This window comes from Silurus aristotelis (genome assembly GCF_946808225.1).
Source record: "Silurus aristotelis genome assembly, chromosome: 9".
Classification (NCBI taxonomy): Eukaryota; Metazoa; Chordata; class Actinopteri; order Siluriformes; family Siluridae; genus Silurus; species Silurus aristotelis.
In genome coordinates this window covers 26,136,048-26,650,417 of record NC_139582.1, presented here as the reverse complement: position 1 = coordinate 26,650,417, position 514,370 = coordinate 26,136,048, and the positions used below count along the sequence as shown (strand labels likewise).

Sequence of the window (514,370 nt, the reverse complement as noted above, 5' to 3'; positions counted from 1 at the left end):
ATATGTAATAATGTACTGTATGTATATGCGTGTGTATGTAATACTTTGCCCTACTAGTACAATAAAATCATTTTAAAAAGCTATTATTATTAGTATTATAATTAGAAAAGTAATAATTATTATTTCTCTCTCTTATCATTATCATTATCGTTATTATTATCATCATCAATAAGACTTCATAACCCAATTTATTGGCCAATTTGATCATTTCATTGTCAGTCTATAGAGTTTGGTCATTTTATCAAATACGAAACTACCCACTATTGTACTTAGTTGCTTTATAAAAGGTTGTTCAACCTTAAGAGCATTTTATTTGTTTCCATTAACATGTCCACTAGCCATCAGATCTTAGCTCGGTGACTCAAATCTCAAAACTATGTTTCAAACAGTGGTTAAATCAATTAGCAAATAATATGACTCCAATTTAGCATATTAAATATCAACCAGCAGTGTTTATTGCATATGGTCTGACTTCAGCTTAGTCAAAATGGTGACTTTCAGTGCAGCTTAATTCATGTTTTATAATGTATCATATTGCCCCCCTTATTCTGTATACAGTTAGAGCTTTAATACAAATATGAGGCCCTCTAGTGGACAGCTACAGTACAATAAATACAGTAAAAACAAAAACACCCATTCTCATCCCAGTGAATTGAAATCAGTCTAAATTGACATCTCTGATTTTCCACCTGATGAGGACTCAAAGAGAAGACGATTCACCCTAATCGTCTTCTCTTTGAGTCCACCTGATGAGGACTCAAAGAGAAGACGATTAGGGTGAATCATGCGGGTCTACAGAGAAAAAAAGTCAGAATAACTGGTATCTTTAGAGATGCATGTGTGGATTTAATCATAGACCTCATGTACTTATTATTACCCAACACTAAAACAGAATTAATCGTTTTTTTTTTTTTTTTTTTTTTTTTATGAAAACTTGCAGAACACAATTATAAACCATAAAACAGGTAACAGAGAACTGGAGACACTCTAGGCAAGTTGACACTGGGTAAATTGTCTCATTAAACTGAGGAAATGGACTATTTTAAGGAAAACAAGGTCAATTTTTAATTAAATGGCTGCAAAATAAAGGGCAGCAAACGACTTGAAAAGTACGTGTTACTAAAAAATATACAACTGGTGTAACATTTTGCAGCTAATTAAGCTAACAGGTTAAAAAGTGAACAGGTCAGTAAAATGACTGGGTATATAAAAAGTATATTAGAGAGTCTTTCAGAGGTAAAGAGGCAAGAAGGTTCACCAATCTGCAATGAAAAAACCCTATATCTACAAATTTGGGAATTTTAGAGCAATGTTCCTTGACATAAAATTGTGAAGACTTTAAATATCTCATCATTTATATTAAATAAAAAAAAATCTCTGTGTGCAAAATCACTATCGGATGTCCGTAATCTTCTGGCCCTCAGGTTGCCTGCATTCAAAATAGGTATCATTTTGTATTGGAAATCACTGCATGGTCTCAGTAACACAGCTGTACATATGTACATCTGTCAACATAGATCATTGTGGCATCCACAAATGCAGACAAATCAAAAAGTGTAATTCATTTGGAAAAGTATGGATGCTGCATCTTCTGGGCTAAAGAGGAGAGGGATCATCATGCGTTGACAGTGCTCAGTTCGAAAGCCTGCATCTCTGATAGTATGGGGCATGGCCGCAGGAAGTGGGGGTGCTGGGGGTGCTGCAGCACCCCCTATTGGCGAGAGAGAGATTTTTTTTTAAATGTAGGCCTATTAAAAATATTTTGCACAATTTATAAATTCCTTATGGATATTTTAGGAAATGATTTTGACACACGTAGGCTATTAAGTGTATTTTGGATTTTGATTTAATTATTTTGATTATTTTAATTATATTGATTTTTCAAGTTCATTTGTAAAGCTCGTTTCACATGCGCGGGTGATTTTAGTTTGGCTTTCTCTGGCAGCGCGCAAACATAGCCTAAATGCCTTGCCCTTGTGGAAGATAAAATTAGCTCTTCGTACCTTTTACAACAACATGAAGATATCAGAGAAAGAGATTGGTGGTCTCTTTCCTGCTCGTGTTCCACATCCCTCTCAAAGCGCAGAGCGGTAGGCTATAACGCGTCTTTGTGTGGAAATATAAAACTGTTTTTTTTTTTTTTTTTTTTTTTTTTATTAAATGGATTCAACTTTATTATATTATGTAAGTTACCAGTATTTACTGATATTTATTTCAATGCGTTACAGGCTTTAGTGTGCTGTTTCTTTGGGTTTTTCTTTTATTTATTTCAAAACAACCCCCCAACCACCGCAACACCGCCGGTATTTGGTCCATTACCACCGCGGTGGTAAAAAAAGAAAGTGCCATCGTCACAGCCCTATGTATTTATTTTTTTAAATGTATTCTAAATAGGCCCATAGGCTCACAGGTTTTTTGTCCAAAACCCCCCTGGTATGGGGTGCATTACTGTCTGAGATATGGGCAGCTTTCACATCCGGAAAGGCACCAGGTCAGCATTAGAGCTGAAATGTAAATACAAATTTTAGAGCAACAATCCAGAAAACAATTTTTAGGGAAGGCTTTGCATATTTTAGCAAGACAATGTTTAACTGAATACCGAATCTATTACAACAACATGGCTTCGTAGTATAAGAGCCCAGGTGCTCACCTTCCCTGCCTGTAATCCAGACCTTTTACTATTAAAAAACCTCTGGCACATCATGAAATGAAAAATATGACAAAGAAGACCCAGGACTGTCGAGCAGCTAGAAGTAGCTAGAGTATCAAGCATTGTTAACATTCCTCCTCCAAAACTCCTGCGAATGGTCTTCTCAGTTCCCAGACATACTGTATATATCACTGTTGTTAAAAGAAGATGCAACACAGTGGTAAACATGACCATGTCTAAACCATGTTCCAACTATCTAATTTTCATTTACATTTCACACAGCGTCCCAACTTTTCTTTGTACTGATCACAAGAAAATTAGAACACGAAAATACCAAGAGATGAAATTCAATGCATAATAAGCAGTTTTTTCCTCTCCATTTTATTCATTACCATTACCTACAGTAGGTTCCCCAAGCACCTTGGCAGCTATGTTCAGCTTTTACTAGGCTTCTAGGTTCCTGCTCAGTCATACGTTTCACTATTTTGCAATACCAGAGGATATTGTGAGCATAAAACCTAGTCTACATATCATTAATAGAGGTCTTTCATAAAAAGGTTAGAAACAAATTTGAATTTCATGTACAATTTGGTACACAGTGACAGTCAGTACATTTCCCAAAAACAATAATTTCTCCTACTGCAGCAATCAGTTTTGGCTCATAACTGTAGTTCCAAAAAACATATATTGTCTTCTCTAAAAGTTTTCAGCTTTTGTCATGTTTTAGATTTTTTTTAGTTGTCTCTGTACAACTTTGGACTTAATATCAAAAAAGTCAAATGTGGATCTGATCTTTCTTGATAGTTATATATATAGTGCTGGTGACAACCCTGTTGTACTCTGGTAGATCTTGTCCCTCAGTAGTGTCACCTTTGCTTTTTTGCCATGCCCTCTTTAAAATTCTGAATAGCCCACTCTAGGGAAGTGTTTAATGAAGGTTGTTGTAAGCTATTCTTTCTCAAAAACATTTTAAACTCTTTGCTTATGAAACATGTTCGAATTTGTGTCTTTTGTGACAGGAAAAGCCTCTATTTATTTTCAAATGAGAATCAAACAGAACCTTAATTTTTTTTTTTCCCCATTGGAGATTCAAGCCACTCCTATTCATTTGATGGCGCTTGAGCAGGTAGTTTCTGGAATTGTTGACACGGCTCACACGGCTGCATTTTGTCTACCCTAGTCACCACATACAACGTACAACCATGCCAGACAGTTCATCTGGGTTATAGCAGAATATGTCTTGTACAACTCTCCTAGCAATTTTTTCCTTCCATGTGACACTCATAGCAAACCTCTTTTTAAAATAAGGAAGAAACTGTTGGGAAAAAAAATAATGCTCTAGGCAGTCCATTTCCAAAATTGAGTCTGTGCTGCATATTAGGACCTCATCCTGATTTTCATTAAGAAAAGAACATTTACCTCTTTTTCTTGTTTGTCTAGACAGAAGCTCATGATTTGATTAGTTGTCCACTCATGTCAAAATGTTCACAATTCAAATTTTTGCCATATATATATATATATATATATATATATATATATATATATATATATATATATATATATATATATATATATATATATATATATATATATATATATATATATTTATGTCCAGGGTGAAAGGTTTAACTATTCTCAAAACATAATTTTGTGCACATGTTAAAGTGAATGCTTCATCAAATTCTTTACGTATTTCATCCTTTTTATTCACCTTTGAAGTTTGGAAGGGCAATTGCCTTTTCCGCTTGCATGCGTCTACTTTGACCCTCTGGTTGTTTTTTGTGTGACAGGTTTCTGTGATGTCATTTGTTTTTCTATGGACGAGGCAAATTTGTAGTCACTTGTTTTATGTTTATTTCCATCAAATCTGTACCATAGACAGAATTATCTCTTTTTTTCCACATCTTTTCTTGAAAATTTTTGTTTTATATAACTAGTGGCCCCTGGTGGTCTAGTGGTTAGGATGCGGCGCTCTCACCGCTGTGGCCCGGGTTCGATCCCCGGTCAGGGAACCAACCCCAGCCGGTCAAAAGCCCGGATAAATGGGGAGGGTTGCGTTAGGAAGGGCATCCAGCGTAAAGACATGTGCCAAATCAAACATGCGGATGATCTGCTGTGGCGACCCCTAATGGGAGAAGCCGAAAGAAATATAACTTTACATTATTTCCGTGAAGGTTTTACAAGTCCAATACCTTTTTGCTTTTGTTCTCTACGGTTAATTTAACCTAAAACACATTTTCAAGTGTCTGTTTGTTTGTTTCCAGTCAAACATTTATCCCTTATCAATTGTTCTAAAATGTTCCCAAAGTTTTAATCAAATGGCAAAGCTTTGCTACACACTTTGTTAGGGTCTCTGTGGGTTTTCTGGTTCTTGAGTCAAAATTAAATACATGTACTATTTCACTGGGCTGTGAATTAAAATCTTTCTCAGCATTTCAGATAGTCGCTGGTAGGTCTTGCTCTGTAAGCATGTGATCCTATGGCAGTTATGAGTAAAGTTCTTTCTTTAATCTTCATCTTTGTCATGAAAAAAAATGTTTTATTAATACAAAAGTTTACTTTTTAATGTTTAGTAATGCAAAACAGTACTCTTCCCAATTATAAGATTTTGCTTGAAATGATTGTAATTTTTTACTTTCTCTCTCTCTCTTTCTTTGCAGGTTAATTCTGTCTCTTTGGTTCAGCCCCCAGGAGCTCGCTCTTTATCTTACAAAATCCAATGCTGCCATCTTATATTCATAATCACTACAGTGTCCTTATCTTCCAAAATTTGGTGTGATGGAGCATACAATCACCCCTACATTGTATTTTAGCCATTTTAGAATAAGGCTTTATTTTTTACATACATGGGCAATTTCTCTTGTCATTAACAACAAAAAGAACAGGTGAGAACTCATTAACATACAATATCCAGTGATGCCAACTAAGCACTTTAAAGAATGACTACAATTAACACTAGGTTTTCCTCAGGAAACCACAGCTAGTCAGCTCTGATCCTCCTGTTCTATCGGATTGTTTTATTTGACAGGCAACGGATCTTTCTGCATGTTGTTCTTTTTTATTTTAATAATTTATTGATTAGAAATAAAACGTTGTTGTTATGGAATGACATCAAATGTATTATTCATTTAATACTGATTAAGTCACAGCACTACAGAAGCGCATTGCATTCACAAAGAAAAAAAAAATAATTCACAAAAAGGATCTCATATTTATGACTTACTATCTCATAATTATAACTTAGTATCTCATCATTATGGGATAAGCTGTTCCTGATTGGGTAAGAAGACATAATAACTGGAGATGTCTAAGCCCAGATAAAGACTTCCTGTATACCTCACATACTCATATCGTAAAGATCATATAGACACTGAACAGATAACAGGAATGTGTTTAGAGAACCAGTGTGAGAACCATCTTAACACTAACATATGCAGTCATCAAGTTAAACCATATTATAGCTTCTACATCTCGATTGTTGCACAATGAGGTGCTTCCGAGCAGAAAATGCATTAACGTCTAAAACGTTACTGCGTTTATGCGCTAAAACGCTCCCCTGCCACAGACTGCCCCAACCTATCCCATAACTATGAGATACTAAGTCATAATGATGAGATGAGTCATAATTATGAGATAATAAGTTATAATTATGAGATCCTGTTTGTGAATTTTTTTTTCTTTTGTGAATGCAATGCACTTCCGTACACACAGATGCTTAGCTAGTTAAAAATGTCAGTACCAAGACTGTTTGCTCTGTATTTTCTATTCTGATTTGTTTGAAGTCGCATTGTCTGCCTGTCTATTGGTTTGGATTTTTTGCTATTCTTTTATCTGTCTGAGAGAAAAGTGAAGACGTGGCTTAGGACACTTTTTAGTCCGCTGATTGGGGCTGACTAGGGCTCAGAGGCGCTTTAGAACAGCGTCGTTCTTGGTCCGAGCCGATCGGTGCCACAACCAGGCCGAGGGAAGCCGAGATCCCGTCCTGCCTGTACAGGTGGGTGCTTGGGAACCTTGGCTCTAGCAGGCCGCGAGACTGGGTACTCGCAGGCATGATCACTGCTGTAGCTCTCGCCGCTGTAGCTGCCGTCTCTGCTTCCTACAAGGAAAAATAAACAGAAACCTTTCGTTAGTCTGGAGCCAGACATTCTCCAACTTGCTAACCTTCGTGGCTCCTTTTATACTCCACTCGGCCGTCGTCAGAACACCAAGGTAAACCTTCAAACCCAAGCCATTTCTGACAGCTCCCAAATGTCATGTGTCATCACGTTGATCCAGCGCAACAAGGCATACTTTTAGAAGTTCTCAGCCAATGTGTCACAATGTAATTGATTTCTGCTACAGAGTGTTATTTTTGTTATGTCTCTAGCAGTGGTCAACCAATATTTGTCTTACCAAGCTTTCAAGTTACCAGCCTAGATATGGTATTTAGGCATTCTCTCTGTCCTGACAACAAAACAGTCTCCTGCAACAGGAAAATGTATTGAACAAAACACTGTAGCCGGCCTCCACATCACCATCAAACTGCTGCATATTCTAAAAAGCTTTCAAGCCATCGAGAAAGGTCCAATAGGTAATGGAGTCATCACCCACTACAGCAAAACCACTCGCACGCCAGATCAGGACTCTTCACCATGAGTTTAACATGCATGTTGTCAACTTCTATTATTAGCTCCAAAGTATGGAATTCTGTCAGTGGTTCATCTCTGTTTATCTGACCTTATCCGGTAAACCGGAGTTACCACCATTACCATAGCTCCACCTTTGGTTGATTCTTTTTAAACTGTGGTAAAAGCTGTACTTGCTTGGATTTGGAGACCCTTGCAGTCCTCAGCTGAGCAGAATTTTGGTGTGAGGGCAATGGGGACGTAGCAGTCACACTTGCGCCTGAAGAATAATGGCAGGGGCCCAATCGTAATATTTATTGATCACAAGAAACGTATCTACTGTATGTTTATCAAAGTGACTTATTTTAACAATTTATATAGCATCTGCATTTATGCTGCATCTAGATCAAATTTCTAAGGAGTTCATTCCTCATTAAAGGCACAAAACTAATGATGGGGTAATGTCAAGTGAAAAAATACGTACAGTTTCCCTCTTATGTTAATATTAAATCTACATTCAACCAAGATCATAATTTTTGAATCATTATCTTGCTGTAGTATGCACCTCTAGCCAACAAGGTATATACCAGAGAGTATTGCACGGCCCTGAAAAAAATACAGGTATAATAATTTTGGTGTGTGTATATATATATATATATATATATATATATATATATATATATATATATATATATATATACGTATATATATATATATATATATATATATATATATATATATATGTATATATATATATACGTATATATATATATATATATATATATATATATATATATATATATATATATATATATATATATATATATATATATATATAGTGAGGAAAATAAGTATTTGAACACCCGGCTATTTTGCAAGTTCTCCCACTTAGAAATCATGGAGGGGTCTGAAATTGTCATCGTAGGTGCATGTCCACTGTGAGAGACATAATAAAAAAAAAATAATCCAGAAATCACAATGTATGATTTTTAACTATTTATTTGTATGATACAGCTGCAAATAAGTATTTGAACACCTGAGAAAGTCAATGTTAATATTTGGTACAGTAGCCTTTGTTTGCAATTACAAAAGGTTAAACGTTTCCTGTAGTTTTTCACCAGGTTTGCACACACTGCAGGAGGGATTTTAGCCCACTCCTCCACACAGATCTTCTCTAGATCAGTCAGGTTTCTGGCCTGTCGCTGAGAAAGACGGAGTTTGAGCTCCCTCCAAAGATTCTCTATTGGGTTTAGGTCTGGAGACTGGCTAGGCCACGTCAGAACCTTGATATGCTTCTTACAGAGCCATTCCTTGGTTATCCTGGCTGTGTGCTTCAGGTCATTGTCATGTTGGAAGACCCAGCCTCGACCCATCTTCAATGCTCTAACTGAGGGAAGGAGGTTGTTCCCCAAAATCTCGCAATACATGGCCCTGGTCATCCTCTCCTTAATACAGTGCAGTCGCCCTGTCACATGTGCAGAAAAACACCCCCAAAGCATGATGCTACCACCCCCATGCTTCACAGTAGGGATGGTGTTCTTGGGATGGTACTCATCATTCTTGTTCCTCCAAACACATTTAGTGGAATTATGACCCAAAAGTTCTATTTTGGTCTCATCTGACCACATGACTTCCCCCATGACCCCTCTGGATCATCCAAATGGTCATTGGCAAACTTAAGACGTGCCTGGACATGTGCTGGTTTAAATAGGGGAACCTTCCGTGCCATGCATGATTTCAAACCATGACGTCTTAGTGTATTACCAACAGTAACCTTGGAAACGGTGGTCCCAGCTCTTTTCAAGTCATTGACCAGCTCCTCCTGTGTAGTTCTGGGCTTATTTCTCACCTTCCTTAGGATCATTGAGACCCCACGAGGTGAGCTCTTGCATGGAGCCCCAGTCCGAGGGAGATTGACAGTCATGTTTAGCTTCTTCCATTTTCTAATGATTGCTCCAACAGTGGACCTTTTTTCACCAAGCTGCTTGGCAATTTCTCCGTAGCCCTTTCCAGCCTTGTGGAGGTGTACAATTTTGTCTCTAGTGTTTTTGGACAGCTCTTTGGTCTTGGCCATGTTAGTAGTTGGATTCTTACTGATTGTATGGGGTGGACAGGTGTCTTTATGCAGCTAACGACCTCAAACAGGTGCATCTAATTTAGGATAATAAATGTAGTGGAGGTGGACATTTTAAAGGCAGACTAACAGGTCTTTGAGGGTCAGAATTCTATAAATAAAATAAATTAGGAAATAGTTTAAAAATTATATATTGTGATTTCTGGATTTTTTTTTTTAGATTATGTCTCTCACAGTGGACATGCACCTACGATGACAATTTCAGACCCCTCTATGATTTCTAAGTGGGAGAACTTGCAAAATAGCAGGGTGTTTAAATACTTATTTTCCTCACTGTATGTATGTATGCATGTATGTTTTTAACCACAGAAGGTGGGGTAGGGAATTCAAGCATAGTTCAAAAAGGACAAGGACAACTTTTTTATAAGTTCAAGTTTTAAATTGCTTGTATGAAGTATTTATCCCTTGACAGTGTATTACCTGCAGCACAGCACGCTCCCTAATTGGTGATAATTTTAATGTGATCATTAGGGTTATAATCTAGATAGAATAAACAAGTCATGAAGTGGCTACAGAAAAAAATGAATTTGTTTACCGATTTTTACAGATTAGAATTCATAAACAATGTTTCTAATATCTGCAAAAAAAGCTAAAGGAAAAAAAAGTCTGACTTGTCTAATGAGAGCGACGCACTTTTGCAGCAAAAGAGAAAATCTTTTATGATGAGAAATTGCAAATGCAGATTTAGAATTCAGACAATGAGCACACGCAGTGACAAATCAAAACGCTTTAAACACTGCATTCAACAAAAGTGTGTATTTGGTGCCAATCTAATGCAACATCAACAGATCAGCTCTAAAATATAGGACTTTTCAAATGACACTTAAATCATGACACTGGGAATAGAGCTGCCGTCAAGCTGAAGTGACAATTTTGCCCCAAGTACCTGTTAATTTCCAACCGTGCAACAGGACAAGTATGTAAACTAAAAGGTATAAAGTCTTTGGAAAGTTTTTATTTCCCTATTTGCTCTGCATTTATCTGAGACCCAACAAGTACTTCTGAAGCTGTACTGCATGCACAGTAGCTTCTGGGGCATGATAGAGCTGTGGACCTCCCTCGTGTTTTTCAATTGTGAAGATTATCTTTCCACTGAAGAGCGTTGATTCATCTCAAGGTCATACACCAAAGTTTTATCGCAAGTAAATGATCAGACACGGTGGTCCTTCTGCTCCTGGGTCAGCATGGATGAGCTTCTCTGCATCAGATATAGATAACATGTTTTCTAGCTTAGCAATATTTCTAAGGTGAAAAAAGGCTGTTTTTGTAACATGGTTGATACGATTTTGAAAAGACAAGTTGCTGTCTAAAATAACTCCCAGGTCTTCTACCGTTGAAGTAGTAGTTACAGAACATCTGTGTAAATGCAGGTTGAAATGCTGGAGCTTCAGTGTAATGTTTTTTGGGCAGATGAGCAAAATCTGTCAACAGAATTTAATAAAAAGTTATAAGTCATGCAATCTTTTAACTCTAACACAGTTATCCAAGCTAATTGAGCTGTCTCACCTAGTATTGAGATATATAGCTGGGTATCAGCATATTTTCAAAGGGAAGCATGTACAGTGCCTTGTGAAAGTATTTGGCCCCCTTGAACTTTGCGACCTTTTGCCACATTTCAGGCTTCAAACAAAGATATGAAACTGTAATTTTTTTGTGAAGAAACAACAAGTGGGACACAATCATGAAGTGGAACGAAATTTATTGGATATTTCAAACTTTAACAAATAAAAAACGAAAAAATTGGGCGTGCAAAATTATTCAGCCCGCTTAAGTTAATACTTTGTAGCGCCACCTTTTGCTGCGATTACAGCTGTAAGTCGCTTGGGGTATGTCTCTATCAGTTTTGCACATCGAGAGACTGAAATTTTTGCCCATTCCTCCTTGCAAAACAGCTAATGCTCAGTGAGGTTGGATGGAGAGCATTTGTGAACAGCAGTTTTCAGTTCTTTCCACAGATTCTCGATTGGATTCAGGTCTGGACTTTGACTTGGCCATTCTAACACCTGGATATGTTTATTTGTGAACCATTCCATTGTAGATTTTGCTTTATGTTTTGGATCATTGTCTTGTTGGAAGACAAATCTCCGTCCCAGTCTCAGGTCTTTTGCAGACTCGATCAGGTTTTCTTCCAGAATGGTCCTGTATTTGGCTCCATCCATCTTCCCATCAATTTTAACCATCTTTCCTGTCCCTGCTGAAGAAAAGCAGGCCCAAAACATGATGCTGCCACCACCATGTTTGACAGTGGGGATGGTATGTTCAGGGTGATGAGCTGTGTTGCTTTTACGCCAAACATAACGTTTTGCATTGTTGCCAAAAAGTTCGATTTTGGTTTCATCTGACCAGAGCACCTTCTCCCACATGTTTGGTGTGTCTCCCAGGTGGCTTGTGGCAAACTTTAAACGACACTTTTTATGGATATCTTTAAGAAATGGCTTTCGTCTTGCCACTCTTCCATAAAGGCCAGATTTGTGCAGTATACGACTGATTGTTGTCCTATGGACAGAGTCCCCCCCCCTTAGCTGTAGATCTCTGCAGTTCATCTAGAGTGATCATGGGCCTCAAGGCTGCATCTCTGATCAGTCTTCTCCTTGTATGAGCTGAAAGTTGAGAGGGACGGCCAGGTCTTGGTAGATTTGCAGTGGTCTGATACTCCTTCCATTTCAATATTATCGCTTGCACAGTGCTCCTTGGGATGTTTAAAGCTTGGGAAATCTTTTTGTATCCAAATCCGGCTTTAAACTTCTCCACAACAGTATCTCGGACCTGCCTGGTGTGTTCCTTGTTCTTTATGATGCTCTATGCGCTTTAAACGGACCTCTGAGACTATCACAGTGCAGGTGCATTTATAGGGAGACTTGATTACACACAGGTGGATTCTATTTATCATTAGTCATTTAGGTCAACATTGGATCATTCAGAGATCCTCACTGAACTTCTGGAGAGAGTTTGCTGCACTGAAAATAAAGGGGCTGAATAATTTTGCACGCCCAGTTTTTCAGTTTTTTATTTGTTAAAAAAGTTTGAAATATCCAATAAATTTCGTTCCACTTCATGATTTTGTCCCGCTTGTTGATTCTTCACAAAAAATCTTTACGTTTGAAGCCTGAAATGTGGCAAAAGGTCGCAAAGTTCAAGGGGGCCGAATACTTTCGCAAGGCACTGTATATTGTGAAAAGCAGGGGTCCTAGAACTGAACCTTTGGAACACTATAATTTACTTGCATTAACCTGGATAGCTCTCCATTTAAGTCTACAAAATGGTAAAGATCAGACAGGTAGGATTTAAACCAGCTTAATGCCTGTCCCTGAATGCCTTAATGTAATTTTGTAAGCGATCTAGGAGAAGATCATGATCTATAGTGTCGAATGCAGCACTAAGATCTAGTAAAACTAACAAATGTAGCCTGGTTGGCAACTACACGTTGCCTATTCAAATCACACATGAACATTGCCTAGACTGCTCTTGTACACATACATTAACTTTAGTCTCTCCTCTGTAGGATCAGTGTGACAACATCCTTTTCAACCACAACTTTGGTCTGCCTAACAAGTAGGCACATTGTCAGGCAAATAATGGGGGAACCCACACTGAAAAAAGACAAAAGAAAAGTTAAGATCCCAAAGATTTATTGCATTTCTTACTGAAGTGTTATAATGCAAAGTGATTGCTTACTTACTGTGCTCAATGGGTGAAACAGTCCAAGCTAAGAAAACACCCGAGTTATATACAAAGTAACAAATAAAAGATTGGACAACGAATGAAACAAACAGAGCAAAAAATATACACGCAAACGACGCTATTGGTGCGAGCCACCTGTGACACAACAGAGGCATACTGACTAACTAACCAAACTGACGCTGTGAAGCTCTCCTTTATAGTCCAAGCCCCGCCCCCACGTGGATTAAACCAACCTGACTAATTAGAGAGGTAAGTATAAGAGATATGTACATATTTACAATAACACATACATATCTATATATAAACATAGCAACACCCCCATTAATACGTTTTTTATACTATAAAATAAACGAATGTATACCGAAGTAACAGGAAAACTAATTATGACAGCATTTTATAATTCCCCTTTTCGTCACACAGTGGACTCGTCGGCTTCCGGTTGAGTCGCGCCTGCGCATCGTAAATCTGTCACTAAAAACACGGCCGCTGGGTGGCGCTTGATTTGGCTGAACGTTTGGGGGAAGAGCAACGTGAAAACCCGATTACACAGACGCTGACAAACACCTAAACACAGTTAAGTATTTACAACATAAAACTAAACTATATAAAAACAAGAGACAATAACAAAATATGAATGTGTTTGTTGTGCGCAGTGTGAATTACTGTCAGGGAATTTGTTATTGGATATTGGTTAAATATGATGCTGCATTTGGAGAGAGAATGAGTTACTTTCTGGAAGCTGTAGTTTAGGTTCAATCAGAACTGGTTTTCAGAACTGGTGCAATGGAGTTAACTGCTGTTTTATGTGAATCACCATTAAAAAAAAAAAAAAGAAAATACACAGTTTTTCTAAAGAATCTTTCTCCTGGGATCCCCCCGAATGGGAACAGAGTACGGTGTAGGACAGTTGCCTGTTGATACACAAATTTGTTACCGTGAGGGAGAGTTAGAAATAGACACAGAAGCAGCCTCCTTTGCCCAATACACATCTTTTAAGCATTGCCTCTCTATTTCAGCCTGGAATCTGTACAAATAAAATCCCTATCTGTTCTTGTAGACACCTTCACAATCCCTATCTGGTCCTGTAAACATCATGACCGTGCAATGTGATGTGTATGTTGTCATGAAATGTGCAGTCTGACACTGTGTGTGCAAAGGAAGTAAGTTGCACTGAGAGTTCTGTAACAGTAGATGGCAGCAGAGACCACCCACAGAGAGAGAGAGAGAGAGAGAGAGAGAGAGAGAGAGAGAGAGAGAGAGAGAGAGAGAGAGATGGATGGATGGATGGATGGATGGATAGATAGATAGATGGATAGATATCGATTTTTCAAATGAATTAAATTTATTATTTCTTAGCAAATGGTTTTCTCTCATGGCACATGCTCACATTTGCAACATCAGCAAAAAAAAAAAGAGCAGAAAAACTTTTGCTTCCAGGCTTCAAATTCAAATATTGGCATTGAGGATTACAAACCCGATTCCAAAAAACTTGGGACACTGTACAAATTGTGAATAAAAAAGGAATGCAATAATGCACAAATCTCATAAACTTATATTTTATTTAAAATAGAATATCGCTAAAATATCAAATGTTGAAATGAAAGTGAGAAAGTGAGTGCATAATAGCATCCAATGATTCAGAGAATCTGGAACAATCTCTGTGTGTAAGGGTTCAAGGTCGGAAAACCATACTGGATGCCCGTAAACTTCGGGCCCTTAGACTGCACTGCGTTACATACAGAAATGCTACTGTAATGGAAATCACAACATGGGCTCAGGAATACTTCCAGAAAACTGTGTCGGTGAACACAATCCACTGTGTCATTCACCTCTATAGGTCAAAAAAGAAGCCATATCTAAACATGATCCAGTGTTTTCTCTGGGCCAAGGCTCATTTAAAATAGACTTTAACTAGAAATTTTAGCAAGATGCACACTCACAGGGAAATGTGGTATTCAAACCTCAAAGGACCAGTTGGACCCTCACATGGTCAATGTGCTCATAGGTATGTTTAGTTCCTGTAAAACATCCCCCTTTTTTATTACTTTGATCTTCTTACATGTAAAGTAATTTAACATTTAAAATTGTTGTACATTATAATACAGTAATTGTGGGCTGGGTATTTGTACTTAAGCACAGTTTATCAGCTTTGTTATACTGTGAAATGTTGTGTAGACCTCATAATGGTTCAGCAAGACTTAATGTTTTTGCTATTTTTCAAAAGAATTATATATAAACTCCTATTCTATATTTTCAGGAATATTTTATATTTCATGTCTAATCATGTTAGAAGTAAGTATTAAAAATGGGTGCAATGTAGAACATTTCCCTTTATCGTCTTGAAAAATTAGAAAATTCAGAGAAATATCATTATTTAATATTATATTTAATACAAAGTAAAAAAAAAGTGGTAAACTTTGCTTTTGTATTTAAAAAAAATAAACATTTTAGCTGTTTGTGCAGAAGATTATTCAATTAGTAGTATTCGTGAATTAAAGTTTTTGAGTTTTCTAAAACTGTGTGCATTTGATAAAATTCTGAATGGTTTTTTTGTACTAAAGGTGTATAATTGCACTGTATTTTTATATACAATAAAAATATATTAATATAATTCTGAATTATTTATCAAATCTGTTCTGCTAATACAATCCTAGTTATGATGTAAATATACTGGGAACACATTAATTTGAAGCTTAAAATATATTTCAACTGTACTTCAAGTATAGAATGAAAGTATATTATAAATATAATGTAAAGAAGTACACTTAAATGACACTAAATATACATAAAGTTGTTCCATTTTTAACACAAATAAGTATATTAAATTATATTGCAATTACTTTTAAATTTATCTTAATCATAGATTAATTATCATTTAATATACTTGAAGTTGTTCCAAAGTAACACATTTAATATGCACTTAGTATAATATAATAAAAATATAATAAGTGCATCCAAAAAATTACAACTTAAGTATATTTCTTTTTCACCTGGGTGCTTATATGCCTTTCCTGCTATTCCAGTTCAACTTTTATCACACTTTATCCACAACGGTAAATGTTCATCCTTAAATTAAGCATGAAAGCAAAGAACAAAATTAAAGCTTTCAGCACCTGGTATTTCTGCTCAACTCAGATAAGACGGAAGTACTTTTACTAGGACCACATGCAGCTAGAAGCAAACTTTCCGATTACGTAGCATCTCTGGATGGTGTTTCTGTTTCAGCGTGTACGGCTGTCAAAGACCTTGGGGTTAATATTGACCCTAGTCTTTCCTTTGAGGCTCATGTGAATAATATTACCAGGATCGCCTTAAAAATATTTCTAAAATTAGAAATATGATGTGGTTACAGGATGCAGAAAAATTAGTTCATGCTTTTGTTACATCTAGAATTGACTACTGTAACGCTTTAAGTCAAGTCAAGTTTATTTCTATAGCGCTTTTCACAACAGACATTGTCTCAAAGCAGCTTTACAGAAATCAACAGTCAAGGTGAATGGTGTGTATTTATCCCTGACGAGCAGCCGTGGCGACTGTGGCAAGGAAAAACTCCCTTAGATGACATGAGGAAGAAACCCCGAGAGGAACCAGACTCAAAAGGGGAACCCATCCTCATTTGGGTGACATCAAGAGATTGATCATAAATCTTTCAACAATACAGAACACTGGAGAGTGAGAACTAACATGAGTACTGGAGTATAAGATTATAAGTAATGTTCTTTCTACAGTCTTTGGTATAAAACTAGGAGCTACTGAGCTCAACATTTGTGATCATCACAGATCCAGCATCAGCTTCTCCATGCCAGAGCCTTTAAACACTCCTGGAGGTCCAATGTCAAAACTCCACACATGTAGTGGGATCCAATTGGCACTGGTACGAGTAAGTGCATTAATAAGCTTCAGTTAATTGAGAATGCAGCAGCAAGAGTCCTCACGAGATCTAGGAAATATGAGCACATTACCCCTGTTTTAACAGTCTACACTGCTCCCAATCAAATCTCGCATTGATTATAAAATACTACTACTGATGTATAAAGCACTTAACGCTCTTGCATCGCAGTATCTGAGTGAACTTCTGTACCAGTATGATCCTCCACGCCTACTTAGATCAAAAGGTGCAGGCTATATGTTGGTTTCTCAAATAATGAAGACTACAGCAGGGGACAGATCTTTCTCTTATAAAGCCCCAAAGTTATGGAACAACCTTCCAATCAGTGTTTTGGACTCAGACACAGTCTCAGTGTCCAAGTCGAGGTTGAAAACATATTTATTTAGTCAAATAGATCTGGAGGGAGCATGGATATCGGGTGTTTGGTGAACTGGGATATTTATATTCTGTCGTCCCCTCACTCTCACACGTTCACACAGGTTTGTTGACGGTGGTGTGGGTCGTCTCTTATCCCAGAGATCCCTCATGTCTGTATTACCTTCTGGTTTTCCCTTTTAGTTATGTTGCCAGAGCGAGTCTTGCCGGAGTCCAAACTGCACAGTGATATTAACTTTCATACAACAATAAAGACACTTAATAATCCATATCCTTCTCTTCCTGTCACCCTCTTCTCTTTCTCTCTCTCTCTCTCTCTCTCTCTCTCTCTCTCTCTCTCTCTCTCTCTCTCTCTCTCTCTCTCTCTCTCTCTCTCGCTCGCTCTCTCTTTGTCGAGTTAAACATGCTCCTAAGGCTCCAAAGACCACTGTTCCTGCCCCTCTCCCCTCCGTAGATCTACCCACTTCGTTCCAGGTCTGCCTCTGGATGGTGTTCTCTTCGGCTGGAGGCCGCTCTGTGCAGCTTGGGACGGTTTCTCATCAACACCTTGGGTGGTTCAATGAAATTTCGGAGTGAGAGCGGGTGCTTTTGAGGATGGATTGGACTGTGGTTGGTGTCGACAGTCTGCTACATTGACTTGGGACTACTTTTCGCTTCTGGTCATCATCACTGTGCCCCGCGGCATTGTGTATCTGCTATGGATGGACATTCGGTGCAACCCAGATGAGGATGGGTTCCCTCTTGAGTCTGGTTCCTTTCAAGGTTTCTTCCTTATGCCATCTCGGGGAGTTTTTCCATGCCACAGTCGCCACCAGCTTCCTCATCAGGGACAAACTTACTCATAAAGAACATATTCACTTTTTATTACCACATCATCTGTGTAAAGCTGCTTTGAGACAATGTTCATTGTTAAAAGCGCTATACAAATAAAACCAGAATCCAACCATCACAAACCAGCATCCAACCATCACAAACCATCATCCAACCATCACAAACCAGTGTTCAACCAACACAAACCAGCATCCAACCATCACCATAGTTGAAAGAAATTCATCATATTGTAAAAGAAAGTTGAGGTTTGTGCAGCCTAAAAGCTTAAAAAAAATTTTCACAACAGACATTGTCTCAAAGCAGCTTTACAGAAATCAACAGTCAAGGCGAATGGTGTTCATTTATCCCTGATGAGCAGCCGTGGCAACTGTGGCAAGGAAAAACTCCCCTAGATGTCATGAGGAAGAAACCCCGTAGAGGAACCAGACTCAAAAGGGGAACCCATCCCCATCCGGGCGACATCAAGAGTGTGATCATAAATCTTTCAACAATACACAACACTGGAGGGTGGGAACTAACATAAGTACTGAAGTATAAGATTATAAGTGATGTTCTTTCTGCAGTCTTATACAGTCTTTATGGTTAGTAGCTTCTAGTTTTATGAGCTCAGCATTTGTGATCATCACAGATCCAGCATCAGCTTCTCCATGCCAGAGCCTTTAAACACTCCAGGAGGTCCAATGTCAAAACTCCACACATGCAGTGGGATCCAGTTTGCACTGGTACGTCTCAAGATGGTACGGGATGTTTGCGAGTTCGGCATCTACTTCTTCAAAGGTCCGTAATCATTACGAGGTGGGACGTGACTGGAGCTGGAGGAACCTCAGGGTGTCTCGGGATGAGTAGAGAAAGAGAAGCAGTGGAGAGGAATTAGCGTAGCTGCTGTTCATGATATTAACAGCACAAGTTAAAAATGTGCATGTGATCAGATGTTCTGGAGCACAAGCTTATGATGTGAGACGTATGTTATGTGTAGGCTTTGCTAAAAAGATATGTTTTTAATCTGCACTTAAACTGGGAGAGTGTGTCTGAGCCCCGAACACTGTCAGGAAGACTATTCCAGAGTTTAGGAGCTAAAAGTGAGAATGCTCTACCACCTTTAGTGGACTTTGCTATATAGGAACTACTAGAAGTCCAAAGTTTTGAGATCTCAGGGAGCGTGACGGATTGTAGCGTGTTAAAAGACTAGATAGGTACGTTGGAGCCGAACCATTTAGTGCTTTATAAGTAAGAAGTAATAGTTTGTAGTCTATTCAAAACTTAACAGGAAGCCAGTGTAGGGATGATAAGATTGGGGTTATGTGATCATATTTTCTTGATCTAGTAAGAACTCTTGCTGCCGCATTCTGAACTAACTGAAGCTTGTTTAATAATGACGCAGGACATCCACCTAGTAATGCAACATGACACTGTCTGATTGTTTATGGTTTGGTGTAACAGACTTTAAGAAACTTTGAGAAACACATCAACCTGTTTTTTGTTATAGTGTGGCTTTTTCAACCTTCCACTGGTGTATCATTTCCTGGCTCTTTAGCAAATTCCTTTTCTTTTGCCTTCATTTTGCACACAGTTTGAACGGCTCTGCATAAAGGGCTGTGTTGGTCCTTGTTTGGTGATGAAAATGATTTTTCACTGGATTTTTTAAATTTTTTTCATATCTGTTAGTATTAAGATGAGCCCCACTCTGGTTCTCTAAACACATTCCTATGTTGTCTGTTCAGTGTTTATAGGATCTTTATGATGTGAGTATGTCAGGTACACAGAAAGTCTTTGTCTGTGCCCACACATCTCTGATTACTATGTTTTCTTACCCAATCAGGAACAGTTTTAGCTCGGGGTTTTTTCCAGTGTGTATATATACTTGTCTGTTATCTGCATTAAACTGAAGAAGAACATATGCACCATTCTGTGTGCTGTGTGATTCTTCCCTGATCAGAAAAGACACCACGGGCATCGTAGATTGTATGGAAAACCTCTCCAACAATGATGATAGAAATCTAACAATATCTGAGTAAAAGAAAGGATGTCGTGTATAAATGTGTGTTGTGATAAAGGTTTTTTAATTTCGCCTTTTTTGTTATAATATTTATTTATTTATATTTTTAATAAAAATGAAGAAATGCGTGCTGCATTAATTGCTCATTAATTAAATGTGTGCTGTTAAAATGAATTTGGGGTAATGTGTTATTAAAGCGTTCATTTTGAAAGTTTTTTCAGTATAAAGGACATTATATAAATGTCAACCAAAAGTCGTTAAGCTTTTTCATGAGCAATTTATACTTTTGCATTTTCTTTGTAGAATCTGTACAAAAACACACAATTTAAAAATTGTCAAAACACCATGGAATTAATAGCAGTTATACCAGAGATCAGAGTAAATTAATAGCAGTTATACCAGAGATCAGAGTAAATTAATAGCAGTTATACCAGAGGTCAGAGTAAATTAATAACAGTTATACCAGAGATCAGAGTAAATTAATAGCAGTTATACCAGAGGTCAGAGTAAATTAATAGCAGTTATACCAGAGATCAGAGTAAATTAATAACAGTTATACCAGAGATCAGAGTAAATTAATAGCAGTTATACCAGAGGTCAGAGTAAATTAATAATAGCAGTTATACCAGAGATCAGAGTAAATTAATAACAGTTATACCAGAGATCAGAGTAAATTAATAACAGTTATACCAGAGATCAGACTAAATTAATAACAGTTATACCAGAGATCAGAGTAAATTAATAGCAGTTATACCAGAGGTCAGAGTAAATTAATAACAGTTATACCAGAGATCAGAGTAAATTAATAGCAGTTATACCAGAGATCAGAGTAAATTAATAGCAGTTATACCAGAGGTCAGAGTAAATTAATAACAGTTATACCAGAGGTCAGAGTAAATTAATAATAGTTATACCAGAGGTCAGAGTAAATTAATAATAGTTATACCAGGTCCCCTGGTGGTCTAGTGGTTAAGATGCAGCGCTCTCACCGCTGCGACCCGGGTTCGATTCCCGGTCAGGGAACCATCCCCAGCCACTCTTAGTGCCGGTCCCAAGCCCGGATAAATTGGGGAGGGTTGCGTTAGGAAGGGTATCCAGCGTAAAACATGTGCCAAATCAAACGTGCGGAGGATCCGCTGTGGCGACCCCTAACGGGAGAAGCCGAAAAGAAAGTTTATACCAGAGATCAGAGTAAATTAATAGCAGTTATACCAGAGGTCAGAGTAAATTAATAGCAGTTATACCAGAGATCAGAGTAAATTAATAACAGTTATACCAGAGGTCAGAGTAAATTAATAGCAGTTATACCAGAGATCAGAGTAAATTAATAGCAGTTATACCAGAGGTCAGAGTAAATTATTAATTGCAGTTATACCAGAGGTCAGAGTAAATTATTAATAGCAGTTATACCAGAGATCAGAGTAAATTAATAGCAGTTATACCAGAGGTCAGAGTAAATTAATAGCAGTTATACCAGAGATCAGAGTAAATTAATAACAGTTATACCAGAGGTCAGAGTAAATTAATAGCAGTTATACCAGAGATCAGAGTAAATTAATAGCAGTTATACCAGAGGTCAGAGTAAATTATTAATTGCAGTTATACCAGAGGTCAGAGTAAATTATTAATAGCAGTTATACCAGAGATCAGAGTAAATTAATAGCAGTTATACCAGAGGTCAGAGTAAATTAATAACAGTTATACCAGAGGTCAGAGTAAATTAATAGCAGTTATACCAGAGATCAGAGTAAATTAATAGCAGTTATACCAGAGGTCAGAGTAAATTATTAATAGCAGTTATACCAGAGGTCAGAGTAAATTAATAGCAGTTATACCAGAGGTCAGAGTAAATTAATAACAGTTATACCAGAGGTCAGAGTAAATTAATAATAGTTATACCAGAGGTCAGAGTAAATTAATAATAGTTATACCAGGTCCCCTGGTGGTCTAGTGGTTAAGATGCAGCGCTCTCACCGCTGCGACCCGGGTTCGATTCCCGGTCAGGGAACCATCCCCAGCCACTCTTAGTGCCGGTCCCAAGCCCGGATAAATTGGGGAGGGTTGCGTTAGGAAGGGCATCCAGCGTAAAACATGTGCCAAATCAAACGTGCGGAGGATCCGCTGTGGCGACCCCTAACGGGAGAAGCCGAAAAGAAAGTTTATACCAGAGATCAGAGTAAATTAATAGCAGTTATACCAGAGGTCAGAGTAAATTAATAACAGTTATACCAGAGATCAGAGTAAATTAATAGCAGTTATACCAGAGGTCAGAGTAAATTAATAACAGTTATACCAGAGATCAGAGTAAATTAATAGCAGTTATACCAGAGATCAGAGTAAATTAATAGCAGTTATACCAGAGGTCAGAGTAAATTAATAACAGTTATACCAGAGGTCAGAGTAAATTAATAATAGTTATACCAGAGGTCAGAGTAAATTAATAATAGTTATACCAGGTCCCCTGGTGGTCTAGTGGTTAAGATGCAGCGCTCTCACCGCTGCGACCCGGGTTCGATTCCCGGTCAGGGAACCATCCCCAGCCACTCTTAGTGCCGGTCCCAAGCCCGGATAAATTGGGGAGGGTTGCGTTAGGAAGGGTATCCAGCGTAAAACATGTGCCAAATCAAACGTGCGGAGGATCCGCTGTGGCGACCCCTAACGGGAGAAGCCGAAAAGAAAGTTTATACCAGAGATCAGAGTAAATTAATAGCAGTTATACCAGAGGTCAGAGTAAATTAATAGCAGTTATACCAGAGATCAGAGTAAATTAATAACAGTTATACCAGAGGTCAGAGTAAATTAATAGCAGTTATACCAGAGATCAGAGTAAATTAATAGCAGTTATACCAGAGGTCAGAGTAAATTATTAATTGCAGTTATACCAGAGGTCAGAGTAAATTATTAATAGCAGTTATACCAGAGATCAGAGTAAATTAATAGCAGTTATACCAGAGGTCAGAGTAAATTAATAGCAGTTATACCAGAGATCAGAGTAAATTAATAACAGTTATACCAGAGGTCAGAGTAAATTAATAGCAGTTATACCAGAGATCAGAGTAAATTAATAGCAGTTATACCAGAGGTCAGAGTAAATTATTAATTGCAGTTATACCAGAGGTCAGAGTAAATTATTAATAGCAGTTATACCAGAGATCAGAGTAAATTAATAGCAGTTATACCAGAGGTCAGAGTAAATTAATAACAGTTATACCAGAGGTCAGAGTAAATTAATAGCAGTTATACCAGAGATCAGAGTAAATTAATAGCAGTTATACCAGAGGTCAGAGTAAATTATTAATAGCAGTTATACCAGAGGTCAGAGTAAATTAATAGCAGTTATACCAGAGGTCAGAGTAAATTAATAACAGTTATACCAGAGGTCAGAGTAAATTAATAATAGTTATACCAGAGGTCAGAGTAAATTAATAATAGTTATACCAGGTCCCCTGGTGGTCTAGTGGTTAAGATGCAGCGCTCTCACCGCTGCGACCCGGGTTCGATTCCCGGTCAGGGAACCATCCCCAGCCACTCTTAGTGCCGGTCCCAAGCCCGGATAAATTGGGGAGGGTTGCGTTAGGAAGGGCATCCAGCGTAAAACATGTGCCAAATCAAACGTGCGGAGGATCCGCTGTGGCGACCCCTAACGGGAGAAGCCGAAAAGAAAGTTTATACCAGAGATCAGAGTAAATTAATAGCAGTTATACCAGAGGTCAGAGTAAATTAATAGCAGTTATACCAGAGATCAGAGTAAATTAATAACAGTTATACCAGAGGTCAGAGTAAATTAATAGCAGTTATACCAGAGATCAGAGTAAATTAATAGCAGTTATACCAGAGGTCAGAGTAAATTATTAATTGCAGTTATACCAGAGGTCAAAGTAAATTAATAATAGTTATACCAGAGATCAGAGTAAATTATTAATAGCAGTTATACCAGAGGTCAGAGTAAATTATTAATAGCAGTTATACCAGAGGTCAGAGTAAATTAATACACTGTAAAAATGATTAAGAGTTTTAGTCAGGTGAACAAGTAAAATCATGTCCTGTCAACTTGCAGTGCCGCACTACACAACTGGTTGAGTTCTAACAACCTCGACTTGATGGGAAATGGAAAACTTTAAATAACCAGTTCATATAACAACAAAACATAGGTTCTATTTATTTTTTATCTGTAATGCGCATGTGCCAGAAACTCTTCGTCATTATAAAGTAATATTTTAACGAAGTGGAGACACGCCATCCGCCATTTTCTGCACCGGAAGTTGCTGATCATGCCAGAAAAGATGAAGGAGCCCGCGATTACAGATGAACTTTATTCACTGCAAATAATGAAATGAGTAAGTATTTTTTCTTTAATGTTAATTTAGACTTGTTTTGTTAGCGCTCACCGTCCGCGTTTTGATTTAAGTCAATCACATGTTGCGAACTTCATTAATACTGAATACAGATCACTGAAGTAACACCTGCTGTGCTGAGCATGTTCTAGTTTAAGCTTTATGAGCTTAATCCTCGTCTCTGTAAAAAGGTAATGGAGACTAGTTTAATTTATAAGACTATAAGAAAAAAATCTGTTTGCCCATCAGAACACTATGTTTCCAAGATAACGATGATATTATTATTGAACTGAAGTTATGATTACAAATGTCTTTAATTGTATTTTCATGGGACGATAGAAACAACTTCGTTATTTGAGGAGGTAAAAGAACTGGTGAAATTTTTTTTTTTTTTTTATCGTTTCATTGAAACGAACTGTCGGAAAGAACCGACTCTGGATCTGACCCTGGACGTGATGATTCGTTAATCGGATGTCATTATCGTTTTGATTGAAGAAACACAGAATGATCAGTAATATTCGAAGCACCGCCGACACTCCAGATTTGTGTTTAATGAGAAATATGCATTTTTATTTATACATGGTTGCAACAACATTTAGTTCAAATTTGTTTTTATATTATAAAAATGCTTGATTGACTTGTGTTTCTTAAAACATAAAATCAGTTGGTAATTTAAAAAAACTTTATTCATTCACTCCCGCTTATCCGTAATTCGGGTCGTGGGGGCAGCAGTCTAAGCAGGCCCCCGCCTTCGACTGCTGCCCAATCCTCACAGCACCGTCCCTTACGGTCCCTCCTGCAGGTGGTGAGCCCACGGGAAGGCGGCCCCACGTCATTCCGACGTCACAGGCCTTGATATTTCCCTCGTAAGGGACCCCCGGAGCATAGAGGGTTAAGGGCCTTGCTCAAGGGCCCAAGAGTGGCAGCTTGGCGATACCGGGGCTTGAACCCCAGACCTTCCGATCGGCAACCCAGCGCCTTAACCGCTGGAGCCACCACTCCCCCTAAAAAAAACTTGAATTTAAAAATTAAGGACTGATCGTTTGAGGAACATACATACATCTGAGCACGTGCAAACGGTGTCTTCTGTATAGCTAACTTGCGTGTTGATCTTGCATTAATGTAACGTCACAACTTTTTCTAGTTTAATAATCACATCATTAAACTTTTTATCATCTATGAAGCCCTGAAGAATCATGAAATGTAGAAACATTTTCAGCTAATAAAAGCTTTATTTACAGTGTTGCTTAATTTCATAATGCCAGCAATATCATCACTATAATATTCAATGTATCACCCAGTCATAGAAATAGTGTTTATACTTTTTTCCTCATTGTATTTGGTAAGTAAGATGTTCAGTGAATATTTCTGTGTTTAACGTGTATGTGTACTTTGATGGAGTTTGACTTCACTGTTTTTTTTATTTGCAGGATCAGTACAGTGCAAGTGGAGTGGAAGCACAACTCCATATCAATGAGGTGGTTTTGCAAGATTTGTAGATTTTCCTCATCCAACCAGCATGCCCTAATCACACATTACAAGCTGAGACACTGCCATCAGGCAAGTCACTCTCCACTCCCATGCATCTATAAAGATTGTGTATGCACATTTATTAAACATTGTAAACATACATTCTCTTTGTATGATGAAAACATAAAAATGGCACTTTTTGTTTAGAATAAAGTTTGTATTCGCTACTAGATTAATATCAAACCTCATTGGTTTTTTTGATCAAATGTTGTGACACAAGAACAACTGAGGTTTGATGTATTATGTCATGGTAACATAAACATTGATATGATTGGTATTACACAAAGTTATCTTAAAATTTTTTTTTTTTTAAATGGCAACATGAGTGATCCACTACTTTTACAGAATTCTTTGCTTTTTAGAGCTAATCAGCCTAGCCACTATTCATTAAAATTTTATGGAATGAAAATCTTTGCATGTGTTTGGCATCTTGGTGAGAAAATGACAATTATCTTTGGTAACCTATCCTTTAAAATCTTTACATTGTTGTTACATCCCCAATGAATTTAAGACATGGATACTCAATCCTGCTCCTGGGGAGCCAAGATCCTGCAAAGTTTAGCTTCAACCCCAATTAAACACACCAAATCTGCTAATCAAGGTGTTCAGGATCACTTCATACTTTCAAGCAGGTGTGTTGAACCAGGTTGGAGTTAAACTCTACAATACATTTTTCCTCTCCAGGAGCAGCATTAGACACCCCTGATTTAAGTGACATGAATGTGTTCATTCATTCATTCATTTTCTCCCGCTTATCCGGGATCTTAATTCGGGTCGCGGGGGCAGCAGTCTAAGCAGGCCCCCGCCTGCTGCCCAATCCTCACAGCACCGTCCCTTACGGTCCCTCCTGCAGGTGGTGAGCCCACGGGAAAGACCCACGTCACGGACCTTGATATTTCATATTTCCCTCGTAAGGGACCCCCGGAGCATAGAGGGTTAAGGGCCTTGCTCAAGGGCCCAAGAGTGGCAGCCTGGCGATACCGGGGCTTGAACCCCAGACCTTCCGATCGGCAACCCAGCGCCTTAACCGCTGGAGCCACCACTCCTCCTCGACATGAGTGTGTTACACTATTAAATCTTATTTTGGTGAACAAAAAGTTAACAAAAAACTGTTGTTGCACACATCATTGTTGATTTATTAACAATAAAAGTATACAAGTGTAAATGTGCACATTTTCATTTTTTTCAAAAGCATCAAAGAACGAGGGAGGGGGAGAAATGATAAAGAAAAACAAAGGATTGAAAGATTAAAGCTAGTACTTTAACCATTATATATTTTACAGACAATAAAGCAAAAGATGAGGACAGCAGCATTGCTGGGTCTGCCATGGTACATGCGAGAGACTCCTTCAAAATTCATGAAGATATGCGAGGTAAGCTAAAACATGTTAGGAAAAAAACAGGGAAAATTGACCATTAGATCTCTCAATTTGCAGGGGACTGGGACTGTATTTGTGTCATTGCTTTTAAGTAATAATACCTTGTTTTGTTTACATGCTATAAAGCCCAGTGACTGTGAAGAGGATGTGATCCAGGGTTTGGTGATTGGAATTCTTGTGGTGGTGGAAAATGTGATGGAACCTCTCCCAGCATTCTACAATGACGTTGCCCTGGTGATTGAGGAAGAAGTGGTAATGCGTCACCTGACTGATATACCTAATGCTTTTCTGAACCTGATGGGCTTGGTGTATGCATTAAATCTTGACTATCCAAAGGAACTAAAATTCCCTTTTAAAGTGATACAGCAGCTGTTTATTGGAGTTGGATCAGACTCTTGCACCGCAAAAGTTCACTCTTTGAAGACTAAGTTGATGCGGTAAGACAGAAAACAAACAAAACACTTTTTTCCATTTGGCTACTGTTTAATGGTTGTACTGGTTTAAAGTGTAAGAGCATTGTTGTTTTTAGATCTCATTGTTTTAAGTGGGAAATTGGGATTCTTGAAATCCTTTTAAACTGACTGTTTTCTTGTTCGCTTGTACTGCTTCCTCTTTCCTTGGTTTTTACTATGATTGGGAATTAAAGACAGTTTTTGAACAGTTGAATGTGAAGTTTAACACGGCTTATTGTGAATTATTCATGTACACTTGTTCTTGCAATGAATATATCTGATGACAAGGAGAGGTATTTGTACTATTTTGGCTGGAGGATGTGGGTCTGTGCATACAGAAGTTTGCGCCTGTTTGTGTAAGCTGTGTACAGTGAGGAAAATAAGTATTTGAACACCCTGCTATTTTGCATGTTCTCCCACTTAGAAATCATGGAGGGGTCTGAAATTGTCATCGTAGGTGCATGTCCACTGTGAGAGACATAATCAAACAAAAAAAATCCAGAAATCACAATATATGATTTTTTAACTATTTATTTGTATGATACAGCTGCAAATAAGTATTTGAACACTTGTCTATCAGCTAGAATTCTGACCCTCAAAGACCTGTTAGTCTGCCTTTAAAATGTCCACCTCCACTACATTTATTATCCTAAATTAGATGCACCCGTTTGAGGTCGTTAGCTGCATGAAGACACCTGTCCACCCCATACAATCAGTAAGAATCCAACTACTAACATGGCCAAGACCAAAGAGCTGTCCAAAGACACTAGAGACAAAATTGTACACCTCCACAAGGCTGGAAAGGGCTACGGGGAAATTGCCAAGCAGCTTGGTGAAAAAAGGTCCACTGTTGGAGCAATCATTAGAAAATGGAAGAAGCTAAACATGACTGTCAATCTCCCTCGGACTGGGGCTCCATGCAAGATCTCACCTCGTGGGGCCTCAATGATCCCAAGGAAGGTGAGAAATCAGCTCAGAACTACACAGGAGGAGCTGGTCAATGTCCTGAAAAGAGCTGGGACCACCGTTTCCAAGGTTACTGTTGGTAATACACTAAGACGTCATAGTTTGAAATCATGCATGGCACGGAAGGTTCCCCTGCTTAAACCAGCACATGTCCAGGCACGTCTTAAGTTTGCCAATGACCATTTGGATGATCCAGAGGAGTCATGGGAGAAAGTCATGTGGTCAGATAAAACCAAAATAGAACTTTTGGGTCATAATTCCACTAAACGTGTTTGGAGGAAGAAGAATAATGAGTACCATTCCAAGAACACCATCCCTACTGTGAAGCATGGGGGTGGTAGCATCATGCTTTGGGGGTGTTTTTCTGCACATGGGACAGGGCAACTGCACTGTATTAAGGAGAGGATGACCGGGGCCATGTATTGCGAGATTTTGGGAAACAACCTCCTTCCCTCAGTTAGAGCATTGAAGATGGGTCGAGGCTGGGTCTTCCAACATGACAATGACCCGAAGCATACAGCCAGGATAACCAAGGAGTGGCTCTGTAAGAAGCATATCAAGGTTTTGGCGTGGCCTAGCCAGTCTCCAGACCTAAATCCAATAGAGAATCTTTGGAGGGAGCTCAAACTCCGTGTTTCTCAGCGACAGGTCAGAAACCTGACTGATCTAGAGAAGATCTGTGTGGAGGAGTGGGCCAAAATCCCTCCTGCAGTGTGTGCAAACCTGGTGAAAAACTACAGGAAACATTTGACCTCTGTAATTGCAAACCAAGGCTCCTGTACCAAATATTAACATTGACTTTCTCAGGTGTTCAAATACTTATGTGCAGCTGTATCATACAAATAAATAGTTAAAAATCATACATTGTGATTTCTGGATATTTTTTTTTTTAGATTATGTCTCACACAGTGGACATGCACCGACGATGACAATTTCAGACCCCTCCATGATTTCTAAGTGGGAGAACTTGCAAAATAGCAGGGTGTTCAAATACTTATTTTCCTCACTGTATATGTGAAGGTTTTTCTTGTCTAGTGTTTTTATATCTTTGTAAGAGAATTCTTCATGTCTGTGTTTTTGGATGCAGTGTATCTGTTTAAAAAAGAAATGCTGAGAGTTTGAATTTTACAGTTGTGTTGATTTCATAAAAAAATCTGGTTAGATTTCCTGAACTACTTGTCAAACCAAAGTCCAGTAAACTCACAGTTATGTTGAGGAAAAATTACTATTTTATGTCAATTAGACTCGATCTATTGTTGTGAAAACATGAAAAATGATGTTTTACCAATAGGTTTTTCAGCTGCTTTAACTAAAGATTTGAAATGCTCATTAATTGATTCAGACCGGTGGCTTAATAATTTCAACAAATGAATAAAAGTTGAGTAAACTTAACACCTAATGTGCTAAACTTAACTGAGTCAATGCAACAAGATGACTTGACTAAGTCAAGTTGTGTCAACAAATCCTTTTTTACAGTGTAGGACCACATGCAGCTAAAAGCAGACTTTCTGATTACGTAGCATCTCTGGATGGTGTTTCTGTTTCAGCGTGTACGGCTGTCAAAGACCTTGGTGTGATTATTGACCCGAGTCTTTCCTTTGAGGCTCACGTGAATAATATTACCAGGATCGCCTTCTTTTACTTTGGAAATATTGCTACAATTAGAAATATGTCGTCGTTACAGGATGCAGAAAAACTAGTTCATGCTTTTGTTACTTCTAGATTAGACTACTGTAACGCTTTACTGTCTGGGTGTGTGAGTAAGTGCATTAATAAGCTTCAGTTAGTTCAGAATGCAGCAGCAAGAGTCCTCACGAGATCTAGGAAATATGACCACATCACACCTGTTTTAACAGTCTACACTGGCTCCCAATCAAATCTCGCATTGATTATAAAATACTACTGACGTATAAAGCACTTAACGCTCTCACGCCGCAGTATCTGAGTGAACTTCTGTACCAGTATGATCCTCCAACCCTACTTAGATCAAAAGGTGCTGGCTATCTGTGGGTATACATCATAAAAATGCAGGTTTAGAGTGATTTTGCCTTTACTTTTCTCATAAACTGCAAAGTAAATATCTTGAAATGTAATAAAATAATAGACAGGGAGAGTCTAAATAAGAATTATTTAAAAGATTGAGCAAACCTAGAAAGCAAAATGATTAATTAAGATTTGTATATGTGACATGATTGAAAATGCACTGATGCTTTGAGTGATTTTGCCTTTACTTTTCTCCAAAACTCCACAGTAAAATGAATTGAAATTTGAAATAAGAATATAATAAACAGAGAGACTCTAAATGAAAGTTATTTAAAAGATTGAGTAAACCTAAAGATTTTTGAATATTTGAATATGGTGAATAAAATGCATTGATTTTTCTGTTTCTTAACGGAAACGCCGTTCTGAAGCATCTTTACGTGTGTTTTGACCGCTCCCACCACCCGTACCGTACATGTACGATTAGACGCGCAACACTAAGTGTGGCTCCTTAATCGTGTATTTTCAAGATGTGGCCTTAACCTCAGTGTGGAAAAGCGACTGCTCCGAAGCTGCTGCTTTTCAGCTGATACACACTGTGTGGTCAAAAGTATTTGAATGTGAATATATTGTGGTCTTATCGAGTCAGATGTGGTTCATTCACTATTTATGCTGAGAACCTGCATGAAGGTGGTACTAAATGTATTAAATGTACCATTTACATGTTACAACTCAACTTGCTCTGACCTTAAATCAGGCTCTAAACTGTAGCAGTTCCTCCTCCACCCACACGGGGGAGACTCCTCCATGGAAGTTACGCTGAGTTACAGGAAGTTATGCTGGGTTTCTGTAGGTTCTGTAGGTGGACGATTTATTGCATCTCATGTAAAAATTGCAGTAGCAGTTCTACAGAATTTACGTCTCAATGAGAGAAAAAGCTCAGCTTTAGTAACTCATCCTGCTGTTTTAATCAAAAGATTTCAATAAAAAGAGAATCTCAGCATCTCCAACTAGAAATACAATGTGGATTCTGTTCCGGTTCATACAGCAGGTGATGGAACTCATCATCAGTTTGCATGTTAATGAGCCGGATGAAGCATTTATTCATTAGTTATTTATCCAGTTATCATCTGTTTACCTGTTATTTCAACAAAACCAGATTTTCTCCTGCAAACCAAGTTCAAGAAAATGCTACAAGGAATTGACTCCCATGTCGTGTTTGCTGGACTTTAGAATGTAATACTTTATTGCACTGAGGTGCTTTAGTACCTAAAGGTCTACATTTAATCATATTTATGATTTTATAATAATAATTTTTATTTTTATTATATGCAGATTTACACATATATGAAACCTAAAGAGATAAAATGATTAAATTCCCAATAATTAGTTTGATTAAATGTTATACAATCAGCACATCCTCATCAAAGCATGAAACATTCATAAGTCCCACAAAAAAATAAAAAGTAAAATAAAATAAAATAATAATAATAATAATAAAAATACTGACACTGCCCTCTAGTGGCCCTGTCACGACTTTCTTTTTACTTAATTCTGTACAAATATTATTAATGGTGTTTTGTTGTCTAGTTATATGTGATGTTGCTCTTTTACAAAGCAAGATATTTTTTTCTTAATAATATTAAACTGTCAATCTAAAACTGTTTACTGTTTAACATTTTTAATTTTTAAGCTGCATTTTTGTGATATAAATAAATAAAACAGAAGTTAAATAAAGCTGATTAAAATTAATGTAATAAATAATGTAGAAATAACGAGTACAGATTTAATAACATTGAAACAATTTATTTTGTCTAAAAGATTTGATATAAAATCCAGTCTTTATGGTGAGAACCTGCATGACATTAGTATTAAATGTATTAAAAGTATCATCTACATGCAAGAACTCAATCAAACATGTTAGAATCCAATGAAAACTTGATCAAACCTTAAATCAGACTCTGAACTGTACGAATGCTATTTGTTCTGTTATTGAACTAGAAACAGTGAATGTTGAGATGTTTGGGAACTGATTATCGTCTGTATATATGCAGGTCAGGGGTTTTTTCATGCTGGAACACCGTTCATTACAATGAGACGATGATGTAAGATGACGAGCCAAACCACGGAGACGAAGCTGACTGAGGTGAACCCCTCAAACTAAGTCAAGTCAAGTCAAGTCAAGTTTATTTGTATAGCGCTTTTCACAACAGACATTGTCTCAAAGCAGCTTTACAGAAAACAACAGTGAAGGTGAATGGTGTGCGTTTGTCCCTGATAAGCAAGCCGTGGCGACAGTGGCAAGGAAAAACTCCCTTAGATGATATGAGGAAGAAACCTTGAGAGGAACCAGACTCAAAGGGGAACCCATCCTCATATGGGTGACATCAAGAGTTTGGTCATAAATCTTTCAACAATACAGAACAATTTGTGATCATCATAGATCCAGCATCAGCTTCTCCATGCCAGGGCCTTTAAACACTCAGCATCTACTTCTCCATGATCATCCATAGGTCCATAATCTTCACGAGGTGGGACGTGACTGGAGCTGGCCAAACCTCAGGATGCCTCGGGATGGGGAGAGAAAGAGAAGCAGTGGAGAGGAATTAGCGTAGCTGCTGTTCATGATATTAACAGCACAAGTTGATAATGTGCATGTAATCATATATTCTGGAGCACAAGGTTATTATGTGATGTGTGTTATGTATGTTATGTGTAGGCTTTGCTAAAAAGATATGTTTTTAATCTACACTTAAACTGGGAGAGTGTATCTGAACCCCGAACACTGTCAGGAAGACTATTCCAGAGTTTAGGAGCTAAATGTGAAAATGCTCTACCGCCTTTAGTGGACTTTGCTATTCTAGGAACTACTAGAAGCCCAGAGTTTTGAGATCTCAGGGAGCATGACGGATTGTAGCGTGTTAAAAGACTGGATAGATACATGGGAGCCAAACCATTTAGTGCTTTATAAGTGAGTAGCAGTAGTTTGTAGTCTATTCGAAACTTAATAGGAAGCCAATGTAGGGACGATAAGATTGGGGTTATATGATCGTATTTTCTTGATCTAGTAAGAACTCTTGCTGCCGCATTCTGAACTAACTGAAGCTTGTTTATTAATGATGCAGGACATCCACCTAGTAATGCATTACAGTAGTCTATTCTAGAGGTCATAAACGCATGGACGAGCTTCTCTGCATCAGATATAGATAACATATTTCTTAGCTTAGAAATATTTCTAAGGTGAAAGAAGGCTGTTTTTGTAACTTGATTGATGTGATTTTTAAAAGATAAGTTGCTGTCTAAAATAACTCCCAGGTCTTTTACCGTTGAACTAGTAGTTACAGAACAACCGTCTAAATGCAGGCTGAGATGCTGGAGCTTCTGTGTACTATTTTTTGGGCCGAAGAGCAAAATCTCTGTTTTATCAGAATTTAATAGCAGAAAGTTATGGGTCATCCAATCTCTTATTTCTTCAACACATTTAGTTATGCGAGCTAATTGAGCTGTATCGCCTGGTTTGGATGAAATATATAGCTGGGTATCATCAGCATAACAATGGAAGCTAATTCCATGCCTTCTAATTATATTTCCTAATGGAAGCATGTATATTGTAAAAAGCAGGGGTCCTAGAACTGACCCTTGTGGCACGCCATAATTTACTAGCATTATCCTGGATAGCTCTCCATTTAAATCTACGAAATGGTAACGATTGGACAGGTAGGATTTAAACCAGCTTAATACCTGTCCCTGAATACCGATGTAATTCTGTAAGCGATCGAGGAGAAGATCATGATCTATAGTGTCGAACGCAGCACTAAGATCTAGTAAAACTAATAGGGAGATGTAGCCTTGGTCTGAAGCTAAAAACAGGTCATTAGTGATTTTAACTAGAGCAGTTTCTGTGCTATGATGGGGCCTAAAACCTGACTGAAACTCTTCAAAGATATTGTTCTCCTGCAAGTGGTTACATAACTGGGCAGCGACAATCTTTTCTAAAATCTTAGACATAAATGGGAGATTTGAAATTGGTCTGTAATTCGATAGCGTGTTTGGATCCAGATTAGGTTTTTTAATGAGGGGCTTAATAACTGCTAACTTGAGGGATTTAGGGACATGACCTAACGATAGTGAGGAGTTAATAATATTGAGAAGAGGCTCACCAGCTGTATATAACACTTTCTTCAGTAGTTTAGTGGGAATTGGATCTAACTGACATGTTGTTGATTTAGCTTTCATAATAGCATCATACAGCTCTTCCTGTCCTATACATGTAAAACAGTGTAGTTGTGGGGTTGTAAGTACGATTGTGTCGGGAGATGCTGTCAGAGGTTGAACTGCCACAATTGTTTTTCTAATGTTATCTATTTTTTCAGTGAAGAAATTCATAAAGTCTTCACTACTAAACTGTGATGGAACACATTTTTCAGATCCCTGATTTGTTGTTAATTTAGCGACTGTACTGAAAAGGAACCTGGGATTGTTTTTGTTATTTTCTATGAGTTTGCTCAGGTGTTTAGCTCTAGCAGCTTTTAGCGCCTGTCTGTAGCTAAGCATACTGTCTTTATACGCAATTCTAAATACCTCCAATTTAGTTTTCCTCCATTTTCTCTCCAGATTACGTGTTGTTCTCTTTAGGGCATGCGTATGACTATTATACCAAGGTGCAGGTGCTTGTTCTCGAACCTTTTTTAACTGGATGGGGGCAACAGTGTCTAAAGTGCTAGTGAGGATAAGGTCTATGTTGTTCGCCATCTCATCAAGATGATCAGCAGTTATGGGTTTAATGTGAAACTGAGATAAATCAGCCAGGTTATTTATGAATCTGTCCTTAGTGGTTGGAATAATAGTCCTACCAAGTCGATACCATGGTGAAACACGGTTAATCTGCTCTACCGGTAGTGTGTACAGTAGGAGATAATGGTCTGTGATGTCATCACTCTGGGGTAAAATATCTATATCAGTGACGTCTGCTCCGTAGGATATTATTAAGTCTAGTGTGTGGTTAAAACGGTGGGTTGGTCTGGTGACGTTTTGTTTAACTCCAAAAGAGTTTAGTAAATCAACAAATGATAATCCTAGGGCATCGTTTGCATCATCTACATGAATATTAAAATCTCCTACAAGCAGCACTTTATCAAAACTGATCAAGAGGTCTGAGAGAAAACAAGCAAACTCATGAAGAAAATCAGCGTAGGGCCCTGGGGGTCTGTACACGGTGACCAGAGCGAGTTTTCTATGCATGTCTGAAAGTGCAATTTTAAGAACGAGCACTTCAAATGATTTAAAGCTGAATCCTAATCTCTGACAAACATTAAAAGAAGCACTATAAATGGTTCCTACACCCCCCCCCCCCACGAACCAGTCTGACGGGGCTCATGCTTATAAACATATCCTGACGGTGTAGACTCGTTTAGACCCATATAATCACCTGGTTTAATTCAGGTCTCAGTGAGACAGAGTGCATCGAGATTATTATCTGTGATCATCTCATTTACAGTCAGTGCTTTGGGTGCAAGTGATCTAATGTTTAAAAGACCGAACTTTAGAACTTTGTTGTGTTTGTTTATCTGGCATTTTTCAGTTTTAACTGCAATAAGATTATTTCTGGATCTTGTGTATGTAATTCTTGGTTTTACTACCCGAGGAATAGATACGGTTTCTATAAACTGGGCTGTGTGTGAACTTGTAACCCAGGAACAGAGAAGGAACTTTCTGACCAGCTGCTGGTTTTGCACAAACAGAACAAAAGTTTCTTTTTCTTGAGAGAGACTGCTGAAAGAAATATTTTTAAGGAGACAGAATGTTTTATGTTACAGATTTTTCTAGAACTGTGGAATCGAGTCATTTACCAGTGAATCTTTTGATTCAGACTCAATTAAACGAACACTGTTGCTAACATTATTATCAGATTTATTATTATTGTTATTACTAACACATTATTAGATATTACCTTCGATATAATGAAGTTTTATAGGAAACATTATAACTAAATGAACAATTTCCTATGTTATAAGTTATAATTATCTCATTCATACAACTGAGCAGTTGAGGGCCCATGATAGCAGCTCCAACAGACATTTAGTTGAATCTTCTGAGGAGAAGTGGGTTCCACACACCAGCCATCCACCAGAAAAGAGGTTCAAGCAGTCTCCAAACTCAGCACCTGTTTCAGCTCTACCAGTAAGAGTGAGAGACAGAAAATCCCAGTCTTCACTGGTTTTATCCCCCAACACAGCTGAAGAGAGGTGGAATCAGGATTTTACACCCCAGTCTGTAGACCATCTGTCATAGCACTTGTTGATGAGAAGATGTTGGGAACGGGCTACAAACTGTTCGTTGACGACTTCTACACAAGTCCAGCACTGTTTAGAGATCTCCTAAAAAATTATATCTGAGCATGTGGGAAAATTCAGTCCACAAACCCTCAAACCATCAGCAACAAGCTTCTGAAAAAAAAAGCTCCTCGAGGCCTCATCACTGGCTGAGAGAAGAGGATGTGCTGTTTGTAGAATGGAAGGATAAAAGGAAGGTCCAGATGTGCTCCATCATTCACAGAGGCACTGAAGGAAGCATTGTGCTACTTTTACTTTCATTACTTTCTTCTTCTACTGTTTTTCTAATGTTCAAATACCAGTCCTTTGCTTATTGTGTGAATGTTATTATTCCCAGTACATTTGGTTATCAGGCTGCTTTTCCTCAAACAGACGGAGGAAGAAAAGGACTACACCCAGTCTCAGAATAATGTTTATAGGAATCTCGTTTTTATTGTATTTTCTTCAAAGATGAAATATAAACAATCAGACTTTTAACCCATCACTATTCTGGATTGTTTCAGGACCAAATTCATGTATTTATATATAAAAAAAATAAATAATGTTTTATGACATACACATTTTTTTCTAAGGAACTTCAGCATCTTTGGATGATGTAAAGCCCAATGTGTCTTCTTTCAAAAAAGATGTAAATTGTGTATGTAGCACACTGTTGTCAGGAACTTTTACCATTGAAAGTCAGGAAGGTCATTTTCAGCTGTGAGGCCCAAAAGTGGGGCTGAAACCGAACAGGGTTCAAGAAACCGGGTTTATTTTCATATAAGTAACAGTATTTAGTTCAGTAAACTTAAGTTGATTTAAAGGAGAATTCAGTGCTGTTTAGTTCAGTAAAGTCTTCATTTAATCCAAAACTATTCGATTCATTAAGTTCAATTATCCTCAAATTAATATTTTTACATTCAATAAAAACAAATCATCCAGTTTTCATTGATGTTTATTTATTGAATAATGCATTTAATAAACAATTGGTTTCACTCAGAATGACGTTTTTTTTTTTTTTTTATAAAACTCATTTGAAGCATATAGTTTTACAATAAATACAATAAACAGCATTTTGCCTAAAATACTCACATACAGGTTTTATAATAATCCCAAATTAAACTGGAATTTTTTTTTTCAAAACTTCTGCACCAGTCGTTTAAAACAAAACCAATATAGAAACATTTATTCCAGTTCATAAATCCTATTAAACATGCAGCATTGAACATGAACTTCCAGCAGATGAACATCTCATAATACTGTCTGGCAGTGAGAAATGTACAGGTTGTTTTTACTCCATACACATGAACTTACTTTGATCAGAAACACAATCATACTCCAAATCAATTAATCAATAAAGTCAATAAAAGAATCCCAAACTGCTGTGTGTCTTGTCCTCGCTATTAATGACGTCATTAGAGCTCCACTACTTCTAATTACCTGCTGTGACAGTGAGCTCTAATACACATCACACTGCCACCTACTGGTCATTTATGATTCTGCAACATTCATAGAGTCACTCCGGTCAACTTCCGGTTCTCAACTCGGATTCACTCGCTTTATACACAGTTTACAGCCGTTTTTATCTTATTAATGACTGTAATATCGCTCTTCTCTCAGGAACAACAGAAAAGCTGTGAAGACATGATATTTTATCCGATCTTTACCTCTGTAATGTGCGCATGCGCATAGTGCGGTTAAGCGAGACCGGGTTACGTCACAGACGGAGGGCGGGGCATCTCCCTGTGACGTCACAGTAAGGCAACGTCTATAATTGGGAACGCGTCTCTGTTTCTCTCATTTCCGAGGTTTTTGCGTGTGAGTAAAGAGGCATAAACATGGAGCTCTTCAGAAGGTTGAGAAAGTTTTTTCAAAGCAGAAGAACAAAGAAAACTAAGCAGATTGCTGAAATGAAGGAGAAGCTGGAACACATGGAGAAAGTAATAAAAGACTTGGATGCATTTTCTCTTCTAATGATAGAGAAGATAACAGAAGAGAAAGAAGAGAAAGCCATTCTTCTACAGACGGTGCAAAAGCTGGAGGCTACTTTGGCTTTTGAGCGAAAGCAGCAGGAACAGGACATAACTGAGAGAAGCCAGAGCTGGGCGAGAGAACACAAACAACTGGAGGAACGTGTTGCTCAGCTTAAATTTATTTTGGAGCAGACCACCATGGAGCTCCAGTCTTCCCTGGAAATCAATGAGGAACTGGAGAAAACTGTAGAATGTGAAAGAGAGAGCTGGAGGAGAGAACAAAAGAAAGTGGAGGAACATGTTGCTCAGCTTGAGGTCACTTTGGAACAGACCACCATGGAGCTCCAGTCTTCCCTGAAAATCAATGAGGAACTGGAGAAAACTGTAGACTGTGAGAGAGAGAGCTGGACGAGGGAACAAAAACAACTGAAGGAACATGTTGCTCAGCTTGAGTTTTTTTTGGAACATACCACCATGAAGCTACAGTCTTCCCTGAAAATCCATGAGGAACTGGATAAAATTGTAGAATGTGTGAGAGAGAGCTGGACGAGAAAACAAAAGAATATAGAGGAACATGTTGCTCAGCTTGAGGTCACTTTGGAACAGACCACCATGAAACTCCAGGATACTCAGAATCACTGTGAGAAAGTGAAAAATAGTGCAGAGCAGGAGAGCGATCATTTGATCAGAGAGAAAGAGCGACTGGAGGAACGTGTTGCTCAGTTTGAGACCACGTTGGATTTTGAGGAAAAACAAGAGGACGAAAGAGAGAAAACTAAACTTGACATAGAGGAGAGGAACAACTTACAGCTTCAGACCAACAGGGGGCTCCAGGATACCCAGAATCTCTGTGAGGAAGAAAAGAAGACTTCAGAGAATAAAACAGATCGTTATATGGGAGGAAAGTGTTGCTCAGCTGTGACAAGAAAACATTCAAAAGAAAATGAGAAATAGAAAAAAAAGAAGATGACAAGAGAAACAAAGAGTCTGAACACTTTTACTACAGCGAGACACAATAAACACTATTAAATAAATAAAGATTTTGAATTTCAATCATGTCTAATGTCTCTTCATCACAGAGAGCATTCAATGATGGTATTTTTTTTTCTTGAAATCCACTTTAGTAAAGTCAGTGATGTTTGATGTCCTTAAAGAAAATAAATTTGACAGAAACTGAAGTTGAGGTATTTTCTTGCAGCTTTAGTGCTTTGTTCATTTTGAGCTCTGAAAGCAATATAGCTGACAGTTAATGTGGGGCAGAACCTGATTCACTTAAACATCTGTACTTTATAATTAATCACATGGATTGGCACAAGAAAGTGGATGATCTTTCAGCAGTCATTCTGACAGGGTTAACACTGAAATCACCTCACAACACCTGAACACTACTGCTGGATGGAGCAGCGGGTGCGTGCACGAGCGGCGGTTGGTGAATGGAGGGTGGAGCCGGGGGGAAACGAGCGGTAAGAAGCAGATCTGTGGCTAATGGGGCTAATCAGTGTGTGTTCCTGTCTGATGAACTGTTCTGTATTGGTCCTGTTTACTTCAATAGTAAGGAATGTAGACCTGAGATCCTGATTATTGGACTTTTATTACCCATAAGGCAGTGGTTTTTACCCTTTTTTGAGGCGTGACTCATTGTTTACATGAAGAAAACACAGTGCATGTAGGGGTACGGTCTCAGGAGCCCTGCAGTAAGTGTGCTGTGTGCATGTGATTGATAAATGTGCAGGTAGAAATTCAACTGAAACTGCATTCAATCTGGTTGATTATCAAGCAAGTTATTTTTTAACTACATTTAAGTTCCCTGTTATAGGATAACTTGCAATTTTGTAAATTCCAACTTTATTTTCATTAATTCCTGTTAATACCTAAATATTCCTGATAATTCATATGGGAAGTTTCCAGTCTTAAAAATTCCTGCAACCACATTCCTAGGAAATACATGAGCTGTTCCTTGGTCTTGGGCACAGGGATATTTTGCCTGCCGCTGTTTTTTAATTTATTAAGTTTTTTTAAGTTTTACATTGTTCATTGTTCAAGAATTTTACCTGTTGTACAAATTCCAGTTTAGACACAGAAGCTTTGTGTATGTGAGGATCCTCTATAATTATTTGGAGAAAGAGTCTGGTGTCATTATGCCATGGCTTGGGAATTCGGGATGTTGTTAATAAATGTGAACTGATTTAATGTCATACAGTGTGTCTGTGTTCTACATTACAGTGGGGTCTGAGGTTTGGTTCCCACCTGTGTTTTTCTTGTTCTACCTTCTGCTTCAAATTCCTACATGTTCTATGAAAACCAATTTACAGTCATTTTCTTTTTCCCTTTTTCTTTTTCTGTTCTTTATTTTCTTTCAGTGTTTCTTTGAGCATACAATACAATACAATACAATACAATACAATACAATACAATACAATACAATACAGGTGTGAACCTACCTGTCATGATGAGTGTATGTGATAAATATCCGCTAGGTGGCAGTAATGGCACACTTACCGGTAAGCTGTAGACGAACTCATGTAGAAGTGATGATGTTACAGTGCAGTTGTTGCATGTGCAGACCTGTGATGGAGTAAAAGAGATGTTCCTCACTAAGAGTTCGCTACACTGAAGTAAGAAACATACAGAGAGAGAAGACAATTGTGTCTTGTTGTTGGTGATGTATTTTATCTAAACAGTGTATTTTCAGTCTGTGGTAACGTTTTTTTTTTTTCTGCACACTTTCCTGATGCCCCCAAACTGATTATGATGATGGTGACAGCATGGCCAAGTGTTTTGTCTCATGACGGCTCTTTGACGTAGCTTCCTGTGTTTGACTTGTTTGCAGCGAGTTCCGTGTTTGTATTTCTCTCTGCGTTTTCAAACAAACTTTACTATTTATCTCTCCTTTTTTCCTCTTTTAATAATTCTAAATTGTTTTTTTGTCTTCCTGACTTGTGCCTGTAGTAAGTTAACTTGACTATCACTAGTGTTGACTATATTCATTCCCTCTCACTTTATCACATCTCTGTATCTTAACGCTATCTGCTATTATAAGCACTATGCCGGCTGTGTGTCTGCCTTTGAGCACAGGTGAGGACTCGTTCGATGTCCGCGCTACCGGAGACAAAGGTAAGGTGCACACTCCCTGTTTTCCTGGTGCTCGTGTACTCGATGTCGCTGCGCAGGTACCCGCGATCCTGAACGAGAACTTTGCAGCGGTTGTTCTTCATGCCGGAACGAACGACACCCGGCTGAGGCAAACGGAGATCTTAAAGAGGGATTTCAGGATCCTGGTGGAGACGGTACGCAGCACATCACTCACAACGAGGATCATAGTGTCAGGACCTCTTCCCACTTACCAGCGAGGGGCTGAGAAGTTTAGTAGACTCTTTGCACTAAATGAATGGTTACAGTCATGGTGTCGAGAGCACAAACTTCTCTTTATTAATAACTGGAACTGTTTCTGGAAGCGTCCGAGGTTCCTCCGCCCTGATGGCCTGCACCCCAGCAGAGTTGGAGCAGCAGTGCTATCAGATAACATCTCTAGGATACTTCACACCATCTGACTGGTAAGACATCAGGAAATTTACGACTATGAGAACATTTATACAACAAACCAAATAGTTACAAGTTCACACACAGCCCAGTTTATAGAAACCGTATCTATTCCTCGTGGTAAAACCAATAATTAAATACACAAGATCCAGAAATAATCTTATTGCAGTTAAAACTGAAAAATGCCAGATAAGCAAACACCAAAAAGTTCTAAAGTTTTTTTTTTTTTTAAACATTAGATCACCCAAAGCAGTGATTGTAAATGAGATGGGGCCTGAAACCTGACTGAAACTCTTCAAAGATATTGTTTTCTTGTAAGTGGGAACAGAACTGGGCAGCGAACAATCTTTTCTAAAATCTTAGAGATAAATGGGAGATTTAAAATGGGTCTGTAATTTGATAGCGTGTTTGGATCCAAATTAGGTTTCATAATGAGGGGCTTAATAACTGCTAACTTGAGGGATTTATGGACGTGACCTAAAGATTTAGCTTTAGGTCACGTCCATAACACTGTTTCAGAGTTTAGCTCCTAAACTCTGGAATAGTCTTCCTGACAGTTTTCCGGTTCAGACACACTCTCCCAGTTTAAGTGCAGATTAAAAACTTATCTTTTTAGCAAAGCCTACACATAACATACGTCTCACATCATAACCTTGTGCTCCAGAACATCTGATCACATGCACATTATCAACTTGTGCTGTTAATATCATGAACAGCAGCTACGCTAATTTCTCTCCACTGCTTCTCTTTCTCTCCCCATCCCGAGGCTTCCTGAGGTTTGGCCATAACCATAAAGACTGTATAAGACTGTAGAAAGAACATTACTTATAATCTTATACTCCAGTGCTCATGTTAGTTCTCACTCTCCAGTGTTCTGTATTAATAAAAGATTCATGATCACACTCTTGATGTCACTCAAATGAGGATGGTTCCCCTTTTGAGTCTGGTTCCTCTTAAGGTTTCTTCCTCACTACATCTAAGGGAGTTTTTCCTTGCCACAGTCCTTTTTCCTTGCTCATCAGGGATAAATGCACACCATTCACCTGTTGATTTCTGTAAAGCTGCTTTGAGACAATGTCTTGTGAAAAGTGCTATAGAAATAAACTTCACTTGAAGTTATGGGAAAGTGTAGTGGAAGCCAGGCTGAGAGAAGGTGACCATCTGTGAGATTTGTGAGGTACCACAGATGTAATATTTGCTTTGAGAATGTTGATGGAGAAGTATAGAGAAGATCAGAAGCAGTTACATTGTAAGTTTGTGGATTGTAGAGGACAGATTAGTATGGAGATTTTTTTGTAAAAATGAACTACACCCCGCACGTTTTTTGTGATTTTGTGAGCGAGCTTTGTGTTTTCAATGTTGGAGAATATAATAAAGGTTTGTATGGAGAATCGACGGTGGTTTGTATTGTATACTGGTAAATCTCTGCTGTTAGTTGGTGCACATATGCCTTTTGTTGTTAACAAACATGTATGTAAATTTTTATAGCATGCCTTCATCAAACAAATCGCGGCAACGCTCTAGTGTAAAAAAAACCTCCAAAAACACGTGCATGCACATTCTCATTTATTAACGCACATCATATACATAAAGAAATTGAAAGCACGTTAATATATTGCAGCCATATTGGTTTTCGTTTGTCTCGATGCCGGCGACATAACCGGGTTCCACTGTAATATTAATATGAGGTGAGGTCCAGTTACCAGTGTGACACTAAAACAGGTAGAAGTAATAACTACGTTTTACTGAAGTACATGTCAGAGCCAAGACTTCTTTACTTTCACTTGAGTAAAAAAGTATAATCAGTACTTCAACTTTTACCTGAGTATTTTAAAACATGAGTATCTGTACTTCTACTTAAGGATGTGTGTACTTTTTTGCCACCTCTGATGTAATAGAACTGTATCATGCAGTAATAATGTGCTTCTACTGTCTTACACACTGAAAGCAGAAACATTCAAACTATACACACCTTTAAGTGCCAGAAGGTGGTTTTCAATACCAGAGTTCCTTTGGAAAAGAAAAAGAAACGTTCAGATAGAACACGATGTTCATGTGCACTTTATCTGTAGGATGATTTTGGTTGCAGAAATTTAAATAGATTCAATGTGACCAAATCACATGACATGAACAATTCTACAGTATAGATGATACATTGGGGGGGGGGTTTTACAGTCAAGTGAAGTTTATTTCTATAGCGCTTTTCACAACAGACATTGTTTTAAAGCAGCTTTACAGAAATCAACAGTTAAGGTGAAGAGTTTGATCATAAATCTTTCAACAATACAGAACACTGGAGAGTGAGAACTAACATAAGCACTGGAGTATAAGATTATAAGTGATGTTCTTTCTACAGTCTTATACAGTCTTTATGGTTATAAAACTAGGAGCTACTGAGCAACTCATAAAATAGCTCAACTTCTGTGATCCATGTAGTGGGATCCAATTGGCACTGGTACGTCTCTAGATGGTTCGGAATGTTTGCGAGTTCGGCATCTACTACTTCAAAGGTCCATAATCTTCATGAGGTGGGACGTGACTGGAGCTGGCCAAACCTCAGGATGCCTCGGGATGGGGAGAGAAAGAGAAGCGGTGGAGAGGAATTAGCGTAGCTGCTGTTCATGATATTAACAGCACAAGTTGATAATGTGCATGTGATCAGATGTTCTGGAGCACAAGGTTATGATGTGAGACGTATGTTATGTGTAGGCTTTGATATGTTTTTAAGAGTTTCGAGATCTCAGGGAGCGTGACAGATTGTAGCATGTTAAAAGACTGGATAGATACATGGGAAGGATACAGAAGGATAATCAGTAAAAAAAATAAAGAATAAACAGTAAAAAAAAAACTTTACTTGTTTGTGTCTGTGTTCCACATCTTCAAACTTTTTGAGTCTACAGTCAGTTTATTTTATATTTTAAGAAAATTTCCCAAAAGAGCTCACCTGGAAGCATCAGTGGAACTCATGCTGAAGATGCTGAACCAGCTGGACATTGACATTTTTTTATGGGAAATGTTTATTTGACATAATTTGCAGCACAATCTTCCGATACAAATTAATTAATCATTTGAGCAATTTTCTGTATCATTTCTTATCAATTATCTGTTAGATTTTATGAGATGAAGGGGGGATAATAATTGGCCAAACATATCGAACAAAAGAAATCAGCAACATATATTGGTCATCCTTGAGTTCAAATGATATGCTCAGTTGTATGTTTGAGTTCATTGTAGTCTTTTTGATCATCTGAAGAAGAAGGCGGCAGTGATTCACGGTCTCTTGGAGCTCTTGAATGTCCTCCAGTAGCTTCTGGTATCTCATCAGATGATCTCTCCTATGCTCTGCTCTATCCTTCTTCTTCTCACAGTGATTAAGAGAATCCTGGAGCTCTCTGATGGTCAGAAGCGGTAAGTTGTTCCTCTCATTCATGTCTAGTTGGTCCTTCTTGCTTTTCTCCTCCCATTTATATCTCTCAAATTCCAAACTGGCCTCTAACTGAGCAACATGTTCCAGCAGCTGCTTTTGTTCTGTCACCCAGCTCTCTCTCTCTCACGTTCTCCAGATTTCTCCTGTTCCTCATGGAGTTTCAGGGAAGACTGGAGCTCGGTGATGTTCTGGAGGTGTGTGTCGTTTCTATGATTTATGTTCTGTTCACGCTGCTTTTGCTCCATAGTTAAAGTAGCCTCCAGAGTTTGCACCTTCTGTACCAGAATGGCTTTCTCTTCTTTTATCTTCTCTATTACAGTTTTTTTGGATTGCTTACACACTAAAATTAAAAGTAGTACACTATTAGCAATACCTTACACTCAAGAGGCAAAACATCAGCCCATATTTGCACAACTATAAGCACAATGTCAACCTCACACTTGTTGCAAAACTCTACACACAGTGATTTGCAAAACTGTCAAATTACTGCACCGTCCAACCAATTGGTTCAACACAGTCATCAGGTGTGTAAACACTTGTTTGCTTAATTGCAGACACACCAATCAGGTGTATAAGCACTATAAAAGCAGCAGGTGAGTTCATCGGTCTTCAAGCACAATTGAAAGAGTCAGAGAAAGAGTAAGACGAGGAGGAGAACGAGGAGAACAAGGAGGAGGACAAGGAGGAGCAGGAAGGGGAGGAAGAGGAGTCAACAGAGGAGGAAGGGGAGGAACAGGAGCCAACAGAGGAGGAAGAGGAGTCAACAGAGGAGGAAGGGGAGGAAGAGGAGTCAACAGAGAAGGAAGGGGAGAAAGAGGAGTCAACAGAGGAGGAATTAACAGAGGAAGAGGAAGAGATGGAGGCCATGCTGGAGGTAGAGGTAGAGGAAGAGGAAAAGGAAGACAAGAAGGTGCTCAAAGAGGACCGAATCTGACAAATGAGATCCGCGCAACACTGGTTGGCCACGTTGTCAACCACGGCCTGACGCTGAGGAAGGCTGGACTGCGAGTACAGCCAAATCTAAGCCAATACACAGTGGCAAGTGTGATATGAACATTTCGACTGGAAAATAGGTATTGTAAAAATATCATCATATCAAAAACATCTGCACGGTTTCAGTAACTGCTCACAGTAATGTATTCTAGGCACTATCAGCACTTCTTTTACCTTTTCCTGTGAAATTACTGTACTATTGTATACTGTTTTCTTTTGCTACATAGGATTGAGGGTCAGGAACGACAAGGGGGAAGGCCTCCTATGTTCACTGAACAGCAAGAAAGGGAGATAGTGAACATGGTTTTGTCCAACAATGCTATAACACTCAATCAGCTCCAAGCTAACATTGTCAATAAGCATGCCAGTTTCAACGATATCCATCAGGTCTCAACATCAACACTGGCACGCATCTTTAAAAAAACACATCTTCAAATGAAGCAAATTTATCGAGTGACTTTCGAGCGCAACCCGAAAGGGTGAAACGACTGCGGTATGATTATGCAGAGGCATGTATTCACTTTAGCAGTGTGTTCTTGCATACTGTCTCATAATCTTTTACTGTACTGTAATATGTATACTAGATCTACACTGAACTACACAATTTTGCATGACACTGTTTTTCAGATAGTTTTACAAATGGATGGAGAGGAGATCCAGCATGAGTTCATTTACGTAGATAAGGCTGGGTTCAACCTGTCGAGAACACGAAGGAGGGGAAGAAACATTATTGGCCACAGGGCTATAGTCAATGTCCCAGGGCAACGTGGGGGTAATATAACACTCTGTGCAGCCATTACACAGAATGGGGTCCTCCACCGCCATGCCCATAAGGGCCCTTACAACTCAGCACTCATACTTACATTCTTGGACCAATTGCACGACATAAAAGCTGCAAATCAAAACTATCATATGCAATACATTGTTGTCTGGGACAATGTGTCTTTCCACCGCTCTGCTCTGGTTCAGAACTGGTTTCAGCAACATCCACATTTCACTGTCCTATATCTTCCACCATACTCTCCATTTCTCAACCCTATAGAAGAGTTTTTCTCGGCATGGCGGTGGAAGGTATATGATCTCCGTCTCCAAGCTGAGGTACCCCTTATCCAAGCCATGGAGGAGGCCTGTGACCAGATGGAGGTAGCAGCAATGCAAGGATGGATTCATCATTCAAGACATTTCTTTCCAAGGTGTCTTGATAATGACAACATTGCCTGCGATGTTGATGAAATTCTCTGGCCAGATCCAGCTAGGCGAAGAGACAATGTCTAGTTCTTTTTTTTTTTTTTTTACAGTGAACTTACAGTACAATACGTGAAGTGCCGTTTTGTTACAGTATAATGAATCTCCATGTCAACATTTTGGGCGTGTTGACAAATAAATGAGTTTCTTCAGTCTGCAACATTGGTCTTGTGTAGTGTTTGGTATATTTTCATTATATTTGTACTTTATTGATGGTAGCCTACTCTAATCATAGGGAAGTAGTTTAGTAGTTAAGTTTATCACAGCAGAGTGTAACTCGTGCAAACAAAGTATAGTAATGTGAAACGTGTGTGTTTCATATGGTAAAAAAGTGTGGTTTTCACACAAAAGTGTATAGTTTTTACAAGAGTGTTTAATTATGCAAGGGATCTGTAGTGTTTTGCTAATTGGGTGTGTGGTTGTGCTAATTGTGTGTGTTTTGAGAACACGGGCCCTGTTTTAAAAATCCTGCTTAAGCAATCCAAAAAAACTGTAATGAACTTTTATTTTCATTTGGTGATGAAGCTCGGGTGTTCTTGTATTCAGAGCAGTGAGAACTGCATACAATTCTAGACTGAGACTCCTGAAGTTACTGTCACAGTTGGACCCTGGAAACACAGATTTTATTGCTCCCACATTGAAGTTGATTGCTTTCCATTTTATTCTTTCTGCATAATAATATTTTGTTAAAAACTGGAATTTAATTTAGTAAATAACAATGATGATTTGTTGATACTTCATAATCATCTATGATATAGAATAAAACATTGTTTCTATCAGCAGCATTTCTATTTTCTTCCTTATAAAAATTTTAAGTATAAGTTAAACAATAGCAAGAGAAAAATCAGTGAACTGTTCATGAAATAATCACAAAAAAATGTTCCTAAAGACGTTTTTAATGACACCGAGACTCATCCAGTCCATTTAGAATAATCGACTTTTAACATTCACCTTAATCTCAAAGGTGTTCAGTGAAGTTGAGATTAGAGCTCTGTGCAGGCCAGTTTAGTTCTTCCACACCAAACTCATCCAACCATGTCTTTATGAACCTCAGTTTGTGCACTGTGGCATGGTCATGCTGGATTAATAAAGGGCCGTCTCCAAACTATTCCCACAATATTAGAAGCATTGCATTGTCCAAAATGATTTGGTATGCTAAAGTAATGAACATTTCCCTACACTTTAAATCAAGGGCTGAGTCTTACCCCTAAAGTACAGCCCCATACCATTACCACTCCTCAACCAAACATTACAGTTGACTAATAAACTTATTTGAAGTTAGAGAAACACAAAAAATGAACGTTGGTGCAAAATACCTAAAGGTTTATACATTTAACATTTTAGATTTAAAAAAGACTTAGGGTGAGATTTGTCTGCACTTTAATTCTTATACATATATACATCTTAGACATATACAACAAAAATCTATTCCCTGATCTTGCTGTGTAACCGTGTGATCAAGCTCAAGTTTGCAGTAAATCAGCAACACTGGGCTCAGGGGACAATGGATTAGAAGAAGTTCCATTAGATAATGTTCAGAAAGCACATATGGGTGAGATGCTCAGGTAGCCTCATACATGTTGCCATAAAGTGTAGTTGTAGTGTAACTGTAGATGGAACAACAATGTTCTGATGGCTTGGAAAGGTGTCCAATTTGTTGGAGCTAAATCAAATTTACATTACAATTTAAAGTTCCGCCAATATTTACAGTACAATTTCCCTTTACATCCCTTCAAATAAGAAATTAAAGAAGATGATTTGTTTTATGGTTGTATGTTAGAGCACTTGTGCTTCCTTAATGAGCTTTAATGAACATAGCTCCGTCCACAGTGAGTTCACACTCCGATCACTAAAACTCTTCCCACACTGTTCACAGTAATACGGCTTCACTCCTGTGTGGATACGCTGGTGTGATTTCAGATTACCCTGTTGATTAAAACTCTTCCCACACTGTTCACAGTGATACAGTTTCTCTCCTGTGTGGATACGCTGGTGTCTAAGCAGATGACCCAGTTGAGTAAAACTCTTCCCACACTGGTCACAGTGATACAGTTTCTCTCCTGTGTGGACACGCTGGTGTATTCTAAAATTACTCTGATAAGTAAAACTCTTCCCACACTGTTCACAGTGATACGGCTTCACTCCTGTGTGGATACGCTGGTGTGATTTGAGATTACCCTGTTGATTAAAACTCTTCCCACACTGTTCACAGTGATACAGTTTCTCTCCTGTGTGGATAAGCTGGTGTCTAAGCAGATGACCCTGTTGAGTAAAACTCTTCCCACACTGTTCACAGTAACACAGCTTCTCTCCTGTGTGGATACGCTGGTGTGATTTAAGATTACTCTGGCGATCAAAACTCTTCCCACACTGTTCACAGTGATACGGCTTCTCTCCTGTGTGGATACGCTGGTGTCTAAGCAGATTACCCTGTTGAGTAAAACTCTTCCCACACTGTTCACAGTGATACGGCTTTACTCCTGTGTGGATAATCTGGTGTGATTTGAGATGACTCTGACGATCAAAACTCTTCCCACACTGTTCACAGTAATACGGCTTCACTCCTGTGTGGATACTCTGGTGTGATTTGAGATTACCCTGTTGAGTAAAACTCTTCCCACACTGTTCACAGTGATAAGGCTTCTCTCCTGTGTGGATATGCTGGTGTCTTTTGAGACTACTCTGATGAGCAAAACTTTTCCCACACTGTTCACAGTAATATGGCTTCTCTCCTGTGTGGACACGCTGGTGTATTCTAAAATTACCCTGTTGAGTAAAACTCTTCCCACACTGTTCACAGTGATACGGCTTCTCTTCTGTGTGGATACGCTGGTGTGATTTGAGACTACTCAGGTGAGTAAAACTCTTCCCACACTGTTCACAGTGATACGGCTTCTCTTCTGTGTGGATACGTTGGTGTCTTTTCAGAACAGCAATTTTAGTAAAACTCTTCCCACAATCTGAGCAGTGGTGCATCTGGAAAACAATATAAAATGATTCAATATACTGTAATAATTTTAAGTCTTGCATGTTATCAGAAATGTCTGCTATAGTAATCTGATATGGTTTGAAACAAGTTCAATGAGAGGTATTTTGAGGCCTTTTAGAAAACCTTTAACTATTTAATACTTGTATAAAATCCCCGATATTTATGTCTTCAAGGTGGAGGAGTTTTCCCAGTTCCAGACCAGGCAGCATTATATCATCTTATTTTCAATTCCAGGAGACAGAGAAAAAAACTGTGGAACCTGTTGTGCTTCTGTGATAACATCAGAGCTTAACAGGATTCAGTCCACGATCACAAAGCTACCTGAAACTATGTTCAAGCAATGTTTGGGTGATTTTGGATTTAGCAAAATACATTTCTGATTCAGAACATTTGCTAATAGTAGCTCTCATTAGACAAAGCTCAAAATCTGGACTTGTGCAAACAATCAGTACCTACTGAGCTGATCTGCATGCTGTCTTCCAAATGATGTGTGAAAATCCCTGTGGTTGGGACAACAATACATTGATGACGACTGCAGGTAATTATCTGTGGCTGTCAAAAGCAGCAACCTACTTCCTCCTAATGGCCTATGAGGGCATTTTCAATCAACTTGTTAGCATGTACCTCCGCTTTCAGACTCTCAGATGAAAATCACCTACCTGAATGTAAATGTGAACAGTTCCTGACCAAAGTGTTCTACATACACAATTTAGATACATTTGGAAAGAAGATACTCTGACCCAGCCATTAATGTTGCACAAGTCAGTGCACTCTTAGCGCAGGTCTCAACCCCGGATACATGTGGAGGGTTGCGTTATGAAGGACATCCAGTGTAAAACGTGCCAAATCAAACATGCAGATCACAAATCAGAATTTCATACCGGATCGGTCGAGGCCCGGTTTACCAACGACCACCACAGGTATCGTTAGCCAACAGGGTACCGGTGGAAATTGGGCTACAGTTGGCCGAAGGAGGTGAAGGAGAGGAGGAAGACGTCTACAGAGGCAGCGGAAAAAGAAGAAGTGGAGGACAGTGGAGGTTCGGGTTGGTACTTTGAATGTTGGTACTATGACTGGTAAAGGGAGAGAGGGAGCTGATATGATGGAGAGAAGAAAGGTAGATATGTTGTGTGTTTAGGAGAATAAGACCAGGACACTGGAGGTGTTTAAACTATTATATTATAGTGTGGATGGAAGGAGAAATGGTGTAGGGGTGATTCTGAAGGAAGAGTACAGTAAGAGTGTAGTGGAGGTGAAGAGAGTTTCTGATAGGGTGATGAAGGTGAAGCTGGAAGTGAAGGGGAGATGATAAATATCATTGGTGCTTATGCTCCACAGGTGGGCTGTGAGATGGAGGAGAAGGAAAAATTCTGGAGTGAGTTAGATAAAGTGGTAGATGGTGAACTTAGGAATGAAAGATTGGTGATTGGGGCAGACTTTAAAGGGCATGTAGGTGAAGGGAACAGAGGTGATGAGGAGGTGATGAGGAGGTGATGGTAGGTATGGAATTAAGGAGAGGAATGTGGAAGGGCAGATGGTGGTGGTGAAAACGTATTTTAAGAAGAAGGAGGATCATAGAGTGACGTATAAGAGTGGATGGTGAGAAGATGCCTGAGGAATGGAGAAGGAGCGTCCTGGTACTGATCTTTAAGAATAAGGAAGATGTGCAGACCTGTAGTAACTACAGGGGAATTAAGTTGATCATTCACACCATGAAGTTATGGGAAAGAGTAGTGGAAGCCAGGCTGAGAGAAGAGGTGACCATCTGTGAGCAGCACTATGGTTTCATGGGCATGGGGTATATTGGTAAGAGAATGTTGAGGATGGAAAGAGGCAGATATAGAGAGCAGGGGGTATGGAGACAGATGATCCGCTGTGGCGACCCCTAATGGAAGAAGCCGAATGAAGAAAAAGAAGGAAATAAGTCACTCTGGGTTTTACTGTACATCGTTTTTAACGCAGGTCCTTTTCTCCCTCCCCCTGCTAGACTCCGGGGGCCACTAGACTATTGTTATACATGTTTGGCTATTCATACTGACTGCATTCATATTAAATGTACAGCAATTCAGACTATTGTTATTCATACAGACTGCATTCATATTATTGTACAGCAATTCAGACTATTGTTATTCATACAGACTGCATTCATATTATTGTACAGCAATTCAGACTATTGTTATTCATACAGACTGCATTCATATTATTGTACAGCAAATCAGACTATTGTTATTCATACAGACTGCATTCATATTAATGTACAGCAATTTAGACTATTGTTATTCATACAGACTGCATTCATACTGCATGCATACTGATGGTCGGATATTTCAATGGACAGGAGGAGAATTAATGATCAGAAGCCATTAATCTCAAGTAGCAAGGAGCTGAACAGCTCTGCTAGTGGTAACGTTAATTCACCTATTTCTTCATCACCAGCAGCACTCCATTCTCCAACATCTATCTCCCCTACATGCCAGTGTACACACACACACTTACCTACATACATACATACAACGGGTAAAGTAAGTACTGAACATGTCAACATTTTTCTCAGTAAATATATTTCTAAAGGTGCTAGTGACATGAAATCTTTATCAGATGTTGGTAACAACCCATGCAATCCACACATACAAAGGAATCAAACCATACATGTCCATAAATGAAGTTGTGTAATGTTGTGTAACAACACACACACAAGAAAAAGTATTGAACACATGAAGACAGGGAGGTGCAAAAAGGAATGAAAAGCCAAGACAGCAGTAGATATCAATCAGTAATTAGAAAGCAATCCTGCCTATTGTCATTGTAAATTAATATCAGCTACTTCAGTCCCAACTGATGGCCTGTATAAAGGTGTCCCATTACCAAGGTGTCACACAAGAAACATCTCATGATGGGTAAAAGCGAAGAGCTCTCTCAAGAACTTTGCATCCTTACTGTTGCACACATACTGATTGCATTGTTTACAGAAGGATTTCTAAACTTCTGAATGTTCTGAATGGTTTGATATCTTTGTATGTCTGGATTTCATGTCTTTTAGTGTTAAGATGGTTCTCACACTGGTTCTCTAAACACATTCCTATGTTATCTTTATGGAAGTCTTTATCTGGATGCACACATCTCCAGTTACTATGTCTTCTTACCAAATCAAGAACAGCTTTAGCTCAGGGTTATTCCAGTGTGTATATACTTGTCTGTTATCTGCAATAAACTGAAGAAGAACATTTGCCCCAGTATGTGTGCTGTGATTCTTCCCTGATCAGAAAAGACACCATGGGCATCGTTGATCACATGGGAAATAATAAAAATCTAACAACATCAATAGCACCTTATGAAATATATTTACTGAGAAAAATGGTGACATTTTCAATACTTATTTTACCCGCTGTATGTTGTCTCCTGTTATAATCACATGTGATGACTGCTTATGTTGACATACAGGCTTATGCTCTGATTAAACGGGGTGTATTCGAGCAGATGTAGTTGTGTTGGCCTATTTTGATAATAGATGCCTTTTAGGCTAAGACCACCTGTTCTCTTTGGGTTCATTAACACTGTGATTCCAGGCTACACTAGTACTCAACACAGTGGAAACATGGTTCTAATTTTCAAAAGTACTACTAATAAATGATCTTAAAGTGCGAGGCAGAAACTAAACAAACTTGCAGTCCGCCACTTAATACTTTACTTTAAAACTAAACTTCCTCTGGGAGATCACTGGGATACGCATGTGAATATTTGATCTGTTCACTGGTTGCATGTGTAAAAGCTGTTGGTATCAAACATTGTTTACTTTATCAACTGAGTAAAAAGCTGAAGAACAGATCATATAGGACAATTGATTAAAGATTTGGGGAGAAATTTCGTGTTTGCTTGTAAAAGGATTTTTTAAATGAATAAAAAAACAGTAGTTTATTGTGATACACTTAAAGTTAAGGTATTTTTTTATGATTTAATTTTAAATACATCATGATGTATCTTTGCCCTGCAAACCACACTGAAAGTTGAGACATGAATAAATTGTACCTTTGATCCAGCAGCAGCAGCAGGAGTGTGTGGAGGTTCTCCTAAAGATCTCCGTCTGGACTCTGATTTCATGATCAGAGGTGTAAAGAATCAGGACACTGGAAGAAAAATGCAGAGGTTCATGACTCCAGAATGTCCACTAGCTGTTCCCCGAGCAGCTCAGCTGCTACATTTCACTGTATCTCACCTTTGGGTAAAAATCCGCTAAATCCGGGACAAAAACGGGGTTGAAGCTCGCGCGCGATAGATTTATAACAGCGAAAGGAACGTCGATGTGCACGCGCAGAAAGTGGAGAAAAACTCACGCGACCAACATTAACTTCAGACCGGAGCGCGTGAAAGAACTCTATAAGTACAAACACAGATCACAAAGCAGTGGGCGGGGCCAACGGGCTCGAGTTCTAAATCCGCAAACATCATTGGCTCTGGGATCACTGGGATTTTCTGTCTCTCACTCTTACTGGTTGAGCTGAAACAGGTGCTGAGTTTGGAGACTGCTTGAACCTCTTTTCTGGTTGATGGCTGGTGTGTGGAACCCACTTCTCCTCAGAAGATTCAACTAAATGACTGTTGGAGCTGCTATCATGGGCCCTCAACTGCTCAGTTGTATGAATGAGATAATTATAACATAACATAGGGAATTTAGTTATAATTTTTAATATAAAACTTCATTATAATGAAAGTAATATCTAATAATGTGTTAGTAATAATAATAATAATAATAATAATAATAATAATAAATCTGATAATAATGTTAACAACAGTGTAACAATAACTCAAAAAATATTTTGTTTTGTTTAATGAAAAAAAAAGAAAAAATAGTAGTTTTAATATGTAATATGTCATACAATAATATAAAATATAATGTTCTATCTGAATGTTTATTTTCCACAGAAATGCCAGTGCTGAAAAACAGCTTCTGGTACTAAAGGTGTGTAAAGTTTTGATATTTCTGCCTTCAGTGTGTAAGAAAGTACAAGGTGATTATTACTGCATGATTCAGTTCTATTTAATGAGCATATAAATATAAATTATTTTACAGAAGTGAACACCAGACAAAAGCTGGAAATCCGAGGCCTGAAGTACACAATCAGTAGCTTCGAGAAAAGCATCTGCTTAATCGAGGTACTTTCTTTTGATTACAGACGCAGACCTCATTGGACTGAAGTGAGAATTGTGACTAAATAAAACTATATATTATTTTATTTTTTAAACCTCAACAGGAAAAACTCTTCAAACAGGGAAATGAGTTGAACAAAGGTAACACTGAAATCTCTCTGAGTTTCTGTAGATGTTGATGTAGAAGGTATTTGCTTTGACTGTAATAAATTGTTTGTCATTACAGAGAAAAAGTGCTCCTCCACGCAGACTGAGAACGAGCAGGAAGCTGACAAAAGTTTTTAGATGTGACTTGTTATAAACTATTTTCTAGAGAAGATACAGATTTATATAAACATGTGCTAAAGCGATTTGTACATTTCCCCTCAAATAATCAGCTGATCAGATTGAAAGTTATATTCATTATGCAGAAATCAAACACGCAGCTTTGTTTTATTGTTTATTTTATTGTGAAGTTTTATTTTATATTCATACAGGCCCAAACCCCACAGCAAAGAGAACAGTTAACAACACAAAAAGTACTTTATAAGTTATTGTGCTTTAATTGGTCTTTTTGACTGCACTATATATGTAATTAATGAAATACTTTTTGTGTGAAATAAGTGTTATGTTTACATGAAAGAGTTGTGAAGAGAAGAGTAAATGAAAATGTAGCTTCCATAAGGAAAGTAAATTTAAATTATATGAAGAGGCTTAAGAAATGTGAAATGTTTATAAACCAAAAATTGTGAAAATATATTCCCATAGATGCATGTTTTCTTTCCCCAAGTGTTGCTTTTTGGTTCTATCAATTAAGTAAAGGGTTGACTTTGACCTTGAAGTAGTTCACACATCTGTAGAGAGGAGGCAGGTGGATAATCCTCTTAACGACTTCTTTTGTGTGTTCATTATCAGGTGAATACTGTGTTGATGATAGCTATTAGTGTGAAGGCAGTCTATATGAATAGAGTGTGAATGCTGGCTACATGTACTGTTGGTTTTAGGATCATTATTAGGGCCATCAGGATGTAAAGTTCTGACTATATCAGTGTTAATGCTACATTTCTAAAATTGTCAGGATATACTGTAATTGGCATATACAGTTATTTTTTTTACACTATTTTATAAGTTAAGTAAAGTTTCTATTAAGTTACAGTTGTGTAAAACTGTACCAACACAGTACTGAAACCTGCTTTTTAACAGCAGCATGACATCATCAAACTGTGAGTGGTCCCACCACACCCACATTCCCACCACATCCTTATTTCTCAAAATATTTCTCCTCCTCCTCCTCCTACAACTGCTATTATATATTTCTTTCACTTTTTAATGATCAGCCTTCTGTAACTTGATAGAAACTGTACTTAAAATAAATCTATCATGTGTTTCCCTTTCTTTTTATTTATTGATTTTTAAAAAAAATAAAAAAACATTTAGTTTTATTTAGTCACAATTCTCACTTGTGAGAAAGTACCTCGATTAAGCAGATGCTTTTCTTGAACCTACTGATTGAGCACTTTAGGCCTCGGATTTCCAGATTTTGTCTGGTGTTCACTTCTGTAAAATAATTTATATTTATATGCTCATTAAATAGAACTGAATCATGCAGTAATAATCACCTTGTACTTTCTTACACACTGAAGGCAGAAATACCAAAACGTTACACACCTTTAGTACCAGAAGCTGTTTTTCAACACTGGCATTTCTGTGGAAAATAAACATTCAAATAGAACATTATATTTTATATTATTGTATGACATATTACATATTAAAACTACTATTTTTTCTTTTTTTTCATTAAACAAAACAAAATATTTTTTGAGTTATTGTTACACTGTTGCTAACAGTATTATTAGATTTATTATTATTATTATTATTATTATTATTTTCACTAACACATTATTATATATTACTTTTATTATAATGAAGTTTTATAGGAAAAATTATAACTAAATGAACAATTCCCTATGTTATGTTATAATTACCTGTTTCAGCTCTACCAGTAAGAGTGAGAGACAGAAAATCCCAGTGATCCCAGAGCCAATGATGTTTGCGGATTTAGAACTCGAGCCCGTTGGCCCCGCCCACTGCTTTGTGATCTGTGTTTGTACTTATAGAGTTCTTTCACGCGCTCCGGTCTGAAGTTAATGTTGGGGCGTGAGTTTTTCTCCACTTTCTGCGCGTGCACATCGACGTTCCTTTCGCTGTTATAAATCTATCGCGCGCGAGCTTCAACCCCGTTTTTGTCCCGGATTTAGCGGATTTTTACCCAAAGGTGAGATACAGTGAAATGTAGCAGCTGAGCTGCTCGGGGAACAGCTAGTGGACATTCTGGAGTCATGAACCTCTGCATTTTTCTTCCAGTGTCCTGATTCTTTACACCTCTGATCATGAAATCAGAGTCCAGACGGAGATCTTTAGGAGAACCTCCACACACTCCTGCTGCTGCTGCTGGATCAAAGGTACAATTTATTCATGTCTCAACTTTCAGTGTGGTTTGCAGGGCAAAGATACATCATGATGTATTTAAAATTAAATCATAAAAAAATACCTTAACTTTAAGTGTATCACAATAAACTACTTTATTTATTTAAAAATTTTTTTTACAAGGAAACACGAAATTTCTCCCCAAATCTTTAATCAATTGTCCTATTTGATCTGTTCTTCAGCTTTTTACTCAGTTAATAAAGTAAACAATGTTTGATACCAACAGCTTTTACACATGCAACCAGTGAACAGATCAAATATTCACATGCGTATCCCAGTGATCTCCCAGAGGAAGTTTAGTTTTAAAGTAAAGTATTAAGTGGCGGACTGCAAGTTTGTTTAGTTTCTGCCTCGCACTTTAAGATCATTTATTAGTATTACTTTTGAAAATTAGAACCATGTTTTAAAATTAGAACCATTAGAATCACAGTGTTGATGGACCCAAAGAGAACAGGTGGTCTTAGCCTAAAAGGCATCTATTATCAAAATAGGCCAACACAACTACATCTGCTCGAATACAAAGATATCAAACCCTTCAGAACATTCAGAAGTTTAGAAATCCTTCTGTAAACAATGCAATCAGTATGTGTGCAACAGTAAGGATGCGAAGTTCTTGAGAGAGCTCTTCGCTTTTACCCATCATGAGATGTTTCTTGTGTGACACCTTGCTATTGGGACACCTTTATACAGGCCATCAGTTGGGACTGAAGCAGCTGATATTAATTTACAATGACAATAGGCAGGATTGCTTTCTAATTACTGATTGATATCTACTGCTGTCTTGGCTTTTCATTCCCTTTTGCACCTCCCTGTCTTCATGTGTTCAATACTTTTTCTTGTGTGTGTGTGTGTTGTTTCACAACATTACACAACTTCATTTATGGACATGTATGGTTTGATTCCTTTGTATGTGTGGATTGCATGGGTTGTTACCAACATCTGATAAAGATTTCATGTCACTAGCACCTTTAGAAATATATTTACTGAGAAAAATGTTGACATGTTCAGTACTTACTTTACCCGTTGTATGTATGTATGTATGTATGTATGTATGTATGTATGTATGTATGTATGTATGTATGTATGTGTGTGTACACTGGCATGTAGGGGAGATAGATGTTGGAGAATGGAGTGCTGCTGGTGATGGAGAAATAGGTGAATTAACATTAGCACTAGCAGAGTTGTCCAGGTCCTTGCTACTTGAGATTAATGGCTTCTCAGAATGGCTTCTGAGAATTCATTCTCCTCCTGTCCATTGAAATGTCCGGCCATCAGTATGAATACAGTCTGTATGAATAACAATAGTCTGAATTGCTGTACAATTAATATGAATGCAGTCTGTATGAATAGCCAAACATGTATAAGAATAGTCTGAGTGGCCCCCGGAGTCTAGCAGGTGGAGGGAGAAAAGGACCTGCGTTACATAGAACATAGTCCACCTGTGTGCACCTTCCTCCACTCTTATACGTCACTCTATGATCCTCCTTCTTCTTAAAATACGTGTTCACCACTGCCATTTTCCTCTTTTCAGCAAAAATCTACCACCATCTACCCTTCCATATTCCTCTCCTTAATTCCATACCTACCATCACCGCTTTTCCCTTAACCTACATGCCCTTCAAAGTCTGCCCCAATCACTAATCTTTCATTTCTAGGTTCACCATCTACCACTTCATCTAACTCACTCCAGAATTTTTCCTTCTCCTCCATCTCACAGCCCACCTGTGGAGCATAAGCACTGATAATTTATCATCTCCCCTTCAACTTCCAGCTTCACCTTCACATCCTATCAGAAACTCTCTTCACCTCCACTACACTCTTACTGTACTCTTCTTTCAGAATCACCCCTACACCATTTCTCTTTCCATCCACACCATGATAGAGCAGTTTAAACACCTCCAACATTCCTGGTCTTATTCAATTTCCATTTGGTCTCCTAAACACACAACATATCTACCTTTCTCCTCTCCATCATATCAGGTCCCTCTCTCCAGTCAAAGTACCAACCCGAACCTGCACTGTCCTTCACTTCTTCTTTTTCCGCTGCTTCTGTAGACTTCTTCCTCCTCTTCTTCTCCTCCTTCGGCCAACCGTAGTCCAATTTTCACCGGTACCCTGTTGGCTAACGATACCTGTGGTGGTCGTTGGTAAACCGGGCCTCGACCGATCTGGTATGAAATTTTTTTTGTGATCTGCATGTTTGATTTGGCACATGTTTTACACTGGATGTCCTTCATAACTCAACCCTCCACATGTATCCGGGGTTGAGACCTGCGCTAAGAGTGCACTGACTTGTGCAACATTAATGGCTGGGTCAGAGTATCTTCTTTCCAAATGTATCCAAATTGTGTATGTAGAACACTTTGGTCAGGAACTGTTCACATTTACATTCAGGTAGGTGATTTTCATCTGAGAGTCTGAAAGCGGAGGTACATGCTAACAAGTTGATTGAAAATGCCCTCATAGGCCATTAGGAGGAAGTAGGTTGCTGCTTTTGACAGCCACAGATAATTACCTGCAGTCGTCATCAATGTATTGTTGTCCCAACCACAGGGATTTTCACACATCATTTGAAAGACAGCATGCAGATCCGCTCAGTAGGTAAAGATTGTTTGCACCAGTCCAGATTTTGAGCTTTGTCTAATGAGAGCTACTAGTAGTAGCTTTTGGATCACTGTAAAATCCAAAGTCACCCAAACATTGCTTGAACATAGTTTCAGGTAGCTTTGTGATCGTGGACTAAATCCTGTTAGGATCTGATGTTATCACAGAAGCGCAACAGGTTCCACAGTCTTTTTTCCTGTCTCCTGGAATTGAAAATAAGATGATATAATGCTGCCTGGTCTGGTACTGGGAAAACTCCTACACCTTGAAGACATAAATATCAGGGATTTTGGAACATTAAATAGTTAAAGGTTTTCTAAAAGGCCTCAAAATACCTCTTATTTAACTTGTTTCAAACCTTATCAGATTACTATAGCAGACATTTCTGATATCATGCAAGACCAAATCTAAAATTATTACAGTATATTAAATCATTTTATATTGTTTTCCAGATGCACCACTGCTCAGATTGTGGGAAGAGTTTTACTAAAATTGCTGTTCTGAAAAGACACCAACGTATCCACACAGGAGTGAAGCCGTATCACTGTGAACAGTGTGGGAAGAATTTTACTCAACAGGGTCATCTCAAATCACACCAGCGTATCCACACAGGAAATAAATTGTATCACTGTGATCAGTGTGGAAAAAGTTTTACTCAGCAAGGTAGTCTCAGATTACATCAGCATATCCATACAGGAGAGAAGCCGTATCACTGTGAACAGTGTGGGAAGAGTTTTACTCACCCGAGTACTCTCAAAGTACACCAGCGTATCCACACAGGAGTGAAGCCGTATTATTGTGAACAGTGCGGGAAGAGTTTTAATCATCAGAGTAGTCTCAAATCGCACCAGTGTGTCCACACAGGAGAGAAGCCTTATCACTGTGAACAGTGTGGGAAGAGTTTTACTCAGCAAAGTAGTCTCAGATTACATCAGCGTATCCACACAGGAGTGAAGCCGTATCACTGTGAACAGTGTGGGAAGAGTTTTACTCACCTGAGTACTCTCAAATTACACCAGCGTATCCACACAGGAGTGAAGCCGTATTATTGTGAACAGTGCGGAAAGAGTTTTAATTGCCAGAGTAGTCTTAAATTGCACCAGTGTATCCACACAAGAGAGAAGCCGTATTACTGTGAACAGTGTGGGAAGAGTTTTACTCAACAGGGTCATCTCAAATCACACCAGCGTGTCCACACAGGTGAGAAGCCGTATCACTGTGAACAGTGTGGGAAGAGTTTTACTCAGCAGGGTAATCTCAAATCACATCAGCGTGTCCACACAGGAGAGAAGCCGTATCATTGTGAACAGTGTGGGAAGAGCTTTACTCATCAAAATAATTTTAGAATGCACCAGCATGTCCACACAGGAGTGAAGCCATATCACTGTGAACAGTGTGGGAAGAGTTTTACTCAACAGAGTAATTTTACAAAACACCAGCGTGTCCACACAGGGGTGAAGCCGTATTACTGTGAACAGTGTGGGAAGAGTTTTACTCACCTGAGTACTCTCAAATCGCACCAGTGTATTCACAGGAGAGAAGCCGTATCACTGTGAACAGTGTGGGATGAGTCTTAGTGCTCGGCGTGCCCTCCTCAGCCACCAGCAGAGTCATACAGGACAGAAGCTGTACCTCTGTGGACACTGTGGACGGAGCTATGTTCATCAAAGCTCATTAAGGAACCACAAGTGCTCTAACATACAACCATGAAACAAATCATCTTCTTAAATTTTTTATTTGAAGGGATGTAAAGGGAAATTGTACTGTAAATATCTGGGGAACTTTAAATTGTAATGTACATTTTAATTAGCTCTAACAAACTGGACACCTTTCCAAGCCATCAGAACATTGTTGGTCCATCTACAGTTACACTACAACTACACATTATGGCAACATGTATGAGGCTACCTGAGCATTTCACCCATATGTGCTTTCTGAACATTATCTAATGGAACGGCTTCTAATCCATTGTCCCCTGAGCCGAGTGTTACTGATTTACTGCAAACTTGAGCTTGAGCACACGGTTACACAGCAAGATCAGGGAATAGATTTTTGTTGTATCTGTCTGGACCAATAAGAATTAAAGTGCAGACAAATCTCACCCATAAGTCTTTTTTAAATCTAAAATGTTAAATGTATAAACCTTTAGGTATTTTGCACCGACGTTCATTTCTGTGTTTCTCTAACTTCAAATAAGTTTATTAGTCAACTGTAATGTTTGATTGAGAAGTGGTAATGGTATGGGGCTGTAGTTTAGGGGTACTTTAGGGCCATTGACTTAAAGTGTAGTGAAATGTTAATTACTTTAGCATAGAGTCTCGGTGTCATTAAAAATGTGTTCAGGAACATTTTTGTGATTATTTCATGTACGGTTCACTTATTTTTCTCTTGCTATTGTTTGTTAACTTATACTTTGTTTCTATCACCAGCATTTCTATTTTCTTTCTTAGAAAAAATAATGTTTTATTCTATATCATAGATGATTATGAAGTATCAACAAATCATCATTGTTAATTACTAAATTAAATTTCAGTTATTAACAAAATTCTATTATACATAAAGAATAAAATGGAAAGCAATCAACTTTAATGTGGGAGCATTAAAATCTGTGTTTCCAGGGTCCAACTGTGACACTCAGTAACTTCAGGAGTCTCAGTCTAGAATTGTATGCAGTTCTCACTGCTCTGAATACAAGAATACCCGAGCTTCATCACCAAATGAAAATAAAAGTTAATTAATAACAAAAATAACTAAAATCTAATATATATTTACACTACATGCTGCATACAAAAATTACTTGTGCATACAAATACAAAACTAATTTCCACTTAAATATAAAGAAAATGGTGCAATGTGCTTTTGACCAAGTTAATATGGTTCATTTAAATGTGTAGTATAAGCAAACGTTACAGGTTTGAATATGTGTGCAGCTCAGTGTTGCAAAAACTAAATAATACAGATGTTCTTATATATAAATACACTTTTGCTCCACTATTACATTAGGATTAGTTTACACACTTAAATACCTTATACAAATTGCACAGAGTGGGTAGTTTATTAGTACTATTTATCTACATTATAACTGTAATATGTTGGCAAACATTTTATAATTAAAGCCAGCGGTGGCAAAGGTTCACACATCCTTCACTCAGTAGAAGTACAGATAACCCATGTCATGTCCCATGGTTTTGGAGGTGAAGAAGAAGAAGAGGAGGAAAGAGAGGACTGGAAGAAGAATAAGATGGTGGAAACTGAAGGAGGAAGAATGTAGTGTGAGATTCAGGGAAGAGGTCAGACAGGGGCTCGGTGGTGGTAAAGAGGTTTGGATGATTGTGGAACTACTGCAGAAGTGATAAGGGAGACAGCTAGAAAGGTACTTGGTGTGACATCTGGAAATGGAAAGGAAGACAAAGAGACGTGGTTGAAACAGAATTGGGATTGACAGAGTGATGAGAAAAGTAGACAGAAGTACAAGGAGATGCAGCAGCAGGTAAAGAGGGATGTGGTGAAGGACAAAGGAAAAGCCATATGAGGATCTGTAGAAGTTGGACACTAAGGAAGGAGAAAAGGATTTGTACCGATTGGCCAGGCAGAGGAACCGAGCAGGGAAGGATGTGCTGCAAGTTAGAGCAATAAAGGATGGAGATGGAAATGTGTTGACTAGTAAGGACAGTGTGTTGAGAAGATGGAGGGAGTATTTTGAGCGGCTGATGAACGAGGAAAGTGAGAGAGAGAGAAGGTTGGATGGTGTGGAGATGGTGAAGCAGGAAGTGGATAGGATTAGTAAGGAGGAAGTGAGAGCAGTGATTAAGAGGATGAAGATTGGAAAGTCGTTTGGACCAGAGGACATATCGGTAGAAGCATGGAGATGTTTAGGAGCGATGCAGTGGAGTTTTTAAAAAGTTTGTTTAACAGGATTTTGGAAGGTGAGAGGATGCCTGAGGAATGGAGAAGGAGTGTGCTGGTACTGATCTTTAAAAATGGGAGATGTGCAGACCTGCAGTAACTACAGGGGAATTAAGTTGATCAGTCACACCATGAAGTTATGGTAAAGAGTAGGGTTTGAGATTCCCAAAGCTTTAAAAACGGCTTTATAACATTTTCCAGACTGATAGATCTCAAATACTTTGTATATTATATATGTATATGTATATTATATATGTATATTTATATTATATGTGTATATGTATATGACACCGAACAGGCCGCGCGATCTTAGGTATGTGTGGAACTACTTACTGGCTGAAATTTTGTCAGAAAGAAATAATAAATAGATATTAACAATAGTCCAGATTTAAAGTGTCTCAGTGCGATTGTCACTAAAGTGTTCATGTTTTAGGTGTTTTCCTGGTTTAGGCTTTGAATGGCCTGTGGGCAGAATCTCCTCCTCATTCTCCCTCTGTTTGCCTTCAAGGATTGGAAGCGCTTTCCTGAACGCAACACAGAAAAGAGGACTTCTTTATTGGGATGGCTAAGGTCCCCCAATATCTTTCCTGCCCTGGTCCAGCACTGCTTGCTGTACATGTCCTGCAGTTCAGGGAGCTCAGAACGCTCAGCTGACTGCACCACCCTCTGGTGCCTGCCCTGCATGGTTCATTTCTTGAACCAAGAAGAGATACTACCCATCAGGACACTTTCAACGGTGCAGTTGAAGAAAGACCTCAGCACCAGAGAGGGTGATTTAAAGTCTCTTAAGCGCCTCAGGTGGTATAGATGCTGCCTGGCCTTAATCAGGGTGACGATCCCAGCCAACATGTCCATGTGGGCCCCACATGGGTTTTATCTGGCTTATATGGGCATCACGTGGGCATGGGTCAGAGTGGGCACTTTGATGGGCTGAATGTGGGCCCCAGATTAGTCAGGGTTGTGGGCCCCAGTTAGGTTGCCCATTTTGTTTATTCGAGGGCCCTGTATGGGCCACATTTGGGCTATATTTAGCTATATTATTCAATTGATGATAAATTCAATTAATATGTTTTTTGCGTGTTTTATATGAAACAAAAATGTAATATTTTAACAATAACATAGTACGACCTTTAGTTAAAAAAAAAGAAAAATAGAAAAAATCGCTTGTGCAGCTCCCAGAGTCTCCCATTGGCTCCTGTGTTCCCGCCTTCTCATTCTGAAGAAACGGCCATCACGTACTACCACTTTTCACCTGACCTGACCTGGATAACCTGACCTGACCTGACCTGACCTGACCTGGATAACATGACCTGACCTGACCTGACCTGGATGACCTGACCTGGATGACCTGACCTGACCTGACCTGGATAACCTGACATCTCCGTCACGATAAGAAATGATCTTTTGTTTTAAATTAATCACATTTTACTGTTGTTTTTATTTAATGTATACTTCTGAAAGATTGTGTGGTAATTAAAGTAACAGGCACGATATAAAGAAGGTAAGTGTGGAGAGTGAACTGGTTTACCTCAGAAATAAACACCTGTGGAAAACTGAACATTCCTAATGATAAGCAGATAACTAGGACAGTGTTTACTAAAATGTGGAAATAAAGACTTTCCATACCATTTTCACCCGTGTTTTCTCCATGTAGTGTCCTTATGATAACAGGAGGGTGAAACAGTAAAAGCACTGTGGAGTCTCTTTCTCTTTCACTACCTTTATAACATGTGTATATACAATATACAGAGAAAAGCTCTGAGGCGATTGTGACAATACTTAACATTATTTTAATGTGATTTAGGTGAAATAGGTAGAGGTGATTAAGAAAAAAAAGTTCATATTTATATCATTTCTAAACATTACTGAAATTATATACGTTATGATTACATTAAAGATAATAAACATCATTTTGCGCTGTTCAAAAAGTCAGTCAGATCAGTTAACAGTTTGGGCAAATGGTGGATTAGAGGGTGTTTACAACCTTGTGATTTTTAGTCTTTTTTTTTTTTTTTTTGACTGATAGTCTTATGCTCATGTAACTTGCATGCATACAAATAATGGGTTGTGCCCTGGTTGATGCAGTAGCATGCTCTACTTTATATAAATTTTTTGCTTAACAGGAAGCCTGAAGCAGAACCGTTTGCTGAAAACTGTCAGTAAGAAAGAGCTGGAGAAAGCACTTGGTAAATGGTTCACAAATGCAAGAGACAGAGAAGGCAACCGTGCTTTGAGAGCCCAGCGGGACCATGATCGGAGGGCAGTACAGCCGGAAGTGTAAGTCATATAACCTATAGCTAGGGCTGCACAATTATTAATATTTTATCTCGATCACTGTTTTTGCCTCTGTTTCATTAAAGGAGTACTCCACCCTGAGATGAAAAAATATCTTATAAATTACTTATCCTTAAGGCATCTATACGGTGGCTGAGAGAGCTCAACATGCTGCAACTTAAGAAAACACATGCAAATAGAAAAAAACACCAGAAAAAAAAAAAAAAACTTTGACAACACATGTGCTGCAAACCCCCACAACACAACCAAGTACAGAAACACACTGCAAATCCTCACAACACAACCAAACACAGAAACACACTGCAAACCCCCACAACACAACCAAACACAGAAACACGCTGCAAATCCTCACAACACAACCAAACACAGAAACACGCTGCAAATCCTCACAACACAACCAAACACAGAAACACGCTGCAAATCCTCACAACACAACCAAACACAGAAACACGCTGCAAATCCTCACAACACAACCAAACACAGAAACACACTGCAAATCCTCACAACACAACCAAATAGTACAGATCACAAAATATATGTTTCAGGGGGACCACAACAAGTGACAAACCCATCTGGGACTGCTTATTGTTCAATGTCAATTCATCAGTGGTGTTGTAGATGACATATACAATTAAAATAAACAAAAAAACTCACCTTTCAGATCATCAACAACACCACTGATGAATAGACATTGAACAAGCAGTCCCGGGGTCATCACTTGTTGGGGTCCCCATGAAACATTTATTTTGTGGTCTGTGCTGTTTGCAGTGTAAATGAATTGGTTGTGTTGTGAGGATTTGCAACTTGTGTTGTTTAACTGATGAAGATGTTTTCTTAATTTGCTGGTGTTTTTTCTATTTGCATATGTTTCTTCAGTTGCAGTGCGTTGAACTTTCTGGGCCACCGTGATCCGAGGTGTGACTTACATCTTTCAGCTGATCAGAATCATTGTTCAATCACTGGATTTTGGCAAAAGCCAAATATTTGTTTAAGAGTCAAGTTCAGACGAAAGGTTGATATTTTAATTGTTACATTCATAAGTTTTGGACTCCATGACTGGTCCCCCGGCATAAGTTATTACTGTGTGAGGCAGAGGTGGGAACAATTCACTGATGAGATTCTAGGATATGTCTTAATTATATTGATGCATGTTTTTTTTTAGATGCTGCTGTGAATGGTAGTATTTTAAAATGTACTAAATTGCCTTTTCTGTCTTCTCTTTTTTTTACTGTTTTGTAGGTGTGCAGCTGAGGAATCTGCATAGACCCACCAGTGAACTATTCTACATAAGTAATTCTGTTATTCCTGTTTCCTGTTTTTTTACTTGAATTAATTTAAATTAAATGTGATTCACACATTCTGAGTTGAAGTCATTTATTTTGCACAATTCAAATACTCAACCATGTAATTTTAAACATAAAGCAGCACATAAAATCAACTAGTATTAGGTCTTTGTTTGGTCAGGCACAGTTTTACAATGTAACTGAGGTTTGAAATGGTTTGACAGTGGATTTTCCATAGTAAGATTAAGTACACATTAAGTTCACCCACAGAAATCAATCATGAAATTAATAAATGGGACCCAATTCTCACCCACTGTGGTCCAATAACAACCCCATAAAGGGGCCATTTGTGGGTTGACCCATGATTATTTTGGGATTTATACATTTTACATTCACATGTTTGGTATAATTTTAAAGGTCTTAGTGTGATTGGAAATATGATCTCAGTCCCATATCAGACCGCAGGTTTGGGGAAATTCTGTCCTACTGACATAAGGGTTGCCCCGGAGAAGATCCTTACCAGGTGTTCTAGGTAACATTTGGTTTATAGGTCACATCCTGTCACAAGAAAAGGTTTGCAAAGCTTTTATCACTTTGAATTTACAAGTGTTTACGATGGTTTGGGTATTTAAGGAAATTTGGTGAAACAAGCATTCTGTAGTCAGAACTTCTCTGTGTGTCTCTATTGCCAGGTATAGTGATTCTTTAACATTTCTTTAGTAAACTGCATTGTTAAAATATTTGGTTTTATGTTGATCATGTCATGCTTCTATTATTTGTTTTAAATGTGACATTTGTTTATTGATTATTGCCTGGCAAATAAATGTAAAATTCTTGATTAACTCTGAAACTTCCTGAAATAATTTATATCTAGTTGATTATGTAGCCTGGTGTTACCGCAAATCTACGACCAGGATAGTACAAACTGAAGGCTCATGAACGGATGGAGCATAGAGCACAACGTCTGAGACCTTCTGATTTCTGACGATCACTGATTTAGCAAGTTATAACTAAGTGGCTAAATACAGTATTCTTTATGCATGAGCAAGCATTGAGAGGTCTACTTAAAGAATATTAGTTTACCGTTATATCCTCTGACTAAGATTCGGACTGGCATTGTGCCTCCTTGAGCAGGTATCGTTTGCCAAGCACAAGGTTCTAAGCGACTCCAGGTCCATAACGAATGATTAATTGAAAAGACGGAATGCAACCAATAAGGTGATCAGCTTAAATTAAAGATATTCAAGTTAAATCTTTATTATAAATTGGAGTCTGATTAGAGGTAAAAATTAGATTCATGTAACAAAGTGCAATCCATTTAAGTAATCTTTTACAGCCGCGCGAAAGACTAACATGCAGAATACCTTCACCCACACCAGTGGATTCCGTCATTGGGCCATTGGGTGGGCACCTTACATCTTACTTAGATTTTAGTTCTGTGTTGCTTTGTGTCATTTTGTCTTGTATTATGGAGCACTTCGGTCCTTAAGCAATATTGTTTTGTTTTACTGTGTACTGTACAGCATATGATTAAAATGACAATAAAAACAATTTATTTCACTGTAGGAGCTATTTTTAATTTCTTGTACATTTAGATAGATAGATAGATAGATAGATAGATAGATAGATAGATAGATAGATAGATAGATAGATAGATAGATAGATAGATAGATAGATAGATAGATAGATAGATAGATAGTTGGGACTGGAGGTGACCTTAAAACCAAAAACCTCCTGTGGTAAAAATATACAAAAACAAAAAACTAACACCTGATAAAGATCTTCTCCAGGACAAACATCTCACATCAGTAGGACAGAATTTTCCCCAAACCTGAGATCTTTATTTTTGGTCTGTTCTACTGATATTGTACTGAGATCATATTTCCAATCGCACTGAGACCTTTAAAATAATACCAAACATGTAAAGTTAAAATTCATACATTCCTAAACTATAATAACTGCAGTATGCAAGTATAGTAGCTTGAATTCCAGGACCTTCTTAATCATCTTACCATGACCCGGTCATATCCCCAGGAGGGAAAGAGGGGGCTCAAGGATGGGTGAGTGTGCAGCTGAACAGATGTCTTCCTCTCCTCAAATTAAAGAGATCTTCTTCTCAGATTAGAAAGCTTAATGTTTTGTTGCATGGCAGTTATTGGGGTCTGACCTCATGGAAAGATCTGACAATCCTTACAACTTCCTCAATAATTCCTGAGGAACAGGAAATGGCAGCACTGGAGAGCAAAAATCTGTAAAGCTCTGGGCAGGTTTAGATTCAGCATGTGAGCACATGTCCTACATATAATAAAGTAAAAATCTATAATTATTGTAATGTATAATAAAAATGTAATATTTAAAATTTTGTTGTGTTTTGTTTCTTTTATAAAAGTGTTGTACTTCATTTAAATCATAACTAAAAATTAAAAGTTTAGTTAGAATTCAGCCTTATAACATCTACTGTTAAAATAGAACTTTTAACAACCTCAGTTAGTTAAAAACATCAGAAATAACACTTTGGCATTCAAAACATTACAAAATAATTTAATTCAATAAATTAATTTTAATAACTCAATCCATTCAGTTTTGTTTGGTTCGTTAATTTCTACTCTGTAGATTCAGTTCAAGTAACTCGGTTCAAAAGAGTTCGGTTCAATAAATTCATTAAAAAATAATAAGGTCCAGAAGAGTCGGTTCACTGGATTCGGTTCAATTGAGTCTGAATCGAAAGATTCACTTGTAAATGACTCGATTGCACAGTTCTAACAAAATCTGTAACATAAAACATTCTGTCTCCTTAAAAATATTTCTTTTAGCAGTCTCTCTCAAGAAAAAGAAACTTTTGTTCTGTTTGTGCAAAACCAGCAGCTGGTCAGAAAGTTCCTTCTCTGTTCCTGGGTTAGTTTGAGGGTTTCACCTCACTCAGCTTCATCTCCGTGGTTTGGCTCGACATCTTACATCATCGTCTCATTGTAATGAACGGTGTTCCAGCATGAAAAACCCTTGACCTGCATATATACAGGCGATAATCAGTTCCCAAACATCTCAACATTCACTGTTTCTAGTTCAATAACAGAACAAATAGCATACGTACAGTTCAGAGTCTGATTTAAGGTTTGATCAAGTTTTCATTTTATTCTAACAATATGTTTGATTGAGTTCTTGCATGTAGATGATACTTTTAATAAATTTAATACTAACTTCATGCAGTTTCTCAACATAAAACCTGGATTTTATAAAAACCTTTTGACAAAATAAATTGTTTAAATGTTATTAAATCTGTACTCGTTATTTCTACATTATTTATTATATTAATTTTATTCAGCTTCATTTAACTTCTGTTTCATTTATTTATATCACAAAAATTCAGCTATAATATAATTATTAATATTAATGATAATATTAATAATAATAATAATAATAATAATAATAATAATAATAATAATAATAATAACTGCAGTTGGTCAGATTTTAGTCTTACACTGCCCTCTAGTGGCTCTGTCAGGAATTTCTTTTTACTTAAATATGTATAAATATTATTAATCGTTTTCGTTGTCTAGGTATATCAGGTTGAGGAGTCTCCCCCGTGTGGATGGAGGAGGTACTGCTACAGTTTAGAGCCTGATTTGAGGTCAGATCAAGTTGAGTTCTTAGAGTAAGTTTGATTGAGTTCTAACATGTAAATGGTACATTTAATAAATTTAGTACCACCTTCACGCAGGTTCTCAGCATAAATAGTGAATTTTATAGAAACATTTTTGGACAAAATAAATGTTATTAAATCTGTACTTGTCTTTTCTGGATCATTTATTTTATAACATTAATATTAATCAGCTTTATTTAACCTGAATTTCATTTATTTATATTGCACTAATACTCAAAAATCTTCTAGAGCTTCACCACTACATCACTCAAATACTACTGCAGTGTGTAATCTTCTAATAAACCCTAATAGTGACATGGTGTTGTATAAATAATAGTAAATGTGAATATTCCTTTCAGATAAAAGTCATAGAGTGCATTTTAGGTGAATTTATGAACCACATCTGGCTTGAAAAGACTGGTGTCCAAATACTTTTGACCACACAGTGTGTTTCAGCTGAAAAGCAGCAGCTTCGGATCAGTCTCGTTTCCACTGGGATTCAATCTGAAATCACTTTTGATTATATAAAATATTTTTATATCATATATTATATATAATGTTTACAGATATATAATGATGTTTACAGATCATTGGACAAGACACCTGTCAGTCAAGATATACAGGTGAATGACAGGTGTCTCGTCCAATAATCGGTAAGTTTACATTCACAAACGATACCTACCTTTTCCGGTTTGTCTGACTTGTCGTTGTGTTTTCGGATTTGTTAATTTGTTTTTGAATTTGTTGATTTGTTTTCGGATTTGTTATTTTGTCTTCAGATTTGTTAATTTGTTTTTGGATTTATTTTGTTTTTGGATTTGTTTTGTTTTTGCATTTGTTATTTTGTTTTAGGATTTGTTAATGTGTTTTGCACTTCTTGGCCACTGTACTAATTTGGTAATGTTTGTTTATAACTTGGTTTATTTAAAAAGGCAACATTTTATGTAAAATTCCCTTTAAAAGTGTAGTGCAATGTAATTCGTTGTGATAACGCTAGAGGGAGCTAAAGTTGAGTAGAACATTACTGCCACCTACTGGACATTGAACACTTTTTAAAATGAAGTGGAAGATTAAACAGTACTGTATGATAAAGAAGTGTTTAAATAAATACATTTATGTGCAGGAAGACCAGATGTAATTATTCTTACTGTTTGTGTTTCATTTATAATGTGACCCAGACAGCACCTATATTTTATAGTTTCACTGAAAACAATTTAAAATAAGGTTAATTTTTATGAACTAACTTTAACAAATACCATTCCCAATGGCATTCATTCAATCCATTTTATAGGAAAGAGAAAGAGATAAAAAAAAAAAGATAAAATAAAATTTTAATCTGTGTGACATGAACAACTCATATTTCTTGTCCACTTAAATCCCACCCTCCCTCCATCCTCTACGCCGCTCCAACAGTTCAACACACTCCCTCCATCCTGCACAGGGCCGGCCCTGGTCAATTTTCTGCCCTGAGCAAGATTTTACTTGGTGCCACTTCCCTCACAGCCCATTCACCAATAATCATTGTGTTCAAACATTCATAACCTTATTTTAAATTGTTTCCAGAAACCAGCTGCAGCTCAAGTTCCAGCTGTGGAGGAGAAACCAGCACAAGTTTAAAATTCAGTTCAGGTCCTTCAGCATCTGTGAGTGAATTCCAGATCTACAAGGACACAACATTAACAACACACACACACACACACACACACACACACACACACACACACACACACACACACACACACACACAACAATAACTATATTTAGTAGTTATATTTGGGGCTAAGGATATCGATCATTTTAGTAATCGAGTTTTCTACTCATTAGTAATCGAGTAATCGGATAAGAAGCATTTTTTCTTTATTAATGAGCGACACTAAATATACAAGAGAAAATAAGACGGATCTTTTAAAATGAACAATTAAATTTGTTTCCTTTTTAAAAAAAATTATTTTTATTGCTGAAAATGCAGTCTGTGAAAACTAAACCCATTTAGATCATTTGCATTTTATTTGCAAAATATATATACAGTACAGACCAAACGTTTGGACACACCTTTTCATTCAAAGAGTTTTCTTTATTTTCATGACTATGAAAATTGTAGATTCACACTGAAGGCATCAAAACTATGAATTAACACGTGGAATTATATATGGAATTATATACATAACAAAAAAGTCTGAAACAACTGAAAAAATGTCATATTGTAGGTTCTTCAAAGTAGCCACCTTTTGCTTTGATTACTGCTTTGCACACTCTTGGCATTCTCTTGATGAGCTTCAAGAGGTAGTCACCTGAAATGGTCTTCCAACAGTCTTGAAGGAGTTCCCCGAGAGATGCTTGGCACTTGTTGGCCCTTTTGCCTTCACTCTGCGGTCCAGCTCACCCCTAAACCATCTCGATTGGGTTCAGGTCCGGTGACTGTGGAGGCCTGGTCATCTGGTGCAGCACCCCATCACTCTCCTTCTTGGTCAAATAGCCCTTGATGCCTTCAGTGTGACTCTACAATTTTCATAGTCATGAAAATAAAGAAAACTCTTTGAATGAGAAGGTGTGTCCCAACTTTTGGTCTGTACTGTATATAAATAAAAAATCATAAATAAACTCTGACTTTATTTCTCGTAAACATTCAACATTTCTGGTGCCTCCACCGGTAACCATGTTGTGGGTCTGAAGTTTGAAGCTGTTTTTAAGAGTCACATGTCACATGGGCCTCATGCAAAACACACGCCGGCTACTGACTGCTGGTTTAGAGCCAAACGTGGTTTATCCAAACCACCAAAAGGAGATGTTGATGAAAGATCTCTGTTGTGCGGTTGGTTAGCGTGTTCTGCTGTTAGCCATTTAAACATCCATCTAAATGCAGGTTGAGATGCTGGAGCTTCTGCATACTGGTTTTTGGGCCGATGAGCAAAATCTCCGTCTTATCAGAATTTAATAATAGAAAGTTATGGGTCATCCAATCTCTTATTTCTTTAACACACTCAGTTATCCGAGCTAATTGATCTATTTCGCCTGGTTTTGATGAGATATATAGCTGGGTATCATCAGCATAACAATGGAAGCTAATTCCATGACTTCTAATAATATATCCTAAGGGAAGCGTGTATATTGTGAAAAGCAGGGGTCCTAGAACTGAACCTTGTGGCACGCCATATTTTACTAGCATTAGCCTGGATAGCTCTCCATTCAAGTCTACGAAACGGTAACGATCGGACAGGTAGGATTTAAACCAGCTTAGTGCCTGTCCCTGAATGCCGTAATGTAATTCTGTAAGCGGCATGAGATCAGAGAGATGAGACGAGGTGACACACACTTACACACTGCTACAGTACAGTGTCCCATGAACATGCAGGAAACGTTTAATTTCGAATGAAGTCAGTTAATTTCATTCACTGATTCATTCACGATGAAAGAAGAAAGACTTGAAAGCCTGAACTTTCTTCTGTCCAGGAAATCACTCACACTCGACCTCATTATATTTATCTGTACTTATTTTCAGGTCCAGCCGCATGCAGCAGGTACATACTTTGACCGTCCTACAGAAGAACACACACACATCCACCATGCAAAGAGAAAAAGGTACACACATGCCTACACTTCCACAGAGTCAGTGTGTGGAATGAAGCTTATTGCTGTCCTCTTTAGCCTACAGATATGGAAACTATCTGAAAAAGGATCCAGGCAGAATTGGACGGGGACAAAAAATCAGCCCTGGGGTTTTGGTCCAGATCGGCCCACTACATACGATCACAAACACTACTCCTCTTTGCACACCCTTGAATATGTATATGAACTCTTATTTCATAAAAGCACTAAAGCCATATAATAACAGGTAGAAAAAAGTGAGAATTTACACATTAAAAACTTATTTAAAAAAAAATAATAATTATTTATTATTACAATAAAACTCCAATCCACACTGATTCAATTCAATTCAATTCATTTTTATTTGTATAGCGCTTTTAACAATGAACATTGTCTCAAAGCAGCTTTACACAGATGATGTGGTGATTAAAAGTGAATATGTTCTTTATAAGTAAGTTTGTCCCTGATGAGTGAGCCGGTGGCGACTGTGGCAAGGAAAAACTCCCCGAGACGGCATAAGGAAGAAACCTTGAGAGAAACCAGACTCCAGAGGGAACCCATCCTCATCTGGGTTGCACCAAATGTCCATTTATAGCAGATATACGATGTTGCGGGGTGCAGTGATGATGATCAGTTTGCGGGGTGCAGTGATGATGATTAGAAAAGCGAAAAGTAGTCCTAAATCGATGTAGCAGACTGCTGACATTAACTACAGTTCAATCCATCCTCAAAGCTCTCGTTCTTCCCGACTGATGAATCCTAAAACTAGTTATGACTCACACAGAGCCCAAAATGGGGGATGTTTGAAAATGTGATTGGGTCAGCCCATTAATATCTGTAATTTTTTTTAAGGACTATAAAATGTGTGTATGCAGTATAAGTGACTTGTACCTAATTGTTTGTTTGTAGTGCTTTAAGTGTATGAACTTTATTCATATTGAAAATTATTCATGAAGAACAAATAAATAAATAAATAAATCCTGCGGTTCATTGCGCACCACCTGTCATATCTTTATTCTCCACTAGAGGGCCCTCACTTTGAATACCACTAAGCTAGGCTAACTAGCCGGCTAACTCAGCTTTGATAGTCTTCATCCTCAGTCTAAATATTCTACATTTAGTGAGCTATAAATACAATATAAGTATCGTAATAACTTAAAATAGAATGTATTTGTCTTTTTGGGTAATTTTTTGTCAGATATTCTAAGAAACTAGTGAACACAAAAACAGCGCTAGCAAACCCGGCTAGCATGAGGCTAATGATGATGTCTCCTACACCATTAGCCGGAAGGTCCATTTCTGCTCACTGCAACATTTCTGGAAATATTATCGCTCTTTTATTCTTAATTTTTTTTTGTAAAATTTATCAGCTTTTTCCTGCAAGTACATGAATTTGATGTAAATTATCAGGATTAGACAATAAATGATGAACACCGCTTTTCTCCTCTTCACTCCGGTACAGATAGTCCTGATCACCTTTCCACCTGTTTGAGGCTTTTATGGGTGATTTGTTTCTCAATAATAATATTAATTATAATAATAAAGGTCGTACAGATGCTCCATCCTGGCAGAGGGTCTTCAACAATATATATAAACATGTGCAATGATTAATGATTAAAATAAAAAATAAAGTAGAATCATTACACAATATATATATATATATATATATATATATATATATATATATATATATATATATATATATAATATTTATAAACAGTAAAATAATATCAAGTTTCTGAGTGGCAGATGAAGGACAAAGATATCTAAATTGTGAATGTAGCACACTTTTATCAGGAACATTTAAAGTTATGGAGGGCATTTCAGCTGTGAGTCCCAAAATTTGGGCTGGGTGGGGGGGTGATGTGGTGTGATGTGGTGGGGCGAACCAGACATAGTCTCAGATAAATGTTTGTAGGAATCTATGTGATTCTATATGTGTGATTGTGGGAGAGGGCTGATTGGTAAATGGGATAGTTGACCACGCCCATTATGCATATGAGTTGGCCGAAACACGCGGCGGGGAGATGCTTATAGCGCCAATTAATCATCTGTGAGACAGAGTACAGTGTACAGAGATCTAGTAGTTCTTAAGCTGTGATTGAGTTCTTCTTTTGTCCGGCCTGCACATAGCTTAGTGGTTATGTATCTGGTTGCAGTGCTCATTGCGAGACAAAGTCGCGGTTTGATTCCCGCGATGGCGTTTCATGCTAATGAGATGTTAGCTGCAACCAGGCAGGCTGTTGTTTTGGGATTATGTTTTGTTTTGTTTTTTTACCCAGAATTATTTATTTCTTTGTGTATTCTCTTTTAGGTATTAATGTATTTAAAATATAAACATGCAAAAAGAGACAGACTTTTTTTTTTCTGTTAAGTTTAAATATCCTTGAATTATTATTATTTTTTTTCTTTTTTGTATCTTTGGGCACTTTTAACCAGACAGGTTACAAAGGATGTGTTTTATTAATGTATTTCAGATGTAATATATTTATAAAATATGATTTTTTTATTTGTGTATATCTTGTTTTCATTTATTTAAGATGTAAACAACAGAATGACAGAAAATGCTTTTAACTCCCAAGTTTTTTACTGTTGAACTAGTAATTACAGTACATTCTTCTAAATGCAAGATCTATCTATCTATCTATCTATCTATCTATCTATCTATCTATCTATCTATCTATCTATCTATCTATCTATCTATCTATCTATCTATCTATCTATCTATTACAGTACATTCTTCTAAATGCAAGATCTATCTATCTATCTATCTATCTATCTATCTATCTATCTATCTATCTATCTATCTATCTATCTATCTATCTATCTATCTATCTATCTATCTATCTATCTATCTATCTATCTGTCTGTCTGTCTGTCTGTCTATCTGTCTGTCTGTCTGTCTGTCTGTCTGTCTGTGATAAAAGTGTAGCAGACTGCTGACATTAACTACAGTCCAAATCCGTCTTCAAAGCTCCTGTGTTACTCCGTCATTTCATGGATCTCCAGGCCGTTGTTGTGAAACCATCCCCAGCTGCACAGAGTGTCCTCCAGTCAAAGAGAACGCCATCCAGAGGCAGTCCGGGACAAAGCGGGCAGATCCGATTCGAATAGATGGATGGGAATATATACATTCGAGAAAAAGAAAACATTTTCCAGAAAGCAGGAGGCAAGAATTTAAGGTGGAGGGGCATCTTCTACTTCTACAGCTACAATTATTTATTTGTTTTTGTAATACATTTAGAAAAGTGTCAACCATATTCAGGTGAATGTCATGCGGTATGTGATTATAAATCTTCATTTTTTTTTTTTTTTTTATTCTTTAGTTCAACATATAAAAGACTGTAATATATTATAGGGTTGTTTATCTGTTCTTATAGCTTCATTGTCAGTGATATTGTTGATCCATTTCTGATGGTTCTTTGTGTCCTTCAGCCTGCTGTCCTTCATCTTGCAGTTTAATCTCAATCATGACTCCTTTCTGTGTAACAGAATGCTGATGAACAGAGAAGCTTCATGTGTGTACATCTACATGTAGAGGAATGTATCTACCTTGATGTTATCTCTTCTCTGCATCTCCTCTCCTTCTGGTTCTGCTGGAGAATCTGCCTCAGAGCAGTTTCCATATCTGTAGGCTTAAGAGAACAGCAATAAGCTTCATTCCACACACTGACTCTGTGGAAGTGTAGGAGTGTGTGTGTATCTTTTTCTCTTTGCATGGTGGATGTGTGTGTGTTCTTCTGTAGGACGGTCCAAGTATGTACCTGCTGCATGCGGCTGGACCTGAAAAGAAGTACAGATAAATATAATGAGGTCGAGTGTGAGTGATTTCCTGGACAGAAGAAAGTTCAGGCTTCCAAGTTTTTCTTCTTTCATCGTGAATGAATCAGTAAATGAAATAAACTGTCTTCATTAGAAATTAAACGTTTCCTGCATGTTCATGGGACACTGTACTGTAGCGGTGTGTAAGTGTGTGTCACCTCGTCTCATCTCTCTGATCTCATCCTGATAATGCTGTTCGATTTGTTGCAACTGCCTCAGATACTCTTACACACACACACACACACACACACACACACACACACACTTCTGCAAGGATGAACCCTGTTGATGTGCAACGACTCTCTCATTGAGGCATCTGGACCATTCAGCATCTGCTGTACTTGGCCCCAGATCCTGCATTTAAATAAAGTAAAGTAAGATTTTACATTAAAAACAAATGTTTTTGTATTTTCAGACCTTTCAGTTAAAAAGATTCAGACCTTTTCCATGATTTAAGGAGGATTCTGGTCTCCTAATATACGTGTGGGTTTAAATCCCACTTCTGAAGTGACAAAATTATATTTTATTTGATAGATTTAATGTCCAAATATTCACATTTGTATCTGTAATATTAACTGGATGTGGGCATGATCTCAACTGTAAACCCTCAAAATGAAACAGTTTTAAAATAAATGTGAAGGAATTAGAAATAAATGATGTTTGTGATCTGGCACACTTGATATTCTTCATATCTACAGTGGGGGAAATAATTATTCAATCCCCTGCTTATCTTGTAAATTTACCCCCTCACAAAGAAATGAACAGTCTAGAATTTATTATGACTCAACTTGTATACTTAAATTTTCTGATTTCTTTGTATGAATTCAATATTTGGCTTGATGGCTACATCTGGTGGAAATTTTGTGTCAATAGCCCACTTTGAAATCCCCTTACTGATAAAAATGCTGGTGTGTGAAATACTTATTGTCCCCGCTGAATATATATATATATACATACATACACACACACACAGTGTTGTGCTCGTCACAAAAAAAATAGTAACTAGTTACAGTAACTCAATTACTTTGTTGATTACTTTCACCAAAAAGTAATGCGTTACTGTTCAAAGTAACTTTTTAGTTTCTTTTTTAAAGAACCTTCTTTAATGTTCCCATTAATGCCCTTTTATGCGTTATGGTCTACAAACACAAAACTGACTTAAACACAGTAATTTTTAAACACTATTATATTAAAGTCAGAGCAGCACAAACTGAATATTTCACAAGGATTTCTGAAATAAATAACAAAACAAGCTGAATTATATATTCACAATCAAAAACTAAAGTGGCTTCTGCTGTTGTGTTGAGCTCTTAAACATGTTCTTTTCACAGCTGAAGTATAAAAACTATCAACAATGTAGAACAGAACACTGGGTTAGCTTCTAGCTTCTAGCTTCGTCGAGGCATGGAGTTTATGGAGGAGCTTCGACAGATTGGAGTTGCTGTTTATCGCAGTAGATACGACCTTCGAACCAGAAAGACACAGCTTACGTTTAACTAAAAAGTTTTTGTCTTCAACTAAAGTGAAATAATGAGCATATTTCCATTTTGAGAAACTCGTCTTGCTCTCGCCTCGACTCGACATTACTGCTGCACAGACCTGAATAAACGGAGACACGCCCACAGCGCGTCTTCTTCGTGTTTACAGTGGTTCATCCACCAATCCTACAATGAGTCTCTGCTGTAAACAGGTTAGACTGTAGTCTACACTTCAGCCCAAATTAATTCATTTTATAAAAGTAACTGCGTTACAGTAACACGTTACTGCCCAACACTGCTCGTGCCATTGGCTGAGTGCTTTCATGGAACAGGGTGGAACAGACTACGTGCCGGCGAGCTCAGTCGCTAGAGCACGAGACTCTTAATCTCAGGGTCGTGGGTTCGAGCCCCATGTTGGATGTGGGGCTCAAACTACAATAATGAACTCAACAGTAGAAGCAACAGCACTATAGACACTCTGGAGTTGACACATGGTAAGAAGTCTTCAATGCTGCACACAGAAACCTTGTTAGATTTCAAAACCTTCACCACTTGGGCATTACATTAAGTCTCATTGAAAAGTCATCATGTTAGATTTCTTGCCTCACCTGAATACCGCACTTCCTAAATATTTTGAATAAATGTTCTGAATGTCCTACATAACATGTCTGATCTTTACCGAGTGACAAAAAAAAAAAAATTCACCTTATCAGCTAATTAGCTTTCAGCAGTTCTAGGCACTGACACTGACTTCACTGAAAAGAAATTGTGCTGCTGTCATCAAATTCATAATTCTGGAATTGCATTTTGTAAGACACTCTGGAACAGAGATTCAAAACTGTGCATGTAGTGAATATTGTTTGTTTTCCAACTTGCACATGTTTCCTCAAAAGTATAAAATGCTGAGTAGTTTAAAACCCAGTAATTTTACACCTCCTCTTCTTCTTCTTTTTTTTGTGTCTTTTATCTATGAGTCTGTCATGGGGAAGGAATAGAGGACACATTGCCACCTAATGGACACTTGTGTAATTAACCCGTTTATAAAAATACATTTCTGTAGTAAATCTGTCTGAAATGTGCAACACCTCAGAGCTCTGCAACATGTTGTTCTATAGACACCGTATTGTTCCTGTTGCCGTGTAGTTCCTTGTGTATTATGTACAGGGTTCCTACAGGTTTCTTCAAGTTAAATTCAAGTCTTTTAAAGACCTTTTTAAGACCATTTATATAAAAAATTTCACGTCCCTACCAGCAAAGAAAAACAAAATCCTTGAACTTGTGTTCATTTATTTTTCAAATGTGGAATGGGTAAAAGATAAGCCAAGCAGTGTGAAAAATAAAAACATTTTAGTAGGCCACAAGAAAGTTTGCCGAACAATGTTAAGTTGTTTTTTAACATGAGCTAGCTACTTATTCCATGCTGGGAATATGGGGAACTGAGAGACCCCTGAACAATAAACATCGAAAATCAGAACTCAACAATACATTAAATTCAATTAAGAAACACAGTCAACTCCTTAGCTCTTCACTCAGGGCAGCAATGTCTTTATCGAGGACAGCCAGTTCCGTCAACTTCTCCTTATGGCCTCTCCGCAAGAGGCTGGACCTGGAGATCAGGTCAGCCATCTTGCTTCCTGCCTTACTTTCAGCCCCCTCAGCCAGCCTGTCTGCATCCCTAGCCAGACCCTCACACACCTCTTGTATGCGTCTCCACTTCACCTTTAGCTCCTGAAGACAGTCCTCTGCCTCTTTCCTCTTAAGAGCCTGGGATTTTGCCTCCCTTTTCTTTCTCTCTGTCTCAAGATGGGCACGATATCTGGTCCTAGCTCTTGCTACACTCTCGAGTAGGGCTTTACTGAGTGGAACCTAGGTATAAGATTGGGAAAAGAGAACCAGAGTCAGTGACAAACTCAAGAAGCCAACTATGTTGATTCTGTCAACTTTTAAGTCAAAAGCATTTTACTAGTCCAGTCAGGGGTCATTCTTACCTGGGTAACACCTCCGTGTTGTGTAATATAATTACACACCAGCCTCCGTGTGACCACAGTGTCCTCTTTAATATTGTCTGACCCCAATTCATGTGTAGCCTATGATTTCCCTTTCTTATTTCTACTCGCAGAAGTATCAGTTAGCTGTTTGTCCTGGAGAAACCTCTGAACCAGCCCTTTCATGTGCATCCTGCATCTTTCTGGGTCTCTGTACATTACTGATGGATCCAGGCACACCATCTGCCTAACAGTCAGATACTAGAGGGGGCTCTTGTCCTGCACTTTCCTAATGATGCTACACAGTCCCTGCATGCACTCTCTCCTGAACTCTAGCACCCTGATCTCTGCACCTTTGATGCTCTAGAGAGAGGTAGCCATGAATATAGAACATGTCTTTAATGACCTGGTTCAGCCTAACCATTTGTAAAATGACTTTTTTAAACCATCACACTACCTTAAGGACTGACTCTGCACCTAGACCAATGCTGATGTCTTGTGGGCTGAGCCAGATGGTCTTGTCTGTGATATCCAATTTGGTCAGCTGCAGGGCAGTGATATCATGGAGGACTTCTCTCTTTATGAAGCATCTGAGTAGACTCTGTCAAAAGACAAACACAACAATGTCCGGTGCGGCACATTAATCACCGACATCAAATTGTCTGATTTTGATGCACAATGTATCCACTATTTTTTACACATACTAACCACAAACTTCACATTGTCAAAACATATCATTTGAGCCCAATCAGAGGTGATTATAATGTTAGAGAGCAACTCACCCCTCTACCAGAGTCTTACTGCACCTATATTTCTGATTTGAAAAATGCGGCAAAAGGAGGCGTTGCCTAGCAGACCGAGGGACGTGCGGGGGGGAGTGGGGGCTCAACACTTCCTTGCTATTCCAACTCGCTACGAAGGTGTGGCCGAGACTGGGCGTATTTTATACTCCACAGTAGTGATGCCCGATTCAAATTCAAGTACAGTGTAAAGTTTTAACCTGAAGAGGGCACCACACTAACGGGTTTTAGTAGAAAATTTACTAAATTGTACTAAAATATCAAAAATAATTACCAGACATGTAGACATCACTATTAGACACTTATTTATACAGTTTATCAGCAAAGAAAAATGATTTGGGGGTGAGTTGCACTTTAAGTAAATTATTACCATCATCAACTCAGTCAGGTCCTTCGGAAGGAATGGAAGCACAGGCTCATCTGTCTGATATTTTTTCAGGAAGGGAGTGAAGGTCCTGGCGAAGTGCCATGTAGAACTGCAATTTGGCCAAGATGAGTGGATCCTCCATGGCTGCAGCAACTGTGTCATGAGATGCTAACAGAGAGAGGCAGACAGAAAGGCAGGACATTTCAACATAGCCATATATTACAAAAACTATGACACACCAGGCCACACCAGCACCAGGGTTAGGACACAGTCACAGACCTATTCACTGCATTTAAGAACGGCCTACCTGTTCCAGGGTTCGAGAGTTTCTTTAATTTCACGGCTTCCATGTACAAGAGCAGTGATGGCCAGACTTCCAGGGCTCTCTCCACAACCGGAAGGTTTTCCACTCAACGATGGGCACAGAAAGAAAGGGGGAACACAGTAGACTTGGTTACTGTGATGCAATCCTCTCTCCTGGCAGACACATTGAAGACCAATGTGTGCATTGCTTTCAGCAACTTGTCCAGCTGCCATGCAGTGAACCCACACTTGAACCCACACAAAAGAGCCGAGCACCTGAAGATTTCATTGCAAAACTTAATATTAGAAACCAAAATCATATTTTGTATCACATGGAGATGGTTTTGAACTGCATGTGTTGCACCCATGCATCAATTTTTGCTCTGTAGCAATATGATTGTTTGTTCAATGTAAAGTGCACTACAAATAAAATGCATTATTATAATTATTAATAGATCACACTCACCCACAAACAGTAATAGCATTCTAAACTGCTCACCTCCATACTGCTCAGCATGATCTTTCTGGAAAAGGTCGAAGAGTTTCCAATTCACACTGGGCCCATCCATTGAAATGGACACCAAGTCTCTGAGGTTCAGTCTGTCCATACATTCCTGAGAAAAAAAGGGTTGCATTTGATTACTCAAATAAGAGGACTGGATGAGCACATATTGTTAAGGGAAATAACTAACTGGTCATGTAATATTGCAGTTACAGAAGAGTATATGCACACAAGTTGAGTCTATCAATATAAATTGATGAGCTTTTAAAGTAAAAAATGATTATCCTTACTTTGAGATGCGACAGCATATAAGATATCTGGATTGAACCTGTCCCTCGTTCCAATAGCGGATGTTCACATCCAGATGTTTGTTTTTCGTAGTTTCGTTGAGACTCTCATCAAACATAAGAACGAACGGCGATTTGTTAACTTCAGACACCAGTTCTTCTTTGATGTGGATAGCTAAACCAAACTTGGCTATGTAAGCTGTTTTGTCGGGACCGCAAGTAAACGTTTTAGCGATGTCGGTGTCAGGGAATGTGCACTTGAAAAGCTCTGAGATACCCTCATTTCCATTGTAGGACTGGTGTTTAGCGATTGTGTTAAGAGTCCACAACATCTCGGCTTTCATTGTTGGTGTGGACCCAAAAGCTGTGCGCAGATCCACTCTAGTTGCGGCCATAGCTGGAGGGTCTGCAGCGCTAGCAGCAAGCTGGCTAACATTAGCTCCTGTTGCCACTTCAGGCACATTAGCAGATAGCTGGCTAACATTAGTTGGTTGAAACACGCAGGCGATGGAAGAAGTTTGTTTTTGTCCATTGAGAGAGTTTATGTGCTCGGACGACTTGGCATGAGACTCTAATGCCTTCATTCCCATTGTACCTAGCCGAATCCTTTTTTTTGCATATGGTGCAAAACGCCTCAAAAACGTTGTCCACTGGTTTTAACCAATGACGAAGAGTTTTTATCCAGCCACACTTCATTCAATTTACATTTCCCCATAACCTCAGAATGAAATTGGTAGCTAGCTAACCTAAAAACAAACTTTAAAAATATAACTGCGTGCGTCAGTCAACCTTTCCTGTGGAATGCTGAGATTTCTCACGCTTCTCCTTTGCTTGTTGTGTTGTGTTGTAGTCTATGGTGTAGTAGCGCGTGATCTTCCTTTACTGAAGGCATAGCGTGTTCGCAGTATTTTGTACGGTGACCCGGGGTTCGTGGTTGACAAATGAAACTTTTGAGGAAAATTACAATATGGAGAAGTTATATACAGCATAATTTTTAAGACCCAGACATCAAAATTCAAGACTTTTTAAAGACTTTTTAAGGTATTATTTCCAAATTAATAAATTCAATGCTTTTAAGACTTTTTAAGACCCCGCGGGAACCCTGTATGTAAGACTTTGTGGCAGCAACGTCCAAGAAGTTTAAAAAGATCTTTCTGAACCTTTTGGATCTTGTAGAAAGCACAAGACGAATCCTGTTTCCTAAAGAGGTAATGTGATTTCTAATGTTCTTCCTCCTCGTCCCAGCAAAACAACTTTCACCTCAAGTAAACCAGATAATGTTTGTTTCCAACGTTTCTTCTATGCATGAAACACTTCTGTACATTGTTCACTTCACACAGTAAAGACTTAACAATAAATCACTATCACACATTGATAAAACACTGTGAGCAGGATTCAAACCTGCGTGGAGAAACACCATTAGATTTCAAGTCCAACACCTGCACCACTCGGCATCACAGCAGTGATGAAGTTTGCTGATGTCTTGACTTGTCTAGGATTTCCTGAGATTCAATGAAGAATTGAACAGTGTCTCTGGCAGACTTTGGCACTTTTCTCACCATTAAACAAAAGACAGTTTGAGTTCCATTGAGTTTTGCTGCTCAGCACAACACAATTCTTTAAGTACAAAAGAAGTGCAGATAATCCAGTTTCCAACATGCTGGTGCTTTCATGGAACAGGGCAGAACAGGCAGCGTTCCCGGCGAGTTCAGTCAGTAGAGCTGTAGTTCCACACAAAGGTTGTGATTATAAAAAACCTAACAGGAGAATGTGTGCCTGTAAGTAAACTCTGAGCATGTGTACACACATTCTGGAGACACAGAAGGTGAAAAGGGGAAATAGCGCCACAGATGGTGAGGTGATGAACTGAAGTCAGATTGTAAGAAGTAAAAGACGCTGCAGAATAAAAAAATGGAGGAAAGAGGAGAAAACAGTGAGGGGTGAGGAGAAGATTCATTTACTAAAATACTCAGATAATAAAAAAATCTATATCTGCAGCACCAAACAGAGACACTGCTCTTACACACTGCTGTTAGTCTTTATGCCGACACCAGCAAAATTACCCCCTGATGCTGACTGAAATCCCCTCATATGACCAAACCCACCCTTTATATTAATAGATTTCACTTTATAGCTGTTAAAAAGTTTGCCGTCAAGATTCTCTTTTGCCAAATTTGCCGCCTTTAGAGATTTAAATTGGACGCATTCAAACTCTTTTGTCTCCGTCTTGTAACCGACAACCTTCAGGAGAGACGTCGTGTCAACACACAATTCATATTAAACAGATCTAATACAGGACTTTAGTAGAAAAAAAAAAGTTTGGACCCCCTGGTCTAAAGGGTCTACTATATTCTACTACTACTTACACACTTACCAGCTACCTGATGTTCACTAGTAGAAAAATGTTTAATAGAGCGACTGTACGACTGCTGGAAAAGTGAGTTTTCAAACTTTATGGGTTTTTATTCTCTTTAAAACAATGAGTTTATTATTTATTATTAGAGCTGCAACAATTAATCGAATCGATAATGAAATTGGTTGTTAGTGAATGCTGTTATCATCATCATGTGAAAATAGTGTAGTTTAATGAAGTGTTATTGTGTAAACTGTTTGTTTGTAACTTCAGGACAGTCTACAACAGTAACTTATCTGTTCTCAAACGTGATTTACTGCGGCTTTACTACGTTCAAATGCTTGTTTTCGATGCTTGTTTCTTCATTAGCCTCATGCTAGCCGGGTTTGCTAGCGCTGTTTTTGTGTTAACTAGTTTCTTAGAATATTTGACACAAATTGACCCAAAGACGAAAACATTCTATTATTCTTTATTAAGATATTTATACTTTATTTATAACTCACTGAATGTAGAATATTTCAACTGAGGGTCTTCATCCTCCACCTGGAACACGGAGTTTTTCCCGGAGCTCATTACTGACGATGCATAGTAGTGATGAGTTGATTATGAACGATTCCTTGATTCTGAACGAGTCTTCAATGTGATTCAGAAGAACGATTCGTCTCAAAGAGTGATTCGTTCATTTTCTACTGGACGCGCGTGAGCAAAGCATCGCAAAATCTCCGTAGGTCATGAAGATGAACTAAATGATTAAAAAAAGATTCGCTAATTTTCATGAATGAGATTTAAAGAACCGAGTCACTAAAATGATCCGATCTTCCCATCACTTTTACAGCGATGACCCTTGATCCTAGAAGCTCCGCCTCTCTGATAGCGTCCGCGTCCCTGATTGGTGCATCAATTTTCAACTACGCACCCAATCAATAGAGACCGAAAAAGAAGTACTCGTCACAAAACTACGCCCCGTTTCCATGGAAACCAGTACACAAACAATCTCTTTTTCTGGCGACAGGACAATCAAGACTGCTTGTGGATACTTTTTTAAATATTTCATAAAAATATACTTTATATACAAACATTTTGAAGATGCAGGACACCAACACAAACAAGTAAGTTTATATTACTGTTTTTACTTTATTTATACTAATTATTTTCCTGTAATATCATATTCCCAATGTATTATCTATACTGTAGAATTGTCTGTGTCATGTGATTTGATGACATTTTGTTCATATTAGTAGAAAGAGAGCTGCATCAGACATGCCACCACCCAGTGCTGCTAAAAAGCCTCGACTTGATGCTGAACACACAAAACAATCCCTCATCAGTAGTGCATTAAAAACACTGCGGGATTCCTGTGATGATCTTTTATCTCTAAACTGCATTGATGCACTACTTAAAGGGAAATGTGAACTTCCTTCACTGACAGATGAAGAAAAATCTGTCATTTCCAAGTTTTGTGTGAACGAGGTCAGTTATTATCTTCTGTTTTATTTAGTGTGCATTCAATTCTTTAGCTGTGGATTTGAGTTTTCTCATTTTAAAAGTCAATCCATAATTAACTGGTCCTGATGTTCTGAAATTGAACAGTAAATATGATTTATCATGTAAAAATGTTTACTCCAGGTTTTGGTTTATGCAAAGTCTAGTAGTTTTCCTAAACCTAATCTACAGTCAAGTCTTAACTCCCTAATATTTGTTTTAAATACATGACTTGAATACATGTTTGATTTAGTCGGATGTTGGTTGATTTTTTTCTTTCGTCTTATTTAGTCGTTGGCAGAGACGTTTCTGAAAGCGGTTTTGGAGAAGATCAAGGGGGAGAAAGAGTCTATGGGACATGAACTCCTGCAGTCTCTCTGTAGGGTTTATGTGGGTTTGTGTCAAAAGAGAGGAGACTCTCATAAAGCACATGCCCTCGCCTACAGATTTCTCAAAGAAGGTGAGATTATATTGACATTTCATTATATATTTACTAAAAAAAAGTGATTTAAAGAAACCACTTGTGATCTGTTTTTGGTTTTGTATTTCTTCCTATACAGTGTATTTTAAATCTGTGGTATCATTTTGTTTCTTTGCAGACTTTTCTCAAGCCCCAAAACTGATAATGGTCATGGTGACAGCATGGCCAAGTGTTTTCTCTTGTAACAGCCCTTTATGCAGAGCCGTTCACATCATGTGCAAAATGAAGGCATACGGAAAGATGTATTATTTGCTCAGCAGGTTTCTGCACCGGGATACGGTAAGTAGCTGATTCTCATCACAACAGTCATCAGAACAGTCATTAAACATTATTTTTCAACTGGACTTTTCATGTGTTTTACTGCAATCTTACTCTAATTTTCATTTCCAATATCCACGTCATCTATGGAGCAAATTCATTATAAATTCATATTGAATTAAATCAATAAATATAAAAAAAATTTCTTAAAGAATTCAAGCTGAAAGTGTTACAGGACATCACTATTTTAGTCTTTTTTTTTATTAGTGTGAGTATTAGTGTGGGTTTTAAATAAATGATGTCTTTTCTGCCAGGAGCCTCCTGGAGACACCTACAGCACCATCACCAGCACACTGAAGGCTCTTCTGAAAGACAAAAATCTGACTTTCCAGAAGAGCAGTTGGTATGGTGATGATCTCTGTCCTGCTGCCTTGGACTACGTATTCAGCCTGGACCTTCTCTGTGCACAACTGGGCTGGATTTGGACCGTCTCCCATGTTATACGGTACTGAATGTGAAACTGCTTCAACGTGTTTAATTCTCATCTTTCTAGTTTTTTGAACATTTATTAAATTGCAAACCGGCAAATGTGAGACTCATATGAGACAGTGTTTGTCCCAAATACTGCAAATCTTCCATTCTTGTTGCATAAACTTACAATTGATGGTTTTCTATTACTGTCACAAAAACACCTAATATGTCCAATGTTTTATTTATCAGAAAAAGTGTTTGGCTCATCTTGAACACTTGGCTGAAACAAACACAAACAGAGGAAACACAGTTCAGAAACGTCTCTGTAGCAGCAATATTCAGGCTACTCGGTAAGTTTCCTGTAAATCCTGTTTTAGAGCACTATCTCACATTATTTCTGGATTCTTCTGTTTTTCACTCACGTTCTTTGTCCATCTCAATCAGGGCGACTTGGCCAAAATGGCCTTAAGGAGAACGTGGCAGCATCAGTGGAGGATCTGGTGAAAAGCATATCTGAGTTCAGGGGACAAAAAGGTATCATTAAAGGATCAATTAAACAAGTCCTTTATCAATCTTTATCTTTATTCTCTGATTTTTAGTTCTCTATCAACAGGAAAGTGCTTCAGCAAGTCCTAATTTCACGATGGATTTTGTGTGCAGATTTGCCGTGGGAGGTGCAGCTCGCAGTGGTTTATGCCACTCATGATCTGGCACCCAGCAACCCCAAAGTCGCTCTGAACGCTTTAGAATCGTGGAAGAAAGACCTCACAAAGCCTGTTCCTCCAGCCGTTCCCAAGTGCCTGAAGCAGATCAGCTTTATTTGTTCTCACATAAAGACAAAAAAAATTATCAAATTAAATAATGTTTGATAAATTTTTTATTTTTTTTGTACATGAATAAATAAAATACATAATAGATCTGCACAGTGTTATTGTCTCTTTACAGTGGCGGGTCGTGCATTTCACACCCAATCATCTGCCTTCAGTCCCAATCGTCCTCTCAATAACATCAATATGATGCCACAGCTGTAGAAACCATCATCATTATTATACAGCATATAATACATGCAGTATAACAGAGCGCATACAGATTCTTGTGCATTTTCCCTGCATTACAGTTTTCCTGGTGTTTTGACATTAAGCAAATTGTGTGTTTTTGTACAGATTCTACAAAGAAAATGCAAAAGTATAAATGGCTCATGAAAAAGCTTAATGACTCTTGTGAACTGTTTTGGTGGACCTTTATATAATGACCTTTATATAAAAAACTTTCAAAAAAACGTGTTAACACGTTAACCCAAATTCATTTTAACAGCACTAATTTTATTTATGCGCAATTAATGCAGCACGCATTTCTTCATTTTTATTAAGAATATAAATATAGTGGAACCCACTTATCTTGACCTCGGTTAACTCGCCAACTTTATTAAGTCGACGTTTTTGAAGTGAAACCGGCAAATTCTCGCTTTGTCTCAGCATTTTTAATCGGTTATGTCGATTTTTTTATGTCGCCGAACCCTACTATCTCGAGCACAAGGGGGGGCAAATTTGCGTGGCGAAAGCCAAGGAAAAGGCATATGAGGAGCTGTATGAGAGGTTGGACACTAAGGAAGGAGAAAAGGATTTGTACCGATTGGCCAGGCAGAGGGACTGAGCTTGGAAGGATGTGTTGCAAGTAAGAGCAATAAAGGACGGAGCTGGAAATGTGTTGACTAGTTAGGAGAGTGTGTTAAGATGATGGAGGGAGTATTTTGAGCAGCTGATGAACGAGGAAAATGAGAGAGAGAGAAGGTTGGATGATGTGGAGTTAGTGAAGCAGGAAGTGGATAGGATTAGTGAGGAAGTGAGAGCAGTGTTTAAGAGGATGAAGAGTGGAAAGTCGGTTGGACCAGATGACATACCGGTAGAAGCATAGAGATGTTTAGGAGAGATGGCAGTGCAGTTTTTAACCAGATTGCTTAACAAGATTCTGGAAGGTGAGAGGATGCCTGAGGAATGGAGAAGGAGTGTGCTGGTACCGATCTTTAAGCATAAGGGAGATGTGCAGACCTGCAGAAACTAAGTTGATCAGTCACACCATGAAGTTATGGGAAAGAGTAGTGGAAGCCAGGCTGAGAGAAGAGGTGACCATCTGTGAGCAGCAGTATGGTTTCAGAGGTGGAGAAGGTGGTGGAGTTCAGGTACCTAGGGTCAACAGTGCAAAGTAATGGAGAGTGTGTTAGGGAAGTGAAGAAAAGAGTGCAGGCAGGGTGGAGTGGGTGGAGAAGAGTGGCAGGAGTGATTTGTGATAGTAGGGTATTTGCAAGAATGAAAGGGAAAGTTTATAGGACTGTGGTGAGACCTGTGATGTATGGATTGGAGACAGTGGCATTGAGTAAAAGGCAGGAGGCGGAGCTGTAGGTAGCAGAGCTGAAGATGTTAAGGTTTTTGTTGGGAATGACGAGGATGGACAGGATTAGAAAATAGTTTATTAGAGGGACAGCGCATGTTGGACGTTTTGGTGACAAGGTGAGGGAGGCGAGATTGAGATGATTTGGACATGTGCAGAGGAGGGACATGAGTTATATTGGTAGGAGAATGCTGAAGATGGAGCCACCATGAAGGAGGAAAAGAGGAAGACCAAGGAGGAGTTTCATGGATGTGGTGAGGGAAGACATGCAGGTAGTTGTTGTGAAAGAGGCAGATGTAGAGGACAGGGTTGTATGGAGACGGATGATCCGCTGTGGCGACCCCTTATGGGAGCAGCCGAAAGAAAAAGAAGTCATCGTAATGATGAGATAAGTCGTAAATATGAGAAGTCATAATTACGATAACCTTTCTGTGAATTATTTTTTCTTTGTGAATGCAATGCACTTCCGTACATACAGATGCTTAGCTAGTTAAAAACGTCAGTACCAAGCCTGTTTGCTCTGTATTTTCTATTCTGATGTACGCATTGTCTGCCTGTCTATTGGTTCAATTTTTTGCTATTTTTCCATTAAAACATCTGTTTGAGACTTCTCCATAAGACAGAATAGTTAGCCTTTTTTTGTAACAGCAGAGGGTGGGGTAGGGAATTCTAGCATAGTTCAAAAAGGACAAGGACAACTTTTTTTATTTTTTTAAGTTCAAGTTTTAAAATAGCTTGTATGAAGTATTTATCCCTTGACAGTGTATTACCTGCAGCACAGCACGTTTCCTAATTGGTGATCATTTTAATGGGATCATTAGTGTTATAATCTAGGTAGAATAAACAAGTCATAAACTGGCTATAGAAATTTTTTTTTTTTTTTTTTTTTACAGATTAGAATTTATAAACTTTTTTTTTATAAACAAAAAGAAGAAAAAGTCTGACTTGTCTAATAAGAGCGACGCACTTTTACAGCAAAAGAGAAAATCTTTTATGATGAGAAATTGCAAATGCAGATTTAGAAGTCAGACAATGAGCACACGCAGTGACAAATCAAAACGCTTTAAACACTGCATTCAACAAAAGTGTGTATTTGGTGCCAATCTAATGCAACATCAACAGATCAGCTCTAAAAATATAGGACTTTTCAAATGACACTTAAATCATGACACTGGAAATAGAGCTGCCGTCAAGCTGAAGTGACAATTTTGCCCCAAGTACCTGTTAATTTCCAACCGTGCAACAGGACAAGTATGTAAACTAAAAGGTATAAAGTCTTTGGAAAGTTTTTATTTCCCTATTTGCTCTGCATTTATCTGAGACCCAACAAGTACTTCTGAAGCTGTACTGCATGCACAGTAGCTTTTGGGGCATGATAGAGCTGCGGACCTCCCTCGTGTTTTTCAATAGTGAAGATTATCTTTCCACTGAAGAGCGTTGCTTCATCTCAAGGTGGTACACCAAAGTTTTATTGCAAGTAAATGATCAGACACAATGGTCCTTCTGCTCCTGGGTCAGCATGGATGAGCTTCTCTGCATCAGATATAGATAACATGTTTCCTAGCTTAGCAATATTTCTAAGGTGAAAAAAGGCTGCTTTTGTAACATGGTTGAAATGATTTTGAAAAGACAAGCTGCTGTCTAAAATAACTTCCAGGTATTTTACCGTTGAAGTAGTAGTTACAGAACATCTGTCTAAATGCAGGTTGAAATGCTGGAGCTTCTGTGTACTGTTTATTGGGCAGATGAGCAAAATCTGTCATCAGAATTGAATAATAAAAAGTCATGCAATCTTTTAACTCTAACACAGTTATCCAAGCTAATTGAGCTGTATCACCTAGTATTGATGAGCTATATAGCTGGGTATCATCAGCATAAAAGTGAAAGCTAATTTTATGCCTTCTAATAATATTTCCGAAGGGAAGCATGTATATTGTAAAAAGCAGGGGCCCTAGAACTGAACCTTGTGGAACACCATAAATTACTTGCATTAAGCTGGATAGCTCTCTATTTAAGTCTACAAAATGGTAACGATCTGGTAGGATTTAAACCAGCTTAAAGCCTGTCCCTGAATGCCTTAATGTAATTTTGTAAGCGATCTAGGAGAAGATCATGATCTATAGTGGCGAATGCAGCACTAAGATCTAGTAAAACTAACAAATGTAGCCTGGTTGGCAACTACACGTTGCCTATTCAAATCACACATGAACATTGCCTAGACTGCTCTTGTACACATACATTAACTTTAGTCTCTCCTCTGTAGGATCAGTGTGACAACATCCTTCTCAACCACAACTTTGGTCTGCCTAACAAGTAGGCACATTGTCAGGCAAATAATGGGGGAACCCACACTGAAAAAAGACAAAAGAAAAGTTAAGTTCCCAAAGATTTATTGCATTTCTTACTGAAGTGTTATAATGCAAAGTGATTGCTTACTTACTGTGCTCAATGGGTGAAACAGTCCAAGCTAAGAAAACACCCGAATTATATACAAAGTAACAAATAAAAGATTGGACAACGAATGAAACAAACAGAGCAAAAAATATACACGCAAACGACGCTATTGGTGCGAGCCACCTGTGACACAACAGAGGCATACTGACTAACTAAACAAACTGACACTGTGAAGCTCTCCTTTATAGTCCAAGCCCCGCCCCCACGTGGATTAAACCAACCTGACTAATTAATGAGGTAAGTATAAGAGGTATGTACATATTTACAATAACACATACATATCTATATATAAACATAGCAACACCCCCATTGATACGTTTTTTATACTATAAAATAAACAAATGTATACCGAAGTAACAGGTAAACTAATTATGACAGCATTTTATAATTCCCCTTTTCGTCACACAGTGGACTCGTCGGCTTCCGGTTGAGTCGCGCCTGCGCATCGTAAGTCTGTCACTATAAACACGGCCGCTGGGTGGCGCTTGATTTGGCTGAACGTTTGGAGGAAGAGCAACGTAAAAACCCGATTACACAGACGCCGACAACACCTAAACACAGTTAAGTATTTACAACATAAAACTAAACTATATAAAAACAAGTGACAATAACAAAATATGAATGTGTTTGTTGTGCGCAGTGTGAATTACTGTCAGGGAATGGAAATGGAGTGGGTGTTTTTGCGTGTATGAGAGACCGGTATGCTAACGGTGTGTGTGTGTGTGTGTGCGCGTGCGCGCATAGACTTCGCCGCAGTAGGGAAAAACGGAGGATCAGAAATAATGGAAGATGTTATATTTTCAATAAGCAAACCCCAAAAACCTCTACATACACGAACTTTGACTGTAGTTCCAGTAATAAAAATATGACAATGCAGCCAAGGACAAATTATGATAAACAAAATGAGTAGCTTCACCTCTCATATCTTCTGGCAGTGTCGTTACTTACTCATTTGCTAAGTTGAATAATCAGAGTTTTCGACATGCAGGATCGTCCAAAAAAAAACAGCTGCCACGGTCCAATTAGAGCCAAAAAAACTGACCATGAGCTTGGTGTGTCCCGGGCTCTTATCATTCTTATTCTTCGTTCTTTATATAGCCTGATATATTGGTTAAATATGATGCTGCATTTGGAGAGAGAATGAGTTACTTTCTGGAACTGTATTGGTAGTGAGCTGTAGTTTAGGTTCAATTTGTGTTGTTCAATAAATGTTTAATTTAAGCAATTGTCTTTATCACGTCATATTAATTAACTGCTTAATTTTATAAGAAGAAGGGGAAAAAAAATCTGCCAAAAAACATCAACATATATCGGCCATCTGCTGCCCTTGATTCCTAAACATCAGCATGTGCCAGATAAAAACCCATATCTACCCATAAACCCCATATCTACCCATAAACCCCAATATCTACCCATAAAACCCCATATCTACCCATAAAACCCCATATCTACCCATAAACCTCATATCTACCCATAAAAACCCCATATCTACCCATAAAAACCCATATCTACCCATAAAACCCCATATCTACCCATAAACCCCATATCTACCCATAAAAACCCCATATCTACCCATAAAAACCCATATCTACCCATAAAACCCCATATCTACCCATAAAAACCCCATATCCACCCATAAAACCCCATGTCTACCCATAAAACCCCATGTCTACCCATAAAAACCTATGCCTACCCATAATACCCCATAGAAACCCATATATACCCATAAAAACCCCATAAAACACATATCTACCCATTAAAACCCATATCTACCCATAAAAACCCATATCTACACATAAAAACCTCATATCTACCCATAAAAACCCCATATCTACCCATAAAAACCCCATATCCACCCATAAAACCCCATGTCTACCCATAAACCCCATGTCTACCCATAATACCCCATATCTACCCATAAAAACCCCATATCTACCCATAAAAACCCCATATCCACCTATAAAACCCCATATCCACCCATAAAACCCCATATCCACCCATAAAACCCCATGTCTACCCATAAAACCCCATATCTACCCATAAACCCCATATCTACCCATAAAAACCCCATATCTACCCATAAAAACCCCATATCTACCCATAAAACCCCATATCTACCCATAAAAACCCCATATCCACCCATAAAACCCCATGTCTACCCATAAAACCCCATGTCTACCCATAAAAACCTATGCCTACTCATAATACCCCATAGAAACCCATATATACCCATAAAAACCCCATAAAACACATATCTACCCATTAAAACCCATATCTACCCATAAAAACCCATATCTACACATAAAAACCTCATATCTACCCATAAAAACCCCATATCTACCCATAAAAACCCCATATCCACCCATAAAACCCCATATCCACCCATAAAACCCCATGTCTACCCATAAACCCCATGTCTACCCATAATACCCCATATCTACCCATAAAAACCCCATATCTACCCATAAAAACCCCATATCCACCCATAAAACCCCATATCCACCCATAAAACCCCATGTCTACCCATAAAACCCCATGTCTACCCATAAAACCCCATGTCTACCCATAATACCCCATAGAAACCCATATATACCCATAAAAACACCATAAAACCCATATCTACCCATTAAAACCCATATCTACCCATAAAAACCCATATCTACCCATAAAAACCCATATCTACCCATAGAAACCCCATAAAACCCCATATCTACCCTGGATGGTCTTTTTGTTTTACTATGTGCAGGAGGAAAAGACCTTGGTGTAATTATTGACTTCAGTCTTTCATTTGAAGGTCATGTAGATTTTAATGGCATTAATATTAATAAACTGTCTCATGCCACAGTACCTGATAGAACTTTTGGTCAATTATGATCCACCACACCTTCTTTGATCAAAAGATACAGGTTAAGTTAAGCTTTCAGTCAACATATTTGTTTAATCACGCACTTTGTGTTTCTTAGGTAAAGGAGCAGATCTGGAGGAATTATGGTTAGAGTGTTTTGGGGAACTCGGATGTTTGCTCCACCTCCTAGTTCAGCATGGTCCTGAGGTACCAGTGATCCTGTCTGTCTGTTTGTTCTTTCTGGAATCTTCTTAAAGCCCTAACTCTGGAAGGAATTCTTTTCAAATGGACACAACCCACTGCTGTGGATGAGGATATTTCCATATGAAAAGACTAAAGATCTATTAAGTGACTGAGGAATGTTAAACTTGGTATTGGTCTGCTACAGTGGTTTATGTCTACAGTTTAGTGGATAGGTTTGCTTTTATGTCTGGTTCCTCTAAAGGTTCCTTGCTCATACCATCTCAGGGAGATTTTTCTTGCCACTACCTTGTGTATTATGGATAAACTTATTGGGATTAATTTCTACATTTTAAATTTACATTTGTAATCTATTTATTTCTGCTAAATCTGATTTGGTACAATGGCTGTTGCTGAAAGTGCAATAGAAATAAAAGAAACTGAATTAAATTGGAAAAAGAGTTAGTGTGATATTCAATGCTGCACAGAAAGGAGAGATTGTTGTGTTTGCAGATTCTCTGCATGGTAGCAGTGTAACTGTGCACAAAATTCACGGTTCGGTACGTACCTCGGTTTTTAAGTCACGGTACAATTTTCAGTACGATTGGGAGAAGAAATGCAAAACATAAAATCGCTTTTCTTTTTTTATTATTATTATTATTATTATTATTATTATTATTATTATTATTATTATTATTATTAACACAGTTTATTATTATGAACATTTGTGAACAGAAACCTGCTTGGAAAAATAATATATAAAATAATATTGTAGAATATTTTGTAAAAAATCAAATAAATAAGAGAATAAATAATAAAATAAATTGCATAATGAATTAAAGTTGCACAAATGAAATTAATTAAATTAAATAAGTAGAAAAATAAATATTTTTCATTTGTTTGACCCTATTTGGATAATACAGGTGTGTGTGTGTGTGTGTGTGTGTGTTTTAGGTTTAAAATAACTTTTTTAAAGACATTCTGCTTAACTGTTCTATTTATTTTAGAATACTTGAACAAATTTAGTCATTCCTTTTATCCTTCATTCATTCACTCCCTCTTCTTCTTCTTCTTCTTCTTCTTCTTCTTCTTCTTCCTATTTTGGCTGCTCCCGTTAGAGGTCGCCACAGTGGATCATCCGTCTCCATACCCCCCTGTCCTCTACATCTGCCTCTTTCAAATCAACTACCTGCATGTCTTCACTCACCACATCTGTAAACCTCCTCCTTGGCCTTCATCGTTTCCTCCTTCCTGGTGGCTCCATCCGCATCATTCTCCTACCGACATAATTCATTCACTTACTCGACATGCGGAATTGTCAGGATTTCTTCCTTTTAAGAGAAATTTTTGAAGCTGGAGATAAAATGCTTAGGTACAGAGTGAGTCTCCACAGTGACACTGCACTGAATCATTTCTATTTTATACCCCTGGCATTATTGTGTATGTTTTCAGGTTTAATAATAAAAGAATAATGCGCCAAGGAGTCTCTCTCTCTCTCTCTCTCTCTCTCTCTCTCTCTCTCTCTCTCTCTCTCTCTCTCCTTGCTTCAGTCTCTTTTGATAGAAAAGAGAAACACAAAAGGCAGAGGTGGAGACTAAACAAACTTGCGGTTCATCACTTAAGTTCCTGAGGGAACTCGGATTGTAAATTTGTTCCACACGTAAAAAGGAACTGAAAGCCACGTGTACCGTAACAACCCTACCACAGCGAAAAGACCATAATAATAAGCATAAGTCACTATAACTCAGTGTTGCTGCCACTGCTTTTTCAGTAGCAACAGCAAGAAGGAACCGGTGGAGGCCGATTTAAGATAGATTTCCCCTCTGCTTTGATCACATGTCCCAGATATGTGACATGATTATGCAAAATGTAATTGGGAAAGGCTGGCCTTTAGTCCCTTATCAGCAGTGCCACTGTGTCCTATAAAGAGTGACTGCAAAGCAGATCGTTGTCATAATCTATGAGATTAGATCAGATTCTGATCAGATTCCTACATTGTCCTGGTGACTTCCCTATCTGTCTCTAACAATTAGACCATTTGGACCCCAAACTGTGTGAATTTGGAATGAGCTGTTTTCAGAACTGGTGCAATGGAGTTAACTGCTGTTTTATGTGAATCACCATTAAAAAAAAAAAAGGAAAATACACAATTTTTCTGAGGAATTTTTCTCCTGGGATCCCCCCGAATGGGAACAGAGTACGGTGTAGGACAGTTGTCTGTTGATACACAAATTTGTTACCGTGAGGGAGAGTTAGAAATAGACACAGAAGCAGCCTCATTTGCCCAATACACATTTTTTAAGCATTGCCTCTCTATTTTAGCCTGAAATCTGTAAAAATAAAATCCCTTCCGTTTTTGTAGACACCTTCAAAATCCCTATCTGGTCCTGTAAACATCATGACCGTGCAATGTGTTGTGTATGTTGTCATGAAATGTGCAGTCTGACACTGTGTGTGCAAAGGAAGTAAGTTGCACTGAGAGTTCTGTAACAGTAGATGGCAGCAGAGAGAGAGAGAGAGAGAGAGAGAGAGAGAGAGAGAGAGAGAGAGAGAGAGAGAGAGAGAGAGAGAGAGAGAGAGAGATGGATGGATGGATGGATGGATGGATGGATGGATGGATGGATAGATGGATAGATAGATATCGATTTACAAATCTCATAAACGTATATTTTATTCACAATAGAATATCGATAAAATATCAAATGTTGAAATGAAAGTGAGAAAGTGAGTGCATAATATCATCCAATGATTCAGAGAATCTGAAACAATCTCTGTGTGTAAGGGTTCAAGGTCGGAAAACCATACTGGATGCCCGTAAACTTCGGGCCCTTAGACTGCACTGCGTTACATACAGAAATGCTACTGTAATGGAAATCACAACATGGGCTCAGGAATACTTCCAGAAAACTGTGTCGGTGAACACAATCCACTGTGTCATTCACCTCTATAGGTCAAAAAAGAAGCCATATTTAAACATGATCCAGTGTTTTCTCTGGGCCAAGGCTCATTTAAAATAGACTTTGGCAAAGTGGAAACTGTTCTATGGTCAGACGAATCAAAATATGAAGTTCTTTTTGGAAAACTGGGACGCCATGTCATCCGGACTAAAGAGGATAAGGACAACCCAAGTTGTTATCAGCGCTCAGTTCAGAAGCCTGCATCTCTGATGGTATGGGGTTGCATGAGTGCGTGTGGCATGGGCAGCTTACACATCTGGAAAGGCAATATCGATGCTAAAAGGTATAAGTTCTAGAACAACATATGCTCCCATCCAGACGTCGTCTCTTTCAGGGAAGACTTTGAATTTTCCAACATGACAATGCCAGACCACATACTGCATCAATTACAACATCATGGCTGCGTAGAAGAAGGATCCGGGTACTAAAATGGCCAGCCTGCAGTCCAGTTCTTTCACCCATAGAAGACATTTGGCGATTCATAAAGAGAAAAATGCAACAAAGAAGACCTGAGACAGTTGAGCAACTAGAAGCCTGTATTAGACAAGAATGGGACAACATTCCTATTCCTAAACTTGAGCAACTTGTCTCCTCAGTCCCCAGACGTTTGCAGACTGTTATAAAAAAAAAAGAGGGGACGCCACACAGTGGTAAACATGGCCTTGTCCCAACTTTTTTGATATGTGTTGATGCCATGAAATTTAAAATCAACTTATTTTTACCTTAAAATTATACATTTTCTCAGTTTAAACATTTGATTTGTCATCTATGTTGTGTTCTGAATAAAATATTAAAATGTGAAACTTTCACATCATTGCATTCTGTTTTTATTCACAATTTGTTCAGTGTCCCAACTTTTTTGGAATCGGGTTTGTAAATGCAGTCAGTCACACAATCAGCGTGAGCATGTGACAGCGGTGTGACTGAGACGAGATGATTTACTGGCAACTAGGGATGCGCGATATTGACAAAAAATATCTCGATAATTATATATGATTTAATCGATAACGATAATTAGACGATATTTTGCTAAATGTGATGTTATGCTGTTACCTAAAGGACTACCGTGGACAACTTACAAATTTTATTTTTTTTATTTTTTTTATTGTGTGATGGTCAGTGCACAATAGTGACAGTTTAATTAATCAATTAAGTTTAAATTGATTTTACATAAATAATGTTTGGATATTTTGCACATAAAACGTTGAATATTTGAGATCATTAAAAAAAAAATTTTGAGATTCTTTAAATGTGAAATTAAAACCGCCAGTAGGTGGCAGCAATTATCTTTTAATAAATGAATCATTGCAATTTTACCGAACAATTTAAACGTGTGATTCATTCAGGAACAAAACATCATGTTTCTCTGAAACGCACAACAAAAACAGGGAATATGGTGTCTAAAACGTAAATCTATTTATATTAACTATTTGATTATTGAAGTGTTGTTTAAAATCAATATCACATTTGTAATCATGCTGAATTTTGGAGAATAAAACGGCACTTTTCGTAAGATATAATGAGATGAGAAGTATAGAGAAGGTCAGAAGGAGTTGCATTGTGTTTGTGGATTTGGAGAAAGTGTAGTTGTGGTATTGTATGAGGAAGTCAGAAGTGGGAGAGAAGTATGTGAGGGTGGTGCAGGACATGTATGAGGACAGTGTGACAGCAGTGAAGTGTGCAGTAGGAACGACAGAATGGTTCAAGGTGGAGGTGGAGCTGCATCAAGGATCAAGTCTCCATGGACTATGATGTTTGCAGATTATATTGTGATTTGTGGTGAGAGTAGGGAGCAGGTGGAGAAGAGCCTGGAGAGGTGGAGGTATGCCTTGGAGAGAAGGGGAATGAAAGTCTGTAGGAGTAAGACAGAGTGCATGTGTGTGAATGAGAGGGAGGGCAGTGGAGTGGTGCAGTCGCAGGGAGAAGAGGTGGAGAAGGTGGAAAAGTTCAGGCACCTGGCGTCAACAGTGAAAAGTAATGGAGAGTGTGTTAAAGAAGTGAAGAAAAGAGTGTAGGCAGGGTGGAGAAGAGTGATATCAGGAGTGATTTGTGATAGTAGGGTATCTGCGAAAGTGAAAGGGAAAGTTTATAGGACTGTGGTGAGACCTGAGATGTTGTATAGAGACAGTGGCAGTGAGTAAAAGACAGGAGGTGGAGCTAAAGGTAGCAGAGCTGAAGATAATTACAATTAAGAATTAATTAATTAATTAATTAATAAAAAATCTCAGATTCCCAAGTTTCCTCCAGCTGAGCAACACGTTCCTCCAGTCGCTCTCTGTCTCTCATCAAATGATCTCTCTCATCCTTTGCATTCTTCTTCTCTTCCTCACAGTGGTTCAGGGAATCCTGCAGATCCGTGGTGGTTTGGCGCTGTAAGGGGATCATCTCCTCCATGCCTGGTTTGGACTTCTCTGTTTCTTTCTCAAATTTATTTTGTACAAATTCCAAAGTCTCCTCCAGCAGAGCAACACGTTCCTCCAGTCGCTCTCTGTCTCTCATCAAATGATCTCTCTCATCCTTTGCAGTCTTCTTCTCTTCCTCACAGTGAATCAGGGAATTCTGGAGATCCCTGGTGGTTTGGAGCTGTGAGGTGATCATCTCCTCAATGTCTAATTTGGTCTTCTTTTTTTCTTTCCTGAATTTATATTGCTCAAATTTGAGAGTTTCCTTCAGCTGTGCAACACGTTCCTCCAGTTGCTCTCGGTCTCTCATCAAATTATTTCTTTCATGCTTTGCAATCTTCTTCTCTTCTTCACAGTAAATCAGGGAATTCTGGAGATCCCTGGTGGTTTGGAGCTGTGAGGTGATCATCTCCTCCATGTCAAGTTTGGCCTTCTCTTTTTCTTTCTCAAATTTATTTTGTTTAAATTCCGAAGTGGCCTCCAGCTGAGCAACACGTTCCTCCAGTCGCTCTCTGTCTCTCATTAAATTTTCTCTTTCATGCTTTGCAATATTCTTCTCTTCTTCACAGTGGTTCAGGGAATCCTGCAGCTCTCTGGTGGTTTGGAGCTGTGAGGTAATCATCTCCTCCATGTCTAGTTTGGCCTTCTCTGTTTCTTTCTCAAATTTATTTTGTACAAATTCCAAAGTCTCCTCCAGCTGAGCAACAAGTTCCTCCAGTCGTTCTCTGTCTCTCATTAAATTCATTTTCTCTTCCTCACAATGATTCAGGGAATCCTGCAGATCCCTGGTGGTTTGGACCTGTCTATAGATCATCTCCTCCATGTCTAGTTTGGCCTTCTCTTTTTCTTTCTCAAATTTATTTTGTACAAATTCCAAAGTCTCCTCCAGCTGAGCAACACGTTCCTCCAGTCGCTCTCGGTCTCTCATTACATTTTTTTTCTCTTCCTCACAATGATTCAGGGAATCCTGCAGCTCTCTGATGGTTTGAAAGTGTCTGATGATCATCTCCTCCATGTCTAGTTTGATCATCTCTTTTTCCTTTTCAAATTTATTTTGTTCAAAATTCAAAGTGGCCTCCAGCTGAGCAAGACGTTGCTTCAGTCGCTCTCTGTTTCTCCTCAAATGATCACTCTCATGATCTGCACACTTCTTTTCCTCTAAATGATTTAGGGAATCCTGGGGCGCCCTGGTGGTCTTGAGCTGTAAGTTATTACTCGTCTTCATGACTCGCTTTTCCTTCTTTCTTTTCTTCTCCCAATAATATCTCTCATATTTAAGAACAGCCTCCAGCTGAGCGACTTGTTCCGCCAGTTGTCTTCGTTCTCTCATCAAAATCTCTTTCTCATTCTTTGCAGTTTTCCGCTCTTCTTTACTGTAATTCAGGGAATCCTGAAGCTCCGTGATGGTCTGGAGCTGTAACTTGTTCCTCTCCTCCATGTCAAGTTTTGCCTTCTTTCCTTTCTCTCTTTTTAATGTGGCCTCAAGCTGAGCAACACGTTCCTGCAGTTGTTTTTGTTCTCTTGCCCAGCTTTCTCTCTCACTTTCTACAATTTTCTCTTGTTCCTCATGGAGTTTCAGTGAAGACAGAAGCTTAGTGATGTTCTGGAGGTGTGTGGCGTTTCTCTCATTTATCTCCTGTTCCCGGTCCTTTCGCTCAGAGGCCAAAGTAGCCTCCAGCTCTTGTACCATCTGTACCAGAATGTCTTTCTCTTCTGTCTCTGGTGTTCTCTTCTCCTTTATCAGATGAAGAAATGAATCCAACTCTGCTGCTACTTTCTCTATGTGTTTCGGTGCCTCCTTCTTTTCAGCAGCCTGTTTAGATTTCTTTTCTCTTATGCTTTGAAAAATCTCTTCCAGTTCCATTCTTAACTTTATGTCTCTTACTCACAGTAACTGATCAGAGAAATGAGAAATACTGACTGTTCTGACATATACAGACTTGTCCTACTGTGACGTCACATATTGAAGCCCCGCCCTGTTTTCTGTGACGTCACATCGGTGCTCTTCTGCGCATGTGCTGAATGTTGCAGAATCATAAATGACCAGTAGGTGGCAGTGTGATGTGTATTAGAGCTCACTGCCACAGCAGGTAATTGGAAGTAGTGGAGCTCTAATGACGTCATTAATAGCGAGGACAAGACACACAGCAGTTTGGGATTCTTTTATTGACTTTATTGATTAATTAATTTGGAGTATGATTGTGTTTCTGATCAAAGTAAGTTCATGTGTATGGAGTAAAAACAACCTGTACATTTCTCACTTCCAGACAGTATTATGAGATGTTCATCTGCTGGAAGTTCATGTTTAATGCTGCATGTTTAATAGGATTTATGAGCTGAAATAAATGTTTCTAGATTGATTTTGTTTTAAACGACTGGTGCATTTTTATCTACTTTTTCCCCTCAACTGAAAGGAGGCAGAAGTTGGAAATCTTTTTTTTTTTTAATTTTGAGTTTAATTTGGGATTATTATAAAACCTGTATGTGAGTATTTTAGGCAAAATGCTGTTTATTGTATTTATTGTAAAAAATTATGCTTCAGATGAGTTTTATAAAAAAAACATTTATACTTATAAAAAAATAAAACATCATACTGAGTGAAACCAATTGTTTATTAAATGCATTATTCACTCAATAAACATCAATGAAAACTGGATTATTTGTTTTTATTGAATGTAAAAATATTAATTTGAGGATAATTGAACTTAATGAATCGAATAGTTTTGGATTAAATGAAGACTTTACTGAACTAAACAGCACTGAATTCTCCTTTAAATCAACTTAAGTTTACTGAACTAAATACTGTTACTTATATGAAAATAAACCCGGTTTCTTGAACCCTGTTCGGTTTCAGCCCCACTTTTGGGCCTCACAGCTGAAAATGACCTTCCTGACTTTCAATGGTAAAAGTTCCTGACAACAGTGTGCTACATACACAATTTACATCTCTTTTGATAAAACACACATTGGGCTTTACATCATCCAAAGATGCTGAAGATCCTTAGAAAAAAAATGTGTACGTCATAAAACATTATTTATTTTTTTCATATATAAATACATGAATTCGGTCCTGAAACAATCGAGAATAGTGATGGGTTAAAAGTCTGATTGTTTATATTTCATCTTTGAAGAAAATACAATAAAAACGAGATTCCTATAAACATTATTCTGAGACTGGGTGTAGTCCTTTTCTTCCTCCGTCTGTTTGAGGAAAAGCAGCCTGATAACCAAATGTACTGGGAATAATAACATTCACACAATAAGCATAGGACTGGTATTTGAACATTAGAAAAACAGTAGAAGAAGAAAGTAATGAAAGTAAAAGTAGCACAATGCTTCCTTCAGTACCTCTGTGAATGATGGAGCACATCTGGACCTTCCTTTTATCCTTCCATTCTACAAACAGCACATCCTCTTCTCTCAGCCAGTGATGAGGCCTCGAGGAGCTTTTTTTTTCAGAAGCTTGTTGCTGATGGTTTGAGGGTTTGTGGACTGAATTTTCCCACATGCTCAGATATTATTTTTTAGGAGATCTCTAAACAGTCCTGGACTTGTGTAGAAGTCGTCAACGAACAGTTTGTAGCCCGTTCCCAACATCTTCTCATCAACAAGTGCTATGACAGATGGTCTACAGACTGACTGGGGTGTGAAATCCTGATTCCACCTCTCTTCAGCTGTGTTGGGGGATAAAACCAGTGAAGACTGGGATTTTCTGTCTCTCACTTTTACTGGTAGAGCTGAAACAGGTGCTGAGTTTGGAGACTGCTTGAACCTCTTTTCTGGTTGATGGCTGGTGTGTGGAACCCACTTCTCCTCAGAAGATTCAACTAAATGACTGTTGGAGCTGCTATCATGGGCCCTCAACTGCTCAGTTGTATGAATGAGATAATTATAACTTATAACATAGGAAATTGTTCATTTAGTTATAATTTTTTCTACAAAACTTCATTATAATGAAGGTAATATCTAATAATGTGTTAGTAATAACAATAATAATAATAATAATAATAAAAAATCTAATAATAATGTTAGCAACAGTGTTCGTTCAATTGAGTCTGAATCAAAAGATTCACTGGTAAATGACTCGATTCCACAGTTCTAGAAAAATCTGTAACATAAAACATTCTGTCTCCTTAAAAATATTTCTTTCAGCAGTCTCTCTCAAGAAAAAGAAACTTTTGTTCTGTTTGTGCAAAACCAGCAGCTGGTCAGAAAGTTCCTTCTCTGTTCCTGGGTTAGTTTGAGGGTTTCACCTCACTCAGCTTCGTCTCCGTGGTTTGGCTCGTCATCTTACATCATCGTCTCATTGTAATAAACGGTGTTCCAGCATGAAAAAACCCCTGACCTGCATATATACAGGCGATAATCAGTTCCCAAACATCTCAACATTTACTGTTTCTAGTTCAATAACAGAACAAATAGCATTCGTACAGTTCAGAGTCTGATTTAAGGTTTGATCAAGTTTTCATTGGATTCTAACATGTTTGATTGAGTTCTTGCATGTAGATGATACTTTTAATACATTTAATACTAACTTCATGCAGTTTCTCACCATAAAGACTGGATTTTATATCAAATCTTTTAGACAAAATAAATAGTTTCAATGTTATTAAATCTGTACTCATTATTTCTACATTATTTATTACATTAATTTTAATCAGCTTCATTTAACTTCTGTTTTATTTATTTATATCACAAAAATGCAGCTTAAAAATTAAACATGTAAAACAGTAAACAGTTTTAGTTTGACAGTTTAATATTATTAAGAAAAATATCTTGCTTTGTAAAAGATCAGCATCACATATAACTAGACAACAAAACACCATTAATAATATTTGTACAGAATTAAGTAAAAAGAAAGTCGTGACAGGGCCACTAGAGGGCAGTGTCAGTATTTTTATTATTATTATTATTATTTTATTTTATTTTACTTTTTATTTTTTTGTGGGACTTATGAATTTTTCATGCTTTGATGAGGATGTGCTGATTGTATAACATTTAATCAAACTAATTATTGGGAATTTAATCATTTTATCTCTTTAGGTTTCATATATGTGTAAATCTGCATATAATAAAAATAAAAATTATTATTATAAAATCATAAATATGATTAAATGTAGACCTTTAGGTACTAAAGCACCTCAGTGCAATAAAGTATTACATTCTAAAGTCCAGCAAACACGACATGGGAGTCAATTCCTTGTAGCATTTTCTTGAACTTGGTTTGCAGGAGAAAATCTGGTTTTGTTGAAATAACAGGTAAACAGATGATAACTGGATAAATAACTAATGAATAAATGCTTCATCCGGCTCATTAACATGCAAACTGATGATGAGTTCCATCACCTGCTGTATGAACCGGAACAGAATCCACATTGTATTTCTAGTTGGAGATGCTGAGATTCTCTTTTTATTGAAATCTTTTGATTAAAACAGCAGGATGAGTTACTAAAGCTGAGCTTTTTCTCTCATTGAGACGTGAATTCTGTAGAACTGCTACTGCAATTTTTACATGAGATGCAATAAATCGTCCACCTACAGAACCTACAGAAACCCAGCATAACTTCCTGTAACTCAGCGTAACTTCCATGGAGGAGTCTCCCCCGTGTGGGTGGAGGAGGAACTGCTACAGTTTAGAGCCTGATTTTAGGTCAGAGCAAGTTGAGTTGTAACATGTAAATGGTACATTTAATACATTTAGTACCACCTTCATGCAGGTTCTCAGCATAAATAGTGAATGAACCACATCTGACTCGAAAAGACCACAATATATTCACATTCAAATACTTTTGACCACACAGTGTGTATCAGCTGAAAAGCAGCAGCTTCGGAGCAGTCGCTTTTCCACACTGAGGTTAAGGCCACATCTTGAAAATACACGATTAAGGAGCCACACTTAGTGTTGGGTTAGGGTTAGGGTTAGGGTTAGGGTTGCGCGTCTAATCGTACATGTACGGTACGGGTGGTGGAAGCGGTCAAAATACACGTAAAGATGCTTCAGAACGGCGTTTCCGTTAAGAAACAGAAAAATCAATGCATTTTATTCACCATATTCAAATATTAAAAAATCTTTAGGTTTACTCAATCTTTCAAATAATTTTCATTTAGAGTCTCTCTGTTTATTATATTCTTATTTCAAATTTCAATTCATTTTACTGTGGAGTTTTGGAGAAAAGTAAAGGCAAAATCACTCAAAGCATCAGTGCATTTTCAATCATGTCACATATACAAATCTTAATTAATCATTTTGCTTTCTAGGTTTGCTCAATCTTTTAAATAATTCTTATTTAGACTCTCCCTGTCTATTATTTTATTACATTTCAAGATATTTACTTTGCAGTTTATGAGAAAAGTAAAGGCAAAATCACTCTAAACCTGCATTTTTATGATGTATACCCACAGATAGCCAGCACCTTTTGATCTAAGTAGGGTTGGAGGATCATACTGGTACAGAAGTTCACTCAGATACTGCGGCGTGAGAGCGTTAAGTGCTTTATACGTCAGTAGTAGTATTTTATAATCAATGCGAGATTTGATTGGGAGCCAGTGTAGACTGTTAAAACAGGTGTGATGTGGTCATATTTCCTAGATCTCGTGAGGACTCTTGCTGCTGCATTCTGAACTAACTGAAGCTTATTAATGCACTTACTCACACACCCAGACAGTAAAGCGTTACAGTAGTCTAATCTAGAAGTAACAAAAGCATGAACTAGTTTTTCTGCATCCTGTAACGACGACATATTTCTAATTGTAGCAATATTTCCAAAGTAAAAGAAGGCGATCCTGGTAATATTATTCACGTGAGCCTCAAAGGAAAGACTCGGGTCAATAATCACACCAAGGTCTTTGACAGCCGTACACGCTGAAACAGAAACACCATCCAGAGATGCTACGTAATCAGAAAGTCTGCTTTTAGCTGCATGTGGTCCTACACTGTAAAAAAGGATTTGTTGACACAACTTGACTTAGTCAAGTCATCTTGTTGCATTGACTCAGTTAAGTTTAGCACATTAGGTGTTAAGTTTACTCAACTTTTATTCATTTGTTGAAATTATTAAGCCACCGGTCTGAATCAATTAATGAGCATTTCAAATCTTTAGTTAAAGCAGCTGAAAAACCTATTGGTAAAACATCATTTTTCATGTTTTCACAACAATAGATCGAGTCTAATTGACATAAAATAGTAATTTTTCCTCAACATAACTGTGAGTTTACTGGACTTTGGTTTGACAAGTAGTTCAGGAAATCTAACCAGATTTTTTTATGAAATCAACACAACTGTAAAATTCAAACTCTCAGCATTTCTTTTTTAAACAGATACACTGCATCCAAAAACACAGACATGAAGAATTCTCTTACAAAGATATAAAAACACTAGACAAGAAAAACCTTCACATATACAGTGAGGAAAATAAGTATTTGAACACCCTGCTATTTTGCAAGTTCTCCCACTTAGAAATCATGGAGGGGTCTGAAATTGTCATCGTCGGTGCATGTCCACTGTGTGAGACATAATCTAAAAAAAAAAATATCCAGAAATCACAATGTATGATTTTTAACTATTTATTTGTATGATACAGCTGCAAATAAGTATTTGAACACCTGAGAAAGTCAATGTTAATATTTGGTACAGGAGCCTTGGTTTGCAATTACAGAGGTCAAATGTTTCCTGTAGTTTTTCACCAGGTTTGCACACACTGCAGGAGGGATTTTGGCCCACTCCTCCACACAGATCTTCTCTAGATCAGTCAGGTTTCTGACCTGTCGCTGAGAAACACGGAGTTTGAGCTCCCTCCAAAGATTCTCTATTGGGTTTAGGTCTGGAGACTGGCTAGGCCACGCCAAAACCTTGATATGCTTCTTACAGAGCCACTCCTTGGTTATCCTGGCTGTATGCTTCGGGTCATTGTCATGTTGGAAGACCCAGCCTCGACCCATCTTCAATGCTCTAACTGAGGGAAGGAGGTTGTTTCCCAAAATCTCGCAATACATGGCCCCGGTCATCCTCTCCTTAATACAGTGCAGTTGCCCTGTCCCATGTGCAGAAAAACACCCCCAAAGCATGATGCTACCACCCCCATGCTTCACAGTAGGGATGGTGTTCTTGGAATGGTACTCATTATTCTTCTTCCTCCAAACACGTTTAGTGGAATTATGACCCAAAAGTTCTATTTTGGTTTTATCTGACCACATGACTTTCTCCCATGACTCCTCTGGATCATCCAAATGGTCATTGGCAAACTTAAGACGTGCCTGGACATGTGCTGGTTTAAGCAGGGGAACCTTCCGTGCCATGCATGATTTCAAACTATGACGTCTTAGTGTATTACCAACAGTAACCTTGGAAACGGTGGTCCCAGCTCTTTTCAGGACATTGACCAGCTCCTCCTGTGTAGTTCTGAGCTGATTTCTCACCTTCCTTGGGATCATTGAGGCCCCACGAGGTGAGATCTTGCATGGAGCCCCAGTCCGAGGGAGATTGACAGTCATGTTTAGCTTCTTCCATTTTCTAATGATTGCTCCAACAGTGGACCTTTTTTCACCAAGCTGCTTGGCAATTTCCCCGTAGCCCTTTCCAGCCTTGTGGAGGTGTACAATTTTGTCTCTAGTGTCTTTGGACAGCTCTTTGGTCTTGGCCATGTTAGTAGTTGGATTCTTACTGATTGTATGGGGTGGACAGGTGTCTTCATGCAGCTAACGACCTCAAACGGGTGCATCTAATTTAGGATAATAAATGTAGTGGAGGTGGACATTTTAAAGGCAGACTAACAGGTCTTTGAGGGTCAGAATTCTAGCTGATAGACAAGTGTTCAAATACTTATTTGCAGCTGTATCATACAAATAAATAGTTAAAAAATCATATATTGTGATTTCTGGATTTTTTTTGTTTGATTATGTCTCTCACAGTGGACATGCACCTACGATGACAATTTCAGACCCCTCCATGATTTCTAAGTGGGAGAACATGCAAAATAGCAGGGTGTTCAAATACTTATTTTCCTCACTGTACACAGCTTACACAAACAGGCGCAAACTTCTGTATGCACAGACCCACATCCTCCAGCCAAAATAGTACAAATACCTCTCCTTGTCATCAGATATATTCATTGCAAGAACAAGTGTACATGAATAATTCACAATAAGCCGTGTTAAACTTCACATTCAACTGTTCAAAAACTGTCTTTAATTCCCAATCATAGTAAAAACCAAGGAAAGAGGAAGCAGTACAAGCGAACAAGAAAACAGTCAGTTTAAAAGGATTTCAAGAATCCCAATTTCCCACTTAAAACAATGAGATCTAAAAACAACAATGCTCTTACACTTTAAACCAGTACAACCATTAAACAGTAGCCAAATGGAAAAAAGTGTTTTGTTTGTTTTCTGTCTTACCGCATCAACTTAGTCTTCAAAGAGTGAACTTTTGCGGTGCAAGAGTCTGATCCAACTCCAATAAACAGCTGCTGTATCACTTTAAAAGGGAATTTTAGTTCCTTTGGATAGTCAAGATTTAATGCATACACCAAGCCCATCAGGTTCAGAAAAGCATTAGGTATATCAGTCAGGTGACGCATTACCACTTCTTCCTCAATCACCAGGGCAACGTCATTGTAGAATGCTGGGAGAGGTTCCATCACATTTTCCACCACCACAAGAATTCCAATCACCAAACCCTGGATCACATCCTCTTCACAGTCACTGGGCTTTATAGCATGTAAACAAAACAAGGTATTATTACTTAAAAGCAATGACACAAATACAGTCCCAGTCCCCTGCAAATTGAGAGATCTAATGGTCAATTTTCCCTGTTTTTTTCCTCACATGTTTTAGCTTACCTCGCATATCTTCATGAATTTTGAAGGAGTCTCTCGCATGTACCATGGCAGACCCAGCAATGCTGCTGTCCTCATCTTTTGCTTTATTGTCTGTAAAATATATAATGGTTAAAGTACTAGCTTTAATCTTTCAATCCTTTGTTTTTCTTTATCATTTCTCCCCCTCCCTCGTTCTTTGATGCTTTTGAAAAAAATGAAAATGTGCACATTTACACTTGTATACTTTTATTGTTAATAAATCAACAATGATGTGTGCAACAACAGTTGTTTGTTAACTTTTTGTTCACCAAAATAAGATTTAATAGTGTAACACACTCATGTCGAGGAGGAGTGGTGGCTCCAGCGGTTAAGGCGCTGGGTTGCCGATCGGAAGGTCTGGGGTTCAAGCCCCGGTATCGCCAGGCTGCCACTCTTGGGCCCTTGAGCAAGGCCCTTAACCCTCTATGCTCCGGGGGTCCCTTACGAGGGAAATATGAAATATCAAGGTCCGTGACGTGGGTCTTTCCCGTGGGCTCACCACCTGCAGGAGGGACCGTAAGGGACGGTGCTGTGAGGATTGGGCAGCAGGCGGGGGCCTGCTTAGACTGCTGCCCCCGCGACCCGAATTAAGATCCCGGATAAGCGGGAGAAAATGAATGAATGAATGAACACATTCATGTCACTTAAATCAGGGGTGTCTAATGCTGCTCCTGGAGAGGAAAAATGTATTGTAGAGTTTAACTCCAACCTGGTTCAACACACCTGCTTGAAAGTATGAAGTGATCCTGAACACCTTGATTAGCAGATTTGGTGTGTTTAATTGGGGTTGAAGCTAAACTTTGCAGGATCTTGGCTCCCCAGGAGCAGGATTGAGTATCCATGTCTTAAATTCATTGGGGATGTAACAACAATGTAAAGATTTTAAAGGATAGGTTACCAAAGATAATTGTCATTTTCTCACCAAGATGCCAAACACATGCAAAGATTTTCATTCCATAAAATTTTAATGAATAGTGGCTAGGCTGATTAGCTCTAAAAAGCAAAGAATTCTGTAAAAGTAGTGGATCACTCATGTTGCCATTTAAAAAAAAAAAAATTTTAAGATAACTTTGTGTAATAAACCAATCATATCAATGTTTATGTTACCATGACATAATACATCAAACCTCAGTTGTTCTTGTGTCACAACATTTGATCAAAAGAACCAATGAGGTTTGATATTAATCTAGTAGCGAATACAAACTTTATTCTAAACAAAAAGTGCCATTTTTATGTTTTCATCATACAAAGAGAATGTATGTTTACAATGTTTACTAAATGTGCATACACAATCTTTATAGATGCATGGGAGTGGAGAGTGACTTGCCTGATGGCAGTGTCTCAGCTTGTAATGTGTGATTAGGGCATGCTGGTTGGATGAGGAAAATCTACAAATCTTGCAAAACCACCTCATTGATATGGAGTTGTGCTTCCACTCCACTTGCACTGTACTGATCCTGCAAATAAAAAAAACAGTGAAGTCAAACTCCATCAAAGTACACATACACGTTAAACACAGAAATATTCACTGAACATCTTACTTACCAAATACAATGAGGAAAAAAGTATAAACACTATTTCTATGACTGGGTGATACATTGAATATTATAGTGATGATATTGCTGGCATTATGAAATTAAGCAACACTGTAAATAAAGCTTTTATTAGCTGAAAATGTTTCTACATTTCATGATTCTTCAGGGCTTCATAGATGATAAAAAGTTTAATGATGTGATTATTAAACTAGAAAAAGTTGTGACGTTACATTAATGCAAGATCAACACGCAAGTTAGCTATACAGAAGACACCGTTTGCACGTGCTCAGATGTATGTATGTTCCTCAAACGATCAGTCCTTAATTTTTAAATTCAAGTTTTTTTTACGGGGAGTGGTGGCTCCAGCGGTTAAGGCGCTGGGTTGCCGATCGGAAGGTCTGGGGTTCAAGCCCCGGTATCGCCAAGCTGCCACTCTTGGGCCCTTGAGCAAGGCCCTTAACCCTCTATGCTCCGGGGGTCCCTTACGAGGGAAATATCAAGGCCTGTGACGTCGGAATGACGTGGGGCCGCCTTCCCGTGGGCTCACCACCTGCAGGAGGGACCGTAAGGGACGGTGCTGTGAGGATTGGGCAGCAGTCGAAGGCGGGGGCCTGCTTAGACTGCTGCCCCCACGACCCGAATTACGGATAAGCGAGAGTGAATGAATAAAGTTTTTTTAAATTACCAACTGATTTTATGTTTTAAGAAACACAAGTCAATCAAGCATTTTTATAATATAAAAACAAATTTGAACTAAATGTTGTTGCAACCATGTATAAATAAAAATGCATATTTCTCATTAAACACAAATCTGGAGTGTCGGCGGTGCTTCGAATATTACTGATCATTCTGTGTTTCTTCAATCAAAACGATAATGACATCCGATTAACGAATCATCACGTCCAGGGTCAGATCCAGAGTCGGTTCTTTCCGACAGTTCGTTTCAATGAAACGATAAAAAAAAATAAAAATTTTCACCAGTTCTTTTACCTCCTCAAATAACGAAGTTGTTTCTATCGTCCCATGAAAATACAATTAAAGACATTTGTAATCATAACTTCAGTTCAATAATAATATCATCGTTATCTTGGAAACATAGTGTTCTGATGGGCAAACAGATTTTTTTCTTATAGTCTTATAAATTAAACTAGTCTCCATTACCTTTTTACAGAGACGAGGATTAAGCTCATAAAGCTTAAACTAGAACATGCTCAGCACAGCAGGTGTTACTTCAGTGATCTGTATTCAGTATTAATGAAGTTCGCAACATGTGATTGACTTAAATCAAAACGCGGACGGTGAGCGCTAACAAAACAAGTCTAAATTAACATTAAAGAAAAAATACTTACTCATTTCATTATTTGCAGTGAATAAAGTTAATCTGTAATCGCGGGCTCCTTCATCTTTTCTGGCATGATCAGCAACTTCCGGTGCAGAAAATGGCGGATGGCGTGTCTCCACTTCGTTAAAATATTACTTTATAATGACGAAGAGTTTCTGGCACATGCGCATTACAGATAAAAAATAAATAGAACCTATGTTTTGTTGTTATATGAACTGGTTATTTAAAGTTTTCCATTTCCCATCAAGTCGAGGTTGTTAGAACTCAACCACTTGTGTAGTGCGGCACTGCAAGTTGACAGGACATGATTTTACTTGTTCACCTGACTAAAACTCTTAATCATTTTTACAGTGTATTAATTTACTCTGACCTCTGGTATAACTGCTATTAATAATTTACTCTGACCTCTGGTATAACTGCTATTAATAATTTACTCTGACCTCTGGTATAACTATTATTAATTTACTTTGACCTCTGGTATAACTGCTATTAATAATTTACTCTGACCTCTGGTATAACTGCTATTAATAATTTACTCTGACCTCTGGTATAACTGCTATTAATAATTTACTCTGACCTCTGGTATAACTATTATTAATTTACTTTGACCTCTGGTATAACTGCTATTAATAATTTACTCTGACCTCTGGTATAACTGCTATTAATAATTTACTCTGACCTCTGGTATAACTGCTATTTATAATTTACTCTGACCTCTGGTATAACTGCTATTAATTTACTCTGACCTCTGGTATAACTGCTATTAATTTACTCTGACCTCTGGTATAACTGCTATTAATAATTTACTCTGACCTCTGGTATAACTGCTATTAATTTACTCTGATCTCTGGTATAACTGCTATTAATTTACTCTGACCTCTGGTATAACTGTTATTAATTTACTCTGACCTCTGGTATAACTGCTATTAATTTACTCTGATCTCTGGTATAACTGCTATTAATAATTTACTCTGACCTCTGGTATAACTGCAATTAATAATTTACTCTGACCTCTGGTATAACTGCTATTAATTTACTCTGATCTCTGGTATAACTGCTATTAATTTACTCTGACCTCTGGTATAACTGCTATTAATTTACTCTGATCTCTGGTATAACTGTTATTAATTTACTCTGACCTCTGGTATAACTGCTATTAATTTACTCTGACCTCTGGTATAACTGTTATTAATTTACTCTGACCTCTGGTATAACTGCTATTAATTTACTCTGACCTCTGGTATAACTGTTATTAATTTACTCTGATCTCTGGTATAACTGCTATTATTAATTTACTCTGACCTCTGGTATAACTGCTATTAATTTACTCTGATCTCTGGTATAACTGTTATTAATTTACTCTGATCTCTGGTATAACTGCTATTAATAATTTACTCTGACCTCTGGTATAACTGCAATTAATAATTTACTCTGACCTCTGGTATAACTGCTATTAATTTACTCTGATCTCTGGTATAACTGCTATTAATTTACTCTGACCTCTGGTATAACTGCTATTAATTTACTCTGATCTCTGGTATAACTGTTATTAATTTACTCTGACCTCTGGTATAACTGCTATTAATTTACTCTGACCTCTGGTATAACTGTTATTAATTTACTCTGACCTCTGGTATAACTGCTATTAATTTACTCTGACCTCTGGTATAACTGTTATTAATTTACTCTGATCTCTGGTATAACTGCTATTATTAATTTACTCTGACCTCTGGTATAACTGCTATTAATTTACTCTGATCTCTGGTATAACTGCTATTAATTTACTCTGATCTCTGGTATAACTGTTATTAATTTACTCTGATCTCTGGTATAACTGCTATTAATTTACTCTGATCTCTGGTATAACTGCTATTAATTTACTCTGATCTCTGGTATAACTGTTATTAATTTACTCTGATCTCTGGTATAACTGCTATTATTAATTTACTCTGACCTCTGGTATAACTGCTATTAATTTACTCTGATCTCTGGTATAACTGTTATTAATTTACTCTGATCTCTGGTATAACTGCTATTAATTTACTCTGACCTCTGGTATAACTGTTATTAATTTACTCTGATCTCTGGTATAACTATTATTAATTTACTCTGACCTCTGGTATAACTGTTATTAATTTACTCTGATCTCTGGTATAACTATTATTAATTTACTCTGACCTCTGGTATAACTGTTATTAATTTACTCTGACCTCTGGTATAACTGTTATTAATTTACTCTGACCTCTGGTATAACTGCTATTAATTTACTCTGATCTCTGGTATAACTGCTATTATTAATTTACTCTGACCTCTGGTATAACTGCTATTAATTTACTCTGACCTCTGGTATAACTGCTATTAATTTACTCTGATCTCTGGTATAACTGTTATTAATTTACTCTGACCTCTGGTATAACTGCTATTAATTTACTCTGACCTCTGGTATAACTGCTATTAATTTACTCTGATCTCTGGTATAACTGTTATTAATTTACTCTGATCTCTGGTATAACTGTTATTAATTTACTCTGATCTCTGGTATAACTGTTATTAATTTACTCTGATCTCTGGTATAACTGCTATTAATTTACTCTGATCTCTGGTATAACTGCTATTAATTCCATGGTGTTTTGACAATTTTTAAATTGTGTGTTTTTGTACAGATTCTACAAAGAAAATGCAAAAGTATAAATTGCTCATGAAAAAGCTTAACGACTTTTGGTTGACATTTATATAATGTCCTTTATACTGAAAAAACTTTCAAAATGAACGCTTTAATAACACATTACCCCAAATTCATTTTAACAGCACACATTTAATTAATGAGCAATTAATGCAGCACGCATTTCTTCATTTTTATTAAAAATATAAATAAATAAATATTATAACAAAAAAGGCGAAATTAAAAAACCTTTATCACAACACACATTTATACACGACATCCTTTCTTTTACTCAGATATTGTTAGATTTCTATCATCATTGTTGGAGAGGTTTTCCATACAATCTACGATGCCCGTGGTGTCTTTTCTGATCAGGGAAGAATCACACAGCACACAGAATGGTGCATATGTTCTTCTTCAGTTTAATGCAGATAACAGACAAGTATATATACACACTGGAAAAAACCCCGAGCTAAAACTGTTCCTGATTGGGTAAGAAAACATAGTAATCAGAGATGTGTGGGCACAGACAAAGACTTTCTGTGTACCTGACATACTCACATCATAAAGATCCTATAAACACTGAACAGACAACATAGGAATGTGTTTAGAGAACCAGAGTGGGGCTCATCTTAATACTAACAGATATGAAAAAAATTTAAAAAATCCAGTGAAAAATCATTTTCATCACCAAACAAGGACCAACACAGCCCTTTATGCAGAGCCGTTCAAACTGTGTGCAAAATGAAGGCAAAAGAAAAGGAATTTGCTAAAGAGCCAGGAAATGATACACCAGTGGAAGGTTGAAAAAGCCACACTATAACAAAAAACAGGTTGATGTGTTTCTCAAAGTTTCTTAAAGTCTGTTACACCAAACCATAAACAATCAGACAGTGTCATGTTGCATTACTAGGTGGATGTCCTGCGTCATTATTAAACAAGCTTCAGTTAGTTCAGAATGCGGCAGCAAGAGTTCTTACTAGATCAAGAAAATATGATCACATAACCCCAATCTTATCATCCCTACACTGGCTTCCTGTTAAGTTTTGAATAGACTACAAACTATTACTTCTTACTTATAAAGCACTAAATGGTTCGGCTCCAACGTACCTATCTAGTCTTTTAACACGCTACAATCCGTCACGCTCCCTGAGATCTCAAAACTTTGGACTTCTAGTAGTTCCTATATAGCAAAGTCCACTAAAGGTGGTAGAGCATTCTCACTTTTAGCTCCTAAACTCTGGAATAGTCTTCCTGACAGTGTTCGGGGCTCAGACACACTCTCCCAGTTTAAGTGCAGATTAAAAACATATCTTTTTAGCAAAGCCTACACATAACATACGTCTCACATCATAAGCTTGTGCTCCAGAACATCTGATCACATGCACATTTTTAACTTGTGCTGTTAATATCATGAACAGCAGCTACGCTAATTCCTCTCCACTGCTTCTCTTTCTCTACTCATCCCGAGACACCCTGAGGTTCCTCCAGCTCCAGTCACGTCCCACCTCGTAATGATTACGGACCTTTGAAGAAGTAGATGCCGAACTCGCAAACATCCCGTACCATCTTGAGACGTACCAGTGCAAACTGGATCCCACTGCATGTGTGGAGTTTTGACATTGGACCTCCTGGAGTGTTTAAAGGCTCTGGCATGGAGAAGCTGATGCTGGATCTGTGATGATCACAAATGCTGAGCTCATAAAACTAGAAGCTACTAACCATAAAGACTGTATAAGACTGCAGAAAGAACATCACTTATAATCTTATACTTCAGTACTCATGTTAGTTCCCACCCTCCAGTGTTGTGTATTGTTGAAAGATTTATGATCACACTCTTGATGTCGCCCGGATGGGGATGGGTTCCCCTTTTGAGTCTGGTTCCTCTACGGGGTTTTTTCCTCATGACATCTAGGGGAGTTTTTCCTTGCCACAGTTGCCACGGCTGCTCATCAGGGAGAAATGAACACCATTCGCCTTGACTGTTGATTTCTGTAAAGCTGCTTTGAGACAATGTCTGTTGTGAAAATTTTTTTTAAGCTTTTAGGCTGCACAAACCTCAACTTTCTTTTACAATATGATGAATTTCTTTCAACTATGGTGATGGTTGGATGCTGGTTTGTGTTGGTTGAACACTGGTTTGTGATGGTTGGATGATGGTTTGTGATGGTTGGATGCTGGTTTGTGATGGTTGGATTCTGGTTTTATTTGTATAGCGCTTTTAACAATGAACATTGTCTCAAAGCAGCTTTACACAGATGATGTGGTAATAAAAAGTGAATATGTTCTTTATGAGTAAGTTTGTCCCTGATGAGGAAGCTGGTGGCGACTGTGGCATGGAAAAACTCCCCGAGATGGCATAAGGAAGAAACCTTGAAAGGAACCAGACTCAAGAGGGAACCCATCCTCATCTGGGTTGCACCGAATGTCCATCCATAGCAGATACACAATGCCGCGGGGCACAGTGATGATGACCAGAAGCGAAAAGTAGTCCCAAGTCAATGTAGCAGACTGTCGACACCAACCACAGTCCAATCCATCCTCAAAAGCACCCGCTCTCACTCCGAAATTTCATTGAACCACCCAAGGTGTTGATGAGAAACCGTCCCAAGCTGCACAGAGCGGCCTCCAGCCGAAGAGAACACCATCCAGAGGCAGACCTGGAACGAAGTGGGTAGATCTACGGAGGGGAGAGGGGCAGGAACAGTGGTCTTTGGAGCCTTAGGAGCATGTTTAACTCGACAAAGAGAGAGCGAGCGAGAGAGAGAGAGAGAGAGAGAGAGAGAGAGAGAGAGAGAGAGAGAGAGAGAGAGAGAGAGAGAGAGAAAGAGAAGAGGGTGACAGGAAGAGAAGGATATGGATTATTAAGTGTCTTTATTGTTGTATGAAAGTTAATATCACTGTGCAGTTTGGACTCCGGCAAGACTCGCTCTGGCAACATAACTAAAAGGGAAAACCAGAAGGTAATACAGACATGAGGGATCTCTGGGATAAGAGACGACCCACACCACCGTCAACAAACCTGTGTGAACGTGTGAGAGTGAGGGGACGACAGAATATAAATATCCCAGTTCACCAAACACCCGATATCCATGCTCCCTCCAGATCTATTTGACTAAATAAATATGTTTTCAACCTCGACTTGGACACTGAGACTGTGTCTGAGTCCAAAACACTGATTGGAAGGTTGTTCCATAACTTTGGGGCTTTATAAGAGAAAGATCTGTCCCCTGCTGTAGTCTTCATTATTTGAAAAACCAACATATAGCCTGCACCTTTTGATCTAAGTAGGCGTGGAGGATCATACTGGTACAGAAGTTCACTCTGATACTGCGGTGCAAGAGCGTTAAGTGCTTTATACATCAGTAGTAGTATTTTATAATCAATGCGAGATTTGATTGGGAGCAGTGTAGACTGTTAAAACAGGGGTGATGTGCTCATATTTCCTAGATCTCGTGAGGACTCTTGCTGCTGCATTCTCAATTAACTGAAGCTTATTAATGCACTTACTCGTACCAGTGCCAATTGGATCCCACTACATGTGTGGAGTTTTGACATTGGACCTCCAGGAGTGTTTAAAGGCTCTGGCATGGAGAAGCTGATGCTGGATCTGTGATGATCACAAATGTTGAGCTCAGTAGCTCCTAGTTTTATACCAAAGACTGTAGAAAGAACATCACTTATAATCTTATACTCCAGTACTCATGTTAGTTCTCACTCTCCAGTGTTCTGTATTGTTGAAAGATTTATGATCAATCTCTTGATGTCACCCAAATGAGGATGGGTTCCCCTTTTGAGTCTGGTTCCTCTCGGGGTTTCTTCCTCATGTCATCTAAGGGAGTTTTTCCTTGCCACAGTCGCCACGGCTGCTCGTCAGGGATAAATACACACTATTCACCTTGACTGTTGATTTCTGTAAAGCTGCTTTGAGACAATGTCTGTTGTGAAAAGCGCTATAGAAATAAACTTGACTTGACTTAAAGCGTTACAGTAGTCAATTCTAGATGTAACAAAAGCATGAACTAATTTTTCTGCATCCTGTAACCACATCATATTTCTAATTTTAGAAATATTTTTAAGGCGATCCTGGTAATATTATTCACATGAGCCTCAAAGGAAAGACTAGGGTCAATATTAACCCCAAGGTCTTTGACAGCCGTACACGCTGAAACAGAAACACCATCCAGAGATGCTACGTAATCGGAAAGTTTGCTTCTAGCTGCATGTGGTCCTAGTAAAAGTACTTCCGTCTTATCTGAGTTGAGCAGAAATACCAGGTGCTGAAAGCTTTAATTTTGTTCTTTGCTTTCATGCTTAATTTAAGGATGAACATTTACCGTTGTGGATAAAGTGTGATAAAAGTTGAACTGGAATAGCAGGAAAGGCATATAAGCACCCAGGTGAAAAAGAAATATACTTAAGTTGTAATTTTTTGGATGCACTTATTATATTTTTATTATATTATACTAAGTGCATATTAAATGTGTTACTTTGGAACAACTTCAAGTATATTAAATGATAATTAATCTATGATTAAGATAAATTTAAAAGTAATTGCAATATAATTTAATATACTTATTTGTGTTAAAAATGGAACAACTTTATGTATATTTAGTGTCATTTAAGTGTACTTCTTTACATTATATTTATAATATACTTTCATTCTATACTTGAAGTACAGTTGAAATATATTTTAAGCTTCAAATTAATGTGTTCCCAGTATATTTACATCATAACTAGGATTGTATTAGCAGAACAGATTTGATAAATAATTCAGAATTATATTAATATATTTTTATTGTATATAAAAATACAGTGCAATTATACACCTTTAGTACAAAAAAACCATTCAGAATTTTATCAAATGCACACAGTTTTAGAAAACTCAAAAACTTTAATTCACGAATACTACTAATTGAATAATCTTCTGCACAAACAGCTAAAATGTTTATTTTTTTTAAATACAAAAGCAAAGTTTACCACTTTTTTTTTTACTTTGTATTAAATATAATATTAAATAATGATATTTCTCTGAATTTTCTAATTTTTCAAGACGATAAAGGGAAATGTTCTACATTGCACCCATTTTTAATACTTACTTCTAACATGATTAGACATGAAATATAAAATATTCCTGAAAATATAGAATAGGAGTTTATATATAATTCTTTTGAAAAATAGCAAAAACATTAAGTCTTGCTGAACCATTATGAGGTCTACACAACATTTCACAGTATAACAAAGCTGATAAACTGTGCTTAAGTACAAATACCCAGCCCACAATTACTGTATCATAATGTACAACAATTTTAAATGTTAAATTACTTTACATGTAAGAAGATCAAAGTAATAAAAAAGGGGGATGTTTTACAGGAACTAAACATACCTATGAGCACATTGACCATGTGAGGGTCCAACTGGTCCTTTGAGGTTTGAATACCACATTTCCCTGTGAGTGTGCATCTTGCTAAAATTTCTAGTTAAAGTCTATTTTAAATGAGCCTTGGCCCAGAGAAAACACTGGATCATGTTTAGATATGGCTTCTTTTTTGACCTATAGAGGTGAATGACACAGTGGATTGTGTTCACCGACACAGTTTTCTGGAAGTATTCCTGAGCCCATGTTGTGATTTCCATTACAGTAGCATTTCTGTATGTAACGCAGTGCAGTCTAAGGGCCCGAAGTTTACGGGCATCCAGTATGGTTTTCCGACCTTGAACCCTTACACACAGAGATTGTTCCAGATTCTCTGAATCATTGGATGCTATTATGCACTCACTTTCTCACTTTCATTTCAACATTTGATATTTTAGCGATATTCTATTTTAAATAAAATATAAGTTTATGAGATTTGTGCATTATTGCATTCCTTTTTTATTCACAATTTGTACAGTGTCCCAACTTTTTTGGAATCGGGTTTGTAATCCTCAATGCCAATATTTGAATTTGAAGCCTGGAAGCAAAAGTTTTTCTGCTCTTTTTTTTTTTGCTGATGTTGCAAATGTGAGCATGTGCCATGAGAGAAAACCATTTGCTAAGAAATAATAAATTTAATTCATTTGAAAAATCGATATCTATCCATCTATCTATCTATCCATCCATCCATCCATCCATCCATCCATCCATCTCTCTCTCTCTCTCTCTCTCTCTCTCTCTCTCTCTCTCTCTCTCTCTCTCTCTCTCTCTCTCTCTCTCTCTCTCTCTCTCTCTGTGGGTGGTCTCTGCTGCCATCTACTGTTACAGAACTCTCAGTGCAACTTACTTCCTTTGCACACACAGTGTCAGACTGCACATTTCATGACAACATACACATCACATTGCACGGTCATGATGTTTACAGGACCAGATAGGGATTGTGAAGGTGTCTACAAGAACAGATAGGGATTTTATTTGTACAGATTCCAGGCTGAAATAGAGAGGCAATGCTTAAAAGATGTGTATTGGGCAAAGGAGGCTGCTTCTGTGTCTATTTCTAACTCTCCCTCACGGTAACAAATTTGTGTATCAACAGGCAACTGTCCTACACCGTACTCTGTTCCCATTCGGGGGGATCCCAGGAGAAAGATTCTTTAGAAAAACTGTGTATTTTCTTTTTTTTTTTTTTAATGGTGATTCACATAAAACAGCAGTTAACTCCATTGCACCAGTTCTGAAAACCAGTTCTGATTGAACCTAAACTACAGCTTCCAGAAAGTAACTCATTCTCTCTCCAAATGCAGCATCATATTTAACCAATATCCAATAACAAATTCCCTGACAGTAATTCACACTGCGCACAACAAACACATTCATATTTTGTTATTGTCTCTTGTTTTTATATAGTTTAGTTTTATGTTGTAAATACTTAACTGTGTTTAGGTGTTTGTCAGCGTCTGTGTAATCGGGTTTTCACGTTGCTCTTCCCCCAAACGTTCAGCCAAATCAAGCGCCACCCAGCGGCCGTGTTTTTAGTGACAGATTTACGATGCGCAGGCGCGACTCAACCGGAAGCCGACGAGTCCACTGTGTGACGAAAAGGGGAATTATAAAATGCTGTCATAATTAGTTTTCCTGTTACTTCGGTATACATTCGTTTATTTTATAGTATAAAAAACGTATTAATGGGGGTGTTGCTATGTTTATATATAGATATGTATGTGTTATTGTAAATATGTACATATCTCTTATACTTACCTCTCTAATTAGTCAGGTTGGTTTAATCCACGTGGGGGCGGGGCTTGGACTATAAAGGAGAGCTTCACAGCGTCAGTTTGGTTAGTTAGTCAGTATGCCTCTGTTGTGTCACAGGTGGCTCGCACCAATAGCGTCGTTTGCGTGTATATTTTTTGCTCTGTTTGTTTCATTCGTTGTCCAATCTTTTATTTGTTACTTTGTATATAACTCGGGTGTTTTCTTAGCTTGGACTGTTTCACCCATTGAGCACAGTAAGTAAGCAATCACTTTGCATTATAACACTTCAGTAAGAAATGCAATAAATCTTTGGGATCTTAACTTTTCTTTTGTCTTTTTTCAGTGTGGGTTCCCCCATTATTTGCCTGACAATGTGCCTACTTGTTAGGCAGACCAAAGTTGTGGTTGAAAAGGATGTTGTCACACTGATCCTACAGAGGAGAGACTAAAGTTAATGTATGTGTACAAGAGCAGTCTAGGCAATGTTCATGTGTGATTTGAATAGGCAACGTGTAGTTGCCAACCAGGCTACATTTGTTAGTTTTACTAGATCTTAGTGCTGCATTCGACACTATAGATCATGATCTTCTCCTAGATCGCTTACAAAATTACATTAAGGCATTCAGGGACAGGCATTAAGCTGGTTTAAATCCTACCTGTCTGATCTTTACCATTTTGTAGACTTAAATGGAGAGCTATCCAGGTTAATGCAAGTAAATTATAGTGTTCCAAAGGTTCAGTTCTAGGACCCCTGCTTTTCACAATATACAGTGCCTTGCGAAAGTATTCGGCCCCCTTGAACTTTGCGACCTTTTGCCACATTTCAGGCTTCAAACGTAAAGATTTTTTGTGAAGAATCAACAAGCGGGACAAAATCATGAAGTGGAACGAAATTTATTGGATATTTCAAACTTTTTTAACAAATAAAAAACTGAAAAATTGGGCGTGCAAAATTATTCAGCCCCTTTATTTTCAGTGCAGCAAACTCTCTCCAGAAGTTCAGTGAGGATCTCTGAATGATCCAATGTTGACCTAAATGACTAATGATAAATAGAATCCACCTGTGTGTAATCAAGTCTCCCTATAAATGCACCTGCACTGTGATAGTCTCAGAGGTCCGTTTAAAGCGCATAGAGCATCATAAAGAACAAGGAACACACCAGGCAGGTCCGAGATACTGTTGTGGAGAAGTTTAAAGCCGGATTTGGATACAAAAAGATTTCCCAAGCTTTAAACATCCCAAGGAGCACTGTGCAAGCGATAATATTGAAATGGAAGGAGTATCAGACCACTGCAAATCTACCAAGACCTGGCCGTCCCTCTCAACTTTCAGCTCATACAAGGAGAAGACTGATCAGAGATGCAGCCAAGAGGCCCATGATCACTCTGGATGAGCTGCAGAGATCTACAGCTAAGGGGGGGGACTCTGTCCATAGGACAACAATCAGTCGTATACTGCACAAATCTGGCCTTTATGGAAGAGTGGCAAGACGAAAGCCATTTCTTAAAGATATCCATAAAAAGTGTCGTTTAAAGTTTGCCACAAGCCACCTGGGAGACACACCAAACATGTGGGAGAAGGTGCTCTGGTCAGATGAAACCAAAATCGAACTTTTTGGCAACAATGCAAAAAGTTATGTTTGGCGTAAAAGCAACACAGCTCATCACCCTGAACATACCATCCCCACTGTCAAACATGGTGGTGGCAGCATCATGTTTTGGGCCTGCTTTTCTTCAGCAGGGACAGGAAAGATGGTTAAAATTGATGGGAAGATGGATGGAGCCAAATACAGGACCATTCTGGAAGAAAACCTGATCGAGTCTGCAAAAGACCTGAGACTGGGACGGAGATTTGTCTTCCAACAAGACAATGATCCAAAACATAAAGCAAAATCTACAATGGAATGGTTCACAAATAAACATATCCAGGTGTTAGAATGGCCAAGTCAAAGTCCAGACCTGAATCCAATCGAGAATCTGTGGAAAGAACTGAAAACTGCTGTTCACAAATGCTCTCCATCCAACCTCACTGAGCATTAGCTGTTTTGCAAGGAGGAATGGGCAAAAATTTCAGTCTCTCGATGTGCAAAACTGATAGAGACATACCCCAAGCGACTTACAGCTGTAATCGCAGCAAAAGGTGGCGCTACAAAGTATTAACTTAAGCGGGCTGAATAATTTTGCACGCCCAATTTTTTCGTTTTTTATTTGTTAAAGTTTGAAATATCCAATAAATTTCGTTCCACTTCATGATTGTGTCCCACTTGTTGTTTCTTCACAAAAAAATTACAGTTTCATATCTTTGTTTGAAGCCTGAAATGTGGCAAAAGGTCGCAAAGTTCAAGGGGGCCGAATACTTTCACAAGGCACTGTACATGCTTCCCTTTGGAAATATGCTGATACCCAGCTATATATCTCAATACTAGGTGAGACAGCTCAATTAGCTTGGATAACTGTGTTAGAGTTAAAAGATTGCATGACTTATAACTTTTTATTAAATTCTGTTGACAGATTTTGCTCATCTGCCCAAAAAACATTACACTGAAGCTCCAGCATTTCAACCTGCATTTACACAGATGTTCTGTAACTACTACTTCAACGGTAGAAGACCTGGGAGTTATTTTAGACAGCAACTTGTCTTTTCAAAATCGTATCAACCATGTTACAAAAACAGCCTTTTTTCACCTTAGAAATATTGCTAAGCTAGAAAACATGTTATCTATATCTGATGCAGAGAAGCTCATCCATGCTGACCCAGGAGCAGAAGGACCACCGTGTCTGATCATTTACTTGCGATAAAACTTTGGTGTATGACCTTGAGATGAATCAACGCTCTTCAGTGGAAAGATAATCTTCACAATTGAAAAACACGAGGGAGGTCCACAGCTCTATCATGCCCCAGAAGCATGCAGTACAGCTTCAGAAGTACTTGTTGGGTCTCAGATAAATGCAGAGCAAATAGGGAAATAAAAACTTTCCAAAGACTTTATACCTTTTAGTTTACATACTTGTCCTGTTGCACGGTTGGAAATTAACAGGTACTTGGGGCAAAATTGTCACTTCAGCTTGACGGCAGCTCTATTCCCAGTGTCATGATTTAAGTGTCATTTGAAAAGTCCTATATTTTAGAGCTGATCTGTTGATGTTGCATTAGATTGGCACCAAATACACACTTTTGTTGAATGCAGTGTTTAAAGCGTTTTGATTTGTCACTGCGTGTGCTCATTGTCTGAATTCTAAATCTGCATTTGCAATTTCTCATCATAAAAGATTTTCTCTTTTGCTGCAAAAGTGTGTCGCTCTCATTAGACAAGTCAGACTTTTTTTTCCTTTTAGCTTTTTTTGCAGATATTAGAAACATTGTTTATGAATTCTAATCTGTAAAAATCGGTAAACAAATTCATTTTTTTCTGTAGCCACTTCATGACTTGTTTATTCTACCTAGATTATAACCCTAATGATCACGTTAAAATTATCACCAATTAGGGAGCGTGCTGTGCTGCAGGTAATACACTGTCAAGGGATAAATACTTCATACAAGCAATTTAAAACTTGAACTTAAAAAAAAAGTTGTCCTTGTCCTTTTTGAACTATGCTTGAATTCCCTACCCCACCCTCTGTGGTTAAAAACATACATACATACATACAGTGAGGAAAATAAGTATTTAAACACCCTGCTATTTTGCAAGTTCTCCCACTTAGAAATCATAGAGGGGTCTGAAATTGTCATCGTAGGTGCATGTCCACTGTGAGAGACATAATCTAAAAAAAAATCCAGAAATCACAATATATAATTTTTAAACTATTTACTAATTTATTTTATTTATAGAATTCTGACCCTCAAAGACCTGTTAGTCTGCCTTTAAAATGTCCACCTCCACTACATTTATTATCCTAAATTAGATGCACCTGTTTGAGGTCGTTAGCTGCATAAAGACACCTGTCCACCCCATACAATCAGTAAGAATCCAACTACTAACATGGCCAAGACCAAAGAGCTGTCCAAAAACACTAGAGACAAAATTGTACACCTCCACAAGGCTGGAAAGGGCTACGGAGAAATTGCCAAGCAGCTTGGTGAAAAAAGGTCCACTGTTGGAGCAATCATTAGAAAATGGAAGAAGCTAAACATGACTGTCAATCTCCCTCGGACTGGGGCTCCATGCAAGAGCTCACCTCGTGGGGTCTCAATGATCCTAAGGAAGGTGAGAAATCAGCCCAGAACTACACAGGAGGAGCTGGTCAATGACTTGAAAAGAGCTGGGACCACCGTTTCCAAGGTTACTGTTGGTAATACACTAAGACGTCATGGTTTGAAATCATGCATGGCACGGAAGGTTCCCCTATTTAAACCAGCACATGTCCAGGCACGTCTTAAGTTTGCCAATGACCATTTGGATGATCCAGAGGGGTCATGGGGGAAGTCATGTGGTCAGATGAGACCAAAATAGAACTTTTGGGTCATAATTCCACTAAATGTGTTTGGAGGAACAAGAATGATGAGTACCATCCCAAGAACACCATCCCTACTGTGAAGCATGGGGGTGGTAGCATCATGCTTTGGGGGTGTTTTTCTGCACATGTGACAGGGCGACTGCACTGTATTAAGGAGAGGATGACCAGGGCCATGTATTGCGAGATTTTGGGGAACAACCTCCTTCCCTCAGTTAGAGCATTGAAGATGGGTCGAGGCTGGGTCTTCCAACATGACAATGACCTGAAGCACACAGCCAGGATAACCAAGGAATGGCTCTGTAAGAAGCATATCAAGGTTCTGACGTGGCCTAGCCAGTCTCCAGACCTAAACCCAATAGAGAATCTTTGGAGGGAGCTCAAACTCCGTCTTTCTCAGCGACAGGCCAGAAACCTGACTGATCTAGAGAAGATCTGTGTGGAGGAGTGGGCTAAAATCCCTCCTGCAGTGTGTGCAAACCTGGTGAAAAACTACAGGAAACGTTTAACCTTTTGTAATTGCAAACAAAGGCTACTGTACCAAATATTAACATTGACTTTCTCAGGTGTTCAAATACTTATTTGCAGCTGTATCATACAAATAAATAGTTAAAAATCATACATTGTGATTTCTGGATTATTTTTTTTTTATTATGTCTCTCACAGTGGACATGCACCTACGATGACAATTTCAGACCCCTCCATGATTTCTAAGTGGGAGAACTTGCAAAATAGCCGGGTGTTCAAATACTTATTTTCCTCACTATATATATATATATATATATATATATATATATATATATATATATATATATATATATATATATATATATATATATACACACCAAAATTATTATACCTGTATTTTTTTCAGGGCCGTGCAATACTCTCTGGTATATACCTTGTTGGCTAGAGGTGCATACTACAGCAAGATAATGATTCAAAAATTATGATCTTGGTTGAATGTAGATTTAATATTAACATAAGAGGGAAACTGTACGTATTTTTTCACTTGACATTACCCCATCATTAGTTTTGTGCCTTTAATGAGGAATGAACTCCTTAGAAATTTGATCTAGATGCAGCATAAATGCAGATGCTATATAAATTGTTAAAATAAGTCACTTTGATAAACATACAGTAGATACGTTTCTTGTGATCAATAAATATTACGATTGGGCCCCTGCCATTATTCTTCAGGCGCAAGTGTGACTGCTACGTCCCCATTGCCCTCACACCAAAATTCTGCTCAGCTGAGGACTGCAAGGGTCTCCAAATCCAAGCAAGTACAGCTTTTACCACAGTTTAAAAAGAATCAACCAAAGGTGGAGCTATGGTAATGGTGGTAACTCCGGTTTACCGGATAAGGTCAGATAAACAGAGATGAACCACTGACAGAATTCCATACTTTGGAGCTAATAATAGAAGTTGACAACATGCATGTTAAACTCATGGTGAAGAGTCCTGATCTGGCGTGCGAGTGGTTTTGCTGTAGTGGGTGATGACTCCATTACCTATTGGACCTTTCTCGATGGCTTGAAAGCTTTTTAGAATATGCAGCAGTTTGATGGTGATGTGGAGGCCGGCTACAGTGTTTTGTTCAATACATTTTCCTGTTGCAGGAGACTGTTTTGTTGTCAGGACAGAGAGAATGCCTAAATACCATATCTAGGCTGGTAACTTGAAAGCTTGGTAAGACAAATATTGGTTGACCACTGCTAGAGACATAACAAAAATAACACTCTGTAGCAGAAATCAATTACATTGTGACACATTGGCTGAGAACTTCTAAAAGTATGCCTTGTTGCGCTGGATCAACGTGATGACACATGACATTTGGGAGCTGTCAGAAATGGCTTGGGTTTGAAGGTTTACCTTGGTGTTCTGACGACGGCCGAGTGGAGTATAAAAGGAGCCACGAAGGTTAGCAAGTTGGAGAATGTCTGGCTCCAGACTAACGAAAGGTTTCTGTTTATTTTTCCTTGTAGGAAGCAGAGACGGCAGCTACAGCGGCGAGAGCTACAGCAGTGATCATGCCTGCGAGTACCCAGTCTCGCGGCCTGCTAGAGCCAAGGTTCCCAAGCACCCACCTGTACAGGCAGGACGGGATCTCGGCTTCCCTCGGCCTGGTTGTGGCACCGATCGGCTCGGACCAAGAACGACGCTGTTCTAAAGCGCCTCTGAGCCCTAGTCAGCCCCAATCAGCGGACTAAAAAGTGTCCTAAGCCACGTCTTCACTTTTCTCTCAGACAGATAAAAGAATAGCAAAAAATCCAAACCAATAGACAGGCAGACAATGCGACTTCAAACAAATCAGAATAGAAAATACAGAGCAAACAGTCTTGGTACTGACATTTTTAACTAGCTAAGCATCTGTGTGTACGGAAGTGCATTGCATTCACAAAAGAAAAAAAATTCACAAACAGGATCTCATAATTATAACTTATTATCTCATAATTATGACTCATCTCATCATTATGACTTAGTATCTCATAGTTATGGGATAGGTTGGGGCAGTCTGTGGCAGGGGAGCGTTTTAGCGCATAAACGCAGTAACGTTTTAGACGTTAATGCATTTTCTGCTCGGAAGCACCTCATTGTGCAACAATCGAGATGTAGAAGCTATAATATGGTTTAACTTGATGACTGCATATGTTAGTGTTAAGATGGTTCTCACACTGGTTCTCTAAACACATTCCTGTTATCTGTTCAGTGTCTATATGATCTTTACGATATGAGTATGTGAGGTATACAGGAAGTCTTTATCTGGGCTTAGACATCTCCAGTTATTATGTCTTCTTACCCAATCAGGAACAGCTTATCCCATAATGATGAGATACTAAGTTATAATTATGAGATAGTAAGTCATAAATATGAGATCCTTTTTGTGAATTATTTTTTTTTTCTTTGTGAATGCAATGCGCTTCTGTAGTGCTGTGACTTAATCAGTATTAAATGAATAATACATTTGATGTCATTCCATAACAACAACGTTTTATTTCTAATCAATAAATTATTAAAATAAAAAAGAACAACATGCAGAAAGATCCGTTGCCTGTCAAATAAAACAATCCGATAGAACAGGAGGATCAGAGCTGACTAGCTGTGGTTTCCTGAGGAAAACCTAGTGTTAATTGTAGTCATTCTTTAAAGTGCTTAGTTGGCATCACTGGATATTGTATGTTAATGAGTTCTCACCTGTTCTTTTTGTTGTTAATGACAAGAGAAATTGCCCATGTATGTAAAAAATAAAGCCTTATTCTAAAATGGCTAAAATACAATGTAGGGGTGATTGTATGCTCCATCACACCAAATTTTGGAAGATAAGGACACTGTAGTGATTATGAATATAAGATGGCAGCATTGGATTTTGTAAGATAAAGAGCGAGCTCCTGGGGGCTGAACCAAAGAGACAGAATTAACCTGCAAAGAAAGAGAGAGAGAGAAAGTAAAAAATTACAATCATTTCAAGCAAAATCTTATAATTGGGAAGAGTACTGTTTTGCATTACTAAACATTAAAAAGTAAACTTTTGTATTAATAAAACATTTTTTTTCATGACAAAGATGAAGATTAAAGAAAGAACTTTACTCATAACTGCCATAGGATCACATGCTTACAGAGCAAGACCTACCAGCGACTATCTGAAATGCTGAGGAAGATTTTAATTCACAGCCCAGTGAAATAGTACATGTATTTAATTTTGACTCAAGAACCAGAAAACCCACAGAGACCCTAACAAAGTGTGTAGCAAAGCTTTGCCATTTGATTAAAACTTTGGGAACATTTTAGAACAATTGATAAGGGATAAATGTTTGACTGGAAACAAACAAACAGACACTTGAAAATGTGTTTTAGGTTAAATTAACCGTAGAGAACAAAAGCAAAAAGGTATTGGACTTGTAAAACCTTCACGGAAATAATGTAAAGTTATATTTCTTTCGGCTTCTCCCATTAGGGGGCGCCACAGCAGATCATCCGCATGTTTGATTTGGCACATGTCTTTACGCTGGATGCCCTTCCTAACGCAACCCTCCCCATTTATCCGGGCTTTTGACCGGCTGGGGTTGGTTCCCTGACCGGGGATCGAACCCGGGCCACAGCGGTGAGAGCGCCGCATCCTAACCACTAGACCACCAGGGGCCACTAGTTATATAAAACAAAAATTTTCAAGAAAAGATGTGGAAAAAAAGAGATAATTCTGTCTATGGTACAGATTTGATGGAAATAAACATAAAACAAGTGACTACAAATTTGCCTCGTCCATAGAAAAACAAATGACATCACAGAAACCTGTCACACAAAAAACAACCAGAGGGTCAAAGTAGACGCATGCAAGCGGAAAAGGCAATTGCCCTTCCAAACTTCAAAGGTGAATAAAAAGGATGAAATACGTAAAGAATTTGATGAAGCATTCACTTTAACATGTGCACAAAATTATGTTTTGAGAATAGTTAAACCTTTCACCCTGGACATAAATATATATATATATATATATATATATATATATATATATATATATATATATATATATATATATATATATATGGCAAAAATTTGAATTGTGAACATTTTGACATGAGTGGACAACTAATCAAATCATGAGCTTCTGTCTAGACAAACAAGAAAAAGAGGTAAATGTTCTTTTCTTAATGAAAATCAGGATGAGGTCCTAATATGCAGCACAGACTCAATTTTGGAAATGGACTGCCTAGAGCATTATTTTTTTTCCCAACAGTTTCTTCCTTATTTTAAAAAGAGGTTTGCTATGAGTGTCACATGGAAGGAAAAAATTGCTAGGAGAGTTGTACAAGACATATTCTGCTATAACCCAGATGAACTGTCTGGCATGGTTGTACGTTGTATGTGGTGACTAGGGTAGACAAAATGCAGCCGTGTGAGCCGTGTCAACAATTCCAGAAACTACCTGCTCAAGCGCCATCAAATGAATAGAAGTGGCTTGAATCTCCAATGGGGAAAAAAAAAAATTAAGGTTCTGTTTGATTCTCATTTGAAAATAAATAGAGGCTTTTCCTGTCACAAAAGACACAAATTCGAACATGTTTCATAAGCAAAGAGTTTAAAATGTTTTTGAGAAAGAATAGCTTACAACAACCTTCATTAAACACTTCCCTAGAGTGGGCTATTCAGAATTTTAAAGAGGGCATGGCAAAAAAGCAAAGGTGACACTACTGAGGGACAAGATCTACCAGAGTACAACAGGGTTGTCACCAGCACTATATATATAACTATCAAGAAAGATCAGATCCACATTTGACTTTTTTGATATTAAGTCCAAAGTTGTACAGAGACAACTAAAAAAAATCTAAAACATGACAAAAGCTGAAAACTTTTAGAGAAGACAATATATGTTTTTTGGAACTACAGTTATGAGCCAAAACTGATTGCTGCAGTAGGAGAAATTATTGTTTTTGGGAAATGTACTGACTGTCACTGTGTACCAAATTGTACATGAAATTCAAATTTGTTTCTAACCTTTTTATGAAAGACCTCTATTAATGATATGTAGACTAGGTTTTATGCTCACAATATCCTCTGGTATTGCAAAATAGTGAAACGTATGACTGAGCAGGAACCTAGAAGCCTAGTAAAAGCTGAACATAGCTGCCAAGGTGCTTGGGGAACCTACTGTAGGTAATGGTAATAAATAAAATGGAGAGGAAAAAACTGCTTATTATGCATTGAATTTCATCTCTTGGTATTTTCGTGTTCTAATTTTCTTGTGATCAGTACAAAGAAAGGTTGGGACGCTGTGTGAAATGTAAATGAAAATTAGATAGTTGGAACATGGTTTAGACATGGTCATGTTTACCACTGTGTTGCATCTTCTTTTAACAACAGTGATATATACAGTATGTCTGGGAACTGAGAAGACCATTCGCAGGAGTTTTGGAGGAGGAATGTTAACAATGCTTGATACTCTAGCTACTTCTAGCTGCTCGACAGTCCTGGGTCTTCTTTGTCATATTTTTCATTTCATGATGTGCCAGAGGTTTTTTAATAGTAAAAGGTCTGGATTACAGGCAGGGAAGGTGAGCACCTGGGCTCTTATACTACGAAGCCATGTTGTTGTAATAGATTCGGTATTCAGTTAAACATTGTCTTGCTAAAATATGCAAAGCCTTCCCTAAAAATTGTTTTCTGGATTGTTGCTCTAAAATTTGTATTTACATTTCAGCTCTAATGCTGACCTGGTGCCTTTCCGGATGTGAAAGCTGCCCATATCTCAGACAGTAATGCACCCCATACCAGGGGGGTTTTGGACAAAAAACCTGTGAGCCTATGGGCCTATTTAGAATACATTTAAAAAAATAAATACATAGGGCTGTGACGATGGCACTTTCTTTTTTTACCACCGCGGTGGTAATGGACCAAATACCGGCGGTGTTGCGGTGGTTGGGGGGTTGTTTTGAAATAAATAAAAGAAAAACCCAAAGAAACAGCACACTAAAGCCTGTAACGCATTGAAATAAATATCAGTAAATACTGGTAACTTACATAATATAATAAAGTTGAATCCATTTAATAAAAAAAACAAACAAAAAAAAAAAAAACAGTTTTATATTTCCACACAAAGACGCGTTATAGCCTACCGCTCTGCGCTTTGAGAGGGATGTGGAACACGAGCAGGAAAGAGACCACCGATCTCTTTTTCTGATATCTTCATGTTGTTGTAAAAGGTACGAAGAGCTAATTTTATCTTCCACAAGGGCAAGGCATTTAGGCTATGTTTGCGCGCTGCCAGAGAAAGCCAAACTAAAATCACCCGCGCATGTGAAACGCGCTTTACAAATGAACTTGAAAAATCAATATAATTAAAATAATCAAAATAATTAAATCAAAATCCAAAATACACTTAATAGCCTACGTGTGTCAAAATCATTTCCTAAAATATCCATAAGGAATTTATAAATTGTGCAAAATATTTTTAATAGGCCTACATTTAAAAAAAAATCTCTCTCTCGCCAATAGGGGGTGCTGCAGCACCCCCAGCACCCCCACTTCCTGCGGCCATGCCCCATACTATCAGAGATGCAGGCTTTCGAACTGAGCACTGTCAACGCATGATGATCCCTCTCCTCTTTAGCCCAGAAGATGCAGCATCCATACTTTTCCAAATGAATTACACTTTTTGATTTGTCTGCATTTGTGGATGCCACAATGATCTATGTTGACAGATGTACATATGTACAGCTGTGTTACTGAGACCATGCAGTGATTTCCAATACAAAATGATACCTATTTTGAATGCAGGCAACCTGAGGGCCAGAAGATTACGGACATCCGATAGTGATTTTGCACACAGAGATTTTTTTTTATTTAATATAAATGATGAGATATTTAAAGTCTTCACAATTTTATGTCAAGGAACATTGCTCTAAAATTCCCAAATTTGTAGATATAGGGTTTTTTCATTGCAGATTGGTGAACCTTCTTGCCTCTTTACCTCTGAAAGACTCTCTAATATACTTTTTATATACCCAGTCATTTTACTGACCTGTTCACTTTTTAACCTGTTAGCTTAATTAGCTGCAAAATGTTACACCAGTTGTATATTTTTTAGTAACACGTACTTTTCAAGTCGTTTGCTGCCCTTTATTTTGCAGCCATTTAATTAAAAATTGACCTTGTTTTCCTTAAAATAGTCCATTTCCTCAGTTTAATGAGACAATTTACCCAGTGTCAACTTGCCTAGAGTGTCTCCAGTTCTCTGTTACCTGTTTTATGGTTTATAATTGTGTTCTGCAAGTTTTCATAAAAAAAAAAACAAAAAAAAAAAACATGATTAATTCTGTTTTAGTGTTGGGTAATAATAAGTACATGAGGTCTATGATTAAATCCACACATGCATCTCTAAAGATACCAGTTATTCTGACTTTTTTTCTCTGTAGACCCGCATGATTCACCCTAATCGTCTTCTCTTTGAGTCCTCATCAGGTGGACTCAAAGAGAAGACGATTAGGGTGAATCGTCTTCTCTTTGAGTCCTCATCAGGTGGAAAATCAGAGATGTCAATTTAGACTGATTTCAATTCACTGGGATGAGAATGGGTGTTTTTGTTTTTACTGTATTTATTGTACTGTAGCTGTCCACTAGAGGGCCTCATATTTGTATTAAAGCTCTAACTGTATACAGAATAAGGGGGGCAATATGATACATTATAAAACATGAATTAGGCTGCACTGAAAGTCACCATTTTGACTAAGCTGAAGTCAGACCATATGCAATAAACACTGCTGGTTGATATTTAATATGCTAAATTAGAGTCATATTATTTGCTAATTGATTTAACCACTGTTTGAAACATAGTTTTGAGATTTGAGTCACCGAGCTAAGATCTGATGGCTAGTGGACATGTTAATGGAAACAAATAAAATGCTCTTAAGGTTGAACAACCTTTTATAAAGCAACTAAGTACAATAGTGGGTAGTTTCGTATTTGATAAAATGACCAAACTCTATAGACTGACAATGAAATGATCAAATTGGCCAATAAATTGGGTTATGAAGTCTTATTGATGATGATAATAATAACGATAATGATAATGATAAGAGAGAGAAATAATAATTATTACTTTTCTAATTATAATACTAATAATAATAGCTTTTTAAAATGATTTTATTGTACTAGTAGGGCAAAGTATTACATACACACGCATATACATACAGTACATTATTACATATTTGACATATACATAATTGTGTCCCTTTTCTTTTATAGCTTGTGCTTGGGAATCCAAGTGATTTTCCTATGAACTGTCCCACTGAGAGAATACCATAAAAAGTTATGCTCGGAAAAGACCCCTTTTCTGTACCTGAAGCCTTCACTAATGTTTTTCCACAATTTCTTTATTCGCAAGCCAGTGAACTGACAGTCTAGCCTTGGAGAAGCAAAAAAGTTTTTTGAATGCACATATATATATATTTTTTATTATTTTTTATTTGATTTCAACTGTATGTATCATTTCTAAGACTTGCTATGGATTGTTAAGGAGCACAGGGCGTTTTAAAAAAAATAATCCATTCCCTGATCACCTGTTATCCCCACTCTTACCGCTAGGAGTCAGTGCTGCTAGCTTTTTAGCTCGGCCTGCACTGCCAGCACGCTGCTCATTCACAGGAGAAGGATGGAGTTGGCGCATCCTCAACTTTCATCCACCACAAGCGCCGCACTGGACTTCATGACAAACGACGGCGTTTTTCGAGCAGCTATACGTTTCTGTATGTCCTACTCCCTTATTTACACGTGCTATGGATATTAGTGGCGTTTCCCGGCGCTCTGTCGCTTGTTGATCGGCGACACGCTCCGACTACAGGACCATCGGGACATCCAGCCTCCGGAGAAGCTCCTGTCCATATGACTGCAGGCTGGAGGAAAGATCTTGGATGCGCCAATACGGGATAGTTTGGAGATCTTTGTGCACATCTGGACTTGCTGAAGGTCATATGAGCAACAGGAATGGCTTTGCATTTTGCCATCTAAGACTATTTACATGTAATTGATCTTTTGCTGCTTAAACGCTGACATCGCTACTGGTTCCTTTAAGTTTTTTTCCCCCCCCCGACAGCTGCTGAGAAGATCGTATGCGCAGTGCGAAGAGATGATAAACCCCCCAGTCAGCGCCTCGGGTTCGGATTAAAACCACCGTGAGATCAACATCCCTGCGATCTGCATACATGGGATCGTTTCTGCATCATTTCATCCGCTTTGAATTGATGGGAAAACCGATGTGATGGAGATCCGAGGACTTTACTGACATCGGGGACGGTCATTCTTTGGGGCTTTTTTTCCGTGGTAAGGCTTCAATCATTGTGGTGGTACTACGGTGATATATATATATATATAAATGATATATATATTATGTATACAAAGTCTAAGAAAAAACAAACACAGCAGTGTCGAATATCCAAGTCAACTATCATCAGAAATCCAGCAGATGCTGAATGATGCTGAATGAATAAATGAAGAATCTCCTTTTAAAATTCTCCTGTTTCTTTTATGCCCCATGAATTGCTTCATTCTTGTTGCTTATACACAAGGTTTAGATTAAACACATGGATTTTTGCATGTAAGTGAAGGTAAAAAAGTGCATGTATCATGTTAGACATCATATGGTGCGTGTGCGTGTGCGTGTGTGTGCGTGTGTGTGTGTGTGTGTGTGTGTGTGTGCGTGTGTGTGTGTGTGTGTGTGTGTGTGTGTGTGTGTGTGTGTGCGTGTGTGTGTGTGAGAGAGAGAGAACAAAAGCAGAGTCACGACACCAGTCAGATTTTATCAGCATGATTTCCCACTGCCTCTTTAAGGAAGTTATACAGGAGATAAAGATTGGGAACTTTAGGAGCTTTTAAAGGGTTCGAATGAAGAAATGCCCTTGAAATGTTTCTCCACATTGAAAGTGCATCAACTACTGTTACAGTACTGGGCTGCATTTGGTTCATAAGCATGCAATGGCACAAAAATAGAAAAGGAAAAAAAAAAAAAAAAGGAATAACATTTGATAAGATTGGGCTCAAAACACGTGCATTCATGTTATGTCAGTTTGAAGTCGTTTTTTTTTTCGGATTCACCGTCTGCGTTCACATTAATAATACATCGCATGCACAGGTTAAACGAAACGTTGCAAAATTAGATATTGCCATATCGCGCAGGTGCTACCATTCCAGAGAACCCGCACAAAAACAAATTCAGATCTACACTTTAAATCCTTTATACCAACCTTGCGATGGATATCACTTTTAGACATTGTCACTCTGAAGCATGTTTGAGCCCCTATGTTTTCCTCCTCAGTGGAGGAAAACTTTGATATTTCCTAATTTCCTTAACTCCTAAAAGTCCTAATGTTTTAGTGTATTTATAGTAAAATGTAAAAAAATCTTACATCTGACTTTACACTCCATTACTGTTAAAGCTAAGGCCATCAAACCTAAGCACAGCTTCTCTGATTTGATTGGCTCTCTCTTTGACATTGACGACTGCTATAACACCACCTGCCTAATATTGTCATCGCTCGGCCCCTTTTGCTGACAAAACAGTTCTGACCCGTCCAGCATTACCAACATTAACTCCTTCGGTAATTTGAGCGACAGGAGCTCGTTTGTTGGATCAGACCACATGGGTGAGGATCAGTGAGCCTCGGCCGCACATGACCCTCTTACCGGGTTCACCACTGTTCCTTCCTTTGACCACTTTTAATAGATTCTAAACACTGCAGACTGGGAACCATCCCACAAGAGCTGCAGTTTTGGAGATGCTCCGACCCAGTCGTCTAGACATCCCAATTCATCTAGCATTCACAGAACTCAAATCTTTACGCTCGCCTAATTATGAATCATTTTTCATCGTATCTTATGTACAAATTATTGTCCCTGAGAGGGAGACGAGAGGGAGGGGAGCAGGAGGAGGAGGAAGAGGGTTATTGCTCGGATGGAGAATCTTCTTCCATCAGGACCCACGTGGTCACAATGCAATAGTAAACAGCACGTTTGTGAATGCTGCCTGCGTGAGGGATACACGCCGAAGGAAGACAAATCCGCAGGAAGCTGAGCTGAGGGTTGCGTTTAAGGTTTTAGTTTCGCCCCTTTTCTATGTATTTATTGATATTTTTTATAAAAAGTGTCAAACAGAAATGTATACATTCTTTAGGGGTGTAACGGTAAACAAAATCCACAGCTCGGGACGATTTCACTACGATTAGGGGGAAGAAATGCACGATATGAATTTGCTTGTCATCTTTAATTAGCGCAGTTAATAAATAATAATATTAATTATTGACATTTGTGAACATCAACAGTTCACATTTTTGTAACAATTTTAAACAAAATGCCTGTTTGGTTAAATAACATATAAAATAATATTTTATATAAAAAAAAATATATACAATTGAATAAACCAAATTAATGCAATGCCCTTTTTTCTTTATTCTTTCAATCGAGCAATCAATTCAATTGGAACGAATTAAATGAATTCAATAAAATTCAATAAATGGAAAATTTAAATGAAATAGTTTACATTTGTTAGACCATATTTGGGTACAGACTTTATCAAATGACTTAATTCCTTCCGTCCTTCATTTATTCAGTCTCTCGATATGCAGAATTGGCAGGATTTTCTCCTTTTTAAGTGAAATTCTCGAAACTGGACTTACTGTAAAACGCCAAAGAATTCTTTAGCGTTTTCATGCATGCGTCAAAACAAATCTTATTTATATATATATATTTAAGGATAACTAGTAAATATGAAATTCTTGGTTTGGCTGAAACGGGGAACGGTTGTTCAGGGAATTTAGGTGTAATGCAGGTATAAAAAAAACATCGTTCAGAACCAGATAATAAATAATCATTCGGGTCCGCGGCCCGAGGGTTGGGGACCACCGCCATAGCAAACAGCGAGCATCACTTGAGTAACACATTAACAACCTTTCGCATAAACGCTTTGCATTTTATTCAGAAGAATGCAGTCTTTAAGTTTTTCCAACAAATGTTGCAATTACCCAAGATCTTTCAGAAACTCCGTTCTTCACAATATTTCTTCAGTTCATTGATGTTGGAAGGCGTTTGTTGATTCATAGCTCCCTTAAGATCCCACCACAGAATCTCAAGCGGGGACATGAATTTGACTTGCCAATTTCAATAACTGAATTTTTTTATATTTGATGGTTTGTTTAGAATCAGGATTTTGTTGCATGACCCAGATTTGGCCCAGTTTATACTGAAGGGCAATTTGTTTAAAAAAAATCCACCCTTTCATCACGTGTTTGTGGTAATAATTATTTTTTTGACCAAACATTTCCAACCTGGTCCCACCAATCTAGAGGATATTGTACTATAACATTTGTGGTTTGTGTGTATTTATTAATTTTTTTCCAATCATTTGTACTCATTTATTCTATCCTTTACATGACCTATACATATGCAGGAGTATTTTAGACCACTAGTTCTAGTTTCAATAATTCTGTTGTAGTTATACGTGTTGATTGACTAATCTTGTACAATTCTTTAGTATCTTCTGTCTGCTAAATCTTTAAATGAATTAGGAAAAATAAGAGATTGTGTTTTCTTTTTCCTATAATACTCTTACGTCTACATCCATCCTTAAATAGAATTATTAAAGGAATAAACTTCTTTCAAAAGTCCTATCTATAAACCTCAATGCAGAATGATGATCTGTGCCTCCCTCCCCTTTTTATTATGTCTTATATACTGTATAGCTTTTACCAGCAGACGTTAGTCTCCTTCTTAAATGTTGTCTTGATAGACCATGGTCTAACATTCCCTACTTATCTCCATACCCACCTTACATCCAAGTATGAACCACCCAGTTACAAGAAAATGAATGTGATCCGATAAACATTACTTGTAAAGTATTACTTGTAACATGTCGCTATACAAATTATCCTATAATAATAGACAAATCAATGAAATCTTACCAGAAATGTCTTATTACATACAAACACATTGTTATTGAAGGTATGTTTTTATAAACCTTGCCCTGAGAACCATGACCTGGTCAGGTGGCATTGTAGAGCAATCATTTCCGTCCATCCATCCATCCATCCATCCATCCATCTATCTATCTATCTATCTATCTATCTATCTATCTATCTATCTATCTATCTATCTATCTATCTATCTATCTATCTATCTATCTATCTATCTATCTATCTATCTATCTATCTATCTATCAAGAGCTTCAATCAAGAGCTTGTGTTATTCCTTTTAAAAGGATGAGTGTTTTAATATGACTTTGATCTTAAATCAAGATCTGATCCCATTTTATAATTAAGGCAGGTGATCTAGGTGATTCCAAAAAGTTCAACACCTTTGGTCCCCTTGTCTTTTTATGTCAATAGACAGGTGTATGCTTATCTGGTGACCATGGAGCTATGCTACATATGCAGCAGTACAGACAGGGCTACTGTATATCCTGTTTCAGCTTAGGTTCTGCATAATTTCATCTAGAAAAAAGGGCACAGAGACATTTTTTTAGATAATATCTGCTAGTCAGACTCTTTTACCCAGTGTGAGTGACCACATTATATTCAGCTTAATTGATCAATAACCCAATTGATTCCTCAATTTGAATTGAAAATGTTTATACTCTTCATCTGGAGTAGAATATACTGATTAAAGCCAGAAAAGTTTTGTCTGCTGGATAGATAGATAGATAGATAGATAGATAGATAGATAGATAGATAGATAGATAGATAGATAGATAGATAGATAGATAGATAGATAGATAGATAGATAGATAGATAGATAGATAGATAGATAGATAGATAGATAGATAGATAGATTTTGCTGTGAGTCTACCAAATATTACTAGAATCAATCATTTATTGTGCCCTTTTGTTTTCTTTTGCTCAATCCATTTTGAAAATTGATGGATTTCTTTTTTTATGTACTTACAGGACATTGTCACAAAGAAAATGAAAGGATCGATCCCTCTCCAGGTTCTCCTCTATGCTACACTAATTCGGAGCTTAAAGGTTGTATCCAAGAGAGGTTCAGGTAGGACTGCATTTATTGTTCGCAAATGGAACTTGCAAACGGGGGTCCCTTCATTTTTCTAATTTGCCCAATTCCCTACAAAAAAAAAAAAATCAGCATGACTGTAGCTATTAAACTATTTAATTTCACTTAGTTTGACTAGTAAACTTTTTCTTTAGATATTATGCAACCAATAATATTATTTGGACAAAAGCTTTCATGTACAACCCAAACATTTTGTCTCTACCACCAATAGATAAAGCATAATGTATTCTACATAGTAACATTTTAATCACTAAAGAATAAGTCTGCATTTCGGATATTCAATACATGCAATCAAAACTGTCTCAGATTTCAACTATTTTCAGTAAGCGACTCTTGAATTTTGACCTCTTAATTCAGACCTGTAATAAACTCCCAGGAAGTAGAGTGATGTGTGATAAGTATTTCCTGGTAGGAGGCAATTGTAAAATATTCTCATAATGCACTATTGTACCAGAGGTGCTGGTGAAGAACTGTAGCTTTATATGTTTCATAATGGATTAACTTGCTAAAGATACCACTTTGACTCTACAATGTCTTGCCATGATTGTCTTAAAAATATATATCAAGATGCACATTAAGAAAAAGGGGACTGGCCAAATAGTTTTCTGAGCTCATGGATACCATGTGGTATCAGAGCTTGATGGTGACACATTCACCAAGGTGTGGACGAAAGCACGTTGAAAGACAGCTGTGGTGCGTGTGGCCTTTGCTTCAAAAATATCCAGGAAAGTAGATCAGTGTCAACAGAAAGTAACATGAAGAATTGGATCTCAAGAAAATAAGACAACTAAAAAAAGAGAACTAAAGAAATATTAACCGAATGCAATCTTCAAACCAAACACTGGAATAAGTAAGATGTTTAGGAAGGTTTTTTAGAAAAGTGTGTGTGGGGAACAAATACTGTCTCTCACACACTCTCTTTTTCTCTCTGATGGTGCTTGTTTCTCCCCATTTCATACTTGATGCTGCTCAATGAAATATTTAATGCTCTTTAGCCAAATTCTGCACAATTGTGGGATCATAAGCACTTTCTTTCCTTCCCTGGCCCTGCCTTCCATTCACAAACTGCCTTTTATCCACACCCCAGTTTCTAGATAATATATAATAACATTTTTAACTTTGCAAGCATATGATGACACTATTGGATTAGGCTGAGCTGAGTGATATGTGTAAGCAAATGAAATTCGAATCGCAGCCCCCCTCTGGCCATTTGTACCTGCCAGAGGCAGGACAGACAAGCCAGGCAATAGCTTGGGGCCCTGACTTTTGAGGGGGATTCTAAAGATTTCAAACACATCATTTTAATTATTTAGCTAGCTTTGGTAGGACTATGTTTAGAGTTGTAATGCTTTATTCACTGCCTTCATAAAAAGCAATGATGGAAATAAACGAGATGGCGATAATATACATGTGTGTAGGGCGGATGTGGGTATATGTCTGTTGGTAGACATTACAAAATGCATATGTCATTTCCTAAATTTGTATAATCATTTTAATATCATATTCGTCACTTTTACAATTCGAATATATAGTCTTTACGTCATGAAGAATATTTTGGTCCTGAATATTTTCCTGATTCTTCTTGATGATTTGGGAACTTAAATCAATCAATCAATTCAAAAGAATTTATCATAATCAAAAAAAACAAAAAGAAAAACACCAAAGTACATTTCTGACAAGATTTTGGTTTTAAAGATTGACGCATTTGGAAGCATGATGAGTAAAAAAAATTCAACAATTATTTTCCCCTTCATGACATTATATTATATTAAGTACCATGCCTCAACCAATGCACTTCCTAAAAATCATGGGTGCCACACTGTTATTCTTTTCAGAAAGTGTTTTTTATTTATCGAACCATAATAGCAGAGGTACAGATGAAGCATTTTATGGTATTGAATCTGTTATGACGTCATGGTTGGCTTTGGAAATGTGGCAATTCTTGCTTCGTTGTATGTTAAGGGATTTTTTGAATTTTGTTTAATGATTTTGCTGACTGAAAAGATTTTCTATTGTAACTTCAGATTTGAATGAACGTGATGAGCTGTTAGGTTTTCCTTCTGTTTTCAGTTTCTATATAGTTAAACAAGCCATAGTTCACACAGTGAAAACTTATATGTTCCAGACTCTTTTTTTTATGTCAAGGTGATCCTGTTTGTTATAATAAAGATCTGTTTCCTAGTGTGTGATTTCTATTTTTAAACTTCTTCTGCAGGGAAACCTTATTGTAAACCAAAAATAATGAATGCTATTATATTATATTACAAAATCACTCAAGCCAGTCTAAATGAGTTTTACCCACTAGCAGGATAAAGTCACAACTGAAGTCAATCATAAATCATAAAAGTGTGGAACTTTGCATCATTTAATTACAGCCCTGATAACGCAGAATGGAAGTATACAAGAGCACTAAATGCTGCAAATTCCACAGTTTTTATCATTTTCCAGCATGACAGTGCTGCTGTGCACGAAGCAACCTCCAGGAAGATGTAGTTAACATAAGTTGAAGACCTTCAGTGGCCTGCAATAGAGCGCTGACCTTAACCCTAAACACCTTTGGGATTATTTGGAACATGCACTGCACCACAGGCCTCCACAACATCAATAATTGACTTTACTAACACCCTCGTGGCTGAATGAATCTATGGGAAGATGTTCCCAGTGGAGATTATAACAGCAAATTGGGACTGTATTAGAATGGGATGTTCAAAAAGCACTGAAAGACTTTTGCCCATATATACAGTCATGTAAAAAATGTCTTTATCAGTCTTAAAATTAGCTAAAAATGACCACATATAAACAACATATGACCTAATACTAATAGTGCTTTTGTTTTCTTTTATTTTTATAAAAATCAAGCCATAATTAAAACCATCTGTGAAAAATGAATTACTCCCTGCTTCCATAGGAATTGAGAGGCTAAATCGCAGCCAATTCCTGCTTATTAAATGCTTTGATTAATTGATCATCAGCAAGTGTGACCATGTTTATAAAAGCAAAAAGTTTTAGCAGTTTGTTGGTCTGGAGCATTCAAGAGGATGTTAACACAGTGCCAAGGAGGAAAGATATCAGCAATGAACCATGTTATGCAACTGTTGCTGCCCATCAAACTGGGATGGATATAAGTCTATTCCCAAACCATTTGAAGCTCTTTCATTTAACAGTGAGGATGATTAATTACACAAAGAATATATTCGAGACAGTCGCCAATTTTTCCTCAGAAGTGGACATCACAGCAAACGAACCCCAAATGAACCACATTGTGCTGTGTTGAGAGAAATTTCCAACATCTCAAGATGTTCACAGGTCACAGTTAGTATGCTAAATATTGAAAGTTCATGATAGTACAATTAAAATAATGACTAAACAAATATGATTTGTTTGGAAAATAATTAGTTTTATTTAAATACAAGACCCACGAGACCTGAATGAAAATTTATGGCCATAATGTACAGCATATCTGCAGCTCATATCACCTCATACCAACTTTTAAGCATGGTGATGGAGAGATCATATTTGAGCCTATTTTGTAGCTATAGGATCTTGCAGTCATTGAGTTGACCATGAACTTCTCTGTATATAAAAAGCCCACAAGCCTCAATGAACTAAAAATGAATGAACAATGATTGTTGTAAAGAAGGAGGGAGTGGTGGCTCCAGTGGTTAAGGCGCTGGGTTGCCGATCGGAAGGTCTGGGGTTCAAGCCCCGGTATCGCCAGGCGGTATTGAGCAAGGCCCTTAACCCTCTATGCTCTGGGGGTCCCTTACGAGGGAAATATCAAGGTCCGTGACGTGGGGCCGCCTTCCCGTGGGCTCACCACCTGCAGGAGGGACCGTAAGGGACGGTGCTGTGAGGATTGGGCAGCAGTCGAAGGCAGGGGCCTGCTTAGACTGCTGCCCCCGCGACCCGGATTACGGATAAGCGGGAGAAAATGAATGAATGAATGAATGTTGTAAAGAAGAATGAGTCGAAGTACCTTCAAAAGAATGTGGGAGATTGATAGTCATACATAAATATATTACTTCAGTTACTGTAGGGATAAAGTGAGTTAGTTGGGATAAAGGTGGGTTTTACATGATATTGAGGTATAAGGCGTACCTAGTTTTTCCACACATGGCTTCCCTATTTTGGCATTTTTAATTAAAAAATGAATAATGACAGTGTAATATGTCATGCGTAGTTTATCTGAGGTCCCAATTCTGAGACTTGCTAAGGATCAGATTGGTTTTTATTATGTTCTGACACACATACCTTTGGAATTCACAAAGGGTGTTCTTTAAATTTCATTAAAATTAAGTTTTATTTGCATAAAATAAGTAGAATAAAGAAAAACCACCAAGGAGATAGTGTGCTTAAACTTTTGACTTTTAGTGTATTTTAAAACCATTCATACTTCACATAATTTCAGTACAAATACATCATAAAACGTATATTATTATTAAGTTAATTTTGACAGCTGATTTTGATTTAGGCTTCGTCATAATCTTTTGACTGAAATGGCATTAAGTTTTATTTTAAAATATAACAATTTAGTTATATTTTAGTCATCTGAATTGTTTTAGTTTTCATCTAGTTTTAGTCGAGTAAATCTACATAAAATGTAGTCAACTAAAATCGAATAGGTTTCATTCAATCGCATTTCAGACACATTTAACGGTTGTCACATAATACATCTTTATTTAAATAATAAAAATAACTTCTCCTTGAGAAACAAGTATTCATTAGTGTCTGTATTTTATTTTCATGATGGGGTTTTTTTTTCTTTAATTTTTTTTTTATTTTGCTTTTCTATAATACAGTCGACCTTTTAGCTACTCCTCCATCATTAGAACAGTCCTCATCTTCAGCTACTTTGCTATGACTTCCTCTGTTGTTCTTTAGTCACTTTTGTACTTTGATTCACTGAGAAAAGATGTTGCAATTATCTGTTGGACTGCAGAAGATTTCAACTTGTTGGCTCATTTTTGCCATTCGAATCTTTTCAATCTGTGAGGTTGAAAAAGGGGGAAAAAAACAAGTTAATGATTATTCGTTCTCTCACACACTCCTTTCACTCAAACACATCCACATTCATTTAAATAATGTAAGCTATGCTGTGTTGTTTTAGATTTAATTGCTTTATTCCTGAGCGCGCACACACACACACACACACACACACACACACACACACACACACACACACACATGCACGCACATGGAGAGAAACTTAATAAAGCAATCTAATTTAAAACAACACAGCATACTTTATATTATTTTAATGAAGTATAGATTAATTCTTGCTACAAAATGTTAGCGAAACACACTAAATCAGGTAAGCTCTTAAATAACATTTATGAACCAAAGAGTAAAAAGAAGATTTTAGGTGATGACCCTTTCATGAATTACAGAAAGAGTCGTCTGCAAGTGGCGCTTCAAGTTTTTTCCGAAGATTTTCACTCCACACGGTTTACAAACGATCTCGTTTTCCTTGAGATCGAATGTAAAATTGATTCATATGTCTGTTCTTTTTCTCCGTGAGGTTGACATTTTGAAAGTTTTGTGCAGCAGGCGTATATTTGGCGGGTAGATCAGTGCAGATGTGTGCAACTGGCCTGGCTCTTTTTCCAAATCGTCACACCCTAACATTTTTGTCTAATTTTTATTAGTTGACGAAAGTGTGAATGAATTTACATCATAGTTTTTCTCGACAAGTGATTTTTATTTAGATTTCGTCTCATTTTCGTCAGTAAAAATATATTTGACAAAATGTATTTTTCAACTAAATTACCATTGGTACAGTGTTTTTCTAGATATCCTATTGTAAATCTTGAAGAGTTCCCAGAGGTGTTGAGTGTTTGTTGGCTGCTTTTCCTTCACTCTGCGGTCCGTCTTATACCAAACCATCTCAACTGGATTTAGATTGGATGATTGCAGAGGCCATGTCATCTGATGCAACACTCCATCACTCTCCTTTTTTGAACAAATAGCTCTTACATAGCCTAGAGTTGTATTTGTGGTCATTATCCTGTGCAGACAAATGGGATTGCATGTCACTGCAAAATGCTGTGGTAGTCATGCTGGCTACTTGTGTCCTCAATTTTAATTAATCACCAACATTGTCACTTGCAAAGCACCCCAACACCACCACACCTCCTCCATGCTTCACAGTGGGAATGACAAATTTAGGAACCGTCCATTCTCTTTTTGTATGTCTAACAAAGACATGGAGGTTAAAACCAAAAATCTCAAATTTGGAGTGATTAGACCAAAGAAACATTTCATGGTCAAAGCAAGTCTTTTCTTTATGTTGTTCTTTATGGTTTATTTGTCGCAATTCGACCATGAAGTGGACATGCAAGCTCCTGCAGTCTCCTCTGAACAGTGGCTGTTGAAATATGTTTGCCCCTTGAACTTTGGCTGAAGCTTGGTTTCTGGGGCTGGTGATTTCAAATAAACTCATCCTCTAAGCAGGTAGCTCTTGGCCTTCCTTTTCTGGGTCGGTCCTCATGAGAGCCTGTTTTATCATAGCATTTATGCTAAGGGATACATTTAAAGGTCTTGAGATGTTTCTGCTTGACTGACCTTCTATTCTTTTTTTAAGTAATATTGGTCTGTCTTTTCTCTTTATTACTTGTGTGTGATATTATGTATTTGTACAATAGTAGCAGTAATAGGGCTACTGAGTCTGTATTCACCCATTCCTTTGAACAAGAAAACTGGTCTGAAGCACATTAAGAAGGAAAGAATATATACTTTTGACTAAGCACACCTGTGAATTGAAAACCATTCCAGGTGACAAATTAGTGAATTTGATGAGAGAAAGCCATGAGTGTGGCCAACTGTTATAAAAAATAACACTATAATAACACTATTTTATTTCCTACATAATTCCATGCATGTCCTATTTAGCTTGGGTGTCTTCAGTATTAATATACAGTGTTGAAAATAACAATATACCCCTACTGATATACCCCATGTCCCTCCTCTGCACATGTCCAAACCATCTCAATCTCGCCTCCCTCACCTTGTCTCCAAAACGTCCTACATGCGCCGTCCCTCTTATAAACTCTTTCCTAATCCTGTCCATCGCCGTCACTCCCAACGAAAACCTCAACATCTTCAGCTCTGCTACCTCCAGCTCCACCTCCTGTCTTTTACTCAATACCACTGTCTCTAAAATATACACCATCGCAGGTCTCACCACAGTCCTATAAACTTTCCCTTTCACTCTCACAGTTATTCTTCTATCACAAATCACTCCTGCTATCACTCTTCTCCACCCACTCCACCCTGCCTGCACTCTTTTCTTCACTTCTCTAACACACTCTCCATTACTTTGCACTGTTGACCCCAGCTACCTAAACTCCACCACCTTCTCCACCTCTTCTCCCTGCAACTGCACCACTCCACTGCCCTCCCTCTCATTCACACACATATACTCTGTCTTACTTCTAACTTAATTCAGCATACATGCTTTAAAAATATAAACCTTCAGAATTTGTGATTACCTCAAAACCCTATAAGATTTCCTATTTCCTGATAGCTAAGAAACATACATTTTTCATTCAGCTTTAAACAAACCTAAAAAGACAAAACAGTATCATGTATTCCTATTTTGTCCACAAACAAACAAATCAATCAATATGCAAATATGATTAATTATAAAACAAATAAATTCCCAACGATAGCATTTTCCAAATGTGTTTTAACTCATATGCTTTCAGCCTTTGGAGCAGTTTTTTTCAATCAAAGCATTTAAAATGAACTGTGATCATATCAGCATGTGTGAAGCTAACATGAAACACAGTGTAAATAAACTTGTATAAAGTAATTACATATATTTGAATTAAGATTTCACTGAGAATATTTGATCCGTTTCTGTCAACAAGAAGTTTTAAGTTTATTTTTTTTTAATGACCTACACTTTCATGAAGCGGTTTTGGAACACACCCCATCTGTACACAGAAGGTTCTGAATATTAAAAGAGAACTTTAATGTTGTACAGCTTTTTGTTTAACATTTTATTGCTTACACTATATGTACTTATCGAACAGTATATAGTAAATCAGAATTTTACAATATGCATTCACTGACATTGCAAAAGAACTGTCACTATAACTCATTTAAACCAGAAAACGCAATGCCAAATTCGCTCATGGGACAACTGAACACAACTTGATTCACTTTTAGAGGCGATGGGTTTTGGAAGATCTGGAAAGCATAAGGGAGCCAATCTCTGTGCTCTCTTTTCTAGCGCTACCTGACAAAGACTGTAATTCAGCACCATTTTAATAACTTCTATTTTCAAACAGAGAATCTGGGATTTTATTTCTCTCAATGGTGCTTTGCACACTGCATTTAGCACTTTCATTTGATAAGTTGTTCTGTCACAGTCCAAAATCACACCTCATAAAATGATTATTTTGTTGTCTGTTGAGATCACTGGTTTTAAAATGCATAATGTGATGTCCACACGTTTGTGCCAATTTTGTGCTGCTGTGAGCATTGTGTAGCCAGAAACACTGCTCTGGCAGTGTCCAAAATTGTATTTTATTAAAATCTCACTTCTCTTGAAAGTGGATATGAACTTCTATAGACAGTTACAAATATGGTAGTGGCAAAGAAGGAACCTAAAGAAAATTATAATGGACAGGAAATAATATAAAATAACTTTCATGATACAGTTTTCAACAATAATTAAGATCATGCTGATTGGTGATAAAGCGATTTTCCTTAATCACAGGTCTATTGTTAGAGGATCTTCATCATCTGACATGGAGAACACATTACCATACAGGCGTTTATAGAATTCACCCTAAGCTTTAATGGGATAATCTCAAACAGTGTGACAGCTGTTAATCAAGACATTTATTTTAAATTGCACAGTTTAAAATCAGCTTAAGAAAATAATCTTTTGTTTATGTGTGTGTGTGTGTATGGATTTTACTTAAAACTTCGATACAAATCATGAGCCCCATGAGGTCGTCAAATGGTGTTCCATTCCATAATGGTTAATAATGGTTATCTTAGGAAGTTCCCAGAGGTGTTGAGTGCTTGTTGGTTGCTTTTCCTTCACTCTCTTGTCCAACTCATCCCAAACCATCTCAACTGGATTTAGATTGGGTGATTGTGAAGGCCAGGTGATTTGATTTATCACTCTCTTTCAACAAATAGCTCTTACATAATCTAGACGTGTGTTTGGGGTCATTGTCCTGTTGGGAGAAAAATGAGGGTCTAACTAAGTATACAACAGATGGATGGCATGTCAGAGCAGAATGCTGTGGTAGCCATGCTGTGCCCTCTATTTCGACTTAATCACAACAGTCAAAACAGTGTAATTTACAAAGCACCCACACAGCATCACACCTCACAACTCCATGCTTCACAGTGGGAACCACAAATTCAGGAACTGTCGGTTCACCCTCTGTATGTCTAACAAAGACACAGCAAATTTGGATTCCTCAGACCCGAAAACAGTTTTTCACTGATCCAATGACCATATCTTGTGTTTATTTTTTATTATTTTTTTTTTATATAAAGTAATGGTTTCTTTGCTGCAGTTTGAGTATATAGGCCCGACTCATGCACTCCTCTGAAAAGTGGATGTTGAAATATGTCTACCACTTGAGCAGTATATCTGTGCTCTAAGGAGGAGAACAAAAATTAATCCCTAATACAGATTACCTACAGATGTTATTAACAAACAGGTGTAAACGTAATCAGTTCAGTCACATGCTATTATGTACAGAGGTTTAAGGAAAACATCCATCATAGAAGGAAATTTATACTACGCTACATAGACAAACGTTTTGAGACACCTGACTTTATTTCCCCAAACTGTTACCTGTATAGCAGTGGTGGACAGTAGTAAAGGAAATGTAATTATTTTCTGTACTTAAGTAGCTTTTTCACTTATCTGTAATTTACTGAAGTATTTCCATTTAGGGACACTTTTACTTTAACTTCACTCTATTTCAGAGTCAAATCTCTTACTTTTTACTCAACTACATTTTGCGAAATCAGTTGTTCCATTTATTTGCTGAGAGAAGAGGTGACCATCTGTGAGCAACGGTATGGTTTCATGCCGAGGAAGAGCACCACAGATGCCTTATTTGCTTTGAGAATGTTGATGGAGAAGTATAGGGTGGTGCAGGACATGTATGAGGACAGTGTGATAGCAGTGAAGTGTGCAGTAGGAACGACAGACTGGTTCAAGGTAAAGGTTGGACTGCATCAAGGATCGGCCCTGAGCCCTTTCCTGTTTGCAGTGGTGATGGACAGGTTGACGGACGAGGTCAGACAGGAGGACTATGATGTTACAGGTAGTTGGTGTAAAAGAGGCAGATGTAGAGGACAGGGTGGTATGGAGACGGATGATCCGCTGTGGCGACCCCTAAAGGGAGAAGCCGAAAGAAGAAGAAGAATAAGTTGTTCCTTTTATTTATTAGTGGGTAAAAACGTAACTGGTCAAACACACAGCAAGCAACCAATCAGGATCGAGTGCGTGCTCTGTTTCAAACTTGTTTTGATTGGCGCCTGGTGTATCTACCGATCACCAACATACAGTTCAGCATCAGTTCAACAGCAAGCAGAACATTTAGAGAGGAATAAATGATGGAAGAAACTTCTGACTCAAACTCGCCACAACACCTGTGGACTTATTTTTGAAGTAGTGGAAAGGTTATGGGCTCATGATCATTTTAATAAATATCAATCAGTGTTTGACTCATTAATATCATTCTATTAATAGATTGATGTGCTAAGAGTAACATTAGAATCTTTTCACTTAAACTGAATTGACAAAAATAATAATAGGAAGATTATAGCCATAAAAAAAATAATTTGCTCATCATTTTATTATTTATTTTTTTCTCAAGTAAAAGTTTAAAGGGAGCACTTTTACTTTTCTAAAGTATTATTTTACCGAGTGTATCCCTACTTTAACTCAAGTACATGGTTTTACACTTCATTCACCACTGCCTGAAAGTCGTACGAACACAAATATATATATATATATATATATATATATATATATATATATATATATATATATATATATATATATATATATATATATATATATATATATATAAACTGATATAAATGTATATATGAACTGAAGATATAAATCTTTTGATACATTACATTGCATTTTCTCTTTACATAAACTAACTAGGAGATCAAAACCTGTTCCACCATGACAGTGACCCTGGGCACAAAGCGAGCTCTATGAAGAAATGGTTTACATGGGTTGGAGTAAAAGATCTAGATTGGTTTGCTATAAAGCTTTGACCTCAACCCTATTGAACACCCTTGGAATGAAGTGAAATGCTGACTGCATCCCAGACCTCCTCACCCTACATCAGTAGCGTTAATAACCTTACTAACGACCTTGTGAATGATCTCCATAACCACACTTTAAAGTATAGTGTGGAGGTTATTAACAGCCATAACATAAAATAACCCACATTTTAAACTGCAAGCAACAAACACTTTGTGAATCCATATCAGAACAACTACAGCTTAACATAAAGTGCAGGCTTGAGGGATGTGCTGGACGTGCACTCACTGTATTCCCACTGGCTGCTTTCCTGCATAATCAGTGCATGGATAAAGGGGGCAGCTCATTTAATCAGACCTTGCTTATTTTTTTAAAAGACCTTAAGGTGACATCTCTGTCATGGACATCACCAATCAGCATGATCTCAATTATTGTTGAAAACTTTATCATCAAAGGAAGTTATTGGTCTTTTCCATTATTTTGTTTTTTTGTTACTACCATATTTATAACTGTCTATAGAAGTTCCTATCCACCTTTAAGAGAAGTGAGATTTTAATCAAATACAATTTTGGACAGTGTTTCTGGCTACTTAATGCTCACAGCAGCACAAAATTGGCCACAAGTGTGAACATCCCATTATGCATTGTAAAACCAGTGATCTCAACAAACAACAAAATAATCATTTTATGAGCTGTGATTTTGGACTGTGACAGAACAACTTCAGAAAAAGCACCATTAAGAGAGATAAAATCCCAGACTCTCTGTTCAAAAAGTAGAAGTTATTAAAATGGTGCTGAATTACAGTCTTTCTCAGGTAGCGCTAGAAAAGAGAGCACAGAGATTGCCTCCCTCATGCTTTCCAGATCTTCCACAGCCCAGCGCCTCTAAAACTCAAAGCTCGTTTATACTCAGTGATACACACAGAGTGACATGCTGGTGTTCAGTTGTCCCATGAGCTAATTTGGCATCACGTTTTCTGGTTTAAATGAGTTATAGTGATATTTATAGAATAGCCTTTATTTGTCACATATACATTACAGCACAGTGAAATTTGTTCTTCGCATATCCCAGCTTGTTTAGAAGCTGGGGTCAGCCATTAAACGGCGCCCCTGGAGCATAGAGGGTTAAGGGCCTTGCTCAAGGACCCAAGAGTGGCAGATACCAGGGCTTGAACCCCTGACCTTCCGATCAGTAACCTAGCACCTTAACGGCTGGAGCTACCACTCCCCCCAATATTTGATAATGCAACAGTTGTAGCCTGTTTCTGAATGTTTGGCTCACCATAGCTGGGTGCTTGGCCCCCGAAAATGCTGCTTTCAGATGTAATTATTATAATTTTTAATATCTTTTTCTTTTTCTTCCTAGAGTTCCCAAAATTTGGGTCATTTTTGAACCGTAAGCCATAGGAAGACCATTAGTCCCAAACCCAAAATACCTCTAAACATTAACTGACTATAAACATGTAAAAGTTTTGCCACTATAATAGAAGTGCTGCAGAATTGACCTTACAGCAGCTACATGCTCTTTTCATCCATTTTAGTGCACTCACATTTCGCCATTCCTTGGTGTAAATATTAAAATGTATTTCTGCACAGGATTCCATCAGTTAAAACATCGTTTGATAAAAGTTCTCTGTGTGAGGAAAAAAATCGTCAAACTTTAACTGTTCATTACCTGTTATTAACATTTTAATTCTTTTTTAGCTTCAATTAAAAGCAGTTTTTTTTTTGTGTCTAATTTGTTCATAGTTTTATTGTTCCTCTTTAATATATACCGATCTGCACTTCTGCTGTCAATCTGTGACTAATAATTGTGCAAAAATATATGACCCATATGTACTTTATGTTTAGACTGGTTGTCAAACGTTTTTTTCTTCCTATACAGAATACCTTTGTATCTATTTTAATTAGTAAAATCTGTTATAAGATTGCATTTATTTACAATCATGCGAATATAACTACAAGATCTGGGGCATGTGTTTGATAAGGAGGGGATTTAGGAGTATATCTGGGCCAGTGTGGGACTAACTGTAAGTGACGGTGTGCCACATTTTGACAAAACGTGACAATTAATCTGTGTCTGTCTGGTCTGTATAATAAACTTAAAGGTGCTCAGCCCAATTTGGCCTACATTCACCAGATATAAAGGAGGTATCTGTGCTGGTTTTTGCCTCATTTACAAAAATAAATCAGGCCAATTCTATTTTTCAGATTTATTACAGATCTTGGAAAAGGTTTTGGCCAAAATAGGACCAGAGTATTTTTGTTATGCCATATAAATTTCCCAGTATGTTTTGGAAATTGATATAAATTCTTTGGGATTTGTTTGCCAGGTACATTGGTCCTTGCTCTTGACAAGAGATGTCGTCAGATCGGAAAGGTAGCGTCTGAAGTTTTCAGTAGCGTTCACATCTTTGCAGTTATCGACAATTTCTGGTTTTAGCATGTGGTAGTGGTCTCGAAAGATGACCCATTATCTATACACTTACTCATCAATGCCATTTTCCACCATATTCGTTTAATGACTGCCCTCAGTGTACACTATCAAATGCACTGGAATTCATCAAGACACTGCCACAAATCTCAAGACACTACTTTCATATCGGACTGACTTGATGGTTTTCATTTTATCAGCTATAGGTTCTTAGTGTTAGTCCGTTATGGCAGTACTGTCGTGAGGTTTCATTGTGAGTTTCGTGTCAATAAATTGCTCCTGGGTTCTAGAGTGACCGCTGATCAGGCTCACTTCCACCGTTCACACATATAAGTTCGAAGAAGATGGAATTCAGTGCAGTCTTACTATACTATATAGTATACATACATACATACATACATACATACATACATACATACTGTATATATACACACACATGTATATATACACATATATTATAACTGGATTGATTGAGCTGCTCTTATGGATGATTAATTTCTAAACAAATTGACACCTGTTTCTACTCTATTTTAATTATTATTATTATAATTTTTTTTTTTTTCACAGCTTCATGGGGGGTTTGTATAGCTTTTTCATGCATTTCAGGTGCATTTGTTTCATATATATAATGCTCCCTACACCAAAGGACTAGAGGAAGACTGCCAATATCTGGATTACTAAGACCCATTAGCCTTGTAATGCAAAACTATGAGAAGGATTATACATTCAAAGCTGTGCTGAATGAAAAGGGACAGTTACGAATACATTCTGTGTGGGATATTTCGTGTGAATTGGCAGTCAATAAATGGTGAAAAGGTGATAATTTATGGTGCAGTAAAATGCAATTTTACTTAAATTATTACATAATAACAGTGGTTATGTAATTAATATGATTACACATTTAAATTCATGTGTACAGATGCAAAAGATGTTACTGACCACTTTTAAATACATTTGAAATAATAAAGAAGATGGAAAAAAAAAAAAGGAAATTGACTGAAATAGCACTATGGGGACAGTTATTTTGTTCAGTGATATCAGTTGATTACTTTATTTTTATTAGATTCTTAAATTCGAAGGGACCGGTTTTTTTTTTTTCTTTCTGTACTGCAGCAGCACTAAATCCTTCCAGTTTAAATCTTCATTCAATTGATAGTAGGCACTGCCTGAGATCTTGACAAGTATCATGTTATGAACAAGTATTCAATAAGGATCCCAAAAAAATTAAAGAATCTTTATTTTTGTTTGCCATCAAGTCTGTATAGAATCCTTGAAGTAGGCAGCTTAAGGCAAAACTTATAGTTGACAAAAAATAAAAAAAACATTGTTTTTTTTACAGTGAGGAATTATTTTCTTGTCTGATTTCTTTTATGTTTACAACATTTATTGTCCTTGAACACGTAAAATACAATTAAATTCGTATTTCCACAAATCCTGGTTTGGAAGAAAAGATCAACAACATTAGTTTAGTGGCCTGGACACACAGTTTGCTCTGTCTCTCTCTCTCTCTCTCTCTCTCTCTCTCTCTCTCTCTCTCTCTCTCTCTCTCTCTCTCTCTCTCTCTCTCTTGCTTGTTGAACACAATTCTAATACAAATATTAAATCCCCCTTTTTACTGTTATAACAACCTTCTCTCTACTGCTTTCCATTCGAAGTTAGACCATGGCTGTTCAGTAGGGTTCAGGTCAGGGCTTCGGGACAGTTCAGCCTGTGAAAATATTTATAGTGTAAAAGTCAAAGGCACCTTATTTATTGAGTTATATTTAGAGTGCGATGTATTGACTTGAAGGATATGTCTGGAAATGTTATGCTTGAGCCAGGTTGAGCAATACCTCCATGGGCATTTGGGAAATATTAAAATAATAATGGCGGTTCTTTTGGGGTTTTTTTGCTAAATGTATCAGAGAGTGTATAAGAAAATCAGAATCTTGGCAAAAAAGGCAACATTGATCAAATATATTCAGGAAAATCATAATCAGTGTGTAAAGACTTAAAGTACACATACTTTATGTCCTGATGCCTCATTATTATGGTGATCAAGATTTCAAATTAGCATTTATCATTCACTAGCTTGCCATCAAATTAGAGAGCTAATAAATACCACACCCGATCAAAAGCAGACCTTCTCCAGTTCTCAATCCTTTTTTCCCCATATATATTTTTCCCTCCTTATACTGTCAGTTGACGTTGGGGAACCAGGAGCTACTGAGCCACTCATAAAATAACATTTGAGATCATCATACTGTAGCTCCAACACCAGCTTCTCCATGCCAGAGCCTTTAACAATTTTTTTCAGAGGTCCAATGTTCAACCTTTACATGAAGTGGAATCCAAATGGATCTGGCAAGTCTCTAGATGGTTCAGGATGTTTGCGTGTCAGCATCTACTTATGATGATGATGTAAGATGTTTTTGAGGTGTTGTATGATGCATTCCCAGTACACCATTGCATCTTCTATGTGAAAAATAATGGTTATGCGAGTCACTCTGGAGAAAAAGTAATTCTACTTACCTGTTATTATGATGTTTGATGATATCTATGCCTGATGATATCAGCTCTCATTCTCCTAAGCAACCTTTTGACTGCAGTTTAGATTTAGTATTTATTTCAAGTTGACCACTGTTCCTGCCCCTCTCCTCGGATCTGCTCGCTTCGTCCCGGCCTGCCTCTGGATGGTGTTTTCTTTGATTGGAGGCCACTCTGTGCAGCTGGGGATGGTTTCACATCTCTGGCCTGGGGATCTACGAAATTACAGAGTAACACAGGAGCTTTGAGGATGGATTTGGACTGTAGTTAATGTCAACAGTCTGCTACACTGATTTAGGACTACAGTTTGTTTCTGATCATCATCACTGCACACCTCAACATCGTTTATCTGTAAGAAATGGATTCGGTGCAACCAAAGGATAGGTTCCCTCTTGTTTCTGGTTCCTCTCAAGGTTTCTTCCTTATGCCATCTCGGGGAGTTTTTCCGTGCCACACCAAAAATAAAGCCAAATCATCTGCTGAAATGAACATTTTACTCAAGGTAACAGCACTAGTAATTACCGCCAACCATCTGTTCTATTCAACCCATTTACATTACATTACAGTGTCTCTGAGGATTGTGGGCTAATTTTCCTTGTTATATCATTAAGTATTACATTATAATGATTGAATTTTAGATGATCTCAAATGAAAAATGAAATCGTCATGATATTTGCCACCTTTAAAGGGCCAGCCAGTTTCTGCAAATATATAATGGTGCATATTCAGCAAAAATAGACAAAGTGCATGATGGTGGATGAATGGGTAGCATTACTAATTTTTCATTTTCTTGTCAAAAAATATTAATGTGGGTGATTTGGCGAGGCTTAATGACTTAATATTAAGGTGAAATAACTTTTGGTCAACTCTCTTTGTCATCTACGTATTTGAATATATATGTTTTTGTTTTTAATATGAGTTCTCAGCTATGAATGTGTTTTTAACGTAGTAAGTCAGACCATAATCATGAAAAGTTAAAAACGTGGTGCTGTGGAATCTACCCTAAAAAGCTTATCAGTGCCTTGCATTTTTTTTTGTTTCTGTTGTAGCTTGTCCGCCCTCCACACATTTTTTTTCGCATCCCTACTTTGAGTCTGTCCTCTCGTTTTTCCTCTCGGTTGTGAAGAGTGAAGCTCTAAGCTGTCACATTGGCAGGGCTTAAGAGCATTTTCATGAGTGGGTGACTGAAAAAATCTCCAGCAGAGAAACTGGCCAAGCGTGGCTCAGTTCAGAGCCTAGCTAAGTCATTTGCTACCATTGCACTTGATCCGTAGAGCTACAGTTCTCCAACAATGAGTGTGAAACCTGAGCTGCCATGGTAGTCAATGATAATACACAAACTTTAAAAAAAAGTTAATTACAATAAAAGCAAATGGATATATAGTTTACTTTGCCTTCACTGACTTGGCCAGAACACTCAAATTATTTGACCCAAAGACTCTGGGGCTACTTTTAAAGTATGTTTTGGGTGCTGATGTGTACAGTGCAGATGTTTTGAGGCATTTGGCTGAATCTGAGCAGATCATATAATATAGCTTTATACACTTGAGAATGTGTCCTGCTGCTTTTGTCAGCAGTCACACAATCAATAAATACAAGTTAACCAATTCCATTGGCAGCCTTGAATTCCCAAGGCACAGGATGGGGTGATATGTATTGGATCAACATTTTTCTTTCCTTCTTTATACCCATCTCTTCAGATCATTCAGAGGCAAGTTGATATTTGTATCCTCTCTCCATAGGATGTTTAGGATGATGTCCCTGAACTTTATGGACTTTTAGAAGATTTTTTTAGACTTACTCTAATCAGGTCTTCTTGTTTTGATGCTTTTAAATCTTGTTGTAAACATTTCAAACATGAATGTTGACGCCTACCTCCTGGAGGTTGTTCACGAATTGGCTAAGTCATTCACTTATCTGCCACATCCAGGTCAAGTCAATCAAGTTTATTTCTATAGCGCTTTTCACAACGGACATTGTCTCAAAGTAGCTTTAAGAGTTAAGGTGAACAATGTGTATTTATCCCTGATGAGCAGCCATCATGACTGTGGCAAGGAAAAAAACCCTTAGATGTTATGAGCAAGAAACCTTGAGAGGAACTGATCTCATTTGGGTGATATCAAGAGTGTAGTTATAGTCTTTAAAACAATACAGAACGAGTGAGTAATGTCCGTTCTACAGTCGTATACAGTGAGTTGACATTATGGAACCAGGAGCTTCTGAGCAACTCATAAAATAGCTCAACATTTGAGATCACCATATCCAACACCTGCTTCTCCATGCCAGAGCCTTTAAACACTCAAAGAGGTCCAATGTCCAAACTTTACATAAAGTGGGATCCAAATGACACTGGTACGTCTCTAGATGGTTCGGGATGTTTGCGAGTTCGGCATCCACTTCTTTAAAGGTCCAAAATCTTCATGAGGTGGGATGTGACTAGAGCTGGTGCAACCTAAGGATGCCTTGGGATGGGTAAAGAAAGAGCACAGGTTTATGATATGTGATGTGTGTTATGTGTAGAACTCGCTAAAAAGACTTAAACTGGGAAAGTGTGTCTGAGCCCCAAACCATGTCAGGAAGACTATTCCACAGTTTAGGAACTAAATGTGAGAATGCTCTACCACATTTAGTGGACTTTGCTATTCTAGGAACTACTAGAAGTCTGGAGTTTTGAGATCTCAAGGAGCGTGATGGATTGTAGCGTGTTAGAAAACTGGATAGATACATGGGAGCCAAACCATTTAGGGTTTTGTAGGTAAGTAGCAATAGTTTGTAGTCGATTCGAAACCTAACAGGTAGCCAGTGTATCCACATCCACACCCATCAAACCCAACTGTATTCTCTTGACACTGCCTGCCTAATAATTGTGCATTATTGTGCATCGCTTTATAGTCTCTCTTTTATTTCCCTCTATCTTTCTCTCCTTTCTTACTCACTCTCTCACACACACAGACCTTTGCTTATGGCTGATGCAAGTTCGAAAACAAAATTGCATAGAGGACATTGTCTGTGTGCATAGAACACTTTGAGTACTCCAAGACAGAAATTACAGGAACTGGTTATAAAATTATAATATTATTAAACTTTAATGAGATGAGGTATGCTTGAATGCAGTGTGCTAGAATAAACCTAACACTAATTATGAGTTTAAACAATGCTTCAACACATTGCGCTTGCAGTTGTGTTTGCGTTCGCCTGAAACATTACTTTATTACACCCTTATGTGCATGTTAAACATTCTATTATATATTTAGTTCTCCTCTGCTGTTTTAATAACCTCTGGAAATCTGGAAAACTTTCCACTAGGTTTTCCATTAGGAATGTTGCTACAGGGATTTGTCCATTCAGCACATGTTTTACGCTGGATGCCCTTCCTAACGCAACCCTCCCCAATTTATCCGGGCTTGGGACCGGCGCTGAGAGTGGCTGGGGGTGGTTCCCTGACCGGGGATCAAACCCGGGTCGCAGCGGTGAGAGCGCTGCATCTTAACCCCTAGACCACCAGGGGACCTTTATTATTACTACTAATAATTCTTTTAATAATAACAATCTCTGAATGAATATACCTAAAGTGCATGCTCCTCAAAATAGCATTTACATTCAGTTTCGATACAATTAATCAATGCTGGCTCTCTATTTATTTTTTTTATTTTCTGCTATTTCACCATCAGCGTGTGAGATATGATACTGCAGATTTCAAAAGCAAAGTAGCACCTTCCAATTGTCATGGCAGAGAGATGAGGCTGAGCTGAATTATTCAGTGGCATATAAGCCAACGAGAAAACAAGAAAAAAAGCTTGATTCTGCAATTCTGAAAGACTGAATCTTAGTGGTTCTAAACAAGGCATAATAAGACACAGATGAGAGGATTACTGAGGTATTACTGAGTGATTTGCTGGGGCTGATGGGTAGTCTAGCTGTGCACCCCTTCGGTGCTAACTTGGCAGAGCCACAACCACCTACAATAATGCATGGCTCCTGAAGTGAAAAATACAGTACAGAGGGTTTTCTGGACAGCAGAACGAGATGTCTCAGCTTATAGTAGCCTTCAGGCTGACAAAGTTTTAATGGAAGTGATACTCATAGTGCAGCTTGCAGGAGTTGCAGCACTCTCCAACGAACATTAAGGCATCCAAGGTGGGGTTGGTCCTCCATAAAGCCAGAATTGGAAGGGATAGTGGAGACAGAGGTTGGAGCAATGTCTTTCTTTGGGGTCGGGTGGGGGCAAGGTCCTCTATGAAGAATAGGGAAGGGGAGCAACATTCTCTGCAATACAGGATGGAGGAGAAAAGTATGCTGTAAAGCCGAGTAAAGGCACAATGTCCTTAATGGAGCAACGAGAGAGAGTAATGACTTTAGTGAAGCAAGGCAGAGTGAGATCTTCAACAGAAAAAGGAGCAATGTCAGGAGCAATGCCAGGTGGGCAAATGATGCCCATGGCAAGAGCGTAATGGCATACATTTCAGGCCAGATGGATGGAAGGAAATCCTCAACCAAGCAATAAGGCAGAGCGGCACCCTCAGCGGACGCGAGAATGGGTGGTAAATGGTTTTAACCTCCTCAGTAGATTCATTCTAATGCGGACAAGGTTTCAATCGGAATGGAAATTTATTATAAACACTTTAAAAAATCTTCCCCAGAATTTGTAGAAAATAAACAAGTTCTCTGTCCCAGGGAACATAATCTATTGAAACAGAATGCTGTCTGTACCAGTGCATGAAGTGTCATTTTAACTGAAAATAGAGCTTCAAAATTGGCTTAAATGCCCGATTTCCATATTTTTGTCTTTGTGACTTATGCAGTTTGGAACCACTAGTTCCAAAAAAAATATATACTTGTTTACACTATGTGAACTGGAAATATGCTGCCAATTTATACATCGCCACACATTTGCAAAACATTCAAATCTTTCCTATGAGTGTTGTTTGGATGATACCTGTCCAGTTTCGAATTATTCTTTCTTCTGCACATGAGTCATATTTCAGAAATGAAAAGAGTGGAGATAAGGGGTATTTCCTATTAAACCGGGTACATGGCTGAAACATGTACTGGTGAAGCAAATACGTTTCACTTTTATGAATGCTAGTGTTCAGCCCTAAATGGTTATTATTGTAAAAAATGATCCAACCTTCAGCGATACTCCATTTACTTAAATATGACTCTCAACATGAGCTAGTTATGCTGGGTAATGGCCAAAGGCATATGACGTCTACTGAACTGCTTGAAACGACTTGTTACCCTTCCGGTCCTGCCCTTAACATGTCAAAGATTATAAATGACTCAGTCACACAAGATTAATAGAATTGGCTTGTGTTGCTCAGCAGAAAAGCTTTCATGGAAAAGAAGCTTTGTGCTTCTTGGAAAGGAAAGCAGGAAGGGCTTTTAGTTGAGTGAACTTCTTATGTGGAACTTTTTCTAATATGCTGATGTAAAAACATGTGAATGCTGTCAAATAACACGTGACGGTAAATACTGTGTTGAAATTCACAAAAAGAAAACGGAGCTCATTTCTCAGATGATCTCCAGGTCACTGGGCAGTTATCTTAGGAAGTTTTTGGCTAAACATATTAATGTATTTTTCAACATAATTATATAATTTAAACCTTAAAATGAGTAACATTACTCTTAATACCCTAGGTTTCCTATTTAAGATCTGTTGCTAAGATACAATATATATCAGTACAGAAAAAGGCCTAATATGAACACCTCCCAGATATAAGAATCCAAAATGGATCCAAAAACATAAATCATTAGCTTAACATTCTTTATTTTCCCATGTAAAATGCACTTTCGAAATGAAACATTACACACAATGGCAGTACATTTTATTTTTTAGATTAAAATTGCATTTCAATTGTAATAAAATATTCAAATGGATTTATAGATTAATAAGCATATCATTTTATAACGTTAAAAAGTGAATTAATATCAGGACCTTTCACGATTTTGTTAGTGTTTTGTTTTTGTATTGTACTCGAATAATATTATTAACTCAAATATTTTAAACTCAAATAGTAATAAACTCAAATTTGTATTTTTTTTTTTATTCAAAATGGTTTTACATCAAATCCTAGTATTTCTCAGAATGCAGTCTTCGGAGTGTATTTTTGTAGTTGGAATGGAGGCATACAGTATATATCGCATTTGGATTAAAGGCAGCTCAGCAGCCTCTGGTTTTTAATACAGCTGGAGATGACATGCTTGCTTGACCAAAGACCTCACACAAGTATAAAGCACTTCTTTGGTCTTCTTCATTCCTTATACATTTTCTAATACAGACTGCTCAGTGTTTTTTCTTCACTCTGTCTTCTGGCCATTTTTACTTCTCTGTTTTTTCACATTTATTCCTTCTTTCTTTTCCCAGCCATTCCCTGTCTTTCCACCATGTTGTGTCAGGTCTGGTTCTGCTTGAATATCATGGGTATAAACCGCTACTGTTCCTCCCTGTTCCTACATCAAACAGATGTTCTGGTCTCTGATGTTTCAGACTCTAAAGTATAATCTATGCTCATGTGTATATTTTGTGTTTTTCTCTACATGTGTTTGTGTTTCTATTCACCTCTTTGTTTCGTCAAGGAATAAAAAAGGGAGAAGCAAATTAAAATGGATCCAGTGAAAAGGGCAATCACTCACATTGACATTAGCTAGCTAATCAACAAACATGTAGTGTATGCTTGGAATGACATTAAAAACATTACCTCTCTGTTAACTGTACTTGTTGGTACTTAACGTAATTTCCGGACTATTAAGCGCACCCATATATAAGCCGCACCCACTGAATTTTACAAATATTTTTTATTTTTAACATAAATAAGCCACACCTGTCTACACTAATGTACTTTACACAGGCTTTAACGAAAGAAACGTTACACACGGTGTAACGGGTGAAATATGTTGCGCTTCCTTTAGGAGCATAGCTGTGTTTTGGGAAAAGCATGCCAGAAGCGAGCTCTCCCTTCACCCCGACTCAACGCGTTACAACGGCTTGTATCTAAACAGTAGCCGACCAAGAAAGTCATTGTTCACTGTCTTCCTCCTTCCTTTTACAACTATTTCTCTCGGGAGTTTATCTTTTGGCATCTTAGCATTTTTTTAGCCTGCCGCCGCATTGTTCCCGCTATTACTGCATGTGTGGAGACCGAGGAATATGTCCTTATTATTTTCTGATGCTCATTTCTAAGTTTCTTTGACTAACCCGTAACTCTGTTGCGAAGAAAAATAAAAAAGCACAAGTTTTGGAAACCTGTCTGTGCTTATATGATTTCTGTTGCAACTGGAGTTAGTGAGCTCTCCCTTCACCCAGACTCATCGCGTTACAACATACAAAATGTAATCTACAGAATAAAAATTTTTGTATTGATGTTACTTGGCGAATTCTCTCTTAATGAAGTCGCCTGAAAAATTGGGATTTTGGGTGTCAGGTTTTAGCATGGATCTCTTCAGGTAAAAGATTAAGATTGTTGTAGTCCGATTGTTGTATAAGAGTGGTACTGTAGCCCAAGTAGCCTTCACAGAACCCTGACCTCAACCCCACTAAAAACCTTGATATGAATGGCACACCAAATTTAATTTAATTTGACATCATTGTTAAACTCATGCTTTCTCCAAGTAGAAAAGACTACTGAAATAGGATGCTCAATACTCAAGTGTCTGTATACCTTCAGCCACAGCTTTCATTTGACCATAGCGTTGGCCATATGTTTTTAGCCACATTTTTAAATCAGGACATTGGACAGATTCCCTACTACTCAGTAGCTTTCATTTGTTGTAAGCATTATTTTATAAAAAAGTATTGGTTTAATCTCGCAGTGAGCTTGTAGTTAAAGCCATCCCTCCAGATGTGAGTTCACAGCTAGTAGCTAACAGCAGGACATTGACAATAGCTGGCATAATACAGATCATGGATTCTCTGTACTGCATCAAGGAGAATAAAGCATTCACTAAATATAAACAAATCAGAGGTGTTCATCTGTGAGCTACAACGAACATCAGTGAACAGATACAGGCACATATATGGGTACATTGGTGATATTTTAAAGCTTGCAAAGAAATATAATACACAATCCTAACATTGTAACCAAAGAGTCAGGTGATGTACAAACAAATTTAACAAGAGATTTAGAACTAGGACAGTTACAGTATGTTTTAGCATTTAGCATCTTTGCTTACTGTGTGTACTTTTCTCCACAGACTCTTAATTGGGGCTCTAAAATGCAGCAATGCACACAATTTTCCCAAAGTGTTGACAATGCTGGTGTTTAATATGGAACTCTTTAAAGCCAGCTTCATTTGCTGCTTCATTCTGCTGAAGTTTAAGATAAACGACAGGAAGGTGGATAAAATCACTGAAGTCACTATAGCCTGTCTGCCTTTCTTTTCTTTCTATTTGCAACAACACAATCATGCAAATATCGGTTTTGATCTATTGCTATCGCTAAGCATTGTTGTCATAGTCCTATTCCAGTACAGGCCATACATCATCCGTACCAAGAAAGACAGATAGCATAAAAATGACAGTGTTGTTTGTTGCTTGTGCTCTGTAGCAGATGTTCAGGAGGTTTATAGAAGAGGCAACAAAGACAATAACCATTACAATCATATTAGAGTTTGTCTCATGGTGTGCTCTGGGCCATAAACTGCAATTAAATGCAAAATAAAATATTTATCTTCAGTACTTGCTGCAGTGGAAGTGATTCAGGATTTGTAGCACAAAGTCTCTTTAGAATGAGTCAGTGTAGTTTCCATTGGGTGAGTAGACAAGTTGGCAGAGACAGTGTGATGCTCTGGTGATGTTCTGATGAGAAACATTGGGTCTATGCATTCATTAGCATTAACATGTACCACCTAACTTAACATCATACAGACTAAGAACACCCCTTCATGGCAAACCAATGGAAGTGTCCCCTTTTAGCAGAATAACGTGTTCTGCCATACAGTAAAAATAAACTTTTTTTTTTTTTTTAGAAAACTGGGAGTTATATCCTTGAAATCCTTGGCATCACTGATGTCCTTTCAGTGCATTTGAAAAAAAGTCTGGCCTTATACAAACAATTGGTTGTGGTTTCATAAGAAGTGAAAGAAGTTAACCTTTTTATATTTATTTGTTATTGTGTTTACTTCGGGACTGTTATTGACAGAAATGTTGTTCAAGTGAGCTTTTCTCTTCATAAGCTTTACTCATCATGGTAGTCGCCAATGTAAAAGGAGATCATAGAGATCATTTCATCATTCTCAAATCATCATATTGCTCACCCCTAATTGAAAAAAGTGTTTAGAAAGTGGATAAATGAGAACAATGACTTTGGTAAACACTTATGTAGATTTTACATACCGTAATTTCCGGACTATAAAGCGCACCCTTATATAAGCACATTTTCATTTTGAACATATATAAGCCGCACCTGTCTATAAGCCGCAGGTTCCTACACTGAAACTAATGAACTTTGCACAGGCTTTAACGAAAAACACTGTTACATGGCTTGTATCTAAACAGTAGCCTACCAAGAAAGTCATTGTTCACTGTCTTCCTCCTTCCTTTCACAACTATTTCTCTCAGGAGTTTATCTTCCGGCATTTGTCTTCCGGCATCTTCCGCACCTGTCTATAAGCCGCAGGTTCCTACACTTAAACTAATGAACTTTGCACAGGCTCTAACGAAAGACACTGTTACATGGCTTGTATCTAAACAGTAGCCTACCAAGAAAGTCATTGTTCACTGTCTTCCTCCTTCCTTTCACAACTATTTCTCTCAGGAGTTTATCTTCCAGCATTTGTCTTCCGGCATCTTCCGCACCTGTCTATAAGCCGCAGGTTCCTACACTGAAACTAATGAACTTTGCACAGGCTTTAACGAAAGACCATGTCTGTTACACGGCTTGTATCTAAACAGTAGCCTACCAAGAAAGTCATTGTTCACTGTCTTCCTCCTTCCTTTCACAACTATTTCTCTCAGGAGTTTATCTTCCGGCATCGTCGTGCGTTTAAAAATTACCATTGGTGAAGCCTTTTTCCCGATGCCGTGCAGCTCAGAACACAGAGGAAGTGTGTTTTTTCATGCCCGGTTGTTTTCAGCGTGACGAATGATTCGCATTTCCTGTAGACAGTCCGAGTGAGCGGCAGGTCAAACGTCAGAGGAACATCATCCATATTTAGGATTCACCTGAACCCGTTCGGCAATTTCATTGGTCTAATGTTATGGGGTTCAGTTTTTTGGCTTGAAGCTTGTGAAACCGGGAAAAACCGGGAAAAATCCATATATTAGCCGCTTCGTTCAAAGGGGTTCGAAGCGTGGGAAAAAAGTAGCGGCTTATAGTCCGGAAAATACGGTATTGTATTTGTCAGCATTGTAATTGTATGGCAGGAAGTGTAATTATAAAGTGGTGTTTGATATCACTTCCAATTTAATATTATTACTTGTCATATATATTCTTAAGAAATGTTTTAAAATTGGTCTACGTATATATATATATATATATATATATATATATATATATATATATATATATATATATATATATATATATAAACGTCATAGAATGGAGCGACGGATATTTTTAAACTGATTCAAATGATGATATGTTGATGATACTTTATTTTTTAGCCTTGTAGGAATGGCTTTTGCTTTTTTTTTTTTGCATGTAATAAAATGCCTTTTTTCTAGCACCATTAACCCTCATTAAACACCAATGCTATAGAACTAATATGACATTAGTGCAGGATCCAGCTCAGCTGCACAGCTGGATAAAGATATACAGAACTCTACATAGGGGTTTACAATATGCTCTACTGACTTTCCACCAGAGTGTGAACTGTGGGAAGCATTAATGTTCCACCGTATATGACTGGAAGACCATATGCTCTCCTTCATCATCAATGTAAAGGAGGCTAATAGATTTTAGCTTTAACGCTACATTTTCCTTCGCTATGCAAAATTGTTCCTTTTTACATTGTTAAAAAGAAAGTCATGTCAAATTATTGTATAGCAGGTGCTTGTGTACAAGTACAAGTGTGTATTTCCTTTTTCTCTTTTACAATAATTACAAAAGAGAAGTTTGTAATTGGCTTTTTGTGTGTAGTAGCACATTGAACCATGCAAACTGGCCTAGGCTTGATGTCTGCCACTAAACCATGTAAACTGTAAAGAAAAGGTAGAATATGTACCAGTATTCCTGAGGAAGTAGAACCTGAGGATTGCCTTCTGACTACCTTTATTTGACCTGTGGTATTTTGTATTTTTACATATCTGAACTGTTTTGTTTGTTTCCATTCCTACATTTTGATGGTGTCTGAATAACCGTTTGTGGTTTTGTCCTAATGAACAGCAGCACATGGTTCTACACTTTACCCATAAGTGTTGCAGGAAATTTGGGCCAATTGACCTTAGGAATCTCTTCACAATTTCTGAATACATGAGCAAAAAGCCCTGCATCAGTTTCAGCATTGCAAGCGTTAAAGCTATGATTGGGAATTTTAGCCTTGGTGGTTTTAGGCAGTTCAGACTCACCATGTTTGGAGAGTTCAGCTGTGCCAGAATTAGAGACTGTGGTCCCACCAGAGTCAGAAAGTGTGGCCTGAGAATGTACATAAGAAAGTAATGCTTTTTAGCACGAGAGAGTAAAGCCTTATTTTAAGTAATGTACTTTTCCTCTCTTAATCGGATGTTTTGATCTGTTCTGACTGCTGAATTTGAATCACATGTACTTGGAAACTTGTCCACTATGACTAATATTATGCTCACCATGGTCTTTCGCAGTATGACCTAAAACAGTGTCGAATTCTCTTTAAAGATGTTTGAAAGTGAAGTGATATGAGGGAAGTTGAAATAATTACCTGAAGACTGAACAATTGAAAGGCTCATTGACATGTATGGATCCCAACCTAATTAGCAAGTGGAGTCTTATAGGCTGCTTGTGGATTAGCAAACACGAGAAATATCTGCCTAAGTGACATGGCTGACTAAAATATTCCAAATTTCGCCACATGTGCAGACAAAAATCGAAAGAACCAAATGACAGTATTTGGTCTCTATGTGCATAAGGACTCCAGAAGCTTTTTTGGGTTGATTTCTGTCAAATGTGTTATTTATGGATGACACCAGGATATATATTTTATTAGAAACACACTACTCATCAAACAGATAGTCCCAGGAGGTCTAAACTTTGTATTTTGAGAATCCTGTACAGATTTCTCTCTACAATGATTCCATTAACAATAAAATGTTTCTTTCACTGGATTGGAGTGCGTGGCCTTACCAGTGTCAGAAAGTGCTGCCTTTTCTGCTTTTCTCCTTCGATTAATCAGATGTTTTGATCCATTATGGCATTGTGGAGCTTACCAAAGCCTACAGGCATTTGGCCCTCTTCATATGTTGTTGCATTCCCAGACAAAAACGCATAAAACCAATCCAACTTTTTTGGTATCTTTTTGAAGAGCTTTAGCATTTTTGGATAAATAAATGGACTAGGTTTTTTTTTTTCATGTCTGCAACAGCTATATCAAATTCACCTACTGAGGACCTTCAGTATGACACTGTTGGTCTCACCATCCATTAACATTTGACCTGTCTGATCCATATTACACAGAGTCTGGACAGGAGATTTATGCACTTTTTCAATCTGTGAGGCAGAACAATCTGATATGATATAAATATCTAGCCACTGAACCTACTAGGTTTTTAGGAACCTACTAAATCTTTACTATGTTTTTGTGCTTTACTGACCAACAATGCAATATTTTAAAGTGACAATATTTCAGAATTTTTTTTTCCTGTGCAATTGGACCTTATCCTTGTTTTCATAATAAACTAATGAAAATGACTATCAAAATTAAATATTAAATTTGTGGATACATGATCATCACACACATGTGTTCTTTCCCAAACTGTTGGGAGCACACAGCTGTGTGGATGCTTTTTGCTTGCTGTAGAATAATGATTTCCTTTAAATGAAACTACAAGATCTAGTCCTCTGTGTTTCTGTGCACAAAACACCTGAACTTAAACCTATTGATCAACTATGGGATGAAATGGAATGCCAACTGCACTCCAAATCTTCTTGCTTGACATCAGTCCCTTAGCTCACTGATGCTTTTCTGCTTCAAAATCTAGTAGAAAGTCTTCCTGAAGTAGTGGAGGTTTTTATATCAACAAAGAGTAACTAAATCTGAAATGGTAAAAGCACATATGGGAGTTATGTTCAGATGTCCATAACCTTTTGGCAACTTACAATTTTCAATCTGGACCGAGATAACCATATGTTGAATATTCTATATATAGTTGGCTTTTGCCACCTGGGAATCTCCCACATGAAATAATAATGAATATAACCCATACAAAATAAAGTACTTCTGCTCCAAGGGTATAGTATTAAGAATTGTAGCGGATCAGATAGGAAACTGGCTTGCTTTTACTCGTTCCCTGAGTGAAATTTGTGTTTTGAGAGACAGCCATTTATGATGAATAACTTATGTAACATCCCATGGCCCAGCCCTCATGGACACGGTGAGCAACTGTCTCTAACACATTTAATTAATCCAGACTTCGCTCATGCCTGTGTGGGGTAGCACAGTCTGCTCTCAGAAGCCAGGCATTCACGAATAACAACAGATGGACTGGGAAGAAATGTCATGGATTTGATTGAGACTTCAAAATAGATACATCATAAATCTTCCAATTTACTCTCCATTGATTATTTTTTGCTTGAATATGTGTTAAAGTTTTGTTTAATTAGTTACAGAGTAACTGTAACTAAAAGACCTGTAATGAATGGGTATTCAGTGCCATCAAAATAAGGATACCACTGTGTCGCCACTGGTTCACTCAATCGGGGGAAACTTGTCATTATAAGAAACAAACTTAAATTGATATATCCTTACTCTATTATATCAATTTATATATTCTTTTATACAACTTTATTACTGCTTTATCTCTGAAAACAATGTAAATTGTTAAAAGTGCTATACAGATAAAAATGAATTGAATCGAATTGAATTGCAGAGTTAAATACATTTATTTTGCTCTATCCACCCCAGCAAGATAGTCAAATGCTAAGTTCCCTTTCATGAACTTGAGCTGCGTCAGCAACATTTTGAGAACGCCTCCGCATAACCACGCTCTGAATCACGTGTGAAATCTGACTAACGGAAAGGCATGACGTCACTGGCGGGATGACGTCACAACCAGGAAGCTATAAACGCAGCATGTTCAGTCGGCTCTTAAGGGAGTCAACTGCTTGCACTGTAGCCGCATGTCCATGCGGACACTACGCTTCCGGAGAGCTTTATTTGAGACGGGTGCTCTCACTCCTTGCGTTTCTGGCCCCACTGTCGCAGAGGCCAAGCCCCGATTTACATCGTGGGGTTCGCAGGTGGATCTGGCTAAAGGTTTGGAGACGGGACTGTCCCTTTCTCTGGCCTCACCTGCCGGATCCAGCGGTCTCTCCCAGGGTTCGGAAGCACGCTGTTTGACAATTTCTGACCCAGTGGAGAGAGCGCTGTGTGCCACCTCTGTTCCTATAAGAAGGGAGAGGGGATGGATGCCTGCAAACCAGCTGACAATTCCTCACAGCCAGTCCTATACGAGGAGCTTTTGGAGGTAGTGACTCGTGCTATTGCCAAGCTTGGCCAGACGAGAAGCAAAAGCAGCATCTGCCAAGTAAGCTGGACGAATGCTTACTGCGTCACTTCTGCGTCACATATCATAAACTTGTGCTCCAGTATATCTGATCAAATGCACATTATCAACTTGTGCTGTTAATATCATAAACAGCAGCTACGCTAATTTCTCTCCACTGCTTCTCTTTCTCTCCCCATCCCGAGGCATCCTGAGGTTTGGCCAGCTCCAGTCACGTCCCACCTCATGAAGATTATGTACCTTTAAAGAAATAGATGCCGAACTCGCAAACTTCCCGTACCAGAGACATACCAGTGCCAATTGGATCCCACTTAATGTGTGGAGTTTTGACATTGGACCTCCTGGAGTGTTTAAAGGCTCTGGCATGGAGAAGCTGGTGTTGGATCTGTGATTATTGAAAATGTTGAGCTATTTTATGAGTTGCTCAGTAGCTCCTAGTATATTTATAAGACTGTAGAAAGAAAATTACTTATAATCCTACACTCCAGTGCTCATGTTAGTTCCCACTCTCCAGTGTTCAGTATTGTTTAAAGACTATAATCACACTCTTGATGTCACCCAAATGAGTTTTTCCTTACCACAGTCGCCATGACTGCTCATCAGGGATAAATACACACCATTCAACTTGACTGTTAATTTCTGTAAAGCTGCTTTGAGTGTTTGAGTATTGTGAAAAGCGCTATAGAAATAAACTTGACTTGACTTGACTCGGATCAAGTCTATCCTTTGAGCCGTCAGAAGAGTAAGAGAAGGTCAGTCGCTCACTGTGAAGCAGTTTCAAAGTTTAAAGTTCAAAGACTAATGGGTCTGATGGCAACTCTGTCCAGCGTAATTATGCTTGGCCTCCTGCACGGTTCCACTTGGCCTCCTGCACATGAGTTCCCTCCAGTAGTAGCTCAAAAACCGGTTTCTCTGTGAAGAGCAACCCACTGTGGCCCACTTTACACAATCAAGGTTACACGGCGAGCTCAACGAATGAACCGGGGTTCCTGGTTTAAGGACCAGTGTTGGGAGCTCCTTGTCATCGTCTAATGCTAACGACAGACGTCTTCCTCACAGGGTGGGGGGCAGTCAAGAGTGGCCGCTCCGCCCAAGGTCTATGTAGTGGGCTCCATTTCGCATGGCACATTAACCCGCCTGGAGATGCTAGCTGTGTTTCTGGCTCTGAAGAACCTTTTTCCAGACATGAGAGACCACCACTTGTTTATCCACATGGACGACACATTAGAGATCTCCTACATCAACCACTAGCCCAGTGTTCTCAGGTGTTAATGTTTAGCAATAGATTAAATAAATAGGGAGAAGTGTAACCATGATTAACTATACATCATTCTAAAGCTCTAAGTCTCAAGCAGCGATTTCAGATCACTGTTTTTCAATGGAAAAACGTATAACGAATGTATTTGCCGAATGTGTGTATGTTGTCCAGTGAACAACATGCCGTAAAGCATTTTTGCTCCAAACAAATAATAGTGTTGTAATTTAGATGTTTATTCCTTTGTTTACGTCACAGAACTTCGGCTGGTGTTTGTGTGTATATATTTCTGAATAACTTTCACATAAAAAAAACGTCATCTTGGTGGCAAAAAACAAATATGGCTGGTAATATATAGTGTTACAAAACGGTTGAGACCACAAAAAAAAAAAAAAAAAAAAGGTGTCGTCATGTTTTTTTATGCTCCGCCTCTCATTTCAAACCTTTTCTTTCCAGCCAATAGCATTATGGAAACAAAATGACTGATGGACAATGTAGCCAATAAGTGCAGGATTCTAACGATATATGGGAGGATTTTATTCCCCACATGTGTGAAGCTTAGTTTTATTATTCTTTATAAACACGTGCGTAGTGACGAACCAGGAAGTGATGCAGCTCTCAGGTCACGCAAACAGCTGTTTATAGCTCGTGCTAACTGGACTTTGTTTACCAAAAAAAAAAAAAAAGTGGAAAATATTTTTGGGGGCGGAGTAACAACAGAGACATGGAGATCTGCATCTGTTGTTTTTATAGGAGAAATGCTTGAAAAGTAAGTTTGTGTGTGTGTGTGTGTGTATTGTTGAGATTGGAATGGCCATGACTGTAGAACAATAGCTTGTCTGGCTACCTGGCCATCAATATGAATGCCAAATCAATATCAATAGCCTCAAACATGTAGAACAAAAGCCTTTAATGGTCAGCAATTCATTGATATGCAGACTGTATGAATAGAGTATGAATGATCACCTGAGTTTAGCAGGTGTCTCTCAAACAGGGGGAGGGAGAAAAGGATCAGACATAGTCTCAGATAAATGTTTGTAGGAATCTCATTTGTTGTGAAAATCTTCATATGAAATATAAACTCATGAGACATGTGGCTTTCAACCCAGTACTTTTCTGGATTGCTCTAGGACTGATTTCATGTATTTATATATGAAATAAAAATAATGTTCAATGCAGGAAATGTATATCTATTGGACTTCATCATCTATAACTATAATATCTTTTTGAGATGTAGACATTGGTTATATTGTGTTATTTTGGTGCAGAGGAACTGATGGGTTAGTAACAACAGAGTTACTAATAGGATCAACTTAACCTCTTAGCCTTCAGCCTTAGCCTTCAGCCCGTTGTATTCCATTGTTCTCAGGTGTTCATGTTTAACAATAGATGAAATGAAAAGGGACAAGAGTAAAAATGACCAACTAAAAATCCTTCTAAAGGTCTAAGCCTAAAGCATCGATTTTAGATATGAGATTTGAGACCATCCACAAAAAAAAAAAAAAAAGTCAAAGAAAGGCGAAATCTCTGGCTCAGTTTTGTCTGAAAGCTGTTCATAGCACTCAATTTAACTGTGTCCCATATCCTCAGTTTCTGCACTTATGGAAAACCTGTGGAAAATTCCTTACAATGAATTGACTATGCACTGGCTCTATGGAGCATGTTTTAAGTTACATGTTTGAGCACCATTCTGTTTGTGGAAATGACTGGCTTTATTTGAAATATAATCACGTTGTGTAACTTTTCATGAGGTAGAAAAGAAAAAAACACCCTAAATAGAAGTCGAACATAATTTCCGATCAGAAGTCCAACATCTTAACCATAGAGATATCAGTTCCCTAAAACATATGGTGATAAGAGGTGATAATACGGAACACGTTATTTATGCATCACAGTGACCAAAGTGATTAGGGAGAGATCCTTTTCTGTTTTCTCCTACTCACTCTCTCTCTCTCTCTCTCTCTCTCTCTCTCTCTCTCTCTCTCTCTCTCTCTCTCTGTTTTTAAGCTTGATCTTGATCTTACTCCTTTAATTTAGTGGCTTTGTTCCTATTGCTTTTGATATTTCCTTTTTCATTCCAATATTAATTTCTCATTACTTTCCTCGATTCGCTATCTCTTGCTGCAACCCTCACCCTTGATCAATTCTTAATTCCAGTGATCACTTTGATCTTCTTCTCTTTTCCTTCTCTTCTTCTTGCCATCTGCCCCTGCTTTTTCATCTGCTATTTTGATGCGCATTTTACTCACTTTCTTTCGCACATCTCTAAACGAGGACATGCAAACGTGTGAACTTTTCATAAGAGCAATCGCTGTTTGAGACCCCCGAGCTTCATTTTTGTTAACCTGCTTTTTAAAGCACTTAAACAAAAAAGGAGTGCATAAAAAGTAGAGGAGCTAAAATAGAGAGGTGAAAGAAAGGAAGGATGTTTCTATTAAGGAGCAGAGCTCTTATCTCTTATTGGACTATGATGCTTGGCAAGAATACTCAGGGGAACAACCATGGAACAAAAAAAAAGCTCTCAGAGAGTAATGTGAAGAGAGTATAAAAAGAGCTGAGGTGGGGAGAAGTAGAGGAGAATGGAGAGACCGTGAGGAAAGTTACACAAGATTTACTTGAGTGGAGAGAAAAATCCCAGCTATTTCTTTCTCGTTTACTGTCAGGAGAATGTCAAATGTTGCGTAGAGCGATGATATTGCACAGCTGATCTTTCAAAATACTGTATATTCCCTGTTACTTTTTATGTATTGTGATGGTTCTACACAATCTTGCTTGTATTTTGCTCTGTTATGTTTTTGGGAGAGTTCATATATTTGTAGTGTTAGCATTAGCATTTATAGTGGGTTCACCCAACAGTATATAATTACTTTAACATCTACGATGTCTTATTGTTCCTTTTTTTTGACAGATATTATTTATTGGAAATAATTTATATTTATTTGCAGCATAAATAAATTCATTTGGTGCCCACACTTGTCCGGGAACAGCTGCCCGTCAGTGATTTTCTGGTTTTCTGACTAACTTTACGTGATTCCGATTTCACTGCCCCATTTTTTCTAGACTTTTCTATAGCTGTTTGCACATTCATGGCTGTTTCTAAATCGTAAGTGGCTTTAGATTATGGATTTCTCTCAGTGATATACAGTATTTGAGTTGAATAGCTTTATATATCTGTAGCTATGGCATGTTCTCAATCGCGAAGAGACATATGTACGTTTTGCTAATTGACTGCCAGCAATGACACAGTATTACACAGTTAAGGCCACAATGTTTTAAATGATTCTCCCTGCATACAGTACCTCAGATTGCAGATTGCTTTCTGTTTAGTATCGTGATTACGCTGATATCTTAAAAAAAAAATCATCAGATGTTCTTGGTCAATTCAATTTTTAGAAAGTCTATAAAAAGAGAGAAGCAAAGGAAAGAGAAAGAGCAAGAACTTCAAATTCTTCCTAAAATTGGAGGCAGATGTTCACTGTGTTTGCAGGGTACAGAGAGAGAAAAAGAAAGAGAGAGAGAGAGAGAGAGAGAGAGAGAGAGAGAGAGAGATTAGAAGACTGGAATATGGAAGTCCTCTATAAAATATATTTGGAGCAGGCAGAAAGATTAAGCACGCTTGACAGCAGGACTGCATTACCCAATATTGGGTCCAGGACAAGCTAGAGAGTCAGATAATTCATCCACTGAGGTATAAGATTGAGTCGATTTGATTTCCTGTTATTTATTGCTCCACATTGTGCTCGCACCATGCTGATTGTTAATCTTTCCTCTGCAATGTTTTATGGTAATTTACTATTTCCCCTTCCTGTCACACTGTTGTCAGCAATAGATGGACAGATACACGGATGGATAGATGGATGGATGGATGGATAGCCAGGCAAGCAGACAGATATAAAGAGATTGAGAGACATTTGAATCTGAGATCACAAGCAAGTATAAGATGCATTAAACAACTGAGAACATGGCACCTTTCGGTTACAGAAAACTCTTGTTGGCAATAACTGTTTTAAACGCATGACCCACTGACATCATTAAACCGTTTTTGTTTTGTGATGCATTGTCACGCTTGTACTACAGCTTTTTTTCAATTGGTATTTGTTTTGGAGGGTTTCTCCCTGTTGTTTCCTTTTCAAAAGGGAAAATGCTGCTCAATTGGGTTAAGGTCTGGTGATTGACTTTGCCAGTCTAAAACTGTCCACTTTTTCCCTCTAACGAAGTCCCTCGTTGTGTTGGCAGTATGTTACGGGTCGTTGTTTTGCTACGCGATGAAGTTCCACCTAATTAGATTAGACGCATTTCTCGGAAAAACTGGCAGACAGAACGTTTCTGTAGACTTCGGAATTCATTCTCCTGCTGAAGTCATGATGTACATCATTATTATAAATCAGTGTGCGTTTTCCAGAAGCAGCTATGCATGCCTAAGCCATACCATTACATCAACAATGCTTGACCAATGAGCTTTTATTGTATGTTTTGGATCAGAAGCAGAAACCTGGCATAACCATCACTTCGCAAGATGTTAATCTTCGTTCCAGTCTGATTTTTACTGCTCTGGTCTTCGTCTACCAAAGAGTAGAAATGTATTTAAAAAGATTACTTTATTAATTCATACATTTATTAATTAATTGGTGCTGGACGACAATGACAGGTAGTTGTACAACGATTCCTTGTAACATTTTAAAGCCACAGAAAATGTATAGAAGAAAATTGATAAAACCTTTTGGATCAATAAACCTAAAAAAATAAATAAATAAATAACCGCAGACAGGATTTGCATTTCACATGTTGGCAAATCGAATTAAATCGCTAAATTGCTTGTGCGAGCGCGCTTTCAGTACAGCGCCACATCGATTCCCAAAAAAAACAATTAAAAATGTTTTTGCAGAATCAAATTAGAACAAAATATACCTTTACAGAATATCCCAGAAATTGTTAAACATTTAAATCCCTGTAGCTGAGATGCCTCTGTGTCAGTCACGGATCATGAAAACTGAAACTTAAATCTGTTTCTTTTCACATTTTTATTTACAGCATTATCATAATGGGATCTGGTGGTCTAGTGGTTAGGATGCGGCGCTCTCACCGCTGCGGCCCGGGTTCGATCCCCGGTCAGGGAACTGACCCCAGCCATCAGGGTTGCACAAGCCTTAGTGCCGGTCCCAAGCCCGGATAAATGGGGAGGGTTGCGTTAGGAAGGGCATTCAGCGTAAAAACATGTGCCAAATCAAACATGCGGATGGTCCGCTGTGGCGACCCCTAATGGGAGAAGCCGAAAGAAAGTTTTTATCATAATGGGATCTGTATATAGCTCATTGGCTGAAAAGCTGTAGTTCTATGTGAGACACTGAGGACCCCTATATAACCAAAATGGCCTGATCCTCATTCAAGCATTGAATCTTTGACTACTCGGGGTCACCTGATAGATAGATGGATAGATGAATGGATAGATGGATGGATGGATGTTTTGCCAATAGGAGGAATCCAGAAAACTAGAAGGAAATCCTGAAAAGACTGAGTAAGAAAAAGCAAAACTTCTCACAGACATCGTCTCGAGCCCAGAATAGAAGCAGGGTAGATTGAAGCTGTGTGGTGGCAACTCCACTCACTGCACCACACTGTACCACCCCATCATATGTAATACTGCACTAGGTTACAGTCATCTTTCATTAGTCGTCAAGAACATCACTGTGAGCCAGAGACTATTGTGGAATGTATGTTCTAAAAACAGCCAGATGCAGAGAATAAAAAAATGAAGAGAAAGCACAAAAAAGATCAATTGGAAAGATAGAGATGGAGATGGAGAAAGACAGAGGGAGGTAGAGGAAGCAGTAGCATTATAAAGCACTGTACCTTTGCTACATGGCCTGTATCTAATCATCATTCATTTATGCAGATGCCTCCTACTCGTTTTCTTTCCCTTTTAATCTCTCATCATATTCATGAAAAAGGGTGTTTATTAAGAGCATCCAGGGTGGTCTTTTAAGGTTGTATGTGGTGTAATATTCCTGATAAGCCACTGTATTAATCTAAACTAATTTGTTATTGGCTCCCACTGATTTATACTTTTATACCTCCTACTGATCTCTCTCTCTCCTTCAATCGCTTTTATTCCTCTCTCCCTGTGTGGGTATCAATATAAAATGTTTTGCTTACACATGAATTTCTTTCATGCCTCGCATACCATGCTTTGTCTCAGTCATACTTCTTTCTGTATAAAGGTGGCTAAAGCAGTATTTCTATTCCCATCCCCTATCCTTGTATGTGCCTGCTTATTTTTGACCGTTATTTTAGTTTCTTTTTACTAGGAAACAATGCTATTTTGCTACATTGGAACTCATCGTCTGTCTAATGCCAGGTCCACACTATGATTCTGAGGCATTAAATGCGTCTTCATCTTTCAAAAATGATCTCCCTAAATTCTCCCGTGCTGTGGGGTGTGTGTAATCCAATCTTAACTTCTTCAATCTACTCTCTGTCTTGCCTGCCTGGATGTTAAATCATAAATGTTAAATGCACAACACTGCATCATGCATGAACATGAATCACGGCAGCTGAACTGAACATTCGCACCATGTTTGTTTTGGTCGCCAGTAATGTTTGTTCATGAGAAAATCTGTGAGATCACAGGTTTCTGGGATATCTTCGGTCCTTACAGTGACGATACTATGAAATCTATGAATATGTAGGAATTGGGGTCACTCACATCGCTTGGGATTGTAATACCGTCATTTCTGGACTATAAAGCGCACCTATATATAAGCCGCACCCACTGAATTTTACAAATATTTTTATTTTTAACATAAATAAGCCGCACCTGTCTATACACGGTGTAACGGGTGAAATATGTTGCGCTTCCTTTAGGAGCATAGCGGTATTTTGGGAATAGCCTGCCGCCACATTTTTCTCGCTATTACTGCATGTGTGCAAGACCGAGGAATATGTCCTTATTATTTTCTGATGCTCATTTCTAAGTTTCTTTGACTAACCCGTAACTCTGTTGCGAAGAAAAATAAAAAAGCACAAGTTTTGGAAACCTGTCTGTGCTTATATGATTTCTGTTGTAACTGGAGTTAGCGAGCTCTCCCATGAACCAGACTCCACGCGTTACAACGGATTGTATGTAAACAGTAGCCGACCAAGAAAGTCATTGTTCACTGTCTTCCTCCTTCCTTTCACAACTATTTTTCTCGAGAGTTTTTCTTTGGCATCGTCGTGCGTTTAAAAATCACCCGATGGAAGTTTTTTCTCCCGATGCCGTGCAGATCAGAACACAGGTGAGGTGCGTTTTTTTGTTTCATTCCGGAAATTTCATTGGTCTAATGTTATGGGGCTCAGTTTTTTGGCTTGAAGTTTGTGAAACTGGGAAAAACCCAGGAAAAATCCATAAATTAGCCGCTTCGTTGTTTAAGCCGCGGGGTTCAAAACGTGGGAAAAAAGTAGCGGCTTATAGTCCGGAAAATACGGTAAGCTTATTTTGTGTCCTAGGCATAAGTCTTATATTTGATGTTTTAATAAGCTCAGTGCTCATGATATGTCACACTCTCCGGTGTCTGTAATGTTTTAATGATTTATAATCACACTTTTGGTGTCATCCAAATGAGGATAAGTTTCTCCTTTGAATCTGGTTCCTCTCAATGTTTCTTCCTCATACCGTCTAAGGGTGTTTTTTCCTTGCCACACTAATTCCAGGCTGCTCATTGGAGATAAAAACGCATACATTTAAATTGAACAGAATTCTGTTCTATAATTAGTATTTTCTATAAATCTATTTTGAGACAATGTTCATTGTGAAGCGTTAAATTAAGTTCAATTAATAATATTAATTAATAACCTGTATGCTAATTTATGATTCATTCTGTGAAGCTCAGTTTAGTACTTCTAGTTAAAAATATTAGTATTTAAAATGTCCTAATTTAATAATTTCTCTGAATTTCGTTCTCTTTTTAAGGTCTCTCTTGTTCTTGTTATTTTATTGATATCATATGCTGTGTAAAGACACATCAGCTGTGATTATGTGTGAATGACAGAGTATCAGTTTAGAGATCCAAGAGAGAGTGAGGGGTGGATTTTTAACAGCTTTAAATGTAGAAAGATTTGGAAAGAGAGATCTACAGCTTTGCTAACTTCATGCTTAGAGCTTCCCACATGCATCCACAGAAAAGCCCTTCTACCTTCTCCCCTTTTGTCATACCCATGCAGCCATTAAATATGCATTAACATTTCGAATGATTAAAGTAATGTCCTTGTCGCTTGTGAACACAAAATCACAAATAAAAACTGTCTGCACTGCGTATTCTGGATATCATTTGCTTGTGATTTCCAGTTACAAAGATGGAAAGTGTTGCTGCAATTTTTGTTTTTTGCAGACGCTATTGGTGCAAATATTTGAACACATTTTACAGAACATTCTTTTCTTGCATTATGACATACATTTTGCAAGAACACATTCTGCTGACCAAAATTGCATCCAGTGGTAAGTGAAATTATACATGTATTTTGATTAATAGCTTTTTCGCAGACCCCGCTTCTCTAGCAACTGACATTTATCTCATTTATACATCTGAGCAGTTGAGGGCTTTGCTCAAGGGTCCAGCAATTGCAGTTTAGTGTTATTGGGACTTGAACTCACAACCTTCTGATCAGTAGTTCAACATCTTAACCACTGAGCTACCACTTTCCTAATGTAGCCTTAATTTTAGCTTAACAAGTCTGTCCATTGTCTTCTGACCTTTATCACTTGTTCACTTTTTCCTTTTTACACATTCTGTCCTAATACAATGGAAAGGTTAAGGGCATTTCACAAGACTCCTGGGAGATCAGAAATCAGGAGAATTTCTAAAATAATTAACAATCAACAACCATTGCAATAGTCAGTCATTGAATCCAATCAATTCAATTCAATTCATTTAAAAAACAATGGAAATTTACACAGATAAGCATCTTGACACAGATAAAGCATTATACATTTGTATAAAAGAATGTGCCTATATGTTTGTTCCTTTCACTAGTAAGTGTATCCCTAATCAGCGAACCACTGGCAAATGTGGTAAGGAAAATCTATCTAAGTTGGCATGAGAAAGAAACCTTTAGAGGAACCAGAATCAGGAAGGAACCCATTTTCATCTGGTTGACCATTCATTCCAGTTTCATCATTGTTGAGGTGTTCAGTGATGCACTAAAAAACTACTCATTCAACCTGAGGTCCTGAGCTCTTGTATTAGACTGTTGATATTAATTACAGTCTAAATCTATCTTCAAAGATTTTGCTCAGTAACTTCATGGATCTTTGGGCTGTTGAGGTGGAACCATGCCCAGGTGCACAGAGTGGCATCCCACCATCATTTATTATGTGAACTGGCATGTATATGTATGATTTCATGTTCTGCACTGCTGCCTGATTACAGGTCAATATTGGCTAATGAGTTCTGAATACAAAACATGAGTTCATGGTTCAAACACTTTCAGTCTACACTGACATTTTTGTAGATATATTTACATATTTACAACTCCAGGGTCCCTGGAAGAGGTGGGAAGAAGCGAAGTTCAAATACTTCATTACTGTACTTAAGTAGATTTTTCCGGTGTCAGTACTTTACTTCACTATTTATTTATTTTTTTACCTTCACTCATTGCATTTTTACACAAATATCAGTCATTTCTACTTCTAACATTTTTAAACCAGACTTATTACTTAAGTTATTAAGTAACTACCTTACTTGAGTGAAAGATGTGTGTACTTTTGCTACCTCTGGTCCCTGGTTCAATCCTGAGGTCCTGAGTTACTGCATATGTATAGATTCATGCGCTTTTGCCATGTCTGTGTGTGTTCACTCAGAGCACTCCAGTTGCCTATAATGTTTCGTCCCCCAACCTCCTGACAGAGATGCCAGATCTTGACGTGCTTCAACTGTGACCCCTATTACTGTGGACCTGCCAGATTTTGATCCTCTTCCCTTGCTGTGTTTCTCCTGCTCCTTCCATTTTCTGTAGCTGTGGATTCTATAGCTGTGAAATCTCTCATGGTTACACTAAAGTCCCGAAATAAGCATAAAAAACCCAGATTGTGCCTGGGGGTCTCCATTCTGGATGGAACACAAAGTTTCTAATAAATCAATCCATAAAAACCTACATAATGTACATATTATACTATATGCATACATACATTAGTGGAATCTGACTTTACATCATGTTGCGTGCTGCTAGTAGTCACACAAGTGTGTCCTTTAGTGTGAATGGGTGGGTGTGTGTGTGTGTGTGTGTTATTGAGCAGGCAGATAGTATTCTATCCACTCTACTCTGTAATTGAATTGGTGCTCTAATCAGTGGCCAGGAGGTTGCTGGTTTTCAGCAGCTGACACTAATGTCCTCTAACAGTCAGGCTTTTTCATGTTCCAATTCACTGAGTCCCCTCACTGGCTTTAGCAAAGCCTTCAATTTCAGAGTGAGAGAGAGAGAGAGAGAGAGAGAGAGAGAGAGAAAATTTTTATAAATTCATTTGGATCACAAGGTTGCCTAGTGGACAACAGATGTGTGTGAATGTATATGTATATTCCAATATAACTATTCTCTTCCTGTAAGCTGTCAGAGCTAATTTATCATAATTATCATTCATATTGATCCGGCTAATTTCAGCAGGAAAAATGCTGCAGTGACAGGAGTATGCTCCAATTAACATTATGTGCTAATAAATAAAATGCCACCAAGTTTATTTAGAATGCCATGTCAGTTTGCTTGTTATGACATTGATCTGTAATTATAATCAGATATTCGTCTTCTTCTTCTTCTTCTTCTGGCTTCTTCTGGCTATGCCAGCCCATAGAACTTTTTTAAATTTTTTAATTTGGCACACTGATCATGTGCCAGGAATCAACAAAATGCGTGAGCAATGGCGCGACATTAGCTTCTGAAAAAAGAAAAGCTAAATGCCGCAGGGATGCAGGGAGTATGGCCTGTTGACGCAGCGTCTCGTTCCCTCAGGGATCTAGGGTTACATACGTAACCTAGAGACGTTCCCCTTTCAGGAACTCAAGCTGCATCACAACGCTTTGGGAACGAGTGTCCAATTATGCCATACTGACCAGTCCCTGCCTAGTGTGTCTGTGCACAACCAGAACACAGGACAGAGGAGCCGGGAGTGGCTCTGATGTTGAGGTATTGGAACCTGACAAAGGTCAATAGGGTGGACCAGCCTGCAGCGTTGCAGATTTCCTGGAGAGAAACTCCAGCAGACCAGGCCTGAACGCAGTCGATTTTGCTTCTCCTGATCTGGGGCTAGGAAAGGAGGAGGGAAGAATGCCTGCAGTACGACAGTTCGTGAGGGAGCCATAGGCACTTTAGGTACATAACCAGGTTTAGGGTAGAGAAAAGCACTGGCCCTGCTAGGGGCAAACTCCAGGGCCACGCAAAGAGCCTGTAGGTCCCCGACCCCATTCAAGGAGTATATTGCCAGAAGAAAAGGCCTTTATAGACAGGTACCCAAGGCCCAAAGGTTTGAAGAGGGGCTCAGATAGAGCCACCAACACAATGGCCAAGTCCCACACAGGCTCTCTGGGTTGCATCCTGGGCTTCAGCCTCCAGGTGCCGCGTAGGAAACATGTCACGAGAGGGTGTTTTCCCAGCGACTGCCCCCCGGGCGGGGTACAATAAGCCACGATAGCGGACACGTAAACCTTCAGGGTTGATGGTGCCAACCCTGTGGCAAACTGTTCCTTTAAGAACTCCAGAACTGCAAGCAAACAACACATAAATCATGTGTGTCTCCCCCCCTTAATAAAACGGGGGCAAGGAGGGTCACACATGCGAAAGTCTTGTTCAGCTTGAGCCATTGCTTGCACAGTTTACACATCTTACCTGAACAAACAGAATCTAATGTCGCTCCATTGCTTACGCATTTTGTAGCTTCCCGAATCGCGACGTCGTCCGCCGATGACATTACGACTTGCCGTTGGCCGGATTTATGCATCAGTCGTTTCCTCCTACAGTTAGAGAATTCAAACACTGTTCATTGGTCATACACATTATGTAATACATTTAGATACATTTGCCAAAAGTAATTTTTTTTGCTTTTTTTGTAATTTGCTAAGTCAACAGTTCACAAGACTTGAAGCTGTTTTGTCGCTAAAAATGCATCTTTCAACTTTATTCGTATTAGCTTTCTACTGCAACTTTCTAATTTTCTAATACCTCTAATATTAAGTTCTAATAATTTTCTAATATAATTATTATTACAGTAATTACGAATTACGAAATGACGAAAGTTTTGCCAACCTGATATGTATACAGTACAGTATACAGAATACCTGTATATCATAAGGCTTTATAAACCTCTCATCTGCTCATACTACCTATATATCGCAAAAACCCGCGATACAGCAAAAATATACAAAACAAAATTAGATATGATCCATGTAAAAACCCGCATTACTGCGAGACCGTGATTTGGTGGTAAGATCAACATTATTAGCACTGTTTCATTCTCAAACCTTTCATGAACAGTTTTTTGAAGTCGAGCAGAACACATTATTCTAGTGAAAGGGACAACTGTTGTTAAAATAAAATAACACTAATTTGTATGCTAGGACCAATGTTTTTTTAGCAAAACATTGCCCAGAGCATCACACAGCCTTAGCCGTGTTTGCCTTCTTTTCCTAGTACATTTCCTGGTGCCATCTCCTTCTGATTTAGCAGACTAGGCCACCATCTTCAGTCCAGTTTCATGCTTTTGGCAGTAAACAGGGCTCTGCATTGGCACTCTGGCCAGTCTGCTACTTTGCAGTCCTTATGCACTATGTAGTTTGAGACCGTTCTTTGATAAACAGAATTAAATTTGGCCAATTTGTGCTAGAGTAGCTCTTGTGTGGAACTGTACCAGACCAGCCTTCTCTCGCCTTGCACAATCCTGAGTCTTATACATCCTTGGAATGTGTCACAGGAGATGTATTTAAAATGAACAAATTGTTCACGAGTCACCCAACAATACTTGCTGAATGCTGAGGTAATAAAATGTTCGACATCCTTTTTCCTTTAAGTTTATTTGAATAACAGTAATTCAAAGCCAGATTGCCATCCACATCTGCATTATTAACCTTATTAGAGATATTATTACTATCTTAGAAGAAATAGCTATTTGACAGTTTTTTTTTAGTCAGCCACACAGCATCTTTATGACAGTTCAGTATACATTTCTGCACATTTATACAGAACACATACTGAGCTGTCATAAAGATGCTGTGGCTAGAAAAACTTTCAAATGTCTAATGCCACATTGTGTGAATTTCGAGCAACATAAATCATATCACTGATATATTGATATGAAGGTCATTATTCCATGAAAACGTATTCCATATAAAACGTATAACACCCGTTGTGATGACACGACCAGAAATTCCTATACGTACTCCTGTATATCATGCTTATCTAAATTGATCAAGTAAAGTAGGTTGTAGCAGTTCCTGAACTTTATGCATTTACATTTATGGTATTTGGCAGATTCATTCTTAAAAATTAGCAGCTAGGCTCAGAAGCCCAGAAGTGGCAGTTCGGTGTGGTTGAGATTTGAACTCACAACCTTCAGAAAGTCCAATGCCTTAAACACTAAGCCACCACCTGCCCTTATGCTTGGTTTCAAGCTTTTCAAGACTTAAAAAAGTAAAATAAAAAGAAAGGAAAGGAAAGGAAAAGGGGCACAGTTGAGTTATCTACTCTGCCAGAAACCTTGTTTAGAGTTTAGTGGACATGTGCAGCCCAAGAAAATTACATAGCCAGACTTTTCAGTTTTTTATTCACAGCAGGCAAGAAGGTTCATTTGGCGAGTGATATAGAACGTTCATGGCCTACTCTGTCGTTGAATATGGGGTTGAACTAGGCCTTTTAATTTGATGTTATACAGTAATTCAACTTGAGAAAAATACAGCCCGATACAAAACAAACTGTTAAGGAACTAGCACAGTATGCAGTCACCTTGTATTTGAACACTGTATGTGAAGAGAGTACTCTACAATTCTAGCTGAAGAATTATTGCCATTATTTAAAAGCACAAACACATTGTTTCTTTACAAGACATGTTATTTGCATAAATGCACCCCCTCACAGGGATTCGAATACCTGCTTATTTTTATTGCACATGTTAAGCTTGTCTTTCTGTTGAGTTCAGTAATTTCATGTACTGCTTTCTTGCCTGAGATAATTGGGTCTCTTTCTAAGTATTCGTTTGGAAACATTGTGCAACTTAAAAGAGCTAAAAACAAATGGATTTATGATTTGTATATGGTTCAAGAAGAAAGTTCTCTGTAAGGTTTATCGCCTACTGCATAAGCATCAGTTGTTCACTGTCTCTGGTATTCTGCAAAGTAGCTAATCAAGTTACATATGGTGGATGTACACACTTGTGGGCGCTACTTCACTCCAATCTCTAAAAGATACAGTGGTCAGGACCCTTGAAGAAGATTAAGCATTCCTTCAGTTTTGGTGTGAGTGAAAACTACAACTATACCTATACTCTACACCTGCTATAAAGCTCTGACCTGAACTCTATTGAACAACTTTGGGATCAATTGGAACGCTGACTGCACCACAGGTCTTATCACCCTACATCAGTGACTGACTAATAGCCAGAACACAAATCTCAACAACCACACTCTAAATATCTAGTGCAGAATCTTCCCAGAAGAGTGGAGGATATTATAACAGCAAATTTATACCAAATGGGATGTTTAAGCAGCCAATTAAAATCTTGTGAATCCTATGGTGTCCACAAACTATATAATGTGAGTGGAGAGAACAAATAATACGTCTGATAAGAATACCATCAGTGTATCTATAGAACACAGAGGGATTTAAAAAAATAAATAATCAGATGTAAGTATGCTTTAAATCTGAGTGTAAAGTCAAGCCACTAATGAGGTGAGGAAATGGACGAGCCACCAAACTTAACATGAGGGGTTGCATCTTTTTGGACAGGTTCCTCAGGTTCCTCATGATAGAGAACGATCAGTTCCAATCTAACCTTTGTTTTATGTAAATGAAGAAACCGGTCAGCCGGTCAGAAACTGGCGTTTACCACTGTGGGCACCACCACAGCAGACACATATTGTACTTGTGAATCTGGTTTGCAAAATTACCATCTGGCGAAGCAAAAAACATGCCTTCTGTAAACATTTTGTTTCATATAATTAATTAGAGCTGTATGTCAATAGGTGTTTTTCAGGGCTTTTTTTTTTCCAGAAATATTGCAGTTTGTAAGTAATAAGTAACATAACAATAGGCAATTTAGTCACCAATTTCACAAGAGATTTTTATCATGGTTTGCCTTGTAGAAAGCACTGTAATACCCAAGCTATCCCCGAATATATGACTATTAGTGGTTCCTATTCTAAAAGGTATGCGCTTGTGCTAAATGTTGTGACAATTGGTATGATTTGAAATGATGATTTCAAACATGTGGTTCAATGTTTTACAAATCACAACTTACAAATCACACTACAAATCATGCAGCTACTAAACAGGAAGCTGTTGAAGTAAAAGGTAGCCTGAAGGACATTTTGTTAGATTATAGAATAGATTATAGAATATCTGGAAGATTTACATACATTAATACATTGAGTAGACATTTATTAATGATGCTTTTTATTTCTATTGAAACATTTTCTACATATTTCTTCAACTTTTCTTTCGAAAATTGCATTCGAAATTTCTTGAACAAAGAGATGAATGACCAAAAACCTTTGTGTAAAGATATAATGATTAATCAAACAATGTTTTCATTTTTATTGTTGCTTTGACATACCGAACACAACATTTTTATTTCTAAGATTTATATAGGCTGGTCATAAGAAACATCTGAACACATTGCTTTGGCCTGAGTTCTGCTTAGATGACAGCTAGGGGAATCACAATTTACTTTCAGAACATAAATCACTGATATTTAATTATATCAAAATAGATCTGAGTACACATTTACCATCAGCATCCTACCCCTGAAAGGCACCAGCCCCCACTGGATTAGAGGCTTTCTCACCAGGATCAAAAATGTGAAATGGTTGCAATGTAGAGACAAGAAACATTGGGCAATAATGTGCATTTGGCTATAAATACAATAGACACATGGGAATGGAAGTTTAAGATATAATATAAGTTTTCTCTATATGATTTACATCACAGGGTATTTTATAAATGTCTAAAAAAATATTCATCACTTCAATGTGAATGCTCTATAAAAAAAAAAGTAGCATTTCAGCAATAATTCAATGTATTTTTTTTCAACATTTCATCTAAAAACTCCAACAACGCGGAATGATCGGCAGCAATACTTAGCAACGATTAGCATTAGATAAGATGATCTGTCATCCTACTGGGCTTTGACTCTGTTTCTGCTCCTGAGCAGAATTTGATGTTTAGAAATAATCAAATAAAATGTATGCGCTTACTGCTGCGATCTATTAGAGATCCATAGCTCATTGTACCACTTCTTCATTAGGCTCCGTTTGTTGTTGCTCCACTAATAGACTATACTAACATACATCATCTATGTATACAGGTTGGTGCAGCTGTGGGTACAGAGAAAGGAGAATCGTTGAATCGTGTTCAATTGGGTGTTTTGCTTTTTGGCAGTCATTTTCACTGCATGAGATTTCTGTCTGTGATGCAACACTCTGTTATACTTCATTTCTGTATAATATTGATGGTATTACGAGGTGGATTGATTCTGGTTGGACACTAGAAGACCTAGGTGTGAAATCTTTTACATCTAATATCTAAGAACTGTATGCATACATACAATGGCGTTCTATAATATGCTAAGTTCTAAAATGTAATAGCGTTTTCTTACACTTGTTCTAACAGGATGGCTATGTTGTGGTTTACAGTTTCAGATTATGAAGATAGAATGGAGAAAATAGGCATTGAAAAGAAAAATTAGACACTTGGGTTCCACAGCTGTTCTCTCTCCAAAAAGCACCAGAAAATTATGTCAATACACAAGATGCTGCTTCATTTATAGAAACAGTAGTCAGACATAACTGGGTACACTGTGACATAAGGAGCATGTGAAAAAAAAACCCTTATAAACACAGATCAAATGAATCCTACAGTACTAAAGACATTTCTAGTTTAAGATGTGTCAATAATAAATGATTGTCATTATGAGCGTCTTTTGACACATTCAGCTCCATTCAGCTCCAGTTAATGAAACGTCTAGAGTTTAACTATTTAGTGATTTGCAAAAGCAAATTAATTAATCATGGCGGCAACCTCGGTGGCTGTAAAGCTATACCAAATGAGTAACTACTATATCTCTCCACCTTGAGGCCAATTTCACACATGTTCTGATCGAAATATAGCACTGAATTCACACCACTGTGGGTGTTTTATAGAGGTATTAACTATAGTGTGAGCATGGTGTCCTGAAGATTGTCAGCATCACCAGACCCAGAAGGTCACTTCTGCATACATACAGAAAATTTAATTGAAGGTTAGAAAAGGTATTTTATGTTGTGGTTGTCCTGACTTTATAGTGGACTGTAGAGACGCAGATTTATTCGTTGACCGGAGCCTCAAAGCACTTTTTTGGATGTCGCTCTGGACAAGGGCATCTGCTAAATGCTACAAATGTAAATGTCTCATATGAAGAAGGTAAATACACAGAGAGACAGATACAAGAGCTAGATTCAAGTAAAGACGTCAGACAATATTGTACATTTATAGGGTCCTGATCAAATATACCCAAGAAGAGCATCTTTTTTACAATTCTGTAAATATAATGAAGTGAAAGCATGAGAGAGAAATGTAGACTAAAGCTTTTAAATCACTGTGATATATACTATGGAATAGAGAGCAAAAGGGGACTGGCAGCAGTGTTTATTTGGAATGGGAAAATAACAATATTTTTCCATGCATTTGCATATAAATGATGGCTGCCACACCAGCGAACGCAGAAAGAGGACGAGGGAAGGGAGGAAGATGGAGTATGTTAATGATAAGTTAAGATTGGGCACAGACATAAGAACAAGAATCTAAGGATATTCTTTGCACTTCAACAAGACAACAGCCATGTCGCCAAAATGCTAATTAAATAGACTGGATTGTTTAAAAAAAAAAATTATTTGTATAGCACTTTTAACAATGAACATTGTCTGAAAGCAGCTTTACACAGATGCAGTATTAAAGAATGAATACGATTGTTTTATTATTTTTATGAATATTTTTAAATTTGTTATTCCTTTACTTTTTAGATTATATATAATTGTTTATTATCTAGAGACATAAGGTTTGTCCCTAATAAGCAAGGGCAAAGAATGTGGCAATGTGGCAAGGAAAGAAAAACTCCCTGAGATGGCATAAGAAAGAAACCTTGAGAGGAACCAGACTCAAGAGGGAACCCATCCTCATCTGGGTGGCACCGGATGTCCATTTATTACAGATAAATTATGTTGAGGTGTGCAATGATGGTGATCAGATGCAACCTGCAGTCCTGAGTCATTGTAGCAGACTGCTGACATTAAGTACAGTCAAAATCCATCCTTAAAGCTCTTGTGTTACTTCGTAATTTCATGGATCCCCATGCCTCCAATCGAAGAAAACATCATCCAGAGGCAGACTGGGAACTGAGGAGAGGGCCATTAACAGTGGTCACTAGAACCTTCCTCAGGAGCATGTTTAACTTAACAGAGAGGGCGAGAGAAAGAATGAAGAGAGGTGAAAGGAAGAGAAAGATATGGATTATTAAAAATCCTTATTGTTATATGAAAGTAAAGGACACTGTGCAGTTGGGGACTCTAGCAAGACTCGCTATGGCAGCATAACTAAAAAGGAGTTCCAGAAGTTAACACGGACATGAGGGATCTCTGAGATAAGAGACGCCTTGCCACGCCACCGTCAACAAACCTGAGTGAACGTGTGAGAGTGAGGGGACGACAGCATACAAATATCCCAGTTCACCGAACACTTTATATCCATGATTCCTCCAGATCTGCTCCTTTACCTAATTAAAATGTACTGATAAAAAGTTTGACTAAATAAATATATTTTCATCCTTGACTTGAACACTGAGACTGTCTGAGTCCCGAACACTGATTGGAAGGTTGTTCCATAACTGTGGGGTTTTATAAGAGAAAGATCTGCCCCCTGCTGTAGTCTTCATTATTTGCGGTACCAACAAATAGCCTGAACCCTTTTGATCATATTGGTACAGAAGTTCACTCAGATACTGCGCACGAGACCTTTAAGTGCTTTATACGTCAGTGGTAGTATTTTATAATCAATGCGAGATTGAATTGGGAGCCAGTGTATATTTTCTAGATTTAGTGAGGACTCTTGCTGCTGCATTCTGAACTAACTGAAGCTTATTAACGCACTTACTTGAACACCCAGGCAGTACAGCATTACAGTAGTCTAATCTAGATGTAACAAAAGCATGAACTAGTTTTTCTGCATCCTGTAATGACATCATATTTCTAATTTTAGCAATATTTTTAAGGTGAAAGAAGGCGATCCTGGTAATATTATTCACGTGAGCCTCAAAGAAAAGACTAGGGTCAATAATCACACCAAGGTCTTTGACTGCTGTACACACTGAGACAGAAACACCATCCAAAGATGCTACGTAATCAGAAAGTTTACTTCTAGCTGCATGTGGTCCAAGTAAAAGAACTTCTATCTTATCTGAGTTGAGCAGAAGGAAGTTATCAAGTATACACTGTCTAATGTCCTTTACACACTCCTCAACATTTTTAAGCTGATCTCTCTCATCTGGCTTTGCTAAAATATACAACTGTGTATCATCAGCATAGCAATGGAAGCTAATACCATGTTTATCGTTAATTTCACCCAGAGGCAGCATATATATATAAAGAGAAAAGCAAAGGGCCTAAGACAGATCCTTGAAAAACATTAGACTTTACCTCAGAGAGTGTGAAGAACTCACCATTTACATCAACAAACTGATAGCAATCAGTCAGATAAGACCTAAGCCAGGAAAGAGCTGTTCCCTTTATTCCAACAACATTCTTTTGCCTAGCAAGAAGGATATTATGATCAATGGTGACTGCATTTAGAGTAACACAAGAAAACACAAGTAGGTAAACACAACAATGACAGAGTGCAATAACAGGTCATTTACCACTTGAACTAGTTAGGTCTCTGTGCTTTGATGAGGCCAAAATCCTGACTGATTTTTCAAAAATATTATTCCTAAGTAGGTGTAAGCAGAACTGCTGTGCTACAATCATTTCTGGAATCTTGGAAATGAAGCAGAGGTTTGATATTGGCCTATAGTTGGACAGCTAACAAGGGTCAAGGTCAGGTTTCTTAATTAGATGGTTGATAGCTACCAGTTTATTTAGATTTTATTAAGGTTTTAGGTACATAACCAGTGCTGATGTAAGAGTTGATTATTTTTTAGAAAGGGTTCAATTACTTCTGGAATGATGAATGAACTGATTGTATGCAAGGGATTGAGAACACAAGTTGATTATTTTGATGAGGAAATAAATTAAACTAAGTCATTCTCTTGAACAGGAGTAAAACTTTGTAATTAATAGTGTGTTATAATGATAGTGTTGTCTGCAGGGTTATTTATTTTGAGTGGTCTGTTTTAAGGTGCACGTATGATCATTATACCACAGTGCTAATTTTTTCTTCCTGATCATTTTGGTTTTAGGGGAGCTCCATCATCTAGAGTGTAACGGAACGTTGATTATAGGCATTCAGTGGCCCAGTCGAGCTCTGCGGGGTCAGATGGTGGTCTAAAAAATGTCGATAATTCTGGAAGATTTTTGATAAAACTTGCACATGAATAAATGCACACTTAACACGGTAGCGTGGCGAGATACTTATGCTATGACTGAGGCAGAGAAAGAGATAACGTTCTAAGATAGCTTCACTGTGGAAGTGAAGTTTGTCCACCAAAATGAGTGGGTCCTATAACATTCTGATACATTTTTTATTGAATCTAAAATGAACTGCTCTTCTTAAGGAGTCTTCCTGATTATCAACATAAATATTTAAGTTGACAAAAATTAACACTTTGTCTAAAGAAGTAGCAAGATCTGTGATGAAATCTGGAAATGTTACAAGAAAGTAGGGTGGGTGTAGGGCCATAAGGGTCTATAAATAATAATTAATGGAATAAACTGATTATAATAGTCAAATGACTGACTGAATAGACTTATTTTTGGACACTAAATATTTTATAGCAGAGGTGCTGGCTGTTCATTTAGTCTTACTTAATTTAATGTTAATTAAAAAACTTAAACAGACTTTCTGAGGATTTCTACATTTTGGTTTCTCTTGGAAGACAGACACAGTCTTAATTTGGTGAACCCTAAGTGACGGTCGGTTTAGCCTATTTGTCTGCTCGCTGGCCTTGGCTCTGGATACTCACTCGTTAACTGTGACAACAGTAATCGTTAACAGCATCTATAGCAAGTCCCAATCCTTCCAAAGTGGCTTTTTGTTGAAGTATATGTTTAAAACCTTCAGTAGCTTTCTTCAGAGCTTCTGTATAAGGTTTTGGCTCTAGTGGAGCTATTAATTAGTTATTTACAGTCATGTCTTTTTGTTTTTGTGTGGGTATTTGGTGCTTTCTTCTTGTGATATTTGTGGACAACACTTGAAGTGCTTTTGAGCAGATTGTCTAAAAGCTGAATTTGTTGTTGCTTCACTTATCTGTTGTAGGTGATTAAAAATGTCTAAGAAATTGAGAACTGGTTGATGCAAGGTGTTGTATCCTCAGTATAACCTGTGGTGTTTTTTTTTTTTTTCTGGTCATGTTTATTGTTATCATGTATACTTACAATACTCACTCGATGCACCTTATTTTGAGCCTTGGCTTTTACTACTTTCTTGTTTCCTGCTACACCTGCTCCACACCACCCACTGTTGCTTTTCACTATCCTAGTGCTCCCAATGTAGTTCATCATTCCACCACTCCTTGACTTTAACAAATTGATTTTTTTCTTTTGCATCATTCCAGTCTTTGCCAATGTTTTTTCTAGAACTCCCAGTACACCTCCTATTTCCACTGCTCTCTCTCAGTTTGATTAATGAATACTCTCAATTGCATCATTTCAGTCTCAGAGTGTCATTTCTGTATATTTTGGAACAGATTGCATAAGAGCTGACTGGACAGTCATGCTCCTGCTGTGGAAGGTGAACAAGTGCTTTTTCATGTTTTGCATTTAGATTATGATAAGTAGTGTTTTTTTTTTTTTGGAGCTTGTATATTTGGTGTTTGTTAAGAGATAGGGGAGCTTAAAAGTGTTTTAAAGCATCCTTAAAAACCAAGGGCAACGCATACAAATTATTTTGCATGTCCATGTATACCTTAGTTTTTGTTGTTTCTGCAGTGAATGTAGACTGCTTTATTAAACTGCTGCCTCTCGCCTTAAACATCCTGCTGAGATCCTCCTTCTCCGGATTATAGCAAAGAACACTGTTGAAACATTGAATTGAAACCTGTTTGAGCAGATTGCCTGAGACAGTGCAGCTACAGCCCTTCAGTTGTGAATTGTGAACAAGCTCTTGATCAAGGGGTGCGGCCACGAACTTGAACACTGTGGGCAGCAACTCCTTACCATCACAGGGGAAAAGAGAGAGTTTAAAAATGTTTTAAAGCCTAGCAGTCCATTTGTGTTTAATATATGCTAATATCTCTCTAGGTCCCCTGGTGGTCTCGTGGTTAGGATGCGGCCCGGGTTCGATCATTAAAATCATTCTATTAATAGATTGGTGCGCTAAGAATAACATTAGAGTATCACATAAACTAAGTTGATCAAGCAAACAGTCTTGTGAGAAAAAATATGATAGGAACATTATAGCTATAATAAATCATAGTACCTTGGATACTTAAGTACATTTGAAGGCAAATACTTTTGTGCTTTTACCCAAGTACAAGTTTAAAGTAACACATCTACTTTTACTAGGGTAATATTTGACCTACTATATCTCTACTTTTACTCAAGCACATGCTATGTGTACTTTGTCCAACACTGGATGTTGGTATAAATACAGACCGAGATCCTACCCACTTATGGGACCTTATGGGATCATTTGCTTTGAACCACCCTTATAGGAGCAGGGGTCACTTAGGAGCTGGTGGTGAGGCCAGGAACTCAAGCAATGGTGGTGCCAAATCCTTACCATCACAGAGAAGATGCGGAAGTTTAAAAGTGTGCTGAAGCAGGTTTCTTTTTTGTTCAGAGATGTGAGGTCTTAAAAAGTCCACATCCGGCCCTTTGTACATCCCTGTTGGCCCGCGTGAGGCCAATCCTAAATTATATGGATGCACCGAAAATTCGGCCCCCGAAAATTTTTAGCCGAAATACCTAAATCACCGAAAAACAACACAGCCGAAACACAATTGTAATGACGCAATTAAAAAGCGCAGCCAGCACACGGTTATCTGGATAAGAGCCAACATGTCTGCGGTGTGGACTTATTTCGGTATCTCAGAGAAAGACCCACGGATAGCGATTTGCAAAACACGCAATGCTGAAATTCCAAGAGGGGGTGTATCTGCAAAGAGTTTCTCCACGTCGGGTTTAATTTATCACCTGAAATCCAAACATCCCGATTGGCATTCTAAATATGAGAAGAATGCGGCGCAGAGAAGAAAATTCAATCCGAGCACGCCCACTAAGTCTGTAGCGGAGGCAAGAAAGTTTTCCAGTGATGGTGCCAAGGCAAAAGGCATAAGACAAAAAATTCTGGAATTCATTGCCCTAGATCAGTGGTTGATCTTTGAAAAATTTCCTGTAGATCCCGAAAATAATAATGATCATAATATAATATTATTTATTACACGGCTCTTCTTAAAACTGTAGATTAGAACGTTCCATTCACTTGAATGAGCCTTCCAAACGTTCGCCGGTCAATTATTTTCATTTAACAGGTTAAAAATAAATTGCATTAATTCAATAATTGTTTTTGTTTTCTCATTTGACCTATACACCACCCTAATATTTAATATTTATTCTTCCGATTATCAGTACCAGCTATTCAAAATATATAATTAAGTGCATTTTACAATGGAAGAAAGTTGAGCAGAATAAAGTTCAAGTTATTGTTGGTGAAACAATTCAGGTTTCTCAAAAATGAATTGCCCACCATTGTGCTAAACCAATAGCAACACAAATATTTTCTTTCTTTTGCACTAAGCCTACCTTTTGTTTGGATTCTTTTTGCAGTTTTTGCAACTTTTTGTAGTGTTGGAGAATATGGATATGAAAACCACTACCACTTCTTCACTATCGTTATTAACCTGAGTGTGGCCATAGCTGCTCCTCTCCTCAAATCGTAGATGCCCAGTGTCTCCTTCCAAAGATTATGGCAAAGAACATAGTTAAAGCATCCCTGCACCCTTCTGCCTAAAAGCAGACTAGACAGCTTCAACCCTTCTGTTGTGAATAACTTTCTTTCGGCTTCTCCCATTAGGGGTCGCCACAGAGGATCATTCGCATGTTTGATTTGACACGTTTTTACGCTGGATGCCCTTCCTAATGCAACCCTCCCCATTTATTCGGGCTTGGGACCGGCACTAAGAGTGCACTGGCTTGGCAACCCTAATGGCTGGGGTTGGTTTCCTGACCGGGAATCGAACCCGTGCCGCAGCAGTGAAAGCGCCGCCTCCTAACCAATAGACCACCAGGGACCCTTCTGTTGTGAATAGTGAACAAATATTTGATAAAGGGGTGGGGCTAAGATCATTGCTGGTGGTAATTACTTATCATCACAGAGCCTTTTAATTGAAGCCTTTCAATCTGTTTGTGTTGGTGTTTAAAGTATACTATTGTCTTTCTCTGGTCAGCTTAGCCAGTTTTCTAGCTCTGTCATTTTCTTTACATTTCCTATGGACTTTAACACCCTTTTTCTTTAGTTTTTGCCATTTGTTTGCGTTCTTCTCACTGTTTCTGCAACTTGTTATGCTGGAGAAGTATGTGGGTATGAATAAAGACCTAAATCCTACACACTTGAGACCTTTTCACTTGTTCAGAACCACCCTTAAAGGGGTTTAAAAGTGTGCCAAGTCTTTCTGCTTGTGCTGGTCCATGTTTTACATTTAGAGCACAGTAAGAGCTCTATTTGTTTGTGGGTCTGTGACTTTGGTCTTTGTTGCTGGTTTGTGCTGTTGTAGTTTGTTCACAGAAATCCCTTTTTTGTTCAATCCTCCATGTTTTATTATCCCACTGAACCATGACCAACACAAATTCTTTCTTTTGCACCAATCCAGCATTGTGATGTTTCTTTCTCTGTTTCTGCAACACATTATGATGGAGGTAAATGTGGATATGAAACAGACCCAGACCTCTTCCCAGATATGGGAACTTTCCATTTGCTAAAAAGCACCCTTAAAGGAGCAGAGGTCACTTGAAAGTTGGTGCTTGGCTTCTGCACCACTATTGTTGGCATTAAACTGAACATGGCGATAGCCAGTCCTCTCCTCAAACCCTGCTAAGATGCCCACTTAATCTTTCACAAAATAATGGCAGAGAACACTTGTAAAGCATGACCAAGGAATAGGGCAAAAAAATAGAGTATTGCTGCTTGATGAGCTTCAAGCTGCTGAATTCTCAGTGAATCCTGTGGCTTTTATTTTTCCATCCTTTGCTATCGACCTTCCGAATACCCAACCCTTGCATTAAGTTGTATTTGTTTAAACTTTCTCACCTTCTCTGTGATGGTAAAGATTTGCCAGCAAAGCTCAAGTTCCTCGTCCCACTATTTAATCAAGTGCTTGTACACTATTCACAGTCTAGAAAAGTAAATCTATACGGGTGCTCGTGATTTGCAATAAAGGGTCTGAAAACAAAACCCAGAACATGAGCTCATAACCAAAAAGAAAAAATCTATATATTATAAAGACAAAGCCCCTGGTGGTCTACTGGTTAGGATGCGGCGCTCTCACCGCTGTGGCCCGGGTTCGATCCCCGGTCAGGGAACCAACCCCAGCCACTCTTAGTGCCGGTCCCAAGCCCGGATAAATGGGGAGGGTTGCGTTAGGAAGGGCATCCAGCGTAAAAACATGTGCCAAATCAAACATGCAGATGATCCGCTGTGGCGACCCCTAACGGGAGAAGCCGAAAGAAAGTTTTATAAAGACAAAGCATGGATCAGTACAAGCAGGTTGCCAGGCCTTGGCACACTTTTAAACTCTCTCGTGTTTTATGTGATGGTAAGGATTTGATTCAAGCTATCTGAAAAAGTAAATCTTTAGAGGGTTGTTAATGATTTCACTTGGGTGGTAAAGAAAGATTGGTATTGGAAGATCTAGAAAATAGCAGAGCCATAGAACTGCAACAAACTAGTAACAAAGCCAAAACCATAAGGTTAGAAAGAAAAATCAGTAGATTCTAAAGACAAAGCATGATTTAGTACACACAGGTTGCCAGACTTTGCCACACTTTAAAACTCTACCATGATATCTTTGATGTTAGGGATTTGCTACAAGCAATGTTCTTTTTCTTGGCCCTACCCCTTGATCGAATTCTTGTTCTCTATTCACAACAGAAGGCCTGAAGCAACACTGTCCAGTCTACTCTCAGGCAAACTGCTTGAAGAGATACATGAATGCTTCTTTAATGTTCTTTTCCTTACAAAACAAGAGATAATAGAAATTTAAGCATGTTTAAGGCAAACACAGTTTAATACTACCTGTCATGGTGTAATAGAAGTAGTAATAGTAATGGTTTCCTCTAACTTTACCATCAGCCACAAACTCAAGAGTTTTATTTATATTAAGTTTGTAATCTTGCGTACCAGTGTAGATTTATTCATCGCTAGAGACTCAAAGCACTTTTGTACGTCGCTCTGGATAAGGGCGTCTGCCAAATGCTGCAAATGTAAATGTAAATGTAAACAACAACAAGACCACAAATAAAGGAAAGCTTAGTGAAAGAAACCACTGATGAACAAACCAAACAAATGAGCATTGTTTAATAGGATGCTTTTTGGACTCTAAAATCAGTCACCGGCAACCCTCTAGTTCAGGGGTCTTCAATCTTTTCCAGGAAGGGCCAGTGTGGGTGCAGGTTTTCATTCCAACCAATGGTCACACCTGATAGTCATTGAAAATGAAGATCATTAGATTTGAACAGGTAGAATTTGGTGTGGACTCGCTTGGTTGGAATAAAAACCTGCACCCACACTGGCCCTTTCTGGAAAAGATTGGAGACCCCTGCTCTAGTTCTCAACCCCACCCCTTAATCAAGTGCTTGTTCGCTATTCACAACTTGTTGTTCATGATTTTTCTTGGGTGATAAAGCGCATTGTAAAATCTAGAAAATGACAAAGACATGGACCAGCTAGAGAAGTGCAACTGCCAACAAAGACCAGGACAAAAATTCATAACCAAAAAACTAAAATCAGCATATTCTAATGACAAAGCATGACTCAGTGCAAGCGGGTTGCCAGGCTTTGGCATACTTTTAAACTTAATCATGTTTTCTGTGATGATAGGGACGTGCACACCACTCTTTTCTTTTACTGCTTAAAGCTACACTGTTCTGTCACCTTGGGAAAGAGATACTGGGCATCTCAGCAGGGTTTCAGCAAAAGAATTGGCTATGGCCATGCTAATATAATACGAAACATAATGCTGCAACAACAATGCAGAAGTTGACTGGTATGCTTCAGCACACTTTGAAACTCTCTTCTATCTTCTCTGTGATGGTAAGAATTTGCAAACAGCGCTGCTTTAGTTCTTGGCCCCATTTTTCGGTCAAGTGCTTGTTTACCATCCACGCCAAAAAAGCTGAAGGGCTGGAGGAATGTTGTGGGTATGGATATGGACCCAGATCCCACATCTTCCTAGAACACAGTAAGAGCTGTATCTGTTTGTGGGCCTGTGTCTTTGTTGCTGGTTTGTCCTTTTGTATAATCTTTACATGTTTCATCTCCCTAAACCACGGCTAACACAAATTCTTTCATTCGCACCAATCCAGCATTGTGATCTTTTTTTATCTGTGTCTGCAACACATTATGCTGGAGTTGAATGTGAATATGAATACAAAACCAGATATTATCTACATATAGCACCTTTTTATTTATTTAAAACCACCCTTAAAGGAGCAGAGATCACTTGGGTGTCTGCACACAACTGCTGGCCATAGCTACTCCTCTTCTCAAACCCTGTTGAGATGCTCAATGCCTCGTTTTCAGAATGTTGGCAGCAAACCTGCTGCTTCAGCTTTTTCGGTGTAGATGGTAAAACAGCACTTGACCAAAGAGGTGGGCTATTAACTAGAGCAGTGATGGTGGATTTTTACCATCACAGAGAAGATGAGAGAGTTTAAAAGTGTCATGAAGCCTACCACTATACCATGGCTAATGCATACAAGTTCTTTCACCAGCTCCTTTGTGGTGTCTTTACTGCTTTTCTAAGCGTTCACTTAATGTGGTTGTAGCCATTTCTCTCCTGAAATTCTGTTCAGATACCTAGTGTCTCCTTAATAAGTTCAAATGCTCTTGATTAGTGGAGATTAAAGGAACAGAGGTCACTTAAGAGCTGGTACTTGGGCTTGGCACTACTACTGTTAGTATTGAACTGAGTATAGCCATAGTCACTCCTCTTCCCAAACTCTGCTGAGATGCCCAGTACCTCCTTCCTGAGCTATTAGTTGTAAGCTTGTTCTCTGGTCTTGGTGCTGCCTTACAGTTCTGCCATTTTTATTTCATACAATGCAGTTTTAAACACTGTTGAAGCATTTCTGCACTCCAGTGAGCATATTGCCTAAAAGCAGACTGGCCAGTACAGCTTCAAGCCTTCTGTTGTGAGCAGGGTGGCACCAAGAACTAGATCATTGCTGGTGACTTTCTTTGTGTTCATGTTAGTGTTTGAAGGAGAATGTGGGTTTGAATGCCTTTGGCCCTTGGGTGGGGCCAAGGGCAGTTTTAATCCTCACCTCATGGAGAAGACAAGACCATATAAAACAGCAGTGTAGCATCAGTCTTTGTTTTCTGTTTTCATGAGCATTTTGAAGGCTTCAATTTGTTATTTTATACCGAATCATAGTAGTGACAGGTGTTGCTTTATTCTTACACTTAGTACTATTTTTTCCTGCTCATGTTCTTTGATTTGTTCTTTCTTCGCTCACTTTAACAAATAAACTTTGTTAAAACAGTGATTTTCCAATTTGCATGTATTCTTCCCACTATTGCTGCAAGTTTCTACAAGATTTGGGAGTACCATTTTGATAACAGATTCATACTTATTATGTCAGACTTCATCATAGATTCAATTTTAAAACAAAAACATTGCATATTTGTATGTAACACATGATTAGTCTACAATAACTCTATCATTCATTTCACTGGTCAAGCATGCACATAGGTACCAAATGTTTTTTCTTGCTCTTGGCATTTTTTCCCCTTCTGTGCTGTTTCAGCATTTTTATCAGGTGACAAAACTGGCAAGCACAAATTAAATAGAGCCCGTCTGCACAAAGAACACTTCCATTGTGCACCTATGTATCTGTGTGCATTAGTAATAAGCTGACACTGCATTTGTGTGAATGAGTATCTCTTTGTAATAGGTGTGACTCCAGCAGGAACATCCTCCTATACACTGAATAGCAATTTCAGGAGGGTACATTTTTCCTGGATGTCTGCCTGAAATTATTTAAAGTGAGGTGAACAGTGAAATCCATTGTGAGCATGCGTGTGTATGTCAAGCCATGTACACCATGAAAGCAAAACGTTGAAATGTGCCCTCGAACGCCCAACAGTGAATCTCACAGTTCAGTTATAAACGTTTAATGAGTTTTAAAAGAACACTACATTCTCTTACATTAAGTAAAAGGTATAAAATGTGTACCAGTCAGCTGACAAGCATTTCTTGCCTAAAAGGTTCGTTTTAGTACCTTTTTATCAGCATGTATTTATTGCTAAGCTAAAGTGCAATAGAAGGACGTCATAATGTTGCGTGTCTCCAGGCTAAGAACTTTCTGTTCACTGAGCCATCAAGTCTATATTTTGCTGGCGGAGCACAACTATCTGTGATGTCTCATATGGTCGCTTACACCTGCTAACCTTAAAGGGGCATTGAGTAGAATTATGTAATGTTATGGGATGGAATACTTTGCTCACACACATATACATGAAACACATCCTTTTGCAATAGACTGTGGCCAGTAGAAAATATTTGCATCAGTTGGGGCACTTGCTAATGCTCCATCTGCTACCTAACAATTCTCATAGCATGTATCATTTTTCTTAGCTTTGGCTGTAGTTCCCAGCATTCCATCTTTGGTAAAAAACAAACAAACCCATTTACATTTATGGCATATTGTAGATCCAGAGTGATTTACATCTAAACGGTTGGGAGTTAACAGCCTGGCTCAATGGTCCAACAGTGGCAGCTTGGTGGTGCTGTGATTTGAACTAACAACTCACACAGAAGTCCAACACCTTTATCACTGCTACCACTTCCTAAAGAAACCTTTGATACTACACAATTGTATGCTATTTGTAGAAGAGTAGCAAAGTGGACATGCAGGTTAATTATCTATACAAGGATTATTAATATAATTATGTATTGAATAAACTTAACTGTTCTGGGTCACTGGTTAGAGTTGCAGAAAAGGTTGAAAGAGAAATGCTGAATTCAATTCAGTTTTATTTGCATAATGCATTTTCACAGTTTCACAAGTCACTTTACAGAAATAAGCACATTAGTAATACAAATTGTACTTATAATTTAAAGTCCATCTATAAGTAAAATACACATATTCAGACTATATACACGTGCATCTGTGTATTATTACCTACTGCACCTTTCATTCATTCATTTTCTCCCGCTTATCCGTAATTTGGGTCGCGGGGGCAGCAGTCTAAGCAGGCCCCCGCCTTCGACTGCTGCCCAATCCTCACAGCACCGTCCCTTACGGTCCCTCCTGCAGGTGGTGAGCCCACGGGAAGGCGGCCCCACGTCATTCCGACGTCACGGACCTTGATATTTCCCTCGTAAGGGACCCCCGGAGCATAGAGGGTTAAGGGCCTTGCTCAAGGGCCCAAGAGCGGCAGCTTGGCGATACCGGGGCTCGAACCCGATGCACTTCCGATCGGCAAACCAGCGCCTTAACCGCTGGAGCCACCACTCCCCCATACTTGCCTACTGCACCTTACTGTACCTTAATCTCTCTCACCCCTGTACATATGGATCCATACCCTCAGTTACATATTGCTATTTATTGTAAATAGGCCATATATGCACTTCTGTTTAGATGCTAAAAACATTTCATTGGCTCTGTACATGTATTTTGCACAATAACAATAAAGTAGAGTCTAATCTAATCTAATCTAATCATTAGTCACTCGGTGGTTAAGGCTCTGGGTTACTGATCAAAAGGTTCAAGCCCTGGTATCGCCAAACTGCAACTCTTGAGCCCTTAACCCTCTGTATCATGTTTGTGCTGTAATGTTCATCTGGCAAGTACGTATATAGCACCTTTATACAAGTGACCAAAACTAAAAATGACTAACACAAACATTTGTAGGGACTGACATTGAAATGAAACTGCTGGTTCTGTTTTAAAATATCAAAGTGCTGTGTAGCATTGGATATGTTTGATTCAGGAGCATAATGAAGCAACAATGGCACTTGAAATTAAACAAAAAAATGTGGATTTGAGAAGATTTATATTCATTTGGACTGAAAGCGACACACAGACAAATGGCTATGTGGACAAGGTCTTTTTCTTCTTCCTCTTCTTCTTTCGGCTGCTCCTATTAGGGGTCGCCACAGCGGATCATCCATCTCCATACTACTCTGTCCTCTACATCTACCTTTTTCACACCAACTACCTGCATGTCTTCCCTCACCACATCCATAAACATTCTCCTTAGCCTTCCTCTTTTCCTCATTTCTAATTTTGTATATTATCACTCCCAATGAAAATCTCAACATCTTCAGCTCTGCTACCTCCAGCTCCACCTCCTGTCTTTTAGTCAATTTTAGTCTCTAGACCATACAACATCGCAGGTCCACAATATTATAAACTTTCCCTTTCACTCTCACAGATACCCTTCTATCACAAATCACTTCTGCTATTACTCTTCTCCACCCACTCCACCCTGCCTGCAATCTTTTCTTTACTTCTCTAACACACTCTCCATTACTTTGCACTGCTAACCCAGGTACCTGAACTCCTCCACCTTCACCACCTCTTCTCCCTGCAACCGCACCACTCCACTGCCCTCCCTCTTATTCACACACATGTACTCTGTCCTACTCCTACTGACTTTCATTCCTCTTCTCTCCAGCACGTACCTCCACCTCTCCAGGCTCTTCTCCACCTGCTCCCTACTCTCACCACAAATCACAATATCATCCACAAACATCATAGTCCAGGGAGACTCCAGACTGACCATCACCACTGCGAACAGGAAAGGGCTCAGAGCCGATCTTTGATGCAGTCCCACCTCCAACTTCCGTCTGTCATTTCTACTGCGTACTTTACTGCTGTCAAACCGTCCTCATACATGTCCTGCACCACCTTCACATACGTCTCTGACTTCCTCATACACAACTCCTCTCTCCACCCTGTCGTACGCTTTCTCTAAATCCGCAAACACACAATGCAACTCCTTTTGACCTTCTCTACACTTCGCCATCATACTTCGCCATCTCAAAGCAAATTGCGTCCGTAGTGCTCTTCCTCGGCATGAAACCAAACTGTTGCTCACAGATGGTCACCTCTTCTCTCAGCCTGGCTTCCACCACTCTTTCCCATAACTTCATGGTGCGACTGATCAACTTTATTCCCCTGTAGAAATTAAACAATACACTGTTTTGTTATTTTATAGATAAAACTTGTTTTTTGAGCAGCTGATGGAAGAGGAAAGTGAGAGAGAGAAGGGTGGATGATGTGGAGAAGGTGAAGCAGGAAGTAGATTAGTAAGGAGGAAGTGAGAGCAGCAATTAAGAGGATAAAGAGAGGAGAGTCAGGAGGACCAGATGACATACCAGTAGAAGCATGGAGATGTTTAGGAGAGATAGCAGTTGAGTTTTAAATCAGATTTTTTAAACAAGATTTTGGAAGGTGAGAAGATGCCTGAGGAATGGAGAAGGAATGTGCTGGTACCAATTTATAAGAATATGGGAGATGTGCAGACCTGCAGTAACTGATTGTTACACATCCCCTCAACTAACCAATAGCCAGAATCTTCTGAGGATTTATTATTGCGTGACATGTTCCCTAAGGAAGTATGAAGGTAGAGGAATATTCATTTAGTTCTAAAACTTAAGTGGACATAATAATCAGTTATTATTTAATTGCCTTCCATGGTCATAATAATTATTAGCAAAAGTGACAAATGGCAAGAACCAAATCGAATACAAATGTTATCATCAAATCTTTAAACAAAACAATACAAGCTAAAAAAAAAAAAAAATTCAGCATTGACACACCACTTCCCCACCACTTCCCCTTCTTTGTATTCTTCCCCATGCAATCATTTTTTTCTTGCCTCTCTTTACCCTAAGCTTTAACTACTCAATTAAACTGCTGACATTTTCAACATCATAGATCTGAAATGAAAAATCAATTGATTGCCCGCAGCATGTTTTTACAACTATGATTTTGCACATTAAATGGACTCCGAGCTTGCAGCTAGACGCAATCAGCTTTCTGCTGTAAGTTCAAGCACTTTTACTCTTAAACTGGAATGTGTGCAAATCAAACCTGAAATGTATACCTATTATTATTATTATTGTCTCCAAATACATTGGAGTACCCGAACCTTTTTGTGCATATCTTCTTCTTTTTTCAGAAGAATCATTTCTAAGAAATTATTCCAAACTACCAAAAACATTGCCATGCATTTCCTCAACAAAAGTTTTTCTAATAGTAAGAAGACGAAATCAATTTAAGCCGCTCGTTTTGACTGTCCGTGGGAGGTGGTTGCTCAGTGGTTAAGGAATTGCAAATCGGAAGATCACAAGTACAAATCCCACCACCACCAAGCTGCCACTGCTGGGCCCTTGAGCAAGGCCCTTCACCCTCCCCTGCTCAGTTGTAAGTTTCTCTGGACAAGGGCATCAGCCAAATGCCATTTGTATCACCACTATTCAATGCTATCCAAGCACTGACTATTGCTGCTATGCACAGTTCATTTTAGATTATTTACACTGTCTGTTAAAAGACTGTAATTTAATTTGAGTGATTGAGCATTCATTCATTCATTCATTCATTCATTCATTATCTCCCGCTTATCCGTAATTCGGGTCACGGGGGCAGCAGTCTAAGCAGGTCCCCGCCTTCGACTGTTGCCCAATCCTCACAGCACCGTCCCTTACGGTCCCTCCTGCAGGTGGTGAGCCCACGGGAAGGCGGCCCCACTTCACTCCGACGTCACGGACCTTGATATATCCCTCGTAAGGGACCCCCGGAGCATAGAGGGTTAAGGGCCTTGCTCAAGGGCCCAAGAGTGGCAGCTTGTACCTAGGCTTGAACCCCAGACCTTCCGACCGGCAACCCAGCGCCTTAACCGCTGGAGCCACCACTCCCCTGATTGAGCATCTCAGTCCAAAATGGAGAAGATGATAGTATCTTCATGACTGTTGCACCGACTTGAGTGTCTTGGGTGGAGCAGTGTGGCTGGGACCTCAGTGTCACTGTTTGGTTAAAATCTTGAGACAACTCTAATCTAATTTTAGTCTTCTCGCAGTTTTAAGCCCATTTGATCTTGACCTTGACTTGGTCTTAAACATAAGTCTCTGACAAAGATGGTGATGCCCCCATATAAAAAATAAACTAGGCTTTAAATAATCTTCAAGGACATCAGTCAATTTTCAAGGCCTTTCCACTCATCCAGCACTGACAGTATTGGAGTGTTATAGTTTAGACCAACTGTAGGTTGAGATAAAATGGAAGTAAGAAACGACATGGACCGAAAAACAAAAAAAATGAAAAAAGAACATGGATATGTGGATGCTTTTGGGAGCTTTTTACTTGGTCATAATTGATATGGGTCATGGTGTTGTCTCGGTTTTTGCTATACCACTGTTATTGAGTTCACAGTGAGGGGAGGGTGGGTGTTGTGTAGCAGCAGATTGGCTAAAAATGGTTGTTTTTGTGCATTTAAAGTACATGTATATGGAAGGTGCACTGGATAAAATGGCTAATAAATCACACACACATCTTTTGGAAGTATCTAGAAATCACTATGTATTATATTATTATACATATCGAGTTGTATTCAGAGATGAGTTACTCACACACGGAGAGAATTTAATACAGCAATGATGCCTATGAGACCTCAGTCATAACTAGACGCTATTTAGTCTGTTATGAGTTGTGTGTGGGACGGATTTCTCAGTTTCACATAATTCTGCCCTTGGATATAAGCCCAGAATAAATGACTATATTAAAAGATAATGTTGCCATTTTCCCCCTAAACTGGATTTCGCATAATACGTCACACTGTGTTAAAGTGCTGACTGTTCTTGTGATATGTGAATGATGTGCGGTTATGCAGGACGGTGTGTACAAATGCTCACGGTTTGAAGATTTGTTTTGGTCTATTGACAGATGTTTTGTAAGTTCAGGGGTGGCTCATGTGATATGAAAATCGTTTGTCGACACAAACGTATTTGGATGCAAAACTGACTGTCCGAAGTCTATTCGCTGTTGATTATATAGTATTTAAGACAGTGTCTGTTACACGGCTTGTATCTAAACAGTAGCCTACCAAGAAAGTCATCGTTCACCGTCTTCCTCCTTCCTTTCACAACAATTTCTCTCGGGAGTTTTTCTTTTGGCGTCGTCGTGCGTTTAAAAATCACCATCGGTGAAGCTTTTCTCCCGATGCCGTGCAGCTCAGAACACAGGTGAAGTGCGTGTTTTCATGCCCGGTTGTTTTCAGCTTGACGAATGATTCGCATTTCCTGTAGACAGTCCGAGTGAGCGGCAGGTCAAACGTCAGAGGAACCTCATCCATATTTATGATGTGGTGCGGCCCGATTCAGTGGGAACGCACCCGATTTAATATAAAAGAGTTTCATTGGTTCACCTGAACCCGTTCCGCAATTTCATTGGTCTAATGTTATGGGGTTCAGTGTTTTGGCTTGAAGATTGTGAAACCGGGAAAAACCCAGGTAAAAATGTATAAATTAGCCGCTTCGTTGTTTAAGCCGCAGGGTTCAAAGCGCAGGGAAAAAAAGTAGCGGCTTATAGTCCGGAAAATACCGTATATGTTTGTAATTGTCAGTTTGTCCCTAATAAGCGAGCCGGTGGTAATTGTGGAAAGGACAAACTCCCTGAGATGGCATAAGGAAGAAACCTTGAGAGAAACCAGACTCAAAACTCTTCCTCATCATGGGTGGTACCGAATGTAGATTCATTACAGTTCCATCATTGTTGAGGTGTGCAGTGATTAGTGATGCAGGTGCTTCAATGAATCCTGTGGTATTAATTATAGTTTAAATTCATTTAAATTTAATACGGCCATTTTTATTGCTCAGGCCGTATATACATTTTTAAGGTTTGGGGCGTGTATACAGGCATGCGCATCAAGTTGCTGTCATTCAGACGTCTTGCCCACAGCTAAAGAAGGCAGTGGTGATAATTAGGGAATATAATGATGTTTTATCTGTCTTAACAATTGCTTGTTTTAGTTACAGATTACGATGAAGCCTTGCAGTTATTACAGTGCACAAAACAAGTCTTAATTAGCTGCAGCTTGATTAGCAAGGTTAAACCCCCCCCCCCCCCAATCCTGTATATTTGCTAAACCCCTTCCTTCATTGCCATAGCAACAGAGCCTTATAACACTTTAATAAGTATCGTCGCTCCTGAATCGGGCAGCATTTCAGATACCTTGCTGTTTTCCGTTTTTGGTTGCAGATCGACAGCGACACAGGTTTGAGGAATGTGAGCTAATTTAGAGGCAGTTCGAGAATTCCCTGTTACCCTTGCTGATTTATTTATTTTTTTCCGAATGCACGATGCGGACACAATTTATTCATTGCATAAAAATGTGCTGGGGGAGAGATCAAGCATCATCTGAGGCTGAGATATTTACAGTGTTTTTGTTCCTATTATATAATTACAGAAATGTGTGCCTTTAAATATTACTGAAAAGTTTCAAATAGATAAATGAATAATGTCTGACGTGGGAATAATCGGAAACGCTTTCTGCTCTGTTAATTATTTGCCAAAATGTTTCTTGTGTAAATAAAACATTCGCACTGACACAATCAGCCTAGCCTGTTGAATATTCACACAGCTGCCTTCGCCAGCTGTTCTGCTGGGAATAAAAGTACAGGAGATGGAAGTAAGGTAGAATTAGGAAGACTAAAAGAGACTAAGGACTGATTGAAAAGAAAAGATGATGAAATAAGTGTGATTTGAATGTTGCAGTTGAAAAACGTATGTCCGAATCAATTTCTCTTCCTCCGTAGATTTAAAAAAGTCTAACTCTGGTGTAATTATGTGTGCAGAGCTACACACATGTTTTGCCAGTTGAACAGTTTCTCCCTCTGACCAACCAATCAGAAGACGGAGACTCTGAGATTCTGAAGGCCCTGGGCAGATTAGATTGACATGGCAGCACATAGAGGCTGAAATCTGATTGGACAAAAAATCTAACATACACGTAGTGAAAGCAGTGCAGCCAATAGAAAACACTACGAAATGAAGAAAATAAACTGTTGAGAATAAATGAATACAATTTCAAAGAAAAAATATTAGTATTTAGCTTGTAAATGAAGGTCAGTGCTTTTGATACTGTTTAAGCCAGCAAAAAAGGATTTACTGGCTCTGACCGCCCGCCACTGCTTTTTCGTCCATCTGTACTTTACTAAAGAATTTCTATTTGGGGAGTCTTTTTTTTTTAACTTCACTCTATTTTAAAATCAAATATTTTGAATGATAGAAGAAACTCGAACTCTCCACAACACCCGTGGCTTGATTTCTCAAATCAAGCACCAAATCCGCCAAGATGCACACGTGCGGCATTTAAAACCGTCCGTGTGGAAACACAGCAAAAGTTCTGTTTGGTATTTTGATGGTTTACGTCATTCAAAACACCATAACTGCTTTAAAACATTTTCAAGAATATTTCGTCTTCATGCTCCTTTGCTGAGTTTGGTTTCACTAATAAAAAACATACATTTGCGGAAAGCATCAATATATAAAAAAAACTTGAAAAGTATTAATTCAAGGTACATTAATAACCGCTAAAAACGTGCGATAAAGTTGCGATCAATCGCAATGAAATATTTTATTCAGTTGACAACCCTGATAAATAAATATATAGCACTAAATAGCAGCAAATGCAGTCACCTCTTTAGTCTTGAGTAATCACCTACTGAATCAGAAAGATAAACTCGTCCTTATATGCCCACTTTCTCATTCTCCTTCCCATCCTTGTACTGGATCACAGCTGGTGCCATTGCTCAGGCTCTGCAGGATGCTCAGTCAACTGCTATCAATCCACACATAGCTACAGGCAGCCTCAACACACACACACACACACACACACACACACACACACACACACACACACACACACACACACACTTAGAGCTGTAAGCTTTGGTGCCCTTAATGTTAATAGTGAAGAAATGAATCTGTTGCTAAACTGTTTTTTTTTTTATTTCTATTATTTTGTGATATGTCTACAATTAGTTTTCCCTCTAAAAAAAAAAATCACATGTTACTGTTTAATTTAAAATATTCGGAGTACCGTAATTTCCGGACTATAAAGCAAAGCACCCATATATAAGCCACACCCACTGAATTTGACAAAGATTTTTATTTTGAACATAAATAAGCCGCACCTGCCTATAAGCCGCACTGAAACTAATGAACTTTACACAGGCTTTAACGAAAGACAGTGTCTGTTACATGGTGTAACGGGTAAAATATGTTGTGGCTCCTTTAAGAGCAGAGCGGCATTTTGGGAATAACCTGCCGCTGCATTTTCCGGTATTACTGCATGTGTGCAAGACCGAGGAATATGTCCTTATTATTTTCTGATGCTCATTTCTAAGTTTCTTTGACTAACCCGTAACGCTGTTGCCAAGAAAAAAAAAAAAAAGCACGAGTTTTGGAAACCTGTCTGTGCTTATATGATTTCTGTTGCAATTAGCGAGCTCTCCCTTCACCCAGACTTAATGCGCTACAACGGCTTGTATCTAAACAGTAGCCGACTAAGAAAGTCATTGTTCACTGTCTTCCTCCTTCCTTTCACAACAATTTCTCTCGGGAGTTTATCTTTTGGCATCGTCGTGCGTTTAAAAAATCACCATCGGTGAAGCTTGTCTCCTGATGCCGTGCAGCTCAGAACACAGGTGAAGTGCGTTTTTTCGTTCCCGTTCGGAAATTTTATTGGTCTAATGAAGTTTGCGAAACCAGGAAAAACCCAGAAAAAATCCATTAATTAGCCGCTTCGTTGTTAAGGCCGCGGGGTTCAAAACGTGGGAAAAAAGTAGCGGCTTATAGTCCGAAAAATACGGTAGATGATCACGTTTTAAATCACCTAAAAACTGAAAGATCTCTACATCCAACTCAGTCAGCTTAACACTACTCATAAAGACTGCACTGGACATCAACATGTCTTCATACTGCTATTTGCACGTCTGGTTAGATGCTAACTGCATTTCATTGGCCCTGTGCTTATACTCTGCACAATGACAATAAAGTTGAATCAAATCTAATCTAATTTCTGTTTTCTTTACAGTGGATGGCTGTACAGACTGGTCAGTGGACTACTTGAAATACAAAGTTCTCCTTGGTGAGCCAGTGAGGATTAAGTGCGCGCTGTTTTATGGATATATCCGAGCAAACTATACCCACGCTCAGAGCGCTGGCCTCAGCCTGATGTGGTATAAAAGTGTGGGCCATGGGGACTTTGAGGAGCCCATCACCTTTGACGGGATCAGAATGAGCAAGGAGGAGGACTCGATCTGGTTTAGACCTGCTGAATTACAGGACGTCGGTCACTACTCCTGTGTGCTACGGTAAGCGACAAAAACATGACGTTGTATTTAGGCTTTTTAAAATGCCACATATTAAAGGTCTTATTATTCGAATACCATATTAACGCTGTCTTGCGAGCTAATGGCTGCTGTAGAGTTGAGAGCAGCACAGTGCAAACAAAATGCCAACACACTAGGAGTTAGTCGCTATATAATGATAGCTGTATAATGACATTTTGCAGATGAGATGGATTGCTGGAACGTCAGTGTAAAGATTGCAACGCTCTTGTATCTGCTTGTTTTGATGTATTTACCATATAATCCACAGACCATCAAAGGCTCTCGTTCTTTTGCTTCTCTCAAAGTGGTGCACTGACGAGACGGGGTTATTGAAATACGGGGTCGTAAATCAGATCGCTTGAAACGTCCACAAAATTTGGTGTCTTTTTTTCTATTGTACTGTCAGGTAGCTGCTATAGCATCCCTCCCTTGTTTTTATCCATTCATTCAGTCAGCACTTCTCAGCACACATTTACACTGAGGAGCCACTTAGAGTAGCCAGGTGTATGATTTTGCGGGGTGGAAGGAAACCAGAGAACCCAAAGGAAACTGACTCAGACATGGAGAGAAAATGCTCAATTTTGACGAAAACCCGAGCTTAGGATTGAACTGGGGACCTTGAAGCTATGCAATGCTACATGCTGCACCACTATTGGTGATACAGTAATGTGTTGTGTTTGTGTTTGTAAAGATACACCAACCTAAACCTGGTTAAGAGTTCTCCATTGTCCTACTCCATTGCTACTTTTTATAGGACAATGCCAATGAATCAATTGTAACACCTTTCAGAGGCAGGTAAATTAGGACAACAACCGTCTAGGGTTTTTTTGGGTGTCCTTCTGCTCTTTTAAACCCAGCAACATGCACAGAACATTAACATCTCCGTGTACACACATTGAATACACTGACGTATAAAGACGTGAGTTGCATTGTCTCATGCGATATTACTGTAGCTTGAGTGAGGAGCAGTAATAAGTGCCACTGTCTGACAGTTTAATGGAACGATATGCCTTGCTGAAATCTACATTTTTATTTTTTTTAACTCTGAAACTACTTTTGAGGCCATTATTACCTTCTCAACTGGGACAGTATTTAAGTATTGAATTGTTATAATTGTTGCTTTTAGGTGTTGTTTTTTCTCTACATAGGAGATCAGAGAAATTATTTATCTCAAAGGCAAAGTTTTTGGTTTTTTTTTTATTTTTATTTACATAATTATGAATTAATGTGAGCTATATGTGTATTTAGATTATCCTTTAAGACATGGGTGCATTTTATTTACAGGAAACCGACCCATCAAATTATTTCAAACTTCAAATAAATTATTTCATACATTAAAAAAAATTATTTCATACATTTCATAATTTACACACACACACACACACATTAAAGTTGATTGACCCTGATTTACTATATCGTGATTATATTACTCGTGTGGCTAATTAACTGTTAATGTACAATATCCAAGTGTTAATGCGCAAGGCCAGTGTTAAAGCTCTATGGTGGTGGTCTAAACCTAATTTAGAGCATCTAACTGTAGCAATCTCAAAAATAATAAATTCCCTTCTCTGGGTTTTATTTCTATCAGCCTGTGTTTGCTCATCTGTGTTTACATATGTAGCACCGTGGACCTGTGATAATACATTTTTATGTATGTCTCCACATAGAGTGACAACAAATCTCACTTGAACTTATTCATACTTCATGCTTTGTGTAGTCAGGCTGGTATGAGGGGTTTTTTTTTGTGTCAGATGAATCAATCTACTAGAATTGCAACATCTAATCCCATTCTATATTTGTGCCTCTGCCACTGCTGGCAGTTACTTAAAGATTTGGTGCTGCACTGGAGGCTAGTGGTTCAGTGGGCAGTGACAGTGGGCAGGAAAAACAGTCTATTTATCTTCCCTGTATTACACTGATAGAGTAAAGTGATGCTCTTGCATTTTTTACAGAGCTACCACGAGCAAAGAGAGGTACAGGCCGGGGAAAAGAGGATATATCTGATCTTGCCAGAGAAAGAGAGTGACAGATAAAGTGACTGAGCAGAAGATCAGCCATTACATTAAAAAAAACCACCTGTCTGTTTATTGTGTAGGTGTAATATTGTGCACTCGTTGAAGCATGGACTCCAGAAGACCTCTGAGTCTGTGCGGCGGTGTTCGGTACCATGATATTAGCAGCAGATATACTCAACGTTCTATAAATTGTGACGTGGACCCTTGTTTGTCTAGCACGTTCCAAAGATGCTTGAATCGACAATTCGTGATGCTCCTTAAACTATTTCTGAACATTTTTGCAGTTCGGCAGGAAGAATTGTCCTTCTAAAAGCCATTCGGAAATATATTCTGACGTTCACACGCTTAGCATGGGCACTCAGACTGGTCCTATACACAGAAAAATGGTAACTTTTCAACAATTTGTCTTACATTAGCTCTTTGGTGGGCTCAGACAACAATGGTCTAGTCTTGACAATGTCTAAAGGCATTATCCTAGAGCGCCCAGGTTCTTGTTTTGGGTCACATTCACATTTTCTTACGCATGCCTATTTTTTTCCTGCTTCCTTCTCATAATTTAGACTGACTGTTCACTTGCTGCCTAATATATCCCAGCCCTTGACATATGCCAATGTAACAAGATGATACATTTCATTCACTTCACCTGTCAGTAGTTTTAACGTTATGGCTCACCGGTGTATATTTCTAAAATGTCAGAGTCGATGTCATTTAGTAAATCCCAAACCACAAGACATCACTGCACATGTTGATTTGTTGTTTATTTGTGCTTTATTAGGTTATCAAAGATATACCATGCAGCCACCTTTTTAATCCTGAGTAAACACAAATCTAAACCAGGAAGTGAAACTTTTCAACATATTGCTTATTACTTGCAACTGTAAATGATTTAAAGAGGAAGCGGAATTTCTTTACTTTTAACCTAAGATCTTTAGCTCGACGTCACCTGCTCTCTCCATGCTGAATTTCACCTACTCGGCCGTGGAAACCCATCGATGGCAATAAAACCGAATACGTATATTAAATATATGCATAATTACATGGTAATAATGTATTAACCTTTGAGGTAAAGGCTGTCTTTTTTATGAAAGGCTCATTAGGACACTTCATTAAAGGGAAGGATGGTTTATAGAGGACTCTCTTCCTCTCTGTTCCCTCTCTTACTTTGCTTGAGAGTCTAGTTGAGGAAATTGAATGGTACACACTTCATTCCCCTTGGCTAATTCGACCTTCCACCTGAATCACAGTGTACTTTTATCCTCGCCAAATAATCCGAGTAATGTCAACACTACAGGTAGGTAGGTAATATATGCAGAAGCTGTTTATATATATATATATATATATATATATATATGTGTGTGTGTGTTTGTTTGTGTTAAATATATGTGAGATATACGATGTAGATTGTACATACAGCAGTTATACAGACATATTACACAACGTATATAGAGTAATGGCAGCATATCATCTGCAATGAAATACATGTATAATTATTGAATCATATAGAGAATGTACAGAGTGGAGCAGAAGTGCAGGATGATTACAGGCAGCGAAAGAAGTAAGATGGCGGTGTGGTGTAGAGTTCAGAATGGTGATAGAGATGAAGATAGGGAACAAACTGGTCTGCTGGTCCTGGATTGAATAGCCCTGTATGTCCTCCTGGATGGAAGGAGGTTGACTGGTTTTGGACTAGGATGGAAGGAGTCGCTGGTGTTGTTGGTAGTTGGTTTCTGATGATCCATTGAGCGTTTACAATTTTTGCCACAAAGTTGGAAGAATCGTCTCAAATGTTTTTGTATACTTTATTATTATCGTTTTGCTGCACTGAGCCTAACGGAGATGTGATCGCGGGAGTCCCCACATTTTAAGCCATAATTAATTTGGTAAATATTCGTGTGGCTATAAATAAACATAATATACAATACAATGGTTTTCCTGGGGATTTGAAATAAAGGCAAATGCTGTGTTTTTGTGCAAATTCAACAGGTAAGAAAAAGCTAAAGTATGAATGTTTCTTGAAAACGCTTCACAACTGTTTTCAACCGTTTTGCCTGACCTTTCCTCATGATGTCCAGGAGAAAAGTCGGTCTTTTTAAATGTGCTTGTAAGCGTTTCTGTGAACAAATCCGTTTCTTCTTCTTTGTTTGTCAGCCAGTGACCATCCAATCAAAGAACGTGAAAATGTTGACATGTTTGGATGCCAAGGGGCCTTGGAGGGTCCAAGAGTTTCTAAATTACAGTCCAATAGGTTAAAGCAACAGCTTTAAGCAACATAGAGTTTATGATGAAAAAGCGTGTGCGGGTGTTGACTCTGCTGGTCTTATGGCAGATAAATTTGGCCCAACACAATGTGACAGCTGAAATCTGTGTGGATAAAAACTCAATGTAGTCATTCCCTTAAACAGTGCACTCAAAAAGAAACGCTATGAAATGAAGAAAATAGACTAACGGGTATAATGTCATACATATTCATGAACAAAATTATATTAAAACGTAAGTCCGTGATTCTTGCTGGTCTTGATGGAGAAGTTCATGCCTCCTAAATTATTCCACCACCTTAAAACATAAACACATCTGCCTCTAATCCATGAAGTCAAATGTATCAAGAGTCAAGTGTCCCAAAGGTATTATGAAAAATTAGAATGTTCAGACTTAATGTTTTATTAAGTATCAAGTGTGACATTAAAAAGCTTTTAAGATGATAAGTACAATAGCTACATAGTTACACAGTTCCATGGGATTTTCTGTACTCGTTTGTTTTCATTAGCTTCTACAAATGCACAAAATTAGCTTCCTACCCCCCATATAACATTATTAGAATTCATATATACAGTACAGACCAAAAGTTTGGACACACCTTCTCATTCAAATAGTTTTCTTTATTTTCATGACTATGAAAATTGTAGAGTCACACTGAAGGCATCAAGGGCTATTTGACCAAGAAGGAGAGTGATGGGGTGCTGCGCCAGATGACCTGGCCTCCACAGTCACCGGACCTGAACCCAATCGAGATGGTTTAGGGGTGAGCTGGACCGCAGAGTGAAGGCAAAAGGGCCAACAAGTGCCAAGCATCTCTCGGGGAACTCCTTCAAGACTGTTGGAAGACCATTTCAGGTGACTACCTCTTGAAGCTCATCAAGAGAATGCCAAGAGTGTGCAAAGCAGTAATCAAAGCAAAAGGTGGCTACTTTGAAGAACCTAGAATATGACATTTTTTCAGTCTGGGTAGGAAGCTGGCGACCGAGAGTCAGTATTGTCAAAAACAATATATAACGGCACCATAGCATGATCTTATGTTAATACACTGATTTGAGTGGCATGTTTAACGGAGGAAGTCTAATGGAAAGTTGTCCATGGTGTCCTACAGGTTGCATAGAACAGCACTTTTGTCTAGCCTTAACCAGCACGTTCACACCTACTGTCAAATAAATGACATACACGTTTTCAACATACCACTAAAGAGAGCGAGATTGAATAAATGTGTTGAGGCTGTATAAAGACAGAGTCACAGGTCAGCAGTGTAAATATGAGAGTCCTCCCTGGAGAAGTACTACACGTACAAGACACATCGTAGGTGACTGTGTGCAAAATCAGATTTATAATCTCATAGGAAAGACATGAGCTGGATAGTGGTTGTAAGAAGAGTTCTTATAATGATATATACCAGTGCCATATACCATATCTTCTGTCTTGGGCAAGATTGTGTGATTTCATTCTGATGTACACCTTCTAACATGTTTTAAATGCTTTAGATATGGAAAACTAGGCAAATATCTTTACTGTTCAGCAATGTATAGAGTGAATTATTGAACAAGCATTTCTGCATTAATGCATATTTTATTACTATTAACTTCTAAGAGCACCTAGTCAATTACTCTGCAAGTGTTTGTCGGAGTTCATTGTTAACAGTAATTATTGGCTATTAAGCAGTAATTGCTTGAAACAGTCTTGTTTTTTTCCTACTGTCAGGATTATAGACAAGGACAACATTTCCCATAATTCAATTTGGTTAAATTCAGCCAATTAACAAAGGACATTGTCCTGAAGCAGTTTTATAGAAATAAAAAGGTAACAAAGTAGGAATGTATATGCTTAGTGCCTATTGGTGTGGTCCTCTTTTAAGTTTCTCCCAAACGAACCAGCCAGTGGCAACTGTGGCAAGAAAAAGCTCCCTAAAACCATATGAGGAAGAAACCTTGAGAGGAACCAGCCTCAAAAGAGAAACCATCCTCATCTGGGTGGCACTAAATATCTTTTCATTATAGTTTAATCATTGTTGTTCAACGATTGTTCAATGATACTGTAGGTGTTTAAACGCGGAACCGTTCATAGAAACTGCTACAAGGCATAGTAGAAGAATGTTGATATTAATGGCCATCCAAATCCATCCTCAAAGTTCTGGCGTTCCTGAGTAACTTTATGGATTTTTAGGATGTTCATGTGGAACTCTTCACTTGCATCCACTCCCACTTTCTCTTCGTTATGTGGCACATACTATAGCAAACTATGGACCAAAAATACCAACAATAATTGGTGTAATAAACAATCAACAGATACACATACTTTTACTTCTTTTTGTAATTGTATTTCTTTATGTAAACTATCATTTCAATATCCTAATATAATACAATGTATAATATTGTTTCACTTCATCAACCACTGTAACATTTTAATCAGTAGTAATCAGTTTCAATTCATTGATCAAACTATGTTTATGATATCCAAAAAAACATTGAAGGTACAAAACAGGGTTGATTTATTCAACTGAACAAACATTTACACTTGCGTACAAATGGCAACAAATTAATGTTGAAGAATGAAAAACAGATTTAGATGGCAATAGTATAATTTTCAGATTTGCATAATGGGGGGAGTGGTGGCTCCAGCGGTTAAGGCGTTGGGTTGCCGATCGGAAGGTCTGGGGTTCAAGCCCCGGTATCGCCAAGCTGCCACTCTTGGGCCCTTGAGCAAGGCCCTTAACCCTCCTTGCTCCGGGGGTCCCTTGCGAGGGAAATATCAAGGTCCGTGACATCGGAATGACGTGGGGCCGCCTTCCCGTGGGCTCACCACCTGCAGGAGGGACCGTAAGGGACGGTGCTGTGAGGATTGGGCAGCAGTCGAAGGCGGGGGCCTGCTTAGACTGCTGCCCCCGCGACCCGAATTACGGATAAGCGGGAGAAAATAAATGAATGAATGAAAAAAAAATAAACCCCACATATGGCTGGAACTTTCAGGCGTCCCTAATACGTATTAGGACACGTTTATGAAAAAATATGTTGTAGATCACAGATTTACATTAGATTCGATACATATTGAATGATGTAAATTTCATACATCGATAGATTACGATAGATTGAAGTTTATTTCTATAGCGCTTTTCACAATTGTCTCAAAGCAGCTTTACAGAATTTAAGAATGAAGGCGAACGATGTGTATTTATCCCCGATGAGCAGCATGGGGCCACTGACGCAAGGAAAAACTCCCTTAGATTTTATGAGGAAGAAACCTTGAGAGGAACCAGTAACCCATCCTCATTTAGGTGATATCAAGAGTGTGATTATAAATCTTAAAGCTATATTGGTAGAAGAATGCTGAGGATAGAGCCACCAGGTAGGAGGAAAAGAGGAAGAAAGCTATAGATCTAAAAAAAATAGAAAATATCATATGAAAAGTTAATCAGAAAACAGGAGCAGATGGAAAGTGTAGACAAATTGAACGAAATAAAGTGCAAATAGAACAAATATACAGAATGCCACAAACCATAAATATACTAAACATCATGAACCATGAAGCATAAACAACATTAACAGAGAACGCAAAGATCATGGAAAGACAAACGAACAAAAGACAAGGAGTGTTGCGAACTGTGAGTACACGTATTCAAGTGCTAATTATTTGGAATGGGAAACAGGTGGGCAAACAAACGTGACATGGCTCATTGACGTGAAATGGCTTGAGGGAAATGTAGCCTCTTGCCGCAAGTTCGGTGAATCGCTGTGGAATGTCGTTCGCGTGTATTTTAATTAAACGCGTTTGAAATCAAACAGCAAAATGAAATGCATTATTAATGACTGTTGCTGAAGTGTTACTGTGGCGTTATTCTTCTGTGGTAAATAACGTGGCAGCATTCAACACGATCAATCAATACTCATTTATAATTTTCAAACGAAATCAATTACAAAAAAGGGTGTAGTTTTGAAAACCTATGTTACTCTTTACTACATTAGAGACATGTAGTGTAGTTCTTGAAACTCCATCGGCATTTTAATGGTCTTTGATTGGACGATTGGAAAATGCACTAGTCTGAGCTCGCATTTGTAGCAAACTGCACAAGCCCTTATATATTTGTGTATTTTATTTTCTATTATTCCACTATGGCCGACAGGAGAATTAATTGATTTGGTCATAAATACACTTACAAGAACACCTCGGTGTCCCCCCGGAAGAGCTGGAAGAAGTGTCTAGGTAGGGAGAGGGAAGTCTGGGCATCTCTGCTTAGACTGCTGCCCCCGCGACCCGGCCTCGGATAAGCGGGAGAAGATGGTATGGTATGGTACACTTACAAGAACATTTACAAGAAGGACATTTCAAGAACAGCTGGACATCTCGAGGAAAGGTCAGCCAAAACAGTTCAAAACAGCTGTCAAGAACAACCATTTCACAAAAATGCACGGAAAAAACGTGGGGTCATTTCATAAGGTCAATATCGAAGCTTCTGCTAGAGATGCTGTATCCATATGACTTGTCGAATTGGGTTTATTGGGTTTCTTGCGTCAGTAATGCCCTTCTATCCGACTGTACTGTATGAGATACCTGTCTGTGATTCAGCGCTCTGTCAAACGGCATTTTTGTGTAATATCGCGTTTCTAGTGTAACATACACGACCCGCACTGAGTTCTGGTCTTTGTCAATGTCCGTCTGTATGTAGACACCGCTTACAACAAAAAACACCAATGTGACCCTTGTGCTTCTCTAAGGAGACCTACTAGAAGTCTTTAGTATTGAGAACAAAAAGATCTACATAAATAAATAATTTATTCCTGATTATTTCCTGTACACACTGTTGTAAAGGGTTGCCAGTAAGAGTTATATTCAATTAATGACATATTCATTTAATGACAGTACACTTTATTCATATATATATATATATATATATATATATATATATATATATATATATATATATATATATATATATATATATAGACAGAGAGATATATGAATATCAGGAAGTATATTCTATAACAAGACCTGAAATGAAGATTTGCTTAACGAAATGAAATGATGCACACGTCAGCATTATGAACAAGCTGAAGACACGGGACGGCCACTAGCATGCTACAGTAGTCCAAACGGGCGATTATAAAGCATGCTCTAGAGTTTTCACGTGTTTTATTATATATCGCCAATTAATTAAGGAACACAGCATTTTAAAGATTTTAATTACATGGAAAGGTTTCGCGCATAACACGAATCGACTCTATTTGGAAACAACAACGGAATGCAAAATGATATTTTCCATAGGCTTAGAAGATCGTGGAGTAAAGCCAGCTCAGGGATGACATAAATGTAAAATGAATGCTCTTGGCAAAGCCTCGCATCAAATCGAATGAATTCATCGCTGAGTGTTGAGTGCACCTATTAGCCCAAGTGCTCAAAATAAAAGCCAATGGAAATGTCGTAGTGTTCACAGTGGCAACGCAGTCACTTCTCATTTGCGCGGACAGAGCTTTGTTTAGAGGAGATGATGATTCTGAGTTATTGGCTGAGCTAGAATTTAGAGACAAGTCACGAAATTAAATGTGGCGTACCCTACATGACATTTTGAGCATATCTATTAATTGAGTATCATGATAAGAACCTCTGACTGCGTTTTTTTTTTTTTTTTTTTTTTTTTTTTTAAACCGTGTTGTATCGACAATTAGAACTCGTCCCTTGTCATGCTTTATTTGTGTCCTTGTACTGAAGACAACGCATTCTTTGGAAAGTTACAAAACACCTTCAACTCTTCGACATTTTCTTTTCATGACCCATTTAGCCTGTCCTCCGGTATTGATTATCGGCCTCGCTTTCTGCTTTATTTTCCTCGTCCATCCTGCTGCCTTGCTTCCTTCATGATTCCAAGGTTGTGATGCCGCCTTGCTGCCAGTGCCTGCTGGATATTTATGGATTTTCTGCAAGATCCTCAACGCCATACATTTCCAAAGCTGTGCGGAAGCTTGGCCTGCTGTGGAGGCGAGTGACGGCTATCTCTCACCTCGGTGACGGAGGATCGTGCCTCATATGCCACTCTTTCTCTTAAGTTAGGCCAGCCCTTCATATAATAAATCCAGCTCACCTGTCCTAACACACACACACACACACACACACACACCAACACACACATACACAGCGTGGGGATTTATACTGATGCCTACTTGCTGTGGTTGGATATGTGTGTGTATGTATATATATATATATATATATATATATATATATATATATATATATATATATATATATATATATATATATATATATATCCTCTCAGGAGAGTTGTAGGCTGATTTATCTTGCGTTTGTAATCTAGTGAACCAGCGTAGATTTATTCATTGATAGAGACTTGAAGCACTTTCCTATGCCGCTCTGGACAAGGGCGTCTGCTAAATGCCATAAATGTAAATGTAAAGTATAATTCAGAACTATAAGAAAATGAATACTGAGCACCCAAGAGGTTGTGCTGGGTAAATTTCACGCCTAGGCCTTTAGTGTTGTACTTCCTGAATCAATCCACCTCTTAATACCATCATTATGATGCCACGGCTATAAAAACATTAATATTCTTTATTCATTCATCCTTCATTCATTCATTCATTTTCTCCCGCTTATCCGTAATTCGGGTCGTGGGGGGAGCAGTCTAAGCAGGCCCCCACCTCCGACTGCTGCCCAATCCTCACAGCACCGTCCCTTACGGTCCCTCCTGCAGGTGGTGAGCCCACGGGAAGGCGGCCCCACGTCACTCCGATGTCACGGACCTTGATATTTCCCTCGTAAGGGACCCCCGGAGCATAGAGGGTTAAGGACCTTGCTCAAGGGCCCAAGAGTGGCACCTTGGCGATACCGGGGCTTGAACCCCAGACCTTCCGATCGGCAACCCAGCGCCTTAACCGCTGGAGCCACCACTCCCCCTTAACTCCCCCACTCCTGCTTTCCTTGATTACCGACAGCTGTGGCTCATTAAAGATCAGACTACTTAATATTCCTTAAGTACATTAAAATAGTACAACAGAACGCTGCATCACAGACAGGAATCTCATGCATTGAGAATGCATTACTAAAGCAAGAAACCCAATGAACAACAATTTAATTCTCATTTCACTGTAGCCACAACTGCACCCCCCCCCCCCCCCCCCCAAATACGTCATCTGTAGCAGTGGCATTAATATTAACCGCATAAAATGACCCCAGGTTTCCGTGCATTTTTATGCTGGGGGTTTTTTGTGCATTATGGCTTTTCTCCAGATTTGAAATGAAGGTGAATTGTGTGTTTTGGTGCACATTCTTAAGGAGAGAAGACGTATAGTATAAATGGATATTGTTTTGGCTGACCTTTCCTCATCTTGTAAATGTCCCTGTAAGTACACCTGCAACCAAATCAATCTCTTATCTTCTGCCAGACATTGTAAAATGGCAAAAAAAAAAATCATAATTTAAATCCACATGAATACATTTGAGGTTGTGCAGTTTGCTACAAATGCAAACTCTGACCATCCAATCAAAGGAAATGAAAATGCGGACATTATGATATGCCACCAACTTGCAAGCAGCATGCACTTAATGCTAAAGGACGACACGCAGCTGATTCTGAAAGCTTAAGGCAGATTTCTTTGACAGGCGCACCCTCACCACATCAATAAACCTCCTTCTTGACCTTCCTCTTTTCCCCCTTCCTGGTGGCTCCATCCTCAGCATTCTTCTACTGATATACCCCATGTCCCTCTTCTACACATGTCCAAACCATCTTAATCGGGCCTCCCTCACCTTGTCACCAAAGTGTCCCCACATGCGCTGTCCCTCTAATAAACTCGTTTCTAATCCTGTCCATCGTTGTCACTCCCAACTAAAACCTCAACATCTTCAGCTCTGCTACCTCCAGCTCCACCTCCTGTCTTTAACTCAATGCCACTCTCTCTAAACCATACAACATCTCAGGTCTCACTACAGTCCTATAAACTTTCCCTTTTCCTCTCACAGATACTCTTCTATCACAAATCACTCCTGCTATCACTCTTCTCCACCCACTCCACCCTTCCTGCACTCTTTTCTTCACTTCTCTAACACACTCTCCATTACTTTGCACTGTTGACGCCAGGTACCTGAACTCTTCCACCTTCTCCACCTCTTCTCCCTGCGACCCCACCACTCCACTGCCCTCCCTCTCATTCACACACATGTTCTCGGTCTTACTCCTACAGACTTTCATTCCCCTTCTCTCCAGGGCGTTCCTCCACCTCTCCAGGCTCTTCTCCACCTGCTCACTAATCTCACCACAAATCACAATATCATCCACAAACACTAACTTTACATCATCATACTCTTATATAATCATTATAACACATTGATGATTACTATAGTATACTTAATATTATAAACTTGTTTATTTTATTTTTATTTTTTGGCTCTTTTTCCACTGATGGAGTTTTTTATATGCAAAGAAAAGCAGTATCTCGAAAACTTCTCAGTTTACAGCCATTACAGATGAACAAAATCTTGCTGATCTTCCTGCAATGTCAGATTATACTATAAAACCTTCTGATAGCTTGAATCATGCTACTATTTAAGATAAAAAAAAAAAAATCAATTCACAGCGATGTGTATTTTTTTTCAGAGAGCAAATCAACCCATTTCTGTGCTTATCTTCTGATATTTCTCTGGCAGAACCATTTGTCCCTGTCAGCCCCTGAACTGTAATTTTGCAAGTCTGCTACTTTTGAAATTCCTCCGCTGCTCTAGGCCGCGCTTTATTTCTCAAGGCCCGCATAAGAGGAAAGGAAAGATACCTGCAGGAAGAAGACGAAGCCTGATAGCTTTTACATTGACCTTCTCACTATCTGATGTATAGCTTTATCTTGCAGCCAAAATGTCAGAACGCAGTTCTTTAGCGAAATCGAATTACATTGGCGTTTTATTTTCCAAACCCTGAACCCACCAAAAGCCCCCCAACACCCACACATAACCCCCCCCCCCCCCCAATTAGAGAGAGAGAGAGAGAGAGAGAGAGAGAGAGAGAGAGAGAGAGAGAGAGTGAGAGAGAGACAAGTCACATACTGTGGACAGGTCAATCAAAAAATTTGCCACAATAATAGTTACACATAGAGACAACGGTGAAATGGTGTACATTTTCTTATCTTATGGGGATCGTAACTTATGAGGATTTATGGGAATTCATTAGAAATATAGGGAAATGTACAGTATAGTATATAAACGGTACCATATACAATACAAGCTAGCTAGATAGATAGATAGATAGATAGATAGATAGATAGATAGATAGATAGATAGATAGATAGATAGATAGATAGATAGAACTTTATTGTCATTGCATAGTTTTATGGGACTTCATTAGAAATTTGGGGAAATGTACAGTATAGTATATAAACTGTACCATATACAATCATACAACTAAACATTTTGTTTGAAGATTTTTCTTTTGTGAAATTACCGTGAATATTCCCCAATTTTCATTTCAATTTATTTTGTGTGCAATGAAGAAATATTCTGTGTTATGGTATGAAGGACTGCACAGTCTCTCTATGGGGTATAACCTTTTGTGCATTCAATAAAAAATTCGAATTAAATTGCATTAAGCTGGTTGTTTGACCCACATTTAAACTACATTTAAATTTTCCTGTTATAGGCTGTCCTGCGATTTAGTTAATTCACAGTTTATTTCCATTAATTCCTGGTCATTTCCATCTTTTCTAGTTCATTCCCAGGAAAAGCTTCTAGTCTTGAAAATTTCTAGAATTGTAAGGGCGGACCTAGCTCTGGATTACTGGTCAGGGGTTCAACCTCAGTATCGCAAAATTGGCGATACTCTTTGAGCAAGGCCCCGAACCCTCTGTGCTCCAGGGGGGCTGTAGCATGGCTGCCCCTGTGCTCTGACCCCAGCTTCCTATATTAACTGGGATATGCAAAAAAAGAATTTTATATTCATACTATAAAACACCTTTAACTTATTATTACTTGCATCCAGTCATTTATACACCAGCTTCTATTTCTCTTTCCTTTAAAGTTAATTACACAAACAAACAGCAAATACACTACACAATACGGACAAAAGTTTGACCACCTGACCATAAGATTCATATTGTGCTGGATGAAAATCCCAGTCCATATTTAGTTCCCATTTGCTGTTATAATAAGCTCCACTCTTCTGGGCAGATGTTTCACTAGATGAGATTTGTGCTTAGGTGAGAAACTCTGGGGTGCAGTCAGGGTTCCAATTCATTCCAAAGGTGTTCAGTAGGGTTGAGGGTCGGAGCTCTATAGCAGGCCACTCAAGATCTTCCACTCTAAGATCTAAGATCAGAGGAAATGAAGGAAAAATGAAGGAAAAAATGAATTCTGACACACCCAAACTGCTTGCAGCTTTGTGGGAAGAAACACATTTGACTGAAAAAGTCATGTATTAGCAATATTTCTGTCCATATAGTGGTTATTCTATTGGAAACTTCACCCAACAACCAATTATGAGTTGTTTTTATTGCTTCATTATTAATTGTGTGTTGCACCAAATCTTACAAAGAACTACACTACATATCTGCCCTTGCACATCACGTCTCCATTGATGCAACACACACACACACACACACACACACACACACACACACACACACACACACACACACACACACACACACACACACACACACACACACACACACACAAAGGCACTGCTCCATTGTCCTCATGGGTATTCATGAAGCAGACGTTACTTTCCAAACGACTTTTAATTCAAATTCTTTAGTCGTTTTTAAATTCTGTAAAATACTTTGTACTGGAAGAACTCTACATGATGACATCATAAACATGAAACCTCTGATTGGTGCCTATCAGTAGTTGCCCAGACCTTTTGAGACCAGAACAGAAAATTGATTCATATGGAAAAAGGTGGTGAAGATAAGAAATGTGCAGGTTGGCAGCTTTTAAATAATTTAAATAATTATTGGATTGCTAAATTTTGTACCCTAATTAAAGTAGCTGTTTAGTAGGATCATGATTTTGCATACCACGGCATGAATGACTGCCCGAACCATAATATATTGATATTTATTATTAACAATCAAATGATTAATTAGTTCTAAACTAGTTTCTATGAATGCAGGTGCCATCAGCCGTCTTCTTATGAATGACTTGTATGTCATTGACTCAGTGTCGCTGATGTAAAGTAGCCTTTCGTCACCAAACACCAAGTAACTAAATTGGGATGCAATTCTGAGTCATTCGCAAACTGTTTAACATTAAACTATCGGTTACTTTAAAACTAACCTTCATCTGGGAGCTCACAGGGATATTGTGTTACTATTTGGTGTTGCATCTGTCAGATTTATTGGATGACTCGGGCAGAGAAAAGCTGTTGCTATCAAACATTGCTTATTTAATTGTAAATCAGTTTACTAAACTGGGTTCCCTGGTGGTCTAGTGGTTAGGATGTGGCGCTCTCAACGCTGCGGCCCGGGTTCGATCCCCGGTCAGGGAACCGACCCCAGCCATTAGGGTTGCACAAGCCTTAGTGCCGGTCCCAAGTCCGGATAAATAGGGAGGGTTGCGTTTGGAAGGGTGTCGGATCTCAGAATCCCCTTTGAGACCAAACACCTCAGGAGTGCTCCAAGTTTACCTCTTTGACTCTTACTTAATGCTAACTCGGTCAGAACTCCCAATAAAAGGTCCAGAGACTTGGATGAGAAGGACAGCAAAATACAAGTTTATTTCTTTTCTCTGCAGAGAAGATCAATCACCAAAACAGATATAATCCAAAAGAAAAACTCCTTTTCAGAATAATAGATGCTTGCAAGCGCTTCAAAAGGAAAGTCCCCAAAACCCTAATGGGTGAATCACCTAAGGTGATTTCCACCCTGAACTTTTAGGTAGTTTCCAAAATCAGAGCTCACCAAAAAATGAAAGTACCAAATAAAATCCCGAAAGAAAGTCTTCAGACCGGTCTTGAATGTAATCCTACTGCTCAAAAAGGCTACACTCGGCTACCACACTCACGAACAACCAACGACCCCATACTGCTGAGAGTGTCTCTTATTTATGTGCAGGCGCCTCTAGGCGCCTCCTACCTTAATTTGCATGGTTCTACTCGAGATCCCATTATTTCTGACCTACCCAATTTTTGGGCCCTTCCTACTCATTATTATGCATCACGTGGTGAATTCTAATTCCCATTATTTTCGTTCCCTCCTGGTTCTTCCTTTTCCCTTCGTCATTTCCTCCACGTGATCCCTCTTACCTATATCCCCTTATTTTCGGGCCTTCTTGGGGTTCTATTTTTTAAAACTTGTCCTATCTTCCTCATTTTTGTCTTAACTCTTGTTTGAGCAACACTATTTTGGACTAGCCTTCAGTTCCTTTGGATATTTTCTTATTTTCTTCTTCTTGATTATGCGTAAGTTTCTTCTCTTATTTTACCTTATTCTATGATTATATATTTCTCCTTAGACCTTAATTTTAATGCTCTCATGCACCTTTTTCCTGCTAATGCTATGGTTATAGTTGATTATATGGCTGTGTGTTAGATATTTTTCTTAAGCTTGGCTGTGCACTAGTTCAGTACCTAGTGTACTAGACTGGTTCTTCCTATTTAGTTGCCACCATGCTATTTATTGACCTTGGTCTTGTTCTCTTCTTTCTGTGTGTTTTTCTAGCTCGTTACAAGACCACTAGACGCAAGGGGTCTCTCCCTTACTCTAGGGTTTGCACTTCTTCCATTTCTCCCCATCGCCATTTTCAGATCTCTCGTTTGCTTGATGACTTGGACAACTATTTGGTCAACCCTTGTGATGGTCCTGATCGTCCTACTTCTTCCCCTACTGCCCACACCTCTCCTTCTACCGTTGATGTGGGCACTCAGACTGACCCTGTGTTGATTCTGCCTGTCAGTTCTCCTCCTGGGGCTCCCCTCTCATCTGACACTGACAGTGCACCTGATTCTGGGCCTGACTCAGGGCCTAGTTCGCCTGATCTTCCTCAAGGTGCTTCTCCTTCCTATTCCCCTACTTCTCCCTGCAATCCTCCTCATGGGCCCTCTTCTCCTCCTACTCCTTGGGCGTCTCCTGCCAGTGTCATCACGGTTGAGTCTGAGCCTGAGTCTGGCTTTGGGCCTGACCCCTGTGGGTCCCTGTCTTCTGAGCCCTACCATAGCCTGTCTCTTAACAGTCCCTGGCAGGTTTGCCGTCCTTGTCATCTTTTCCCTAAGTGTTCCCACTGGGAGTGTCGTCCTTAATAAACATGGTGGTCTTTTCCTAAATGGTCTCTGTTGTGGTTTCTTTATAAGCAAGCAATAGGCTTTGATTATATTGGTCTAAGGTCAACCTGTTAGGCAGGTTTATTAAAGCGAAGAGTATACTTAGTCTATTAAGTGATACTAAAACAACTTAACTGATAATTACTTTATAGACTTGGTTGTATAGACTTGGTTTGTATCGATGCCTATCAAAAATTCCACATTACTTCCCCCTCTGAAACTGAAAAGTTTCACACAATCTACTCTTTTCATGTTGGCGCTTGCATGCATCTTTACAGACCGTAGATAAATGAAAAATAATAGTGAATATGTTGCTGATAGCTCAGATAGTAAATACATCTTACATGTCTAACATATGCTCTGTAGGTAAAGTAAATCAACAGGCCACGGCTGCTAAGCCCTGGCCCTAAAACTACACGAGCTGTCAGGAAGTTACAATTAAACGTTAAACAGTGGAATTACGTAAGAAAGGTAATATTTCCGCCAGTAGGGCATTTCCAATAAAATCAAATAGCATGAAATAACCCAGTTTCAGTAAAAGTTAAAACTCCTAAGTTAAAACTTCTACTAAAGTTAAAACTTCAACTTCAGTAGAATACATATATAACTTCAACTTCAGTAGAATACATATATTATTACATATATTTCCACATTCCACATTCCACATTACTACTCCCCTACTGATTACACATCAAAGACATACTGGCCTTCTCGAACATGGATCAGGAGTGGGCGAAAAACCCTCTGTAGCTGATCGCGAGGGAAAATTCCCACTCTGCCCGCCGTGGCGCGACAGTGTGAAAGGGTCACCAGATCCGTGGTTTGCAGTATGTGAAGGGGTTATGACAGTGGTATCAATGCCAGTACCAATGGTGTCGCGGTGTGATGTGACGAGTCCAGAAGGGCAAGGGGGCGGTAATCCTGCAGTCCGCCTCCATTCGGGCCCATATGTCGAACTTGTCGGTGGTTGTGAGATGTGCACGTGACGAAACATGTATGGACGAGTCCGTATTGTAAAACAGTGGGTGAATGGGTGGCTGTCTGGGTATGGTGTTCCATATCCGCATTTCGTCCTTGGACATGCTTGACCACAGTTTATATCCTGCCAAGGAGACAGAATGATATTCCACTGGGGCTTCCTGTAGAATATCTCGGGTGAGCAAAAACGCGTGTGTGGTAATACCACCGTACGCCGAGGCTACGGATATGAGGCGGCGTAAGATGTATGTGTGGGTGGTAAGTGTGAGTGGACGCGTGTTGTGAATGGAATAGTCCGTGCAACTATCGTATTTGTGGACCCAGTGTTGACTGGACAGAGTGAAATCAGCGTGTTTTAGAATGAGGGATAGAGGTCGAGGGCCATCTTCAACGAGCGTGGTCCACTGGAGCTGTTGGTTCAAGCCATGGATGTGGGGGTCCGGTGGGTACGGTTGAGCCATGCTGCGTCGGACGATGTGGGTTGGGAGCTGCTGTAGGGCTTGTGGGGTAAGCCAGGTCGAAGGTGCCTGAGCATAGCGTGCGATGGTGTGGCAGGCTCCACAGTAGCAGTTGTTGGAGAGAAAGGTGTAAGCATAGCGAGCGTTGCCTGGTGACTGCGAAGGGTGGCCTGGATCGTAGATGCAGCGGACAGTACAGGATAAGAAGTTAAGGCGCTGACGGCAGGACACTCGCCTTGGGCGTGATGGAGGCAAGGGCAGTCCAGGAGGTAAGCGGGCGACTGCCATTGTCTGGACCTGTACAGAAACATACATATACAGAGCAACAACACAGAAAACATCGGAATGGCTGAAGTGTCTGGCCTGGCTACCACCACCACTCGTGGTGTGGTGCTAACTGTTTCATGCTGAGGGGTAGAGGAACGTTCAGTTTGTGTCCAGCCCGAAGGTTCTGCCATACATCTCGTTTCGTAAGGGGTTGGTGCCGGAGTGTAGGTGACACACACACAATGGAGTCCACACCGGCCGGGACACGGTATGGTGGTTTCCTCGGGAGCTGTTGCAAAAGGCGTTTGCAGTGCGGGGTTAGTGACGTCCATAGCTGGTAGCCACAGAAGGAGACGGTGTGGTACTGGATCAGAGTCTGTAGTGGGATATTCGGGGTAATAAGGAACGCGTGATGGGAGTGGTTTCCATAGGCGTGTGCCACTGTGATAATGCGACGACATGTGTAAGTGTGTACGGTGAGGGTGAGCCTGGATGTGAGAGGGAAAGACATGTCAGTGGGTCCATCATGGATCCACTGTGTATAGCGCAAGGTGATATCAGCGTGTGCCATAATGTAAGGAAGCGGTCGATAGTCTCTTTGGTTGCAGTTATGAATAAGGAAGGAGACATATCGGTCAGTGGTCAGGGGAGACCAGGTTGCATGGTTCAGTTCTGTAACCTCAGCCAACGGGGGGTAAGGGTGCGCAGTAACTGCGTTGGCAAGTGAGATAACTTCTAACATAACTAGCTGAAGACTGGGATCTGGCAGGGGTCGGAGATACATTAACAGGCGTTGGCAGGCACCGCAGCCGAGGTTGTGTCGTGTGAAGAAATGGTAATGTCTGTGAGGTTGCATATCTGTGGGACAAACGCAGGATGAGGTGCATGTGAGGTAACAGGTACCAAAGGGACGTCGAATACTTTGTGGTAAATGTCTGGCGTGCGTTCGTAAGGGACCTCGCTGTTGGAGTGCCATGATCTGAGGGAAAGAGACACACAAAGCGACTAACTAGAAGGGGGTTAAGCAAAGGGCAGGGTACATGTATCTATACAGTGATTTGTTTCTTTAAGCCTTGTCATCTTCTGCCAGGAGCAGAGGGTAGAGTGTGTCAGAGTGGTTCAAAAGTGCCTGATTGTCCTCGTCGTCGTCTGACAATCTGGCGTTCATCATGAGATATTGGCCGAAAAGGGAGTGTACAGTCTTGTCAATAAGAGAGCGAATAAGTGGGATGCCACAGCACACTACTGCTAAGACCGCTAGTAGGACGAATCCTGCGATTGTAAGAATTCTTATTATACCCGCCAACCAGTCACCTGACATTAACCATTTGTACCAGGCGGGGTCGGGGGATGCATTATTTTGAGTCATTTCCTTACGCATTGCTTTCATTTTGTTAAAGACAGCATTTAAAGGTCCTGCTGGGCCGGTATGTAAGGGTATTAGTGCACAGCAGTCTGAACCGAAAAGAGTGCAGACTCCTTGGTCTGCACCGCGCATGGTGTCTAAGGCAAAGCGGTTTTGTACAGTCATCATTGTGGTGGCATGGAGTTGCTCTGCCATAAGTCCTAGGGCCGATATGGTGTGATTAATAAATCGTTGCTGATTGTACCATATGTAATTAATCCACTTCATGTTTCTATGTGTCTGTACGTGGGGGAGGAATATAGTCCAGGCCGTGGAGGATGCTTCTTGTTGGGCGCGGTATTGTTCTGGTACGCCGGCTGGTTCTCCGGACCAGTCTACATATATGTGAGCGTCAGTATCCCACTGCGGTAGGTGTGTGGAGTTACCTAATGTAAAGTACTTATTCAGGGTTATTTCATTCAAGGTCGTGGAGACATCACGGCGAGTGCGCGCGTGTGTGGGGTGCTTGAGGAGTTGCTCCAGTCTGGTCTCATTTAGCTCGAATACAGTGAGATGTCCCTCCAGCAGGACTGGCGTGCAAAGTCCCCCCCAATACTTCGGGAGGACCTGCAATACTCGTGGTTCTCCACAAAACCAGAATACGTCAGCCAGTGGTAAAGTACCTAATTTAAGTTGAGGGATGATTACTTGGACGGTGGTGTTGGGCTCACACCCGTACTGTGAGGTGTTACAACTAGACATCATGTTAATGATGGGGTGGTTGGCCTCCAGTGTATCTAGACATGCTGTTTTAGAAATACTACTACCAACGGGTATGGACCCTCTTCCCCTAATGCAGAGTGGGAATTTCTGGTCTGGATGGATACGCACTCGTATATCTGTGGGGGTCTCAGTTGTATCCGGTGTGTGTGAGCAGGATCTGCTGTAATTCTGCATCCATTCTGCTCCATGTGTGTGAGCGGCTGCTCCTAGTAAACATACCGCGGGACATAAGTGGGTGCTATTGTAAGGGGGCTTTGCGCATTCGCGAATTCCTCTAGTGGGCATTGCGTAAGGTATGTGCCTTGATCGTTTATGACATACAATACACGTGCTATTGGGATGTGCTTGACGAGCCGTGTCTTGAAGCCAGGCGTAGTATAAATTGGGTTGAGTGGCATGATAGTCCGTATCGTTGTGTATGGTGACGCTGAGGAGGGTGACGGTTGACGAAACATTTGGGGGAACGACGGGAGAGTCGCTTACATTATAGCGACCATCAATTCCCCAGACTCTACCTTCCGGCGACCAGCAAGTGTCTGGGCAGGAGTCGTTTAGGGCCATATGAAGAAAGAAGTGGCTCAGCTTTTGGCCACTGTAACATGGAACATAGTACGAAGTGAAGCTCTGGTTTCTACTCCCGGGGAACATGGATGGTTGACTGCTGTCTGACCCTTCGCATCTGATTGCGAAATCTATAGCGGCCTGGCTGGGTTGGAGGCCTGGTTGGCCCCCAGGCGCATAGACTCGTGCTCCCGTGTCAGAATCCACGCTGCTTGTTTGTACCGATGTGGATTGAGGTGATGGGTGTTTTGTATAATAATAATGTAGCCAAATGCCATGAAGCCTTTTACAGGCACCATGCTTGGGTCTTCCTGTAATTACAACGGCTATTGTTGGATCACTCAAGTCGTCTAGCACATTTGGCCGTCGTACGCCTACCTCCACCGTAAGTAAAAAATCCGAGCTGGATGCATTATCGGCCCAACTTTGTATGTCTACCTTGTGCGGGATGGCGGGGCCGGTGTAACTAACCGAGTAGCTAATATGATACCAGCGCCTGTTTCTGAACAGGGCCGCAGTTTGGGCAAGTTGAGAATGGTTAGCGGCTACCATTAGATTTAGAGCACACCACATATGATTACCTATTGAGCCGTTTGCTGGTGGCCACAAGTCAGGGAGTACTGGGGTGAAGTTTGATCGATACACTTCGACCCCTGCTATGTAGGCAAATCCCTGCCCTGCCTCCCTACGTTTTCTGGAATGATTCGTTTGCGGCGCCTGCGTGAGGTTGGTCATGTTGGGGTAGGTTTCATTGGAGATTACAGTACCGTTTTGCGGGGTACCTTGTACTGCTGCTAATGTTGTGACCATAATAGCATATAATGATGCTGTCACAATTACCATGAGGACAATTACATGTTTTGATTCTTTAGGTCTATATCGTCTAAGGTATTGTCTGTGTTTGGGATCTAACATTCCGGTCCGCAATTTAGTCATACTGGTGTTCCCAGGCTATGTCGGCGGGGTTGAGGGTGTCGTACAGCTGTGGTGGGTCAATTATAGCAAAGGGGGAAAGCGTGGGCGTGACTGGGTCGTTTGATGGTTCTCCTGTATATTGCGATAAATCTGGGAGATCTAAAGGTGAAAAGTCAGACGGGGAAAACGGGAGTGGGAGGTATACGTCTGGTGCTTCTGGTTGGATGTCTGCAGGGACGTTTGTGATGGCTGTACTGTCGTCCCGCGCGTCTTCTGGTGTGAGTTGCGGAGCTGGAGATGACTGAAGAGTCGGCTGTGGGGTAGCCGGGGAGTCTTCAGTCGGTGGGTCTGGTATCACCTGCTTTTTGGCTAGCTTCTCTGCTTTCTTCTTCTCTTGTGCGCGGGTACGTTTTGCTGGTCCTTGCGAGGTGCTCGGGCCGTCTTCGTCGTCCGAGTCGTCGTCGTCTGAGGGCTTGTCTTGTGCACTGGTTGTGGGTTGCTGTTCTTCCACGTGAGCCCTGCAACAATGATTCAAATGATACCAGTGTTGCTTACCTTCAACTTTTACTGCGGTAGGGGTTGCCAACACCACTTTGAACGGGCCTTCCCGCCTGGGTGTCTTCCAATGTTTCTTTTTAAACACCTTAATGTAGACAAAGTCCCCAGGCTCAACTCTCGCGAGCTTCTTTGCCTCTTTGTCTGTTGGACCCTCACTTGCCTGTGTGGCCGCGCACACCTGTGGGTATACAGTTCTATGGATTTCGGTTAGGTGCTTCACATAGCTAGATATCTCTTTTTCCAATTGCTCTAATCCTGGACCTTTATAGGGTCCTCTTGTGAACGACATTGGCATTGGCCGTCCTGTCACTATCTCATGAGGTGACAGATGTAAGGTCCGGTTTGTCTGCGCCCTCATTTTCATCAATGCCAATGGTAATGCCTGTACCCAATTTAACTTGGTGCTTGCACATATCTTTGCCACTTTTGCCTTGATAGTGCCATTTGCCCTTTCCACCATTCCCTGGGATTGGGGATGGTACACGCATCCTAGTTTTTGTTTTACACACAATGCTCTCAGTACCTCCTTCATTATCTGATTGGTAAAATGTGGTCCATTGTCTGACTGAATCTGATCAGGGATTCCAAATCTAGGGATCACTTCCCTACACAGAAATTTAGCGACTGTTTTTGCAGTATTGTCAGCTGTTGCTATTGCTTCCACCCATCGACTGAATCTGTCCACTACCACCAGGATGTATCTTTTCCCTGATACTCTATCCTGCATATCCACAAAGTCCATTACCAAGTGTCGAAATGGTCCCATCGGGACTGGAATGTGACTGATGGGGGCTGTGAAGTTCTTTCTAACGTTGTTCCTGGCACATACTTCACACTGTCTCAATGCATGGTCTACCATGCTTGCCAAATAGGGCGACCACCATTCTTGCCTGATTGTGTCAATGATTACTTTTCTATTGCAGTGGTCTGGTCCGTGCACCTCCCTGATCAGCATGGGTAGTAGCGCTCTTGGTGCCACCCATATACCATCTGCACTTCTCCATATCTTTTCGTCTTCTGCCTGCCATGCCCCTCTCTTTTTCCAACACTCTTTCTCCTCTGGGCTTGCTGCCTCCTGTCCTTGAACTATCTCTTCAAGTGTTAGATTTTCTGATCTCTCTTCTGGTTCTCCAGGTATCAATACTGCCATTACACTCTGTTCGCCTACTGCTGCTCTTTTCGCTGCTTCATCTGCCGCTGTGTTACCTTTGGTCACCATTGTTCCATCTGTTTTGTGGGCTCTACACTTAACTATTGCTAGTTTCTGTGGCAATTGTATAGCATGCAACAAATCTGTTATGGCCGGCCCATGAGTAATTGTAGACCCATCTGCACGTTGGAACCCTCTCTGTGCCCAAATTGGTCCGAACACGTGACATACCCCATAGGCATATGCAGAGTCTGTGTACACTGTGCATGTTTTTCCTGCAGCTAGTTTGCACGCTGCAGTTAGTGCCTTGATTTCTGCTAGTTGTGCTGAACATGGCTGTGGGACCTGGGCTTGTGCTATTGTTCTGTGGTCCTGTGTCTCAGGGTCATACTCTATCACTGCATACCCTGCTTTGTTCCCTTCCATTGTCCGGTAACATGAGCCATCTACAAAAAATATCCGCTGTGAGTCTTCCAGCGGTTCTGGTTCTAAATCTGCTCGAGCTTTTAGAAATTTCTCTGACTCTTCTCTACAGCAGTGCGGTGTGCCATCGTTGGGCAGCACCATCCTCTCTGCTGGGTTTACTGTATTGCAGCGTTCTATTGTCAATTCTGGTGATGATAAAATCACATCATACCCTGTTCTCCTCGCATTAGTTATTACGAACTTCTGACTTGTTAGGAGCGAAAACAGCGCATGTGATGTGTATAGGGTTACTGGGTGCCCCATTGTGATGGATGAGGCCTTTTGGTAAGCAAATGCTGCTGCGCTTATAGCTCTGTAGCATGGAGGCATGCCTTTTTCTACTGTGTCTAGGGCGGTGCTAAAATAGGCGATGGGTTGGTTCCCCATTCCTTCTTGTTGCTGCATTAGTACAGCCGACGCAAATCCCTGTCGTTCAGAAACATACAGGTGAAATGGTTTGCTGTAATTTGGACATGCTAAGGCTGGAGCCGAAGCCATTGTGCTCTTTATTAATTCAAACGCTGCCTGACCGTCTAACGTCCATTCTAGTTTTGCACTGGGTTTATTCTGACCTGCTGCTTTTATCATGTCTCTTAGTGGCTGTGCTTTGAGTGCAAAGTCACATATCCACGGTCTGCTAAATCCTGCCATACCCAGGAATGACAGCATTTGACGCACGTTTTCCGGTCGTGGTGCATTTCTTATTGCCTCTAGATGTGCGGGCGAAATTTTTCGTGTCGTGCCTTCTAGTACCCTTCCCAGGTATTCTACCTTTTTGCTGCAGAATTGCAACTTCTCTTTACTGACTTTGTGTCCATTTTTTGCTAACGCTTTTAGCACTGTTAGTGAGTCTTCTAGACACTGTTCTTTCGTTTCCGAACAGATGAGTAGATCGTCTACGTATTGCAGGAGACGGCTTGAAATTTGCAAGTTTTGGAGGTCACGCGCTAACACCTGGTTAAAGATTGATGGACTTTCACAGTACCCTTGTGGTAACCGTGTATACGTGTACTGTTGGCCCCCATATGTGAACGCAAACAAATGGCGCGAGTCTGGGTGCAGAGGGATACTAAAGAATGCAGAGCATAAGTCTATTACCGTGTACCATTGGGTACTCTCTGGAATGTTTGACAACAATGTGTGAGGATCTGGGACCACGGGAGTTTCTGCGATTACAATTTGGTTTACTGGTCTCAGATCATGCACTAACCTCCATTTGTCTGAATTTGGTTTTCTCACTGGAAAGATGGGAGTGTTGCAGTGACTTTGAGTTGGGATCAATACCCCTGCTTCCACTAAGCCTTTTATGGTTGGTCCTATCCCTTCTACAGCCTGTTGTGATATAGGATACTGTCTTTGGTAAGGTAAGGTAGCTTCGGGTTTAACCTGAATTTTGACTTGTCCTGATGATTTGACTAAACCTACATCCGTGGCGTGCTTTGTCCACAGCTGTCCTGGGATTATTTTTAAGGCGTTTTCTTTCTCTTGTTCTGTTAGTTCCTGTTCTGCCGACACTAGGGTCATTTGCGTTTCCGCTTTTCCTTTTCCCTCACTTTTATTTTTAGGGCTAACCAGTACTTGAGTCGCCACTACTTGTTCTGTGCCTTCCCCTTTGATCCTCAAATACTTCTTATCTTTAGTTGTTGTTACATTTGTATTATGTGTCTGACACCATTCCTGTTCTTTTCGTGCTTGTCTAACCATTGTCCCTAAATCTTTGGATTCAAAATTTTGCCCGATCATTAGAGTGATGTGAGGTGCTGCCTGATGTACTTGGTACCATTCTTCTACATCTTCCGCTAGTTCTACTTCAGCGGCTATTCCTTCTGGCCCTATAATGATGGACTTGGTTTTTAGTCCACACCTTCTTCCTTCTTGAGTTTGATCCCACAGTCTGTTGTATTCTTCATCTTGTTCCCCCTCATCATACTTTATTGTGCAATGTAATGGGTCTCTAGCCTCGCGACAATCTGGTCTCATGAGTTGGAGCCAAGGTTTCCATTCACTGAATATTTTCCAGAGATTTGATTTTTCTTTCTCCCAGATCTCTAGCCAATAGACTTTGTCTAAGTCTGGACAGTCTTCTTCTCGTTCTCTCCATAATACTGGATACTGGGATGTGATTGCATCTGGTAGTGTGACCCATACACCGGTGGGCCCACAATGTATTTTGGCTCCTAATTTACATAGTGCGTCTCTGCCTAATAAGTTTACTGGTGTGGCTGGTGAGAAGAGTAGAGGTGTTTGGATGCTTATTCCGGCGATTGTTATCCACTGGGGTTCGGTGAAACGTAAGGTCTGTGTTTTTCCCGAGATGCCTACTGTTTTTATTGCCTTACGGGTAAGGGGGAGTTTTGAGCCTTCTTTTCCTATCGATGAATATGTTGCCCCAGTGTCTACCAGAAATGGCGCTTTTAAGTTATCTCCAATTACCACCATCATTGTTGGCTCTTGAACTGGATGCAGTGAGGTGGCACACTGCACCAACTCCCCTGTTGGCTTCTCTGGGCATCTTCATTGGTTTCCTGGGGCTGGCCCCATAGGGCTGCCTCCAGGTGGGACAGGGCCTTGGTTGTGAGCCGGTCCCATCCATTGTCCTCCCCAATTGTTTGGTCCTTGGGGGTTTCTTCCCATTCCTCCAGGTGGGCCTGCTTGTCCCGTATTCTGCTGGTAGGGGCAATCTCGTTTCAAATGACCTGTATTGTTACAGTTCCAACAGGCTCCTGGTTGTCCTCCTTGGCCCCACTGGCCTCTGGACATGGGTCTTGGTGGTCCCCCTCTTCCTCTTCCTCTGGGGTTTCCCCAATTTCTTTGTTGGGGGTATTGGGGCCCCATTTGATACTGAGGGACCACCATTTGGTAGTTCCCCGGTGCCATCATAGGTGCCGGGGGTTGATACATCATTTGTGGTTGTGGCTGTGGTATCATGACAGGTTGGGGCGCTATCGGCACCGCTGGTTGATGAGGTGCTTGCATCATTGGCTGCACTGTCGCCGGTACCATCATGGCTGCTTGGGTCACTGGTTTGTCATCTTTTTTCTTTTCTTCCTGACCCTTCTGTTTAGTCCTTGCCAATTCTCCCAACTGTGCCTTGTGGAGTTGCATTACCAGGTTCTCAGCTGCTTTTCTTTCTTCCTTTTCTCTTTTCCTCTCTAGCTCCACATAATGAATTACATTGGCTTCAAAGGTTGACCAGGATATGGTGTTTAGCCCTACCACTGCCTCCAGCTTCTTTTGTACTTCTTCTGGGAGGGCTCTTTTTAGCATCATCCTGAACAGAGCCCGGTTGGTCTCCGTTTCATCCCATCTTGACCCCATTTCCTCTCTCCAGGCATTTTGTAGGTTCAGGATGAACTGGGCTGGTCTTTCGTCGTCTTGCAGTTTCATCTTTTCCACCCTTCCTGGGTCTGCTTTTGTTGGATATAGTGCCCTCAGGGCATCCCACAATTGTTGTCTCACTTTTCCCAGTTGGACATGGTCATAGCTTGGATCATCTGCTGTCTTGGAGATATGGGCTTGGACCAAGATCTCCGTCATTTTTGCCTTTCCTAGTATTTGAGACAGGATAGCTTTCATATCTCCCACAGCCAAGCATTGGCCCATTGTTTGTTCTTCCAGCTTGGTGATCCACTTTTGGGCTCCTTCCCATATGTTCGGAAGGCGGCTTATCAGGCCCGTCAGATCCATAAATGTCCATGGTATGTACGTCACTTTCTTGTCTTTGACCAGCAGGGGGAGCATTTTTGTGTGAGGTAGTTCACTGGCTTCCTCTTCTCCATCCGTTTCCTCGTCCTCGGATCTTGGTGTTTCTTCCCCACTGCTGCTCGTATCTTTGTTGACGTGACCTTGGTTTCTGGAATGTTCTTCCTTCTTTTTTCCTCTTTGCTTCTGCCTGGTCATGGAGCGGGTGCTTATGCGGGATGTGGATATTATGAAGGGTTTATGCAATCTTGCAGCTGTTTTGGATTTAGCCTGGCTTTCGTGGCCCTTTGCTGCTCCTTGTTCAGTTTTCACTTGTTCCACCCGTCTTTTTAAGTGGTACATGGCTTCTGCCTGTGCTTCTCTTGTTTGGTGTTCTCTGTTTACTGCGGCCTTCTGTTCCATTCTCAGTTTGGACATACTTTGGTTCATTTCATCCAGATTTTTTAGCATGCTATGGCTTAGCTCCAGGAGTTGTTGTGTTCCCACTTTTCCTTTCTCCATGTTTTTCGCTGGGACTAGTCGCATTTCTCCTTCCAGATGTACTATTTCTCCCAGTTCTTGCTTTCTTTTCTTGTCTTCCGGTCGTTTTAACTGTACCCCTACGGGGTCCCAGTCCAGGTCATCATACTCCATTTTTCCTTCTTCCCAGCTCTGTTGATCTTCTCTTGGGTCTTTCTCTTTTGCTGGCCTTTTGCTTACCAGGGATCCCTCGCTACCAAAGTGCATGGGGGTTCCTAGGTTTACTGATTCTGATGACCTTCTTCTCTTTCCTCGCTCTTCCTTACAGGCATCTGCAAGTTCTTTTGGTGTCACACTTCTCCAGCTTTCTTCTTGTTCTTCCTGTGTGTCCCCCTGTTCCTGCTCTCTTTGTCTGCCTGAATATGGGGTGCTGTACTTGATTTGCTTATCTCTGCATCCGAGACTGTAGTTTTGCCATCCAGCCACTCTTTCTGTATCACTTTGGCCCGTTCCAGGGTCCGAAACATGCCCTTCCGTCAGCCCGTCCTCCTTGTTTCGGGGTCGTTCTCTCTCCAGCATGTCCTCTTGTTCCTCTAGGTCTTTTTCGCTCCGGTTATTGCTCTCTCTCCCTCTTGAATGGACTCTCTCATCTTCAGCCATCTCTGGCTTGTTGTCAGCGTTGTACCTTGTTCTGACTAGTCCTTCCACCATGCCACCTGTTAGTTCTATAGTGACTCGTTTCGGGTCTCCAGGTTCCTGCGGCAGCAGTGGATACAGCCCTGTTGTATATCCAGGCGGTTTCTCGTTGTAAGGGGGTGGCTTCAGCTGCTCCTCACATTTCTCCCATGGTGGGGCAGTCCCTTCACTCTCCCTTTCCTTCTTTCTTTCTCCCGATGCCTCGCCGTTTTCACAACAGCAATCATTTCGGCAGTTGCATCGTGGTATTTTCTTTTCTTTTCCTTCTGCTGCATTTTTCATTCTTCTTCTCATTCCTTCTTCCTGAAACCAGTTAACTATCTCCCACTTTCTCTTCATCTTATCCAATTTTTCCTTTTTTCCTTCTCCCCTGTATTCTATCCAGTCCTTCAGTCTTTTACATTTTTCTTCATTAAACGATCCTTCCTCAGGCCACTGCACGCTCCCCTTTGTTTGCTCGTGCCACTTTTTCATGTACTTTTCTATCTCTTTTCCTGCATCCTTGTGGTGATTTATTATAATCCACACTGGGGTTACCAGTGGTGTGCCTTGTTTCTTTTCCATCATGCACCCTTGCCTTGCCCTTGCTGCGTCTGATCTGGGTCCTGGGTTTCTATTTGATTCTACCCAATTTAGTTTTGCGTGTATTCTTTTTACTGTTACCCCGCTTCTGTATGGGTTTTTCCTAGTTAATCCCCCCAATGAATTTATTTTATCTACTAGGATTGAGGTTGCCGCTCCTCTTTCCCACTGCACCACTCGCGGTTCAACGGTTACGGTTGCTGTCAGTCCTGAGCAATAGTTATATTGTTCTGGCCCTGCCGCAAATACTTCTACAATTGGTTCGCTGTCTTCGTCCCACGGGTCTTGTACTAATTCTGCTATCGGTATTACTGCCTGTCCTGGTTTAGGTGTTTCTAACAACGTGCGTATTACGGGACTCAATACTCGGGGTCGCCAAAGTTCTCTAATCACCCTCTCCCAATTGTCTTCTGGGAATATCCTTTTTAGCGCCTGTAATTTGTCGAATGTTGTCAGTTCCCACAATTTGTCTGCTATTTCCTTTTCAGTCTGCCACTTCTCTACTCCGTTTATATCTAGGTACGTTCGCTCGTCGAAGAAATGTGTCCTGATTCCTTTCGTTTCTATCTCTAGCACACTCATCCACTTTCTGTTATATCCTGCAACTTACTTTTGGTGGCCCAACACCCCAATCCCTTATCCTACTACTCCACCCTGCTTTAATTTATTCAACTATCATTTGCATCAAACACTCAGCATTTAGTTATTCATCAACACATCAACAACACATTTGCATTTCGATATCACAGTAATATCAATAACACATTTGAGCTTAATCGCATATCATTCATACACACATTTGCATTAAACACCGGGGGCCCCCCAACCACTGCTTCCGTGCAGCCCCTAGCTGTTTCACCGCTAGTACCTTTTTATCCCACTGCTATACCACAGTGCCTGACTATCCCGTCAGCCCTGGCTGATTCACCGCCAGTAATCTTTATCTTTTCACTCACTTAGCTGTTTTCCACAATCCAAGCCTCTCTCTTTGCCTTGGTTCTTGGCTTTGGGTCAGGTGCCGTCCACCCTTCTCCGGGGCCACCCCACCACAGCAGGCCACAGATATATCAAATTACACAGACTTTATATTTCAAAAAGGTGTCTGCTTACCTTGATCTGTTTTTAGGCCGGCTTCTGTAGACTGCTGGGTAAGTGGTCCCTGGATCAGGCTTTCAGGCTACCTGGTTCGATCCCTTGGAGAAGCTCCCGGGTTTCGGCACCAATAAAATGTCGGATCTCAGAATCCCCTTTGAGACCAAACACCTCAGGAGTGCTCCAAGTTTACCTCTTTGACTCTTACTTAATGCTAACTCGGTCAGAACTCCCAATAAAAGGTCCAGAGACTTGGATGAGAAGGACAGCAAAATACAAGTTTATTTCTTTTCTCTGCAGAGAAGATCAATCACCAAAACAGATATAATCCAAAAGAAAAACTCCTTTTCAGAATAATAGATGCTTGCAAGCGCTTCAAAAGGAAAGTCCCCAAAACCCTAATGGGTGAATCACCTAAGGTGATTTCCACCCTGAACTTTTAGGTAGTTTCCAAAATCAGAGCTCACCAAAAAATGAAAGTACCAAATAAAATCCCGAAAGAAAGTCTTCAGACCGGTCTTGAAGGTAATCCTACTGCTCAAAAAGGCTACACTCGGCTACCACACTCACGAACAACCAACGACCCCATACTGCTGAGAGTGTCTCTTATTTATGTGCAGGCGCCTCTAGGCGCCTCCTACCTTAATTTGCATGGTTCTACTCGAGATCCCATTATTTCTGACCTACCCAATTTTTGGGCCCTTCCTACTCATTATTATGCATCATGTGGTGAATTCTAATTCCCATTATTTTCGTTCCCTCCTGGTTCTTCCTTTTCCCTTCGTCATTTCCTCCACGTGATCCCTCTTACCTATATCCCCTTATTTTCGGGCCTTCTTGGGGTTCTATTTTTTAAAACTTGTCCTATCTTCCTCATTTTTGTCTTAACTCTTGTTTGAGCAACACTATTTTGGACTAGCCTTCAGTTCCTTTGGATATTTTCTTATTTTCTTCTTCTTGATTATGCGTAAGTTTCTTCTCTTATTTTACCTTATTCTATGATTATATATTTCTCCTTAGACCTTAATTTTAATGCTCTCATGCACCTTTTTCCTGCTAATGCTATGGTTATAGTTGATTATATGGCTGTGTGTTAGATATTTTTCTTAAGCTTGGCTGTGCACTAGTTCAGTACCTAGTGTACTAGACTGGTTCTTCCTATTTAGTTGCCACCATGCTATTTATTGACCTTGGTCTTGTTCTCTTCTTTCTGTGTGTTTTTCTAGCTCGTTACAAGACCACTAGACGCAAGGGGTCTCTCCCTTACTCTAGGGTTTGCACTTCTTCCATTTCTCCCCATCGCCATTTTCAGATCTCTCGTTTGCTTGATGACTTGGACAACTATTTGGTCAACCCTTGTGATGGTCCTGATCGTCCTACTTCTTCCCCTACTGCCCACACCTCTCCTTCTACCGTTGATGTGGGCACTCAGACTGACCCTGTGTTGATTCTGCCTGTCAGTTCTCCTCCTGGGGCTCCCCTCTCATCTGACACTGACAGTGCACCTGATTCTGGGCCTGACTCAGGGCCTAGTTCGCCTGATCTTCCTCAAGGTGCTTCTCCTTCCTATTCCCCTACTTCTCCCTGCAATCCTCCTCATGGGCCCTCTTCTCCTCCTACTCCTTGGGCGTCTCCTGCCAGTGTCATCACGGTTGAGTCTGAGCCTGAGTCTGGCTTTGGGCCTGACCCCTGTGGGTCCCTGTCTTCTGAGCCCTACCATAGCCTGTCTCTTAACAGTCCCTGGCAGGTTTGCCGTCCTTGTCATCTTTTCCCTAAGTGTTCCCACTGGGAGTGTCGTCCTTAATAAACATGGTGGTCTTTTCCTAAATGGTCTCTGTTGTGGTTTCTTTATAAGCAAGCAATAGGCTTTGATTATATTGGTCTAAGGTCAACCTGTTAGGCAGGTTTATTAAAGCGAAGAGTATACTTAGTCTATTAAGTGATACTAAAACAACTTAACTGATAATTACTTTATAGACTTGGTTGTATAGACTTGGTTTGTATCGATGCCTATCAAAAATTCCACAAGGGCATCCAGCGTAAAAATATGCCAAATCAAACATGCGGATGGTCCGCTGTGGCGACCCCTAATGGGAGAAGCCGAAAGAAAGTAAGTTGACTAAACTGAGTCAGTGTCATGGTGAAGGAACAGATTAAATAGGGCAATAGATGAAAGGTTTGCAAAGAAATTTGATCCCTTGTAAAAGTATTTTTAAATACAAAAATACAGTAAGTTTTCTTTGATACACATAAACTTGTGTATCTTTGCCCAACCCTGCTCTTCAAAAACACTGCATATTGCGTTGTTTTTTGCATGTTTCATCGTCCCACGTTGTTATGTGGTACGTGCTCTCTATGTATCGCTGATAGTTCGTTTCATATCCATAGTTCAAGTTCACACTCCTTGTATTGTTAGTTTGTGTGTTTTACCTGAAAATAAACCACTTATTAGAATACAAATGAACGATTAGAGTTCAAAAAAGAATCACACATTGTAACATGAATAACACTCAGCGGTTTTATCAGAGCTGCTCTTAGAGAAAACGGATCAAGACTGGAGCAATCAGAATCAGCAATGCGGCGGTTAATGCTTTTACTCCTCGGCTCGATTTCCTGGTTCTTGCGAAAGGCAGCAGTGATTTACTAGTCGGATTGATTTTTAAACCGATTCATTCACCAAAACAAATCAACAATTTCATGAAAAGAGATATCGAGACAAAGCTCCCAGTCGTTTTTTTCATATCGTACTGAATGCGAGCTTCCTGTGACGTGTGCTGCTCGGGCTATTCGAAAGCTTTTTCAGCTCTGCGTGCTCTCCGTGGTTCTGAACGCGCAAATTTCCGCCAAGGCTTTCTCACGTTAATGAAATTAGCCTTCATTTATTATAGATGACAAACAGGGCTTCGTTTCGGCTTAATGAAAAAAGACGGATCGTTCTTTTAACCCGATAAGCGTGAACTTTGCAACTATTCAATGCTTTTTTTTGCTTTGCACTCCAGCGAAAGAGAGGACCCCCAGACGGAGGAGGGTAGTGGAGAGATAAGATGAGGGAGACGAAGAGCAAGAAATTCATTTTTCTGTTCATTATTTTGCTCATACACTCCATACACTTCAGCTGACCACACTCATTTTATTCCCTGCTGAAATATGCAATATTTTTCGTATTTAGATATAAACTCACTGTGTAGCTAACTTAATATTCAGACAGAAGGACGGGAGACTGAGAAATTGCTAACATGACTTTTTAGGACAGTATAGAAAGTTATAGCAGCGTATGTATGTGTAGATATCATTTTCGAGATGCTGTTAGTGTGCGATGACGGTAGTGGGCAGCGGCATGCGGGGGTGTTAAACGCAGGCCAGTTTGGTGACTTGTAGCAGAACTTTTGCAGCAGTAATTATTCAACAGGCCTCCACACACAGGTCACACCCACAGCCATGTGTGTTTACCGGCCTTCCACGAACTAATAAATAAGCACTGGCCATAAAATAGTGATTTACTAGAATGTTTTCCACCACAGCTCCAGTTCTACTGGTCTGAACAGAATGTGGACAGAGTGACACACACACACACACACACACACACACACACAATTGATTGACAAAGCCATTAGAAAAAAGCCAATGCATTTAAATAAAAACTACCTTTTTTCTGTTGTTGTTAATAAACAGCAATACAGATATGGAAAAATGAACCAATAGATGAAAATATATTTGAAGTCAAAGTCTTGACCACCCACCACTCAGTCCAAGTATCAGGCAACTAATATATTCAAAGGTCAAATGCCTTGAGTGCAATATATTACTTTTACTGCCTGTATGTTGATTTAATTGAATGTCAGGTTATACTCCTTGGACTGGCACTCAATCAATTTACCAAGACCAAATTCAATCCTGGATTTCTCGACTCTTTTTTTCTCATCTTTTAATAATTGTATGATGTGCTGGAACGGAATCTCGCGGATTATTAGCGGTGCTGTGCGCATTCAGGCTACAGCTACACTTATGTCTTTCACATCTGATAGAGAGAATTCTTTATTTAACTGCTAGTTGCCATGGTTTCGCCAGGCTAGGACAATTAGGCTAAACATGCAACACAAGTTGTTATAGAAAAAACTTGATGCAAAACCAGCAAAAAACTTTCAAACTTTACCTACAAATGTTTTCTAGACCGAAGCGCTTGTGTGCACTTCATCACCATCTACTACAGTATGTTCCAGAAAGGCATTTAGTTCACAATTTGGCTTCCTGTTTTTCTATTTTTCCCTATTCTAGCCTAATCCACAGGATATGCAAATTCTTAGAGTGAGAGGAAAAAAAAAAAGATACTTTGGTTTGTCCCTCTAGGCAAGTCCTTAAATGATCGGTGTAAATTCCTAGCACAGAGTGTTTCTCTCTCAGAAAAGGTTTCCAAGTATCGAATCTTTTTGCAAATGCTAGCGCAGTGAAATATCCACAAAGCAATTTTTTTTTTTACATTTAAGAATGATTTAAATAAAGGATTCCTTGATTCCTTCAATCTTCTTAATCCCTGGCATGAAATGTCAAGCATTTTTTATTTAAGCAGCATTGTTTATTCTGTGATACAAACAGTGGTGGGCGAAGTACACAAACGAAGTACTTGAGTTAAAGTGGATATACAGTAGGTAAAATATGACTCCAGTAAAAGTAAAAGAGCTCTCTTTAAACTTTCACTTGAGTAAAAGTACAAAACTGTTTGCCTTCAAATGTACTCAAGTATCCAAAGTACTAGGATTTATTATGGCTATAATGTTACTATAACGCTATACTATAATATAATACTATAAATATAATGTTACTACTTATTTTTGTATTTTTGTATTTATTCACTCCTGAATAAAAAGTTACGACTGATTTTACGAAACGTATTGGAGTAAAAAATGAGGTAGCGTAATCCCCAGTTTATGGCGGTGGTTACGTTCCAAAACCTCCCGCGATAAAACGAAAAACCGCAATAACCGGACGCCATCTCATAAATGCTATTTTATGTGTACAGCACTGTACTGTATTAACATTTTACTTCGTTTTATAATTAATAATTATATTTTCATTAATACATTTCATTATTTCAACATAAAAATCGTGGTATCCGCGGGAGCCCGGGAAAAGCAGGCAAACAAATGAATTATGTAACAAATGCAATTCTGACGATAAACCGGGGGCATGAGATTCGAACCCTGGTAAAACGGGGGATTACTGTATTTGACTCTGAAAAGTAGTAAAGTCTCTATCTATCTATCTATCTATCTATCTATCTATCTATCTATCTATCTATCTATCTATCTATCTATCTATCTATCTATCTATCTATCTATCTATCTATCTATCTATCTATCTATCTATCTATCTATCTATCTATCCAGCAGACAAAACTTTTCTGGCTTTAATCAGTATATTCTACTCCAGATGAAGAGTATAAACATTTTCAATTCAAATTGAGGAATCAATTGGGTTATTGATCAATTAAGCTGAATATAATGTGGTCACTCACACTGGGTAAAAGAGTCTGACTAGCAGATATTATCTAAAAAAATGTCTCTGTGCCCTTTTTTCTAGATGAAATTATGCAGAACCTAAGCTGAAACAGGATATACAGTAGCCCTGTCTGTACTGCTGCATATGTAGCATAGCTCCATGGTCACCAGATAAGCATACACCTGTCTATTGACATAAAAAGACAAGGGGACCAAAGGTGTTGAACTTTTTGGAATCACCTAGATCACCTGCCTTAATTATAAAATGGGATCAGATCTTGATTTAAGATCAAAGTCATATTAAAACACTCATCCTTTTAAAAGGAATAACACAAGCTCTTGATTGAAGCTCTTGATAGATAGATAGATAGATAGATAGATAGATAGATAGATAGATAGATAGATAGATAGATAGATAGATAGATAGATAGATAGATGGATGGATGGATGGATGGATGGATGGATGGATGGACGGAAATGATTGCTCTACAATGCCACCTGACCAGGTCATGGTTCTCAGGGCAAGGTTTATAAAAACATACCTTCAATAACAATGTGTTTGTATGTAATAAGACATTTCTGGTAAGATTTCATTGATTTGTCTATTATTATAGGATAATTTGTATAGCGACATGTTACAAGTAATACTTTACAAGTAATGTTTATCGGATCACATTCATTTTCTTGTAACTGGGTGGTTCATACTTGGATGTAAGGTGGGTATGGAGATAAGTAGGGAATGTTAGACCATGGTCTATCAAGACAACATTTAAGAAGGAGACTAACGTCTGCTGGTAAAAGCTATACAGTATATAAGACATAATAAAAAGGGGAGGGAGGCACAGATCATCATTCTGCATTGAGGTTTATAGATAGGACTTTTGAAAGAAGTTTATTCCTTTAATAATTCTATTTAAGGATGGATGTAGACGTAAGAGTATTATAGGAAAAAGAAAACACAATCTCTTATTTTTCCTAATTCATTTAAAGATTTAGCAGACAGAAGATACTAAAGAATTGTACAAGATTAGTCAATCAACACGTATAACTACAACAGAATTATTGAAACTAGAACTAGTGGTCTAAAATACTCCTGCATATGTATAGGTCATGTAAAGGATAGAATAAATGAGTACAAATGATTGGAAAAAAATTAATAAATACACACAAACCACAAATGTTATAGTACAATATCCTCTAGATTGGTGGGACCAGGTTGGAATTGTTTGGTCAAAAAAATAATTATTACCACAAACACGTGATGAAAGGGTGGATTTTTTTTAAACAAATTGCCCTTCAGTATAAACTGGGCCAAATCTGGGTCATGCAACAAAATCCTGATTCTAAACAAACCATCAAATATAAAAAAATTCAGTTATTGAAATTGGCAAGTCAAATTCATGTCCCCGCTTGAGATTCTGTGGTGGGATCTTAAGGGAGCTATGAATCAACAAACGCCTTCCAACATCAATGAACTGAAGAAATATTGTGAAGAACGGAGTTTCTGAAAGATCTTGGGTAATTGCAACATTTGTTGGAAAAACTTAAAGACTGCATTCTTCTGAATAAAATGCAAAGCGTTTATGCGAAAGGTTGTTAATGTGTTACTCAAGTGATGCTCGCTGTTTGCTATGGCGGTGGTCCCCAACCCTCGGGCCGCGGACCCGAATGATTATTTATTATCTGGTTCTGAACGATGTTTTTTTTATACCTGCATTACACCTAAATTCCCTGAACAACCGTTCCCCGTTTCAGCCAAACCAAGAATTTCATATTTACTAGTTATCCTTAAATATATATATATATATAAATAAGATTTGTTTTGACGCATGCATGAAAACGCTAAAGAATTCTTTGGCGTTTTACAGTAAGTCCAGTTTCGAGAATTTCACTTAAAAAGGAGAAAATCCTGCCAATTCTGCATATCGAGAGACTGAATAAATGAAGGACGGAAGGAATTAAGTCATTTGATAAAGTCTGTACCCAAATATGGTCTAACAAATGTAAACTATTTCATTTAAATTTTCCATTTATTGAATTTTATTGAATTCATTTAATTCGTTCCAATTGAATTGATTGCTCGATTGAAAGAATAAAGAAAAAAGGGCATTGCATTAATTTGGTTTATTCAATTGTATATATATTTTTTTATATAAAATATTATTTTATATGTTATTTAACCAAACAGGCATTTTGTTTAAAATTGTTACAAAAATGTGAACTGTTGATGTTCACAAATGTCAATAATTAATATTATTATTTATTAACTGCGCTAATTAAAGATGACAAGCAAATTCATATCGTGCATTTCTTCCCCCTAATCGTAGTGAAATCGTCCCGAGCTGTGGATTTTGTTTACCGTTACACCCCTAAAGAATGTATACATTTCTGTTTGACACTTTTTATAAAAAATATCAATAAATACATAGAAAAGGGGCGAAACTAAAACCTTAAACGCAACCCTCAGCTCAGCTTCCTGCGGATTTGTCTTCCTTCGGCGTGTATCCCTCACGCAGGCAGCATTCACAAACGTGCTGTTTACTATTGCATTGTGACCACGTGGGTCCTGATGGAAGAAGATTCTCCATCCGAGCAATAACCCTCTTCCTCCTCCTCCTGCTCCCCTCCCTCTCGTCTCCCTCTCAGGGACAATAATTTGTACATAAGATACGATGAAAAATGATTTATAATTAGGCGAGCGTAAAGATTTGAGTTCTGTGAATGCTAGATGAATTGGGATGTCTAGACGACTGGGTCGGAGCATCTCCAAAACTGCAGCTCTTGTGGGATGGTTCCCAGTCTGCAGTGTTTAGAATCTATTAAAAGTGGTCAAAGGAAGGAACAGTGGTGAACCCGGTAAGAGGGTCATGTGCGGCCGAGGCTCACTGATCCTCACCCATGTGGTCTGATCCAACAAACGAGCTCCTGTCGCTCAAATTACCGAAGGAGTTAATGTTGGTAATGCTGGACGGGTCAGAACTGTTTTGTCAGCAAAAGGGGCCGAGCGATGACAATATTAGGCAGGTGGTGTTATAGCAGTCGTCAATGTCAAAGAGAGAGCCAATCAAATCAGAGAAGCTGTGCTTAGGTTTGATGGCCTTAGCTTTAACAGTAATGGAGTGTAAAGTCAGATGTAAGATTTTTTTACATTTTACTATAAATACACTAAAACATTAGGACTTTTAGGAGTTAAGGAAATTAGGAAATATCAAAGTTTTCCTCCACTGAGGAGGAAAACATAGGGGCTCAAACATGCTTCAGAGTGACAATGTCTAAAAGTGATATCCATCGCAAGGTTGGTATAAAGGATTTAAAGTGTAGATCTGAATTTGTTTTTGTGCGGGTTCTCTGGAATGGTAGCACCTGCGCGATATGGCAATATCTAATTTTGCAACGTTTCGTTTAACCTGTGCATGCGATGTATTATTAATGTGAACGCAGACGGTGAATCCGAAAAAAAAAACGACTTCAAACTGACACCGAAACGTTCATGCATAACATGAATGCACGTGTTTTGAGCCCAATCTTATCAAATGTTATTCCTTTTTTTTTTTTTTTCCTTTTCTATTTTTGTGCCATTGCATGCTTATGAACCAAATGCAGCCCAGTACTGTAACAGTAGTTGATGCACTTTCAATGTGGAGAAACATTTCAAGGGCATTTCTTCATTCGAACCCTTTAAAAGCTCCTAAAGTTCCCAATCTTTATCTCCTGTATAACTTCCTTAAAGAGGCAGTGGGAAATCATGCTGATAAAATCTGACTGGTGTCGTGACTCTGCTTTTGTTCTCTCTCTCTCACACACACACACGCACACACACACACACACACACACACACACACACACACACACACACACACACGCACACACACACACACACACACACACGCACACACACGCACACGCACACGCACCATATGATGTCTAACATGATACATGCACTTTTTTACCTTCACTTACATGCAAAAATCCATGTGTTTAATCTAAACCTTGTGTATAAGCAACAAGAATGAAGCAATTCATGGGGCATAAAAGAAACAGGAGAATTTTAAAAGGAGATTCTTCATTTATTCATTCAGCATCATTCAGCATCTGCTGGATTTCTGATGATAGTTGACTTGGATATTCGACACTGCTGTGTTTGTTTTTTCTTAGACTTTGTATACATAATATATATATCATTTATATATATATATATCACCGTAGTACCACCACAATGATTGAAGCCTTACCACGGAAAAAAAGCCCCAAAGAATGACCGTCCCCGATGTCAGTAAAGTCCTCGGATCTCCATCACATCGGTTTTCCCATCAATTCAAAGCGGATGAAATGATGCAGAAACGATCCCATGTATGCAGATCGCAGGGATGTTGATCTCACGGTGGTTTTAATCCGAACCCGAGGCGCTGACTGGGGGGTTTATCATCTCTTCGCACTGCGCATACGATCTTCTCAGCAGCTGTCGGGGGGGGGAAAAAAACTTAAAGGAACCAGTAGCGATGTCAGCGTTTAAGCAGCAAAAGATCAATTACATGTAAATAGTCTTAGATGGCAAAATGCAAAGCCATTCCTGTTGCTTATATGACCTTCAGCAAGTCCAGATGTGCACAAAGATCTCCAAACTATCCCGTATTGGCGCATCCAAGATCTTTCCTCCAGCCTGCAGTCATATGGACAGGAGCTTCTCCGGAGGCTGGATGTCCCGATGGTCCTGTAGTCGGAGCGTGTCGCCGATCAACAAGCGACAGAGCGCCGGGAAACGCCACTAATATCCATAGCACGTGTAAATAAGGGAGTAGGACATACAGAAACGTATAGCTGCTCGAAAAACGCCGTCGTTTGTCATGAAGTCCAGTGCGGCGCTTGTGGTGGATGAAAGTTGAGGATGCGCCAACTCCATCCTTCTCCTGTGAATGAGCAGCGTGCTGGCAGTGCAGGCCGAGCTAAAAAGCTAGCAGCACTGACTCCTAGCGGTAAGAGTGGGGATAACAGGTGATCAGGGAATGGATTATTTTTTTTAAAACGCCCTGTGCTCCTTAACAATCCATAGCAAGTCTTAGAAATGATACATACAGTTGAAATCAAATAAAAAATAATAAAAAATATATATATATGTGCATTCAAAAAACTTTTTTGCTTCTCCAAGGCTAGACTGTCAGTTCACTGGCTTGCGAATAAAGAAATTGTGGAAAAACATTAGTGAAGGCTTCAGGTACAGAAAAGGGGTCTTTTCCGAGCATAACTTTTTATGGTATTCTCTCAGTGGGACAGTTCATAGGAAAATCACTTGGATTCCCAAGCACAAGCTATAAAAGAAAAGGGACACAATTATGTATATGTCAAATATGTAATAATGTACTGTATGTATATGCGTGTGTATGTAATACTTTGCCCTACTAGTACAATAAAATCATTTTTAAAAAGCTATTATTATTAGTATTATAATTAGAAAAGTAATAATTATTATTTCTCTCTCTTATCATTATCATTATCGTTATTATTATCATCATCAATAAGACTTCATAACCCAATTTATTGGCCAATTTGATCATTTCATTGTCAGTCTATAGAGTTTGGTCATTTTATCAAATACGAAACTACCCACTATTGTACTTAGTTGCTTTATAAAAGGTTGTTCAACCTTAAGAGCATTTTATTTGTTTCCATTAACATGTCCACTAGCCATCAGATCTTAGCTCGGTGACTCAAATCTCAAAACTATGTTTCAAACAGTGGTTAAATCAATTAGCAAATAATATGACTCTAATTTAGCATATTAAATATCAACCAGCAGTGTTTATTGCATATGGTCTGACTTCAGCATAGTCAAAATGGTGACTTTCAGTGCAGCCTAATTCATGTTTTATAATGTATCATATTGCCCCCCTTATTCTGTATACAGTTAGAGCTTTAATACAAATATGAGGCCCTCTAGTGGACAGCTACAGTACAATAAATACAGTAAAAACAAAAACACCCATTCTCATCCCAGTGAATTGAAATCAGTCTAAATTGACATCTCTGATTTTCCACCTGATGAGGACTCAAAGAGAAGACGATTCACCCTAATCGTCTTCTCTTTGAGTCCACCTGATGAGATGCATGTGTGGATTTAATCATAGACCTCATGTACTTATTATTACCCAACACTAAAACAGAATTAATCATGTTTTTTTTTTTTTGTTTTTTTTTTTATGAAAACTTGCAGAACACAATTATAAACCATAAAACAGGTAACAGAGAACTGGAGACACTCTAGGCAAGTTGACACTGGGTAAATTGTCTCATTAAACTGAGGAAATGGACTATTTTAAGGAAAACAAGGTCAATTTTTAATTAAATGGCTGCAAAATAAAGGGCAGCAAACGACTTGAAAAGTACGTGTTACTAAAAAATATACAACTGGTGTAACATTTTGCAGCTAATTAAGCTAACAGGTTAAAAAGTGAACAGGTCAGTAAAATGACTGGGTATATAAAAAGTATATTAGAGAGTCTTTCAGAGGTAAAGAGGCAAGAAGGTTCACCAATCTGCAATGAAAAAACCCTATATCTACAAATTTGGGAATTTTAGAGCAATGTTCCTTGACATAAAATTGTGAAGACTTTAAATATCTCATCATTTATATTAAATAAAAAAAAATCTCTGTGTGCAAAATCACTATCGGATGTCCGTAATCTTCTGGCCCTCAGGTTGCCTGCATTCAAAATAGGTATCATTTTGTATTGGAAATCACTGCATGGTCTCAGTAACACAGCTGTACATATGTACATCTGTCAACATAGATCATTGTGGCATCCACAAATGCAGACAAATCAAAAAGTGTAATTCATTTGGAAAAGTATGGATGCTGCATCTTCTGGGCTAAAGAGGAGAGGGATCATCATGCGTTGACAGTGCTCAGTTCGAAAGCCTGCATCTCTGATAGTATGGGGCATGGCCGCAGGAAGTGGGGGTGCTGGGGGTGCTGCAGCACCCCCTATTGGCGAGAGAGAGATTTTTTTTTAAATGTAGGCCTATTAAAAATATTTTGCACAATTTATAAATTCCTTATGGATATTTTAGGAAATGATTTTGACACACGTAGGCTATTAAGTGTATTTTGGATTTTGATTTAATTATTTTGATTATTTTAATTATATTGATTTTTCAAGTTCATTTGTAAAGCGCGTTTCACATGCGCGGGTGATTTTAGTTTGGCTTTCTCTGGCAGCGCGCAAACATAGCCTAAATGCCTTGCCCTTGTGGAAGATAAAATTAGCTCTTCGTACCTTTTACAACAACATGAAGATATCAGAGAAAGAGATTGGTGGTCTCTTTCCTGCTCGTGTTCCACATCCCTCTCAAAGCGCAGAGCGGTAGGCTATAACGCGTCTTTGTGTGGAAATATAAAACTGTTTTTTTTTTTTTTTTTTTTTTTTTTATTAAATGGATTCAACTTTATTATATTATGTAAGTTACCAGTATTTACTGATATTTATTTCAATGCGTTACAGGCTTTAGTGTGCTGTTTCTTTGGGTTTTTCTTTTATTTATTTCAAAACAACCCCCCAACCACCGCAACACCGCCGGTATTTGGTCCATTACCACCGCGGTGGTAAAAAAAGAAAGTGCCATCGTCACAGCCCTATGTATTTATTTTTTTAAATGTATTCTAAATAGGCCCATAGGCTCACAGGTTTTTTGTCCAAAACCCCCCTGGTATGGGGTGCATTACTGTCTGAGATATGGGCAGCTTTCACATCCGGAAAGGCACCAGGTCAGCATTAGAGCTGAAATGTAAATACAAATTTTAGAGCAACAATCCAGAAAACAATTTTTAGGGAAGGCTTTGCATATTTTAGCAAGACAATGTTTAACTGAATACCGAATCTATTACAACAACATGGCTTCGTAGTATAAGAGCCCAGGTGCTCACCTTCCCTGCCTGTAATCCAGACCTTTTACTATTAAAAAACCTCTGGCACATCATGAAATGAAAAATATGACAAAGAAGACCCAGGACTGTCGAGCAGCTAGAAGTAGCTAGAGTATCAAGCATTGTTAACATTCCTCCTCCAAAACTCCTGCGAATGGTCTTCTCAGTTCCCAGACATACTGTATATATCACTGTTGTTAAAAGAAGATGCAACACAGTGGTAAACATGACCATGTCTAAACCATGTTCCAACTATCTAATTTTCATTTACATTTCACACAGCGTCCCAACTTTTCTTTGTACTGATCACAAGAAAATTAGAACACGAAAATACCAAGAGATGAAATTCAATGCATAATAAGCAGTTTTTTCCTCTCCATTTTATTCATTACCATTACCTACAGTAGGTTCCCCAAGCACCTTGGCAGCTATGTTCAGCTTTTACTAGGCTTCTAGGTTCCTGCTCAGTCATACGTTTCACTATTTTGCAATACCAGAGGATATTGTGAGCATAAAACCTAGTCTACATATCATTAATAGAGGTCTTTCATAAAAAGGTTAGAAACAAATTTGAATTTCATGTACAATTTGGTACACAGTGACAGTCAGTACATTTCCCAAAAACAATAATTTCTCCTACTGCAGCAATCAGTTTTGGCTCATAACTGTAGTTCCAAAAAACATATATTGTCTTCTCTAAAAGTTTTCAGCTTTTGTCATGTTTTAGATTTTTTTTAGTTGTCTCTGTACAACTTTGGACTTAATATCAAAAAAGTCAAATGTGGATCTGATCTTTCTTGATAGTTATATATATAGTGCTGGTGACAACCCTGTTGTACTCTGGTAGATCTTGTCCCTCAGTAGTGTCACCTTTGCTTTTTTGCCATGCCCTCTTTAAAATTCTGAATAGCCCACTCTAGGGAAGTGTTTAATGAAGATTGTTGTAAGCTATTCTTTCTCAAAAACATTTTAAACTCTTTGCTTATGAAACATGTTCGAATTTGTGTCTTTTGTGACAGGAAAAGCCTCTATTTATTTTCAAATGAGAATCAAACAGAACCTTAATTTTTTTTTTTCCCCATTGGAGATTCAAGCCACTTCTATTCATTTGATGGCGCTTGAGCAGGTAGTTTCTGGAATTGTTGACACGGCTCACACGGCTGCATTTTGTCTACCCTAGTCACCACATACAACGTACAACCATGCCAGACAGTTCATCTGGGTTATAGCAGAATATGTCTTGTACAACTCTCCTAGCAATTTTTTCCTTCCATGTGACACTCATAGCAAACCTCTTTTTAAAATAAGGAAGAAACTGTTGGGAAAAAAAATAATGCTCTAGGCAGTCCATTTCCAAAATTGAGTCTGTGCTGCATATTAGGACCTCATCCTGATTTTCATTAAGAAAAGAACATTTACCTCTTTTTCTTGTTTGTCTAGACAGAAGCTCATGATTTGATTAGTTGTCCACTCATGTCAAAATGTTCACAATTCAAATTTTTGCCATATATATATATATATATATATATATATATATATATATATATATATATATATATATATATATATTTATGTCCAGGGTGAAAGGTTTAACTATTCTCAAAACATAATTTTGTGCACATGTTAAAGTGAATGCTTCATCAAATTCTTTACGTATTTCATCCTTTTTATTCACCTTTGAAGTTTGGAAGGGCAATTGCCTTTTCCGCTTGCATGCGTCTACTTTGACCCTCTGGTTGTTTTTTGTGTGACAGGTTTCTGTGATGTCATTTGTTTTTCTATGGACGAGGCAAATTTGTAGTCACTTGTTTTATGTTTATTTCCATCAAATCTGTACCATAGACAGAATTATCTCTTTTTTTCCACATCTTTTCTTGAAAATTTTTGTTTTATATAACTAGTGGCCCCTGGTGGTCTAGTGGTTAGGATGCGGCGCTCTCACCGCTGTGGCCCGGGTTCGATCCCCGGTCAGGGAACCAACCCCAGCCGGTCAAAAGCCCGGATAAATGGGGAGGGTTGCGTTAGGAAGGGCATCCAGCGTAAAGACATGTGCCAAATCAAACATGCGGATGATCTGCTGTGGCGCCCCCTAATGGGAGAAGCCGAAAGAAATATAACTTTACATTATTTCCGTGAAGGTTTTACAAGTCCAATACCTTTTTGCTTTTGTTCTCTACGGTTAATTTAACCTAAAACACATTTTCAAGTGTCTGTTTGTTTGTTTCCAGTCAAACATTTATCCCTTATCAATTGTTCTAAAATGTTCCCAAAGTTTTAATCAAATGGCAAAGCTTTGCTACACACTTTGTTAGGGTCTCTGTGGGTTTTCTGGTTCTTGAGTCAAAATTAAATACATGTACTATTTCACTGGGCTGTGAATTAAAATCTTTCTCAGCATTTCAGATAGTCGCTGGTAGGTCTTGCTCTGTAAGCATGTGATCCTATGGCAGTTATGAGTAAAGTTCTTTCTTTAATCTTCATCTTTGTCATGAAAAAAAATGTTTTATTAATACAAAAGTTTACTTTTTAATGTTTAGTAATGCAAAACAGTACTCTTCCCAATTATAAGATTTTGCTTGAAATGATTGTAATTTTTTACTTTCTCTCTCTCTCTTTCTTTGCAGGTTAATTCTGTCTCTTTGGTTCAGCCCCCAGGAGCTCGCTCTTTATCTTACAAAATCCAATGCTGCCATCTTATATTCATAATCACTACAGTGTCCTTATCTTCCAAAATTTGGTGTGATGGAGCATACAATCACCCCTACATTGTATTTTAGCCATTTTAGAATAAGGCTTTATTTTTTACATACATGGGCAATTTCTCTTGTCATTAACAACAAAAAGAACAGGTGAGAACTCATTAACATACAATATCCAGTGATGCCAACTAAGCACTTTAAAGAATGACTACAATTAACACTAGGTTTTCCTCAGGAAACCACAGCTAGTCAGCTCTGATCCTCCTGTTCTATCGGATTGTTTTATTTGACAGGCAACGGATCTTTCTGCATGTTGTTCTTTTTTATTTTAATAATTTATTGATTAGAAATAAAACGTTGTTGTTATGGAATGACATCAAATGTATTATTCATTTAATACTGATTAAGTCACAGCACTACAGAAGCGCATTGCATTCACAAAGAAAAAAAAAAAAATTCACAAAAAGGATCTCATATTTATGACTTACTATCTCATAATTATAACTTAGTATCTCATCATTATGGGATAAGCTGTTCCTGATTGGGTAAGAAGACATAATAACTGGAGATGTCTAAGCCCAGATAAAGACTTCCTGTATACCTCACATACTCATATCGTAAAGATCATATAGACACTGAACAGATAACAGGAATGTGTTTAGAGAACCAGTGTGAGAACCATCTTAACACTAACATATGCAGTCATCAAGTTAAACCATATTATAGCTTCTACATCTCGATTGTTGCACAATGAGGTGCTTCCGAGCAGAAAATGCATTAACGTCTAAAACGTTACTGCGTTTATGCGCTAAAACGCTCCCCTGCCACAGACTGCCCCAACCTATCCCATAACTATGAGATACTAAGTCATAATGATGAGATGAGTCATAATTATGAGATAATAAGTTATAATTATGAGATCCTGTTTGTGAATTTTTTTTCTTTTGTGAATGCAATGCACTTCCGTACACACAGATGCTTAGCTAGTTAAAAATGTCAGTACCAAGACTGTTTGCTCTGTATTTTCTATTCTGATTTGTTTGAAGTCGCATTGTCTGCCTGTCTATTGGTTTGGATTTTTTGCTATTCTTTTATCTGTCTGAGAGAAAAGTGAAGACGTGGCTTAGGACACTTTTTAGTCCGCTGATTGGGGCTGACTAGGGCTCAGAGGCGCTTTAGAACAGCGTCGTTCTTGGTCCGAGCCGATCGGTGCCACAACCAGGCCGAGGGAAGCCGAGATCCCGTCCTGCCTGTACAGGTGGGTGCTTGGGAACCTTGGCTCTAGCAGGCCGCGAGACTGGGTACTCGCAGGCATGATCACTGCTGTAGCTCTCGCCGCTGTAGCTGCCGTCTCTGCTTCCTACAAGGAAAAATAAACAGAAACCTTTCGTTAGTCTGGAGCCAGACATTCTCCAACTTGCTAACCTTCGTGGCTCCTTTTATACTCCACTCGGCCGTCGTCAGAACACCAAGGTAAACCTTCAAACCCAAGCCATTTCTGACAGCTCCCAAATGTCATGTGTCATCACGTTGATCCAGCGCAACAAGGCATACTTTTAGAAGTTCTCAGCCAATGTGTCACAATGTAATTGATTTCTGCTACAGAGTGTTATTTTTGTTATGTCTCTAGCAGTGGTCAACCAATATTTGTCTTACCAAGCTTTCAAGTTACCAGCCTAGATATGGTATTTAGGCATTCTCTCTGTCCTGACAACAAAACAGTCTCCTGCAACAGGAAAATGTATTGAACAAAACACTGTAGCCGGCCTCCACATCACCATCAAACTGCTGCATATTCTAAAAAGCTTTCAAGCCATCGAGAAAGGTCCAATAGGTAATGGAGTCATCACCCACTACAGCAAAACCACTCGCACGCCAGATCAGGACTCTTCACCATGAGTTTAACATGCATGTTGTCAACTTCTATTATTAGCTCCAAAGTATGGAATTCTGTCAGTGGTTCATCTCTGTTTATCTGACCTTATCCGGTAAACCGGAGTTACCACCATTACCATAGCTCCACCTTTGGTTGATTCTTTTTAAACTGTGGTAAAAGCTGTACTTGCTTGGATTTGGAGACCCTTGCAGTCCTCAGCTGAGCAGAATTTTGGTGTGAGGGCAATGGGGACGTAGCAGTCACACTTGCGCCTGAAGAATAATGGCAGGGGCCCAATCGTAATATTTATTGATCACAAGAAACGTATCTACTGTATGTTTATCAAAGTGACTTATTTTAACAATTTATATAGCATTTGCATTTATGCTGCATCTAGATCAAATTTCTAAGGAGTTCATTCCTCATTAAAGGCACAAAACTAATGATGGGGTAATGTCAAGTGAAAAAATACGTACAGTTTCCCTCTTATGTTAATATTAAATCTACATTCAACCAAGATCATAATTTTTGAATCATTATCTTGCTGTAGTATGCACCTCTAGCCAACAAGGTATATACCAGAGAGTATTGCACGGCCCTGAAAAAAATACAGGTATAATAATTTTGGTGTGTATATATATATATATATATATATATATATATATATATATATATATATATATATATATGTATGTATATATATATATATATATATATATATATATATATATATATATATATAGTGAAGAAAATAAGTATTTGAACACCCGGCTATTTTGCAAGTTCTCCCACTTAGAAATCATGGAGGGGTCTGAAATTGTCATCGTAGGTGCATGTCCACTGTGAGAGACATAATAAAAAAAAAATAATCCAGAAATCACAATGTATGATTTTTAACTATTTATTTGTATGATACAGCTGCAAATAAGTATTTGAACACCTGAGAAAGTCAATGTTAATATTTGGTACAGTAGCCTTTGTTTGCAATTACAAAAGGTTAAACGTTTCCTGTAGTTTTTCACCAGGTTTGCACACACTGCAGGAGGGATTTTAGCCCACTCCTCCACACAGATCTTCTCTAGATCAGTCAGGTTTCTGGCCTGTCGCTGAGAAAGACGGAGTTTGAGCTCCCTCCAAAGATTCTCTATTGGGTTTAGGTCTGGAGACTGGTTGGGCCACGTCAGAACCTTGATATGCTTCTTACAGAGCCATTCCTTGGTTATCCTGGCTGTGTGCTTCAGGTCATTGTCATGTTGGAAGACCCAGCCTCGACCCATCTTCAATGCTCTAACTGAGGGAAGGAGGTTGTTCCCCAAAATCTCGCAATACATGGCCCTGGTCATCCTCTCCTTAATACAGTGCAGTCGCCCTGTCACATGTGCAGAAAAACACCCCCAAAGCATGATGCTACCACCCCCATGCTTCACAGTAGGGATGGTGTTCTTGGGATGGTACTCATCATTCTTGTTCCTCCAAACACATTTAGTGGAATTATGACCCAAAAGTTCTATTTTGGTCTCATCTGACCACATGACTTCCCCCATGACCCCTCTGGATCATCCAAATGGTCATTGGCAAACTTAAGACGTGCCTGGACATGTGCTGGTTTAAATAGGGGAACCTTCCGTGCCATGCATGATTTCAAACCATGACGTCTTAGTGTATTACCAACAGTAACCTTGGAAACGGTGGTCCCAGCTCTTTTCAAGTCATTGACCAGCTCCTCCTGTGTAGTTCTGGGCTGATTTCTCACCTTCCTTAGGATCATTGAGACCCCACGAGGTGAGCTCTTGCATGGAGCCCCAGTCCGAGGGAGATTGACAGTCATGTTTAGCTTCTTCCATTTTCTAATGATTGCTCCAACAGTGGACCTTTTTTCACCAAGCTGCTTGGCAATTTCTCCGTAGCCCTTTCCAGCCTTGTGGAGGTGTACAATTTTGTCTCTAGTGTTTTTGGACAGCTCTTTGGTCTTGGCCATGTTAGTAGTTGGATTCTTACTGATTGTATGGGGTGGACAGGTGTCTTTATGCAGCTAACGACCTCAAACAGGTGCATCTAATTTAGGATAATAAATGTAGTGGAGGTGGACATTTTAAAGGCAGACTAACAGGTCTTTGAGGGTCAGAATTCTATAAATAAAATAAATTAGTAAATAGTTTAAAAATTATATATTGTGATTTCTGGATTTTTTTTTAGATTATGTCTCTCACAGTGGACATGCACCTACGATGACAATTTCAGACCCCTCTATGATTTCTAAGTGGGAGAACTTGCAAAATAGCAGGGTGTTTAAATACTTATTTTCCTCACTGTATGTATGTATGTATGTTTTTAACCACAGAAGGTGGGGTAGGGAATTCAAGCATAGTTCAAAAAGGACAAGGACAACTTTTTTTTTAAGTTCAAGTTTTAAATTGCTTGTATGAAGTATTTATCCCTTGACAGTGTATTACCTGCAGCACAGCACGCTCCCTAATTGGTGATAATTTTAACGTGATCATTAGGGTTATAATCTAGGTAGAATAAACAAGTCATGAAGTGGCTACAGAAAAAAATGAATTTGTTTACCGATTTTTACAGATTAGAATTCATAAACAATGTTTCTAATATCTGCAAAAAAAGCTAAAGGAAAAAAAAGTCTGACTTGTCTAATGAGAGCGACGCACTTTTGCAGCAAAAGAGAAAATCTTTTATGATGAGAAATTGCAAATGCAGATTTAGAATTCAGACAATGAGCACACGCAGTGACAAATCAAAACGCTTTAAACACTGCATTCAACAAAAGTGTGTATTTGGTGCCAATCTAATGCAACATCAACAGATCAGCTCTAAAATATAGGACTTTTCAAATGACACTTAAATCATGACACTGGGAATAGAGCTGCCGTCAAGCTGAAGTGACAATTTTGCCCCAACTACCTGTTAATTTCCAACCGTGCAACAGGACAAGTATGTAAACTAAAAGGTATAAAGTCTTTGGAAAGTTTTTATTTCCCTATTTGCTCTGCATTTATCTGAGACCCAACAAGTACTTCTGAAGCTGTACTGCATGCACAGTAGCTTCTGGGGCATGATAGAGCTGTGGACCTCCCTCGTGTTTTTCAATTGTGAAGATTATCTTTCCACTGAAGAGCGTTGATTCATCTCAAGGTCATACACCAAAGTTTTATCGCAAGTAAATGATCAGACACGGTGGTCCTTCTGCTCCTGGGTCAGCATGGATGAGCTTCTCTGCATCAGATATAGATAACATGTTTTCTAGCTTAGCAATATTTCTAAGGTGAAAAAAGGCTGTTTTTGTAACATGGTTGATACGATTTTGAAAAGACAAGTTGCTGTCTAAAATAACTCCCAGGTCTTCTACCGTTGAAGTAGTAGTTACAGAACATCTGTGTAAATGCAGGTTGAAATGCTGGAGCTTCAGTGTAATGTTTTTTGGGCAGATGAGCAAAATCTGTCAACAGAATTTAATAAAAAGTTATAAGTCATGCAATCTTTTAACTCTAACACAGTTATCCAAGCTAATTGAGCTGTCTCACCTAGTATTGAGATATATAGCTGGGTATCAGCATATTTTCAAAGGGAAGCATGTACAGTGCCTTGTGAAAGTATTTGGCCCCCTTGAACTTTGCGACCTTTTGCCACATTTCAGGCTTCAAACAAAGATATGAAACTGTAATTTTTTTGTGAAGAAACAACAAGTGGGACACAATCATGAAGTGGAACGAAATTTATTGGATATTTCAAACTTTAACAAATAAAAAACGAAAAAATTGGGCGTGCAAAATTATTCAGCCCGCTTAAGTTAATACTTTGTAGCGCCACCTTTTGCTGCGATTACAGCTGTAAGTCGCTTGGGGTATGTCTCTATCAGTTTTGCACATCGAGAGACTGAAATTTTTGCCCATTCCTCCTTGCAAAACAGCTAATGCTCAGTGAGGTTGGATGGAGAGCATTTGTGAACAGCAGTTTTCAGTTCTTTCCACAGATTCTCGATTGGATTCAGGTCTGGACTTTGACTTGGCCATTCTAACACCTGGATATGTTTATTTGTGAACCATTCCATTGTAGATTTTGCTTTATGTTTTGGATCATTGTCTTGTTGGAAGACAAATCTCCGTCCCAGTCTCAGGTCTTTTGCAGACTCGATCAGGTTTTCTTCCAGAATGGTCCTGTATTTGGCTCCATCCATCTTCCCATCAATTTTAACCATCTTTCCTGTCCCTGCTGAAGAAAAGCAGGCCCAAAACATGATGCTGCCACCACCATGTTTGACAGTGGGGATGGTATGTTCAGGGTGATGAGCTGTGTTGCTTTTACGCCAAACATAACGTTTTGCATTGTTGCCAAAAAGTTCGATTTTGGTTTCATCTGACCAGAGCACCTTCTCCCACATGTTTGGTGTGTCTCCCAGGTGGCTTGTGGCAAACTTTAAACGACACTTTTTATGGATATCTTTAAGAAATGGCTTTCGTCTTGCCACTCTTCCATAAAGGCCAGATTTGTGCAGTATACGACTGATTGTTGTCCTATGGACAGAGTCCCCCCCCCTTAGCTGTAGATCTCTGCAGTTCATCCAGAGTGATCATGGGCCTCTTGGCTGCATCTCTGATCAGTCTTCTCCTTGTATGAGCTGAAAGTTGAGAGGGACGGCCAGGTCTTGGTAGATTTGCAGTGGTCTGATACTCCTTCCATTTCAATATTATCGCTTGCACAGTGCTCCTTGGGATGTTTAAAGCTTGGGAAATCTTTTTGTATCCAAATCCGGCTTTAAACTTCTCCACAACAGTATCTCGGACCTGCCTGGTGTGTTCCTTGTTCTTTATGATGCTCTATGCGCTTTAAACGGACCTCTGAGACTATCACAGTGCAGGTGCATTTATAGGGAGACTTGATTACACACAGGTGGATTCTATTTATCATTAGTCATTTAGGTCAACATTGGATCATTCAGAGATCCTCACTGAACTTCTGGAGAGAGTTTGCTGCACTGAAAATAAAGGGGCTGAATAATTTTGCACGCCCAATTTTTCAGTTTTTTATTTGTTAAAAAAGTTTGAAATATCCAATAAATTTCGTTCCACTTCATGATTTTGTCCCGCTTGTTGATTCTTCACAAAAAATCTTTACGTTTGAAGCCTGAAATGTGGCAAAAGGTCGCAAAGTTCAAGGGGGCCGAATACTTTCGCAAGGCACTGTATATTGTGAAAAGCAGGGGTCCTAGAACTGAACCTTTGGAACACTATAATTTACTTGCATTAACCTGGATAGCTCTCCATTTAAGTCTACAAAATGGTAAAGATCAGACAGGTAGGATTTAAACCAGCTTAATGCCTGTCCCTGAATGCCTTAATGTAATTTTGTAAGCGATCTAGGAGAAGATCATGATCTATAGTGTCGAATGCAGCACTAAGATCTAGTAAAACTAACAAATGTAGCCTGGTTGGCAACTACACGTTGCCTATTCAAATCACACATGAACATTGCCTAGACTGCTCTTGTACACATACATTAACTTTAGTCTCTCCTCTGTAGGATCAGTGTGACAACATCCTTTTCAACCACAACTTTGGTCTGCCTAACAAGTAGGCACATTGTCAGGCAAATAATGGGGGAACCCACACTGAAAAAAGACAAAAGAAAAGTTAAGATCCCAAAGATTTATTGCATTTCTTACTGAAGTGTTATAATGCAAAGTGATTGCTTACTTACTGTGCTCAATGGGTGAAACAGTCCAAGCTAAGAAAACACCCGAGTTATATACAAAGTAACAAATAAAAGATTGGACAACGAATGAAACAAACAGAGCAAAAAATATACACGCAAACGACGCTATTGGTGCGAGCCACCTGTGACACAACAGAGGCATACTGACTAACTAACCAAACTGACGCTGTGAAGCTCTCCTTTATAGTCCAAGCCCCGCCCCCACGTGGATTAAACCAACCTGACTAATTAGAGAGGTAAGTATAAGAGATATGTACATATTTACAATAACACATACATATCTATATATAAACATAGCAACACCCCCATTAATACGTTTTTTATACTATAAAATAAACGAATGTATACCGAAGTAACAGGAAAACTAATTATGACAGCATTTTATAATTCCCCTTTTCGTCACACAGTGGACTCGTCGGCTTCCGGTTGAGTCGCGCCTGCGCATCGTAAATCTGTCACTAAAAACACGGCCGCTGGGTGGCGCTTGATTTGGCTGAACGTTTGGGGGAAGAGCAACGTGAAAACCCGATTACACAGACGCTGACAAACACCTAAACACAGTTAAGTATTTACAACATAAAACTAAACTATATAAAAACAAGAGACAATAACAAAATATGAATGTGTTTGTTGTGCGCAGTGTGAATTACTGTCAGGGAATTTGTTATTGGATATTGGTTAAATATGATGCTGCATTTGGAGAGAGAATGAGTTACTTTCTGGAAGCTGTAGTTTAGGTTCAATCAGAACTGGTTTTCAGAACTGGTGCAATGGAGTTAACTGCTGTTTTATGTGAATCACCATTAAAAAAAAAAAAAAGAAAATACACAGTTTTTCTAAAGAATCTTTCTCCTGGGATCCCCCCAAATGGGAACAGAGTACGGTGTAGGACAGTTGCCTGTTGATACACAAATTTGTTACCGTGAGGGAGAGTTAGAAATAGACACAGAAGCAGCCTCCTTTGCCCAATACACATCTTTTAAGCATTGCCTCTCTATTTCAGCCTGGAATCTGTACAAATAAAATCCCTATCTGTTCTTGTAGACACCTTCACAATCCCTATCTGGTCCTGTAAACATCATGACCGTGCAATGTGATGTGTATGTTGTCATGAAATGTGCAGTCTGACACTGTGTGTGCAAAGGAAGTAAGTTGCACTGAGAGTTCTGTAACAGTAGATGGCAGCAGAGACCACCCACAGAGAGAGAGAGAGAGAGAGAGAGAGAGAGAGAGAGAGAGAGAGAGAGAGAGAGAGAGAGATGGATGGATGGATGGATGGATGGATGGATAGATAGATAGATGGATAGATATCGATTTTTCAAATGAATTAAATTTATTATTTCTTAGCAAAGGGTTTTCTCTCATGGCACATGCTCACATTTGCAACATCAGCAAAAAAAAAAAGAGCAGAAAAACTTTTGCTTCCAGGCTTCAAATTCAAATATTGGCATTGAGGATTACAAACCCGATTCCAAAAAACTTGGGACACTGTACAAATTGTGAATAAAAAAGGAATGCAATAATGCACAAATCTCATAAACTTATATTTTATTTAAAATAGAATATCGCTAAAATATCAAATGTTGAAATGAAAGTGAGAAAGTGAGTGCATAATAGCATCCAATGATTCAGAGAATCTGGAACAATCTCTGTGTGTAAGGGTTCAAGGTCGGAAAACCATACTGGATGCCCGTAAACTTCGGGCCCTTAGACTGCACTGCGTTACATACAGAAATGCTACTGTAATGGAAATCACAACATGGGCTCAGGAATACTTCCAGAAAACTGTGTCGGTGAACACAATCCACTGTGTCATTCACCTCTATAGGTCAAAAAAGAAGCCATATCTAAACATGATCCAGTGTTTTCTCTGGGCCAAGGCTCATTTAAAATAGACTTTAACTAGAAATTTTAGCAAGATGCACACTCACAGGGAAATGTGGTATTCAAACCTCAAAGGACCAGTTGGACCCTCACATGGTCAATGTGCTCATAGGTATGTTTAGTTCCTGTAAAACATCCCCCTTTTTTATTACTTTGATCTTCTTACATGTAAAGTAATTTAACATTTAAAATTGTTGTACATTATAATACAGTAATTGTGGGCTGGGTATTTGTACTTAAGCACAGTTTATCAGCTTTGTTATACTGTGAAATGTTGTGTAGACCTCATAATGGTTCAGCAAGACTTAATGTTTTTGCTATTTTTCAAAAGAATTATATATAAACTCCTATTCTATATTTTCAGGAATATTTTATATTTCATGTCTAATCATGTTAGAAGTAAGTATTAAAAATGGGTGCAATGTAGAACATTTCCCTTTATCGTCTTGAAAAATTAGAAAATTCAGAGAAATATCATTATTTAATATTATATTTAATACAAAGTAAAAAAAAAGTGGTAAACTTTGCTTTTGTATTTAAAAAAAATAAACATTTTAGCTGTTTGTGCAGAAGATTATTCAATTAGTAGTATTCGTGAATTAAAGTTTTTGAGTTTTCTAAAACTGTGTGCATTTGATAAAATTCTGAATGGTTTTTTTGTACTAAAGGTGTATAATTGCACTGTATTTTTATATACAATAAAAATATATTAATATAATTCTGAATTATTTATCAAATCTGTTCTGCTAATACAATCCTAGTTATGATGTAAATATACTGGGAACACATTAATTTGAAGCTTAAAATATATTTCAACTGTACTTCAAGTATAGAATGAAAGTATATTATAAATATAATGTAAAGAAGTACACTTAAATGACACTAAATATACATAAAGTTGTTCCATTTTTAACACAAATAAGTATATTAAATTATATTGCAATTACTTTTAAATGTATCTTAATCATAGATTAATTATCATTTAATATACTTGAAGTTGTTCCAAAGTAACACATTTAATATGCACTTAGTATAATATAATAAAAATATAATAAGTGCATCCAAAAAATTACAACTTAAGTATATTTCTTTTTCACCTGGGTGCTTATATGCCTTTCCTGCTATTCCAGTTCAACTTTTATCACACTTTATCCACAACGGTAAATGTTCATCCTTAAATTAAGCATGAAAGCAAAGAAAAAAAAAATTAAAGCTTACAGCACCTGGTATTTCTGCTCAACTCAGATAAGACGGAAGTACTTTTACTAGGACCACATGCAGCTAGAAGCAAACTTTCCGATTACGTAGCATCTCTGGATGGTGTTTCTGTTTCAGCGTGTACGGCTGTCAAAGACCTTGGGGTTAATATTGACCCTAGTCTTTCCTTTGAGGCTCATGTGAATAATATTACCAGGATCGCCTTAAAAATATTTCTAAAATTAGAAATATGATGTGGTTACAGGATGCAGAAAAATTAGTTCATGCTTTTGTTACATCTAGAATTGACTACTGTAACGCTTTAAGTCAAGTCAAGTTTATTTCTATAGCGCTTTTCACAACAGACATTGTCTCAAAGCAGCTTTACAGAAATCAACAGTCAAGGTGAATGGTGTGTATTTATCCCTGACGAGCAGCCGTGGCGACTGTGGCAAGGAAAAACTCCCTTAGATGACATGAGGAAGAAACCCCGAGAGGAACCAGACTCAAAAGGGGAACCCATCCTCATTTGGGTGACATCAAGAGATTGATCATAAATCTTTCAACAATACAGAACACTGGAGAGTGAGAACTAACATGAGTACTGGAGTATAAGATTATAAGTAATGTTCTTTCTACAGTCTTTGGTATAAAACTAGGAGCTACTGAGCTCAACATTTGTGATCATCACAGATCCAGCATCAGCTTCTCCATGCCAGAGCCTTTAAACACTCCTGGAGGTCCAATGTCAAAACTCCACACATGTAGTGGGATCCAATTGGCACTGGTACGAGTAAGTGCATTAATAAGCTTCAGTTAATTGAGAATGCAGCAGCAAGAGTCCTCACGAGATCTAGGAAATATGAGCACATTACCCCTGTTTTAACAGTCTACACTGCTCCCAATCAAATCTCGCATTGATTATAAAATACTACTACTGATGTATAAAGCACTTAACGCTCTTGCATCGCAGTATCTGAGTGAACTTCTGTACCAGTATGATCCTCCACGCCTACTTAGATCAAAAGGTGCAGGCTATATGTTGGTTTCTCAAATAATGAAGACTACAGCAGGGGACAGATCTTTCTCTTATAAAGCCCCAAAGTTATGGAACAACCTTCCAATCAGTGTTTTGGACTCAGACACAGTCTCAGTGTCCAAGTCGAGGTTGAAAACATATTTATTTAGTCAAATAGATCTGGAGGGAGCATGGATATCGGGTGTTTGGTGAACTGGGATATTTATTTTCTGTCGTCCCCTCACTCTCACACGTTCACACAGGTTTGTTGACGGTGGTGTGGGTCGTCTCTTATCCCAGAGATCCCTCATGTCTGTATTACCTTCTGGTTTTCCCTTTTAGTTATGTTGCCAGAGCGAGTCTTGCCGGAGTCCAAACTGCACAGTGATATTAACTTTCATACAACAATAAAGACACTTAATAATCCATATCCTTCTCTTCCTGTCACCCTCTTCTCTCTCTCTCTCTCTCTCTCTCTCTCTCTCTCTCTCTCTCTCTCTCTCTCTCGCTCGCTCTCTCTTTGTCGAGTTAAACATGCTCCTAAGGCTCCAAAGACCACTGTTCCTGCCCCTCTCCCCTCCGTAGATCTACCCACTTCGTTCCAGGTCTGCCTCTGGATGGTGTTCTCTTCGGCTGGAGGCCGCTCTGTGCAGCTTGGGACGGTTTCTCATCAACACCTTGGGTGGTTCAATGAAATTTCGGAGTGAGAGCGGGTGCTTTTGAGGATGGATTGGACTGTGGTTGGTGTCGACAGTCTGCTACATTGACTTGGGACTACTTTTCGCTTCTGGTCATCATCACTGTGCCCCGCGGCATTGTGTATCTGCTATGGATGGACATTCGGTGCAACCCAGATGAGGATGGGTTCCCTCTTGAGTCTGGTTCCTTTCAAGGTTTCTTCCTTATGCCATCTCGGGGAGTTTTTCCATGCCACAGTCGCCACCAGCTTCCTCATCAGGGACAAACTTACTCATAAAGAACATATTCACTTTTTATTACCACATCATCTGTGTAAAGCTGCTTTGAGACAATGTTCATTGTTAAAAGCGCTATACAAATAAAACCAGAATCCAACCATCACAAACCAGCATCCAACCATCACAAACCATCATCCAACCATCACAAACCAGTGTTCAACCAACACAAACCAGCATCCAACCATCACCATAGTTGAAAGAAATTCATCATATTGTAAAAGAAAGTTGAGGTTTGTGCAGCCTAAAAGCTTAAAAAAAATTTTCACAACAGACATTGTCTCAAAGCAGCTTTACAGAAATCAACAGTCAAGGCGAATGGTGTTCATTTCTCCCTGATGAGCAGCCGTGGCAACTGTGGCAAGGAAAAACTCCCCTAGATGTCATGAGGAAGAAACCCCGTAGAGGAACCAGACTCAAAAGGGGAACCCATCCCCATCCGGGCGACATCAAGAGTGTGATCATAAATCTTTCAACAATACACAACACTGGAGGGTGGGAACTAACATGAGTACTGAAGTATAAGATTATAAGTGATGTTCTTTCTGCAGTCTTATACAGTCTTTATGGTTAGTAGCTTCTAGTTTTATGAGCTCAGCATTTGTGATCATCACAGATCCAGCATCAGCTTCTCCATGCCAGAGCCTTTAAACACTCCAGGAGGTCCAATGTCAAAACTCCACACATGCAGTGGGATCCAGTTTGCACTGGTACGTCTCAAGATGGTACGGGATGTTTGCGAGTTCGGCATCTACTTCTTCAAAGGTCCGTAATCATTACGAGGTGGGACGTGACTGGAGCTGGAGGAACCTCAGGGTGTCTCGGGATGAGTAGAGAAAGAGAAGCAGTGGAGAGGAATTAGCGTAGCTGCTGTTCATGATATTAACAGCACAAGTTAAAAATGTGCATGTGATCAGATGTTCTGGAGCACAAGCTTATGATGTGAGACGTATGTTATGTGTAGGCTTTGCTAAAAAGATATGTTTTTAATCTGCACTTAAACTGGGAGAGTGTGTCTGAGCCCCGAACACTGTCAGGAAGACTATTCCAGAGTTTAGGAGCTAAAAGTGAGAATGCTCTACCACCTTTAGTGGACTTTGCTATATAGGAACTACTAGAAGTCCAAAGTTTTGAGATCTCAGGGAGCGTGACGGATTGTAGCGTGTTAAAAGACTAGATAGGTACGTTGGAGCCGAACCATTTAGTGCTTTATAAGTAAGAAGTAATAGTTTGTAGTCTATTCAAAACTTAACAGGAAGCCAGTGTAGGGATGATAAGATTGGGGTTATGTGATCATATTTTCTTGATCTAGTAAGAACTCTTGCTGCCGCATTCTGAACTAACTGAAGCTTGTTTAATAATGACGCAGGACATCCACCTAGTAATGCAACATGACACTGTCTGATTGTTTATGGTTTGGTGTAACAGACTTTAAGAAACTTTGAGAAACACATCAACCTGTTTTTTGTTATAGTGTGGCTTTTTCAACCTTCCACTGGTGTATCATTTCCTGGCTCTTTAGCAAATTCCTTTTCTTTTGCCTTCATTTTGCACACAGTTTGAACGGCTCTGCATAAAGGGCTGTGTTGGTCCTTGTTTGGTGATGAAAATGATTTTTCACTGGATTTTTTAAATTTTTTTCATATCTGTTAGTATTAAGATGAGCCCCACTCTGGTTCTCTAAACACATTCCTATGTTGTCTGTTCAGTGTTTATAGGATCTTTATGATGTGAGTATGTCAGGTACACAGAAAGTCTTTGTCTGTGCCCACACATCTCTGATTACTATGTTTTCTTACCCAATCAGGAACAGTTTTAGCTCGGGGTTTTTTCCAGTGTGTATATATACTTGTCTGTTATCTGCATTAAACTGAAGAAGAACATATGCACCATTCTGTGTGCTGTGTGATTCTTCCCTGATCAGAAAAGACACCACGGGCATCGTAGATTGTATGGAAAACCTCTCCAACAATGATGATAGAAATCTAACAATATCTGAGTAAAAGAAAGGATGTCGTGTATAAATGTGTGTTGTGATAAAGGTTTTTTAATTTCGCCTTTTTTGTTATAATATTTATTTATTTATATTTTTAATAAAAATGAAGAAATGCGTGCTGCATTAATTGCTCATTAATTAAATGTGTGCTGTTAAAATGAATTTGGGGTAATGTGTTATTAAAGCGTTCATTTTGAAAGTTTTTTCAGTATAAAGGACATTATATAAATGTCAACCAAAAGTCGTTAAGCTTTTTCATGAGCAATTTATACTTTTGCATTTTCTTTGTAGAATCTGTACAAAAACACACAATTTAAAAATTGTCAAAACACCATGGAATTAATAGCAGTTATACCAGAGATCAGAGTAAATTAATAGCAGTTATACCAGAGATCAGAGTAAATTAATAGCAGTTATACCAGAGGTCAGAGTAAATTAATAACAGTTATACCAGAGATCAGAGTAAATTAATAGCAGTTATACCAGAGATCAGAGTAAATTAATAACAGTTATACCAGAGATCAGAGTAAATTAATAGCAGTTATACCAGAGGTCAGAGTAAATTAATAATAGCAGTTATACCAGAGATCAGAGTAAATTAATAACAGTTATACCAGAGATCAGAGTAAATTAATAACAGTTATACCAGAGATCAGACTAAATTAATAACAGTTATACCAGAGATCAGAGTAAATTAATAGCAGTTATACCAGAGGTCAGAGTAAATTAATAACAGTTATACCAGAGATCAGAGTAAATTAATAGCAGTTATACCAGAGGTCAGAGTAAATTAATAACAGTTATACCAGAGGTCAGAGTAAATTAATAATAGTTATACCAGAGGTCAGAGTAAATTAATAATAGTTATACCAGGTCCCCTGGTGGTCTAGTGGTTAAGATGCAGCGCTCTCACCGCTGCGACCCGGGTTCGATTCCCGGTCAGGGAACCATCCCCAGCCACTCTTAGTGCCGGTCCCAAGCCCGGATAAATTGGGGAGGGTTGCGTTAGGAAGGGTATCCAGCGTAAAACATGTGCCAAATCAAACGTGCGGAGGATCCGCTGTGGCGACCCCTAACGGGAGAAGCCGAAAAGAAAGTTTATACCAGAGATCAGAGTAAATTAATAGCAGTTATACCAGAGGTCAGAGTAAATTAATAGCAGTTATACCAGAGATCAGAGTAAATTAATAACAGTTATACCAGAGGTCAGAGTAAATTAATAGCAGTTATACCAGAGATCAGAGTAAATTAATAGCAGTTATACCAGAGGTCAGAGTAAATTATTAATTGCAGTTATACCAGAGGTCAGAGTAAATTATTAATAGCAGTTATACCAGAGATCAGAGTAAATTAATAGCAGTTATACCAGAGGTCAGAGTAAATTAATAACAGTTATACCAGAGGTCAGAGTAAATTAATAGCAGTTATACCAGAGATCAGAGTAAATTAATAGCAGTTATACCAGAGGTCAGAGTAAATTATTAATAGCAGTTATACCAGAGGTCAGAGTAAATTAATAGCAGTTATACCAGAGGTCAGAGTAAATTAATAACAGTTATACCAGAGGTCAGAGTAAATTAATAATAGTTATACCAGAGGTCAGAGTAAATTAATAATAGTTATACCAGGTCCCCTGGTGGTCTAGTGGTTAAGATGCAGCGCTCTCACCGCTGCGACCCGGGTTCGATTCCCGGTCAGGGAACCATCCCCAGCCACTCTTAGTGCCGGTCCCAAGCCCGGATAAATTGGGGAGGGTTGCGTTAGGAAGGGCATCCAGCGTAAAACATGTGCCAAATCAAACGTGCGGAGGATCCGCTGTGGCGACCCCTAACGGGAGAAGCCGAAAAGAAAGTTTATACCAGAGATCAGAGTAAATTAATAGCAGTTATACCAGAGGTCAGAGTAAATTAATAGCAGTTATACCAGAGATCAGAGTAAATTAATAGCAGTTATACCAGAGATCAGAGTAAATTAATAGCAGTTATACCAGAGATCAGAGTAAATTATTAATTGCAGTTATACCAGAGGTCAAAGTAAATTAATAATAGTTATACCAGAGATCAGAGTAAATTATTAATAGCAGTTATACCAGAGGTCAGAGTAAATTATTAATAGCAGTTATACCAGAGGTCAGAGTAAATTAATACACTGTAAAAATGATTAAGAGTTTTAGTCAGGTGAACAAGTAAAATCATGTCCTGTCAACTTGCAGTGCCGCACTACACAACTGGTTGAGTTCTAACAACCTCGACTTGATGGGAAATGGAAAACTTTAAATAACCAGTTCATATAACAACAAAACATAGGTTCTATTTATTTTTTATCTGTAATGCGCATGTGCCAGAAACTCTTCGTCATTATAAAGTAATATTTTAACGAAGTGGAGACACGCCATCCGCCATTTTCTGCACCGGAAGTTGCTGATCATGCCAGAAAAGATGAAGGAGCCCGCGATTACAGATGAACTTTATTCACTGCAAATAATGAAATGAGTAAGTATTTTTTCTTTAATGTTAATTTAGACTTGTTTTGTTAGCGCTCACCGTCCGCGTTTTGATTTAAGTCAATCACATGTTGCGAACTTCATTAATACTGAATACAGATCACTGAAGTAACACCTGCTGTGCTGAGCATGTTCTAGTTTAAGCTTTATGAGCTTAATCCTCGTCTCTGTAAAAAGGTAATGGAGACTAGTTTAATTTATAAGACTATAAGAAAAAAATCTGTTTGCCCATCAGAACACTATGTTTCCAAGATAACGATGATATTATTATTGAACTGAAGTTATGATTACAAATGTCTTTAATTGTATTTTCATGGGACGATAGAAACAACTTCGTTATTTGAGGAGGTAAAAGAACTGGTGAAATTTTTTTTTTTTTTTTATCGTTTCATTGAAACGAACTGTCGGAAAGAACCGACTCTGGATCTGACCCTGGACGTGATGATTCGTTAATCGGATGTCATTATCGTTTTGATTGAAGAAACACAGAATGATCAGTAATATTCGAAGCACCGCCGACACTCCAGATTTGTGTTTAATGAGAAATATGCATTTTTATTTATACATGGTTGCAACAACATTTAGTTCAAATTTGTTTTTATATTATAAAAATGCTTGATTGACTTGTGTTTCTTAAAACATAAAATCAGTTGGTAATTTAAAAAAACTTTATTCATTCACTCCCGCTTATCCGTAATTCGGGTCGTGGGGGCAGCAGTCTAAGCAGGCCCCCGCCTTCGACTGCTGCCCAATCCTCACAGCACCGTCCCTTACGGTCCCTCCTGCAGGTGGTGAGCCCACGGGAAGGCGGCCCCACGTCATTCCGACGTCACGGGCCTTGATATTTCCCTCGTAAGGGACCCCCGGAGCATAGAGGGTTAAGGGCCTTGCTCAAGGGCCCAAGAGTGGCAGCTTGGCGATACCGGGGCTTGAACCCCAGACCTTCCGATCGGCAACCCAGCGCCTTAACCGCTGGAGCCACCACTCCCCCTAAAAAAAACTTGAATTTAAAAATTAAGGACTGATCGTTTGAGGAACATACATACATCTGAGCACGTGCAAACGGTGTCTTCTGTATAGCTAACTTGCGTGTTGATCTTGCATTAATGTAACGTCACAACTTTTTCTAGTTTAATAATCACATCATTAAACTTTTTATCATCTATGAAGCCCTGAAGAATCATGAAATGTAGAAACATTTTCAGCTAATAAAAGCTTTATTTACAGTGTTGCTTAATTTCATAATGCCAGCAATATCATCACTATAATATTCAATGTATCACCCAGTCATAGAAATAGTGTTTATAATTTTTTCCTCATTGTATTTGGTAAGTAAGATGTTCAGTGAATATTTCTGTGTTTAACGTGTATGTGTACTTTGATGGAGTTTGACTTCACTGTTTTTTTTATTTGCAGGATCAGTACAGTGCAAGTGGAGTGGAAGCACAACTCCATATCAATGAGGTGGTGTTGCAAGATTTGTAGATTTTCCTCATCCAACCAGCATGCCCTAATCACACATTACAAGCTGAGACACTGCCATCAGGCAAGTCACTCTCCACTCCCATGCATCTATAAAGATTGTGTATGCACATTTAGTAAACATTGTAAACATACATTCTCTTTGTATGATGAAAACATAAAAATGGCACTTTTTGTTTAGAATAAAGTTTGTATTCGCTACTAGATTAATATCAAACCTCATTGGTTCTTTTGATCAAATGTTGTGACACAAGAACAACTGAGGTTTGATGTATTATGTCATGGTAACATAAACATTGATATGATTGGTTTATTACACAAAGTTATCTTAAAAATTTTTTTTTTTTAAATGGCAACATGAGTGATCCACTACTTTTACAGAATTCTTTGCTTTTTAGAGCTAATCAGCCTAGCCACTATTCATTAAAATTTTATGGAATGAAAATCTTTGCATGTGTTTGGCATCTTGGTGAGAAAATGACAATTATCTTTGGTAACCTATCCTTTAAAATCTTTACATTGTTGTTACATCCCCAATGAATTTAAGGCATGGATACTCAATCCTGCTCCTGGGGAGCCAAGATCCTGCAAAGTTTAGCTTCAACCCCAATTAAACACACCAAATCTGCTAATCAAGGTGTTCAGGATCACTTCATACTTTCAAGCAGGTGTGTTGAACCAGGTTGGAGTTAAACTCTACAATACATTTTTCCTCTCCAGGAGCAGCATTAGACACCCCTGATTTAAGTGACATGAATGTGTTCATTCATTCATTCATTTTCTCCTGCTTATCCGGGATCTTAATTCGGGTCGCGGGGGCAGCAGTCTAAGCAGGCCCCCGCCTGCTGCCCAATCCTCACAGCACCGTCCCTTACGGTCCCTCCTGCAGGTGGTGAGCCCACGGGAAAGACCCACGTCACGGACCTTGATATTTCATATTTCCCTCGTAAGGGACCCCCGGAGCATAGAGGGTTAAGGGCCTTGCTCAAGGGCCCAAGAGTGGCAGCCTGGCGATACCGGGGCTTGAACCCCAGACCTTCCGATCGGCAACCCAGCGCCTTAACCGCTGGAGCCACCACTCCTCCTCGACATGAGTGTGTTACACTATTAAATCTTATTTTGGTGAACAAAAAGTTAACAAACAACTGTTGTTGCACACATCATTGTTGATTTATTAACAATAAAAGTATACAAGTGTAAATGTGCACATTTTCATTTTTTTCAAAAGCATCAAAGAACGAGGGAGGGGGAGAAATGATAAAGAAAAACAAAGGATTGAAAGATTAAAGCTAGTACTTTAACCATTATATATTTTACAGACAATAAAGCAAAAGATGAGGACAGCAGCATTGCTGGGTCTGCCATGGTACATGCGAGAGACTCCTTCAAAATTCATGAAGATATGCGAGGTAAGCTAAAACATGTGAGGAAAAAAACAGGGAAAATTGACCATTAGATCTCTCAATTTGCAGGGGACTGGGACTGTATTTGTGTCATTGCTTTTAAGTAATAATACCTTGTTTTGTTTACATTCTATAAAGCCCAGTGACCGTGAAGAGGATGTGATCCAGGGTTTGGTGATTGGAATTCTTGTGGTGGTGGAAAATGTGATGGAACCTCTCCCAGCATTCTACAATGACGTTGCCCTGGTGATTGAGGAAGAAGTGGTAATGCGTCACCTGACTGATATACCTAATGCTTTTCTGAACCTGATGGGCTTGGTGTATGCATTAAATCTTGACTATCCAAAGGAACTAAAATTCCCTTTTAAAGTGATACAGCAGCTGTTTATTGGAGTTGGATCAGACTCTTGCACCGCAAAAGTTCACTCTTTGAAGACTAAGTTGATGCGGTAAGACAGAAAACAAACAAAACACTTTTTTCCATTTGGCTACTGTTTAATGGTTGTACTGGTTTAAAGTGTAAGAGCATTGTTGTTTTTAGATCTCATTGTTTTAAGTGGGAAATTGGGATTCTTGAAATCCTTTTAAACTGACTGTTTTCTTGTTCGCTTGTACTGCTTCCTCTTTCCTTGGTTTTTACTATGATTGGGAATTAAAGACAGTTTTTGAACAGTTGAATGTGAAGTTTAACACGGCTTATTGTGAATTATTCATGTACACTTGTTCTTGCAATGAATATATCTGATGACAAGGAGAGGTATTTGTACTATTTTGGCTGGAGGATGTGGGTCTGTGCATACAGAAGTTTGCGCCTGTTTGTGTAAGCTGTGTACAGTGAGGAAAATAAGTATTTGAACACCCTGCTATTTTGCATGTTCTCCCACTTAGAAATCATGGAGGGGTCTGAAATTGTCATCGTAGGTGCATGTCCACTGTGAGAGACATAATCAAACAAAAAAAATCCAGAAATCACAATATATGATTTTTTAACTATTTATTTGTATGATACAGCTGCAAATAAGTATTTGAACACTTGTCTATCAGCTAGAATTCTGACCCTCAAAGACCTGTTAGTCTGCCTTTAAAATGTCCACCTCCACTACATTTATTATCCTAAATTAGATGCACCCGTTTGAGGTCGTTAGCTGCATGAAGACACCTGTCCACCCCATACAATCAGTAAGAATCCAACTACTAACATGGCCAAGACCAAAGAGCTGTCCAAAGACACTAGAGACAAAATTGTACACCTCCACAAGGCTGGAAAGGGCTACGGGGAAATTGCCAAGCAGCTTGGTGAAAAAAGGTCCACTGTTGGAGCAATCATTAGAAAATGGAAGAAGCTAAACATGACTGTCAATCTCCCTCGGACTGGGGCTCCATGCAAGATCTCACCTCGTGGGGCCTCAATGATCCCAAGGAAGGTGAGAAATCAGCTCAGAACTACACAGGAGGAGCTGGTCAATGTCCTGAAAAGAGCTGGGACCACCGTTTCCAAGGTTACTGTTGGTAATACACTAAGACGTCATAGTTTGAAATCATGCATGGCACGGAAGGTTCCCCTGCTTAAACCAGCACATGTCCAGGCACGTCTTGAGTTTGCCAATGACCATTTGGATGATCCAGAGGAGTCATGGGAGAAAGTCATGTGGTCAGATAAAACCAAAATAGAACTTTTGGGTCATAATTCCACTAAACGTGTTTGGAGGAAGAAGAATAATGAGTACCATTCCAAGAACACCATCCCTACTGTGAAGCATGGGGGTGGTAGCATCATGCTTTGGGGGTGTTTTTCTGCACATGGGACAGGGCAACTGCACTGTATTAAGGAGAGGATGACCGGGGCCATGTATTGCGAGATTTTGGGAAACAACCTCCTTCCCTCAGTTAGAGCATTGAAGATGGGTCGAGGCTGGGTCTTCCAACATGACAATGACCCGAAGCATACAGCCAGGATAACCAAGGAGTGGCTCTGTAAGAAGCATATCAAGGTTTTGGCGTGGCCTAGCCAGTCTCCAGACCTAAACCCAACAGAGAATCTTTGGAGGGAGCTCAAACTCCGTGTTTCTCAGCGACAGGTCAGAAACCTGACTGATCTAGAGAAGATCTGTGTGGAGGAGTGGGCCAAAATCCCTCCTGCAGTGTGTGCAAACCTGGTGAAAAACTACAGGAAACATTTGACCTCTGTAATTGCAAACAAAGGCTACTGTACCAAATATTAACATTGACTTTCTCAGGTGTTCAAATACTTATTTGCAGCTGTATCATACAAATAAATAGTTAAAAATCATACATTGTGATTTCTGGATATTTTTTTTTTTAGATTATGTCTCTCACAGTGGACATGCACCGACGATGACAATTTCAGACCCCTCCATGATTTCTAAGTGGGAGAACTTGCAAAATAGCAGGGTGTTCAAATACTTATTTTCCTCACTGTATATGTGAAGGTTTTTCTTGTCTAGTGTTTTTATATCTTTGTAAGAGAATTCTTCATGTCTGTGTTTTTGGATGCAGTGTATCTGTTTAAAAAAGAAATGCTGAGAGTTTGAATTTTGCAGTTGTGTTGATTTCATAAAAAAATCTGGTTAGATTTCCTGAACTACTTGTCAAACCAAAGTCCAGTAAACTCACAGTTATGTTGAGGAAAAATTACTATTTTATGTCAATTAGACTCGATCTATTGTTGTGAAAACATGAAAAATGATGTTTTACCAATAGGTTTTTCAGCTGCTTTAACTAAAGATTTGAAATGCTCATTAATTGATTCAGACCGGTGGCTTAATAATTTCAACAAATGAATAAAAGTTGAGTAAACTTAACACCTAATGTGCTAAACTTAACTGAGTCAATGCAACAAGATGACTTGACTAAGTCAAGTTGTGTCAACAAATCCTTTTTTACAGTGTAGGACCACATGCAGCTAAAAGCAGACTTTCTGATTACGTAGCATCTCTGGATGGTGTTTCTGTTTCAGCGTGTACGGCTGTCAAAGACCTTGGTGTGATTATTGACCCGAGTCTTTCCTTTGAGGCTCACGTGAATAATATTACCAGGATCGCCTTCTTTTACTTTGGAAATATTGCTACAATTAGAAATATGTCGTCGTTACAGGATGCAGAAAAACTAGTTCATGCTTTTGTTACTTCTAGATTAGACTACTGTAACGCTTTACTGTCTGGGTGTGTGAGTAAGTGCATTAATAAGCTTCAGTTAGTTCAGAATGCAGCAGCAAGAGTCCTCACGAGATCTAGGAAATATGACCACATCACACCTGTTTTAACAGTCTACACTGCTCCCAATCAAATCTCGCATTGATTATAAAATACTACTACTGACGTATAAAGCACTTAACGCTCTCACGCCGCAGTATCTGAGTGAACTTCTGTACCAGTATGATCCTCCAACCCTACTTAGATCAAAAGGTGCTGGCTATCTGTGGGTATACATCATAAAAATGCAGGTTTAGAGTGATTTTGCCTTTACTTTTCTCATAAACTGCAAAGTAAATATCTTGAAATGTAATAAAATAATAGACAGGGAGAGTCTAAATAAGAATTATTTAAAAGATTGAGCAAACCTAGAAAGCAAAATGTTTAATTAAGATTTGTATATGTGACATGATTGAAAATGCACTGATGCTTTGAGTGATTTTGCCTTTACTTTTCTCCAAAACTCCACAGTAAAATGAATTGAAATTTGAAATAAGAATATAATAAACAGAGAGACTCTAAATGAAAGTTATTTGAAAGATTGAGTAAACCTAAAGATTTTTTAATATTTGAATATGGTGAATAAAATGCATTGATTTTTCTGTTTCTTAACGGAAACGCCGTTCTGAAGCATCTTTACGTGTGTTTTGACCACTCCCACCACCCGTACCGTATGTGTACGATTAGACGCGCAACCCTAACCCTAACCCTAACCCTAACCCAACACTAAGTGTGGCTGCTTAATCGTGTATTTTCAAGATGTGGCCTTAACCTCAGTGTGGAAAAGCGACTGCTCCGAAGCTGCTGCTTTTCAGCTGATACACACTGTGTGGTCAAAAGTATTTGAATGTGAATATATTGTGGTCTTTTCGAGTCAGATGTGGTTCATTCACTATTTATGCTGAGAACCTGCATGAAGGTGGTACTAAATGTATTAAATGTACCATTTACATGTTACAACTCAACTTGCTCTGACCTTAAATCAGGCTCTAAACTGTAGCAGTTCCTCCTCCACCCACACGGGGGAGACTCCTCCATGGAAGTTACGCTGAGTTACAGGAAGTTATGCTGGGTTTCTGTAGGTTCTGTAGGTGGACGATTTATTGCATCTCATGTAAAAATTGCAGTAGCAGTTCTACAGAATTCACGTCTCAATGAGAGAAAAAGCTCAGCTTTAGTAACTCATCCTGCTGTTTTAATCAAAAGATTTCAATAAAAAGAGAATCTCAGCATCTCCAACTAGAAATACAATGTGGATTCTGTTCCGGTTCATACAGCAGGTGATGGAACTCATCATCAGTTTGCATGTTAATGAGCCGGATGAAGCATTTATTCATTAGTTATTTATCCAGTTATCATCTGTTTACCTGTTATTTCAACAAAACCAGATTTTCTCCTGCAAACCAAGTTCAAGAAAATGCTACAAGGAATTGACTCCCATGTCGTGTTTGCTGGACTTTAGAATGTAATACTTTATTGCACTGAGGTGCTTTAGTACCTAAAGGTCTACATTTAATCATATTTATGATTTTATAATAATAATTTTTATTTTTATTATATGCAGATTTACACATATATGAAACCTAAAGAGATAAAATGATTAAATTCCCAATAATTAGTTTGATTAAATGTTATACAATCAGCACATCCTCATCAATAAGCATTCATAAGTCCCACAAAAAAATAAAAAGTAAAATAAAATAAAATAATAATAATAATAATAAAAATACTGACACTGCCCTCTAGTGGCCCTGTCACGACTTTCTTTTTACTTAATTCTGTACAAATATTATTAATGGTGTTTTGTTGTCTAGTTATATGTGATGTTGCTCTTTTACAAAGCAAGATATTTTTCTTAATAATATTAAACTGTCAAACTAAAACTGTTTACTGTTTTACATGTTTAATTTTTAAGCTGCATTTTTGTGATATAAATAAATAAAACAGAAGTTAAATGAAGCTGATTAAAATTAATGTAATAAATAATGTGGAAAAAATGAGTACAGATTTAATAACATTGAAACAATTTATTTTGTCTAAAAGATTTGATATAAAATCCAGTCTTTATGGTGAGAAACTGCATGAAGTTAGTATTAAATGTATTAAAAGTATCATCTACATGCAAGAACTCAATCAAACATGTTAGAATAAAATGAAAACTTGATCAAACCTTAAATCAGACTCTGAACTGTACGAATGCTATTTGTTCTGTTATTGAACTAGAAACAGTAAATGTTGAGATGTTTGGGAACTGATTATCGCCTGTATATATGCAGGTCAGGGGTTTTTTCATGCTGGAACACCGTTTATTACAATGAGACGATGATGTAAGATGACGAGCCAAACCACGGAGACGAAGCTGAGTGAGGTGAAACCCTCAAACTAACCCAGGAACAGAGAAGGAACTTTCTGACCAGCTGCTGGTTTTGCACAAACAGAACAAAAGTTTCTTTTTCTTGAGAGAGACTGCTGAAAGAAATATTTTTAAGGAGACAGAATGTTTTATGTTACAGATTTTTCTAGAACTGTGGAATCGAGTCATTTACCAGTGAATCTTTTGATTCAGACTCAATTAAACGAACACTGTTGCTAACATTATTATTAGATTTTTTATTATTATTATTATTATTATTGTTATTACTAACACATTATTAGATATTACCTTCATTATAATGAAGTTTTGTAGAAAAAATTATAACTAAATGAACAATTTCCTATGTTATAAGTTATAATTATCTCATTCATACAACTGAGCAGTTGAGGGCCCATGATAGCAGCTCCAACAGTCATTTAGTTGAATCTTCTGAGGAGAAGTGGGTTCCACACACCAGCCATCAACCAGAAAAGAGGTTCAAGCAGTCTCCAAACTCAGCACCTGTTTCAGCTCTACCAGTAAAAGTGAGAGACAGAAAATCCCAGTCTTCACTGGTTTTATCCCCCAACACAGCTGAAGAGAGGTGGAATCAGGATTTCACACCCCAGTCAGTCTGTAGACCATCTGTCATAGCACTTGTTGATGAGAAGATGTTGGGAACGGGCTACAAACTGTTCGTTGACGACTTCTACACAAGTCCAGGACTGTTTAGAGATCTCCTAAAAAATAATATCTGAGCATGTGGGAAAATTCAGTCCACAAACCCTCAAACCATCACCAACAAGCTTCTGAAAAAAAAAGCTCCTCGAGGCCTCATCACTGGCTGAGAGAAGAGGATGTGCTGTTTGTAGAATGGAAGGATAAAAGGAAGGTCCAGATGTGCTCCATCATTCACAGAGGTACTGAAGGAAGCATTGTGCTACTTTTACTTTCATTACTTTCTTCTTCTACTGTTTTTCTAATGTTCAAATACCAGTCCTATGCTTATTGTGTGAATGTTATTATTCCCAGTACATTTGGTTATCAGGCTGCTTTTCCTCAAACAGACGGAGGGAGAAAAGGACTACACCCAGTCTCAGAATAATGTTTATAGGAATCTCGTTTTTATTGTATTTTCTTCAAAGATGAAATATAAACAATCAGACTTTTAACCCATCACTATTCTCGATTGTTTCAGGACCGAATTCATGTATTTATATATGAAAAAAATAAATAATGTTTTATGACGTACACATTTTTTTTCTAAGGATCTTCAGCATCTTTGGATGATGTAAAGCCCAATGTGTGTTCTATCAAAAGAGATGTAAATTGTGTATGTAGCACACTGTTGTCAGGAACTTTTACCATTGAAAGTCAGGAAGGTCATTTTCAGCTGTGAGGCCCAAAAGTGGGGCTGAAACCGAACAGGGTTCAAGAAACCGGGTTTATTTTCATATAAGTAACAGTATTTAGTTCAGTAAACTTAAGTTGATTTAAAGGAGAATTCAGTGCTGTTTAGTTCAGTAAAGTCTTCATTTAATCCAAAACTATTCGATTCATTAAGTTCAATTATCCTCAAATTAATATTTTTACATTCAATAAAAACAAATAATCCAGTTTTCATTGATGTTTATTGAGTGAATAATGCATTTAATAAACAATTGGTTTCACTCAGTATGATGTTTTATTTTTTTATAAGTATAAATGTTTTTTTTTATAAAACTCATCTGAAGCATAATGTTTTACAATAAATACAATAAACAGCATTTTGCCTAAAATACTCACATACAGGTTTTATAATAATCCCAAATTAAACTCAAAATTAAAAAAAAAAAAGATTTCCAACTTCTGCCTCCTTTCAGTTGAGGGGAAAAAGTAGATAAAAATGCACCAGTCGTTTAAAACAAAATCAATCTAGAAACATTTATTTCAGCTCATAAATCCTATAAAACATGCAGCATTAAACATGAACTTCCAGCAGATGAACATCTCATAATACTGTCTGGAAGTGAGAAATGTACAGGTTGTTTTTACTCCATACACATGAACTTACTTTGATCAGAAACACAATCATACTCCAAATCAATTAATCAATAAAGTCAATAAAAGAATCCCAAACTGCTGTGTGTCTTGTCCTCGCTATTAATGACGTCATTAGAGCTCCACTACTTCCAATTACCTGCTGTGGCAGTGAGCTCTTATACACATCACACTGCCACCTACTGGTCATTTATGATTCTGCAACATTCAGCACATGCGCAGAAGAGCACCGATGTGACGTCACAGAAAACAGGGCGGGGCTTCAATATGTGACGTCACAGTAGGACAAGTCTGTATATGTCAGAACAGTCAGTATTTCTCATTTCTCTGATCAGTTACTGTGAGTAAGAGACATAAAGTTAAGAATGGAACTGGAAGAGATTTTTCAAAGCATAAGAGAAAAGAAATCTAAACAGGCTGCTGAAAAGAAGGAGGCACTGAAACACATAGAGAAAGTAGCAGCAGAGTTGGATTCATTTCTTCATCTGATAAAGGAGAAGAGAACACCAGAGACAGAAGAGAAAGACATTCTGGTACAGATGGTACAAGAGCTGGAGGCTACTTTGGCCTCTGAGCGAAAGGACCGGGAACAGGAGATAAATGAGAGAAACGCCACACACCTCCAGAACATCACTAAGCTTCTGTCTTCACTGAAACTCCATGAGGAACAAGAGAAAATTGTAGAAAGTGAGAGAGAAAGCTGGGCAAGAGAACAAAAACAACTGCAGGAACGTGTTGCTCAGCTTGAGGCCACATTAAAAAGAGAGAAAGGAAAGAAGGCAAAACTTGACATGGAGGAGAGGAACAAGTTACAGCTCCAGACCATCACGGAGCTTCAGGATTCCCTGAATTACAGTAAAGAAGAGCGGAAAACTGCAAAGAATGAGAAAGAGATTTTGATGAGAGAACGAAGACAACTGGCGGAACAAGTCGCTCAGCTGGAGGCTGTTCTTAAATATGAGAGATATTATTGGGAGAAGAAAAGAAAGAAGGAAAAGCGAGTCATGAAGACGAGTAATAACTTACAGCTCAAGACCACCAGGGCGCCCCAGGATTCCCTAAATCATTTAGAGGAAAAGAAGTGTGCAGATCATGAGAGTGATCATTTGAGGAGAAACAGAGAGCGACTGGAGCAACGTCTTGCTCAGCTGGAGGCCACTTTGAATTTTGAACAAAATAAATTTGAAAAGGAAAAAGAGATGATCAAACTAGACATGGAGGAGATGATCATCAGACACTTTCAAACCATCAGAGAGCTGCAGGATTCCCTGAATCATTGTGAGGAAGAGAAAAAAAATGTAATGAGAGACCGAGAGCGACTGGAGGAACGTGTTGCTCAGCTGGAGGAGACTTTGGAATTTGTACAAAATAAATTTGAGAAAGAAAAAGAGAAGGCCAAACTAGACATGGAGGAGATGATCTATAGACAGGTCCAAACCACCAGGGATCTGCAGGATTCCCTGAATCATTGTGAGGAAGAGAAAATGAATTTAATGAGAGACAGAGAACGACTGGAGGAACTTGTTGCTCAGCTGGAGGAGACTTTGGAATTTGTACAAAATAAATTTGAGAAAGAAACAGAGAAGGCCAAACTAGACATGGAGGAGATGATTACCTCACAGCTCCAAACCACCAGAGAGCTGCAGGATTCCCTGAACCACTGTGAAGAAGAGAAGAATATTGCAAAGCATGAAAGAGAAAATTTAATGAGAGACAGAGAGCGACTGGAGGAACGTGTTGCTCAGCTGGAGGCCACTTCGGAATTTAAACAAAATAAATTTGAGAAAGAAAAAGAGAAGGCCAAACTTGACATGGAGGAGATGATCACCTCACAGCTCCAAACCACCAGGGATCTCCAGAATTCCCTGATTTACTGTGAAGAAGAGAAGAAGATTGCAAAGCATGAAAGAAATAATTTGATGAGAGACCGAGAGCAACTGGAGGAACGTGTTGCACAGCTGAAGGAAACTCTCAAATTTGAGCAATATAAATTCAGGAAAGAAAAAAAGAAGACCAAATTAGACATTGAGGAGATGATCACCTCACAGCTCCAAACCACCAGGGATCTCCAGAATTCCCTGATTCACTGTGAGGAAGAGAAGAAGACTGCAAAGGATGAGAGAGATCATTTGATGAGAGACAGAGAGCGACTGGAGGAACGTGTTGCTCTGCTGGAGGAGACTTTGGAATTTGTACAAAATAAATTTGAGAAAGAAACAGAGAAGTCCAAACCAGGCATGGAGGAGATGATCCCCTTACAGCGCCAAACCACCACGGATCTGCAGGATTCCCTGAACCACTGTGAGGAAGAGAAGAAGAATGCAAAGGATGAGAGAGATCATTTGATGAGAGACAGAGAGCGACTGGAGGAACGTGTTGCTCAGCTGGAGGAAACTTGGGAATCTGAGATTTTTTATTAATTAATTAATTAATTAATTCTTAATTGTAATTATCTTCAGCTCTGCTACCTTTAGCTCCACCTCCTGTCTTTTACTCACTGCCACTGTCTCTATACAACATCTCAGGTCTCACCACAGTCCTATAAACTTTCCCTTTCACTTTCGCAGATACCCTACTATCACAAATCACTCCTGATATCACTCTTCTCCACCCTGCCTACACTCTTTTCTTCACTTCTTTAACACACTCTCCATTACTTTTCACTGTTGACGCCAGGTGCCTGAACTTTTCCACCTTCTCCACCTCTTCTCCCTGCGACTGCACCACTCCACTGCCCTCCCTCTCATTCACACACATGCACTCTGTCTTACTCCTACAGACTTTCATTCCCCTTCTCTCCAAGGCATACCTCCACCTCTCCAGGCTCTTCTCCACCTGCTCCCTACTCTCACCACAAATCACAATATAATCTGCAAACATCATAGTCCATGGAGACTTGATCCTTGATGCAGCTCCACCTCCACCTTGAACCATTCTGTCGTTCCTACTGCACACTTCACTGCTGTCACACTGTCCTCATACATGTCCTGCACCACCCTCACATACTTCTCTCCCACTTCTGACTTCCTCATACAATACCACAACTACGCTTTCTCCAAATCCACAAACACAATGCAACTCCTTCTGACCTTCTCTATACTTCTCATCTCATTATATCTTACGAAAAGTGCCGTTTTATTCTCCAAAATTCAGCATGATTACAAATGTGATATTGATTTGAAACAACACTTCAATAATCAAATAGTTAATATAAATAGATTTACGTTTTAGACACCATATTCCCTGTTTTTGTTGTGCGTTTCAGAGAAACATGATGTTTTGTTCCTGAATGAATCACACGTTTAAATTGTTCGGTAAAATCGCAATGATTCATTTATTAAAAGATAATTGCTGCCACCTACTGGCGGTTTTAATTTCACATTTAAAGAATCTCAACATTTTTTTTTTAATGATCTCAAATATTCAACGTTTTATGTGCAAAATATCCAAACATTATTTATGTAAAATCAATTTAAACTTAATTGATTAATTAAACTGTCACTATTGTGCACTGACCATCACACAATAAAAAAAATAAAAAAAATAAAATTTGTAAGTTGTCCACGGTAGTCCTTTAGGTAACAGCATAACATCACATTTAGCAAAATATCGTCTAATTATCGTTATCGATTAAATCATATATAATTATCGAGATATTTTTTGTCAATATCGCGCATCCCTAGTTGCCAGTAAATCATCTCGTCTCAGTCACACCGCTGTCACATGCTCACGCTGATTGTGTGACTGACTGCATTTACAAACCCGATTCCAAAAAAGTTGGGACACTGAACAAATTGTGAATAAAAACAGAATGCAATGATTTGAAAGTTTCACATTTTAATATTTTATTCAGAACACAACATAGATGACAAATCAAATGTTTAAACTAAGAAAATGTATAATTTTAAGGTAAAAATAAGTTGATTTTAAATTTCATGGCATCAACACATATCAAAAAAGTTGGGACAAGGCCATGTTTACCACTGTGTGGCGTCCCCTCTTTTTTTTTTATAACAGTCTGCAAACGTCTGGGGACTGAGGAGACAAGTTGCTCAAGTTTAGGAATAGGAATGTTGTCCCATTCTTGTCTAATACAGGCTTCTAGTTGCTCAACTGTCTCAGGTCTTCTTTGTTGCATTTTTCTCTTTATGAATCGCCAAATGTCTTCTATGGGTGAAAGAACTGGACTGCAGGCTGGCCATTTCAGTACCCGGATCCTTCTTCTACGCAGCCATGATGTTGTAATTGATGCAGTATGTGGTCTGGCATTGTCATGTTGGAAAATTCAAAGTCTTCCCTGAAAGAGACGACGTCTGGATGGGAGCATATGTTGTTCTAGAACTTATACCTTTTAGCATCGATATTGCCTTTCCAGATGTGTAAGCTGCCCATGCCACATGCACTCATGCAACCCCATACCATCAGAGATGCAGGCTTCTGAACTGAGCGCTGATAACAACTTGGGTTGTCCTTATCCTCTTTAGTCCGGATGACATGGCGTCCCAGTTTTCCAAAAAGAACTTCATATTTTGATTCGTCTGACCATAGAACAGTTTCCACTTTGCCAAAGTCTATTTTAAATGAGCCTTGGCCCAGAGAAAACACTGGATCATGTTTAAATATGGCTTCTTTTTTGACCTATAGAGGTGAATGACACAGTGGATTGTGTTCACCGACACAGTTTTCTGGAAGTATTCCTGAGCCCATGTTGTGATTTCCATTACAGTAGCATTTCTGTATGTAACGCAGTGCAGTCTAAGGGCCCGAAGTTTACGGGCATCCAGTATGGTTTTCCGACCTTGAACCCTTACACACAGAGATTGTTTCAGATTCTCTGAATCATTGGATGATATTATGCACTCACTTTCTCACTTTCATTTCAACATTTGATATTTTATCGATATTCTATTGTGAATAAAATATACGTTTATGAGATTTGTAAATCGATATCTATCCATCCATCCATCCATCCATCCATCCATCCATCTCTCTCTCTCTCTCTCTCTCTCTCTCTCTCTCTCTCTCTCTCTCTCTCTCTCTCTCTCTCTCTCTCTCTCTCTCTGTGGGTGGTCTCTGCTGCCATCTACTGTTACAGAACTCTCAGTGCAACTTACTTCCTTTGCACACACAGTGTCAGACTGCACATTTCATGACAACATACACAACACATTGCACGGTCATGATGTTTACAGGACCAGATAGGGATTTTGAAGGTGTCTACAAAAACGGAAGGGATTTTATTTTTACAGATTTCAGGCTGAAATAGAGAGGCAATGCTTAAAAAATGTGTATTGGGCAAATGAGGCTGCTTCTGTGTCTATTTCTAACTCTCCCTCACGGTAACAAATTTGTGTATCAACAGGCAACTGTCCTACACCGTACTCTGTTCCCATTCGGGGGGATCCCAGGAGAAAAATTCCTCAGAAAAATTGTGTATTTTCCTTTTTTTTTTTAATGGTGATTCACATAAAACAGCAGTTAACTCCATTGCACCAGTTCTGAAAACAGCTCATTCCAAATTCACACAGTTTGGGGTCCAAATGGTCTAATTGTTAGAGACAGATAGGGAAGTCACCAGGACAATGTAGGAATCTGATCAGAATCTGATCTAATCTCATAGATTATGACAACGATCTGCTTTGCAGTCACTCTTTATAGGACACAGTGGCACTGCTGATAAGGGACTAAAGGCCAGCCTTTCCCAATTACATTTTGCATAATCATGTCACATATCTGGGACATGTGATCAAAGCAGAGGGGAAATCTATCTTAAATCGGCCTCCACCGGTTCCTTCTTGCTGTTGCTACTGAAAAAGCAGTGGCAGCAACACTGAGTTATAGTGACTTATGCTTATTATTATGGTCTTTTCGCTGTGGTAGGGTTGTTACGGTACACGTGGCTTTCAGTTCCTTTTTACGTGTGGAACAAATTTACAATCCGAGTTCCCTCAGGAACTTAAGTGATGAACCGCAAGTTTGTTTAGTCTCCACCTCTGCCTTTTGTGTTTCTCTTTTCTATCAAAAGAGACTGAAGCAAGGAGAGAGAGAGAGAGAGAGAGAGAGAGAGAGAGAGAGAGAGAGAGAGAGAGAGAGAGAGAGAGAGAGACTCCTTGGCGCATTATTCTTTTATTATTAAACCTGAAAACATACACAATAATGCCAGGGGTATAAAATAGAAATGATTCAGTGCAGTGTCACTGTGGAGACTCACTCTGTACCTAAGCATTTTATCTCCAGCTTCAAAAATTTCTCTTAAAAGGAAGAAATCCTGACAATTCCGCATGTCGAGTAAGTGAATGAATTATGTCGGTAGGAGAATGATGCGGATGGAGCCACCAGGAAGGAGGAAACGATGGAGGCCAAGGAGGAGGTTTACAGATGTGGTGAGTGAAGACATGCAGGTAGTTGATTTGAAAGAGGCAGATGTAGAGGACAGGGGGGTATGGAGACGGATGATCCACTGTGGCGACCTCTAACGGGAGCAGCCAAAATAGGAAGAAGAAGAAGAAGAAGAAGAAGAAGAAGAAGAAGGAGTGAATGAATGAAGGATAAAAGGAATGACTAAATTTGTTCAAGTATTCTAAAATAAATAGAACAGTTAAGCAGAATGTCTTTAAAAAAGTTATTTTAAACCTAAAACACACACACACACACACACACACACACACACACACACACCTGTATTATCCAAATAGGGTCAAACAAATGAAAAATATTTATTTTTCTACTTATTTAATTTAATTAATTTCATTTGTGCAACTTTAATTCATTATGCAATTTATTTTATTATTTATTCTCTTATTTATTTGATTTTTTACAAAATATTCTACAATATTATTTTATATATTATTTTTCCAAGCAGGTTTCTGTTCACAAATGTTCATAATAATAAACTGTGTTAATAATAATAATAATAATAATAATAATAATAATAATAATAATAATAATAATAATAATAATAATAAAAAAGAAAAGCGATTTTATGTTTTGCATTTCTTCTCCCAATCGTACTGAAAATTGTACCGTGACTTAAAAACCGAGGTACGTACCGAACCGTGAATTTTGTGCACAGTTACACTGCTACCATGCAGAGAATCTGCAAACACAACAATCTCTCCTTTCTGTGCAGCATTGAATATCACACTAACTCTTTTTCCAATTTAATTCAGTTTCTTTTATTTCTATTGCACTTTCAGCAACAGCCATTGTACCAAATCAGATTTAGCAGAAATAAATAGATTACAAATGTAAATTTAAAATGTAGAAATTAATCCCAATAAGTTTATCCATAATACACAAGGTAGTGGCAAGAAAAATCTCCCTGAGATGGTATGAGCAAGGAACCTTTAGAGGAACCAGACATAAAAGCAAACCTATCCACTAAACTGTAGACATAAACCACTGTAGCAGACCAATACCAAGTTTAACATTCCTCAGTCACTTAATAGATCTTTAGTCTTTTCATATGGAAATATTCTCATCCACAGCAGTGGGTTGTGTCCATTTGAAAAGAATTCCTTCCAGAGTTAGGGCTTTAAGAAGATTCCAGAAAGAACAAACAGACAGACAGGATCACTGGTACCTCAGGACCATGCTGAACTAGGAGGTGGAGCAAACATCCGAGTTCCCCAAAACACTCTAACCATAATTCCTCCAGATCTGCTCCTTTACCTAAGAAACACAAAGTGCGTGATTAAACAAATATGTTGACTGAAAGCTTAACTTAACCTGTATCTTTTGATCAAAGAAGGTGTGGTGGATCATAATTGACCAAAAGTTCTATCAGGTACTGTGGCATGAGACAGTTTATTAATATTAATGCCATTAAAATCTACATGACCTTCAAATGAAAGACTGAAGTCAATAATTACACCAAGGTCTTTTCCTCCTGCACATAGTAAAACAAAAAGACCATCCAGGGTAGATATGGGGTTTTATGGGGTTTCTATGGGTAGATATGGGTTTTTATGGGTAGATATGGGTTTTTATGGGTAGATATGGGTTTTAATGGGTAGATATGGGTTTTATGGTGTTTTTATGGGTATATATGGGTTTCTATGGGGTATTATGGGTAGACATGGGGTTTTATGGGTAGACATGGGGTTTTATGGGTAGACATGGGGTTTTATGGGTGGATATGGGGTTTTTATGGGTAGATATGGGGTTTTTATGGGTAGATATGGGGTATTATGGGTAGACATGGGGTTTATGGGTAGACATGGGGTTTTATGGGTGGATATGGGGTTTTATGGGTGGATATGGGGTTTTTATGGGTAGATATGGGGTTTTTATGGGTAGATATGAGGTTTTTATGTGTAGATATGAGGTTTTTATGTGTAGATATGGGTTTTAATGGGTAGATATGTGTTTTATGGGGTTTTTATGGGTATATATGGGTTTCTATGGGGTATTATGGGTAGGCATAGGTTTTTATGGGTAGACATGGGGTTTTATGGGTAGACATGGGGTTTTATGGGTGGATATGGGGTTTTTATGGGTAGATATGGGGTTTTATGGGTAGATATGGGGTTTTTATGGGTAGATATGGGGTTTTTATGGGTAGATATGGGGTTTATGGGTAGATATGGGGTTTATGGGTAGACATGGGGTTTTATGGGTGGATATGGGGTTTTATGGGTGGATATGGGGTTTTATAGGTGGATATGGGGTTTTTATGGGTAGATATGGGGTTTTTATGGGTAGATATGGGGTATTATGGGTAGACATGGGGTTTATGGGTAGACATGGGGTTTTATGGGTGGATATGGGGTTTTTATGGGTAGATATGGGGTTTTATGGGTAGATATGGGGTTTTTATGGGTAGATATGGGGTTTTTATGGGTAGATATGGGGTTTATGGGTAGATATGGGGTTTTATGGGTAGACATGGGGTTTTATGGGTGGATATGGGGTTTTATGGGTGGATATGGGGTTTTATAGGTGGATATGGGGTTTTTATGGGTAGATATGGGGTTTTTATGGGTAGATATGGGGTATTATGGGTAGACATGGGGTTTATGGGTAGACATGGGGTTTTATGGGTGGATATGGGGTTTTATGGGTGGATATGGGGTTTTTATGGGTAGATATGGGGTTTTTATGGGTAGATATGAGGTTTTTATGTGTAGATATGGGTTTTTATGGGTAGATATGGGTTTTAATGGGTAGATATGTGTTTTATGGGGTTTTTATGGGTATATATGGGTTTCTATGGGGTATTATGGGTAGGCATAGGTTTTTATGGGTAGGCATAGGTTTTTATGGGTAGACATGGGGTTTTATGGGTAGACATGGGGTTTTATGGGTGGATATGGGGTTTTTATGGGTAGATATGGGTTTTTATGGGTAGATATGGGGTTTTTATGGGTAGATATGGGGTTTATGGGTAGATATGGGGTTTTATGGGTAGATATGGGTTTTTATGGGTAGATATGGGGTTTTTATGGGTAGATATGAGGTTTATGGGTAGATATGGGGTTTTATGGGTAGATATGGGGTTTTATGGGTAGATATTGGGGTTTTATGGGTAGATATTGGGGTTTATGGGTAGATATGGGGTTTATGGGTAGATATGGGTTTTTATCTGGCACATGCTGATGTTTAGGAATCAAGGGCAGCAGATGGCCGATATATGTTGATGTTTTTTGGCAGATTTTTTTTCCCCTTCTTCTTATAAAATTAAGCAGTTAATTAATATGACGTGATAAAGACAATTGCTTAAATTAAACATTTATTGAACAACACAAATTGAACCTAAACTACAGCTCACTACCAATACAGTTCCAGAAAGTAACTCATTCTCTCTCCAAATGCAGCATCATATTTAACCAATATATCAGGCTATATAAAGAACGAAGAATAAGAATGATAAGAGCCCGGGACACACCAAGCTCATGGTCAGTTTTTTTGGCTCTAATTGGACCGTGGCAGCTGTTTTTTTTTGGACGATCCTGCATGTCGAAAACTCTGATTATTCAACTTAGCAAATGAGTAAGTAACGACACTGCCAGAAGATATGAGAGGTGAAGCTACTCATTTTGTTTATCATAATTTGTCCTTGGCTGCATTGTCATATTTTTATTACTGGAACTACAGTCAAAGTTCGTGTATGTAGAGGTTTTTGGGGTTTGCTTATTGAAAATATAACATCTTCCATTATTTCTGATCCTCCGTTTTTCCCTACTGCGGCGAAGTCTATGCGCGCACGCGCACACACACACACACACACACACACACCGTTAGCATACCGGTCTCTCATACACGCAAAAACACCCACTCCATTTCCATTCCCTGACAGTAATTCACACTGCGCACAACAAACACATTCATATTTTGTTATTGTCACTTGTTTTTATATAGTTTAGTTTTATGTTGTAAATACTTAACTGTGTTTAGGTGTTGTCGGCGTCTGTGTAATCGGGTTTTTACGTTGCTCTTCCTCCAAACGTTCAGCCAAATCAAGCGCCACCCAGCGGCCGTGTTTATAGTGACAGACTTACGATGCGCAGGCGCGACTCAACCGGAAGCCGACGAGTCCACTGTGTGACGAAAAGGGGAATTATAAAATGCTGTCATAATTAGTTTACCTGTTACTTCGGTATACATTTGTTTATTTTATAGTATAAAAAACTTATCAATGGGGGTGTTGCTATGTTTATATATAGATATGTATGTGTTATTGTAAATATGTACATACCTCTTATACTTACCTCATTAATTAGTCAGGTTGGTTTAATCCACGTGGGGGCGGGGCTTGGACTATAAAGGAGAGCTTCACAGTGTCAGTTTGTTTAGTTAGTCAGTATGCCTCTGTTGTGTCACAGGTGGCTCGCACCAATAGCATCGTTTGCGTGTATATTTTTTGCTCTGTTTGTTTCATTCGTTGTCCAATCTTTTATTTGTTACTTTGTATATAATTCGGGTGTTTTCTTAGCTTGGACTGTTTCACCCATTGAGCACAGTAAGTAAGCAATCACTTTGCATTATAACACTTCAGTAAGAAATGCAATAAATCTTTGGGAACTTAACTTTTCTTTTGTCTTTTTTCAGTGTGGGTTCCCCCATTATTTGCCTGACAATGTGCCTACTTGTTAAGCAGACCAAAGTTGTGGTTGAGAAGGATGTTGTCACACTGATCCTACAGAGGAGAGACTAAAGTTAATGTATGTGTACAAGAGCAGTCTAGGCAATGTTCATGTGTGATTTGAATAGGCAACGTGTAGTTGCCAACCAGGCTACATTTGTTAGTTTTACTAGATCTTAGTGCTGCATTCGCCACTATAGATCATGATCTTCTCCTAGATCGCTTACAAAATTACATTAAGGCATTCAGGGACAGGCTTTAAGCTGGTTTAAATCCTACCAGATCGTTACCATTTTGTAGACTTAAATAGAGAGCTATCCAGCTTAATGCAAGTAATTTATGGTGTTCCACAAGGTTCAGTTCTAGGGCCCCTGCTTTTTACAATATACATGCTTCCCTTCGGAAATATTATTAGAAGGCATAAAATTAGCTTTCACTTTTATGCTGATGATACCCAGCTATATAGCTCATCAATACTAGGTGATACAGCTCAATTAGCTTGGATAACTGTGTTAGAGTTAAAAGATTGCATGACTTTTTATTATTCAATTCTGATGACAGATTTTGCTCATCTGCCCAATAAACAGTACACAGAAGCTCCAGCATTTCAACCTGCATTTAGACAGATGTTCTGTAACTACTACTTCAACGGTAAAATACCTGGAAGTTATTTTAGACAGCAGCTTGTCTTTTCAAAATCATTTCAACCATGTTACAAAAGCAGCCTTTTTTCACCTTAGAAATATTGCTAAGCTAGGAAACATGTTATCTATATCTGATGCAGAGAAGCTCATCCATGCTGACCCAGGAGCAGAAGGACCATTGTGTCTGATCATTTACTTGCGATAAAACTTTGGTGTACCACCTTGAGATGAAGCAACGCTCTTCAGTGGAAAGATAATCTTCACTATTGAAAAACACGAGGGAGGTCCGCAGCTCTATCATGCCCCAGAAGCTACTGTGCATGCAGTACAGCTTCAGAAGTACTTGTTGGGTCTCAGATAAATGCAGAGCAAATAGGGAAATAAAAACTTTCCAAAGACTTTATACCTTTTAGTTTACATACTTGTCCTGTTGCACGGTTGGAAATTAACAGGTACTTGGGGCAAAATTGTCACTTCAGCTTGACGGCAGCTCTATTCCCAGTGTCATGATTTAAGTGTCATTTGAAAAGTCCTATATTTTTAGAGCTGATCTGTTGATGTTGCATTAGATTTGAAGCGAAAACACTTTTGTTAAATGCAGTGTTTAAAACGTTTTGTCACTGCGTGTGCTCATTGTCTGACTTCTAAATCTGCATTTGCAATTTCTCATCATAAAAGATTTTCTCTTTTGCTGTAAAAGTGCGTCGCTCTCATTAGACAAGTCAGACTTTTTCTTCTTTTTGTTTATAAAAAAAAAGTTTATAAATTCTAATCTGTAAAAAAAAAAAAAAAAAAAAATTTCTATAGCCAGTTTATGACTTGTTTATTCTACCTAGATTATAACACTAATGATCCCATTAAAATGATCACCAATTAGGAAACGTGCTGTGCTGCAGGTAATACACTGTCAAGGGATAAATACTTCATACAAGCTATTTTAAAACTTGAACTTAAAAAAATAAAAAAAGTTGTCCTTGTCCTTTTTGAACTATGCTAGAATTCCCTACCCCACCCTCTGCTGTTACAAAAAAAGGCTAACTATTCTGTCTTATGGAGAAGTCTCAAACAGATGTTTTAATGGAAAAATAGCAAAAAATTGAACCAATAGACAGGCAGACAATGCGTACATCAGAATAGAAAATACAGAGCAAACAGGCTTGGTACTGACGTTTTCAACTAGCTAAGCATCTGTATGTACGGAAGTGCATTGCATTCACAAAGAAAAAATAATTCACAGAAAGGTTATCGTAATTATGACTTCTCATATTTACGACTTATCTCATCATTACGATGACTTCTTTTTCTTTCGGCTGCTCCCATAAGGGGTCGCCACAGCGGATCATCCGTCTCCATACAACCCTGTCCTCTACATCTGCCTCTTTCACAACAACTACCTGCATGTCTTCCCTCACCACATCCATGAAACTCCTCCTTGGTCTTCCTCTTTTCCTCCTTCATGGTGGCTCCATCTTCAGCATTCTCCTACCAATATAACTCATGTCCCTCCTCTGCACATGTCCAAATCATCTCAATCTCGCCTCCCTCACCTTGTCACCAAAACGTCCAACATGCGCTGTCCCTCTAATAAACTATTTTCTAATCCTGTCCATCCTCGTCATTCCCAACAAAAACCTTAACATCTTCAGCTCTGCTACCTACAGCTCCGCCTCCTGCCTTTTACTCAATGCCACTGTCTCCAATCCATACATCACAGGTCTCACCACAGTCCTATAAACTTTCCCTTTCATTCTTGCAAATACCCTACTATCACAAATCACTCCTGCCACTCTTCTCCACCCACTCCACCCTGCCTGCACTCTTTTCTTTACTTCCCTAACACACTCTCCATTACTTTGCACTGTTGACCCTAGGTACCTGAACTCCACCACCTTCTCCACCTCTGAAACCATACTGCTGCTCACAGATGGTCACCTCTTCTCTCAGCCTGGCTTCCACTACTCTTTCCCATAACTTCATGGTGTGACTGATCAACTTAGTTTCTGCAGGTCTGCACATCTCCCTTATGCTTAAAGATCGGTACCAGCACACTCCTTCTCCATTCCTCAGGCATCCTCTCACCTTCCAGAATCTTGTTAAGCAATCTGGTTAAAAACTGCACTGCCATCTCTCCTAAACATCTCTATGCTTCTACCGGTATGTCATCTGGTCCAACCGACTTTCCACTCTTCATCCTCTTAAACACTGCTCTCACTTCCTCACTAATCCTATCCACTTCCTGCTTCACTAACTCCACATCATCCAACCTTCTCTCTCTCTCATTTTCCTCGTTCATCAGCTGCTCAAAATACTCCCTCCATCATCTTAACACACTCTCCTCACTAGTCAACACATTTCCAGCTCCGTCCTTTATTGCTCTTACTTGCAACACATCCTTCCAAGCTCAGTCCCTCTGCCTGGCCAATCGGTACAAATCCTTTTCTCCTTCCTTAGTGTCCAACCTCTCATACAGCTCCTCATATGCCTTTTCCTTGGCTTTCGCCACGCAAATTTGCCCCCCCTTGTGCTCGAGATAGTAGGGTTCGGCGACATAAAAAAATCGACATAACCGATTAAAAATGCTGAGACAAAGCGAGAATTTGGCGGTTTCACTTCAAAAACGTCGACTTAATAAAGTTGGCGAGTTAACCGAGGTCAAGATAAGTGGGTTCCACTATATTTATATTCTTAATAAAAATGAAGAAATGCGTGCTGCATTAATTGCGCATAAATAAAATTAGTGCTGTTAAAATGAATTTGGGTTAACGTGTTAACACGTTTTTTTGAAAGTTTTTTCAGTATAAAGGACATTATATAAAGGTCCACCAAAACAGTTCACAAGAGTCATTAAGCTTTTTCATGAGCCATTTATACTTTTGCATTTTCTTTGTAGAATCTGTACAAAAACACACAATTTGCTTAATGTCAAAACACCAGGAAAACTGTAATGCAGGGAAAATGCACAAGAATCTGTATGCGCTCTGTTATACTGCATGTATTATATGCTGTATAATAATGATGATGGTTTCTACAGCTGTGGCATCATATTGATGTTATTGAGAGGACGATTGGGACTGAAGGCAGATGATTGGGTGTGAAATGCACGACCCGCCACTGTAAAGAGACAATAACACTGTGCAGATCTATTATGTATTTTATTTATTCATGTACAAAAAAAATAAAAAATTTATCAAACATTATTTAATTTGATAATTTTTTTTGTCTTTATGTGAGAACAAATAAAGCTGATCTGCTTCAGGCACTTGGGAACGGCTGGAGGAACAGGCTTTGTGAGGTCTTTCTTCCACGATTCTAAAGCGTTCAGAGCGACTTTGGGGTTGCTGGGTGCCAGATCATGAGTGGCATAAACCACTGCGAGCTGCACCTCCCACGGCAAATCTGCACACAAAATCCATCGTGAAATTAGGACTTGCTGAAGCACTTTCCTGTTGATAGAGAACTAAAAATCAGAGAATAAAGATAAAGATTGATAAAGGACTTGTTTAATTGATCCTTTAATGATACCTTTTTGTCCCCTGAACTCAGATATGCTTTTCACCAGATCCTCCACTGATGCTGCCACGTTCTCCTTAAGGCCATTTTGGCCAAGTCGCCCTGATTGAGATGGACAAAGAACGTGAGTGAAAAACAGAAGAATCCAGAAATAATGTGAGATAGTGCTCTAAAACAGGATTTACAGGAAACTTACCGAGTAGCCTGAATATTGCTGCTACAGAGACGTTTCTGAACTGTGTTTCCTCTGTTTGTGTTTGTTTCAGCCAAGTGTTCAAGATGAGCCAAACACTTTTTCTGATAAATAAAACATTGGACATATTAGGTGTTTTTGTGACAGTAATAGAAAACCATCAATTGTAAGTTTATGCAACAAGAATGGAAGATTTGCAGTATTTGGGACAAACACTGTCTCATATGAGTCTCACATTTGCCGGTTTGCAATTTAATAAATGTTCAAAAAACTAGAAAGATGAGAATTAAACACGTTGAAGCAGTTTCACATTCAGTACCGTATAACATGGGAGACGGTCCAAATCCAGCCCAGTTGTGCACAGAGAAGGTCCAGGCTGAATACGTAGTCCAAGGCAGCAGGACAGAGATCATCACCATACCAACTGCTCTTCTGGAAAGTCAGATTTTTGTCTTTCAGAAGAGCCTTCAGTGTGCTGGTGATGGTGCTGTAGGTGTCTCCAGGAGGCTCCTGGCAGAAAAGACATCATTTATTTAAAACCCACACTAATACTCACACTAATAAAAAAAAAGACTAAAATAGTGATGTCCTGTAACACTTTCAGCTTGAATTCTTTAAGAAATTTTTTTTATATTTATTGATTTAATTCAATATGAATTTATAATGAATTTGCTCCATAGATGACGTGGATATTGGAAATGAAAATTAGAGTAAGATTGCAGTAAAACACATGAAAAGTCCAGTTGAAAAATAATGTTTAATGACTGTTCTGATGACTGTTGTGATGAGAATCAGCTACTTACCGTATCCCGGTGCAGAAACCTGCTGAGCAAATAATACATCTTTCCGTATGCCTTCATTTTGCACATGATGTGAACGGCTCTGCATAAAGGGCTGTTACAAGAGAAAACACTTGGCCATGCTGTCACCATGACCATTATCAGTTTTGGGGCTTGAGAAAAGTCTGCAAAGGAAACAAAATGATACCACAGATTTAAAATACACTGTATAGGAAGAAATACAAAACCAAAAACAGATCACAAGTGGTTTCTTTAAATCACTTTTTTTTAGTAAATATATAATGAAATGTCAATATAATCTCACCTTCTTTGAGAAATCTGTAGGCGAGGGCATGTGCTTTATGAGAGTCTCCTCTCTTTTGACACAAACCCACATAAACCCTACAGAGAGACTGCAGGAGTTCATGTCCCATAGACTCTTTCTCCCCCTTGATCTTCTCCAAAACCGCTTTCAGAAACGTCTCTGCCAACGACTAAATAAGACGAAAGAAAAAAATCAACCAACATCCGACTAAATCAAACATGTATTCAAGTCATGTATTTAAAACAAATATTAGGGAGTTAAGACTTGACTGTAGATTAGGTTTAGGAAAACTACTAGACTTTGCATAAACCAAAACCTGGAGTAAACATTTTTACATGATAAATCATATTTACTGTTCAATTTCAGAACATCAGGACCAGTTAATTATGGATTGACTTTTAAAATGAGAAAACTCAAATCCACAGCTAAAGAATTGAATGCACACTAAATAAAACAGAAGATAATAACTGACCTCGTTCACACAAAACTTGGAAATGACAGATTTTTCTTCATCTGTCAGTGAAGGAAGTTCACATTTCCCTTTAAGTAGTGCATCAATGCAGTTTAGAGATAAAAGATCATCACAGGAATCCCGCAGTGTTTTTAATGCACTACTGATGAGGGATTGTTTTGTGTGTTCAGCATCAAGTCGAGGCTTTTTAGCAGCACTGGGTGGTGGCATGTCTGATGCAGCTCTCTTTCTACTAATATGAACAAAATGTCATCAAATCACATGACACAGACAATTCTACAGTATAGATAATACATTGGGAATATGATATTACAGGAAAATAATTAGTATAAATAAAGTAAAAACAGTAATATAAACTTACTTGTTTGTGTTGGTGTCCTGCATCTTCAAAATGTTTGTATATAAAGTATATTTTTATGAAATATTTAAAAAAGTATCCACAAGCAGTCTTGATTGTCCTGTCGCCAGAAAAAGAGATTGTTTGTGTACTGGTTTCCATGGAAACGGGGCGTAGTTTTGTGACGAGTACTTCTTTTTCGGTCTCTATTGATTGGGTGCGTAGTTGAAAATTGATGCACCAATCAGGGACGCGGACGCTATCAGAGAGGCGGAGCTTCTAGGATCAAGGGTCATCGCTGTAAAAGTGATGGGAAGATCGGATCATTTTAGTGACTCGGTTCTTTAAATCTCATTCATGAAAATTAGCGAATCTTTTTTTAATCATTTAGTTCATCTTCATGACCTACGGAGATTTTGCGATGCTTTGCTCACGCGCGTCCAGTAGAAAATGAACGAATCACTCTTTGAGACGAATCGTTCTTCTGAATCACATTGAAGACTCGTTCAGAATCAAGGAATCGTTCATAATCAACTCATCACTACTATGCATCGTCAGTAATGAGCTCCGGGAAAAACTCCGTGTTCCAGGTGGAGGATGAAGACCCTCAGTTGAAATATTCTACATTCAGTGAGTTATAAATAAAGTATAAATATCTTAATAAAGAATAATAGAATGTTTTCGTCTTTGGGTCAATTTGTGTCAAATATTCTAAGAAACTAGTTAACACAAAAACAGCGCTAGCAAACCCGGCTAGCATGAGGCTAATGAAGAAACAAGCATCGAAAACAAGCATTTGAACGTAGTAAAGCCGCAGTAAATCACGTTTGAGAACAGATAAGTTACTGTTGTAGACTGTCCTGAAGTTACAAACAAACAGTTTACACAATAACACTTCATTAAACTACACTATTTTCACATGATGATGATAACAGCATTCACTAACAACCAATTTCATTATCGATTCGATTAATTGTTGCAGCTCTAATAATAAATAATAAACTCATTGTTTTAAAGAGAATAAAAACCCATAAAGTTTGAAAACTCACTTTTCCAGCAGTCGTACAGTCGCTCTATTAAACATTTTTCTACTAGTGAACATCAGGTAGCTGGTAAGTGTGTAAGTAGTAGTAGAATATAGTAGACCCTTTAGACCAGGGGGTCCAAACTTTTTTTTTTCTACTAAAGTCCTGTATTAGATCTGTTTAATATGAATTGTGTGTTGACACGACGTCTCTCCTGAAGGTTGTCGGTTACAAGACGGAGACAAAAGAGTTTGAATGCGTCCAATTTAAATCTCTAAAGGCGGCAAATTTGGCAAAAGAGAATCTTGACGGCAAACTTTTTAACAGCTATAAAGTGAAATCTATTAATATAAAGGGTGGGTTTGGTCATATGAGGGGATTTCAGTCAGCATCAGGGGGTAATTTTGCTGGTGTCGGCATAAAGACTAACAGCAGTGTGTAAGAGCAGTGTCTCTGTTTGGTGCTGCAGATATAGATTTTTTTATTATCTGAGTATTTTAGTAAATGAATCTTCTCCTCACCCCTCACTGTTTTCTCCTCTTTCCTCCATTTTTTTATTCTGCAGCGTCTTTTACTTCTTACAATCTGACTTCAGTTCATCACCTCACCATCTGTGGCGCTATTTCCCCTTTTCACCTTCTGTGTCTCCAGAATGTGTGTACACATGCTCAGAGTTTACTTACAGGCACACATTCTCCTGTTAGGTTTTTTATAATCACAACCTTTGTGTGGAACTACAGCTCTACTGACTGAACTCGCCGGGAACGCTGCCTGTTCTGCCCTGTTCCATGAAAGCACCAGCATGTTGGAAACTGGATTATCTGCACTTCTTTTGTACTTAAAGAATTGTGTTGTGCTGAGCAGCAAAACTCAATGGAACTCAAACTGTCTTTTGTTTAATGGTGAGAAAAGTGCCAAAGTCTGCCAGAGACACTGTTCAATTCTTCATTGAATCTCAGGAAATCCTAGACAAGTCAAGACATCAGCAAACTTCATCACTGCTGTGATGCCGAGTGGTGCAGGTGTTGGACTTGAAATCTAATGGTGTTTCTCCACGCAGGTTTGAATCCTGCTCACAGTGTTTTATCAATGTGTGATAGTGATTTATTGTTAAGTCTTTACTGTGTGAAGTGAACAATGTACAGAAGTGTTTCATGCATAGAAGAAACGTTGGAAACAAACATTATCTGGTTTACTTGAGGTGAAAGTTGTTTTGCTGGGACGAGGAGGAAGAACATTAGAAATCACATTACCTCTTTAGGAAACAGGATTCGTCTTGTGCTTTCTACAAGATCCAAAAGGTTCAGAAAGATCTTTTTAAACTTCTTGGACGTTGCTGCCACAAAGTCTTACATACAGGGTTCCCGCGGGGTCTTAAAAAGTCTTAAAAGCATTGAATTTATTAATTTGGAAATAATACCTTAAAAAGTCTTTAAAAAGTCTTGAATTTTGATGTCTGGGTCTTAAAAATTATGCTGTATATAACTTCTCCATATTGTAATTTTCCTCAAAAGTTTCATTTGTCAACCACGAACCCCGGGTCACCGTACAAAATACTGCGAACACGCTATGCCTTCAGTAAAGGAAGATCACGCGCTACTACACCATAGACTACAACACAACACAACAAGCAAAGGAGAAGCGTGAGAAATCTCAGCATTCCACAGGAAAGGTTGACTGACGCACGCAGTTATATTTTTAAAGTTTGTTTTTAGGTTAGCTAGCTACCAATTTCATTCTGAGGTTATGGGGAAATGTAAATTGAATGAAGTGTGGCTGGATAAAAACTCTTCGTCATTGGTTAAAACCAGTGGACAACGTTTTTGAGGCGTTTTGCACCATATGCAAAAAAAAGGATTCGGCTAGGTACAATGGGAATGAAGGCATTAGAGTCTCATGCCAAGTCGTCCGAGCACATAAACTCTCTCAATGGACAAAAACAAACTTCTTCCATCGCCTGCGTGTTTCAACCAACTAATGTTAGCCAGCTATCTGCTAATGTGCCTGAAGTGGCAACAGGAGCTAATGTTAGCCAGCTTGCTGCTAGCGCTGCAGACCCTCCAGCTATGGCCGCAACTAGAGTGGATCTGCGCACAGCTTTTGGGTCCACACCAACAATGAAAGCCGAGATGTTGTGGACTCTTAACACAATCGCTAAACACCAGTCCTACAATGGAAATGAGGGTATCTCAGAGCTTTTCAAGTGCACATTCCCTGACACCGACATCGCTAAAACGTTTACTTGCGGTCCCGACAAAACAGCTTACATAGCCAAGTTTGGTTTAGCTATCCACATCAAAGAAGAACTGGTGTCTGAAGTTAACAAATCGCCGTTCGTTCTTATGTTTGATGAGAGTCTCAACGAAACTACGAAAAACAAACATCTGGATGTGAACATCCGCTATTGGAACGAGGGACAGGTTCAATCCAGATATCTTATATGCTGTCGCATCTCAAAGTAAGGATAATCATTTTTTACTTTAAAAGCTCATCAATTTATATTGATAGACTCAACTTGTGTGCATATACTCTTCTGTAACTGCAATATTACATGACCAGTTAGTTATTTCCCTTAACAATATGTGCTCATCCAGTCCTCTTATTTGAGTAATCAAATGCAACCCTTTTTTTCTCAGGAATGTATGGACAGACTGAACCTCAGAGACTTGGTGTCCATTTCAATGGATGGGCCCAGTGTGAATTGGAAACTCTTCGACCTTTTCCAGAAAGATCATGCTGAGCAGTATGGAGGTGAGCAGTTTAGAATGCTATTACTGTTTGTGGGTGAGTGTGATCTATTAATAATTATAATAATGCATTTTATTTGTAGTGCACTTTACATTGAACAAACAATCATATTGCTACAGAGCAAAAATTGATGCATGGGTGCAACACATGCAGTTCAAAACCATCTCCATGTGATACAAAATATGATTTTGGTTTCTAATATTAAGTTTTGCAATGAAATCTTCAGGTGCTCGGCTCTTTTGTGTGGGTTCAAGTGTGGGTTCACTGCATGGCAGCTGGACAAGTTGCTGAAAGCAATGCACACATTGGTCTTCAATGTGTCTGCCAGGAGAGAGGATTGCATCACAGTAACCAAGTCTACTGTGTTCCCCCTTTCTTTCTGTGCCCATCGTTGAGTGGAAAACCTTCCGGTTGTGGAGAGAGCCCTGGAAGTCTGGCCATCACTGCTCTTGTACATGGAAGCCGTGAAATTAAAGAAACTCTCGAACCCTGGAACAGGTAGGCCGTTCTTAAATGCAGTGAATAGGTCTGTGACTGTGTCCTAACCCTGGTGCTGGTGTGGCCTGGTGTGTCATAGTTTTTGTAATATATGGCTATGTTGAAATGTCCTGCCTTTCTGTCTGCCTCTCTCTGTTAGCATCTCATGACACAGTTGCTGCAGCCATGGAGGATCCACTCATCTTGGCCAAATTGCAGTTCTACATGGCACTTCGCCAGGACCTTCACTCCCTTCCTGAAAAAATATCAGACAGATGAGCCTGTGCTTCCATTCCTTCCGAAGGACCTGACTGAGTTGATGATGGTAATAATTTACTTAAAGTGCAACTCACCCCCAAATCATTTTTCTTTGCTGATAAACTGTATAAATAAGTGTCTAATAGTGATGTCTACATGTCTGGTAATTATTTTTGATATTTTAGTACAATTTAGTAAATTTTCTACTAAAACCCGTTAGTGTGGTGCCCTCTTCAGGTTAAAACTTTACACTGTACTTGAATTTGAATCGGGCATCACTACTGTGGAGTATAAAATACGCCCAGTCTCGGCCACACCTTCGTAGCGAGTTGGAATAGCAAGGAAGTGTTGAGCCCCCACTCCCCCCCGCACGTCCCTCGGTCTGCTAGGCAACGCCTCCTTTTGCCGCATTTTTCAAATCAGAAATATAGGTGCAGTAAGACTCTGGTAGAGGGGTGAGTTGCTCTCTAACATTATAATCACCTCTGATTGGGCTCAAATGATATGTTTTGACAATGTGAAGTTTGTGGTTAGTATGTGTAAAAAATAGTGGATACATTGTGCATCAAAATCAGACAATTTGATGTCGGTGATTAATGTGCCGCACCGGACATTGTTGTGTTTGTCTTTTGACAGAGTCTACTCAGATGCTTCATAAAGAGAGAAGTCCTCCATGATATCACTGCCCTGCAGCTGACCAAATTGGATATCACAGACAAGACCATCTGGCTCAGCCCACAAGACATCAGCATTGGTCTAGGTGCAGAGTCAGTCCTTAAGGTAGTGTGATGGTTTAAAAAAGTCATTTTACAAATGGTTAGGCTGAACCAGGTCATTAAAGACATGTTCTATATTCATGGCTACCTCTCTCTAGAGCATCAAAGGTGCAGAGATCAGGGTGCTAGAGTTCAGGAGAGAGTGCATGCAGGGACTGTGTAGCATCATTAGGAAAGTGCAGGACAAGAGCCCCCTCTAGTATCTGACTGTTAGGCAGATGGTGTGCCTGGATCCATCAGTAATGTACAGAGACCCAGAAAGATGCAGGATGCACATGAAAGGGCTGGTTCAGAGGTTTCTCCAGGACAAACAGCTAACTGATACTTCTGCGAGTAGAAATAAGAAAGGGAAATCATAGGCTACACATGAATTGGGGTCAGACAATATTAAAGAGGACACTGTGGTCACACGGAGGCTGGTGTGTAATTATATTACACAACACGGAGGTGTTACCCAGGTAAGAATGACCCCTGACTGGACTAGTAAAATGCTTTTGACTTAAAAGTTGACAGAATCAACATAGTTGGCTTCTTGAGTTTGTCACTGACTCTGGTTCTCTTTTCCCAATCTTATACCTAGGTTCCACTCAGTAAAGCCCTACTCGAGAGTGTAGCAAGAGCTAGGACCAGATATCGTGCCCATCTTGAGACAGAGAGAAAGAAAAGGGAGGCAAAATCCCAGGCTCTTAAGAGGAAAGAGGCAGAGGACTGTCTTCAGGAGCTAAAGGTGAAGTGGAGACGCATACAAGAGGTGTGTGAGGGTCTGGCTAGGGATGCAGACAGGCTGGCTGAGGGGGCTGAAAGTAAGGCAGGAAGCAAGATGGCTGACCTGATCTCCAGGTCCAGCCTCTTGCGGAGAGGCCATAAGGAGAAGTTGACGGAACTGGCTGTCCTCGATAAAGACATTGCTGCCCTGAGTGAAGAGCTAAGGAGTTGACTGTGTTTCTTAATTGAATTTAATGTATTGTTGAGTTCTGATTTTCGATGTTTATTGTTCAGGGGTCTCTCAGTTCCCCATATTCCCAGCATGGAATAAGTAGCTAGCTCATGTTAAAAAACAACTTAACATTGTTCGGCAAACTTTCTTGTGGCCTACTAAAATGTTTTTATTTTTCACACTGCTTGGCTTATCTTTTACCCATTCCACATTTGAAAAATAAATGAACACAAGTTCAAGGATTTTGTTTTTCTTTGCTGGTAGGGACGTGAAATTTTTTATATAAATGGTCTTAAAAAGGTCTTTAAAAGACTTGAATTTAACTTGAAGAAACCTGTAGGAACCCTGTACATAATACACAAGGAACTACACGGCAACAGGAACAATACGGTGTCTATAGAACAACATGTTGCAGAGCTCTGAGGTGTTGCACATTTCAGACAGATTTACTACAGAAATGTATTTTTATAAACGGGTTAATTACACAAGTGTCCATTAGGTGGCAATGTGTCCTCTATTCCTTCCCCATGACAGACTCATAGATAAAAGACACAAAAAAAAGAAGAAGAAGAGGAGGTGTAAAATTACTGGGTTTTAAACTACTCAGCATTTTATACTTTTGAGGAAACATGTGCAAGTTGGAAAACAAACAATATTCACTACATGCACAGTTTTGAATCTCTGTTCCAGAGTGTCTTACAAAATGCAATTCCAGAATTATGAATTTGATGACAGCAGCACAATTTCTTTTCAGTGAAGTCAGTGTCAGTGCCTAGAACTGCTGAAAGCTAATTAGCTGATAAGGTGAATTTTTTTTTTTTGTCACTCGGTAAAGATCAGACATGTTATGTAGGACATTCAGAACATTTATTCAAAATATTTAGGAAGTGCGGTATTCAGGTGAGGCAAGAAATCTAACATGATGACTTTTCAATGAGACTTAATGTAATGCCCAAGTGGTGAAGGTTTTGAAATCTAACAAGGTTTCTGTGTGCAGCATTGAAGACTTCTTACCATGTGTCAACTCCAGAGTGTCTATAGTGCTGTTGCTGTTGCTTCTACTGTTGAGTTCATTATTGTAGTTTGAGCCCCACATCCAACATGGGGCTCGAACCCACGACCCTGAGATTAAGAGTCTCGTGCTCTAGCGACTGAGCTCGCCGGCACATAGTCTGTTCCACCCTGTTCCATGAAAGCACTCAGCCAATGGCACGAGCAGTGTTGGGCAGTAACGTGTTACTGTAACTCAGTTACTTTTATAAAATGAATTAATTTGGGCTGAAGTGTAGACTACAGTCTAACCTGTTTACAGCAGAGACTCATTGTAGGATTGGTGGATGAACCACTGTAAACACGAAGAAGACGCGCTGTGGGCGTGTCTCCGTTTATTCAGGTCTGTGCAGCAGTAATGTCGAGTCGAGGCGAGAGCAAGACGAGTTTCTCAAAATGGAAATATGCTCATTATTTCACTTTAGTTGAAGACAAAAACTTTTTAGTTAAACGTAAGCTGTGTCTTTCTGGTTCGAAGGTCGTATCTACTGCGATAAACAGCAACTCCAATCTGTCGAAGCTCCTCCATAAACTCCATGCCTCGACGAAGCTAGAAGCTGGAAGCTAACCCAGTGTTCTGTTCTACATTGTTGATAGTTTTTATACTTCAGCTGTGAAAAGAACATGTTTAAGAGCTCAACACAACAGCAGAAGCCACTTTAGTTTTTGATTGTGAATATATAATTCAGCTTGTTTTGTTATTTATTTCAGAAATCCTTGTGATATATTCAGTTTGTGCTGCTCTGACTTTAATATAATAGTGTTTAAAAATTACTGTGTTTAAGTCAGTTTTGTGTTTGTAGACCATAACGCATAAAAGGGCATTAATGGGAACATTAAAGAAGGTTCTTTAAAAAAGAAACTAAAAAGTTACTTTGAACAGTAACGCATTACTTTTTGGTGAAAGTAATCAACAAAGTAATTGAGTTACTGTAACTAGTTACTATTTTTTTTTGTGACGAGCACAACACTGTGTGTGTGTGTATGTATGTATATATATATATATATATATATATATATATATATATATATATATATATATATATATATATATATATATATATATTCAGCGGGGACAATAAGTATTTCACACACCAGCATTTTTATCAGTAAGGGGATTTCAAAGTGGGCTATTGACACAAAATTTCCACCAGATGTAGCCATCAAGCCAAATATTGAATTCATACAAAGAAATCAGAAAATTTAAGTATACAAGTTGAGTCATAATAAATTCTAGACTGTTCATTTCTTTGTGAGGGGGTAAATTTACAAAATAAGCAGGGGATTGAATAATTATTTCCCCCACTGTAGATATGAAGAATATCAAGTGTGCCAGATCACAAACATCATTTATTTCTAATTCCTTCACATTTATTTTAAAACTGTTTCATTTTGAGGGTTTACAGTTGAGATCATGCCCACATCCAGTTAATATTACAGATACAAATGTGAATATTTGGACATTAAATCGATCAAATAAAATATAATTTTGTCACTTCAGAAGTGGGATTTAAACCCACACGTATATTAGGAGACCAGAATCCTCCTTAAATCATGGAAAAGGTCTGAATCTTTTTAACTGAAAGGTCTGAAAATACGAAAACATTTGTTTTTAATGTTAAATCTTACTTTACTTTATTTAAATGCAGGATCTTGGGCCAAGTACAGCAGATGCTGAATGGTCCAGATGCCTCAATGAGAGAGTCGTTGCACATCAACAGGGTTCATCCTTGCAGAAGTGTGTGTGTGTGTGTGTGTGTGTGTGTGTGTGTGTGTGTGTGTGTGTGTGTGTGTGTGTGTGTGTGTGTGTGTGTAAGAGTATCTGAGGCAGTTGCAACAAATCGAACAGCATTATCAGGATGAGATCAGAGAGATGAGATGAGGTGACACACACTTACACACCGCTACAGTACAGTATCCCATGAACATGCAGGAAACGTTTAATTTCTAATGAAGACAGTTTATTTCATTTACTGATTCATTCACGATGAAAGAAGAAAAACTTGGAAGCCTGAACTTTCTTCTGTCCAGGAAATCACTCACACTCGACCTCATTATATTTATCTGTACTTCTTTTCAGGTCCAGCCGCATGCAGCAGGTACATACTTGGACCGTCCTACAGAAGAACACACACACATCCACCATGCAAAGAGAAAAAGATACACACACACTCCTACACTTCCACAGAGTCAGTGTGTGGAATGAAGCTTATTGCTGTTCTCTTAAGCCTACAGATATGGAAACTGCTCTGAGGCAGATTCTCCAGCAGAACCAGAAGGAGAGGAGATGCAGAGAAGAGATAACATCAAGGTAGATACATTCCTCTACATGTAGATGTACACACATGAAGCTTCTCTGTTCATCAGCATTCTGTTACACAGAAAGGAGTCATGATTGAGATTAAACTGCAAGATGAAGGACAGCAGGCTGAAGGACACAAAGAACCATCAGAAATGGATCAACAATATCACTGACAATGAAGCTATAAGAACAGATAAACAACCCTATAATATATTACAGTCTTTTATATGTTGAACTAAAGAATAAAAAAATAAAAAAAATGAAGATTTATAATCACATACCGCATGACATTCACCTGAATATGGTTGACACTTTTCTAAATGTATTACAAAAACAAATAAATAATTGTAGCTGTAGAAGTAGAAGATGCCCCTCCACCTTAAATTCTTGCCTCCTGCTTTCTGGAAAATGTTTTCTTTTTCTCGAATGTATATATTCCCATCCATCTATTCGAATCGGATCTGCCCGCTTTGTCCCGGACTGCCTCTGGATGGCGTTCTCTTTGACTGGAGGACACTCTGTGCAGCTGGGGATGGTTTCACAACAACGGCCTGGAGATCCATGAAATGACGGAGTAACACAGGAGCTTTGAAGACGGATTTGGACTGTAGTTAATGTCAGCAGTCTGCTACACTTTTATCACAGACAGACAGACAGACAGACAGACAGACAGATAGACAGACAGATAGATAGATAGATAGATAGATAGATAGATAGATAGATAGATAGATAGATAGATAGATAGATAGATAGATAGATAGATAGATAGATAGATCTTGCATTTAGAAGAATGTACTGTAATAGATAGATAGATAGATAGATAGATAGATAGATAGATAGATAGATAGATAGATAGATAGATAGATAGATAGATAGATAGATAGATAGATCTTGCATTTAAAAGAATGTACTGTAATTACTAGTTCAACAGTAAAAAACTTGGGAGTTAAAAGCATTTTCTGTCATTCTGTTGTTTACATCTTAAATAAATGAAAACAAGATATACACAAATAAAAAAATCATATTTTATAAATATATTACATCTGAAATACATTAATAAAACACATCCTTTGTAACCTGTCTGGTTAAAAGTGCCCAAAGATACAAAAAAGAAAAAAAATAATAATAATTCAAGGATATTTAAACTTAACAGAAAAAAAAATGTCTGTCTCTTTTTGCATGTTTATATTTTAAATACATTAATACCTAAAAGAGAATACACAAAGAAATAAATAATTCTGGGTAAAAAAACAAAACAAAACATAATCCCAAAACAACAGCCTGCCTGGTTGCAGCTAACATCTCATTAGCATGAAACGCCATCGCGGGAATCGAACCGCGACTTTGTCTCGCAATGAGCACTGCAACCAGATACATAACCACTAAGCTATGTGCAGGCCGGACAAAAGAAGAACTCAATCACAGCTTAAGAACTACTAGATCTCTGTACACTGTACTCTGTCTCACAGATGATTAATTGGCGCTATAAGCATCTCCCCCCCGCGTGTTTCGGCCAACTCATATGCATAATGGGCGTGGTCAACTATCCCATTTACCAATCAGCCCTCTCCCACAATCACACATATAGAATCACATAGATTCCTACAAACATTTATCTGAGACTATGTCTGGTTCGCCCCACCACATCACACCACATCACCCCCCCACCCAGCCCAAATTTTGGGACTCACAGCTGAAATGCCCTCCATAACTTTAAATGTTCCTGATAAAAGTGTGCTACATTCACAATTTAGATATCTTTGTCCTTCATCTGCCACTCAGAAACTTGATATTATTTTACTGTTTATAAATATTATATATATATATATATATATATATATATATATATATATATATATATATATATATATTTGTGTAATGATTCTACTTTATTTTTTATTTTAATCATTAATCATTGCACATGTTTATATATATTGTTGAAGACCCTCTGCCAGGATGGAGCATCTGTACGACCTTTATTATTATAATTAATATTATTATTGAGAAACAAATCACCCATAAAAGCCTCAAACAGGTGGAAAGGTGATCAGGACTATCTGTACCGGAGTGAAGAGGAGAAAAGCGGTGTTCATCATTTATTGTCTAATCCTGATAATTTACATCAAATTCATGTACTTGCAGGAAAAAGCTGATAAATTTTACAAAAAAAAATTAAGAATAAAAGAGCGATAATATTTCCAGAAATGTTGCAGTGAGCAGAAATGGACCTTCCGGCTAATGGTGTAGGAGACATCATCATTAGCCTCATGCTAGCCGGGTTTGCTAGCGCTGTTTTTGTGTTCACTAGTTTCTTAGAATATCTGACAAAAAATTACCCAAAAAGACAAATACATTCTATTTTAAGTTATTACGATACTTATATTGTATTTATAGCTCACTAAATGTAGAATATTTAGACTGAGGATGAAGACTATCAAAGCTGAGTTAGCCGGCTAGTTAGCCTAGCTTAGTGGTATTCAAAGTGAGGGCCCTCTAGTGGAGAATAAAGATATGACAGGTGGTGCGCAATGAACCGCAGGATTTATTTATTTATTTATTTGTTCTTCATGAATAATTTTCAATATGAATAAAGTTCATACACTTAAAGCACTACAAACAAACAATTAGGTACAAGTCACTTATACTGCATACACACATTTTATAGTCCTTAAAAAAAATTACAGATATTAATGGGCTGACCCAATCACATTTTCAAACATCCCCCATTTTGGGCTCTGTGTGAGTCATAACTAGTTTTAGGATTCATCAGTCGGGAAGAACGAGAGCTTTGAGGATGGATTGAACTGTAGTTAATGTCAGCAGTCTGCTACATCGATTTAGGACTACTTTTCGCTTTTCTAATCATCATCACTGCACCCCGCAAACTGATCATCATCACTGCACCCCGCAACATCGTATATCTGCTATAAATGGACATTTGGTGCAACCCAGATGAGGATGGGTTCCCTCTGGAGTCTGGTTTCTCTCAAGGTTTCTTCCTTATGCCGTCTCGGGGAGTTTTTCCTTGCCACAGTCGCCACCGGCTCACTCATCAGGGACAAACTTACTTATAAAGAACATATTCACTTTTAATCACCACATCATCTGTGTAAAGCTGCTTTGAGACAATGTTCATTGTTAAAAGCGCTATACAAATAAAAATGAATTTAATTGAATTGAATCAGTGTGGATTGGAGTTTTATTGTAATAATAAATAATTATTTTTTTTTTTTAAATAAGTTTTTAATGTGTAAATTCTCACTTTTTTCTACCTGTTATTATATGGCTTTAGTGCTTTTATGAAATAAGAGTTCATATACATATTCAAGGGTGTGCAAAGAGGAGTAGTGTTTGTGATCGTATGTAGTGGGCCGATCTGGACCAAAACCCCAGGGCTGATTTTTTGTCCCCGTCCAATTCTGCCTGGATCCTTTTTCAGATAGTTTCCATATCTGTAGGCTAAAGAGGACAGCAATAAGCTTCATTCCACACACTGACTCTGTGGAAGTGTAGGCATGTGTGTACCTTTTTCTCTTTGCATGGTGGATGTGTGTGTGTTCTTCTGTAGGACGGTCCAAGTATGTACCTGCTGCATGCGGCTGGACCTGAAAATAAGTACAGATAAATATAATGAGGTCGAGTGTGAGTGATTTCCTGGACAGAAGAAAGTTCAGGCTTTCAAGTCTTTCTTCTTTCATCGTGAATGAATCAGTGAATGAAATTAACTGACTTCATTCGAAATGAAACGTTTCCTGCATGTTCATGGGACACTGTACTGTAGCAGTGTGTAAGTGTGTGTCACCTCGTCTCATCTCTCTGATCTCATGCCGCTTACAGAATTACATTACGGCATTCAGGGACAGGCACTAAGCTGGTTTAAATCCTACCTGTCCGATCGTTACCGTTTCGTAGACTTGAATGGAGAGCTATCCAGGCTAATGCTAGTAAAATATGGCGTGCCACAAGGTTCAGTTCTAGGACCCCTGCTTTTCACAATATACACGCTTCCCTTAGGATATATTATTAGAAGTCATGGAATTAGCTTCCATTGTTATGCTGATGATACCCAGCTATATATCTCATCAAAACCAGGCGAAATAGATCAATTAGCTCGGATAACTGAGTGTGTTAAAGAAATAAGAGATTGGATGACCCATAACTTTCTATTATTAAATTCTGATAAGACGGAGATTTTGCTCATCGGCCCAAAAACCAGTATGCAGAAGCTCCAGCATCTCAACCTGCATTTAGATGGATGTTTAAATGGCTAACAGCAGAACACGCTAACCAACCGCACAACAGAGATCTTTCATCAACATCTCCTTTTGGTGGTTTGGATAAACCACGTTTGGCTCTAAACCAGCAGTCAGTAGCCGGCGTGTGTTTTGCATGAGGCCCATGTGACATGTGACTCTTAAAAACAGCTTCAAACTTCAGACCCACAACATGGTTACCGGTGGAGGCACCAGAAATGTTGAATGTTTACGAGAAATAAAGTCAGAGTTTATTTATGATTTTTTATTTATATACAGTACAGACCAAAAGTTGGGACACACCTTCTCATTCAAAGAGTTTTCTTTATTTTCATGACTATGAAAATTGTAGAGTCACACTGAAGGCATCAAGGGCTATTTGACCAAGAAGGAGAGTGATGGGGTGCTGCACCAGATGACCAGGCCTCCACAGTCACCGGACCTGAACCCAATCGAGATGGTTTAGGGGTGAGCTGGACCGCAGAGTGAAGGCAAAAGGGCCAACAAGTGCCAAGCATCTCTCGGGGAACTCCTTCAAGACTGTTGGAAGACCATTTCAGGTGACTACCTCTTGAAGCTCATCAAGAGAATGCCAAGAGTGTGCAAAGCAGTAATCAAAGCAAAAGGTGGCTACTTTGAAGAACCTACAATATGACATTTTTTCAGTTGTTTCAGACTTTTTTGTTATGTATATAATTCCATATATAATTCCACATGTGTTAATTCATAGTTTTGATGCCTTCAGTGTGAATCTACAATTTTCATAGTCATGAAAATAAAGAAAACTCTTTGAATGAAAAGGTGTGTCCAAACGTTTGGTCTGTACTGTATATATATTTTGCAAATAAAATGCAAATGATCTAAATGGGTTTAGTTTTCACAGACTGCATTTTCAGCAATAAAAATAAATTTTTTTAAAAAGGAAACAAATTTAATTGTTCATTTTAAAAGATCCGTCTTATTTTCTCTTGTATATTTAGTGTCGCTCATTAATAAAGAAAAAATGCTTCTTATCCGATTACTCGATTACTAATGAGTAGAAAACTCGATTACTAAAATGATCGATATCCTTAGCCCCAAATATAACTACTAAATATAGTTATTGTTGTGTGTGTGTGTGTGTGTGTGTGTGTGTGTGTGTGTGTGTGTGTGTGTGTGTGTGTGTGTGTGTGTGTGTGTGTGTGTGTGTGTGTTGTTAATGTTGTGTCCTTGTAGATCTGGAATTCACTCACAGATGCTGAAGGACCTGAACTGAATTTTAAACTTGTGCTGGTTTCTCCTCCACAGCTGGAACTTGAGCTGCAGCTGGTTTCTGGAAACAATTTAAAATAAGGTTATGAATGTTTGAACACAATGATTATTGGTGAATGGGCTGTGAGGGAAGTGGCACCAAGTAAAATCTTGCTCAGGGCAGAAAATTGACCAGGGCCGGCCCTGTGCAGGATGGAGGGAGTGTGTTGAACTGTTGGAGCGGCGTAGAGGATGGAGGGAGGGTGGGATTTAAGTGGACAAGAAATATGAGTTGTTCATGTCACACAGATTAAAATTTTATTTTATCTTTTTTTTTTTTATCTCTTTCTCTTTCCTATAAAATGGATTGAATGAATGCCATTGGGAATGGTATTTGTTAAAGTTAGTTCATAAAAATTAACCTTATTTTAAATTGTTTTCAGTGAAACTATAAAATATAGGTGCTGTCTGGGTCACATTATAAATGAAACACAAACAGTAAGAATAATTACATCTGGTCTTCCTGCACATAAATGTATTTATTTAAACACTTCTTTATCATACAGTACTGTTTAATCTTCCACTTCATTTTAAAAAGTGTTCAATGTCCAGTAGGTGGCAGTAATGTTCTACTCAACTTTAGCTCCCTCTAGCGTTATCACAACGAATTACATTGCACTACACTTTTAAAGGGAATTTTACATAAAATGTTGCCTTTTTAAATAAACCAAGTTATAAACAAACATTACCAAATTAGTACAGTGGCCAAGAAGTGCAAAACACATTAACAAATCCTAAAACAAAATAACAAATGCAAAAACAAAACAAATCCAAAAACAAAATAAATCCAAAAACAAATTAACAAATCTGAAGACAAAATAACAAATCCGAAAACAAATCAACAAATTCACAAGTCAGACAAACCGGAAAAGGTAGGTATCGTTTGTGAATGTAAACTTACCGATTATTGGACGAGACACCTGTCATTCACCTGTATATCTTGACTGACAGGTGTCTTGTCCAATGATCTGTAAACAAATATATAATATATAATATAAAAATATTTTATATAATCAAAAGTGATTTCAGATTGAATCCCAGTGGAAACGAGACTGATCCGAAGCTGCTGCTTTTCAGCTGAAACACACTGTGTGGTCAAAAGTATTTGGACACCAGTCTTTTCAAGCCAGATGTGGTTCATAAATTCACCTAAAATGCACTCTATGACTTTTATCTGAAAGGAATATTCACATTTACTATTATTTATACAACACCATGTCACTATTAGGGTTTATTAGAAGATTACACACTGCAGTAGTATTTGAGTGATGTAGTGGTGAAGCTCTAGAAGATTTTTGAGTATTAGTGCAATATAAATAAATGAAATTCAGGTTAAATAAAGCTGATTAATATTAATGTTATAAAATAAATGATCCAGAAAAGACGAGTACAGATTTAATAACATTTATTTTGTCCAAAAATGTTTCTATAAAATTCACTATTTATGCTGAGAACCTGCGTGAAGGTGGTACTAAATTTATTAAATGTACCATTTACATGTTAGAACTCAATCAAACTTACTCTAAGAACTCAACTTGATCTGACCTCAAATCAGGCTCTAAACTGTAGCAGTACCTCCTCCATCCACACGGGGGAGACTCCTCAACCTGATATACCTAGACAACGAAAACGATTAATAATATTTATACATATTTAAGTAAAAAGAAATTCCTGACAGAGCCACTAGAGGGCAGTGTAAGACTAAAATCTGACCAACTGCAGTTATTATTATTATTATTATTATTATTATTATTATTATTAATAATATTATCATTAATATTAATAATTATATTATAGCTGAATTTTTGTGATATAAATAAATGAAACAGAAGTTAAATGAAGCTGAATAAAATTAATATAATAAATAATGTAGAAATAACAAGTACAGATTTAATAACATTTAAACAATTTATTTTGTCAAAAGGTTTTTATAAAATCCAGGTTTTATGTTGAGAAACTGCATGAAGTTAGTATTAAATTTATTAAAAGTATCATCTACATGCAAGAACTCAATCAAACATATTGTTAGAATAAAATGAAAACTTGATCAAACCTTAAATCAGACTCTGAACTGTACGTATGCTATTTGTTCTGTTATTGAACTAGAAACAGTGAATGTTGAGATGTTTGGGAACTGATTATCGCCTGTATATATGCAGGTCAAGGGTTTTTCATGCTGGAACACCGTTCATTACAATGAGACGATGATGTAAGATGTCGAGCCAAACCACGGAGATGAAGCTGAGTGAGGTGAAACCCTCAAACTAACCCAGGAACAGAGAAGGAACTTTCTGACCAGCTGCTGGTTTTGCACAAACAGAACAAAAGTTTCTTTTTCTTGAGAGAGACTGCTAAAAGAAATATTTTTAAGGAGACAGAATGTTTTATGTTACAGATTTTGTTAGAACTGTGCAATCGAGTCATTTACAAGTGAATCTTTCGATTCAGACTCAATTGAACCGAATCCAGTGAACCGACTCTTCTGGACCTTATTATTTTTTAATGAATTTATTGAACCGAACTCTTTTGAACCGAGTTACTTGAACTGAATCTACAGAGTAGAAATTAACGAACCAAACAAAACTGAATGGATTGAGTTATTAAAATTAATTTATTGAATTAAATTATTTTGATTCAATAAATTAATTTTAATAACTCAATCCATTCAGTCAATAATTAAATTATTTTGTAATGGGGGGGGGAGTGGTGGCTCCAGCGGTTAAGGCGCTGGGTTGCCGATCGGAAGGTCTGGGGTTCGAGCCCCGGTATCGCCAGGCTGCCACTCTTGGGCCCTTGAGCAAGGCCCTTAACCCTCTATGCTCCGGGGGTCCCTTACGAGGGAAATATCAAGGTCCGTGATGTCGGAGTGACGTGGGGCCGCCTTCCCGTGGGCTCACCACCTGCAGGAGGGACCGTGAGGGACGGTGCTATGAGGATTGGGCAGCAGTCAAAGGCAGGGGCCTGCTTAGACTGCTGCCCCCGCGACCCGAATTACGGATAAGCGGGAGAGAATGAATGAATGAATGAATATTTTGTAATGTTTTGAATGCCAAAGTGTTATTTCTGATGTTTTTAACTAACTGAGGTTGTTAAAAGTTCTATTTTAACAGTAGATGTTATAAGGCTGAATTCTAACTAAACTTTTAATTTTTAGTTATGATTTAAATGAAGTACAACACTTTTATAAAAGAAACAAAACACAACAAAATTTTAAATATTACATTTTTATTATACATTACAATAATTATAGATTTTTACTTTATTATATGTAGGACATGTGCTCACATGCTGAATCTAAACCTGCCCAGAGCTTTACAGATTTTTGCTCTCCAGTGCTGCCATTTCCTGTTCCTCAGGAATTATTGAGGAAGTTGTAAGGATTGTCAGATCTTTCCATGAGGTCAGACCCCAATAACTGCCATGCAACAAAACATTAAGCTTTCTAATCTGAGAAGAAGATCTCTTTAATTTGAGGAGAGGAAGACATCTGTTCAGCTGCACACTCACCCATCCTTGAGCCCCCTCTTTCCCTCCTGGGGATATGACCGGGTCATGGTAAGATGATTAAGAAGGTCCTGGAATTCAAGCTACTATACTTGCATACTGCAGTTATTATAGTTTAGGAATGTATGAATTTTAACTTTACATGTTTGGTATTATTTTAAAGGTCTCAGTGCGATTGGAAATATGATCTCAGTACAATATCAGTAGAACAGACCAAAAATAAAGATCTCAGGTTTGGGGAAAATTCTGTCCTACTGATGTGAGATGTTTGTCCTGGAGAAGATCTTTATCAGGTGTTAGTTTTTTGTTTTTGTATATTTTTACCACAGGAGGTTTTTGGTTTTAAGGTCACCTCCAGTCCCAACTATCTATCTATCTATCTATCTATCTATCTATCTATCTATCTATCTATCTATCTATCTATCTATCTATCTATCTATCTATCTATCTATCTATCTATCTATCTAAATGTACAAGAAATTAAAAATAGCTCCTACAGTGAAATAAATTGTTTTTATTGTCATTTTAATCATATGCTGTACAGTACACAGTAAAACAAAACAATATTGCTTAAGGACCGAAGTGCTCCATAATACAAGACAAAATGACACAAAGCAACACAGAACTAAAATCTAAGTAAGATGTAAGGTGCCCACCCAATGGCCCAATGACGGAATCCACTGGTGTGGGTGAAGGTATTCTGCATGTTAGTCTTTCGCGCGGCTGTAAAAGATTACTTAAATGGATTGCACTTTGTTACATGAATCTAATTTTTACCTCTAATCAGACTCCAATTTATAATAAAGATTTAACTTGAATATCTTTAATTTAAGCTGATCACCTTATTGGTTGCATTCCGTCTTTTCAATTAATCATTCGTTATGGACCTGGAGTCGCTTAGAACCTTGTGCTTGGCAAACGATACCTGCTCAAGGAGGCACAATGCCAGTCCGAATCTTAGTCAGAGGATATAACGGTAAACTAATATTCTTTAAGTAGACCTCTCAATGCTTGCTCATGCATAAAGAATACTGTATTTAGCCACTTAGTTATAACTTGCTAAATCAGTGATCGTCAGAAATCAGAAGGTCTCAGACGTTGTGCTCTATGCTCCATCCGTTCATGAGCCTTCAGTTTGTACTATCCTGGTCGTAGATTTGCGGTAACACCAGGCTACATAATCAACTAGATATAAATGATTTCAGGAAGTTTCAGAGTTAATCAAGAATTTTACATTTATTTGCCAGGCAATAATCAATAAACAAATGTCACATTTAAAACAAATAATAGAAGCATGACATGATCAACATAAAACCAAATATTTTAACAATGCAGTTTACTAAAGAAATGTTAAAGAATCACTATACCTGGCAATAGAGACACACAGAGAAGTTCTGACTACAGAATGCTTGTTTCACCAAATTTCCTTAAATACCCAAACCATCGTAAACACTTGTAAATTCAAAGTGATAAAAGCTTTGCAAACCTTTTCTTGTGACAGGATGTGACCTATAAACCAAATGTTACCTAGAACACCTGGTAAGGATCTTCTCCGGGGCAACCCTTATGTCAGTAGGACAGAATTTCCCCAAACCTGCGGTCTGATATGGGACTGAGATCATATTTCCAATCACACTAAGACCTTTAAAATTATACCAAACATGTGAATGTAAAATGTATAAATCCCAAAATAATCATGGGTCAACCCACAAATGGCCCCTTTATGGGGTTGTTATTGGACCACAGTGGGTGAGAATTGGGTCCCATTTATTAATTTCATGATTGATTTCTGTGGGTGAACTTAATGTGTACTTAATCTTACTATGGAAAATCCACTGTCAAACCATTTCAAACCTCAGTTACATTGTAAAACTGTGCCTGACCAAACAAAGACCTAATACTAGTTGATTTTATGTGCTGCTTTATGTTTAAAATTACATGGTTGAGTATTTGAACTGTGCAAAATAAATGACTTCAACTCAGAATGTGTGAATCACATTTAATTTAAATTAATTCAAGTAAAAAAACAGGAAACAGGAATAACAGAATTACTTATGTAGAATAGTTCACTGGTGGGTCTATGCAGATATGCCTCAGCTGCACACCTACAAAACAGTAAAAAAAAGAGAAGACAGAAAAGGCAATTTAGTACATTTTAAAATACTACCATTCACAGCAGCATCTAAAAAAAAACATGCATCAATATAATTAAGACATATCCTAGAATCTCATCAGTGAATTGTTCCCACCTCTGCCTCACACAGTAATAACTTATGCCGGGGGACCAGTCATGGAGTCCAAAACTTATGAATGTAACAATTAAAATATCAACCTTTCGTCTGAACTTGACTCTTAAACAAATATTTGGCTTTTGCCAAAATCCAGTGATTGAACAATGATTCTGATCAGCTGAAAGATGTAAGTCACACCACGGATCACGGTGGCCCAGAAAGTTCAACGCACTGCAACTGAAGAAACATATGCAAATAGAAAAAACACCAGCAAATTAAGAAAACATCTTCATCAGTTAAACAACACAAGTTGCAAATCCTCACAACACAACCAATTCATTTACACTGCAAACAGCACAGACCACAAAATAAATGTTTCATGGGGACCCCAACAAGTGATGACCCCGGGACTGCTTGTTCAATGTCTATTCATCAGTGGTGTTGTTGATGATCTGAAAGGTGAGTTTTTTTGTTTATTTTAATTGTATATGTCATCTACAACACCACTGATGAATTGACATTGAACAATAAGCAGTCCCAGATGGGTTTGTCACTTGTTGTGGTCCCCCTGAAACATATATTTTGTGATCTGTACTATTTGGTTGTGTTGTGAGGATTTGCAGTGTGTTTCTGTGTTTGGTTGTGTTGTGAGGATTTGCAGCGTGTTTCTGTGTTTGGTTGTGTTGTGAGGATTTGCAGCGTGTTTCTGTGTTTGGTTGTGTTGTGAGGATTTGCAGCGTGTTTCTGTGTTTGGTTGTGTTGTGAGGATTTGCAGCGTGTTTCTGTGTTTGGTTGTGTTGTGGGGGTTTGCAGTGTGTTTCTGTGTTTGGTTGTGTTGTGAGGATTTGCAGTGTGTTTCTGTACTTGGTTGTGTTGTGGGGGTTTGCAGCACATGTGTTGTCAAAGTTTTTTTTTTTTTTTCTGGTGTTTTTTTCTATTTGCATGTGTTTTCTTAAGTTGCAGCATGTTGAGCTCTCTCAGCCACCGTATAGATGCCTTAAGGATAAGTAATTTATAAGATATTTTTTCATCTCAGGGTGGAGTACTCCTTTAATGAAACAGAGGCAAAAACAGTGATCGAGATAAAATATTAATAATTGTGCAGCCCTAGCTATAGGTTATATGACTTACACTTCCGGCTGTACTGCCCTCCGATCATGGTCCCGCTGGGCTCTCAAAGCACGGTTGCCTTCTCTGTCTCTTGCATTTGTGAACCATTTACCAAGTGCTTTCTCCAGCTCTTTCTTACTGACAGTTTTCAGCAAACGGTTCTGCTTCAGGCTTCCTGTTAAGCAAAAAATTTATATAAAGTAGAGCATGCTACTGCATCAACCAGGGCACAACCCATTATTTGTATGCATGCAAGTTACATGAGCATAAGACTATCAGTCAAAAAAAAAAAAAAAAAGACTAAAAATCACAAGGTTGTAAACACCCTCTAATCCACCATTTGCCCAAACTGTTAACTGATCTGACTGACTTTTTGAACAGCGCAAAATGATGTTTATTATCTTTAATGTAATCATAACGTATATAATTTCAGTAATGTTTAGAAATGATATAAATATGAACTTTTTTTTCTTAATCACCTCTACCTATTTCACCTAAATCACATTAAAATAATGTTAAGTATTGTCACAATCGCCTCAGAGCTTTTCTCTGTATATTGTATATACACATGTTATAAAGGTAGTGAAAGAGAAAGAGACTCCACAGTGCTTTTACTGTTTCACCCTCCTGTTATCATAAGGACACTACATGGAGAAAACACGGGTGAAAATGGTATGGAAAGTCTTTATTTCCACATTTTAGTAAACACTGTCCTAGTTATCTGCTTATCATTAGGAATGTTCAGTTTTCCACAGGTGTTTATTTCTGAGGTAAACCAGTTCACTCTCCACACTTACCTTCTTTATATCGTGCCTGTTACTTTAATTACCACACAATCTTTCAGAAGTATACATTAAATAAAAACAACAGTAAAATGTGATTAATTTAAAACAAAAGATCATTTCTTATCGTGAAGGAGATGTCAGGTTATCCAGGTCAGGTCAGGTCAGGTCATCCAGGTCAGGTCATCCAGGTCAGGTCAGGTCAGGTCATGTTATCCAGGTCAGGTCAGGTCAGGTCAGGTCAGGTTATCCAGGTCAGGTCAGGTGAAAAGTGGTAGTACGTGATGGCCGTTTCTTCAGAATGAGAAGGCGGGAACACAGGAGCCAATGGGAGACTCTGGGAGCTGCACAAGCGATTTTTTCTATTTTTCTTTTTTTTTAACTAAAGGTCGTACTATGTTATTGTTAAAATATTACATTTTTGTTTCATATAAAACACGCAAAAAACATATTAATTGAATTTATCATCAATTGAATAATATAGCTAAATATAGCCCAAATGTGGCCCATACAGGGCCCTCGAATAAACAAAATGGGCAACCTAACTGGGGCCCACAACCCTGACTAATCTGGGGCCCACATTCAGCCCATCAAAGTGCCCACTCTGACCCATGCCCACGTGATGCCCATATAAGCCAGATAAAACCCATGTGGGGCCCACATGGACATGTTGGCTGGGATCGTCACCCTGATTAAGGCCAGGCAGCATCTATACCACCTGAGGCGCTTAAGAGACTTTAAATCACCCTCTCTGGTGCTGAGGTCTTTCTTCAACTGCACCGTTGAAAGTGTCCTGATGGGTAGTATCTCTTCTTGGTTCAAGAAATGAACCATGCAGGGCAGGCACCAGAGGGTGGTGCAGTCAGCTGAGCGTTCTGAGCTCCCTGAACTGCAGGACATGTACAGCAAGCAGTGCTGGACCAGGGCAGGAAAGATATTGGGGGACCTTAGCCATCCCAATAAAGAAGTCCTCTTTTCTGTGTTGCGTTCAGGAAAGCGCTTCCAATCCTTGAAGGCAAACAGAGGGAGAATGAGGAGGAGATTCTGCCCACAGGCCATTCAGAGCCTAAACCAGGAAAACACCTAAAACATGAACACTTTAGTGACAATCGCACTGAGACACTTTAAATCTGGACTATTGTTAATATCTATTTATTATTTCTTTCTGACAAAATTTCAGCCAGTAAGTAGTTCCACACATACCTAAGATCGCGCGGCCTGTTCGGTGTCATATACATATACACATATAATATAAATATACATATATAATATACATATACATATATAATATACAAAGTATTTGAGATCTATCAGTCTGGAAAATGTTATAAAGCCGTTTTTAAAGCTTTGGGAATCTCAAACCCTACTCTTTACCATAACTTCATGGTATGACTGATCAACTTAATTCCCCTGTAGTTACTGCAGGTCTGCACATCTCCCATTTTTAAAGATCAGTACCAGCACACTCCTTCTCCATTCCTCAGGCATCCTCTCACCTTCCAAAATCCTGTTAAACAAACTTTTTAAAAACTCCACTGCATCGCTCCTAAACATCTCCATGCTTCTACCGATATGTCCTCTGGTCCAAACGACTTTCCAATCTTCATCCTCTTAATCACTGCTCTCACTTCCTCCTTACTAATCCTATCCACTTCCTGCTTCACCATCTCCACACCATCCAACCTTCTCTCTCTCTCACTTTCCTCGTTCATCAGCCGCTCAAAATACTCCCTCCATCTTCTCAACACACTGTCCTTACTAGTCAACACATTTCCATCTCCATCCTTTATTGCTCTAACTTGCAGCACATCCTTCCCTGCTCGGTTCCTCTGCCTGGCCAATCGGTACAAATCCTTTTCTCCTTCCTTAGTGTCCAACTTCTACAGATCCTCATATGGCTTTTCCTTTGTCCTTCACCACATCCCTCTTTACCTGCTGCTGCATCTCCTTGTACTTCTGTCTACTTTTCTCATCACTCTGTCAATCCCAATTCTGTTTCAACCACGTCTCTTTGTCTTCCTTTCCATTTCCAGATGTCACACCAAGTACCTTTCTAGCTGTCTCCCTTATCACTTCTGCAGTAGTTCCACAATCATCCAAACCTCTTTACCACCACCGAGCCCCTGTCTGACCTCTTCCCTGAATCTCACACTACATTCTTCCTCCTTCAGTTTCCACCATCTTATTCTTCTTCCAGTCCTCTCTTTCCTCCTCTTCTTCTTCTTCACCTCCAAAACCATGGGACATGACATGGGTTATCTGTACTTCTACTGAGTGAAGGATGTGTGAACCTTTGCCACCGCTGGCTTTAATTATAAAATGTTTGCCAACATATTACAGTTATAATGTAGATAAATAGTACTAATAAACTACCCACTCTGTGCAATTTGTATAAGGTATTTAAGTGTGTAAACTAATCCTAATGTAATAGTGGAGCAAAAGTGTATTTATATATAAGAACATCTGTATTATTTAGTTTTTGCAACACTGAGCTGCACACATATTCAAACCTGTAACGTTTGCTTATACTACACATTTAAATGAACCATATTAACTTGGTCAAAAGCACATTGCACCATTTTCTTTATATTTAAGTGGAAATTAGTTTTGTATTTGTATGCACAAGTAATTTTTGTATGCAGCATGTAGTGTAAATATATATTAGATTTTAGTTATTTTTGTTATTAATTAACTTTTATTTTCATTTGGTGATGAAGCTCGGGTATTCTTGTATTCAGAGCAGTGAGAACTGCATACAATTCTAGACTGAGACTCCTGAAGTTACTGAGTGTCACAGTTGGACCCTGGAAACACAGATTTTAATGCTCCCACATTAAAGTTGATTGCTTTCCATTTTATTCTTTATGTATAATAGAATTTTGTTAATAACTGAAATTTAATTTAGTAATTAACAATGATGATTTGTTGATACTTCATAATCATCTATGATATAGAATAAAACATTATTTTTTCTAAGAAAGAAAATAGAAATGCTGGTGATAGAAACAAAGTATAAGTTAACAAACAATAGCAAGAGAAAAATAAGTGAACCGTACATGAAATAATCACAAAAATGTTCCTGAACACATTTTTAATGACACCGAGACTCTATGCTAAAGTAATTAACATTTCACTACACTTTAAGTCAATGGCCCTAAAGTACCCCTAAACTACAGCCCCATACCATTACCACTTCTCAATCAAACATTACAGTTGACTAATAAACTTATTTGAAGTTAGAGAAACACAGAAATGAACGTCGGTGCAAAATACCTAAAGGTTTATACATTTAACATTTTAGATTTAAAAAAGACTTATGGGTGAGATTTGTCTGCACTTTAATTCTTATTGGTCCAGACAGATACAACAAAAATCTATTCCCTGATCTTGCTGTGTAACCGTGTGCTCAAGCTCAAGTTTGCAGTAAATCAGTAACACTCGGCTCAGGGGACAATGGATTAGAAGCCGTTCCATTAGATAATGTTCAGAAAGCACATATGGGTGAAATGCTCAGGTAGCCTCATACATGTTGCCATAATGTGTAGTTGTAGTGTAACTGTAGATGGACCAACAATGTTCTGATGGCTTGGAAAGGTGTCCAGTTTGTTAGAGCTAATTAAAATTTACATTACAATTTAAAGTTCCCCAGATATTTACAGTACAATTTCCCTTTACATCCCTTCAAATAAAAAATTTAAGAAGATGATTTGTTTCATGGTTGTATGTTAGAGCACTTGTGGTTCCTTAATGAGCTTTGATGAACATAGCTCCGTCCACAGTGTCCACAGAGGTACAGCTTCTGTCCTGTATGACTCTGCTGGTGGCTGAGGAGGGCACGCCGAGCACTAAGACTCATCCCACACTGTTCACAGTGATACGGCTTCTCTCCTGTGAATACACTGGTGCGATTTGAGAGTACTCAGGTGAGTAAAACTCTTCCCACACTGTTCACAGTAATACGGCTTCACCCCTGTGTGGACACGCTGGTGTTTTGTAAAATTACTCTGTTGAGTAAAACTCTTCCCACACTGTTCACAGTGATATGGCTTCACTCCTGTGTGGACATGCTGGTGCATTCTAAAATTATTTTGATGAGTAAAGCTCTTCCCACACTGTTCACAATGATACGGCTTCTCTCCTGTGTGGACACGCTGATGTGATTTGAGATTACCCTGCTGAGTAAAACTCTTCCCACACTGTTCACAGTGATACGGCTTCTCACCTGTGTGGACACGCTGGTGTGATTTGAGATGACCCTGTTGAGTAAAACTCTTCCCACACTGTTCACAGTAATACGGCTTCTCTCTTGTGTGGATACACTGGTGCAATTTAAGACTACTCTGGCAATTAAAACTCTTTCCGCACTGTTCACAATAATACGGCTTCACTCCTGTGTGGATACGCTGGTGTAATTTGAGAGTACTCAGGTGAGTAAAACTCTTCCCACACTGTTCACAGTGATACGGCTTCACTCCTGTGTGGATACGCTGATGTAATCTGAGACTACTTTGCTGAGTAAAACTCTTCCCACACTGTTCACAGTGATAAGGCTTCTCTCCTGTGTGGACACACTGGTGCGATTTGAGACTACTCTGATGATTAAAACTCTTCCCGCACTGTTCACAATAATACGGCTTCACTCCTGTGTGGATACGCTGGTGTACTTTGAGAGTACTCGGGTGAGTAAAACTCTTCCCACACTGTTCACAGTGATACGGCTTCTCTCCTGTATGGATATGCTGATGTAATCTGAGACTACCTTGCTGAGTAAAACTTTTTCCACACTGATCACAGTGATACAATTTATTTCCTGTGTGGATACGCTGGTGTGATTTGAGATGACCCTGTTGAGTAAAATTCTTCCCACACTGTTCACAGTGATACGGCTTCACTCCTGTGTGGATACGTTGGTGTCTTTTCAGAACAGCAATTTTAGTAAAACTCTTCCCACAATCTGAGCAGTGGTGCATCTGGAAAACAATATAAAATGATTTAATATACTGTAATAATTTTAGATTTGGTCTTGCATGATATCAGAAATGTCTGCTATAGTAATCTGATAAGGTTTGAAACAAGTTAAATAAGAGGTATTTTGAGGCCTTTTAGAAAACCTTTAACTATTTAATGTTCCAAAATCCCTGATATTTATGTCTTCAAGGTGTAGGAGTTTTCCCAGTACCAGACCAGGCAGCATTATATCATCTTATTTTCAATTCCAGGAGACAGGAAAAAAGACTGTGGAACCTGTTGCGCTTCTGTGATAACATCAGATCCTAACAGGATTTAGTCCACGATCACAAAGCTACCTGAAACTATGTTCAAGCAATGTTTGGGTGACTTTGGATTTTACAGTGATCCAAAAGCTACTACTAGTAGCTCTCATTAGACAAAGCTCAAAATCTGGACTGGTGCAAACAATCTTTACCTACTGAGCGGATCTGCATGCTGTCTTTCAAATGATGTGTGAAAATCCCTGTGGTTGGGACAACAATACATTGATGACGACTGCAGGTAATTATCTGTGGCTGTCAAAAGCAGCAACCTACTTCCTCCTAATGGCCTATGAGGGCATTTTCAATCAACTTGTTAGCATGTACCTCCGCTTTCAGACTCTCAGATGAAAATCACCTACCTGAATGTAAATGTGAACAGTTCCTGACCAAAGTGTTCTACATACACAATTTGGATACATTTGGAAAGAAGATACTCTGACCCAGCCATTAATGTTGCACAAGTCAGTGCACTCTTAGCGCAGGTCTCAACCCCGGATACATGTGGAGGGTTGAGTTATGAAGGACATCCAGTGTAAAACATGTGCCAAATCAAACATGCAGATCACAAAAAAAATTTCATACCAGATCGGTCGAGGCCCGGTTTACCAACGACCACCACAGGTATCGTTAGCCAACAGGGTACCGGTGAAAATTGGACTACGGTTGGCCGAAGGAGGAGAAGAAGAGGAGGAAGAAGTCTACAGAAGCAGCGGAAAAAGAAGAAGTGAAGGACAGTGCAGGTTCGGGTTGGTACTTTGACTGGAGAGAGGGACCTGATATGATGGAGAGGAGAAAGGTAGATATGTTGTGTGTTTAGGAGACCAAATGGAAATTGAATAAGACCAGGAATGTTGGAGGTGTTTAAACTGCTCTATCATGGTGTGGATGGAAAGAGAAATGGTGTAGGGGTGATTCTGAAAGAAGAGTACAGTAAGAGTGTAGTGGAGGTGAAGAGAGTTTCTGATAGGATGTGAAGGTGAAGCTGGAAGTTGAAGGGGAGATGATAAATTATCAGTGCTTATGCTCCACAGGTGGGCTGTGAGATGGAGGAGAAGGAAAAATTCTGGAGTGAGTTAGATGAAGTGGTAGATGGTGAACCTAGAAATGAAAGATTAGTGATTGGGGCAGACTTTGAAGGGCATGTAGGTTAAGGGAAAAGCGGTGATGGTAGGTATGGAATTAAGGAGAGGAATATGGAAGGGTAGATGGTGGTAGATTTTTGCTGAAAAGAGGAAAATGGCAGTGGTGAACACGTATTTTAAGAAGAAGGAGGATCATAGAGTGACGTATAAGAGTGGAGGAAGGTGCACACAGGTGGACTATGTTCTATGTAACGCAGGTCCTTTTCTCCCTCCACCTGCTAGACTCCGGGGGCCACTCAGACTATTCTTATACATGTTTGGCTATTCATACAGACTGCATTCATATTAATTGTACAGCAATTCAGACTATTGTTATTCATACAGACTGTATTCATACTGATGGCCGGACATTTCAATGGACAGGAGGAGAATGAATTCTCAGAAGCCATTCTGAGAAGCCATTAATCTCAAGTAGCAAGGACCTGGACAACTCTGCTAGTGCTAATGTTAATTCACCTATTTCTCCATCACCAGCAGCACTCCATTCTCCAACATCTATCTCCCCTACATGCCAGTGTACACACACACACATACATACATACATACATACATACATACATACATACATACATACATACATAAAGCGGGTAAAATAAGTATTGAACATGTCAACATTTTTCTCAGTAAATATATTTCTAAAGGTGCTAGTGACATGAAATCTTTATCAGATGTTGGTAACAACCCATGCAATCCACACATACAAAGGAATCAAACCATACATGTCCATAAATGAAGTTGTGTAATGTTGTGAAACAACACACACACACAAGAAAAAGTATTGAACACATGAAGACAGGGAGGTGCAAAAGGGAATGAAAAGCCAAGACAGCAGTAGATATCAATCAGTAATTAGAAAGCAATCCTGCCTATTGTCATTGTAAATTAATATCAGCTGCTTCAGTCCCAACTGATGGCCTGTATAAAGGTGTCCCAATAGCAAGGTGTCACACAAGAAACATCTCATGATGGGTAAAAGCGAAGAGCTCTCTCAAGAACTTCGCATCCTTACTGTTGCACACATACTGATTGCATTGTTTACAGAAGGATTTCTAAACTTCTGAATGTTCTGAAGGGTTTGATATCTTTGTATTCGAGCAGATGTAGTTGTGTTGGCCTATTTTGATAATAGATGCCTTTTAGGCTAAGACCACCTGTTCTCTTTGGGTCCATCAACACTGTGATTCTAATGGTTCTAATTTTAAAACATGGTTCTAATTTTCAAAAGTAATACTAATAAATGATCTTAAAGTGCGAGGCAGAAACTAAACAAACTTGCAGTCCGCCACTTAATACTTTACTTTAAAACTAAACTTCCTCTGGGAGATCACTGGGATACGCATGTGAATATTTGATCTGTTCACTGGTTGCATGTGTAAAAGCTGTTGGTATCAAACATTGTTTACTTTATTAACTGAGTAAAAAGCTGAAGAACAGATCAAATAGGACAATTGATTAAAGATTTGGGGAGAAATTTCGTGTTTCCTTGTAAAAAATTTTTTTAAATAAATAAAGTAGTTTATTGTGATACACTTAAAGTTAAGGTATTTTTTTATGATTTAATTTTAAATACATCATGATGTATCTTTGCCCTGCAAACCACACTGAAAGTTGAGACATGAATAAATTGTACCTTTGATCCAGCAGCAGCAGCAGGAGTGTGTGGAGGTTCTCCTAAAGATCTCCGTCTGGACTCTGATTTCATGATCAGAGGTGTAAAGAATCAGGACACTGGAAGAAAAATGCAGAGGTTCATGACTCCAGAATGTCCACTAGCTGTTCCCCGAGCAGCTCAGCTGCTACATTTCACTGTATCTCACCTTTGGGTAAAAATCCGCTAAATCCGGGACAAAAACGGGGTTGAAGCTCGCGCGCGATAGATTTATAACAGCGAAAGGAACGTCGATGTGCACGCGCAGAAAGTGGAGAAAAACTCACGCCCCAACATTAACTTCAGACCGGAGCGCGTGAAAGAACTCTATAAGTACAAACACAGATCACAAAGCAGTGGGCGGGGCCAACGGGCTCGAGTTCTAAATCCGCAAACATCATTGGCTCTGGGATCACTGGGATTTTCTGTCTCTCACTCTTACTGGTAGAGCTGAAACAGGTAATTATAACATAACATAGGGAATTGTTCATTTAGTTATAATTTTTCCTATAAAACTTCATTATAATAAAAGTAATATATAATAATGTGTTAGTGAAAATAATAATAATAATAATAATAATAATAATAATAATAATAATAATAATAATAATAATAATAATAATAATAATAATAATAAATCTAATAATACTGTTAGCAACAGTGTAACAATAACTCAAAAAATATTTTGTTTTGTTTAATGAAAAAAAAGAAAAAATAGTAGTTTTAATATGTAATATGTCATACAATAATATAAAATATAATGTTCTATTTGAATGTTTATTTTCCACAGAAATGCCAGTGTTGAAAAACAGCTTCTGGTACTAAAGGTGTGTAACGTTTTGGTATTTCTGCCTTCAGTGTGTAAGAAAGTACAAGGTGATTATTACTGCATGATTCAGTTCTATTTAATGAGCATATAAATATAAATTATTTTACAGAAGTGAACACCAGACAAAATCTGGAAATCCGAGGCCTACAGTGCTCAATCAGTAGGTTCAAGAAAAGCATCTGCTTAATCGAGGTACTTTCTCACAAGTGAGAATTGTGACTAAATAAAACTAAATGTTTTTTTTATTTTTTTTAAAAATCAATAAATAAAAAGAAAGGGAAACACATGATAGATTTATTTTAAGTACAGTTTCTATCAAGTTACAGAAGGCTGATCATTAAAAAGTGAAAGAAATATATAATAGCAGTTGTAGGAGGAGGAGGAGGAGAAATATTTTGAGAAATAAGGATGTGGTGGGAATGTGGGTGTGGTGGGACCACTCACAGTTTGATGATGTCATGCTGCTGTTAAAAAGCAGGTTTCAGTACTGTGTTGGTACAGTTTTACACAACTGTAACTTAATAGAAACTTTACTTAACTTATAAAATAGTGTAAAAAAAATAACTGTATATGCCAATTACAGTATATCCTGACAATTTTAGAAATGTAGCATTAACACTGATATAGTCAGAACTTTACATCCTGATGGCCCTAATAATGATCCTAAAACCAACAGTACATGTAGCCAGCATTCACACTCTATTCATATAGACTGCCTTCACACTAATAGCTATCATCAACACAGTATTCACCTGATAATGAACACACAAAAGAAGTCGTTAAGAGGATTATCCACCTGCCTCCTCTCTACAGATGTGTGAACTACTTCAAGGTCAAAGTCAACCCTTTACTTAATTGATAGAACCAAAAAGCAACACTTGGGGAAAGAAAACATGCATCTATGGGAATATATTTTCACAATTTTTGGTTTATAAACATTTCACATTTCTTAAGCCTCTTCATATAATTTAAATTTACTTTCCTTATGGAAGCTACATTTTCATTTACTCTTCTCTTCACAACTCTTTCATGTAAACATAACACTTATTTCACACAAAAAGTATTTCATTAATTACATATATAGTGCAGTCAAAAAGACCAATTAAAGCACAATAACTTATAAAGTACTTTTTGTGTTGTTAACTGTTCTCTTTGCTGTGGGGTTTGGGCCTGTATGAATATAAAATAAAACTTCACAATAAAATAAACAATAAAACAAAGCTGCGTGTTTGATTTCTGCATAATGAATATAACTTTCAATCTGATCAGCTGATTATTTGAGGGGAAATGTACAAATCGCTTTAGCACATGTTTATATAAATCTGTATCTTCTCTAGAAAATAGTTTATAACAAGTCACATCTAAAAACTTTTGTCAGCTTCCTGCTCGTTCTCAGTCTGCGTGGAGGAGCACTTTTTCTCTGTAATGACAAACAATTTATTACAGTCAAAGCAAATACCTTCTACATCAACATCTACAGAAACTCAGAGAGATTTCAGTGTTACCTTTGTTCAACTCATTTCCCTGTTTGAAGAGTTTTTCCTGTTGAGGTTTAAAAAATAAAATAATATATAGTTTTATTTAGTCACAATTCTCACTTCAGTCCAATGAGGTCTGCGTCTGTAATCAAAAGAAAGTACCTCGATTAAGCAGATGCTTTTCTCGAAGCTACTGATTGTGTACTTCAGGCCTCGGATTTCCAGCTTTTGTCTGGTGTTCACTTCTGTAAAATAATTTATATTTATATGCTCATTAAATAGAACTGAATCATGCAGTAATAATCACCTTGTACTTTCTTACACACTGAAGGCAGAAATATCAAAACTTTACACACCTTTAGTACCAGAAGCTGTTTTTCAGCACTGGCATTTCTGTGGAAAATAAACATTCAGATAGAACATTATATTTTATATTATTGTATGACATATTACATATTAAAACTACTATTTTTTCTTTTTTTTTCATTAAACAAAACAAAATATTTTTTGAGTTATTGTTACACTGTTGTTAACATTATTATCAGATTTATTATTATTATTATTATTATTATTATTATTATTATTATTATTATTATTATTATTATTACTAACACATTATTAGATATTACTTTCATTATAATGAAGTTTTATATTAAAAATTATAACTAAATTCCCTATGTTATGTTATAATTATCTCATTCATACAACTGAGCAGTTGAGGGCCCATGATAGCAGCTCCAACAGTCATTTAGTTGAATCTTCTGAGGAGAAGTGGGTTCCACACACCAGCCATCAACCAGAAAAGAGGTTCAAGCAGTCTCCAAACTCAGCACCTGTTTCAGCTCAACCAGTAAGAGTGAGAGACAGAAAATCCCAGTGATCCCAGAGCCAATGATGTTTGCGGATTTAGAACTCGAGCCCGTTGGCCCCGCCCACTGCTTTGTGATCTGTGTTTGTACTTATAGAGTTCTTTCACGCGCTCCGGTCTGAAGTTAATGTTGGTCGCGTGAGTTTTTCTCCACTTTCTGCGCGTGCACATCGACGTTCCTTTCGCTGTTATAAATCTATCGCGCGCGAGCTTCAACCCCGTTTTTGTCCCGGATTTTGCGGATTTTTACCCAAAGGTGAGATACAGTGAAATGTAGCAGCTGAGCTGCTCGGGGAACAGCTAGTGGACATTCTGGAGTCATGAACCTCTGCATTTTTCTTCCAGTGTCCTGATTCTTTACACCTCTGATCATGAAATCAGAGTCCAGACGGAGATCTTTAGGAGAACCTCCACACACTCCTGCTGCTGCTGCTGGATCAAAGGTACAATTTATTCATGTCTCAACTTTCAGTGTGGTTTGCAGGGCAAAGATACATCATGATGTATTTAAAATTAAATCATAAAAAAATACCTTAACTTTAAGTGTATCACAATAAACTACTGTTTTTTTATTCATTTAAAAAATCCTTTTACAAGCAAACACGAAATTTCTCCCCAAATCTTTAATCAATTGTCCTATATGATCTGTTCTTCAGCTTTTTACTCAGTTGATAAAGTAAACAATGTTTGATACCAACAGCTTTTACACATGCAACCAGTGAACAGATCAAATATTCACATGCGTATCCCAGTGATCTCCCAGAGGAAGTTTAGTTTTAAAGTAAAGTATTAAGTGGCGGACTGCAAGTTTGTTTAGTTTCTGCCTCGCACTTTAAGATCATTTATTAGTAGTACTTTTGAAAATTAGAACCATGTTTCCACTGTGTTGAGTACTAGTGTAGCCTGGAATCACAGTGTTAATGAACCCAAAGAGAACAGGTGGTCTTAGCCTAAAAGGCATCTATTATCAAAATAGGCCAACACAACTACATCTGCTCGAATACACCCCGTTTAATCAGAGCATAAGCCTGTATGTCAACATAAGCAGTCATCACATGTGATTATAACAGGAGACAACATACAGCGGGTAAAATAAGTATTGAAAATGTCACCATTTTTCTCAGTAAATATATTTCATAAGGTGCTATTGATGTTGTTAGATTTTTATTATTTCCCATGTGATCAACGATGCCCATGGTGTCTTTTCTGATCAGGGAAGAATCACAGCACACATACTGGGGCAAATGTTCTTCTTCAGTTTATTGCAGATAACAGACAAGTATATACACACTGGAATAACCCTGAGCTAAAGCTGTTCTTGATTTGGTAAGAAGACATAGTAACTGGAGATGTGTGCATCCAGATAAAGACTTCCATAAAGATAACATAGGAATGTGTTTAGAGAACCAGTGTGAGAACCATCTTAACACTAAAAGACATGAAATCCAGACATACAAAGATATCAAACCATTCAGAACATTCAGAAGTTTAGAAATCCTTCTGTAAACAATGCAATCAGTATGTGTGCAACAGTAAGGATGCAAAGTTCTTGAGAGAGCTCTTCGCTTTTACCCATCATGAGATGTTTCTTGTGTGACACCTTGGTAATGGGACACCTTTATACAGGCCATCAGTTGGGACTGAAGTAGCTGATATTAATTTACAATGACAATAGGCAGGATTGCTTTCTAATTACTGATTGATATCTACTGCTGTCTTGGCTTTTCATTCCTTTTTGCACCTCCCTGTCTTCATGTGTTCAATACTTTTTCTTGTGTGTGTGTTGTTACACAACATTACACAACTTCATTTATGGACATGTATGGTTTGATTCCTTTGTATGTGTGGATTGCATGGGTTGTTACCAACATCTGATAAATATTTCATGTCACTAGCACCTTTAGAAATATATTTACTGAGAAAAATGTTGACATGTTCAGTACTTACTTTACCCGTTGTATGTATGTATGTAGGTAAGTGTGTGTGTGTACACTGGCATGTAGGGGAGATAGATGTTGGAGAATGGAGTGCTGCTGGTGATGAAGAAATAGGTGAATTAACGTTACCACTAGCAGAGCTGTTCAGCTCCTTGCTACTTGAGATTAATGGCTTCTGATCATTAATTCTCCTCCTGTCCATTGAAATATCCGACCATCAGTATGCATGCAGTATGAATGCAGTCTGTATGAATAACAATAGTCTAAATTGCTGTACATTAATATGAATGCAGTCTGTATGAATAACAATAGTCTGATTTGCTGTACAATAATATGAATGCAGTCTGTATGAATAACAATAGTCTGAATTGCTGTACAATAATATGAATGCAGTCTGTATGAATAACAATAGTCTGAATTGCTGTACATTTAATATGAATGCAGTCAGTATGAATAGCCAAACATGTATAACAATAGTCTAGTGGCCCCCGGAGTCTAGCAGGGGGAGGGAGAAAAGGACCTGCGTTAAAAACGATGTACAGTAAAACCCAGAGTGACTTATTTCCTTCTTTTTCTTCATTCGGCTTCTTCCATTAGGGGTCGCCACAGCGGATCATCTGTCTCCATACCCCCTGCTCTCTATATCTGCCTCTTTCCATCCTCAACATTCTCTTACCAATATACCCCATGCCCATGAAACCATAGTGCTGCTCACAGATGGTCACCTCTTCTCTCAGCCTGGCTTCCACTACTCTTTCCCATAACTTCATGGTGTGAATGATCAACTTAATTCCCCTGTAGTTACTACAGGTCTGCACATCTTCCTTATTCTTAAAGATCAGTACCAGGACGCTCCTTCTCCATTCCTCAGGCATCTTCTCACCATCCACTCTTATACGTCACTCTATGATCCTCCTTCTTCTTAAAATACGTTTTCACCACCACCATCTGCCCTTCCACATTCCTCTCCTTAATTCCATACCTACCATCACCTCCTCATCACCTCCTCATCACCTCTGTTCCCTTCACCTACATGCCCTTTAAAGTCTGCCCCAATCACCAATCTTTCATTCCTAAGTTCACCATCTACCACTTTATCTAACTCACTCCAGAATTTTTCCTTCTCCTCCATCTCACAGCCCACCTGTGGAGCATAAGCACCAATGATATTTATCATCTCCCCTTCACTTCCAGCTTCACCTTTATCACCCTATCAGAAACTCTCTTCACCTCCACTACACTCTTACTGTACTCTTCCTTCAGAATCACCCCTACACCATTTCTCCTTCCATCCACACTATAATATAATAGTTTAAACACCTCCAGTGTCCTGGTCTTATTCTCCTAAACACACAACATATCTACCTTTCTTCTCTCCATCATATCAGCTCCCTCTCTCCCTTTACCAGTCATAGTACCAACATTCAAAGTACCAACCCGAACCTCCACTGTCCTCCACTTCTTCTTTTTCCGCTGCCTCTGTAGACGTCTTCCTCCTCTCCTTCACCTCCTTCGGCCAACTGTAGCCCAATTTCCACCGGTACCCTGTTGGCTAACGATACCTGTGGTGGTCGTTGGTAAACCGGGCCTCGACCGATCCGGTATGAAATTCTGATTTGTGATCTGCATGTTTGATTTGGCACGTTTTACACTGGATGTCCTTCATAACGCAACCCTCCACATGTATCCGGGGTTGAGACCTGCGCTAAGAGTGCACTGACTTGTGCAACATTAATGGCTGGGTCAGAGTATCTTCTTTCCAAATGTATCTAAATTGTGTATGTAGAACACTTTGGTCAGGAACTGTTCACATTTACATTCAGGTAGGTGATTTTCATCTGAGAGTCTGAAAGCGGAGGTACATGCTAACAAGTTGATTGAAAATGCCCTCATAGGCCATTAGGAGGAAGTAGGTTGCTGCTTTTGACAGCCACAGATAATTACCTGCAGTCGTCATCAATGTATTGTTGTCCCAACCACAGGGATTTTCACACATCATTTGGAAGACAGCATGCAGATCAGCTCAGTAGGTACTGATTGTTTGCACCAGTCCAGATTTTGAGCTTTGTCTAATGAGAGCTACTATTAGCAAATGTTCTGAATCAGAAATGTATTTTGCTAAATCCAAAATCACCCAAACATTGCTTGAACATAGTTTCAGGTAGCTTTGTGATCGTGGACTGAATCCTGTTAAGCTCTGATGTTATCACAGAAGCACAACAGGTTCCACAGTTTTTTTCTCTGTCTCCTGGAATTGAAAATAAGATGATATAATGCTGCCTGGTCTGGAACTGGGAAAACTCCTCCACCTTGAAGACATAAATATCAGGGATTTTATACAAGTATTAAATAGTTAAAGGTTTTCTAAAAGGCCTCAAAATACCTCTCATTGAACTTGTTTCAAACCATATCAGATTACTATAGCAGACATTTCTGATAACATGCAAGACTTAAAATTATTACAGTATATTGAATCATTTTATATTGTTTTCCAGATGCACCACTGCTCAGATTGTGGGAAGAGTTTTACTAAAATTGCTGTTCTGAAAAGACACCAACGTATCCACACAGAAGAGAAGCCGTATCACTGTGAACAGTGTGGGAAGAGTTTTACTCACCTGAGTAGTCTCAAATCACACCAGCGTATCCACACAGAAGAGAAGCCGTATCACTGTGAACAGTGTGGGAAGAGTTTTACTCAACAGGGTAATTTTAGAATACACCAGCGTGTCCACACAGGAGAGAAGCCATATTACTGTGAACAGTGTGGGAAAAGTTTTGCTCATCAGAGTAGTCTCAAAAGACACCAGCATATCCACACAGGAGAGAAGCCTTATCACTGTGAACAGTGTGGGAAGAGTTTTACTCAACAGGGTAATCTCAAATCACACCAGAGTATCCACACAGGAGTGAAGCCGTATTACTGTGAACAGTGTGGGAAGAGTTTTGATCGTCAGAGTCATCTCAAATCACACCAGATTATCCACACAGGAGTAAAGCCGTATCACTGTGAACAGTGTGGGAAGAGTTTTACTCAACAGGGTAATCTGCTTAGACACCAGCGTATCCACACAGGAGAGAAGCCGTATCACTGTGAACAGTGTGGGAAGAGTTTTGATCGCCAGAGTAATCTTAAATCACACCAGCGTATCCACACAGGAGAGAAGCTGTGTTACTGTGAACAGTGTGGGAAGAGTTTTACTCAACAGGGTCATCTGCTTAGACACCAGCTTATCCACACAGGAGAGAAACTGTATCACTGTGAACAGTGTGGGAAGAGTTTTAATCAACAGGGTAATCTCAAATCACACCAGCGTATCCACACAGGAGTGAAGCCGTATCACTGTGAACAGTGTGGGAAGAGTTTTACTTATCAGAGTAATTTTAGAATACACCAGCGTGTCCACACAGGAGAGAAACTGTATCACTGTGACCAGTGTGGGAAGAGTTTTACTCAACTGGGTCATCTGCTTAGACACCAGCGTATCCACACAGGAGAGAAACTGTATCACTGTGAACAGTGTGGGAAGAGTTTTAATCAACAGGGTAATCTGAAATCACACCAGCGTATCCACACAGGAGTGAAGCCGTATTACTGTGAACAGTGTGGGAAGAGTTTTAGTGATCGGAGTGTGAACTCACTGTGGACGGAGCTATGTTCATTAAAGCTCATTAAGGAAGCACAAGTGCTCTAACATACAACCATAAAACAAATCATCTTCTTTAATTTCTTATTTGAAGGGATGTAAAGGGAAATTGTACTGTAAATATTGGCGGAACTTTAAATTGTAATGTAAATTTGATTTAGCTCCAACAAATTGGACACCTTTCCAAGCCATCAGAACATTGTTGTTCCATCTACAGTTACACTACAACTACACTTTATGGCAACATGTATGAGGCTACCTGAGCATCTCACCCATATGTGCTTTCTGAACATTATCTAATGGAACTTCTTCTAATCCATTGTCCCCTGAGCCCAGTGTTGCTGATTTACTGCAAACTTGAGCTTGATCACACGGTTACACAGCAAGATCAGGGAATAGATTTTTGTTGTATATGTCTAAGATGTATATATGTATAAGAATTAAAGTGCAGACAAATCTCACCCTAAGTCTTTTTTAAATCTAAAATGTTAAATGTATAAACCTTTAGGTATTTTGCACCAACGTTCATTTTTTGTGTTTCTCTAACTTCAAATAAGTTTATTAGTCAACTGTAATGTTTGGTTGAGGAGTGGTAATGGTATGGGGCTGTACTTTAGGGGTAAGACTCAGCCCTTGATTTAAAGTGTAGGGAAATGTTCATTACTTTAGCATACCAAATCATTTTGGACAATGCAATGCTTCTAATATTGTGGGAATAGTTTGGAGACGGCCCTTTATTAATCCAGCATGACCATGCCACAGTGCACAAACTGAGGTTCATAAAGACATGGTTGGATGAGTTTGGTGTGGAAGAACTAAACTGGCCTGCACAGAGCTCTAATCTCAACTTCACTGAACACCTTTGAGATTAAGGTGAATGTTAAAAGTCGATTATTCTAAATGGACTGGATGAGTCTCGGTGTCATTAAAAACGTCTTTAGGAACATTTTTTTGTGATTATTTCATGAACAGTTCACTGATTTTTCTCTTGCTATTGTTTAACTTATACTTAAAATTTTTATAAGGAAGAAAATAGAAATGCTGCTGATAGAAACAATGTTTTATTCTATATCATAGATGATTATGAAGTATCAACAAATCATCATTGTTATTTACTAAATTAAATTCCAGTTTTTAACAAAATATTATTATGCAGAAAGAATAAAATGGAAAGCAATCAACTTCAATGTGGGAGCAATAAAATCTGTGTTTCCAGGGTCCAACTGTGACAGTAACTTCAGGAGTCTCAGTCTAGAATTGTATGCAGTTCTCACTGCTCTTAATACAAGAACACCCGAGCTTCATCACCAAATGAAAATAAAAGTTCATTACAGTTTTTTTGGATTGCTTAAGCAGGATTTTTAAAACAGGGCCCGTGTTCTCAAAACACACACAATTAGCACAACCACACACCCAATTAGCAAAACACTACAGATCCCTTGCATAATTAAACACTCTTGTAAAAACTATACACTTTTGTGTGAAAACCACACTTTTTTACCATATGAAACACACACGTTTCACATTACTATACTTTGTTTGCACGAGTTACACTCTGCTGTGATAAACTTAACTACTAAACTACTTCCCTATGATTAGAGTAGGCTACCATCAATAAAGTACAAATATAATGAAAATATACCAAACACTACACAAGACCAATGTTGCAGACTGAAGAAACTCATTTATTTGTCAACACGCCCAAAATGTTGACATGGAGATTCATTATACTGTAACAAAACGGCACTTCACGTATTGTACTGTAAGTTCACTGTAAAAAAAAAAAAAAAAAAACTAGACATTGTCTCTTCGCCTAGCTGGATCTGGCCAGAGAATTTCATCAACATCGCAGGCAATGTTGTCATTATCAAGACACCTTGGAAAGAAACGTCTTGAATGATGAATCCATCCTTGCATTGCTGCTACCTCCATCTGGTCACAGGCCTCCTCCATGGCTTGGATAAGGGGTACCTCAGCTTGGAGACGGAGATCATATACCTTCCACCGCCATGCCGAGAAAAACTCTTCTATAGGGTTGAGAAATGGAGAGTATGGTGGAAGATATAGGACAGTGAAATGTGGATGTTGCTGAAACCAGTTCTGAACCAGAGCAGAGCGGTGGAAAGACACATTGTCCCAGACAACAATGTATTGCATATGATAGTTTTGATTTGCAGCTTTTATGTCGTGCAATTGGTCCAAGAATGTAAGTATGAGTGCTGAGTTGTAAGGGCCCATATGGGCATGGCGGTGGAGGACCCCATTCTGTGTAATGGCTGCACAGAGTGTTATATTACCCCCACGTTGCCCTGGGACATTGACTATAGCCCTGTGGCCAATAATGTTTCTTCCCCTCCTTCGTGTTCTCGACAGGTTGAACCCAGCCTTATCTACGTAAATGAACTCATGCTGGATCTCCTCTCCATCCATTTGTAAAACTATCTGAAAAACAGTGTCATGCAAAATTGTGTAGTTCAGTGTAGATCTAGTATACATATTACAGTACAGTAAAAGATTATGAGACAGTATGCAAGAACACACTGCTAAAGTGAATACATGCCTCTGCATAATCATACCGCAGTCGTTTCACCCTTTCGGGTTGCGCTCGAAAGTCACTCGATAAATTTGCTTCATTTGAAGATGTGTTTTTTTAAAGATGCGTGCCAGTGTTGATGTTGAGACCTGATGGATATCGTTGAAACTGGCATGCTTATTGACAATGTTAGCTTGGAGCTGATTGAGTGTTATAGCATTGTTGGACAAAACCATGTTCACTATCTCCCTTTCTTGCTGTTCAGTGAACATAGGAGGCCTTCCCCCTTGTCGTTCCTGACCCTCAATCCTATGTAGCAAAAGAAAACAGTATACAATAGTACAGTAATTTCACAGGAAAAGGTAAAAGAAGTGCTGATAGTGCCTAGAATACATTACTGTGAGCAGTTACTGAAACCGTGCAGATGTTTTTGATATGATGATATTTTTACAATACCTATTTTCCAGTCGAAATGTTCATATCACACTTGCCACTGTGTATTGGCTTAGATTTGGCTGTACTCGCAGTCCAGCCTCCCTCAGCGTCAGGCCGTGGTTGACAACGTGGCCAACCAGTGTTGCGCGGATCTCATTTGTCAGATTCGGTCCTCTTTGAGCACCTTCTTGTCTTCCTTTTCCTCTTCCTCTACCTCTACCTCCAGCATGGCCTCCATCTCTTCCTCTTCCTCTGTTAATTCCTCCTCTGTTGACTCCTCTTTCTCCCCTTCCTTCTCTGTTGACTCCTCTTCCTCCCCTTCCTCCTCTGTTGACTCCTCTTCCTCCTCTGTTGGCTCCTGTTCCTCCCCTTCCTCCTCTGTTGACTCCTCTTCCTCCCCTTCCTGCTCCTCCTTGTCCTCCTCCTTGTTCTCCTCGTTCTCCTCCTCGTCTTACTCTTTCTCTGACTCTTTCAATTGTGCTTGAAGACCGATGAACTCACCTGCTGCTTTTATAGTGCTTATACACCTGATTGGTGTGTCTGCAATTAAGCAAACAAGTGTTTACACACCTGATGACTGTGTTGAACCAATTGGTTGGACGGTGCAGTAATTTGACAGTTTTGCAAATCACTGTGTGTAGAGTTTTGCAACAAGTGTGAGGTTGACATTGTGCTTATAGTTGTGCAAATATGGGCTGATGTTTTGCCTCTTGAGTGTAAGGTATTGCTAATAGTGTACTACTTTTAATTTTAGTGTGTAAGCAATCCAAAAAAACTGTAATAGAGAAGATAAAAGAAGAGAAAGCCATTCTGGTACAGAAGGTGCAAACTCTGGAGGCTACTTTAACTATGGAGCAAAAGCAGCGTGAACAGAACATAAATCATAGAAACGACACACACCTCCAGAACATCACCGAGCTCCAGTCTTCCCTGAAACTCCATGAGGAACAGGAGAAATCTGGAGAACGTGAGAGAGAGAGAGCTGGGTGACAGAACAAAAGCAGCTGCTGGAACATGTTGCTCAGTTAGAGGCCAGTTTGGAATTTGAGAGATATAAATGGGAGGAGAAAAGCAAGAAGGACCAACTAGACATGAATGAGAGGAACAACTTACCGCTTCTGACCATCAGAGAGCTCCAGGATTCTCTTAATCACTGTGAGAAGAAGAAGGATAGAGCAGAGCATAGGAGAGATCATCTGATGAGATACCAGAAGCTACTGGAGGACATTCAAGAGCTCCAAGAGACCGTGAATCACTGCCGCCTTCTTCTTCAGATGATCAAAAAGACTACAATGAACTCAAACATACAACTGAGCATATCATTTGAACTCAAGGATGACCAATATATGTTGCTGATTTCTTTTGTTCGATATGTTTGGCCAATTATTATCCCCCCTTCATCTCATAAAATCTAACAGATAATTGATAAGAAATGATACAGAAAATTGCTCAAATGATTAATTAATTTGTATCGGAAGATTGTGCTGCAAATTATGTCAAATAAACATTTCCCATAAAAAAATGTCAATGTCCAGCTGGTTCAGCATCTTCAGCATGAGTTCCACTGATGCTTCCAGGTGAGCTCTTTTGGGAAATTTTCTTAAAATATAAAATAAACTGACTGTAGACTCAAAAAGTTTGAAGATGTGGAACACAGACACAAACAAGTAAAGTTTTTTTTTTACTGTTTATTCTTTATTTTTTTACTGATTATCCTTCTGTATCCTTCCCATGTATCTATCCAGTCTTTTAACATGCTACAATCTGTCACGCTCCCTGAGATCTCGAAACTCTTAAAAACATATCAAAGCCTACACATAACATACGTCTCACATCATAACCTTGTGCTCCAGAACATCTGATCACATGCACATTATCAACTTGTGCTGTTAATATCATGAACAGCAGCTACGCTAATTCCTCTCCACCGCTTCTCTTTCTCTCCCCATCCCGAGGCATCCTGAGGTTTGGCCAGCTCCAGTCACGTCCCACCTCATGAAGATTATGGACCTTTGAAGTAGTAGATGCCGAACTCGCAAACATTCCGAACCATCTAGAGACGTACCAGTGCCAATTGGATCCCACTACATGGATCACAGAAGTTGAGCTATTTTATGAGTTGCTCAGTAGCTCCTAGTTTTATAACCATAAAGACTGTATAAGACTGTAGAAAGAACATCACTTATAATCTTATACTCCAGTGCTTATGTTAGTTCTCACTCTCCAGTGTTCTGTATTGTTGAAAGATTTATGATCAAACTCTTCACCTTAACTGTTGATTTCTGTAAAGCTGCTTTAAAACAATGTCTGTTGTGAAAAGCGCTATAGAAATAAACTTCACTTGACTGTAAAACCCCCCCCCAATGTATCATCTATACTGTAGAATTGTTCATGTCATGTGATTTGGTCACATTGAATCTATTTAAATTTCTGCAACCAAAATCATCCTACAGATAAAGTGCACATGAACATCGTGTTCTATCTGAACGTTTCTTTTTCTTTTCCAAAGGAACTCTGGTATTGAAAACCACCTTCTGGCACTTAAAGGTGTGTATAGTTTGAATGTTTCTGCTTTCAGTGTGTAAGACAGTAGAAGCACATTATTACTGCATGATACAGTTCTATTACATCAGAGGTGGCAAAAAAGTACACACATCCTTAAGTAGAAGTACAGATACTCATGTTTTAAAATACTCAGGTAAAAGTTGAAGTACTGATTATACTTTTTTACTCAAGTGAAAGTAAAGAAGTCTTGGCTCTGACATGTACTTCAGTAAAACGTAGTTATTACTTCTACCTGTTTTAGTGTCACACTGGTAACTGGACCTCACCTCATATTAATATTACAGTGGAACCCGGTTATGTCGCCGGCATCGAGACAAACGAAAACCAATATGGCTGCAATATATTAACGTGCTTTCAATTTCTTTATGTATATGATGTGCGTTAATAAATGAGAATGTGCATGCACGTGTTTTTGGAGGTTTTTTTTACACTAGAGCGTTGCCGCGATTTGTTTGATGAAGGCATGCTATAAAAATTTACATACATGTTTGTTAACAACAAAAGGCATATGTGCACCAACTAACAGCAGAGATTTACCAGTATACAATACAAACCACCGTCGATTCTCCATACAAACCTTTATTATATTCTCCAACATTGAAAACACAAAGCTCGCTCACAAAATCACAAAAAACGTGCGGGGTGTAGTTCATTTTTACCAAAAAATCTCCATACTAATCTGTCCTCTACAATCCACAAACTTACAATGTAACTGCTTCTGATCTTCTCTATACTTCTCCATCAACATTCTCAAAGCAAATATTACATCTGTGGTACCTCACAAATCTCACAGATGGTCACCTTCTCTCAGCCTGGCTTCCACTACACTTTCCCATAACTTCAAGTGAAGTTTATTTCTATAGTACTTTTCACAAGACATTGTCTCAAAGCAGCTTTACAGAAATCAACAGGTGAATGGTGTGCATTTATCCCTGATGAGCAAGGAAAAAGGACTGTGGCAAGGAAAAACTCCCTTAGATGTAGTGAGGAAGAAACCTTAAGAGGAACCAGACTCAAAAGGGGAACCATCCTCATTTGAGTGACATCAAGAGTGTGATCATGAATCTTTTATTAATACAGAACACTGGAGAGTGAGAACTAACATGAGCACTGGAGTATAAGATTATAAGTAATGTTCTTTCTACAGTCTTATACAGTCTTTATGGTTATGGCCAAACCTCAGGAAGCCTCGGGATGGGGAGAGAAAGAGAAGCAGTGGAGAGAAATTAGCGTAGCTGCTGTTCATGATATTAACAGCACAAGTTGATAATGTGCATGTGATCAGATGTTCTGGAGCACAAGGTTATGATGTGAGACATATGTTATGTGTAGGCTTTGCTAAAAAGATAAGTTTTTAATCTGCACTTAAACTGGGAGAGTGTGTCTGAACCGGAAAACTGTCAGGAAGACTATTCCAGAGTTTAGGAGCTAAACTCTGGAACAGTGTTATGGACGTGACCTAAAGCTAAATCTTTAGGTCACGTCCATAAATCCCTCAAGTTAGCAGTTATTAAGCCCCTCATTATGAAACCTAATTTGGATCCAAACACGCTATCAAATTACAGACCCATTTTAAATCTCCCATTTATCTCTAAGATTTTAGAAAAGATTGTTCGCTGCCCAGTTCTGTTCCCACTTACAAGAAAACAATATCTTTGAAGAGTTTCAGTCAGGTTTCAGGCCCCATCTCATTTACAATCACTGCTTTGGGTGATCTAATGTTTAAAAAAAAAAAAAACTTTAGAACTTTTTGGTGTTTGCTTATCTGGCATTTTTCAGTTTTAACTGCAATAAGATTATTTCTGGATCTTGTGTATTTAATTATTGGTTTTACCACGAGGAATAGATACGGTTTCTATAAACTGGGCTGTGTGTGAACTTGTAACTATTTGGTTTGTTGTATAAATGTTCTCATAGTCGTAAATTTCCTGATGTCTTACCAGTCAGATGGTGTGAAGTATCCTAGAGATGTTATCTGATAGCACTGCTGCTCCAACTCTGCTGGGGTGCAGGCCATCAGGGCGGAGGAACCTCGGACGCTTCCAGAAACAGTTCCAGTTATTAATAAAGAGAAGTTTGTGCTCTCGACACCATGACTGTAACCATTCATTTAGTGCAAAGAGTCTACTAAACTTCTCAGCCCCTCGCTGGTAAGTGGGAAGAGGTCCTGACACTATGATCCTCGTTGTGAGTGATGTGCTGCGTACCGTCTCCACCAGGATCCTGAAATCCCTCTTTAAGATCTCCGTTTGCCTCAGCCGGGTGTCGTTCGTTCCGGCATGAAGAACAACCGCTGCAAAGTTCTCGTTCAGGATCGCGGGTACCTGCGCAGCGACATCGAGTACACGAGCACCAGGAAAACAGGGAGTGTGCACCTTACCTTTGTCTCCGGTAGCGCGGACATCGAACGAGTCCTCACCTGTGCTCAAAGGCAGACACACAGCCGGCATAGTGCTTATAATAGCAGATAGCGTTAAGATACAGAGATGTGATAAAGTGAGAGGGAATGAATATAGTCAACACTAGTGATAGTCAAGTTAACTTACTACAGGCACAAGTCAGGAAGACAAAAAAACAATTTAGAATTATTAAAAGAGGAAAAAAGGAGAGATAAATAGTAAAGTTTGTTTGAAAACGCAGAGAGAAATACAAACACGGAACTCGCTGAAAACAAGTCAAACACAGGAAGCTACGTCAAAGAGCCGTCATGAGACAAAACACTTGGCCATGCTGTCACCATCATCATAATCAGTTTGGGGGCATCAGGAAAGTGTGCAGAAAAAAAAAAAACGTTACCACAGACTGAAAATACACTGTTTAGATAAAATACATCACCAACAACAAGACACAATTGTCTTCTCTCTCTGTATGTTTCTTACTTCAGTGTAGCGAACTCTTAGTGAGGAACATCTCTTTTACTCCATTACAGGTCTGCACATGCAACAACTGCACTGTAACATCATCACTTCTACATGAGTTCGTCTACAGCTTACCGGTAAGTGTGCCATTACTGCCACCTAGCGGATATTTATCACATACACTCATCATGACAGGTAGGTTCACACCTGTATTGTATTGTATTGTATTGTATTGTATTGTATTGTATTGTATTGTATTGTATTGTATTGTATGCTCAAAGAAACACTGAAAGAAAATAAAGAACAGAAAAAGAAAAAGGGAAAAAGAAAATGACTGTAAATTGGTTTTCATAGAACATGTAGGAATTTGAAGCAGAAGGTAGAACAAGAAAAACACAGGTGGGAACCAAACCTCAGACCCCACTGTAATGTAGAACACAGACACACTGTATGACATTAAATCAGTTCACATTTATTAACAACATCCCGAATTCCCAAGCCATGGCATAATGACACCAGACTCTTTCTCCAAATAATTATAGAGGATCCTCACATACACAAAGCTTCTGTGTCTAAACTGGAATTTGTACAACAGGTAAAATTCTTGAACAATGAACAATGTAAAACTTAAAAAAACTTAATAAATTAAAAAACAGCGGCAGGCAAAATATCCCTGTGCCCAAGACCAAGGAACAGCTCATGTATTTCCTAGGAATGTGGTTGCAGGAATTTTTAAGACTGGAAACTTCCCATATGAATTATCAGGAATATTTAGGTATTAACAGGAATTAATGAAAATAAAGTTGGAATTTACAAAATTGCAAGTTATCCTATAACAGGGAACTTAAATGTAGTTAAAAAATAACTTGCTTGATAATCAACCAGATTGAATGCAGTTTCAGTTGAATTTCTACCTGCACATTTATCAATCACATGCACACAGCACACTTACTGCAGGGCTCCTGAGACCGTACCCCTACATGCACTGTGTTTTCTTCATGTAAACAATGAGTCACGCCTCAAAAAAGGGTAAAAACCACTGCCTTATGGGTAATAAAAGTCCAATAATCAGGATCTCAGGTCTACATTCCTTACTATTGAAGTAAACAGGACCAATACAGAACAGTTCATCAGACAGGAACACACACTGATTAGCCCCATTAGCCACAGATCTGCTTCTTACCGCTCGTTTCCCCCCGGCTCCACCCTCCATTCACCAACCGCCGCTCGTGCACGCACCCGCTGCTCCATCCAGCAGTAGTGTTCAGGTGTTGTGAGGTGATTTCAGTGTTAACCCTGTCAGAATGACTGCTGAAAGATCATCCACTTTCTTGTGCCAATCCATGTGATTAATTATAAAGTACAGATGTTTAAGTGAATCAGGTTCTGCCCCACATTAACTGTCAGCTATATTGCTTTCAGAGCTCAAAATGAACAAAGCACTAAAGCTGCAAGAAAATACCTCAACTTCAGTTTCTGTCAAATTTATTTTCTTTAAGGACATCAAACATCACTGACTTTACTAAAGTGGATTTCAAGAAAAAAAAATACCATCATTGAATGCTCTCTGTGATGAAGAGACATTAGACATGATTGAAATTCAAAATCTTTATTTATTTAATAGTGTTTATTGTGTCTCGCTGTAGTAAAAGTGTTCAGACTCTTTGTTTCTCTTGTCATCTTCTTTTTTTTCTATTTCTCATTTTCTTTTGAATGTTTTCTTGTCACAGCTGAGCAACACTTTCCTCCCATATAACGATCTGTTTTATTCTCTGAAGTCTTCTTTTCTTCCTCACAGAGATTCTGGGTATCCTGGAGCCCCCTGTTGGTCTGAAGCTGTAAGTTGTTCCTCTCCTCTATGTCAAGTTTAGTTTTCTCTCTTTCGTCCTCTTGTTTTTCCTCAAAATCCAACGTGGTCTCAAACTGAGCAACACGTTCCTCCAGTCGCTCTTTCTCTCTGATCAAATGATCGCTCTCCTGCTCTGCACTATTTTTCACTTTCTCACAGTGATTCTGAGTATCCTGGAGTTTCATGGTGGTCTGTTCCAAAGTGACCTCAAGCTGAGCAACATGTTCCTCTATATTCTTTTGTTTTCTCGTCCAGCTCTCTCTCACACATTCTACAATTTTATCCAGTTCCTCATGGATTTTCAGGGAAGACTGTAGCTTCATGGTGGTATGTTCCAAAAAAAACTCAAGCTGAGCAACATGTTCCTTCAGTTGTTTTTGTTCCCTCGTCCAGCTCTCTCTCTCACAGTCTACAGTTTTCTCCAGTTCCTCATTGATTTTCAGGGAAGACTGGAGCTCCATGGTGGTCTGTTCCAAAGTGACCTCAAGCTGAGCAACATGTTCCTCCACTTTCTTTTGTTCTCTCCTCCAGCTCTCTCTTTCACATTCTACAGTTTTCTCCAGTTCCTCATTGATTTCCAGGGAAGACTGGAGCTCCATGGTGGTCTGCTCCAAAATAAATTTAAGCTGAGCAACACGTTCCTCCAGTTGTTTGTGTTCTCTCGCCCAGCTCTGGCTTCTCTCAGTTATGTCCTGTTCCTGCTGCTTTCACTCAAAAGCCAAAGTAGCCTCCAGCTTTTGCACCGTCTGTAGAAGAATGGCTTTCTCTTCTTTCTCTTCTGTTATCTTCTCTATCATTAGAAGAGAAAATGCATCCAAGTCTTTTATTACTTTCTCCATGTGTTCCAGCTTCTCCTTCATTTCAGCAATCTGCTTAGTTTTCTTTGTTCTTCTGCTTTGAAAAAACTTTCTCAACCTTCTGAAGAGCTCCATGTTTATGCCTCTTTACTCACACGCAAAAACCTCGGAAATGAGAGAAACAGAGACGCGTTCCCAATTATAGACGTTGCCTTACTGTGACGTCACAGGGAGATGCCCCGCCCTCCGTCTGTGACGTAACCCGGTCTCGCTTAACCGCACTATGCGCATGCGCACATTACAGAGGTAAAGATCGGATAAAATATCATGTCTTCACAGCTTTTCTGTTGTTCCTGAGAGAAGAGCGATATTACAGTCATTAATAAGATAAAAACGGCTGTAAACTGTGTATAAAGCGAGTGAATCCGAGTTGAGAACCGGAAGTTGACCGGAGTGACTCTATGAATGTTGCAGAATCATAAATGACCAGTAGGTGGCAGTGTGATGTGTATTAGAGCTCACTGTCACAGCAGGTAATTAGAAGTAGTGGAGCTCTAATGACGTCATTAATAGCGAGGACAAGACACACAGCAGTTTGGGATTCTTTTATTGACTTTATTGATTAATTGATTTGGAGTATGATTGTGTTTCTGATCAAAGTAAGTTCATGTGTATGGAGTAAAAACAACCTGTACATTTCTCACTGCCAGACAGTATTATGAGATGTTCATCTGCTGGAAGTTCATGTTCAATGCTGCATGTTTAATAGGATTTATGAACTGGAATAAATGTTTCTATATTGGTTTTGTTTTAAACGACTGGTGCAGAAGTTTTGAAAAAAAAAATTCCAGTTTAATTTGGGATTATTATAAAACCTGTATGTGAGTATTTTAGGCAAAATGCTGTTTATTGTATTTATTGTAAAACTATATGCTTCAAATGAGTTTTATAAAAAAAAAAAAAAAAACGTCATTCTGAGTGAAACCAATTGTTTATTAAATGCATTATTCAATAAATAAACATCAATGAAAACTGGATGATTTGTTTTTATTGAATGTAAAAATATTAATTTGAGGATAATTGAACTTAATGAATCGAATAGTTTTGGATTAAATGAAGACTTTACTGAACTAAACAGCACTGAATTCTCCTTTAAATCAACTTAAGTTTACTGAACTAAATACTGTTACTTATATGAAAATAAACCCGGTTTCTTGAACCCTGTTCGGTTTCAGCCCCACTTTTGGGCCTCACAGCTGAAAATGACCTTCCTGACTTTCAATGGTAAAAGTTCCTGACAACAGTGTGCTACATACACAATTTACATCTCTTTTGAAAGAAGACACATTGGGCTTTACATCATCCAAAGATGCTGAAGTTCCTTAGAAAAAAATGTGTATGTCATAAAACATTATTTATTTTTTTTATATATAAATACATGAATTTGGTCCTGAAACAATCCAGAATAGTGATGGGTTAAAAGTCTGATTGTTTATATTTCATCTTTGAAGAAAATACAATAAAAACGAGATTCCTATAAACATTATTCTGAGACTGGGTGTAGTCCTTTTCTCCCTCCGTCTGTTTGAGGAAAAGCAGCCTGATAACCAAATGTACTGGGAATAATAACATTCACACAATAAGCAAAGGACTGGTATTTGAACATTAGAAAAACAGTAGAAGAAGAAAGTAATGAAAGTAAAAGTAGCACAATGCTTCCTTCAGTGCCTCTGTGAATGATGGAGCACATCTGGACCTTCCTTTTATCCTTCCATTCTACAAACAGCACATCCTCTTCTCTCAGCCAGTGATGAGGCCTCGAGGAGCTTTTTTTTTCAGAAGCTTGTTGCTGATGGTTTGAGGGTTTGTGGACTGAATTTTCCCACATGCTCAGATATAATTTTTTAGGAGATCTCTAAACAGTGCTGGACTTGTGTAGAAGTCGTCAACGAACAGTTTGTAGCCCGTTCCCAACATCTTCTCATCAACAAGTGCTATGACAGATGGTCTACAGACTGGGGTGTAAAATCCTGATTCCACCTCTCTTCAGCTGTGTTGGGGGATAAAACCAGTGAAGACTGGGATTTTCTGTCTCTCACTCTTACTGGTAGAGCTGAAACAGGTGCTGAGTTTGGAGACTGCTTGAACCTCTTTTCTGGTGGATGGCTGGTGTGTGGAACCCACTTCTCCTCAGAAGATTCAACTAAATGTCTGTTGGAGCTGCTATCATGGGCCCTCAACTGCTCAGTTGTATGAATGAGATAATTATAACTTATAACATAGGAAATTGTTCATTTAGTTATAATGTTTCCTATAAAACTTCATTATATCGAAGGTAATATCTAATAATGTGTTAGTAATAACAATAATAATAAATCTGATAATAATGTTAGCAACAGTGTTCGTTTAATTGAGTCTGAATCAAAAGATTCACTGGTAAATGACTCGATTCCACAGTTCTAGAAAAATCTGTAACATAAAACATTCTGTCTCCTTAAAAATATTTCTTTCAGCAGTCTCTCTCAAGAAAAAGAAACTTTTGTTCTGTTTGTGCAAAACCAGCAGCTGGTCAGAAAGTTCCTTCTCTGTTCCTGGGTTACAAGTTCACACACAGCCCAGTTTATAGAAACCGTATCTATTCCTCGGGTAGTAAAACCAAGAATTACATACACAAGATCCAGAAATAATCTTATTGCAGTTAAAACTGAAAAATGCCAGATAAACAAACACAACAAAGTTCTAAAGTTCGGTCTTTTAAACATTAGATCACTTGCACCCAAAGCACTGACTGTAAATGAGATGATCACAGATAATAATCTCGATGCACTCTGTCTCACTGAGACCTGAATTAAACCAGGTGATTATATGGGTCTAAACGAGTCTACACCTTCAGGATATGTTTATAAGCATGAGCCCCGTCAGACTGGTCGTGGGGGGGGGGGGGGGGGGTGTAGGAACCATTTATAGTGCTTCTTTTAATGTTTGTCAGAGATTAGGATTCAGCTTTAAATCATTTGAAGTGCTCGTTCTTAAAATTGCACTTTCAGACATGCATAGAAAACTCGCTCTGGTCACCGTGTACAGACCCCCAGGGCCCTACGCTGATTTTCTTCATGAGTTTGCTTGTTTTCTCTCAGACCTCTTGATCAGTTTTGATAAAGTGCTGCTTGTAGGAGATTTTAATATTCATGTAGATGATGCAAACGATGCCCTAGGATTATCATTTGTTGATTTACTAAACTCTTTTGGAGTTAAACAAAACGTCACCAGACCAACCCACCGTTTTAACCACACACTAGACTTAATAATATCCTACGGAGCAGACGTCACTGATATAGATATTTTACCCCAGAGTGATGACATCACAGACCATTATCTCCTACTGTACACACTACCGGTAGAGCAGATTAACCGTGTTTCACCACGGTATCGACTTGGTAGGACTATTATTCCAACCACTAAGGACAGATTCATAAATAACCTGGCTGATTTATCTCAGTTTCACATTAAACCCATAACTGCTGATCATCTTGATGAGATGGCGAACAACATAGACCTTATCCTCACTAGCACTTTAGACACTGTTGCCCCCATCCAGTTAAAAAAGGTTCGAGAACAAGCACCTGCACCTTGGTATAATAGTCATACGCATGCCCTAAAGAGAACAACACGTAATCTGGAGAGAAAATGGAGGAAAACTAAATTGGAGGTATTTAGAATTGCGTATAAAGACAGTATGCTTAGCTACAGACAGGCGCTAAAAGCTGCTAGAGCTAAACACCTGAGCAAACTCATAGAAAATAACAAAAACAATCCCAGGTTCCTTTTCAGTACAGTCGCTAAATTAACAACAAATCAGGGATCTGAAAAATGTGTTCCATCACAGTTTAGTAGTGAAGACTTTATGAATTTCTTCACTGAAAAAATAGATAACATTAGAAAAACAATTGTGGCAGTTCAACCTCTGACAGCATCTCCCGACACAATCGTACTTACAACCCCACAACTACACTGTTTTACATGTATAGGACAGGAAGAGCTGTATGATGCTATTATGAAAGCTAAATCAACAACATGTCAGTTAGATCCAATTCCCACTAAACTACTGAAGAAAGTGTTATATACAGCTGGTGAGCCTCTTCTCAATATTATTAACTCCTCACTATCGTTAGGTCATGTCCCTAAATCCCTCAAGTTAGCAGTTATTAAGCCCCTCATTAAAAAACCTAATCTGGATCCAAACACGCTATCGAATTACAGACCAATTTCAAATCTCCCATTTATGTCTAAGATTTTAGAAAAGATTGTCGCTGCCCAGTTATGTAACCACTTGCAGGAGAACAATATCTTTGAAGAGTTTCAGTCAGGTTTTAGGCCCCATCATAGCACAGAAACTGCTCTAGTTAAAATCACTAATGACCTGTTTTTAGCTTCAGACCAAGGCTACATCTCCCTATTAGTTTTACTAGATCTTAGTGCTGCGTTCGACACTATAGATCATGATCTTCTCCTCGATCGCTTACAGAATTACATCGGTATTCAGGGACAGGTATTAAGCTGGTTTAAATCCTACCTGTCCAATCGTTACCATTTCGTAGATTTAAATGGAGAGCTATCCAGGATAATGCTAGTAAATTATGGCGTGCCACAAGGGTCAGTTCTAGGACCCCTGCTTTTTACAATATACATGCTTCCATTAGGAAATATAATTAGAAGGCATGGAATTAGCTTCCATTGTTATGCTGATGATACCCAGCTATATATTTCATCCAAACCAGGCGATACAGCTCAATTAGCTCGCATAACTAAATGTGTTGAAGAAATAAGAGATTGGATGACCCATAACTTTCTGCTATTAAATTCTGATAAAACAGAGATTTTGCTCTTCGGCCCAAAAAATAGTACACAGAAGCTCCAGCATCTCAGCCTGCATTTAGACGGTTGTTCTGTAACTACTAGTTCAACGGTAAAAGACCTGGGAGTTATTTTAGACAGCAACTTATCTTTTAAAAATCACATCAATCAAGTTACAAAAACAGCCTTCTTTCACCTTAGAAATATTTCTAAGCTAAGAAATATGTTATCTATATCTGATGCAGAGAAGCTCGTCCATGCGTTTATGACCTCTAGAATAGACTACTGTAATGCATTACTAGGTGGATGTCCTGCATCATTAATAAACAAGCTTCAGTTAGTTCAGAATGCGGCAGCAAGAGTTCTTACTAGATCAAGAAAATACGATCATATAACCCCAATCTTATCGTCCCTACATTGGCTTCCTATTAAGTTTCGAATAGACTACAAACTACTGCTACTCACTTATAAAGCACTAAATGGTTTGGCTCCCATGTATCTATCCAGTCTTTTAACACGCTACAATCCGTCATGCTCCCTGAGATCTCAAAACTCTGGGCTTCTAGTAGTTCCTAGAATAGCAAAGTCCACTAAAGGCGGTAGAGCATTTTCACATTTAGCTCCTAAACTCTGGAATAGTCTTCCTGACAGTGTTCGGGGTTCAGATACACTCTCCCAGTTTAAGTGTAGATTAAAAACATATCTTTTTAGCAAAGCCTACACATAACATACATAACACACATCACATAATAACCTTGTGCTCCAGAATATATGATTACATGCACATTATCAACTTGTGCTGTTAATATCATGAACAGCAGCTACGCTAATTCCTCTCCACTGCTTCTCTTTCTCTCCCCATCCCGAGGCATCCTGAGGTTTGGCCAGCTCCAGTCACGTCCCACCTCGTGAAGATTATGGACCTATGGATGATCATGGAGAAGTAGATGCTGAGTGTTTAAAGGCCCTGGCATGGAGAAGCTGATGCTGGATCTATGATGATCACAAATTGTTCTGTATTGTTGAAAGATTTATGACCAAACTCTTGATGTCACCCATATGAGGATGGGTTCCCCTTTGAGTCTGGTTCCTCTCAAGGTTTCTTCCTCATATCATCTAAGGGAGTTTTTCCTTGCCACTGTCGCCACGGCTTGCTTATCAGGGACAAACGCACACCATTCACCTTCACTGTTGTTTTCTGTAAAGCTGCTTTGAGACAATGTCTGTTGTGAAAAGCGCTATACAAATAAACTTGACTTGACTTGACTTGACTTAGTTTGAGGGGTTCACCTCAGTCAGCTTCGTCTCCGTGGTTTGGCTCGTCATCTTACATCATCGTCTCATTGTAATGAACGGTGTTCCAGCATGAAAAAACCCCTGACCTGCATATATACAGACGATAATCAGTTCCCAAACATCTCAACATTCACTGTTTCTAGTTCAATAACAGAACAAATAGCATTCGTACAGTTCAGAGTCTGATTTAAGGTTTGATCAAGTTTTCATTGGATTCTAACATGTTTGATTCAGTTCTTGCATGTAGATGATACTTTTAATACATTTAATACTAATGTCATGCAGGTTCTCACCATAAAGACTGGATTTTATATCAAATCTTTTAGACAAAATAAATTGTTTCAATGTTATTAAATCTGTACTCGTTATTTCTACATTATTTATTACATTAATTTTAATCAGCTTTATTTAACTTCTGTTTTATTTATTTATATCACAAAAATGCAGCTTAAAAATTAAACATGTAAAACAGTAAACAGTTTTAGATTGACAGTTTAATATTATTAAGAAAAATATCTTGCTTTGTAAAAGATCAGCATCACATATAACTAGACAACAAAACACCATTAATAATATTTGTACAGAATTAAGTAAAAAGAAAGTCGTGACAGGGCCACTAGAGGGCAGTGTCAGTATTTTTATTATTATTATTATTATTTTATTTTATTTTACTTTTTATTTTTTTGTGGGACTTATGAATGTTTCATGCTTTGATGAGGATGTGCTGATTGTATAACATTTAATCAAACTAATTATTGGGAATTTAATCATTTTATCTCTTTAGGTTTCATATATGTGTAAATCTGCATATAATAAAAATAAAAATTATTATTATAAAATCATAAATATGATTAAATGTAGACCTTTAGGTACTAAAGCACCTCAGTGCAATAAAGTATTACATTCTAAAGTCCAGCAAACACGACATGGGAGTCAATTCCTTGTAGCATTTTCTTGAACTTGGTTTGCAGGAGAAAATCTGGTTTTGTTGAAATAACAGGTAAACAGATGATAACTGGATAAATAACTAATGAATAAATGCTTCATCCGGCTCATTAACATGCAAACTGATGATGAGTTCCATCACCTGCTGTATGAACCGGAACAGAATCCACATTGTATTTCTAGTTGGAGATGCTGAGATTCTCTTTTTATTGAAATCTTTTGATTAAAACAGCAGGATGAGTTACTAAAGCTGAGCTTTTTCTCTCATTGAGACGTAAATTCTGTAGAACTGCTACTGCAATTTTTACATGAGATGCAATAAATCGTCCACCTACAGAACCTACAGAAACCCAGCATAACTTCCTGTAACTCAGCGTAACTTCCATGGAGGAGTCTCCCCCGTGTGGGTGGAGGAGGAACTGCTACAGTTTAGAGCCTGATTTAAGGTCAGAGCAAGTTGAGTTGTAACATGTAAATGGTACATTTAATACATTTAGTACCACCTTCATGCAGGTTCTCAGCATAAATAGTGAATGAACCACATCTGACTCGATAAGACCACAATATATTCACATTCAAATACTTTTGACCACACAGTGTGTATCAGCTGAAAAGCAGCAGCTTCGGAGCAGTCGCTTTTCCACACTGAGGTTAAGGCCACATCTTGAAAATACACGATTAAGGAGCCACACTTAGTGTTGCGCGTCTAATCGTACATGTACGGTACGGGTGGTGGGAGCGGTCAAAACACACGTAAAGATGCTTCAGAACGGCGTTTCCGTTAAGAAACAGAAAAATCAATGAATTTTATTCACCATATTCAAATATTCAAAAATCTTTAGGTTTACTCAATCTTTTAAATAACTTTCATTTAGAGTCTCTCTGTTTATTATATTCTTATTTCAAATTTCAATTCATTTTACTGTGGAGTTTTGGAGAAAAGTAAAGGCAAAATCACTCAAAGCATCAGTGCATTTTCAATCATGTCACATATACAAATCTTAATTAATCATTTTGCTTTCTAGGTTTGCTCAATCTTTTAAATAATTCTTATTTAGACTCTCCCTGTCTATTATTTTATTACATTTCAAGATATTTACTTTGCAGTTTATGAGAAAAGTAAAGGCAAAATCACTCTAAACCTGCATTTTTATGATGTATACCCACAGATAGCCAGCACCTTTTGATCTAAGTAGGGTTGGAGGATCATACTGGTACAGAAGTTCACTCAGATACTGCGGCGTGAGAGCGTTAAGTGCTTTATACGTCAGTAGTATTTTATAATCAATGCGAGATTTGATTGGGAGCCAGTGTAGACTGTTAAAACAGGTGTGATGTGGTCATATTTCCTAGATCTCGTGAGGACTCTTGCTGCTGCATTCTGAACTAACTGAAGCTTATTAATGCACTTACTCACACACCCAGACAGTAAAGCGTTACAGTAGTCTAATCTAGAAGTAACAAAAGCATGAACTAGTTTTTCTGCATCCTGTAACGACGACATATTTCTAATTGTAGCAATATTTCCAAAGTAAAAGAAGGCGATCCTGGTAATATTATTCACGTGAGCCTCAAAGGAAAGACTCGGGTCAATAATCACACCAAGGTCTTTGACAGCCGTACACGCTGAAACAGAAACACCATCCAGAGATGCTACGTAATCAGAAAGTCTGCTTTTAGCTGCATGTGGTCCTACACTGTAAAAAAGGATTTGTTGACACAACTTGACTTAGTCAAGTCATCTTGTTGCATTGACTCAGTTAAGTTTAGCACATTAGGTGTTAAGTTTACTCAACTTTTATTCATTTGTTGAAATTATTAAGCCACCGGTCTGAATCAATTAATGAGCATTTCAAATCTTTAGTTAAAGCAGCTGAAAAACCTATTGGTAAAACATCATTTTTCATGTTTTCACAACAATAGATCGAGTCTAATTGACATAAAATAGTAATTTTTCCTCAACATAACTGTGAGTTTACTGGACTTTGGTTTGACAAGTAGTTCAGGAAATCTAACCAGATTTTTTTATGAAATCAACACAACTGCAAAATTCAAACTCTCAGCATTTCTTTTTTAAACAGATACACTGCATCCAAAAACACAGACATGAAGAATTCTCTTACAAAGATATAAAAACACTAGACAAGAAAAACCTTCACATATACAGTGAGGAAAATAAGTATTTGAACACCCTGCTATTTTGCAAGTTCTCCCACTTAGAAATCATGGAGGGGTCTGAAATTGTCATCGTCGGTGCATGTCCACTGTGTGAGACATAATCTAAAAAAAAAAATATCCAGAAATCACAATGTATGATTTTTAACTATTTATTTGTATGATACAGCTGCAAATAAGTATTTGAACACCTGAGAAAGTCAATGTTAATATTTGGTACAGGAGCCTTGGTTTGCAATTACAGAGGTCAAATGTTTCCTGTAGTTTTTCACCAGGTTTGCACACACTGCAGGAGGGATTTTGGCCCACTCCTCCACACAGATCTTCTCTAGATCAGTCAGGTTTCTGACCTGTCGCTGAGAAACACGGAGTTTGAGCTCCCTCCAAAGATTCTCTGTTGGGTTTAGGTCTGGAGACTGGCTAGGCCACGCCAAAACCTTGATATGCTTCTTACAGAGCCACTCCTTGGTTATCCTGGCTGTATGCTTCGGGTCATTGTCATGTTGGAAGACCCAGCCTCGACCCATCTTCAATGCTCTAACTGAGGGAAGGAGGTTGTTTCCCAAAATCTCGCAATACATGGCCCCGGTCATCCTCTCCTTAATACAGTGCAGTTGCCCTGTCCCATGTGCAGAAAAACACCCCCAAAGCATGATGCTACCACCCCCATGCTTCACAGTAGGGATGGTGTTCTTGGAATGGTACTCATTCTTCTTCTTCCTCCAAACACGTTTAGTGGAATTATGAACCAAAAGTTCTATTTTGGTTTTATCTGACCACATGACTTTCTCCCATGACTCCTCTGGATCATCCAAATGGTCATTGGCAAACTTAAGACGTGCCTGGACATGTGCTGGTTTAAGCAGGGGAACCTTCCGTGCCATGCATGATTTCAAACTATGACGTCTTAGTGTATTACCAACAGTAACCTTGGAAACGGTGGTCCCAGCTCTTTTCAGGACATTGACCAGCTCCTCCTGTGTAGTTCTGAGCTGATTTCTCACCTTCCTTGGGATCATTGAGGCCCCACGAGGTGAGATCTTGCATGGAGCCCCAGTCCAAGGGAGATTGACAGTCATGTTTAGCTTCTTCCATTTTCTAATGATTGCTCCAACAGTGGACCTTTTTTCACCAAGCTGCTTGGCAATTTCCCCGTAGCCCTTTCCAGCCTTGTGGAGGTGTACAATTTTGTCTCTAGTGTCTTTGGACAGCTCTTTGGTCTTGGCCATGTTAGTAGTTGGATTCTTACTGATTGTATGGGGTGGACAGGTGTCTTCATGCAGCTAACGACCTCAAACGGGTGCATCTAATTTAGGATAATAAATGTAGTGGAGGTGGACATTTTAAAGGCAGACTAACAGGTCTTTGAGGGTCAGAATTCTAGCTGATAGACAAGTGTTCAAATACTTATTTGCAGCTGTATCATACAAATAAATAGTTAAAAAATCATATATTGTGATTTCTGGATTTTTTTTGTTTGATTATGTCTCTCACAGTGGACATGCACCTACGATGACAATTTCAGACCCCTCCATGATTTCTAAGTGGGAGAACATGCAAAATAGCAGGGTGTTCAAATACTTATTTTCCTCACTGTACACAGCTTACACAAACAGGCGCAAACTTCTGTATGCACAGACCCACATCCTCCAGCCAAAATAGTACAAATACCTCTCCTTGTCATCAGATATATTCATTGCAAGAACAAGTGTACATGAATAATTCACAATAAGCCGTGTTAAACTTCACATTCAACTGTTCAAAAACTGTCTTTAATTCCCAATCATAGTAAAAACCAAGGAAAGAGGAAGCAGTACAAGCGAACAAGAAAACAGTCAGTTTAAAAGGATTTCAAGAATCCCAATTTCCCACTTAAAACAATGAGATCTAAAAACAACAATGCTCTTACACTTTAAACCAGTACAACCATTAAACAGTAGCCAAATGGAAAAAAAGTGTTTTGTTTGTTTTCTGTCTTACCGCATCAACTTAGTCTTCAAAGAGTGAACTTTTGCGGTGCAAGAGTCTGATCCAACTCCAATAAACAGCTGCTGTATCACTTTAAAAGGGAATTTTAGTTCCTTTGGATAGTCAAGATTTAATGCATACACCAAGCCCATCAGGTTCAGAAAAGCATTAGGTATATCAGTCAGGTGACGCATTACCACTTCTTCCTCAATCACCAGGGCAACGTCATTGTAGAATGCTGGGAGAGGTTCCATCACATTTTCCACCACCACAAGAATTCCAATCACCAAACCCTGGATCACATCCTCTTCACAGTCACTGGGCTTTATAGCATGTAAACAAAACAAGGTATTATTACTTAAAAGCAATGACACAAATACAGTCCCAGTCCCCTGCAAATTGAGAGATCTAATGGTCAATTTTCCCTGTTTTTTTCCTCACATGTTTTAGCTTACCTCGCATATCTTCATGAATTTTGAAGGAGTCTCTCGCATGTACCATGGCAGACCCAGCAATGCTGCTGTCCTCATCTTTTGCTTTATTGTCTGTAAAATATATAATGGTTAAAGTACTAGCTTTAATCTTTCAATCCTTTGTTTTTCTTTATCATTTCTCCCCCTCCCTCGTTCTTTGATGCTTTTGAAAAAAATGAAAATGTGCACATTTACACTTGTATACTTTTATTGTTAATAAATCAACAATGATGTGTGCAACAACAGTTGTTTGTTAACTTTTTGTTCACCAAAATAAGATTTAATAGTGTAACACACTCATGTCGAGGAGGAGTGGTGGCTCCAGCGGTTAAGGCGCTGGGTTGCCGATCGGAAGGTCTGGGGTTCAAGCCCCGGTATCGCCAGGCTGCCACTCTTGGGCCCTTGAGCAAGGCCCTTAACCCTCTATGCTCCGGGGGTCACTTACGAGGGAAATATGAAATATCAAGGTCCGTGACGTGGGTCTTTCCCGTGGGCTCACCACCTGCAGGAGGGACCGTAAGGGACGGTGCTGTGAGGATTGGGCAGCAGGCGGGGGCCTGCTTAAACTGCTGCCCCCGCGACCCGAATTAAGATCCCGGATAAGCGGGAGAAAATGAATGAATGAATGAATGAACACATTCATGTCACTTAAATCAGGGGTGTCTAATGCTGCTCCTGGAGAGGAAAAATGTATTGTAGAGTTTAACTCCAACCTGGTTCAACACACCTGCTTGAAAGTATGAAGTGATCCTGAACACCTTGATTAGCAGATTTGGTGTGTTTAATTGGGGTTGAAGCTAAACTTTGCAGGATCTTGGCTCCCCAGGAGCAGGATTGAGTATCCATGCCTTAAATTCATTGGGGATGTAACAACAATGTAAAGATTTTAAAGGATAGGTTACCAAAGATAATTGTCATTTTCTCACCAAGATGCCAAACACATGCAAAGATTTTCATTCCATAAAATTTTAATGAATAGTGGCTAGGCTGATTAGCTCTAAAAAGCAAAGAATTCTGTAAAAGTAGTGGATCACTCATGTTGCCATTTAAAAAAAAAAAAATTTTAAGATAACTTTGTGTAATAAACCAATCATATCAATGTTTATGTTACCATGACATAATACATCAAACCTCAGTTGTTCTTGTGTCACAACATTTGATCAAAAGAACCAATGAGGTTTGATATTAATCTAGTAGCAAATACAAACTTTATTCTAAACAAAAAGTGCCATTTTTATGTTTTCATCATACAAAGAGAATGTATGTTTACAATGTTTACTAAATGTGCATACACAATCTTTATAGATGCATGGGAGTGGAGAGTGACTTGCCTGATGGCAGTGTCTCAGCTTGTAATGTGTGATTAGGGCATGCTGGTTGGATGAAGAAAATCTACAAATCTTGCAACACCACCTCATTGATATGGAGTTGTGCTTCCACTCCACTTGCACTGTACTGATCCTGCAAATAAAAAAAACAGTGAAGTCAAACTCCATCAAAGTACACATACACGTTAAACACAGAAATATTCACTGAACATCTTACTTACCAAATACAATGAGGAAAAAAGTATAAACACTATTTCTATGACTGGGTGATACATTGAATATTATAGTGATGATATTGCTGGCATTATGAAATTAAGCAACACTGTAAATAAAGCTTTTATTAGCTGAAAATGTTTCTACATTTCATGATTCTTCAGGGCTTCATAGATGATAAAAAGTTTAATGATGTGATTATTAAACTAGAAAAAGTTGTGACGTTACATTAATGCAAGATCAACACGCAAGTTAGCTATACAGAAGACACCGTTTGCACGTGCTCAGATGTATGTATGTTCCTCAAACGATCAGTCCTTAATTTTTAAATTCAAGTTTTTTTTAGGGGGAGTGGTGGCTCCAGCGGTTAAGGCGCTGGGTTGCCGATCGGAAGGTCTGGGGTTCAAGCCCCGGTATCGCCAAGCTGCCACTCTTGGGCCCTTGAGCAAGGCCCTTAACCCTCTATGCTCCGGGGGTCCCTTACGAGGGAAATATCAAGGCCCGTGACGTCGGAATGACGTGGGGCCGCCTTCCCGTGGGCTCACCACCTGCAGGAGGGACCGTAAGGGACGGTGCTGTGAGGATTGGGCAGCAGTCGAAGGCGGGGGCCTGCTTAGACTGCTGCCCCCACGACCCGAATTACGGATAAGCGAGAGTGAATGAATAAAGTTTTTTTAAATTACCAACTGATTTTATGTTTTAAGAAACACAAGTCAATCAAGCATTTTTATAATATAAAAACAAATTTGAACTAAATGTTGTTGCAACCATGTATAAATAAAAATGCATATTTCTCATTAAACACAAATCTGGAGTGTCGGCGGTGCTTCGAATATTACTGATCATTCTGTGTTTCTTTAATCAAAACGATAATGACATCCGATTAACGAATCATCACGTCCAGGGTCAGATCCAGAGTCGGTTCTTTCCGACAGTTCGTTTCAATGAAACGATAAAAAAAAAAAAAAAATTTCACCACTTCTTTTACCTCCTCAAATAACGAAGTTGTTTCTATCGTCCCATTAAAATACAATTAAAGACATTTGTAATCATAACTTCAGTTCAATAATAATATCATCGTTATCTTGGAAACATAGTGTTCTGATGGGCAAACAGATTTTTTTCTTATAGTCTTATAAATTAAACTAGTCTCCATTACCTTTTTACAGAGACGAGGATTAAGCTCATAAAGCTTAAACTAGAACATGCTCAGCACAGCAGGTGTTACTTCAGTGATCTGTATTCAGTATTAATGAAGTTCGCAACATGTGATTGACTTAAATCAAAACGCGGACGGTGAGCGCTAACAAAACAAGTCTAAATTAACATTAAAGAAAAAATACTTACTCATTTCATTATTTGCAGTGAATAAAGTTCATCTGTAATCGCGGGCTCCTTCATCTTTTCTGGCATGATCAGCAACTTCCGGTGCAGAAAATGGCGGATGGCGTGTCTCCACTTCGTTAAAATATTACTTTATAATGACGAAGAGTTTCTGGCACATGCGCATTACAGATAAAAAATAAATAGAACCTATGTTTTGTTGTTATATGAACTGGTTATTTAAAGTTTTCCATTTCCCATCAAGTCGAGGTTGTTAGAACTCAACCAGTTGTGTAGTGCGGCACTGCAAGTTGACAGGACATGATTTTACTTGTTCACCTGACTAAAACTCTTAATCATTTTTACAGTGTATTAATTTACTCTGACCTCTGGTATAACTGCTATTAATAATTTACTCTGACCTCTGGTATAACTGCTATTAATAATTTACTCTGACCTCTGGTATAACTATTATTAATTTACTTTGACCTCTGGTATAACTGCTATTAATAATTTACTCTGACCTCTGGTATAACTGCTATTAATTTACTCTGATCTCTGGTATAACTGCAATTAATAATTTACTCTGACCTCTGGTATAACTGCTATTAATTTACTCTGATCTCTGGTATAACTGCTATTAATTTACTCTGATCTCTGGTATAACTGCTATTAATAATTTACTCTGACCTCTGGTATAACTGCAATTAATAATTTACTCTGACCTCTGGTATAACTGCTATTAATTTACTCTGACCTCTGGTATAACTGCTATTAATTTACTCTGATCTCTGGTATAACTGCTATTAATTTACTCTGACCTCTGGTATAACTGTTATTAATTTACTCTGATCTCTGGTATAACTGCTATTAATTTACTCTGACCTCTGGTATAACTGCTATTAATTTACTCTGATCTCTGGTATAACTGCTATTAATTTACTCTGATCTCTGGTATAACTGCTATTAATTTACTCTGATCTCTGGTATAAACTTTCTTTTCGGCTTCTCCCGTTAGGGGTCGCCACAGCGGATCCTCCGCACGTTTGATTTGGCACATGTTTTACGCTGGTTGCCTTTCCTAATGCAACCCTCCCCAATTTATCCGGGCTTGGGACCGGCACTAAGAGTGGCTGGGGATGGTTCCCTGACCGGGAATTGAACCCGGGTCGCAGCGGTGAGAGCGCTGCATCTTAACCACTAGACCACCAGGGGACCTGGTATAACTATTATTAATTTACTCTGACCTCTGGTATAACTGCTATTAATTTACTCTGACCTCTGGTATAACTGCTATTAATTTACTCTGATCTCTGGTATAACTGTTATTAATTTACTCTGACCTCTGGTATAACTGCTATTAATTTACTCTGATCTCTGGTATAACTGTTATTAATTTACTCTGATCTCTGGTATAACTGTTATTAATTTACTTTGATCTCTGGTATAACTGCTATTATTAATTTACTCTGACCTCTGGTATAACTGCTATTAATTTACTCTGATCTCTGGTATAACTGCTATTAATTTACTCTGATCTCTGGTATAACTGTTATTAATTTACTCTGATCTCTGGTATAACTGCTATTAATTTACTCTGACCTCTGGTATAACTGCTATTATTAATTTACTCTGATCTCTGGTATAACTGTTATTAATTTACTCTGATCTCTGGTATAACTGCTATTAATTTACTCTGACCTCTGGTATAACTGCTATTAATTTACTCTGATCTCTGGTATAACTGCTATTAATTTACTCTGACCTCTGGTATAACTGCTATTAATTTACTCTGATCTCTGGTATAACTGCAATTAATTCCATGGTGTTTTGACAATTTTTAAATTGTGTGTTTTTGTACAGATTCTACAAAGAAAATGCAAAAGTATAAATTGCTCATGAAAAAGCTTAACGACTTTTGGTTGACATTTATATAATGTCCTTTATACTGAAAAAACTTTCAAAATGAACGCTTTAATAACACATTACCCCAAATTCATTTTAACAGCACACATTTAATTAATGAGCAATTAATGCAGCACGCATTTCTTCATTTTTATTAAAAATATAAATAAATAAATATTATAACAAAAAAGGCGAAATTAAAAAACCTTTATCACAACACACATTTATACACGACATCCTTTCTTTTACTCAGATATTGTTAGATTTCTATCATCATTGTTGGAGAGGTTTTCCATACAATCTACGATGCCCGTGGTGTCTTTTCTGATCAGGGAAGAATCACACAGCACACAGAATGGTGCATATGTTCTTCTTCAGTTTAATGCAGATAACAGACAAGTATATATACACACTGGAAAAAACCCCGAGCTAAAACTGTTCCTGATTGGGTAAGAAAACATAATAATCAGAGATGTGTGGGCACAGACAAAGACTGTGTACTGTTCTGTGTACCTGACATACTCACATCATAAAGATCCTATAAACACTGAACAGACAACATAGGAATGTGTTTAGAGAACCAGAGTGGGGCTCATCTTAATACTAACAGATATGAAAAAATTTTTAAAAATCCAGTGAAAAATCATTTTCATCACCAAACAAGGACCAACACAGCCCTTTATGCAGAGCCGTTCAAACTGTGTGCAAAATGAAGGCAAAAGAAAAGGAATTTGCTAAAGAGCCAGGAAATGATACACCAGTGGAAGGTTGAAAAAGCCACACTATAACAAAAAACAGGTTGATGTGTTTCTCAAAGTTTCTTAAAGTCTGTTACACCAAACCATAAACAATCAGACAGTGTCATGTTGCATTACTAGGTGGATGTCCTGCGTCATTATTAAACAAGCTTCAGTTAGTTCAGAATGCGGCAGCAAGAGTTCTTACTAGATCAAGAAAATATGATCACATAACCCCAATCTTATCATCCCTACACTGGCTTCCTGTTAAGTTTTGAATAGACTACAAACTATTACTTCTTACTTATAAAGCACTAAATGGTTCGGCTCCAACGTACCTATCTAGTCTTTTAACACGCTACAATCCGTCACGCTCCCTGAGATCTCAAAACTTTGGACTTCTAGTAGTTCCTATATAGCAAAGTCCACTAAAGGTGGTAGAGCATTCTCACTTTTAGCTCCTAAACTCTGGAATAGTCTTCCTGACAGTGTTCGGGGCTCAGACACACTCTCCCAGTTTAAGTGCAGATTAAAAACATATCTTTTTAGCAAAGCCTACACATAACATACGTCTCACATCATAAGCTTGTGCTCCAGAACATCTGATCACATGCACATTTTTAACTTGTGCTGTTAATATCATGAACAGCAGCTACGCTAATTCCTCTCCACTGCTTCTCTTTTTCTACTCATCCCGAGACACCCTGAGGTTCCTCCAGCTCCAGTCACGTCCCACCTCGTAATGATTACGGACCTTTGAAGAAGTAGATGCCGAACTCGCAAACATCCTGTACCATCTTGAGACGTACCAGTGCAAACTGGATCCCACTGCATGTGTGGAGTTTTGACATTGGACCTCCTGGAGTGTTTAAAGGCTCTGGCATGGAGAAGCTGATGCTGGATCTGTGATGATCACAAATGCTGAGCTCATAAAACTAGAAGCTACTAACCATAAAGACTGTATAAGACTGCAGAAAGAACATCACTTATAATCTTATACTTCAGTACTCATGTTAGTTCCCACCCTCCAGTGTTGTGTATTGTTGAAAGATTTATGATCACACTCTTGATGTCGCCCGGATGGGGATGGGTTCCCCTTTTGAGTCTGGTTCCTCTACGGGGTTTCTTCCTCATGACATCTAGGGGAGTTTTTCCTTGCCACAGTTGCCACGGCTGCTCATCAGGGAGAAATGAACACCATTCGCCTTGACTGTTGATTTCTGTAAAGCTGCTTTGAGACAATGTCTGTTGTGAAATTTTTTTTTAAGCTTTTAGGCTGCACAAACCTCAACTTTCTATTACAATATGATGAATTTCTTTCAACTATGGTGATGGTTGGATGCTGGTTTGTGTTGGTTGAACACTGGTTTGTGATGGTTGGATGATGGTTTGTGATGGTTGGATGCTGGTTTGTGATGGTTGGATTCTGGTTTTATTTGTATAGCGCTTTTAACAATGAACATTGTCTCAAAGCAGCTTTACACAGATGATGTGGTAATAAAAAGTGAATATGTTCTTTATGAGTAAGTTTGTCCCTGATGAGGAAGCTGGTGGCGACTGTGGCATGGAAAAACTCCCCGAGATGGCATAAGGAAGAAACCTTGAAAGGAACCAGACTCAAGAGGGAACCCATCCTCATCTGGGTTGCACCGAATGTCCATCCATAGCAGATACACAATGCCGCGGGGCACAGTGATGATGACCAGAAGCGAAAAGTAGTCCCAAGTCAATGTAGCAGACTGTCGACACCAACCACAGTCCAATCCATCCTCAAAAGCACCCGCTCTCACTCCGAAATTTCATTGAACCACCCAAGGTGTTGATGAGAAACCGTCCCAAGCTGCACAGAGCGGCCTCCAGCCGAAGAGAACACCATCCAGAGGCAGACCTGGAACGAAGTGGGTAGATCTACGGAGGGGAGAGGGGCAGGAACAGTGGTCTTTGGAGCCTTAGGAGCATGTTTAACTCGACAAAGAGAGAGCGAGCGAGAGAGAGAGAGAGAGAGAGAGAGAGAGAGAGAGAGAGAGAGAGAGAGAGAGAGAAAGAGAAGAGGGTGACAGGAAGAGAAGGATATGGATTATTAAGTGTCTTTATTGTTGTATGAAAGTTAATATCACTGTGCAGTTTGGACTCCGGCAAGACTCGCTCTGGCAACAAAACTAAAAGGGAAAACCAGAAGGTAATACAGACATGAGGGATCTCTGGGATAAGAGACGACCCACACCACCGTCAACAAACCTGTGTGAACGTGTGAGAGTGAGGGGACGACAGAATATAAATATCCCAGTTCACCAAACACCCGATATCCATGCTCCCTCCAGATCTATTTGACTAAATAAATATGTTTTCAACCTCGACTTGGACACTGAGACTGTGTCTGAGTCCAAAACACTGATTGGAAGGTTGTTCCATAACTTTGGGGCTTTATAAGAGAAAGATCTGTCCCCTGCTGTAGTCTTCATTATTTGAGAAACCAACATATAGCCTGCACCTTTTGATCTAAGTAGGCGTGGAGGATCATACTGGTACAGAAGTTCACTCTGATACTGCGGTGCAAGAGCGTTAAGTGCTTTATACATCAGTAGTAGTATTTTATAATCAATGCGAGATTTGATTGGGAGCAGTGTAGACTGTTAAAACAGGGGTGATGTGCTCATATTTCCTAGATCTCGTGAGGACTCTTGCTGCTGCATTCTCAATTAACTGAAGCTTATTAATGCACTTACTCGTACCAGTGCCAATTGGATCCCACTACATGTGTGGAGTTTTGACATTGGACCTCCAGGAGTGTTTAAAGGCTCTGGCATGGAGAAGCTGATGCTGGATCTGTGATGATCACAAATGTTGAGCTCAGTAGCTCCTAGTTTTATACCAAAGACTGTAGAAAGAACATTACTTATAATCTTATACTCCAGTACTCATGTTAGTTCTCACTCTCCAGTGTTCTGTATTGTTGAAAGATTTATGATCAATCTCTTGATGTCACCCAAATGAGGATGGGTTCCCCTTTTGAGTCTGGTTCCTCTCGGGGTTTCTTCCTCATGTCATCTAAGGGAGTTTTTCCTTGCCACAGTCGCCACGGCTGCTCGTCAGGGATAAATACACACCATTCACCTTGACTGTTGATTTCTGTAAAGCTGCTTTGAGACAATGTCTGTTGTGAAAAGCGCTATAGAAATAAACTTGACTTGACTTAAAGCGTTACAGTAGTCAATTCTAGATGTAACAAAAGCATGAACTAATTTTTCTGCATCCTGTAACCACATCATATTTCTAATTTTAGAAATATTTTTAAGGCGATCCTGGTAATATTATTCACATGAGCCTCAAAGGAAAGACTAGGGTCAATATTAACCCCAAGGTCTTTGACAGCCGTACACGCTGAAACAGAAACACCATCCAGAGATGCTACGTAATCGGAAAGTTTGCTTCTAGCTGCATGTGGTCCTAGTAAAAGTACTTCCGTCTTATCTGAGTTGAGCAGAAATACCAGGTGCTGTAAGCTTTAATTTTTTTTTCTTTGCTTTCAGGCTTAATTTAAGGACGAACATTTACCGTTGTGGATAAAGTGTGATAAAAGTTGAACTGGAATAGCAGGAAAGGCATATAAGCACCCAGGTGAAAAAGAAATATACTTAAGTTGTAATTTTTTGGATGCACTTATTATATTTTTATTATATTATACTAAGTGCATATTAAATGTGTTACTTTGGAACAACTTCAAGTATATTAAATGATAATTAATCTATGATTAAGATAAATTTAAAAGTAATTGCAATATAATTTAATATACTTATTTGTGTTAAAAATGGAACAACTTTATGTATATTTAGTGTCATTTAAGTGTACTTCTTTACATTATATTTATAATATACTTTCATTCTATACTTGAAGTACAGTTGAAATATATTTTAAGCTTCAAATTAATGTGTTCCCAGTATATTTACATCATAACTAGGATTGTATTAGCAGAACAGATTTGATAAATAATTCAGAATTATATTAATATATTTTTATTGTATATAAAAATACAGTGCAATTATACACCTTTAGTACAAAAAAACCATTCAGAATTTTATCAAATGCACACAGTTTTAGAAAACTCAAAAACTTTAATTCACGAATACTACTAATTGAATAATCTTCTGCACAAACAGCTAAAATGTTTATTTTTTTTAAATACAAAAGCAAAGTTTACCACTTTTTTTTTTACTTTGTATTAAATATAATATTAAATAATGATATTTCTCTGAATTTTCTAATTTTTCAAGACGATAAAGGGAAATGTTCTACATTGCACCCATTTTTAATACTTACTTCTAACATGATTAGACATGAAATATAAAATATTCCTGAAAATATAGAATAGGAGTTTATATATAATTCTTTTGAAAAATAGCAAAAACATTAAGTCTTGCTGAACCATTATGAGGTCTACACAACATTTCACAGTATAACAAAGCTGATAAACTGTGCTTAAGTACAAATACCCAGCCCACAATTACTGTATCATAATGTACAACAATTTTAAATGTTAAATTACTTTACATGTAAGAAGATCAAAGTAATAAAAAAGGGGGATGTTTTACAGGAACTAAACATACCTATGAGCACATTGACCATGTGAGGGTCCAACTGGTCCTTTGAGGTTTGAATACCACATTTCCCTGTGAGTGTGCATCTTGCTAAAATTTCTAGTTAAAGTCTATTTTAAATGAGCCTTGGCCCAGAGAAAACACTGGATCATGTTTAGATATGGCTTCTTTTTTGACCTATAGAGGTGAATGACACAGTGGATTGTGTTCACCGACACAGTTTTCTGGAAGTATTCCTGAGCCCATGTTGTGATTTCCATTACAGTAGCATTTCTGTATGTAACGCAGTGCAGTCTAAGGGCCCGAAGTTTACGGGCATCCAGTATGGTTTTCCGACCTTGAACCCTTACACACAGAGATTGTTCCAGATTCTCTGAATCATTGGATGCTATTATGCACTCACTTTCTCACTTTCATTTCAACATTTGATATTTTAGCGATATTCTATTTTAAATAAAATATAAGTTTATGAGATTTGTGCATTATTGCATTCCTTTTTTATTCACAATTTGTACAGTGTCCCAACTTTTTTGGAATCGGGTTTGTAATCCTCAATGCCAATATTTGAATTTGAAGCCTGGAAGCAAAAGTTTTTCTGCTCTTTTTTTTTTTGCTGATGTTGCAAATGTGAGCATGTGCCATGAGAGAAAACCATTTGCTAAGAAATAATAAATTTAATTCATTTGAAAAATCGATATCTATCCATCTATCTATCCATCCATCCATCCATCCATCCATCCATCTCTCTCTCTCTCTCTCTCTCTCTCTCTCTCTCTCTCTCTCTCTCTCTCTCTGTGGGTGGTCTCTGCTGCCATCTACTGTTACAGTACTCTCAGTGCAACTTACTTCCTTTGCACACACAGTGTCAGACTGCACATTTCATGACAACATACACATCACATTGCACGGTCATGATGTTTACAGGACCAGATAGGGATTGTGAAGGTGTCTACAAGAACAGATAGGGATTTTATTTGTACAGATTCCAGGCTGAAATAGAGAGGCAATGCTTAAAAGATGTGTATTGGGCAAAGGAGGCTGCTTCTGTGTCTATTTCTAACTCTCCCTCACGGTAACAAATTTGTGTATCAACAGGCAACTGTCCTACACCGTACTCTGTTCCCATTCGGGGGGATCCCAGGAGAAAGATTCTTTAGAAAAACTGTGTATTTTCTTTTTTTTTTTTTAATGGTGATTCACATAAAACAGCAGTTAACTCCATTGCACCAGTTCTGAAAACCAGTTCTGATTGAACCTAAACTACAGCTTCCAGAAAGTAACTCATTCTCTCTCCAAATGCAGCATCATATTTAACCAATATCCAATAACAAATTCCCTGACAGTAATTCACACTGCGCACAACAAACACATTCATATTTTGTTATTGTCTCTTGTTTTTATATAGTTTAGTTTTATGTTGTAAATACTTAACTGTGTTTAGGTGTTTGTCAGCGTCTGTGTAATCGGGTTTTCACGTTGCTCTTCCCCCAAACGTTCAGCCAAATCAAGCGCCACCCAGCGGCCGTGTTTTTAGTGACAGATTTACGATGCGCAGGCGCGACTCAACCGGAAGCCGACGAGTCCACTGTGTGACGAAAAGGGGAATTATAAAATGCTGTCATAATTAGTTTTCCTGTTACTTCGGTATACATTCGTTTATTTTATAGTATAAAAAACGTATTAATGGGGGTGTTGCTATGTTTATATATAGATATGTATGTGTTATTGTAAATATGTACATATCTCTTATACTTACCTCTCTAATTAGTCAGGTTGGTTTAATCCACGTGGGGGCGGGGCTTGGACTATAAAGGAGAGCTTCACAGCGTCAGTTTGGTTAGTTAGTCAGTATGCCTCTGTTGTGTCACAGGTGGCTCGCACCAATAGCGTCGTTTGCGTGTATATTTTTTGCTCTGTTTGTGTGTATATTTTTTGCTCTGTTTGTTTCATTCGTTGTCCAATCTTTTATTTGTTATTTTGTATATAACTCGTGTGTTTTCTTAGCTTGGACTGTTTCACCCATTGAGCACAGTAAGTAAGCAATCACTTTGCATTATAACACTTCAGTAAGAAATGCAATAAATCTTTGGGATCTTAACTTTTCTTTTGTCTTTTTTCAGTGTGGGTTCCCCCATTATTTGCCTGACAATGTGCCTACTTGTTAGGCAGACCAAAGTTGTGGTTGAAAAGGATGTTGTCACACTGATCCTACAGAGGAGAGACTAAAGTTAATGTATGTGTACAAGAGCAGTCTAGGCAATGTTCATGTGTGATTTGAATAGGCAACGTGTAGTTGCCAACAAGGCTACATTTGTTAGTTTTACTAGATCTTAGTGCTGCATTCGACACTATAGATCATGATCTTCTCCTAGATCGCTTACAAAATTACATTAAGGCATTCAGGGACAGGCATTAAGCTGGTTTAAATCCTACCTGTCTGATCTTTACCATTTTGTAGACTTAAATGGAGAGCTATCCAGGTTAATGCAAGTAAATTATAGTGTTCCAAAGGTTCAGTTCTAGGACCCCTGCTTTTCACAATATACAGTGCCTTGCGAAAGTATTCGGCCCCCTTGAACTTTGCGACCTTTTGCCACATTTCAGGCTTCAAACGTAAAGATTTTTTGTGAAGAATCAACAAGCGGGACAAAATCATGAAGTGGAACGAAATTTATTGGATATTTCAAACTTTTTTAACAAATAAAAAACTGAAAAATTGGGCGTGCAAAATTATTCAGCCCCTTTATTTTCAGTGCAGCAAACTCTCTCCAGAAGTTCAGTGAGGATCTCTGAATGATCCAATGTTGACCTAAATGACTAATGATAAATAGAATCCACCTGTGTGTAATCAAGTCTCCCTATAAATGCACCTGCACTGTGATAGTCTCAGAGGTCCGTTTAAAGCGCATAGAGCATCATAAAGAACAAGGAACACACCAGGCAGGTCCGAGATACTGTTGTAGAGAAGTTTAAAGCCGGATTTGGATACAAAAAGATTTCCCAAGCTTTAAACATCCCAAGGAGCACTGTGCAAGCGATAATATTGAAATGGAAGGAGTATCAGACCACTGCAAATCTACCAAGACCTGGCCGTCCCTCTAAACTTTCAGCTCATACAAGGAGAAGACTGATCAGAGATGCAGCCAAGAGGCCCATGATCACTCTGGATGAACTGCAGAGATCTACAGCTAAGGGGGGGGGGACTCTGTCCATAGGACAACAATCAGTCGTATACTGCACAAATCTGGCCTTTATGGAAGAGTGGCAAGACGAAAGCCATTTCTTAAAGATATCCATAAAAAGTGTCGTTTAAAGTTTGCCACAAGCCACCTGGGAGACACACCAAACATGTGGGAGAAGGTGCTCTGGTCAGATGAAACCTAAATCGAACTTTTTGGCAACAATGCAAAACGTTATGTTTGGCGTAAAAGCAACACAGCTCATCACCCTGAACATACCATCCCCACTGTCAAACATGGTGGTGGCAGCATCATGTTTTGGGCCTGCTTTTCTTCAGCAGGGACAGGAAAGATGGTTAAAATTGATGGGAAGATGGATGGAGCCAAATACAGGACCATTCTGGAAGAAAACCTGATCGAGTCTGCAAAAGACCTGAGACTGGGACGGAGATTTGTCTTCCAACAAGACAATGATCCAAAACATAAAGCAAAATCTACAATGGAATGGTTCACAAATAAACATATCCAGGTGTTAGAATGGCCAAGTCAAAGTCCAGACCTGAATCCAATCGAGAATCTGTGGAAAGAACTGAAAACTGCTGTTCACAAATGCTCTCCATCCAACCTCACTGAGCATTTTTTTGTTTTGCAAGGAGGAATGGGCAAAAATTTCAGTCTCTCGATGTGCAAAACTGATAGAGACATACCCCAAGCGACTTACAGCTGTAATCGCAGCAAAAGGTGGCGCTACAAAGTATTAACTTAAGCGGGCTGAATAATTTTGCACGCCCAATTTTTTCGTTTTTTATTTGTTAAAGTTTGAAATATCCAATAAATTTCGTTCCACTTCATGATTGTGTCCCACTTGTTGTTTCTTCACAAAAAAATTACAGTTTCATATCTTTGTTTGAAGCCTGAAATGTGGCAAAAGGTCGCAAAGTTCAAGGGGGCCGAATACTTTCACAAGGCACTGTACATGCTTCCCTTTGGAAATATGCTGATACCCAGCTATATATCTCAATACTAGGTGAGACAGCTCAATTAGCTTGGATAACTGTGTTAGAGTTAAAAGATTGCATGACTTATAACTTTTTATTAAATTCTGTTGACAGATTTTGCTCATCTGCCCAAAAAACATTACACTGAAGCTCCAGCATTTCAACCTGCATTTACACAGATGTTCTGTAACTACTACTTCAACGGTAGAAGACCTGGGAGTTATTTTAGACAGCAACTTGTCTTTTCAAAATTGTATCAACCATGTTACAAAAACAGCCTTTTTTCACCTTAGAAATATTGCTAAGCTAGAAAACATGTTATCTATATCTGATGCAGAGAAGCTCATCCATGCTGACCCAGGAGCAGAAGGACCACCGTGTCTGATCATTTACTTGCGATAAAACTTTGGTGTATGACCTTGAGATGAATCAACGCTCTTCAGTGGAAAGATAATCTTCACAATTGAAAAACACGAGGGAGGTCCACAGCTCTATCATGCCCCAGAAGCTACTGTGCATGCAGTACAGCTTCAGAAGTACTTGTTGGGTCTCAGATAAATGCAGAGCAAATAGGGAAATAAAAACTTTCCAAAGACTTTATACCTTTTAGTTTACATACTTGTCCTGTTGCACGGTTGGAAATTAACAGGTACTTGGGGCAAAATTGTCACTTCAGCTTGACGGCAGCTCTATTCCCAGTGTCATGATTTAAGTGTCATTTGAAAAGTCCTATATTTTAGAGCTGATCTGTTGATGTTGCATTAGATTGGCACCAAATACACACTTTTGTTGAATGCAGTGTTTAAAGCGTTTTGATTTGTCACTGCGTGTGCTCATTGTCTGAATTCTAAATCTGCATTTGCAATTTCTCATCATAAAAGATTTTCTCTTTTGCTGCAAAAGTGCGTCGCTCTCATTAGACAAGTCAGACTTTTTTTTCCTTTAGCTTTTTTTGCAGATATTAGAAACATTGTTTATGAATTCTAATCTGTAAAAATCGGTAAACAAATTCATTTTTTTCTGTAGCCACTTCATGACTTGTTTATTCTATCTAGATTATAACCCTAATGATCACATTAAAATTATTACCAATTAGGGAGCGTGCTGTGCTGCAGGTAATACACTGTCAAGGGATAAATACTTCATACAAGCAATTTAAAACTTGAACTTATAAAAAAGTTGTCCTTGTCCTTTTTGAACTATGCTTGAATTCCCTACCCCACCCTCTGTGGTTAAAAACATACATACATACATACAGTGAGGAAAATAAGTATTTAAACACCCTGCTATTTTGCAAGTTCTCCCACTTAGAAATCATAGAGGGGTCTGAAATTGTCATCGTAGGTGCATGTCCACTGTGAGAGACATAATCTAAAAAAAAAAATCAAATTTTTATATATTTCTTTCACTTTTTAATGATCAGCCTTCTGTAACTTGATAGAAACTGTACTTAAAATAAATCTATCATGTGTTTCCCTTTCTTTTTATTTATTGATTTTTAAAAAAAATAAAAAAACATTTAGTTTTATTTAGTCACAATTCTCACTTGTGAGAAAGTACCTCGATTAAGCAGATGCTTTTCTTGAACCTACTGATTGAGCACTTTAGGCCTCGGATTTCCAGATTTTGTCTGGTGTTCACTTCTGTAAAATAATTTATATTTATATGCTCATTAAATAGAACTGAATCATGCAGTAATAATCACCTTGTACTTTCTTACACACTAAAGGCAGAAATACCAAAACGTTACACACCTTTAGTACCAGAAGCTGTTTTTCAACACTGGCATTTCTGTGGAAAATAAACATTCAAATAGAACATTATATTTTATATTATTGTATGACATATTACATATTAAAACTACTATTTTTTCTTTTTTTTCATTAAACAAAACAAAATATTTTTTGAGTTATTGTTACACTGTTGCTAACAGTATTATTAGATTTATTATTATTATTATTATTATTATTATTATTATTATTATTTTCACTAACACATTATTATATATTACTTTTATTATAATGAAGTTTTATAGGAAAAATTATAACTAAATGAACAATTCCCTATGTTCTGTTATAATTACCTGTTTCAGCTCTACCAGTAAGAGTGAGAGACAGAAAATCCCAGTGATCCCAGAGCCAATGATGTTTGCGGATTTAGAACTCGAGCCCGTTGGCCCCGCCCACTGCTTTGTGATCTGTGTTTGTACTTATAGAGTTCTTTCACGCGCTCCGGTCTGAAGTTAATGTTGGTCGCGTGAGTTTTTCTCCACTTTCTGCGCGTGCACATCGACGTTCCTTTCGCTGTTATAAATCTATCGCGCGCGAGCTTCAACCCCGTTTTTGTCCCGGATTTAGCGGATTTTTACCCAAAGGTGAGATACAGTGAAATGTAGCAGCTGAGCTGCTCGGGGAACAGCTAGTGGACATTCTGGAGTCATGAACCTCTGCATTTTTCTTCCAGTGTCCTGATTCTTTACACCTCTGATCATGAAATCAGAGTCCAGACGGAGATCTTTAGGAGAACCTCCACACACTCCTGCTGCTGCTGCTGGATCAAAGGTACAATTTATTCATGTCTTAACTTTCAGTGTGGTTTGCAGGGCAAAGATACATCATGATGTATTTAAAATTAAATCATAAAAAAATACCTTAACTTTAAGTGTATCACAATAAACTACTTTATTTATTTAAAAAAAATTTTTACAAGGAAACACGAAATTTCTCCCCAAATCTTTAATCAATTGTCCTATTTGATCTGTTCTTCAGCTTTTTACTCAGTTAATAAAGTAAACAATGTTTGATACCAACAGCTTTTACACATGCAACCAGTGAACAGATCAAATATTCACATGCGTATCCCAGTGATCTCCCAGAGGAAGTTTAGTTTTAAAGTAAAGTATTAAGTGGCGGACTGCAAGTTTGTTTAGTTTCTGCCTCGCACTTTAAGATCATTTATTAGTATTACTTTTGAAAATTAGAACCATGTTTTAAAATTAGAACCATTAGAATCACAGTGTTGATGGACCCAAAGAGAACAGGTGGTCTTAGCCTAAAAGGCATCTATTATTAAAATAGGCCAACACAACTACATCTGCTCGAATACAAAGATATCAAACCCTTCAGAACATTCAGAAGTTTAGAAATCCTTCTGTAAACAATGCAATCAGTATGTGTGCAACAGTAAGGATGCGAAGTTCTTGAGAGAGCGCTTCGCTTTTACCCATCATGAGATGTTTCTTGTGTGACACCTTGCTATTGGGACACCTTTATACAGGCCATCAGTTGGGACTGAAGCAGCTGATATTAATTTACAATGACAATAGGCAGGATTGCTTTCTAATTACTGATTGATATCTACTGCTGTCTTGGCTTTTCATTCCCTTTTGCACCTCCCTGTCTTCATGTGTTCAATACTTTTTCTTGTGTGTGTGTGTTGTTTCACAACATTACACAACTTCATTTATGGACATGTATGGTTTGATTCCTTTGTATGTGTGGATTGCATGGGTTGTTACCAACATCTGATAAAGATTTCATGTCACTAGCACCTTTAGAAATATATTTACTGAGAAAAATGTTGACATGTTCAATACTTATTTTACCCGCTTTATGTATGTATGTATGTATGTATGTATGTATGTATGTATGTGTGTGTACACTGGCATGTAGGGGAGATAGATGTTGGAGAATGGAGTGCTGCTGGTGATGGAGAAATAGGTGAATTAACATTAGCACTAGCAGAGTTGTCCAGGTCCTTGCTACTTGAGATTAATGGCTTCTCAGAATGGCTTCTGAGAATTCATTCTCCTCCTGTCCATTGAAATGTCCGGCCATCAGTATGAATACAGTCTGTATGAATAACAATAGTCTGAATTGCTGTACAATTAATATGAATGCAGTCTGTATGAATAGCCAAACATGTATAAGAATAGTCTGAGTGGCCCCCGGAGTCTAGCAGGTGGAGGGAGAAAAGGACCTGCATTACATAGAACATAGTCCACCTGTGTGCACCTTCCTCCACTCTTATACGTCACTCTATGATCCTCCTTCTTCTTAAAATACGTGTTCACCACTGCCATTTTCCTCTTTTCAGCAAAAATCTACCACCATCTACCCTTCCATATTCCTCTCCTTAATTCCATACCTACCATCACCGCTTTTCCCTTAACCTACATGCCCTTCAAAGTCTGCCCCAATCACTAATCTTTCATTTCTAGGTTCACCATCTACCACTTCATCTAACTCACTCCAGAATTTTTCCTTCTCCTCCATCTCACAGCCCACCTGTGGAGCATAAGCACTGATAATATTTATCATCTCCCCTTCAACTTCCAGCTTCACCTTCACATTCTATCAGAAACTCTCTTCACCTCCACTACACTCTTACTGTACTCTTCTTTCAGAATCACCCCTACACCATTTCTCTTTCCATCCACACCATGATAGAGCAGTTTAAACACCTCCAACATTCCTGGTCTTATTCAATTTCCATTTGGTCTCCTAAACACACAACATATCTACCTTTCTCCTCTCCATCATATCAGGTCCCTCTCTCCAGTCAAAGTACCAACCCGAACCTGCACTGTCCTTCACTTCTTCTTTTTCCGCTGCTTCTGTAGACTTCTTCCTCCTCTTCTTCTCCTCCTTCGGCCAACCGTAGTCCAATTTTCACCGGTACCCTGTTGGCTAACGATACCTGTGGTGGTCGTTGGTAAACCGGGCCTCGACCGATCTGGTATGAAATTTTTTTTGTGATCTGCATGTTTGATTTGGCACATGTTTTACACTGGATGTCCTTCATAACTCAACCCTCCACATGTATCCGGGGTTGAGACCTGCGCTAAGAGTGCACTGACTTGTGCAACATTAATGGCTGGGTCAGAGTATCTTCTTTCCAAATGTATCTAAATTGTGTATGTAGAACACTTTGGTCAGGAACTGTTCACATTTACATTCAGGTAGGTGATTTTCATCTGAGAGTCTGAAAGCGGAGGTACATGCTAACAAGTTGATTGAAAATGCCCTCATAGGCCATTAGGAGGAAGTAGGTTGCTGCTTTTGACAGCCACAGATAATTACCTGCAGTCGTCATCAATGTATTGTTGTCCCAACCACAGGGATTTTCACACATCATTTGAAAGACAGCATGCAGATCAGCTCAGTAGGTAAAGATTGTTTGCACCAGTCCAGATTTTGAGCTTTGTCTAATGAGAGCTACTAGTAGTAGCTTTTGGATCACTGTAAAATCCAAAGTCACCCAAACATTGCTTGAACATAGTTTCAGGTAGCTTTGTGATCGTGGACTAAATCCTGTTAAGATCTGATGTTATCACAGAAGCGCAACAGGTTCCACAGTCTTTTTTCCTGTCTCCTGGAATTGAAAATAAGATGATATAATGCTGCCTGGTCTGGTACTGGGAAAACTCCTACACCTTGAAGACATAAATATCAGGGATTTTGGAACATTAAATAGTTAAAGGTTTTCTAAAAGGCCTCAAAATACCTCTTATTTAACTTGTTTCAAACCTTATCAGATTACTATAGCAGACATTTCTGATATCATGCAAGACCAAATCTAAAATTATTACAGTATATTAAATCATTTTATATTGTTTTCCAGATGCACCACTGCTCAGATTGTGGGAAGAGTTTTACTAAAATTGCTGTTCTGAAAAGACACCAACGTATCCACACAGGAGTGAAGCCGTATCACTGTGAACAGTGTGGGAAGAATTTTACTCAACAGGGTCATCTCAAATCACACCAGCGTATCCACACAGGAAATAAATTGTATCACTGTGATCAGTGTGGAAAAAGTTTTACTCAGCAAGGTAGTCTCAGATTACATCAGCATATCCATACAGGAGAGAAGCCGTATCACTGTGAACAGTGTGGGAAGAGTTTTACTCACCCGAGTACTCTCAAAGTACACCAGCGTATCCACACAGGAGTGAAGCCGTATTATTGTGAACAGTGCGGGAAGAGTTTTAATCATCAGAGTAGTCTCAAATCGCACCAGTGTGTCCACACAGGAGAGAAGCCTTATCACTGTGAACAGTGTGGGAAGAGTTTTACTCAGCAAAGTAGTCTCAGATTACATCAGCGTATCCACACAGGAGTGAAGCCGTATCACTGTGAACAGTGTGGGAAGAGTTTTACTCACCTGAGTACTCTCAAATTACACCAGCGTATCCACACAGGAGTGAAGCCGTATTATTGTGAACAGTGCGGAAAGAGTTTTAATTGCCAGAGTAGTCTTAAATTGCACCAGTGTATCCACACAAGAGAGAAGCCGTATTACTGTGAACAGTGTGGGAAGAGTTTTACTCAACAGGGTCATCTCAAATCACACCAGCGTGTCCACACAGGTGAGAAGCCGTATCACTGTGAACAGTGTGGGAAGAGTTTTACTCAGCAGGGTAATCTCAAATCACATCAGCGTGTCCACACAGGAGAGAAGCCGTATCATTGTGAACAGTGTGGGAAGAGCTTTACTCATCAAAATAATTTTAGAATGCACCAGCATGTCCACACAGGAGTGAAGCCATATCACTGTGAACAGTGTGGGAAGAGTTTTACTCAACAGAGTAATTTTACAAAACACCAGCGTGTCCACACAGGGGTGAAGCCGTATTACTGTGAACAGTGTGGGAAGAGTTTTACTCACCTGAGTACTCTCAAATCGCACCAGTGTATTCACAGGAGAGAAGCCGTATCACTGTGAACAGTGTGGGATGAGTCTTAGTGCTCGGCGTGCCCTCCTCAGCCACCAGCAGAGTCATACAGGACAGAAGCTGTACCTCTGTGGACACTGTGGACGGAGCTATGTTCATCAAAGCTCATTAAGGAACCACAAGTGCTCTAACATACAACCATGAAACAAATCATCTTCTTAAATTTTTTATTTGAAGGGATGTAAAGGGAAATTGTACTGTAAATATCTGGGGAACTTTAAATTGTAATGTAAATTTTAATTAGCTCTAACAAACTGGACACCTTTCCAAGCCATCAGAACATTGTTGGTCCATCTACAGTTACACTACAACTACACATTATGGCAACATGTATGAGGCTACCTGAGCATTTCACCCATATGTGCTTTCTGAACATTATCTAATGGAACGGCTTCTAATCCATTGTCCCCTGAGCCGAGTGTTACTGATTTACTGCAAACTTGAGCTTGAGCACACGGTTACACAGCAAGATCAGGGAATAGATTTTTGTTGTATCTGTCTGGACCAATAAGAATTAAAGTGCAGACAAATCTCACCCATAAGTCTTTTTTAAATCTAAAATGTTAAATGTATAAACCTTTAGGTATTTTGCACCGACGTTCATTTCTGTGTTTCTCTAACTTCAAATAAGTTTATTAGTCAACTGTAATGTTTGATTGAGAAGTGGTAATGGTATGGGGCTGTAGTTTAGGGGTACTTTAGGGCCATTGACTTAAAGTGTAGTGAAATGTTAATTACTTTAGCATAGAGTCTCGGTGTCATTAAAAATGTGTTCAGGAACATTTTTGTGATTATTTCATGTACGGTTCACTTATTTTTCTCTTGCTATTGTTTGTTAACTTATACTTTGTTTCTATCACCAGCATTTCTATTTTCTTTCTTAGAAAAAATAATGTTTTATTCTATATCATAGATGATTATGAAGTATCAACAAATCATCATTGTTAATTACTAAATTAAATTTCAGTTATTAACAAAATTCTATTATACATAAAGAATAAAATGGAAAGCAATCAACTTTAATGTGGGAGCATTAAAATCTGTGTTTCCAGGGTCCAACTGTGACACTCAGTAACTTCAGGAGTCTCAGTCTAGAATTGTATGCAGTTCTCACTGCTCTGAATACAAGAATACCCGAGCTTCATCACCAAATGAAAATAAAAGTTAATTAATAACAAAAATAACTAAAATCTAATATATATTTACACTACATGCTGCATACAAAAATTACTTGTGCATACAAATACAAAACTAATTTCCACTTAAATATAAAGAAAATGGTGCAATGTGCTTTTGACCAAGTTAATATGGTTCATTTAAATGTGTAGTATAAGCAAACGTTACAGGTTTGAATATGTGTGCAGCTCAGTGTTGCAAAAACTAAATAATACAGATGTTCTTATATATAAATACACTTTTGCTCCACTATTACATTAGGATTAGTTTACACACTTAAATACCTTATACAAATTGCACAGAGTGGGTAGTTTATTAGTACTATTTATCTACATTATAACTGTAATATGTTGGCAAACATTTTATAATTAAAGCCAGCGGTGGCAAAGGTTCACACATCCTTCACTCAGTAGAAGTACAGATAACCCATGTCATGTCCCATGGTTTTGGAGGTGAAGAAGAAGAAGAGGAGGAAAGAGAGGACTGGAAGAAGAATAAGATGGTGGAAACTGAAGGAGGAAGAATGTAGTGTGAGATTCAGGGAAGAGGTCAGACAGGGGCTCGGTGGTGGTAAAGAGGTTTGGATGATTGTGGAACTACTGCAGAAGTGATAAGGGAGACAGCTAGAAAGGTACTTGGTGTGACATCTGGAAATGGAAAGGAAGACAAAGAGACGTGGTTGAAACAGAATTGGGATTGACAGAGTGATGAGAAAAGTAGACAGAAGTACAAGGAGATGCAGCAGCAGGTAAAGAGGGATGTGGTGAAGGACAAAGGAAAAGCCATATGAGGATCTGTAGAAGTTGGACACTAAGGAAGGAGAAAAGGATTTGTACCGATTGGCCAGGCAGAGGAACCGAGCAGGGAAGGATGTGCTGCAAGTTAGAGCAATAAAGGATGGAGATGGAAATGTGTTGACTAGTAAGGACAGTGTGTTGAGAAGATGGAGGGAGTATTTTGAGCGGCTGATGAACGAGGAAAGTGAGAGAGAGAGAAGGTTGGATGGTGTGGAGATGGTGAAGCAGGAAGTGGATAGGATTAGTAAGGAGGAAGTGAGAGCAGTGATTAAGAGGATGAAGATTGGAAAGTCGTTTGGACCAGAGGACATATCGGTAGAAGCATGGAGATGTTTAGGAGCGATGCAGTGGAGTTTTTAAAAAGTTTGTTTAACAGGATTTTGGAAGGTGAGAGGATGCCTGAGGAATGGAGAAGGAGTGTGCTGGTACTGATCTTTAAAAATGGGAGATGTGCAGACCTGCAGTAACTACAGGGGAATTAAGTTGATCAGTCACACCATGAAGTTATGGTAAAGAGTAGGGTTTGAGATTCCCAAAGCTTTAAAAACGGCTTTATAACATTTTCCAGACTGATAGATCTCAAATACTTTGTATATTATATATGTATATGTATATTATATATGTATATTTATATTATATGTGTATATGTATATGACACCGAACAGGCCGCGCGATCTTAGGTATGTGTGGAACTACTTACTGGCTGAAATTTTGTCAGAAAGAAATAATAAATAGATATTAACAATAGTCCAGATTTAAAGTGTCTCAGTGCGATTGTCACTAAAGTGTTCATGTTTTAGGTGTTTTCCTGGTTTAGGCTCTGAATGGCCTGTGGGCAGAATCTCCTCCTCATTCTCCCTCTGTTTGCCTTCAAGGATTGGAAGCGCTTTCCTGAACGCAACACAGAAAAGAGGACTTCTTTATTGGGATGGCTAAGGTCCCCCAATATCTTTCCTGCCCTGGTCCAGCACTGCTTGCTGTACATGTCCTGCAGTTCAGGGAGCTCAGAACGCTCAGCTGACTGCACCACCCTCTGGTGCCTGCCCTGCATGGTTCATTTCTTGAACCAAGAAGAGATACTACCCATCAGGACACTTTCAACGGTGCAGTTGAAGAAAGACCTCAGCACCAGAGAGGGTGATTTAAAGTCTCTTAAGCGCCTCAGGTGGTATAGATGCTGCCTGGCCTTAATCAGGGTGACGATCCCAGCCAACATGTCCATGTGGGCCCCACATGGGTTTTATCTGGCTTATATGGGCATCACGTGGGCATGGGTCAGAGTGGGCACTTTGATGGGCTGAATGTGGGCCCCAGATTAGTCAGGGTTGTGGGCCCCAGTTAGGTTGCCCATTTTGTTTATTCGAGGGCCCTGTATGGGCCACATTTGGGCTATATTTAGCTATATTATTCAATTGATGATAAATTCAATTAATATGTTTTTTGCGTGTTTTATATGAAACAAAAATGTAATATTTTAACAATAACATAGTACGACCTTTAGTTAAAAAAAAAGAAAAATAGAAAAAATCGCTTGTGCAGCTCCCAGAGTCTCCCATTGGCTCCTGTGTTCCCGCCTTCTCATTCTGAAGAAACGGCCATCACGTACTACCACTTTTCACCTGACCTGACCTGGATAACCTGACCTGACCTGACCTGACCTGGATAACATGACCTGACCTGACCTGACCTGGATGACCTGACCTGGATGACCTGACCTGACCTGACCTGGATAACCTGACATCTCCGTCACGGTAAGAAATGATCTTTTGTTTTAAATTAATCACATTTTACTGTTGTTTTTATTTAATGTATACTTCTGAAAGATTGTGTGGTAATTAAAGTAACAGGCACGATATAAAGAAGGTAAGTGTGGAGAGTGAACTGGTTTACCTCAGAAATAAACACCTGTGGAAAACTGAACATTCCTAATGATAAGCAGATAACTAGGACAGTGTTTACTAAAATGTGGAAATAAAGACTTTCCATACCATTTTCACCCGTGTTTTCTCCATGTAGTGTCCTTATGATAACAGGAGGGTGAAACAGTAAAAGCACTGTGGAGTCTCTTTCTCTTTCACTACCTTTATAACATGTGTATATACAATATACAGAGAAAAGCTCTGAGGCGATTGTGACAATACTTAACATTATTTTAATGTGATTTAGGTGAAATAGGTAGAGGTGATTAAGAAAAAAAAGTTCATATTTATATCATTTCTAAACATTACTGAAATTATATACGTTATGATTACATTAAAGATAATAAACATCATTTTGCGCTGTTCAAAAAGTCAGTCAGATCAGTTAACAGTTTGGGCAAATGGTGGATTAGAGGGTGTTTACAACCTTGTGATTTTTAGTCTTTTTTTTTTTTTTTTTGACTGATAGTCTTATGCTCATGTAACTTGCATGCATACAAATAATGGGTTGTGCCCTGGTTGATGCAGTAGCATGCTCTACTTTTTGCTTAACAGGAAGCCTGAAGCAGAACCGTTTGCTGAAAACTGTCAGTAAGAAAGAGCTGGAGAAAGCACTTGGTAAATGGTTCACAAATGCAAGAGACAGAGAAGGCAACCGTGCTTTGAGAGCCCAGCGGGACCATGATCGGAGGGCAGTACAGCCGGAAGTGTAAGTCATATAACCTATAGCTAGGGCTGCACAATTATTAATATTTTATCTCGATCACTGTTTTTGCCTCTGTTTCATTAAAGGAGTACTCCACCCTGAGATGAAAAAATATCTTATAAATTACTTATCCTTAAGGCATCTATACGGTGGCTGAGAGAGCTCAACATGCTGCAACTTAAGAAAACACATGCAAATAGAAAACAACACCAGAAAAAAAAAAAAAAACTTTGACAACACATGTGCTGCAAACCCCCACAACACAACCAAGTACAGAAACACACTGCAAATCCTCACAACACAACCAAACACAGAAACACACTGCAAACCCCCACAACACAACCAAACACAGAAACACGCTGCAAATCCTCACAACACAACCAAACACAGAAACACGCTGCAAATCCTCACAACACAACCAAACACAGAAACACGCTGCAAATCCTCACAACACAACCAAACACAGAAACACACTGCAAATCCTCACAACACAACCAAATAGTACAGATCACAAAATATATGTTTCAGGGGGACCACAACAAGTGACAAACCCATCTGGGACTGCTTATTGTTCAATGTCAATTCATCAGTGGTGTTGTAGATGACATATACAATTAAAATAAACAAAAAAACTCACCTTTCAGATCATCAACAACACCACTGATGAATAGACATTGAACAAGCAGTCCTGGGGTCATCACTTGTTGGGGTCCCCATGAAACATTTATTTTGTGGTCTGTGCTGTTTGCAGTGTAAATGAATTGGTTGTGTTGTGAGGATTTGCAGGACGTTTCTGTATTTAGTTGCGTTGTGAGGATTTGCAACTTGTGTTGTTTAACTGATGAAGATGTTTTCTTAATTTGCTGGTGTTTTTTCTATTTGCATATGTTTCTTCAGTTGCAGTGCGTTGAACTTTCTGGGCCACCGTGATCCGAGGTGTGACTTACATCTTTCAGCTGATCAGAATCATTGTTCAATCACTGGATTTTGGCAAAAGCCAAATATTTGTTTAAGAGTCAAGTTCAGACGAAAGGTTGATATTTTAATTGTTACATTCATAAGTTTTGGACTCCATGACTGGTCCCCCGGCATAAGTTATTACTGTGTGAGGCAGAGGTGGGAACAATTCACTGATGAGATTCTAGGATATGTCTTAATTATATTGATGCATGTTTTTTTTAGATGCTGCTGTGAATGGTAGTATTTTAAAATGTACTAAATTGCCTTTTCTGTCTTCTCTTTTTTTTACTGTTTTGTAGGTGTGCAGCTGAGGAATCTGCATAGACCCACCAGTGAACTATTCTACATAAGTAATTCTGTTATTCCTGTTTCCTGTTTTTTTACTTGAATTAATTTAAATTAAATGTGATTCACACATTCTGAGTTGAAGTCATTTATTTTGCACAGTTCAAATACTCAACCATGTAATTTTAAACATAAAGCAGCACATAAAATCAACTAGTATTAGGTCTTTGTTTGGTCAGGCACAGTTTTACAATGTAACTGAGGTTTGAAATGGTTTGACAGTGGATTTTCCATAGTAAGATTAAGTACACATTAAGTTCACCCACAGAAATCAATCATGAAATTAATAAATGGGACCCAATTCTCACCCACTGTGGTCCAATAACAACCCCATAAAGGGGCCATTTGTGGGTTGACCCATGATTATTTTGGGATTTATACATTTTACATTCACATGTTTGGTATAATTTTAAAGGTCTTAGTGTGATTGGAAATATGATCTCAGTCCCATATCAGACCGCAGGTTTGGGGAAATTCTGTCCTACTGACATAAGGGTTGCCCCGGAGAAGATCCTTACCAGGTGTTCTAGGTAACATTTGGTTTATAGGTCACATCCTGTCACAAGAAAAGGTTTGCAAAGCTTTTATCACTTTGAATTTACAAGTGTTTACGATGGTTTGGGTATTTAAGGAAATTTGGTGAAACAAGCATTCTGTAGTCAGAACTTCTCTGTGTGTCTCTATTGCCAGGTATAGTGATTCTTTAACATTTCTTTAGTAAACTGCATTGTTAAAATATTTGGTTTTATGTTGATCATGTCATGCTTCTATTATTTGTTTTAGATGTGACATTTGTTTATTGATTATTGCCTGGCAAATAAATGTAAAATTCTTGATTAACTCTGAAACTTCCTGAAATCATTTATATCTAGTTGATTATGTAGCCTGGTGTTACCGCAAATCTACGACCAGGATAGTACAAACTGAAGGCTCATGAACGGATGGAGCATAGAGCACAACGTCTGAGACCTTCTGATTTCTGACGATCACTGATTTAGCAAGTTATAACTAAGTGGCTAAATACAGTATTCTTTATGCATGAGCAAGCATTGAGAGGTCTACTTAAAGAATATTAGTTTACCGTTATATCCTCTGACTAAGATTCGGACTGGCATTGTGCCTCCTTGAGCAGGTATCGTTTGCCAAGCACAAGGTTCTAAGCGACTCCAGGTCCATAACGAATGATTAATTGAAAAGACGGAATGCAACCAATAAGGTGATCAGCTTAAATTAAAGATATTCAAGTTAAATCTTTATTATAAATTGGAGTCTGATTAGAGGTAAAAATTAGATTCATGTAACAAAGTGCAATCCATTTAAGTAATCTTTTACAGCCGCGCGAAAGACTAACATGCAGAATACCTTCACCCACACCAGTGGATTCCGTCATTGGGCCATTGGGTGGGCACCTTACATCTTACTTAGATTTTAGTTCTGTGTTGCTTTGTGTCATTTTGTCTTGTATTATGGAGCACTTCGGTCCTTAAGCAATATTGTTTTGTTTTACTGTGTACTGTACAGCATATGATTAAAATGACAATAAAAACAATTTATTTCACTGTAGGAGCTATTTTTAATTTCTTGTACATTTAGATAGATAGATAGATAGATAGATAGATAGATAGATAGATAGATAGATAGATAGATAGATAGATAGATAGATAGATAGATAGATAGATAGATAGATAGATAGATAGATAGATAGATAGATAGATAGATAGATAGATGGGACTGGAGGTGACCTTAAAACCAAAAACCTCCTGTGGTAAAAATATACAAAAACAAAAAACTAACACCTGATAAAGATCTTCTCCAGGACAAACATCTCACATCAGTAGGACAGAATTTTCCCCAAACCTGAGATCTTTATTTTTGGTCTGTTCTACTGATATTGTACTGAGATCATATTTCCAATCGCACTGAGACCTTTAAAATAATACCAAACATGTAAAGTTAAAATTCATACATTCCTAAACTATAATAACTGCAGTATGCAAGTATAGTAGCTTGAATTCCAGGACCTTCTTAATCATCTTACCATGACCCGGTCATATCCCCAGGAGGGAAAGAGGGGGCTCAAGGATGGGTGAGTGGGCAGCTGAACAGATGTCTTCCTCTCCTCAAATTAAAGAGATCTTCTTCTCAGATTAGAAAGCTTAATGTTTTGTTGCATGGCAGTTATTGGGGTCTGACCTCATGGAAAGATCTGACAATCCTTACAACTTCCTCAATAATTCCTGAGGAACAGGAAATGGCAGCACTGGAGAGCAAAAATCTGTAAAGCTCTGGGCAGGTTTAGATTCAGCATGTGAGCACATGTCCTACATATAATAAAGTAAAAATCTATAATTATTGTAATGTATAATAAAAATGTAATATTTAAAATTTTGTTGTGTTTTGTTTCTTTTATAAAAGTGTTGTACTTCATTTAAATCATAACTAAAAATTAAAAGTTTAGTTAGAATTCAGCCTTATAACATCTACTTTTAAAATAGAACTTTTAACAACCTCAGTTAGTTAAAAACATCAGAAATAACACTTTGGCATTCAAAACATTACAAAATAATTTAATTCAATAAATTAATTTTAATAACTCAATCCATTCAGTTTTGTTTGGTTCGTTAATTTCTACTCTGTAGATTCAGTTCAAGTAACTCGGTTCAAAAGAGTTCTTTTCAATAAATTCATTAAAAAATAATAAGGTCCAGAAGAGTCGGTTCACTGGATTCGGTTCAATTGAGTCTGAATCGAAAGATTCACTTGTAAATGACTCGATTGCACAGTTCTAACAAAATCTGTAACATAAAACATTCTGTCTCCTTAAAAATATTTCTTTTAGCAGTCTCTCTCAAGAAAAAGAAACTTTTGTTCTGTTTGTGCAAAACCAGCAGCTGGTCAGAAAGTTCCTTCTCTGTTCCTGGGTTAGTTTGAGGGTTTCACCTCACTCAGCTTCATCTCCGTGGTTTGGCTCGACATCTTACATCATCGTCTCATTGTAATGAACGGTGTTCCAGCATGAAAAACCCTTGACCTGCATATATACAGGCGATAATCAGTTCCCAAACATCTCAACATTCACTGTTTCTAGTTCAATAACAGAACAAATAGCATACGTACAGTTCAGAGTCTGATTTAAGGTTTGATCAAGTTTTCATTTTATTCTAACAATATGTTTGATTGAGTTCTTGCATGTAGATGATACTTTTAATAAATTTAATACTAACTTCATGCAGTTTCTCAACATAAAACCTGGATTTTATAAAAACCTTTTGACAAAATAAATTGTTTAAATGTTATTAAATCTGTACTCGTTATTTCTACATTATTTATTATATTAATTTTATTCAGCTTCATTTAACTTCTGTTTCATTTATTTATATCACAAAAATTCAGCTATAATATAATTATTAATATTAATGATAATATTAATAATAATAATAATAATAATAATAATAATAATAACTGCAGTTGGTCAGATTTTAGTCTTACACTGCCCTCTAGTGGCTCTGTCAGGAATTTCTTTTTACTTAAATATGTATAAATATTATTAATCGTTTTCGTTGTCTAGGTATATCAGGTTGAGGAGTCTCCCCCGTGTGGATGGAGGAGGTAATGCTACAGTTTAGAGCCTGATTTGAGGTCAGATCAAGTTGAGTTCTTAGAGTAAGTTTGATTGAGTTCTAACATGTAAATGGTACATTTAATAAATTTAGTACCACCTTCACGCAGGTTCTCAGCATAAATAGTGAATTTTATAGAAACATTTTTGGACAAAATAAATGTTATTAAATCTGTACTTGTCTTTTCTGGATCATTTATTTTATAACATTAATATTAATCAGCTTTATTTAACCTGAATTTCATTTATTTATATTGCACTAATACTCAAAAAACTTCTAGAGCTTCACCACTACATCACTCAAATACTACTGCAGTGTGTAATCTTCTAATAAACCCTAATAGTGACATGGTGTTGTATAAATAATAGTAAATGTGAATATTCCTTTCAGATAAAAGTCATAGAGTGAATTTTAGAGTCATAGAGTCATTTTAGGTGAATTTATGAACCACATCTGGCTTGAAAAGACTGGTGTCCAAATACTTTTGACCACACAGTGTGTTTCAGCTGAAAAGCAGCAGCTTCGGATCAGTCTCGTTTCCACTGGGATTCAATCTGAAATCACTTTTGATTATATAAAATATTTTTATATTATATATTATATATTTGTTTACAGATCATTGGACAAGACACCTGTCAGTCAAGATATACAGGTGAATGACAGGTGTCTCGTCCAATAATCGGTAAGTTTACATTCACAAACGATACCTACCTTTTCCGGTTTGTCTGACTTGTCGTTGTGTTTTCGGATTTGTTAATTTGTTTTTGAATTTGTTGATTTGTTTTCGGATTTGTTATTTTGTCTTCAGATTTGTTAATTTGTTTTTGGATTTATTTTGTTTTTGGATTTGTTTTGTTTTTGCATTTGTTATTTTGTTTTAGGATTTGTTAATGTGTTTTGCACTTCTTGGCCACTGTACTAATTTGGTAATGTTTGTTTATAACTTGGTTTATTTAAAAAGGCAACATTTTATGTAAAATTCCCTTTAAAAGTGTAGTGCAATGTAATTCGTTGTGATAACGCTAGAGGGAGCTAAAGTTGAGTAGAACATTACTGCCACCTACTGGACATTGAACACTTTTTAAAATGAAGTGGAAGATTAAACAGTACTGTATGATAAAGAAGTGTTTAAATAAATACATTTATGTGCAGGAAGACCAGATGTAATTATTCTTACTGTTTGTGTTTCATTTATAATGTGACCCAGACAGCACCTATATTTTATAGTTTCACTGAAAACAATTTAAAATAAGGTTAATTTTTATGAACTAACTTTAACAAATACCATTCCCAATGGCATTCATTCAATCCATTTTATAGGAAAGAGAAAGAGATAAAAAAAAAAGATAAAATAAAATTTTAATCTGTGTGACATGAACAACTCATATTTCTTGTCCACTTAAATCCCACCCTCCCTCCATCCTCTACGCCACTCCAACAGTTCAACACACTCCCTCCATCCTGCACAGGGCCGGCCCTGGTCAATTTTCTGCCCTGAGCAAGATTTTACTTGGTGCCACTTCCCTCACAGCCCATTCACCAATAATCATTGTGTTCAAACATTCATAACCTTATTTTAAATTGTTTCCAGAAACCAGCTGCAGCTCAAGTTCCAGCTGTGGAGGAGAAACCAGCACAAGTTTAAAATTCAGTTCAGGTCCTTCAGCATCTGTGAGTGAATTCCAGATCTACAAGGACACAACATTAACAACACACACACACACACACACACACACACACACACACACACACACACACACACACACACACACACACACACACACAACAATAACTATATTTAGTAGTTATATTTGGGGCTAAGGATATCGATCATTTTAGTAATCGAGTTTTCTACTCATTAGTAATCGAGTAATCGGATAAGAAGCATTTTTTCTTTATTAATAAACGACACTAAATATACAAGAGAAAATAAGACGGATCTTTTAAAATGAACAATTAAATTTGTTTCCTTTTTAAAAAAATTTATTTTTATTGCTGAAAATGCAGTCTGTGAAAACTAAACCCATTTAGATCATTTGCATTTTATTTGCAAAATATATATACAGTACAGACCAAACGTTTGGACACACCTTTTCATTCAAAGAGTTTTCTTTATTTTCATGACTATGAAAATTGTAGATTCACACTGAAGGCATCAAAACTATGAATTAACACATGTGGAATTATATATGGAATTATATACATAACAAAAAAGTCTGAAACAACTGAAAAAATGTCATATTGTAGGTTCTTCAAAGTAGCCACCTTTTGCTTTGATTACTGCTTTGCACACTCTTGGCATTCTCTTGATGAGCTTCAAGAGGTAGTCACCTGAAATGGTCTTCCAACAGTCTTGAAGGAGTTCCCCGAGAGATGCTTGGCACTTGTTGGCCCTTTTGCCTTCACTCTGCGGTCCAGCTCACCCCTAAACCATCTCGATTGGGTTCAGGTCCGGTGACTGTGGAGGCCTGGTCATCTGGTGCAGCACCCCATCACTCTCCTTCTTGGTCAAATAGCCCTTGATGCCTTCAGTGTGACTCTACAATTTTCATAGTCATGAAAATAAAGAAAACTCTTTGAATGAGAAGGTGTGTCCCAACTTTTGGTCTGTACTGTATATAAATAAAAAATCATAAATAAACTCTGACTTTATTTCTCGTAAACATTCAACATTTCTGGTGCCTCCACCGGTAACCATGTTGTGGGTCTGAAGTTTGAAGCTGTTTTTAAGAGTCACATGTCACATGGGCCTCATGCAAAACACACGCCGGCTACTGACTGCTGGTTTAGAGCCAAACGTGGTTTATCCAAACCACCAAAAGGAGATGTTGATGAAAGATCTCTGTTGTGCGGTTGGTTAGCGTGTTCTGCTGTTAGCCATTTAAACATCCATCTAAATGCAGGTTGAGATGCTGGAGCTTCTGCATACTGGTTTTTGGGCCGATGAGCAAAATCTCCGTCTTATCAGAATTTAATAATAGAAAGTTATGGGTCATCCAATCTCTTATTTCTTTAACACACTCAGTTATCCGAGCTAATTGATCTATTTCGCCTGGTTTTGATGAGATATATAGCTGGGTATCATCAGCATAACAATGGAAGCTAATTCCATGACTTCTAATAATATATCCTAAGGGAAGCGTGTATATTGTGAAAAGCAGGGGTCCTAGAACTGAACCTTGTGGCACGCCATATTTTACTAGCATTAGCCTGGATAGCTCTCCATTCAAGTCTACGAAACGGTAACGATCGGACAGGTAGGATTTAAACCAGCTTAGTGCCTGTCCCTGAATGCCGTAATGTAATTCTGTAAGCGGCATGAGATCAGAGAGATGAGACGAGGTGACACACACTTACACACTGCTACAGTACAGTGTCCCATGAACATGCAGGAAACGTTTAATTTCGAATGAAGTCAGTTAATTTCATTTACTGATTCATTCACGATGAAAGAAGAAAGACTTGAAAGCCTGAACTTTCTTCTGTCCAGGAAATCACTCACACTCGACCTCATTATATTTATCTGTACTTATTTTCAGGTCCAGCCGCATGCAGCAGGTACATACTTTGACCGTCCTACAGAAGAACACACACACATCCACCATGCAAAGAGAAAAAGGTACACACATGCCTACACTTCCACAGAGTCAGTGTGTGGAATGAAGCTTATTGCTGTCCTCTTTAGCCTACAGATATGGAAACTATCTGAAAAAGGATCCAGGCAGAATTGGACGGGGACAAAAAATCAGCCCTGGGGTTTTGGTCCAGATCGGCCCACTACATACGATCACAAACACTACTCCTCTTTGCACACCCTTGAATATGTATATGAACTCTTATTTCATAAAAGCACTAAAGCCATATAATAACAGGTAGAAAAAAGTGAGAATTTACACATTAAAAACTTATTTAAAAAAAAATAATAATTATTTATTATTACAATAAAACTCCAATCCACACTGATTCAATTCAATTAAATTCATTTTTATTTGTATAGCGCTTTTAACAATGAACATTGTCTCAAAGCAGCTTTACACAGATGATGTGGTGATTAAAAGTGAATATGTTCTTTATAAGTAAGTTTGTCCCTGATGAGTGAGCCGGTGGCGACTGTGGCAAGGAAAAACTCCCCGAGACGGCATAAGGAAGAAACCTTGAGAGAAACCAGACTCCAGAGGGAACCCATCCTCATCTGGGTTGCACCAAATGTCCATTTATAGCAGATATACGATGTTGCGGGGTGCAGTGATGATGATCAGTTTGCGGGGTGCAGTGATGATGATTAGAAAAGCGAAAAGTAGTCCTAAATCGATGTAGCAGACTGCTGACATTAACTACAGTTCAATCCATCCTCAAAGCTCTCGTTCTTCCCGACTGATGAATCCTAAAACTAGTTATGACTCACACAGAGCCCAAAATGGGGGATGTTTGAAAATGTGATTGGGTCAGCCCATTAATATCTGTAATTTTTTTTAAGGACTATAAAATGTGTGTATGCAGTATAAGTGACTTGTACCTAATTGTTTGTTTGTAGTGCTTTAAGTGTATGAACTTTATTCATATTGAAAATTATTCATGAAGAACAAATAAATAAATAAATAAATCCTGCGGTTCATTGCGCACCACCTGTCATATCTTTATTCTCCACTAGAGGGCCCTCACTTTGAATACCACTAAGCTAGGCTAACTAGCCGGCTAACTCAGCTTTGATAGTCTTCATCCTCAGTCTAAATATTCTACATTTAGTGAGCTATAAATACAATATAAGTATCGTAATAACTTAAAATAGAATGTATTTGTCTTTTTGGGTAATTTTTTGTCAGATATTCTAAGAAACTAGTGAACACAAAAACAGCGCTAGCAAACCCGGCTAGCATGAGGCTAATGATGATGTCTCCTACACCATTAGCCGGAAGGTCCATTTCTGCTCACTGCAACATTTCTGGAAATATTATCGCTCTTTTATTCTTAATTTTTTTTTGTAAAATTTATCAGCTTTTTCCTGCAAGTACATGAATTTGATGTAAATGATCAGGATTAGACAATAAATGATGAACACCGCTTTTCTCCTCTTCACTCCGGTACAGATAGTCCTGATCACCTTTCCACCTGTTTGAGGCTTTTATGGGTGATTTGTTTCTCAATAATAATATTAATTATAATAATAAAGGTCGTACAGATGCTCCATCCTGGCAGAGGGTCTTCAACAATATATATAAACATGTGCAATGATTAATGATTAAAATAAAAAATAAAGTAGAATCATTACACAAATATATATATATATATATATATATATATATATATATATATATATATATATATATATATATATATATATATATATATATAATATTTATAAACAGTAAAATAATATCAAGTTTCTGAGTGGCAGATGAAGGACAAAGATATCTAAATTGTGAATGTAGCACACTTTTATCAGGAACATTTAAAGTTATGGAGGGCATTTCAGCTGTGAGTCCCAAAATTTGGGCTGGGTGGGGGGGTGATGTGGTGTGATGTGGTGGGGCGAACCAGACATAGTCTCAGATAAATGTTTGTAGGAATCTATGTGATTCTATATGTGTGATTGTGGGAGAGGGCTGATTGGTAAATGGGATAGTTGACCACGCCCATTATGCATATGAGTTGGCCGAAACACGCGGGGGGGAGATGCTTATAGCGCCAATTAATCATCTGTGAGACAGAGTACAGTGTACAGAGATCTAGTAGTTCTTAAGCTGTGATTGAGTTCTTCTTTTGTCCGGCCTGCACATAGCTTAGTGGTTATGTATCTGGTTGCAGTGCTCATTGCGAGACAAAGTCGCGGTTCGATTCCCGCGATGGCGTTTCATGCTAATGAGATGTTAGCTGCAACCAGGCAGGCTGTTGTTTTGGGATTATGTTTTGTTTTGTTTTTTTACCCAGAATTATTTATTTCTTTGTGTATTCTCTTTTAGGTATTAATGTATTTAAAATATAAACATGCAAAAAGAGACAGACATTTTTTTTTCTGTTAAGTTTAAATATCCTTGAATTATTATTATTTTTTTTCTTTTTTGTATCTTTGGGCACTTTTAACCAGACAGGTTACAAAGGATGTGTTTTATTATTGTATTTCAGATGTAATATATTTATAAAATATGATTTTTTTATTTGTGTATATCTTGTTTTCATTTATTTAAGATGTAAACAACAGAATGACAGAAAATGCTTTTAACTCCCAAGTTTTTTACTGTTGAACTAGTAATTACAGTACATTCTTCTAAATGCAAGATCTATCTATCTATCTATCTATCTATCTATCTATCTATCTATCTATCTATCTATCTATCTATCTATCTATCTATCTATCTATCTATCTATCTATCTATCTATCTATCTATTACAGTACATTCTTCTAAATGCAAGATCTATCTATCTATCTATCTATCTATCTATCTATCTATCTATCTATCTATCTATCTATCTATCTATCTATCTATCTATCTATCTGTCTATCTGTCTGTCTGTCTGTCTGTCTGTCTGTCTGTCTGTCTGTCTGTCTGTCTGTGATAAAAGTGTAGCAGACTGCTGACATTAACTACAGTCCAAATCCGTCTTCAAAGCTCCTGTGTTACTCCGTCATTTCATGGATCTCCAGGCCGTTGTTGTGAAACCATCCCCAGCTGCACAGAGTGTCCTCCAGTCAAAGAGAACGCCATCCAGAGGCAGTCCGGGACAAAGCGGGCAGATCCGATTCGAATAGATGGATGGGAATATATATACATTCGAGAAAAAGAAAACATTTTCCAGAAAGCAGGAGGCAAGAATTTAAGGTGGAGGGGCATCTTCTACTTCTACAGCTACAATTATTTATTTGTTTTTGTAATACATTTAGAAAAGTGTCAACCATATTCAGGTGAATGTCATGCGGTATGTGATTATAAATCTTCATTTTTTTTAATTTTTTTATTCTTTAGTTCAACATATAAAAGACTGTAATATATTATAGGGTTGTTTATCTGTTCTTATAGCTTCATTGTCAGTGATATTGTTGATCCATTTCTGATGGTTCTTTGTGTCCTTCAGCCTGCTGTCCTTCATCTTGCAGTTTAATCTCAATCATGACTCCTTTCTGTGTAACAGAATGCTGATGAACAGAGAAGCTTCATGTGTGTACATCTACATGTAGAGGAATGTATCTACCTTGATGTTATCTCTTCTCTGCATCTCCTCTCCTTCTGGTTCTGCTGGAGAATCTGCCTCAGAGCAGTTTCCATATCTGTAGGCTTAAGAGAACAGCAATAAGCTTCATTCCACACACTGACTCTGTGGAAGTGTAGGAGTGTGTGTGTATCTTTTTCTCTTTGCATGGTGGATGTGTGTGTGTTCTTCTGTAGGACGGTCCAAGTATGTACCTGCTGCATGCGGCTGGACCTGAAAAGAAGTACAGATAAATATAATGAGGTCGAGTGTGAGTGATTTCCTGGACAGAAGAAAGTTCAGGCTTCCAAGTTTTTCTTCTTTCATCGTGAATGAATCAGTAAATGAAATAAACTGTCTTCATTAGAAATTAAACGTTTCCTGCATGTTCATGGGACACTGTACTGTAGCGGTGTGTAAGTGTGTGTCACCTCGTCTCATCTCTCTGATCTCATCCTGATAATGCTGTTCGATTTGTTGCAACTGCCTCAGATACTCTTACACACACACACACACACACACACACACACACACACACACACACACACACACACACACACACACACACACACACACACACACACACACACACTTCTGCAAGGATGAACCCTGTTGATGTGCAACGACTCTCTCATTGAGGCATCTGGACCATTCAGCATCTGCTGTACTTGGCCCCAGATCCTGCATTTAAATAAAGTAAAGTAAGATTTTACATTAAAAACAAATGTTTTCGTATTTTCAGACCTTTCAGTTAAAAAGATTCAGACCTTTTCCATGATTTAAGGAGGATTCTGGTCTCCTAATATACGTGTGGGTTTAAATCCCACTTCTGAAGTGACAAAATTATATTTTATTTGATCGATTTAATGTCCAAATATTCACATTTGTATCTGTAATATTAACTGGATGTGGGCATGATCTCAACTGTAAACCCTCAAAATGAAACAGTTTTAAAATAAATGTGAAGGAATTAGAAATAAATGATGTTTGTGATCTGGCACACTTGATATTCTTCATATCTACAGTGGGGGAAATAATTATTCAATCCCCTGCTTATTTTGTAAATTTACCCCCTCACAAAGAAATGAACAGTCTAGAATTTATTATGACTCAACTTGTATACTTAAATTTTCTGATTTCTTTGTATGAATTCAATATTTGGCTTGATGGCTACATCTGGTGGAAATTTTGTGTCAATAGCCCACTTTGAAATCCCCTTACTGATAAAAATGCTGGTGTGTGAAATACTTATTGTCCCCGCTGAATATATATATATATATATATATATATATATATATATATATATATATATATATATATATATATATATATATATATATATATATACATACATACACACACACACAGTGTTGTGCTCGTCACAAAAAATAGTAACTAGTTACAGTAACTCAATTACTTTGTTGATTACTTTCACCAAAAAGTAATGCGTTACTGTTCAAAGTAACTTTTTAGTTTCTTTTTTAAAGAACCTTCTTTAATGTTCCCATTAATGCCCTTTTATGCGTTATGGTCTACAAACACAAAACTGACTTAAACACAGTAATTTTTAAACACTATTATATTAAAGTCAGAGCAGCACAAACTGAATATATCACAAGGATTTCTGAAATAAACAACAAAACAAGCTGAATTATATATTCACAATCAAAAACTAAAGTGGCTTCTGCTGTTGTGTTGAGCTCTTAAACATGTTCTTTTCACAGCTGAAGTATAAAAACTATCAACAATGTAGAACAGAACACTGGGTTAGCTTCTAGCTTCTAGCTTCATCGAGGCATGGAGTTTATGGAGGAGCTTCGACAGATTGGAGTTGCTGTTTATCGCAGTAGATACGACCTTCGAACCAGAAAGACACAGCTTACGTTTAACTAAAAAGTTTTTGTCTTCAACTAAAGTGAAATAATGAGCATATTTCCATTTTGAGAAACTCGTCTTGCTCTCGCCTCGACTCGACATTACTGCTGCACAGACCTGAATAAACGGAGACACGCCCACAGCGCGTCTTCTTCGTGTTTACAGTGGTTCATCCACCAATCCTACAATGAGTCTCTGCTGTAAACAGGTTAGACTGTAGTCTACACTTCAGCCCAAATTAATTCATTTTATAAAAGTAACTGCGTTACAGTAACACGTTACTGCCCAACACTGCTCGTGCCATTGGCTGAGTGCTTTCATGGAACAGGGTGGAACAGACTACGTGCCGGCGAGCTCAGTCGCTAGAGCACGAGACTCTTAATCTCAGGGTCGTGGGTTCGAGCCCCATGTTGGATGTGGGGCTCAAACTACAATAATGAACTCAACAGTAGAAGCAACAGCAACTGCACTATAGACACTCTGGAGTTGACACATGGTAAGAAGTCTTCAATGCTGCACACAGAAACCTTGTTAGATTTCAAAACCTTCACCACTTGGGCATTACATTAAGTCTCATTGAAAAGTCATCATGTTAGATTTCTTGCCTCACCTGAATACCGCACTTCCTAAATATTTTGAATAAATGTTCTGAATGTCCTACATAACATGTCTGATCTTTACCGAGTGACAAAAAAAAAAAAATTCACCTTATCAGCTAATTAGCTTTCAGCAGTTCTAGGCACTGACACTGACTTCACTGAAAAGAAATTGTGCTGCTGTCATCAAATTCATAATTCTGGAATTGCATTTTGTAAGACACTCTGGAACAGAGATTCAAAACTGTGCATGTAGTGAATATTGTTTGTTTTCCAACTTGCACATGTTTCCTCAAAAGTATAAAATGCTGAGTAGTTTAAAACCCAGTAATTTTACACCTCCTCTTCTTCTTCTTTTTTTTGTGTCTTTTATCTATGAGTCTGTCATGGGGAAGGAATAGAGGACACATTGCCACCTAATGGACACTTGTGTAATTAACCCGTTTATAAAAATACATTTCTGTAGTAAATCTGTCTGAAATGTGCAACACCTCAGAGCTCTGCAACATGTTGTTCTATAGACACCGTATTGTTCCTGTTGCCGTGTAGTTCCTTGTGTATTATGTACAGGGTTCCTACAGGTTTCTTCAAGTTAAATTCAAGTCTTTTAAAGACCTTTTTAAGACCATTTATATAAAAAATTTCACGTCCCTACCAGCAAAGAAAAACAAAATCCTTGAACTTGTGTTCATTTATTTTTCAAATGTGGAATGGGTAAAAGATAAGCCAAGCAGTGTGAAAAATAAAAACATTTTAGTAGGCCACAAGAAAGTTTGCCGAACAATGTTAAGTTGTTTTTTAACATGAGCTAGCTACTTATTCCATGCTGGGAATATGGGGAACTGAGAGACCCCTGAACAATAAACATCGAAAATCAGAACTCAACAATACATTAAATTCAATTAAGAAACACAGTCAACTCCTTAGCTCTTCACTCAGGGCAGCAATGTCTTTATCGAGGACAGCCAGTTCCGTCAACTTCTCCTTATGGCCTCTCCGCAAGAGGCTGGACCTGGAGATCAGGTCAGCCATCTTGCTTCCTGCCTTACTTTCAGCCCCCTCAGCCAGCCTGTCTGCATCCCTAGCCAGACCCTCACACACCTCTTGTATGCGTCTCCACTTCACCTTTAGCTCCTGAAGACAGTCCTCTGCCTCTTTCCTCTTAAGAGCCTGGGATTTTGCCTCCCTTTTCTTTCTCTCTGTCTCAAGATGGGCACCATATCTGGTCCTAGCTCTTGCTACACTCTCGAGTAGGGCTTTACTGAGTGGAACCTAGGTATAAGATTGGGAAAAGAGAACCAGAGTCAGTGACAAACTCAAGAAGCCAACTATGTTGATTCTGTCAACTTTTAAGTCAAAAGCATTTTACTAGTCCAGTCAGGGGTCATTCTTACCTGGGTAACACCTCCGTGTTGTGTAATATAATTACACACCAGCCTCCGTGTGACCACAGTGTCCTCTTTAATATTGTCTGACCCCAATTCATGTGTAGCCTATGATTTCCCTTTCTTATTTCTACTCGCAGAAGTATCAGTTAGCTGTTTGTCCTGGAGAAACCTCTGAACCAGCCCTTTCATGTGCATCCTGCATCTTTCTGGGTCTCTGTACATTACTGATGGATCCAGGCACACCATCTGCCTAACAGTCAGATACTAGAGGGGGCTCTTGTCCTGCACTTTCCTAATGATGCTACACAGTCCCTGCATGCACTCTCTCCTGAACTCTAGCACCCTGATCTCTGCACCTTTGATGCTCTAGAGAGAGGTAGCCATGAATATAGAACATGTCTTTAATGACCTGGTTCAGCCTAACCATTTGTAAAATGACTTTTTTAAACCATCACACTACCTTAAGGACTGACTCTGCACCTAGACCAATGCTGATGTCTTGTGGGCTGAGCCAGATGGTCTTGTCTGTGATATCCAATTTGGTCAGCTGCAGGGCAGTGATATCATGGAGGACTTCTCTCTTTATGAAGCATCTGAGTAGACTCTGTCAAAAGACAAACACAACAATGTCCGGTGCGGCACATTAATCACCGACATCAAATTGTCTGATTTTGATGCACAATGTATCCACTATTTTTTACACATACTAACCACAAACTTCACATTGTCAAAACATATCATTTGAGCCCAATCAGAGGTGATTATAATGTTAGAGAGCAACTCACCCCTCTACCAGAGTCTTACTGCACCTATATTTCTGATTTGAAAAATGCGGCAAAAGGAGGCGTTGCCTAGCAGACCGAGGGACGTGCGGGGGGGAGTGGGGGCTCAACACTTCCTTGCTATTCCAACTCGCTACGAAGGTGTGGCCGAGACTGGGCGTATTTTATACTCCACAGTAGTGATGCCCGATTCAAATTCAAGTACAGTGTAAAGTTTTAACCTGAAGAGGGCACCACACTAACGGGTTTTAGTAGAAAATTTACTAAATTGTACTAAAATATCAAAAATAATTACCAGACATGTAGACATCACTATTAGACACTTATTTATACAGTTTATCAGCAAAGAAAAATGATTTGGGGGTGAGTTGCACTTTAAGTAAATTATTACCATCATCAACTCAGTCAGGTCCTTCGGAAGGAATGGAAGCACAGGCTCATCTGTCTGATATTTTTTCAGGAAGGGAGTGAAGGTCCTGGCGAAGTGCCATGTAGAACTGCAATTTGGCCAAGATGAGTGGATCCTCCATGGCTGCAGCAACTGTGTCATGAGATGCTAACAGAGAGAGGCAGACAGAAAGGCAGGACATTTCAACATAGCCATATATTACAAAAACTATGACACACCAGGCCACACCAGCACCAGGGTTAGGACACAGTCACAGACCTATTCACTGCATTTAAGAACGGCCTACCTGTTCCAGGGTTCGAGAGTTTCTTTAATTTCACGGCTTCCATGTACAAGAGCAGTGATGGCCAGACTTCCAGGGCTCTCTCCACAACCGGAAGGTTTTCCACTCAACGATGGGCACAGAAAGAAAGGGGGAACACAGTAGACTTGGTTACTGTGATGCAATCCTCTCTCCTGGCAGACACATTGAAGACCAATGTGTGCATTGCTTTCAGCAACTTGTCCAGCTGCCATGCAGTGAACCCACACTTGAACCCACACAAAAGAGCCGAGCACCTGAAGATTTCATTGCAAAACTTAATATTAGAAACCAAAATCATATTTTGTATCACATGGAGATGGTTTTGAACTGCATGTGTTGCACCCATGCATCAATTTTTGCTCTGTAGCAATATGATTGTTTGTTCAATGTAAAGTGCACTACAAATAAAATGCATTATTATAATTATTAATAGATCACACTCACCCACAAACAGTAATAGCATTCTAAACTGCTCACCTCCATACTGCTCAGCATGATCTTTCTGGAAAAGGTCGAAGAGTTTCCAATTCACACTGGGCCCATCCATTGAAATGGACACCAAGTCTCTGAGGTTCAGTCTGTCCATACATTCCTGAGAAAAAAAGGGTTGCATTTGATTACTCAAATAAGAGGACTGGATGAGCACATATTGTTAAGGGAAATAACTAACTGGTCATGTAATATTGCAGTTACAGAAGAGTATATGCACACAAGTTGAGTCTATCAATATAAATTGATGAGCTTTTAAAGTAAAAAATGATTATCCTTACTTTGAGATGCGACAGCATATAAGATATCTGGATTGAACCTGTCCCTCGTTCCAATAGCGGATGTTCACATCCAGATGTTTGTTTTTCGTAGTTTCGTTGAGACTCTCATCAAACATAAGAACGAACGGCGATTTGTTAACTTCAGACACCAGTTCTTCTTTGATGTGGATAGCTAAACCAAACTTGGCTATGTAAGCTGTTTTGTCGGGACCGCAAGTAAACGTTTTAGCGATGTCGGTGTCAGGGAATGTGCACTTGAAAAGCTCTGAGATACCCTCATTTCCATTGTAGGACTGGTGTTTAGCGATTGTGTTAAGAGTCCACAACATCTCGGCTTTCATTGTTGGTGTGGACCCAAAAGCTGTGCGCAGATCCACTCTAGTTGCGGCCATAGCTGGAGGGTCTGCAGCGCTAGCAGCAAGCTGGCTAACATTAGCTCCTGTTGCCACTTCAGGCACATTAGCAGATAGCTGGCTAACATTAGTTGGTTGAAACACGCAGGCGATGGAAGAAGTTTGTTTTTGTCCATTGAGAGAGTTTATGTGCTCGGACGACTTGGCATGAGACTCTAATGCCTTCATTCCCATTGTACCTAGCCGAATCCTTTTTTTTGCATATGGTGCAAAACGCCTCAAAAACGTTGTCCACTGGTTTTAACCAATGACGAAGAGTTTTTATCCAGCCACACTTCATTCAATTTACATTTCCCCATAACCTCAGAATGAAATTGGTAGCTAGCTAACCTAAAAACAAACTTTAAAAATATAACTGCGTGCGTCAGTCAACCTTTCCTGTGGAATGCTGAGATTTCTCACGCTTCTCCTTTGCTTGTTGTGTTGTGTTGTAGTCTATGGTGTAGTAGCGCGTGATCTTCCTTTACTGAAGGCATAGCGTGTTCGCAGTATTTTGTACGGTGACCCGGGGTTCGTGGTTGACAAATGAAACTTTTGAGGAAAATTACAATATGGAGAAGTTATATACAGCATAATTTTTAAGACCCAGACATCAAAATTCAAGACTTTTTAAAGACTTTTTAAGGTATTATTTCCAAATTAATAAATTCAATGCTTTTAAGACTTTTTAAGACCCCGCGGGAACCCTGTATGTAAGACTTTGTGGCAGCAACGTCCAAGAAGTTTAAAAAGATCTTTCTGAACCTTTTGGATCTTGTAGAAAGCACAAGACGAATCCTGTTTCCTAAAGAGGTAATGTGATTTCTAATGTTCTTCCTCCTCGTCCCAGCAAAACAACTTTCACCTCAAGTAAACCAGATAATGTTTGTTTCCAACGTTTCTTCTATGCATGAAACACTTCTGTACATTGTTCACTTCACACAGTAAAGACTTAACAATAAATCACTATCACACATTGATAAAACACTGTGAGCAGGATTCAAACCTGCGTGGAGAAACACCATTAGATTTCAAGTCCAACACCTGCACCACTCGGCATCACAGCAGTGATGAAGTTTGCTGATGTCTTGACTTGTCTAGGATTTCCTGAGATTCAATGAAGAATTGAACAGTGTCTCTGGCAGACTTTGGCACTTTTCTCACCATTAAACAAAAGACAGTTTGAGTTCCATTGAGTTTTGCTGCTCAGCACAACACAATTCTTTAAGTACAAAAGAAGTGCAGATAATCCAGTTTCCAACATGCTGGTGCTTTCATGGAACAGGGCAGAACAGGCAGCGTTCCCGGCGAGTTCAGTCAGTAGAGCTGTAGTTCCACACAAAGGTTGTGATTATAAAAAACCTAACAGGAGAATGTGTGCCTGTAAGTAAACTCTGAGCATGTGTACACACATTCTGGAGACACAGAAGGTGAAAAGGGGAAATAGCGCCACAGATGGTGAGGTGATGAACTGAAGTCAGATTGTAAGAAGTAAAAGACGCTGCAGAATAAAAAAATGGAGGAAAGAGGAGAAAACAGTGAGGGGTGAGGAGAAGATTCATTTACTAAAATACTCAGATAATAAAAAAATCTATATCTGCAGCACCAAACAGAGACACTGCTCTTACACACTGCTGTTAGTCTTTATGCCGACACCAGCAAAATTACCCCCTGATGCTGACTGAAATCCCCTCATATGACCAAACCCACCCTTTATATTAATAGATTTCACTTTATAGCTGTTAAAAAGTTTGCCGTCAAGATTCTCTTTTGCCAAATTTGCCGCCTTTAGAGATTTAAATTGGACGCATTCAAACTCTTTTGTCTCCGTCTTGTAACCGACAACCTTCAGGAGAGACGTCGTGTCAACACACAATTCATATTAAACAGATCTAATACAGGACTTTAGTAGAAAAAAAAAAGTTTGGACCCCCCTGGTCTAAAGGGTCTACTATATTCTACTACTACCTACACACTTACCAGCTACCTGATGTTCACTAGTAGAAAAATGTTTAATAGAGCGACTGTACGACTGCTGGAAAAGTGAGTTTTCAAACTTTATGGGTTTTTATTCTCTTTAAAACAATGAGTTTATTATTTATTATTAGAGCTGCAACAATTAATCGAATCGATAATGAAATTGGTTGTTAGTGAATGCTGTTATCATCATCATGTGAAAATAGTGTAGTTTAATGAAGTGTTATTGTGTAAACTGTTTGTTTGTAACTTCAGGACAGTCTACAACAGTAACTTATCTGTTCTCAAACGTGATTTACTGCGGCTTTACTACGTTCAAATGCTTGTTTTCGATGCTTGTTTCTTCATTAGCCTCATGCTAGCCGGGTTTGCTAGCGCTGTTTTTGTGTTAACTAGTTTCTTAGAATATTTGACACAAATTGACCCAAAGACGAAAACATTCTATTATTCTTTATTAAGATATTTATACTTTATTTATAACTCACTGAATGTAGAATATTTCAACTGAGGGTCTTCATCCTCCACCTGGAACACGGAGTTTTTCCCGGAGCTCATTACTGACGATGCATAGTAGTGATGAGTTGATTATGAACGATTCCTTGATTCTGAACGAGTCTTCAATGTGATTCAGAAGAACGATTCGTCTCAAAGAGTGATTCGTTCATTTTCTACTGGACGCGCGTGAGCAAAGCATCGCAAAATCTCCGTAGGTCATGAAGATGAACTAAATGATTAAAAAAAGATTCGCTAATTTTCATGAATGAGATTTAAAGAACCGAGTCACTAAAATGATCCGATCTTCCCATCACTTTTACAGCGATGACCCTTGATCCTAGAAGCTCCGCCTCTCTGATAGCGTCCGCGTCCCTGATTGGTGCATCAATTTTCAACTACGCACCCAATCAATAGAGACCGAAAAAGAAGTACTCGTCACAAAACTACGCCCCGTTTCCATGGAAACCAGTACACAAACAATCTCTTTTTCTGGCGACAGGACAATCAAGACTGCTTGTGGATACTTTTTTAAATATTTCATAAAAATATACTTTATATACAAACATTTTGAAGATGCAGGACACCAACACAAACAAGTAAGTTTATATTACTGTTTTTACTTTATTTATACTAATTATTTTCCTGTAATATCATATTCCCAATGTATTATCTATACTGTAGAATTGTCTGTGTCATGTGATTTGATGACATTTTGTTCATATTAGTAGAAAGAGAGCTGCATCAGACATGCCACCACCCAGTGCTGCTAAAAAGCCTCGACTTGATGCTGAACACACAAAACAATCCCTCATCAGTAGTGCATTAAAAACACTGCGGGATTCCTGTGATGATCTTTTATCTCTAAACTGCATTGATGCACTACTTAAAGGGAAATGTGAACTTCCTTCACTGACAGATGAAGAAAAATCTGTCATTTCCAAGTTTTGTGTGAACGAGGTCAGTTATTATCTTCTGTTTTATTTAGTGTGCATTCAATTCTTTAGCTGTGGATTTGAGTTTTCTCATTTTAAAAGTCAATCCATAATTAACTGGTCCTGATGTTCTGAAATTGAACAGTAAATATGATTTATCATGTAAAAATGTTTACTCCAGGTTTTGGTTTATGCAAAGTCTAGTAGTTTTCCTAAACCTAATCTACAGTCAAGTCTTAACTCCCTAATATTTGTTTTAAATACATGACTTGAATACATGTTTGATTTAGTCGGATGTTGGTTGATTTTTTTCTTTCGTCTTATTTAGTCGTTGGCAGAGACGTTTCTGAAAGCGGTTTTGGAGAAGATCAAGGGGGAGAAAGAGTCTATGGGACATGAACTCCTGCAGTCTCTCTGTAGGGTTTATGTGGGTTTGTGTCAAAAGAGAGGAGACTCTCATAAAGCACATGCCCTCGCCTACAGATTTCTCAAAGAAGGTGAGATTATATTGACATTTCATTATATATTTACTAAAAAAAAGTGATTTAAAGAAACCACTTGTGATCTGTTTTTGGTTTTGTATTTCTTCCTATACAGTGTATTTTAAATCTGTGGTATCATTTTGTTTCCTTTGCAGACTTTTCTCAAGCCCCAAAACTGATAATGGTCATGGTGACAGCATGGCCAAGTGTTTTCTCTTGTAACAGCCCTTTATGCAGAGCCGTTCACATCATGTGCAAAATGAAGGCATACGGAAAGATGTATTATTTGCTCAGCAGGTTTCTGCACCGGGATACGGTAAGTAGCTGATTCTCATCACAACAGTCATCAGAACAGTCATTAAACATTATTTTTCAACTGGACTTTTCATGTGTTTTACTGCTGGACTTTTCATGTGTTTTACTGCAATCTTACTCTAATTTTCATTTCCAATATCCACGTCATCTATGGAGCAAATTCATTATAAATTCATATTGAATTAAATCAATAAATATAAAAAAAATTTCTTAAAGAATTCAAGCTGAAAGTGTTACAGGACATCACTATTTTAGTCTTTTTTTTTATTAGTGTGAGTATTAGTGTGGGTTTTAAATAAATGATGTCTTTTCTGCCAGGAGCCTCCTGGAGACACCTACAGCACCATCACCAGCACACTGAAGGCTCTTCTGAAAGACAAAAATCTGACTTTCCAGAAGAGCAGTTGGTATGGTGATGATCTCTGTCCTGCTGCCTTGGACTACGTATTCAGCCTGGACCTTCTCTGTGCACAACTGGGCTGGATTTGGACCGTCTCCCATGTTATACGGTACTGAATGTGAAACTGCTTCAACGTGTTTAATTCTCATCTTTCTAGTTTTTTGAACATTTATTAAATTGCAAACCGGCAAATGTGAGACTCATATGAGACAGTGTTTGTCCCAAATACTGCAAATCTTCCATTCTTGTTGCATAAACTTACAATTGATGGTTTTCTATTACTGTCACAAAAACACCTAATATGTCCAATGTTTTATTTATCAGAAAAAGTGTTTGGCTCATCTTGAACACTTGGCTGAAACAAACACAAACAGAGGAAACACAGTTCAGAAACGTCTCTGTAGCAGCAATATTCAGGCTACTCGGTAAGTTTCCTGTAAATCCTGTTTTAGAGCACTATCTCACATTATTTCTGGATTCTTCTGTTTTTCACTCACGTTCTTTGTCCATCTCAATCAGGGCGACTTGGCCAAAATGGCCTTAAGGAGAACGTGGCAGCATCAGTGGAGGATCTGGTGAAAAGCATATCTGAGTTCAGGGGACAAAAAGGTATCATTAAAGGATCAATTAAACAAGTCCTTTATCAATCTTTATCTTTATTCTCTGATTTTTAGTTCTCTATCAACAGGAAAGTGCTTCAGCAAGTCCTAATTTCACGATGGATTTTGTGTGCAGATTTGCCGTGGGAGGTGCAGCTCGCAGTGGTTTATGCCACTCATGATCTGGCACCCAGCAACCCCAAAGTCGCTCTGAACGCTTTAGAATCGTGGAAGAAAGACCTCACAAAGCCTGTTCCTCCAGCCGTTCCCAAGTGCCTGAAGCAGATCAGCTTTATTTGTTCTCACATAAAGACAAAAAAAATTATCAAATTAAATAATGTTTGATAAATTTTTTATTTTTTTTGTACATGAATAAATAAAATACATAATAGATCTGCACAGTGTTATTGTCTCTTTACAGTGGCGGGTCGTGCATTTCACACCCAATCATCTGCCTTCAGTCCCAATCGTCCTCTCAATAACATCAATATGATGCCACAGCTGTAGAAACCATCATCATTATTATACAGCATATAATACATGCAGTATAACAGAGCGCATACAGATTCTTGTGCATTTTCCCTGCATTACAGTTTTCCTGGTGTTTTGACATTAAGCAAATTGTGTGTTTTTGTACAGATTCTACAAAGAAAATGCAAAAGTATAAATGGCTCATGAAAAAGCTTAATGACTCTTGTGAACTGTTTTGGTGGACCTTTATATAATGTCCTTTATACTGAAAAAACTTTCAAAAAAACGTGTTAACACGTTAACCCAAATTCATTTTAACAGCACTAATTTTATTTATGCGCAATTAATGCAGCACGCATTTCTTCATTTTTATTAAGAATATAAATATAGTGGAACCCACTTATCTTGACCTCGGTTAACTCGCCAACTTTATTAAGTCGACGTTTTTGAAGTGAAACCGGCAAATTCTCGCTTTGTCTCAGCATTTTTAATCGGTTATGTCGATTTTTTTATGTCGCCGAACCCTACTATCTCGAGCACAAGGGGGGGCAAATTTGCGTGGCGAAAGCCAAGGAAAAGGCATATGAGGAGCTGTATGAGAGGTTGGACACTAAGGAAGGAGAAAAGGATTTGTACCGATTGGCCAGGCAGAGGGACTGAGCTTGGAAGGATGTGTTGCAAGTAAGAGCAATAAAGGACGGAGCTGGAAATGTGTTGACTAGTGAGGAGAGTGTGTTAAGATGATGGAGGGAGTATTTTGAGCAGCTGATGAACGAGGAAAATGAGAGAGAGAGAAGGTTGGATGATGTGGAGTTAGTGAAGCAGGAAGTGGATAGGATTAGTGAGGAAGTGAGAGCAGTGTTTAAGAGGATGAAGAGTGGAAAGTCGGTTGGACCAGATGACATACCGGTAGAAGCATAGAGATGTTTAGGAGAGATGGCAGTGCAGTTTTTAACCAGATTGCTTAACAAGATTCTGGAAGGTGAGAGGATGCCTGAGGAATGGAGAAGGAGTGTGCTGGTACCGATCTTTAAGCATAAGGGAGATGTGCAGACCTGCAGAAACTAAGTTGATCAGTCACACCATGAAGTTATGGGAAAGAGTAGTGGAAGCCAGGCTGAGAGAAGAGGTGACCATCTGTGAGCAGCAGTATGGTTTCAGAGGTGGAGAAGGTGGTGGAGTTCAGGTACCTAGGGTCAACAGTGCAAAGTAATGGAGAGTGTGTTTGGGAAGTAAAGAAAAGAGTGCAGGCAGGGTGGAGTGGGTGGAGAAGAGTGGCAGGAGTGATTTGTGATAGTAGGGTATTTGCAAGAATGAAAGGGAAAGTTTATAGGACTGTGGTGAGACCTGTGATGTATGGATTGGAGACAGTGGCATTGAGTAAAAGGCAGGAGGCGGAGCTGTAGGTAGCAGAGCTGAAGATGTTAAGGTTTTTGTTGGGAATGACGAGGATGGACAGGATTAGAAAATAGTTTATTAGAGGGACAGCGCATGTTGGACGTTTTGGTGACAAGGTGAGGGAGGCGAGATTGAGATGATTTGGACATGTGCAGAGGAGGGACATGAGTTATATTGGTAGGAGAATGCTGAAGATGGAGCCACCATGAAGGAGGAAAAGAGGAAGACCAAGGAGGAGTTTCATGGATGTGGTGAGGGAAGACATGCAGGTAGTTGTTGTGAAAGAGGCAGATGTAGAGGACAGGGTTGTATGGAGACGGATGATCCGCTGTGGCGACCCCTTATGGGAGCAGCCGAAAGAAAAAGAAGTCATCGTAATGATGAGATAAGTCGTAAATATGAGAAGTCATAATTACGATAACCTTTCTGTGAATTATTTTTTCTTTGTGAATGCAATGCACTTCCGTACATACAGATGCTTAGCTAGTTAAAAACGTCAGTACCAAGCCTGTTTGCTCTGTATTTTCTATTCTGATGTACGCATTGTCTGCCTGTCTATTGGTTCAATTTTTTGCTATTTTTCCATTAAAACATCTGTTTGAGACTTCTCCATAAGACAGAATAGTTAGCCTTTTTTTGTAACAGCAGAGGGTGGGGTAGGGAATTCTAGCATAGTTCAAAAAGGACAAGGACAACTTTTTTTATTTTTTTAAGTTCAAGTTTTAAAATAGCTTGTATGAAGTATTTATCCCTTGACAGTGTATTACCTGCAGCACAGCACGTTTCCTAATTGGTGATCATTTTAATGGGATCATTAGTGTTATAATCTAGGTAGAATAAACAAGTCATAAACTGGCTATAGAAATTTTTTTTTTTTTTTTTTTTTACAGATTAGAATTTATAAACTTTTTTTTTATAAACAAAAAGAAGAAAAAGTCTGACTTGTCTAATAAGAGCGACGCACTTTTACAGCAAAAGAGAAAATCTTTTATGATGAGAAATTGCAAATGCAGATTTAGAAGTCAGACAATGAGCACACGCAGTGACAAATCAAAACGCTTTAAACACTGCATTCAACAAAAGTGTGTATTTGGTGCCAATCTAATGCAACATCAACAGATCAGCTCTAAAAATATAGGACTTTTCAAATGACACTTAAATCATGACACTGGAAATAGAGCTGCCGTCAAGCTGAAGTGACAATTTTGCCCCAAGTACCTGTTAATTTCCAACCGTGCAACAGGACAAGTATGTAAACTAAAAGGTATAAAGTCTTTGGAAAGTTTTTATTTCCCTATTTGCTCTGCATTTATCTGAGACCCAACAAGTACTTCTGAAGCTGTACTGCATGCACAGTAGCTTTTGGGGCATGATAGAGCTGCGGACCTCCCTCGTGTTTTTCAATAGTGAAGATTATCTTTCCACTGAAGAGCGTTGCTTCATCTCAAGGTGGTACACCAAAGTTTTATCGCAAGTAAATGATCAGACACAATGGTCCTTCTGCTCCTGGGTCAGCATGGATGAGCTTCTCTGCATCAGATATAGATAACATGTTTCCTAGCTTAGCAATATTTCTAAGGTGAAAAAAGGCTGCTTTTGTAACATGGTTGAAATGATTTTGAAAAGACAAGCTGCTGTCTAAAATAACTTCCAGGTATTTTACCGTTGAAGTAGTAGTTACAGAACATCTGTCTAAATGCAGGTTGAAATGCTGGAGCTTCTGTGTACTGTTTATTGGGCAGATGAGCAAAATCTGTCATCAGAATTGAATAATAAAAAGTCATGCAATCTTTTAACTCTAACACAGTTATCCAAGCTAATTGAGCTGTATCACCTAGTATTGATGAGCTATATAGCTGGGTATCATCAGCATAAAAGTGAAAGCTAATTTTATGCCTTCTAATAATATTTCCGAAGGGAAGCATGTATATTGTAAAAAGCAGGGGCCCTAGAACTGAACCTTGTGGAACACCATAAATTACTTGCATTAAGCTGGATAGCTCTCTATTTAAGTCTACAAAATGGTAACGATCTGGTAGGATTTAAACCAGCTTAAAGCCTGTCCCTGAATGCCTTAATGTAATTTTGTAAGCGATCTAGGAGAAGATCATGATCTATAGTGGCGAATGCAGCACTAAGATCTAGTAAAACTAACAAATGTAGCCTGGTTGGCAACTACACGTTGCCTATTCAAATCACACATGAACATTGCCTAGACTGCTCTTGTACACATACATTAACTTTAGTCTCTCCTCTGTAGGATCAGTGTGACAACATCCTTCTCAACCACAACTTTGGTCTGCCTAACAAGTAGGCACATTGTCAGGCAAATAATGGGGGAACCCACACTGAAAAAAGACAAAAGAAAAGTTAAGTTCCCAAAGATTTATTGCATTTCTTACTGAAGTGTTATAATGCAAAGTGATTGCTTACTTACTGTGCTCAATGGGTGAAACAGTCCAAGCTAAGAAAACACCCGAATTATATACAAAGTAACAAATAAAAGATTGGACAACGAATGAAACAAACAGAGCAAAAAATATACACGCAAACGACGCTATTGGTGCGAGCCACCTGTGACACAACAGAGGCATACTGACTAACTAAACAAACTGACACTGTGAAGCTCTCCTTTATAGTCCAAGCCCCGCCCCCACGTGGATTAAACCAACCTGACTAATTAATGAGGTAAGTATAAGAGGTATGTACATATTTACAATAACACATACATATCTATATATAAACATAGCAACACCCCCATTGATACGTTTTTTATACTATAAAATAAACAAATGTATACCGAAGTAACAGGTAAACTAATTATGACAGCATTTTATAATTCCCCTTTTCGTCACACAGTGGACTCGTCGGCTTCCGGTTGAGTCGCGCCTGCGCATCGTAAGTCTGTCACTATAAACACGGCCGCTGGGTGGCGCTTGATTTGGCTGAACGTTTGGAGGAAGAGCAACGTAAAAACCCGATTACACAGACGCCGACAACACCTAAACACAGTTAAGTATTTACAACATAAAACTAAACTATATAAAAACAAGTGACAATAACAAAATATGAATGTGTTTGTTGTGCGCAGTGTGAATTACTGTCAGGGAATGGAAATGGAGTGGGTGTTTTTGCGTGTATGAGAGACCGGTATGCTAACGGTGTGTGTGTGTGTGTGTGTGCGCGTGCGCGCATAGACTTCGCCGCAGTAGGGAAAAACGGAGGATCAGAAATAATGGAAGATGTTATATTTTCAATAAGCAAACCCCAAAAACCTCTACATACACGAACTTTGACTGTAGTTCCAGTAATAAAAATATGACAATGCAGCCAAGGACAAATTATGATAAACAAAATGAGTAGCTTCACCTCTCATATCTTCTGGCAGTGTCGTTACTTACTCATTTGCTAAGTTGAATAATCAGAGTTTTCGACATGCAGGATCGTCCAAAAAAAAACAGCTGCCACGGTCCAATTAGAGCCAAAAAAACTGACCATGAGCTTGGTGTGTCCCGGGCTCTTATCATTCTTATTCTTCGTTCTTTATATAGCCTGATATATTGGTTAAATATGATGCTGCATTTGGAGAGAGAATGAGTTACTTTCTGGAACTGTATTGGTAGTGAGCTGTAGTTTAGGTTCAATTTGTGTTGTTTAATAAATGTTTAATTTAAGCAATTGTCTTTATCACGTCATATTAATTAACTGCTTAATTTTATAAGAAGAAGGGGAAAAAAAATCTGCCAAAAAACATCAACATATATCGGCCATCTGCTGCCCTTGATTCCTAAACATCAGCATGTGCCAGATAAAAACCCATATCTACCCATAAACCCCATATCTACCCATAAACCCCAATATCTACCCATAAAACCCCAATATCTACCCATAAAACCCCATATCTACCCATAAAACCCCATATCTACCCATAAACCTCATATCTACCCATAAAAACCCCATATCTACCCATAAAAACCCATATCTACCCATAAAACCCCATATCTACCCATAAACCCCATATCTACCCATAAAAACCCCATATCTACCCATAAAAACCCATATCTACCCATAAAAACCCCATATCCACCCATAAAACCCCATGTCTACCCATAAAACCCCATGTCTACCCATAAAAACCTATGCCTACCCATAAAAACCTATGCCTACCCATAATACCCCATAGAAACCCATATATACCCATAAAAACCCCATAAAACACATATCTACCCATTAAAACCCATATCTACCCATAAAAACCCATATCTACACATAAAAACCTCATATCTACCCATAAAAACCCCATATCTACCCATAAAAACCCCATATCCACCCATAAAACCCCATATCCACCCATAAAACCCCATGTCTACCCATAAACCCCATGTCTACCCATAATACCCCATATCTACCCATAAAAACCCCATATCTACCCATAAAAACCCCATATCCACCTATAAAACCCCATATCCACCCATAAAACCCCATATCCACCCATAAAACCCCATGTCTACCCATAAAACCCCATATCTACCCATAAACCCCATATCTACCCATAAAAACCCCATATCTACCCATAAAAACCCCATATCTACCCATAAAACCCCATATCTACCCATAAAAACCCCATATCCACCCATAAAACCCCATGTCTACCCATAAACCCCATGTCTACCCATAATACCCCATATCTACCCATAAAAACCCCATATCTACCCATAAAAACCCCATATCCACCTATAAAACCCCATATCCACCCATAAAACCCCATATCCACCCATAAAACCCCATGTCTACCCATAAACCCCATATCTACCCATAAACCCCATATCTACCCATAAAAACCCCATATCTACCCATAAAAACCCCATATCTACCCATAAAACCCCATATCTACCCATAAAAACCCCATATCCACCCATAAAACCCCATGTCTACCCATAAAACCCCATGTCTACCCATAAAAACCTATGCCTACCCATAATACCCCATAGAAACCCATATATACCCATAAAAACCCCATAAAACACATATCTACCCATTAAAACCCATATCTACACATAAAAACCTCATATCTACACATAAAAACCTCATATCTACCCATAAAAACCCCATATCTACCCATAAAAACCCCATATCCACCCATAAAACCCCATATCCACCCATAAAACCCCATGTCTACCCATAAACCCCATGTCTACCCATAATACCCCATATCTACCCATAAAAACCCCATATCTACCCATAAAAACCCCATATCCACCCATAAAACCCCATGTCTACCCATAAAACCCCATGTCTACCCATAAAACCCCATGTCTACCCATAATACCCCATAGAAACCCATATATACCCATAAAAACACCATAAAACCCATATCTACCCATTAAAACCCATATCTACCCATAAAAACCCATATCTACCCATAAAAACCCATATCTACCCATAGAAACCCCATAAAACCCCATATCTACCCTGGATGGTCTTTTTGTTTTACTATGTGCAGGAGGAAAAGACCTTGGTGTAATTATTGACTTCAGTCTTTCATTTGAAGGTCATGTAGATTTTAATGGCATTAATATTAATAAACTGTCTCATGCCACAGTACCTGATAGAACTTTTGGTCAATTATGATCCACCACACCTTCTTTGATCAAAAGATACAGGTTAAGTTAAGCTTTCAGTCAACATATTTGTTTAATCACGCACTTTGTGTTTCTTAGGTAAAGGAGCAGATCTGGAGGAATTATGGTTAGAGTGTTTTGGGGAACTCGGATGTTTGCTCCACCTCCTAGTTCAGCATGGTCCTGAGGTACCAGTGATCCTGTCTGTCTGTTTGTTCTTTCTGGAATCTTCTTAAAGCCCTAACTCTGGAAGGAATTCTTTTCAAATGGACACAACCCACTGCTGTGGATGAGAATATTTCCATATGAAAAGACTAAAGATCTATTAAGTGACTGAGGAATGTTAAACTTGGTATTGGTCTGCTACAGTGGTTTATGTCTACAGTTTAGTGGATAGGTTTGCTTTTATGTCTGGTTCCTCTAAAGGTTCCTTGCTCATACCATCTCAGGGAGATTTTTCTTGCCACTACCTTGTGTATTATGGATAAACTTATTGGGATTAATTTCTACATTTTAAATTTACATTTGTAATCTATTTATTTCTGCTAAATCTGATTTGGTACAATGGCTGTTGCTGAAAGTGCAATAGAAATAAAAGAAACTGAATTAAATTGGAAAAAGAGTTAGTGTGATATTCAATGCTGCACAGAAAGGAGAGATTGTTGTGTTTGCAGATTCTCTGCATGGTAGCAGTGTAACTGTGCACAAAATTCACGGTTCGGTACGTACCTCGGTTTTTAAGTCACGGTACAATTTTCAGTACGATTGGGAGAAGAAATGCAAAACATAAAATCGCTTTTCTTTTTTATTATTATTATTATTATTATTATTATTATTATTATTATTATTATTATTATTATTATTATTAACACAGTTTATTATTATGAACATTTGTGAACAGAAACCTGCTTGGAAAAATAATATATAAAATAATATTGTAGAATATTTTGTAAAAAATCAAATAAATAAGAGAATAAATAATAAAATAAATTGCATAATGAATTAAAGTTGCACAAATGAAATTAATTAAATTAAATAAGTAGAAAAATAAATATTTTTCATTTGTTTGACCCTATTTGGATAATACAGGTGTGTGTGTGTGTGTGTGTGTGTGTGTGTGTGTGTTTTAGGTTTAAAATAACTTTTTTAAAGACATTCTGCTTAACTGTTCTATTTATTTTAGAATACTTGAACAAATTTAGTCATTCCTTTTATCCTTCATTCATTCACTCCTTCTTCTTCTTCTTCTTCTTCTTCTTCTTCTTCTTCCTATTTTGGCTGCTCCCGTTAGAGGTCGCCACAGTGGATCATCCGTCTCCATACCCCCCTGTCCTCTACATCTGCCTCTTTCAAATCAACTACCTGCATGTCTTCACTCACCACATCTGTAAACCTCCTCCTTGGCCTCCATCGTTTCCTCCTTCCTGGTGGCTCCATCCGCATCATTCTCCTACCGACATAATTCATTCACTTACTCGACATGCGGAATTGTCAGGATTTCTTCCTTTTAAGAGAAATTTTTGAAGCTGGAGATAAAATGCTTAGGTACAGAGTGAGTCTCCACAGTGACACTGCACTGAATCATTTCTATTTTATACCCCTGGCATTATTGTGTATGTTTTCAGGTTTAATAATAAAAGAATAATGCGCCAAGGAGTCTCTCTCTCTCTCTCTCTCTCTCTCTCTCTCTCTCTCTCTCTCTCTCTCTCTCTCTCTCTCTCTCTCTCCTTGCTTCAGTCTCTTTTGATAGAAAAGAGAAACACAAAAGGCAGAGGTGGAGACTAAACAAACTTGCGGTTCATCACTTAAGTTCCTGAGGGAACTCGGATTGTAAATTTGTTCCACACGTAAAAAGGAACTGAAAGCCACGTGTACCGTAACAACCCTACCACAGCGAAAAGACCATAATAATAAGCATAAGTCACTATAACTCAGTGTTGCTGCCACTGCTTTTTCAGTAGCAACAGCAAGAAGGAACCGGTGGAGGCCGATTTAAGATAGATTTCCCCTCTGCTTTGATCACATGTCCCAGATATGTGACATGATTATGCAAAATGTAATTGGGAAAGGCTGGCCTTTAGTCCCTTATCAGCAGTGCCACTGTGTCCTATAAAGAGTGACTGCAAAGCAGATCGTTGTCATAATCTATGAGATTAGATCAGATTCTGATCAGATTCCTACATTGTCCTGGTGACTTCCCTATCTGTCTCTAACAATTAGACCATTTGGACCCCAAACTGTGTGAATTTGGAATGAGCTGTTTTCAGAACTGGTGCAATGGAGTTAACTGCTGTTTTATGTGAATCACCATTAAAAAAAAAAAGGAAAATACACAATTTTTCTGAGGAATTTTTCTCCTGGGATCCCCCCGAATGGGAACAGAGTACGGTGTAGGACAGTTGCCTGTTGATACACAAATTTGTTACCGTGAGGGAGAGTTAGAAATAGACACAGAAGCAGCCTCATTTGCCCAATACACATTTTTTAAGCATTGCCTCTCTATTTCAGCCTGAAATCTGTAAAAATAAAATCCCTTCCGTTTTTGTAGACACCTTCAAAATCCCTATCTGGTCCTGTAAACATCATGACCGTGCAATGTGTTGTGTATGTTGTCATGAAATGTGCAGTCTGACACTGTGTGTGCAAAGGAAGTAAGTTGCACTGAGAGTTCTGTAACAGTAGATGGCAGCAGAGACCACCCACAGAGAGAGAGAGAGAGAGAGAGAGAGAGAGAGAGAGAGAGAGAGAGAGAGAGAGAGAGAGAGAGAGAGAGAGAGATGGATGGATGGATGGATGGATGGATGGATGGATAGATATCGATTTACAAATCTCATAAACGTATATTTTATTCACAATAGAATATCGATAAAATATCAAATGTTGAAATGAAAGTGAGAAAGTGAGTGCATAATATCATCCAATGATTCAGAGAATCTGAAACAATCTCTGTGTGTAAGGGTTCAAGGTCGGAAAACCATACTGGATGCCCGTAAACTTCGGGCCCTTAGACTGCACTGCGTTACATACAGAAATGCTACTGTAATGGAAATCACAACATGGGCTCAGGAATACTTCCAGAAAACTGTGTCGGTGAACACAATCCACTGTGTCATTCACCTCTATAGGTCAAAAAAGAAGCCATATTTAAACATGATCCAGTGTTTTCTCTGGGCCAAGGCTCATTTAAAATAGACTTTGGCAAAGTGGAAACTGTTCTATGGTCAGACGAATCAAAATATGAAGTTCTTTTTGGAAAACTGGGACGCCATGTCATCCGGACTAAAGAGGATAAGGACAACCCAAGTTGTTATCAGCGCTCAGTTCAGAAGCCTGCATCTCTGATGGTATGGGGTTGCATGAGTGCATGTGGCATGGGCAGCTTACACATCTGGAAAGGCAATATCGATGCTAAAAGGTATAAGTTCTAGAACAACATATGCTCCCATCCAGACGTCGTCTCTTTCAGGGAAGACTTTGAATTTTCCAACATGACAATGCCAGACCACATACTGCATCAATTACAACATCATGGCTGCGTAGAAGAAGGATCCGGGTACTGAAATGGCCAGCCTGCAGTCCAGTTCTTTCACCCATAGAAGACATTTGGCGATTCATAAAGAGAAAAATGCAACAAAGAAGACCTGAGACAGTTGAGCAACTAGAAGCCTGTATTAGACAAGAATGGGACAACATTCCTATTCCTAAACTTGAGCAACTTGTCTCCTCAGTCCCCAGACGTTTGCAGACTGTTATAAAAAAAAAAGAGGGGACGCCACACAGTGGTAAACATGGCCTTGTCCCAACTTTTTTGATATGTGTTGATGCCATGAAATTTAAAATCAACTTATTTTTACCTTAAAATTATACATTTTCTTAGTTTAAACATTTGATTTGTCATCTATGTTGTGTTCTGAATAAAATATTAAAATGTGAAACTTTCAAATCATTGCATTCTGTTTTTATTCACAATTTGTTCAGTGTCCCAACTTTTTTGGAATCGGGTTTGTAAATGCAGTCAGTCACACAATCAGCGTGAGCATGTGACAGCGGTGTGACTGAGACGAGATGATTTACTGGCAACTAGGGATGCGCGATATTGACAAAAAATATCTCGATAATTATATATGATTTAATCGATAACGATAATTAGACGATATTTTGCTAAATGTGATGTTATGCTGTTACCTAAAGGACTACCGTGGACAACTTACAAATTTTATTTTTTTTATTTTTTTTATTGTGTGATGGTCAGTGCACAATAGTGACAGTTTAATTAATCAATTAAGTTTAAATTGATTTTACATAAATAATGTTTGGATATTTTGCACATAAAACGTTGAATATTTGAGATCATTAAAAAAAAAATGTTGAGATTCTTTAAATGTGAAATTAAAACCGCCAGTAGGTGGCAGCAATTATCTTTTAATAAATGAATCATTGCGATTTTACCGAACAATTTAAACGTGTGATTCATTCAGGAACAAAACATCATGTTTCTCTGAAACGCACAACAAAAACAGGGAATATGGTGTCTAAAACGTAAATCTATTTATATTAACTATTTGATTATTGAAGTGTTGTTTAAAATCAATATCACATTTGTAATCATGCTGAATTTTGGAGAATAAAACGGCACTTTTCGTAAGATATAATGAGATGAGAAGTATAGAGAAGGTCAGAAGGAGTTGCATTGTGTTTGTGGATTTGGAGAAAGTGTAGTTGTGGTATTGTATGAGGAAGTCAGAAGTGGGAGAGAAGTATGTGAGGGTGGTGCAGGACATGTATGAGGACAGTGTGACAGCAGTGAAGTGTGCAGTAGGAACGACAGAATGGTTCAAGGTGGAGGTGGAGCTGCATCAAGGATCAAGTCTCCATGGACTATGATGTTTGCAGATTATATTGTGATTTGTGGTGAGAGTAGGGAGCAGGTGGAGAAGAGCCTGGAGAGGTGGAGGTATGCCTTGGAGAGAAGGGGAATGAAAGTCTGTAGGAGTAAGACAGAGTGCATGTGTGTGAATGAGAGGGAGGGCAGTGGAGTGGTGCAGTCGCAGGGAGAAGAGGTGGAGAAGGTGGAAAAGTTCAGGCACCTGGCGTCAACAGTGAAAAGTAATGGAGAGTGTGTTAAAGAAGTGAAGAAAAGAGTGTAGGCAGGGTGGAGAAGAGTGATATCAGGAGTGATTTGTGATAGTAGGGTATCTGCGAAAGTGAAAGGGAAAGTTTATAGGACTGTGGTGAGACCTGAGATGTTGTATAGAGACAGTGGCAGTGAGTAAAAGACAGGAGGTGGAGCTAAAGGTAGCAGAGCTGAAGATAATTACAATTAAGAATTAATTAATTAATTAATTAATACAAAATCTCAGATTCCCAAGTTTCCTCCAGCTGAGCAACACGTTCCTCCAGTCGCTCTCTGTCTCTCATCAAATGATCTCTCTCATCCTTTGCATTCTTCTTCTCTTCCTCACAGTGGTTCAGGGAATCCTGCAGATCCGTGGTGGTTTGGCGCTGTAAGGGGATCATCTCCTCCATGCCTGGTTTGGACTTCTCTGTTTCTTTCTCAAATTTATTTTGTACAAATTCCAAAGTCTCCTCCAGCAGAGCAACACGTTCCTCCAGTCGCTCTCTGTCTCTCATCAAATGATCTCTCTCATCCTTTGCAGTCTTCTTCTCTTCCTCACAGTGAATCAGGGAATTCTGGAGATCCCTGGTGGTTTGGAGCTGTGAGGTGATCATCTCCTCAATGTCTAATTTGGTCTTCTTTTTTTCTTTCCTGAATTTATATTGCTCAAATTTGAGAGTTTCCTTCAGCTGTGCAACACGTTCCTCCAGTTGCTCTCGGTCTCTCATCAAATTATTTCTTTCATGCTTTGCAATCTTCTTCTCTTCTTCACAGTAAATCAGGGAATTCTGGAGATCCCTGGTGGTTTGGAGCTGTGAGGTGATCATCTCCTCCATGTCAAGTTTGGCCTTCTCTTTTTCTTTCTCAAATTTATTTTGTTTAAATTCCGAAGTGGCCTCCAGCTGAGCAACACGTTCCTCCAGTCGCTCTCTGTCTCTCATTAAATTTTCTCTTTCATGCTTTGCAATATTCTTCTCTTCTTCACAGTGGTTCAGGGAATCCTGCAGCTCTCTGGTGGTTTGGAGCTGTGAGGTAATCATCTCCTCCATGTCTAGTTTGGCCTTCTCTGTTTCTTTCTCAAATTTATTTTGTACAAATTCCAAAGTCTCCTCCAGCTGAGCAACAAGTTCCTCCAGTCGTTCTCTGTCTCTCATTAAATTCATTTTCTCTTCCTCACAATGATTCAGGGAATCCTGCAGATCCCTGGTGGTTTGGACCTGTCTATAGATCATCTCCTCCATGTCTAGTTTGGCCTTCTCTTTTTCTTTCTCAAATTTATTTTGTACAAATTCCAAAGTCTCCTCCAGCTGAGCAACACGTTCCTCCAGTCGCTCTCGGTCTCTCATTACATTTTTTTTCTCTTCCTCACAATGATTCAGGGAATCCTGCAGCTCTCTGATGGTTTGAAAGTGTCTGATGATCATCTCCTCCATGTCTAGTTTGATCATCTCTTTTTCCTTTTCAAATTTATTTTGTTCAAAATTCAAAGTGGCCTCCAGCTGAGCAAGACGTTGCTCCAGTCGCTCTCTGTTTCTCCTCAAATGATCACTCTCATGATCTGCACACTTCTTTTCCTCTAAATGATTTAGGGAATCCTGGGGCGCCCTGGTGGTCTTGAGCTGTAAGTTATTACTCGTCTTCATGACTCGCTTTTCCTTCTTTCTTTTCTTCTCCCAATAATATCTCTCATATTTAAGAACAGCCTCCAGCTGAGCGACTTGTTCCGCCAGTTGTCTTCGTTCTCTCATCAAAATCTCTTTCTCATTCTTTGCAGTTTTCCGCTCTTCTTTACTGTAATTCAGGGAATCCTGAAGCTCCGTGATGGTCTGGAGCTGTAACTTGTTCCTCTCCTCCATGTCAAGTTTTGCCTTCTTTCCTTTCTCTCTTTTTAATGTGGCCTCAAGCTGAGCAACACGTTCCTGCAGTTGTTTTTGTTCTCTTGCCCAGCTTTCTCTCTCACTTTCTACAATTTTCTCTTGTTCCTCATGGAGTTTCAGTGAAGACAGAAGCTTAGTGATGTTCTGGAGGTGTGTGGCGTTTCTCTCATTTATCTCCTGTTCCCGGTCCTTTCGCTCAGAGGCCAAAGTAGCCTCCAGCTCTTGTACCATCTGTACCAGAATGTCTTTCTCTTCTGTCTCTGGTGTTCTCTTCTCCTTTATCAGATGAAGAAATGAATCCAACTCTGCTGCTACTTTCTCTATGTGTTTCGGTGCCTCCTTCTTTTCAGCAGCCTGTTTAGATTTCTTTTCTCTTATGCTTTGAAAAATCTCTTCCAGTTCCATTCTTAACTTTATGTCTCTTACTCACAGTAACTGATCAGAGAAATGAGAAATACTGACTGTTCTGACATATACAGACTTGTCCTACTGTGACGTCACATATTGAAGCCCCGCCCTGTTTTCTGTGACGTCACATCGGTGCTCTTCTGCGCATGTGCTGAATGTTGCAGAATCATAAATGACCAGTAGGTGGCAGTGTGATGTGTATAAGAGCTCACTGCCACAGCAGGTAATTGGAAGTAGTGGAGCTCTAATGACGTCATTAATAGCGAGGACAAGACACACAGCAGTTTGGGATTCTTTTATTGACTTTATTGATTAATTGATTTGGAGTATGATTGTGTTTCTGATCAAAGTAAGTTCATGTGTATGGAGTAAAAACAACCTGTACATTTCTCACTTCCAGACAGTATTATGAGATGTTCATCTGCTGGAAGTTCATGTTTAATGCTGCATGTTTTATAGGATTTATGAGCTGAAATAAATGTTTCTAGATTGATTTTGTTTTAAACGACTGGTGCATTTTTATCTACTTTTTCCCCTCAACTGAAAGGAGGCAGAAGTTGGAAATCTTTTTTTTTTTTAATTTTGAGTTTAATTTGGGATTATTATAAAACCTGTATGTGAGTATTTTAGGCAAAATGCTGTTTATTGTATTTATTGTAAAACATTATGCTTCAGATGAGTTTTATAAAAAAAAACATTTATACTTATAAAAAAATAAAACATCATACTGAGTGAAACCAATTGTTTATTAAATGCATTATTCACTCAATAAACATCAATGAAAACTGGATTATTTGTTTTTATTGAATGTAAAAATATTAATTTGAGGATAATTGAACTTAATGAATCGAATAGTTTTGGATTAAATGAAGACTTTACTGAACTAAACAGCACTGAATTCTCCTTTAAATCAACTTAAGTTTACTGAACTAAATACTGTTACTTATATGAAAATAAACCCGGTTTCTTGAACCCTGTTCGGTTTCAGCCCCACTTTTGGGCCTCACAGCTGAAAATGACCTTCCTGACTTTCAATGGTAAAAGTTCCTGACAACAGTGTGCTACATACACAATTTACATCTCTTTTGATAGAACACACATTGGGCTTTACATCATCCAAAGATGCTGAAGATCCTTAGAAAAAAAATGTGTACGTCATAAAACATTATTTATTTTTTTCATATATAAATACATGAATTCGGTCCTGAAACAATCGAGAATAGTGATGGGTTAAAAGTCTGATTGTTTATATTTCATCTTTGAAGAAAATACAATAAAAACGAGATTCCTATAAACATTATTCTGAGACTGGGTGTAGTCCTTTTCTCCCTCCGTCTGTTTGAGGAAAAGCAGCCTGATAACCAAATGTACTGGGAATAATAACATTCACACAATAAGCATAGGACTGGTATTTGAACATTAGAAAAACAGTAGAAGAAGAAAGTAATGAAAGTAAAAGTAGCACAATGCTTCCTTCAGTACCTCTGTGAATGATGGAGCACATCTGGACCTTCCTTTTATCCTTCCATTCTACAAACAGCACATCCTCTTCTCTCAGCCAGTGATGAGGCCTCGAGGAGCTTTTTTTTTCAGAAGCTTGTTGCTGATGGTTTGAGGGTTTGTGGACTGAATTTTCCCACATGCTCAGATATTATTTTTTAGGAGATCTCTAAACAGTCCTGGACTTGTGTAGAAGTCGTCAACGAACAGTTTGTAGCCCGTTCCCAACATCTTCTCATCAACAAGTGCTATGACAGATGGTCTACAGACTGACTGGGGTGTGAAATCCTGATTCCACCTCTCTTCAGCTGTGTTGGGGGATAAAACCAGTGAAGACTGGGATTTTCTGTCTCTCACTTTTACTGGTAGAGCTGAAACAGGTGCTGAGTTTGGAGACTGCTTGAACCTCTTTTCTGGTTGATGGCTGGTGTGTGGAACCCACTTCTCCTCGGAAGATTCAACTAAATGACTGTTGGAGCTGCTATCATGGGCCCTCAACTGCTCAGTTGTATGAATGAGATAATTATAACTTATAACATAGGAAATTGTTCATTTAGTTATAATTTTTTCTACAAAACTTCATTATAATGAAGGTAATATCTAATAATGTGTTAGTAATAACAATAATAATAATAATAATAATAAAAAATCTAATAATAATGTTAGCAACAGTGTTCGTTTAATTGAGTCTGAATCAAAAGATTCACTGGTAAATGACTCGATTTCACAGTTCTAGAAAAATCTGTAACATAAAACATTCTGTCTCCTTAAAAATATTTCTTTCAGCAGTCTCTCTCAAGAAAAAGAAACTTTTGTTCTGTTTGTGCAAAACCAGCAGCTGGTCAGAAAGTTCCTTCTCTGTTCCTGGGTTAGTTTGAGGGTTTCACCTCACTCAGCTTCGTCTCCGTGGTTTGGCTCGTCATCTTACATCATCGTCTCATTGTAATAAACGGTGTTCCAGCATGAAAAAACCCCTGACCTGCATATATACAGGCGATAATCAGTTCCCAAACATCTCAACATTTACTGTTTCTAGTTCAATAACAGAACAAATAGCATTCGTACAGTTCAGAGTCTGATTTAAGGTTTGATCAAGTTTTCATTGGATTCTAACATGTTTGATTGAGTTCTTGCATGTAGATGATACTTTTAATACATTTAATACTAACTTCATGCAGTTTCTCACCATAAAGACTGGATTTTATATCAAATCTTTTAGACAAAATAAATAGTTTCAATGTTATTAAATCTGTACTCATTATTTCTACATTATTTATTACATTAATTTTAATCAGCTTCATTTAACTTCTGTTTTATTTATTTATATCACAAAAATGCAGCTTAAAAATTAAACATGTAAAACAGTAAACAGTTTTAGTTTGACAGTTTAATATTATTAAGAAAAATATCTTGCTTTGTAAAAGATCAGCATCACATATAACTAGACAACAAAACACCATTAATAATATTTGTACAGAATTAAGTAAAAAGAAAGTCGTGACAGGGCCACTAGAGGGCAGTGTCAGTATTTTTATTATTATTATTATTATTTTATTTTATTTTACTTTTTATTTTTTTGTGGGACTTATGAATTTTTCATGCTTTGATGAGGATGTGCTGATTGTATAACATTTAATCAAACTAATTATTGGGAATTTAATCATTTTATCTCTTTAGGTTTCATATATGTGTAAATCTGCATATAATAAAAATAAAAATTATTATTATAAAATCATAAATATGATTAAATGTAGACCTTTAGGTACTAAAGCACCTCAGTGCAATAAAGTATTACATTCTAAAGTCCAGCAAACACGACATGGGAGTCAATTCCTTGTAGCATTTTCTTGAACTTGGTTTGCAGGAGAAAATCTGGTTTTGTTGAAATAACAGGTAAACAGATGATAACTGGATAAATAACTAATGAATAAATGCTTCATCCGGCTCATTAACATGCAAACTGATGATGAGTTCCATCACCTGCTGTATGAACCGGAACAGAATCCACATTGTATTTCTAGTTGGAGATGCTGAGATTCTCTTTTTATTGAAATCTTTTGATTAAAACAGCAGGATGAGTTACTAAAGCTGAGCTTTTTCTCTCATTGAGACGTGAATTCTGTAGAACTGCTACTGCAATTTTTACATGAGATGCAATAAATCGTCCACCTACAGAACCTACAGAAACCCAGCATAACTTCCTGTAACTCAGCGTAACTTCCATGGAGGAGTCTCCCCCGTGTGGGTGGAGGAGGAACTGCTACAGTTTAGAGCCTGATTTTAGGTCAGAGCAAGTTGAGTTGTAACATGTAAATGGTACATTTAATACATTTAGTACCACCTTCATGCAGGTTCTCAGCATAAATAGTGAATGAACCACATCTGACTCGAAAAGACCACAATATATTCACATTCAAATACTTTTGACCACACAGTGTGTATCAGCTGAAAAGCAGCAGCTTCGGAGCAGTCGCTTTTCCACACTGAGGTTAAGGCCACATCTTGAAAATACACGATTAAGGAGCCACACTTAGTGTTGGGTTAGGGTTAGGGTTAGGGTTAGGGTTGCGCGTCTAATCGTACATGTACGGTACGGGTGGTGGAAGCGGTCAAAATACACGTAAAGATGCTTCAGAACGGCATTTCCGTTAAGAAACAGAAAAATCAATGCATTTTATTCACCATATTCAAATATTAAAAAATCTTTAGGTTTACTCAATCTTTCAAATAATTTTCATTTAGAGTCTCTCTGTTTATTATATTCTTATTTCAAATTTCAATTCATTTTACTGTGGAGTTTTGGAGAAAAGTAAAGGCAAAATCACTCAAAGCATCAGTGCATTTTCAATCATGTCACATATACAAATCTTAATTAATCATTTTGCTTTCTAGGTTTGCTCAATCTTTTAAATAATTCTTATTTAGACTCTCCCTGTCTATTATTTTATTACATTTCAAGATATTTACTTTGCAGTTTATGAGAAAAGTAAAGGCAAAATCACTCTAAACCTGCATTTTTATGATGTATACCCACAGATAGCCAGCACCTTTTGATCTAAGTAGGGTTGGAGGATCATACTGGTACAGAAGTTCACTCAGATACTGCGGCGTGAGAGCGTTAAGTGCTTTATACGTCAGTAGTAGTATTTTATAATCAATGCGAGATTTGATTGGGAGCCAGTGTAGACTGTTAAAACAGGTGTGATGTGGTCATATTTCCTAGATCTCGTGAGGACTCTTGCTGCTGCATTCTGAACTAACTGAAGCTTATTAATGCACTTACTCACACACCCAGACAGTAAAGCGTTACAGTAGTCTAATCTAGAAGTAACAAAAGCATGAACTAGTTTTTCTGCATCCTGTAACGACGACATATTTCTAATTGTAGCAATATTTCCAAAGTAAAAGAAGGCGATCCTGGTAATATTATTCACGTGAGCCTCAAAGGAAAGACTCGGGTCAATAATCACACCAAGGTCTTTGACAGCCGTACACGCTGAAACAGAAACACCATCCAGAGATGCTACGTAATCAGAAAGTCTGCTTTTAGCTGCATGTGGTCCTACACTGTAAAAAAGGATTTGTTGACACAACTTGACTTAGTCAAGTCATCTTGTTGCATTGACTCAGTTAAGTTTAGCACATTAGGTGTTAAGTTTACTCAACTTTTATTCATTTGTTGAAATTATTAAGCCACCGGTCTGAATCAATTAATGAGCATTTCAAATCTTTAGTTAAAGCAGCTGAAAAACCTATTGGTAAAACATCATTTTTCATGTTTTCACAACAATAGATCGAGTCTAATTGACATAAAATAGTAATTTTTCCTCAACATAACTGTGAGTTTACTGGACTTTGGTTTGACAAGTAGTTCAGGAAATCTAACCAGATTTTTTTATGAAATCAACACAACTGTAAAATTCAAACTCTCAGCATTTCTTTTTTAAACAGATACACTGCATCCAAAAACACAGACATGAAGAATTCTCTTACAAAGATATAAAAACACTAGACAAGAAAAACCTTCACATATACAGTGAGGAAAATAAGTATTTGAACACCCTGCTATTTTGCAAGTTCTCCCACTTAGAAATCATGGAGGGGTCTGAAATTGTCATCGTCGGTGCATGTCCACTGTGTGAGACATAATCTAAAAAAAAAAATATCCAGAAATCACAATGTATGATTTTTAACTATTTATTTGTATGATACAGCTGCAAATAAGTATTTGAACACCTGAGAAAGTCAATGTTAATATTTGGTACAGGAGCCTTGGTTTGCAATTACAGAGGTCAAATGTTTCCTGTAGTTTTTCACCAGGTTTGCACACACTGCAGGAGGGATTTTGGCCCACTCCTCCACACAGATCTTCTCTAGATCAGTCAGGTTTCTGACCTGTCGCTGAGAAACACGGAGTTTGAGCTCCCTCCAAAGATTCTCTATTGGGTTTAGGTCTGGAGACTGGCTAGGCCACGCCAAAACCTTGATATGCTTCTTACAGAGCCACTCCTTGGTTATCCTGGCTGTATGCTTCGGGTCATTGTCATGTTGGAAGACCCAGCCTCGACCCATCTTCAATGCTCTAACTGAGGGAAGGAGGTTGTTTCCCAAAATCTCGCAATACATGGCCCCGGTCATCCTCTCCTTAATACAGTGCAGTTGCCCTGTCCCATGTGCAGAAAAACACCCCCAAAGCATGATGCTACCACCCCCATGCTTCACAGTAGGGATGGTGTTCTTGGAATGGTACTCATTATTCTTCTTCCTCCAAACACGTTTAGTGGAATTATGACCCAAAAGTTCTATTTTGGTTTTATCTGACCACATGACTTTCTCCCATGACTCCTCTGGATCATCCAAATGGTCATTGGCAAACTTAAGACGTGCCTGGACATGTGCTGGTTTAAGCAGGGGAACCTTCCGTGCCATGCATGATTTCAAACTATGACGTCTTAGTGTATTACCAACAGTAACCTTGGAAACGGTGGTCCCAGCTCTTTTCAGGACATTGACCAGCTCCTCCTGTGTAGTTCTGAGCTGATTTCTCACCTTCCTTGGGATCATTGAGGCCCCACGAGGTGAGATCTTGCATGGAGCCCCAGTCCGAGGGAGATTGACAGTCATGTTTAGCTTCTTCCATTTTCTAATGATTGCTCCAACAGTGGACCTTTTTTCACCAAGCTGCTTGGCAATTTCCCCGTAGCCCTTTCCAGCCTTGTGGAGGTGTACAATTTTGTCTCTAGTGTCTTTGGACAGCTCTTTGGTCTTGGCCATGTTAGTAGTTGGATTCTTACTGATTGTATGGGGTGGACAGGTGTCTTCATGCAGCTAACGACCTCAAACGGGTGCATCTAATTTAGGATAATAAATGTAGTGGAGGTGGACATTTTAAAGGCAGACTAACAGGTCTTTGAGGGTCAGAATTCTAGCTGATAGACAAGTGTTCAAATACTTATTTGCAGCTGTATCATACAAATAAATAGTTAAAAAATCATATATTGTGATTTCTGGATTTTTTTTGTTTGATTATGTCTCTCACAGTGGACATGCACCTACGATGACAATTTCAGACCCCTCCATGATTTCTAAGTGGGAGAACATGCAAAATAGCAGGGTGTTCAAATACTTATTTTCCTCACTGTACACAGCTTACACAAACAGGCGCAAACTTCTGTATGCACAGACCCACATCCTCCAGCCAAAATAGTACAAATACCTCTCCTTGTCATCAGATATATTCATTGCAAGAACAAGTGTACATGAATAATTCACAATAAGCCGTGTTAAACTTCACATTCAACTGTTCAAAAACTGTCTTTAATTCCCAATCATAGTAAAAACCAAGGAAAGAGGAAGCAGTACAAGCGAACAAGAAAACAGTCAGTTTAAAAGGATTTCAAGAATCCCAATTTCCCACTTAAAACAATGAGATCTAAAAACAACAATGCTCTTACACTTTAAACCAGTACAACCATTAAACAGTAGCCAAATGGAAAAAAGTGTTTTGTTTGTTTTCTGTCTTACCGCATCAACTTAGTCTTCAAAGAGTGAACTTTTGCGGTGCAAGAGTCTGATCCAACTCCAATAAACAGCTGCTGTATCACTTTAAAAGGGAATTTTAGTTCCTTTGGATAGTCAAGATTTAATGCATACACCAAGCCCATCAGGTTCAGAAAAGCATTAGGTATATCAGTCAGGTGACGCATTACCACTTCTTCCTCAATCACCAGGGCAACGTCATTGTAGAATGCTGGGAGAGGTTCCATCACATTTTCCACCACCACAAGAATTCCAATCACCAAACCCTGGATCACATCCTCTTCACAGTCACTGGGCTTTATAGCATGTAAACAAAACAAGGTATTATTACTTAAAAGCAATGACACAAATACAGTCCCAGTCCCCTGCAAATTGAGAGATCTAATGGTCAATTTTCCCTGTTTTTTTCCTCACATGTTTTAGCTTACCTCGCATATCTTCATGAATTTTGAAGGAGTCTCTCGCATGTACCATGGCAGACCCAGCAATGCTGCTGTCCTCATCTTTTGCTTTATTGTCTGTAAAATATATAATGGTTAAAGTACTAGCTTTAATCTTTCAATCCTTTGTTTTTCTTTATCATTTCTCCCCCTCCCTCGTTCTTTGATGCTTTTGAAAAAAATGAAAATGTGCACATTTACACTTGTATACTTTTATTGTTAATAAATCAACAATGATGTGTGCAACAACAGTTGTTTGTTAACTTTTTGTTCACCAAAATAAGATTTAATAGTGTAACACACTCATGTCGAGGAGGAGTGGTGGCTCCAGCGGTTAAGGCGCTGGGTTGCCGATCGGAAGGTCTGGGGTTCAAGCCCCGGTATCGCCAGGCTGCCACTCTTGGGCCCTTGAGCAAGGCCCTTAACCCTCTATGCTCCGGGGGTCCCTTACGAGGGAAATATGAAATATCAAGGTCCGTGACGTGGGTCTTTCCCGTGGGCTCACCACCTGCAGGAGGGACCGTAAGGGACGGTGCTGTGAGGATTGGGCAGCAGGCGGGGGCCTGCTTAGACTGCTGCCCCCGCGACCCGAATTAAGATCCCGGATAAGCGGGAGAAAATGAATGAATGAATGAATGAACACATTCATGTCACTTAAATCAGGGGTGTCTAATGCTGCTCCTGGAGAGGAAAAATGTATTGTAGAGTTTAACTCCAACCTGGTTCAACACACCTGCTTGAAAGTATGAAGTGATCCTGAACACCTTGATTAGCAGATTTGGTGTGTTTAATTGGGGTTGAAGCTAAACTTTGCAGGATCTTGGCTCCCCAGGAGCAGGATTGAGTATCCATGTCTTAAATTCATTGGGGATGTAACAACAATGTAAAGATTTTAAAGGATAGGTTACCAAAGATAATTGTCATTTTCTCACCAAGATGCCAAACACATGCAAAGATTTTCATTCCATAAAATTTTAATGAATAGTGGCTAGGCTGATTAGCTCTAAAAAGCAAAGAATTCTGTAAAAGTAGTGGATCACTCATGTTGCCATTTAAAAAAAAAAAATTTTTAAGATAACTTTGTGTAATAAACCAATCATATCAATGTTTATGTTACCATGACATAATACATCAAACCTCAGTTGTTCTTGTGTCACAACATTTGATCAAAAGAACCAATGAGGTTTGATATTAATCTAGTAGCGAATACAAACTTTATTCTAAACAAAAAGTGCCATTTTTATGTTTTCATCATACAAAGAGAATGTATGTTTACAATGTTTACTAAATGTGCATACACAATCTTTATAGATGCATGGGAGTGGAGAGTGACTTGCCTGATGGCAGTGTCTCAGCTTGTAATGTGTGATTAGGGCATGCTGGTTGGATGAGGAAAATCTACAAATCTTGCAAAACCACCTCATTGATATGGAGTTGTGCTTCCACTCCACTTGCACTGTACTGATCCTGCAAATAAAAAAAACAGTGAAGTCAAACTCCATCAAAGTACACATACACGTTAAACACAGAAATATTCACTGAACATCTTACTTACCAAATACAATGAGGAAAAAAGTATAAACACTATTTCTATGACTGGGTGATACATTGAATATTATAGTGATGATATTGCTGGCATTATGAAATTAAGCAACACTGTAAATAAAGCTTTTATTAGCTGAAAATGTTTCTACATTTCATGATTCTTCAGGGCTTCATAGATGATAAAAAGTTTAATGATGTGATTATTAAACTAGAAAAAGTTGTGACGTTACATTAATGCAAGATCAACACGCAAGTTAGCTATACAGAAGACACCGTTTGCACGTGCTCAGATGTATGTATGTTCCTCAAACGATCAGTCCTTAATTTTTAAATTCAAGTTTTTTTTAGGGGGAGTGGTGGCTCCAGCGGTTAAGGCGCTGGGTTGCCGATCGGAAGGTCTGGGGTTCAAGCCCCGGTATCGCCAAGCTGCCACTCTTGGGCCCTTGAGCAAGGCCCTTAACCCTCTATGCTCCGGGGGTCCCTTACGAGGGAAATATCAAGGCCTGTGACGTCGGAATGACGTGGGGCCGCCTTCCCGTGGGCTCACCACCTGCAGGAGGGACCGTAAGGGACGGTGCTGTGAGGATTGGGCAGCAGTCGAAGGCGGGGGCCTGCTTAGACTGCTGCCCCCACGACCCGAATTACGGATAAGCGAGAGTGAATGAATAAAGTTTTTTTAAATTACCAACTGATTTTATGTTTTAAGAAACACAAGTCAATCAAGCATTTTTATAATATAAAAACAAATTTGAACTAAATGTTGTTGCAACCATGTATAAATAAAAATGCATATTTCTCATTAAACACAAATCTGGAGTGTCGGCGGTGCTTCGAATATTACTGATCATTCTGTGTTTCTTCAATCAAAACGATAATGACATCCGATTAACGAATCATCACGTCCAGGGTCAGATCCAGAGTCGGTTCTTTCCGACAGTTCGTTTCAATGAAACGATAAAAAAAAATAAAAATTTTCACCAGTTCTTTTACCTCCTCAAATAACGAAGTTGTTTCTATCGTCCCATGAAAATACAATTAAAGACATTTGTAATCATAACTTCAGTTCAATAATAATATCATCGTTATCTTGGAAACATAGTGTTCTGATGGGCAAACAGATTTTTTTCTTATAGTCTTATAAATTAAACTAGTCTCCATTACCTTTTTACAGAGACGAGGATTAAGCTCATAAAGCTTAAACTAGAACATGCTCAGCACAGCAGGTGTTACTTCAGTGATCTGTATTCAGTATTAATGAAGTTCGCAACATGTGATTGACTTAAATCAAAACGCGGACGGTGAGCGCTAACAAAACAAGTCTAAATTAACATTAAAGAAAAAATACTTACTCATTTCATTATTTGCAGTGAATAAAGTTCATCTGTAATCGCGGGCTCCTTCATCTTTTCTGGCATGATCAGCAACTTCCGGTGCAGAAAATGGCGGATGGCGTGTCTCCACTTCGTTAAAATATTACTTTATAATGACGAAGAGTTTCTGGCACATGCGCATTACAGATAAAAAATAAATAGAACCTATGTTTTGTTGTTATATGAACTGGTTATTTAAAGTTTTCCATTTCCCATCAAGTCGAGGTTGTTAGAACTCAACCACTTGTGTAGTGCGGCACTGCAAGTTGACAGGACATGATTTTACTTGTTCACCTGACTAAAACTCTTAATCATTTTTACAGTGTATTAATTTACTCTGACCTCTGGTATAACTGCTATTAATAATTTACTCTGACCTCTGGTATAACTGCTATTAATAATTTACTCTGACCTCTGGTATAACTATTATTAATTTACTTTGACCTCTGGTATAACTGCTATTAATAATTTACTCTGACCTCTGGTATAACTGCTATTAATAATTTACTCTGACCTCTGGTATAACTGCTATTAATAATTTACTCTGACCTCTGGTATAACTATTATTAATTTACTTTGACCTCTGGTATAACTGCTATTAATAATTTACTCTGACCTCTGGTATAACTGCTATTAATAATTTACTCTGACCTCTGGTATAACTGCTATTTATAATTTACTCTGACCTCTGGTATAACTGCTATTAATTTACTCTGACCTCTGGTATAACTGCTATTAATTTACTCTGACCTCTGGTATAACTGCTATTAATTTACTCTGACCTCTGGTATAACTGCTATTAATTTACTCTGACCTCTGGTATAACTGCTATTAATAATTTACTCTGACCTCTGGTATAACTGCTATTAATTTACTCTGATCTCTGGTATAACTGCTATTAATTTACTCTGACCTCTGGTATAACTGTTATTAATTTACTCTGACCTCTGGTATAACTGCTATTAATTTACTCTGATCTCTGGTATAACTGCTATTAATAATTTACTCTGACCTCTGGTATAACTGCAATTAATAATTTACTCTGACCTCTGGTATAACTGCTATTAATTTACTCTGATCTCTGGTATAACTGCTATTAATTTACTCTGACCTCTGGTATAACTGCTATTAATTTACTCTGATCTCTGGTATAACTGTTATTAATTTACTCTGACCTCTGGTATAACTGCTATTAATTTACTCTGACCTCTGGTATAACTGTTATTAATTTACTCTGACCTCTGGTATAACTGCTATTAATTTACTCTGACCTCTGGTATAACTGTTATTAATTTACTCTGATCTCTGGTATAACTGCTATTATTAATTTACTCTGACCTCTGGTATAACTGCTATTAATGTACTCTGATCTCTGGTATAACTGTTATTAATTTACTCTGATCTCTGGTATAACTGCTATTATTAATTTACTCTGACCTCTGGTATAACTGCTATTAATTTACTCTGATCTCTGGTATAACTGTTATTAATTTACTCTGATCTCTGGTATAACTGCTATTAATTTACTCTGACCTCTGGTATAACTGTTATTAATTTACTCTGATCTCTGGTATAACTATTATTAATTTACTCTGACCTCTGGTATAACTGTTATTAATTTACTCTGATCTCTGGTATAACTATTATTAATTTACTCTGACCTCTGGTATAACTGTTATTAATTTACTCTGACCTCTGGTATAACTGTTATTAATTTACTCTGACCTCTGGTATAACTGCTATTAATTTACTCTGATCTCTGGTATAACTGTTATTAATTTACTCTGACCTCTGGTATAACTGCTATTAATTTACTCTGACCTCTGGTATAACTGCTATTAATTTACTCTGATCTCTGGTATAACTGTTATTAATTTACTCTGACCTCTGGTATAACTGCTATTAATTTACTCTGATCTCTGGTATAACTGTTATTAATTTACTCTGATCTCTGGTATAACTGTTATTAATTTACTCTGATCTCTGGTATAACTGCTATTAATTTACTCTGATCTCTGGTATAACTGCTATTAATTCCATGGTGTTTTGACAATTTTTAAATTGTGTGTTTTTGTACAGATTCTACAAAGAAAATGCAAAAGTATAAATTGCTCATGAAAAAGCTTAACGACTTTTGGTTGACATTTATATAATGTCCTTTATACTGAAAAAACTTTCAAAATGAACGCTTTAATAACACATTACCCCAAATTAATTTTAACAGCACACATTTAATTAATGAGCAATTAATGCAGCACGCATTTCTTCATTTTTATTAAAAATATAAATAAATAAATAAATATTATAACAAAAAAGGCGAAATTAAAAAACCTTTATCACAACACACATTTATACACGACATCCTTTCTTTTACTCAGATATTGTTAGATTTCTATCATCATTGTTGGAGAGGTTTTCCATACAATCTACGATGCCCGTGGTGTCTTTTCTGATCAGGGAAGAATCACACAGCACACAGAATGGTGCATATGTTCTTCTTCAGTTTAATGCAGATAACAGACAAGTATATATACACACTGGAAAAAACCCCGAGCTAAAACTGTTCCTGATTGGGTAAGAAAACATAGTAATCAGAGATGTGTGGGCACAGACAAAGACTTTCTGTGTACCTGACATACTCACATCATAAAGATCCTATAAACACTGAACAGACAACATAGGAATGTGTTTAGAGAACCAGAGTGGGGCTCATCTTAATACTAACAGATATGAAAAAAATTTAAAAAATCCAGTGAAAAATCATTTTCATCACCAAACAAGGACCAACACAGCCCTTTATGCAGAGCCGTTCAAACTGTGTGCAAAATGAAGGCAAAAGAAAAGGAATTTGCTAAAGAGCCAGGAAATGATACACCAGTGGAAGGTTGAAAAAGCCACACTATAACAAAAAACAGGTTGATGTGTTTCTCAAAGTTTCTTAAAGTCTGTTACACCAAACCATAAACAATCAGACAGTGTCATGTTGCATTACTAGGTGGATGTCCTGCGTCATTATTAAACAAGCTTCAGTTAGTTCAGAATGCGGCAGCAAGAGTTCTTACTAGATCAAGAAAATATGATCACATAACCCCAATCTTATCATCCCTACACTGGCTTCCTGTTAAGTTTTGAATAGACTACAAACTATTACTTCTTACTTATAAAGCACTAAATGGTTCGGCTCCAACGTACCTATCTAGTCTTTTAACACGCTACAATCCGTCACGCTCCCTGAGATCTCAAAACTTTGGACTTCTAGTAGTTCCTATATAGCAAAGTCCACTAAAGGTGGTAGAGCATTCTCACTTTTAGCTCCTAAACTCTGGAATAGTCTTCCTGACAGTGTTCGGGGCTCAGACACACTCTCCCAGTTTAAGTGCAGATTAAAAACATATCTTTTTAGCAAAGCCTACACATAACATACGTCTCACATCATAAGCTTGTGCTCCAGAACATCTGATCACATGCACATTTTTAACTTGTGCTGTTAATATCATGAACAGCAGCTACGCTAATTCCTCTCCACTGCTTCTCTTTCTCTACTCATCCCGAGACACCCTGAGGTTCCTCCAGCTCCAGTCACGTCCCACCTCGTAATGATTACGGACCTTTGAAGAAGTAGATGCCGAACTCGCAAACATCCCGTACCATCTTGAGACGTACCAGTGCAAACTGGATCCCACTGCATGTGTGGAGTTTTGACATTGGACCTCCTGGAGTGTTTAAAGGCTCTGGCATGGAGAAGCTGATGCTGGATCTGTGATGATCACAAATGCTGAGCTCATAAAACTAGAAGCTACTAACCATAAAGACTGTATAAGACTGCAGAAAGAACATCACTTATAATCTTATACTTCAGTACTCATGTTAGTTCCCACCCTCCAGTGTTGTGTATTGTTGAAAGATTTATGATCACACTCTTGATGTCGCCCGGATGGGGATGGGTTCCCCTTTTGAGTCTGGTTCCTCTACGGGGTTTTTTCCTCATGACATCTAGGGGAGTTTTTCCTTGCCACAGTTGCCACGGCTGCTCATCAGGGAGAAATGAACACCATTCGCCTTGACTGTTGATTTCTGTAAAGCTGCTTTGAGACAATGTCTGTTGTGAAAATTTTTTTTAAGCTTTTAGGCTGCACAAACCTCAACTTTCTTTTACAATATGATGAATTTCTTTCAACTATGGTGATGGTTGGATGCTGGTTTGTGTTGGTTGAACACTGGTTTGTGATGGTTGGATGATGGTTTGTGATGGTTGGATGCTGGTTTGTGATGGTTGGATTCTGGTTTTATTTGTATGGCGCTTTTAACAATGAACATTGTCTCAAAGCAGCTTTACACAGATGATGTGGTAATAAAAAGTGAATATGTTCTTTATGAGTAAGTTTGTCCCTGATGAGGAAGCTGGTGGCGACTGTGGCATGGAAAAACTCCCCGAGATGGCATAAGGAAGAAACCTTGAAAGGAACCAGACTCAAGAGGGAACCCATCCTCATCTGGGTTGCACCGAATGTCCATCCATAGCAGATACACAATGCCGCGGGGCACAGTGATGATGACCAGAAGCGAAAAGTAGTCCCAAGTCAATGTAGCAGACTGTCGACACCAACCACAGTCCAATCCATCCTCAAAAGCACCCGCTCTCACTCCGAAATTTCATTGAACCACCCAAGGTGTTGATGAGAAACCGTCCCAAGCTGCACAGAGCGGCCTCCAGCCGAAGAGAACACCATCCAGAGGCAGACCTGGAACGAAGTGGGTAGATCTACGGAGGGGAGAGGGGCAGGAACAGTGGTCTTTGGAGCCTTAGGAGCATGTTTAACTCGACAAAGAGAGAGCGAGCGAGCGAGAGAGAGAGAGAGAGAGAGAGAGAGAGAGAGAGAGAGAGAGAGAGAGAGAGAGAGAGAGAGAGAGAGAGAAGAGAGAGAGAGAGAGAGAGAGAGAGAGAGAGAGAGAAAGAGAAGAGGGTGACAGGAAGAGAAGGATATGGATTATTAAGTGTCTTTATTGTTGTATGAAAGTTAATATCACTGTGCAGTTTGGACTCCGGCAAGACTCGCTCTGGCAACATAACTAAAAGGGAAAACCAGAAGGTAATACAGACATGAGGGATCTCTGGGATAAGAGACGACCCACACCACCGTCAACAAACCTGTGTGAACGTGTGAGAGTGAGGGGACGACAGAATATAAATATCCCAGTTCACCAAACACCCGATATCCATGCTCCCTCCAGATCTATTTGACTAAATAAATATGTTTTCAACCTCGACTTGGACACTGAGACTGTGTCTGAGTCCAAAACACTGATTGGAAGGTTGTTCCATAACTTTGGGGCTTTATAAGAGAAAGATCTGTCCCCTGCTGTAGTCTTCATTATTTGAAAAACCAACATATAGCCTGCACCTTTTGATCTAAGTAGGCGTGGAGGATCATACTGGTACAGAAGTTCACTCTGATACTGCGGTGCAAGAGCGTTAAGTGCTTTATACATCAGTAGTAGTATTTTATAATCAATGCGAGATTTGATTGGGAGCAGTGTAGACTGTTAAAACAGGGGTGATGTGCTCATATTTCCTAGATCTCGTGAGGACTCTTGCTGCTGCATTCTCAATTAACTGAAGCTTATTAATGCACTTACTCGTACCAGTGCCAATTGGATCCCACTACATGTGTGGAGTTTTGACATTGGACCTCCAGGAGTGTTTAAAGGCTCTGGCATGGAGAAGCTGATGCTGGATCTGTGATGATCACAAATGTTGAGCTCAGTAGCTCCTAGTTTTATACCAAAGACTGTAGAAAGAACATCACTTATAATCTTATACTCCAGTACTCATGTTAGTTCTCACTCTCCAGTGTTCTGTATTGTTGAAAGATTTATGATCAATCTCTTGATGTCACCCAAATGAGGATGGGTTCCCCTTTTGAGTCTGGTTCCTCTCGGGGTTTCTTCCTCATGTCATCTAAGGGAGTTTTTCCTTGCCACAGTCGCCACGGCTGCTCGTCAGGGATAAATACACACTATTCACCTTGACTGTTGATTTCTGTAAAGCTGCTTTGAGACAATGTCTGTTGTGAAAAGCGCTATAGAAATAAACTTGACTTGACTTAAAGCGTTACAGTAGTCAATTCTAGATGTAACAAAAGCATGAACTAATTTTTCTGCATCCTGTAACCACATCATATTTCTAATTTTAGAAATATTTTTAAGGCGATCCTGGTAATATTATTCACATGAGCCTCAAAGGAAAGACTAGGGTCAATATTAACCCCAAGGTCTTTGACAGCCGTACACGCTGAAACAGAAACACCATCCAGAGATGCTACGTAATCGGAAAGTTTGCTTCTAGCTGCATGTGGTCCTAGTAAAAGTACTTCCGTCTTATCTGAGTTGAGCAGAAATACCAGGTGCTGAAAGCTTTAATTTTGTTCTTTGCTTTCATGCTTAATTTAAGGATGAACATTTACCGTTGTGGATAAAGTGTGATAAAAGTTGAACTGGAATAGCAGGAAAGGCATATAAGCACCCAGGTGAAAAAGAAATATACTTAAGTTGTAATTTTTTGGATGCACTTATTATATTTTTATTATATTATACTAAGTGCATATTAAATGTGTTACTTTGGAACAACTTCAAGTATATTAAATGATAATTAATCTATGATTAAGATAAATTTAAAAGTAATTGCAATATAATTTAATATACTTATTTGTGTTAAAAATGGAACAACTTTATGTATATTTAGTGTCATTTAAGTGTACTTCTTTACATTATATTTATAATATACTTTCATTCTATACTTGAAGTACAGTTGAAATATATTTTAAGCTTCAAATTAATGTGTTCCCAGTATATTTACATCATAACTAGGATTGTATTAGCAGAACAGATTTGATAAATAATTCAGAATTATATTAATATATTTTTATTGTATATAAAAATACAGTGCAATTATACACCTTTAGTACAAAAAAAACATTCAGAATTTTATTAAATGCACACAGTTTTAGAAAACTCAAAAACTTTAATTCACGAATACTACTAATTGAATAATCTTCTGCACAAACAGCTAAAATGTTTATTTTTTTTAAATACAAAAGCAAAGTTTACCACTTTTTTTTTACTTTGTATTAAATATAATATTAAATAATGATATTTCTCTGAATTTTCTAATTTTTCAAGACGATAAAGGGAAATGTTCTACATTGCACCCATTTTTAATACTTACTTCTAACATGATTAGACATGAAATATAAAATATTCCTGAAAATATAGAATAGGAGTTTATATATAATTCTTTTCAAAAAATAGCAAAAACATTAAGTCTTGCTGAACCATTATGAGGTCTACACAACATTTCACAGTATAACAAAGCTGATAAACTGTGCTTAAGTACAAATACCCAGCCCACAATTACTGTATTATAATGTACAACAATTTTAAATGTTAAATTACTTTACATGTAAGAAGATCAAAGTAATAAAAAAGGGGGATGTTTTACAGGAACTAAACATACCTATGAGCACATTGACCATGTGAGGGTCCAACTGGTCCTTTGAGGTTTGAATACCACATTTCCCTGTGAGTGTGCATCTTGCTAAAATTTCTAGTTAAAGTCTATTTTAAATGAGCCTTGGCCCAGAGAAAACACTGGATCATGTTTAGATATGGCTTCTTTTTTGACCTATAGAGGTGAATGACACAGTGGATTGTGTTCACCGACACTGTTTTCTGGAAGTATTCCTGAGCCCATGTTGTGATTTCCATTACAGTAGCATTTCTGTATGTAACGCAGTGCAGTCTAAGGGCCCGAAGTTTACGGGCATCCAGTATGGTTTTCCGACCTTGAACCCTTACACACAGAGATTGTTCCAGATTCTCTGAATCATTGGATGCTATTATGCACTCACTTTCTCACTTTCATTTCAACATTTGATATTTTAGCGATATTCTATTTTAAATAAAATATAAGTTTATGAGATTTGTGCATTATTGCATTCCTTTTTTATTCACAATTTGTACAGTGTCCCAACTTTTTTGGAATCGGGTTTGTAATCCTCAATGCCAATATTTGAATTTGAAGCCTGGAAGCAAAAGTTTTTCTGCTCTTTTTTTTTTTGCTGATGTTGCAAATGTGAGCATGTGCCATGAGAGAAAACCATTTGCTAAGAAATAATAAATTTAATTCATTTGAAAAATCGATATCTATCCATCTATCTATCCATCCATCCATCCATCCATCCATCCATCTCTCTCTCTCTCTCTCTCTCTCTCTCTCTCTCTCTCTCTCTCTCTCTCTCTCTCTCTGTGGGTGGTCTCTGCTGCCATCTACTGTTACAGAACTCTCAGTGCAACTTACTTCCTTTGCACACACAGTGTCAGACTGCACATTTCATGACAACATACACATCACATTGCACGGTCATGATGTTTACAGGACCAGATAGGGATTGTGAAGGTGTCTACAAGAACAGATAGGGATTTTATTTGTACAGATTCCAGGCTGAAATAGAGAGGCAATGCTTAAAAGATGTGTATTGGGCAAAGGAGGCTGCTTCTGTGTCTATTTCTAACTCTCCCTCACGGTAACAAATTTGTGTATCAACAGGCAACTGTCCTACACCGTACTCTGTTCCCATTCGGGGGGATCCCAGGAGAAAGATTCTTTAGAAAAACTGTGTATTTTCTTTTTTTTTTTTTTAATGGTGATTCACATAAAACAGCAGTTAACTCCATTGCACCAGTTCTGAAAACCAGTTCTGATTGAACCTAAACTACAGCTTCCAGAAAGTAACTCATTCTCTCTCCAAATGCAGCATCATATTTAACCAATATCCAATAACAAATTCCCTGACAGTAATTCACACTGCGCACAACAAACACATTCATATTTTGTTATTGTCTCTTGTTTTTATATAGTTTAGTTTTATGTTGTAAATACTTAACTGTGTTTAGGTGTTTGTCAGCGTAATCTGTGTAATCGGGTTTTCACGTTGCTCTTCCCCCAAACGTTCAGCCAAATCAAGCGCCACCCAGCGGCCGTGTTTTTAGTGACAGATTTACGATGCGCAGGCGCGACTCAACCGGAAGCCGACGAGTCCACTGTGTGACGAAAAGGGGAATTATAAAATGCTGTCATAATTAGTTTTCCTGTTACTTCGGTATACATTCGTTTATTTTATAGTATAAAAAACGTATTAATGGGGGTGTTGCTATGTTTATATATAGATATGTATGTGTTATTGTAAATATGTACATATCTCTTATACTTACCTCTCTAATTAGTCAGGTTGGTTTAATCCACGTGGGGGCGGGGCTTGGACTATAAAGGAGAGCTTCACAGCGTCAGTTTGGTTAGTTAGTCAGTATGCCTCTGTTGTGTCACAGGTGGCTCGCACCAATAGCGTCGTTTGCGTGTATATTTTTTGCTCTGTTTGTTTCATTCGTTGTCCAATCTTTTATTTGTTACTTTGTATATAACTCGGGTGTTTTCTTAGCTTGGACTGTTTCACCCATTGAGCACAGTAAGTAAGCAATCACTTTGCATTATAACACTTCAGTAAGAAATGCAATAAATCTTTGGGATCTTAACTTTTCTTTTGTCTTTTTTCAGTGTGGGTTCCCCCATTATTTGCCTGACAATGTGCCTACTTGTTAGGCAGACCAAAGTTGTGGTTGAAAAGGATGTTGTCACACTGATCCTACAGAGGAGAGACTAAAGTTAATGTATGTGTACAAGAGCAGTCTAGGCAATGTTCATGTGTGATTTGAATAGGCAACGTGTAGTTGCCAACCAGGCTACATTTGTTAGTTTTACTAGATCTTAGTGCTGCATTCGACACTATAGATCATGATCTTCTCCTAGATCGCTTACAAAATTACATTAAGGCATTCAGGGACAGGCATTAAGCTGGTTTAAATCCTACCTGTCTGATCTTTACCATTTTGTAGACTTAAATGGAGAGCTATCCAGGTTAATGCAAGTAAATTATAGTGTTCCAAAGGTTCAGTTCTAGGACCCCTGCTTTTCACAATATACAGTGCCTTGCGAAAGTATTCGGCCCCCTTGAACTTTGCGACCTTTTGCCACATTTCAGGCTTCAAACGTAAAGATTTTTTGTGAAGAATCAACAAGCGGGACAAAATCATGAAGTGGAACGAAATTTATTTGATATTTCAAACTTTTTTAACAAATAAAAAACTGAAAAATTGGGCGTGCAAAATTATTCAGCCCCTTTATTTTCAGTGCAGCAAACTCTCTCCAGAAGTTCAGTGAGGATCTCTGAATGATCCAATGTTGACCTAAATGACTAATGATAAATAGAATCCACCTGTGTGTAATCAAGTCTCCCTATAAATGCACCTGCACTGTGATAGTCTCAGAGGTCCGTTTAAAGCGCATAGAGCATCATAAAGAACAAGGAACACACCAGGCAGGTCCGAGATACTGTTGTGGAGAAGTTTAAAGCCGGATTTGGATACAAAAAGATTTCCCAAGCTTTAAACATCCCAAGGAGCACTGTGCAAGCGATAATATTGAAATGGAAGGAGTATCAGACCACTGCAAATCTACCAAGACCTGGCCGTCCCTCTCAACTTTCAGCTCATACAAGGAGAAGACTGATCAGAGATGCAGCCAAGAGGCCCATGATCACTCTGGATGAACTGCAGAGATCTACAGCTAAGGGGGGGGACTCTGTCCATAGGACAACAATCAGTCGTATACTGCACAAATCTGGCCTTTATGGAAGAGTGGCAAGACGAAAGCCATTTCTTAAAGATATCCATAAAAAGTGTCGTTTAAAGTTTGCCACAAGCCACCTGGGAGACACACCAAACATGTGGGAGAAGGTGCTCTGGTCAGATGAAACCAAAATCGAACTTTTTGGCAACAATGCAAAAAGTTATGTTTGGCGTAAAAGCAACACAGCTCATCACCCTGAACATACCATCCCCACTGTCAAACATGGTGGTGGCAGCATCATGTTTTGGGCCTGCTTTTCTTCAGCAGGGACAGGAAAGATGGTTAAAATTGATGGGAAGATGGATGGAGCCAAATACAGGACCATTCTGGAAGAAAACCTGATCGAGTCTGCAAAAGACCTGAGACTGGGACGGAGATTTGTCTTCCAACAAGACAATGATCCAAAACATAAAGCAAAATCTACAATGGAATGGTTCACAAATAAACATATCCAGGTGTTAGAATGGCCAAGTCAAAGTCCAGACCTGAATCCAATCGAGAATCTGTGGAAAGAACTGAAAACTGCTGTTCACAAATGCTCTCCATCCAACCTCACTGAGCATTAGCTGTTTTGCAAGGAGGAATGGGCAAAAATTTCAGTCTCTCGATGTGCAAAACTGATAGAGACATACCCCAAGCGACTTACAGCTGTAATCGCAGCAAAAGGTGGCGCTACAAAGTATTAACTTAAGCGGGCTGAATAATTTTGCACGCCCAATTTTTTCGTTTTTTATTTGTTAAAGTTTGAAATATCCAATAAATTTCGTTCCACTTCATGATTGTGTCCCACTTGTTGTTTCTTCACAAAAAAATTACAGTTTCATATCTTTGTTTGAAGCCTGAAATGTGGCAAAAGGTCGCAAAGTTCAAGGGGGCCGAATACTTTCACAAGGCACTGTACATGCTTCCCTTTGGAAATATGCTGATACCCAGCTATATATCTCAATACTAGGTGAGACAGCTCAATTAGCTTGGATAACTGTGTTAGAGTTAAAAGATTGCATGACTTATAACTTTTTATTAAATTCTGTTGACAGATTTTGCTCATCTGCCCAAAAAACATTACACTGAAGCTCCAGCATTTCAACCTGCATTTACACAGATGTTCTGTAACTACTACTTCAACGGTAGAAGACCTGGGAGTTATTTTAGACAGCAACTTGTCTTTTCAAAATCGTATCAACCATGTTACAAAAACAGCCTTTTTTCACCTTAGAAATATTGCTAAGCTAGAAAACATGTTATCTATATCTGATGCAGAGAAGCTCATCCATGCTGACCCAGGAGCAGAAGGACCACCGTGTCTGATCATTTACTTGCGATAAAACTTTGGTGTATGACCTTGAGATGAATCAACGCTCTTCAGTGGAAAGATAATCTTCACAATTGAAAAACACGAGGGAGGTCCACAGCTCTATCATGCCCCAGAAGCTACTGTGCATGCAGTACAGCTTCAGAAGTACTTGTTGGGTCTCAGATAAATGCAGAGCAAATAGGGAAATAAAAACTTTCCAAAGACTTTATACCTTTTAGTTTACATACTTGTCCTGTTGCACGGTTGGAAATTAACAGGTAGTTGGGGCAAAATTGTCACTTCAGCTTGACGGCAGCTCTATTCCCAGTGTCATGATTTAAGTGTCATTTGAAAAGTCCTATATTTTAGAGCTGATCTGTTGATGTTGCATTAGATTGGCACCAAATACACACTTTTGTTGAATGCAGTGTTTAAAGCGTTTTGATTTGTCACTGCGTGTGCTCATTGTCTGAATTCTAAATCTGCATTTGCAATTTCTCATCATAAAAGATTTTCTCTTTTGCTGCAAAAGTGCGTCGCTCTCATTAGACAAGTCAGACTTTTTTTTCCTTTAGCTTTTTTTGCAGATATTAGAAACATTGTTTATGAATTCTAATCTGTAAAAATCGGTAAACAAATTCATTTTTTTCTGTAGCCACTTCATGACTTGTTTATTCTACCTAGATTATAACCCTAATGATCACGTTAAAATTATCACCAATTAGGGAGCGTGCTGTGCTGCAGGTAATACACTGTCAAGGGATAAATACTTCATACAAGCAATTTAAAACTTGAACTTAAAAAAAAAGTTGTCCTTGTCCTTTTTGAACTATGCTTGAATTCCCTACCCCACCCTCTGTGGTTAAAAACATACATACATACATACAGTGAGGAAAATAAGTATTTAAACACCCTGCTATTTTGCAAGTTCTCCCACTTAGAAATCATAGAGGGGTCTGAAATTGTCATCGTAGGTGCATGTCCACTGTGAGAGACATAATCTAAAAAAAAATCCAGAAATCACAATATATAATTTTTAAACTATTTACTAATTTATTTTATTTATAGAATTCTGACCCTCAAAGACCTGTTAGTCTGCCTTTAAAATGTCCACCTCCACTACATTTATTATCCTAAATTAGATGCACCTGTTTGAGGTCGTTAGCTGCATAAAGACACCTGTCCACCCCATACAATCAGTAAGAATCCAACTACTAACATGGCCAAGACCAAAGAGCTGTCCAAAAACACTAGAGACAAAATTGTACACCTCCACAAGGCTGGAAAGGGCTACGGAGAAATTGCCAAGCAGCTTGGTGAAAAAAGGTCCACTGTTGGAGCAATCATTAGAAAATGGAAGAAGCTAAACATGACTGTCAATCTCCCTCGGACTGGGGCTCCATGCAAGAGCTCACCTCGTGGGGTCTCAATGATCCTAAGGAAGGTGAGAAATCAGCCCAGAACTACACAGGAGGAGCTGGTCAATGACTTGAAAAGAGCTGGGACCACCGTTTCCAAGGTTACTGTTGGTAATACACTAAGACGTCATGGTTTGAAATCATGCATGGCACGGAAGGTTCCCCTATTTAAACCAGCACATGTCCAGGCACGTCTTAAGTTTGCCAATGACCATTTGGATGATCCAGAGGGGTCATGGGGGAAGTCATGTGGTCAGATGAGACCAAAATAGAACTTTTGGGTCATAATTCCACTAAATGTGTTTGGAGGAACAAGAATGATGAGTACCATCCCAAGAACACCATCCCTACTGTGAAGCATGGGGGTGGTAGCATCATGCTTTGGGGGTGTTTTTCTGCACATGTGACAGGGCGACTGCACTGTATTAAGGAGAGGATGACCAGGGCCATGTATTGCGAGATTTTGGGGAACAACCTCCTTCCCTCAGTTAGAGCATTGAAGATGGGTCGAGGCTGGGTCTTCCAACATGACAATGACCTGAAGCACACAGCCAGGATAACCAAGGAATGGCTCTGTAAGAAGCATATCAAGGTTCTGACGTGGCCTAGCCAGTCTCCAGACCTAAACCCAATAGAGAATCTTTGGAGGGAGCTCAAACTCCGTCTTTCTCAGCGACAGGCCAGAAACCTGACTGATCTAGAGAAGATCTGTGTGGAGGAGTGGGCTAAAGTCCCTCCTGCAGTGTGTGCAAACCTGGTGAAAAACTACAGGAAACGTTTAACCTTTTGTAATTGCAAACAAAGGCTACTGTACCAAATATTAACATTGACTTTCTCAGGTGTTCAAATACTTATTTGCAGCTGTATCATACAAATAAATAGTTAAAAATCATACATTGTGATTTCTGGATTATTTTTTTTTTATTATGTCTCTCACAGTGGACATGCACCTACGATGACAATTTCAGACCCCTCCATGATTTCTAAGTGGGAGAACTTGCAAAATAGCCGGGTGTTCAAATACTTATTTTCCTCACTATATATATATATATATATATATATATATATATATATATATATATATATATATATATATATATATATATACACACCAAAATTATTATACCTGTATTTTTTTCAGGGCCGTGCAATACTCTCTGGTATATACCTTGTTGGCTAGAGGTGCATACTACAGCAAGATAATGATTCAAAAATTATGATCTTGGTTGAATGTAGATTTAATATTAACATAAGAGGGAAACTGTACGTATTTTTTCACTTGACATTACCCCATCATTAGTTTTGTGCCTTTAATGAGGAATGAACTCCTTAGAAATTTGATCTAGATGCAGCATAAATGCAGATGCTATATAAATTGTTAAAATAAGTCACTTTGATAAACATACAGTAGATACGTTTCTTGTGATCAATAAATATTACGATTGGGCCCCTGCCATTATTCTTCAGGCGCAAGTGTGACTGCTACGTCCCCATTGCCCTCACACCAAAATTCTGCTCAGCTGAGGACTGCAAGGGTCTCCAAATCCAAGCAAGTACAGCTTTTACCACAGTTTAAAAAGAATCAACCAAAGGTGGAGCTATGGTAATGGTGGTAACTCCGGTTTACCGGATAAGGTCAGATAAACAGAGATGAACCACTGACAGAATTCCATACTTTGGAGCTAATAATAGAAGTTGACAACATGCATGTTAAACTCATGGTGAAGAGTCCTGATCTGGCGTGCGAGTGGTTTTGCTGTAGTGGGTGATGACTCCATTACCTATTGGACCTTTCTCGATGGCTTGAAAGCTTTTTAGAATATGCAGCAGTTTGATGGTGATGTGGAGGCCGGCTACAGTGTTTTGTTCAATACATTTTCCTGTTGCAGGAGACTGTTTTGTTGTCAGGACAGAGAGAATGCCTAAATACCATATCTAGGCTGGTAACTTGAAAGCTTGTGTTGTGTATTTCGTCGTCTTGATGGAGTGTAGCTGTCGGTTGGAAGGAATCTCCGTAGACGCAGTTATTTCGTGTAAATAATGATTTTTATTCAGCACAGAAATATAGCATCTTTACAGGCCTTCCGGTCAAGCCTGGAGTCAGCACGCTCTGATTCAAAGTCTGACTCCCGATCCATGGCTGCACACTCATTATATATTCTGATCATTCTCTGGGTCCGCCTCTTGATGCATAACAGATGTATATGAGCCTACTGTGCAATAATGTTTATCTTAAAGAGAAACCTGTCTTTGTCCAGATTTAATATATCTCAAATGTACCAGCGCTAACTTTCCCAGACCATTCATCTTAACATACAGTGAGAACGGGTCAGAGGTCTTTTCCCAAGAGGATGTGCATCCTGGATCATATTCTATACTTCGGCTTATACTGATTTAAAGACGACCATCCGTTTCATTTTCCCAGTCACGGCTCATAAGATAAGCACTATGGGCCTTTCATACATTTGGCTTAAAGGAAAACATCTGGCCAGATGGTTCAGTAATTAACTTTTGCCGTTTCAGGACACCATTTGTAGAATTGTATGAGTTAAGGCTTTTAGATATTACACATTTAAGATACTATACGTTTAAGACACTACATATTTCCCCCCTTCGGGGGATCAATAATCCCACGATAAACAAAAATATAACATACATATTCATCATTGGTTACAGAAATAGTAATAATACATTCTGTCACAGAACCTTAACAATATAATGAATTTATGGAGTGTGAGAGAGAAAAAACCTGTCAGGCAGCCGTTTCTCCTTAGATATCCTTCAAACAATCAAGACAGGAAAACCGCTCTCACGGCCCCTCTGCCCCAGGTGGCCACAAATTGTACTCCAGCCCAATCAAGATTTTAACAAGAAGTAATACATATGCATTGGTTATGTATCAGAAGAAACTTAAAAACTATCATGACTTACTATGATTACTACTAGTATAAACATTTTCTATCAATGTCACTGGATATACTGTAACACATAAAATACTATAATAAACATATATATGTGTATGGGGGAAAATGTCCATCCGCGGCTGCGTTGATTCTCAGTATGGGGTCGCCGATGTGTAGAATCACAGCATTCCTTGTTCCGAGCCTTCAAATCTCCCCCAATATTGTTTCCTTGGAGAGAAGAAAAGAAAAAAAAAAACCAACCAGTATCGTCTTCTCAGGCAACAAATGAATCATATCACATTCCATTCCCCCCTTTCACCCGAACACAGTATAGGGGGAAACTATCAAAAAGTAAGCCTATAGCCAAATAACATGAAGAATCACAATAAGAACTAATATCAAAACGGATACTTCTCCATCAGTTCACCATCTAATTCCATTCCATCCTCATCTCGTATGTTTCGCAGCAGCGCCATCTGGGTACCGTCCCCAGGCATCACAACTCCAACCCATCGCAATATCATCGCTTTCGCAAAGGTCAGCAACAGCGTGCAAAAGCAAAACATCACACACAACGATACGACAACTGCCATAAAAATCTGTACTAGGACAGCACCTAACGGACCTAATTTGTCTTGCAGCCAAGAATTGGCAGACCATCCGGCTCCTTCAGCTGGACCGAAGGCATCTCGTATGTTTCGCAATGCCTCTATAACACTAGTCATATTATCAGAAGAATCGGGGATCAAGGTGTAACATGCGTCACCAGTTAAGTTCAAAGCCACACATAGGCCACCTTGCTTGGCCAATATATAATCTAACGCCATGTCATGCTTTAGCAGGGTCAATCTGTGACTTCTTTGAGTATTAGACAGAAAATCAAATCCCCTTATTGTCTCATTGGCGAAACCCTGTAATGTATAAGTGATGTTATCAATATGATCAGCTAAAAATGTCACACCATACCATGGGAACAGTCCTATACCCCACTTTTCTCCTAGGCTTATTCTCCAATGGTATGACTCCAAATTATGGAACTGTGCCAATGCTCTTTTCCTCCTATTAGCAGAAACAACATTTGACTGATTTGTATCAGGACCGTCTCCCTTCTGTACTGTAAAAACCTCATATGGGAGCTTCAGTTTTGCCATGTAACAGCATCCTATCCATCCATAAGGCAGAAATATATATGCCTTATCACCACAAACCCACCAAATATCTCTAAAATTTCCTATTGTCACATTTCCAGGCAAATCTTGATTCCTTACCATCAAAGTTTTACTATATTTCTGATGTGGCGCACGAAACTTTACTTCATACAACTTACTAATATTTTTATTATCATGTTGGCCCAAATTCATCAAATAGCTGTCACAATCAGATACTCCCATATACATCCCCGAACCAGTATACGTTTCATTTGAACAGAAACAACCAGCAGCTTTCACAGGTGTCACTTCCATCGGCTCAGGGACTGCTGTTATTATATTTTCATGTTGATCCAGTAGATTCACATAAGGTAATTCTTCCAACCATGAACAATCATATTTAGGTCTAAACAGACTACTTGACAAAGCCATTATTATATCCGTCGATGCCTGCTGCTGAAACAACAACCATGATAATGCAAAGGACTGACACCTAATAGTTAGTGGTTCTGGCACCGTTTCTAAAATTGAAGGCCATGTGCCTGGTGATGAAACTTTCACCACACATGGACAATTCAAATTTCTAACTGATCTAACAGAATGAGTTATCTGCTGGAACCATAAGTTCCTACTTGCCCAGGGGTCAGCAATCTGTAACACCGATGAATCGAAACCATATGCTTTCCAGTCACTGTCTCTCTTTTGCAAAGTACGAACTTGAGTAGAATTAAAATAGTCACTCATTGTATCTGATATATTTTCCTGAGTTATCTCAGCTGAGGCTACAACATGCTCATCCCACATCTGTTTCCCGGCCTCAAAGGTCTCTTCTCTACCATTTACTGTAGGCTTTGTTTTTAACATGGGTTCCTGAGTCATATTTAACACTTCTGTCGATTCTAAGGTCACTACATCCGGCGCCTGTGTTACGTTTACAAACTTCACAGGCATCAAGGGTATTGGCACTATTGTATCATTATACTCTTTTACAATCGTAGATAAAGTAGGAGTAGTCTGGGTTAATGTAATAACACTCGTAGTTGTATCCAGAGCTGTAGTGACAAGCTTTATCTGTGACAAAGTAGTAGTCTGGGTTGATGTATCAACATTCTTAGTTGTACCCGGCACTACTGTAACAAGCTCCGTTTGAGAATTATTCATTCTCGGAGTAGTCATTGCATTAGATTGATCTTGAACCTTTGTAATATCCGCGACATTCCCACTAGGTTCCAAACCTTTTATCACAAGTGTCACTTTACGCGTTACATAATCATCCTCCCAATAATTAAGAATTGGCACAAATTTAAATGCTGGTTCTAAATAAGTGCACACATATTCACCTGCATCTTCCCATGTAGCATTACGCAAAACTAGTGAACAATCCGTCTGCATCTTCACCAACTTCATGTCATTGTACAAAAAATACTTTCTTTGATCGCGAGGCACACTTTCAAATCCGGGTCCTGTCAACAACACATCTTCACCACGATTATTCCTCCACTTAGGAGGATTAGTACTACCAACATTCCATCTTCCACATTGACAAGGAAGAACAACCGCTTTCCCTAACTTAGCTCTGATAACAACCTTTGGAGGAGAGGGTGTTGTAGCGATCTGCTGAGAAACTATAGCCACATGGGCTCTAGTTCTCGTATCGTTTTGGTCTAACCCTTCTCCGAGCCGGCCTCGGACTCCTTCTGTCAGCTGTCTCTCTTGATTCTCCTGCAGTTGAGTTACAGTCCTTCTTAACCTGTGACGCATTTCTCTCCACCGCCACAGGCTCTGCTGATTCGATACCTGCTGGAAATCAATGTCCCCAAATGTTCTTTCCTGTCCGTTAACTGTACTGTCATTTCTGGCATCATCAAAAGCATACACATCATCATCACCATTGCCCATATCATGGACAATCTCCCCTTCTGGGATTTGACTCTGGTTATTGTCATGCATCTCTTCTTCTGCTGCATGCTCACCCATACCTTCTTCCAATTCTCTTGAACCTTCAACATCCTGACTCTGGGAACACGTTATCTCCTCTTTTGGTGCTTTAACACAATGTGATAAATGATACCACGTTGGAGACCCTTTGACCTGGACCGCTGTTCCAGTACTGCGGACCACTTCAAATGGTCCTTCCCGACGTTCGTTATACCACTTTCTTCTAAACACTTTCACAAACACCTTGTCTCCGGGTTGCACTGTGGTGCTCTTTTGCTCATCAAGTTTCTGCTGCGCCTCGTCTTTCCTCTGCCTGTCAAAAACATATGTGGATATCTTTTTATGTAAGCTGACCATATATGTTACATAAGTTCGCATTTCGTCTTCCAAAAGTGCTAGACTTGGACCTTTCCCACTGGTACGCAAACAAGGAGTCGGCATTCGTCTTCCCGTTAGCAACTCATGAGGTGTCATATGCAAATCACGCAGCTCACTTGATCGACACGCCATCAGTGCCAACGGAAGCGCTGCTACCCAATTTAAACCCGTATGCTGACAGATCTTAACAATGCGATTCTTTAAAACACCATTCATTCTTTCACACATTCCTTGACTTTGTGGGTGGTACACTGCTCCAAGACGCTGTTTAATTCCCAACTTTTGTAAGATTAATTTGACTGTTTTATCCACAAATTCTTTACCGTTATCTGAGGATATTCGATCCGGAATTCCCCACCTGCTTATAACCTCTCTACACAAGAACTTGGCAACAGACTGAGCATCCTTTCGCTTAGTTGGACAGGCCTCAGGCCAACGAGAAAACCTATCCACGACGACCAACATATACCTTTTCCCTTCAACTGGTCTTATCATATCAACAAAATCCACAACTAATTCGCGCATAGGACCCCTCGGAGTGGGAATGTGCCCAGGAGGAACTGGCACACACCTTCGAACGTTATTTTTCAAACAGATAACGCACCTACCTATGACATAATCGATCTGTTCAAGTAAACAGGGTGCCCAAAAACCATATTCCTTCATGATTTTCCTTCTAACTTCCCCCCTTGCCACATGAGCTAACCCATGTGCTTCCTGAATCAACAGACCTAACATATCTGGAGGTGCTATTATCAGTCCCTCATGATTTCTCCAGAGACCAGCAGAATCCTGAGTAGCACCTCGATCTAGCCACAACTGTTTATCCATGGCGGGAGCAGCTTCCTGCATTAAAATCACATCTCTAATGGTAATTTTGTCTTCCAAATCCACTCCATGAGTAATCAGAAACACTTTACCCAATTTGTCCGCTCCTGTGACAGCCTTAGCAGCTTCATCAGCTGCCTTATTCCCTTGAGTGACCCTTGACATATCCATCCTATGTGCTGCACACTTAGCTATTGCTATTTCCTTAGGTCTCATCATAGCATGTAACAGCTTCATTATTTGAGCATGATGTTGTATTGGAGAACCATCTGTCTTCTTAAACCCTCGGTTCTTCCATACAGCTCCAAACAAGTGGCACACATTATGCGCATACGCGGAATCAGTATATATTGTCACTCGCTTGCCTTCGGCTAGCAGACATGCTTCAGTCAGCCCCACAAGTTCAGCAAGCTGAGCAGATGCAGGCTGTGGTATAACTTCAGCCTTTTCTACTACAAACCCTGCTCCTTGTGCTCTTACCACTGCGTAGCCAGCACTCAATTTATCTCCCACCCGATAGCAGGACCCATCAGTCCAGTACTCCAAATCTGACTCACGCAGCGGGAGGGCTTGCAGATCTGATCTAAGCCTGGAATATTTTTCTGCTTCTTGTACACAGTTATGGGGTTCGCCATCTTCTAGAGTTGGCAAAGTTTCAGCTGGGTTCACTGTAGCACATCTCACTAGAGTAACATCTTCCTGCTCTAGGAGTCTATAGTAATCTCTGAGTCTAGGCATAGTTAATGTGTATTTACCATAATTCAAGAGATTTCTAAGGCTATGATGGGTAAGGATTGTTACTGGGTAACCCATAGTGACAGATGAAGCTTTATCGTACATCAAATAGACCCCTACCATTGTACGATAACACCACGGTAGCCCTAGCTCTACTTCTGAATATGCGGTGGAATAATAAGAAATGGGTTGGGGGCTTGTCCCAATACCTGTTGGCTGACAAAGAACTGCACATGCATATTTACCTCCGGTTGAAGTAGATACATACAACAAAAAATTATTTGTGTAGTCAGGAAGTGCTAACGCTGGAGCCTCCTGCAGTCTCTGTTTAATCGTTTCAAATGACAAAAGGCCATCCTGCGTCCAGGTAAGATTACAATGAAGCTGAGCATTGCCAGTGTCTTTAATCATAGCTCTCAAAGGCCCTGTTAAACTAGCATAATCTTCTACCCATGCTGAGGAATAACCAGCAATACCAAGAAATGTCATCAACTCTCTGACAGTCCTAGGCTTTGGGGCCTTACGGATGGCTTCTACCTGGTTGCTGGAGATGCTTCTGTGTCCCTGCATTATTGTCTGACCCAAATAAACTACCTTCTCTTGACAATACTGTAGCTTTTTCTGAGAGGCCTTATGTCCCTTCTCAGCCAGTATCTGTAGCAATTTAATTGAGTCCTTGTGACACGTTTCCTTATCTGGTGAACAAATAATAATATCATCCACGTATTGAACAACAGTACTTTTCAATACCTGATCTATCCCTGTCAAATCATCCTTCAATACTTTGTTGAAAATATGAGGACTATGTTTAAACCCTTGTGGCAATCTTCTGTATTCATAACTCTGACCATTGTACGTAAACCCAAACAATCCCTGACTTTCAGCACTGAGTGGGACACTGAAAAATGCACCACACAAATCTAAAACTGTAAAATGTGTTGCATCAGGCGGAATTTGAGCTAATAAAGTATGTGGATCCGGTACGTCTGCCGGAAAATCCGCTGCTATGTCATTTACTGCTCTTAAATCATGCACCAAACGATAAGAATTATCAGGTTTCCGCAAAGGTAGCAACGGTGTATTACTCTGTGGATTTTGAGTTATTTTCAAAACATCGGCTTTTAAAAGTCCCTCAATTTGTGATCCAATCCCTCTTATTGCCTCTTCTTTCAGTGGATATTGATTTCTCCACGGGGGTTTAACTCCTGGTCTAAGTTCCACTTTCACTGGTTGTGCTGACTTCACAAGTCCTATATCCGTGCTATGTTGAGACCACAGACTTTCTGGGACTTGCTTCAACATCTCCTCTCTCATGGGGTCTGAGTCTATTTTGACATTACAAATTGACTCATGTGTCAGCCGCACGGTTTGTGGCTGTCCCAAACCTTGAGCAGAGATCATGATCTTAATAAATCGTTGATCTTCACTCTTCCATATGGTTAAATTCTCTGTTAACGGCACAAAAACGGCTTTCCCTGCTTCTGCCATCATCTCTCCTACATGCTTCTGATCATACTCCTCAGCTACCAACAAAGTCACATGTGGAACACTGTTCTTAATATCAAATTCCTTTTCCAAATAATCATCCACGTGCACCTTCATAGCTGCTCCTTGTGGTCCTAAAATGATACAGCTCGAACTGAGTTGAACTTGGTATGGCTGACTCCTCAACCATTCATCTGGGCTTGTTTGAGCAGTATTCTTAAAATACTTAAGCGTGCAATGTAGTGGATACTCGGGAGTTTGCACATTGGGCATATTTGCCATAATAAATTTTTCCCACAATTTAGCAGGCTCCAAAAATTCAGCACTAAGACTTCCAACCCAGAATACAGAGGAAGCTTCAGTTTCCTTAGTCATCAACAATTCGCAAGCAGTGTCATTTGGCACTTCCACCCGACAGCCGTCAGGTGTGCATTTTATAGTACAATTCAATCTACACAAAGCATCTCTTCCCAAAAGTGCAATAGGTGTATGTTCTGACACTAATATAGGTATTGTAGTTTTCAGATTTTTATAGCAGAGCTCGATTGGTTCCGTGAGAGGAATCAGCTGTTTTATTCCCTCAAACCCGATTGTCCGAATCAATTGACCAGACATGGGGAGATGTGTAGCATCTTCAGGCCGAATACAGGTGAAAGCAGCTCCGCTATCTGCCATTACTTCTAATGGTTTATTGTTTACTTTCACCACTATTGTTGGATCTATCTCCGGCCCCGATGCTACCAGCTGACATCCCCCGCTCGGATCCTCTGGGCACCCCTAAAAACCTGGTTCTGGGCCCCTAAACGGGTTCACCAGTCGTCCAGATGGCCTAAACTGGCCCCTGAAATTTCCTCTGAAATTTCCTCTGGAATTTTCTCCTTGTCTATTGCACTCACGGGCGAAATGACCAATCTGTCCACAATTGTAACATGCTTCCTGTGGCTGTTGGAAGTTTGAATTAAATCTTCCTCCTCTACCTCTCCCAAAAGTTCCGCGACCTCGACCTCTCCAGGTCTGAAATTGACCTGGAGCCGGCTGTGGATAAGAAATCGCTGGACCTGCTGATGGTGGCTGCGGTAATTGATACTGAAACTGATATGGCTGAGATTGTGCCTGATCCACCGGGGGCGGAGCCTGCACAATCACAGCCTGCTTTTTCTCTTTCTTTTTACTATCCACCAACTGTATCTGATTAAGCTTCCTAAGGGTCTCTAGGTCCTGCTGTTTCTGATCAAATTCTTTTTTACGATATAATTCCACCTGATGAGCTATGTTATCTATATATGTCCCCTTTACAGCATTCCTAAGACCGACCACTTCGGCTAACTTACTCCTTACTGGTTGGGGCAGTCCCTTCTCTATTTTAGCTCTTAAAATAGACTGCTCCATCTGGTTCAAATCTGGATCATTTCCTGTGATGCTTCTCCACACCTGATGAGCTCTTGACACATAGGCCCTCGGATTCTCTTCCTGACCTAGCGGCTCAATAAAAATGTTATCGGGATGTACATTCGTTGGAAATATATCCCTCAAAGCTCTCCACACACGACCTCTGTTTGCAGAAAACAATTCTGAATCATTAACAGCGGTTCCCACATAACGATTAAGTCCTGCCCTCTGTAGGACTTCCTCCATGCCTTGAACCCCAAGAAGACTGGCTAATAATCTCTTAATGTCTCCTATAGCCATTTGTGTCCCCACCATAATCTCTTCCAGCTTTGAAATCCAAGGGTATGCTCCACTCTGTAGAGTAGGCAACTTTTCAAGTATGTCAGACATATCTGTATTCTGCCAAGGCTTATATTCTAGATTTTGTCCTCTTATTAGTACTGGGCACAGTGCATCACAATCCTTTACTTTAGAGCGTAAAGAGTAATGCTTCTCTGTTTTCCGAGACTCTCTCTCCTGTGACCCTTTCTGCTTTGAATATGACCTCTCCAACTCCCTAGGGGTGAACAGATGCGAAAGCCGTCGACTCATGCTTCCTTCCATCTCTGTTGAGGCACTATCTTGGCGCTCCTCTAATCCCGGGCTAAATTTCTTAGAATAAAATTCTCTCAAACCACTCTTATTCTCCAAATCCTCATCACTATCTCCTTCCTCACTATCTGTAGAGCTATCGTTCCTTACCAACTCTCTATCCCTCATTTTATCTCCTTGTTTTTCTGCCTTGGATAATATACGCCTGACAGCAGGATGATATCCACCTAATGCTCCGCCTTCACTCTGATCACCATCATCCATAACCTTTGTCCTTCTAACCCTCAGATTCCCCTTGTTTCCCAAACGTGTTGCTTTTCCCTTACTTTTGGTACTTGGATACATTTCTATAGTCATATCTGCCTGCCCTGTTTCTATTATCCGATCATTATCGTCTCTGATACTGTAACCACCTTCCTGGTTAATTACTGGGAGCTGAGGATAAATGTCCTCAAACTTTACCTGTTTCTCATATGGTGGGGGATCCTTTGCTAAATCCACATGAGAGAAAGGTGCGTTAATCTTTGCCATCAACTTTTCTGTCTCTTTCCCACTTTTTGCTATGGTCTCCACACCCTTATTTCTCTCATCATTAACAGCCTTTGACCGCTTCTGTCCCTCATTTTCAAATAACTTAAGAATACCCAGCTCTATCTGTCTTTTATCATTTCGCTTTTTCCCTCTCTTACCGGTTTTCTGCTCCGCTTTATACGTTGATATAAGCACATGCATTGTCTGGATCACCTCGGGGTTAAAGGTCCCCTCTTTGGGCCATGGTCGTTCAATATCAGGCCATCGCTTATGCCATTTCTCCATCATCTTTACGATGCCCTTAATTAAAGGATTATACTTCTGTACCACATCTACAGGAGTAATTATTTTCGACATTATTACAACTTTCTGTACTTTTGTACGCATAAATTGATACCAACTGCCAAATTAAATACTACTTAAATTTAACTTCAACGAAAAACCCACAGATAAATTGTAAAACTTACGACAACAACGCTTGACCGAGTACAAATCAAATAATTCACTAGTTAAATACCACGACTGGTCAGTCCGTTGCCAAGTCTCCTTTTTCTTTCTCAAGTAGAGAGATCAAACGGCACAGTAAAAATTTATATTTTTTAATACGCTTACATATGTTCACATACACATCCAAATACTTAAAATTTTGTGGATAAAACAGCACTAGCCTCAGTCAAACAGGAGCCATGCGTTGATCATGTTGCTCCGGTCGTGGGCCTCTATTCATGTGTCGTTCTGGACAGCAGTTCCACGTACCACAAATCACACAGAGAAAACAGACAGGGCCTTAGTACCACATGCTCCACACACACACACACACAACATTCATTAACAGCCAGGATTTTATACTCTACAGATTGCTTATCTCCTTTTAACCTCTAAACATCATTATTGCTTAAACTTTGATTTATTTTACTTTAATAATCACCCCAACTTTTCATCAATCAGTATTACTCACAAACAATACATATACATATACAATAATCACTTTTATTATAATAGTTGCTCATACACGCACACACACACACACCCTCATTAATTTCTCTACTTGAAAATGTCCTTTTTGGGAATTATATTATTCATTCAGGACAGGGGAGTGTTTTGTCTCACTGTAGGGATATCTTTATTCATTCAGTATTAAGGGGCTTTGACTTCGTATTTAGGTCCTCTTTAGAGGCTCATAAAGTTATTTAGCCATAAAATATTTTCCCAAAAAGGCTCATTGTTTTTATCTTGTCTTTTGTTATTTAACAGAAAAAGGTCTTCCGAAGGAAGCTCATAAGTTTTAACAGATTCAGTCCTCTCATGTAATGAGGCTCATTGTTTTATTCTTAATAGAAGATAAATATTATCCTTATAGTTACTAGAAACTAACCCTTGTTTTCCACCTTAACTCTCCTATGTATTTATTCATATATATATATCACACATCTCAGCACATATTGCAATCAGTCACGCACACACACATTTTCCAGAGAGTGAGAGAGAGAGAGAAAGAGAGAGAGAGAGAGAGAGAGAGAGAGAGAGAAAAGGGAGGGGGTCCCGCCGGCCTGCAGCGGAGCGCAGACCCTCACACGCAGAGAGACAAAAAAGCAGAGGAAGAGGGGGGGGGGTTCGCCCACAGCGGAGGAAGAGGGACTTCACTCGTAGCTGAGCGCACACACGCAAACACAAACACACACTTAGTTCCGCGCGCACAGAAAGGGAGAGACACCCCTTATCTTCTCTTATTATTATTTATTTATTTTATTTATTATTATTATTTTTTTTTTTTTTCAAAGCGCACACACGTTTTCCTCAACACACACACACAAATTCCACATACACTATAGTCGACTCAGTCATACAAACTTATAGCATGCTATTTTGCCGCACCTTTATTCTTTTTTCTCTTTATTTCCTTCCTTTATTAAATTTATGCTACCTCTTTGATATGCAGAAATTCAAATGACAGTTGCATCATCACCTAGCTCGTCAGCTAATTAGTCAGAGTGGGAACTTCAATTGAATTTTTAATTCTGCATCATCCAGTTCCCAGAACTGACCTGAAATCCACCTAGTGAATGTCCAGGTTTTGTGGCCTGACTTAAATGTCACCTCCCTGAGGGTTTTTGTCCAAATCTTGCGGCTTCCTCTTTAAACCTTATTCTTACTTTTCCCTTTTTATTTCATCCTTTATATTCCTGTTTTCCTTTATTTCCTCAACTTTTTACCATATTTAACTCTTTCTCAGAGTCATTCACCTTTTACTTTTTACTTTAGCTTCAACTCTTATTTTCTTCACTTCTCTCTTTATTCCTGTTCCTTTTTTTTTTTCCTCTTGAACTTTTTACTTCACTTCTTTTCTATTGTAATTCAACGTTTAATTTTCCTTAAAGCATTATTACAGTCAAATCCCCCCTTTTGCGCTGCCCAGCAGTGCAAAAATTTTAGAACGGAGAGCCACCCAAACCGACAATCACAACACAACACTCAACAACCCAATAACCCACACACAGGCCTTTAACGGTGCGACCCAACAGCAGATAAACGGAACCCCAAACGCTCACCGTTTCAGCCGGCCGGACAGATCAGGGAGCCGTCGTCGGAGCAGAACCGCGAAGCTGAGGAGGCCGCAAACCGCCCAGGATTCGTGACGCCAGGAAATGTTGTGTATTTCGTCGTCTTGATGGAGTGTAGCTGTCGGTTGGAAGGAATCTCCGTAGACGCAGTTATTTCGTGTAAATAATGATTTTTATTCAGCACAGAAATATAGCATCTTTACAGGCCTTCCGGTCAAGCCTGGAGTCAGCACGCTCTGATTCAAAGTCTGACTCCCGATCCATGGCTGCACACTCATTATATATTCTGATCATTCTCTGGGTCCGCCTCTTGATGCATAACAGATGTATATGAGCCTACTGTGCAATAATGTTTATCTTAAAGAGAAACCTGTCTTTGTCCAGATTTAATATATCTCAAATGTACCAGCGCTAACTTTCCCAGACCATTCATCTTAACATACAGTGAGAACGGGTCAGAGGTCTTTTCCCAAGAGGATGTGCATCCTGGATCATATTCTATACTTCGGCTTATACTGATTTAAAGACGACCATCCGTTTCATTTTCCCAGTCACGGCTCATAAGATAAGCACTATGGGCCTTTCATACATTTGGCTTAAAGGAAAACATCTGGCCAGATGGTTCAGTAATTAACTTTTGCCGTTTCAGGACACCATTTGTAGAATTGTATGAGTTAAGGCTTTTAGATATTACACATTTAAGATACTATACGTTTAAGACACTACACTTGGTAAGACAAATATTGGTTGACCACTGCTAGAGACATAACAAAAATAACACTCTGTAGCAGAAATCAATTACATTGTGACACATTGGCTGAGAACTTCTAAAAGTATGCCTTGTTGCGCTGGATCAACGTGATGACACATGACATTTGGGAGCTGTCAGAAATGGCTTGGGTTTGAAGGTTTACCTTGGTGTTCTGACGACGGCCGAGTGGAGTATAAAAGGAGCCACGAAGGTTAGCAAGTTGGAGAATGTCTGGCTCCAGACTAACGAAAGGTTTCTGTTTATTTTTCCTTGTAGGAAGCAGAGACGGCAGCTACAGCGGCGAGAGCTACAGCAGTGATCATGCCTGCGAGTACCCAGTCTCGCGGCCTGCTAGAGCCAAGGTTCCCAAGCACCCACCTGTACAGGCAGGACGGGATCTCGGCTTCCCTCGGCCTGGTTGTGGCACCGATCGGCTCGGACCAAGAACGACGCTGTTCTAAAGCGCCTCTGAGCCCTAGTCAGCCCCAATCAGCGGACTAAAAAGTGTCCTAAGCCACGTCTTCACTTTTCTCTCAGACAGATAAAAGAATAGCAAAAAATCCAAACCAATAGACAGGCAGACAATGCGACTTCAAACAAATCAGAATAGAAAATACAGAGCAAACAGTCTTGGTACTGACATTTTTAACTAGCTAAGCATCTGTGTGTACGGAAGTGCATTGCATTCACAAAAGAAAAAAAATTCACAAACAGGATCTCATAATTATAACTTATTATCTCATAATTATGACTCATCTCATCATTATGACTTAGTATCTCATAGTTATGGGATAGGTTGGGGCAGTCTGTGGCAGGGGAGCGTTTTAGCGCATAAACGCAGTAACGTTTTAGACGTTAATGCATTTTCTGCTCGGAAGCACCTCATTGTGCAACAATCGAGATGTAGAAGCTATAATATGGTTTAACTTGATGACTGCATATGTTAGTGTTAAGATGGTTCTCACACTGGTTCTCTAAACACATTCCTGTTATCTGTTCAGTGTCTATATGATCTTTACGATATGAGTATGTGAGGTATACAGGAAGTCTTTATCTGGGCTTAGACATCTCCAGTTATTATGTCTTCTTACCCAATCAGGAACAGCTTATCCCATAATGATGAGATACTAAGTTATAATTATGAGATAGTAAGTCATAAATATGAGATCCTTTTTGTGAATTATTTTTTTTTTCTTTGTGAATGCAATGCGCTTCTGTAGTGCTGTGACTTAATCAGTATTAAATGAATAATACATTTGATGTCATTCCATAACAACAACGTTTTATTTCTAATCAATAAATTATTAAAATAAAAAAGAACAACATGCAGAAAGATCCGTTGCCTGTCAAATAAAACAATCCGATAGAACAGGAGGATCAGAGCTGACTAGCTGTGGTTTCCTGAGGAAAACCTAGTGTTAATTGTAGTCATTCTTTAAAGTGCTTAGTTGGCATCACTGGATATTGTATGTTAATGAGTTCTCACCTGTTCTTTTTGTTGTTAATGACAAGAGAAATTGCCCATGTATGTAAAAAATAAAGCCTTATTCTAAAATGGCTAAAATACAATGTAGGGGTGATTGTATGCTCCATCACACCAAATTTTGGAAGATAAGGACACTGTAGTGATTATGAATATAAGATGGCAGCATTGGATTTTGTAAGATAAAGAGCGAGCTCCTGGGGGCTGAACCAAAGAGACAGAATTAACCTGCAAAGAAAGAGAGAGAGAGAAAGTAAAAAATTACAATCATTTCAAGCAAAATCTTATAATTGGGAAGAGTACTGTTTTGCATTACTAAACATTAAAAAGTAAACTTTTGTATTAATAAAACATTTTTTTTCATGACAAAGATGAAGATTAAAGAAAGAACTTTACTCATAACTGCCATAGGATCACATGCTTACAGAGCAAGACCTACCAGCGACTATCTGAAATGCTGAGAAAGATTTTAATTCACAGCCCAGTGAAATAGTACATGTATTTAATTTTGACTCAAGAACCAGAAAACCCACAGAGACCCTAACAAAGTGTGTAGCAAAGCTTTGCCATTTGATTAAAACTTTGGGAACATTTTAGAACAATTGATAAGGGATAAATGTTTGACTGGAAACAAACAAACAGACACTTGAAAATGTGTTTTAGGTTAAATTAACCGTAGAGAACAAAAGCAAAAAGGTATTGGACTTGTAAAACCTTCACGGAAATAATGTAAAGTTATATTTCTTTCGGCTTCTCCCATTAGGGGGCGCCACAGCAGATCATCCGCATGTTTGATTTGGCACATGTCTTTACGCTGGATGCCCTTCCTAACGCAACCCTCCCCATTTATCCGGGCTTTTGACCGGCTGGGGTTGGTTCCCTGACCGGGGATCGAACCCGGGCCACAGCGGTGAGAGCGCCGCATCCTAACCACTAGACCACCAGGGGCCACTAGTTATATAAAACAAAAATTTTCAAGAAAAGATGTGGAAAAAAAGAGATAATTCTGTCTATGGTACAGATTTGATGGAAATAAACATAAAACAAGTGACTACAAATTTGCCTCGTCCATAGAAAAACAAATGACATCACAGAAACCTGTCACACAAAAAACAACCAGAGGGTCAAAGTAGACGCATGCAAGCGGAAAAGGCAATTGCCCTTCCAAACTTCAAAGGTGAATAAAAAGGATGAAATACGTAAAGAATTTGATGAAGCATTCACTTTAACATGTGCACAAAATTATGTTTTGAGAATAGTTAAACCTTTCACCCTGGACATAAATATATATATATATATATATATATATATATATATATATATATATATATATATATATATATATATATATATATATATATATATATATATATGGCAAAAATTTGAATTGTGAACATTTTGACATGAGTGGACAACTAATCAAATCATGAGCTTCTGTCTAGACAAACAAGAAAAAGAGGTAAATGTTCTTTTCTTAATGAAAATCAGGATGAGGTCCTAATATGCAGCACAGACTCAATTTTGGAAATGGACTGCCTAGAGCATTATTTTTTTTCCCAACAGTTTCTTCCTTATTTTAAAAAGAGGTTTGCTATGAGTGTCACATGGAAGGAAAAAATTGCTAGGAGAGTTGTACAAGACATATTCTGCTATAACCCAGATGAACTGTCTGGCATGGTTGTACGTTGTATGTGGTGACTAGGGTAGACAAAATGCAGCCGTGTGAGCCGTGTCAACAATTCCAGAAACTACCTGCTCAAGCGCCATCAAATGAATAGAAGTGGCTTGAATCTCCAATGGGGAAAAAAAAAAATTAAGGTTCTGTTTGATTCTCATTTGAAAATAAATAGAGGCTTTTCCTGTCACAAAAGACACAAATTCGAACATGTTTCATAAGCAAAGAGTTTAAAATGTTTTTGAGAAAGAATAGCTTACAACAACCTTCATTAAACACTTCCCTAGAGTGGGCTATTCAGAATTTTAAAGAGGGCATGGCAAAAAAGCAAAGGTGACACTACTGAGGGACAAGATCTACCAGAGTACAACAGGGTTGTCACCAGCACTATATATATAACTATCAAGAAAGATCAGATCCACATTTGACTTTTTTGATATTAAGTCCAAAGTTGTACAGAGACAACTAAAAAAAATCTAAAACATGACAAAAGCTGAAAACTTTTAGAGAAGACAATATATGTTTTTTGGAACTACAGTTATGAGCCAAAACTGATTGCTGCAGTAGGAGAAATTATTGTTTTTGGGAAATGTACTGACTGTCACTGTGTACCAAATTGTACATGAAATTCAAATTTGTTTCTAACCTTTTTATGAAAGACCTCTATTAATGATATGTAGACTAGGTTTTATGCTCACAATATCCTCTGGTATTGCAAAATAGTGAAACGTATGACTGAGCAGGAACCTAGAAGCCTAGTAAAAGCTGAACATAGCTGCCAAGGTGCTTGGGGAACCTACTGTAGGTAATGGTAATAAATAAAATGGAGAGGAAAAAACTGCTTATTATGCATTGAATTTCATCTCTTGGTATTTTCGTGTTCTAATTTTCTTGTGATCAGTACAAAGAAAGGTTGGGACGCTGTGTGAAATGTAAATGAAAATTAGATAGTTGGAACATGGTTTAGACATGGTCATGTTTACCACTGTGTTGCATCTTCTTTTAACAACAGTGATATATACAGTATGTCTGGGAACTGAGAAGACCATTCGCAGGAGTTTTGGAGGAGGAATGTTAACAATGCTTGATACTCTAGCTACTTCTAGCTGCTCGACAGTCCTGGGTCTTCTTTGTCATATTTTTCATTTCATGATGTGCCAGAGGTTTTTTAATAGTAAAAGGTCTGGATTACAGGCAGGGAAGGTGAGCACCTGGGCTCTTATACTACGAAGCCATGTTGTTGTAATAGATTCGGTATTCAGTTAAACATTGTCTTGCTAAAATATGCAAAGCCTTCCCTAAAAATTGTTTTCTGGATTGTTGCTCTAAAATTTGTATTTACATTTCAGCTCTAATGCTGACCTGGTGCCTTTCCGGATGTGAAAGCTGCCCATATCTCAGACAGTAATGCACCCCATACCAGGGGGGTTTTGGACAAAAAACCTGTGAGCCTATGGGCCTATTTAGAATACATTTAAAAAAATAAATACATAGGGCTGTGACGATGGCACTTTCTTTTTTTACCACCGCGGTGGTAATGGACCAAATACCGGCGGTGTTGCGGTGGTTGGGGGGTTGTTTTGAAATAAATAAAAGAAAAACCCAAAGAAACAGCACACTAAAGCCTGTAACGCATTGAAATAAATATCAGTAAATACTGGTAACTTACATAATATAATAAAGTTGAATCCATTTAATAAAAAAAACAAACAAAAAAAAAAAAAACAGTTTTATATTTCCACACAAAGACGCGTTATAGCCTACCGCTCTGCGCTTTGAGAGGGATGTGGAACACGAGCAGGAAAGAGACCACCGATCTCTTTTTCTGATATCTTCATGTTGTTGTAAAAGGTACGAAGAGCTAATTTTATCTTCCACAAGGGCAAGGCATTTAGGCTATGTTTGCGCGCTGCCAGAGAAAGCCAAACTAAAATCACCCGCGCATGTGAAACGCGCTTTACAAATGAACTTGAAAAATCAATATAATTAAAATAATCAAAATAATTAAATCAAAATCCAAAATACACTTAATAGCCTACGTGTGTCAAAATCATTTCCTAAAATATCCATAAGGAATTTATAAATTGTGCAAAATATTTTTAATAGGCCTACATTTAAAAAAAAATCTCTCTCTCGCCAATAGGGGGTGCTGCAGCACCCCCAGCACCCCCACTTCCTGCGGCCATGCCCCATACTATCAGAGATGCAGGCTTTCGAACTGAGCACTGTCAACGCATGATGATCCCTCTCCTCTTTAGCCCAGAAGATGCAGCATCCATACTTTTCCAAATGAATTACACTTTTTGATTTGTCTGCATTTGTGGATGCCACAATGATCTATGTTGACAGATGTACATATGTACAGCTGTGTTACTGAGACCATGCAGTGATTTCCAATACAAAATGATACCTATTTTGAATGCAGGCAACCTGAGGGCCAGAAGATTACGGACATCCGATAGTGATTTTGCACACAGAGATTTTTTTTTATTTAATATAAATGATGAGATATTTAAAGTCTTCACAATTTTATGTCAAGGAACATTGCTCTAAAATTCCCAAATTTGTAGATATAGGGTTTTTTCATTGCAGATTGGTGAACCTTCTTGCCTCTTTACCTCTGAAAGACTCTCTAATATACTTTTTATATACCCAGTCATTTTACTGACCTGTTCACTTTTTAACCTGTTAGCTTAATTAGCTGCAAAATGTTACACCAGTTGTATATTTTTTAGTAACACGTACTTTTCAAGTCGTTTGCTGCCCTTTATTTTGCAGCCATTTAATTAAAAATTGACCTTGTTTTCCTTAAAATAGTCCATTTCCTCAGTTTAATGAGACAATTTACCCAGTGTCAACTTGCCTAGAGTGTCTCCAGTTCTCTGTTACCTGTTTTATGGTTTATAATTGTGTTCTGCAAGTTTTCATAAAAAAAAAAACAAAAAAAAAAAACATGATTAATTCTGTTTTAGTGTTGGGTAATAATAAGTACATGAGGTCTATGATTAAATCCACACATGCATCTCTAAAGATACCAGTTATTCTGACTTTTTTTCTCTGTAGACCCGCATGATTCACCCTAATCGTCTTCTCTTTGAGTCCTCATCAGGTGGACTCAAAGAGAAGACGATTAGGGTGAATCGTCTTCTCTTTGAGTCCTCATCAGGTGGAAAATCAGAGATGTCAATTTAGACTGATTTCAATTCACTGGGATGAGAATGGGTGTTTTTGTTTTTACTGTATTTATTGTACTGTAGCTGTCCACTAGAGGGCCTCATATTTGTATTAAAGCTCTAACTGTATACAGAATAAGGGGGGCAATATGATACATTATAAAACATGAATTAGGCTGCACTGAAAGTCACCATTTTGACTAAGCTGAAGTCAGACCATATGCAATAAACACTGCTGGTTGATATTTAATATGCTAAATTAGAGTCATATTATTTGCTAATTGATTTAACCACTGTTTGAAACATAGTTTTGAGATTTGAGTCACCGAGCTAAGATCTGATGGCTAGTGGACATGTTAATGGAAACAAATAAAATGCTCTTAAGGTTGAACAACCTTTTATAAAGCAACTAAGTACAATAGTGGGTAGTTTCGTATTTGATAAAATGACCAAACTCTATAGACTGACAATGAAATGATCAAATTGGCCAATAAATTGGGTTATGAAGTCTTATTGATGATGATAATAATAACGATAATGATAATAATAAGAGAGAGAAATAATAATTATTACTTTTCTAATTATAATACTAATAATAATAGCTTTTTAAAATGATTTTATTGTACTAGTAGGGCAAAGTATTACATACACACGCATATACATACAGTACATTATTACATATTTGACATATACATAATTGTGTCCCTTTTCTTTTATAGCTTGTGCTTGGGAATCCAAGTGATTTTCCTATGAACTGTCCCACTGAGAGAATACCATAAAAAGTTATGCTCGGAAAAGACCCCTTTTCTGTACCTGAAGCCTTCACTAATGTTTTTCCACAATTTCTTTATTCGCAAGCCAGTGAACTGACAGTCTAGCCTTGGAGAAGCAAAAAAGTTTTTTGAATGCACATATATATATATTTTTTATTATTTTTTATTTGATTTCAACTGTATGTATCATTTCTAAGACTTGCTATGGATTGTTAAGGAGCACAGGGCGTTTTAAAAAAAATAATCCATTCCCTGATCACCTGTTATCCCCACTCTTACCGCTAGGAGTCAGTGCTGCTAGCTTTTTAGCTCGGCCTGCACTGCCAGCACGCTGCTCATTCACAGGAGAAGGATGGAGTTGGCGCATCCTCAACTTTCATCCACCACAAGCGCCGCACTGGACTTCATGACAAACGACGGCGTTTTTCGAGCAGCTATACGTTTCTGTATGTCCTACTCCCTTATTTACACGTGCTATGGATATTAGTGGCGTTTCCCGGCGCTCTGTCGCTTGTTGATCGGCGACACGCTCCGACTACAGGACCATCGGGACATCCAGCCTCCGGAGAAGCTCCTGTCCATATGACTGCAGGCTGGAGGAAAGATCTTGGATGCGCCAATACGGGATAGTTTGGAGATCTTTGTGCACATCTGGACTTGCTGAAGGTCATATGAGCAACAGGAATGGCTTTGCATTTTGCCATCTAAGATTATTTACATGTAATTGATCTTTTGCTGCTTAAACGCTGACATCGCTACTGGTTCCTTTAAGTTTTTTTCCCCCCCCCGACAGCTGCTGAGAAGATCGTATGCGCAGTGCGAAGAGATGATAAACCCCCCAGTCAGCGCCTCGGGTTCGGATTAAAACCACCGTGAGATCAACATCCCTGCGATCTGCATACATGGGATCGTTTCTGCATCATTTCATCCGCTTTGAATTGATGGGAAAACCGATGTGATGGAGATCCGAGGACTTTACTGACATCGGGGACGGTCATTCTTTGGGGCTTTTTTTCCGTGGTAAGGCTTCAATCATTGTGGTGGTACTACGGTGATATATATATATATAAATGATATATATATTATGTATACAAAGTCTAAGAAAAAACAAACACAGCAGTGTCGAATATCCAAGTCAACTATCATCAGAAATCCAGCAGATGCTGAATGATGCTGAATGAATAAATGAAGAATCTCCTTTTAAAATTCTCCTGTTTCTTTTATGCCCCATGAATTGCTTCATTCTTGTTGCTTATACACAAGGTTTAGATTAAACACATGGATTTTTGCATGTAAGTGAAGGTAAAAAAGTGCATGTATCATGTTAGACATCATATGGTGCGTGTGCGTGTGCGTGTGCGTGCGTGTGCGTGTGCGTGTGTGTGTGTGTGTGCGTGTGCGTGTGCGTGTGTGTGTGTGTGTGTGTGTGTGTGTGTGTGTGTGTGCGTGTGTGTGTGTGAGAGAGAGAGAACAAAAGCAGAGTCACGACACCAGTCAGATTTTATCAGCATGATTTCCCACTGCCTCTTTAAGGAAGTTATACAGGAGATAAAGATTGGGAACTTTAGGAGCTTTTAAAGGGTTCGAATGAAGAAATGCCCTTGAAATGTTTCTCCACATTGAAAGTGCATCAACTACTGTTACAGTACTGGGCTGCATTTGGTTCATAAGCATGCAATGGCACAAAAATAGAAAAGGAAAAAAAAAAAAAAAAGGAATAACATTTGATAAGATTGGGCTCAAAACACGTGCATTCATGTTATGTCAGTTTGAAGTCGTTTTTTTTTTCGGATTCACCGTCTGCGTTCACATTAATAATACATCGCATGCACAGGTTAAACGAAACGTTGCAAAATTAGATATTGCCATATCGCGCAGGTGCTACCATTCCAGAGAACCCGCACAAAAACAAATTCAGATCTACACTTTAAATCCTTTATACCAACCTTGCGATGGATATCACTTTTAGACATTGTCACTCTGAAGCATGTTTGAGCCCCTATGTTTTCCTCCTCAGTGGAGGAAAACTTTGATATTTCCTAATTTCCTTAACTCCTAAAAGTCCTAATGTTTTAGTGTATTTATAGTAAAATGTAAAAAAATCTTACATCTGACTTTACACTCCATTACTGTTAAAGCTAAGGCCATCAAACCTAAGCACAGCTTCTCTGATTTGATTGGCTCTCTCTTTGACATTGACGACTGCTATAACACCACCTGCCTAATATTGTCATCGCTCGGCCCCTTTTGCTGACAAAACAGTTCTGACCCGTCCAGCATTACCAACATTAACTCCTTCGGTAATTTGAGCGACAGGAGCTCGTTTGTTGGATCAGACCACATGGGTGAGGATCAGTGAGCCTCGGCCGCACATGACCCTCTTACCGGGTTCACCACTGTTCCTTCCTTTGACCACTTTTAATAGATTCTAAACACTGCAGACTGGGAACCATCCCACAAGAGCTGCAGTTTTGGAGATGCTCCGACCCAGTCGTCTAGACATCCCAATTCATCTAGCATTCACAGAACTCAAATCTTTACGCTCGCCTAATTATGAATCATTTTTCATCGTATCTTATGTACAAATTATTGTCCCTGAGAGGGAGACGAGAGGGAGGGGAGCAGGAGGAGGAGGAAGAGGGTTATTGCTCGGATGGAGAATCTTCTTCCATCAGGACCCACGTGGTCACAATGCAATAGTAAACAGCACGTTTGTGAATGCTGCCTGCGTGAGGGATACACGCCGAAGGAAGACAAATCCGCAGGAAGCTGAGCTGAGGGTTGCGTTTAAGGTTTTAGTTTCGCCCCTTTTCTATGTATTTATTGATATTTTTTATAAAAAGTGTCAAACAGAAATGTATACATTCTTTAGGGGTGTAACGGTAAACAAAATCCACAGCTCGGGACGATTTCACTACGATTAGGGGGAAGAAATGCACGATATGAATTTGCTTGTCATCTTTAATTAGCGCAGTTAATAAATAATAATATTAATTATTGACATTTGTGAACATCAACAGTTCACATTTTTGTAACAATTTTAAACAAAATGCCTGTTTGGTTAAATAACATATAAAATAATATTTTATATAAAAAAAAATATATACAATTGAATAAACCAAATTAATGCAATGCCCTTTTTTCTTTATTCTTTCAATCGAGCAATCAATTCAATTGGAACGAATTAAATGAATTCAATAAAATTCAATAAATGGAAAATTTAAATGAAATAGTTTACATTTGTTAGACCATATTTGGGTACAGACTTTATCAAATGACTTAATTCCTTCCGTCCTTCATTTATTCAGTCTCTCGATATGCAGAATTGGCAGGATTTTCTCCTTTTTAAGTGAAATTCTCGAAACTGGACTTACTGTAAAACGCCAAAGAATTCTTTAGCGTTTTCATGCATGCGTCAAAACAAATCTTATTTATATATATATATTTAAGGATAACTAGTAAATATGAAATTCTTGGTTTGGCTGAAACGGGGAACGGTTGTTCAGGGAATTTAGGTGTAATGCAGGTATAAAAAAAACATCGTTCAGAACCAGATAATAAATAATCATTCGGGTCCGCGGCCCGAGGGTTGGGGACCACCGCCATAGCAAACAGCGAGCATCACTTGAGTAACACATTAACAACCTTTCGCATAAACGCTTTGCATTTTATTCAGAAGAATGCAGTCTTTAAGTTTTTCCAACAAATGTTGCAATTACCCAAGATCTTTCAGAAACTCCGTTCTTCACAATATTTCTTCAGTTCATTGATGTTGGAAGGCGTTTGTTGATTCATAGCTCCCTTAAGATCCCACCACAGAATCTCAAGCGGGGACATGAATTTGACTTGCCAATTTCAATAACTGAATTTTTTTATATTTGATGGTTTGTTTAGAATCAGGATTTTGTTGCATGACCCAGATTTGGCCCAGTTTATACTGAAGGGCAATTTGTTTAAAAAAAATCCACCCTTTCATCACGTGTTTGTGGTAATAATTATTTTTTTGACCAAACATTTCCAACCTGGTCCCACCAATCTAGAGGATATTGTACTATAACATTTGTGGTTTGTGTGTATTTATTAATTTTTTTCCAATCATTTGTACTCATTTATTCTATCCTTTACATGACCTATACATATGCATGAGTATTTTAGACCACTAGTTCTAGTTTCAATAATTCTGTTGTAGTTATACGTGTTGATTGACTAATCTTGTACAATTCTTTAGTATCTTCTGTCTGCTAAATCTTTAAATGAATTAGGAAAAATAAGAGATTGTGTTTTCTTTTTCCTATAATACTTTTACGTCTACATCCATCCTTAAATAGAATTATTAAAGGAATAAACTTCTTTCAAAAGTCCTATCTATAAACCTCAATGCAGAATGATGATCTGTGCCTCCCTCCCCTTTTTATTATGTCTTATATACTGTATAGCTTTTACCAGCAGACGTTAGTCTCCTTCTTAAATGTTGTCTTGATAGACCATGGTCTAACATTCCCTACTTATCTCCATACCCACCTTACATCCAAGTATGAACCACCCAGTTACAAGAAAATGAATGTGATCCGATAAACATTACTTGTAAAGTATTACTTGTAACATGTCGCTATACAAATTATCCTATAATAATAGACAAATCAATGAAATCTTACCAGAAATGTCTTATTACATACAAACACATTGTTATTGAAGGTATGTTTTTATAAACCTTGCCCTGAGAACCATGACCTGGTCAGGTGGCATTGTAGAGCAATCATTTCCGTCCATCCATCCATCCATCCATCCATCTATCTATCTATCTATCTATCTATCTATCTATCTATCTATCTATCTATCTATCTATCTATCTATCTATCTATCTATCTATCTATCTATCTATCTATCTATCTATCTATCTATCTATCTATCTATCTATCAAGAGCTTCAATCAAGAGCTTGTGTTATTCCTTTTAAAAGGATGAGTGTTTTAATATGACTTTGATCTTAAATCAAGATCTGATCCCATTTTATAATTAAGGCAGGTGATCTAGGTGATTCCAAAAAGTTCAACACCTTTGGTCCCCTTGTCTTTTTATGTCAATAGACAGGTGTATGCTTATCTGGTGACCATGGAGCTATGCTACATATGCAGCAGTACAGACAGGGCTACTGTATATCCTGTTTCAGCTTAGGTTCTGCATAATTTCATCTAGAAAAAAGGGCACAGAGACATTTTTTTAGATAATATCTGCTAGTCAGACTCTTTTACCCAGTGTGAGTGACCACATTATATTCAGCTTAATTGATCAATAACCCAATTGATTCCTCAATTTGAATTGAAAATGTTTATACTCTTCATCTGGAGTAGAATATACTGATTAAAGCCAGAAAAGTTTTGTCTGCTGGATAGATAGATAGATAGATAGATAGATAGATAGATAGATAGATAGATAGATAGATAGATAGATAGATAGATAGATAGATAGATAGATAGATAGATAGATAGATAGATAGATAGATAGATAGATAGATAGATAGATAGATTTTGCTGTGAGTCTACCAAATATTACTAGAATCAATCATTTATTGTGCCCTTTTGTTTTCTTTTGCTCAATCCATTTTGAAAATTGATGGATTTCTTTTTTTATGTACTTACAGGACATTGTCACAAAGAAAATGAAAGGATCGATCCCTCTCCAGGTTCTCCTCTATGCTACACTAATTCGGAGCTTAAAGGTTGTATCCAAGAGAGGTTCAGGTAGGACTGCATTTATTGTTCGCAAATGGAACTTGCAAACGGGGGTCCCTTCATTTTTCTAATTTGCCCAATTCCCTACAAAAAAAAAAAAATCAGCATGACTGTAGCTATTAAACTATTTAATTTCACTTAGTTTGACTAGTAAACTTTTTCTTTAGATATTATGCAACCAATAATATTATTTGGACAAAAGCTTTCATGTACAACCCAAACATTTTGTCTCTACCACCAATAGATAAAGCATAATGTATTCTACATAGTAACATTTTAATCACTAAAGAATAAGTCTGCATTTCGGATATTCAATACATGCAATCAAAACTGTCTCAGATTTCAACTATTTTCAGTAAGCGACTCTTGAATTTTGACCTCTTAATTCAGACCTGTAATAAACTCCCAGGAAGTAGAGTGATGTGTGATAAGTATTTCCTGGTAGGAGGCAATTGTAAAATATTCTCATAATGCACTATTGTACCAGAGGTGCTGGTGAAGAACTGTAGCTTTATATGTTTCATAATGGATTAACTTGCTAAAGATACCACTTTGACTCTACAATGTCTTGCCATGATTGTCTTAAAAATATATATCAAGATGCACATTAAGAAAAAGGGGACTGGCCAAATAGTTTTCTGAGCTCATGGATACCATGTGGTATCAGAGCTTGATGGTGACACATTCACCAAGGTGTGGACGAAAGCACGTTGAAAGACAGCTGTGGTGCGTGTGGCCTTTGCTTCAAAAATATCCAGGAAAGTAGATCAGTGTCAACAGAAAGTAACATGAAGAATTGGATCTCAAGAAAATAAGACAACTAAAAAAAGAGAACTAAAGAAATATTAACCGAATGCAATCTTCAAACCAAACACTGGAATAAGTAAGATGTTTAGGAAGGTTTTTTAGAAAAGTGTGTGTGGGGAACAAATACTGTCTCTCACACACTCTCTTTTTCTCTCTGATGGTGCTTGTTTCTCCCCATTTCATACTTGATGCTGCTCAATGAAATATTTAATGCTCTTTAGCCAAATTCTGCACAATTGTGGGATCATAAGCACTTTCTTTCCTTCCCTGGCCCTGCCTTCCATTCACAAACTGCCTTTTATCCACACCCCAGTTTCTAGATAATATATAATAACATTTTTAACTTTGCAAGCATATGATGACACTATTGGATTAGGCTGAGCTGAGTGATATGTGTAAGCAAATGAAATTCGAATCGCAGCCCCCCTCTGGCCATTTGTACCTGCCAGAGGCAGGACAGACAAGCCAGGCAATAGCTTGGGGCCCTGACTTTTGAGGGGGATTCTAAAGATTTCAAACACATCATTTTAATTATTTAGCTAGCTTTGGTAGGACTATGTTTAGAGTTGTAATGCTTTATTCACTGCCTTCATAAAAAGCAATGATGGAAATAAACGAGATGGCGATAATATACATGTGTGTAGGGCGGATGTGGGTATATGTCTGTTGGTAGACATTACAAAATGCATATGTCATTTCCTAAATTTGTATAATCATTTTAATATCATATTCGTCACTTTTACAATTCGAATATATAGTCTTTACGTCATGAAGAATATTTTGGTCCTGAATATTTTCCTGATTCTTCTTGATGATTTGGGAACTTAAATCAATCAATCAATTCAAAAGAATTTATCATAATCAAAAAAAACAAAAAGAAAAACACCAAAGTACATTTCTGACAAGATTTTGGTTTTAAAGATTGACGCATTTGGAAGCATGATGAGTAAAAAAAATTCAACAATTATTTTCCCCTTCATGACATTATATTATATTAAGTACCATGCCTCAACCAATGCACTTCCTAAAAATCATGGGTGCCACACTGTTATTCTTTTCAGAAAGTGTTTTTTATTTATCGAACCATAATAGCAGAGGTACAGATGAAGCATTTTATGGTATTGAATCTGTTATGACGTCATGGTTGGCTTTGGAAATGTGGCAATTCTTGCTTCGTTGTATGTTAAGGGATTTTTTGAATTTTGTTTAATGATTTTGCTGACTGAAAAGATTTTCTATTGTAACTTCAGATTTGAATGAACGTGATGAGCTGTTAGGTTTTCCTTCTGTTTTCAGTTTCTATATAGTTAAACAAGCCATAGTTCACACAATGAAAACTTATATGTTCCAGACTCTTTTTTTTATGTCAAGGTGATCCTGTTTGTTATAATAAAGATCTGTTTCCTAGTGTGTGATTTCTATTTTTAAACTTCTTCTGCAGGGAAACCTTATTGTAAACCAAAAATAATGAATGCTATTATATTATATTACAAAATCACTCAAGCCAGTCTAAATGAGTTTTACCCACTAGCAGGATAAAGTCACAACTGAAGTCAATCATAAATCATAAAAGTGTGGAACTTTGCATCATTTAATTACAGCCCTGATAACGCAGAATGGAAGTATACAAGAGCACTAAATGCTGCAAATTCCACAGTTTTTATCATTTTCCAGCATGACAGTGCTGCTGTGCACGAAGCAACCTCCAGGAAGATGTAGTTAACATAAGTTGAAGACCTTCAGTGGCCTGCAATAGAGCGCTGACCTTAACCCTAAACACCTTTGGGATTATTTGGAACATGCACTGCACCACAGGCCTCCACAACATCAATAATTGACTTTACTAACACCCTCGTGGCTGAATGAATCTATGGGAAGATGTTCCCAGTGGAGATTATAACAGCAAATTGGGACTGTATTAGAATGGGATGTTCAAAAAGCACTGAAAGACTTTTGCCCATATATACAGTCATGTAAAAAATGTCTTTATCAGTCTTAAAATTAGCTAAAAATGACCACATATAAACAACATATGACCTAATACTAATAGTGCTTTTGTTTTCTTTTATTTTTATAAAAATCAAGCCATAATTAAAACCATCTGTGAAAAATGAATTACTCCCTGCTTCCATAGGAATTGAGAGGCTAAATCGCAGCCAATTCCTGCTTATTAAATGCTTTGATTAATTGATCATCAGCAAGTGTGACCATGTTTATAAAAGCAAAAAGTTTTAGCAGTTTGTTGGTCTGGAGCATTCAAGAGGATGTTAACACAGTGCCAAGGAGGAAAGATATCAGCAATGAACCATGTTATGCAACTGTTGCTGCCCATCAAACTGGGATGGATATAAGTCTATTCCCAAACCATTTGAAGCTCTTTCATTTAACAGTGAGGATGATTAATTACACAAAGAATATATTCGAGACAGTCGCCAATTTTTCCTCAGAAGTGGACATCACAGCAAACGAACCCCAAATGAACCACATTGTGCTGTGTTGAGAGAAATTTCCAACATCTCAAGATGTTCACAGGTCACAGTTAGTATGCTAAATATTGAAAGTTCATGATAGTACAATTAAAATAATGACTAAACAAATATGATTTGTTTGGAAAATAATTAGTTTTATTTAAATACAAGACCCACGAGACCTGAATGAAAATTTATGGCCATAATGTACAGCATATCTGCAGCTCATATCACCTCATACCAACTTTTAAGCATGGTGATGGAGAGATCATATTTGAGCCTATTTTGTAGCTATAGGATCTTGCAGTCATTGAGTTGACCATGAACTTCTCTGTATATAAAAAGCCCACAAGCCTCAATGAACTAAAAATGAATGAACAATGATTGTTGTAAAGAAGGAGGGAGTGGTGGCTCCAGTGGTTAAGGCGCTGGGTTGCCGATCGGAAGGTCTGGGGTTCAAGCCCCGGTATCGCCAGGCGGTATTGAGCAAGGCCCTTAACCCTCTATGCTCTGGGGGTCCCTTACGAGGGAAATATCAAGGTCCGTGACGTGGGGCCGCCTTCCCGTGGGCTCACCACCTGCAGGAGGGACCGTAAGGGACGGTGCTGTGAGGATTGGGCAGCAGTCGAAGGCAGGGGCCTGCTTAGACTGCTGCCCCCGCGACCCGGATTACGGATAAGCGGGAGAAAATGAATGAATGAATGAATGTTGTAAAGAAGAATGAGTCGAAGTACCTTCAAAAGAATGTGGGAGATTGATAGTCATACATAAATATATTACTTCAGTTACTGTAGGGATAAAGTGAGTTAGTTGGGATAAAGGTGGGTTTTACATGATATTGAGGTATAAGGCGTACCTAGTTTTTCCACACATGGCTTCCCTATTTTGGCATTTTTAATTAAAAAATGAATAATGACAGTGTAATATGTCATGCGTAGTTTATCTGAGGTCCCAATTCTGAGACTTGCTAAGGATCAGATTGGTTTTTATTATGTTCTGACACACATACCTTTGGAATTCACAAAGGGTGTTCTTTAAATTTCATTAAAATTAAGTTTTATTTGCATAAAATAAGTAGAATAAAGAAAAACCACCAAGGAGATAGTGTGCTTAAACTTTTGACTTTTAGTGTATTTTAAAACCATTCATACTTCACATAATTTCAGTACAAATACATCATAAAACGTATATTATTATTAAGTTAATTTTGACAGCTGATTTTGATTTAGGCTTCGTCATAATCTTTTGACTGAAATGGCATTAAGTTTTATTTTAAAATATAACAATTTAGTTATATTTTAGTCATCTGAATTGTTTTAGTTTTCATCTAGTTTTAGTCGAGTAAATCTACATAAAATGTAGTCAACTAAAATCGAATAGGTTTCATTCAATCGCATTTCAGACACATTTAACGGTTGTCACATAATACATCTTTATTTAAATAATAAAAATAACTTCTCCTTGAGAAACAAGTATTCATTAGTGTCTGTATTTTATTTTCATGATGGGGTTTTTTTTTCTTTAATTTTTTTTTTATTTTGCTTTTCTATAATACAGTCGACCTTTTAGCTACTCCTCCATCATTAGAACAGTCCTCATCTTCAGCTACTTTGCTATGACTTCCTCTGTTGTTCTTTAGTCACTTTTGTACTTTGATTCACTGAGAAAAGATGTTGCAATTATCTGTTGGACTGCAGAAGATTTCAACTTGTTGGCTCATTTTTGCCATTCGAATCTTTTCAATCTGTGAGGTTGAAAAAGGGGGAAAAAAACAAGTTAATGATTATTCGTTCTCTCACACACTCCTTTCACTCAAACACATCCACATTCATTTAAATAATGTAAGCTATGCTGTGTTGTTTTAGATTTAATTGCTTTATTCCTGAGCGCGCACACACACACACACACACACACACACACACACACACACACACACACACATGCACGCACATGGAGAGAAACTTAATAAAGCAATCTAATTTAAAACAACACAGCATACTTTATATTATTTTAATGAAGTATAGATTAATTCTTGCTACAAAATGTTAGCGAAACACACTAAATCAGGTAAGCTCTTAAATAACATTTATGAACCAAAGAGTAAAAAGAAGATTTTAGGTGATGACCCTTTCATGAATTACAGAAAGAGTCGTCTGCAAGTGGCGCTTCAAGTTTTTTCCGAAGATTTTCACTCCACACGGTTTACAAACGATCTCGTTTTCCTTGAGATCGAATGTAAAATTGATTCATATGTCTGTTCTTTTTCTCCGTGAGGTTGACATTTTGAAAGTTTTGTGCAGCAGGCGTATATTTGGCGGGTAGATCAGTGCAGATGTGTGCAACTGGCCTGGCTCTTTTTCCAAATCGTCACACCCTAACATTTTTGTCTAATTTTTATTAGTTGACGAAAGTGTGAATGAATTTACATCATAGTTTTTCTCGACAAGTGATTTTTATTTAGATTTCGTCTCATTTTCGTCAGTAAAAATATATTTGACAAAATGTATTTTTCAACTAAATTACCATTGGTACAGTGTTTTTCTAGATATCCTATTGTAAATCTTGAAGAGTTCCCAGAGGTGTTGAGTGTTTGTTGGCTGCTTTTCCTTCACTCTGCGGTCCGTCTTATACCAAACCATCTCAACTGGATTTAGATTGGATGATTGCAGAGGCCATGTCATCTGATGCAACACTCCATCACTCTCCTTTTTTGAACAAATAGCTCTTACATAGCCTAGAGTTGTATTTGTGGTCATTATCCTGTGCAGACAAATGGGATTGCATGTCACTGCAAAATGCTGTGGTAGTCATGCTGGCTACTTGTGTCCTCAATTTTAATTAATCACCAACATTGTCACTTGCAAAGCACCCCAACACCACCACACCTCCTCCATGCTTCACAGTGGGAATGACAAATTTAGGAACCGTCCATTCTCTTTTTGTATGTCTAACAAAGACATGGAGGTTAAAACCAAAAATCTCAAATTTGGAGTGATTAGACCAAAGAAACATTTCATGGTCAAAGCAAGTCTTTTCTTTATGTTGTTCTTTATGGTTTATTTGTCGCAATTCGACCATGAAGTGGACATGCAAGCTCCTGCAGTCTCCTCTGAACAGTGGCTGTTGAAATATGTTTGCCCCTTGAACTTTGGCTGAAGCTTGGTTTCTGGGGCTGGTGATTTCAAATAAACTCATCCTCTAAGCAGGTAGCTCTTGGCCTTCCTTTTCTGGGTCGGTCCTCATGAGAGCCTGTTTTATCATAGCATTTATGCTAAGGGATACATTTAAAGGTCTTGAGATGTTTCTGCTTGACTGACCTTCTATTCTTTTTTTAAGTAATATTGGTCTGTCTTTTCTCTTTATTACTTGTGTGTGATATTATGTATTTGTACAATAGTAGCAGTAATAGGGCTACTGAGTCTGTATTCACCCATTCCTTTGAACAAGAAAACTGGTCTGAAGCACATTAAGAAGGAAAGAATATATACTTTTGACTAAGCACACCTGTGAATTGAAAACCATTCCAGGTGACAAATTAGTGAATTTGATGAGAGAAAGCCATGAGTGTGGCCAACTGTTATAAAAAATAACACTATAATAACACTATTTTATTTCCTACATAATTCCATGCATGTCCTATTTAGCTTGGGTGTCTTCAGTATTAATATACAGTGTTGAAAATAACAATATACCCCTACTGATATACCCCATGTCCCTCCTCTGCACATGTCCAAACCATCTCAATCTCGCCTCCCTCACCTTGTCTCCAAAACGTCCTACATGCGCCGTCCCTCTTATAAACTCTTTCCTAATCCTGTCCATCGCCGTCACTCCCAACGAAAACCTCAACATCTTCAGCTCTGCTACCTCCAGCTCCACCTCCTGTCTTTTACTCAATACCACTGTCTCTAAAATATACACCATCGCAGGTCTCACCACAGTCCTATAAACTTTCCCTTTCACTCTCACAGTTATTCTTCTATCACAAATCACTCCTGCTATCACTCTTCTCCACCCACTCCACCCTGCCTGCACTCTTTTCTTCACTTCTCTAACACACTCTCCATTACTTTGCACTGTTGACCCCAGCTACCTAAACTCCACCACCTTCTCCACCTCTTCTCCCTGCAACTGCACCACTCCACTGCCCTCCCTCTCATTCACACACATATACTCTGTCTTACTTCTAACTTAATTCAGCATACATGCTTTAAAAATATAAACCTTCAGAATTTGTGATTACCTCAAAACCCTATAAGATTTCCTATTTCCTGATAGCTAAGAAACATACATTTTTCATTCAACTTTAAACAAACCTAAAAAGACAAAACAGTATCATGTATTCCTATTTTGTCCACAAACAAACAAATCAATCAATATGCAAATATGATTAATTATAAAACAAATAAATTCCCAACGATAGCATTTTCCAAATGTGTTTTAACTCATATGCTTTCAGCCTTTGGAGCAGTTTTTTTCAATCAAAGCATTTAAAATGAACTGTGATCATATCAGCATGTGTGAAGCTAACATGAAACACAGTGTAAATAAACTTGTATAAAGTAATTACATATATTTGAATTAAGATTTCACTGAGAATATTTGATCCGTTTCTGTCAACAAGAAGTTTTAAGTTTATTTTTTTTTAATGACCTACACTTTCATGAAGCGGTTTTGGAACACACCCCATCTGTACACAGAAGGTTCTGAATATTAAAAGAGAACTTTAATGTTGTACAGCTTTTTGTTTAACATTTTATTGCTTACACTATATGTACTTATCGAACAGTATATAGTAAATCAGAATTTTACAATATGCATTCACTGACATTGCAAAAGAACTGTCACTATAACTCATTTAAACCAGAAAACGCAATGCCAAATTCGCTCATGGGACAACTGAACACAACTTGATTCACTTTTAGAGGCGATGGGTTTTGGAAGATCTGGAAAGCATAAGGGAGCCAATCTCTGTGCTCTCTTTTCTAGCGCTACCTGACAAAGACTGTAATTCAGCACCATTTTAATAACTTCTATTTTCAAACAGAGAATCTGGGATTTTATTTCTCTCAATGGTGCTTTGCACACTGCATTTAGCACTTTCATTTGATAAGTTGTTCTGTCACAGTCCAAAATCACACCTCATAAAATGATTATTTTGTTGTCTGTTGAGATCACTGGTTTTAAAATGCATAATGTGATGTCCACACGTTTGTGCCAATTTTGTGCTGCTGTGAGCATTGTGTAGCCAGAAACACTGCTCTGGCAGTGTCCAAAATTGTATTTTATTAAAATCTCACTTCTCTTGAAAGTGGATATGAACTTCTATAGACAGTTACAAATATGGTAGTGGCAAAGAAGGAACCTAAAGAAAATTATAATGGACAGGAAATAATATAAAATAACTTTCATGATACAGTTTTCAACAATAATTAAGATCATGCTGATTGGTGATAAAGCGATTTTCCTTAATCACAGGTCTATTGTTAGAGGATCTTCATCATCTGACATGGAGAACACATTACCATACAGGCGTTTATAGAATTCACCCTAAGCTTTAATGGGATAATCTCAAACAGTGTGACAGCTGTTAATCAAGACATTTATTTTAAATTGCACAGTTTAAAATCAGCTTAAGAAAATAATCTTTTGTTTATGTGTGTGTGTGTGTATGGATTTTACTTAAAACTTCGATACAAATCATGAGCCCCATGAGGTCGTCAAATGGTGTTCCATTCCATAATGGTTAATAATGGTTATCTTAGGAAGTTCCCAGAGGTGTTGAGTGCTTGTTGGTTGCTTTTCCTTCACTCTCTTGTCCAACTCATCCCAAACCATCTCAACTGGATTTAGATTGGGTGATTGTGAAGGCCAGGTGATTTGATTTATCACTCTCTTTCAACAAATAGCTCTTACATAATCTAGACGTGTGTTTGGGGTCATTGTCCTGTTGGGAGAAAAATGAGGGTCTAACTAAGTATACAACAGATGGATGGCATGTCAGAGCAGAATGCTGTGGTAGCCATGCTGTGCCCTCTATTTCGACTTAATCACAACAGTCAAAACAGTGTAATTTACAAAGCACCCACACAGCATCACACCTCACAACTCCATGCTTCACAGTGGGAACCACAAATTCAGGAACTGTCGGTTCACCCTCTGTATGTCTAACAAAGACACAGCAAATTTGGATTCCTCAGACCCGAAAACAGTTTTTCACTGATCCAATGACCATATCTTGTGTTTATTTTTTATTATTTTTTTTTTATATAAAGTAATGGTTTCTTTGCTGCAGTTTGAGTATATAGGCCCGACTCATGCACTCCTCTGAAAAGTGGATGTTGAAATATGTCTACCACTTGAGCAGTATATCTGTGCTCTAAGGAGGAGAACAGAAATTAATCCCTAATACAGATTACCTACAGATGTTATTAACAAACAGGTGTAAACGTAATCAGTTCAGTCACATGCTATTATGTACAGAGGTTTAAGGAAAACATCCATCATAGAAGGAAATTTATACTACGCTACATAGACAAACGTTTTGAGACACCTGACTTTATTTCCCCAAACTGTTACCTGTATAGCAGTGGTGGACAGTAGTAAAGGAAATGTAATTATTTTCTGTACTTAAGTAGCTTTTTCACTTATCTGTAATTTACTGAAGTATTTCCATTTAGGGACACTTTTACTTTAACTTCACTCTATTTCAGAGTCAAATCTCTTACTTTTTACTCAACTACATTTTGCGAAATCAGTTGTTCCATTTATTTGCTGAGAGAAGAGGTGACCATCTGTGAGCAACGGTATGGTTTCATGCCGAGGAAGAGCACCACAGATGCCTTATTTGCTTTGAGAATGTTGATGGAGAAGTATAGGGTGGTGCAGGACATGTATGAGGACAGTGTGATAGCAGTGAAGTGTGCAGTAGGAACGACAGACTGGTTCAAGGTAAAGGTTGGACTGCATCAAGGATCGGCCCTGAGCCCTTTCCTGTTTGCAGTGGTGATGGACAGGTTGACGGACGAGGTCAGACAGGAGGACTATGATGTTACAGGTAGTTGGTGTAAAAGAGGCAGATGTAGAGGACAGGGTGGTATGGAGACGGATGATCCGCTGTGGCGACCCCTAAAGGGAGAAGCCGAAAGAAGAAGAAGAATAAGTTGTTCCTTTTATTTATTAGTGGGTAAAAACGTAACTGGTCAAACACACAGCAAGCAACCAATCAGGATCGAGTGCGTGCTCTGTTTCAAACTTGTTTTGATTGGCGCCTGGTGTATCTACCGATCACCAACATACAGTTCAGCATCAGTTCAACAGCAAGCAGAACATTTAGAGAGGAATAAATGATGGAAGAAACTTCTGACTCAAACTCGCCACAACACCTGTGGACTTATTTTTGAAGTAGTGGAAAGGTTATGGGCTCATGATCATTTTAATAAATATCAATCAGTGTTTGACTCATTAATATCATTCTATTAATAGATTGATGTGCTAAGAGTAACATTAGAATCTTTTCACTTAAACTGAATTGACAAAAATAATAATAGGAAGATTATAGCCATAAAAAAAATCATTTGCTCATCATTTTATTATTTATTTTTTTCTCAAGTAAAAGTTTAAAGGGAGCACTTTTACTTTTCTAAAGTATTATTTTACCGAGTGTATCCCTACTTTAACTCAAGTACATGGTTTTACACTTCATTCACCACTGCCTGAAAGTCGTACGAACACAAATATATATATATATATATATATATATATATATATATATATATATATATATATATATATATATATATAAACTGATATAAATGTATATATGAACTGAAGATATAAATCTTTTGATACATTACATTGCATTTTCTCTTTACATAAACTAACTAGGAGATCAAAACCTGTTCCACCATGACAGTGACCCTGGGCACAAAGCGAGCTCTATGAAGAAATGGTTTACATGGGTTGGAGTAAAAGATCTAGATTGGTTTGCTATTGTCGGAACTCAGAGCCCGTCTCTGAGGCGACACATCGAGGGTGGATTCTTTTGTTCAGAAGATTCCCAATAATGCTCAGCCAACTCTAGAAAAACTTAAATATAATAGACACAAACTGCCAATGAAGGATCCTCAGTCTCAGATGAGTAAAAGCAAACTTCTTTATTCCATACACGTTCCAATGAGCTCAATAGAAGATGGGTACCTCACATCAAAATGAACAGCACATCAAAAATGATAGAGCACGCCAAAGTGAGGAAGTACAAGTACTGTCTGTTTCACGCTTGTATTTATACTCTGTAGCCACCGTATCTTTCTTTTTTTTTCTAATTTCTTCACCTTGAGTAATTCCCCTTATTTTCCGATCTTGCCCTCTTTTTTCAATTCCCCTTATCTTTGACCTTGGTGCTTATTCCTCCAAACAACACCATATTTGGAGTTCCTGTTTTTTCCCAATTCCCCTTATATTCGGCCTTTTCCTTGATTTTATATAAAAAAAAATAAGTGAGTATAAAGCCCTTCTTTTTCTAGATCCAACCATATGCTGTTTTCAGTCCTCCAAGTGTGAACACCATTTTTGCGGCCTATTTTGTCTTCCTGCACCTGCAATGGGTAAGTGTTATGCTTTACTCTTTTTATAATGCTGTTTGCTATTCTACATTTGTTGAATTGAGTTATCTCAGTGTATTAGATTGTCTGTATACATGTGCTTGATTATATTATTTTATTTGATAGCTGCAAGTGCCCAGGTTATATTTTAATTGTGCATTCTGAACCGATTGTTGCATAGTATATAGAATTTTCTCTTGAATGTGTGTTATCCTTTGCCTACACCTAGCAGTCACCGTGATGCTACCCTGTCTAACATCTTATCTCTGTTGGTCTCTTTTGCTCAGCTCCGCCACGCAAACGTTCTGGAATATCTCCAATGGGTCTTCTTCGCAGACAATACCGCCAGTTCCAGCTCTCCTCACTTGCTGCTGAGCTTGCTCATTTCCTTGAACAACTCTCTGGCCTAACTGTTCCGGCGAATCCCTATCTGCCTCCTCGCATAGTGCAGAGCACTGCTACGCGCGACATGGGCACACAGACCTCTCCTGATCTCTCTGCTACCCGCTATCGAGCTTATGATGACAACTGCAGTGAAGGCTCCTGTCCCCCACCGTTTTCTCCCTATCCCTCACACTGGTCTCCCAATGATTATTCCCCTACATCTCCTGCGCCAAACCAACGTGCTCCTGTGCCTTCACCCGTCCTTGGGCCAAGCTACTCCTTCATGTCTCCTGCAGCTGCAGCAGCCCAACCGCCTTGCTATCCCAATAAAAATGCTTAAAACTCCCTCCCCTCAAGGTCGTTTTCTGTCCTTCTTTATCTATTCCACACACTTATAACATTCAGTCAGAGAATCTATCCTACTCACACATGTAAATATCTTATTATTACTATTTTATACTTGGTGTAAATAAAGACTTGATTAACATATAGTTAAATAGGTGTTATCAAAACTACTTCTATTGTATCTAATAAGTTCTAATGTTAGTTTGATTATAACATCCGCTAGATAAGGCTGATTAAAATTATTTCTCGACATTACTCCCCCCTCTGAGACTTCATAGTCTCACATTCCGCTTACTTCCGTGATAACCTTACCAATCATACATATCATGTAATGCAATAGTAAAACCAACGTAAAAAGTATTTTGTGTTCTTTGGCACATGTTGTTTTCTTCTGACCCAGATACTTTACGTATCGCAGGGGGTCTTGTTGGAGCCCTGGAAGAGGTTACTAGTACTTTACCAGGTACTCGTGTGTTTATATCCACGTGAATGTGTTGGAAAAGTCCATTAAGGCTTAATATCCACGGTAATCAAAAGTAAAATGATCACAAGTACACACTTTAAACAATCCACTTACACCATTGAAACATCAACTCAATAAAAGGAACCTAGTACTCATGAATACCCAGAAGCTATCAACACCAGTGTTGTAATCAAATTGAGTGATAATATTATGAATAATATTCAGTGTAAGACTACAACATACGTTGAATCGTGTAATAAGGTGAACAAAAATCAAGCCACTTAAAATTGGAAAAATAAGCGAAAATAATAAACGTAAAGAAACTCAAAGGAAAGATAAATGAACAAACAATAGATCGACATTACTTGAACAAACAATAGATCGACATTACTAAACTCAAAGGAAAGATAAATGAACAAACAATAGATCGACATTACTTGAACAAACAATAGATCGACATTACTCCCACCCTCTAAATGCAAGGGCCGTGCCTAATCACAACATTGATGAACTAGGAGTGGGCGAAAAACCCTGTAGACAGTCAAGTGCCAGGGAAAATTCCCACTCTGCCCGCCAGTGGCGCGACAGTGGAAGAATCATCACCAAGGTCATCCTCAGTCGTGATTGTACATGCAGCTTTCAATATGAGACATGTGAAATAGAACTAAAATGAAAACGAAACAATATAGTCCGCATAAATGTGGTAGAGCTATGGGACAGGTGACAACCGCTTTATCCAATGTGGTAAGGGAGCAGGTATACGGCGACCAGTCTGTATCGCGAACCACACAGCGTAGTACCATTTTAAGCGGGAACGTCTTCCCTGCATTGAGATTATTTCTGAGTCTATAGCACGCATGCGGCATCTGCGAACCAGGATAGGGCGACAGTGCCAGTTCCGATGTTTGGCTGGTTCCGTTGTCCACAGAACATAGCCTCCTAAGGTAAGGGTGTAGAATGTCACAGTAGTGCGTTGCATGACGAAGGTCGTGAGCAGGAAACTATGGGTGTTACGAGCTCTTGTTGAGAAGGAAAGAGCTCCAAATGATTCGGCCAGGGAGATAGCACGACGCATAGTGAATACACGAGTGACCAGCTGGAGTCCACCAGGAAGATCATAAACAGAGTTCTGAATGGAGTCTAACCACATTCCCTCCGGAGAAAACATGTTAGCGTGGCGCATAATGGCGGTCACTGGTCTACGCTGGTCCTCATCTGTTTCCCAAACAAAATCATCTCTTTGTGGAGGAAAACCGAACCAATCACGGGGTCCATCATAGCACCGGTCTCCTAATGGACAGTCGTCACAGCCCTGGCACCACAAGCAATGTGTCTGACGGTCAAAGGCGAGGGCATCACACGCTTCACAGGGACCCCTGAATGTGTCGAAGGCGAAGCGATATCCCTCATAACACGTGTCAGTGAATGCGCACACACCAGGAAACAGCCGCAGATTCGGCTGTAGCCACCTGGGTTCACCAGCGGCCATGTTCCTGCACACAACATGGAGAACTCACAACAACAACATGGTTCATACAACAGAATTAAGACAGCAAGCATCCGAAGCAGTTTTCCTAAAAGTGGAAATATAGAAGGAAGACTCAGTGAGCATGTCAATATTATCGAGAGCAGTAATCAAACACGGATAAATAGATGGTTAGTTAGATATATATATATATATATACATAGTAAAAAGGATATGTCTGGGGAAAGTTATTTGTGTCCTTCGCACAGGGCAAAAAGCCTTGCATTCATGTCCACATAAACATCATGGTCCATGGCAGCATAGATGTGATCTACAGGAAATTCCTGTTCTGTGACAGCAGACATTGGGAACTGTACATATTGTCCGAACAGTGAGTGCACAGTCTTGCTGATAAGAGCACGAAGACAAGGAATTCCACAGCAAACAAAACATGCCACGGCTGCAAGAATAATGGCAAGTGTAGTTCCAATGCGCACCAGTCCCGCCAACCAGCTCGAAGAAAAAAGCCAACTTAGCCAGCTGGACAGAGCAGATTCCTTCGCATTATTGGAGACCATCTCATCACGAGCTTTCACCATACGGTCCAGTAGAGCGTGTAGCGGACCTGCAGAGCCAGTGTGGAGAGGAATAACCGCGCAACAGTCCTCCCCAATAAGATGGCATACACCTTGGTCTGGGCCAAGCATTTTGTCAATCGCGAACCTATTCTGCACAGCCATTAGTGTAGTGGCATGAAGTTGTTCCGATATCAGTTTCAAGGCTTCAATTGTGTGATTGATAAAACGTTGTTGGTTGTACCAAATATAATTTATCCAGGCCATATTGCGATCTATCTGGATCCAAGGGAGAAACATTGTCAATGCCTTGGAGGCACCCTTGTCTAGAGCGGCAAATTCAGCTGGAACACCTACTGGTGTGCCCTTCCAACTTATATAGATGTCAGGATCCGGGCCCCATGAGGGTAACCTAGATTTATTAGTGATCGTGAGATATTTATCCCTATAGTCGTTCACGATACTAGATAAAATGGTCTGTGCAATGTTACCCTGAGGAGCATCCCGACGTCGTCTTGACCTAAACAGGTCATTTAAGCGGGTCTCATTTACCGCCATAACAATGAGACGTCCTTCTAGAACTACTGGAGCGCAAAGACCATGCCACAGGCTAGGTAGAACCTGCAGCACCTCACTTCCTCCGCAGAACCAAAATATGTCCGCTAAGGGCAGTGTGCCCATCCTCAAGTTCGGGATATGAAACTGTCTACGTGCATTAATGTCACATTTTTGTGTGGAGGAATTACAAGACTGTCTTAAGTTAAGTATGTGGAACGTTGCGTCAATCTGTTGTACACATGCCTTGTCGGGTAATGAACCTACAGTAATTACTCCTTTTGAGCGAAGACACAATGGGAAAGTTTGTTCTGGGTGCACAATCACCCGCAAGTCATCATTACTGAGTGTGGCTAGGGGCTGATATTCGCATGAAGCACTACGGGAGCGCATCCATGTGGCTCCATAATTTTCAGCGGCTGAACCCAATAAACATATTGCTGGACAGAGATGAGTGGTATCATAGGGTTCTTTGTCGCATGCCTCTAACCCTACTGTTGGCATAACACGAGGTGGGCGACGAGATCTTCTGTCGCATACAATACATGTAGAGTTAGGCACTGCTGCACGTCCTGACTCTTCCAGCCATTGTCTGTACAGGTTAAGGTTTGGCTGAATATTTGTAGTTTCTGCATATTGCTTCACTGATGTTACGTTGATCCTTTCAGTGCATCTAACACAAGTTGGGGCTTTTGAATTGGAGGGATAGATGGGGTTCTTGTATCTAAAACTGAGTTGTATTCTAGGTAGGTTCATCCCTTCTTGCCAGTTAGGGACATATACAAAAATCTTATATAGATCAGTCCCATACACTAGAGACTCTACTGAGGTTCTTTCGAACGTGCCATGTGGGAGACCTACTTGGGGAAAACCGTAGAACCATAAAAGCGTGATAGCAGCACAACTGCGGGAGCCTGCCATACGAGAGACAAGTCTGAGAGGTACTCCTGTGACCACTATAATGTCTGTTCCTTTATCTGTGTCGGTCATTCGAGCCTCAAGTCTCATCTCGTATTTGGGAGTGTCTGTTGTTTCTGTTGAGTTACGAGGATGAGCTAGGGATATAGTATATGTTACAAATATATGTTGTGCAGTTGCAGGAAAGAATGGTAGGACCTTGGTGTTATTCAAAACACCCAGTGCACACCGGAATTGGTCTGCAAGCACGTTTCTTGCCAAATATACAGAAACTCTAGCAGTTTCTGCTGAAGTGAGACTGGTTTTAGCGTGGTGATCTAGGGACCATAGAGGTTTAGATCTCTTGTATCTGTGTGTGGACATGTTGCGACTTTCTGGGCATGCTGCGGGCTGAGAGCAGTTATTTAGAGAAATGTTAGACAAAGGGACTGATACATCTGCTGGATGATGTAGATATCGGTTAAGGGAAATGTAAGTGCAAATGAACCATACAACTAAAGCCATGACAAGTACCGCCCAGTCTCTTTTGGTGGGGTGAGTCTGTTTGGGTTTTGGGGAACTCTCCATCATGGTTCCACAGGTAGATTGATATCTAGGTCTACTAGATCTTGTAGATTAAGGGTGCCAAACTGTTCAGGTGGAATGAGAGTGTTTTCGTCACTGTCTAGTAGTCTATGAACAGTCTCTTCCAGTTTGTCAGAATCTATTGTCTCGTGCTGTGGTTGTGAATCAACCTGATATGAGCACCCTGCCTTCGGTTCCCCTTCAACTGGTCGTGGCTGTTTGGTTTTGGCACGTGTTCTGTATGCTGGCCCTCTGTCTTGAGCTGGGCCAGCGCTGTCGTCGTCGCTTTCTGAGTCGTCAGAGTGGGCACAGTGTGCCAATTCAGCCTGAGATTTCCTCCACTTTGGTCCTTTCACTGCAGCTCTGCAACAATGGTTAAGGTGATACCAGTGTTCCTTACCTTCGACCTTGACTGCGGTAGGAGTCGCTAATACCACCTTGAATGGGCCTTCACGTCGTGGCTCACTCCAGTGTTTTCTTTTGAACACTTTGATGTACACGTAATCACCTGGTTGCACCTGCTGCAGTGGCTCATCAACATGTGCTCCGTGTGTGGCTTCACAGACCTGTGAATATAAAGTTCTGTGTATTTGCGTCAGATGTTTGCAATAACTAGACATGTCTGCTTCAAGTTGGTCAAGTGAGGAGCCTGTGTAAGGTCCTTGTGTAAAAGCGACTGGCATGGGTCTTCCAGTCAGCAGCTCATGTGGTGTCAGGTGTGTATTGCGATTTGTTTGAGAGCGCATTTTCATCAATGCCAGTGGAAGAGCCTGCACCCAATTCAAATCTGTGCTAGCACAAATTTTTGCTATTTTCTCCTTCAACACCCCATTTGCTCGTTCAACCATTCCCTGTGATTGTGGATGGTAAACACACCCCATTCTTTGCTTGATACACAAAGCTTCTGAAAATGCCTTGATCACATTATTCACAAAATGTGGTCCATTGTCAGAGCTCAACTTATCAGGTATCCCGAACCTTGGAATTACTTCCCTGATCAGAAACTTAGCCACAGTCTTTGCGTCATTCTTGGCAGTAGCTGTTGCTTCTACCCATCTACTAAAACGATCTATTACTACCAAGATATATCTTTTTCCTTCCTTTCTGTCTGCCATGTCCACAAAGTCCATCATCAAATGTCGAAACGGTCCCCTTGGTTCAGGAATGTGACTGATTGGTGCTGTGAAATGTTTTCTGACATTACGTGCTGCACATAGCTCACAGGACCTCAGGAATTTGTCCACCATACTGGCCAGATATGGGACCACCAATTCCTTCGGATTGTGTCTATTGTCTCCCTACGATTACAGTGATCTACCCCATGTGAATCAGCAATGAGCCTCGGTAGAAGAGCTAGCGGTGCCACCCACACTCCATCAACACTTCTCCATAACCCTGTGTTGGGGTCTTGTACTGCACCCCGTTTCTTCCACTTTTCTTTCTCTTCCCCACTTGCTAAATCCTGATATTCTCCAAGATCTTCTTCTGTTACCTGCCCTCTTACTTCCTCATGCTCTCCTTCCTGCATCATCACTTTCACACAGTCTTCGCCTACCGCTGCTTTTTTAGCTGCCTCATCTGCTGCTGCATTACCTCTACTAATCATCTCCCCATCAGATTTGTGGGCTTTACATTTCACAATGGCTAATGCTTTTGGAAGCATCATTGCTTTGAGCAAATCAGAAATTGCGGGACCATGCAAAATGGATGATCCATCAGCTCTCTGGAAACCTCTTTGTTCCCAGATGGGTCCAAATGTGTGACATACCCCATGTGCATAGGCTGAATCAGTGTAAATAGTACACTTTCCCCCTGCTCCTAGTCTACATGCTGCTGCTAAAGCTTTTATTTCTGCCAATTGGGCAGAGCAAGTTTGTGGCACACTTACACTAGCTAGTACTCGAAACGAGTCATCTTCCTTATTGTGCATGACCACGGCATATCCTGCTTTATTGCCATCATTTGAGCGATAGCATGAACCATCCACAAACATGACAATTTGGGCATCTTGCAATGGTTGGTTCTCTAGGTCATCTCTGGCTTTTAGAAATTTCTCTGCCTCTGTAGTGCATTCATGGGGAATTCCCTCATCTGTCAAGACTACTCGATCAGCTGGATTATTTGTGAGGCATCTCTTAATTGTCAGTTCCGGTGCAGACAGAATTACGTCATACCCTGTTCTTCGTGCATTTGTGATTACAAACTTTTGACTTGTCAGCAGAGCATGTAATGCATGAGAAGTGTACAGGGTCACTGGATGACCCATCGTGATTGTTGATGCTTTCTGATAGGCAAACGCTGCGGCTGCCAATCCTCTGTAACAGGGTGGCATGCCTTTTTCCACATTGTCAAGAGCTGTGCTATAGTATGCAATTGGCTTCTTCCCCATACTCTGTTGCTGTTGTGCTAAAATGGCTGACGCAAAACCTCGCCTTTCTGAGACATAGAGGTGAAATGGTTTTGTGTAGTCTGGACAGGCTAGTGCTGGGGCAGATTTTAGATCACTTTTGATTATTTCAAAGGCCTTTTTGCCTTCTTCTGTCCAGACCAGTCGTGCGCTAGATTTTGTCTGATCAGCTGCTTTCATCATGTCTCTGAGAGGTTGTGTTTTTAATGCAAAATCACAAATCCACGGTCTACTAAAACCAGCTAAACCCAAGAATGACAACATCTGTTGTACTGTTTGAGGTTGTGGTGTTTTCTGAATTGCTTCTACATGTGAGGGTGAGATTTTGCGTGTAGTGCCTTCAAGCACTCTACCCAAATATTCTACCTTTTGTTGGCAGAATTGCAATTTTTCCTTACTGACCTTGTGTCCATTATGAGCTAGGGTTTCCAGGACCTTTAACGAGTCCTTCATGCACTGTTCTTTAGTTTGACTACAAATTAGTAGGTCGTCCACATATTGGAGTAAACTGCTTTGAATGTCTAGATCTGCCAGATCTCGTGCTAACACCTGGTTAAAAATTGACGGACTTTCACAATACCCTTGTGGCAGACGCGTGTAGGTGTATTGTTTTCCCCCATATGTAAATGCAAACAGGAACTGAGACTCAGGGTGCAAAGGTACACTAAAAAATGCTGAGCATAAATCAATCACAGTGTACCATTTAGTCCCTTTGGGGATGTTTGTTAACAAAGTGTGTGGATCAGGTACTACAGGATTTTCTGCTACCACCACACGATTTACTGGTCTTAAATCATGGACCAATCTCCATTTGTCTGAATTAGGTTTTCTGACCGGAAAAATGGGTGTGTTGCAAGGGCTGTTTGTTGGAATTAAGACTCCTGCTTCAACTAATCCCTCGATGGTTGGTCTTATCCCCTCTATCGCTTGTTGCGACAATGGGTACTGTTTCTGGTAAGGTAACTGCACACTGGGTTTTAATTGAATTATCGCCAACCCTGATGACTTAACTAACCCTACATCTGTCTGATGTTTAGTCCATAGCTTTTCCGGAATCTGTTTCAGTACCTGTTCTTTTTCTAGTCCAGTCTGTTCTACCTTTTGCTGCCATTGTCCAATTTGTCCTACTTGCGTTCTCACCTGCACCTGTCTGTTGATCAAAACGGTGTGAGCTACCACACTGTCTTCAGCTGTTAGTTTTATTTTGAGATATTTCCTGTCCAATGACACGTTCATATTTTCTCCTATTGGTATCCATTCAGTTTTCTGACTTGCTTCTCTGACCATTGGCCCTAAGTCTTTTGATTTAAAATTTTGCCTGATCATTAGGGAGACATGTGGAACAGAGTTCTCGACTGAATACCACTGTGCAATGTGGTCTGGTAGCTGTACTGTTGCAGCTATTCCTTGGGGACCAATGATCACGTTTTCTGCTTTGAGACTATACTGGTTTCCTTCTACATGTTCTCCCCACAAAGTCTCGTATTCTTCATCTTGTCCCCCCTCATCATACCTTATTGTGCAATGCCATGGTTTCCTGGTTTCCACACATTCTGGACGCATGTTCGTGAACCATGTTTTCCAGTGGTCATACAGCTTGTGAATTTCTGAGGATGTCACATCGAGTTCCAGCCAATAGACTTTATCCAGTGTCTGTTGTTCTATTTTTCTTTCCACCATCACATACTGTTGAGCTAGGCATTCAGGAAGTTCGACCCACACTCCTGTAGGTCCACAGAAGATTTTTGCTCCTAGCTTGCATAATACATTTCTGCCTAATAGATTTGCTGGGGTATCAGGGGAATACAACAATGGTGCTTGTATTGTGATTCCTTCTACTGTTATGTCTTGTGGCTCTGTAAAATGCAAAGTTTGAGTTTTACCCGAGAAGCCTACTGTCTTTACTGCTTTGCGTGAGAGGGGGAGCTTAGAGCCTTCTTTTCCAATGCTTGTGAATGTTGCTCCTGTGTCAATCAAAAACGATGCTTGGAGCTGGTTACTCACATCCACCATTATGGTTGGTTCTTGTGCAGGGTACAGTGAGGTGGGGCACTGTACCAGCTCCCCCTCTGGCTTCTCTGGGCATCTTCACATGTTACCTTGAGGTGGCCCCGGAGGGCCGCCTCTAAAGTTTGCTTGAGTCTGTTGATTCTGCTGACTCTGGCCCATCCATGGTCCTGCCCAATTTCCGGGGTCTTGCCAACTTTGATTTTGTTGTTGGTTACCTTGCTGTTGTCTTATTGGATATGGGCAGTCTCTCATCATGTGGTTGGGATCTTGGCAGTTCCAGCATCTTCCTCCTCTCGGTGGTTGATAATTCCTTGATCTTGGTTGAAACATTCCTCCTCTTCCTCTGCCTCTTCCTTGCCCCCACCCTCTGTTTTGTGGTGGATATTGTTGATATGTTGGATATGCCATCATTGGTTGTCCCACGGGCATTAGTTGCTGATTTCCCTGATCTGGTATGTTTTGACCAGCTGAATCCTTCTGTGTATTCGTTGGTACCATCATGACTGCTGCTTGTTTAGCTGAACTTTTCTCTTCTTTGCGTTTTTCTTGATTTTCTTGTTTGCTCCGAGTTATCTCTCCAAGCTGTGCTTTGTGCAGCAATGTTATTAAATCTTCTGCTGCCTGTTTATTTGCTTCTTTCTTTTTCCTATACATTTCCACAGCATGTGTGACATTTGCCTGGAAAGCTGCCCAGGGCAAGGCATTAAGTCCCACAACGGACTCAAGTTTTTCTTGTACTTCACTTGGAAGTGCCCTTTTTAACATTATTTTGAACAATGTGATGTTAGCCGTTGTCTCATCCCATGCTGACCCCATCTCTTCGGCCCATGCTTTCTGTAATTTAAGAATAAAGGCAACAGCCCCCTCTTTTTCGTCCATTTTTAGGTTTTCTACCTTGGTTAAATCAGATTGAGTTGAGTATGCGGAGCGAAGTGCATTCCATACGTCATTTCTTTTCACTCCAAATGTCCAACGATCATACTTTTGATCCTTCCCCACTTCTCCTAGGTGTGCCTGATCCAATATTTCTATCATTTTAGCTTTTCCCAATGACTGTGTCAAAATTGCCTTGATATCTCCCATAGCCAGCATTTGTCCCATAGTCTGTTCTTCAAAGCGTGTTATCCATCTTTGTGCTCCTTCACATATGTTAGGCAGTCTGCTTATTAGTCCCGTAAGATCCATAAATGACCATGGTGTGTATACTGAGTCTGTGCCTTTTATAATGACTGGCATCTGCAAGGATTTTCGGTATTTAGTACTTATCCTTTCTTCTTCTTCCATGCTTTCCTCTTCATCATCATGATTCTTTCTTTGTACTTGTGACCTTGTCATTCTGTGTTCTTGTGGAAAGTTCGTTGTTGTTTCTCTTATTTTCTTCTGACTTTCCTTTCTTCCGGCCTTGACGTTGGTTTCTGGCTGATTCATTGACAGTTGAAGTTGTAGCTCATCAAGATATTGTTGGCACTGGTCCATTTTTTCTGAGCTTTTCTGTTCTGCTCTCTGTATTTCTGCCTCGAGTTGGGCATTTTCGTGTCGGTATAGCTTCACCTTTAATTGATGATTTTCACCTGTCACTTTCGTTATAATCTCCTTTGTCTGGCTCATTTCCCTTTGAGTGTCTTTTAGGATTTCTTCCATTTTTTCCATCCTCTTTTGGGTGTCTGCCAGTTCTTGTCTGTTTGCTGCATTTTCTTTTTCATGAAATGTCATTTCTTCCTGCAGAGTTTTTACCTCTGTGTGCAGTGGATCACTTTTCTGTGGCATTCTTGGCGTCATTTCCAACATGCACTTTTTCCCCTCTTTCTGGGTTCAGAATAATAAACTCTTCTTCTTCCTTGCATTCTTCTCCTGAGTTTGAATCTTCTTTGCTTTCTTTTTTGTTTCTGAGGTCTGAAAGAGAGGTGGCTTTGCTTAGTCTTTCTTGTACTTTAGGGGTGCTTTCACCCCTTGTATGTCTTAGTGGCTGCTTTTTCTGGCAATGTCTTTGATTCTGGTCATACTCAGGCGGTTCCAATTCCTCTCGCTCTCTCTCCCATTCTTCAGGTGGGATATCTAGATCATAATCGTGTTCATAGTCATATCTCCCTTCGTTGCCGCTTTCTTCATCATTCCCCTCCTCTTCATCAGGAGTCTGAAATAACACTCTATTTGTTTGTCTTGCTCTTTCCTTGTTTATCTTGTTGTCTGGAGCTGGAAGTTCCATCCTCCCTTTAATCCGTCCTCCTGTTATGTCTAGTTGTATGTCATGATACTCTTTCTTTAGTACTGGGTAGAAGCTAATCACCTCATGCTTCTTTGCTTCAGCATATGGAGGTGGTTTTTTCTGTTCCTCAAACTCCTCCAATGGTGGGGCTGAGGCCTTTTCTGACCCTTTTCCCTCTTTACTTCCTGTTCCTTTCTCTGTCTTTTCCTTGTGTACTTTTAGCATTTCCCCCTCATGCTCAAACCACTCAATGATGTCTAATTTCCGTTTTGTCTTTTCCTTCTTTTCTTTCTTTATTTCTCCCCAATTTCTTATTCTGGTCTTCATTACATCACACTTTTCTTTATTAAATGTTCCCTCTTCTGGCCATTGCAAATCCCCAGTTGTCAGGTCTTTCCATTTTTTCATGTATTTTTTGATCTCCTTTTCAGCCCCTTTATGCCTTATAATTATCACATCCACAGGTGTGATTGGAGATTCCTCCGTACTCATGATGCACCCTTGTCTCGCTCTGTGTGCTTCTCTACGGTGGCCTGGGTTTCTATTTTGAGCAGACCACTTTAGATAGACGTTTATCCGTCTTACTGTTTTACAAGGTCGTGTTGGATTTTTCCGGCTTTGTCCACTTAACGAATTAATTTTATCAACTAGAATTGAGGTGGCTGCACCTCTTTCCCACACTACCTCTTTAGGCTCTACTACAACAGTTGCTGTCAGTCCCGAGCAATAATTAGATTGTTCAGGTACTTCTGCATTTAATTCTATCAATGGTTCTTCGTCTTCACTGTTTGGGTCTGCTATGAAATCAAACAGGTGTATCACTGCTTTACTAGGTGTAGGGGCTTCCACTAGGGTGCGCAATACTGGGCTTAACAGTTGGGGTTTCCAGATGCTTCTTATTTTTTCATACCAGTTTTCCTCTGGAAATATCTGGTGTAATACCTCTATACCATGTAAACGTGTAATAGCCCACAATTTGTCTTGTATCTGCTTCTCTGTCTGTCTCCTCTCTATACCGTTTCTATCTTTGTATGTCCTTTCGTCCCAAAAATGGGTCCTAAGTCCGTTCGTTTCTATCTCTATGTCCATCAAGTTCACGCATTTATTTTGCTATATTCCCTTTATTTTATTTACTTGTTTATTTATTTATTTATTCTTTATTCAATCGCGCTGCGTGTGTGTGTGTGTGTACTATGCTCCGTGCGCCTATGCGCATGCGCACCCTCCCTC

General features: G+C 38.6%; 3 protein-coding genes and 23 long non-coding RNA genes across 32 annotated transcripts in view; 14 read left to right on the top strand and 12 right to left on the bottom strand.

Moving 5' to 3' along the window:
• Positions 1-10,170: 10,170 nt before the first annotated feature.
• Positions 10,171-13,218, bottom strand: LOC310731638. Its single transcript, XR_014535263.1, has 4 exons — positions 13,068-13,218; positions 12,866-12,978; positions 10,720-10,809; positions 10,171-10,586 (listed from the first exon to the last, which is right to left on the bottom strand). It is a non-coding gene; the product is annotated as an uncharacterized lncRNA (long non-coding RNA).
• Positions 13,219-27,235: 14,017 nt separating this feature from the next.
• On the top strand, positions 27,236-36,670 carry LOC310731242. Its single transcript, XR_014535118.1, has 4 exons — positions 27,236-27,397; positions 27,530-27,655; positions 32,856-32,970; positions 36,496-36,670. It is a non-coding gene; the product is annotated as an uncharacterized lncRNA (long non-coding RNA).
• A 5,513-nt stretch (positions 36,671-42,183) lies between these two features.
• LOC310731235 lies at positions 42,184-318,396 on the top strand. 2 transcript variants are annotated; one of them, XR_014535109.1, is made up of 4 exons: positions 42,184-42,639; positions 45,879-46,033; positions 46,189-46,246; positions 318,058-318,396. It is a non-coding gene; the product is annotated as an uncharacterized lncRNA (long non-coding RNA). The 2 variants fall into 2 exon arrangements; XR_014535110.1 differs by lacking the exon at positions 318,058-318,396 and having other exon boundaries at positions 45,994-46,033; positions 46,189-46,362.
• On the bottom strand, positions 50,067-55,937 carry LOC310731579 (uncharacterized protein; the record flags this gene model as incomplete). Its single annotated transcript, XM_083551235.1, has 3 exons — positions 55,493-55,937; positions 55,306-55,403; positions 50,067-51,266 (listed from the first exon to the last, which is right to left on the bottom strand). Exons 2-3 carry the CDS (start codon positions 55,375-55,377, stop codon positions 50,067-50,069), a joined length of 1,272 nt encoding a protein of 423 aa, XP_083407361.1. The 5' UTR covers positions 55,378-55,403; positions 55,493-55,937.
• LOC310731243 lies at positions 58,443-62,087 on the top strand. Its single transcript, XR_014535119.1, has 3 exons — positions 58,443-58,678; positions 58,768-58,865; positions 61,947-62,087. It is a non-coding gene; the product is annotated as an uncharacterized lncRNA (long non-coding RNA).
• LOC310731236 lies at positions 67,235-69,052 on the top strand. Its single transcript, XR_014535111.1, has 2 exons — positions 67,235-67,677; positions 68,935-69,052. It is a non-coding gene; the product is annotated as an uncharacterized lncRNA (long non-coding RNA).
• On the bottom strand, positions 83,624-85,769 carry LOC310730693. 2 transcript variants are annotated; one of them, XR_014534910.1, is made up of 5 exons: positions 85,458-85,769; positions 84,963-85,234; positions 84,659-84,823; positions 83,946-84,089; positions 83,624-83,851 (listed from the first exon to the last, which is right to left on the bottom strand). It is a non-coding gene; the product is annotated as an uncharacterized lncRNA (long non-coding RNA). The 2 variants fall into 2 exon arrangements; XR_014534911.1 differs by lacking the exon at positions 83,624-83,851 and having other exon boundaries at positions 83,911-84,089.
• Positions 90,695-91,672, top strand: LOC310730690. Its single transcript, XR_014534907.1, has 4 exons — positions 90,695-90,826; positions 91,042-91,142; positions 91,237-91,326; positions 91,453-91,672. It is a non-coding gene; the product is annotated as an uncharacterized lncRNA (long non-coding RNA).
• Positions 91,015-91,225, bottom strand: LOC310730691. Its single transcript, XR_014534908.1, has 2 exons — positions 91,183-91,225; positions 91,015-91,072 (listed from the first exon to the last, which is right to left on the bottom strand). It is a non-coding gene; the product is annotated as an uncharacterized lncRNA (long non-coding RNA).
• LOC310730610 lies at positions 126,683-129,461 on the top strand. Its single transcript, XR_014534864.1, has 4 exons — positions 126,683-126,833; positions 126,923-127,035; positions 129,091-129,180; positions 129,314-129,461. It is a non-coding gene; the product is annotated as an uncharacterized lncRNA (long non-coding RNA).
• On the bottom strand, positions 270,191-273,039 carry LOC310731247. Its single transcript, XR_014535123.1, has 4 exons — positions 272,889-273,039; positions 272,687-272,799; positions 270,541-270,630; positions 270,191-270,407 (listed from the first exon to the last, which is right to left on the bottom strand). It is a non-coding gene; the product is annotated as an uncharacterized lncRNA (long non-coding RNA).
• LOC310731246 lies at positions 307,869-308,846 on the bottom strand. The gene is made up of 4 exons (XR_014535122.1): positions 308,715-308,846; positions 308,399-308,499; positions 308,215-308,304; positions 307,869-308,088 (listed from the first exon to the last, which is right to left on the bottom strand). It is a non-coding gene; the product is annotated as an uncharacterized lncRNA (long non-coding RNA).
• On the top strand, positions 308,299-308,526 carry LOC310731260. The gene is made up of 2 exons (XR_014535136.1): positions 308,299-308,358; positions 308,469-308,526. It is a non-coding gene; the product is annotated as an uncharacterized lncRNA (long non-coding RNA).
• LOC310731234 lies at positions 313,781-315,918 on the top strand. Of its 2 annotated transcripts, XR_014535107.1 has the most exons (5): positions 313,781-314,084; positions 314,308-314,579; positions 314,719-314,883; positions 315,453-315,596; positions 315,691-315,918. It is a non-coding gene; the product is annotated as an uncharacterized lncRNA (long non-coding RNA). The 2 variants fall into 2 exon arrangements; XR_014535108.1 differs by lacking the exon at positions 315,691-315,918 and having other exon boundaries at positions 315,453-315,631.
• Positions 318,397-333,405: 15,009 nt separating the features above from the next.
• Positions 333,406-341,519, bottom strand: LOC310731217 (uncharacterized protein). Of its 2 annotated transcripts, none has more exons than XR_014535099.1 (3): positions 341,284-341,519; positions 341,097-341,194; positions 333,406-334,059 (listed from the first exon to the last, which is right to left on the bottom strand). XR_014535099.1 is itself a non-coding variant. In XM_083550711.1 (3 exons), exons 2-3 carry the CDS (start codon positions 341,166-341,168, stop codon positions 336,918-336,920), a joined length of 1,176 nt encoding a protein of 391 aa, XP_083406837.1. In that variant the 5' UTR covers positions 341,169-341,194; positions 341,284-341,519; the 3' UTR covers positions 336,250-336,917. The 2 variants fall into 2 exon arrangements, 1 of the variants encoding a protein (XP_083406837.1); XM_083550711.1 differs by lacking the exon at positions 333,406-334,059 and adding an exon at positions 336,250-338,021.
• A 2,581-nt stretch (positions 341,520-344,100) lies between these two features.
• Positions 344,101-349,921, top strand: LOC310731599 (uncharacterized protein; the record flags this gene model as incomplete). Its single annotated transcript, XM_083551254.1, has 3 exons — positions 344,101-344,545; positions 344,635-344,732; positions 348,722-349,921. The coding sequence occupies exons 2-3, from the start codon at positions 344,661-344,663 to the stop codon at positions 349,919-349,921; spliced, it is 1,272 nt and encodes a 423-aa protein (XP_083407380.1). The 5' UTR covers positions 344,101-344,545; positions 344,635-344,660.
• Positions 349,922-353,625: 3,704 nt separating this feature from the next.
• On the bottom strand, positions 353,626-357,802 carry LOC310731238. The gene is made up of 3 exons (XR_014535113.1): positions 357,347-357,802; positions 353,955-353,994; positions 353,626-353,799 (listed from the first exon to the last, which is right to left on the bottom strand). It is a non-coding gene; the product is annotated as an uncharacterized lncRNA (long non-coding RNA).
• Positions 357,803-363,326: 5,524 nt separating this feature from the next.
• On the bottom strand, positions 363,327-372,919 carry LOC310731241. Its single transcript, XR_014535117.1, has 4 exons — positions 372,604-372,919; positions 372,346-372,471; positions 367,032-367,146; positions 363,327-363,501 (listed from the first exon to the last, which is right to left on the bottom strand). It is a non-coding gene; the product is annotated as an uncharacterized lncRNA (long non-coding RNA).
• Positions 372,920-384,843: 11,924 nt separating this feature from the next.
• Positions 384,844-387,652, top strand: LOC310731255. Its single transcript, XR_014535131.1, has 3 exons — positions 384,844-384,955; positions 387,014-387,103; positions 387,237-387,652. It is a non-coding gene; the product is annotated as an uncharacterized lncRNA (long non-coding RNA).
• Positions 387,653-389,036: 1,384 nt separating this feature from the next.
• LOC310731240 lies at positions 389,037-392,662 on the top strand. Its single transcript, XR_014535116.1, has 3 exons — positions 389,037-389,273; positions 389,363-389,460; positions 392,522-392,662. It is a non-coding gene; the product is annotated as an uncharacterized lncRNA (long non-coding RNA).
• A 3,581-nt stretch (positions 392,663-396,243) lies between these two features.
• LOC310731232 lies at positions 396,244-399,610 on the top strand. 2 transcript variants are annotated; one of them, XR_014535105.1, is made up of 4 exons: positions 396,244-396,745; positions 397,148-397,359; positions 398,083-398,236; positions 399,501-399,610. It is a non-coding gene; the product is annotated as an uncharacterized lncRNA (long non-coding RNA). The 2 variants fall into 2 exon arrangements; XR_014535106.1 differs by having other exon boundaries at positions 396,246-396,745; positions 399,493-399,610.
• A 14,730-nt stretch (positions 399,611-414,340) lies between these two features.
• LOC310730967 lies at positions 414,341-416,478 on the bottom strand. Of its 2 annotated transcripts, XR_014535040.1 has the most exons (5): positions 416,175-416,478; positions 415,680-415,951; positions 415,376-415,540; positions 414,663-414,806; positions 414,341-414,568 (listed from the first exon to the last, which is right to left on the bottom strand). It is a non-coding gene; the product is annotated as an uncharacterized lncRNA (long non-coding RNA). The 2 variants fall into 2 exon arrangements; XR_014535041.1 differs by lacking the exon at positions 414,341-414,568 and having other exon boundaries at positions 414,628-414,806.
• A 4,959-nt stretch (positions 416,479-421,437) lies between these two features.
• On the top strand, positions 421,438-422,415 carry LOC310730965. The gene is made up of 4 exons (XR_014535038.1): positions 421,438-421,569; positions 421,785-421,885; positions 421,980-422,069; positions 422,196-422,415. It is a non-coding gene; the product is annotated as an uncharacterized lncRNA (long non-coding RNA).
• LOC310730966 lies at positions 421,758-421,968 on the bottom strand. Its single transcript, XR_014535039.1, has 2 exons — positions 421,926-421,968; positions 421,758-421,815 (listed from the first exon to the last, which is right to left on the bottom strand). It is a non-coding gene; the product is annotated as an uncharacterized lncRNA (long non-coding RNA).
• A 34,799-nt stretch (positions 422,416-457,214) lies between the features above and the next one.
• LOC310731248 lies at positions 457,215-460,062 on the top strand. Its single transcript, XR_014535124.1, has 4 exons — positions 457,215-457,365; positions 457,455-457,567; positions 459,623-459,712; positions 459,846-460,062. It is a non-coding gene; the product is annotated as an uncharacterized lncRNA (long non-coding RNA).
• Positions 460,063-503,746: 43,684 nt separating this feature from the next.
• The window catches only part of LOC310730611, a 12,024-nt gene continuing 1,400 nt past the window's right edge, over positions 503,747-514,370 (bottom strand). Inside the window, exons 2-3 of the long non-coding RNA XR_014534865.1 lie at positions 506,918-507,083; positions 503,747-503,933 (exon numbers count right to left, since the gene is read on the bottom strand). This is a non-coding gene — a long non-coding RNA (uncharacterized lncRNA). The remainder of the gene's footprint in view (positions 503,934-506,917; positions 507,084-514,370) is intronic.

Coding starts and splice junctions, on each gene's coding strand:
- LOC310731217 (XM_083550711.1), bottom strand. CDS start 341,168: ATGAAATCAGAGTCCAGACGGAGATCTTTAGGAGAACCTCCACACACT. Junction 338,022..341,096: donor CTGCTGCTGCTGGATCAAAG/GTACAATTTATT, acceptor ATTGTTTTCCAG/ATGCACCACTGCTCAGATTG.